This window comes from Rhinolophus ferrumequinum, chromosome 12, assembly GCF_004115265.2.
Source record: "Rhinolophus ferrumequinum isolate MPI-CBG mRhiFer1 chromosome 12, mRhiFer1_v1.p, whole genome shotgun sequence".
NCBI lineage: Eukaryota > Metazoa > Chordata > Mammalia > Chiroptera > Rhinolophidae > Rhinolophus > Rhinolophus ferrumequinum.
Genome location: NC_046295.1, coordinates 35,039,377 through 35,616,092, shown reverse-complemented (window position 1 = coordinate 35,616,092; position 576,716 = coordinate 35,039,377). Strand labels below are relative to the sequence as shown.

Below are 576,716 nucleotides of genomic sequence, written 5' to 3'. Positions count from 1 at the left end.
AGTAAACTCTTTTACATTGCTCTTAGCAGTATTTTTTGGACATATTTCCTTAAGCAAGAGAAACAAAATAAAAAAACATCAACAAATGGGATTACATCAAACTAAAGAGCTTTTGCACCATGAAGGAAATCATCAACAAAACCAAAAGACAACCTAATACCTAATGAATGGGTAGAAGATATTCGCTAATGATACATCTGATAAGGAGTTAATATCCAAAATAAAGAAGGAACTCATACAACTTAACAGCAAAAAAGCAACAATCCAATTTAAAAATGGGCAGAGGACCTGAATAGATATTTCTCCACAGAGGAAGTACAGATGGCCAATAGACATATGAAAAGATGCTCAACATCACTAATCATCAGGAAAATGTAAATTAAAACCACAATGAGATGTCACCTCACACCTGTTAGAAGGGCTATCATCGAATAAATCAACAAACAAGTGTTGGTGAAGATGTGGAGAAAAGGGAACCCTGGTACATTGTTGGTGGGATTGTAAATTAGTGAAGCCATTATAGAAAACATTACGGAGATTCCTCAAAAAATTCAAAATAAAGCTGCCATACAATCCAGCAATTCCACTTCTGGGTATCTATCCAAAGAAACAAAAACACTAATACAAAAAGACACATGTACTCTTATGTTCATTGCAGCACTACTAGTAATTGCCAAGATATGGAAGCAATGTAGATGTCCATCAATAGATGAATGGATAAAGAATATATATATATATATATATATATATATATATATATATATATATATATATATATATCATACGACGGGATATTATTAAGCAATAAAAAATAATGAAATATTTCCATTTGCGACCACATGGATGGACCTAAAGGGCATCATACTAAATGAAATAAGGTAGACAGAGAAGACAAATACCATATGATTTCACTTACATGTGGAGTCTAAAAAAACAAAACAAATTAATAAATAAAACAAAATAGAAGCAGACATATTGATATAGAGAATTAAGTGATGGTTGCCCAAGTGGAGGGGGTGAGGAGCTGAGAATGTAAAAAAAATGGTGGAGTGACCAAAAAAAAAAAAAAAAAAGAATCAGTTCAAAAGTTTAAATACCAAACTGAATTTCTTTTCCTTTTTTTTTCCTGGCTACTATTTACTTTGCTGATATTTGTAGTAACCTTTTAAGCAACTATTAATCAGCTACTAACCAGAATAAAAACATTCAGTGTTCAAGTATTTTTGGTAGTAAAGGATTAAAAAAACACAGGGGTAATTTGAATCCAAAGGTAATTTTAAAACCCACATACATTGAATGCATCAATTCCAATCTTAAAAAAAATAAAAGGAAACAGAAGAAAATTTCTTTATGTAAAGGAGATATTATTATTGGTTATATAGTAAGTGGGGTGACCATATATTTCATGATCCAAATTGCAACACTGTTAAGAGTAAAAGGGGGCATTATTAATTATGCAAGGACAAATTGGCATTAAACCCAGACTCAGTTGGGCAAACAGAAGGTTTGGTCACTCTAATGATAAATGAACACAGGAACTAGCATCTTCAGCCTATGAAATAGGTTTATTCTGGATAAGCCCGACTAGGATATCATGTTACACCCATGCTGTTCTTTTCCTGGGTTGGCATTGATAAGTCAGCCAGGTTTTATAAGTGCTGTGAGAGCTTATGGTGGAATTCTGATAAGACCTTGATGGGGGCCTTCCCGCAGACCTGCTTTTGTCTGTCGCAGCTGCAATCACTTAATAGAGCACCTGAGACCCTACAAAGTTGGGCCAACTTAGTGCCATGAACACGGGGAACCATGTACTTGCTAATTTTCAACAGATGACCAACTGCCATTTGAACTTCCAAATGGATTTTCTCTGAGCCCACTTGATATGCTCTAGTTCAGTGGAGGTAACAGTATGTCAAGGAGACCAGATACCCTGTCAACTGAGTGACAACTGAAAACAATGAGAACATACAGCTTGGAGAAGAGAAACGCATGGGCCCTAAAGGGTAGCATCAGATAGATCAGCTAGCTGACTCACTACTACATGTAAGAGAGAAAAGACTTACTCTGAGTTGACCAGAGTGCAGTACAAAACGGAAACTTCAGGCAATGAGATATGGGCTCAATTTAAGTGAGTTCTCTTTTTTTGTTATTTTTTAAAATTTTTGAGAGAGATGTCTTAATGATAAAAGTAGCCCTTGCTCTTTGTAATATATACATATATATATATGTATATATTACATATACATATATATGTATATATACATATATATGAACAATAATAAAACACATAAGGTAGAAAGTAAAAGCCTTGCTTTTCCTCCTGTCCCCACTTCCCCTTACCCAATCTCATTCTCCAGGAATACTCTAGATATTTATCCTCCCACATCCCTATCAATGCACATGCAAACACTCTATCTGTACATACATATATGTATACTGTAGGTGCGCATATACTTTTACTGTATTTTTGTTTATTCTAAAAAATATAGCCATACAATGGGCATATCTCAGGAGGTAGTAAAGAATGGCCCTCACCTGTAAATTTGTTATTTCTGAATGATGTTACACAGAGATGCCTTGCTGAAAGATCTGAACTAGACGGTCATACAAGATGTTTAATTATTGAGTAAGTATATGAGGTGGTTCCAATTTTAGTTAACCTGTTCTGACACTGTTTTCATTAAAAAAATGTTTACTAGGTTCCTGGGAAAAAGGAAGTAGACATTTGTTATGATACTTGTTCTTAAGAGAAAAGATGTTCACAAGATTTAAGCTGTTCAAAAAATGGAGGGGCTGTCGAGGACTTTTAGCCACTGGCTACATTCGAGCAGAGGTTAATTGACCCCTTGGTTGGGACATTTTAGAGGAAATTCAAGTCACAGATGGAAAGGCAGGGAGGGTTGGACTCAGTGCCTTGCAAGACCCATTTCAGTGCTCTGAGTCCCTGACTTCCTATGCACGTTCACCTGGGCAGTGAAAAAGATCCAGGGGCAGCTCTATAAATAGGAGCATCCAAATGGCCCCCAGCCCCCACTCCCACCCTTAGCAGGAACAGCCGGTGCATACACAGCACGGCTGGTTTCCGACGCCGCCCACGGACACGTGGCAGGTGGGCAGGAATGCCTGCGGGCAGCAGTGCTTATTCCAGCTGCTCTTTGGACCTTAGGAGCTTTCAATTTAGGTACCTTGATTTAAAAGAAAACAAATTCCTCTCTAAACATGGCAGGTTCTAAATTGACAGCAAATACTGCACATTCTTAAAAGCTTGGCAGGGCAGGAAATTACTCCTTCACCTGTTTCCTATTTTGACGTTTCATCAAGATGGAATTTAGTGGCTATGAAAGATAATATTGTTATATTTGATCTTAAGACAGAGACACTGGTTAGATTTTTCAGTGTTCAAAATCCCCTCTACTCGTGTAGGGGTTAGATAGATGTATTTATTTTGCTTTTATCTTGAAGAAATAATAAATAACCCCCAGCCACATTGTGAAAAGAATACATTGACCATCAATATATCTTAAATACATTCACCAATTATTAACGTATTTGCTTTATCTCTCTCTGTACATGCTCATATATACTTGTTAATATTATTGTCAGGAACTGCTATAGGCTGGATGGTTTTGTCCTCCCTCCCCAAAATCGTATGTTGAAATTCTAACCTCCGAAGTGATGGTATTAGGAGGTGGGGCCTTTGGGAGGTGATCAGGTCACAAAGGCAGAGCTTTTACAATTAGGGGTAGCGCCCTTATACAAGAGACCCCACAGAGCTCCCTTGACCCTTCCCCCATGTGCAGATACAAGGAGAAATCTGCAACATGGCACGGTGATCTTGGACTTCCAGCCACTAGAACTGTGAGAAATAAATTTCCGTTCTGTGTAAGTCACCCAGTCTACGGTGTTTTGTTATAGCAGCCCACACAGACTAAGACAGGAAATACCTGAAGTAAGTTGCAGGCGTCATAACCCTTCCCACCTAAACACATGGTCAAGTGTCTCCTAAGAACAAAGGCACAGTATGATGATCAAATTCAGGCCATTTAACATTGCATATTGCTGAGCACGATCATATTCAAATTTTGCCAGTCTTTCCAATATTGTCTTCTATAACATGTCTTCCCTATTCCATATTTACACTAAGTTGTTATGTTTCTTTAGTCTCTTTTACCTCAGAATAGTTCCTCAACCTTTGTCCTTTATGATATTGTCATTCTTGATGAGTATAGGCCAGTGGTTTTCTAGCATGTTCTTTGCTTTGTGTTTGGCATGTCCTTTGGATGAGATTCATATTACGCACATGCTGTGTCTTTCTCAAGTACATGACATGAGGAGGCACTGGCTGTCATTGTGTCCCCTTATTGGTGACACTAACTTTGATCATGTGGTTAAAGTAATATCCATCCAAGTGATTCCTCCACTTTAGGGGAGCCTCTCTTAATAATTAATAATCTACGAGAAAGCATTAGTGATGTCACACACATTTCTTTACCCTGAGTAACTTTTCCCCTTTGTTGTAACAAATAATCTGTGGAGAGATACTTTTAGGTTGTGTCGATTGTTTACAAACAAACTGGTTTTAGCATCTATTGCTAACCTTTGCCTGAATCAATTACAATATCACTATGATATGTGGATGCTTTTTGGAAAGGGGAATATCGTAATATTGAGATTTCCTCCTTGTACCCACTCTCCATTATTCCTCCTAACACCAAAGGGAATACCCCAGGCAAACCATTTGAGCCAACATGACTGAAGGACCTAACAGCACTTTCTCCCCACCATCCACAGTTTGAGCTATGCCTGCAGGATGAGGCAGTTATGCGTCAGCAGAAAGAGCCTTGGATTGAGTCAGAGATGTAGATGAACTGGCATCTCCACGTGGAGGTTCCACAGGTTCCTCTAAATGAATGTCCTAAACTGAACTCCTTTGAGGGGGTCACTCCCTCAAAACTGGCCCTCCTTCAGAGTTCCAATTTCAATGACTACCACCATCATCTACCCAGTCGCCCAAGCCAACTATCTGGGCAGTATTCTCTACTCCTGACTCTTCCTTACTCTCCACTCTAACAACCAAGTCCTATATGATGATATCTCCCAAACTTCTCCAAGAGTTCACTCTCTTCTCTCTCGTCCTATGGCACCTTCTGGTCCAGGCTACCATCACCTCTTACCGGCTCCTCTGCAATAGCCTCCTGACTGTCCCCCTGCCTCCAAGACTTTGAGTACTACAATCCATTCTTCTCACTACAGCCACAGTGACCTTTCTGTGGTATAAATCTGATCATGTCCTCTCCCTCCCATTAAACCCTGGTAACTCCCCATTGCTTAAGGATCATTTGGTTAAAGTGATAAGTCTCAACCCCCTAATAGGATATACAACGCCCCCGCAGAGTTGGCCCACTTCACCAGTGATATTTTTCATCGAGACTCCACCTCTTACTTACTGGCCTCACTTCTGGCCAGACAGATCACGGCAGGCACAAGGTAACATATATAGGAAATGTGTTCTTGTAAAAACATTCGCAACTCCTCAATATGCACACACCAAGCAATCTTCCCTTAGGAAATCATGGAAGCAGGACAGTTCCAGAAGTCTGACTGGAAAAAGCTGCTCCCCAAACTGTGGATTCTCCTCCTGAGTTGAAGAGAAAAGTGTACTCACCATGAGATAGTTCCCTCAAGTTTGCTCATCATGGCAACTGCAGCCATTGAAAACAGATGGGCCACCAGAGGGCGCACAGGTTTGAGGAGGATGCGTTCCACATTTATTGTATTTTGACAGAAAAGATATTGGGAACATATTAGCTATATCTATTTATGTGTTCTGACCACCATATGCATCCCAAATCCCACGGTAACAACATTCTTTTATTTGTATGTGGTTTCCATGGTTTCAGGACAAACTTGCTAACAACGAAAACAAAAACCTTTCCCATCCCTGAATGGAAAAGGAAATAAGAAAGCTTGGGCTATTTTTTTCCTCCAGAAAGTCAACCTACATTTTAAATAGTGTCTCTTTAGGCAGTGACTCTTGATTTATTGAAGATATTTCTGAAATTCTGTATGGCACATTGCTCATGAATATTAGAAATACGGAGGACATTAGAATATCAGGAATATGGAGGATCAGGCAAAATGGTAATCAAATATGATTAATAGCTACCTCTTATTGAGCATTCACTATGTTCCAAATATTATACTAAGATATGTATTATAAGATATGTATTATTAATATGTACTATAAGTAAATATTAATATATTTAATTGTCGTAATGAACTTTGACATTAAGTATTATTGTTCCCATTTTGCAAATGAGAAAACCAAGGCCCAGACCACTTCAGCAACTTGATGAAAATAACAAAGTTAGGATTTGATTGTAGGACTATCAGATGTCAAAGTTTGTGTTTCTACTCAGGATGCTGTGGGTCTTGGCAACCTCTCGTCTTCCTCTTAGAAGCCCACAGTCTCCAATTCAGGACTTTCCCCTTTTTTCCTCCCTTCCTCTCATGAGTACACTTACAGTGCTAGGTGTGAAACCAGCAGCCTTCTACCATACCCTAGATCCAAAGGGCCCCACTGTTTTCTAGAGTTTACTCCCAATCAAAAGTGGACTAACCTGTGTCTGATTCCTTCAGGACCACTGTTTCATGCTAGAGTAACTTTTAGTGCCTGGTCAAATACTTATTGAATATCTCTATGTTAGACCAGTATGATTCCCACACACATGGGGTTCAGTAAATGCTTGAATGGATGAATGAATGAATGAATGAATGAATACTAATACATAGTTAGTGACAATAGAGGAAGTTTCAAGCAGATGACAAACATGAGTTCTAGAATTAGAAATCTATTTGGATTCTGCCTTTATCATTTGGGTGGTACTGAGTTCTATTTACCAAATATTTCTGACTATAGTCATTGCAGGCACCTGGTAGTTCTATCTCCCACTGCGTAATGTTTCCAAATTCTAGAGAGGCATCAGCCTTTGGGACTCAGAAATAAGAAATCAGAATTTTTAGGAATTCTCAGGCATTCTGAAATCATAAATGATTTTGAATTTTTCATGACACTTTATTTACATATATTTAATAAAGGGCAACCATGATAATGAACACTGAATAATTTTCATGTGCTAGGGTTATACTGCCAGAGGTTTTCTGTAAAAAGTGATTATAATAATAAATGAATGTTTTATTTTTATTAATGAATCAACATCTTGTGACAAGATTATATATTTCAAACATGTAAAAAGATTCTCTTCCTTATATAGATGTTTAATAATAGAAAATATTAAAAGCAGGGGAGAGTAACAAAATTCCAAATACAAATTTTATAAAAATGGACTATAACACAACAAATATTTCTATTTTTTTCTATTTCTATTTTCTATATTTTGTTATTAAAATGAAAATTTAGAACACATCAAACATTAATTGCCTAATCAACCTTTTTGTTTTAATGCCTTGATATTTGTTCAATTGTTAGGAGCACATCCAAAAGTATCTTCAAGTTGAGCATTAGAGTGCATATTACTTTATATAAGCTCATTTCCTTTTTTAATGATGAAAATTAAAAATATTTATCTTTCTTGTCTACTTGCCCTGGTTTTGATTTGGCTGTTGAAATAGGTATTGGCTTTGCTAATTCAGATTTTTGTTCAGTTTCTCATTTCCCATCAGAGTATTCCACAATATTCACATCATCTGCTGTTCGCATTTCTTCAGCTAAAGTATTAACAAAAAAAACTGTAGCCTAGAGGAAATACTCAAACACTGTAGACCACCAGTGAACGTTACTGGGTTGTGTTCAAGTAACATTCTGATCTCCTAGCCAAGTTAACAACACTAAATAGAAGCACGTGTTGAAACTGCCAGTTTAAGGATTTCTTTTGTTTACAAAATTCATTTCTTTGAACATCATTCATAAGATTTGAATGAAATACACTATGTATACAAAGTTATTGATATTTATTTTATTTGCAAGAATGGCTCACCCAGCAGACAGGGCCATGAACTCATACTTACAATATGGCAACAGCTCCTAGCAAGACTGACTGATTAGTTTTGGCTTCTGGGTTAGTCCTGACCCAGTTCCTGGAAAAGTCAACCTTAACCTTTGATTCTGCAATATCAGTGTTTCCTGGTTTTGCTTTCAACTTAACGTGAGTGAGTCCTTTGAACCAGTAACATTGCTCTGATGATTCTTATGGTTTAATTCTTCTAGGAGAATCATAATTTTTCCTTTTTCCCCAATTTCTTGACTGAGTCTTATTGAGACTTGGGATATGGAAAAACATAAATTTCTGGAAAAATGTCAAGAAGACAGTCCCTCACAGAAATACTACCACTGCCTTTAAAAGTGAGGTGTAGCATGTGACAGGCTCTGGCCCACAGAACATGTGACTTCCAGGCAGAAACTGTGAGAAGCATAATGAGATTTGCCATATTCCAATCACCTGCTGCACCAATCATAGAAGCGCATGTTGAGTTAGAACCACCAGAATCAGTGTCCCTGAGTGACTGTAATAAGCAGAGCCCACTAACACCTCATGTCAGACATATAATAATATATATGAGAAACTTTTGTTAGATTTTGGAATTGTCACTATAGCATAATGCACAGTGACAGGTACATGTTGTATAAATTACATACTCTCTCTGAGTCTCAATTCTGAGAAAAAATAATTTCTACTTTTTTGTTTTGTTTTGTAAGGACTAAACATAACAAGTGGATATAAAGCTTCAAATACAATGTCTAACACATAGTACACGCTCAATATGTTCTTTGCTTGCAAAGGGATAAAGAAAACATTTTAGAAATAGATACCATAAAAAAATTAGTAGTCAGAGTGACATCAGATTTCCCAAGTGCAACACTGAAAACTAAATGTCAAAGGAGCAAGATGAAGATTTAACACATCCCTGATTTTTCTTCACTTGTCCCACCTATTTTGGAAGTTATTTGTAACTTCCTGATTAAATCAATGAATCAGCCAATAAATTATAATCATGTGAATATTCTTGCCTGCTGAGTCAAGTAATATGTTATGATTTCATTTCCTTTCTTTTTCCCATTTCCTTTCAGATTTCCCAAATGCAACACTGAAAGCTAGATGTCAAAGGAGGAAGGCCTTCACAATTCTGAAGGAAAAAGCCTATACCCAGCTAAACTATCAACTAAGTACAAGGGTAGCAATTTAGCAATTTGTATAACATTTTTTACATCTTATGCACCTTTTCTCAGAAAGTACTCCACCAAATGGAGCGAGTTATTCATCTAAGAAAAATACATGAAGTTAGGAAACAGGGGAATCCATCCCAAGATACAGGGAACCCTGTGAACGGATTCCCAGTTTGATGCTTGGCAGAGCCTAGCGAGCCACTGGCCAACGTGGAGCAGGAGGCAGGGGTTCCAGGAGAGACCTAACCATGAACAATATTAAACTGGTAGGAAACCTGATGTATGTGCAACACAGTGCTGGAGGGAGAGTATGTTCTGCTGGTGAGTTTGAGAAGAATTAACGACAGTACCTGCATAACTAAGGAAATAAAAATATATAAGGCCATTATTAGCTCCTAGGACAAGAATACATACCTAAATCCATAAATCTTTATAAGAAGTCCTGGGTTCAATTTCTGCGTCAACCACTAGCTATTTGTGTGACCCTGGGTTAAGTCCTCTCACCTCTCTGAGTCTCAGTTTCCCCATCTGTATGTGGAAGATTTGAACTCACTAGCTATATGACCTCTGAAATCTCAAATGCACTATTATCAAAATGCAAACTTGTAAAATGCCTTGGAAAAGAGCATTCATTTTTACAAAAGCATTCTTTTTCTTAGATAAAATACTAAAACACGCCGAAACATTTTAGGTTTAAAATAAAAAAGGGTGGGATTGTACAGAGGCTCTGACATACTGGCCAAATTCTGTCATGGAGCATTTTTAATAGCCTGGAAAGCTTTGTAAGAGATCCAATTTCAGTCTATGTGACATGGATAAATAAATATGACCTTGAGTGTCCTCATTGTCACGTGCCCCACTTCCCCCCCTCAGGACAGTTGTAATAGTTATTGAATCAGAATCCTGTGTCCAGATAAGCAACCAAGAATAATCTTCCCACTGGAGAGGCCCCTGAGAGTCCATTGCAGGAGTAGGAGGTCTTGTATGGAACGAAAGGTCTTGTGTGGAAGCACTTTGATGGTTCAGAAATGTTCACTGGAGAGAATTTATTGTTCACCACGTCTCAAACTCCCATGAGCCATTCCTCTAGCTGTGCTAAACCCAAACAAGGAGCAGCAAAGAGCTCAACATTTCCAAAGAAAAGGTAAGTCAAAGTCACAGCTCCTCCCAGACAGAGGATTCACTCTAGTGTCTGCCTCCTGTTGCTTTTTCATCCTTCCTTCTCTGCTCCTTTCCTTCCTGCTACCCACCCAGACCTTCCCAGATGGATGTGTGATTGGGTGACTTAAACTTGCTTTTCCCCTTCAGCCCCTCAGGCATGATTTGTTCTTCTCCAGAGTCAGAGCTCACTCCCCCAGCATCAGGTGGTCAGGCTGTGAGCAGGTGAAGTTAGCTCGGTATCATTTTCAAAGATCCATTCATTTTTCTGGCAAAAGCAAGCCCCTCTGATCTGCCTTAAATCAGAAAAGTAAATCTGACAGCCTTTGACTCCTGGCTTCAGAGCACTTAATTTCCATGGTCAGAGTCCAAGGCGAGGAAGAGGGAGGTGTGAAAATTAATAAAGGGAAACCTCATTTAAAGTGGAGATGGGAGGCCAGAAAGGGGAGAGCCTTCCTGCACCACTACGCCAATCGCCAATCACAGACCCTAACAAGAAGAACTGTCAATTATAGACCTCACCAGGAAGACACACACCTTGTAAGTCCATACTACTTTACTAGTCCAGCAGGAGGAAGGAAGATTTTCTTCCTTGCCCAGCAGCTCAGCCAACAAGAAACCATCACCACCCTGAACACTTGCTTTCCTCTAATGGACTTTTGTTCAAAACAAACCCTCCCAACTTCCTTTTTCTCTATAAAGTAATGATTCTCTCCTTTACTTGTTGGATTTGCCTATGGTTTTCTCAGTAGCTTACTTGTGCTGAATTGCAATTCTTTGCTCTTCCTAAACCCATTTTGCTGGTAAAATAACTGGTTGTTTTAGTTTTCATGTCAGCCGAGGGATTTTCTGGGTAGCTGTTGAAGGGGCATCCACAGGTAACTACTACTTCTCCAGCTTCTTCACTTGATTATGCAGAGCTGAGCTAGCACATTTAATGCCTTAAACAGCCGTATCCCCATTTTACAGATGAAGAAATTGAGGCACAGGGAGTTGAGGTAGCTTGCCCAATTTGCACAACTGGTTGGTGGAGTCAGATATGAACTGAGGTCTGTGTTACTCTAAAGCTAGTGTCCTTTCCACTTTGGCCACCTCTCTCGTTCCCTCAGGACACAGGGCTGGATGCAGAAGGCCAGATTTCGCTGGTTTGAGGGAAGCTCAGAGATTTGGTGACTGAATGTGGCTTGTCATGAAATGTCTTGGCTGTTGAATGTCTTCCCTCAGTTTTGGTCAACTTTGGCCATTTTTGGTCTCCTTCATCTCTTTGAATCCCAGGCATGGGCTGAGAAGTGACTATAGGTGACACTTAGGATATATTAGGATAGAATTCCAGTCTAATTTGGCTACAAAATGGATGTGATTATGTATGAGGTTATTTGGTCTGGGGGCACAGAGTGACCTCACTGCCCTTTAATTGTCTTCTTTTTCATTCCTTCCCTTTCCATTCCTCCATCCCCATCTTCTGCTTGTGGTAGGGCCGAGGGTCTCTGTGTAACCCTGTCCCTTGGTCTGGTCCACAGGACCTTCTTGGCTCCCAGGCTCTGAGGACTGGCTTAGAATCTGGCTTGGACTGCCCAGTCCTCTGCTTTGGGAAGAGAACTGACTGGGCACAGTTTTCCAAGCAGCAGGGGTAGCCCTTCAGGTAGAGTTGTGAAATTTTTAGTGATTCAGGTGGGTGCAAAAGGCCCCGTGTCTTGGAGGCTGCATCAGACAGATTCCAACTTCCCCTGAATGCCTTGGGTTTGATCTTAATATAATCATTCTGATTATTTGCTTTTCAAAAAGTCCTGGTGAGGGCTGTAAGTGCTCTATTTTAAAATAACATTTCTTAAGTATTCTTTCTGGTTCAAATGTATTACATATTCATTACAGAAAATTGAGAACAAAAAGGAACAAGCAGAAATAAGAAAAATAAATACTCTGTAATCCCACCAACTGGAGATTACATTTTAAAATGTATAGCCTTTCATTCCTTTTTCTGGGCCTATCTGTATTTACTTTTACTTCCGAAAAGTGGAATTATATTACATTCACTGTTTGTATTACCTGCCGTTAGCCCAGCTAACAGCCATTTCTCTCCTTTCTGCTTTTGTTCAGATGTAGGACAGCCATGTGCCTGAGGGAAGGCTGGGGCCTTCTCCCGCCTGAGGGGATGAAACTTAATTGGTTTAGGCCATTGATGATCATTCCACTCCTCTTGCCAGTGATTGGCTTGGGAATGAGCATGTGACATTATTTTGGCCAAACAGACATGAGAGAAGTCTCTAGGAAGCTTCTGGAAAAATTGTCTTTGCTCTTAAGAAAAAAGAAATATGGTCATGGGAGGAAAACTGACTCTGGGTGGTGAACACACAATGTGATATATAGATGATGCATTACAGAATTGTACACCTGAAACCTATGTAATTTTACTCACCTTTTTCACCCAATAAATTTAAATTAAAAAAACTGACTTATGAAAAGACACATCCTCTTTTCATGCCTGGATGTCTGAAACCATGGCAGCCATTTTATAAAACTAAGGAAGGAGGGAGCCAGCCTAAGAGGATCAGCCAATAAAAGAAAGATCGTCAGAACCAGGGCTGTTACTCCCTTGTTAAGCTTCTGGACATGTATTAACCAACCTTATAACCATCCGGAAAACGATGACCTTGTTAGATGATAAGATAGCTTTGTTGTTTATGCTATTACAACTTTCTGTTACTTGTAACCAAAAGCATCCTGACAGATTTCTTGTCCTTAGACATTCTTCTGTAATATTTTTGAAATGGGCCTCTACTATTCTTTTTACTGACATACCATAATTCATACAATTACTTCCCTTTTCCTGGACACTGAGTTCACTCCCATGTTTTTGCTATTGTAGCATTGCTACAGTGGCAAATCTTGCATTCATTTTTTTGCTTCCTGAGTTTAAATTCTGGGTTAAATGTTATGAACAATTTTAAAGCTTTTAATACATATTTGAAATTGCCTAGGAGTCATTATTGATATCTTTTGTACTAACCTTTAAAAATTCTTCATGTAAGGCCTAGCTTCTCTTTCTTCACAGTTAGCTATCAACCACTATTACCAGAATCACTATCAAAAAATATTATTCCTACAAGTGTGAACTTTTTTTCTTAAATGTGTTCCAGTTAAGCAAAGTATGTCTTCTAATAAACTTTAATACTTTATGTTCTTTGATCATGTTACACAATATTCAAATTATTAGAATCTTCTGATGCATCTTAGATCCCAGGGCCAAATAAGATCATATGTTTGGGTTGATGGTTCTCAACTCTGGCTATACACTTGGAATCACCTGCGAAACTTAAAAAACAAAAACAAAAAAATCTTTACTGAGGTATAATTGATTTACAATAAATTACACATATAAAAAGAGAACAATTTGATAAATGTATGTATATGTGTACACACACACACACACACACACACACACACAGATCCATAAAACCATCACCAAGATCAAGACAATAAACATATTTTCCACCGCCAAATTGCAGAGCTCACTATCCTTGGTTGCCTGATGTCCACTGACTTGAAAACCATTGTTTTATACATTTTGTCTTTTGGTTGTCTCAGGAGAGGAAAACCTCTCTGTTATTCCTTCTTGGACAGAAGCAGATACTCCCCATCTGGGGAGATTTTATAAAACAATCTCTGGACCCACCCTACAACTGAATGATAATATTTGAGGGAATGGCTTGGACATCATATTTATTTTTTATTAAGATACAATTTCTAAGCAATAAAATTCATCCGTTTTAGTGTAGAGTTTTGTGAATTTTGGCCAATGTATACAGTCATGAAACTATCAACATAATTACGATATACAACAGTTCCACCCCCTCTTGCAAATTCTCCTATGCTCCTTGGTAGTCAATCGCCACCCCTCTTCCAAACCCTAGGTCCTGGCAACCACTGATCCTACCCTTCCCCGTGATATGGGTACATGGACCAGAGTGGATGTTTGAGCAAGGGAGATTGGCAGATGAAATGTCTAGAGTCAAAGACACACATTTGCTCCTTTGAAGAAACAGGAGCAAGTACACTTGGCCAAAGCTGTTGTTTACTCCTTAGTCTCATAGGAAGCTATGTCTTCATTTGTGTCTCTTGGGCAGAGAACATACAAGGCCAAAACGACCATCATCTATGGGTTCAATTTATAGCCTCATGAATATTAACTATATCATAAATATTAGGTGTCTCTTAGTCCTTCCATTTTTTCCTATGTTCAGCATTTGCATGCTGTACATACATACTCTGATAACATGTCTCCTAGGTGACCCCCCTATTTATCCATAATTCCATTTGCTTTTCTTGTCTTCTAAAGCAGCATTGATATACAAATACACATTATGTTGTGACAAACATAAATGCCATCTTTCATGTTTAACTATAGAAAGAAAGGTGGAGAATTGCCCCTCTAGGTGAGGAGAGTGTCACTCGGAGGATTTGAGTCACGGGATTGGATCAATGAAGACAAGAGTAGAGTCATATAGCAACTGTGGGAAATAATAATGATAACTAAAAGTTAATTTGTTTAATTCCCCCAAGAGCCTTATGAAGGGGTTATTCTTATTCCCATTTTTCAGATTAGGAAACATGCGCAGAAAAAGTAAATAATTGGTCAAGGCAGTCAACTAGTTAGAGACAGAACTGAGAACAAAACCTAGTTGTTTTGGCTCCATTTGGCAACTTGCCCGCACCCTCTAAAACCCTCTTTTTGAGCTAGGTGTGTGTGACCAGCTAAGAGGGGCAAAACTGCTTTCCAACCACTTCCTTTGCTTAGGTGGCTCAGTGCCTCAGTTTGGAACATGGAAGTGGCTTCCAGCTGTTGGGTCTCGGCCCAAACTGAGAATGAAGATTTCAACATAACCTGTTTTAGAATTCTGAAACTCTCAGCTGTAGGCCTGCTCAGTAGACTACATAGAGGCTTCCATTCACTTTGGGAGTCAGTCAGCCTTTCTTCAGTCTCTTCCCTCTCCGTGATTATCACTTAGGTCACTAGTTCTCAAAGTGTGTTCCCTGGCCAGAAGTATCAACATCACCTAGGAACTTATTTTTAATTGAGGTAATATTCACAGAACTTAAAATTAACCATTTTAAAACATACAGTTCATTCTCAATTAGTACATTCTCAGTGTTATGTAACTACCCCCTCTATCTAGTTCCAAAACATTTTCCTCACTCCAAAAGGAAAAGCCCGTGCTGGTTAATCAGTCACTCCTCATTTTCCCTCCCCCAGTCCCTGCCAACACTAATCTACTTTCTGTCTCTGTGGATTGACCTATTCTGGACATTTCATATAAATGGAATCCTACAATATGTGGCCTTTTCGTGTCTGGCTTTTTTCACTTAGCATCATGTGTTTGAGGTTCATCCAGGTTGCGGCAGATATTAGTACTTCATTCTTGTCGATGGTTCTAGGAACTTTGTAGAAATACAAATTCTGTGCCTCACTCAGACCCTAATGAATCAGAAACTCTGAGAGTGGGCACAGCAATTTGTATTCTCACAAGCCTCGTGGTTATTCAGCTGCATCCTAGATTTTAAGAACCCCTGATTTAGGAGATATCAGTTTATAGTGTTTAACACAGAAGGAAGTTGTTGGGTTCCTACATTCAGGATTTGGTGATTCTTCCCAAAACTCAGAGTATGGATGTTTTAAAAACCAAATTGTTTTGCCTTTTTCTTGAGCCATAAGAGAGGGCTGTCAGGATCTGTCAAATTCACTTTTTGTCTTGAATAACACAGCAAAAATCTAGAACATATTTTTTTTTCAAAATAATCCTAGGCCATTTTTAATCTTTCAACATCAACCTCAACCTTTTCATTTTTGTTGCCATCCTATCTATAGAATGGCTAATTGCTTCTTGAGCATCTCCAGATGTGCCTTCCATTACCCAACTGGTACATGGTAGGTGCCTGCAATGGGGCTGAAGGAGTCAGCCCCAGTTGACTCCTTCCTTCCCTCTTATACAATACAGATTTGTGCTGTAAACACACATGCCTAAACCCAAGAGCCCACTTAAATGGCTTTCAGTCACAACGAACCTAAAGAAATCCCTATAATTTGACACCCAAATTCTAAACTTCTCTGGTATTTCCCCCTTATGGTGGCTTGCGCAGCCCACCTGGCCCTCTGTTAGCAATTTATAGATTTAGGAAGAAGAACTGTCTTGGATGGCATGGAAACCTGAGGTAGAAAATGCAAGGAACTAGGAGTCAAATGATTTGGGTTCAAGTGCTGACTTGATTCACGCTCTTGTTCATTCAACAAATAGTTATTTATTGAGCACCATATGAACTATCTATCGGGTGAGAAGATAGCAGTGAACAGGATAGACACTGGCTCTCCTCCACCTCCATTTTGGGAGCTTAAAGTCTAGTGGGAGATTGAACCAAGCAAAGAGACCTTTTCAGCTCTGTGAGAGGATACTCTGAAGGGGGAAGTGCCTGTAAAATATGCTATGGAGTATACTTGGAGAGGCACTTCTCCAGGGGTGGCTGTGGTGGGGGTGGTGCCCAAGAAAGCTTTGAGGAGAAAGAGATGGCTAAGTTTCGACATGAAGGAAAGTTGGGTGATGAATGGAAACGGCATTCCAGAGAGAGGAAACGGCATACGCAGAGGTTGGGAGGAGAGAAGGAGCATGTCTCATGCTAGAAGCCAAGAGGGTTGTGAAGTTGCTGTCTTGTAACGTTGGAGGTGGGCCTGGTATGACACAGGACTAGCAAGAGAACAGGCTGTAGAGCTAAGTAAATGCCAGGTAAGCCATGTTGTCTTATTAGGAAGCCCAATGGAAATCCACTGATGGTTTCAAGCCAATTTGTGATTTGATCTGCTATATGTTATAATGGTCACTTGGACAATGTAGGGAGAGTGAGTTGGAGAGATTTATAGAGTATTTTGGGAATCCAGGTAAGGGTCAATTGCATTGGGGCCTCTCATACACTGCTAGTGGGAGTGTAAATTAGACAAACACTTTGGAGAATAATTGGGAATGTCTCGTAAAGTTGAACATGTGTGTACCCTGTGACCCAGGAATTCTGTTCACAAGAAGGTATGTACAAGATGTTCACAACTTCGTTCTTTGAAATAAAAAGAAATGGTAGCAATCTAAATGCTCATCAATAGGAGAGTGGTTATATAAAACATGCTATGCTTATACAGTGGAATTTTATGTAGTAGTTAAGATGAATGAACTGGGCCTAGAGTTACAAAACTGAAAAATCTCAAAGCATACTGTTGAGCAAACAAGTATGGTTTGCAGAGATATAGGTACAACTTGACACCTTGCACCTAAAATTTATAAGATACACCATTATTTTGTGTACCATTAAAACAGAAAAAATGCTGAGAATTAAATTCTGACAAAATGCTTTCTTGTCACTTATTGATACTTTATACTTGATAGAGTACTTTTAAACTACATATTACTCTTGTGCGTGCAAAAAAAGGGAAATATGAGTGAAATAAATCAATTAAGGTGTTCCCCAAACTTTGCCACATTTAGTCTGGCTCTTCTGAATTGTTTCAGTCAAAGTCACTGATGTCTGTGTTTTCCCACATAGTAAATTCTCTATTCAACTAGAGAATTGGTGATATAGCACTTCTGAAAAGAATCCATCAAAGAACTAAAAGTCATTGGTACTGTGCTCTGAAGCTATATTTGCAATTAGGTATAGCTAACCTCCTTTGGATTCCTGCTTCTGGAACACTGCTAAACATTTCTGATTTACAACTTCCCTGACTCTCTCCTGACGACCATTTGGTTCCTGAGGGTAAAAAGAGTGCCTCACTATTTTCTCCACAATTTTCTACCAGTTTGTTCCTGCCACTTTTGATGCTGGAGGATGTGCAGGCAGTCCAGTTATGGCACAATCGCCACCTGGCAGACAGCTGTCACAAGACATCACCAATTATGAGAGTATCCTGATTTCAGAGCTATTAAAATGTGAGAAAAAAAAAGAATGTGCCTTAGAAACAATGCAATATGGTAGATATAATTAATGAATAAAAATATATTCAGAAAACGTGAAAGCTATGCATGGAAATGATAAACACCAAATTCAAGATGGCTGTCCTCCCAGAGAGTGGTTATGTGGAAGTGGAGGGTGATGGGGAACTGATGCACGAGGAGCGGCAAATGAATTGCTAATGTTCTAGTCTTTAAGCCAGATGGTGGTTGCATGGGTGGGTATTGTACTATTCTCCACACTTTATATGACAAATATTTTGTAACTCATAAAAAAGGAAACTGTCACACCAGTGCAATTCTGTTAATAACTGACTGTGTGAGTCTGGGGAACCTGTATAAATTCAGCTTTATATTTTATGTTGCAAAGATGGTAATACCTCTTCCTCCTGCCTCAGAGAAATTTTGGGTTGTTATGAAGTCAAAGTAGCAAATGTTTGTGAATACCTTTGTTCATCTATAATGCACAATAGACAAAGGTTATGGAGATTGTCACCTCACAAGTTTATGAAACCTCTAAGGATGTACGGTAGATGGACAGAACAATGGCCCCCAATGGGTCAGGCCTTCCTGTGTCCACACCCCTTTTACAATATGACTCTGACACTCCTCTCATCAAGTGGTTGAGCCTATTTCTCCACATCTTAGATCTGGGCTGGCCTTGTGACTTGCTTTGGTCAATGGAATATGACGAAAATGATACTAAAAGCTCCAGAGCCTAGATCTTGGGGGTAATATAGCTTTGCCTGCAAGTCTTAGATTCCTGAGACCAGCCCATTCCAGCCTATTAGAAGATGTGAAGTCAAATAGAGAAGCCTAACCAACAGCCAGCACCAGCTGCTAGACATGAGTGAGGTCATCTTGACGTTCCAGCCCCACTGAACCGCCAAATGAATGCTATAGACCAACAGAACTCCCCAGACGACCCACAGAATTATGAGAAATAGTGACTCATCATTGGTTTAAAGCCACCATGTTTTAGGGTGGTTTGCTTTGCAGTAGAGTCTATCTGAAACAGAATGCCTTTGAGAGTTAGTTATACTGACCCATGACTTGCAGTTTGATACGATCTATTTCTCAGACCATAAGACACTAGTATCGCCATATTGTATTCTTTGTCAAGCAGGGAGTAATTATTAAGCATCTACTGTGTGTAGGTTACTGGCTAGGTGCTACGAAGACTACAAAAAGTCACTGTGAGAGATAGCTTAGGCATAGCACTTAATGGCCCTATAATGTCATTACGAAGACAAGAGGTAAACTACTGCAAGTTAAATAAGAATATGTTAAATTGAAAAATACATGCTATCCAGAGAAAAAGAAACATTTATGAAGTTTTACTTTTTAGCAGGAACTACGGCCTAGTTCATTTAATTCTCATAACTCTGTGAGGTAGGTACAATGATTATTCCCATTTTACAGGTAATAAAACTGAGGAAGCTGCAGTTAAGTAAGTTGCCCAGAGTCACACAGCGAGCAAGCAGTTAAGTCAGGCCTGGGACCCAACAGCCTGACTGTAAGTTTGTGTGCTTACCCATACAGTGAGCCCCCGAGAAAATGAACGGTAGCGAGAGTCCGTGTTCTCAGTACGAGGGGTCAGATGCTCTGGTGGTGGGAATGGTCAAGAAGAGCCCGAGGGGAGGCGAGGCCTCAGCCGGCCTTGGAGAACGGACAGGAGTGGGAATGGAATTAAGATAGGGGGTTCCAGGCAGGTACATGGCATGTACACTGTGGGAGAGAAAGGGAAAGCATGTGGAGCGTTTGAGGAACCATGAGCAGCTGAGCCCAGGTGAAAGGGGATCAGCCTCCCTCCAACCCATGAGAGGAGAGCTGCTGGCTGCCCTGACTGGCTGCTTACATCCCAGGGAGATCCCCATTGCTCGGCTGAGGGGAGACCCAGGAAAGGTAGGCTAGGAGGAGCTTGGAAAATGGCAGAAAATGGCAGTGTCCTTGATGGGCTGTGGGATGGAGCCAGAAAACAGGGATGGGCGGGCCCCCCAGGCCACATCAGCTGGAGTGGGGAGGGTGCAGGGACCTAGCAGGAGCTATCTTCCAAGTACCCTGCAGAGCCCCACGTCTGTCAGCCGGGACAGATAGAAGGAGTGCCGGCCTGAGGTCAGCCCCTTTCCTCCAGGGGCCTGTAGAATGGCGCGGCTCCGCTTGGCCCTGCATGTGATGGTGCCCAGACCATCTTTCCTGCTGTCCTACACTAGTAGTCATGGCAGCAGCCGAGAGCCATTTCTGGGAAAATCTTGTCACTGATTCTAGAGGGAAAGGTGTGCTCAGACGTGCTTTGGAAATTCTCACTCCCAAACAATCTCTGAATTATGATGGTACATGTTGGTAAGAGACGAGTTCTTGTTTGTTGTATGTACTTTTAGCCAAAATGTCACTTGTCCTTATCAATTCCCATTGTACCAGTGGGGTGAGAACAGGGTTTGCTGATTGTCTGCAGATGTGGTTACTGTTCATGAGGACTCGGTGTCACCCTGGGAAAAGCAGGGGACCACAAGCACACTGCACACTTCACCACTTCCTGCCTAAAACACCGGAGGGCTCACAGAATGGGGGGGCTTCAGGAAAGGTTCCCTGTGAAGAGGCATTTGAACTGGGCCTTGAAGGATGGGCAAGGATTTGACAGGTGTGACCAGAAGAAAGAGGTAGACCAGGTGGTGGGGTAAACTGAGCAAAGGCCTGGGACCCCGCATGTGCAGGGGATGATGAAGGAAGAGGGTCTTGTCTAAGAAGAGCACTTGGGAAATAGAATAAGGTGGAAAGGGAAGATGATTGGGGTCGGGGGTGGGGAACCAGAGCTTCTCGAGCAGGGACAGTTTGGAGACATGGCATTGCATTCTGAAAGCAAGAGAGAACAGTACATAAAACAGCAATTCTACCTGACCCGTTCTAATTGAGCCCTGCGGATCTAGGGTGAGAACAGATGGGTGAAAAGTGTGTGATTATGAGAACATCCTGTGTGAAATGATCAGAAAGCTCTACCTAAACAAACCCTTAAAAGCAAAAGCTATAAAGTGCATAGTCTAGTAAACTTTAAAAAAATTGTACATTTAATACACAGTTGGGGGTACAAATTTGGCAATACAGAAAAGCAAAAAGGAGGAAAAATAAAAAGAAGTAGCACTTATAATTCTACCATCCAGAGATAATTAATGTACCATTCAGACTTTTTTCAATGTATGTATATAAATACCGTGTTTCCCCGAAAATAAGACCTAGCCGGACCATCAGCTCTAATGTGTCTTTTGGAGCAAAAATTAATATAAGACCAGGTCTTATATTTATTATATTATATTATAAGACCCAGTCTTACATTATAGTAAAATAAGACCGGGTCTTATATAATTTTTGCTCCAAAAGACACATTAGAGCTGCTGGTCTTATTTTCGGGGAAACATGGCACATAGTACATAAATGGGCTCATACTGTTTTAGAACCTATTTAGACAACTTAATATATTGTGACTACCTTTCCATATCAAATATACTCCTTGGCATCATTTTAAAAGGCTGTTTATTATTCTATGTTAGAGAACATCTTGAACCTTCTGTAATCCCCCACTGCTATTTGTATAAAAAGCTAAGTGCATCCACTCAAGCAGTGTGTTCTTAGCCACATGTACAAAAGAGGGTACTTGGAAAATAAATCCCAGAGTAATCATTATTGCCATTATGTTCATAACCAAGAGCTTTTTTCAGTGCACACTCTGATGGTGCATTCTGCAATCTTCCAGAAATCCTTAGGTGGTGCTATTAGGTGGTACATTTCCTTCAGAACAAAGATGACTCATTTCGGGAATGTGTGGGCTACTTTGGTCCAGGCTTGACCCCTCCAACTCCTTCAGAAAGGAATGACAAGACTCAGGTATTTTGCAGTTGTTTGTGATCAACATGCATGCTTGAAACAGAGCAAGTTTTAATGAATTTAATACATTCAGGCAAAGCTTATGAGTAGACTGAGCGACAGACAATGCCTTTTCTACTAGGTAAGCTGTACCTGGGGGTTCCCACAAAGTTACTTGCTGATATCAGACCAGCCCTAATAAAATGGAAATGCTGAGTGGAAGTGTGCCCCTGTGATTTAGAGCACATTTTCCACCCGTGTCGTCCACGCAAGATAAAGTATATCTCTTAGATGAAAGCATCTTTAAAATGATGATACAAACAAATACCAATTTGAACCTCATGGAAGAACGAAGCATAAGGACCTCAGTGCTTCCCTCTAGTGGTTATGTTCTGTTTCGCCGCATCTCTTGGCACTATGTAGTTGGGGCCAGTCGTGGGAAACCCAGCTCCCTCTTGTGGAGGGCAGGAGGAGGCCTCCACATTTCTGAGACGGCAGAGACAATGCACAGTGAAGAAGCCAGTAAACTGGCAAAGATAAACTATACCTGAAGGATTGAGTCACTTCCACCACAGCTTGTGGATTTATTCTCCCTTGGCGATTTTTAAAAAGCAGAATGAATCGGTTCTCATTCCTTTAGGATGATTGAAGAGTATGTCTTTTTGATTAAATATCTTCTGTTATTGTTCTATTTATCCTGTTATGTTGGAACATCCTTTTGGAATTAGCCAGTTGAAGAAGTACAATATTGCCCCATTTATTAGACATGGTCTGTGGATGAAAGGAATGCTTTAGAGAGATGATGGCGAACCCCCTGAACCCCTAAAATATTTGTCAGGTTTTGATAGAAGATGGTGATTAAAGCCTTCGGCTTTGATCAGACATACCAGGTACCAGTGCTACCATGTTTCCCTGAAAATAAGACCTAGTCAGACAATCAGCTCTAATGCGTCTTTTGGAGCAAAAATTAATACAAGACCTGGTCTTATTTTACTATATTTTACTATTTTACTATAATATAAGACTGGGTCTTATCTAACACTATATAAGACCAGACTATATAACACTTATATTAATTTTTGCTCCAAAAGAAGTATTAGAATTTATTGTCCCGCTGGGTCTTATTTTCAGGGAAACACAGTCGTACTGCCACATGCTAAGTGTGTGGCAGACAGGTACCTGATTTAATTTCTCACAACCTGACTTTTGTTTCCTGTAAAATGAGGATAATCATAGTTCCTAACTGGCAGTTATTGTGACAATTAAAGAAGAATCTGTTTAGCACAGTGCCTCGCTCATTGTGCTTAGCAAACGTTAACTATTTAATCAGGAAAGTGAACATTTTTATAAGGTACATTACATTTTTCACTGCCTTCTTAAACAGAGTACAAGGACCAACATTAACCATTTTGGGGGAAACTCAAAATTTTTCCTTTTAAAAATCGGCTCTGTGCTAGTAAGAGCAACAAAGTGTTGAGAAGCAGCTGAGACTGAGTATGATTCTCCTAGTTTTTTCCACTGCAAAGCTGGTCTGTATGTGAACTGCCGGCACTTGCAATGCTGAGTTCTCACTTGCTTCCATTTTTACCTGTTCCCTCACTCTCTTGCTGCCCTTGTATAACACCACTGCTGGCGTACTCTTCTTTCTAATCTGCTGTGCAATCAGAAATGAGGTAATGTAGCTCATTAGAACTCTGCTTTATGCAATAGATTAAATAGGCTCCAAACACCTGAACTGTTCCCCTCTTTGCAAAACACAATCTCCTCTCTGAATACATTTTAGTCCTATGTAACTTATACCTTAGTGAGTAGGAAAGGGTTAAAAGAACAAAAGTGTTAAAAAAGCCCTTCCTTAGGATGGGCAGCTGATTATGTGACCTGGGAGCTTTGGAAGCAGCTGGGTTTTGATTTTGGACTCCTTGGGGGTGCCTGGGTTCTGCTACCTACCTGGACTGGCAACACTGCCTCCTAGTGGTGGGGAGGGCAAGGTGTTGTGTATGGCTGCAGTTTCACAAAAGAGGGTTCTGCAGTGTTGTAAGAGGGTAAGCAAGTATTATTATCAAGGGGAGCATAACTGGAAGAGAATCAGTACCAGTGTCAAGGTGGGAACAAAGGCCACAGTGAGGAAAGACAAGGTGGGGGGTCTATAATCAGGAGAAGAAAATAACAAGCTGAAAAGTGTATGGGGTGTGTACCTGGAGAGGAAGGCAGGTGATTCAGGATGAGGGTGGTGGGTGCTAGCTATAGTAGTCATGTCTCGTGATGCTTTTGTTGCACAGGAAAGATCTGATGACTTCATTAACTTGGACAGAACCAGCGGGGAGGTGGTGGTATCTGACAGAGGAAAATTCCATAGATAGAAAGAAATGTTGTTTCTCAGGGGGCATTATCTTCAAAGAATGCTCCACTATAGTGTTTCCCAAACTGCATCTCACAAAACAGTTTTCCATGAATTGTCGTTAGATGGCGCATAAAAATGGTTTCCTACAGTCTAGGAATTTTTGACAATTACGTGCCATAAGTGCTGAAAGCTTGTTCACCCGTCCAGACTCACACTCTGCCCCTCTCCATAGGCTTCTGGTATGGTTGCCTTGGACTGGTTCTGTCCCTTAACCAAAGCTTATAGCTGCAGTCAGGGGGACTTCTTTCTCTGGAGAGGGTAATGGTCCCGAGTATTACTATTTCTGGGATATTGTGCTATTTCTTGTGATATGCCTACATCCTTCCCATACCTTTATAAAAAAAACCCTTTCACAAAACTGTCCTTAAATTACCCAAATTGAGGATGGCATCTTTTCCTTTCAGGACCCTGCCTGACACGCCATATATTTCATCAGAGAACCATGATGGCTAATGACATATTAAAGCCTGTTTATTTTGTTAATGTCTTCATTTTGTGGTCTCTTCCACTAGCACATAATCATTACAGCATGTGGCACGTAGAAGGTGCTTGTCTTAGATGGGCTTTTCTTAGAAGCAGACCCTAAACCAAACGTGAGCACACGTGATTTATTATGGATGTATTCTGGGAGAAACCGTGAAAAGCGAAGGGAAGAAGGCAAGAAGAAAAGAAGTCAAACAATGGCAAAACTGTCAGGACAAAGACTCCGTCTTCGCCAGATCCTATGGAGCATAAATTGCACCTCTGATTTGTTTCTTCGTGAGACACGGAAGCTGGTATTTTGTATGTCCCTTCCTACATCACAGGCAGTCATTGGGCAGCAGAGGCCAGCAAGGGTGCAGTGGTCATAAACTCCTAGGCACTTCAACTCTCTAAATGAACAAGGTAAGTTTAGCAGTCATGGCCAAAGCTTTGAAGAAGGGAAAAGTGTGAGTACTGAGCAGTGAAGCACTGAAAAGCTGGGGTGCGTGCACACAGCACCGGGGATTTGCAGGGATCTGGGAAGGGTATCAGTGGTTCCCTAGGATCCTCATTAAGTGTGTGGTGAAAAGTGAACCAATGAATGAGTCAAGTCTCCCCAAATCCCTTTGTATAGACACAGAGGCCATCATTGTTGTGATATTACAAAAAATTTCGTATAAATTTATGTACATTACATCCCCATTACCTAGTGTTCTATGGATTAGATTTTGGTTAAGAAACATTGCTCGGCTAGAGAGCTAATTTTTGCTTATCAAGGACGATGGCTTTAGGGCAAAAGCCCTTCTCATGACTGAGACAGCAGGACTGAGTCCATTATCAGAGTCAGACCTTCTAAAGAAGTGGAATAACCAGTGCATGGCAAGAGTGACCTGAGAGAAAATTGTGACCAATGAGGTTAGGGACCTAGCATAAAAATAGATAGGATGGAGTCTAACGTGACCCTGGGCCTGTCACTAAGTACAGGACAAGAGAAATGAGACACTAGAAGTCCATATATAGTATAGGGCAGCCTGAAAAAGTGACGATAGATACAAAACAAGGAGGGAGAAAAAGGGGATCGATGTCAGCACCCCTGTGAGGAGCAGGCACGTCAACAGCAGTAAGAAAAGTCCATGAAATCATTTCTATGGCAGTAAATCTCTTGCATGATGACGACGAGAACAGATGGACATATGAAAATGCCAAAATTCAAAGTAAAATGATGGCTCTGTCTTGGCTGCTTGTGAACAGAGAAATACATCACTACCCACTATCCCAAGGGAAGGAGTAAGATTAAAACCGAGAATGACTTCCATTCACGTTTATTTTAGTTGAAATGTATAAGGTTACTTAGTAGAAATTTTACGTTTGCCTTGTAGTGAGGTGGTTATTAGGTTCAAATAAAGTTACTTTTCTTTCTTGTGTCCCTGTTAAAAAGGACCCCAAAGTGGGTGGTACTGTAGTGGATTATGTGAATTTGAAGGATGATGAATATAAGCTCCTGTGTCATCTAGAAGGTTGAGCAGAAATAGCTATAGAAATCATACCCCAAATAAGATCTTGGTATACAGACTTTGTTGTAAAAATCTGGTGTGCTTTAGAATCTTAGACACAAACAAGGAAACAAAAAACAGTACATTCTGGTTCCCAGTAGTTGAGGGTCCAGAAATAAGTGAATTCAGGAAGAATGAGGTGCCTGATACTCCAGAAGGGAACCCAGGCCATTTCTTTTCCACCATATTTGAATTGGAAGGTATGTCTGCTTCAAGTGCCCTTTTCGCTGTGGACAGGTGCACACTTTTTAAAGGATTAAGACAAGAACTGATCTGACCCTTGTAACACCCGTAAAAGGAAGCAGAAATAGAAGCCCTGACCACAAACTTGGGCTGGCTTTTGCTGTTTGAAAATGTACAGCTAATCCACACTATTATTACTTCTGAGCTTTAACCATGAGTGGTAATGTGCTATCACCAAGGGAATGTCGATATTTTATAGCCCAACCGGTAAATATAAACAATGGAACTGAAAATGAACTTGGTCCATTAACCATTCATTGACACCGATGATGGGCCTTGCTCTGCATCTGGGGAGAGTGGTGTGGGAGCTGGGGCAACAGATAGAAAAATGTGTGATGGAATCTCTGGTCCCAAGGAAATGAAAGCAAACATCTGTGGTAGAAATGATGGGTTAGTAACGAATTAGTACCATTATTTGTGCTGAAAGTTTGTGATGAAAGGGGTTAGTAGTTTTTCAGAAAGCGATTTTCTACATATTCAGAAACAGTGCAGAGGGTAGGAAAGCTATAAGCATGTGAGTCCATCCATACTGTCTGATTTTCTGCATGTAGGCAAAGTCCTTGCCCTTCACCTTGGGGAATATTTTTCATTGCCAACAAGTACTGCTAGTGTAGACTGCAGTACAACAGTTTTAGAGGCCCTGCCAAGACCCAACTCACTGTACCAACCAAGGGTCCAAAGAGAGAATTCCCTTCGGTGGGCTCAGAGCTTTGCTCCTCCCCTGGCATGACCCCCAGCACCATGATCCAATCAGCAGCCTTAAAATCGACCCATCCTATGAGAACTCCTCCTCCTTGGGAGTAACCTGTCAGGTAATTAGTACGGTTAGGGAATGGGAACTCAGGGGAGGCAGGAATCGTAATTTCAGGTATATTATCTGCAGTTTGCTGATTACCCTTTATCATCTTCCTCCCCCACACCAGCAGTATTCTTCTTCATTGTGAAAGGAAAACATCTGGCTGTTTGTACAAAGGCCTCAGCAGACCAGGAGCTACATAACTATATAGCTACAAAATCACGCAAGTAACAGAAATTACAAAAGCCTACTGAGTATTAGGCCTCCTTAGAAGGCATTCAAATTCAGGGGTTTGTGTGTGTTTGCTTGCTTGTTTTTTTTTTTTTTCTGTTTGTTTGTTTTAACATTGTGTTGGCCAAACAAAATATATCTACAGTCCAAATTCTAACTATAGGCCATCAGTGTGTAACCTCTGATAGAGACCCTTCTTTCCTTCGTGGACAACTTTTAAAGTTAACACATAGTGTTGGCATCTTAGAGGAGTGATTCTCAACCTTCGTTGCACATTTAAATCACTTAGGGAGTTTTAAAAATATGCCCATAAATGAGTTCTTCATTTTCCCCCAGACCAATTAATTCAGAATCTCTGAGGGTAGGGACTAGGCATCAATATTTTTCAAAGCTTCCCTAACGAGTCTACTGTGGAGTGGGGTTGGTAAGGGGGTAATCAGAAAACTGCTGATAATATACCTGAAACGATGACTCTTTCCTCCCGAGTTCCCATCCCCTAACCACACCACCTCCAGGCTGCCTTGCTGCGGCTCTCCCAAACCCATAGAGGCAGAGGCGGCACTGAGAAATAAGCCAATAGGAAGTGCCACCTGTACCCTTTGGTTAGGCCCAGTTTGGAGGAGACACTTACAGGGGTGTTGCTGGAGGACAATTCAATTCCTCCACAATGTTGCAAACCTGGCTTATTTCCCCAAGAACTCACTGCTGCCCATTTTAGATTCGGCCTTGAGAAGTCTATCTAGACATTTCTTTCCCTGTAACCTTTCCCTCTGTCTAACTACCTCCGTCTAAATGCTGAGAATTAGACCTTGCCCTCCAGCAAGGCAGGAATTCAGACCCCTCAGGACTCCAGGGAATGTGGTTAAAAATGAAGGTGGTTGAGCAGTGCAACCAAGGAAAATAGAGCCAGAAGGAATGACAAATAAGGAAAAGAGTCAAAGGATGGGACACTTGGCTAAGTAGCAGCTGAGGGCCTAGCCCAACCACAACTTCAACTCAGGCCATAAAAGTCCCACATATTTATGTCCAAACATGGTCACAGTGAATTATGTATTAGTGTTAAACCATTAATGCCACTTTATCAGAATAAAATCTTTCATCAGCTTAAGGCTTAAAGTGAATTACTTCATCTTAAAATAGCTGATCTGGGGTTGGCTCTTTTTTTTTTTTTGATGGATTACACAAGAAGTAACTTAGAAATGAATGTGTAATAGAAAAAGTCATTCTCTCAGTGTCTTGAATTTAATATGAAGACTGAAAGAAATGATAACTCAACTTCCATTTTTTAGATGTGAAGAAACTGGGGTCTGGGCAGGTGAAATGACTTGTCTAAGGTCATACAACCAGCTGTGGCAAGGCTAGAAGTGGTATGAAGTTCCACAATTGATACTCTATCCATCAGCTGCTGTTATTCAAGACGAACTGCTATTCCCATCCCAGGTCATCATTAAAACTCAAGAGTTGAAGGCATTTCAGTTCCTTCTTATTATTTCTGGAAGCTCATTCTCAATTCCTAACCTCTTTATACCTGACTGGAGATCTTGGCCGTCTACTGCAGGTGTCCCTTTATCTCTCTCTCTCTTCAGCTTGGACACCACATTGACACTTAATGAGTGGGTCTTCTCTTCTTTCACCTGTAGGTTCTTTCTGGCCCATATGAAACAGAAGACCAATGGGCTCTAGATATGATCCCAGTTCCCAGGAGAAAATTCTCTGTTCCCACCTCCTTTATCTAGTCTCCACTTGGCTGATTCCCTCAACCCCACTGCCACGATTCCTCCCTCATTTTTCTGTTCCCCTTCCTTTGGGTCAATGCCTCATTTTCTCAGAACCATGTTTTCCCCTCAAACAAGTTTCTCTATCATATATTTTATTAATTATTTATCCATCTTTCTTTCCCAGCCAAATTTATACTTTCTGAGAACCAAAACTATGTTGGTCATTTTGTACTTTACAGCACACATTTGGTTATGTGGTGAACAAATCATGGAATCGATGAATGAAAGAAATAAAGACAACATCGAAAGAAGCAGTTTTACTATCTTTGTTTTTTTCCCCCCTAAGGCTTATTTATGGCTGATGGTTCTTTATCTAAGGGAACCAGACATTTTGTCTAACTGTATATATAAAAACACAATTAGAAAAAGAAATGTTCCAAAACACGATTTTATAAGAGCTTCTTCCTTCTGCTTATGCCCAAAACAAGAACCCAGAAAACCTAAAGTTAACATTGATTTTGAAAATATGTTTATTTGATGCTTCTTGGTGACTTAATACAGATTGCCTCTAGAGTGCTGAGGGTAGAATTCATATAGAATCAACTCTAATGAGAACAATTGTAAAAGAAAGTCCGAAATACCCCAAAGAGCAACTTCACTGGTTTGTTACAGAACCCTAAGGTTAGCATTAGCAGTTATTATTCTTTAAATTCTGAAAACAGTAATAATTCAATAATCAGAATGTCTATGAGTCATTACACCTGGGCATTTTACTCAGGATGTTTTTGGCCTATAGGTATAGAATACTGACCTGGTTGATTCAGTAACATGGGGTTGTTTACTTAATTAACCAACTGGGAAGCCCATCTCCCCATAAAGACCAGGGTTCTAGAGGAAAATAGGAACATAAGTATTATTGGCTGGTATTCTTCCATTAGAAGCATCTCCTCTGACACCATCATTTTTTAGTGACGCCTTTTGTTGGCAGATGAAATTTGCACAACTTTTTGCCAGTTTTAGATCAAAGATTTTCACCTTTACATGACCTGTTTTCATGAAGTAACAATCAGCCTTGTCGTGTACCCCTTAGGGAACAAATGCTTGGAACCACACAGCCCAGTGTGTACGCGTGGCTATTGGGGATCTCCAGCAGGTGATGCCATCCAGACATCACTTGAGGAGTATCTCTCATACAACACCAAACAAACATTTTGCAACTTATTATATAGCTACTTGCATTTTTAAAAGCTAATTCAGAGTGTACATCTTGTCATCTTCCCTAAAAGACTGCTTAAGGCTACGTAGTTTCTACAATGCCCAAAGTGGAATCTTTGCCTTCTTCTAAAACCCAGGAATAGCCTTATGAAAAATCTCTTACTTCCTGATTATGCTACCCAGAAAGTTAATCTGCAGGCAAGTTACTTATTTCTCTGTGTGTAGTTTTGCACCTCTAAACCTCTAAAATGGTTGAGATGCCTGGCCCTATTTTCTAAACTGTCCTTAAGTCATATATGCACGTAGAAACATGTATTTACAGACAAACTCACAAATGGTAACTTGTGTAACTCCTATTCTGTTAATAAATTACAAATATAGAATCAAACTGTTTTGATCTAAAACCCCAGTAGTTTAAACGACAGATTTGGTACTTTTAAACCATGTAACCTTGGGAAATTATTTAACTCCTCTAAAATTTAATTTTCTATCTATAAAATAAAGATAAAACCAAACATCTTGCACAGTTGTTAAAAGATTCCATTAGATGATCCATAGAAATATACTCAGCACAGCTTCTGGTACTTTGTACTTTAAAAACGTTGACTTCCTTTTCAACTCTTATTTACTTAAGCTTTTAAAAAAACTTATATTTGCAGTTCTTGGAACACAATGTGAAAAAAGGTATCACATAAACGTACAAACTACCAAGATTGAATAAAGAAGAAATAGAAAAATCTCAACAGATCAATTACTAGTAAGGAGATTGACTCAGGAATCAAAAATCTCCCGATAGAGCAAAGCGCAGGACCAGATGCCCTTACTGGTGAATTTTACCAAACATTTAAAGAATTTATGCCAATCTTTCTCAAATTCTTCCAAAAAATCAAAGAGGAGGGGACACTCCCAAACTTATTTTTGTGAAGCCAGCATTACTTTGATACCAAACCCGGAAAAGAATTCCCTGATGGATATAAATATAAAAATTCTCAATAAAATACTAGCAAATTGAATACAGTTAGATCTAATCAACAAATTCAGTAAAGTGGATATAAAATTAACATGCAAAAATCAGTACCACTTCTATACACTAACAATAAATTATTTGAAATAAAAATAAATAAAACAATCTCATTTCCAATAGTATCAAAAAACAATAAAATACTTGATAAATTTAACTAGGAGATAAAAGATCTCTACACTAAAAATACAAGACACTGATGAAAGAAGTCAAAGTTGCTACAAATGAATGGAAAGGTATCCCATGTTCATGGACTGGAATAATTAATATCGTTAAAATATCCAAATTATTCAAAGCAATCTATAAAACCAATGCAATCTCTATAAGATTTCAGTGGATTTTTTTTTCCCGGAAGTAGAAAAAACAATTCTTAAATTTACATGGAACCACAAAAGACCCTGAATAGCCAAAGCAATCCTGAGAAATCCAACACTGATATCAAGCTATATTGCAAAGCTATTGTAATCAAAGCAGTATGGTACTGGCATAAAAACAGACATGTAGACCAGTGGAACAGAATTGACAGCCCAGAAATAAGCCCATGCATATATGTTCAGCTATTATTTGACAAGAGAGCCAAGAACACTCTGTGGAGACAGGACAGTCTCTTCAATAAATGGTGCTGGGAAAAATGGATATTTACATGTACAAGAATGAAACTAGACCCCCATCTTATACCACTCACAAAAATTAAGTTGAAATAGTTTAAAGACTTAAATGTAAGTCCATGAACCATAACTCTCCCAGAAGAAAACGCAGGAAAAAAATCTTCTTGACACAAATCTTGGCAATGGTTTGTTGGATACGACACCTAAAGCACAAGCAACAAAATAAAAAATAAACAAGTGGGACTACATCGAGCTAAAAAGCTTCTGCACAGAAAAAAAGTGAAAAGTGAAAAGACAACCTGTGGAATGGGAAAAGTATTTGTAAACTACATATTAAATGAGGGATTAATATCCAAAATATATAAAGAGCTCATACAACTCAATAGAAAAAAAATCAAATAAATAATCCAATTTAAAATTGGGCAAAGGACCTGAATAGACATTTCCAAAGAGGATATGCAAGCTAACAGGTACATGAAAAGGTACTGTGCATCACTAATCATCAGGGAAATTCAAATCAAAACGACAATGAGATATCACCTCATGCCTGTTAGAATAGCTATTATCAAAAAGATAAGAGATAAGTGTTGGTGAGATTATGAAGAAAAGGGAAACCTTGTGCACTGTGGATGGGATTATAAATTAGTGCAACATTATAGAAAACATTATGGAGTTTCCTCAAAAAATTAAAAATAGAATTACCATATGATCCAGAAAATCCACTCCTGGGAACATATTCAAAGGAAATGAAAGCACTATGTCAAAGAGATTTCTGCACCCCAATGTTCACAGCGTGATCTACAACAGCTAAGACACGGAAATGACTTAAGTGTCCATCAATGAATGGATAAAGTTGTGGTGTATGTATACAGAATGAAATATTATTCAATCATAAGAAAGAAGGAAATCTTGCCACTTACAACAACATTGAGGGACACTGAGGTCATTACGCAAGTGAAATAAGTCCAACAGAGAAAGAGAAATACTATATGATTTCACTTATACATGTGGAATCAAGGAAGGAAGGAAGGAAGGAAGGAAGGAAGGAAGGAAGGAAGGAGGGAGGGAGGGAGGGAGGGAGGGAGGGAGGGAGGGAGGGAGGGAGGGAGGGAGGGAGGGAGGGAAGAAGGGAGACAAAACTCATAGAAAAGGAGAGCTGATTTGTGATTACTAGAAGCAGGGGTTGGGGGAGGAAGAATTGGATGAAGGTGAAAATTTTCAGTTATAAGACAAGCAAGCACTAAAGTTGTTAAGAAGGTAAATCCTAAGAGTTCTCATCACAAGGAAAAAACACTTTTTTCTTTTTTTTTTTTTTTTTGTATCAACATGAGATGATGGATGTTAACTAAACTTATTATGGTAATCATTTCACAATATATGTAAGTCAAGTCATTATGCTATATACCTTAAACTGATGTAATATTGTGTTAATGATATCTCAATAAAATCGGGGGGGGAAGTTATAAAAGTTGAATGGTCACGCATATTTTCTGATTTACCTACTCCAACCACCTCATTCTGCACATGAGGAAAATTAGCTTTAGCATGAGCCCAAGATTATAAACTAAGTAGTAGTCAAACCCAAACCCCAATTCAGATTTCTGGATCCCAAGCTCAGCACCCTTGTGATTACATTGCCATAAAATTTATGTTGTTAAATGTTCGCTGATCACATACCAGAAATGTGATATGTGTGGAGCAGGGTTCCACATGATGGATCTTGGGCTTGAAGTTAGAAGAGAAAGGAGTTGCCAAATGTCAAAGTGAATCATAAGGGGAGAGAGCCAAATGGAGCAGGGGTGGTACGGGGAGGAGGTTGGAAGACTCATAAATATAAACGATGGTTAAGATTTTGGGGGGAGGCAGCAACATAGCATCAAAATTACCAGGAGATTATTGAGAAGGGTCAGTTTCCAAAAGATTGACTTGCCTGTAGGAGTGGCGTAAAAAGCCCAAAATTTATTAGGTTGTGTCCTTTGCTCATTTATTCTCCCATCTTGGTTGTCTGAGATGCTGCGAGATGGGGCTCTTTGCAGCTGTAGAATAAACATGCAAAAATACTATCAAAATTCTCTAGTTTGTAAATCCCAGGAAATGAATGTTAAACCCTCTTCCCCCCAACCATACACACATTTTACATACAGGTCAGATGTCATTTTAAAAGGCTCTAAAAAACTGCCCCCAAGTACTTTCCCTATTCCTCCTCTTCCTCCTTCTCCTCTTTTTTAGTGACTTCTGTCTGAAATAAATCGCTCATCATGCAGGCTTTGAAATTCGAACTATTTATTGTAATTTGATTTATCATATTAACACAGAAGAAATTTCCCTAAAAGGACTACTTCATAGAGATATAGCCAGACTTGAACAGTCCCACAAACGTTTTCCAGTATTCCTCCTTTGGAAGTTCATCCCTTGCGCTGTATACACAATCACGATCAGCCTGCCTTATGATGACTGGTAACTGACCCAGGCTACAGAAATAAATAGCTCTTGGTAACCATGTCAACCTATTGCAAGACTCAGGCTCCACTTGGAAACACACACACACACACACACACACAGACATGCTTTGAAGCTGGGAATCTTCACTTTGCAGGTTGTAAATCCCTGAGTCATTTAAGGGGAGAAATATGTAATTGCAAAGACTAATGAAGTTTTAACATGGGTGATGATTTCATCTGTCACCTCAATGTTTGACAACCTTATTAAACTGCTTGCTAGAAAGGGTGGATTCAATTCAAACTCTCATCCCTGGAAGATTATAATAAGCCACTTTGGTGAACATAATAATTTATATAATCATTAAGCTTCTCTATAACTATTATATTTGTATTTCTGTAAGATTTTTGTGTAAGAGTATGAGCAATAAAGCTAGAACAGTTTCAGAGGGATTAAGTACACAGAAATGAATCCATCCCAAGCAATAATTTGGAAAGTCATATTCAAATCTTAATTAAAGCAGTAATCCTAGCATTTACCTTAGCCTATAGAGTCCCTTTATGTTAATTCAGTGGGCTGAAGAAAAATTCAACAATGATTCTTTCATGTCATGGTCAATCCTAGGAAAACTAAGCTACATGAAAACTGAGCTACACTTCCCAACTTCTCTCCTTTTTGAGAAAATAGCAAATGCTTAGAACAGTTTTCCCTAATGTGTTCTTCCATAGGACAGTGATTCTCAAACTTAGGTGAACCTCAGAATCCTCTGGAGGGATGTTAAGACAAATTGATGGGTGTCACCCCCAGAAATTCTGAGAGAGAGAGAGAAGGGAATGAATATGAATGATAAAGCAAATGTAGCAAAATGTTAATTGATGAATTTGGGTAACAAATATTTGGGAGGTCTTTACTCTTAATGCAGATTTTCTGTAAGTTTGTAATTCTTCCAAAATTAAAAAATTATACCATGACACTAAAATTAATATCTGAAGAAAAAAGAAAAAGAAAACCAGTATGTATAGTGTTCTTGGGCATTTGTCTTGGGTTTGAATCATGTTCAGTACTTCACTGCCAACTTCCTTCCTTCTTGACTCATCATTATCAATATATTATCAATACAATAATTATTATCAATACGAAACTCACAGAGTCTGAACACACACATGGATTTCTGAAGCAGATGCTTGTATTAGTGGTTAGAACGTGGGCTTTGAATCCCACAACAGTCCTGGCGTGAACCTGAATCTGCCATTTACCGGCTCTTGAAGCTGGGAGTCATTTCATCCAGGCCACTGCATTGTACTCTAGGAGGCACCATTTACATAGAAAACAAAGTGAATGATGCTCCTTGTGGTTGTGAAGGACTCCGACCCTGATTCAATCTTTCTGAACCTCAGTTTCCATATTTGTAGACTGGGGAGAATAATAACACCAGAGTGGTTATGGAGATTAAATGGTAATCCTTATAAAGAGCTCAACACAGTTGCCTGGTCCATAGTAAATACCCAAGAAATAGTAGCAATACTGAAGACGCTCATGATCACTATTGGAAACCATGGATTCTCCTGATGGAGTAACGGTCTCCATGGTCCCTTCCAGACCAGTGCTGTGATCTGGAGAGTGTTGCATTTAACAAAGACAACATAGAGTTTTCTTTTTTTCTTCTGGGAGACCTTGATGAAAAGTCGTCATTTTAGTTATTTAACTTATGTCAAAGAGAAAAGTTAATAATTTTCCCACTCTGGGACTAAAAATTATTTCCTTTGAAGCAGATCACACGTAGTACCATTTCTTGGAGCTATCAAGACCCAGCACTTCGCTGATAGGCCTCTGCAGGCTTTATTCTTCCCAGGTTATACTGCACTGGGAATTTAGGAAATAAACATTTCCTAAATGTTGCACAAACAGATTATTGTTGCAAAAAGCCATGCCAGGCAGCAAACTCAAATGGCCAGATGAAAATAGAGAACAAGTTAGTAGACAAGTGAATGGAGTTCAGGACGGGGGTTAGGAAAGAACGGTCCAGAACTCTATCTCCGAGTGGCAGATGTGCACGAACGTTATATTTCAAGCTCAAAAGACCACCAAGAGAAGAGTAGACCGGGAACGCAGGCACACCTCTTGTCCCAGCTACACCTCAGAGTAGTCTCTGAGGCCTTAGCAAATCACAACCTTCTTTTCTCATCTATAAAATGAGGGGGTCTGGACTATATCAGGGGTTTCTCAAATCATTTTTGAGCCATGGAACCCTTTAAAATCAATTTTATGAGAAACCTCGGATGAAAATCTAACAAATGTAGAGATGCTCTGCGGAAATTGGGTGAGTGAGTCCAGAGGCCAGTACATTCACCTGTTATCTCTGGCAGTTTCAGAGGGCAATTGGAGGGGACTCGGGTTCCTCACAGCACAGACTGAAAACCACTGGACTGAATGAAATTTCTTCCAAATCAAACACCCTCTTTGATCTCTTTCCTCGGAGAACTGACCATATTTGACACTTAATTACATAAAGTTTTATTCTTCAAAATCCTTCACAGGCTCCTTTATTTTCTGATAGCTCTACGTGGAAACCATTATTTAGCTAGCTTTGTTCATGGGCAAAATTTAAATCTATGTACCCAAGCTTTCAAGGGAAATGTGTCAGAGCCAAGATTTATAAACAGCAATCCTTGCCTCCAGTAAGGAAATAAGAGTTTTAATACTTGTTCCAACTGTTAGTACTGTAATACACGCTGATTTTATTTGATTCATAGTTTTTTTTGTTTAATCCTAACCTTTCAAATAAGTGGGCTTCTACAGCCATTAGCCGTGTAGGTGAACCAGCCATGAAAATTTTCATACAGTTTTATTTGCTGTAGAGAAGTTGCTGGAAAGCCTAAATGGAAAACAGATGGTTTTTAAAAAATATTCTTTCCTGGTGAATTTGGGGTACTTTCCAACGAGAAAGTAGAGATCCCTATTTTCCTTGTTATACCTTTAGTCAGACAGATGACATAAAATGGAAAATAAGAATTCTAGAGAGTTTCCATGGCAATTGCTGGAGAGTCTTGTACCATTTACAATGATGTATAGTGCAGTATCTAGGGCAAAGGGGAAATTGCAGGGATTCTTTCTGCAACACCCACTGATTTTATGCTATTCAAATGGCATTTGTGGAGCCCCCTTTGTTTAAAATCCAGTCTCCTACTTATTAGAGGGCGGGGAGAGGGAAGTCCAACACAACAAATTATTGGCTTTTCCTTCTAGATGCTTTCAGTACCAAGTGAAACACGTATGAATAATATAATGAAACAATGAATATGTCATTAATATAGGGTTTTCTTTACAAGTGCTGTCCACGTAAGCAGTGTCAAGAATATAATTCTTATAAACTGGGGTAATCACCAGCTTCTTTTCTCATACACCATGAAGAGGTATTCTGGCCCTGTGATGAAGCACACGGGTTCAGAGCCAGGCTGCCTGTGGTCAAACCCAAGGACTGCCATTTCTTGGTTGGTTGGCCCTGCAAAAGTGAAGTTTGCTATTTTCAGCTTCCTAATCTATAAAAAGGGCAATAACAATGGTATTTAGCTCATAGAATTGTTAAAAGCTCATAGAATTGTTAAAAGGGTACCATGAATTAATGGATGGAAAGGGCCTGGAACAAGGTACGTGTTCCATACATGTTAGATATTAGCAGGAGGTATGAGTCCTCAGTGCAACTTCATTCACTAGTTTTCAAATGATAAAACTCATGTGACCTACAGTAGAGAAAGAGCAGACTGGTTAAGAAGATGCTGTTATCTGGCTCTATGACCTTTGGCAAGCCATTAATCCCACTGAGCCTCAGTTTCCTCGTCGGTAAAATGGAGAGTGCTGTACCCACTTGTTGTGGTCACCTCACAGAGGTGAAGATATGAACCCCCTGTTCACAATTTGTTTTTTATGTTGAGATTCATGATGTCACATACAGAAGTGTGTAACTGAAAAAGTTTATAACTCACATAATGATCCATTTTGGAAAGAGTAAGGTGTAAGCAGGTCAAAGAATCGTTTAGGAGAACAAGGAAAGGACACTGGCTTTGGAGTTTTATAGTAGTAAGGGAATGGGGCCTGGGGGGGACTCGTCCTGCAGCTGGGGTTTACATAGTTTGAACTTCCCATCAATGCCAAAGGAGGGCACACCTGGGCTTTTTTATAAGCTTGTCAAGATGTGGGCAGAAGGACCAGGGGCTTGGGTGGGGCTTGAAAACTGTGAGCATCTAAGCATAAAAAAATGGGGTCAGATTCTGTATCATACCACCAGAGAGAGTTGCTGTGAGGATTAAATGAGATTACACACATACTGCCTTTAACTCAGTGGCCAGTTAAACAGAAAATACTCGAAAATGTACCTTTTGGAATAAACCTTGTTTCTTAAAAAAAAAAAAAAATCAATTTTTAAAACTCAAAAAATGTAAGCAACACCTGCATTTTTTGAGGGAAAAAAACTGCAGTGTAATAACTACATGTGAAGAAACCAGCAGTCCTCCACCAATGAAAAGGCTGTGTTCTAAGAATTCTGTTTTAAATCAATTGTCACTTGGAACACTTTTTCCCATAGAAACAATGTTATAAATAGATTGAAGTTCCCAGAGGGATGCTCAAATTTTCCCTGAACTTTAATACAGCGAAAATAGTCCTTGCCAGGATAAGGAACCCTGAATCCCAGAACAGCACCTGGACCTCTCAGAACCCTAAGCTCTCCTGACCCAAGGTGACCGTGGGTGAGACTAGTCCCTCAGAATTTTAAAAACCTTGGGGAGACGGGTGTGGTTGGTCGGGACCCACATGCAGTTATTTCTGCACTTCCAACAACAATCTCTAAATCACACCCTAATGAGGCTGTCTTGTTGGGCCCTAGGGCTGCCTCACACCTCCGGGGTAGCATGGGGCTTGCCCTGAAGGGATGGCATGCTTCCATTCTTGGCCCACTCGGGAGCGGCCAATCTAGGGGCAGGGCATGAGCACTGCCGTGGTGGACCTTGGCCTAAGGTGAGGGAAAAGCATGCTCTTATTTTCTGGAGCCAGATCCTGAAGCATGGATTGGTCTGCAGTGCGTGTTTGGGCAGAACTATCTGGTCACATGGAAAAGGCCAGGACCAAGCAATGAGCCAGCTCAGGAATCCACACTAAAATGCCTGTGCACCAAGGCTGGAGAGAGAAGGTAGTCTCTGCATTCTCTCTAGTCTATACCTCCAAGTGTAAGGTATGGCTGGGTTCTTCTGTGCCGTGAGGGATTATGGGGTGAGACTGGGTGGAAGAGATATTAGCATCAATGTAAAGGAAGATGATCTGGGGTGAAGATGGTGACCTTCAGAAGGGAAGAGCAGTCTGGGGGCAAAGGGGGCGCTGAGGGGGCAAAGGACAGCCTGGGCAGGTTTGCAGAAGAAAATAGGATCGGTCCATCACATAGCACCTACTACGTGTCAGAGACCATGTTAAGCACTTTATTCACACAATCAGACCTTTTCATCACCCATGATGCACTATTACTGTCCCATTTTACAAATGAGGAAAATGAGGCATGGAGAAGTTAAATAACTTGCTCAATAGTAGAGTGCTAGTAAGTGGCAGTGCCAGGAATTAAACCTAAGCAACTGGCTACTGAAGCTGGGCCCTTAAGCACTGGGCTTTATTCTGTCTCACACAGGAGCAGGCATCAGGCACAGCCCCAGAAATATGTGGAAAGGTGTACATGGCAAAAGGCAGATCTTCTGCTAGGAAGTCGGATGGGCTGGGACAATTGTGAGTCAAAGTGGCTTTAGTTCTGGCGTGACAGGACACACAGGCTATATGCCTCGCTCACATTCTGAATGCATTTCTTTATTCTTTCCGTACAGATGTATCAGATGTTGTGATGAATGCCAGAGATAAAGAGACAAGTAAGATTTGGTCCCTGCCCTCAAGATGTTTTCACAATCTTGTGAGGGAAACAAACGACCAAAAGAGCCACAAAGGGGTTCTGCACAGCCTGGGACCCATCACTGACTCATCACCCCGTGTCTGTTGACGCCTTTTCTCCCACCAACTCTCCTCCCCTCTGCCTGGTGGACACGGAATATCGCAGGACCCATTCGAAGTCTTCCTTCCTCCGAGAGCCCATCCCTATCTGTCGTAACCCAATGAAAGTCCGAGAGAGTATCCTGTTTCGCTCTTGTAATAAATCGAAACATTGAGATTTACTTGTCCAGGATTTGTCTTCCCACTGGATGGTAACTGCCTGTCTCTCTTATTGACTGCTGTGTCCTCAGCACCTACGACAGTGTAGATGCTTCATAATCATTTGTCAGTCAATTTAAAATAATCACTTGTCAGTTTAACAACGCAAACTCTCGATGTATAGGTATTAGATAAACAATCAGAACCCCTGGAGAAAGCTGAAAACTTTTGAAGAACTTGATATTTAGGAATACTATTATCCTACAGGCACTTTTGGCTGGAATATATATCTACGTCTATACATATTTAATTTTTATGCACATTACAAAAATTTTTACACAATAGCATGTATGTGTTTAACTGATAAGAATTTCTTTCTTTTCTTTTTTTTAAGGTAATTACCATCTGGCTGGAATTTTTAACCAAACTCATGACAATTGGATAATATTTTTATAAACTCATTATTGAGAGAATTTATAGAATAGTTCATGATAGTATTCTTCTGCCAACATGCCATGAGATAAAATCTTTGATGCTCTTTCTTTTCAAACCATTTCCTTTACTTATTCATATAAACACACCACCAAAGGCTCATATTATTCCACTATAATCATGCTGTTCAGTCTTTGGGCAAACGGTGTTAAGTGGTGAGGTGACTCGCCTACGTGTTAGTAACCAAGTTGAAGTATAACCTCCCAGGCTGTAAATTCTGACCTTACTTCCTCCTAAGGCTCGTGTCTGCCGCACCCCACTCCACCTCTCACCAAGGAAACAGACTAAAGAAGGATGATCCTTGGAGAAGTGAGAGTTGGGATACGCATAGAAACGACTTTTTCACGGCTGTGAGGTCTTAGTGAGCTAACAGTAACAATTCCTGGTACATGGTAAGCAATCATGGCTATTATCAAATCATTAAGTCGCTATTATTAACATTTCCTCTGGAGCCAGTTGTTATCTGCTCCATGATTGTAGGGGTTTTTGTTTTGTTTACTGCAAAACCACAAGTACCTCTTAAAATAGTACCTGGCTCACAATAGGAACTTAATACTTGTTGAATATTATTAGCTTGCATAACTTTAAGCCAAACTAATCTACTTCTACACCAGGCAACTTATGGACACCAGGACATCTTTACCTCATTTCCTTCCCTTTATCCCACTTAAATTCAGTTCTGCCCAACTCCTGAACCCTGACTGTCTCCAGTTTTCATCCCTGCTCCTTCCTTTTCGACATTCACATTTATCCTGATTTCCTCGGATTGACCAGGTACTCTGTGAGGAGTGTAAGCCTCTGTCTCTTTTCCCTCCAGGTGTTCTAAGGGAGAAAATCCTGCCCCATCTCTCACCTTTACAACAAACTCTACCACCAGCCTCATTGATTTTTTTCAAATATTTATCATGTATGTAGCAGGCAGTATTCCAGGCCCTGTAGACACAATGGTGAAGAAGAAAGGCAGGCTCCCTTGCCTTTGTGGGATTAGGGTAAAATTACCATGATACCTGTCCTCTTATTTTATTGAGACCCAGAGGTGGGAAGAGACTGAGCGAGTTTCCTCCAGTGAACAAGGTGCAGAGCAATGAAGTGCAAGAACCATCACTACACTAATTAGGCACTTAGCCCTGGCCTCCCTGCCACACCCTCACCAAAGCCAGGGACCCTTCTCCCTCCCTGCCTGCCCTTTCACACCTCTGGGCCAAGCTGGGAGTGGTCTAATATCCTACCACGGACCATGGTAGAATTACCAACTGTTTTAGAGGGAATCCTCTTCTACATCTTGAATTGCTATGTACTAAGTTGCTAAAAGAAGAATCAGAATGTTCTTATTTTTTGCTCTCTGTGATTCAAGCCCTGGGCACCAGAACACATGGTGTCCTTAGAGAATTGAATCATGGTGGCAAAGTTGTCCTCCTTTGACCTAGAAGAGGATTGTGTTTATTTTCTTCAGGATGCAAAGGGAAGAAAAAAGGAGCGAACACTCATTCTGGGTTTACTTATGTCTGGTCAGCAGATGGCAGAATTATTTTTAGACAGATGCAATGTGTAAAATGGAAATTGCCTTTCCTCTACACTGGTGGTTCTATGATGTTATAAGGAGCATCAGAAGCCCTTGCAGGGCTTACTGAAACACAGATTTCTGGGACCCTCCCCCAGAGTTTCTGATCCAGCGGATCTGAGACGAGGCCTGAGAACAAGCTTTCCCTGGGGACGCGGGTCAGGAGACCACCCTGTCCTAAATAATTCTACTGTTTCCAATTATTCCCTCATAGAAACAGGACAGAGCTACCTGTCTTTCACACTTTTCCTTTTGTGTCCTTTTGGACTCCTTGCACCTTACATATCATGGAGCGTGCTCCTCTCCTTTTTATCCTGAGGACTTAATTGCTGGTTTGACGACCAAATATCTCACACCTGAGAGCCCACGTGAGCTTCACTGCAGTCCCCCGTGACCAAACTCCATACCAGCCTTGAACCTCCACAACGACACCGCAGGTTGCTGGAATTCCTGTTGAAACTCCATGATAATACTAAACCATGTTCCATGAGCTCTTTTAAAGGTCCACCTCTACACATAGGTGCCACTTCCTATTTCCAGACACTTGGGTGTTTTAGAAGACACCACCCACGTTTTACCTCATCGTGATTATGCCCCATGTGAGTAGAATACATGCTGAAAAGTCCCTGGACTTTTCTGAAGAGGCTCTGTCCTTCATAAATGATTATTGAAGCATTCTCCACAATTTCACCACTATTCCTGTGAGTGTGTGGAGAGGGGGTGACGACAGGAAAGCATGTTAAAAATAAAACATTTCAAAGGCTGGCAGTTTCTTTCAGCAATAAAAACAATTTGAATATTAGAAAAGGAAAATGGCGTGGTAATAACAATAAAGGACACTAAATTTCCCCCCCCCACGCTGCAATTTTATAGAACAGTCTGAAACTAGGTATAGCTTTTGCCAACACATTTCTACATGCAAAAGTTAGATGTCCCTGGTTATCACTGCTTTACCAGCCTGCTTTTCCTCAGGAGACACACAGGAAGCAAATGAAACTCTTCTCTAATAGTGTCGTATTTGTATAATAATAATACTGCTTAGCACTTATTTAGTGCTTACTGTGGTTCAGGTACTTCTTTCTGCCCTTGACATAGCTTAATATATTTAATCCTCAAGCCACCTAGGGAGGTAGGTACTATTCTTATCCCAGGGAAACGGAGGCACACAGTCCGAAACATTATGCAAGGTCATGCCATCATGTTATTTGCTACATCCAAGAACCACGTCAGCTATTAGGTACTGAATTTTTTTTTATCTTGATGCAGTATTTTTTTTTAACTTAAGTTTATTTCAAAAGGAAACTTCATGTTTCTAACTGTAAATGGAAAATCAGTATCACTTGCCCTAAATAGGGGGTAACTATGAAAATGGATACAGAGAATGAAAAACAATGCGATTAACTTCTAGCTTGATTCTCTTGCCTGCCAAAGCCAGAGATTTGCTTTGTTCAGAGAAAGGCGAGGTGTGGGGAGAAGCAGGTGTTGTAGAGGTGTTAAAAATATATCAAAATCAAACTATAAAGACAAAACAAATACCAAAAAATAAAATTTAAAATACGTATTCATGCCAGAGTGAGGCTTTCTTAACCATCATAACAAACGAAAGACTTTTAAACATAATTTTCTTATGTGTTCTGGATCCCAAACTCAATTTTCTCCCCTCTTTTCCCTGTGTCACCTGACTGCCCTGAGCCTGTTTTCCATCTGAAAATAAATCATTATGATCCATGGTCATTACTTGGGGGCAGAGAAACGACATGCCGCGTATCTTAGTTCTGTGCTTGATATAAAGCACAGATACGGGCTGTCACATGCTCTCGCTTCAGCAGAGCAGGGGCGGGTTAGGGGAGAGGCGGGTGTGACAACTCACATTCAGCCGTGATCAGGTAAAGATGCATGAGAGACTGTTGGTCAGAGGAATCTGCTCATCGGCTGGGGTCCTACATCGGTGGTCAGGAGAGAGAGGCAAATTCAAGTTTGAGTGTCTTAACACTATAGGAAAACAAGGGAGACCACAGACTCCAGTCTCCCTCCGGTCATCGGCAGGACACCGAACCTTTGGGCTGTAGGACCCTGCCCATGGCCTCTCAGCAGTAAGAGACAGCCAAGTGTCTTCAGCCCAGGCCCCTCTCCCCACACTGTGCTCTTCCCACCGGATGCCCTACCAGCTTCCTTCACCTGAACCATCCGACTCCGGGCTCTAAAAGTTGGGAGGCACTGACGACCTATAACCCATATTTTCATGGTTCTTAATTTCCAAAGTGATTACTGGCACCAGCACTATCCACTAATTTGCTGTTTGTAGCCTTTCTTAGACAACTAGAAAAATGTGACTTCTTGCCAAGCTCGATTACATCAAGTCTCCAAAAAACAAATCCACACCAAAGGGAAACATTTCCACTTGGGGCTTTAGTCTGTCTCAAGAGAATTTTGATTCATGCTGTGGAAAATGGCCTGGCCTTTGCAGCCCCCGGTCCAAAGGGGAAAGACAAGGAGGGGGAAAAAAAAACAAAACCAGGAACGTGAGTGACAGGTTAAAAACCCAACCCTGCGTGGTGCAACTGAGTTCCAGATAAATCAGGAATGGGAGATCCCAAACTTCTCTCAGCAAGAGGGCTGAGTATGGGAGCTTGTGGATTGGGTGCGAAGACAGAGAAGGAGAAAGTTAGTCCCAGGAGAAAGAACACCATCAAGTGGTACTGGCTGTGATTCCAGTGTTGAGCATTAAATCGCGTGCTCATACTCTCTCCTGGAATCCTGCTCAGGAAAGGATTTGGATCTTTTTTGGGGGAAACAGTTTTTTCTTAGAGGTTTTTTGTTTGTTTGTTTGTTTTGTTTTTTAAATCGCAAACAAACGCCCACAAGGCCTGGCTGGGAAGGAAAACGTGAGACACTGGCCAGGCTAGAGGACACCTGTCTTTTTAAAAAAGGCATCTGAGGTGCAGCTTCTGGGTTGTTACCATGCAGGACTATGGATGCTGGATTGCCAGATGTGCCAGTTGTTACGTTAATTACCTCCTCTGCTACAGTTTAAGGGATGCGAGGGCCCGCCTGTTAGGTTCTGCCAGTAGGGGGCACTAGAGGCAGCCTGGATGGCAGGAGACCGGCACAAGGGACTTGCCCCCTCCTATTTGCTTGCTGGAACCACCAGCCTGGCCCCAGCAATTACCTTCACCCTGGCAGCAACAGCTGGTCCCAGATTCCAGTTTTCCTTCCCAGTCTTCTTCCCATAGCTTGACTGTGACCCCGATAATGTACCGGCAGCTGCCAGGGGACGCCCCCTCCTCAGAGACCCCAGCTCCACCCACCCCCTCCTATGAGCCTCCGGGTTTTAATAACACCTGTTTATCCTCTTCATTCCTCCAACCCCAGGAGTGGGAACTCCTTCCTGACGTTACCACATATGGGTTATCTCAGTGTACCTCTTTTTCACTTTGGAGCCCCCCGCCCACAAACACTTGTTTGAATGCCCTATATTAAATCTCTCAGTTGAAATACCCAGTGTGGATTTTCTTTACTTGACTGGATTCTGACCGATCCACTAATTCTGATGTTAAGAGAAGCCAAGTGTTCAGATTATTTTGTGGAAAAGAAACACGTGTCTGAAGACCAGATGCCGCCTTGACACAGCAGTGCTCCCTGAGGTGAGAGCCGAGGAGTCCCTCTCTCGTTGCTGGGATATCACCTGTGGGTGTCTCACTGCTGCACCCATCTCTGGGAGTCCCCTCCACTGGCGTGATTCAAAAATAAGCCCCCTCCCAAGGGACAGCCTGTGACCAATGAATGGGTGAGGCAAGGAAACAAAGGCCGGGCCCCTCGCTTCCGTTTGGGACCCCTCTGGAGGGCCATCCAGCTCCAGAGTTCCCTGCAGGATTGGCTAAGACCTCTGGCTTGCAACCCCATTGTGGGTCAGCTTCTGGCCTTGCCCAATTCTGACTCCTTCACTTCCTTCTGGGAGGTTCCTTCCCCGATAACCTCGCTGCAAGCAGTTCTCCATCTCCGACCTGTTTCCAGGGAACCCAATCTAAGCCACCACTGCTTTAGTTTGATGGATAAAACATTGCACTCACACAGGAAGCATCTGAAGAAATAGAAACAAATTTACCAAACAATATTCAACGGAAAAAAAGGAAAGGAATGAGGGTCAAAGAATAAGGGCAAAGTAAAGAGAGGAGGAGAATAATTGGGAGGGTCTATGTGAAATATTAAGTAGAGGGGAAGTAAATGGTACCCTGAAGCAAAATGGTCATGCAGAGCATAATGACTTCCCTGGAGCTTCTCTATGAACCACAGCAGCTGTCTGTCATTCGCCAAAGCCAGAAAGACACAGCAGCCATCTCAGCCTTTTCTGTCTCCCCAGAGCTTGAAAAGACAGAGCAAGAAACACTGCCAGGGGCTTTGTTTGAATGCAACTTGAACTTGTTCCGCCAGCAGAACCCTCCCCATGGCCTAATGGGGGAAGAAGTGCTCATTTTGCCCCTGCGTCGGAATGGCCTGTGCTTCCTCCCTGTTGAGCTGTGCTGGAGATGCTGACCGAGTCCCAGCTCAGGGAGGGGAAGGGGAGATGCCAGAATGCACCCCCTTCTGACTTGTAGCCAGCCCGGCTAGGAGAGACAACCAGCTGTGCAGCCTCTTCACCTGCAGCACGAAGGAGTCTCTGCACGTTTCTTAGTGCAGAAGAGAAGATGGACGGACCCTGAGCCAAGTTTGGCCTTTGTAGTTCTTCAGGATGCAGTACGTGAACTTCCATGGCCTGCCCCACTTTGGGGAATGTGAAATTGCTTTTTCATTAAAGGATAACACGTTCCTTTCCCTGTAACCCCCTTCTGCAGCTTACCCATCTGTCTCATCAGCAGGTTGGTCAGCACAAGTGAGAATCACGTCAAAGGGGAGATGGAGGGAGGCAGGGGTCAACCACGCTGTAATCTTTAACCACGTTACTTAAAGGTAACTGGAGAACACTCATTTTAATTTTCAACTTCAAAGGGAGGCCAAGGGGACTATTGTAGAATCCCTGGGGACATATTGAGGAATAACGTGTTGAAGGGCGTGAAAAATAAAATAAGTCAGGCCGCTCTCTTACCAGAGGCCTGCGGCCTTCCTGGCTCCTGTGTGTCTGTAGGTCTGGCATTGGCAGGGGAGCAGAAGAGACAGAAAAATAACCATTGGCAGTTCAAGTGGGAGAGACAATCACACTCCTTCAGGTATCACTAAGTCACATCTTGGAATGTGTGCTCTGATGACTAGAGAATCAGAAAAATTAGAGTGGGAGTGAACCACTATAGGAACCTGGTGAGTCAGCATCTTAAAATCACATGAGTGGCAAAATCAGACTGCTGGGGAATTTATATGCTTCTGTTAGACAGGTGAAGGTCAACTGGCATTGACAGCCCATATTTAGAATATTAAACAGGTCTAAACCTCCCAGAATATTTCAAATGGCAACATTCCACTTTCAGGAAATCAGGTGTTCTTTTAAAGATGTAACATCACAACCGGCCACCATAATTTAAAGAAACGTCTTAAACACAGCTTCCTTTTATCTACTCAGAAACGAATGATTGAGTCACCGCTATATACCAGTCCCTGGGCTTGGCACTGTGGTAGGTAGGTGAAGAAGCAAAGCAGACGCAGTCCTTGCCTTGATGGAACTTATCGTCTCATGGGGGATACAGACCTTAGAACAAGCAAATAATTATAGCTGTGTTGTGTGTTATGCTAGAAGGATCTAATCTCATTCAGGAGTCAAGGATAGCCTCCCCAAAGAGGTAACAGCCTTCTGAGACTCAACAAATAAGGGAGGGTTGGATACATTGAGATATGAGAGGAAAAGAGAATTCCCGGAAAGAAAATCATCTCCAGAGGCCCAAAGCTGAGACAGTATGGCACGTATAGAAAGCTGAGAGCAGCCCCCAATGGGAAGTGACGAGGGCCAGTCAGGTGAGATGGTCGGGGACAAGTGAGGGAGTGCCTCCAAGCCAGGTTGTTGATTTGCAGCTTTACATTCGATTTAAGTAGGGAAGTGACGTGGTTAATCGAGTGGATTGAGAACTGATAAGAGACAATGTGGAGAGGGAAGTTAGGAAGCAAATGCACTTGTACGGAAGTGAGAGATGACAGTGATTTGGATCAGAATGGTAGCATGTAAAGGAGAGGGATGAAAGGTATTTTCAAAACTACCTTTTTGAAAAATTTATAGGGGTGAAATAAACAAAATTTAGAGAGAGAATGTTGAGTGTGAAGGGCCAAGAATGAACTAGAACCTCCCAAGGTTCTAGTTTGCCTGGGTGGGTAGATGGTAGTGTCTATTCCTGATGCAAGAGACACAGAACAGTGGAGCAGATTTGGAGTGGGCGGTGGGGTGAGGATGGAGGCAGGCCTGAAAGAGGTGATGGAAAGTCTGGCTTTGACTGTGAACTGTTCTGAGCTTTTTGAGTGCACATGTAGAGCAGGCAGTTGAAGATAGAGGTGTGGAACTGACATAGGTATGCAGGTAGAACAGAGGTAGAAAGAGAGCTTTGAGAGTCAAAGAAATAAATGAGATGACATAAACCTGTGGCCTCTATTTTGGTGAGGCTCTACAATAAAAAAGGTATTTACATCACACACACACACACACACACACACACACACACGAAACAAAAAGTACCCCAAACAATTCTTACCTTTGCCATGTGTGATGTTCAGTGACGCTGTTGTTTCTCTCAGTGCCGGTCACAATCTTCTACGGTGACTTAATGACCTGACAATGAGTTGAAATCCACAGTTTGAACAGTCTAACATAGAGCGCACGATGAGAAGAAAGGCGGTCCAAAGCAGAGCCCTGAGAATTTCCACTGTTTAGGGCTCAACTAGAGGTAGCACTTACAAAGAAGCTAGAGACGATCCAATGGAGAGGTGGGCGTAACGGGGGTGGGGAGGGGTGGGCAGCGAGGGCTCTCCTTATACTTGTAAGATGATCACAGCAGCCCCAAGGATCACAGCCACACCAGGTGACCTCCAAAGCCAGCAATTGCTTAGTCTCCACCTTGAGCCCCTTTTATAGAGCGAGGAAACCCTTTCTGAAACCCCCATCAGCCTTCCCTTTGATCACATGGCCCAGCGTTGGTCACATGGCTAGGCCCAAACCAATCACTGGCAAAGGCAATAGAATTACCATGACTGACTGAGGAGCTGGGTACTTTCCCCAAGCACAGGGTAGGGTGAACACCTGATCATTACCTCTCACAAGGAAGGGGCTGGGAAAAGCAGTTACCTAGATTCCTTACTGCTTAAAGTGTGGTTCGGGGACTAGCAGAATCTGCAATACCTGCAAGCTTATTAGAGATGCAGAATTTTAAGCCCCACCCCAGGCCTGCTGAATCAGAATCTCCATGTTCTCAGGATCCTCAGGTGATTCACAGACGATTTGAGAGGCACTGGCCCTGACACCGTTGGCACTCACAGTGTCTGCCATATTGCCTCCCGCTGCCCTTGCTCTTTGTCCACTCCTTCTCTCGCTTGTTCTTCTGTCATAAATCCCAGAGTGCCACACATGCTTTGCAGTGTGTTAATTTACTCTAACAGGTTCTCTTCTCATTTTCTGCATAGGAAGGCAGAGCAGGGTTTTTGCATAAACACTGCAAGCTTCCAGCTGTAACCAACCCAAGTCATTAGTAATATCCTTTACAGATCACCCTGATTCTCTGAGGTGTGAAATCCTAGCCCAGGTCTGACAATGTCACTTGGCTGCTGGAAAGTTCTGTATTCTTTAACAGCCGTAGACAGGATTTGGGGTTTTATGTGCTTTCAAATTAAAACTTTTTTTTTTTTTTGTTAGTATAACCTATTTTACTGAATCTATAGGATTATTGACTCTGCATGAGAACTTCTTCAAGCAGGTTGTGTGAGGGAACTCTCTCCTCAAGGCCCAGAAAATACTAAGTATTGGGACAAGCTCTCATTTAGCAAGTTCCATCCAGAGTTTGAGGCTCAGACTGGAAGAGACACATACAGGGCCTAGGAACAGAACAACTTGTTTAAAGAATTGGAGGATCAAACCTAAGAGGAAATGTGAAAAGAATTAACATCACTTAGGCTGAAGAAAGGAAAAATGAAAAGTCATTAAATGTGTAGAATTGTATGACATTTTACTGAGGCTTCTGAAGCAGGCCTATTCAGTAATTTTTGTTCTTTCTTAAAAAAAAAAAAATCTGTGGGTACACAGATTTTGACAAATTGTCTTTCTCAACTTTCTTCCTACTCATTCATTCATATTTATTGATCAACTGTTATATACCAGCCTCTGACGTCTTACTATTTTACTCTAATGGGCATGGAAACATATTCTTCTACAACATCATAAATATGTCCTTGGAGAGAACATTAATTCATTTGAGACATCGCTGACATAGTTCTGATGAAAGCAGCCTCAATAGAAGGGCACTATTATGTGGCATTTAAACTTCCACGCTCTGTGCCCTAACGACTGCTCCCGTCTCTGATTTCATTACTCGTGTCACCCACCTGCCTATCTTGTTCTATCATCTTTGCCTGGACATGCCAAACGGTTTTATGTGCTTTCCTTAGTTGGAATACCTATGTCCCTAAAATATCCTTAAACGCCTTGATTCTCATTTGAAAGCACTTAATCCTCACGTGTATTCTTCTCAGCTAAGTCTTCTATATTCTCACCATTTAAAATCAATCATTCTCTCCTCTGTGTGTCTCTAACATGAGCTTATACCACCTTTTGGCACTTACTCTCCTTTGTGTTATGCTGCTTGCGTGCATGTCTCACGATAAGCTTTCTGAGGAGAAAGACCATGTCTCATCCTTTGTATTCCCCCCAGCACCTAGCTGCATGCCAGTGGAATAGAGTTACTGGCACTCACCGAATATTTATGTTACTCCTTCTGGGCCTCTAGTAGGTTTGCGATTCTTGGTCTCTCTGGTTCATGGGACACGATGATCACCAACGAGTTTGTCTGTGACACCCTCTGGGCCAAAATTTTAATCACCAATACAAGAACCCATGTCATCTTTTCTCTTGGCTGCTGTAACTGTTAATATTCTGGAGAATAGCTCATCCCTCAGCTGGGATAATGTGAACTTACCGCAAACAGAGCCCTAGCTGACCTATGTGAACATGGGGACTGAACAAGAAAGAAGCTGTTGTTTCAAGTCACTAAGATCTGGAATTGTTTGCTACAAAGCAAAACCTAGCCCATCCCGACTGACACGCTTGTAAATAGTAGATGCTTAGTAAATATGTGAGTATAATCTTTAAAAAATCCATCGGAAGCAGGAATTAATAATTTTATCAATTGTAAATTAATCAAGGAAAATCGCCAGCCTTAAACCCAGCTGTCAAGAGAGGCATTGTGATGTAAGATGAAGAGTGGATATAGAGCCAGTTAGGTATGGGCTTGCAGCCTGGCTCTAATGACCTTGGTCACTGATCTTCTCAGAACTCAGCACCGTCCATTCTCAGTTGGAGCTTATATTTACCTTGCACTAATGTTGTCAGAATTAAAGATAGTGAATGAATGGTACCTGGTGGTACTTAAAAATTATTATTATGATTGCTTTAGATATATTTTTCATGTTGGACCATGTGATACGTGAGCAACGGTATGTATTTCAATTTAAACCAAGGTATTCACTGCTACTCTTTCTACTACTCCTTCACTCACCTTTCAAAAAATAAATAAATTTTCACCCCTGTTGATTTTTTTTAATGTGAGATGATTATATGCGAAGAGATAATAATTTATGTCTAAGTCTCAGTTTCTCATTCAGAGAGAGGAATATTTTTAATGAATTATTCAATTTCCCTCTCTGCTAGACACCGGTGATTCATATTAAATAAATAGATGCATTGAAAACGGGAAAGAGAAAAGAGATTTGTTTTTTAGCTTATGTGAATAGAAGATGGGAATCATCTGCTTTTTATGCTCTCAATTACATTTATAAAATTTGGAAAAATAATTCTGGGTTTGATGATAAAGCTTCTCAGTGAGTATGATCTTGCCCTTTGCTTTCCTATTTTGATTTCCAGCACTTGTTCAAGTGCAGTGAACTATTCATCTCAATATGTTTAAACAAAGGTTTCTAACCATCTGAATGTCACAGTCCCATGAGAGTTTCTAGTTACTGCACACTCAGGACTTGATTACACTCTTGGCTGTGAGGAGACACAACTTAAGTCCCTCAACATAAATGGAGAGTGACTCATCCTTCTGAGGCAGTAAATAGCAACTTGCTATTTACTTCAGCACCATCTTTATGCTTCTTACTATACCTGTAACTTCAAAGCACATCTCTTCTGAAATATTTTATACAGAGTGTGATATGTGTTGCAAGAAATATTGTGGTCCATAGATAGATTCTTGTTTCTAGAACTTTAATAAGAGGGAGGGAAATCTCAACATCCATTATTTCCCAGTTCAACTAAGGATCAAATTCTGTAACAGCAACAAAAATGGAAGAGGGGGACTCAAATCAAGTATATGGCGATGAAAAGAGAACTGACTGGGTGGTGGACGCACAATATGATATATAGATGATGTATTACAGAATTGTACACCTGAAATCTATGTAACTTTGCTAACAGTTGTCACCCCAATTAACTTTAAGTTTTAAAAAAAGACAGGAATGCACTCATTTAGTGTTGTTCATTCCCAAATCAACCTTCCTGCTTCCCCCTTCTACCCGCTCCCCAAGTTTCTGCCTTAGTCCTCACCTGTTCAACTGAAAAACAAAACAAAACAAAACATCAGGTTGAATCAGGAACACTTATAGAGCTACTACACACCAGACATTTCAGTTAGTCTCAGGGTCTACAAAGCTGACATTTTCCTCTCCCCTCAAGGACCTTATTATTTGGTGTTAAAGAAATAATAAAATTAATAATTATACTCCAGTATGATGAACTATGATGAGCTCATTCAAAATATGCAATCATTAAAAATATTTTCAAAGCACATGTTGTTCTAACAAAAAAAGCAAAATACAAAATGACATATACAGTGTGATCCCTATTTTGTAAATAATACCCAGGCATGTCCTCGTACACTAAGAAAAAAGATTGGGGATCAAATTAGCAGGCTGAGCACGCTTGTCTACTTTTTTCAAAGATCAGAAAATTTGAAGATTTCCTGGAAAACAGAACAAAGATAGAATTAGATTGATAGAGCAATAAAAGCAGAAAAAAGGGCCTAAAGAAGGATACTGCAAAGGTAAGAGCTGTTTTGTACACAAACGTTCTAGAGGAACTTCAGTCTCAGTGTTAAGCAGGACAGTAGGATGGGCCAGTCAATAAATTAAAGATTGCATTATGAACCGCTGGGCCAATAATGACCCACCTGTGTTCTTCATATGCTGAAGTTCTGGCAACAGAGGTGTTTGCTCCCATGTCCCAGGCTCAATAACAGCTATAAAAAGGGACCCTGGGTGGTCTCCTATCAGAAGGGCTGACTCTGGACAGAGAAGTGGAGCAGAACTTAATAACTCTATACAAACCATAATAAGAATTGGAGTGGGAAGACAAGAAAAGAAAAGCAGGAGATGTTTCTGATATGAGAGGTTCCCAGACCTTGTCTACTAGGGAGAGGAATCTCCCGCACCAAGGAAATCTACCTGTACATCTGCGAGATTCTACTCTACACACCCTGGAGCTGGCACCCATAATCAGAACCTCCGTCACTGGGATGATTATTGCAGCCATAAATTAGAAAGGCAGCTATGTGAAAGAAATAATCAGACTTTTGGATTATTGACAATGCAGTCACTGTTACTTAAAAATTGGGCCGACTATCCAAACGGGCACAGATGAATATTAAAGCAGTGAACTGGAACCTTGGGCCAGGGGACTCTTCCAGAACACAGTGCAGAGATGAAGAAATTTCCAGAAGCTCCTATGTCAGCCTAAAGGGTTTGTAATGGAGGGAATGAAGGGAATAGATAGAAAGGCATTCAAAATTGGAGAGGACTTTTTTCAGTGCTGAAGAAACATTATGAACTTGTGAATTTTTATGTATTTATTTATTTTGAGTCAGTTTTAGAAACATTTGTGCTCAGATTGTCCCATCTTGGGCTAGTGCAGTGGTTCTCAACCAAGGGCAGTTTTGATCCCCAGGAGACATTTAACAATGTCTGGAGACACTTATGATGGCCATGGCTGGGTATCTAGTGGGTAGAGGTGAGGAATGCTGCTAACCAGGGTACAATGCATAGGAAAGTCCCCACTGCAAAGGATTATTTCACTCAAAATGTCAATAGTTCTGAGAATGAGAAACCTCGGGCTAATGGTGGCCCCTTCGGGTTTAGCTCCTATATCTCTTTACGTAACTCCTGGAGTTTTTGTTAGCTTCCTTGTTTTCTGGTTCAAAATTATGTCTCCTAAATCTTCTGCTTGAGACCCAGAATCAGCCATTTCTACAAAGATGCTTGATTTGGGGATGGGGAATGGTAACAGAGACCATAACCTGAATGCTCATTACAGCTGGCTTGTCATTTCTTCTAAAAGCTTTTTCAATGCTAGATTATATGCAATTTTCAGACAGAGTGAAATAAATCATGAATTCATAAAGCTTTTTTAAGCTAAAATTTAAGATTTTGCAGATATTCCTTCACTTCTTTGATATTTTCATTTTATCGTATGCTGAAAATTTTGGTCCACAACTGACATTAACCTATTTCATTTATCCTACAACATACATGTAAAAAATTGAAAATAATGCTCTATATTCTAGCTAACAATGAGACTACTGAAAACATGTCAGGCTGCATTTGTAAGTAAGAAATAGGAGACCAATAGTAAAGAGAATTTCAGAAGGAGGAACACAGAACCCACTCCATGTTTCTAAGTCACCAGCCATCAGGCCACCTGGTGTAAACTCAGGCAGTCAAGCTCTGCTCTGGCTTGAGGCTTCTGTTCTCTTCCAAAGTGGCCACATAAGTATGATTTCCTTTCCATTTTCCAAGGATCCACAAAGAAATTATATCTCTTCTGGCTTATTTTTGGATTACGTTGGAAGCTGACGCTCTTTCTAGACCAGAATTTGTCTTCTTATTTGAGAGTCACCAGGTTCATTCCAGGGTGAGTGTGAGTCTTGTGTGACGATCTAGGACCACCTTATCTCACAATGCTACATGTTTTCTGAGAAGCTGTTTGTGCTGTCAACTGAAAAAAAATGTCTTTCTTTCGATCTTCTCCTTGAGGGACAGGAAAAGGAGAGATGGGGGGAAAGCTTCAAAAGCAAAGAAAACAAGGAGAGGAGGAGGAAGTGGCCCGTGCTCAGTGAACCCACACGTGTGAAAGGCTAATCCAGAAATCACTCAGTAATCACCACCATGAAATCAGACCCTGGTGACATGGCTTGCTACACGTATGCTCACCTTCCCCACCTCCCACAAAGCCTCACTTCCTGCGCCAAAGTGACCTTCTGAAACCTGGCCACCCTGCCTCAGCTCTTGGCCCCATGCCTCTCCTATGCAACAGCTTCTACACACCATTAGCTTCCTTCCAAAGTCCCCATCTAGTTCTGTTCCACTCTTTTCCTGTTTTCCAGAGAAGGGTATGGGGCCTAGTGACCAGTCCACAAAGACTGGAGAGCAGAGGAATGTTAGAAGTTCCGAGGCACTTCCATCTAGCACGGGAAGTATGAAAGGAGGCTGAGGTTTCAGCAGCTCTGACATGGAAGGCAGAAAGGTGCTTGGAACACGGCTGCTTTCGCTGTTCAGAAGGGTACTTATGGGGCGGTCATGCTCAAAGCCACAGCGTGTTGAGAGTGATTATGTTTTCAGGTAGTTTGGCTGTCAACCAAATAACATGTTACTGTCTACTGCTGAGCTAGGCACTTTTGCCGACAGGTGAATTCTTTAAGAATGATAATAATAAATAAATAAACTGGTTTAGAAACAAAATTTCATTTCCGAGGTGGGTCTCTGATGGAAGGGAGGGGAATGGGGATAGGAGGACTTTAGCTTGGTTTCCAGTGAGTTCCAGAATGTTCCTCTACAGAAGGGGGTCCTCTGGCCAGACGCCTGGAAGAGTATCCATTTGCCTTCACTCCCATGCTGTCTATATGAATGAACTTAGATGACTCATCAATCTCTCTCTCTGGCGCTTTCTCCACCTTTAAATAGAGTCAGTATTCCTGGCCCCTTACTCTCATGCTGAGAGCTGGGTGGATGAGAACAGGAAAGTAGGCCTGGGAGTAAAGGCAGACCCCGAAGCTGGGACAGAGCAAAGCACAGACAAAGGCCCAAAGTTCTCCTGACATTTTAGGGTGATTTTTTTTTTTTTTTTTTTTTTTTGGTGTTTCACTGACTGTTTATTGGATTCTTTTTCTTCTTCCTCAGCCCTAAGGATCTGGCCGGCTCTTCGGCTTGGGTTTTCGCCCCTTCAAGACTGATAAAACCAAGGTATTTTTCTCTCAATGTTTGTGCTACTTCATGATCACTGAAACAAGCACACATTTAACTTTCATTTTCCACTTTTCAAAAATGTTTTCACTACTAGTGATTGTAGGAAAAGAGGGCATACCACAACACAAATAACAGGGTAACCACAAGAAATACATTTTTGTTAAAGCTGCAAGTCAACTGGTTTTAGTTATCCTTGATCATTTTTGAGGGATCAAAGGGGAATAATGCTCAGAGAGCAATGATGCTTGTGGTTCACAACTGAAACTGAGTCACAGTGAAAAAAAAAAAAGAGTTATAAGTATGTAATAATTTATGTATTTAATAATAATAAACAGAAAGATGCCAAAATAACTTCAACGTAAATCCTTCACTAGTATTTCAGTCATCATGAAGAACACACATGGTTCCCAGCTTCATATTTCTATATTGATTTTTCTCCCCCTTTCTCTTCTGCTCTCTTCATCTACTGCAGCTTCTCCTATACTTTTTCCTCAATGCTCCATCTACCCAAGATAAACTCCTCAACAACTCTGAGCCCAGGGATTTTATGTAAACTCACGAAGCCCTTTCATCCTCCTGCCACCTGAATCTTGCTGTCTCCGACCCAATTTCTCACCAAAACAAACGAACAAAAAACCAACGGCAACAACAAAAATACACGGCTCTGGAATTACAACACCCTCCTGAAAGGATTTGGAGGAGAAGAACCTATCCAACACAGTACACGGCACGACTCATCCTTTATTAGAACTGGAGGAGGGAAAACATAAAGACTCAAATACTCATGTGATCACAGGAAGTAGGCCTGACCTGTCATCAGGCCCAGTCCGATTCATTGCCCAGTTTGAGTTTAAACCGAAGAAGCTCAACCCTATGTGTAGGCAGTTCTCCTCAAGAGTGCTATCCTTTCTTACTTTAATACTTAACAGTAATCTCCAGGGCCCTACCATTTACCAGTTATTGGGACCTAACTTCTAGTGCAGACCTTTCAGTTGGGAATCCTGGGACTTTCCCAGCTTTTTGGAATTACAACAGTAATAATAATAACAATAATGGTGAAGATGGTTATAGCTAACTTTGATAGGACATTTTCTATGTTTCTGTGTAAACATTTAACACTGAATGTCAGCTCTGGTTTCCAAGTCCTAAAGGATTGTGTTAGTTATCTAATGCCTAACAAATCGCCACAAAACATAGTGGCTTAAGATAACACACACTAATCCTCTCAGAGTTTCTGTGGGTCAGGAATCTGGGCATGACTTAGCCGAATCCTTGGCTTCAAGGTCTCTCCGTCAAGGTGTTGTTTAGGGTATAGTCACCTCAAGGCTCAAAAAGGCAAGGATTTGATTCCAAGTCACACGGTCATTGGTAGGATTCAGTTTCTCACTGGCTCATGGACTAAGAGCTTCAGTTCTTCACTGACTGTTGGCCAGAAGCTGCCCTCAGTTCCTTGTCATCGGAGCCTTTCCAATATGGCAGCTTCCTTCTTCAAAGGGTGCAAGCTATGAGGGCAATAGAGAGAGTGATAGCAAGATAGAAGTCACAACCTTTTGTTATCTAATGATGGGAATGACATCCATTCCCTTTGCCATATTCTATTGTTAGACTCGAGTCACTATGTCCAGCCAACACTCAATATGTCCAGCGCACACTCAAATGGACATGGATCACTGGGGGTCATCTTAGAAATCTGCCAACCTAAATACCAATGGAGGAAAGGGTTGTTTTAAGATTTCAAGGATAATATCAAGACCAGAAGATGAAAGTAGTTCAGGGTAAGAATTGAAGCTAACAAAGGTAGAAATTAGGCGATAGATTGGGGAACTACCTTATAACATTTTTGATGCAGTCTATATGTCTGTCTGTCTCGCTCTCTCCCCTCGCTTATAACATGAAGGTAAAACTAAGGAGATTGTGTATATGAGGCTAAAAGGTACACATGGATTTACTGCACCAAAGAACTGTTTCTTTCCACTGGAAAAGGAAATGGAAAATAATAGTAATGGAGTAGTGGGATAGGGGAGTAGCAAAGATGAACTGAAGATAATCTCTGGCTAGAAGAGATCCAGAGTTCCTCTGGGCAGTAGGCTTTGGGCAGGGACACGCATCAAATAAAAAAAGAAGGAATCAAGGCATGAACCCGGTCTGGAATAGGATGTCTGCAACTAAAGACAGTCAAGATGGAAGAAATAAATTCCAACAAGAAAGAGAAGGCTGGTTCTAGAAAGGTTCTTTGAGGAAACACTACATAGAGCAATGATGTGGGAGAGAGGACAGGAAACATTTTTTTAGCAGCATCCACCACAACAAATTTCATGTAATATATATTTTATAAGAGGAAAAAGATTGTAGGATTTTCCAGAGCATTTCATATGTTAGCATGCTCTGTGAAACCCTAAGATGTGTGTGAGGGAGGGTGGGGATTGAATAGACAGTGCTTCTCATAAGTATTTGTTTTGCGTGGAGATAGCAACATGTTATACACTTTAGGGAATGCTTTTTTATCAAATGCCTGTGGCCTTTTTGGAGAGCAGAAAGGGGGGAATCTGGTTCAGTTATTTCTAGTGAGCCAAGAATGGTAGCCAGTGGTTGAGTAATAAGCAAAATATTTTCATCGAACACCTATGTGTTAACCAGAAATGACCCTGGGATTTCAACATTTGGGCTCCAACAATGGGAAAGATACAGAACTAGAATCAGCACAGAAGTCACCAGATCTTTACCTCTTAGAACCACTTCCAGAAATACCTCCAAATTCCCAAGGCTCTGTCTATTATAATCCTTCTCTCCAGCACTCACGTTCCCCTTCCTTCTACTGCTCGTCTTTCTTGTCAACAAAGAAGGAATCAGGGAGTTCACCTCCTGGGCTTTTCTCTTGGACATTTTTCAGTATTATAGTGTGAGGGCAATAAAGGGAGGTTCATTGAGAGAGGCAAGACAAACATGGTAAGAGCCTTTCAGAAATGTCTTTTTAGTACAGAGAAAGAAAGAAGAAATCAGGAAAAGACTCTCCTGCCAAACCACAAAGAAGACAGTTTATCAAGGAGTGCTAGTTTCTTTAGCATTGGTGGGGAATTGCCAGAGCAGTGGTGGGGATTGACAGAGCAGTGCCCAAAGGATGAGAGACCTTCCTTCCCTCAAGCAACTGGGCTCAGCTGAGGGTTCTGTCTGGTTCCGAAGAGCAAGACAGTTATAAGAAGCCACACCCTTCTGCAGTACACAATGGTGTTTTCTGGCTAATCCTCCAATAATATTACAGTTACTTTCAATGGTTAATGAATAGCTTCTAAGTGCCTGCTTCATTTAATTGTCCAAAGGCCAGTTGGTCCCAGAGCGTATAAAGCCACGTGCTGGCTAATGAGCATTCTCTCTGAGCAAGGGAAGCAGGGAAGTGGCAGGGTCAGGGCTCTGGGTTCCAACGGAGCAGGGATGCGTAACAACACTGGCCTCGTTCTCTGCGTCCTTGCCCTCCTGACAGGCTTCCTGATAATCTGCCTGGGGGCCTTCTACATTTCCTCTGGCTCCATATTCAACTGTCGAGGGAATCTGATCCTGGCCTATTTGCTTCTGCCTCTGGGGTTTGTGATACTGCTGAGTGGAATTTTCTGGACCACCTACCGCCAGGCCAGTGAAAGCAAAGGGATGTTCAGCCATGTGTTCAGACAACACCTTGCTCGTGGGACCCCAGCCCTGGCCACAGTGGACAGGTATGTGCTGAGAAGCTGGAAGACATGAGGGTGAGACAGGGCTGAGATCTGGAAAAGCTGAATGAGCGACTTACATTTCTCACAGGGCTGTATGTCTAGAACTGGAGCTTTTTCATCAGGGAATTACTCTGGGGTTAGTAATAGGAAAAATGGTGGCTGCCTCTGGGGAAAATCATGAAGAAAAGAGAATTTATCTCAGAGAAACAACCGCTACCCTCCCTCACCCCGATTAAAAAAGCCACCTAAGTCAATGTAAGATGCCCAACTCTTAGTGTCTTTCATTGTATTATGGGAGCTGTCATTTGAGGCTGGTGGGGGTGGCCTGGGAAAGCAAATCCCAGACCAAATTCTGCTACACAATAAATGAGCAAGGAGGCATAAAATCAGCCCTGCAGCGTCTTCATGAACTCAGTGAAGTCCCACCTTAGTGTCCTTTTAGGTTATTTGATCATACTTTGCATGAAAGATTCATTTGAGGCAAGGCAATAATATTCCAGAGGTAAGATTCAGTTAACCTTACCATCTCGTACCCATTAGGATGGCTGTTTTCAAAAAAACAGGAAACAACAAGTGTTAGTTAGGATGTGGAGAAATTGGAACCCTTGTGTATTCTTGGTGGGAATGTAAAATGGTGCAGCCAGTGTGGAAACCGATATGGAGGTTCTTCAAAACATTAAACATAGAAATACTATTTGATCCAGCAATTCCACTTCTGAGTGTACAGACAAAAGAACTGAAAGCAGGAACTTGAACAGATATTTGTACACAATATGCATAGCAGCGTTCTTCAAAAGAGCCAAAAAGTAGCAACCCCTATGTCCATCGGTGGATAAAAATGTGTTATAGACATACAATAGAATATTTGTCAGCCTTAAAACGTAAGGGAATTGTCATGCGTGCAACAACATGGATGAACCTTGAAGACATTGTGCTAAGTGAAATAACCCAGACACAAAAAGGTAAATATATACGATTCCACTTGTATGAGGTACCTAGGGTACTCAAATTTCTAGACAGAAAGTAGAACAGTGGTTCCCAGGGGCTGGGGAAGGGGATTGGGGAGTTATGGTTTAATGGATACAGAGTATCAGTTCGAGGTGATGGGAAAATTCTGAAGCGAAATAGTGGTGATGATTGCACGACACTGTGAATGTACTTAATGCCAGTGAACAGTACACTTAAAATGGCTAAAGTGGTAAAGTTTTTGTTATATGTATTTTACCACATTAAAAAAATTTCAGTTAACTTTATAGTTTGTATCAGACAACCCAAAACCTCCTAATTCTTGCCTGAACACAAGACCATTGAGCGATAAAACATCAGGTATCATCCTTGTGGTACAGACGGCAAGACTCCATAAATTCTTTTGCTCTCTTCATCTAAAATATTTTAGCTACTCCATGTATCTTGAATGTACATAATTTTACTCATGACTTGCCTTTTGACATTATTATACTGATAAGCTACTATAATTGTAATAACCAAAACCCATTTCCAATGTTTATTCTATTACTAGCAAAGTCTCTGGATTTGATAATAAAAACAATTAAGATAACTGAAGTGATTATAGGAACTGTTTCCAGAGTGACGATTGTCTTTTTGTATAAATGTTAGACGAGGGCCTCCAGAGTGTGAATTTCTGAGCAGAGTAACGGGTTACCGTTAGGGTGCAGCTTAAATTTGCTGACACACGCGTAACATTACACTGTGTGGAAATGTGTTCAAGTAAATTATGGACAGCGTGACATCCCCAGGTCACTATCTCTTTCTGCCGCATCTAATAGATGCCTCGCCCACTCAGAGTGGCTTGTAAGTCCGTCAATGGAAAGTTACATTTCTCAGAAGCACTGGCATCCAAAATGGGTACCCAGGCTGAGGTATTAAAGCCAATGGGTCTGCAGTGGCAGAATTCAGGTCACTGGGAATGTGAATTGCTCTGGGGGATGGGGATTGGGAGAGGTGGGTGGGATTTGGGAAGCCAGCGGCAGTCGTCCTGGAGCCTCTCAAATAACTCCAGGAAGCAGCTCATCTTTCCATCTTCGATGTCTTTACACATGTGCCCATGACAGAGCTTTGGCTGTTCTGAGTGGAGGCTGAGATGTCTGCTGTACCGTAGGCATCCTTCAGCCATTTGGCTTTGGGCCTGCTCACATTTGGAATGGAATTGTGGCTACAAATGGCAGTCCCGGTTCGGTTGTGGTTCCACACCACAAACACTCCCTGTAGGCACTGGAAGAATTCACTCTATAAATACACAACTTAATCAAGCTCCCCCTCTCTCTTCCTCACCTCCATGCCACCCCCAATCCCATTCATAATGGAGAAGCCAGAAGCATTTAGCAATTAGCAACACTGGGCAAGTTTACCAATGAGGACATCAGCTCTGGCGTGAATGGCTCCTTTAGCCGTTGCCTGACGGCATGGCCAGAGCTGCAACTAAAATCTCCATAAAGTGGTCAGTTGAAAGAGTTTGGGAAATGAGAATACTTAAGTGTTTTGTTTTTGTTTTTTAAACTAGCTGCTGAGACTTGCAAGAGTTATAGGAAACAGAGAATTATCTGCTACAGTTCAGGAGCCTGCGTGGAGCTGGTTTTCATTCATTATTTTGTTGGCTGTGAGGATCTGAAACAGTGAATGCAATTGAGTACATGATATGTGTGAATGGGGATGAGGATATATAAATAATTGGGTACCGAGAAGTCCCACGGTCAAGGCCCCCATGTCCCTTCCCCCTGTTAAGGATCTCGCACTGGAAGCCCCTGGTTCCTATGAGGAAGAGAAAAGGAATAGCTTAGAATAATACACTGGGAAAAGTATGACTACCGAGGCTCACATCCTACGGCCGATAAAGAGAGTTCTGCTGGAAGAGCTGCACATTTTTAAAAAACTGGAGATGCCAGGAAGAAGTACATCTGTTTCCAAATCAGTGTTTCTTAACAGTTTAACTTCACACATTTGGGAGAGGCAGACATATACCTCTTTGGCATTGACAACTTAAATAACACATGTATGTTGATGGCATTTGTCCCCTAGGCCAGATTTTTACCCTCCTGCTTATGAAGAGAGTCTTGATCCTGAAAAGCAAACCTGTCCTGCAGAAGGAGAGTCCATGGATGTGCCTCCACCTCTGTACACAGAGATGGACCTTGAACTTGAGGATGACAGAGGTGCTCACCGAGAAGCCCCACCATCCTACGACGAGTCCGTAGCAGATGGCGGTGGCAGCAGCGTCATCACAGGATGCTGAGAGACAGAGCTGAGAGTGCTGGAGCAGGGGCAGCTCTCCAGCACACGGCACGCCCTCCGGAGATACAGCTGCTAATAATAAACGCAGACGAGGGACTGTGGGAGGAAAAGCCATGTCAGTGGCCCCGAGCAAGGGCTCCCCAGGGGGATGCTTGAGTCTCTAAGAAATCTTTTCAGCTTTATTATATTTTGTGTTTTCACACAAGAGGAAAAGTCGAAAGGCGGGGTGATGGAAAGAGATGCAACCTGATGCTTCAGAGCTTAGATAAGAAACTTTGTCTTGCTGGGCCTCAGTTTCCTCCTCTATCAAGAGGGGAATTTATGCTGGGATCAAAATCTAACAATTACAGGATGCTTTTTATATGGCAGGCTCTGTGCTATGAACTTTCTATGCTTTCTTGTTAGCCCTTATGATAACCTTCAGAGATGGATGCAATGATTATTCCCATTTTACAGATGCATAAACTGAGACTTTGAGAAGTTAAGAAACGTTTCCAATGACATACAGTTATTTTCCAGGATGGTGAAGGAAGGTCCATAGAGGGGCATGGGAGGACATATTTACTGCCAACTTCTGTCCTAGGTTAATCCTGTCTTACTTCTCTCCTCCTAGGGAGCAGTTTGGACTTCTCTCTCCCTTCAGAAAGTAGACCCTCACAGAAGTGGAGCCCCATGGTTGCTGCAATACTTAAAGCCCTTGGAGAGGCAGCAGAAACTCCTTTCATGGCCTAGCTTTTCTCTTAAAATGCAAATAAGCTGTCGGTGTGTTCTGCCCAGGACCTTGGCGCTCACCTCCTAGCATAGCCCTTTCATACTGATGATGAGAGATGGTCCTTAAAGGTAACAGATGGCCCTAGATGAATGGGCACAAGAGGGCCATAGAACAGCTGTGGGAAAGGATGAGGAGCTTTCAAGGAGGAAGAGGGTTGTCAAAATGGGATGGGGCCCCGTGGCTTCCTGTTCCCTGTTACTGTTGAGTGCATAGACGAAGCATGTCCTGAGAAGTAGACAGGAAGCCACATACAAGGAAATCCTGGTCCCTTCACACGAAGCATGAATTAGGGCATCTGTGATTTGAATCCTTGACACCAAGGGCATAACTGGATATTACAGGTCAGTCGTTGTTGTCCAATGAAGGTGATCATTTACTAGCAATGCAGTTCATCTCTTTCTATCCCTCTATTGAGATTTTATCCTGAAATTTTCCCTGGGGTCTGAGCACATGCACTGACCTGAACAAGCTCTATCACTGGACTTTCATCCAGAGTTTGCATTGTAATCGATGGTTTTTCCAACTACTGGTAGTCGTCCGAAACAAATGTTAATTATGGTTTACATAAGATAAAGGTTTTAATCTCTTTACTGCAATAAATTTTGTACTTAAACTTTTCCTTTTTGGCCACTGTTTTGTATCAGAAAAAAAATCAATAGAGGAACATAAATCAAAGTTTCATTCTCTATGTGGAATTAACACAGCATCCAATGAGTTAATCTTTTTGCAAATCCAAACATTACTGAACAAAAACTATTGATTTAGAAAATAAACCAGGTGCTTTTAGAAAAGAAATATGAATAATAGGCATTTATTGTCTTTAAAAAACCATATATACTCTGAAGCAAGCACCAAGAACATGGGTATTACCCAAAACAAATCCTACCTTTGATTTAATTGCTGAAAGTCCCAGCAATTAAAACCCACTGGGCAAGTCGGACAAAAGTGTGCTCCGTGGTTAATAAGAATTCATTGCCACCTGGAGGAGTCACTGAGGGGAAGCAGACATTGGATCCCCTCTTCCCCCTTACATTAAGGATAAAATTAATAGTGATGGATTGAGAACCATGATTCTGTGAATGGTAGAGAGGGCATTCAGACTGTGAGAAAGTGGACAAGAGGCAAATCTCCAGACAAAGTGTCTGCTCGTTCCCAATTCTCAATGTGAACGGTACGCTCACATGTCAACGGGGAAGGGAAATGCTCAGAGGTGATGGCTCTTCAGTATTTTAATCTTATAACGTCCCTCTGAACAGCAAGTTCAGGAACTCACCCTCACCCCCCCAGAAGATGAGCAGGACAAAGTCCGTTATGGAATAGTTTATGCTGCATCTTTTGCATGTCTGAGATGTAGTGTGTGTATTTTTAATCCCTCCACTCAAAAACTTACAAGTAGTTTTACTGACAATCCTATCCATCTTTCAATATTCTAGTTAAATACATAGTCTTTTGTGAGGTATCTCCACAGCTCACGTATATTGCAGGGCAAATATAGGTGCTATGAGACATGGAAACATAGTAAAGGTATGGGTTTATAATGCATATCTTCACCATATTCTATAATGTTCCATGGCAACTTAGGCTGATTCACATACCAAGTGGGCTGTCAACTGTATGAGCCGTTTCCACTGATAAGGACTCCAGCTGGTTGGAGAGGAGCAGGCATTCTGCTAAGCTCTGACACCTCGGATAATCTCTTGCTGTTTGCAATTGTTGAAGGGCCAAAGACTGGTTTACTGGCGGTTACATCATCTCCCAAGTCATGCGATTTCTCAGACCCTTCTCCACTCAGGAATGGACATCTCCTCAATGCAGATGTCTGGGATATCGGTGTCCACGTGTTTCGAGAGGACCCACTAAAGGATCAAGCAGGACATTGGAGTCATCTGCCTGTTCCCCCAGGTGCTTTGTAAATTCCCCACACCTGCCACGGCTGACGGATATTACTGCCAAAGTAAATGCCATGCCATCCACTGACGCACAGCTGGCCAATGAGAAGTCACCACACCATTATCCCTGTCATTGCCTGTATTATCTGCAGAGAATACTGGCTCAGTGCAGCCAGCTGTCAGCCCAATGTGCGACCATGGGACTGGTCATCTGAGGCTTCCTGTGCAGAAAGCGCTTCATGTCATGTCCAAGCCCTTCAGCCTGCACTGTCATGCAACACTATTTGGATGTAGGCTGCACTTTGGATCAATGAGATTTGATACATGGTCTCATTTTAATAATGGCCGCCTACCCATTTTTCAGGTTAGCTAATAAACTCAAGAATTAGGGATGAGGCAAAACAATTTTTTGTGCTAGGGGACTGGCTGACACCTGGCAGGATATCTAGCATCCTTGGTACCCTCCCACTAAATGCCCCCCGACACATCAACACACACATTTCCAAACATCCCCCGTGGTAGCGGCACTGCCCTGGTTGGGAACCACTGTGTCGTGTGTCGTGTATACTGTTGCTTGTCATCGTTCTGGAGGCACATGGTGTTGTGGGTGAACCCCTCACTAGTAGCCGATCACGAGAATGGGCCTGACAGTTGCCACACACTACGCATGGTCTCTTATATGATTGTCTCCCATGCTCCCCACAAATTTCTTGGGCTTCTCCAGAAAGATAAACTGGTGGCTAGAGCTCCATATTCATAACATAAAGAATATTATGTACAGAAGAGTGACTTCCTGTCTTTCACCTCCCTGAGGATAAGGTAAGAGGATACGTACGTATAGCTGAGCAAGAGAAGCTCAGAGTCTATGTAAAGCAGAAATGATACCCTGGCAATGTGCATCTGAGCAGGTTCCAGAGAGAGGCTGTATCTTAGAGCCACTGTGGGACCTTCCCTTTGGCAACCTAGCTGAGAGAAAGCTCTGTAAAAATAGGTGGCTATGCAGCTGCTTCTTTCCATTGTGGGCTCAAGCATTTGCTCTGCCTGATATTTATAACGCTGTGTCTGCTTCAACCCCACTCATCCAAGCCAACTTCTCACTAGATAGACCCAAAGCAAGCCTCCTCTCCAGCCGTCTTACCTCTCCATTCGTCGTCTTTGTTCTTGCTACGTTCACCCCAGGTGAAATTATATAAATGGTTACGAGTCCCAGGCAACTCTCCTCTGGGAAATCCCTCAAGCGCCTAGTGATCCGCCATCTCTGAGTCCGTCTATATGTTCCCACAGTACGTATGCTGTGGGTTGCTACTGTAACACTCGTGTCCACCTGGTTCTTTGTGTATGTTTGTCATAGCCGCCTTGTCCCAGATTACAAACTCAGAGGAGCAGCAATGTTTTATACATCTCCCTGCTGCACCCAAACAGGACTCTGCATAGAGTTGTCCAACTGGTGTTTGCTGAATAAATAATATACCGGGGGTGCCAAAAAAAGTATACACATGACTTGTATTCATCTCTTGTTATTGGTATATATTGAGTATTACAAGTTTAATATAGTTTGTTCCTTTCTTAAAATGTGTATACATTTTTGGGGGGCACCGTCGGTACATTTGGGCTGCTGGGGCCACATGACTCCGTACTGAAATAAAGAAACAGAATTTTTAAACGAGGATTAGTTTACATTTGAACATTGCAAGTTAGATATGATTAAAAGTTTAGCAACAAGAGAAAAACAAGTAATATTTTCTTACCTAGAGCCAAGCCTAAGAGTGCATCTAACCGTGCTGAAGACACAGAGCTAAGTAGTGACCCGAATGGCCGCCATGGACTTTCCCTTTAAAGATGAGGAGAATCAACGCTATAGGCAAACTGTGTTCCATTGTTGATAATGGAATGATCTATTTCATAGCTAGTTCTTTAGAATCTCAGCTCAAAGCGACCCTCCTATTATTTTGAAATAACGAAAGACTAGATGCCATTTCAGTTTCTGCTGACTCCCAAAGGCAGTTTTGAGCAATTCCTCTCTTCTGTTCCATTTATTTAATGAATTCCCAAGGTCACAATACTGAAAATCAGCCCTGGCTAGTGCTCTGAGGGGAAGACTTCACAGAATAGTGACCACCACTGGAGTTTCTCAAATGGCAAAACAAACAAATAAGCAAAACTCCACATTCTTTGCATAAGGTTGAAATACATAATTTCTTTTTTATTGGATACTAAATGTCCTAGCAAGTTTCTGACAGAAGCATAGATAGAAAATGGAAACAAACACCTTCTTGGGAATGTTTCCCTGCTTGTACTAATCTTGACTACAGCAATAACACATTGCTTAACAGTCAAAGCACACCACGTCATCTGTGCAAATGACACGATAAGTGAGAGTGCCGTTCCCAAGGAAGCAAAACATATGCAAACAGGTCCCATGCACCTAGTGTCCTGGCTGAGTACTGACGGAGGCTGTTAGAGCTGCAATATCCTTTTCTTGAGCAAAGAAAGCCAGCTGTGACCCTCTGCTGTCCAGCAGAGGACACCCCCTCTGCCTTCCATCTCATCAGACCCATAACTGTACCACCAGTAAGGTTTGCTTCCAGCATCCCCTTTATTTCCTACTTTCATAGCATTTCACTGTCTCCTTTTACAGCCATTATAAGTAAGATCTGAACTGTGTCCAAACAAGTGCATTAAAATAGGCCCTTATTAGGAGATAAGATAGCAGGGAGAAAAGTCAGAGAGATAGCAGACATGGTGGTATGGTGTCTTCTCGGGAGGAATGAGGATAAACCCATGGAACAACCTAGATGATGCCATCAAGGGAAGGCCCGAAAAATGTAAGCATTCATTTGCAGAGTCCTGCCAAGAAACTGCTCCCCACCTGCATACTGAGTGGCTGAATCTGAAGGCATACAGCCAGCTTCATAGCTAAAACAATAGTATTTACAAAATAAGACAGAAAAACACCCTTTGATGTGTTTTGTGGAAAGTGTGCCATTGTGATTTGTAGAAAGCTTTAGAAGGTGGCACAGGGACTTTGCAGATGGCAGGGTGGGAAAGCAGGCCACCAGCTGGTTGGCAGGCATGTGGTGAGCTATTAGGAGTTCTACAACTTTCCCTGTGGGAGAGCTGACCTAGGATGAAAAGCTAAATTCTCCTCCATGCTGAGGAGAGCCTTCTCAGGGCCACCTAGGGACAACCATGGCTTAGGGTCAGCTCAATTCTGGCACTGGGCTCTCCTCCATTGTTTCAGGACCTTTCCTCACTTGGCACCAATGATGCCCACAGGTCATAAACAACAGTTTCCTAGCCTATTTATTCTTTCTCAAAAGTGAAGTTTCCTTTGTGTGATAAAATATACATATCAAATGATAGTGCAGCTTTAACAGACAACTGAAGACCCTATTGCATTTGGAGGAACTTACCAAAACCCAAACAAAACAGTTTTTTTTTTCCTTTCCCTAGCTACCCCCCACCCCCACCAGCAAATTATCTTTTTCTTTTTTCCCCCCAAAGTCATAAGAGGCACAAACAGGTAGCAAGAAGGCGTGGGTGAAGTGTCTCCCGCCGAGCATTTTCTTTTAGGCCTGGTGAGTGATCTTTCCTTCCTTCAGGTGATGACAGTGGGGCCCCTCCGGCCGGTTCTCTCATGAATCTGGGATATTTTCAGCGCAATGGCTATGAGAGGGCTCAGCACTGCCTGGAAAGGAGGGAAAAAGTCTGTGAACAACTCGAGTCAACCACGGGAGGGCTATTGTGATGGGTTTCTGACACAAACATCTGGATTCGAATCCCATTTGCGACTTCCAGTGGCATCTTCATGGGCAGGATTCCTGTTCTCTGGACCCTGGTTTCCTCTTCCATCACGGGAGACGGGAGTGGGCAGGGTGAGGGGAGGGGGCGGAGGAGATGATCTCGAAGACTCATCCATCTGCCACAAAGCGTTGATCTAAGATAGGAAACCGCACAACCCAACTTCCAGGCCATTGGAGCACTTCACGAACCAGAGCTTTGTGAATGAGGGAAGTTCAGAAAGCACCAGAGACTCCCTCTGCTATCCTACCTCCCCCACAGGTACAGGGCCCCATACACACACGTGAACTTGAGGAAAAAGTCATTCTCTATCGTGAGACTGTGAGCCTCAAGAATCTACTCTCTTGAGGTGTCAGAGCAGACAGACCGATCTGCTGGATAGTGCTGCAGAAATAACTGCTCATTTCTTCCCATCAAATAATACGGTGGCTCATGTGACCCCTAGAAAGTGGTGGGGTGGCTTAGAGGCCTAAGGAATAGATTCTTGGAAAAGCGAAGGACATGAGGAGGAATAAGAGTCATTTCTTGCCCTTTAGCACTTACTGTTTCATAGGAGTAAGGCACTGTTTTCCAAAGCGTGGAGCACATAACACTCAAGATGGTTTTAGGTGGTACATGGACATGACGTTACAAACAGTGACAAGGTCACTCTATTTTCCATTCTTCTTCAATCCTCCTAATTTCATCAAGGAGAAACTGTGCTGCCAATCTTTAACACTTTAAGCAAGACAGAGCGTGCGTCAGGTAAGACTTACCTGGGTAGAAGATGATGTCATTGTATGGGTTTTTTTTTAAATTCATTTTTATAGGGAGTTTTTTATTTATCAAGAGATACCGTGCTATTCCATGTGGTGCACTGATGTAAACTTTCTATAGGAAATAAATAGACTTAAGTGAAAACAAAGTGAGTCCACTTAAACACAAATCCTAATGTAGCGATATTGATAGAAAAGAAGATTGGGAAATACCAGCATAAAAGGAGAAAAAAGATACCATACTGAGGAAAGTAAAACCCGTAATGTTGGAGGGGAGAAGGGGATTCTGTCGCTTGCAACCGTCAACTATTCCTAGCACGTACGGGTATGAAGGGAGTACATGCTTTCTCATCAGACAAAAGCACCAGCAAACGCCCAGGGTACAAGCAGCCCAGTGTGTCCTGAGTGGAGCGTAGACACAGGCCAGTCCTGAACAAAAACTGAGCAAGCCTTGTTTGGAGGGACCTAAATGCCAGAGTGAAGCGTAAGGACTTAATTCCTTAGGCAAGGGGGGAAAGGTGACTCTGTGAGAGCTATGCTTTGGAAAGCTTGCTCTAGCAACAAATCCAGTAAACGCATTTATGGCTAAATGTATTAAATTATCTTACTCTCTGAAGCTGTGCAGATGGGAAAAGCTCACACAGGATCTTGGACACTAGGAGAGAGATGAAAACCTAGAGCCATTTACTAACTGTAGCCATTTCCTAGAGCTTTCCTCTGCTTCCACATCCATAAACTTGACATACAGAAACAGAGTGGTTCTTTTCCTTTTAATAACCCAACTGGTGCCCAGAAAAATCTCCGACCAGCACATTTTCCCCCCACATAGTCTACATGATGCCCATATAGGGGCATCTGGACTCTTTAGGAGCCAAGCACCCACTTTGTATAGAAATCAGATTATTCACTTTCATTAATCTTCTGCTGTCTCCTCCTCCCTTTTTCCTTCTCCTCCCTTTCCCCCCTTTTTTGGGCTCTATAACTGTTCATCAATACCTATCAAAGAGGTTCAACAAGGACAGAGAAAAGGAGTGAAGTTAAAAGCAATCACTTTAACTGAGGTCCTAGAGAGCAGGTAAAGATACATTTAAAATATCCTATCAATTTAAGAGAATACAGTGAAAATGAATTTGAAACTTCAAGCAATGAAAAATTAAAACATATTTGTCTCATATCATTGCCAGTCCCAAGATGAAGGATTTTCCAGTCCGTATCTTTAAGTGGTGGTACCTATTGGCAAGAGGGTCGGGGAGTAATAAGTGACACTGTACATACTGCAGACGCTCTCTTTCCTGATCTCCCCTGAAGTCTGCAGGTGCACCTATGCTTTCCCTTTCTTCTGTAAAACATCCCGATTGATGTCCACAGCACATTGGATGCCTGCGACCAATACATCCCTCGCTGACATGCTCACCACTTCTGCCGCCAGCAGCTGAGTTACGTGCTTACCAGGAGTCAGTGAAGTTTGTTCCTAAATATGTTCATGCCTGTTGTCCTTGTCATTGAGACTATGCAATCATTAAATTATAGGTAAACCAGTGAAATGCAAGCATAAATAGGAGGAATTCTTTCTATGAAAATTAAGTTGCATGTTTTGGAAAGAATTAGGGAATGGTGATTAGCTAATCTTGTCAAATTAGATGTGAGATACTATAAAATATTGGGGAGGGATTTTTAAACGTAATGAAAATTCTTTCCTCAGATTGTGTCACAAGTCTCTAAGTTCCCACTGACTATAAAGAAATTAAAGATGAACATTATATATGATGAATCATGAGTGGGAATCTTTTGAAGAAAGATAATCACAACGCCAAATGGTATGTTGATATTCAAAGAAAAGGTTTTAGACCAAAATTCAAGATTGACAAGTGAGCATACGTTTAATGTTTCATCCTAAAAATTAATGGTCAACACATGGATGCACTTAATGACCTCGTCTAACTCTCTTTCTGGATTAATAAACCAAGTACTTGTCCCTTGTCCTGATCTTGTCAGAGAAGAAGGCTTCAACGGTAATATGCAAATGGAAGGGAAGGAAACACAGTTTTGGAAACTCCATAGGAAGAAGACCTTGAACATGGAGACTCCCACCCAGAGCAAAGAGCGTCAGGCCAACCTGGCACAAAAGCTGTGGCGCCATCTGCCCTCAAGTGACTGTGAGGGTTTGGGAAGAAAGATACTGGTGATTATCCCCTGGACTGAACACTACTGAGGTCCATTCACCCATTTGTCAGGGACCCAGAAAGTCTTTAGATATTTGTGGGACCCTAAGGAGTTCTGGGAGAGGTCCTTAAAAATGCCCATGATTGAATTTTTGTCAGCCTTATGGAATGAAAGCTGCAGGGCATCATTAATTTAAGGTTCATAAAGTATTTTTTCTTGCCAAAAACATGTATACATGTTTTAAGAAAAGAAAACTATTAAAATTGTGATACTCAATGTATACCAATAACAAAAGATGAATACAAGTCACGTTTGACTTCCGCAATTACAAGAGGTGCTCAGAGTGGTTACCATCAGCATCCAGACACTTCTGATTACCACGAACTACTGCTTGAGCAACATTGACCAAAGTATCCACTTGTATACATTTTTGGCACCTGAAGGGTAGATGTTGAGGAAAAGTTGCCTTCATCGGCTGGTGTTAACTTCTGTCTACTAGCTTTTGTCTGTTCCTGCACATGAGGTGATTTCTGTGCTGTGATCAGGGATTGAGTAAATTTCCCCTTTGGTCTCATTCTCCTGGGCAGGGAAGACATGAGATGAGGTTGCAATTCCTCCTTCTGTCTCATTCCCGGCAGGGGAGATATGAGATGATGTTGCTTTCTACCTGTTTTGCCCGCATCAGCAGATGAATTGGAGAAGTAGCTAAACTTGTATCAGGATGATGTAACAGGCACATCACAAGGCCTTGTTGCTTACTGCCAGACCCTCCCAGAACTGGCTATTCCTTGAGAGGGGAGGCAGGGAAAAAAACAAAACAAAAGAAACTTGGCTCTAGGGTGCATCTAAAGAGATATATAAAGACAGACCTCAGGTGGATTGGATATTGATTGACTGCCATTTCAAGAGATTGCTATTCAAAAGATTTGCTGTTTTAGGACTGCTTTTCAGGATTGGATTGTTTCAGAGTAAGAGATTGGAACTTGCCTCAATGGACAGTAGAGACTTCTTTTGTTGGTGAATTGTCATCATTCTAGCATCTTTGGGAACTTGTATGTAGCTTGCAGCTTGCGGTATCAGAAGACTTCCTAACTTCCAACAACAACAACGGTAGCAGCATTCTGGGAACTAGCAAGCAGCAGTGTGGGAGACCACTGACTTTCTCTCAGCTACAGACCTGGCAAGGTTTTCATTTATGACTTTTCCAGTGCCGTTCCTGGTTTGGTGAGCTTTTGGCATCTACTGTAATAGTTACTATCCTATAAAGCTATTACTGCTTTTGGATACTCCTTACTGATGTTATTTTTGTATTTAGCCAAGTGATTTTTGATCAATAGTAAACATGCTGGGATCTCTTAAACTTATATGTATGTGTACTCCTTTGATATGATATTGTTATCAATGTATATAGTTTAGTCTTAACCACCTTTACTTTCTGTCATTAGCACATTCTGTTAATTGCCATTGTCTTTTGCTATTGCATATCTCTAAATAAATTGATTAGATATTAAATAAATAAATTCATCTCTAGTATATATGTATACAAATATAGTCAGGAATACACACACACACACACACACTTGCTAGAATGAGGGCAGGAACTTTCTCTAAATTAGAGCTTAGAAAAGGACCTGCTACTTAGAAGGTATTCGATAAATATTGGTGGAATAAATGAATGCTGTATCAGTTTGACGAAAAGAAAATGATGAGGCAGACAGATTCTTCTGTGGCCATTGATGAAGGGCACTCTGGGTGAGTGGAAAAGACAGTAGTGTCGGATTCACTGTCATGGTTTTCTTCAGAAATCACAGGTTTGATACATGTGAATCCCAGACACTTCTCTCATATTGTCAACCATGTATCATGGAAAACAGAGAGAGGGTTCTCCCTCCTCGGGCATCAGAAAGGCCCTCAGAATGAGGAGTGGTGAGAAGAGAGGTTAAAAATGAGAAGCCTGTGGCTACAACATTTCTGAGGTGGAACTGGAAGAACAGAGCTTGAGAAGCAGAGAGGAACATGGGATGGTCTAGTGGGATTCTTTCATGTCACAGATGAGGAACCCAGCTCAGAGAGGAGACAGAATTGGTCCAGGACCACACGTCTGGTGGCTTTGCTGGGATAACATAAGCATCCCCCTCTACTGTTCTTTCTATCCCATAGTTCTTATTATGAGACTACGAGTGATAAAGAAAAGCAGCAGACACATGAGCCTAAGGGGCCGGGGGCGGGGAAGGAGAAATGCTAGGGTCATCATCCCACTGTACCAGACAAGTCCCATCAGACGAGGGGTCGGATAGGACTCACCAGCCTGCCCCACTGACCAACAACAGGTGCAAGGTAGGGAGAAGAGCATTCCTGGTTATGTGAATGTATGAGATGTTCCAAGATGATTCTTTGAGAATAAAGGAAATAAGCAAATAGAGACTTTAACCAATTAGGAATATAGCATCTTTTTTTCCCTAATTTCATTACTTGTCAGAACGCTTGACACAGCTTTTCTACACTCAACTGCAGGAAACCGTGAGTGGTCATCCTTCAGCAAACCAAGTCGGCCACGTGTCCATTCGACAGAACTCACACTGCGGCCCCAGTGCCCCTCCTCCACCTCGGTGGGTTCAGGAGATTCTGCTGTCATCGGAAGCTAATGAGCAGGCTGAAGAGGGAACTGCCTCTATTTAAAATTTTGACACTTTCTTTATCATGGACTTTTCCCACGGATTTGGATTTTTGGAAATACTGTATTACAATATTTTATTTGTCTCGATTACTGAGTTTTTTGGCACCTCCTTAAATTTTGCACCCTGCTAACCTCACCCTAATCCCAGCCCTATGTTAGATTTTAACCTGTTCATACCTCCTGGAAGGACAGAGAAGTTTTCTGCTTTCACTTCCTTTCCCATCGTCTCTCTTGCTTTATGTGGTTGTTGTTTTGATCCATGTTCATGTAAATTAGAGCCATATAAACAAACCCCTAACAAACTGAACTTCTTATTCTGACCAGCAATAGACAAGTGAGGTGTAAAGGAGCTGACTGTCACAAGACTCAAAGTAAATAGTTAACTGGTTTTTTGAAGAAAAGTAAAACCCTAACCAGAGACACAATCACTTATTAAGCAAGATTTGTCAGACTGAGGAGGGAGCCAGCTTGGGCTGGTCTCAATGAGGACTGTGCATTAGAAGGTTCAGAGAAGTCTCCTGTGAGAAGGGTGGGGATGACAGTGCTTATCCCAGTTCATGGTTCGGAGCAGGTACAATAATCCAGAGAATACAGATGACCCCTGTATTACAGATTACAGATTAAGTTACCCTTAGGGGTAACTTGCATCAATACTCCTACTTTGGTTAAAGCTGAACTACCAGACTTTCTCTCATGATTTCATTCAAACAATTGTTTTTAGTCCATGTGTTGTTTGCTTAGTCTAAGGCAGTGGTTCTCAAACTTGAGTTTGAGACATACAGTGCTGCTGGTCCGCACCCCTGGAGCCCCTCATTCAGGAGGTCTGGGGTGCGGCCCAAGAATCGGCATTTCTAACAAGTTCCAGGTGACGCTGCTGCTGGTCCAAGGGCCACACGTTGAGAAGCATTGCTCTAAGGCATGCCCCATTACTGTGCCTGTCACATTCTTTGCTCCAGTGAAACATTTGCTTGCCTTGTTTGTATCACATGATCTCACCCCTTGGCCATAGCTGATTGGACAAGGAGTGGGTCCCTGATCTACAGGCAGCCAATCCATAGGCTGGCCAGTGACTGAGATATAGCTTATGGTAGAACTTGAACCAGTTGATCGGATTCTTGCTTTAAACTGGTAGTACTCCAGACAGATGGTGGGGACAACGTGCCAGGGGGAAGGCAACCACAGAGACCTGCACTGTGCCCCAGGACAGCACGCAGCCTTTCCCAACTCCATCCCCTCTGAGCTGCCTTAGATAATCTGGAAAAGGGAGAGAGCTCCAAATGGCCACGACTGAGCTTCTTGCCAATTCAGACAGGGGTGGCCAAGTGAGAGATAGTTTGATCCATACAGTACAGAAATGGGACATTCTTATGTCCCAGGAGTCATGGAGCAATTCATACCTGTTACAATTTTGAATGAAGTCATCTTCTGGCTTTGTTTCAAACACAGCTCCGTGTTGGAGAAAGTTTCTGATTACACTGCCCTTCAAATCCCCAAACGCTCCCACAATGTAACACAGAGAGCCAAGCACAGGGATCTGTAACTGTCAGGGCCACTTTATAAGAGGCCCTGCCCGCGGGGGTAAGTGGGGGTTGAAATCTATCGCCAGCTCTCAACCTGGCTTGGGGCTGCATCTTCCCAGAGGAAGGGGTGCCTTTGTCTTCTCACACAGAGGCCATCCACCGGCTCACCGGCCTGTGCGTTCCCACTGAGGGCACCTTTCTGAAATTGTACAAAGGTGCCCCATAGGCTAGATGCTGCCCTGTTTACAGTAGCCGGAGTTTAGGTAACTAAGATGACTAGCTATTTTTACATACATTTGGAAAGCATACAGAAGCAAAATTATTCCTGAAAACAAAAGCAAATCCAACACATTTTTCTAACAAAAATTAAGCGAGACTGCTAAGCACGGCAAACATTGTGCTCTTTAGTACAATACATAAAACCGTGGCCCTAATTTTAATCCCCTTTTCATGTAATAAATCTACCTGTTTATCTTGATCCGAAATGGACCTAAAATTTATCAAAATACAGAATATGAATACGGACTACAGATAAATCTGAATTCTGAGCTCAATACCGAGGGAACCCATCTATCTTACCAATATCTAAAAAATAAAGAGTTCCACAAAAGCTCTCTGGGGGCGGGGAGGAAGCCATTCCAAGGTATAAACAGATGAAATACTCTCCCAAAAGTTCAATCAAAGCAAGAACTAAACCAGCGTTTTGGGAACTAGTGACAAGCCGAACAGACACCACATTGACCATGCCGGCTTGCCTCCTTCTCTACCCCACACCCTACCTTTGCAAGTGATTTAAGATTTTAGGGGGCAAAAGACAGCACTTAGGTTGCAAATCCAAAAGAACAGGGAAGACTCATGAAACCAAGTTTCCTATAGATCCAAAACGTGAGCTCCACTTGGCTCCACACTTGGAAGTATGGTAGTATGGTGTGGGGAGGGCGGAAGGGGAGACACCCCCATGCTGGCCAGCGTCTGCGGGCACAGTTGAATGGCAAGAGGCAGAGTCTGGGTGCCTTTTCATTGTCCCTTTGCTCAAACACAAGCTGACCTGCAAGAGAAGCATTTACAGCTCAAATTTCAGAGACTGTTGCCCTGATCACTCTCCCTTTTCCTCTTACCTCTCGATACTGTTTCTATCTCCACACCTGCCACCAAAAACATTGTGAAAGGATAGGACATGATTCATTGGTTCAGATCGTCACAATTCACACCTACCTGCCTCAGATGTCCCTATCACGTCTTCACGTTTCTCTTTTGGAAATATCCCCAACAGACTTCAAAAGTTTCCTTCATGTATAATACACTTGCCAGTTTAGAGGGAAACTAGAGTTGCCCACTCTTCTACTGCCAATTACAAAATTGTTAGCAGAAACGTAACTGTAAGGTTGAACACAGAGGTTAAGAAAACAAAATGACCACTGTCTCTTCAAAGGACTCTCCTTGGAACCATCTGCCACCTCTTTTTCCCTCTGTTCCCTAACTACATCTGAAGCCACGGTCTAGGTTATCAGTCCTGTCGTTTTTTTAAAAATTGGGTTCCTATGGTTGAAATAATAATGTGATTCAGCTTGGTTTTCTGCATAGGGATCCCAGGAAGGCTTGTCCTTAGACATGAGTTAAAAGTATCAACAGGAGTCTTCCAATGATTGGCCAGCAGACTGCTGCTTGAGGACGGACCAGGTAAGAATCACCAGGGTATACGCTGTGGGATCCCTTCATGGAGATGCTGTTTCAGTGAATCTAGGGACCAGGCTGGGAAAGTGTAGCTCTAACAAATTCCCAGAGTGATTCTGATGCATACCCCAGTCTGGAAAGCACTCTTAGAAAGTATTGTGCTCCTTACTCTAGAGGTGGCTGTAGAGGAGAGTGGTTATGAGCCTGGACTCCGAAGCGAAACTCCCTGCTCGACCCTGTGAGCTGTGCAAACTTGGGTAAGCTACTTAATCTCCCAAGGCCTTAATTCTCCTTACAGGAAATAGGAAGCTGTTGTGAGGATTAAATGAGCTAATGAACAGGAAACGTTCGGAACAGGGCCAGACACGCAGGGGTGGGGGTGCCTAAGCATCACTGTCATCCAAACCAGTGATGAAACTGAACTAGCACTGGAGCACCTTCTGTGCAACCCACAAGGCTAGAACGGGGCATGCAGATTGGACATCCACGACCACCAGATCCACTCCAGGATCTCTCCTTTTTGTTGGCACAAAACTAATACACATTTTTTAAAATATGAATCGAATGCTTTTAGATGGCATACCAGTTCTAACCAACAACTTCCTATTTTTTCCATGCTCTGCTACCCTATTCACACCGGTGAGTCCTCTGCCTGTCATTTGAATTCTTGAGCCCATGCCTTGTCACAGGAAGCTGGCCACTGTGTGTGAGGTGGTGGGAGGTGGGTGTTTTGGTGGGAGCGTGATGGACACCCGCTGGGCTGCTGCTGAGTGTGGCTTCACATTGACAGGAAGAGACCTATGGATGTAGCACAGAAAACTGACTGCGAGTCAAGCTGTCCTCTTACACCCTCTCTACCGTAGAAGAGCACCTGGGTTTTATGGCCACACAACCTGGGGCCCAATATGGAACATCTACCAGGACTAGGGGGGATCCCTGGAGACCGCTGATTCTTAGACATAGGCAGTCATGGGTTTCTCCTCAAGGCACATGTCAGGATCGTGAAACCAAGCTTAGAACCCTAGTCAGCCTTCCTGTTGCTCCTCCAATGGGTGGTGTCCACTGGAGTTTTGAATTTGGTTTGTGTAATAGAATCTGAAGAATTTACTGGCTCCCATTCCTCCAAACTAGCTGACTTTCCAAAAGATTAGTTCCAAAAGATTCCAAAAGACACTTCCAAAAGATTAGTTGCAAATATTTGGTTGCAAAGCTCTCATAGGGTTGGGCTCAGGAAGACTACTCAAAATAATAAATGGACGCTCCCTTTCTTGCATGGCATTACTCGATCACTGCGGTAGTCATTAGTGTCACATACCGATACCTCTATACCAATGCTCCTCTGACACGAAAGCTGAGCTTCCAGGTCCCCTGTTGTCAGGTGGGCCCTCTGGCTGTAGTAGAAGACACGTGGCCACCTTCAGTCAAAGCTCTTCTCCTCCTTATAGTAACCAGCAACGTTCCAGTGCCTGTTCCATACACCTAGACCTTAGGGTTCGAACAACATGGAAGAGACTCCCCAGTCAAGGTGTGGCGAATATATAATATTAATTAGAAATAAACCTTATTTTCAGTGGTGGTTTTAAGCTGCTGAAATTTTAGGTTGTGGGTTACCATGGCATTATCTAGCCCATCCTGACTGATGAAAACACCATTCACTACTAGGAAGTGGGAACTGTTGTATCAAAAAAACATTTTCTGAATCAGAAAATGTCTTGGAAACTCTATGCTGCTGAACCATACTTTGCTTTTAGGCATGAAGCCATCTTTATCATATTGGATATTCTGAAGCCAATTAAAAAGATAAGAATGATGTAGCAGTTTTAAAACATGGCTGTAAATTCTTTGGCATTCCTCCTATGAAGAGGTAGGATCTAGTCTCTCTTCCCTTGAAACCTGGAGGCTTGTTCAACCCATAAAGTTTGGCAAAAGTGCTGGGATTTCTGAGCCTGCATCACCGAAGGCCTTGAAGCTTCCCCATGCTGCCCTGAGCAACCCTCCATGTAAGAAGTCCGGTTATTCCCAGATCAAGAGGTGAAGAGGCCTCCGGAAGATTCCAGTTCCTGGCTATTGAGCTATTCCCAGTCTTTCTGGTTTTCCAATCGGAGACCCCACACATCATGGAGCAGGGACAAGCCATCCCCCTATGCCATGTCCAAACTCCTGACCTGCAGGGTCCATGAGCTCGCTGACCTCATGGTTGTCGTGTGACACTAAGTTTTGAGGTTGATTTGTTGAGCAACAATAGGTGACCAGAGCAAAAGTACAGGCTAAACAGTGCTTTTGGCCGACACATTGATTGACCACTCATTGGGTTGGGAAAGAAGTTAATTTAAGGTTTAAGTGAAATGGGAGACCATGTACCAGTAGGTTGGTCGAATGCATGCATCAGTGAGGCTTGGGTTTAATTCCGTCTTCCAGCACTTACTAAACAAGGTTCTTAATCTTTCTGTGCCGAATCTTTGAAATTGGGATACTAATAGTAGTTCCTGCTTCACAGGGTTGTTGTAAACACGAAATGAGATACAGCATGGGCCTCAGCTGTATATGTCGGCGTCCCCAGCCCTGCATTTGTGACTCTGCCCCTGGAGGCTGCTAGGAGGCCTCAGCCTGTGAAAAATGCAGCTCACACAGATGAATATCAAATTAATTCCCACTCCTGCCTAAGCAGTCTTGGAAGCCAGAAAATGGTATGTTTCCTGGCTGGATGTAGGTCACAGGCAATAGAATTGGCTCCACAGCAGGACAGAAATGATTTACCGGCTTGGGAAGAGGAAATGCCTCCTCTTGCCCTCACCTCCAGTTGGTGCCTCAGGTTCTGAAGTTCTGGAATCTTCTTTAGCAATTTTTAATAGGTGACACTGAGTACCCGCTATGTGCCAAGTACTATTCCAAAATCACGTATTGAGCTCATCTTTATAATAGTCTGTGCGGTAGGTGGTATTACTCCCATTTTACAGATGAGGAATCTGAGGCGTCACATAACTTGCTCAAAGTCACACACAGCTAGTACGTGGCCGAGCTGGGCTCTGAACCCAGGCAGGGCTGTGATTTTAACTGCAGAGCTGTGCTGTAGCTCACTACCCTGGACTGCCCTTCTACTGAGGAAAACGTTTTCCTTTTCTGAAAATTTAAGAAATATTTGTCCTCATGCCTTTACTGTGAAAGGTTTCTCTTTCCCAGGCTCACTATTTGAAAACTGCCCTTTTTAAGAATGGTGAAATATAGCAATCACAGAGAAGTGCACGAAAGATAAGCATTCAGAGTATGTAGCAAGCTGATGCTTGTACTGCTGGAGCCCTAGCCTATTTGAGTTAGAAATGAACTCATCAAATTGTTCTCCCTAGTTAGCAAGTAACATAGTCAGCACCGAGAGCCAATGTCCAAGATGTTTTTTTAGCAATACTCTGTATGAGATCAAAGGACTTCCTGTTGATACCTGTCTGCAGAAGTTTTACCATGAATAGATGATTTCAAAAGCATTTTATCAAATACTTTTCTGAATCCATGTTGTTATTACTTTCCAACTTATTTGCCCTTGTGATAATACTCTGTATTATTTCATTCCCCAGTATGTAATTAATTTTTATACATGTTCCCTGTGGCATGTACGTCCATTAAGTCAGGCATGTTTACTATGTTGTTCAAATATTCTCTAACTTTACTAATTTTTTAATCTATTTGTTCTAATAATTGCCAACAAGGGTGTTAACATATTCCAGGGGGGTTGCCAATTTCTCTACTTCTTTGTATAGTATTGTCAAATTTTTGTTTTATAAATTTAATATTATTAGGTCTTCTTGAGGGAATTAAAACTTTGATCATTTTGAAGTCCCTCTTTGTCTGTAGCAATACTTTTCACCTTTACTCTCACCTTAGAGTAAGATTGTTGGTTACTATTTGTATGTCTCTTTTCATTTTTTTGAACTTGCAAATTTTCTGTATTAAGATATGTCTCTTATAACGAGCTTATAATTTCTCTTTTTAAAATCAGACTTTGTCTTTTCCCTGGAGCATTTAGTTCATCTATACTTAAAGCAATAACAAATATATTTGTATTTATATCATCTTATAAACTTTTCATTTGATCCACCTGTTTTTCTTCCTTCTCTTGGATTGATTTTTTTAAAGATATTCTGTTTTCCTCTATTAGGTTGGAAGTTATATCGTTTTTCTTCTATTTTGTTGTGATGGTTACATAGAAGTTACAACACGAATCCTTGACCTACCAAAGTCTAATAATGATCCATGCCTTTACTTTCCTCCAACATATGCAGGGATCTTAGCATACCTTAATTAAGACTACTCTCACAGTGCTTGTAGAGACTGTGGTTGTATATTTTAGTTCTCTATAATATTAATATGATAAATATTTTCAGCACCACAAGACATTATTATTAATGTTTTATACAGCCAATGCTTATATAAACCAACCTCTATGTTTAGCTTCTCTTTGCTTTCTACTCCTTGAGGTTCCATGTGGGATAATTTTCCTCCTAACTGAAGAATATACTTGAGAACTCTTTTTGTGTGGGTCTGCTGGTAGCCCATTCATTCAGGCTTTGTTTTAAAATGTCTTTATTTTGCTTTCATTTTAGAATGATTGTTTCTAAACTGTCAGTTATTTTATTTCAGTCTTCTGATATTCATTGTTGCTGTTGAAAAATCAGTTGTCAATCAAACAACTTTGATGTTGATTTTGTTTTGTTTTTTTTGTATTGTTTTCGATTTTCTGCAGTTTTAGTCTGATATGTCTAGATGTGAATTTATTTTTATCTATCCTGCTTGGGCTTCTAGAACCAGTGGATGGATTTCCTTTATTGGTTCTGGGAAATCCTATTGTCTGGGAAAAACTATTATCTTTTCAAGTTTCACTTACACCCCAGTGCCTCTCTCCTCTCCTTTTGAGATGCCAATTAAATTATGTTAGACCTCAACTGTATCGTTCACGTTTCTTACCCTTTATTTTGTATTGATTTGGGTGTACATTGCTTTGTTTCTTCAAGTGCTGTGTAATTTCTTCTTGTTTGCTGGCCATTTTTTTAAAATTACTAATAGAAATAACTAGAGACCTAGGATACTGTTAGCTTCCTTCATCTCCTTCTGTGAGACTCCTGATGGAGCAGGTAGTTCAGAGGCATAGATTTCTACCCCTCTGGATTACAGTCTATACACCACCTTTGGAATGGTTCCCATCAAGTTTACAATCTAGAACAGGGGCTGTTGTGCTCGGATCTCTGTCTTTGGTGAGTTCTTCACTCTAACCATTTTTCCTTCAGTCACATGAATCTGCCACACGGCTCTGCCTCTTAGCTGCCTCCTTTGGTTTGTGCTTTGGGTGGCAGAGGCAGGTGGTAATAGGCCAGGTTCTCTTCCTAGACCTGACGCCTGTCACCTATACACAGGGTTGGGTTTTTCTTTTTGGTATTCATTTTCCTGCCAATACTTAAAAATCAATTTTTATATGAAAATCAAATTTCATATGAAAATCCAGAAAAACTGGCAACCTCAGGTTCCTATTAATAAGGCAATTAACTGGAGAGAGCTGAGTGTCACCAGTACTTCCCACCATGCTCTCTAGTCTTAAACTAGCCCCAGTCTAGGATTTGCTGCCTAGATGGCGAACATCTGAATTTGCTACGACTGAACTAGCAATTATGTAGTAGAAGAGAAATGATCTCAACATTAATGAGTATACATTACACCAGGATAATGGTATATCCAGCAATCTAGAACTTTCTAATTTAAATTTTCTCTTTTTCTGAAGTAGATTCTCTCTATGAGGAGCTTGATGGCTGTGAGGGAGGCCGGTCAGGTTTGCAAGAGGAGCACGGAACACTTTCAGGGAGTGAAGGAACTGAGATCCTTCAAAACCCCCATTTCCTGAGATTCTAATTCTCAGCATGGACTGAGGTGACCACAGCTAAGACACAAATTATAATCCAGGAACTATCACCTCTCAATGCAGCCCTCCCAGGGATACACTGCAGCCTGGCAAAGCAGCGGTGGGAAGGAAGCCACAGAGCAGAGAGGCTGAGACCCTGACCCATTCTGGCCAGGAGAACTCCTGGCTGAGTGAAGCCCTGAGAGGATGGGTTCTTTCCTGTCACCTTGAGGAACTGTCAAGCCTAGGCAGGGGTCTTCAGTGGCCAGGAGGTGGAGTCCCAGCCCCAGGTGCTCACACTGCTTTTCCAGGGGAGAAGTTAACAGTGTCTCCGCACTTCCCCAAACTGCCACCCAACAGCCCAAATGATCTAAATGGTTACAGGTGGCATCCAGGCATTCTCCACCTCCAGGGGTACAAGCCTGTAAGAGAGCAACAGCCCTTTAGAAAGGATTTGAGAACATAAACGGGGTGGGAAGTCTGACAGACAGACCAGACTTCCCGCTACTCTGGAATTGTGGGGCTTAAGAATTGCATCTACGAACAGTCGTAGAGGATGGGCCGGGGTGCTGTCATGGTATGCCAGACTGAGGTGGGCACCCTGACTACTCTTTTTCATAGGTAGGTGCTTGTCCCCACATGTTTTGATATTACACCATATAGCACCCCAGATAAGACCATGGGCTCTGGGGCTACAGTCTAGGTTCAAATACCACCTATACTACTTAGAAACAGTAGGTTATTCCAATTCACAGGGCCAAAGGTTCCTCATTTATAAAACATGGATGGATGAGAACCTATCACCTTGGGTTGTGATGAGAACTAGATATAATACATACGAAACATGTAGCTTTCTGCCCAGCCCATATACATGTAGGCATGTGAGACATGCTAATGAATATTATTACTATTATCATTATTACTATTGAAGCAGGCAGCCTGACTTGCTAGAAGAGTAGGGTGGAAGAGAGTGGACCAATATTCTAGCCCCAACAGGCTGACCTTTGGTAGATAGAAAACAACCCTTCTGGCTTCTGCTTCCTTGCCCGTAAAATGAAGTTTATATTATCTTTTCTGATGGAAGATCAGATTAAAACAAGATTAAGACTATCAGAAGTGTTTTCAGTTTTTTGAATGAAAGACACCTGGAGCCACTCCAGTCAGAAGCACGGACTCTCTGCGTCAGTGAGATGCTCTCAGCCTCAGGAAAGCCGGCTTTCCTTTTTGTTTATGTGCCATGGGGCTCATCTGTCCAGCCAGAGACAATACAATCAGACTGCAGTTGGGTAAGACAATGCCGAAAACAGAAGGAACAGATGTCACTGCACTTGCAACACATTCCTCAAGGGCGTCTCAGTTTCTAAAGTAGCTCACAAAAACTGCCACACTGAGAGCCAGTGGCAGAAGCCAAGTGGGAAGAGGGCTGCCTGCGTCATTTGGTGGAGGCCATGCAGCAGGAGAATCGTTAACACCAGGCACTACACAGATAAAAACGGGCCCTCTACTCAAAGAGAGATGCTTCCCCTCAATATAAAGACTCTTGTGAAATTTATGGCTGGTTACATTTTTATGAGTGCAGGGACTGAGAGTTCCTTCCACTTTTGACAGAAGAACAGGTTCTTTTGTGGACTTTGCCTTTAAGACACAACTGCCATATAACCCTTAAGTATTTTAAGTATATTATTAACCTTCACCTAATAATTGAAGTAGTGCTAGGCTGCCCACCCACAATTTTAGCAAGGCTTCCTACCTTGGGAAAATCAAATTAGAACTTTCTCTACTTCATCCCTGGGTTATTTTGAATCTCTCGGTTTGACGAGTACGGTTGTGTGAAGAAAACAGTCTAATACTGCCGAGTTCATGCCAAGGTAGGGTTTCTATGGAGATGCAAAGTGAAACTGCTCTGCTTGTTTCTCTTTTTGTTAATTGTTCTGAGAAACAGAAACAAGTCTTTAAAGGTCTGGGGACATTTGTGTGGGTTATTTTCCGTGCTTCTTGTAATTTTCCAGAAGGAGGGTGGACAGCAGAGGCCAGTTACCTCTATAAAAAAAAATACCTCCCAACACTTGGGCATTAGAGGGATTTCTCTGGTCTGGAGGGAAAGTCAATCCTGCTAAGCACAGATAGAAATGAGGATCCCAAATATTGTCATAGCAGGAATTCTCAAATTTGAATGTGCACACAGGTCGCCTGGAGATCTTGTTAAAATGCAAGATCTGGTTCAGCTGGCCTGGGGTGGGGACTGAGATTCTGCATTTCTAAGAAACAACCACATGATGCTGAGGTTGCTGGTCCAAGGAAATCCTTTGCGTCTGGAGGGAAAGTCAATCCTGCTAAGCACAGATAGAAATGAGGATCCCAAATATTGTCATAGCAGGAATTCTCAAATTTGAATGTGCACACAGGTCGCCTGGAGATCTTGTTAAAATGCAAGATCTGGTTCAGCTGGCCTGGGGTGGGGACTGAGATTCTGCATTTCTAAGAAACAACCACATGATGCTGAGGTTGCTGGTCCAAGGAAATCCTTTGCATAGCAAGAGTTTAAAATGCTGATAGAAACAGTATCTGCTTCTATCGTATCTGCTTCTAAACTTTTTATTGAATCTTCTCCGTTAAAAAGACAGTGAATTCATAATGACTGCGAATTCTAAGCAATATTAGAATGAAATATACTATGCTAATATGAGTTGGGGGCAGCAGTTTGATTCCCCAGTATAGAAATGCCCACGTGGTCAAGACAGTATTAAATGACAGCTGGGAAATCTCAGTAAATCATCAAAGCATCTTAGCTTCAGCTGAAGAGCACGCTAACCATCCTAACTAATTCCCGAGGCTGTAACTCAAGGCAAACAAAGAACAAAAAGTAACCCTAGACTTGTTGCTTCCTAAGGGCTGTGGGCTTCCTCGGGGAGTGGGTTTGAGGATCACTGGTAAATCATCTGAAACACAGTCGTGTCTTGTGACCAACTCCTGGAAGCCCCGTTCATATCAGAATGCAAGGTCAAAGCCCCCTGGTTTTGTGCGACTGCAGAAGTGGCACACATTTGCTTCCCTTACATTCTAAGTATTCACCAGGGCTCTCTCGCATACTTGTGTTTTTTATTTTTTTTATCTCATTTATCCATGAGTTTTTCCTTAATATTTTCCCCTTGTCTTCTGACATAGTTACAGTACGGCTCATCTGAAAACCACGTGAAAGAAATTTCTTTAAGTAGAAAAAAGAAGGCTCTTACAAAAAATAAAAACTAAAAACCTGAAAAAGGAATTTCGTTTCATGAATATGGACATGTTCTGAGACATTTTCCTTTCATGTTTCATAGTACTCAAAAGCCAGGGAATTCAATCTCAGAAGGCCAATTTTAGCGATTTCCAGAGATATTTGACATTTTTCTAAAACTTCAAAATTCATCTCTATAGGTAAACACACATAAATACAAATGTAACTTTTCCTATTTTTAAAAACAATGTATCATTTAGCCAAACTCATTGTGATGCTTGCTTCACTAAATATAATCAGAAATTGTGCATAATTCTCAAAAACCTGAAAGGCGAGGATCAGCAAACTATAATCTTTGGGCCAGCTCTAGCTCACCACTGGTTTTTGTATAGCCTGTGAAGCAGGAATAATGTTCATGGTCTTAAATGATTGGGAAGAAAAAAAAAATCAGAACAAGAATAGTTTGTGACATGTGAAAGTTATATGAAATTCAAATTTTAGTGCCTATAAATAAATTCACTAATTCATCTATGTACATCTGTGGCTGCTTTTGGGCTACAATGGCATTGAGAAGTTGCAACACAGATCATATGACTAGTGTTCTGGGTTGAACTGTGTCCCATGCCAAGTTCATATGTTGAAGTTCTAACCCCCAGTACCTCAGAATGTGACCTCTGGAGATAAGATCTTTACAGAGATAATCAAGTTGAAATGAGGTCATTAGGGTGGGCCCTAATCCAACATAACTGGTATCCTTATAAGAAGAGGAAATTTGGACACAAGTACACACCGAAGAAAGATGATGTAAAGCGATATAAGGAGAAGATAGCTATCTATAAATCAAAGAGAGAGGCCTGGAACACATCATTGCCTCACAGCCCTTAGAAGGAACTCACCCTGCCAACACCTTGCTCTTGGACTTTCAGGCTCCAGAATTATGAGACAAAAAATTTCTGTTGTTTTTGCCACCCAGTCTATGGTACTTTGTTACATCAGCTCTAGCAAACGAAAGTAAACAAAACCTACTAGCAAAACTTAAGGTATTTACTATTTGGCTCTTTACAGACAAAAAGCTTGCTAACACCTGCTGCATGTGACTAATTGTTTGCATTTAACATTTTGAAGCCAGCAAGCACAGGCCTCATAACCAGCAACAGAGACTCCAGAAATCTTCAAAGAGCCTACCCTTTGTCTTACACCCACTTCAGTCTTCAAATCCTTTCTTGCCAGCAAATGAGCTGGGTACTACCAACCAATTGTACATCCTCTTCAATAAAATAAGATTATTGAACTACCCCACCTCAGAACCTCTTCCTTTAAGCCAGAGGGCAGCAAATTCATGCCACAGGCTCCATGGAGTACGGGTTCTAAAAGATGGGAGGAGTGAGAGAAGAAGAGGAGAATGGAGACACAGAGATTTTCAACTTCATTTTTGAACCTTTCAATACAGTATGGTATATCTAAAACACCATGTTATAAGGGCCCTGGCAGCCTCTTATAAGACCAAGGTTGTGAGAGCTGCCAGTTCTCTTGGGACATCTCCCATAGTTCCAGTGGGTCCTCAGAAAATTTAATGGGAGAAGATAAGACAGGTTAATTCCATTATAAAACAAATTGCTAATTAGTCTGAGACTATTTGATCCTCATGTGATCAAAAAACTGATCTACATTGCTATTAATAAAAATAAATGACAAGAACAATAATATTAATGACAACTAATACTTATTGAGCATTTTCTATGTGCCAGGCATTGTCCAAAACACTTTATATGAACTATCTCATTTAATCATCACAATCCTATGAAATAAAGAGTATTTTTATCCCCATTTGACTGATAAAGTACCGAAGCTTACAGAAATTAAGTAGTTCAAGGTTGCAGAATTGAAAAATGCAGAACTGGGGCTCAACATGAAGGATGTATGACTCCAAAGGCCAATCTTTGAACAGTGGGACAGTTGGTTCCGAAGGTATATGACAGAACGAAATTTGGTGCCCCCAACAATTTTATCCACCTGAAAAAGTGGCCGTGGTTTTGACTTTTCCTCTCCATATTAAGCATGTCTTTTATTCTGATACATTGACATCTTGGAATCTTGCTGACACTGGAAGAGACTGCCCCTTTCAAGATTAGCTGATTTCTGGAGACAGTAAATAGCTCCTCCCCTGGGAGCAGACCTTTTCATAAGCAGACTGTCCAATCTAAAGCCCAAACTCCAACCACCTCCTTTATTGGGCTCCTATACCGAGGCCACTGTCCACCAGCCCTACTCAACCCAGAGCCGGGTATCAGACAACTAGGGACAGACCCTATGTTCCAGAGCTGCTGAAATTATTCCAAAGAGTCAATCTTTAGACTTGTTACCCTGCCTCACCCATTCCTTCCCACAGAAACCACAGTAAAGGCTCTTGCCCACATTTCCCCTTGTCCTGACTCATACATACCTGACCTTGGCGCTTCGCTATGTGGCCTGCATGGCATGGCGTGCTGTGGTGCGGCCCCACCTCCTGGGAACAGTGAGTAACAAGCTATCTTTCCAGCGGCAAGCGGATCTTAATCTATTGACCTCACCATACTTGAATAACAATAAAACCTACATTTTAAAACACTCTCATAGCCGTATGTACCTCTCATCCCCATATCATTAAATTTGGAGTACACAGGCTACAACCTACCAAACAATGCCTCCACCAAGGATTTCTACCACCAAAAGTGTTCACAAATCAAACAAACTCCCGTAAAACAAAAATTTTATAAACTTGTATTGCTTTCCCTCCTGCCCAAGGCCTAAGCATTCTGGTACTGAAATGCCGCTGTGCTGAAGTTTGTCACACCTCCTAGCTTTCCTGGAGTCAAAAACGAATGGGGAACTCTCTCACCTGCATTCTGAATACGGTTTCTTATTCCGAGGTTAGGGCACCAAACTTAAAATCAGCCAAGAGCAGACGTGGAGCTAAAACAGCCCTCCTCCTCTCCCCTGCCCAGATCCCATGTTCCCTTGGGAAAGCAGTGTGACTGGTAGGGGTCTCAGGCCATAAGTCCTCCTCCTGATACTGTCTGAGTACGTGGCTCACCTGGAGCCTTCTTCTGAAGGTCACAGGCAATCTCCAGATTCACCATCAATGTTATTTGCCAAGATACAGTCTTATTTATGAGCAAAGCAAACGATTCACTCTCTTCCAAAGAAGGGCACTGCTTCAAAGAACCCTGAGTCGCCACCAGCTGATGACCTGGTCTACCTTCCGGCTGAAAGGCATTGAAACTTGGTCATGTTGTGCATCTGGGCTGGAACAAAGAGGATGCTGGGAAAGTGAGATTGTGCTGGCCATAGCCTGTCCAACCCATTCATCTGGTGAGAGAAGTTATGGCCCGTGACCCTCTGTACTTGTGTGACGAAGGCCAATTCATTCATGCTCTCTTTTCAGGCTGAGTAAACAAGATCCAGCAGGGCTCTGATTTGTGAACAGAAACAGCGCCAGGTTAACCAGCAACTCGGTAAGCGAGTGCTTTGGGTCCAGCAAAGCAGAGGCACCAAAATAATAGCAGCAGAAGGGGAAAAAAACACACAATTTCCTTAGATTTTCTTACATTTATTTTTAAAGCTAGCTTTGTTTTGATTCTGAATTACATGTGGGGAAGTGGGGAGGGGAAATATAATTTTTTCAGAGTTTCAGGTCTCTAAACCTTAACCCCAAATTGACCCAAAGTCAGGATCAAGGCACGACTTCTAGCTCTTCTTCTTAAGGCCACTGGTTTTTGAGAGACAGGGGCACTGCCAAGATATTCTTACAAGATTTGGAATAAGGTTCTCACCTGTATAGACTGCTAGAGAGGGGAATTAGAAATAAGCTGTGTCTGAGGGACCGGCATGAATGGTTTACGGTGTCAGTCAGCTGTCATTAAGGCACACACTTCCCCTCTAGTCCTAGAATGTCCGTGTGGGTCAACAGGGTGAATCCCTGTCCCCAGTCAGCGTACATTCAGCACCTTGAAGGCAGTTCTGATTCCAGCAGAGGCCAAGGGTAAGCCCCATTGTCATCAAAACCTGAAACAGCCCTTGACTGTGACAGTCACTAGCCCCTGGGAAACACTTGCCAAATTTCCAGCCCAAACGAGTTTGCCACCATCAGATGAACTATCCCAGGTAATGGTTCTCAGTGTGATAGACACTCCATAGTAATAGAGTGTGAGTCCAGATTTCAATCTCGAAGTGAGGAAAAGAAGGACTGTTTGCCCTGTTTTATTTTTCCAGGAGGTAATTCACCTAAATGAGTATAGAAAACCTATATGTATATTTTTGCTTCTTTCTCAAATTTAGTTCAGCTCTAAGTGACTCTGATTTGTGAAAACACAGCTGTACTAAATTCCTGTTTATGCCACTAGAGGGAAATCTAACCCACTGACCAAAACTTGTTTCTTTTTTACAACAATAATAATCACAGAACCAAAACTTTAAGGCTGAAGAATATCCTGAGATGTTATCTTGCTCCATCCTTTCCACCCTTGCCCATATTTAAAGATTTTTTTACTCTAGGTAGACATAGAGACTTCTAGAAAAGCACAAACCAGCCATGTTAACTGGGCAGGAGCCCTCACAATTGAGAAACTGTTCTAATAGTCAATCTGAATCCCTTCCAGTTCAGTTTCAGTTTGTTTATTCAAATTACATATTCATTAGTTTTGTAGAACATCTAGTCATCTTTCTCTGCATCAAATTATTCCTTAAATTCCTGAAGACCTCGAGGCCACCCCTGTCTTCCGTGCAAAATGACCAATTCTTAACTTGATCGTAGTATTTATATCCCAACTCTTTAACCATGTGTTTCTTTTCTAAACTGTCTTTATATTACTTCGCCCTCTCTGATATTTCTAAACTACAGCAATACAGATCAAACTCTGAGGATAAAATAAAACGAAGTATTTCCTCATGTTTCCCTTGTATTTACGGTTTTTACTACATCCCTGTGAAGGTTTTTTAAAAACTAACAATATAATATTTTTGATATATATTTATCTAGTATGATTCCAAAAACATGTATGCATATATATAATGCATAATAATATACAATGCATACATATATCAAATGCATAATACATAATGCATATATATGCATATATGTGTATACATATGCATGTGTATGTATGTGTATATATACACATACGTAATATATACACACACACATATATACATATATATAAATTTTCGTCTTGTCATAAAAATTGAATGTCTAAGTGGATGTCCATTTATGTCACTTTTGAATTCCATTCTATTTCCAACTCTTCCACATCACTTATTTATTTCAATTTCTAATTTTATTCTCCAAGTTTTTAACCACTCACTTGAGAACCCCTATTAACTATAAAACATAACCAGTATGTATTTAGAACATTATTCTTTGAATAATTTTTAAAGAGCTATTCACTGCTAACTCAAATTAAGCGAGAGAAAACTGGTTGTTATCAAAACACATTTATCCACATTTAAAAGTTTGGCATAATAAAAAAAATATATTTGATCTTTATCCCTGGTTCCTGGTATACAGCTCCCCAAGTTCTTTGAATTTCCTGAGTGATAGGTGTGTCCTTGTTATTCATAATAAGACCCTTTCAAGTATACCTGAGTTTATGCTAATGAGGTGACTCTTGGTCGGCCCCCAGATATCTTCAAGATGAGGGCTGTAGCCAGAAGAACCAACCAGGTGATTAAAGGGTTGGAACTTTCTGCCCCCTCCCACCTCCCAGGAAGGGAGAGGCGCTAGAGATAGAGTTTAATCTCTAATGGCCAATGATAAAATAAATCATGCCTACAGAATCAGATCTCCATAAAAACTGCTAAGCAACAGGGTTCAGAGAGCTGAGGTGACCAACACCTCAGGTGCCGGGACAGGAAAGGGAATGGAAGCTCTAAACAGCCTTTCCCCAGACCTTGCCCTCTGCATCTCTTCCATTTGGCTATTCCTGAATTGTATCCTGGATAACAAACCACTAAGAATAACAAAGAGCTTTCCTGGGTACTGGGAGGTTTTTTTTTTAGCAAATTATCAAGCCTTGCGGGGGATCATAGGCACCCCTGAATTTTTAGTTGGCTGGGCAGAAATGTGGGTAACCTGGTCACACCATTGGCGGCTGGTGTCTGAACTGGGGGCAGCCTTGCGGGGCTGCTGAGCCTTTTGCATCTGTGGAGTCTTGCCTAACTCAGGGTAGTTAGTATCAGAATTCAATTGAATTGTTGGGCACCTAATCAGTGTCCAAGAAGCAGAGACTTGGGTGGTGTGAGTAAAAAGCCTCTCAGTGAGAACACTGAACGGAAACCCCATCTGCAGCCTTGGCTTCAAGCACAGGCAAGAAGAAATTCTCTCTCCTCTGGACCTCAAGCGTTAGCATGGATGATACGAGTTTTGTTGTAAGACTGAGTTCAAATCTCCAGTCCAGAAATTACCTGCTCCGTGAGTCTGAATGGCTCCCTCACTCAGTTTCCTCACCTGCAAAGGCAGGATGATTATTCTGGAGGCTATTGGAATGATTAATAAGATAATGGCTATATCTAAAGTCTCTAGAGAGGTATCTGGTGCACTATAGGGACCTTAAAAATGGCAACTGATTTTATTCAAATTCTCAATAATAGGAGGAAGTCTGATGGTAGCACCAAGGTTCATACTGAGCACAGACTATTTCAGTTTTCTGGGTGATAGAATCAGTCTGAGATATTCCAAAGTAATTAACCCTGAATATTTCATTCCTTTGGGAAAGACGTATTGGGCATTTACAATGTGCCCAATGGTATTCTGTGTACTGGGGACACAGTGAAAAAAACCTAACTCCTCGCCTCATGGTGCTTTCATTCTACTGGGCAAAGACAGACAATGAAACTAATAAATCAACAAGTAAATATATACATGAGATGGGGATACACGCTCTGCAGAAAAGTAAAAGAAGGCAAGGGAGGTAAGCAGTCCTTGGGTGTGAGGGCTATTTTATACTGAGAAGTTAGGGGGCGAGCCATGGATCTATTGGAGGAAAACACATTTAGACAGAGGGAACAGCCATCGTAAGGATCCTGAGGCAGAGTGTTCTTGGCATGTTCACAGAACAATTTTCTGGAGTGGAGAGAGAAATAGAACAAGAGGTAGGAACCAGAGGTCGGCGGTAGAAAGGAGGTCATTTCCAGATTTCCGCTAGGACATTTGAGACCATGCTAAGTGTTCTGGCTCTTCTGTGAGTGAGATGAAGAGCCACTGGATGATTTTAACAGAGCAATGAGGTAATCTCATATGTCTTTTCAAAAGCATTCAGGTCGCTGTGCTGAGAATAGGTATGGACAGGGAGTGGGCAAGATTGGAAGGAAGGAGACCAGTTAGCAGACGACAGGTTCTCTCTGCAGTAATCTAGAGGAGAGAACAGTGGTGAGACGGCGTCAGACTCTGATTGTTTTGAAGGACATGTCATGTTGATAGAATTTGTTGTTGGATGTGAGGTATGAGAGAAAAAAAAAAAAGATGAATCCTAGGTTTTTGGTCAAGCCATCTGGAAGGATGGAACCACCATTGACTGAGATGAAGAAGTGAAAGAAGCAGAGTTTTGAGGGGTGGGTGGGTGAGGAGAATAGTGGGAGGCTGGCAGGAGTTCAACGTTGCTTATGTCAAGGAGATGCCTAGAAAACATTCAAGTAGAGTCCACTGGGCAGCTGGAGGTGTGAGTCTGGAGGACAGCAGCCCATACCTATAAGGGCGCTATAAACAGGTGTTGCCCTTTCCGCAATTTTAAAGAATTCAAGGTCCTGCTACTAGGGTTTCACAGTTCATCTAACTCTTGGCTATTCATAGTATGGCTCCTGGACCAGCAGCATGATATCAGCGGAGAACGTTGAGAAATGCAGACTCTCTGGCCTTCCTCAGACATGAGTCAGAATCTTCAGTTTAACAGGATCCCCAGGGGATTAATATACACATTAAAGTTTACAGGCACTTGTCTAAGTAAAATCACCTGGGAAGCTCTAACACTACAGGCCCCTCTCCAGAGCCATAAAAGTAGAATCTCTGGGAATGGGGCCGGCCCCCACCTGCATATTTTTGTCAAGGCCTCCAAGTCGTCCTGATGTGCCGTCTGGGTTAGAACCATGGATCTAACTCTTCACTGCGAGCACGTTCCCTCTGTAAGAGTAGGTTTATAATGCTAGTGCTCCTGGAAACCCATCTCTAAAGACATGTGCAGATCTACAATAGCATAAAAGTGTGACCAGAGTAACTGTATGTCCTGGTTTATTGGGGATGGTCTCAATATAATTATTAGTGCTACCTTTCACTTTCAAAGGCATACTGGTTTAGATGATAAATTATATGTTCTTCCAACGTAACAAAAAATGGCTCTGTACTTTATATTTCTGGATGATAAAGTCACAATAAGAACAGGTAGAGCAAAATGACAGATGGCCCTTGGTTTGACAGACAAATCCAATATAGAGGGATTCCTATATTGCACGGACAAATCCAATATAGAGGGACTCCTGGTGCTTAGGTCTTATAGATTTTATCTGAAATACATAAATTCCCTCTATTGGAAGGAAGGTTGGGGAAAATCAGGCTCCTTCCAGGGGTTGGGGTGGGTTAGGTGTGGTTATATTCTGCAGATTACATACCAAAGCCAGGAGCTGATTGTCAGTCTGTGATTTTCCCAGGCCTTAACAAAACTTCTCCCTCCTTTTCCTTTAGGATCTTTTATTGTTCATTAGCTACTCCACCCACAAGCTTAAAGGGACAAGGAAAGAAGGTGAATAAAATGTTATTTTAGCAGCCCTGCTAATACACTTGGTAGGAAAGAAAATGGAAACATTTGGACTGTTTCTGGTTACCTGGGAATTTAAATCCTTCTGGCTCATCCTGTTTTCCAAATTGTTACCAGCTGGTTTGAGGGCTGGCTGAAGGCCTACTGATTGCCAATAAAATTAAAGTAATCTTGTATTTTTAAAACTACAGAATCTTCCAGAAATAGGACTTGGAAGCTTTCCTTCCTGATTTACCAAGGACACAGAGAGGGCAAAGCAAGCACCTTCTCATGTTATCAGGGTCCTCCCCATCTCCTTCCTCTTTTCACCACCAATTCCTAAATGCATATGGAATTTCAAAAAAAAATATTTTTGAATGTAGATAAGAAACTATTTCACATTAACTTAAAACAAATATCATAACCACTTTTATACAAATGAACCCAAATGGAAAATCTGTAAGTGGGAATAGAGACTTAGTGCTATGGATTGTATCAACTTTTCACAGGTGCATCAGTAGGATGGTTATGAAAGCTTCCACCAGGCAACCACAGTATAAATGTTTAAAACAACTTCCATTCACATGTGTTTAAAATGTCTGGAAAAGAAACTACCAGGTGCAAAGTAAAATAGCCAGATGCTCATAAAACCAGTTGAAGGGAACTCTGTAGTCCTCTTGCTAGATAACTACAATGTGTATGGGTATTGAGTTAGGGTAGGTAAAGCCTTAAAAAATACCTGTAGAATTAGAATGAGATTATCAATGGAATGTCTGCAGATTAAAGAGGTACTTTAATGGAGTGTGGGGGTGGGGGAAGAGGGGCGGATATTTGTTCTCTGGTTTCTGGGCTGCCAATCAGAATAGAGCAAAAAAACACAAACAGAACCTGACACATAGATACAGAGAACAAACTGATGGATGCCAGATTGGGGGGCGGGAGGGGGGTTTGAGGGGCAGGGTGAAAAAGGGGAAGGGATTAAGATGTACAGGTTGGTTGTTACAAAATAGTTACAGGGATGTAAACTGCAATATAAGAGAATGTAGTCAATAATATTGTAATACTATGTATGGTGTTAGGTGGATACTAGACTAATGAGGGGCGGGGATCACTTCCTAGATAAATGTCTAGCCACTACGCTGCACACCTGAAACTAATATAAAATAACATCGAATGTCAACTATAATTTTAAAAAGAGAACAAGCCAAAAAGGCAGAAGAGGCTTTCTCTGTGGCTGAGAAACGACACAAGCTGATGTTTCCCAGCCAGGTCCTGGATCAGTAACAGCACTCGCACCTCGAGAAGAATGCCTTGTCTTGGATCTGTGTTATCAGTGAACCGAAGGCTTTTCCTTCCAGAGCTCCTCTAATGTGGAAGCAGGTGGTCCTGGAAAGCAGTGCTGCAAGGCGGCCCCAAACGGTCCAACTGAAACGCCTGGGTATAGCTCATCAGTAACTGAGACAGGCGGGCCTGCTGAGAGAATCTTCTCCCTTTCCTTAGGCGTTCAGATGTAAGATTTTAAAATCTTACTCTAAATTTTATCTTAAATGTACTATGCAATAGGCTTAAGTTGGTGAGTCAGTGATGTACAGAATTTTGATAAGGAGTTCTATTTTAATATAAAACTTTTAGCTAGGTTATGTGCTAAATACTGTGAGGCCCACCTAGCCAGGCCTAGGAAAACCCTTGCTTAGGATTAGAAAAGGAGGAAATATCAGCAGTCAGAAGAACAGTATCGGCGAAAGGAGTCCCCAACCATTCAAAATGGCAAACTCTTTAAACCAATAGGATGGAAAAAACGCAGTAATGACGACGTTAGCCATGGATTTAAGTATATAGACTGCAGGAGATGGGGAAATTCTCCCTTCTACCTTTCACAGGTTGTTATGGCTGGACTTCTAAGAAAATTGAAAAACACCAGATTAACAGGAGAAAAACCAATTTAATCCATGCACACAGGAGATCATAAATGATGTTCAGAGAAATAATGAACCAGACCAACTTTTTGTATATTTTTAGATAAAGAAACAATATATTCATGAAGATTTGACAGGACAAAGAAACTTAGGTTTGGATGCATATTTGTATGGAATCTAAACTAAAAGAGGGCCTGAGTAACAGTAAAAAAAAAAAATAATAAGGTTTGTTTATACAGGCTTTTGACCTCTGGATTCCTTAATTCTTGCAAATAAGGATTTCTCTCTCCACCCCCCTGGAGCAAGGAGGGCACCTTTCACAGGGTAGATTTATTTCCTGTATTCAAGGAGACAAAGGGTCAAGGTGCCCTTTTGGCACTGGCTGCTGGTCAGGCAAGTAACTGTAATTCAAAGTAATTGATATATCATTGTGGAATCTTTGGAGCAGGTTTCCCTGGGCCCTGACAATGCTTAATACACAATCCTCCAGCAGCAGGCCTATGGAGGTTTTCAGCTTCAAAGAAAGACTTAAAAATTAAAAACGTGGTACCACTTGGCTTTTGTGGACCATCTCAGGAGTGACGTAGGACAGCAAATTCGCCACCTCAAAAATGTGTCTCTTTGGCATCAGGATTATTTTAGGTTGATTATTTTTAAGAAACTGTAGACATAGGAAAAGCTCTAAAAACTGTAGGAGTTACCCTTTGGCAAGACATATTTACATGTATAAGGGCAATCTCCGTTAGTAAGGGTATCTCCCCCACTTTACCAGGAAGTGGGGATGACCTTAAGTCCAGAAACTCTTATCAGTGGAGAAAACAATGACTTAAATTTGTATAACAACCTAATCCTTTTTTACAAGGCTTTTCCTGGTAATGTCCTTTAACTGACCCACCACGCCCAATATCTTCTTTTGTCTTTAGCTGGCAAGATTATATAAGGTGCTGGCTTCCTCCATTTCAGAGAGTTACTCAGTTTTCTTAGGTCTCTCCCACGTATATAGGAGATACACATGTTATTAAACTTTAACTTTTTTTCTTCTGCTAATCTGTCTCATGTCAATTTCATTATCAGACCAGCCAGAAGAACTTAGATGGGTAAAGGAAAATATGTGTATAGGATTGTTTTATTGTTTTCACACATGTCTAATGGTCTGCACATTATATATAGATACTCCTGCAGTCAGTGAGGAAGGTAAAAAGAAATAAGCAAGAATCACAACCACGGATCATGTGCAAATAGGGAAAAGAATGTTGAGGAAAAAAATAGCTTCGAGTCAGAGTGAGTCAGAGTTGGTGAGGCCAGGAATATCATTCTTTACCCTGTACGCAGCTCTGGACTCTCGGGTTCTTGCTTTAATTTTGCTTGCCAACATGAGGTGCAGAAGAGAGTTCAATACACAAAGATTGGGTAAGCCTCCAATTCTTGCATGATTTGGTACTATCTTGGGTGAAACGTATGCACTAACAAATTGTGTTCGCAGAGTGAGGCCCATCTCTGCACAGATAACCTGCGATGCCGAGAGGGAAGGGCCGAGGACTTGATGCTGGCCTCTTGCTCTGCCCCTCCATGCTCTTGGGGACCCCAAAAATGGCTCTTGGCCTCTCAGGCCTCTACGTCCCCACCTCGGATTATTTTACTCCAGGCTGACCTCCTAGTTACAGGGCCAGGTGTAAGAATCTGTGGCACCATTTTCCCCAAGTTCTTTAAGACTCTCCAAAGAAAAATACCATGAAAAAATAAACAAAACACTAAACTACCGACAAAGAAAGAAAACCCTCCCTGGTATCTTTTTCCATTCAGGGAACAGCTATGGCAAATTAGAACTGGAAATTCTGAGCAATTTTAAAATAAGAAGCAGTGAGTTTTTCTTTGCCTCTACTTCTCCACAAAAGAAGAACTGCAGATGGAACCAATGTTTTCATGTCAAGGAATCATCTCACCAAAGACCCTGCTTCAAAATCCAGGTTGAAGTAAAGACCAAGGGGGCAGGAGCAGCCAGCAGTGTAGCTAAAGTACCCAACATTACAGTACGTTCTTTCTGGTATTAATTAATGTTGCCTGGAGCTTTAACAAATATGGGAGTGGGGAAGCTATACTTGTGCTATTTATTATTTTTCTAAGTGAGTTCTCAATTAGTTCTATTGTTGACAACATGAGGGGGCTTTGCCAAACACTGGCTGGCCTCACTTTGCTGATGTCTTCCCTTAACTTTTAAATGCAGGCCAGCCATAGCTCCTCTTGTACGCCCGGGGCTCTGCAGCAATCTCAGAGAGGAGGCCCAGAGTCGCATCTCTCTTGGTACTCGAGGTCATGGTCCAACCCAGAGTTTTCCAAATACCCGAAGACTCATAATTTACATGACATAGTCCAGGCTCTGAATAGTTTGCCCAGTTTGTCTGTAACTCAAAATTTCCTTAGCTATATAAGGTGCCTCTTCTTGATGTCACCCCAATTAACAAACTGCAGAGCAGTCAAGAGAAGGCAGGTCATTTGAAGAAATGCTAGTCTAGCCTCCTCCTAGATGCTAGAGAGCACTTGTTCTGTTTCAAACACTGAAATGAATGACTTACATTTGCTTGGAGTCACTCTAAGTTTGTCCTTCAGCTGGAAGGATCAATATGGAATTTACTTTCTAGAAAGTCAAATCATCCACATTGACAGGACACAGCAGCAAGGAGACACACAGTGCTGGGAGCACAGCTCTGCTCTGGTACCTGTGGCTCCTGGTCATGACCGCTGGGATCCCTCTCGTAGCTCTCTGCGTACAGTCTGATGGTGGCCCGCATGCCACTGGAGGAACTGAGACGGAAGATGAGCCGTGACGCATCTGAGAAAACGATCCTCAGACCCTGGGACCAAGAACATTCAGAATGGATCAGTGAACAAATGAATACACAGGTAAAAATAATGAAGACCTATTCTGGAAATCAGCATATTTCTATGATCCAAAGATATTCAGGGTCATGAAAACTTATAATTGGCTCTGGACAGTCATCCAAGCGGGACAGTGAGATGAACTGAGGCTACTTAAGGTTATCCATTTGTCTCTTCATTCTATTTCTGTTGCCTTGTGGTTAATGCTGGGGGAGGGTTAGGAGCAAAACTATGAACAGATGCTCAAGTTTCTTTGGTCTTGTGATGTAGGAATCAGAAAGAGGTGAAGCAAAGATATTTAATATCCCTGAGGCCAAAGTTAGTCTCTTATAAGCCTGGATGCAATGGAGGCATTTATCTATTACAGTAAGACAAATTACCCGTGTTAAGATTTCCCCCACATGATGTTGGGCTTTGCTTTAAGCTTATCTTCTCTTTGTTTCTTTCCTCATTCCCATATTCCTCTGGTAGCAAGGCAACCCTACGATGAAGTGCTCAGGGCTGGAGCCTCAGCTGGGTTCTGAGGGCTCCTGCATACATCGTCCTCTACTTGTCTCTCTCCTTCCTTGTTGCTCATAAGAACTGGCCAGCAGGGTGGGGTGGGGACAGAGCTGTGGCTGTACCTCAGTGCTGCCCAGTATTAATTTGTTTGGGGCTCATAATGGCCCCATTCTCTATGCATTTCTTATTCGTGGCAAGGATATTTAAAAACAAATAAGACTATTAGGTCATATTGTGACTTCCGTTGGAAAAAAATTTTTCTTAAGACAACTGATAAATTCATTGTTATAAGTAAACACGTTGGCAGGGTCCAGAGGGAAGAAAATAATGTCTGGTCACTTGTTAGTTCTAAAAGTCTCAGGAGACTTTGATATCTGACATTTTCCCAAGGAAATTTATCCTTGCAACTTCTCCGTTCTCAAATCTTATTTGTTAAGAATAAGCCATTCTTAAAAAACATATTATACCTGCCATATAAATCTGACTGCCAATCTCTTATGCCGACCTTCCTCTGGTTATATCTGCTAAGGCGGTGGGGGAGGTGTACTATGATTCCATCTGAGTGGTTTTCTAATTTTTAAGTTTTGTAGGCATATTTTGTTCCAATCCTAAATCAAAAAGCCTTAGTCTTGTTGGAGTGGTTCCAGGTCTGCCACAATTTATGTAACAAAAAGGAGCCATCTCCCTTCCTGGCAACCCACCACTTATGATACTAGTTTTGCAAACAGGAAGCTATTATCCAGGATTCATATATTGGGCAAACATTTAGAGTTACCCTTAGGCATCAGGTACTGGACAAAGCCCTGGGTATATAAAGACACAGAACCTGTTCTCCACAAGTCTGGAGTAATCAATTACAATGAACAGAAACCATTTTCTTAACCGCCATATGCTGCTGGAGAAGTGAATAGTTAGGGACTTACAAATGGAGCAAAAGAAACAATGCCCTACCATCCAAAAAGAATGACATACCAAATTATGTTCAAACTGACAATGGAGCCCCAAAGGTTCCACAATTGTATTCACAGCCATGTTTTTACAAACTCTTTTGAAGCTGTCATTTCGGTTGAAGCCTATTTTCCCATTGTCACTACATATGACATACTTGAGTTCACAGTTCATTGCTCAGGACCATGGATTATCCATAAATTGGTTAAATATCTAAGGCTGAAGCCCTACGTCACCTGTTGTTGCAGATTCCAAATCACTTGAGGCCACCTCCTCCTGTGACGACCTCCCAGACTTACCCCTTTAAGGTAGCTTCCATTACACAATTGACACCCCAGATTAGTTTATGGCCAGTGGGAGGTATTTAAAACTCCAGGTAATAACAAACCATCAACATGTGTTATCAGCTCTTGACTAAGCCTTTTTACAGTGAAATCATATTATTTTTTCCAAAGGGTAGCCGTGTCTTTGGCTATACTCACAGAAGACGGTTAGAATTTATATCTAGTAGCCTGGAATAGATTTTGCATTTGAAAAGATGACAAAGGAATAAGTAGCACACATCAGCCTACTGGAAATAATCCAACATCTCTCTTTCCTAAGGGACCAGCCAGGCGATCTTACCAGAGAATCCATGTTACTTGGTGAGACCTCCACGTGGGAACATCACAATTCTCTGTCTGCACATGAAACAAAAACTTTAGACCCAGCCCAGTACTGTGCTGCAAGAACCCTTGTTGAGTGTCACTTTCATGTGTGAATAGGTGTATTGGATTGCTTTGGGGTCTGCACTTTCCTCCGACGAAGGTAATGAATTTGCACCCTGAACATGAGCATGTTCTCTCCAGCATGTATCATTACCTACTATCAGTTAAATTATGAGGCTAAAACCACCATTGACCAAGACTTGCCAAGTTTCTAAATGTGCTGTAATTCTAACAAAAGAATAGCAACAGTATACTTTGCCTTTTTTTTTTTTTTTAATGTTAAACCAGGGGCTGGCAATATAGTTTGTTGGCCAAATTTGACTTGGCACCTGTTTTTATAAATCAAGTTTTATTGGAATACAGCCAAGCCCATTCACTTATGGATGGTCTGTGGCTTCTTTTATGTTACAACTGCAGAGCTGAGTAGTTATGACAGAGACTGTCTGGCCCACAAGGGCTAAAATAGTTTATTATCTGGCCCTTTAAGAAAATGCTTGCTAACCCCTGGTATAAACCGTTACTTTATCTACAGGATGGAATACTTATCCTTCAACCCTACTCCATAAAATAGAAAAAATAACCATCTACCTTATCAAAAGCCCAGCAGAAAGAAATTACGAAGACTGTTTTGAGGTTGTCCAATCCATTCATTCCCCCAGATAGTCCAGCTTCTAGCCATAGAGTCAACTGGACATTTATTTGGCACAAATCAACTTACTTCTGACCACCCACTCATGACAGAAGTGGATTTATTGAATTGCATTTTAATTTTACATCCTCACTTTTATTGCAGGGTCTGCAATGCACTCTGTTATAAAATCCAGTTTTGCAGTCACTATAGGAATATTGTTGGAGACTATGAAACTCCACAAGAGACATTTCATCAAGAGCCAAGTGTTAGGAAAGGCTTTCCTTCCCTGAGAAACTGGTAATTTTTTGTCTTTCTGACAATAAGAACTTTATAACTAACCATAGTTCCCTTTTCAATATGGCTGCCAGGACACTTAATGCCAAAATTGAGGTTTAGCCCAAGTGGATCCTTATGACTTACATAACTATAAATTTTTCTTCTTCTGTTCTTGACTCTGTACTTATTTATATTTTCCATAGTCTTGATTTCTGTTTCTTATTTATAGTCTAACAACTTCATTATGTTTTTTTGCTGCCACAAATCCTCTTGAAAAAACAAGGCCCAGTGCAAATGAATAAAATAAGTTCCCATCACAGCCTTAACCCTAAAGGGTTGGAATTGCTGAATAACGTCTTTGGGTTCTTCATTAGCTGATAAGCTCTGGGAGGGCAAAGCCTTAGGTTCCTTGTTCACCATTTATCCATATAGTTTAGGACAATACCTGGCACACAGTAGGCTTTCCTTAAACACTTGTTGAATGAATGTCATTGCATTTCAACAACTGGCGTGAGCAGCATTTAAGGATTCACAGGTCAAATGAAAACAAACTCATATTCTCCACTGGTGAACTTGGGCTAATGTATTCACCTTGAAGGGCCGTTGTGAGAGACAAATAGAAATTATCTGGTATGTCACCATTATGGCATCTACTCTACTGTATCTACTCATCCTGCATTTTTAGGCCAAGGGTCAGTTTTGCTAAAAACAGTTGAGTTGAACGGTGGTGGGTTCCTGTCACCAGTTGTGTGATGTTAGACAAATCATCAGCCCATTAACTGCCAACCTTCCTCCACACTGGAATCATGTGGGGGTATTTAAAACTATTGATACCTGGCTCTTACCCCAGACATTACGATTTACTTGTATGGGGTGTGACTTGGGCATTGGGACTGTAAAAGCTCTCCAGTGATTCTAATGTGTAGCCAAATGTGGACAGCACTTCAGTGGCCTCTTTTGTCTGGGTCACCTGTGAGGTGTGATCAAACAATACAGTGAATGTTTACATTAAAAAAAATTATTACAGTAAAAGACACATTGCCATGAATCCCCCTCCAAACACATTCCCTCACTTCAAACACATTTATCCCATCGTCTTACCACTTTCTGAAGCAGTTCTGGAAGACCTCTTTTGTGAGTGTCTTTAGTTGCACTGTCATGGCTGCCTCCATGTCCTGAATCATTTTGACTTTGGAGAAGAGCCAGAAGTTGCACGGTGCCAGATCTGGTGAATAAGGTGGATGAGGACACACTGGAATGTTTTTATTTGACAGAAATTGCTGTATACCAGAAGCGTTGTGTGACATGGAGTGTTGTCATGATGGAGGAGAATTTACAGCACACTTTAAAACACACCTTCTCTCAATTGTAGCTCACACCTGACTGACTGCTCCGAACAAGTTGAAACTTGTCACACACTGTTACTAAGGTTCGACATACCATGTCCCGTATTGAAGATACATGCCTTTCCGTTGGATGGCACTCAGCGGCAACATTCACTGTATTTTTTTTTTATCACAACGGACAAGCTCTGTGTCACACAATGCTCCTGGTATGGCAATTTCTGTCAAATAAAAACATTACGGTGTGTCCTCATCCACCTTATTCACTGGATATGGCATGTGTCATTTTTGGCTCTTCCCCAAAGTCAACATGACCATGAAAGGTCAACGTTTTGAATCAATTTCAGGCCATGGAGGCAGCCACGGCAGTGCAACTAAAGACATTCACAAAATAGGGCTTCCAGAACTGCTTTAGACAGTGGTAAGAATGATGGGATAAGTGTGTTTGAAGTGAGGGGGAGTGCTTTGAGGGGAATTAATGGCAATGTGTCTTTTACTGTAATAAATATTTTTATTTAAACATTTACTGTATTGTTTGATCATACCTCGTACAACATATATCAAGTGACTAGACTATACTCCAAGTCAGTCTTAAGGAAGATCACTTTAAAACCTAAGATTTCATGCATATACTACCATTGCACTGGGATTTTAAGAGGTCCATAACACAGGGGGATAATAAAACATCATCATGCTGCTGAGTTCTGAAAGCCTCCTCCCAGGGCCTTGTCAGCAGGAGAACCATTACAAGTATCTCATCTTAAGCCATCTGACACTAATTGTTTTTAACACAATCTCCAAAGGAATTCCTGAAGCAACAGTTAAGGAATCCGTGATACCTCTGATGCCACAGCAGGTATAGGAACTGGAATATCCAGGTTGATAGAACAGCCACAAGCTCAAGAATGTGTAAAAGATACCCTTATCCATTAGAAGATAATGCTATTTATGGGGTGGGGGTATCCAAAGGGCACTTCAGTCCAGGCTAGCATTTTTCTTCCTTTCAAGCGCCCGTACTTTTATGCCTCAGTGATGAGGATTTTACCTACCTTATGTTTGTCCCAATGAAGAAGGACTGTTAGACTATGTGTCCCCGTGCAGGTATCTCCACACAAAAATCCTCCAATCTGCTCCCAGTTATCTCCATAGCATTTATTCCCCACCCCCTCCTCACATTTGCCCCTTCTTTGTTTTGCTGCTCCTGGAGAGTCAGTTTGGAAATGATACAAGACGAAAAACTGGAAAACCCAGGCTTAAATTCTGGCTTGGCCACTGATTAGATGGTGGCCTTGAGTAAGTCCCTTAAGCTCTCTAAGCCTTAGTTTCCTAAAAAGTGGATGAAAAATAACATAGCCTGGCTTATCGGGTTGTTGTGAGCATCAAATCAGAAAACGCATGTGAAAAGTGCTTTGAAAATTGTTAAGTCACCATATAAATATTACTATTAAGTTAAAGCTTTTCATGAGAATGGTGCTATGCTCAAAGTTGTTCATCCTTCCAGATTTTCCAGAAGTTGCTAAATAAAACCTAAATGGGGATGGTCTGTGATGCTATGCTACATACTTACTTTTAAATTAGGCAGAAATAAGATCAATTGTAAGTACGTTGCATGCCCTCTGAAGTCACTGCTGACTTCACGGGTCTGTTACCATTTATTTTCTCCACGTCTCCCACTGAACTGGCTTTGTTGGCAATAAAATACTTTTTGCAGGTTAGTCAATGTAGACCCTTAAAGTCCTGAAAGAAGGACCTTATAGTGACCCAGTCCACTTCCTCCTTTTACTGAAAAGAATGGGCGAGTTAAAACCTCGCTCCAAGTAACACATCTAGTAAATGGAGGAGTCGGGACTTCAGTCTAGGTCCTCTGACTCCAGCCTTATAATTTTAGGTTTGGCCATATGAAACAGCTGATATCACACATTGCTCCTCATGGGAAATATGTGAACACTATCTCAGAGGTTTTGTATGGTCCCTCAAACTGGCAGAGAGTCTTATGTAGAGTAGGTATCTGATAAATGTTTGATAAATAAATGTTGATTCTTTTTTAAAGCCCTTGTGTAAATCAACGCAGGGAAATGTGCAAGTTGCTAAATACATGCAGAGCTGCCAGATGTCAGTTTGGGACATGTTGCAGCCAGGTGGGGAAGGAGGGCCTGTGTATTACCAACAGTTATTTGGCAGCATCTGACCTAGTCAAATACTGACTTAGGATGAATTACAGAGGAAAATAGCACACGGGCCTGAAATCTGGTAAAACGTCGCATTATACAGTCAGTTGGCCACACCAGGCATGTAAACCCGGAGACAGGACAGGTTTGGAAGAGAAAGATTCTATGAGCCTAAGGCAGATGTTATCTCCCACAGGAAATCCCAACGACTTATCTGGAAAGCTTCAAGGTGAAAATATTGCAGTGTAACATCTGTACCATATTTTGTAAACGAAAATATGCAGTTTACATAGCAGAAGATTTGGACTGGACAGCCATATCTCCATGAAAAAAATTATCTAGAATTACCCATATTTCTTTGTTTAAGTCACAGTTAACTGCGAGCATGAGTTCAAAAGTGGTTGAAAAGGGCAGCAGCTAGTCCATACCATGCCCTTATATAAATTACAAACAGGTGGACAAATTACAGAAAAGCATCCTTCCTCTTGGCTGGCCGAGACTTCAGCCTACCCTCCGCCTCGGGCCAGTGTCTTTGTGCAGTTTACTGACTACACAGCCATACCCAGCAGGCTTGGGGAGCTTTTCTCATCCAACCTTTTTTATAATCAACCAGCACTCTTGGAGGCCAACTATTGCAAATAATTATCTATGGGAAATCAAGGTCAAATGGCTTCTTAAGTGCCCTTTTAACATACCCATATTAGGTGATGATAGGGCTACTTAGAGAGTGAAAACTTAATGGTATTTCTCATTCAGATTCCAGCTAGCAAATTTGGAACAACGGCACTAGGTCACTCAGGGTCCATTTCCGCATGCTTTGGCCAAAATGGACTGCTGATCCCTGTTCACTCAACACCAGCCCAAGTTATGGAATATTCTGGATTCAGACACACTTTACCCAGACAACAGTGGTAGCTTCCTCCTTTAGTTCCAGAAATCCTTTGCAGCTTTTTCCTTTTATATTTCTGTTTCCTGGTGACAGTCACCCACCTAACTACACACAAACATTAGTATTTCAGTAGGAAGTAACGGTGATGCCATTCCAGAATGCTTAGATTCTTATCACACATCTTAGCAGATCACACATCTACCACCATTTTAGAAGATAGTCCTAAAACAATCAACGTCAGGAGAAGGTAACTTATTATAACAAAACTCCAATGAATCAGACGCAGGAGCGTAAGAACTTACAAACTCATCAAACACAGTGTCTCCCTCTCTCTATTTTCAAATCAGCCAACCAGTCATTATAAAGCACTGAATATGTGTTTGGTTCTTGGAAGACAAATAGATAATATCACAGGAAAAATAGCTATTAGGAAAAAAAATTAACCCATGGTTTTCAAGGCCCAATTATCCTTATTTACCACAACTACTGTGTTGTACACTGAGTGCTGAAGTTGAGAATCATAATCACGGGTAACATCCTGTTGAACATGTTGTTGACTGTAAGAAATCCCAGTTCTTTATCTGGAAAGCTGAACCATGGTATGACTATGTTTGATTGAAGAAAAGCACGTAGTCTGGTAAGATGGTTTTACCTGAGCCAGCTTCCACTTATTCTTCAGGGCACAGCTTAAATAACACCCCCCACAGAACTTTCCAGAGCCCTAGGCTAGGTTAGTTCCCCATGATACGCACTTTCAAATAAGTTCTTTCTCTGTAAAACCATTCAATAAAGTCTATAGCAATTACAAGTTCAATGTCAGTTTGTCTTCCTTGCTAGACTGTCCTGCGTGCTGTTGTATCCTTAATGCCCAGCAAGCTGACTGGCATATTGCAGTGTTTGGTAAATACTCATTGAATGGATGAAGACATGAATCAATCAAACTTCAACTACCTTCCCCATATTGTGTTAAGGTAGGAAAGGAACGTATTATTTATTGTGGAGATTTTTTTCAACATCACAACTTGCAACAGAAAAGGGATTTTTTTAACCCAGATTTGATCACCTGTAACGATAACACCTCACTCCCAACACATTTATTACTCAACACAGGAGGGCTCTTTGTAGGTACTAAGTTTCAGACTTAACTAAATTCTATGGGTGGGATAATCAGTATGACTGGAATGCTATTTACGTTCCACTTCTACATGCTCAAACCACACACCAAGAAGTGGCACATTATAGGACAATGATAAATTGTTAAACTCTCAGTTGGTTCCTTGATTAGAGTGTGATAAAAGTTGGAGGTTGAAGTTGAAGGTTCACCAGTTCACTCTGATAGAGCCCCCCACCTGGGCCCCACACTCTCCAGCTGATACCGTTCAGTTGCCTTCATCTCACGCCTCCAGAGACAAGGCCTCGATAAACTTCTATCTGTTGACCTGGGGATGGCAACACCCTGGTATATGTTAAAGCCCCACATGCCAGACGGAAAGGTGATTTCAAGACTGCCAATTCACTTTATTATTTCTAAATACTGAAATTAAAAATGGCAGACACCTTCGTGCATAATAAAACAACAACTCTAAAAGCCAATTGACTTCAGAATCAGTCTTCAAAGTGTGCTTTTTCTCTGAACTAGTTCCAAATGGTTCTTTTTTTCCAGGTGGCGACCACATCAAAATCTGTCCACACACCCTGCATAATTCAAAGAGGTATTAATAAGCTGAGAGTTAGCCTGACATAATCAAATTGGATTTGGTTTTCCCCATAAGCTAACTGGTATGCATTTATTTACATCAGGTTTTTAAATATCAGCTGAACTGTTACTTGCAAACGACTTCGGCACTGGTAGAATTTTATGATTTTTGATCTTGTTAAATAGAAATTCAGGAGTTGGACAAGTCATAAAGAGAGACTTGGTTGCATACATTTTGTTCCTGAAAGGTCAAGTTTTCTCATTTCAGAGACAATTTTCAAAATATAGGTCACAGTTCTGTTGGATGCCACCACCGCGGCAATATGCCATCCATCAGTGCTGGCACCATCACCATATTGTCCTTCACCAGACCAGGACTGGAGTAGTCCTTCTGTCAGAACTGGGCGAGTCTCATCAGCATGGAGCCAGGAGTGGTGATTCCAGGAGAGCTAGGCTACAAGGAGGAGGTGGGAGGACAGTGGTAAGAGATAATCTGGTTGTTGGTAAAGTTCCTTGGGATATTGATGGTGGGGGCAGGAGAGAGTGCCTGGCACCACGGGAAGTCTCGATGTTTGCACAAAGAATTCATCCTTGAGGAAAGAGCAGCCACCCTTCAGGAGTGGACGCCCTCACGGAGTCACCTAACTTTCCTTCATCTTTCTATCGCTTTAAAAGGCAAACACTGGAAACCTCTTAAATCAGTCAGCAATTTGGTCAAACAGCTCCCCTACCCTCATAGTAGCTATTGGCGTATGTTTCTTACTCATGTGTGAAGAAACCATCATTATTCGTTCACGTGACTAGATGTTACCTGAAAATAAACAGTGACATATCCTCATGGAAATGATAGGAGGAGGAACGCCAGTTGTTGAATCATTCCTCATGAAATTGGTATTTCTAAATCAGAGTCTCTCACAGGGACTTGCTTAACGGAGCGTACACATCAACTTTCCTCTTGGCACCCAGGGCCACAGAAATTCAGACATTTGGAGGCAGCCATCGAAAATTCCGTGAGACCCGACAGGCTATAGCAAGGCTAGGGATCCCTGGGAATTCACGTCAGGGGTTGAGCACTTCAGGGGTTTCCTTCTTGCTCCTTGAATGACCCCCCACAGGGTCTCACAGGCAGGATAGATTTTGCTGAACGTTTCCACAGCCGTGGGGTGGAAGGGGGGCTGCTTATCACCAGAACAGGATTTTAATTTCATTTTGGATGGAGAAGCATTTCTTCTTTATCTCTAGAGATATACGTGAAACAGCTTTTTTTTTTTCCCACAGCCTGTTTCCTGACTCTAGCCTCAAATCAAGGACAAAGAGGAGATTGAGCTGCCTTAAAAAACCTTTTCCTTTCTGAAGCAAACGGGGCGGGGGGGGGGGTGGTAGAGGTGGGAGGGGGACTTAGGGAAGGCTAATAAATGTGACTTTGAATCAATTCATAAATAACTCATAAATTGAAGAGGCCTTCCCTTATCTTCACATGACCCCCTGCAAAGTTGTATGGTATTTCCCCCCTGCTTTTCTTATCATATATGTTTCCTTAAATGCCAAAATCTTTCTTTCCCAAGGATGCTCTTTTTAACATAACTCATTTTAGTTAACCATTTATTAGTGTTTATTATGTGCCAGGATTTTATATGTATCATCTCACAATTTTCCCAATGGTTGCATGAGGTAACCACAATTACTATTCCTATTTTCATGGACAAGGCGAGAAAGGCACAGAGAGGTTGAATAACTGGCCTAAGACCACCCAGCAAAGAGGTGGTAGAGCCAAAATTCAAACTCAAGACTTTTTGACTTCAAGCCTGTATACTTAAACACTACTCATACCATTTCTGCAAATTGATATTCAGTCATTTGAGGACTCTGGTAAGAGGAAAAGGAACTAATATCTCTTGAGCATTGAATGGGTACCAGCCATTGTGCCTGGGGACTTTTTCCTGAAACCGTCTCCATAATCCTGTATGTTAGTTATTATTACTGCCACCTGCCCCTTACCCCCAAGTTGAGGTTCAGAAAAGTTAAGTAACATGCCCAAAGTCACAAATCTAGGTAGTAACAAAGCTAGGCTTTAAACCTGTGTCCGTCTGATTCTAACGCAACAAAATTACTGGAGAGACCATAGCCTTCTGCCTCCCACAGCAAACGGAGATGCTGCATTCTGTTTCCCTTCAGTTTTGCTAGGTGAGGCACACTTCTGTTTCTCCTTACGAAGATTAAATCCCCTTCTATCTTAATTTTAAATAATCCATAATATAGGAAGTTGTTTTAGAATTAGAGTATTCTCTAAGCAAAAAGACAAATAATAACAAGGAATGGCGGAAATGTGCAGAAATCGGAACCTCATATGTTGCTGGTGGGAATGTAAAATGGTGCAATTGCTTTGAACACCACATGGAAGTTTCTTTGCAGATTAAACAGAGTTCCCATTTGACTCAGTAATTCCACTTGTAGGTATATACTCAGTGGAACTGAAAAAACTATGTCTGCACAAAAACTTTACAGGACTATTTACACAGCATTATTCATAATAACCTCGAAGTAGAAAAATCTAAATTCTATTAACTGATGAGTGAATAAACAAAATGTGGTATATCTACACAGTGATATTATTTGAAATGATATAATAGGAATGAAGGAATGAAGTATTAATATATAGTGCAATATCTATATACCCTGAAAACATTATGCTTAGTGAAAAGCAGCCGGTCACAAAGGACCATGTACTGTATGATTCCATTTATGTGAAATGTCCAGAACAGGAAAATCCATAAACACAGAAAGTAGACCAATAGTTGCATGGGCTTGGAATAGAGCTGACAGCTAACGAGTATAATGTTTCTTTTTGGTCTGATAAAAATGTTCTAAAATTGATTAGTGATGACTGAACAACTCTAAATATACTACAAACCATTGATTTGTACACTTTAAATGGATGAATTATACGGTATGTGAATTATATCTCAATAAAGCTGTAATATATTTATATTAAAAAATTTCACCATGAAGAAAACTAATATGCATTTGGTAGTCTCTCAAGAAATAGCTATTGAATGAATGTACCAAAGTACTTTATGACTATTGAAAAAATAATATTAGTTCATTTAAATTCAAATATGTCTTTTAGGAGTAGATAGTATTTGCTGCAACAATGTTGCATGAAGTGTGCCCTAGACTCAACTGTTCACAGAAGTGCGTGGATAACTACTGACATCCCAAGAGTGCTGAGATGTGGGCCTCAGTGCGGGAAGTTCAGCAACAGCCCCACGATGCCGGAATTCCCCCTCTACGGCAATAGGGCCAACTGTGGTAAAAGAATCAATTGTTACTTGTTGACAATGGGGATGCCACTGAGTATTGATGGTCTCTCGTAACACTCACTGAGCCAAACCCAGACCTGTGGAGAAGCTCCAGTGTGACTCAGGGCCACCGGTTATTGAAGATGTCACTTAGGTCCTGGAATCTGGGAAGATAAACAACCACCTTCCTTCTACACTACGGAAACTCCCAAGTGCAGGTTCTGGTAGCGCTTTTCTATTTATGGCCACGTTTGAGCTCAGGTGAAAGAGTGTGGAGAGAAGAAAATATCCATAAATTCCAGAGTAAAAGTGGAAAGCAGTATTCAGGATTGAAGGCGAGGGGACATGGAATAAATAAATGTCCACACTTGAGATCTAACTGAGGAATTAACCTGATGTGAATGATTAAAGAAAAGCCAAGAGAAAAAGTATCCAAATGCTGAGTGCACTGAAGAAGAAAATGGTAGAGAATTAGTGGATTTAACAGCAAAACAAATGAGCTCAACAGACACGCTTTACGTGAGTAGATATAGTCCAGAACCTAGCACTGACAGACAATCCCTTCAAAGAAGGGTTTCCAGCCTTCCTCAAGGGGGAACAGAAACCTCCCAAGGATACTTTAGAAAGCATGTATTTTACTCTTGGATTTTACAGTAACAACAACAAAATGAGCCCTGGCTTTGGGAAAAGTTTGTTCTGAGGTCCCTGTATGAAATGGAAGTGAGAATGTGGTACAAAACTGGAAAAGCCTTATCCAAGGCACAGAGGCTCAGAGATGCCATGGGCTGAGCTCCTGACTTCATATCTCCAGGGAGTTACTGGTGTTATTTGGGAGAGAATTCAATCCAGTCTACAAGGAAGCATTCCGAAGTGAAACAAAACAACTACAAAAATGTAGTGTACGCTCTCTGTGTAAAGGGTAGGTAAGGGCTTTTGTGTGTTTCATTTCATTCCATTTCTAAAACAAATCAGATATTTTACAGATGAGCAAGGAACTGTGGCTCAAGAAATCAAGCAACTTTCCCAAAGTCACAGACTCGTAAGTGGCAGAAATAGGATTCTATTCTGGGTCTTTAAGCTTTCTAACCACTATGTTCTCCACTACCCTAGACCTTTCCAGTAAGACTGTAATCAAATTGTCTGGCTATAGGAGGCCTTCTAGAATGAAAGACTGACATTTTGATAGAGACGAAAAATCACCATAAAACTAAGCAGACCAGAAAGAGAATACTAAGAGAGTAACAAGATAGCACTGGGCTTTGGAAGATTTGCAAGTCCAGGAACCATAGGACAAGGAGTATGTATGAAATACTGACCAAAATAAAAATAGCATTACTATTTTAATAAAATACTATTATATCTAGTCCCCCAAAACTTATAGCTTCTGATTTATTTTGCTGTCTGTACTTGATGAAAAATGTATAAGAAAATAAGAACTTAGGGATTTTAGAATGGAACTCCTCTTAACATTACGCTTGGTGTTTTATTTACACTGCAAATATTAAAATATATTCTGAGATTGGTCACTATTTGGCACAGCCAATAAACAAACAAAACCAAGAAGAAAAATATTATAATAGCTTTCAACTTCCCTTACACAATTCACAAAGATGAGACCATAATAGAAATTGTGGTTGATTTTACAAGTTATCTATGGTGATAATAATTCTGAACCATAAATAATTCTCAACCATAAATCTTCCTTCGGGGTTTTGTGGGGCAAATCTTCCCACAGTTTTTTCCATACCAGGAGTAACAAACCCATCTGGCTAAACTTATCATTTTTCATTCTTCATTCTTCATTGATAAGGTAGTAAAAGGTGAAACATCCCGGTACCTGTGGAGCCCAAGGAAAGGGATCTTTTGCTCTTGGAAACTGATCTGAATCTGTAACCAGTAACGACCACCACACAGAGAGCCTGCAGGCTGCAAACTTTGCAGAAAGAAATGTTGGGTCTATATCTGTTTGAGATACTGGCCCATTAGTTACCAAGTGGAAAGAATACTGGACAGGAACTCAGGGTCCTGTGTTCTAATCTACCTTCTGCCACTCACTAGGTAGGTAACCGTCACCAGGGGCTTTCCTCTCTCCTGGCTACAGTGTTCTCATCTATCAAAGGAAGAGCTCAGAGTGTACTCGCATCATCTCTAAAGACTTTCCAGCTCTAGGACACTTTGGTACCCGGCTCTACCTGATAACCTGCTTTGGTGATTTCCTAGCACATACCTGTTTCTTGGTCACAGTGCCGTCCACAGGGTCCACGTATTCGAAGCTGTCTGTCTTCACCACACTGTAGACATGGCTTCCCACGGCAAACTGCTGGCCGATGAAGGACTTGTCTGTGACCAAGGCCTCCAGGTCTCTCATGATGTAATATGTCGTCTTAGGCTCTAGGCCCTCATAGTCAAACCTGGTAGGGGTGGGGAGGACACAGGATGAACACAAACCTAATTAGAGAGCCAGCAATTTGGGTGGACCTCTCAAGGTCATCTGAATCATTGGTTTTGTTTTCATGGAAGAAATGCACAGAAAAGTACCCCCCAACTGGTCTTCCTCTTCCACCTAGCTCTTATAATCCATTCCTCATGTAGCAGCCAGAGTGAGCTTGTAAAAATCAAGTCATGTCCCTCCTTTTCTTTAAATGACTCCAAAAGCGCCCATCATACTGCGAATGACTCAAAACCCTCATCCTGTAAGGTGGGATCTGACCTACCCACCTCCTGACTTGACTTTGCCCCACTTACACCTTTGCTCACTATACTCCAGCCACACTGGCCTCTCTCCTGTCCCTACAGACGCCCGACCCTCCCCTGCCTCTAGAACTTTGCTCTTGCTGTCTGTTCCCTTTGCCTGATATATTCTTTCCCCAGTTACTCAAATAGCTGGTATAGTTTCTTAGTTCGGTTGTCAAGCTTAATTTCACCTCCAGAAAGTGATGTTCTCTGACTGATAATCCATCTAAGATACCTTCTCTCTATTTCTCCTCGTCTCTCATTACCCTTTATAGTTCTCTTTGGTAGTTACTCCAACCTGTAGTTACCTTGTTTCTGTATTTGTTTACTAATTTCTTGTCTGTCTTTGCCCACCAGAACTGTAAGCTCCAGGAGGCCAGAGTCCTTACCTGTTTTGTTCTCTGCTGCTTCTGGTAAGTAGCAAATATTTTGTAGGTAGTGGAATGAAAGATGGGAGGAAGGGAAGGAAGGGAGGAGAGAGGAATTGAGGGGGCTGAAGAGAGGAGGAAAGGAGTACAACATACCATAAAACTCTCTTGGAAACTTGGAAGTTTCACAATTGTTCCATTTTTTAAAAAAGTCCTCCTATCCAAGATCATCAAGTTTAACAATGGAGCTAAGAGGTGATTAGGGAAAAAATGACTAAAAATAACACCTATCTTATTTATTGTTGTGGGGTTTAAATGTGATAAGGCATACCACGTAGTTGGCACAGTGCCAGACACCAGTGCTTAAAATTCTTACGAGGAAAGTCCTCTGGGTTCTCAGATACTTCTTCAGGCTCAGTATTAGTTAAACCAAAATTATTTTATTATCTTCTCTCTACTAAGAAAACAGGCTAGAAATCGCGTTATTTCAACCTGATATGTTGGAGGCTGAGGGACATGTTTACCTTTCATTCTACCTTTCCTTCCTCCCTTTTTCTTTTCTTTTTTTTTTTTTTATTACTATCATGATTTATTACTATCATGCCCTTTTTTTTATTACTATTATTATTACAAAACAACATGGTGATCAGATACTTACATACCTCACAGTGATAACCCCAATAAGTCTCGTGCCCATCTGACACTGTACACAGTTACTACAATATTATTGACTATATTCCCTATGCTGTACTTTACATTCCCCATGACTATATTTTTCAATTATAGTTGACATTCAATATTATTTTAATAGTTTCAGGTGTACAGCATAGCGGTTAGACATTTACATAATTTATAAAGTGATCCCCGATGAGTCTAGTACCCATCTGACACCACACACAGTCATTACCCTGTTATTGACTGTATTCCCCGTACTGTACTTTACATCCGTGGGACTATTTTGTGACTACCAATTTGTACTTCTTAATCCCCTCACCTTTCTCACCCAGCCCCCCAGCCCTCCTCCCAGCTAGTAACCATCAATTTCTTCTCTGTATCTATGAGTCTGTTTCTGTTTTTTGTTTGTTTTATTCTTCAGATTCCACATGTAACTGAGATCATATGGTATTTGTCTTTCTCTGTCTGACTTATTTCACTTAGCATAACACCCTCTAGGTCCATCTATGTTGTTGCAAATGGTAAGATTTCATTCTTTTTTATGGCAGGGTAATATTCCACTGTATATATGTACCACAATTTCTTTATCTGATCGTCTATTAATGGGCATTTTGGTTGCTTCCATATCTTGGCTATTGTAAATCATGCTGCAGTGAACATAGAGGTGCATATATCTTTTCAAATTAGTGTTTTGGATAAATACCCAGTAGTGGAATTGCTGGGTCATCAGGTAGTTCTATTTTTAATTTTTTGAGGAACCTCCATACTGTTTTCCATAGTGGCTGCACCAATTTGCAATCCCACCAACAGTGCACAGGGTTCCCTTTTCTGACATCCTCGCCAACACTTGTTGTTTACTGATTTATTGATGGGGCCATTCTGACAGGGATGAGGTGATATCTCACTGAGGTTTTTATTTGCATTTCTCTAATGCTTAGTGACATTGTGCATCTTTTTATATGTCTATTGGCCATCTGTATGTCCTCTTCGGAGAAATGTCTATTCAGGTCCTCTGCCCAATTGTTAATTGGATTGTTTGGGCTTTTTGGTGTTGAATTGTATGAGATTTTTATAAATTTTGAATATTAACCCCTTATCAGATGCATCATTGGCAATATCTTCTACCATTCATTAGGATGTCTTTTGGTTTTGTTGATGGTTTCCTTTGCTATACAAAGACTTTTTAGTTTGTTGTAGTCCCATTTGTTTATTTTTTCCTTTGTTTCCCTTGCCTCAGGAGATATATCAGTAAAAATATTACTAAGGGTAATGTCTGAGAGTTTACTTCCTATATTTTCTTCTAGGAGTTCTATAGTTTCAGGTCTGACATTTAAGTCTTTAATCCATTTTGAGTTTATTCTTGTATATGGCAAAAAAAAGTGGTCCATTTTCAGTTTTTTGCATGTATCTGTCCAGTTTTCCCAGCACCATTTATTGAATAGCCTGCCTTTATCACAATGTACAAGTATATTCTCGCCTCCTTTGTCACAGATTAAATGGCCATATAGGCTTGGATTTATTTCTGGGCTCTCTATTCTGTTCCACTGATCTGTGTTTGTTTTTAATGTCAATACCATGCTGCTTTGGTTACTATAGCCTTGTAGTATAATTCGGTATCAAGTATGTGATACCTCCAGCTTTGCTCTCCTTTCTCAGGATTGCTGTGGCTATTCAGTGTCTTTTAAAGTTCGATATAAATTTTAGGATTTGTTCTAGTTCTGTGAAAACTTCCATTGGTATTTTGATAGGGATTGCACTGAATCTGAATATTGCTTTGGGTAGTATGGACATTTTAACTATATGAATTCTTCCTCTGAATGAGCATGGTATATTGTTCCATTTACTTGTATCTTCTTTAATATCTCTCTTCAATGTCTTATAATTTTCTGAGCACAGGTCTGTCTCTTCCTTGGTTAAATTTATTCCTAGGTATTTTTTTATGCAATTGTAAATGGAATTGTTTTCTTAATTTTTCTTTCTGATAGTTCATTATTGGTGTATAACAATGCAACTGATTTCTGAATATTAATTTTGTGTCCTGCTACTTTACTAAATTCATTTATCAAATCTAATAGTTTTTTGATGGAATCTTTGGGGTTCTGTCTATAGTATCATGTCATCTGCAAATAACAGTTTTACTTCTTCCTTTCTGTTTTGAATGTCTTTATTTCTCTTTCTTCCCTGATTGTTGTGGCTAGGACTTCCAGTACTATGTTGAATAAAAGGGATAAAAGTGGATATCCTTGTCTTGTTCCTGATTTAAGGGGAATGGTTTTAGCTTTTCCCCATTGAGTGTGATGTTTTCTGTGGGTTTGTCATACATGGTCTTTATTATGTTGCGCTATGTTTCCTCTATTCCGACTTTGCTGAGAGTTTTTCATAAGCAGATGCTGGATTTTGTCAAATGCTTTTTCTGCATCTATTGATATGATCATATGATTTTTATCTTTAATTTTTTTTATGTGGTGCATCACACTAATTTATTTGCATATATTGAACTAACCTTGCATCCCTGGAATAAATCGCACTTGATCACAGTGTATGATCATTATAATGTATTGCTGAATTTGGTTTGCTAATCTTTTGGTGAGGATTTTTGCATCTATGTTCATCAGGGATATTTGCCTATAGTTTTCTTTTTTTGTAATATCTTTGTCTGGTTTTGGAATCAGTGTAATGTTAGCCTCATAGAATGAGCTAGGGAGGCTTCCCTCATCTTTAATTTTTTGGAGTAATTTGAGAAGAATAGGTGTTAATTCTTCTTTGATGTTTGGTAAAATTCACCTGTGAAGCCATCTGGTCCAGCACTTTTGTTTGTTGGGAGCTTGTTGATTACTGATTTGATTTCTTAAGTAGTAATCAGTCAGTTCAGATCTTCTGTTTCTTTTTGATTCAGTCTTAGTAGATTGTATGCTTCTAAGAATTTATCAGTTTCTTCCAGATTGTCCAATTTGTTGGGCATATAACTACTTGTAGTATTTTCTTAAAACTTTTTGTATCTCTGTGGCATCTGTTGTCACTTCTCTTCTTTAATTTCTGGTTTTATTTTTGGGGGTCCTCTCTCTTTTTTTCTTGATGAGTCTGGTTAAGGATTTATCAATTTTGTTTATCTTTCCAAAGAACCACCTCTTGGTTTCATTGATCTTTTGTGGTTTTTTTAAGCCTCTATTTTGTTTATCTTCACTCTGATCTTTATTATTTCCTTCTTTCTACTCACTTTGGGCTTTGTTTGCTGTTCTTTTTCCAGTTTCTTTAGGTGCAAAGTCAGACTGTTGATTTGAAATTTTTCTTGTTTCTTTAGATAGGCCTGCGTTGTTATGAATTTCCCTCTTAGGACTGCTTTTGCTGTGTCCCATAGATTTGGGGTCATTGTGTTTTCATTTTCATTTGTCTCAAGGTATCTTTTGATTTCTTCCTTGATCTCATTGTTGACCCATTCATTATTTAGTAGATGTTATTTAGCCTCCATGTGCTAGTGTGTTTTTCAGTTTTTTTCTTGTAATTGATCTCTAGTTTCACATGACTGTGGTCAGAGAAGATACTTGATATAATTTTGATCTTCTTAATTTATTAAATTTGTGGTCTAACAAGTGGTCTATCTTGGAAAATGTTCCATGTGCACTTGAAAAGGAAGTATATTCAGCTGGTTCTGAGTGAAATGCTCTAAAAACATCAAATCCATTTAGTCTAGTATGTCACTTAAGGCTGCTGTCTTTGTATTGATTTTCTGTCTAGAAGATCTGTCCATTGGTATCAGTGGCATGTTAAAGTGTGCCCTACCTACTATGATGGCATCACTGTTGATCTCTGCCTTTGTGTCAGTCAGTATTTGCTTCATATATTTATGTGCCCCTCTGTTGGGTGCATAAATGTTTACTATGTTGGATATGTAATGTTGGACTGACCCCTTTATTATTATGCAATGTACTTCTTCGTCTCTTAGTGTAGTCTTTATTTTAAAATCTATTTTGCTCCATATAAGTATTGGTACATCAGCTATTTTCTCATTTCCATTTGCGTGAAATATCTTTTTCTGTCTCTTTACTTTCAGTTTGTGTGTGTGTCTTTTGATCTGAGGTGGGTCTCTTGTAGACAGCATACACATGGGTCTTGTTTCCTTATCCATTCAATGACCCTATGTCTTTTGATTGGAGCATTTAATCCATTTACATTTAGAGTGATTACTGATAGGTACATAGACACTGCCCTTTTATTATTCATTTTTTAATTTTCTTTTGTTTGTTTTCCCCCTTCTCTTCTTCTTAAGGAAATCCCTTTAACATTTCTTGTAATACTGGCTTGGTGGTAATGAATTCCTTTAGCTTTTTCTTGTCTGGGAAGCTCTTTATTTCTTCTTCCATTTTAAATGATAGCCTTCCTGGGTAGAGTAGTCTTGGTTGTAGGCCCTTGCTTTTCATCACTTTGAATATTTTCTACCACTCCCTTCTGACCTGCAAAGTTTCTGTTCAGAAATCAGCTGACAGTCTTATGGGAGCTCCTTTGTAAGTAACTAGTTGTCTTTCTTTTGGTGCTTTTAGGATTCTCTCTTTGTCTTTAACCTTTGCCATTTTAATTATGGTATGTCTTTGTGTGGGCCTGTTTACGTTCATCTTGTTTGGGACTCTCTGCACTTCTTGGCCTTGTATGTTCATTTCCTTTTCCAAGTTAGGGAAGTTTTCAGTCATTATTTCTTCAAATAGATTCTTGATCCCTTGCTCCCTCTCTTTTCTGTCTGTTACTCCTGTGATGCGAATGCTGTTAAACTTGATGTTATCCCAGAGGTCCCTTAAACTATCTTTGGTTTTCTTTTTATCCTTTTTTTCTTTTTGTTGTTCCAATTGGGTTTTTTTTTTTTTTGCTACCTTGTCTTCTAAATGGCTGATTAGAACTTCTGCTTCATCTAATCTGCTGTTGATTCCTTCTAGTGTATTCTTCACTTCTGACTGGTTCTTTGTAAAAGTTTCTATGTCTTCCTTTATGTTTACTATCTCTTTGTTGAAGTTCTCACTAAGTTCTTTATGCATTCTTACAACAATTTTTTTGAGCTCTGTCTCTGGCAGGTTGGTTGTTTCCATTTTCATTTAGTTCTTTTTCTGGAATTTTCTCCTGTTCTTTTATTTGGGTCATGTTTCTTTGTTTCCTCATTCTGGCTGCCTCTCTGTGTTTGCTTCTATGTATTAGGTAGATCTCCTATGTCTCTCAGTCTTTGCTGGGTGGCTTTATGTAATATGTGTCTTGTGTGGTCCAATGGCACAATCTCCCTGATTACCTGTGTATGTGCTCCAGAAGTGTCCCTTGTGTGTGTTGCATGTATTTTCCTTTGGCAGTTGAGCACTGATTGCTTTTGGCGCCTCAGTAGGTAGGATTGACTCTCAGCTTCACTGGCTGTGATGATTGGCTATGCCTACAGTGTATGAGCTGCTGTGTGAGGACCGGCCCCTTAGAGGGGGAATTCCCCCATGGCTCTAGTGCCTTTGATACTACCCTTTGGGTGTGCCACTTGTGGGGTTAATCAGGTAGTATTCTGGTGTGGTCTGAGGCTGGCCTCTGAGTGTGTTGTTTTGGGTGCTTCCTGGGAGGTGCTCCCATGCAGGCCAATTTCAGCCTTGCCTGTGACTTGCCCAGGGCTAACTAGTAGAAGCTACAAAGCTACATGCAGTTGGATGCTGCCTGTGCTGGACTGGGAAGCATGTAGGGGTGGCATTGGTGTGAACAGAGGCTGGCTGCCACCAGTATCGTGTCTGAAGCAGCTTAGCAAAATGCCCAGATCCCCCTAGGCCTGTTGCCACCTGCCGGCTGCCAGTAAGGCTCAGCCACTGAAAGAGCCTTCTTAGGTGCATGGGCTTGACTGGTTGATCTGGTGGTGACAGTGCCCCCTACGATGCCACCCGAGTTGGGCAAGGCAGGTTCCTAGGGAGTCACCTTGGTGGGGACAGTGGTTTTCACAAAGTTAATGCAGGTTCAGTTCTTGCACAGTGCTGACCTTCTAGCCACTCCACAAAACACTCAGAAAACACCACAGCCAGCCACCGCTCACCTTGTGCCCGCAGTTTCCCAAGAGTCCCTCCCCCCATCCCAGGAAAGGCTGCAGCACAGAGCTGGGGCTGACTGCCTGCCACCGAAAGTTTCACAGGCCACCACAAGGCGCCCACTGCTGTAGAAGCCTCTTGCAGCTTGCAGGGTGGAATGGCCACCCAAGAACTAAGAGTGCCTTGGGCAATGCCACACTAGGTAGGCAGGGCGCGGTCCCAGAGAGTCACCAAGGTGGGGCATGTGCACATTTTACCAGAAAAAAATGCGTTCTCAGATTTGGCCCTCTCCTCCTCCATTTTTCTTTATCTTTATGATCTTTTTGGATAGAAATCTGAAACATAATTCAATGTCCAACAAGAATTCTAATCTCTATTGCATTATATTCTCTAATATGGTATTTGTTATGAAAAATGCAATTATCATGTAAGCTCCTGGCCACAAAAACTGAACTATATTATAAATACACTTTTCATAACACTTCAAAACACTGGCAGAAAGCTAGATAATCATTCCACAAATTATGAGAAAGACATCCCTGATTCAAAGCGATCTCACTAAGCCAGAAGTTGGCAATCATAATATATTTTATCAGGTTGAACTTTTAAAAACAGCTTTATGCAATAGAAAGATTTGCTGTTCCAATTAGACCCGTGGTATGCCAAAAAAGCTCACAAGAAGCAGGATTTTTTGGCACTTGTTAGAAATACTAGTGAATAAAACAAGTTCCCACCTGCCTTGAGAGTCCTTGTTTTATGATACAGTGAATAATTTGAGATAGTTTGTAGGCTCTCGTATCTTTAGCTTTCATGACTAAACAGTAACTAAGAATATTATGTTGTCTATATTTCCCCGGAGAATTGCAGTCTTTTATTTTAATGAGTAAAACCACAGGCTTCCTTATTCTCTGATATTTATCTAAATAAATGACCTCTTAAAACAAGAAACAATCACCTTATAAGGGAAATCTAAAGCTTTATTTCTCTTCCTCAAGCTCAAGCTCTTGAAACACAACCAAAGATCCAAAATAGTTGGCTATTCATAAGCAAAGCAAATGAAATGCAATCTCTGTTTTTAACACAAAGAGAGCCTCTAAGACTACCCAAGGATTCCCTTGCCTGCCCCATCCCATATTCTTTCTTAACATCCTTTCCTACCACAGTTCTCCTTAAACCACAGCTTGGTCCTAGGGACACATATCTAGGTACACACATCTAGCAGGCACCATGCAGCCAGAAGTCCCTGCCTGCTCACTTATTTGAAGAACAGAAAAGTGATAGAGACCCCCAACCCTAAGCTCTTAACCACTGACTTTCCCCCTTTCTCCTTTCCAGGGTAATATTTCCCTTTTCTGTACCTCCTTTCATGGGGACAAAACTTTAGCAAAATCTGGGGCTCATAAATCATGTGGCCCCTTCAGAAGGTGCCAGCCTCAAGCATTTTGGACATTGTTTGAACCATTAGTGGGGAGGTAAGACAAAGACAAAAGCACCCCCATCTGTTGTAGCCTCTGTCTCTGTCCCCCTTCCTTGATAATTATGAACCAACAAGGAAAAGCCTCTGGTTTGACTGCACAACTCGTGGGTAGCAAAGAACCTTTCAAGGTTCTGCAATTCAGATTCCCTCTTGAAATGACTGCCCACCTTATAGGCACTGGTGGGGAGATTACAAAAAGATGTCACTTGCAGAGGGGAAATCTGTGCCTTCCAGTTTGGTAGTCCTTGACATCACCCCCCAATCACCTATCAGGGGTTATCTGGCTCCAGCATCTGTGTTCTAGCCCACCTGTTTTAGAAACCTTCCCTAAGAGTAGTTTCCCATGATCAATAGAGAGACCTTTACCCTTCTCACCTGCAATAGTAGTGGCGGCCAAATTTAGCCCAGTGATCTCGGACAATTTCCTCCACACTCTGCTTCCGGGCAGCGATAATGGAGAGCCAGACCAAGACAGCCCAAAGGCCATCTTTCTCCCGGAGGTGATCGGAGCCTAGAGGAGAAAGAAATATTCTGCTGAGGATTTGTTCCTGGGGGAAAAGTAAAAGCTAAATGAACTATGACGACCAGTTAGCAATTGAGTGTTATAGTGAAATGGTTGGATATATTTATTCATTGTGTTAAATATATGTCCCATAATATACTTACATTTCCAAAAACAAGTAACCAAAATTCAGATAGTACAAAATAATATCAAAAAATAAAATAAAATCCTCTAAACTCTTGAAGTGACTAAAGAGTCAAATTGATATCACATTTACCCAATGGTATCATTCATTCAGTAGATATTTGGTGATCCTTATAATATACCAAACATTGGTCTAGGTACTAGGGATACATCAGTGAAAAAGATAGCTCTTTTCTCATAAAGCTTAAATTCAAGTAGGTGGAAAACATCAACAACTGAAGAGTAGACAAATGAAAGAACAAGATGCATCAAGTAAGCACAAGGGCTATATAAAAAAATTAACTGGGTGATGATGTCACAGAGTGACAGCAGCAAAGACTGCTTTACCTAGAGTAGTGTGTTTTACCTAGAGTAGGGTTGAATGGTGGCTCCCCAAAAGATATGTCTACCCCTAACCTGTGACTGTGAAACAGTCTTGCAAATATAATGAAGTTAAGGATCTTGAGATGAGATCATCCTGGACTACCAGGTGGGCCCTAAATCCAATGGCAAGTGTTCTTAGAAGAAGAGGGGACACAGAGAGGAGAAATACAAAGGAGCAGGTTATGTGAAGACAGAGGTAGAGATTGAAATTAAGCTGCCACAAGCCACGGAATGCATGGAGCCACCAGAAATTGAAAGAGGCAGGGAAGGATTCTCCCCTAGAGCCTTCAGAGGGAACATGGCCCCGATAACACCTTGATTTTGGACTTCTGGCCTCCAGAACTATGAGAGAATAAGTTTCTATTGTTTTAAGCCACCCAGTTTGTGGTAATTTGTTATGGCAGCCTTAGAAAACTAATACAGGTAGTCAGGGACAGCCCCATTGAGGTGAAGACATCTGAGTTTACATCTGAGAAGAAGGAGTCAGCCATGCCAAGATCTTGGGGCAAAACATTTCAAGTGGAGAGAGAGCAACCACAAAGTCCTTGAGGCAGGAATAACCTTGGAAGTTTAATCCTATAGCTATTTATATAGAAAGAGACGCAGTTCATATTGTGGCATTCACAAGAATGAAGAATAAAGTCTAAACAGGTAGCTTCCTGTACAAAAAAGAACCCAGAAGAATGTTTTATAGGCGCATTTAAGCATCCGTCTGTTGGCCAACTGTAAGATTACTCTGACGTGAATAAAGCCCTGGGTCCAAAGGAACATGTTGTAGTGTAAGAAACGTGGTATAGTGGCGAAGGTGCCGGGAATGCTTTGGAACTAAGATTTTAAACCAAATGCTGCTTCTTCCCAGGTGTGAGAAGTTACAGCTAAAATGTTAATATTTCTGAGCCCCAACTTCTGATCTGTAAAATGGGGATACCATCACCAGTCTTGTGGGTTTGTCGTATCAATTTAATCAAGTTCAGAGGGCAGGCTCTCAAGTCAAATTTTTCATGTTCCAATTCTGGCTCAGCCACCTACCTTTGTGTGACTTGCTGTCCTCGCCTACAACACAGGGACAATAATGGGTCCTCCTCCACGGGGTGACTGTCAGGATGGAGAGACCAAACATGCCTCGATATTTAAAGCAGTGACTGGGATGTCACGACTGGCTGCTGTTGCTGATGCCCTTGCTGTTGGTGATCACATAAAACACCAACACGATACTGATTCCTCAGTGCGTACACCGAGGCAAACTGTTCTCAGTTAGTCATATAATTCAATCCTCTGTCTCTTGCAATAGCAATGGCTTACAAAGGGGACTCGGACCAGGGGATGGACCATTTCTTCTTGCAATAGAGCAATGAGAGTGGACAACAGTGCTCTTGGGTGTCAGGGCTCTGAAACATTGGTAGAAAATCAAAAAGGGAAACCTCACAGTCACAGAGCTGCTTAAACCTTGAAAATGCTGAAACAATACCTTAATTAAGTTAAACATCTTTAATAACTTCTCAGCGAAGCTAGGAACTATTGACCCTTCTTGTTACATTTATAGTGTTAAACGTTTTCCTCAAAAACCAAACAAAACACAACCATACAACCTTGAAAGGACAGCAGAAATATATGAAAGGAAAAGGGATCAGTCTTTAGTTTTTCCTACACACCGGTCCGTGGTCTGCTGACGACACTTTAGATGTCTGGTTGCAGCTGCCTTTAGGTTAAGAAGACCTTAGATTTTAATCATCACACCATGGAGTGACTCTAGTCTCATTCTAGTGAACTCTTCACACTACTACAAAAATGGAAGGAGTTTGGAAGATGCTGGGTTAGCTCCATAGCCAAGTGCAAAAGAAAAAAATAAATCTAGGAAACCTTGCCCAGTGGAATAATTTTAAAACCTTTTGTCCTTTTATAGCTTAAAAAAAAAATTTTAAAAAAATCACTTTTCTTTACTGGCTAGAGAAAAATACCCTGTTGTTCTAAAACATGGGCTTTGCATACCTTGCCCCTCCAGCTGGATTACATTACATGGAGATAGAGCCATTAGATACTATTAACTCTGTGAAATAAGAGGTCATAATTTAGCAGTAGAGAGACATAAAGTTCTTTTAGCAAGATTAAAACACACACACACACACACACACACACCCCTCAGCCATTCGTAGCCAACTGCATAGCAGACTGTGAGTTGGCTTGGATATACATGCCTACAAGTTATACATCTGTCAAGATTCATAAGGGGCCAAGGATGAAGTAAAATTGTGTTCTTTACAGATCCCTGAGTGGGGACAGAGACATTGACGATGCTGCCCGTATACAGATATTCCCACTGGATGCTCACAGTGTGCTTTGGGGGCAGCTACACCTAACTATTAACAACTATTCTCTGTGAAGTGGGAGAATCACAGCTGGTTTTCTTCTTCTTTTGCGGTATTTGCACAATAAACATGTATTATTTTAATAAGAAGAAAAAAATACATTTTTAAGGTATCAACGGTGTGTAGAAATTCACATTTGAAAACATTCAATTCCATTTACCCAGAGCTAGTCGGGATATTAAAGGGATCAATACCACTTACGAACAGGTGATGAACTTCGAACCTATTGATCATCCCATTTCTCAGACTGAGTAATAGTTTTTAAGAGCATGGAGATTGGATGTGACCCCCACCCTTGGGGTCTCAGGATTGGGATCAGGGATGTCCTTCAGGACCTGACAGAAAGTGAGGATGGAGAAGGAAGGAGGTCCACAGCTGAGCTGTCAACATTGGACTTGGGGGAAGCCTGGCTTGGGAGACGGGGTTTGCCTGCCTCATAGAGAGACCCCACTAGGAAGGACAAAGCTTCAGACGCATATCCGAAGCCCCTGTGGCCATTTCTACTGTTGCTGACCACATGTGGAGAGGGGCTCACCCAGCCTGCATTTCACCCCCTTTTTTTCCCAGGCAAAATCCCAACATTCTGTGAACAGTTAAAGAGTTGTTTGGGAAAAAAAGCAAATGAGATATTTCTTTACTTCCTCACTTCACATCTGCTCTGTCTTTAAAACATGAGATCCCAGAAACAAAAAAATTCTTATACTGGAACATTTATACACATTATTGCGAGTACGATTTTTTTAAGACTATTTTTTTAGAGCTGCGTTAGCTCCGTAGCAAAACTGAACAAAAAGTACCAGCAGTTAGCCTATATCCCCTGTCCCCACATAAATTCTACCCTCCCCCATATTCAACATCCCCCACCAGAGTGGGTCATTTGTTACAGCTGAGGAACCTACATTGATTGCTACATCATTATCACTCAAAGTCCATAGTTTATGTTAGGGTTCACTCTTGGTAGTGCACATTCTGTGGGTTTCGACACATGTATAATGGCATAATTATAGTATCATACAGAAGAGTTTTACTGCCTTAAGAATCCTGTGTCTGGCCTATTCATCCTCCCTCCCTCCTAGCCCCTGGCAACCACTAATCTTCTCACCATTCTTCATGGTTTTGCCTTTTCCAGATTATCATATAGTTGAACTCATACAGCAAGGAGCCTTTTCAGTTTCACATCTTTCACTTAGTCATATGCATTTAAAGTTCGTCCATGAATTTTCATGGCTTCATAGCTCATTTCATTTTAGCAATGAATAATACCAGCACAACTTTTGAAGCTTGCTTCCTCTGGGTTCCTGGCTGGTGGTGCAGCCAGAGTTTGCCACCTGGTTGATGACACTGCAAGGAACTTTTACCCATATTCCCAAAGCCTGGAAGTACCATTCGCTTTGCCTTCCTCCATCCAGGCCAGCCCAGCCTGAAGCAGCTGTCCCCTACCCAGATGCTAGAAAGAAGGCACTCAGCTCGTCCCTGCCATGATTCCAGCAAAATTTGGTACAAAAAAGAGGGACTATTGTTCTCTCATCAGAAACATCCCTATTCTCCCTCTACCCAAATTAGACTTTGAATTTTCTCAAGCTTTAAAATCATATCACTTTGACCGAGGCAGTACACTAGTCAGTATAGTGACCTCACAAAAGAAAAGGGGAAAATAAAGAGAGTACTCAAACTTCTCAAAGGAATTTTCTTCCAATGAAAATCTCAGCATGGGCAAATCAACTCAATACAACATCACATATGTTACTACTAACAGATCAAGTCTTCTCAGCAGACAGTTCAGGAAAGTCTGAATCTGTCAATTAGGAAAATATAAATCATTTTGGACCTGTTGCTGACTCCAAGATGAAACATAGGTTAGTGATTCTCAGCTCAGGCTGCACCTTAGAATCACCTAAAGAACTTATAAACAGATACCGATGCTCAGAAGTTTTGGTAATAGGACCCAAGCATCAGCAATTTTTCTTTTTTTAAGCTCCTTGGGTGATTCTCACGGACAACCAGGGTTGAGAGCCACTGCTTAAGGTGAAGGGTATTCAGAATAGTCCTATGTGGGGGGCAGATCACTTAGACGTAGTAAGTTAGGGCTCTCTCTCTTTTGGTTTAAATTTGGTGTTGAAGAAATCAGCCACGGGTCTCTAGTTCAGTGGATGCCACTGGCCTTGCTCAGGTGGTGGCTCTCGCTGAAGTCAGGTTCAGTATTACCATTTCTCCCTGCACTGTTGTCTGGAAAACTTGTGAGGGTTTTGTCAACTTTGGGGCAAGCAACTCACCTTGATCTACCTGGAAGTTTCACAGTTTCAGCATGAAATGTCCCATATCCTGGAAAACCTCAGTCCCAGGCAAACCAGGACAGTAGGGCATCTAATAAGAAAGGCCACTCACTCAAAGAGGTTCCTGATGGTTTTTAGGATATGTGCACATTTGGCACATAACCTTAGCACACAGATTTCCTGGAGCCAGAATGACAGGGGATGTGTGTGTGTGTGTGTGTGCGTGTGTGTGTGCGCGCGCGTGTGTGTGTGTGTGTGTGTGTATTTGCTCTTGAAGCAGAACTGCAAAGCGAGATAAATTCCATCCTTGGAAGAATAACAGTAAAGCACCAGTCACTAAACTCATTTTAAACACCTATTACCTAATTTTCATAATTTGATAGCTCCTTTTTACAGATAAGAGATTGAGGTGAGGTCATTTGTAAGAGGTCACGCAGTGATTAAGTAGTAAAAAGAAGATTCAACCTGGGCAGTTTGGCTCGGACACCGTGGACTTCTCTACTGCTAGAATCGCCCGATAATGACAGTGGGTCTTGGGAATTGCAATAAAGCAGATAAAATGCCTCACGTGGATAAGGCTGAGGCAGCCCTTCTGAGGATTTGGGTAATGAATTTGCGCTTCTTCCTTCTCACATGAGACATGCAGGAAAAGTTGCCAAATTTCCCTTTACTTCTCCTCTCGTATCAATTTACCCTTTTAATTTGCAAATGAAGTTTTCGTTCATTTTCCGTGAAAATCTTCCCATCCTCTTTTTACCCACTCAAGACAAGGATTTGTCTTTTAAAAATAGTAGAGTTATGAGGGGAAATTGGGAGACATGCCTTGCAGATGAATCCAAGATTAGAGAACATGCTACAGAATTGTGACAGGTTTTTTTTTTCTTTTTTTTCCATGTCTCAAACTGCATAATTCAGCTTTTTAAGTCTAGCCAACCAGCAAGACTCATGGAAAAATTGTCACTCGTCCATGCTTAAAAGTAAACACTTTTTCAAAAATGCGCTACAATTTTCACCTTTTGGAGAACAAAACTCTGGTGCATATAAGCAGGTCACAGCCCGCTGTCAGCTCAGAAAGGTTTGTTTGCTGCTCAGCAAGGCAGTAACTGACAGATGTGGCTCATCCTGTGCTGTGGGCAACATGGCTACCAATAATACTATGTAACAATAAATTTGCTGACAACCATCATGATGATGATGACGACAACGACGATGATTGACACTAATATGCTGTGGCTTTTGGCTAATAGCCTGACCATAGCAACACCCTGTAAACTCCCTGAGGGAAGGGCCTCTCTCTGAAATTACTCGTCACTCTGTCCTGGCCCTGGTTCACAAGAGGTGCGCAGTAAATGTTCCCTGAATGAATAAATAAATTACTGAGCGAAATTCTAGTATAAAATTTGATAAAATTCATCAGAGTCATTCCTCACGAAAAGTAGCTAGCGAGCAGCAACCTGGGACATTACATTGGAAAACACTTTACAGATCATCCCCCTGAACAGATTCATCTTATAAATGAGGAAATTGAGGCCCAGAGAAGAAAAGCGATCTGTGCAAGGTAGTTGAGCCACAAAAATGGGGAGTCAAGATTGGGGCCAAGTCTGTCAATTCCTGGTGCTGTGCTGTTCACATACCATTTCCCCAAGTCCCTTGGCATTCATTCTCCACCTAAGATAATAACCAGACGGGAGAAAATGACCTCTTGGCATTTTCTTAAATAGGGCAGCTGAGTACTGTGGCACCAGTGAGAGTCGGTTTGAATCCTGACTCTCGCACTGTGACGTTGGCCTGTGGCTTGACGTTCCTTACTAAGCCTCAGTTACCTTATCTGTAAAATGGGGGTCAGTATGGTCCCTGCTTCAGTGCATTGAAATAATGCACAGGAGGCCCTAAGCATTGTATCTGCATGCCCGTGGGCAGTCAAGCTGTCCACCCCCGAGGAGGGGAGCACAGCCAGCCAGCTGACACACTTCTCTCACACGAGCACTGGAGCACAAGAAGGTAAGGGACAGTGGGACTTTCTAACTCATATGTCCCATCCCATTCCTTTGTCACCTCTACTGATGCGAGCAACACAACTCTTTAAGAATTCTTCCTTGACAGGACATAAGCTGTATCAGAAATCTCTCCAGTGGCCTGCATTACACGCCTGCACTACACGGTTGGGGATCTGTCACTCTGGAGTCATTATACTTTATTCTCAGTGAGGCCACCTAGCAACTATCAGAGAGCAGGTAGAGACGCCTCGAAGCGCAATTTTAGGGATGAATCTTAAATACCAAGGGATGGCACCCTTATTGAAAGTCTCTTAGCAGGCACTGTGAAAAGAAACGCTTAATCTGTTTGGGATCCTTCAGTCTGTGGCTAAGGGCCGTGATTTCCCAGGAATCCCAGTCCTAGAATGCACTGCTAAGCGTGGACACCGCCTCAGAGGCCCAATTCCTTTGTTTCTGCTCCACACTTAGGTATCACACTACACTCCCTCTTGCTACTTCTCATCAGCTTAGAGGATGAATTGAAGGATCAATGGAACTGGAACCACGGAGACCACAGGAAAAGGATCCTATGGGATGAAGACATTCTTCCCGCTCCAGGAGGGAACTCTGTTTCCCAGCACCAGGTTTGATAGTTTGTAAAGGGTCCAGAAGGGAGTTTCAGCTTTCGGACTTTACAAGGCGGCATTTGGAGATGTCAATCACAGCACCTCTGTGCTCTGGCCCAGCCTAGATTGAATTGCACATGTGCACACAGCCTGTTGCAACTAGCCCAGCAGTGACACTGCTCTCCTAGCACTGCCGATGCTGTCATCACAGCCCCCTCACACCACATCTGCTACCCAGCCAAGTTTACACAAACTGGCCACAAATAAATGTGGAGGAACCTCAATAATCTGAAACTCACAGATCTATAGGCCTGTTTCTCTAGAGACGTGGACAGATGTGGAAAGAGCCGAATGTAGAGTTAATGAACACTTAGATTGAGAACTAAGGTTTTCCTTTTTTTCACCTTTTTAAAAGTATACATCTTTAAATAAAACAATTGTACAAATAAGAGGGAGTTAAATCTATTCAATATTTGTTCAACAGCACGACTGTGAACCCAATCTTGAGCTAGGCTGTACATAGTTCATGTGTGAAATATAAATGAAGGAAGAGGCATGGCCCTGAAAGTGTTATAAACTGTGTACCTATTAGGGGATGTAAAATGTCCATTCATAAAATAACCCAAGAGTAAGTCAGTAACACAAACCATAAGACAATAGAGCAAAGAATGTCTAGGACAAAGGCCGTCAGAATTTAGCACATACAAAAGATCCCTACCCCACTGTTGAATGTGGCTATTTACAGGTAATTGTTAGCAATCCCACACAAGAAATAAACAAGTGAATAAAATAAATTACAAATACTTGACAGTGTTTGAAATTTATAATCTGTTCATTCATGCAGGTTTGGGGAAGGAGTCTTTCTAGAAATGCTTTGTTAGAGATTAATTTGTGTTGATAATTATATGACAATTAAAACTATCTAAGCTTTATTTAAAAATTTTATATAGTTCTGATTTTACTATATTTCATAATATCACTCTTCACCCCTTCCAACTGGTGTATACTTGTGTGGTATTGTCTTTATGAATCCTCCCAAATCTTGGGATAACCTAATGCCCGGATCTCCAGAAATATATTCACTCAAGAATGATAAAAATATAACTACTAATAATGCAAAGAAGAAATACCAAAATAAGAAGTCTTTGTTTCTTCCTTCCTTTTGTCCATCTTTCTATCCTTCCATCCATCCTACAAACACTTACTCAAGGCCTACCATATATCAGAGAAATAGAGCTGAATGAGATAGCCATGGCCCCTGTTCTCAGGGCATTTACAATTTCTGCATGGCAAGCAGAGGGGTCCGGCAAATCTCAAGAGACTAGAAAGATACTCGAGATTTCCTGTGACATGGGATACACGTATTCTGGGCCTCTTCTTTTTGTGCTAGAAACTGATGTAAAAATAGCTAACTTCAAGAGCACCAGGCTGTACTCCGGAGTTCACAGTGGAAAAGCTGGTGTGACAATGATGGACAAGTCATGTTGGTACTAGGAGACCTGGATTCAATTCCAAATGTCCAGAAAGAGATGGATGTATACAAAAGGCTTTAGCAATGCCCTGGCATATACTAAGTGCTCATTTAAAAAGATAACTACTTTTATTGCGAAAAACTCAACAGAGAGCACATTCTTAGAAAAAATAAAAATTGTTATATTGCCTGATTCTATTTAACAAATTTGTATGGCTATTGACATTAGCTTTCTAAAAATACATAATAAAAGTAATAGTAATACTCAAGATGGTGGTCAAGCTTGGAGCTCTTCCAGGTATTCACAAACAGAGCAATCCTTTGGTGTTACCTATAACAGGACAAGCTCTGAGCTGTGACAATTTATACACTCCCCAAATGGTATGACTTCTTAGAAAACTGGTAACAATGATGGGAACTAGTAGCACATCACCAACAAATGTCAAAAAAACTTCAAAGTTTTTGGTTTAGATCTTAGTTTTAGTATTTCAGTATATCCCCTTTTTGTGTACAGGAATAGGTCTAGATTTCTTCAAACTTAGAACTTTAGAAAAGTAGCCACAATGCCATTGAGGTGAACAGTTTCCTTCCACTAAAATCTGAGGATTTATAAAGTGTTCTCTTCCCTCTCTGTAAAGCAGTTTTCCAGGGCCCTTCCTAGGAAGTGGGTGCATACCTGGCCCCAGCACAAAAGATTATTTAGCTTCTCAAATGACCTTGGTTCATTTCCTATCGTCTAGGGCCTGGGCTTTTCCATAGGAGGGAAGCCTGAACTTTGATCCTGTCACCAGCTTGTTACCTTGGAATGCCCTGGGTGCTCAAGAGGCCAGCAAGGGGACTTTCCACCCAGGATCTATCCTGCTCATCTCAGACAAAAAGCCTGGCATTCTTGAGCCTGAGGCAGATCTGTAATTTCAAGCTTTCCTGGCACTAAACTATGCATTCCTAGTTGGTACACAGCTCCATGCCTCAGGGATACTGAACAAGGCCTCCACTTGAAAAGGCTTGGTTAAATTTGAGAAGCGTCTCCCCAGTCTCAGGTCTAAAACCTTTCCATCTCTCCACTTTCTCCTCCATTAATTAGGTAAATTACTTGATTCGGAAAACCACATCCCAAGGTGAAAAGGAAGCTCCTGTGACCAGTTGACTCTTACAGGTTGGAAGTGAAGGTCAGAGAGGCCACATGGTTTGTCCATAAGTGGAAGGCAAGGGCCTTGGATGTAATCTTAGCCTCACATTCCTGAGCCTCTAGACTTCCTGGACCACACCTGGTGTGGTATCTCAGGCAGGAGACCTGTCTTTTAGTTCCACAGTAATCTAATTCAAGTGGAGGCCTTTTCCAGGCTCTGGAGCCCTGGGTGAATCACATAACTACTTCTTGGGTTCAGGAGCTTCATCTGTCAAATCAGGCTAGCGTCACCTGAAACTGAAGAATGATGGAGGACGCAATACCTTTAAGGCACTATATACTGAAACATCTTTTGTGCTCCTTGAAAGGAAAATGATAGACAAATATAACAGTGAGAGATTTTTCGAATTCCCTTCTAGTCTAGCTTACATGTTTCAGTCAGCATAACTGTATGAAAGCAAAGCTTACTGAAAAGTATCTGCAAGGGGACTCCCTCCCATACAGACCATGGTTTCCTATTTCCAGTTGAGTCAAGTCCCACTGTCTAACCCAGGCAGGCAAAGGGCTTCAAAAATTGGCCCCTCCTCACTCATCTTTCCAGTCCTGTGGCATGATACTCCCTTCTCTACCCTACCCTATGCATCAGAGGTGAGTAAACTTCGGCCCTTGGGCCAAATTTGGACTGAGGCCTATTTATGTAAGTAAATTTTCGTTGGAACACAGCATTCTCTTTTGTTTATGTATTGTTTATGGCTGCTTTTGTGCTACAGTGGTAGAACTGAGTAATTGTGAAAGAGACAGTATGTAGCCTCTTAGTCTGCAAAGCACAAAATATTTACTATTTGGCACTTTACAGAAAAAGTTTGCCAACCACTGCTATAGATCAGTCTTTTTCAGACATTTCTGGCCATGACCCCAAACACATACATTTTGCCATGAGAACTATGTTATTCTGAGAACTATGTAGATGTAAATTTGCACATAGATACCCATGTACAAATTTACATGTACATAGTTCTCAAAATAACATTTACCTTTACTAAACACAATGCATTCTGATCGTTTTTTAGTCTATTACATTTTTTTAAGAGCTGTTCATGACACTACACTAATCACTACACTAATCCCACATGAGTCTTGATTTATATTTGGAAAACACTGCTCTAGACAAACTGAACAACTGGCTACTCACAACACATGTCCCCTGCTTCTCCCACCACTGTGCCTTTCTTGACATTTCTCCCTCCATCTGACAAGGCCTGTCCTTTCCTCTCTATGTGCACAAATGATTTCCATTCTTTAAGAACTAGCCCAACTTCCACCTCTTTCATGAAGTCTGCTTTGAACTTCCAGTCCCAAAGCATTTTCTCCTTTTCTCATCTCCCATCGTATTTTGTCTATTTCTCTATTGTGGAACTTTAAAGTTTCTGCTTTGTGGAAGAGTCACCTGTGCACCTTTCTAATTATGTACCCTAAAGGTCTTGAGTTTCTTAAAAGTATGGTCTTAAGCATTTTGCATTCTATACACCATATAATACAGTGCCTTGTATAAGTACTTAATACATGTTTATTAAATTGAACTAAGCAAATATTTATTACTAAGGGTATAAATGTAATACCTGGATTTATCCTTTGATTTTAAAGACTATAATTATGTGGTAGATTAGAAGCACTCAATAAATGCTTAGAAAGACAGAGAGAAAGAGAGAACCTGGACTTACCAGTTCCATTCCAGTTGTTAAATTTGTGTTATTTGAATAACCAGAAGGTAGAATTATTATATACAACGTAGAACCAATGAGTGTTTGAGTCAGTCACTGGTTTAGACCCCAAGAACACAAAAGGAGAAGGAAACTGTTCCATTTGTTAGGGCCTTCGCAGAGAAAAGCTATAACAGTTTTAACTGTCCTAGGTAAAGCTGCCATCTATACATTCTGAATTCACACAGTAGTACTTGAGAGTGCTTGGCGTGGTTGCTCTTTTTCCAAGGAAACAAAGATGCATGCCATCCTTCTTTCACTATTGACGGTAATGCTACTAGAATCTAACTGACTTTGGTAAAAGGAGAAAATTCCCCAGGAGGAATGTGCTTCAGAAACCCCAACATAACCTGAAATTCTGTCATTATGACCAGCTAGAGTGGTTTTACTGCAATCTATTTAAGCATAACCAAACAGTACTTATTCCAAATAGAAATTCAAGAATCGTTTGATATCAGTAAATTGATCATAATATTTCATTACGTTCACAGAATAAAGGAGAAAAATACATACTAACATATCACTAGATTCTGAAAGGGCACTTGATAAATCTAACAGCCATTTCTAATGAGGTGCTAAGTAAAGGGAGAATAGGGGGAAAAATCTACAAAAAAGGATAGATTTTTACCAATATTTAAAAGCAATCATCAAAATAGATGGTAAAATATTAAATCCATTTCCATTAAAATAATGAACTATTACAATTATTATTTAATATTACTTTGAAGACTAATACCATAAGAATATGAAATAAATGATATACATGTTAGAAAAGCAAACAAAAAACATCTTTTAGTCACAGATTATGTGATTCTACACCTAAAAAAACATCCTAAGAGAATGTAGAGTTTTTAGAAAAGAAAATGCTGTAATTAATAATAGAATGTGCTGAGGTGGATGTGAACCAGATAAAAGGCGTATTAATAAATAACTTCTCTTCATATAAGCACTAAACGAATTAGAAAAGGAAATGAGGACATCAACATTAAAATCCAAGCTGTTACAAGCTCTACAGCACATATGACACTGGACTCTTTAATGAGTAAGTTAGAAAGAGAAAATGTGGAGGAGAAAAACGCAGATTGAAAGAGACTTAAGAGATATAAACCAGTTATAATGTAAGACCGTTTGGATTCTAATTGGAAAAGATAAACAATTAATTTGTGGGGGGGGGAAGAATAGGAGAAATTAAGAAATTACTTTTGCAGTTCCACTTCTGCATTTCTCTGTAAGATATGGAAATCTGCAAGAGACTTTTACTCCAATCCCAGTAATAATAAAAGACCAAGAAACCTAAAAAAAAATCATAACTTTTCTTGAACTCATTAGCGATCTGAAATCACAAGGCAATAAAGTAAATTACGTAGTGACAAGCCCCTCCAAGGAGAGAAAGGACACAAAACTGTCGCACTTTTAGCAGAGAACAGGAGAAAGAGGATGTTTCTATATACATTAATGACAAGAAGTTAATAATAATAGTCTTAGAAAGTCTTAAAGGCCAAGTATAGCATATAATGTCCTTTAAAATTGCTTGGAGTCTCAAATACAAGGGACATACTTCCAAGTTGTCTCCCACAGGCCTCTGCAGGGCGCTCACAAGAAACAAACAGGGCAACTTAGTGGTGCTGGTGGGGCAGGAGATGACCAACCGGCTGCTGAGAGGCAAGCATGAAGGCCTTCCAGTTCCCCAAACCTTTCTTTCAAGGACACAAAAGCCTTAAGCTCCTGGATGTACGAGCAGCAAACCGCCCCCTCTCAAGGGCCCAGGCAAAGGTCCACTACTACCGGAATAGGGGTTGGAGTAAAAACCTCTGCCCCTGGAGAAAGGGGCGGAAACCTTCTTGGGCCCAGAACTCCACACCAATACTAAGCAGAGGTCTGTTGCCACTGGAGAAAGGTCAAGTACCTGGTGTTAGAAGTCTATTTTGTATTACAGACATGCTGTAACTGCTGGAAGCTGTGAATGAAACAGAAACACGGAAAAATCTCCTCCAGCACTTCGTTCAGCACGTAGTAAAAAATAGCCCACTTCTAGAAGAATTTGAAGCCTGTAGTACACTAAACATTGTAGTAGAAACAACAAAACCCAAACCCAGCTCAACTCCTGACTAAATTAACTTAACCTTGCATACTAATGGCTGGATAGAAGAGGTGTGCCCATTTCTGTGTATAAATATTATTTACTTGAGTCTCTACTATTCTTATATACATACTGTCCAGCATTCAGTGAAATATGAGATACACAAAAAAGCAAGAAAGAACAAATCTCTGTTTTAATCAAGAGATAAAGCAATCAAGAGAATCAGAATAAAAAATGAACCAAATATTAGAATTATCAGACGGAGTTTAAAATAACTGTTCAGTGAGCTAATGAAAAAGATAAACAACATGTAGTATAAAACATGAACACATATAAACAATAGGTATAAAAATAATTTCTTCGGAGAGGTGAAATTATGTTTAAAATGTCAAAGAGAAATGCTAGCAATAAAAAACACAGTATCAGAGATGAAGAATTTCTTCAGCATGCTCATCAGTAGATTGGATACAACTAAGGAAAGAATCAGTGACTTAAAGATATGCCAATAGTGATTATCTAAACTGAAACACAAAAGGAAAAAAAAGTAAACAAAACCAAACAGTGGATGTAAGAGCTCTGAGACAACATACGAGTATGGTCACAATTCATCTTTCATATGTGTAATTCGAGTCCCAGAGGAGAAGAGAGCGAGAATGGGAAAGGAGAAACATCTGAAAAGGTATAGCGGAGAATTTTCTAAAATTAATTAAAGACAACAACAGATCCAAGAATCCCAGAGATCCCCAAGCAGGGTTTTAAAAAAGCACACACACCCAGACATATTATAATTAAACTGTTGAAAACAAAAGAGAGAAAGGAAATATTGAACACAGTCAGAGGCTGGGGCTGGGGAGAATTTCAATGGAGAGAAACAGAGATAAGAATTAGAGGCCACGTCTTGGAAACTATGCAAGCTAGAAAACAATGAAGTGACAACTTTAAAATTCTGAAAGAAGTTATTTTTTTAACATTTGAGGTGTGAAGATGGTACATATTCTTTTTCTCAGTAGCTGTTTAAAATTCACCATAAGGATTGCTTCACAATAATCATGGAGGAGGACTCCCCTTGTAGATGAGGGTAGAGATCAAGCAAGACTGACCATGAGTTTATGATGGTTGAAACTAAGTGATGAACATAGGAGAATTCAGTGTACTATCCTCTCTACTCTTATAAATTATCTTAAATTTCCATAACAGCAAATTTTTTAAAGAAATAAAAATTTTTTATAAAAGAAATGGTCAGAAGAGATAAGTGTATCATAGCACATATCCTACTAGGTTTCTTTCTTTCTTATTTATTTATTTACCTCTAATTAACGCTTCCTCCAGTCTCCAAACTGGGGTCACAAACTGCAGCCCCCCCTTTCCAGTAACATCAACCCCCCTGGCCCCAGAGCCTACCAGTGCCAAAGCTCTCTTCTCCACACAGAGAGCACCGTCCCGAGTCCATCAGGTTTGAGAAGAATCGCCATCCAGCTGGAGTCTCGTATACAGGGACCTTCATTGATTTGGCCACTCTGAAAAATGAAATCCGAGGCAATGGTGAATTCTTATGTCTCCTTTCCTTTATTTTCTCAGCACAAAAGGAAGTCTTTAGGCTATATTAATTCCACAACTAGATTTCAGGACATCCTGAACAAAGCTGACAGTTTTCAGGAAGTCAAGCCATAAGGTAGAGAATGATAAATAGTCTACTCCAATGGTTCTCAACTTTGTTTTCGCCACAATATAAAAAACATTAATGCAGAGAATATTCTCACATTTATGTTTCCATTCTAGAAATGTTTCTTTATCTATGTGGTAAAATCCCACATGGGGATCTCAAAATCTAAATCAAGGTGGTATTTAGGTACAGACACTTTGGAATATTGTTTCACAGTATCTATTAAAGATGAATATACACATATCATATGAACCAGCAGTTGAACTCCAAGAAATTACTAATGGCATGTAATGGACACTGTGGTGCACTGCTCAACTTCAACCCCAACACACACACACACACACACACACACACACACACTTTAGGATTTTTAGGGCTAGAACACTCATTTTTCCACCTGCTAGGAATGCTGATGGATGACAGCTCACAAATGTGGCCTCCACTCTCTGTGGAAGAGAAATATCTCATGGAAAAACACTCTCCCTTCCCTAGGTCAATCCACATCCAGTGACCGGTGAATGAAGGACATAAAAATGTCTAGCCTCCTTGCTTCTAATTGGCCATCGTAAGTGGCCATTTCAGCTCCAGAGCTCCCCATAGGTTGTCTAAGGCTTCTCTCTGTGTCCAATCCCTCTTTCTCACTCCCCCACTGGTGTTGATCTTGAAGGCAACTCTGATCTTTTTTGGTGGGACGGGGAAAGGACATTTTTCAATTATTTATTTTTTTCAGTTACAGTTGACATTCAGTATTATTTTATAGTCGTTTCAGGTGTAGGCAGCTTTGATCTTGAAGGCAGAAAGAAATAAACTTCCTATAAGCAAATCTCTCTCAGAGCTGCTTCTGGGGAAACCCGGTGTGTGACATTACTCAACCGAATGTATACATAAGATTTTACAAAAATTATCATAGAATCTCAATTCACAATAACTGAAACAATCCAAATGTCCATCAAAGTGGAATGGACAAATGATTTTCAATTTATAACACGATACCATAAATGCCACTGAATGAACTATTGCTACATGCAACAACTTGAATGAATCTCACACACATAATATTGAGTAAAAGAAACCAATACAAAGGACTATATACTGGGTTGTTTTATCTAGATAAAATTCAAAAACAGCTCAAACTAATCAATGCTACCAAAATTCAGGCTCAGAGGATCAAAGAGATCAAGTGTTTTATTCAGATCCCACAGAGGTAAAAGGCAAAGCTAGAGTTTGGACCCACGTCTGCTTAGTTTCTGCTCATGCTCCATTCCCCTACATCACGCTGTCTCCCCAAATACTTTAGTGCTCAAAAGGGGTATACAGATCTCCAAGCACAGTGGGGAATGAGCTGGTACCACAGACGTTGGCCTGAAGAGTTTTATCTTTCCCACATGCAAGCAACCAAAAGAGAGAGAGAAAAAAAACCACCAAATGCCTGCTACCAGCAAGGTTTAGCTCGCTGAAGGCTGTAAGTACGGAAGGTGGCCCTGGAAAGGAACCAGTGAGGGTGTTTTGGTGAAGAAGAGGAAGAAAGATGCACATAGGACAAAGGATACAGTGTAACAATGATTTATTTAAGTGTGGTTTGTGGCCACAGTTAAAGGGGAAAAAATCTAGAAGTACGTAAACACTTCCCTTTCCATAAAATCCAAATATAATCAATGTGCTCAGGATCTTGAAAAATTATGGGCCAAGTCTCTTCCAAGTTTGCATTGGAAAAAAAAAAGAAGCACCTTTTAAGATGTTCGGGTGTTACATCAAAGGTTCTGTCTTCTCTTTATTTCAACAGTCTAAGAAAGATATACAATCATGCTTACATCCTGGTAGGAACAATGAAACAAATCCATCCCAAATTATAGAGCAAAGGCAAATATTCAGAGTCATTAATTTCATGGTCAGAAGCTCGAGGAAAGAGAAATAATTCACACAGAAGCTTTCCAGAGGCAGCACATAGTAAAGCCTGGGTCAAAATTAATTTAGCAAATCTGAATGCATATGATCACCAAACGGAACATGCAACATGGGGCAGAGGTGAGGTTAGAGGGTGTGGAGATGTATATTCTCTGGCCAAAACATTCTTGTAGACTCAAAGCCAAGTTGGCAGATCTGAAGGGAGGGGAAAGGATTTCCCCAGCTCCCACCCTTCCCACTTAATCACTCTCACGAGGTCATTAAGCCGAAGGCTGAGGCTGGATTTTAAAGGACCGGATACTTTTACAGCTATGAGCCACAGTTGGAGCTATGCAAGCTAAGATAAGAATGTGGATAATTAAATTTTAGGATCTTGAGCACAAGTTGATTGTGTCCTAGAGTCAGAAAGGAATTCCTCTCCCTCCTCTCTGTCCTGAACTTGGGATCCATCCCAAACAGCATTCAGCAGATACCATTCTCTGGACTGGTTTTTGGCAGGAGGCCCCCTAGGGAGACTGGAGACTGTGAAACTCTCTGGGACAAAAGCTTAAAATAAAGCTGCTCACGCTGAGGGTCTGCACCCTTCTCCTTGACTGCTGCCACCATGTTTTGAAGATAAACACAAAAACTCACTGTCTAGGAAAGACCAGAGCTCAAGGAAAAGAAAGAAAATGAATCTGGCCCACAATTTTCCTACAAGTGGGAGGGAGCCCTAGTAGCCAAAAAAAAACACGGTCGATATAAGTTCCTCAGTGTGGATTTTAAAACTTCTAAAAATGTGGCTTCAGGTTAGAAATAGTTTCAACCTATCTGTCTAAGCTTCTTCTGTGATACTCCATCCATGCTCCTAAAAAACTGGACCATCTCTTTTTTTTTTTTTTATCACAGCTGATATTCAATAATTTATATTAGTTTCAGGTGTACAGCATAGTGGTTAGACATTTATATAATTTACAAAGTGATCCCTCAATAAGTCTAGTACCCATTTAACACTATTATAATATTATTGGCTATATTCTCTATACTGTACTTTACATCCCCATGACTATTTTGTAACTGCCGATTTGTACTTCTTAATCCCTTCACCTTTTTCACCCATTCCCCCAACCCTTCTCTCACCTGGCAACTATCAGTTTGTTCACTGTATCTATGACTCTGTTTCTAAAACTGGACCATTACTTATTTTTCAAATACGCCCTTGCATTTTTTTTTCTGTTTACTTGTGAGTCCTTCTTTGTGCTTTTTATTTTACCTGCATTAATCCTTTCCAATCTCTGTCAAAATACTTCGCGTTGCTTCACGGCCTATCTTTCATGCCCTGCCATCATGAAACCTGTGGCAAAGGCTGCTAGGTGGTCAACAAACCCATCTCTTCTCCTAGACACACATCTGGACTACATTTCCCGGCCTCCCTCACAGTCAGTGGTGGCCGCATGGTAGAGTTCTAGCCAATGGAAATTGAGTAGAATGACATACACCCTTTTCAGATCTGACTATTAAAACTTTCTATCCTCCAGGTTCTATCTCTTTTTCCCAGTTGAATGTGGACAAGCCCAGTAATCCTAGAAGCTACACGTTGAAGGTGGCGGACCCACGACATGGAAGGATCTGGATCTCTGAATCACCATTTGGAGCAGAATGAACCACCAATCAGGAACTCCAGTTTTTAACTTTTGATGACTGAGAAACAACCTTTGCTGTGTTTCATTCGTCATAGGTTTTGGAATTAGTTTTGTAGTAGAAGCTCCATTATCTTAACGAATACTATGCTTCTCACAGCCACAATCAGTCTGAAGTAACACTTCCTGCAGCCGTGCTTCCTCTTGGTATGGGCCTTTATGTTCACTTTGTCATTGTATGTGTTGCTACCTCCTTAACACTTTCCCTCAACACAGAGACACTACCTCCACTGACAATGAGTTGGAAGTTCTTTGAGGTAGGGACTGCATTTTATATACCTTCATAGCTCTTCAATGTCTAGGGTAATATAGCACCTTGTCAGACTTGCCCTCGATAAATTCTGTACAATTTCAGCTGACTACTATCTATTATTTAAGGTGTGTTTTGAATAGCAGAAGGGAAAGTATCTATTTTATGGTCTTTTCTCCCTATAGCTTCCTAAAAATGTACCTAAGGTATCTCTGCATGTTTTATTTAAATTAGTCATTTTAAGCAAAGAGAATTTCTCCAGGTATTAATTAGTAGGCCTATCAAGATGAGACAAAGGCATTTCTTGGAATAAGTATCTTACAGAATCAAGACAGTGACTAAATGAGAATCAAAGATTTGAGGAATAAAGGTTTCTTTAGCTTGCGAAAGAATAGCCAGATAAACAATGGCTGATTATGTCGAGAGCATGAGGCATACCCAGCTGCTCTTGAAATCCTGCTTCAGGAAAGCTGTAACACATTCAAAGGGGACAAGATCCAGGTGCCTCTTCCTTTTGATTTATTGTCAAATGTCCACTATTTTGAGATCCAGGCCGAATTCATGGTGTTCTATTTTCTACACGCTGAACTCTCAGTCCTTTTTAAAAAAGCCCCCAACTGCACAGACTAGAAGATATTTGCATCACATATATGCAACAAAAGATTTAACATGCGGTTTACATTTTAAAAACTCCTATAAATCAATTTAAAAAAAGGTAGCTAACCTTTTAAAAGAGGACGAAAGTCTTGAACAGGCACTTAACAAAAGAGAATATTAAAGTGACCAATTGGCATAGATGCTCAACATCATTAGAGACTGGCGAACTGCAAAGTGAAAACCTCAGTGAGATGTCACTACACACCCACAAGACTCGCTGAAAAGAGTGATATTGCCAAGTGCAGGTGAAGATTTGGAACTCTCATGTATTGCTAAGGGAATGCTACTCAGTACCAACTATGTTATTACGTGATATATTCACACAGAAGAATAGCCTAGAACAGAGACAATGAACAAACTACCATTATATAGAAAAATATGAATGATTATCACGCACACACCAGTGAGTGAAAAAAGTCAGACACAGAGGACTATATATTGTATGATTCCATTTATACATAGTTCAAAAATAGACAAAACTAATCATAAACATTAGTCTATGCAATTATTTTTTAGCTCTGACACCAAAAGCACAGGCAACAAGAGCAAAATTAAATAAGTGGGACTACATAAACTAAAAGTTACTGCACAGCAAAAGAAACAACCAACAAAATGAAAAGGTAACCTATGAAACCTATTTGCAAACCCTATATCCAATAAGAGGTTAATATCCAAAATATATAAGGAACTCTTACAACTCAGTAACAAGAAAATAAATAATCCAATTAAAACATAGGCAAAGGATCTGAATACACATTTTTCCAAAGAAAACAGAAAAAGGACAACAGATATATGAAAAATTGTTCCACGGTACTAATCATCAGGGAAAAGCAAATCAAAAGCACAACGAGAAATCACCTCACACCTGTTAGAATGGCTATTATCAAAAGGACAAGAGATAAGAGCTGGTGAGGATATGGAGAAAAAGGAACCCTTGTGCACTGTTGGTGAGAATGTAAATTGGTACAATCACTGTGGAAAGCAGAATGGAGGTTTCTAAAAAAATTAGAAAAAGAACTGTCAAATGATCCAGCAATCCCACTTCTGGGTATACAGCCAAAGGAAATGATAACAGGATCTCAAAACATCCGCACTCCCATGTTCATTAAATCATTATTCACAATAGCCAAGATATGGAAACAACCTACGTGTCTATTGACACATAAATAGATAATGAAGATGTGGTATTATGTATATACAATGGAATATTATTTAGCCATAAAAAATAAATCCTGCCACTCGTGACAACATGGACGAAACTGGAGGGCATTCTGCTAAGTGAAATAAACCAGATAAAGACAAAATACTGTATGGTATCACTTATATGTGGAGTCTTAAAAAAATAAGAAAGTCGAACTCATAGAAAGTAAGTTGGTGGTTGCTGGTGGCTGGGGGTCAGGGCAATGGGGAGATGTTGGTCAAAGGATACAAACTTCCAGTGATAAGATGAATAACTTCTGAGGATCTAATGTATTGCATGGTGACTACCGCTAATAATATGTATTATATACTTGAAATTTTCTGGGAGTAGCATTCTCACACAAAAAAATCATGACTGTGTGAGGTGATGAATGTGGAAATTAACTTGATTGTGGTAATTAATCATTTCATAATGTATAGAAATATCCAATCACGTTGTACACTTTATTTTACAATTTTGTCAATTACACATCAATAAAAGTGAGGGGAAAAGCTAATCATTGGAGACAGAGGTCAGGATAGTGGTTCTCTCTGGGATGGAGGGAGGAAGTAGTGATTGGAACGGGGAGCAAGACAGCTTCAGGAGGGCTGTTCTGTTTCTTGACCTAGACGGTCACTACATGGATGTGTTCACTTTATGAAGAGTCCTCGAGCAATGCATGAGGGGTGTCTTTTCTTTATATATATTATACTTCAATTAAACATTTATATAAAAGAAAAAGCACTCTGTAATATTTATGACTAAGTACATGTTTGAATTAGTCGTGTTTATATAATCTGAAGAAATAAACTACTGAAAATGAAGGTTTAGTAGCATTTGGATATGCTGGTTAATGTCTAGCAGACATTTAACAACACTACCCTTAAATTCATCCTTTAGTATTTTCATATCCATGAGTTCACCCCCAGGCCTCTTCTTTGATGTCTGACACTGCTGGCTGGCGCTGCTCTGAGGGAAAAAGGCATGTGTGAGTTTGCATTTGAAAAGCATTTCTAAAGCAGCCTACTCACAAACATGAAGTAGGCCCAGTTCAGCCAGGCCTTCTTTTCTAATAGCAAGTCTACTCTTAAACTCATCTTCTGCATGGAACAACTCACACGTTCAGGCAAAATAAATATAAAACATGAGGCTGCCATAATAAGATAACCACAAAAGTTTTTCAACGTTATATATAAATTTGAGCAGACAGCTGCTGTGCCTGGGGCCCATTGTATCTCAGACTGGTCTAAACCTCAAAATTCACATACTAATAACATCTTCCTTGCCTGCCTTATCAGGGAGGTTTGTAAGGATTAAATGAGATGGTATAGAATGAAAAAACCAACTGCAAAACACCTACAGAGTTTACAATATTATCACTGTTCTTGGTAATGGATTTTTCATTTAACATAAAGGGACAAGAACATATAATTTAAAGAATATTTACAATAAAAGCAAAAAATAAGTGCATGTCGCATGCTCTCCCTAAACTTTGAGATTTTGACTAGTTGTAAAACAACTAGGTGGACCCCAAAGCAAGAGGCTTTATCCAGAAGCTTCTGTACTTTTATCTAAGTAGGTGTTATGGGGGAAATTTAGGATCCTTCCCAGTTATAGATTTTAAACTTTGTTAGGAAACATAAGACAGACATATTTCTGAGGATCTTGACTTCACATAAAATAAAATTTTGGCTGTGGGAAATTGACTAAATATCCAAGAGAAACATATGTAAAACTGACACAATCACAGGTTCCCTCTCTTAAACTAGTAAATAATCTGGGAACCCTATGTCTGGGAATTAACAAGTGCTTGTGTTTATAATATTGACGTTTGAGCACTTTGATGTAAACCGTTTCTGGTTCTAATTATTTTCCAAGAAGAAAAATTGTTGGGGGCTAGGACTGGAGAATGTTAATCCCCATGTCTTCCAGCTAAACTGAGAGATAAAGAGACTGTCAGTTGTCCTTCAGATTCCCATGAGATCCCTCCCAGAATAGCAAAAAGTAAATCATCTTCTTGCCTTTTGTTTTGCTTTGAATTTTGGTTTGTAGAAACTTTATTGAAGCTTAAGGGAAAAAAAGCTTATCTAATACTCTTGGAAGATTTAGAATCAATTCATTTACTCCTATAGACAAAAAGTAGTAAGGATTGATGTAAGAGCTCTAAACTCACTAAACAATGCTTCTTTTCTTAAAACCTTTTCTTTGTCTTCTTTTCTGGATTCAATTAGCATCTTTTTCTGGTATTATCAAAATCTTATTGATAATAAGATGGTATTATCAAAATCTTATTGATCCTCTGTCATAAACCAGGAAAGAAGAGACATCTGGGCATTAGACATTAAATAAATATACAACAACTGTAAATGGGTACCCATTCTAAAGGAAGAAAAGCCCAGAGAAAACTAGAATTTGTATCATGCTGCATCACCATTCTATGGGTAATACCTTGAGCAGAGATAAATATTGAAATATCCTGGCATTATCAGTTTTCCCAAAGCAAACATCTGTTCCTTGCTCTGGTGTTTCATATTGGATTCAGTTTCAACAGTGCCAAAGGAACCTCAGTGTTCATCCCCAGTGCACCATGAGTCTAATTATGTCTCTAAACTGACTAATTTAAACCTTTTCAGTCTAAAATTTGACAGTCTAAAATTTGACACCTTTTTTCCCAAGGGTGAACTAAAGTAAGACTTTGAGAGAAAGAGAGAGAGAGAGAGAAAAGAATGAGCAGAATAGTCTACATGTTGTATCTAAAAATAAGAAATATATTTATAAATTTAATCACATTAAAATTTGTAAAAATTTCAATTTGTCAAAGACACCAAAAAAAGGAGGTAAGCCATAGGTTGAGATATATTTGCAATGCATAAAACTGCAGGATTAGTAGCCAACCAAAATAAAGAAGTCCTGTAAAACAAAATGAAAAACTCAAATGACCCAAGCAATTCACAGAGGAGGAAGAGTAATCGGCTAATATAAAAATATATAGTAATCAGGGAATATATAGCATCACACTCATCACAGAAAAAAGAAAAAAAAAGTCTAATAATGCCAAGTGTTGGTGGGAGATCAGAAACCCAAACATTGATGGCAGCACTGTAAATGAGTACACTCACTTTACAGGGTAATTTGAGAATTCCTAGTAGAGTTGGTCATGCCCTGTGACCCAGAAAGCCCCCTTTGCAGTATCTGCCCTAGAGAAACTGGTACACATGTCCATGTGGACACGTGGTTCAAAGATGTCTATTAGAGCACTAGAAAGAAAAAGAGTAAAATAGGCAGCACCCTGTTTTTCAGTAGGGAAACAGACAAGCTGTGGTTTATTTATACAGTGGCAAATAAGCAACCGTGGTTCAGGGCTCCAAAGTACAGAATGCAAAAGAGCCACAAATAAGAAATTAAGCACGTCCTTCTGTCTTGCAATATTATCTTAGATTCCCACTACTCCAATTATTGGTTTCTCCCTTGTTAGTCCAGCTTGAAAATCTAGTGGGATATCATTCTTATTCTCTAATAAAAAGTTTCAGAATTTGCAACTCTGAAGAATAGGATTTAAGGACTAAATGAGAAAACGCAACACCATCAGGTTCAGAGACCTGTTGATGCCACCAGAACCACAGCAGAACTTCGGAGATCTACCCTGTCCCATAGCTACGCCTCTGAAGATCGAAGTCATGTACAGGAGCTGTAGCCAGCTACAAGCAATTAGCCTGGCAATTCCCAAGTTTCCTAGTCAGTGCTTCCTGCTTGCATGGATAGAACTCAAAACCTTTTTTTAAATGAAGAGATCGTGCTTGTATTCTGCGTACTCTCAGCATTCCCCTCTTCCTTTCTTCTGCTAAACTGTCCACCAATGTCACCGAGACGAATTTACTAGTTCCGCATATAGCTCTTAACTGAGACTATCATTTTCAGCTCCCTTAGGGAGTTCCTGGTTCTTTCACAACAGGAAGACGAAGAACGTATAGGGCCAAAGCACTTGAGATTCCAGGTAGAAGTGCCTGAGCAGAGACACAGAGACCTTCAGATTGTCTGGGGTTCCCTCTAGGCATGCAAGTGGCAGCTGCCTGTGCTGGTTGGAAGTCATTCTGCCCGATGTTTCATCCCTTCAGGAAACTCCGAGCTGTGGCCCAGGTTGACCCAGGGCCAACAGTGGGTGACCGAGGCTGTCGTTTCCTGGGAAGCCAGATCAAGGCATCAGGCAGCTAAATGAGCTCTCTAAATGGGTTCTGAGAAAAGAAGTGTTCCTCAAGGGACACAGAGGCAGCCACCCCACTTGAAAGGTGCCAAATTCAAGACTGCACTTACCTTCCAGGATTTCTATCCATTACGCAGGAAGAGGTTTAATTTTCCCAGTAGATATAAGGGAAGGTCATGCCACATTAATTCTGCTCTAACATTATCTTTAAAAAACACTTCAGCTTAATGAGACATATTATAGTTAAAAGGAAAGAAACTATTGAAAAAGTTGGTGTCCTTTTGTGGGAAATGTGTTTTAGGCAGAAGGTAAAGCTCAGTGCACAGAAAGGGCAGGTAGAGGTGCAGGGGGATGAAGCCCAAGTACCTGCCCATGGATGGGAGGATGGGCTCTGACTTCCGGAGTCCCCAGCCAGCTCCACCTCTTCCTGGCTGTGTGACCTTGGGCAAGTTACTTAAAGTCACTAAGTCCAGCTCTCTCACCTGCAAAATGGAATAACAATGATTCTCTTTATTCAGGGAGCACTCAATGGGATGACACTGGAGAAGCTTCCAACACCCAGAGCCGTGCACAGAACATCAGCAACAGCTGTTAGCACTGCTAGGGTCCGCTGCTGCCTCCCGCCACGCCCCACTCCCCAGCCTCCTGCCGTAGCAAACTACTATTCGGATAAAGCCTCCTTAAAGCACCAAGCAGCATCGGATTCTTGCACATATAGTTAGTTCACTTAGGTGGGGATAGTGGGGATACTCTTTGCATTAGTCCCAACAGGAATAGATGATGACACAGTCAAACTGAGTAATCTGAGGAGAGTTTAACACAGGAACTATTTACACAGGTGTGGGCCATGGAGGGGGAAAGCACAATGGTCGGTACAGTACAGCCGGGGGCATAGCATCTGGGCTAGCACTACCCCACCCCCAGATTCATTCCTGGAATCCAAAAACAGAGCTGCGTGGACAGGGCTGCCTGGCAGGAGCCATGACCTTCAAAAGAGGCATGATGTCAGCTCATGGAAACCCTAAACGGAGAGAAACAAATTCCCGAGCACATTCACCTCCCTCTCTCTGATATCTGCAGTGCTCCCAGATTTTCAAACCCAACTGAAATCTAACGGAAGCGGAGCCAGTCGATACAGTCTGTAGAGGTCAGCCTGCAGGACAGAGAGCAGGAAGAGGATGGAAAGAGGGTTTGGGAGCAAAGAGAAGACACTCAGCACACTTTCCATCTGGCAGACGCAAGCCGCTTCCCGACTTGCCAGGTTAATCTGCCCAGTCCCTTCTTTGTGCCACCACTGCAAATCCCACTAGTCACACACTCAGCTCCAGGGTATTGCATTACATGTGGGGACATCTGACTCTCTAACCTGTGAGCCTCTGGACGACAAGGGCTCTGCCCGACACAGAGCACGCGCTTAAAGATATTGGTTAATTTCATGCAAGCATTACAGGGTCCCTCAGAATACAGACTCCTTTCACATGGATATACAACATAATTTTGACTCCAGAACTAGGTCCTTCAAATATGAGTGAGACCAAGTACCGACCATTGAAAGTTCCAAATAAGATTAAGTTATGGTGGACAGATTTCCAAATCAAACTATACAGAGGATTGGCTGAGAAGACTGATAACCTTACTTCTATCCAAGTGTATGTTAGCTTACCAAGTCCAGTGCTATGTGTTTATTGTGAAAAAGTAGCAGGTTATGTTAAAACTGATCTCTCTTTATGTTGGTAGGATTTCTCAGAACTCAATGCTCGTTTCACTGTAAAACTTCAAGGAGAGGGTAGAGAAACATTGCTCACGTTTACAAGGAGCACCTTACGGGGCTTACGTTTCACTAGCACATGTTGGAAACACTGGTTCAGATGAATCGAGAAATGTAGTCTCTGTATGACTATGGCAGGGGTGTGCGTCAGAGGAATTCACTCCTGTGGACATCTTTGAAGACCAAGGGAGAAGGAATGGGTCCAATACTCTTCAGTCACATCAGGATTCTCAGTAAGATGCTTTTCCCACAGAGGCCTGAGAGATGAGAAGTTGGAAGGGCATCCCAGGTAAACAGAGATATCCCTCCTCCAAGTCCTGGATTGCACGAAGCTCTGAGCTCAGCAGAGGACGGCAGCCCAGCCTCAGGTCCACTCCCGGCCTGGCCTAGTGGGGACACCCAGGGGCATGGCCAGTGCATGTGGTTGACAGCAGGGCTCTTTGGTATCGAGTAAGTCAGGCTTTCTTCCTCTGAGGAGTCTAGTCCTGGGGTTCAGTCCTCAGGGAGCCAGTGGGGGAAGAGAAAGGAAGTAGAAAAAGCAGCTGTTTGCATTCAGTGTGACCCGTGCAGCACCAGCTCTAGCTGAGACAGACTGTCAGCGGGCCTCGTCATCTCTGGGGGATGGGGACCAAAATAGGTTGGTGAGAACATACAGTTCCCGTAATTAACTGGAGAAGCAGAAACCCTCCAGGGAAGCAAGTCCACTCAACCGCCCTGTTCCCCTTCTTAGATACTGCAAAGCACGAGAATGTTACCTGTGTGGATTCATTCCACACGGAGGCTGCCATTAGGCCTAAGTGGGGGCTCAGGAGAAATTGCACCACGTCGTGTCAGGAGAGGACACGACGGCCGCTGGCCTCTGATAATCACTGCAGGGGCACAGCCTTGCGTCAGAGGAACAATTCTCTGGAGGTCCCGATCCCACACCCTCAGTGAAGGGGTGACCGGAGCCGTAGGAGCGCCACTCTCTCTGTCAGCCCAGGGCTGCAACCCATGCACTGCCTTTGTGCTCATGGCATGCCCTCTTCAGGACCCAGTACAGCTGGAATGTGCTGTGCCACACTACTTTTCTTTGCAAAGAACACTTTCATGTCATCTGCTGAACCAGCATCCTAATAAATATTCAAATGCAGGTGTCGTCCAGGCGAACACGGCCTCCTTGGAATGTGTCCCTGTACACAACGCACGTCCTGTGCAGCGGCAGGCACGGACTCTCCACCAGCCTCGCCTCACCCGAATCCAGGCAGAGTGGAAGCTGCCACTGTCAGGTCCCTTGAGCACATTCCTGGTGTAGCAGGGGGTGTACCACACCCTCTCCAATGGTCAGATGACTGAGTGGGACCCAAAAGCTTTCACAGTCTTTGAACTGTTGAAGACACAGCGCTGAAGAGCACATTTGATTTTTCTCCAACCAAATGCCCTGCCCTCTAGCATTCAGTGGTAACTCTGCGAGTGTGCATGTATGTGAGACCCTCACCCTATATCATACCAAACATATTAATATACATCCAAACCTCCCATAAAAATCTACTTTTTGCTCCAGAAGAATCTCCAAAGGGTTTTTATAATTTTGCTTTTGAAATGATGAGATTACAAATCACTCAGTTAATGAACAATTAGCAATGATGTCTTATCGATCGTGTACTCAGAAATCCTTTCAAAACGAGAAAAACATATTCCATACATTATTTTCCAGTGTTATAATGACATCTTGGATACTAAATTTAGTAATAGAGTTACAATAGGTTGCATTTTATACACATTAAACTAGGCAGCTAATCACATTGATGTTAGTTTTCTTCATTTTAGAGCAAATAATTGTTTTCAGGTCTCTAATTTTAAGTTCTTGAATATCAAAGGCCTTTGGCAAGCGGCTGAGAGTGCCAATGAGGGATAAAATGACCCTGGTGTGTGTGAGTGTGTGTGTATTTGGGGGGGGCGGGGTTGGGGGTCAGGGAGGGTGGTGTAACTCGTCTCAGAACCTTAGGTAGTATCTTGCACAAGAAAGTTTCAGGGAGAAGGTTTCATCTTCTCTTCCACTCTATCCCCACAACATTCTGCACATACTATACTTATTTTCAGAAGAGCCTACGACTTTAGTTCTGAACATTCCATCCCAGAATTCTCTCAGCTAGCTCATATTTTGTCTGCCAAGAGCCAACGCAGTTAATTATGCCCATCTGGAATACCAGGCACGGATGTGAGTACATGCAATCCCAGCTCACTAACCTGGCACTAGGCTATTGACTAATTTTCTCCGAAAATCTCAAATCAGTGTTCCAAGTTTCACAAAAAGAAATGATCATTCATTTGTAACAGATTTTCTAGCTGGATGAAATATGACAGTTGGGTTTCCCCCCTCTCATGAAATCAAACGTGCATATTCAATCCAAATAAAAGGAGCAGAATGACTTCATATAAAATAACTTTTAGAAACTCACAGTAAGATGACATCTGTGGAGTCCCCAGAGAGGGTCCTTCAAGGTCTAACCTAGCACACAAGCTTGGACAAATTTCCCTCTTCTTTTGTCGAGCTGGTGGTGCTTAATTATTCAGCTTCTCAGAAGAGGCTAATGTTTCCCACACTTTCTTGATATCATCCATTATCTGGGGTACTTATTAAACATGCAAATTCCTAGCGCCTCCAATAGAATATTAGTAGGTCTTGATTAGTGCCAACAGTGTTACAACACTACTTGTAACAAGTGGTGTTTCTTATTTCTGGGACATTCTTATTTCAAGGAGGTTTATAAAAAAACACTGAGTTAAGACACACCATCTGTAAATGACAGTGATCAGTTAACCTAGGCAACGGTGCGATATATGTATGTCTATTTACACACATATAGTATGCATGTATACAGATTCAAAATATGAATTACAGAATTTTGATGCACGTATTGTACAATGTTTAAAAAGTCCCCAAAGGATATCTGATGGGGAGTCCAGACTCACACTGACGTGGAACATCAGGGTTAGCAAACATGTGAGTCTACTGTGTCAGAATAAGGACGATGGCATTCCAAGCCTGGCAGGCTGAGGTCCAGCTTTGCCTCACCATGGCATTTCTCACAGATATGAGCAGAGCGAATGCCCGCCCCCCCCCCACCCCGCCACCATACGTGTCAGGATCACACTGGCTTTGAAATCAGATAAGCTTAGGTTCACAGTACAGCCCTTACATTTCTAATTCTATGATGCTCACAGGGCAGCCACTTACCGTCCCATAGACTTGATTTCTGCATGTATGGAACTGGGATATTAATATCTGTGACTGAGAGGAGTTGGTTTTTCTTACTTGCTAACTCCTGTAATGCTTTAGGGAGGCTGCACAGCAGAGTGACACAAACGTGGGCTTGTTGGGTGGGCAAAGCTGGGATCGAATCCAGAATCCACCTTTCACTAACGTTGTGACCTTGGGTAAGTAGCTGCATTTCTCTGAGCCTCGGTGTCCTCATGGCTAGTAGAAATAGGTGGTGGTCGTGACACACGGTAAACGTACCAGAAAGGCAGCCACAATTTAACAGGTGGAAATCCTTGCCCTGGTTGGGGAAAATGGGTTGTTGAAGGGCTTCAAAGAAAAGTGGCTCACCCACTGGTGCTAGACTGCAAGGAAATGGGGGATTTTCATCTGAGAGGTGGTTGTGTGGGATCAGGACTTGCCGTCACCCCACGCCTCACCAGCTACGTGGACTAGGACAGGCTGTTTCCTGGCAAGGTGCTACATGTGAGCTGAGGGGGCTATGATCTTGGGGGCCCCGGCTGAGGGCACCCATAGCTGAGCTTGGTGTCAAGGGAGGGTCTGTCTTCCCTTGAAGAAATACTCCCTCGTTGTACCTCCCAGGGACTCCAATAACTTGCAGTTCCCAGACAAGCCATGTTCTGTCCTTCAGGACTTGGTGACACTGCTTCCCTCCCTTCAGCTAGCTGACTCCCAATTCTCCTGTAAGTCTCAGCGTGTGGGGAGCACCTCCAGAGCCCCAGGGGGAGCTAAGGGCCCTCCTGAGCTTCCCTGAGGGCCACATGATCACCCCCCCCTCAGGTGCCCCCTGTGGCTCCCCCGCTGCACTGCGCCAGTAGCCCTCTCATGGCACTGTCCTTGCCCACCTCCTCCAGCAGCTCCCCAGGACAAGGGCTGTGTCTGTCTCTGAACATCCACTCCAAGCATAAGGCCAGGTACTGCACAAGCCCTTGAGGGATGTGTATTATAGATGGAACAATGACCTCTGGGCTACATTCTAATGGGGGTAGGACAGATTATCAGAAACTCAGAGGTGGGCGGATGCAAATGTGCAGAGCCCCACCTGCTTTGAGAGAAAGTGTGAGTCGAGACAGGTGCTCCAGATGGGAGTGGTACATGCCTGTGAACAGAAAAACAATCTGAGAACCCTGAGCTAACCAAGAAGAGAAGAGAGGTCCCAACCAGCACAGGTTTGTTAATGAAATTAGCATGGGGTGCTAGATGGAAGCCTCTGGGTGGGACCAGGGCTCTGCAATAAGGGTGCAGGGGTCTGGAGGGCGGGCACACGCAGGCTTCCCTAAGTGTCTCCCCCAACACTCCCTCGGCCTGGATTATTCGGCTACCTGGTTGCCTCCGGGGCAGTGTGGCTGCGGCTGGACTTGCCCCAAACAGAGGGGCTGGCATTCAAAGGACACACACTGTTATGTTTCTCTCCTTTTGACCCATCCTGCAAATGTAGGTCAAGAGGGTGGAATTCAAAGGAAGAGAGTGTAGGATTAGCTGCAACAGAGGAGAGAATCTATGTACCTACAAGTAGAAGCTCCTCCTCCCCTTAAGAGCCCTGTTTCCTTTCCCTCTTCCCCAACCTAGCTGTCTCTTCCCCTTTCATTGTAACCCAGAGGTGGTGTCAGTGCTGTCTTTCCTCTCCTGCTCTTTGGCGTGACAGCTTTAGGAGTGGCCTGTGTGCTCTTGGGGGCGGGAGTTGGGATGCAGGCAGATGGAGCTAACATTTAGTGAGCATCTCCAAGTTCCAGGCTCTGTGCTGGGTGCTTGCACACACCATGCACCAAGTCCCCCTGGCATGGAGTGTGCAAGCCCTCACGTGACCTAGGTGTCCTTACAGCCCTCCTCCTGCTCTGGTGCTTGTGGTCCATGCAGAGAAAGTGCCCCAGCCCAGAGTGGGGAGGTATGTGCTGAGGGAACCGAGTTGGACGGGGGTGTCCACTGGGTAGATGGAGCCACACGGGCCCTGAGAGAGCAGCAGGGTCCCCATCTCACTTACCAGCGGCACTGGGGGGGACCTCAGAAGCATGGTGTATTTCCATGAAATCTCTATAGGTTAACAATAAACCCTTTCTTTGCCCCTGATTCATTTCTGCCCCTGGCAACCAAGGTGTCGGGATTTCACAATCATTGTCACTAGACTACAGACTTCAAAACCCAGGTACCAAGAGATTCAGTGGTGTGTTCAAGGCTGTAAACTGGTAAGTGGCTGGGCGGGGATTCAGGCCCTGACCTGCCTGATTCCAGAACCCATTCTCTACACCGAATTGTACCAAGACACGTTTTAGGGCCTCTACGAGTATTTCTGAATGTGTTTTGCTTACACAGAAAATCTGTAAAAAGTGTGCTGGATCCGAGTAGCGGGAATTGCAGGAAATGCTTGCTACAAAGAGCAGCACTACAGCAGTCTTCTGGCAGCAACAGCAATAATAACAACAGCTAATATTTAAGAAGCATTTGCTATGTGCGAAGTACTGTGCTAAACTCTTTAAATTAATTTTATCACGTTTATCTTCCCCACTTTTACATGAGGACTTTGGGCCTCAGAGAGGTTATGTAACTTGTCCCGGCTCTCAGAGCTCCGAAGAGAAAGCTCTGTGGTTCAAAGCCAGCTCTCTCTGAACTTGAAACCTCACACTGCACAAAGTCAAATGCTTCATAGTCCAGACAAGACTAATCAAAAATCATAAAAAGGCCATGTCACCTCGCTGCAGCCATCACAATTATTCATAATAGCGGTGGGGGGTTCCAAGTGAATGTCACGATGTGTAAGTTGTGACATTCTCGCTACAAGTCAGGGGCCAAGTTGTGAGATGGGCTTTTAATGAAAACTAAGATGCCGACAGCGCTAGGCAGCCAGCATGGCCCTCTGAGGTTTTCCTCCCTGGAGCTTGGCACCAGCAACTCCCTGTGATTTATGCTTCCAAATGACACGGAGCTTGCAGGCACCAACTCTGCAGTAGCGCAGAAAATGGATGGACTGCCGGGGGATGTTTTCCCTGCACGCACCACCATGTTCCCTTAAAAGGCCTCGAGTTTATATACAGTTCTGACATGAAGGCTGAACCAAATAACTGCAGGCCTTCTCTTCCCCTTTTATGGTCAAGTATTACAATTTCACCCTCCTAATTTATGAAGAACACGAGTGGGGGAATGCTGATCAGGAGATATGGGGAGGTTTCACCAGAGAGAAGATAGAAAGCTCATCTCTTTGGCAAAGGACTTACAAGCCCAAGTGAACAGAATGCATGCTTGCTGAGCATTTTTTGTTTTTGTGTTTTAACTCTGAAGAATAAATACGTTTTTCCCTCTCTATCAACATTTCTTAAAGCCAAAGACTATGCAGAGCTCTGCCCCCCACCCCCAGGTATCAGAGAAAGAGAAAAATAAAGCAAGAATGAAATCTTATAGAAATTATCCTTCATACATTTACCCTCTCCCACTCCAGCCTGTTTCCCCATGAAGCACACACACTCACACACACACACATGAACGTGTGCACATGTGCACACACACACACAGCATATACACAACCAATCAACCATCTGAAAAGAAAGGACAATTTATTTTGAAACATAACACAGAAACAGGACAGAGGACCATTCGGCTCCAAAGAGTTGTGCTCTATACAGGGTTTTAACCACGCGATTGGAAGCTATACACCAAGTTTTCCCATCCAATCTCTGTCCTAGGGTTGAAAGCAATAAAGACAAGAGGGTGTATCAAGTGAGAGTGTATGGGAAAGTGCTTTGTACATAATACATCATATGACATTCACAGGTAACTCAAAGACTGTGGTAAAGTTCTCCTAGCATTGCTACTTTTAAATTATTTTTTATTTATTATACAAGTAGGTTTCTTGGATATAACCGGTGTAAGTTATGTCACTGTTCAAACTATGTTCACCCTTGTTATCATTTTCTTTCATTCAGTCAGGACTCTGAATCTATTTGGAGTACATGCTGGTTCCAGTGACCAAACTCTTCCACCCTGTCTCAAAGAGCCAAGGAACCACTTGAAGTTTGGATGACACATCGTACAAGCTCGTAGACAAAGATTCAGGCATTTTATACACATAAAACATATTCCTTTACCACTAACAAATGACACATATGCAAGGAGAACCTTGCTGTGAAACTGAATAGTTTAAAAAGCATTTAGAGATTCCCTAGATAGAGGCTACCGTACAAATAACAGCATTGAAGCAAACAACGCGCCACGCGTCCGTCAATGTCATTCTCAAAATGAGATGTGTTTAATGTGAAAGTGTGGCCTGGAGGTTCAACTTCTTAAATCCCGAAATCAGACCGTACTGATCCCAAACATGTCTTCACCTGAAACAATTCTATTTAAGATCCTCAAATAATTCTCACAATAAGGAAAGTTCTCAAGGCACTCATGCAGACTCTCCACCCCGCAGCTTTTTGCATGGCTACATATGAGGCAGCGAGAGTGAGCAGGTGCGAGGGGAGAGCCAGAGGCCCTGGGCTGCCTGCCGTGTGCTAATACACAGGCGGTGGAGTACCTGGCTACCCTGGTGCCCACTTCTTCCCATCACCTTCACACTATCTAAGGGGCTTAGAAGGGAGCTTTTAGGGGCATGCCAGTTGCGCACTTTAAACATTTTAAAATATCTTCAGCTCCAACCGAGGAGGTTCCTTTCCAGGGACTGAGAACTGAACAGCAGGTGTGTAAATCTGCAGGCTCGACCAGCTGCGTCAGAATTACCTGGCCAGTTTGTTTAAAATGCAGATTCTTGGACCTCACTCAGCATGATTAAATCCAAATCGCTGGAGATAGGGCCTTGGAATCTGCATTGTAACAAGGACCTCTCCTCCCACCCAACCCTCATAATATTCTTATGCACTCTACCATTGAAGCACCATTAATATAAGCACTCAAAAAATTCTATTGAATTGAACAGTCTTAACCAAGCTAAGGAATATAATCATGACCCAAAGTATTCTTATCTTAAGATTTGTAGCAAAAAAGAATCTTATGGTACAGCTAATCCAACCCCTTCATCCTTAATATAAGGAAAGCAGGTCTGGGCAGAGTAACTGACTTGCCAGCGTATGGCAGAGTCCTTTGAATGTTCTGGGCCACCTCCAGGTCCTAGACTATTGCTGTTTTGCCATAACACCCAACACCTTCCCCACCTCTCGCTGCATTGCATCCACATCCATCTACATGCTCTCCAGGGTCATCTTGTTTAAAATGTAGAATAACCCGCCATGGTGATCAGAAAACTGTTGTTTCTGCCTGTACAATGTCCAACCCCTTATCAAGGAAATAGGACTTTGGCTTACTTTTGTAGAACTACTCTCTTCCCCACTTCATGTCACTCAAAGTGATCCCCTCTTCTCTGCCCAAAGGGCAAGCATGTTACTCAACCTAGACTGAGTGTACACTGAATTTTGACGGAAGTGAAAATGGGGAAAGGGTATGAAGTATCTTCCTTGATCTGGAAGGCAGTTCTCTGAAGAGATTGCCCAAAAATAATTCTTGCCACCAAGGTTCCTGTTATTTCTGAGACCAGCCTTTCCTTTGATTCTGAGAGTTACCCCTTATCTTTCCATTGCATTCCTTTGAAGTGCCCCAAAACTGTATGCCAGGAACCCTCCCTGACCTCTGCTTTCTTAACCCCAAACCATAAATGCGCAAGCATTTGATTCAATCCTATGGGAAAGAAAGTTGGGGTTAAGCATCTCCTTTTTGGAAAGAGAGAAGTGAGATTTTGCAGTTGGATGGGTAGGGGGTGCAGGACTGGAAACCCCAGCTTCATCAATACTCACCACTCCACTCAATCCAAAAGGCCCAGTCTTTTGCCTTTGATCCCCAAACACCCCATCCTCAAACTAAAAGGCTTATGATCCTATCTGTGCAGCTGAATATAGAAATAGTCACGAACCCACAACTGCAAAGTGATCCAAATGACTCTTCTAAGTAGAGCACACAATCTCAAGATCCAGTGCCAAGAAGTTATTGGGCTTACCACATCTGCACAAGTAGACAGACTCTCGTCCTTGTCAGTCTGGGTTTTATCTCTAATGTCTTCTCCCCAGGGCAGCACTCTGGTCCCTGACATGTAGTACATCTGCGTGCAATTTCCGCATAATAGGAGCAAGGCTCAGTTATTGTAAAGCCACAAGTGCCATTAAGAGGTCTTTCTGCCAAAACCCACATGGCTCTTTCGTTACAAAGCTATACAAATATTTGTGTTTGCTGTTTGACTTGGCAGCGAGGCAAAACTTTAGACTCTTTACTGCTCTTTCTTTGAAATGGCTGTCTGTCTCCTACTGCAGGTTATTTCCTGTTTACTGTGATTCTCCAAAATAAGTTCTAACTTTTCGAAAGGGAGTTCCAAAACTCTGTGTAAGATGCTCACCATCAGGTAGTTGCTCCAGAGGTGTTGTACACTCCAGATAGCAGCATAGCATTCAGAGGGCAACTTGAATAGTGAATTTATACTTTAAGATGATTGCTGTGTTCTGTTCTATGAATTTTGACATATATGCATATGTACAGATTCATGCAACTAGCACCACAATCAGGAGACAAAATATTTCCATCATCCTCAACAAACACCCTCATACAGTCACACCTGTCCCCTACTTCTAGCCCATGGTAAGCACTGCTCTGGTTTCATCTCTATAGTTTTGTTTTTTTTGAGTACCATAAAAATGGAATCACACAATAGACAACATTTTAAGTCAGACTCCTTTCACTCAGCATAATCACTTGAGAGTCATCCAACTTACTGTGTGTATCAGTAGTTCCATCTTACCCTCTTTCCCCGAAAATATGACGTAGCCGGACAGTCAGCTGTAATGCGTGTCTTGGAGCAAAAATATAAGACATGGTCTTATATTATATAAGACCCAGTATTATATTATATATTATATTATATTATATTATATTATATTATATTATATTATATTATATTATATTATGTTATATTATATAAGATGGGGTCTTATAGTAAAATAAGACTGGGTTTTATATTAATTTTTGCTCCAAAAGACGCATTAGAGCTGATTGTCCGGCTAGGTCTTATTTTGGGGGAAACACGGTATTGCCAAATAGTATTCCATTGTATGGCTATACACAGTTTGTTTATTATCCATTTACCTGTTTAAAGACTTTGGGGTTGTCTCCAGTTTGGGAGATATTATGAATAAAGCTGCTATAAATATTTGTGTCTAGGTTTTTTGTGAACATAAGGTTTTGATTCTCTAGGGTAAATATGTAGGAGAAGGATTACAGAGTCATGTGGTAATCATCTGTTTTTTTATAAGCAATCAACAAACTATTTTCCAGAGCAGCTGTATGTCCCATTTTGCATTCCCAGTAACAGTATATGAGAGCTCCACTATATGAGATGTCCATCATCGTCGGCACTTGGTATTAGCAGTATTTTTTATTTCAGCCATTCTAATTGTTGCGTAGTTGAATCTCGTTGTGGTTTTAATTTACATCTACTAAAGGCTAATGATGTTGAATATCTTTTCATGTGCTTATTTGGCATCCATACATCCTCTTTGAATCAAATATTTTGCCCATTTTTAATTGGATTGATAGTTCCAACTCTTTCAATATGTTGCAAAGATTATACTTTCTCCTACGAATTGCTTTAGCACCTTGGTCAAAAGGCAATTGGCCATATTTATTTAAGTCTATTTCTGGACTCTATTCTGTTTCTTGATCTATATGTCTATCCCTTTGCCAATAGCACAGTGCTTTCTGCTAATCAAAAAATGTGATTCCTCCAGCTTTATTCTTCTTTTTCAAAATTGTTTTGCCTATTCTAATTCCTTTGCCTTTCAATATGAATTTTAAAATTGATCTGTCTATATCTACCAAAGCCCTATGGGAATGTTTATTGGAATTACACTAAATCTATAGATCAATTTTAAGATAAATGACATCTTTACTCTGTTGAGTCTTCCAATTCATGGACATGATATGTCTTTCCATTTACATTTTTTTGGGGTTTTTTAAACCAATGTTTTGTAATTTTCAGTATATAAATCCGATTTGTTTTTTATTAAATTTATAGGTAAATATTGTATCTAATTTTTACAAGAAAATGTAAATAGTATTGGGTGTTTTTTATTATTATTTCAGTTTCTAGCTGAACATTGATAGTACATAGAAACACAATTGACTTTTGAGTGTTGACTTTGTATCCACTTATCTTCCTTTATTAGTTCTAGGACTTTTTTGTGGATTCCTTGGGATTTTCTATATAGACAATCATGTCATCTGTGACTAGGAACCACTTTATTTCTTCCTTTCCACTCTCTATGTCTTCGAATTCCTTTTCATGCCTTCTCACATTAGCTAGCATTTCTAATGCCATGTTAAATAATAGTGGTGAGAATGGACAACCTTGTCTTTTTCCTGATCTTAAGGGCAAAGCATTCAGTTTTTCACCATCAAGTATAATTTGAGCTCTAGGCTTTTTCGTAGATGGCTTTTATTAGATTGAAGTTCTCTTTAGTACTTGTTTAAGTGGCTGTTGACTTTCTATCAAATGATTTTCTGTCTCAGTTGATATGATCATGTGTGGTTTTTCTTCTTTAAACTATTAATAAAGTGTATTACATCAATTGCTTTTTTTGAATATTAAACCAGCCTCATATTCTTAGAATAAACCTCAGATTTTTCTTTTTATATGTTGTTGGATTTATTATGATAATATTTTGTTTAAAAAGTTTACATCAGCATTTACAAAGGATATTGGTCTGTATTTTCCTTTTTTTTTACACAACCTTTGTCTAGTTTTAGTGTCAGAGTAATACTGGCCACTTAAGTGATTTGGGAAGTGTTTAGTCCTCTTCTATTTTCTGGAAGAGTCTGTGTATAATTGTTTTAAAATATTTGGAATGCTTCAACAACGCAGCTATTTGCACTTGGAAATTTATTTTTTGAAAGGTTTTAAACTGGATTCAATTTTTAAATAGCTATAGAAATGTTCGAATTATTTATTTTATCTTGGGTGAGTACTGATAATTTGTGTTTTATGAGGAATTGGCCATTTCATCTTCTAAGTTGTTGAATTTATTCACGAAGAGTTGTTCGCAGTGCTCCCTTATTATTTATAATTTGTATCTTCTCTTTTTCTCTTTGTCAGTCTTCCTAGATTATCAATTTTATTTATCATTTCAAAGAACCAAGTTTTTGGTTTATTGATTTTTTTAAAACTGTTTTTACCATTTTCAATATCATTGATTTCTGCTCTTATCTTTATTATTTTCTTCCTTCCTTCTTGCTGTGTATTTATTGTTTCTTTTTTTCTAGTTTCTTAAGGTAGGAGCATAGATTATTGATTAGAAAACTGTCTTCTTTTTAATATAAACATTTGATGCTATAATTCCCCCCGACAGTGCTTTATCTGCATCCCACAAATTTTTATGTGTTGTATTTTCTTTTTCATTTAGTACAAATATTTTCTAATTCTTCTTGAAACTTTCTCTTTGACCCACAGATATTTAATTTCCAAGTGTTTAGAGATTTTCTTCTTATCTTTCTGTTCTCATTTTTTAGTCTAATTCCTTTATGCTCAGGGAACATACTTTGCATGGTTTCAATTTTTTTACATTTTGTTATTTTTGTTTGTTTTAATGACCTAGGATATGGTCTAGCTTGGTGAATGTTCCATACATTTGAAAAGAATACATATTCTGCTGATGGTTAGATGTTCTATAAACATCAGTTAGAGCCTGTTGACGAATAGTGTTGGCCCATACCCTTCCAGATTTTCTGTCTTATCTATCTGTTTCTGCCTGTTCTATCAGTTTCTGGGGCAATATTGTTGATGTCTCCAACTATAATTCTGTATTTCTCTATTTCTCCTTCCTGTTCTGTCCATATTTGCTTCAAGTACTTGAGGTTCTATTATTAGGAACATATACGTTTATAATTGTTATGTCTTTTTAGTAAACTGACCCAACATAATTTCAATTTTCAAAGACTCTGAAGTACAGTTGAGTTCTCAAAATCTATGTATGCTGCTTAGAATCAAAGCTTCAGCTCAGGGATGGGCCCAGCAGTTCATACATAACTTTGAGGGTCATTATCTCTGACTTCACCCTCTCTCATCTCTCTGATATTTTCCAGCTTCCCTGGGACTCTTTTTGGTATTCTGACCAGAATATTGGGGCTTTATTTTCTCTGTTCTGCCACATACTTCCCATGTCTGTCCTTGCTTTTGGGGGGAAAGTCAAGCTGTGGGAAGACAGAGAAGGAAAAAAACAACAACATGGTTTTCCTTACTCTCTTAGAACCACTTCCCCAAGTGAGAAGAATGTTTCTCTCTCTCCAAGTTTTGGGCTCCCCCTGGCCACCTTACTATTACTGCCACTGCTACCTCAGGATTGCTTGGGTGCTAAGGCACAAGAGAATGGAGAAAAGAAAGGAAAAAAAGAAAAATGAAGAATTTCCTCACACATTCTCTCTCTGTTAGGCCAATTAAACCAAAAATAGAAGACTTCTCCTGGAGTTCTTTCTGGGCTGATATCTATTTCCAGGTTTCAGGCTGCACTGAGCACCAGCTGGAGGACACCAAACACTGAAAAAGGTAAACGCATCACCACGTCGGTAGTACTTTAAGTTCTGGTCTTCTTTTCCAATCTGTCTGCTACTATTTACTTTTTCAGATTCCTCAAATAGCTGCTCCATGCATCTGGTCCAGATTTTCTAGCTGCATTTAGTGGAAGACAGGGTGGATAGAGTGTGCTTACCCCATCTTACTCAAAATCGGAACCAAGAGGGAAGCTTCTTAAACATTCAGACCCCTGGCTCCACACCAGACCTACTAAAGTCCTACTAAAGGGGAGTTGGAAAGTGGGAGACAAAGTATAGATTTTTAGAAAGCACCACGGGAGATGTTGAAGCATATCTGCAGTTGAGAGCCATTTCTTAGAATATGGTCAAGCAGCTGCAGATTACCGACCGCTGCTCAAATTGTACTCCAGATCACTCTGATAAGAGCTAACATTTAAAAACTCTGGGTCCTTAATCAGAGATTGCAAACTCAAATGCCTCCACATGCCACATTAGTAACGTGGAGGTTAAGCAGCCAGTTGGACCGATGACATCAGGGAATGATGGTGACATTGGTGAACTAGAGAGTCCATGTCTGTTGGGGACAGTCTCCACTAAGCTCCAGACAACTATTCCTGTGGGGAAATGCAGGCCCAGTAGTGTCAGAACTGCAGTTTTTCAATTAAGCAATGACAATCTGGATTTTTACATAAAATCTCCCAATTGTAAATGTTAGCAAAGTAACTGAAGAATAAAACTTTAGGCTATCAGTTTGCTATTTTTGGTCTAGAGAAACTGGTATTAATTTGGTTGTACATATATAGTATATGATTCTGTGTGTGTGTGTGTGTGTGTGTGTGTGTGTCCCTTTAAAAAAATTAATCTCTGCCCTTGAGATATCTGGAGATGCCCTACATGTAGCAAAACTATTCACTATTTGAAAATGTTGTGGTGTAGCAATATGTGTAAAATATAACACCATCTGGAATATTCACCAGCTTATAGACTATTGCCCATGAACTAGGTTCCCTGAGGTATTACTATGAACTCCCTTCTATTTAAGGCATATTATTTCATGGAACTTGCCAAGCTTCTTTTTCCCCACTAATAATATCCTTTATCAAAGTCTCTTTTTTCAACAAGAATCCAGAGGAAATGAAACAAGGGGAAAAATTAGTGAGAGAAAACTCACAAAAATTGTAATTAATTTATGTTGCAAGGATCTTAATTTGCAATTTCCTAAAGGGTATGTGACATGTCTCATTTGATTTTAATTTCAAAGTGATGTGACCTGATGGACATAATCAAGTGACACGTATGCTACAAACATTTTCATATACAAACCAGTTCTTAATTACTGCCAATAATAAAAATCATGAGTTAGTTATATATAAACATGACACCATATTTTAATTTTAGTGAAGAAATTAATACAGACGAATTTATATTTAGTTCCAAGCTGGTTCACTTAACTGGCAATAGCATGTTGCTATCAAAACACAAAAATGTTAAACATCTGAATGTGTCAGGAAATATATCTAAGTGCACAACCTGGAATAAAAAGCCTTGGAGTCAGATAAACCTAGATCTGCATTTCAGTCCCTTAAATTACTAGAATTTGACCTTGAGCCTTGGTTTCTTTATCTGTAAAATGTAGTTAATAATGAAAGTTTTTAATTCAGCTTTTCTGGTTGCAAGGAACAAAGTCTCAACTCGTTCCCTCAAACTATAGGGTAGGATTTTGTGGGACGAAGTCGATTGTAAGAATACACTTGCAAATGGGAACACAGATATTTTGACCATGAAGCCAGGTCTTAAAAGAAATCCAGGAAACACTGAACAACCAGTCTTTAGGAACATAGTTGTTCAGAATCCAAGGAGGGTATATGGCTTATTATATGGTTTGTTACCACACAGACACAGCTACTCCTTCTCACTGACTTCCTCATCTTCAATTCTATATGTATTTTTTACTTTATCTTCTAGGTTCTATTTTCTCATTACTCTGGCTTACCTATTTATAATTTCCACTCTCTCGTGGTCATGACTGCTCCAGATTCCTTCCATCTACAAGATTCTGCTCCTGTGTAAGGAGAATTCTACTTGGTTCTTACACATTCAAATTACTAAGTTCAAGATTTATTAAAAAGAATCTGATAGTGTTAGTAATTCCCTGTTTGTGAAGAGCTTTTTCTCCATTTCAAAGGATGCTGACCATTCTGTGATTAGGCCATATTTGAGCTGGAAGCCTGTTCTTGACCTAATCTGTGATGACTCAAACTCATTTAACAAATCCATACCACCCTTTGACAATTAAGTATTAATAATTTATTTGGGATGCACACTCACCCTGGTTAGGATCCAACATCACAGGGGGATCAAAATTCTAACACCAGGTTTCATACCTATATCTAGCACACAAATTATTTACAAATAATTTTTTTCATAGTAGACCTAAAAGTATCATACCATGGCAAATTCTAAACCATACCGGTATTGGTTTGAATATATTTTAAATCTGCACTTTGATATTTGCTGTGTTAAACCAGTATTGTTTCTTGAGGGACTCGTAGGAACTGGTGAATATTCTGCTATGTTACAGACGATGGTTTCAGACATCTGCAGCCTTGCTCAGTTGAGTATGTAAGGAGTAAAATCCCCATCACTCTACCTTTCTGCTTCTTTTGGCTCTGAGCCCTCAATAAGCAGAAGGTTGAAAGAAACCAAACCAACATCCTTCCCAACCTCTTCATTTTATTTATGTTTTTGATTTTTACAAGATTCAGTGATCAAAATGTGGCTCTTAAATGAAAGATTGCTATCACATGAGTGCTATATCTTACTTGGAACTTGATGAAAAGCAAATCTGTTCATTGACCAACAGGAAAAAATGTGACCTGTCCAAGTACTGGAGAACATTTAAGAGCACACGTAAACACACAGCCATCAAACTGATTTGAACTGGACAAAGTAAACAAAATCTAGTCTAAATGGGAGTTTGTTCAGTAGTGTTTCTCAGCTTTCAAAAAGGCCTGAAAGAGAAATTCATAGCTTGAATGTCTCAAAAGAATCTTGCAGGGAGTTAATGGATTTGTTTGTTAATCAAAGCTAAATCAGAAGGAACTTAAATTAGCTTTGCCCTGACCAGTCTTTTAAAAAGCAAATCTTCATATAGGTTTGGAACAGTCCTAAATACTTTTCTGAATTTGGGCAATATCAACTTGTTACGTAAAGATTTGTTGGTCATTGGAACTCAGAGATCCTTGTCTATTCCACTCTCCTCATTCCACAGAGAGGAAGCCAATACAGAGAAGCAACTTACCCAAGATGTACAACTAGGAAGCAGGAAGATTGATATTAGAACCCACACCTTTGGGGCAAAAGTTTTTTCCTTGGGGAAGGGTGTTAATTCTGCAGCAGCAATTACAATTTTGAAAGCACCTCTTTTTGACCTAGAAATTACATTTTTAGGAAGCAATAGTATAGAAATACTAGTACAAGTGAGCAAAAATAATATATAGTAGGATGCTCATTGCACCATTGTAGAGTGAAAAACTGGAAGCAACCTACATGTCCAACAATAGGGGAATTATCGAGTACAAGAATCCATCATTGCGCAATAGAATAAAACAGCTGTCAAAAAGAATACAATATACTTTAATGTTCTGACTTGGATATTTATGACAAACTATAAAGTGAAAAAAGCAATTTCCAGATCAAAAAGCAAGTGTGACCTCATTTTTTTGTTTGTTAAAAACAAATTAAAACTGTGTGTGTGTGTGTGTGTGTGTGTGTGTGTGTGTGTAATGTGAGAAAGTGGGATTTTTTTCAAACAAAAAGAAACATGACAAAAAAGACCTGCACAAGAATAATAAAATAACCCATGTGACAGTATGTCAATAACCGGAGGCATACTGTATGCAAGAAAGGCTCTTGGGCTGCAAACAGCTCACATGTGAGCAGTGAGAGCTCCCAGGGATGGACTGGAGAGGGGAGGCTTTGGCACTATACAGATCTCCAGCAGCCATCACCCTCACCCCATTCTTTGATGTGGAAGATGATGTTCTCTCCATCTTACATAAAGTGCTATTCAAACCCAAGTTTCATTCTCCCCAATACTCCCCTTTCAACCAGCTGCCTCCTTTAGCTATTCCTAGAAGGAAATTCTGAAAAACTAAAGCAGAGTCCTGGAAAATCCAACCTCCTCATGGATTAGAACTAATAGACTCAGGCTCTTAATAGCGCATTTTCCTCTATATCTGTTATAACTCTAGAAAAATATTGTAAATGTTATTATCTGAAGTTTCTCCAAGCACACATTGCATTGCCATGGGCTTGAGAACTGTGCACAGGTTGCGTCTTTTGGAAAGCTTAACCTAAGTTAAGTAAAGCAAGAGCTTTAATAGCTACATTAAATCCTTGTGTTCTTTTTATAAAATGCTTTTGAGACAAAGACAAAATTTATTGAGTATTCCTAGCCACACGCTAAGGCATCTGCTTCCCAACAAAGATAATGTTGCCTGTTTAGTGTCTCTTCTTTGCTCACCCTCTAAAGAAATGTTTTATCTCGTCAACTTAATTGTTGGGTTCCTGTGATACAGAATTGGAAGAGGGGGAAGAAAGAGGTTGGAAGAGAAAGACAGAATCCAAGAGGAGAAAAAAGAGTGGAGAGCATTAGGACGTAGTAGAAAAAAAGAAAGTGGAGAAGAAGGGCTCCATCAGTGAGGATTCAGGAGTGCAGGAGAATGAGAATCTTAGACAAGATGGTTAGGATCCGTACTTGTATTCCCTTAAATGTATTCTGAGAACTGCAAGCACACTTTAGAACCACTTTTCATTTGCTTTTGGTTATTTCTTTGAATGTCACACTACCCTGAGACTTGGTCACCTAGGCCAGAAGGATGACAAATATCTCAAGATTAAATTTTCAAACTGTAGAGCAGACAAAAGGAAACTGTTTCCCAAAAGCATTAATTTTTGGGAGCGATTTCAATACTGTATGCTTATTTTTCAGGGTGTTTCTACATTTCAAATAATATATCCAAGATAACAACAGAAGTTTTTCAGTTGGACTTGCCTTGCAAATAAAGCCCAAAGATGTCAAGAGAATAAATCAAATAATAATCAACCTCAGATACCCAGGTACTGTTCCTCCCCCCAGCAACACAAACACTGTCATATTCTAGATCACTGGTATTCTTCCCTATGTAACAGGATTGTGAGGTTCAAGTCCACACCTGGCTATTATTCAAAGGATGAATGTGGAAGATGGGGGTCAAAAGAAACTGTCTTAAATTGCAACAACATAGATTATCTCTAAAAAATATTTCAGAACAGTGACAGCTGTTCAACTCTGTGGTGAAGGCCTGAGAAAAAGTATGACCTGTTCTTCTCCAGATGTGAGGGCAAATAGAATGAATGTTCTTTATCCAACAGTGTAACTGGTAAGAAGCAATCAAATTTGTACATGTGGGTAATTTTTCACCACATAGTCTACTATTTCATTCCAAAATATACTTATTTCATTTAACTTCCAAAAAAATGTTGACAGAAACCATTGTCAGGCACTGAGTTTTATCTTTTGTGGGATATAAGAGCAACAAACACTTCTTGAAGGGAGAATTTGTATTAACTCTCCGATATAAGTTTGTGTTTTATGAACTTTGTGTTAGTGGTAAGTACAGTTAAGTGTCACTCGTCTGCTTTAGTATCTGGATTGATTTTTTTTTTGTTGGTTGATTGGTTATTGGTTGCTTGGCTGATTAGTCGATTATTTTTAACCTGTGATTGTATTTACTGGTCTAGAAATGAAGAAAAAAGTAAACTTTCTACAGTAGACAGGCATTTATTTAATTAGAGCTTTGTCCCATACCAGAGGCAGAGAATTAATATTGTCTTGAGATTATTAAGATAATAATGGTAACTAATATGTACTGAAAGCTTTACTATGTGCTAGGAACTGTTCTAAATGCTTTAGAGTATTACATTATACAATACTCATAGCAAGACTGGTATAATCCTTATGATACAATTACTAGAGCAGACACTAAAGTATTACATCCATATACCTTGGACCACTGGAAGAAATCTAAACCAGGACAACTTTCATCTTCGTTTTGCAGATGGGAAAAGCATAGGACAGAAAGGTTAGAAGATTTGTCCAAGGTCACCTAACTAGTAAGTAAGAGTTGTCATTTGAACCCAGAACTGCACCATTGATACCACACCTCCCCAGTTATGTGGCAAGGATTTCATGCAGGAAATCTGAGTTATGGAACGCATTCTCCAAAAAACAGATACTCCTAGAAATTCCTTAAGTTTCATCAGATGTATGTGCATATAAGATTGCAGAATGTGAAAGATAGAGGTGGCAATTTCCAGGGGAAACTGCGTTTCCTGCAGCTGCTTTGAATTAACATTAAGAGTCAACATTAAGAAATGAGAAGCACAGAGCAGAGTTTCCTCTAACAGGCACTCCTGGAAATCTTGATTCCATGCAGAATCACAAACTCAAGATATATATTTCCATACTCCTGACAGGTTATTAGCTTGCAGCTGAAACACAAGATGTGATCTTGGCTCAGCAGAAACAGGAATTAGCATGCTTGCCTGAAAGCCAGTCAACAGAGACAAAGAAAAAAATACAAATAGATACTTTTGAAATAGGAGCTAAAATGAAAAAGTTTGTAAGAATTTGCTCATCAGTATAAATTTAGGCTAATGAAACCATCTTTGGCTGGCCAAAAGTAAGTTAAAAACCTGCCAGACCTCTAACTATATGTGCAAATATGAAATTAAAACCAATATCCCATGGAATACAACTGTGCTAGATCCATCTCTCGTTTGACATTTAAAACTTGCAGATGGTTAATACTCTGTCTGAAAAACTTCTTAGTCCCAGAGATGATCAGTGGTTAAGTGGCAATCTTGGGCAGATAATTATCTTTCTGGTCAAATTAGAACAATTAACAGATATTACAAAATTGAGTTGCATCTGTTTGTAAATTCAAGTGCATTCACTTTTACTAAACTGTATAGACGGTTGTACCGCAAGGCATAGAAAAAAGTGTATAAATTTTCAGCCAAATTTAGGAGCTCATTAACAGAGCATTGTAAAAGGAAAGCCACAATGTTCTAACTCATAAAGAGAATTCCAAGTCATTGATTAATAGTGCAATGTCCAAAGTAAAATAATCTAGGTTCTGAAAAACTTGTCCAAGTTCTCTCAGGGTTTCCGCAGAAAACAACAGGAATTAGAAGTCTGGAGCAGAGCTGTCCTCTTTGCCTATCTCTGCCCTCAGAGTTCAAGCTAAGCCAACACTACAACAGGTTTCATAGTAACACCCAAGATTGGCTTTCAACCAGCCTTCAATAAATTACATAGACTCCCAAGGAACTGGTTGCAAATCAACCCAGGAACTAAGGCCAAAAAAAACTTTTCAGAGCTATTTGCTCAACTTCTCCCCTTATCAACGTTTTCCAGCAATTAGAAAATGGGCTACAAAGAATGTTTGGACATGGATTTATTCATACACAAGTCTAAACCTCAGAACTCTCATCTTCCTGAATTGGCCAGAGGCCACCAGCATCCATGCCCACAGCAGGTGGCCTTATGATTCTCTGATAGGATCAAACAGGGATTTTCTGCTCCGGAGGGGATTTGGAAACCCTCCCTACCCCTGCTGTGTCATGGAACTCTGTTTTCATATCCTGGCTCTTACAACAGTCAGTCTGGACTTCTTTGACACAAGATATGGTTATCAAACAACACAGCAGAGGCTTCTTCTGTCATCTCAACCTCGGTAACAAGATCTTGGTTACAGAATTACAGATAGTAGAGAGTAGATGATTAAAATATTTGACCAGAGCAAGGGCCTTCCCTGAAATCACATTACATGGGTCAGGCCAGCTCCACCCTTTAACCTCATCTCAAGGAATTCACAGATTGAAGACCAAAGTCTCCTACTCCCTCTGGGGACTCTGCTCTTAGTGAGATGAGGCCACCTGTGCTGCATTTGCCTCTCTATCTCCGGTTTCCAGCACCAGTGCCTGACATTTTTAATAACTCTTTGATGAATGAATGTTTTGGCAAGTCAGGTGACTGTAAGGAGCCTATCCGGTATTAGCCATCTGCTCAGTTTATTTCCATGAAACAATCACTCATTGAGATCTTACGACAGGCCAGGCCACACCAGGATGCAAAGATGATTCAGGCACAGTCCTACCCTGGAGTACCCTGCAATCTAGGGGGAGGCCTCATGGTTAAATGGTTTTCATAGAGCCCGAAGATGGAAATATGGCCTCCAAATGTAGATTCTGAATCTTGCTGGCTGCTTTCAAGAGGGCATTTAAGTATTCTGTGACATTCTAGGAAAGTTACCAAAGAGAGGGGTTTTTGGATGAAGGAAAAAGCTCAAAAGACAGGACAGATTAAAAAAATGCTCATTCACTTTGACTCCATAATCTCTCTTCTGGAACTAGTCCCAGAGAAATTGGTCAAAAAAAAAAAGAAGAAGCCTAAATGTACAAAAATGTTTTCACTGTATTATTATAATAAGGAACAACTGTAAACCATTTAAATGTCCATCAATGGGGGAAAGCTAGTAAATTACAGCATAACCATAATGTTAGATGGTAAAAAGTAAAACACAAATTTGTGTAAGGTACTGTGATTGGAACCATATATAGATATGAACAAAGATCTGAAAGGTGGTAAAAATATTTGTATATATTTTGTGTAAGGAAACTGAAGGTTAAGTTTCTTTTATATATCCTCTTACTGGATACTCAGAACAACCCTGGGAAATAAGTATAATAGTACTACAAGAGGAATGCAGATTCAAAAGGATAAGGAACTTGTCCAAGCTCTGAACAGAACACTCAAACACAAGAAAGACATCTAATCTCAAATTCTTTCTTTGTATTATACTACTCTGCTTCTGGAAAGTCAAAACAATTACTGGGCTAGTGTAGGTGAAACTTTTAATAGTTTTTAATCACAGACATACTTCTTTAAATAATTTTTAATACTTTTAGTAGTAAATTTAATTGAAAAAATATAGCTAAAGTAGCATAGAGGGGTTTCACACACCAAATAAAAACAACAATTAACTTTGCTGAGAATCAGAAGGTGTTCTTTTTAATCTAAAACTGAACATCAGGAAAATGTGAACCCTCGTCTGTTTTCAATTCAAATTCATTTTTATCCCAGTTGTAGAAAGCCACTTTGGACATCCCTGGTCACCTTTTAGGTCTAGGGTTTACTGACAGTGAAAGTTAAAACTGTGTTTTAATTTGTCAATCAATAAAATTGATAAGTTCTATCATACTGCTTGACCAATAATTGTTTCAAGATGGTTTCCCTCCCACATGCCAAGAAGCATATCATTGAATCCAAATGTCTAGCACTGAGTTGTTCTGGATTAAAGATATTTCTGGAATTTAGGTATCTTAATTCCAGAAAAGGACAATGCTTGGGATAGGATTTGATCCAACTCCAGCATCCTCTGAGAGTACAATCTTGATTTTTTCACTCCACTATATATAATAAGGAATACTTTATCAAATATATATTTGCAAAATTCTAAATCCACTTCCTCCAAGATACATGAACAACTGAAAGCCTCCACAATTTCCTGTTACCAGCAATAGCACCTTAGAATCTTCATTACTCTAGCCCTCACCTCTTTTTCCCCTTCTCATGATGGAATGGATTATTATGACATCACCGACCAGATGGGACATTTTCACATTGAGCCTTGCCTGCCATCTTTTGAAAACAATTCAGCTATTTGGATGTTTCTACCATGTTATCAAGGTAGTGGCCTCTCTTGCTTTCCTCTTGCTCTCTTTTTATCTCACTGCTATGGAAGTTTTGATAACTCTGGCTTGTTTCTCAACTTGTCCTTTTGACTGCCAAAGAGCAGAAAACAAGGATGAGGTGACCTAGACTTAGGAAGAACATACAGAAAAATCCTCAAAAAAGATCTCCCTTTATAATTCTTGGATTTATTTGGAATAAGAAATTTCATTTTTTGAATGAGCAGCAAATGAATAGCTAGAGATATTGAGTTCGCCTCGTTAGAAATGTATCTAATTACATAAATACATTAATTTCAGATAAAGAGGGAAGAAGGTCAATTTTGGACATCAGGAGACAAGTCTGAGTGGGGAGGACTACTTGAAATCATAGTGTCAGATTTTGGAGGAGACCTTTGAACTCAAATAGTTTAACCTCCCTCCTGATATAAAATGACTCCTGTAAAATCTGTGACAATGGACCTACTTAGCTTCTGCAGGTTTCAGAGCTCCCTTTTCAATGATAGCCACTTAATTCCTCTGCAGAGCGGCATTAATAGTTATAGTTTCTCTTATATTGAGTCAAATTTTGTTTCTTCCTAAAACTTCTACCAGCAACTGCCTTCTGCTTAAATAGACAATGAAGCCGTTGCTTTTCCACTTGACGGCTTAGGTTAAGCCATTTCCCTCAGTGGTTCCCAAGGAACTCTAGTGCTCGAAGAGATGTGAATAGATGCACCTGGGGAGGGGGTCCTTTGCTCAAATAAGTTTGAGAAAGGACTATTGCATTCCGTAGTCCTCTACTGGAGAATCACCGCAACCTGGTAAGGGTTGTGAAAACTTTTTAGAAACTGTTCTACTTTATATCATCCTTTCTCAAGCTTATATTATCTATGGAACCCCTTGCCTTATATTAGAATACCCATTAACATTTCTCATGAGAGATGTTTGTTCTGAGAAACACTTTTCTGGAAATGCAAAGCTGAGTGTTTTCTATGCTATAAACATAGTCTCGGGTTTTGTCAACAGCTCCACACAGAAAAGATTTTCAGACATTTCACCATCCTCGTTCATCGTGAGGTCAAGGGTGCCCCTGTGGGAAAGGAGGAGTGAGAAAAGGAGTTCTGAAATGAAGTTGGAAGAGAAATGGCCACAAACTGCATCCACTTATTTTGTCAAGGGACATGGCGACAGTGACGTCTGGCTGGGTTTGAAAGTAAAATTCATCCTCCTCAAGTTCAGCCCAGTCTTCCCCATCTAGGTTAATTCTGTCTCTTTAATGGCGGCCTGATTCCCTATCTATTCCATGCTCCTCCCATGGCAAGGAGAGAAGAAAGAGAAGGGAGAGTTGTATGTGTGCACTTGTGGGGACAGAGCCAGGAGTGCAGTTTCCAGGCTCTTGGCCTCACGTGGAAAGGTGCTGGCTCAGGTAGTAAATGGCCATCAACTGTGATTCGATGGCCATCAGCTGTGGCTAGTTGGCTGTCAGCTGTAACCAGTGAGCCATTGGCCACTAATATAACTGCCGTGGCTAAGCTAGCAGAAAATGGGAGTTAGCAAGAAGATGGTGGCTGAGCTAGCAAGAGCGGATTGCAGTTAGCACAGCGGATTGCAGTTAGCAAGTGAGGTGGGTTGGCAGAGAGAAGTGGACGGCAGGTTGTGGATAGTGTGGCTCCTGCTTTCTGTGTCTCCAATCCAGCAGCCAGCGAGAATATAGTGGTATGACTCCCCTATCTATAGCTCCGTGGGTGTTCCTTTTTGGCCTAGCCATATCCTGCGTTCTTATGTGGAGAGCAGGAGCTGAGACCCTGCAGGCCGCTTTGCAGGACAAATGGCGCAGCAAGCAGGGTCTCCTACTTGACAGCACTCCACACTTTTTCCACTCAAAATGTGGTGTAGCATTTGAGGGCTGTCTGTTACTATTCATGGAATGCTAAGGGGTCAAGGAGCTCACCCTTCAAAGAGGATATATATATATATATATATACACAGAGGGGGCCAAAAACTGTATACACATTTTAAGGAAGGAAAACTGTAGTAAAATTGTAATACTCAATATATACCAGTAACAAAAGATGAATACAAGTCATGTTTGATTTCTGCAATTTCAGGAAGTGCTCAAAGTGGTGACCATCAGAGTCCAGACACTTCTGATTACGGCGAACTACTGCTTGTGCAACGTTGACCAAAGTGTCCACTTGTATACATTTTTTGGCACCCCTCGTTTTTGTTTTGTTTTTGTTTTTTGCACCATATATACATGGGGGGGAGGGAGGGAGGGAAGGAGGGAGAGAGAGAGAGAGAGAGAGAGAGAGAGAGAGAGAGAGAGAGAGAGAGAGAGAGAGAGAGAGAGATGGCCTGCCTAAAACTGTTATCATTCCCCATATCATCCCTGAAAAAAATCATGACTGTCGGACACTTACCCTTTTCGATTTAGATTATTGTGCGTTCATTCATATTTTTGCCTTCGCAGAACACTTTTATCCTATTACTTATTTTCCTATTAGTGTGCTAATTTTCTTTCCTTTAATTATTTCATCTCTCTGTTTCCCTTTTGTACTCTCCTAAATGGTAACGGGGAGCACCAGAGCATGGAGGAAACCTTGCCGATCAGCTGTGCTGGCTACAGGCAGGAGGTGGGGGGAACTTCAGCCTCACCCCATAAACTCCTTCAATCCCTCCCAATAATTTAAGTAAATACAAACAAAAGCTAAGTCCTTGCTGTTCAAATGAAGTTTTAAGACAATTCCTCTAGACCCCTTCTGAAAAGATTATGGGGCCTCAAATCCCCATACAGACATTTTAGAGTCAACTAATGTTATTAAATATCTTGTCAAGACATCAAATCTTTATTTTGTTGTTCTTGATAAGATTTCCTCCTTGCTCTGTCAAAAGTTAGGAGAATTGAAGTAAGTTCTCACTACTACTATAGAGTTTCTAAAATAAAAAATTATTGCACATTAAAGAACCATTTCTTTATATATTTTGATGCTGTTGATACATATTAATGATTATAAAAAATCAGTACAAATTATCCTCATTGCTTTATTTCACATTTTCTTACCTTGATTTTTGCTCTTTTTTTGCTCATAATTTTTAATATATCTTTACTAACTTTTTAATTTTAACCATTAAACTCCATTCTGAGAGGCTTTATCTTTTCCATATTTTAATTCATTTACATATGTAATCTAAACATGGACACAAATCAGGGACTTCCTTCTGTCATCTTGCTCTGTACTTTCTATACTTTATACTTCCTCACAAATTATTTCTACAACTATAAGGACTCAATTTTATTGCTTTTATTTTCTTTAGTGATTTGGCAGGAGTATATCCCATTCTTAATTGTATTTGTAGTTTATTCACTCAGCATGTATTTGTTGATTACTTAAATATACAGGAACTAGACAATCTGCTTTACACGTCAAAAAAAGTTGTAATCAGAGTGCAATGTTTTAAAATAAGATTTGGAGTTAAATTTACTTACACATTGATACTTTTAAAGGTTGGGGTTTTAATCATTTCATCAACAGCATTCTATTTCTCATTTCCATTCTTAATATGGATAATGTAAACTAAGTTATAATTCATCACTTGACTCTTATATTTGTTCTAAACCTCAACACAGATGTTTTTAAGCCTTTCCACAGACGTAACTGAAAGGTTAAGATCTAAGGGACAAAAAGGCAAATGTAGAACTGTCTACCTTTCTTAAGATCCAAAGAATTTTTAACATGCTATGTTAGCTGCCTTTTGGAATTGGAAAGCCCATCAACCACCTAGCACAACACAGTCATTTAAAATCATCCCTGATCCTCCCATGATTAAGAAATTGGGAAAGTCCATCCTAGCCTTAATTTTATAAAGACAAACAATGACTCAAGTAAGGTAACACAGAAGTGAAACTCAGAATTAATCACATGTAAATGCAGTCTTAATGAACTCAAGATTTAGATTACAGTCTCAGTATTGTTTCTGTAAAAGCAAGTTTGAGTTTCTATTTCATTCATATTTATTGCATGATGTTAATGATCTTACCCCATTTACCCAAGCAGGGAGCTGGCAAACTCAGGCACTATAAAATGTGCTTAGTTACTCCAAATTTTGAAAAAGGGTTTCAGGGAGAAAAACTTTTGTTAACTAAACTTTTTTAAAAATCTACTTCAGAATATTAGATCCCAAACTGCTAACCTGCTTATTTTAATTAAGTCTTCAAGCAAATTCAAATTACACTCAAAACATAGTTACCCTGTTTTAAAATTGTGTAACCGCGTTAATTATATAAATGTCTAACCACTATGACATTCATCTGAAACTAATATAAAATAATACTGAATGTCAACTGTAATTGAAAAATTAAAATAATAAAATAGGGTGACTAAATTTACAGACCTATAAGTTTGTTAAACATTCATTTAAAATTTTATATCATCTTTCTTCTCTACAAATTGCTGGTACCCATGCCTTAATCTAATACCTGTCTATGAAATACACATCTTGTATCTGACCCGGTCCGGTTAGGAAAGCAAAATCAACTCTAAGCATTTCAAACAGAAGGAATTTAATATGGAGAATCAATTACCCAGGAGATGGAGGAGTAAGCAGCCAAACAGAAGAAAGTGAGACCACCCAGAGATTAGCAACCTCAGGAACCGGCCTCAACCTCCAGGGCTGCAGGGACAACAAGGGGAACCCAGATGGGACAGCCATCTGAGAGGAACTAGCTCCACTGCTGGGATGGGAGAGGAAGCTGGCAGGAGGAAGCGCCTCGGGAATGTAGTTCCCCGAGATATAGGGTAGAGCAGGGGAAGGGCAGGGAATGGATCTGAAGGCAAAAGTGAAAATGGCCAGAACACATCTACTCCCGTACTTGTCACACTATGTACCCCAGCCTGCACACAGGCACCCACATGTGCACGCATCACGTCACATCATTCATTCATCTATCTTTCTTTAGCCTTGCCTTCCAGAGAAGAAATCATCCATAGGCAAAGCATGAATCTCAAGTTAGTATTACTTCGTTCAAAGCTCCTATGGTCATCATCATACCTTATACTTCTATAGCACTTCACTAGTTCAAAGCACATTCAAAACCATCCATGCATTTTTTATGGAGGTATAATTGACACACATTTTTATTTTAGTTTTCACAACCAACAAGAGGCAATTTACGAATTACTATCCTCATTTTACAAACAAAACAAATCAGAGATTAAGTATCTAGTGTATCACAGAGTCAGGTCCGAAGTCCTGGATTCTTCAGGCACCAAGGCCAGACTCTTAAATGTTCTGCCTACTGATGAATGTCTGAAGGTCACGGTGTGCAGAGTAAGTCTCTAGGCCCCAAGTCACCACATCTGGACTAATAAACAAGGCTATACTAAATTAATCACAGGCGATAGTCAACCTCTCTTCATCAACTTGATGTTTCAAGTTACTCATTTTAAGAAAAATTCATCACAGTAATAATTTGTATAGTACATGACAGCTTACAAAGTGCCTCCCTGTATCCCCACTTATTCTAAATAATATTCTTGAAATACATCATGATAACTACCTCTTATCTGACTTGCATGCATTGTGAACGAATAAGCTCAAGGTTAGTGGGGCCATTTTTTTTACTTTGGCCATTTTTTAACTCCTCGTAGATAATATGAATCTCGTGGCCTACTGCATGAATTCAAAGGGATCCGTTTCCTTCATTTGTACTCAAGATGACAATTAGAGTTTTCTTTAGATGTGACTTATTTCTGACTATTTCCTTGACCCACAAAGTCACAAACAACAAGGCAGCACTGACTCTGTATTTGGAACACACCAACCCTCAGAGGTTTGCCACTGGAAGTATCACAACTCCAGGCGCTTCAGAGCCCCAGATTCAGGAATGCACAGCAGGAATGGTTGATCCCATTAAGTAGCTGAGATTCCTCTTGGTGTACATTTGCATAAAGTGCTTGATGGCAACTTGATTCAGTCTGTGAGTAGTGACAGCTCCAAACACTGGGGTCAAGGCACTTTCCATGCATTTGGCCTCTATCCTTAAGGGGCACCACAGATCAGAGGCAGCGATACCACTCAGTATGGAGCGTCGCAGCCTGACTGGAATCTGAATATAACAATCTTCCAGAAGCACCAGCACTCGGCGGAACAGGGAGGATTTCTCAACAATGTTAGGCCCTGTCAGAATTCTCATGGGAGGGGAAAGGGCCATCTCAAAAGACAGAAAGCTTGCCCTATTTGTGACACTGAAAACGCTCTCATTTCCACCATGAAAATATTCCGTTTTGGCTCTGAGAATACACAGAGGGTAAGGTTTCATATGGCAACTGGGATGTCCAGCCTGGGAGCATGTAAATGCTAAGCAAAAAGAGCAACAGATACTGTTTTCCCCAAAATGCTTCTAAGCAAAGCTCAGTGTAGCAGAGAGGAGGTGATTTGCAGAAGATCTGTGGGAGACTCCACTCCAGCCCCACGGGTCCTACTTCCTCTCCCAGCACCCCTCAATATGGCTTCTTCCACCTCAGCTTCAAAATGCCCAGCTTGGAACTGTCAGAAGTTTCCATAACACAGAAAGTGAAATGAAAGTAATCCAAGAAGCCAGCAGCAGAGGAAAGACATGGTCCAACTGAGGCAGAGCTAAGAGACTTTTCCCGGCTTCTTCAAAGTTCTGGCACATGCCATCAAACCGCAGAAACAACACAGAAGACAAATCTTTCATGACAGCCAAGAAAAGGAGTAAGGCCTCAAGGAAACAGGCTGAGGCCCAATCTCCCCAGGAGTATGTCCGCCCACAACCAACTCTTCCCAACCAGGGTGTCCCTCTCCTTCCAATGGCCTGGCAGGTGGTGCAAATGGAGGAAATGCTAATTTAGGTCTGGGAGCTAATCATTAAATCTATTTTTGTTTTGCTGTTTTACCCATAAGATGTCCATTGATGGATACTCCATATACTTCCTGAAAATTGCCAGCAGCCAAGGAGCTTTAAAACGGAAAAGAAAAAAAAAAAAGAAAAAACAAGAAACCCGAACCTGAAGATGTATTACCTTCTGTTTATCTCTCTCAGACACAATAGAGTACCTATATGTCCCACTAAATTAAAAATAATAATAATCTATGGAATTGAGAGCAATTGTGCTATATTAAATCAAATTGATTTCATTAAGATTTCTTTAATCTGATTTTTCTGTCAAAATTCCAAAGCAGTTTATTTTTACATATACATTGGGGAACAGGGCATCTGGTAAAGTAGTAAGTAAAAGTTATAACCATTGTAAACCAGGCCACCTGATCCTTACCACATTCTCTTTTTTCAATCGATGCTAAAGCTCACATAAGCCTGGTTCCTCACACAGTATCATTTTTCCTCTGAACTTTGTCTCTCAACACCTCCCTCCTTCCTCCCTCTGACACTGACGTCCAAACCAACAGGCTATGGGCTGACAGGCAGGAGTCAGGCAGGCACCCTGGCAGGAGGGGTCCTGAAGGGAACCTGACAAAGGTGCTGGTCGTGCCCCCACCCCCACTGCAGCCAGCTGATAAAACCACTCCCCTGGGCTCAGACGGGATTAAGTGAGGTGCCACCAAAGGCACAGCATCTCACAGAGGAGGCTGTTAAGAGTAGCACATCCTCTTGACAAAGAGCAGAGGCAAGGTGAGAAAAACAGAAGCAGCCCGCAGTGGCAACTGCTGGGCCGAGTTTTCTTCTTTCCCAAACACAAAGCATCCTTTTTCCTATCACCCTTTCAGTTTAGGACAAGCTATCAGTGACAGGGTCTGATTTCCAAAGCGCTTTTCTCTCACACCCTCCACACTACAGGATGTTAACTAAAAGGTCCCTGAGCTAAAAATAATACCACTTCTTTGTAAAGCTGAGCACAGACGCAGGGTCAGATTCAGAGCCCAGGATGCCTTTGTCTAAGCCAAAGCAGAGTGGGAGGTGGCAAAAACCCCACGGGGCAAATTCTCCGGGGACTCCTTCCTCTGAGTTCACAGAGGTAAACAAGAAACGATTCCAGCTGATTTGCCCAGTGAAATGGGGCACTTGATTTTGGCAGGCAGACGTGACCTCTGTAGTTCCAGTGCACTTGTGGTACCTTTGGTCAGGGCCAGCAAACAAAACATGGGCTCCCGCAAACAAATGAGAACAAAAAGCCTGTGATCCAGGGATGTGATAGGGAGAAAGGCCCTCCGTGACCCCAAGAAGAAAGGCTCTGGCTCTTGTCGGGACAAAAACAGAGCAAAAAGGAGAGATCAAAGGCAGGAGAATTAAGCTCCCTGCTCCCTTGTGGTATCAGAGAGGGTTTTGGCAACTGTGTGTCTCAAGAGAAGTATAAGCCAGGCGGGGAACAGTTCCTGCCAGAGGTTTCCATAACACAGAAAGTGAAGTGAAAGTAACCCAAGAAGCCAGCAGCAGAAGAAAGACATGGTCCAACTGAGGCAGAGCTAAGAGGCTTTTCCAGGCTTCTTCCAAGTTCTGGCACGTGCCATCAAACCCCAGAAACAATACAGAAGACAAGTCTTTCATGACAGCCAGGAAAAGGAGTAAGGCCTCAAGGAAACAGGTTGAAGTCAATAGGCTTTGAAGACAGGTGTTGTCCCAGAATTTAGCAGCGTTTCTATACTCTATAGCCTCTTCCTGCCTGGATAGGTATATAATGTACCCTTTCTAGCATCAATGTCACTTCTTAACACAACTTTGTGTTCAAGAATGCCAATCCCATATTTTGGGTATTGTCGTGAATGATAGCAATGAATGGATGTACAACTCAGTGTCCCATGAAATGGATCATTCAATGTACTTGGTAAAATTTTTCCACGAATGGAGATACGGCACAAGCATTTCACTCTTCCCCAGGGCCCAAGACAGCACATTCCTTTGTTCTCTGACTCTCACGGATCCTTCCCAAAGTTCCCCCCGGGTTCAGTCAGGGTCTAGGCATGTGTAAAAAGCTTCATGGGGACTTAGCACATGTGCTTCTCTGCAGGATTAGCCTGAAAGCTAAAAGTATTAGCCACTGTCAACGAAGGGACCTCCAAATACAGTTCTATTGCTATGTCTCACCATTATTTTATTTTACTTTATTTTATTGCCAAGGAAACCCTATTGCATGGGACCTTTTGCTAAACATAATTTAAAAGCTGTATCTACTTCATCCAGCTTTGCTGCAGACAGTATAAAGACACTCAGCAGGCCTGTATCCCCTAAGAGGGTGGTTATTTTATCGGGGTGGAAAACTGAGCAAAAGAAGTTGTGTACTCATTGGACCTGAGCTTGCCCGGCCTTCACACCTCCCACTGGTATTTGATCCTGGCTTTCCAGCCAACCTGTTGAACACCATGAGGAAAGAAAATCTGTCAACATTCAGAGCTGAGAAGGAAGTAGCATTTTTGAGATAAAATTCCCTTTGCAGCAGATGTATGCTTAGCTTTATCAAGTGTCTTTCCTCAACAGAGTTGCACAGCAGTATATTTCATAAAATAACAAAATCACACATAATCATGAAAACTAAAAACACTCCCTTTGAGATTTCCTGCTTAAAGGGACCTGAGATAACCCCCTAGAGCTGGGTACATTTCTGAGTTATCCCACTGCAACTGTGTAAAATTTCTCTGCATGCCTTAATTTTCTCACCTACTTTTCCTATGCCACGTACAAATAATTGAATTGAATCTGAATATTTAGGGGAAATTGTTGGGGCTTTAAAATATATGGACACCAAATGAGGAGAAAAAGAATCAATACACCTGATGTCTTAGTTTGGGTTGCCTGGGAGCAGACCTGAATTTTTTAAACAAGGATTCAAGTTGGGAGTGGAGGGGAATGGAAAGAACACAGGTAGGGGAGAAGGTAAGCAAGAGGGGGAAGGGAAGAAAGTTAATAAATGTCGGGTCCTCAAGCCAGTTATGGCAGCAGATGATTGAAACCTACTCCTGCCCAGACACCCTGGGAGCCTGTGAAATACATGCTGCAGGATTGCACTGAGGGGTACGGGAGCTAGGGTATTTACACACCAACTCTCATGAGGCACTCATGTAGGAATCCCAAAAGAGCAATCCATAACTCCTTGTGTGGACTCCATTGCACTCAAAGCATTACACCTAATACTGAATTTTCTCTTTTATATGTGGATGGCAGGAAGTCATTGGCTAACCAATAATCAGACAGGCCGAGCATTTGTGAAAGGAATTCTCAGATCCTACATCTCCCCATAAGTATGCACAATAAGGTCTCAATGTTTCTCTCTCCCCACCATCAAATTCATATGCTGAAATCCCAATGACCAGTGTGGTGGTATTAGGACGAGGGACAGGGGTCTTTAGGAGGTGCTTGGGTCATGAGGGTGGAGCGCTCATAAATGGAATCAGTGTTCTTCTTATAAAAGTGACCCCAGGGAGCTTCCTAGCCCCTTTCACCATGTGGGGACACCATGAGAAGTCTGCAACCTGGAAGAGGGCCCTTACCTGACCAGGCTGGTACACAGACCTCAGACTTCCAGCCTCCAGGATTGTGAGAAATCAATTTCTGTTGTTTATAAGCCACCCTATCTGTGATATGTTATAGCAGCCAGAACACACTAAGTCATTTCAAAATTTCAAAAATACGGACTTCTTCTGGAATAATTTCCAAGTCCTGGAAAACACAATTTCTATTCTGAAAGAGGATGGAATTCATTCAATTAACAAAAATGTATCTGTATATTTATATATGCTTTGTCTGAAATACTATTTAAAGCATGATAAGTTAGGTAGATATCTGAAATAAACCACATTCCCTGCCTTAACAAATTTATAATCAAGAGTTGAGGCAGAAATATAGAAGAATACTACGAAACAAGTTAAACTAGAATTACTAAAAGTATAAACAGCATGCTCCATAGTACCAAGGAGGGATCAATAAATTCCAACTGGGTGAAAATGAAAGAAGTACTATGGCGAAATGAATCCGAGTTGTGTGTAAGCCAAGTCTGTCCCTGCCCCTACGAGCAACCTCTCTGCCCATGGTCCAGGCCGTATCTTCAGCTGTCCACGTTCCTGTATCTCAAGGAATTTCTCCAGGTTCCAGGCTAGCTCTGAATACCCTAAACTGCAGTCAGGTGTCCCCAGTTCCCATCCTGAAGCTCTCACCGGAATTCCCTTGCAGGTCTTTGCCCTGTAGGATGCCCACCTGCCAGTCTTTAGCTTCGGGGTCTCCCTGAACACTGCTCAGAACATGCACTTCAGTTCCTCTGCCTCAGGGCACATCCCACATTGCTCAGAGCTCAGCTGGGTTCTCGAGGTCTTCAGACTTCAGTCTGGCCCAGGTTTTCCATCTGCATGTGAGGAGAAACTGGACACTAGACAGCACTAGGTCTTGAATGACCAGTGAATAAGGGGACAGGAAGCCAGACAGACTTTGCTGGGAATGTGGGAAGGACCAGAGAATTGGCTTCCCCATTACACGAAGGATCAGGTCTCAGCAGATACCATTGTGGCCTTCCCTTGGCTACTCTTCTAGCATCATTCCTTCCCATTGTTTTATTAGGTGTGTGCCTCCATGAGTCCTGCAACAAATGCTCCAGAAAAATCATGCTTGTCAGTCTCCTCATGAGCCTTAATAAATTATGCCTCACGCCCTTTATTGATTGCTGTCTACTGCCTGCCATGTCCTTCTCATTCTCTTTCCCGTCGAGCAGACAAACTCCTATTCTCCAAACCTTCTATTCAATACACTCTCCCAATACCCCCTCCTCTTTTAAGTCTTCTCTGCCCAGCACCCGTCCAATCTTAAGCAAAGTTGATTTCTCACTCGTTCATGTCACCGATATACCTTGTAACCATTATTTATGTTTACTCATCGGTACCTCCTTCAGGGCTTTGAGGTTATCTTTGGCAGAGAGTGTGTCTTATCATTTCCTTGCAGACCTGCCCTCCCAACTGTGCACAGAACCTGGCCCAGAGCAGCGCAGACACCAGCCTGACCAGGGTAGAGGATGTTAGTGAAGAGAAAAGAAATGAATTTGTCCGCATGGGATGAGGCCAACATCTGGAATACATATGCATTCAAGCCATTAGGTAGGAAGAAAGGAGAAAGTAATCAGTTAGAGATCTTTCTGTTGTCTTTCATTTGGACCTACTGCCAAAGTCAACAAAAAAGAACTTGGAAGCGCCTTGATTTATCTCAAGTGGTGGTGTGAGGGGATGCCCATGGTACAATTCATGGCCATTCCAACGTCATTTGATTAATCAGTCTACCCTATACCAGAATGGGTGAAAAGAGGCCTTGATTTTATCTGGATGTGACTGTGTTTTTCTGTTAAGAACATCAGCTCCTGTGACCCATCATTAGTTGTTCACAATTCCTAGCATATCCTGGGCACTAGAAGTTAAAACCTGACTGTGGAGGTAATGGGAACTCAGTACTGTGAAGCCACACTTCGCATTTTATCAGCAGTGTAATAAGTTTTCACTGATCAGTATCGTAAATGCCCTGATACAATAAGATTCCTTTCAATTCCTTGAATTCTCCAGAGGCCAATTTTAAGTATCAGATACCAGTTTTACTCTTTCAAATAATGAAAAATGAGGCAGTTTTTCCCTGCACACCAATTCCATAATGCTAAGGAAACAGCACCTTGAATTAATTCTAGGCAGTGATTCTGAAGATGGGGCGAGGAGGCAGACGTACGTGAAGGGCGAGCTGGTGATCTCTAAAATTGTGTGAGTATATGTGAGTTTGAGTGTTTGCACACTTGTTTCCCAGATATTCTGATACCCTTGGGGAGAATCCTCCTCCACAGGGAGCGATTCTTACTCATGAGAGAGGATGCGGTGATAGAATTAAAATTGAGAAGGGTTCACTCATAATTAAAACCCAGACGAAACTGTGCTGAGAGAGAGAAAATATAAATGAAAAGAGAGAGAAATGAAGAGAAAGTCACACAGGTTTAGAAGGAAAGTTTCCTTTAAAAGAAATAGCCCCAGGACACTCTCAAAATAATGCTGCTTATGATGTCCGTATTTTGACAAGTGGGATCACGTAGTACTGCCTGTCCAAACAGCCCCGAACTCAGACCAAGCCCTGGCTTGAGAAATGGAACCCACACAGTAATGACAGGTTTCCCACCACATCGATTGTTTTGATACTAGAGCAGATAAAAACAGATGTTTCCTGTCAAACTGTGAATCGTTCCCCAAAGAGCACGTCAGCGTCCTCAATCTCTTCAGGCCACACACAAGACCAAGGGCCTCCATGCAACTGATTTCTTCTTCACCGAATTGCTCCAGTTGTTAGGTCAGTTAGCCCTAAATAACTTAATACTGTACCCTTCTCATAAATGGAACATGACACATAGTTTTATAAAAGGAAGGCACTATTCAGTAAATGGCCTCTGAAGCCAATTAGAGGAAATACAGTCTCTGACATGGGGCTGCTATGACGAGTTGACACTCTTGGCTTAAAAATACCTAATACCTCTGGGGCTGGGAGGGTGGCATCCAGAGCAGGAGCCCTGAGAAGATCTAAAAATTCCTGTGGAAATGGGTCCCATCAACAAAGGGTGATCTCATCAATTAAGGAAGACCCAGCCTGCTGTGGGAAAAAAATTGGCAACTCTTCAACAATGTACTCTTTCCTATTTTAGGAATTAGAGAACACTGAGCAGGCAGAATGTAGGAAATATTAGCGTATGATATTATCTGAATCAGATTATAAATGTCTGTTAATTCCAGGACTCTCACTTCTATGCGGGAGGAAACAATATGGTAGACTGTTATTAAGCCATAATAACAGCTAATACTCATCGAATGCTTATTCTGTGCTGATCACTTTACGTGGATTATTCCATTCAAGTTGCATGACAACCTAATAAGGTTACATGCTCTAATTTTCATTTGACAGAAAAGAAAATAGGCACAGAGAGGTTAGGTAACTTCCCTACATTTATACAGCTAAGTAATGGTAGAGATCACACTTGAACTCTGGCCATTATACTTTTCAAGTTCATATCCTTTATAACCCTGTAGCTCTTTTTTACTCACAGTGAATGGTTTTCTCCAGAATGTTTTCTCTTTTCTTGACCTGACTCATCCCTGCTTACTGCACTGAGCAGCTACAGAGGTCAAAAGCACTACACTCAGATTAAAGGTAAAACATGAAGTGTGGCCCCTGTTCCCAACCAGCTCGTTCAAGGGCTTCCCATGAGACACATTCATAACCTAAGAGAAAAAAGTTCCATTATAGCCACAGGTCCTGATTCTGATCCAGGCCGACGAAAGTGGCGTTTCCCCTCTGCGTGTGTTCTCATGGCCTGTTTATGGCATTCTTCACACTGTATGGTAAGTGTTGCTCAGGAGAGCTGTCTCTCTCTCTCACTAAATCATAAATTATTTTGAGGGCAAGCATGAATTGTATTCGCTTATAACACTATCTAATCCAGCGAAGGCATTTAATAAATGTTTATCGATGAGTAAGTGAACAAACTATAATAACCAAGTGACGTCAAGGGCAATGGCATTTTCAGGGAAACATGCATCATTCTAGCATGTCTTTTAATAGTGGGCAAATAATTTAAGTGAACAAGCAGGTGCTGACAGTTGCCCACCCAAAACCACTCTTGCTGACTTCCTCATGAACAGAACCATGACTTTTTAACTTATCCTCAGCAAAGGTGAACATACTATAGAACAGGACAAATAGCGGACTGGATGATAGCTTTGGGGAAAGTTTTCTTGACTTTAAAAAGACACGTAAATAAATGGCAGTCCTTTTTCTTCCATAAGACCATGTGATATGTGGGGGAAATGGCTAGAATTGCTGGAACCGTGCCATGAGGAAAGCTCACCAAGGACAAAAACCACACCCTGAGGACGACAGAATCTGGCTCCTTGATGACAAAGCTGAGGCCATGAAATAGCTCCCCACCTCAGCCACCCTGGAGCTAGCTCTTTCTAGATGTTTTATGTGTGAGAGACACCTTTCCTTTACTGTTTCAGTCACTTGGAGTTCAGTTTTCTGTTACTTGCCACTAAACACCACCTTGCTTGCCTCCCCAAAACTATGCGTCCCAATCTCTGTTGCCGTATCATAACTCCACAGCTAAGGACTGGTGCTGCCTTCCTGGGTTTCTCCCCCTCTGAGCATCATATTGTTTATAATATGGGGGAAATAATGCTTTTCTCATTAGGTTGCGAGTTGCTATGTCTTCTGTCTTATAAATAATCCTCTTCTTCCTCCTCATCATCATTAATATCATATCATCATAGTTTATGCCATCATCCTAAATTCTTTAGTCTAAAGAAACAAACAGACAAAGAAGATTTCAGTATGTCAAAGATGAAAAAAACAATGTTCTGTATCTTCATAGACTACAATGTTCTACACAAAGGTTTAGGACATCATTTAAACCTATGGCAGAGACCGCTAGTTGTCCCTCTGTAACCTGTCTCTCCCTTTCTTTCTTGATAGGAAAACCCCCGATTTTGAGCTGTGCACACAGCCATTCAGAATGAAGACTCCATTTCCCAGCTCCCTTTGTAGCCAGGTGTGGCCATAATCAGTGGGTTCTGGCCAATAGGATATAAGCAAAAGTGTCAACTCTGCTTCTGTGAACCCCTTTGAAAGATAGATAGTATATTTCTTTTCTTCACCCTTCTTATGTACCCTTTGCTCCAGTAGCTGCCTAACAGGCAGACATGGTGTTGGAGCACCTGCTATCTTGAAACATGAAGGCAAAGTCTACACCCAAGGGAGGCAGAGCAATGAGGGAGAAGGAATGTGGGTCCCTGGGAGCTCTGTGGAGAAGAGCCGCTATACCAGCCCTGACTCCTTCCCTTTCAGCAGGCGCGAGCCAGGCTTTGAGAAGGGATGGTACTCAGCAGTAAAGTTGGATATTCCAACAGTCACACACTCAGGTCACATGAGATCTCCCTCTAATCAGCCCCACCGGGCTCAGCGCCACTCCCACCCAGGGCCACAACCCAACCTCTGGTCTATGACCTACTGCGGAAGTTGGCCTTCAGATGGAAGTTTCTTCTACAAATCCAAATGGCCTCGTGCAAATTAGCTCTCATTCTTAAATTGCTCATGCTCCTGGCACCCACCTGCTTTGTTAACATTCATGTAAATAAACCCCATTTGGGAAGGAATGGCCACTCTTCCACCTCCCTAGTGTGCGCTAGAGGAATTGGCTAATGGATCGACAGATGAAGGAACTAAAGAGGAACTTATGAATTTTTTAAAAGTCATTATCAGAGCAGGAAATAACCACTACAGCAATAAATTGGGACTGAGACGCTAATGTTAAGAAAGGAAGTAGTTAGTGTTACATTAGTAACAAAAACAGCCACTTTCAGGAATCTCCCCTCTCATCCCCACATACTGGTAAATCATAGAGTATGTTTTTCTTATTTTACCTTTTTAGCTTTGGGCTAAACTACAGTGAAATGGGCAAGAGCTTACATTATGCAAATAAATCATATTACATGTGTTAACGGGATATGTATATAATACAAAGTTAAAATCCTGTCATCAGAATTAGTGGTAGGGGAAAACCTTGAGCTCCATATGGAGGTTTCATGGTGTTAGCCAGCATACAGACAGACACAGGTGTGCTCAAAAAAAGAAAAAAAAGGAAGAAGGAAAGAAACCCTCTGTTTTCCCACAAAGACACTTTTTCTAAAGAGATAGGGCTTCCAGGGCGCAATATGTTTTCTAGGGAAGCATTTTAGATAGAGTTAGTTAATAAAGAGCTTCTAATGTGTAATAACTTTAAAGGATACTAATAAAAAGGCAACGGGTCTAATCCGGAGTCCCTAATTGAAAGGTTTGATATACACATTAAAGAGCTAAAGAAAATGAACGATCACTATTTACAAGATAATCTGAAAAACGACCAAAACCAGATATTTGAGGGTCACAGAGTAGTCATCGAAAAACTTTGTTATACTGCGAAATGTGGGGGACCCACAGCAAGGAACACCATCCAATCACTGTTATGTACATAGGGAATACAGGATCTAAGCGTAGTCACTGCTTAAGGTTTAGTCGCAGTTCCTTAGGGTGGAAAAACTGGAGACTACTCCTTAGAATCCACCGCCTGTCCTTTGGTTTGTTAGCTATAAAACTCTGTCATCCTGACAATAGCAACCCTTCACTGAGTTCTTATTGTGGGCTGGCACTGTTCTAAGCATTGCCTACACATTACCTCGTTTAATCCCCAACGACACGGGTGCTGTCATTATCCTCCTCTAGCAGCGGGACCCCAGTTAGGGAACCAGCCCAAGGTCACAAGGCCAAAGCGCAGGAGTCAAAATTCACACCTAGGTAGTCTCGAGGCAGAGGCCAATGGAAGTCCCATTTCGTGCATGAGCTAATCTGAGGACACTGGTCGGCAAACATGTTTGCACTCCTTAACCTGTGTTCTCTCGAACACACACACACTCTCTCGCTCCCACTCCTATTGACAGTAAGGAAATCGAAACAATCATCGAAAACCTCCCCAAGAGCAAAAGTCCAGGACCAGATGGCTTCACTAGTGAACTCCCCTCCTAAATACAGGTAGGAGAATCTGTACAAGGCATCTGTAGGACAAAAAGTCATCATGATTTGATAACTTGACATACAGATTGAAGTCATGGGCCTCTAGAGGCTAGCAGAATACCTTATAGATAGAAAATAAACTTGGTTGACAGTGAAGTTTGATAGAGGAAGAAGGGATGTGGAAAAGAAGATGAACTTCAGCAGTGATGTCCAGAACCTAGCAATGTGCCTAGCACACAGTAGGTGCTAAAAAATGTTTTTTTGGAAAATGATAAAGTAGAAGGTCCATAAAGAGAAAGAGAGGGAATGCAGGAAGAAAAAACAGGGAAGGAAGCAAGGAAGGAAAGAGGGAAGCAGGCAAACAAGGAGGAAGAAAGGAAGGAGTAGAGAGGTGAGGACGGGAAAGTAGGAGATGAATCCATGAGCATATGCAAGGATCACAGGCAAGCACCACCATTCAAATCCTAACACCCCTGTCAGTTGTTGGTCTTCTCAGCAGCAGTGGATTTGCAGGGAGGTGAGGAGGTAACGAGAAGAGCATCTTGAGTTCTTCAATGGCCCGAAGTCTCCCTCCAGAATGGCACCCCAGTGCCCTCCCCTAGCTCACATCCCTGTGCCACCTGTTGAGCCCCGAGTTGTTGCAGTGACTCCCGAAAGGAGTAAAGACAGACCTTGTTTGTAGAACAATTGCATCCATACTCAGTTATCTGGTTTGAGAAGGAATGACCCTCCTCCCTGCTCTACCCAAAAAGGAAAAGGGGCTTAAGATTTTCAATCTATCCCATCCCTTACAGCCTCCGTGAGTCTATGGGTCAGAGATGGTACAAACCGTGACCAAATTCAAGACTTAAGGAGATGTTTTCAGTGGCTTCTTTCTAAAAAATCTTTGTCTCTCATGCTCATAGACAATGTAATGCAAGAGTGTGAGGCCAGGAAATCCCACAGATATTTGCTTCCCCCAAAAGGAGAACCTGGAGAGCCAAAGGCAGGGAGCCTGAGGATTCGAGTAACATCTTCTAAGGCAGAACAGAGCGGGAATTTCCAGGTCAAATAGTAGGATCACTTGAGCTGCTGAAGCAAGGTTTACCTGAGGCCAACTCTACTTCAGTTATCTGGGCCAACACATTCCCTTTATTATTGAGGCCCATTTCAGCTGGTTTTCTCTCAATCCGGCGCAAAGATCCTGACTGATCTCTCTGTAAGTCTTTAGATAGAGATATTGCATTCTTAAATACAGGCACCAACTCACCAAAGAGTTTCCCTCCATGCTAGAAGATAAACCACTGATGCAATCGGGGACTCTAAAAGAACTTGGAATTTCAAACGACAAATTTAAACCTCAGGTAGAAACCTGATCGGAGATGATGAGACAAATGGGTCCCCAGGTCTGATCCCCAGGTCTGTGCAAGGCATGTAGACAGGGGCGGACAAGATTTATTTTCATTTTTTTTCCCCAAGCATGGACATCTTGTACCCAACTGCTAACACATTATTTACTAAAGGAGCTCAAGATACTTAATCAGTATCTTTTACGTTTCTGGTCATCAGTGTAGTCTGTCTGAGATTAAAAACTCTTAGAGAGAAGGAATCATATCTGCTTAACCCACTTTACATAGACTGTAACAGAGAAAAGCTGCTGAAACCTGATAAATGTTTTTTGTTTTGTGCAGTCAATGCTGGTGATCTTACTACCTCAAGCAGATTCTGAGGCAAGGGTATAAGATTCAAACCTTAGCTTGAACTCCAGTCAACATTTTCCTGGAAGTTTTGAGTTAAAGCCAGGAAACTGCTTCTTCCAGAGTTTTACTGAACAGTAGAGATGTTCAAGATCAGAATAACACGACACCTTGGGGTTGAAATTAATTATGCTTGTCTTAATGTCATACACCACCCTTTGGGCAATACAGGTTCACACACACACACACACACACACACACACACACACACACACACACAAATGATTCACTCAAGGTACAATTAGAATGTTTTCCTGCTCTTAACAATAAGGAACAGTAAAGAAAATATGAGACTTGAAAACAGACAATTCAGCATCAGTTTTGACTGCTTCTTCCTTGCTGTGTGATCTTGGATAAGTTACTTCACCTCTCAACATCATATTTTTCCTATAAATAATATGTCAATAATAGTGCCGGACTCAAATACTTCTGAGGGTTTGTGTGAAAATCTAACAAAATACTGTAATAGATTTCACTGTGAATAAAAATGCATTTACCCTCTTACTGTTTGCAGAGAAGGCAAAACTTTGGGGCAGCTTTTTGACTCACCCTTACATACTGTTCTTCCTTCAGCCTGATGGGTAAAGTGAAATCAATGATATTTAGTGATCACTTAAGCACTGTTCCAACTTAACACCACCCTGTAGGGTTGGGGTTTAAAATGCATTTTAAAACTTTTTTTGCTAGAGTTATAAAATTCATTTTAAAATACAAAGCACACATGAAAAGTATATGCTCTTTTACTCCAGAAGGATCTTCAGGCCTAGGGTGATTTATCATTATCCTCCTTCATTTAAAAGCACTGTCAAGTGCCAAGCTTTTCTGGCGGCTTGATAATGCATATGTTTCAGAGTTACACTGGGCTATCCTATCTTCCTTGTATTTTTTATGCCACCAATAAATTTGACTAATGACCTGGAAATCTTAGACCCTCTGACTCTAAACATAAATGAAGTCTTTTCTAAAGAAGACAAGATTGCAGGTAGTATGTTGATATTCTAACTCACCACAGAGAGGGACACAGTGAACAGCAATTCCAAAGACCACTCAACTTACCTGCACCTGGACAATGTTTACTGACAGTCTAGTAAATACAAGCCTGCATGCTGGGAGCTAGAGTCATTCATAGAGGGTGTTGATACCTGACCCCAATTGTAAAGGAAAGCCCAAAAGGGGTACTTTGTTTTTAAACAAATAGGTTTTGATTATTTTTATCAGTTTTATCCAGGTATAATTTCCATAAAATAAAATTTGTCAATTTTAAATATATAGTCCATGAATCCTGACATCCATATATGTACTCACACACATATGTATACATACGAGCATATGTCAACACTACATATATAACTAAATATATAGTTGTATAACTATGTTGTGTAACTAGCACCATAATCAAGATAGAGAACATTTTTATCAGCCCAAAAAATTACCTCATGCCTCTTTGCAGCAATGAATGAGATTGATTTTTAAATTGTATAAATATTTTAAGTCACAAGTTTAAAAAAAAAAAAAAGGAAGAAGGTTATTTAACCAAATGGACCCTCCAGAAAACAAAGCTGAGATTATAAATAAAGAGATTAATCCCCAATTGCCCAGGGTGGTCTTAGGGTCTTCTTTCAGTACTAGCTGATTCTACCGATGGTCAAAGTGATTTGACAAAAGCCAAGGAGGGCTGGGTCGGTGGAAGGGCTGAGAATAGGATACTGAACAGCTTTAACAATAACTATCCTTTTCTAGAAACAGAACCAAAGAGTGGTAAAGAGTCCTTGCAAATGGAGCAGGCAAGAGAGAACTGACTTCTAAAAATGGTTAGTCTTTTAGTTCACATGGGAGGGTGATGATGACTACATATTTTGGAACTCAGGTCACTTAATGCTTATTCAAAATTGTTTTTCTAACTAACTCAGCAGAGACCCAAGATGGCTTAGAACAACTGAACAAAAGATGATTTATCCAATATCTCCAAAGCTCATGCAGCTTCTCGTCTTAAATGTTAACAATTTATTCTTCTCACTTTAGCCAATTAATTCATAAATACCTTCTATTAAATGTAGGTATGAAATCACTTATCAGACATCAACTCTTAGAAACACCAAATAACAGACTTGAATCATTGTCAGCATCCTTTCTAGTAGGTAAACACAAATGTCATAGAGGAAGGTAATACTAGGTATCCTCTAAATGTTCTAGTAAGAAATCTATTCTTCATCCTACTCACCAACACATGAAATAAAAAATCCTTAGCGTAAGTTCAGGCTGTGGTGAGTTTTTAATTATTGACTATAAATTAACTGCTATGTGGTTGCTTCCTTTAATCTAACGTTGATGAAGTTGTAATCGATACACATATCTCCTCACTTTAAATCTGACTCACTATAAAACTTAACTAAATGTAAATGGAAACCATAAATCAGGCACAGTTTTATTATACCCATAGATGATTGTGCAATTATACATCATTCATTTTCTTCTTATCATTCAGGTACACTTTCATGTACAACCAGGTGATAACGTTGACAAATTTATTTTGTACAAAAGTCAAATGAAGTGTGTTGGTAGTTCATAATAGTTAACTTTTGAAATTATGTGATTAGATCTGTGGAGCTCTAGTTGCTTTTCCTCTCAAATAAAAGGTATCAAAAAAAGGGAAGAAATCTAATTCATTTAATAAATGTTTATTGAGAATCAATTCTGTGCCAGGCACTGGGTAAAACCTTTGCTTTCAGGGGCCTCACAGGACCTTAGAAAACAGATAAGTACATGTTTTCAATGCCTGTGACAACTATGATAAAGTGATCTATGAAGAGCAAGTTCCATGAGCTGCTTTGGGGTGGACGGAACACAATACCAATGGAGGACTTACAAGAAGGTGATACTTGACTCAAGCCTTAAAAGATAAGGAAGAACAAAATGGGATGGGGTGGGGCAAAGTGGACACATTTCAGGGAAAGAGAGCAACACGTGCAAAGACGCAGCAGTGTTTAAAGTCACCAAATTTGGAGAAGTGTCAGCAGCACAACACACGTAGAGGGCAGGGAAGAAAGGTAGGCAGGAGTGAGATAATCATAACCAGGAGATTACGCATGTTTTAGAATCCAGAGATGGGGACTCATTCTTCAGGCAGTAGAGGCCCTCAACAGATGTTTAGCAAGGAAGGAAGATGCGTGCCTTTCTGCTTTAGAACAACTGACCTTGGGAGTGGTCCAGAATATGAACTGAAGGGGAGGTCTGAGGGCAGGGAGACCAGATCAACTATTGTAATAGTTCAAGCAAAAAATTATGAGAACCTGAACTAAAAAAGTAAAAGTAGGGATAAAGAAAAAAAATGACTCAGGAAACATGTAAGCAAGTTTTCTAATAGGACTCGATGACTATGGTACATTGGGAATGAGGGAGAAGCAGAAGTCTTGGATGATTCCAAGGCTTATGATTTAGGTATATGCGAGATGTGGTAAGACAATACGGTGAATGCTTAAATTACAAAATAATGCATTACAGTAAAAGATACATTGCCATTAATTTCCCTCAAAATACCCCCTTCCCCTTGCTTTGAATACACTTATGCCATCATTCTTGCCACTTCCTGAACCAGTTCTGGAAGTCCTCTTTTGTGAGTGTCTTTAGTCGCGCTGTCATGGCTGCCTCGATGTCATGAATTGATTAAAAATATTTTTCTTTCATGGTCATTTTGACTTTGGGGAAGAGCCAGAAGTCACACAGTGCTAGATCCAGTGAATAAGGTCAATGAGGACACATTGTTTTTATTTGATAGAAATTGCCATACACCAGAAGCGATGTGTGACATGGAGCCTTTCCTTTCCGTTGTGATCACAAAATACAGTGAATGCTGCTGCTGAGTGCCATCCAACTGAAAGGCAGGGACCTTCAATACAGGAAGCGGTGCATCAAACCTTAGTAACAGTGTGTGACAAGTTTCAACTAGTTCGGTGCATTCAGTCAGGTGTGAACTATGGTTGAGAGACGGTGTGTTTTAAAGTGTGCCATAAATCATCCTCTATCATGACAATGCTCTGTGTCACACATCAATTCTGGTACAGCAATTTCTGTCAAATAAAAACAATTATGGTGTGTCTTCATCCACCTTATTCACTGGATCTGGCACCGTGCAACTTCTGGCTCTTCCCCAAAGTCAAAATGATTCAGGACATTGAGGCAGCCACAACAGTGCACCTAAAAACACTCACGAAAGAGAACTTCCAGAGCTGCTTCAGAAAGGGGCAAAATAGGAAAATGGACAAAACACAAGAACAAGCAATTAATAGAAAAGGAAACCCCCAAATTTAACAAGTATATGAAGAGATCTCAAATTCATTAGTAACATGAGAAATGAAAAATTAAAATAGCAGTGGAAAACTGGACTAAAGGGTTAAAGGAGGCAAATAAAGAATAACCAGCCTAACCAGCACAATAGCCAATCTTTTTGGTAACCTTCACTGCCTTATCTCCCAGTCTCATCCTCGCCCTCACTTGTTTTGGATATCAGGCATGGAGAATTAAGTTAATCTTAGTCATAATTGAACAATCTTCTCATAATTTGTCCAGTGGAAGTTCCATTTCAGTCAATGCCCATCTCTGCTCTACTCTCTTCTCTAGGAGACTGAGTTCCACAGGTTGCCCTCCGGCTTCCAGCTGCTTTGGCCAATAGGAAGCATTAGCAGAAGATTGAAGGATGGGGAAACAGAGAAGGTAGGGTATTTACACCTCCCTGACAAGTTCCGTTCCTCTCTGACAGCCCATCTTTCACAACTTCAGAGCTCATCAAGCTACCTTTCCCCTAGTTACCCTGATACTTCCCCATGAACCTTCTGTCCTAGGAGAATTAACAGCTTCTGTTATTGGGAGTCCTGTGGTACCTCTCCATCTATTCTTGATTTGGGGGAGTGTCTTTAACTTTACCCATACTTCTGTGGACCAGGTTATTAAGCTATTATTAAATTATCTTTAGGAAGAGTGCCATCTCTTTTCTGCTTTGACTGTGACTAAATCGGCTATGGATAGTTTCAGAGCAGTAACTCATATAATGTAAGGCTTTCTTTTCTTTTTTTCTTTTCTTTTAATATAAATACACTTGAACATTTTTATCTGCTGTGGCAAAATAATTCCCATCATTCTGTAGCAAAAGCAATGTATGGAGAGACTAAGTAATTAGATATTAGCTTGTATCAAGCTCTCTTCCATTACTGTAGTCTCTCGTTTTTGATCTTAGAGACAAAACAGCACAGATCTAAAGGATGTAGTAAGGATCAAGGTCATCACAGATCAGTAGATGCTTGCATACTTGCAGGATTAACACTGTCTGGATTCCAAAGACCAGCTGAATATGTTCAAGATAAAGCTACAGTATATATTTCAGACTGCAGAATGGCAACAAATAGCTGTAGACTACATTTTGAAAAATAAGTATTTTCACATCCCTTATGGGCCATTTCTGATCCCAGAATAATAGCCAAGCCCAGCTGCATCTTTCTGATCTTTGATTCCTACCCATAGCCTCCTGAGAGAGTCCTTTCCTAGCTACCCTGTCTAAGCAGGATGTTTCATACCCACCAATTATTACTGCACCAAGTTCATTTCCCATGAGCATTTGTTACAATTTATATATATATATATATTATATATATAATATATATATATAATATATATATGTATAAATATGTGTGTGTGTGTGTATATATATATATATATATATATATATATATATATATATATATTCTTTTATTCTTTTTAACTTGTTGTTGTCTGTCTTCTCCATTAGACTGTAAGCTCCATCAGGGCAAGGGACCATATCTAGGATATAGAAGGCCCTTCACAAATAATTCTTGAGTGAGAAAATGGTGGACAGGAATGGCACACAGAGCAAAAAGGAGGGTAGAACAGCATTAATTCACTTCACCACCATATTTACGGGTGATGGACTTTATGTGACCTCCACTGTAGTCAAAACCTACAGTTTAGATCTGGCTCCCTTGCAGTGTATCCAAAGGTGGTAGCTCGTTTGAAGTTGTAAATATCGCTAATGAGGAGGGTTCAAGTCCGCATGCGTATGCCTTGTTTCACACAGCATTCAGTGTAGTCCAAAGCACAGATGGGCTCTTCATAAATATTACTGAAGGGTAACAGAGGATTATTTAATACCTCCACAAATACCTGTGGGGTTGAGACAGACCTTGGGTCACAAATATACTTTGAATGTGCTTTACCTCTCAAATCATTTGAACCAAAATGATTACAGCAACACAGACTCATCTGTAATCACAAATCAGGCACATTCAGCATGACAAAGCCCCAAAAGAATGCCACTTTCAAGGCTGAAACTGCATTATTCCAGGAAAAATGGAATCCTTGTTGTAGTGACATTGTAAGGGTAGAAATGAAAGACACTGAAAGTCTTCCCTCAGGGAACAACAATTATCTGTGAACAATAAAAGCTTGTCTGAATAATTCATCAGTTTCAAGGGTGCAGGCCCCCCTTATTCTGGAATCCCAGGAGTTCAGGCAAGTGCACCATTTAATGTTTCTCAACTACTCAGCTGTCATTCTCCTAGGGCCTGGCATTTATGGGCACATTCTTATGATTTTATTAATGTTTAAATAATAACCTACATGGGAAACCACCGTTAACGTAAGATTTTGAAGCTGCACTTATTTTACCTAAGATGAAGGAAGATTATAAAGTGTCCATCATGAGAATCCACCTGGGAGCTACATACCAGATCAAATACCCAAAACAAATCACCACGTCAAAGCCCCACAGTATTCTGAATCCCAACCAGCAAGCATGAATAATCCTTTTAAATGGTCACTTACATATCAGAACAGGTCCTTTGTGAAATCTCTAGGCAAAGCCTCTGGTTTCTGACTGAAACAAAGATTTATTGGGAAGGGGGGATAAAGTGAAATCAAGAACCACTGGGAAATTTCCACGAGAAAAGAGGACAAATGGTTTTTGTTGTCAGAATGAAACCAGCCTCTGCTGGCCAGGGTTTGGAAAGTTGCTGGCTACCCAACAGAAAAATTGGGCAATATTCTCAACTGGTTTCTCAGGGACCATCCTAATCAAATTGTAGTTGCTGGGCACATGCAATAGCAACCTAAATCAGAAGACCTAGTTTCAAATCCTGGGCCATTTTCTTATTAGCTGTATAAACTTGTGCCAGTCACGTAACCTGTTTGGTATTTGATTCAACATCTTAAATATGTTGAGAGTAAATGTCTACCCAATAACGCACTATTATTGCAAAGATCAAGTGAGATCAAATATACAAAAGTTCTTTCTAACTTAGAGGTTCTGTATAAATAGAAGGTGTTATTATAAAATCACTCCTACAATATTAAATAACCTATATATAGCATTCAGGATCCTACATTACTCTTAGTTCTCAATTTCTAAAGATGGTCTCCTTTTTACCTACTCTCTACATTTTACTGAATTTTTTTTTTTTTTAAGGAAAGATATAAGCAAAGACAAATGGGGGGAAAGAAACATGGAAGCACACACCCTACTCTTTGGTGCTGCTAGGCAAAAAATCTTAACTGAGGTGATTCATCATCATGAACTTGATTTCAGTATCACCTGAGGGAAAGAAGTTGGGGGATATCCAAAATGTACGTGATTCTTCTCGTCTTTGGTAGAAGAATACAAGATCAATTTACAAAAATTAGTTGTATTTCTAATTACCAGCAGCAAATAACTGTAAAATTAAATCTATAAAACTATTCCATCTACAATAGCACCAAAATATATAAAAATACTCAGTAGCAAATTTAACAAAAATTGGGTAAGACCTTTACAATAAACTGTAAAACATATGTATGAGATATTAAACTACAAAGAATGCATGAGAAATTAAAGAAAACTAAATGAACTGAGAGATATACCATATTCCTGAACTGTAAATATCAATATTATTAAAAATGCAATTCTTCCCAATTGCTCTATGGATTCAACACAATCCCAATACGCTTCGGTAAAAATTGACAAGTTGATTCTAAAATGTATATAGAAATGCAAACGACCTAGAGTACATTTTTTTTTTTAATTTGGCTAACAGGAAATCAGGAGTCACCTGATTTCAGTATTTCCTTTAAAGCTTCAATAATCAAGACAATGTAATATTGGCATAAGGAAAGACAAATAGATCAATGGAACGGAAAAGAGAATCCTCAAATAGACCCACATATATATGGTCAATTGATTTTTAACAAAGGCACCAAGGACAAAGAAAATTCCTTTCAATAAATAGTGTTAGAACAACTGGTTATGGGGCTAAACGAACCTTGATTCCTGCCTTAGACCACAAACTTTAATTAAAAATGATCATAGATTTAAATGTAAAAATTAAAACCATAATTCTAGAAGAAAAAAGTAGGGAAATCCTCTTTCAGACTGTGGGGTAAGCAAAGATTTCTTGTAGAAGACAAAAAAGCTGTATACTAACCATATAAGAAAAAATAATAAATTGGACTGCATAAAAATTTAAAACGTATGCACATCAAGAGACACCATGAATTATATGAAAAGGCAAGCACCAGGCAGGAAGAAAATACTTGTAATAGATATACCTCACAAAAGACTTATTATCTATAAAATATAAAGAACTTCTGTAAATGAATAACAAAAAGCCAACTTAGTTTTTTAAATTTAGCAAATAGATAACAAAGAAGTTACACAAATGGACGATAAGTATATAAAGATGAGCTCAACATCACTATTGATTCGGACGATACAAATCTATAATGAAACATATTTTGAAATGAAACAAAATGAAACATATTTTGCACTCACTACAATGGCTAAAATAAAAACGACTGACAACACCAAATGATGATGGTGATAGGAAACAACTAGAACTCTCATACACTGCAAGTAAGAGTGTAAAACGGAAGACAGTTTGGCAGTTTCTTGTAAAATTAAACATACATCAACCCTGTAATCACCATTCTACTCCTAGATATTTACCCAGGAGAAATGAAGATATGTACACAAAAACACTTGTATAAAAATGTTCCTAGGAGCATGATTCACAATAGCTAATAACTGGAAACAACCCAAATGTCCATCAACATGAGATTGGGAAAATATATTGTGATATATTCATGCATTGGTATACTACACAGCAACAAAAGGGAATGAACTACTGACACATACAATGTATATAGATGAATCAAAAAAATATATATTAAATTAAAAAAGCAGTAACAAATGAGTACACAGGATATTATTCTATTTATGTGAAATTCAAGAACAGGCAAAACCTAAATATGGCAATAGAGACTAGACCATGGTTCCCTATAGGGGATTGGAAGGAGGCACAGGGGAGCTTTTGGGATGATGGCAACGTTCTATATCTTAATCAGGGTGGTTGTTACACAGATGGATCCATTTTCCAAAATTCATTAAATTGTACCCTTAAGATTACTCACTTCACTATATGTAAATGTTACCTCATGAATGAATGAATGATACCAGGATGAAATAACCACACAAATCCAGAAGGTGGGACTCTGCAGGACAACTGCTCAGGTCTCCTCCGAAAGCATGGTCAGTAAGTACAAGAGAAAAGGACTGCACTAGGTCATAGGAGACTTAAGGGACATAACCTGATGCAATGTATGGTCTTAGAGGGGATGACGCTTTGGGCCAAGAGTCAATTAAAGACATGTTGGGAACACTTGGGAAAATTTGAATATAATCTTGGATTAGATGACATAAAAATGCTCTCATACAAAGCTAGAGATTGTGGATGGAAAAGAAAAAACAAGTTAAAAGCAGTCTGTATGTCACACCTCCTTCTGGTATTAAAAAAGGAAATTATGTATTATACATACTATATATAATACATATTATACATAGCATATATAATATGTATATTACACGATTTATAATTATATATGTATATTACATGTGTATAGAAAGAGATCCATAGGGAATATACATTTATCTATTAACATAGGTAACTCAGGGAGAGCGGTATGATGTTTACGTTTACTTATTTTTTTGTGTTTTCTAACTTTCCACCATGCACAAGTACTGCTTCTGTAACATATGTTACTTGGAAATATTCGATTCTGTAATTCACTGTTTTATAAGACATGGTAAAAGAGGGCAGGAATGGGTAGGGCAAGGGGAAAGAAACCTAACACTGATATACCAAGTGAATATCCTGTTGGGCACTTTCCATGCATATCTCATTTCATTCTCACAAAAATTCATACAGGATCATCCCTATTTTTGCAGAGCTAATGAGGATTCAAGCTAGCATTTTTATATAATATAATCTGATCTCAAAACCCACGTTCTTTCCACCTCACTTTCAGTTCTATTACTAAACATTTATGAAGTATGTACTAGGTATGTACCAGGCACTCTGTTAAGTGTTTTACATGAATCATCTCACTCCTACCTCATAATAATCCATGGAAGGATGATACTATTATTATCCTCATTTTAAAGATAAGCAAACTGAGGCACAGAGATCAGAGAAGTCTTCAAGTTCCCACAGCTGAGAAGTGGCAGAACCAACAATCAAGTTCAGGCCACCTGATTCTTCGTGCTCCTACCCAGCACATTACCACGTCTCTAGTTTCCCATGCTTTGAACAAGTTCCCAGTGGAGTAGGAGAGACTGAGTGACAGTTGCCTGCAAAGGGAACGCGGACGTCAGGGCCTACCATGAAGTTCTTCACGGTGACATCCTTGCTTACCTGTCCAGGGCCGTGCTGGTGGGCATACTCCTCCCAAACCCTCGGACCCCCATCTGGCGGAAATACGGAATGCAAGAGAGGTTGGCGGCAATGATGGCCAGGGAGTCGGAGGGGCTCACAAAGAAGCCATTTTGGCCTAGGATCATATAACGGTCCTGCGGGAAAGAACGTGAGAAAGTGATCAGACAGGAAGGCGTATCTGCTCCTAGCAGCCCGTTCCCATAATCATCACAAGCCACTTTCCTGCCATCCCATATTTAAACAACCTAAAATAACTTGAATGAGGCCCAACAGGGCCTGGGAAACCTTCTTTTAAATCCCTGAATATGGTCGGTCCCTGGATCTCGATGCAACTAAGACTGTGTCCCACCGACTGACACGTGGATGACTACCTCAGGCTTCAGCAGCCTCCATAGTCTTAATTCACAGTGTCCCCCAAACATAATGGAGAACAGGGGTCACTGCTAAAACAGCTGGCTCCTTCACATATGCTTTCAACAAAACCAGCCATAAATAAAGATTTATTGCATGAATATTTTTAAAAAAGAAATAAACTGTTTATAACATAATGTTTACCAGGAACAAAGAACAGTAACAGCTATTAAGTTGCAATACTTATCCATAAAACAGAAGAGCAGAGGCAGTGCCAGTTAGGGGTCATGTGCCCCATACATGTCAGCCCCAGATGTGTTCATGGATTCTCTGGTTTCCAGTGCTTGGTTCATTATATGGTAAAAGGATCAGCAGGCAAAAAACATTCCTCCTTACCCCGTCAGCATCAAATGCAGCTCCAAATCCATACTCTCCTCCTTTCATAGCTTCCAGAAGGGTCGTTGCATATGTCAGGTTTGGGTCAGGATGCTGCCCTCCAAAATCTTCCAGGGGAACACAGTTTATTGCAGAATTGGCTGGAGCCCCCAGCTCATCACACAGGACCTTTCTCACATAGGGTCCCATAACTAAAACAAGATACACAGCAACATGAAATCTTTGTAGAACCCCACCCCCCAAGGGTGTTTTGTTCCAGTTAAATCAAGAAAGGCTATTTAATAGAACAGAAAAGAAAGATAAATTCTGCAAGCTTTTTCAAGACACAATACAGAATAATATTTATTTTAACTACTATTCATTGAGCACCTACTAGGTACCTGTTACTGTGTTAGGCATACAAAACATGTATTCAATAATCCAGTTACATGAAAATTTCCCCCAAACTTCTAAATTGCCAGAAAGAAATCAACTACTTAACGATGATTTATTGCCTGTTGCTTTTTTATGTATTAAAAGCTTTAGCGAAATATATGCAAAAGCACTACAAGACTCTAGCAATGTTCTTTGTCTGTAATGGTTGTAACTTTGCCAAGTGTATAATTAAACACTGTAAACCACTGAAGCATATAAAACTAAGCATATTTTGCAAAATAAATGCTAAGGAATAGTGTTCTCCAGTTCAACACGCATTTATAGAGTGCCTAACATGGAACTCCTATGTTAGGAATGGAGGGAATCATATTCAAGGAACCCAAAGCACACAGTTCCTACATTTCTGGGCTCTTAATCTAGCAGTGGAATGAGTCAAGTCTACAGATGAGTGCAATGGTAAGACTCGTGCTACTCAATATGTATTTATGAAATAGTTAGATCCAATGGCTTAAGAGAAGGAATGACCACAGGCAAGGCTTCAAAAACAAGGTAGCATCTCTGGGAGGACTTGAAGGAAAAACATTAATTTGACAGGGGTGGGGAGTGGGGATGCCATCCAAATGGAAAGAACATTATGAGCAAGGGAACAGAGCCTGAGATAGAATATACAGCACGTTTGGGGACCAGCATGTAATCCTGTTGGCTGAAATATATATAAAGGATTACTTGATATTTATTTTCCACTAATATAACACAAACCTCAACTAGTGAGCATCCCTTCCTTTTGCCTGGTCAGCACTCACTTCCCCTTCATCTAGTAGCAGCATTTGGGGTTTCCTTGGGAGAACCAACCCCCTTCCCATCTCAGTTCCATGTGATCTGGGTATGACTAAATCCCACTTCTCCCAAGGCTCGGGAGGTGACCTAGGTCTACCCAATCAGTGTCCTACATTCCTCAGCCAGAGTCATTGGTTCAGAGATGAACATACAGTACAAGCTAGACAATGAGGCTCAAATCCAGAAATATTGCTCAAACTATTTGGAAAGAGAAGCTTTCTTCCCACTAAGCTAGATAATGCTAAGGAAAGAACCTGAAAGATCTTTTTCTAGGGAATATAACCAGCCCAAAAATAAAGAACAAAACAGCCCAGACAGAAAACTTTAGAGTGAAGTTCATGTTGGATGGAGGTAGTGCCCTCACTCTTAAACATGGCAGACAGCCAAGGATCACCAACGTTTTGAGGAATACATTTAACATGAGACTAAAACAAACAGAGTAAAGAGCAACCTGGAGAAAACAGAAACTTTTAAAGTATGTATCAGTAATATCCTAATAGAGGTCAACAAGATATGGTGGAATGGCTAAAATTGAAAAGATTGACAATACCAAATATTGGTGAGGGCACAGAGAAACTGGAGCCCTCATACATTCCTGGTAGTGCAAATGGTACAGCCACTTTGGAAAACAGTTTGGCAGTTTCTTATAAAGTTAAACATACTTATCATACTACCCAGCAATCCCACTTGTAGGTGTTTATCCAAGAGAAATGAAATAATATATTCCCATAAATATTTGTTCACAAATGTCTATAGCAGCTTTGTTTGTAGTGGCCAAAACCTTCAAATAGCCCTCATTATATCAACTGGCAAAGGGATAAATGAACATCTATGCAATGGACTACTACTCAGTAATAATAAGGAATAAGTACTGATAAATACAACACCATGAATGTATCTCTAAAACATTATGCTGAGTGAAAGAAGACTGAAGAAAAAGGCTACATATTATATGTTTGCATTTATATGGCTTTCTGGAAAAGGTAAAACTATGGGGACAGAGAGCTAATGAGAGATTGCCAGGAGCCAAGTATAGAAGGACAGGTTTAACTACATAGGGCTTCACAAGGGAACTTTTTCAAGTGATGGAAATAGTCTATCTCTTGATCATCATAGTAGTTACATAACTACATATGTTTGTCAAACCTCATCAAACTGTTTACCTACAAGGTATGAATTTCACTGTTATACCTCAGTAAACAAATTACACCTCAGTAAACCTGACTTATTAAAAAACGATATGGCATTCATGAAACATGAACTGGAAGCTATTTTTAAAAAGAGACTATTTAGAAAAATAATGGGAGAAATTACAAATATGACAGTGGAACTGAAAAACTTAATGGAAGGAATTAGAGAAAAAGTTGAGGGAATCTCCCAGAAAGTAGCACAAAACAAAGAGAAGAAAAATGGGTGGTGGGGGAGAATAGGATAATTAAAGCATCAGGCTAGTAGGGCCAATATCTAAACAAATGCCATTCTGGAAAAGAAGGAAAGAGAAAATAATGGAGGAAATCATCCAAGAAGTAATTCAAGAAAATTTCCCAGAATTAAAGGGCACAAGTTTCCAGATAAAAGAATCCTCCAAGTGTCTGGCATAACAAAGGGAAATAATCCCATACTAAGACTCATCATTGTGAAAGGTAGAAACACTGAAGACAAGTCAAAGGCCCTAAAAGCCTCCAGAGAAGAAAAAATAAATACTTCATACAATGAATTAAAAATCAGAAAAGCATCAGATTTCTCCAGTTCAATATGAATGGCTGTAAGAGAATGAAACAATGCCCTCAAAACTTCTGAAGAAAAACAATATCCAACCAAGATTTTTATATCCACTATATCCAGACAAATATCAATTAAGAGTCAGCATAGAAAAAAGACGTTTTCAGGTATGCAATGACTCAAAATATTTACTTCCCATGAGCTTTCTCACACAGAATTCCTGGAGAATGTGTCCCTCGAAAACTTAGTAGTAAAGCAAGAAAACGGATGACAAAGGATCCAGAAGTAGGAGAGTTAACATAAGAGAAAGGTAAAGGGAATTATTAGAATGATGATAAGGAAAGAGTCCAGGACAACAGCAGCTCAGATAGCAACCAGCGCAGTCTGAAGTAGATCAGACGTCTCCAGGACAATGAAGTGAGAGAAGATTTAGATACTGGGAAAGTATGGGGGTGAATAGCAATAAGTACACTTAACAAAAATGAAGCAATGAGAAAACAAGACAATTACTAATTCATAGGAAAATTTTTTAAAAGTTTTGCTGTAAAGAAATATAATTACAGTATTTTGCATGGCTCAGCAGTGTTATGATAATGTAGACACTGGATACTGATCTTTCCAAATTAGTGATATAGATATGACTAATATAGTCAAAGATATTAGTCATATCTTTCCATAATTAATTTAGGGAAATGTGCTTGGATTTAGTGAGTGGAGGGGGTAAAGAGCTACAACCGCATTTTCCACAGCATGAAATCGGTAATGCCCAATATTAAAAAATCAACAAGAGGCAGTGTATTCACAATATTTAGTAATAGAGAGATAAGTACTTTAAAAACAACTAAGTTTTTAAATAGTTGCCTCTAGAAAGCAGAAAATTGGGGAAAGAAGTTGGGGATAGATTTTTTTCATAACGAACTTTAAACTATTTGGCTATTTATACTATGTGCATATACTGCGAACAAAAAAAAAAAAGTTTTTTACATGACTACAGTTGTACTCTATCCACGCCACACTCTAACAACTCAAGTTTATTTGTTCAAGCTTTGTTTTAATTTGCATCAAAAGAGAGAAATTAGAGCTCTCAAGTTTTCCAGAGTATTCCAAGTATCTGAACATACATGTGTTGTGTGAATATCTATGAATCCAACCTTCCTCATAATCCCAGAAACCCAACATGTGTCGAGGTCTCCTTACCATTTCTTGCTCACCAAAGCAGATCAGGAACTTACCTCCATGCATTGCGTCAACTCGGATCTTCAGTTGACCAGGCCCAGTCAGCAAACTCTTTATGGTGTTAAAGTCAAAGATGGTCCGAAGGAGATTGAGATAGATATCCACTGGGTCAACTATCTCCACTAAGGATAGGAAAGCAAAGGGGAACATCAGTGACCATACCCATGAAGAGTACTTGGAAGTGTAGCAAAGAATCACTACCCTAACACATGGAATTCTGATCACAATCCCATCATAACCCCACACATTATTGGGAAGCAAAGTGTCCATTTATAGACAAAATCATAAATTAAGGCACAATCAAGATGCTACAAACTTTTCAGATTATCAATGGGTGTAAATAGTATCAAGTCATAAATTCTTCTTTGCAAGTGAAAAATCAACCAAAATAATACAGTTGTTGAGATAAAACTGTGCCGGTATCCCTATTCACTCCTTCTTTCTGCCACCTCCCTGCCAAAAAATGCACCCACCTCAATGCTAAGAGGCATCTTGGCACAGCCAGTTGCCTCTTCTATGGGGATTGGCCAAAGAATGACTCAGCTGGCATGAAACAAATCAAGGAGTGACCTCAGCAGTGACTCCTATTTTCCTAACGCCATTATGCCAACCAGATCCAGGTTTTGAGTTAGCAATGAAGGATATATTCCTGAGTTTGTGTGAAGTCTCTTGGGTGCCCAATTTAGTAACAATTTCAGGGTGATGCCAGATATTTCAAAATCCTCATTAAATACAAATGTTCTCTAGTGTCTAGTATCAACCAACGACCAGGAATTCAAAACAACTCTTTCTTTTCCATTTGTCTGACAAATATATAAAACCTAGAATAGATTATGTTTTTCAAACTTGGCATTCAGTACATAATAACACTCAGAAAATACTTTTCCTAGAAAAGTTTCTACTTGACTTTTAGACACTAAAACTTGTCCATGAGCCTGGCTTTTTTAATTCGTAGTTAAATTGTGAAACTTATGTGTATTGTTTTTCAAATGTTTCAAATACATAGTACTTTTGAATTCTGAAATACTTAAACCTGTACTGAAGATATTACCTATCCACTTTTAATAATTTTCAGTAAATCCAGGTGTAATATTTAATGGATGAGATTTTAATATGTAATATGAAACTATCTCTTCACCTGGTCAAATATACATCTAAAAGTATTTTTCCTTGCACTTAAATCAATGTAGTATATGTGTCCATTCAAATATAATGCAATTACTTTTTAAGGAACACAGATAGTTTTTAATCATCTTTTGACGTGAAGAGGATATTAATCTATAAAATTAATTAAAAATTAACCTATATGAACTATCCACCTAAAAATGGTTAAAATGTAAACTTTATGTTATGTATATTTAACCACAGGAAAAAAATTAATCTATAAAATACATGGTTATATCTTGAATACATTAAAAGTTTTATTCATTCTACAGTATAAGATAATATTGTTGGCAATTTCATTCTGGTTGTTAAATTCTTGAACCACTTGCCTAAATAGACTTGGTATTTATAGCAGATAACACATAATACCAAACAGAAATGTGAAAAGCAAGGAAGCAAATAGAATTCATTGAAATTTGAAAGTTCACATCACATACTCGTAGTTCACACTCTTGACTCTTTAAGGTGAAATGCCGAGGACTGATTTATCTCCAGTGCACTCAAGCCCTGCTCATCATTTAAAACCTCAAGAACACAGCACGAAAATTATCCCAAACAACTGTCTGCAAATTCTTTTGGAGAGCCAGGGATTCTCCCTGCCCACCTCCTGGTATCCGTACCATTTTAAAAAATTCATCAAACTAGCAAAGTGGCTGCAGCAATGGGTCTGGATCTGAGCTCACCAAAGATCTGGGTCTCTTGAACGACTAAATAAAATTGTGAAGATAGCAAAAATAAATAAATATAACTTCTTCCTGATGGTAATGCCTGATTTTTCTCAGTCACCTTATTGTCCTGTCCTTCCAAATACATGTAAGCAAGCATATTTAATCATTTTGCTTAATATAACATATCCCTTGCTTTGAGCTGTCAAATCATTGTGTTTGTGTGTGTGTGTGTGTGTGTGTGCATGCACACACGCGTGCTTTCAACTAGATTAATAGAAGCAAGCTTACATTGCTTCCTGTAAGTATCACATACCTTTGAATTAATTTCTGCTGGCTAGCTAAATAAGCAATTGACTCAAAATCTTCCAAGAAAAATAGTTTGACCAATACTGTGACCCCTGGCCAGTCCATTTCAAGCTCTTCTCTGTCCCTACAGTACCATGTGGCCATGAGCCAGGTATTTCATGCTTTTAGCTTAGTTAAATTACTTGGATACCGTCTTAACACAAACTGTATTTAAGCTTATAGGGGCACCAAAGGAGTGAAAAAAAAGATGTTCATTTTATTGCTCCTTGTATGTCTTCTAGGAAAAAAACAATAGGATAAAATAGAGGGGAAAATAGAGGGGAAATGATATGCACACACATGGCATTCATGTTGTTACATGATGCAATATTAATCTATAAACTGAAAGATTATCATCTGAGTACTTCAGAAGTTTGATTTCCTCTGCAATATAGGATACTATTTTTGGCAATTTCATCCTGGTTCTCTCATTCTTGAACCATTTGCCTAAATCCATTTGGTACTTACTGAATTCCTTGGTAAAACTTCCTAACACATCATTTGGTATAGAGCAGACAATCAGTAATTGTGCACTGAAGCAAGATGAACTGCATGGTTTTGGCTTGGAAAAGAAATGCCCACTTTCCATAGGAAATTTTAACAACCCCACCACTGTGCTGCGTCTCCTCTTAATTATCTAAAGTATCCTGGCATCTTCACCTTCATTGCCTAGAAACGCAACGACAGGTTCCTGCAATTCTCAGCCTATTCTTGGAACACTGTAAGAGAGTCGGCCACGCAATCTTCCTTATGTCAAAAATGATAAAGGGTTTGAAAAGTGGTTTTTAAAAGTTGCCAGTTCTGACTATCTTAGCAGCTCTCGTTTCCCTCTGTACTACATTCAGATTGCGTTTATTTATCCAGTGTCACCCCCAAGATTGGTAATTCTATTGCTTTCGTGTGTGCACCCCCTGCAGATAGCAGTCACCCCCACCCACAGAGTTAATCGGAGTTCTTCAAAATACAACGTCTCGATTACCTCTAAATGGTTTGAATTTGTTCTCCAGGTCAAATTCTTGTCTTCCTAGTCGAGATAGGTCAATTCGAAGATCAGGACATATGGCATATTCCTCAATTGTTTTGCTGATCTGATAGATTTTGTCTGAGACAACATCTGGCGCAGGACCTAAAATTTGAAAATAATGTACCACCAAAAGTAATTTTTTCGTAAAAGTTCCATCAGAGAAATGTTACCTCCTCCTCTACCAAACAGAAGAAAGAATTTGTATGTTCTCTAACCAATGGACAACAGTTCACAGTTCAATTATCCTTGATATTTCTTATGCTGTATATATCTACTATAGAGGAAATTTGGTCAGCCTCACCTGTTCTATGAAGGCTAATAACCTACATGTTTGTTTGTTTGAATCCATTTCTAAGCAATGATACGTCTTCCCTAAAAATAGTTTCACACCTGCCAGGGAGGCCCGGTTATGTAATCAGCTTTATTCAGGATATGAGACACAAACAGGATATGCATTTGACAGAAGTGAGGGATTCCAGATTTAAACTGCAGCTTACCAAGTGCACCTAGAGGAAGCAAATATGATTTCTACTCCCAGGTCGGTGGCCTTAGTGCGTGCGTTTACCAGGGTAAATTATTTTCCCCAAACTCACTCTCTCTAGTGACTCCCAAGTTTTTAAAATGAGGTTTAACTAAAACTGTATGATGTATTTGCTCACAAGGTAAGGTTGACAATTAACTTGTAACAGACTTTAAATGAATTGAATATAAAATCAATAGTTGTCCTCCTTTAACTTGTCTTGTCTTTTTAACTTTTACATATTACTTTTAATTTTTTTAAATCAAATTCATTGGGGCAACATTGAATAATAAAATTATATATAACATCGTAATGCGAGCCACTTTAAATTTGTTGTGACAAGTTTGGGAATCAAATAAATCAGTAGATAGAAAAATCTAAAACATAAAAGATAGTAAGATAGATCGATAGATAGCTAGCTAGCTTTGGGTATTAATTTCACTCACCAACTACATTTTAACTTTCTACTGAACACAAATTATTTCTTGATTTCCTTTATACCCCAATCCCTAGAGCTGCATTGTCTAATGCAATAGCTACTAGTCACACGTGGCTATTGAGCACGTGAAATGTGACTTGTCAAATTGAGATGTGCTGTAATTATACAACACACACCAAATTTTGAAGAGTTAGTAGAAAAATATAACAGATTGCATTAATAATTTTATAGTAAAATGTTGCAATAAAGACAATTTTTAAAAATAACAATAATTTGGATATATTAAGTTAAATAAGTTAGTCATTTTACCTGTTTCTTTTTACTTTTTTTATGTGGCTACCAGAAAATTTTAAATTACATATGTTACTCACAATTTATTTCTATTGGACAGTATTGCTTCAGAGCATAACACTGTTACTGCCTCCCAATAAATACTCATTGAACATATAAAAAGGAATAGTGCCCAAACACATTAAATTGCATACATTATATATGTGCAAGTTTTTGTGTATCAATTACGCCTCAGTAAAGCTGGGGAGAGGCGGGGGAAAGGAATAGCAATAGCACCATTCCAGTAGGTGGAAAAGAGCCTAGTAGATTGTACTGACATTTTCTTGTCCTGTAGGAAAAGTGAGGACCACGAAGAAATAAACATAGCCCTTCTCAACTTCACTCACCATTTTTGACCCTTTTGCAAAACATAAAACTTTCTCTTCTTTCTAGGTCCTTACTAATAGAAAAGGGATTCTCTTCCAGATTTTTAAAGGGCTTATTCAGCAATTTAGTAAATATTGAAGATTCAGTAAAACTCAATTTGGGTTTGGTTGCATATTTATGTTTATAATTTTTGACACTGCATTCCTTTTCAGGCTAATGTAATGTGTATGTTTAATTCTTGATCACTCAAAAAAATCAAATATTGTAAGTTACAAGGCAGGATTTCAAGCAAAAAAAAGTAAATAGTCTTATTTAGTTTTTGCATTTTTAGCAAAACTAATGCTTACCAGATTGGAGAATGCATAAATACGTCTCCCTGTCCCCCAGCGCCACACTATGCACTAGGGCTGTCTCCATCAGTTTTCTAAAGTCTCTAAGTTTTATGACAAAGCATACTGATTTTCAAAAGTAAAACAAGTTCTAACACACTAGATAATTTTCTAGGATGCTTCTCAACTACCCCCGTGGATAACCTCAGAGCTCATCAACTGCCTCTGCATTCCTTGACATCTTCCAAGTTCCCTGGCATCTTCCACTCCAATGGCTTTCTTCTTCATTTTAGGCAATGCCTGGTACAGTCATACCATATTACAGTCTCTTGAAATCCTTCTTTCAAAAATATCAAATATCAGTGTCCTTAGCCCATCTACCCTACTCTGTACTTCTGAATTTGCTCCTCACTGCTGTACTAAAGCCTGTCGATACTTGGTTACTCCTAGGCCATCAGTCCATTCTAGTGTCACTGGTCTCATCCCAGGCAGGACCCTATGCTCCATCATTTGAGCTATGCCTTTGTTAGCATAATAACAACAAGCCAACATTTATTGAAACTTACATATACCACATCTCACACTTTATATGGAATTTGGCACTCATAAAACAATGCATGAAGTAAGCATTATTATTACTCTCTTTTTCCAAATGGGGAAACTGAAATTGGAAGAGGTGACCTTCACTAAGGACACATCACTGCTCATTGGCAGAGGCTGAATTGGAACTCTAGTAGTGTGATGTCAGTTCAGACAATTTTAACAACTACCAGCCCTCCCAATGCTCTGCTATGCCCACCCAGCCATTCCCCAAACCCGGGATTTCACCATCATCTGCTCCCACTGCTGCCATTCCCAGACTCCCATGCACTGCTGAAGGCAGTCATGAAATTATACAAACTGCCTTCCCCTAATAATGAGGGTTTAACTGCACTCTGGTCCTCACAACTTCTCAGGAATTCTCAACAAATTTCCCAGAATACCTTTTACAAAATATCTCAATTTATCCCAAGTCCCTTTTCCATTCTTGCCTCTTTATCTTAGCAGGCGACCTTTCTTCTTACTTTCTTTTGAACAGGTATAGGCAACAATTCCCAAAACTTCCATTCTGCACCCCTCACAGTTGCTTATTTCCCTCTTTGCCTTCTTACTCAGAAGTTCTGCCCCCTTCTTAGAATCTAGGTTCTGAATGAGCTCCACAGCTTACTAATTCTGTGACACTGGTCATTTTTTTTTAACCATTTTATTCCTTGGTGACTTCATCAGGTTGTTGTGAGGATTAAATGAGATAATATATGTAAAGTTCTGAGTATGGAGCCTGGCACATTGTAAGTATCCAAAAAAAAAAAAATTAGCATTTTATTATTGATTCCATTTGTGCTCTAGCATCTTCCCCTTTTTAAAAACATGCTCAGAATGGTCCTGTTCTCTAAGTGTATTTTAAAAGCAACATAGCTCCAGATGTGTCCCATTTTCCTGGATGTGCCTACTAATTCTATACGCTTAGCCTTTTAACTCATTTCATAAGATGTATCTGTGTGACACACAATAGAACAGAGAGGAATGCCTGCAACTTCAGATGAAGGATGTCATAGTAAAACTTATTATACTTAGAACAGGAAGAAACCAGCTGAATGTCTCTATGCCATCAGGAATGTTAGTTTTATTAATGATGCTAAGACATGCAAACATGAGGAATTAAATGCAAAAGGAAGAAATTTCAACATGTTAAAGGCTAAAAGGTAAATTCACCCCCCTCCCCCTATTCAAGGTATGGTGGAATGGGTTTCATAATCTGTAATTTAGTCTATAAAATGGGTATTTAAATAATACCTTCTTCTGTTACGGCTCACAGGATATCATGGAAATGACTAAGATGCTCTCGCAAGGTATAAAGTCAGATATTAATTTCAAATGCTTACTTGAAATCCATTGTTTAGTTTGGTAACTTATGTATTGCATTTCTCTACAAGTTGCTATTTTCTGAGCCCATTCAATTTCCTGTGTTATTGGAGTATAGAATATCTGCACGTTGCATAGTTTTTCCTGAAACATTCAGGAGCTGCTATAAGACTAGCTATAGTCTTATAGTCCTACGTGTGCTTTTTAGTGAAGCAGAGCTTCTCTAAACATGCCTTCAAAGACAAGGTACCTCATGAGATGTCTTTTTTTAATACCTGGCATAAATGAAGTTCCTTGTTTGGATAATGTCCAAAATGGCTGCAGGAGGGGAAGATAATGCACCTTCCCTTCAGGATATGCTATTTTGCCTGGGAATAATTCATAATGGTAACTGGTGTTGGTTAAAATTCAGTTCCCACCCATGTACACACTCAGACTCAGTGTTCTAGATTAGAAGAGATTTAAGAGACTTGACAACCAAATGCAATGCATGGTTCTGAGATAAATCCTGTTTTGAACAAAATAGCTGTGACATTTTGGGGACAATTGGGAAGTTTTGAATATAGATTAATTTTTTGATGATATTTAGAGAATTAGTGGTATTTTGGTTAGGTGTGATAATGTAGTTATTTATATAAGGGTATGTCTTTCTTTTTAAGAAATGCATTCAGAAATATTTAGTGTGAAATGCCTTCATGCTATAATTTACCTTAAAATTCTTCAAGGGAAAAAAAGATTGGCAATATGGGGGAGGGTTCTAATGGACACATGGTGTCCATTTATTATTCTCCATACCTTTGTATATGTTCAAAAAAATTTTAATTCACCCCATGCACATATCTCACCCCACTGGGACCCCCAAACTATAAATTTCTGTAAATAAAAGAAAAAAATTAAGTAAGTCTAAGCATTTCCATGAAAGAAAGTCAACACTATAGGACAGAGAGAGTCCAGGACTTAAGCGAAAAAGTCATTTGTCTGACCCTGAGCCGCCATGTGACCTTGAGCAAATAACAGCCTCTCAGGACTTTGATTTGTTCATTGATAAAATGACAATATGGTCTAAATGACTTTGAGGGTATGTCCCAACCTTAAAATCCAGAGTTCTTCCATGTCAGATAAGCCTCAATAGTCAGCTCTTTTACTGTGCTGAGGAGTGCAGGGGACCAAGAGACAAATGGTTTCAAGATCCCATTACGTAACTTCCTTGTCCTGTCACCTTGGGTACCATGATGGTTAATTTGATGTGTCAATTTGACTGGGCCACAGAGAGACCAGCTGTTTGATTAAACATTATTTGGGGTGTTTCTGGAAGAGCCTACCATGTGAATCAGTAGACAAGTAAAGCAGATTGCCCTCCACAAGGTGGGTGGGACTCATCCAAAAGCCACTGAAGGGTTGGACAGTGCAAAAAGTCTGAGTAAAGGAGAATTCCCTCTCTCTGCCTGACTGCCTTTCAATTGACACTTCGGTCCTCTCCTGCCTTCAGCCCCGGACTCACACTGGAATTTACACCATCAGCTCTGCTGCTTCTCAGGCCTTTGGACTCAGGTTGGAACTATTCCATCGGCCCTGCTGAGTCTCCAGCTTGCTGACCGCAGATCTCGGGGCTTCTCAGCCTCCGTAATCATGTGAGCCAATACCTTACAACAACTCCCTTTATATCCTATTGGTTCTGTTTCTCTGGAGAACCTCATACAGGCATCTCACTAGATTTTTCTGAGCCATTTCCTCTCCACCTTCCTTGTCAATCATCGGGGCAAGTGGGGCAGGGGGAGCAACGTGGTAAGATTTTTTTTAAAAAGAGGAAAGAAATCATGACAATAAGGCATATTCTGAACCACATACCTCCATTGGCAACGTTAAACTTCACTCCAAACTCTCCCCCTGGCCCTCCAGGACAATGGCTGGCTGTGAGGATGATTCCACCAGCTGCCTTGATCTTTCTGATAATGCAGGAAACAGCAGGTGTTGACAAGATGCCATTCTGTCCAATAATCAGTCGTCCAATCTAGACCAGACGGGGAAAAAATCGATCCAGTTACATGGGATTGAAGTACATTTCAAAGGAAAAGTGCCGCACACTCTGTCAACACATAGTAAATCACTCGGCAGAAAGAACTGAGTGGGCTTTAGGTTAGAGGAGGTGGAGGGCAGGGGGAGTTTGGGCATTGTCTCCTCTGCCCAATGTCTCCAAGACCATTTGGGACACCCACATCTAGCAGTCAATTATTAACCTACAAATTGGAACTGCCTCATTGGTTGTCAGTAGTTTGAAACATCTGCTTTGGATGACCAAAGGGTTAGCTTGAACCACACAAGAAGTTCTTAGTCTGTTACTGGCTCAGAAACTGCACATAAACGTGCTAGAAATTACAAGAAAAAAGAAATGGAGTAATTCTATGCTTCACCCCTTCCTCTGCCTCAGCATGAGCGCACACAGGAGGGGATCTGACTTACTACAGCCTCGTTGTCAGGGGGCATATTTTAAATGCACTCGGAATGACCACTCTCCTGAAGGCAGGAATTCTATTTCTGCCACTAAGTGACAGCATGTGCTACGCACATTGGAGAAACTACTCATTCATACTAGGCAGAGATCTGGAAGCCATCCACTGGTGTGGCCAGGCTCTTTCTATAGCTGTAAAACTGAGTTTTGAAAACAGAACTACTTGGTATGCTTTGTTTTAAAACAGGGCCCAATGTCATCCAATCTAGTGGTTCTCAAATGTTGCTATAAATTTTTAAAAACTTTTTTGGTGTGGTACTGGTTAGGAAAATTATACAGGTTTCCAGTATACACCTCTATAATACATCTATATATTGCATTGTGTGTTCACCACCCAGAGTCAGTTCTCTTTCCATCACCATATACTTGACTCCCTTTACCCTCTCCTACCAACAGCCCCCATCCTCTGGTAACCACTAAACTGTTGTCTGTGTCTACGAGTTTTTGTTTATTTGTTTGTCTTGTTCCTTTGTTGCTTTCAGTTTTATATCCCTCATATGAGTCACTAATGAAGCCTAGAAAATTCCCAATAATCAGACTGCATCCAAGGCTAATTATATTGGAATCTCTGGGCGGGGGATCCAGGCATTTGTACTTTTTAAGGCTCCACAGGTGATTCCAATGTTCAGCCAAGTTTGATGATAAACCCCCTTGCCACTCAAAGGACCAGCCTGGGAGCTTGGGAAAAACCATCACCTGAGAGCTGGGGGAAAATGCAGACTCTCAAGGCTCACCCAAGACCTACTGAATAAGGATCAGTATCTTAACAAGATCCCTCCCCTCCTTTCAGATAATACATTTGTTCATTAAAGTTTGAGAAATCCTGATGTAGCCCACAAACCAAGGCAAGCTCTAGCATCCAGCTCAATAGCAAAGTGACACTGGCACCAACGACAGCATTGCTAGAGGTAGGTCACTGACCAAATGTGACAATGAGGGAAGATATAGAAAAAATACAAAAGATCTCCAAAAAGAAATCAGTCTTGGGATAATTTAGTATGGAAAGATCCACACACCACAATATCCCCAGAGTACATAGTTTTGAATGGATAAGGCAGATTATAAACAAATAAGTCTTATTATTATTATTATTATTATTATTATTGTTATATTGGATACATATTAGGAAGGAAATCAGCAGGGTTCTGTCATGCGGGGTCTCTGGTCCCGCTCCCCACATAAGAACACAGAGCATGGTGAAGCAAAAAAGGAACACCCATGGAGCCACAGATAGGGGAGTCATACCACTATAGTCTCATTGGCGGCTGGGTTGGAGATACAGGGAGCAGGAGACACAGGATCCGCAACCCGCCGTCTGCTTCTCTGCCAACCAACCTCACTCGCTAGCTGCAACCCGCCTCTCTGCACCACAATCCACACTCCGCGCTTGCTAGCTTAGTCATGGAAGTTATATCAGAGGCTAATGGCTAACCAATAACAGCTGATGGCCAACTAGTCACAGCTGATGACCATCTTTTATCCGAGCCAGCACATTTCCACGTGAGGCCGAGAGCCTGGAAACTGCTCTCCTGGCTCTGTCCCCACAGTTCTATGATGGAGAATAATGGTGTGTCAATTTTAATAATAACAATAATAGGAATGATAGCTAAGTGAGCTTGGATTTTATTCTAAGTACAATGGGAATCCATCGAAGGGTTCTGAGCAGTGGAAATGACCTGATATCATTTACATTTTAAAAGATCACAGACTGAGCAGTCCAAATGATCTTATTGAAAAGCAAATCATATTATGTCAGTAAAACATTCCAATGACATTTTTTGTCCCACACCAACCCAAGATAAAACCAAAGTCTTCCTCCTAGATGACAAGACCCTATGTGATCTGAATGACCCCCACCACGTGCCATTCTCCACTTCCTGCCCTCCCTCTGCTTCAGCCACACTAGCTGGTTTGCTGTTCCTCAAACACATCAAGCATAATCAAGGCTTTTGTATTTGATTTTTTCCTCTGCTTAGAGCACTCTTACCCAGGTATTCATATGCCTGCCCCCTTCTGTCACTTTGGGTTTTTGTTCCAATATCAACTAATCACAGATAGCACCTTTGACAGCCCTATATAATACAGTACCCATAAGTCCCTAATTTCCCTATTGTCCTCTCTTTCCTTTACCCTGCTTTAATCTTCTGTATTATATATGTTTCCACATAATATAATATTTTTCCATATTATTTATTTCCCCACCAAATATAAGCTTTAAAGAGTTTGGTTTTTTAACTGCTATGTTCCAAGAATCTAAAACAAACCTAGCATGTAGTAAGTAAACAATAAATATATGTTGCATTAAGTAATTGGAAAAAAGTGAATGAATGATTGCTATATGAAAAATGCATTAGAGAGTGACACAAGCAGAAGGAAGATCAGATGGAAGGCTATTACAGCAGAGCTGAGTGTGGATAGTGACTTGGATTAGGCGAGAGGCAGTAGAAATGAAGAGAAGTGATTATATTTGAGATATATTTTTGGAAGGAGAATCAACAGAACATGTAGGTGGAATGAAATATGGAAGAGAGGAGCCACAGCCGCCAGATTTCAAGATGGCTCCCAGTGATCTGTGTTTTCCGGCCTCAAACTTCTGTGCAGTGCCTTCCCACAATGCATAAGGTAGATATAGGTGATTAGCAGAATAAGGCAGAAGTGATAGTGTATGATTTCTGAGGTGAGACCATAAATGACATTGCCACTTCTGCCTTGCTCTCTTGTTCACTCTGGGAAGACACCAGTTACCATATCATGAAGACACTCGAGGAGCCCTATGTAGGCACCTTTATGGAAAGGAACTGAGGCCTCCCACCAACAGCCAGCACCAACTTGCTAGCCATATAGGTAAGCCAGCTTGCAATGCATCCTCCAGCCTCAGTCAAGGCTTCATATGACAAAGCCCACACCAATATATGACTGTGACGTCATGGAGTCCTCAAGGCAGAACCCATCTCCTGTCCCACAGAAACTGTAAGAGACAATAAATATTTGCTATTGTTTTAGGCCACCAAATTTTGTGGTAATTTTTTGCACAGCTTTCTATCTTTAAAACTTGGTGAATGCTGGTGCCATTTATCAAGACAGGAAAGACTCAGGGCATAATTACACTCATATTATTAGCCAGAGCCATGATAAATTATGTTCCACCTAATTTTGAATAATGTTCAAAACACATTTGAGAAAAATGATCCTCATCAATACTATAAAATCATTAAGAAGCTAAATGGCATTAGCCTTTTAAGTTAAAGACTGCTCTTGTTAAAGTTTATCTGGTCACTCAACCCATCTCATTGAGTATTACCATGAAACAGGCAATGTAGAAGACCCTGCAGATAGATACAATTGTTACTGATCCTGAGGAATAAGTATGTAAATTCAGGAATCTGAAAAATTATTGTAAATTTTGCTCATAATTTTCTCTCTCTCCCATTTTTTAAGAATTATTCTTAAATAAATAATCTTTAAATGGGGGAAGATGTATGTATGTATAGTATTTCCTATAGTGGTAGTCATTAGAAAGGAAAATTTTTAAACAATCTTTACAAATGTCCAAAATGAAGAACCTGTTAAATAAAGTATGATGTATCAACTTAAAGAATAGTCTTCAGCCATTTAAAAGGTAATTATGAAGCTCGTGCAGCTGTGACAGATTTGGTTCGTAGTCCACAAAAAGTTGTAATCCCCTTCCACGGTACAGAGCTGTTGCTGAGGAGTAGCCACCCAGCCAGGGGCAACATTTTTTGGTATCTACATACGACCACACGACTAGTTTTCACAATGAGTGATAAACTAGCGTGAGAATGAGAACAGAAGCAATGTGTGTTGCTTCTGGGATAAGGATGTGAAGAAGCAGACATGCCTTCTCAACTCTGCTTATTTCCCCTTCCACAAACTCAATACAGGTGACCGTGTGGCTCTGGGAAATGCCAGAGCCACAAGATGGAAGGAACCTGGAGCCACAAGATGGAATTCCCTGGCTCACTGAATAGACAAGAGTCTTTGCCCACCAGAAACAGCCACAGTGGATTATTATGTGAATGAGAAATAACTCCCTTATTTTTAAGACAATAAAAATTGCCTACATTTCAGGTTTATTTGTGGTAACAACTTATTAGGTTGGTGCAAAAGTAATTGCGGTTTAAAAGTTTAAAAATAATTGCAAAAACCGCATTTATTTTTGCACCAACCTAATACATTTTCTTAAGAGTTAGAGAAGGAACAGACAATGTTTTAATGCTAAATCAAAAATACAGAATAGGGAAGGAGATCCAAGATGGAGGAGTAGATAAACACTGTGCCTGCTTGCCTACTTGCTTCTGTGAACACATTAAACTTACAGCTAAATTATAAAGCAATCAACATGGAAAACCATTTGAAGTCTAGATGAACATAAGTTTTACAATTAAGGACATAAAGAAGATGCCATGTTGAAACTGGTAGGAGGGATAGAGACGCAAAACGGGCTTGTCCCAAACCTCCGTGTGGCAGATGAAAATTGGGAGGGATAGCCTGGACGAGGAAGATCCCCCTGGAGAAGAACCCCAGCCCAGAGTACTGGTGCTGGGAAGAGGAGCCCTCACAATATCAGGCTGTGAAAAACAGTGGGAATTCTAACCTTCCGGATGGGACCAAAGGCTGCCGGAAACCCAGACGTCCTTTTAAAGGGCCCACACACAGACTCATTTGCTCACAGGCACCCACCTTGGGCTCTGACAGAGGTATGGTGACTCAGGAGGCATCAGAGGCATACGAGGAGCAGACTGAGGTGTGTGGCTTTGAGGGAAGGTCTGGAGGACAGTCCCATTTTCCCTGTGGGAGGTCCTTCTCCTGTGCAGCTGGCAGACAGCCGCCATCTTTAATATGTTGAGCCCTCCCCCTATGCTTACGACCAAATGTGAATCTGATTGGTCTGGTGAGCTCTGCGGCTCCACCCTGCTGACTCGCTGGGACCCCACCCGTCTAACTCCCCCAATGCCTGAAGCACTTTCTCCACCAGTGGCCAGCCCCACCCACACTGCACTCTTTCTTGAAAAACTATCAGAGTCCATGGCCCCAGGAGGGTGACAACTGGCCTTGGTGTGCTCTGAGACTTTTGCTGAGTAGCTCCAGGCTCAGCACTGGAACCAAACCAGAGTTCACATTAACCTTCTGACCACAATACTTCCTACTCTAGTGACTCCCTGAAATCCTGCCTCATCGAACTTGCATGCCACACGAGGCTTTGTCAGTGGCTGAACTTTAAGGGGGCTGGGAGGTGGCAGCTGGACTCGGGGTGTCCTGGCTTTTTGTGGAGCTATCCCAGGCCTGGTACTGGTGGCAGACATCCTCAGTTCACATGCCTCCAGTTTTAGTGTAGGCAGCAAAAAATCAGGTAGTCCCCGGCTGGTCACAGGCAATGGGTGACCTGGACCTGCACCAGAGCCCCTCTCAAGAGGCTCCAGAACCAACATATGTAGGACTTGGCTTCAGACCACGGCAGAGCACAGCCCAGTTAGCCCCATAGGTGGCACACCCAAAGGGCAGTCTCAAGCACCAGAGTCCACTGGGGCGAATCCCACTCAGTGGAGTAAGCTCCCCACACAGCAGTCTGTAAGCTGTGGATGTGGCCAAACTCCACAGCCAATCAGCCTGAGGGTTAATCCCAAAACTGACATGCCAATAGCAATCAAGGCTCAACTATAACAGAAGGGCACAAAGGGTCCCAAACATGATGAACCCAAACAAGCCCACACAGAGACACATTATAATTAAAATGGCAAAGGTTAAAGACAAAGAGAGAATCCTAAAAGCAGCAAGAGAAAGGCAACTTGTAATTTATAAGGGAGTTCCCATAAGATTGTCAGCTGATTTCTCAACAGAAACTTTGCAGGCAAGAAGGGACTGGCACAAAATATTCAATGTGATGAAAGGCAAGGACCTACAACCAAGATTACTCTACCCAGCAAGGTTATCATTTAAAATTGAAGGACAGATAAAGTGCTTCCCAAACAAGAAAAGGCTAAAGGAGTTCATCACCACCAAACCAGTATTACAAGGAATGTTAGAGGGACTTCTTTAAGATGGAAAAAAAAAATAGATCAAAATTATGAATAATAAAATGGCAATAGCTACATATCTATCAACAATTAGTTTCAATGGAAATGGATTAAATGCTCCAATCAAAAGACATAGGAGGGCTGAATGCATAAGAAAACAAAAATGTTACATATGCTGCCTACAAGAGAATTACTTCATATTGAAAGAGACACACAGATGTAGAGATGGAAAAAGATATTTCATGAGAATGGAAACAAACAAACAAACAAAAAGCTAGGGTAGCAATACTTATACCAGACAAAATCGACTTTAAAACGAAGGCTATAACAAGAGACAAAGAAGGACCCAGTAATCCCACTTCTGCATATTCATCCAAAGAAACCGGTTTGGGTTTCAAAACACTACTTCAAGGGAACATGTGCATCCATAGGTTCATTGCAGCACTGTTTACAATGGCCAAGATGTGGAGGCAGCCTGGGTGTCTGTCGATAGAAGAATGGATAAAGAGGAGGTGGTACATATATACAACAGAATATTGCTTGGCCACGGAAGGGAATAGGTTCTTGCATCTGCAGCAGAATGGATGGACCTGGAGGGTACTGTGCTGAGTGGTGTATGTCAGACAGAGATAGACAGATGCAATGTGATTTCACTTGTATGTGGAATCTAAAGAACAGAATAAACAAAAAAAAAAACAGAAACAAATTCCCAGATACAGAAAACATTTTGATGGTTTCCAGATGGGAGGGGGTTTGGGAGTGTGGGTGAAAAAAGGGAAAGGGATTAAGAAGTACAAATTGGTTGTTACAAAGCAGTCATGGGGATGTAGGGTATAGCATAAGGAATATAGTCAATAATATTGTAATTAACTACATATGGTGTCAGATGGGTACTACAGTTTGTTGGGGTGATAGATGGGAGAGGGTGGGGAGGTAGGATTAAAAAGGTGAAGGGATTAAGAAGTACAAATTCATAGTTACAAAATAGTCACAGGGATGTAAAGTAAAGCATAGGGAATATGTCAATGATAAGGCAATAACTATGTACGAGGTCTGACACTTAAGTTCGCAAACTCATCCTAGAAAGAGTGTTCCACATGAAAGCTCACCAAAAGGTAACCTCAGCAGAGGAGGATTTCGATAGTCCAGAGGATAGAATTATCTGCTCTGTGAATACCAGTCAGCTTCTTTTCGCAGCCACTCCTGTCGTTGCCCCATGCACTCAGGAACAAAGTGGCCATAGTGGCGGAGAGGAAGGTGATGCATGGGCTCAGCAACATGGACTTCCACTCACCAAGGCCGACCTGCTTTACCCACCTCTGAGCGTCCAATCTGCCAGCTGCAGAGACCAACACTGAGTCCCTAATATGGCACTATTCCCAGGGTAATCAGCCTGGTAGCAGGTTGATTACATTTTGACCACTTCCATCACGGAAGCGATAGCATATTGTTCTTACTGAAATAGACACAAAAGAGAAGAAACACACAGGGAAGGACATAGTGTGAAGACAGAGGCAGAGATTGGATGCCCTCACAAGCTAAGGAACACCAAGGAATATGTCAGCCACCAGAAGCACCAGGAGCCTTGGAATGATTCTTCCCCAGAGCCTCTGGAGGGAGTCTGGCCCTGCTGACAACTTATGGCCTCCAGAACTGTGAGAGAATACATTTCTGTTATTTTAAGCTACCAAATTGATTGCAATTTGTTACAGCAGCCTTAGGAAACTAAAACAAAATCTATAAAGTAACACAAAACCTATATTAGTTTCCGGTGGCTGTTGTAGCAAATTGTCATAAACTTGGTGGCTAAAACCAACAGAAATGTATTTTCTCACAGTTCCAGAAGTGAGGCGTCTGAAATCCCACACAGGGCTGCACTTCCTCTGAGGACTCCAGGGAAGAATCTGGTCCCTGCCTTTGTTAGGCTATGGTGGCTGTCCTGGGCTTATGGCCGCCATCACTCCAATCTCTGCCTCTGTCTTCACATCACCTTCTTCTCTGTGTGTCTGTTTTCTCTCTTCTGTTAACTCTCCCTCTCCTCATGAGCACAAGACAAATGCCATCAGAAAAGGTATGGCTTTCAAGACCTAGTAATTGACTAAAGAAATATAACCTTTGGAAGCCCTGTTATACAAAGAAAGTAAGAAGATCTAGATATGAGTATGAGTTTTGGCTCCACCTCTGACCTCAGGTAAATCACTTCACTTCTCTGAGGCTTGTTGTCTTCTTCAAAGCCAAGAGGGTACAAGGTTGTGACAATTCATTTAAGATGAGATTACATAAAGGGAAACTCTCTGTGAAATTAAACACGACAAAAATTATGTTATTGCCTTTCCCAAATCCAATCACCCTCCCCCAACATTTAAAATTCGTTTTTAGACAGCAGATTATCCCTCAAACTGCCACTTCACTTTCTGAATAAGTCTTAGAAATACTACCCTCCGCCCAAGGAGCCGACTGCAATCTTGCAGGAAAAGATGGTCTACTGACATAATTGGCTTTGGTTTTGCTTACAGTCCTGGAGCAGGCAACATCTGGCTTTTATTCCTGAGTGAAGCCCAAACCACAGCCTGGGGAGGTCCAAACCATGGCATTCTGCTGCTCTCTCACTGACCCTCCCAAAAGGGGCACTGAAAGAATCACCACTCCCCCAACACACGGTCTGTCTTTGCCTGGAGAAAGGGGAATCCCACCCAGCCCTGCAGAAAGCACACTAACTTGAGTGGGCTTTACTGCCCCTGAGGAACATGTCCCTGAGCTCCCACTAGGAGAGAGGGGCAAGGTGGACCCTGGTCCACTGTGACACACACATATAGAAGCCACACAGATGCAGATCCCAGGATCCACAGGGGGCCACGTGAACACTGTTGCTCAGATGACTACAGACACATACTCGTACGAAGTGCACACTTTCCCAGACACACAGATACATAGACAGACACAGCATGAATTGATCCCTACTCATTCACGACTTCTAAATGCTTGGGGAAGGGAGGACATAGCAGGGAGAAGTGTGCAGTCACCATCATTCCGAGGATGCCGTTACATATCATCTCTGGGGCTATCCTTCTAACTTGCGGCCAATGCCTTCCATCAACCCTTAACCCTCACCTAGATTGTGCCATTGTTTGTTCCGCCCATGAGAGGGCATAGCAGGTGCCGAGGGAGTCAATATGACCCTCCACATGCCACAGACCAGTGTTCTGAGAAAGACAGCATTGTATTACATAAAGCTTTCTCCCAGCACTTCCATTTCATGACACCAGGTTCCATACATAACTCATTTTTTTAAATGATTTTATTTCTGATGGCTCCCTCTTTTCAGAACGCTAACAACTACTTTTCTAAATTAGATTAAGTATAAGTTCAGTGTCTAATTAGCTCAAATTAAAGTCCTAGAGAGCAGCGATGTACAATTTAAACCTGCAGGCTAGAATCTCAGAGTAGATGAAGGATTTTGATTCCAAATGAGTTTTCCCCAGTAATATAACACTAACGAAAGCAGGATTGTTTTCCTGTGTGAACTCCCTTAAATAAGACTTCCCCTTTAGGATTTCCTTTTAACTTTAAATAAGTCATTTTTTAAAAAGAGTCCCACAGCGAGAAGAGAAAACGTTAAGCATGACATTCCTCAAAATCTTCTGTTTACTGTGTCATATGCCTGTAATTCCCAAAGTGAATCCGAGAGAGTGAAGAGAGCAATAAACAGAAACTTCCTTCATGGTATGCAGACAGAGTGCTGTGCAGGACCACACAGCCACACCCCTGTCCATCTACAAAGTGCATGTAAGCCATGTACACAAAGATGCCTGTTTCCTGTCTTCTCAGTTAAACAAAATACAGAACACACAAGGGAAGCCCAAAGCCAAGCTGCCATGGATGGCAGGCTTCAGTCTTTCCGTCCCAGCTGTCAGAGAGGAGTGCCAGGCCTCAAGCACTGCTGCACATGAGTAAGCAAGAGATGGCTGAGTGGAATTTCAAGATATAACAAACGCAAGATGTAGATGTGGTTATCCAAACACCAAGGGATTTCTCCAGTTGCTCATGGATAATTGTGCAGTTATATGCTTTGTTACACGGAGGCCAGCTGGGAGCAACCGAGTTCATCCTCAGCTTCCTGTCCATCAGGAAGGCTTTATACACACACTCCGGGGCTGGAAGCAAGAGATGACAGTCCATTAGAACCCAACCAAGAGGGATTTCACATTTGATTCCTATCATCTCAAAAGTTCAGAAAAGTCACTGGCATCTAGAAGTTTGGCCCAGGTTTGGCCCAAGCTGATTAGTCCGCAATCAGCCCACCAGGTCTCAAGGTCTCACTGAAAGGATCCAGCAATCTCGCTTCCCCCAGTGCAAAATGAGGGGAGTGGAATTGGAACTTAGGTAATTCAGTGTGCTTGGAAAATGCTGAAATCTTTACCTGAAGGTATAAGGCGTGGCTCATTCAAACAAGAAAGGGCCCTTTGCTGCCATTTTATGAAGTGATCAACCCAACTGGGTACCAGAATAAAAACCACTGGATCTATCTGGGTCTAGAAGGCAGAGTTGAGTGCCCTGTTCTTTCATCTAAAGTTTTTATATGTAAAACGAAAAAATGTTTGAAGACTAAACCCACATTGTGGAATAAATGAAACGGAATATAGTTTGCCGATAATTAAATAGAAAAATTAATTGTAATATGCCTGTATGACTATTATGTCTTCTTTCTTCTTTAATCACCAAATCTGCTCACGAAGAAATGGCTGAAGTCCATGGTAAGGAGTGACAGACCATGTCTGTACTATCTTGACGTGGATTTTCTTCTGTCATTGCCCCCATTTATGCCTCTGAATTGCATGGTCCCCTGGCATGTACTATGCTGGCCTGCTAACTTGCCCCTGGTGTTTAGCTCACTGCAGAAAGCTCTCTTTACAACACAGATCCCTGCCTAGAATAGTAGGATTTATGCTGCTTATATTTCTTAGTATTGGTCCATCCAACTCCAGCACAAGTTCTATTTATTATCACAGAAATGTAGGTCATTTGGGAGCATTTAGTTACCTCCCTCAATTTTATGCAGTTTGCAAATATTTCTTACATCTGGGACTCTGTTCTATCTTCCTCTTGAATATATCCAGGGCAAGAGATATCTTTTTGGAGGGTGAGGGGTATGTGTCCTATGCACATGTGCACACACATATGCTACTTGATAAACTACCTAAATGCTTAAGAACAATTTACAGTTGGCACCTTTATAGGTAGATAAAATATTATATATACGGCAGGTATATATATATGTGTGTGTGTGTGTGTGTGTGTATAATTTTTATTCCCAATATTTATATATATATATTTATATAATATATATAATATATTTATATATATATTCCCAAAACAAAAAGCTCAGTATCTTTAACACCTCTGTAGATAGACCATATGTATTCCAAAACAACAAAAAAAAATCAGTCTCTCTTTATAGGTATGTTTTTCTGAGACTAGTTGTCATGTCAATTAAAATACATTTATATGGCTCTTTAAATAAATTCCATCAGGCCACTTTCTGTCTGGTTGGGAAACAATAACTGCCCGTTTGCTAAATGCCTCCACCCCCTATAGTATGTTCCAGGGAACTAAAGACCTCTGGCAATCATAGATTTACAACTCAGCAAGATTAAACAATTTACTGTTATTTATGACAGCAAAGCTGGATCGTCTGTATTGTATTCCACATTAGCATCTGTCACTTTACATTTGGGAGATCCTGTCCAAAAAAAGATTATGCCTCCTAACCAAACATTCGGCAGGGCTGTAGAAACAGGCACCCTGACAAACAGCCTGACAAAGTACTTTAAAGAATCACTCGCTCCTGCAGCTGTGCATTTGCAGACTACTCAGCAGATTAGCATGGAGTCTCTTAGCCGCTGCTTGGTCTGTTCCTCTCAGTAATCTCTCACATGGCCCAGTCCATTAGACTTGAAAATCCTCATAAAATGAGCAGATTAAGATGTGGTCTCAGGAGGGGGCAATGGGGTGTAGGGGGGGAGGGGTTGTTCTGCTCTTAATACAGCCTGAGCCTCAGAAGGGTTTCAGGTGCAAAAGCATGGCATTGACACAGCTAATGCATAACAGGAAATAATGCACAGACCATGCAAAAAAAACCTCCTTTATGTTGAGTTAAAGTTTATGCCAGAACAGCTGCTGCCACAAATATCATAGTAGGCTGCATATGCATGAGTGTTTGTGTGTGCATGAGTAAGTGAGTGTGTGTGTATGTGTGTGTGCACGTGTGCACGCTAGGAAGGGAAGGGCGTCATGACTTCAGCAGTCATCACCAAGCCTTAGCCAGCAGCACGGAGGAATGCCAGAAGTCAAGAGGAAGCCTTACCAAAGCAACTGTGATCACCACATCAACTGGCACCTTCTGATCAGTAAATCTAGTGAGACTAATAAGAACATGTGCACATGTCTTTCTTTTGTTTCTATCAGAAGGAAATAATTTAGTAGTAATTGTGTTATATAAATAAATAAAATAATTGATAATAATCCCTTACCCCATCCAGTCCTCCCGATAACATGGAAAGATGGCAGGGGCAAGTATTATTACTTCCCCTATTTTTATAAATGTGGGAATAAACCCAAAAAGGCTATATGACTCCCCATGATCACACAAGTTGCAAATGATATTACGGTGATTCAAATGTAAATCTTCTTTTTTTTCCTTCATTATTTTTTACTGATGTGTTTAGTTATAAAAGCAATGTGTATACATGTATGATTATTTAATAATGAAAAGCATATGAAGTAGAATGGAAAGGATTCTACTTCCTCCACCATGTACACAGACAGACCCCAGATATATTCACTGTTAACTGTTTGGAGTGTGTTCTTCCAACCCTATTTTCTATGCCTATATTAGATTCACAAAAGTACTACACATGATCCTCTACTAATTGCTTTATTTCACTTAACAAACTATCATTCACATCTTTCTCATGTCATGTAGAGATCCACCTCCTTTGTTTATGGATTTTAATATAGCCATAGTGTGGTCGTGTCATAAATTATGTGCCTATTCTCTACTGCTGAACATATAGATTGCTTCCAATTTTTCTTTAGCAAAATGCTGCAGTGAGTATTCTTGTACACAGATATTTGTACTAGAAAATCTACAGGATAGATTTCTGGTCAAGATGGAGAAGTAGGTAAATGCTGTACTTGCCTCCTCTCATCACCACATCAAAATTACAACTAAACTACAGAACAACCATCATTGAGAATCTCCTGCAGTCTAACTGAACTAAAGCCCTACAACTAGGATATATAGAAGAAGCCACCTTGAGATTGGTAGGAGGGCAGAGATGGAGAACAGGCTGGTCCCATACCCAGGTGTGATCATCAAAAATTGGGAGGGATATCTTGGCTGCAGAGGTCCCCTCCAGAGGAGTGAGGAGTCCCAGCCCCACACCAGGCACCCCAGCCCAGGGTTCCAGTGCCGGGTAGAGAATTCCCCATAACATCTGGCTGTAAAAACTAGCAAAGATTGTGACTAGGTGGACGGGGCTGCTGGAGTCCCGGGTGCTCCTTAAAGGGCCCACACTTGGACTTACTCGCTGACGGCCTTACTCACTCTGAGCTCCAGTGCTGGGGCAACAGCTCAAAAAGGTGCCAGGGACACACAGGAAGGAACTGAATTGTCTGGCTTCACGGTGAAGGCTAAAGAGGCAACTTTCTCCCAGACAGAAGTGCTGGCAGAGGCCGCTGTTTCTTTGTTGAGCCCTCCCCACGTTCCGGCATGCAGATGCAGGCAGCTGCTATATCTTAATCTTCATTCACTTGGCTAACAACCTTCCCTGGCCCTGCCCTGGTGAGTCCCTGACACAACACCCCACCCAACTTTCAGGCACACTCAAGCTGCTTCCAGCAGCTTTTCCATACAAACGGCTTGCCTTGGCTCATGCTGCAGAATTTCCTAAAATCTTCCAAATACGTAAGCAGCATTTTGCTTTGGCATGTCCTGTACCTCTGGCTGAGCAGCCCCAAGCCAGCACTAGTGACAGCCGGCCTTGGTTTGTGGCTAGGCCTCTCAAGGCACCTCCAAGCCCAGTGTGGGAGACAACCATCTATGGACAGCTTTGGGGTTCATGCCAGGTGGCCCTGGGCAGAGCACAGGCTGCAGCTGAACTTGGCCTGCAGTGAGACCCCTCCCAGGAGGCCCTGGGAACCGGCACACCCAATGGCCTGCTTCAGAATGAGCCAGAGCATCACCCACCCACCTCTAAGGATGACACAGCCAAAGGCAGACTGGACAGGCACCAGAGCCCCTGCTAAACGCAAATCCTGCTCTGGAAAAGTCAGTCCCTGCACTACGGTTCCTCCACTGTAGTCACAGCAGTCCTCATAAGCCAATCAGCCCAAGTGTCAATCCCTTCCACTGATGTGCCAACAGCAACCAAGGCTCAACTACAATAGGAGGGCACACATAACACACACAGTAACACACCTGGAGCACCCAGCCCAGGTGAGACTATTCCACTAGGTCCCACAGAACACCTACTACATAAGGCCATTTTACTAAGACTGGGAGGCATAGCAACCCTACATAATACATAGAAACAAACACAGGGAGGCAGCAAAAATGGGGAGATGAAGAATGAACAGGTCCCAAATGAAAGAACAAAACAAAGCTCTAAAAAAAAAAAAAAAAAAAAAGTGAGAGACAAGCAATCCTCCATATACAGAGTTCAAAACACTGGTTTAAGGATGCTATTGGTTTCAAGGAGAACTTCAAAAAAGACATAGGAAAACATAAAACTGGCATAGAAAATATAAAAAAAGAACCAAACAAAAATGAAGAATACAGTAACTGAAATGAAGAATACGTTAGAGGGAGAATGAAGGAATACATATGAGAATACATAGAGGGAATCAACCGTAGATTAGATAAGGCAGAAGATCGAATCAGTGATTAAGAAGATAAGGTAGCAGAAACACCCAATAAGAAACATGCAAGAAGAGAACAGAATCCAAAAAATGTGAAGACAGTTTAATGGGCCTCTGGGACACATCAAACATAAAAGCATTCATATCATAGGGGCACCAGAAAGAGAAGAGAGAGAGAGCAAGGATTGAAAAACCTATTCAAAAAATGATGATGGAAAACTTCCCTAATCTGACAAGGAGATAGACATACAAACCCAGGAAGTGCAGAGTCCCAAACAAGATGAACCTAAAGAGGCCCAAACCAAGACATGTCATAATTAAAATGCCAAAAGTTAAAGACAAAGAAAGACTCTTAAAAGCAGCAAGAGAGAAAAGCAGTTAACTACCTATAAGGGAAGCTTCCATAAGACTATCAGCTGGTTTCTCAACAGAAACTTTGCAGACCAGAAGGGATTGGAATGAAATATTCAAAGTGATGAAAAGCAAGGACCTACAACCAAGATTACTTTACCCAGCAAGATATCAGTTAGAATCAAAGGACAGATAAAGAGCTTCCCAGACAAAAAAAGCTAAAGGACTTCATCATCACCAAACCAGTATCACAGGGGATGTTAAAGGGACTTCTTTAAGGAGAGGGGAAAGGGAGATTAACAAAATATGAATAATAAAATGGCAATAACTGCATACCTATCAACAATTACTTTAAATGTAAGTGGATTAAATGCTACAATCAAAAGATAGGGTGGATAAATGGATAAAAAACAAGACCCTTACATACTCTGCCTGTAAGAGCCTCACTTCAGATTGAAAAACACATACAGGCTGAAAATAAAAGGACAGAAAAAGATATTTCATGAAAATGGAAATGAAAAAGAAAAAAAAAAAAGCTGGGGTAGTAATACTTACACCAGACATAGACTTTAAAGCAAAGGCTATAACAAGAGACAAAGAAGGACCCAGTAATCCCACTTCTGGGTATTTATGCAAAGAAATCCAAAACACTATGTGAAAGGGCATGTGCATCCATGTGTTCATTGCAGCATTATTTACAATAGCCAGGAAATGAAGGCAATTGGGTGTCCCTGAATGGATGAATGGCTAAAGAAGAGGTGGTACATTTACACAATGGAATATTACTCACCCATAAAAAAGAATGAAATCTTGCCATCTGCAACAACATGGATGAGCCTAGAGAGTATTGTGCTGAGTGGAGTATGTAAGACAGAGAAAGAAAGATGTAATGTGATTTCACTTATATATGGAATCTAAAGAACAAAATACACAAGCAAACAAAACAGAAATAAACTCATAGATAGAGAACATTTTGATGGTTGCCAGATGGGAGAAGGTTGGTGGGGGATGAAAAAGTTGAAGGGATTAAGAAGTACAAATTGGTTGTTGCAAAGTAGTCATGGGATGTAGGGTATAGCATAGGAAACATGGTCAATAATACTGTAATAATTACGTATGGTGTCAGATGGGTACAAGATTTATCAGGGTGATAGATGGGAGGGGGTTGAGGGGCAGGGTGAAAAAGGTAAAGGGACTAAGAAGTACAAATTAGTAGCTACAAAATAGTCATGGGGATATAAAGTAAAGCATAGGGAATATAGTCAATAATATGGTGATAACTATGTATACCGTGATTCCCCAAAAATAAGACCTAGCCAGATCATCAGCTCTAATGCGTCTTTTGGAATGAAAATTAATATAAGACCCGGTCTTATTTTAATATAATATAAGACCAGGTCTTCTATAATATAATATAATATAATACCGGGTCTTATATTGATTTTTGCTCCAAAAGATACATCAGAGCTGATGGTCCAGCTAGGTCTTATTTTCGGGGAAACACGGTAGTGACAGGTGGGTACTAAACTAGTCAGGGGAATCACTTCTTAAATTATATAAATGTCTAATTACTATGCTGTATACCTGAAATTAATAATAAAATAATATTGAATATCAACTGTAATTGATAAATTTAAAAAGGAGGGGATGTGAAGGGGAATAAGAAGTTCAAATTTCCAGATACAAAACAAACAAGTCATAGGGATGTAATGTACAGCACAGGGAATATAGTCAATAATACTGTGATAGCGTGGTACGGTGTCAGCTGGTTGCTAGACCTACCATGGTGATCACTTCTTTAGGTATATAAATGTTGAATAACTATGTTGTATGCTTGAAACTAACATACTGTGTTTCCCCGAAAATATGACCTAGCTGGACCATTCAGCTATAATGTGTCTTTTGGAGCAAAAATTAATATAAGACCCGGTATTATATTATATTATATTATATTATATTATATTATATTATATTATATTACATTATATTACATTACTGCATTATATAAGATCTGAGTCTTATATTAATTTTGTTGGCCAAAAGATGCAATTTAGCTGAATGTTGCTTCAGCTTGGGGTCCCAGCTAGGTCTCATTTTCGGGGAAACAGTAAATACTTATATGTTAGCTATATATTTACAAAAATCTTTCTTACAAGTTAAAAAAAGTCTACAGTAGAATTAGAATCTTATATTGAAGGGGATTCCTGGATTATTTGAACAAGAACTCTAATTCAATTAGATATACACTGCCAAAATTACCTGAAGCAAAAATTTGTATCAATTTAAACTTCACAACAGTGGTATGAAACACAATTTTCCAACACCTACAATCGAACTGTGTGCATTTTCTATTTTTTCAAATTGATGGAAGTCTTTTATTATAGTTTCTTTGGTATTAATTGATGTTGAATCACCTTTTCATGTGTTTGTTTGTTAACAATATTTCTTTGAATTGTTCGAATTTTCTTATTGATTCGGAAAAAGCCTTTCATATAATATAGATAGTAACTAGTTTGTTGTAAAACGCTGCTAAGATTTTGTGGGACCTTTTGTCAAACAGAATGATTTCAAATTCTTTTCTCTTTCCATTAGAAATTTCTAAATGCAAACTTAGATACCCTAGCTATAAAATAGAACTCGTATAGAGGAAAACAATGTAAAGGCAATAACTTAATATTATATTTGTACAAAGCAACTATTAGTAGAGACTTGGAAAGGAAAAGAAAACTTTCTGTGATTTTATGCCAAGAAAAAGAATTTCTTTAGGGATTGAATGTTCCTGAAAATTTTCTCTTCATACAAATACAGACTTTAGTCCAAAATTTGATGTCACTAAAAATGTAAGAGGTGAAAGCTATTTAAGGGTGCAGAAAATGTGGATTTTTAACAAGTCTTGTGTATATTCTAAATATCCTCTTATTCATGACTAATGAGAGTCAAGTCAGATGAAAGAACCTAAAACTTTCCCTTTGGCTACGCAAGTATAAACAGTAAAGGCATATTGGCCAAATCTTGAGTGTTTGCAATTAACTGTGAAGGCTGTAGGCTAACAAAGAACATTGTATCCCTTGCTTTCCACCTTCAATTTAAAAATCCCTAGGAAATTTAGACCTTGTTTTCTCCTGCCTATTATTCCCAAATAATCCTGTTCAAATCTATTACAGTGCTTGTTCATATTACTATTATCTAAAACACGAGTGGCCAAGGCCCAAAAGAGGAGGGTTTAAGTTGGTGAAGCTAATACCTACGCTGAGATTCCCCAAAAATCGGTTTCCAACTTCTATTCCTCAAGTCTGTACAGAAACTAGCAAATTTCCAGAGTCCACAAAGGGCTCAAAGAGAACAGATGTTTCATAGTACATTCTTAGGGCAAGTTTTCACACATAATGTTGCTGATGTGTGTCTGTCTTTTCAATAAACATCATTATGCTTTGTCAGAAAGTTTAATTAAAGCAGCTTAGTTGTAAAAATGCCATCTGGGTCTCTGGACACATTAAACAAAGCTTAAAATAAACCCACCCCCAGCAACTGGAAGGGCCCAGCTTTCTCAAAAACCTCTCCTCTCCTTTTACTTGTCGCCACAAAAAATGTGATGTAAAACTTAGACTAAAAGATTCAAAGAAATGAACCCTGGCCCAAACGGAGATAGATGGAACCAAAGGCTCTCTAAAATTTGCCTACTGCTCATTATAATAGATTCCCCAATTCCCCAAATCAGGGCTGGGGGATAGGGAAAGGGACCCAAAGAGAGTTAGGGAATGATCTTTCGGGTTTTCTAATGTAATTACAAGCATTCCCTAATGTCTGGGTCATAGCACTCATCTATTCACCTTGTTTTGTAAGTGAAATCGGTAGCAAATAGGAAGTAATCGCCACCAGTTCTTCTTCCCTTCAGGTGAAGAAGACCTGTAGCCAGACAACCCCACGATATTCCCAGAGCCCATCCCACAAGAAGCCTTCTGTGTTGAACCCAGGTTTTTCTCTCTCGTGCTTCCCCTGTTGTTCCCTCCCTACTTCCCCACCCACCACCACCTCTCACTCTGATTCCCTTCAAACCTGTGTTCCTTGTATTTGGGGCTACAACAAACTATCCTTAGATAGACTAGTAAATGTCAAGGCAAGTGTATTCTCATTCTTTGGAGCAACCACCTTTTCACGGCCTGTTGGAATCAAATACACCTGTAACATTTTTAAGTGGAGGGCACACACCCCAGTCCCCTTGCTGACCCAGCTTCCTCATGTCATTGCACTTCAACTTTGGCTTCCAAAACGTTTCACAAGGCATTGAGAAGCTCTTGAATTCTGCAATTCAACCAATAATTGCTGTTGTTGATCATCACAATGGCCAACACGGTATGTAGCTAGTCAACAAATGGATTTCTTTTGGCTAAAATGTGCAACAGTGACATAAGTTACTTTGTAAAGAAGCCCATTGCATGTTTTATTCAATACGTTGCATTCAAATGATTATTGTCTGAGATGTATTCCGTTGATCATAATAATACTCCCTTATATTTCTTAGAGCTGTGGATGTTCCAGAACGCATTCATATGAAGTGCTTCATCTACTTCCCAGGATAATTCAGTGAGGCTATCATTTCCAATTTAGAGATGAGGAAACAAGTGGTTTCTGGGTATTTCAAAAGGTTAAAGCATTTGCCCGACAACTTATAAGGCAGAGCTAGGAAAAGAAGGTGAGCCTTCCAGCTGTTGATACAGTGCTTTGTCTACCTCACTTATTGTCTCCTAGGCTAAAGACTGGGTTGGGTTTGCCAAATATGTATTTGTAGTATTTGGTGACCTCCCTTTATTTAACCCATAGTTGCTTTTGATTGTAACAGTCTGGTCCAGTTACACACACACACACACACACACACACACACACACACACACACTTTAAATGCTAAGTTATAGAGCTATGCTGTTCAGTATGGTAGTTGCTAACTACTTGCACCTATTATTCATTAAAATGAAATAAAATGTAAAATTCAGTTCTTCGTTAGCAGTAGCTGCATTTCAAGTGTTCAATAGTCAGATGTGCCTAGTAGCCAGACAATGCAGATTACAGACTATTTCCATCATCACAGGAAGTTCTATTGGACAGTATTGATACACAATGTCATCTCCAGAGAGAAAACACTGTAGAAGTCAGAAACATCTTGAAGCAAACACAGTGCTGTCATCGTTCAATATTAAGGGTAGTTTAAGACTAAAAAAGATTAGAACAAAGAAGAGAGAGAGCTCCTAGCCATAGATGGATCCACCCAAAGACCAGCAAAAGCATTCTTTTGTAGCCATTATGTTGTATCTAGCTCTTGAACTCTTTAAGAGATTAGAATAAATTGATATATAGAGGATCTAAATCCCTGAAGAGGGTCTGAAGCAGATGGAAAGAGAAATAGGATAAAAAGTCAATTAGTTACAAACTAAGCTTAATCATAATTCATTTAAATGACACAATTTTACTCTTTGTACTTAGTAGTTATTTGTCTTTCACTGTATATAGCATGACATAGTTTGCATTTTTAAAGGAGACTCTTCTGGGGATTTTTTAGGTAAATTCACATAGCCACATAAAATCTACAAAAATGGGTAAAAAGTGTCTTTTCATTATTCACTAATCCATTCAAATTGATTATATAAATATCCAAGAGTCCACAGTGATATTCAAAAAAAGCTACAGCAAAACAAAATTCAGGCATCACCAACGAAGTGGGCAGTTTCACTAAATCCTTACTATGAAATTGGTAATTAAGAAAGAGAGAGAAATAAACATATATCCTGCTTTCCAGAGGAAACCCTATTACAAAATAACCAAATAGCCCAGTTGTGAGGAAAATGCCCAGCTTATAGAAAAATGCCAGCTAAAAAACAAGGAGATGGAATTAGAGAATTGGAAAATCATCGTTTTGAAACCCTTAATGAAATATTCTGCTCAAGCCAAGATCATGAATGGATGCTAAAATAACTGGGTAAAGGTTGACATGGAAATGAATATTCACATGGTACAAAATTTACCCAACAGGCTACTTGCTGGTCCTAAGAGAGAAGATAATGGAAGACACAGGTAATCACCATCATAGCCCTGTAATCGTCTCAACATCACGAATGGTGGGACAACCAGAGACGTGCTTCCTAATGTGATACAACATGAATGTATACCATCGCCTATAAAATATTCTTGTAAAAAAAAGTGTTGACCCTGAATCTAATTCAGTATTTACAACTGATTTTTAGTTCATCAAAAACAAACAAAAAATGAATAGAGTAAAATGTTAAATGACACCAAGAAATAATCAGAAAATTCTAGAAAAGGTGGGGTGGGGCTACGTTCTACAGGACAACTGACTGGCCTAGTGTCTTCAACAAATATATTTCATTAACAAAATAAAATAAAAATAAAGAGGGAGGTACTTTCTAGGTTAAAAGAGACTTAAGACAAATAACCAAATGCAATGCGTGTTCGTTGATTAGAAGAAACCAGTTTGAACAAACCAGCTATAAAAAAACATTTCAGAGTAATTGTCAAAGAAAAATATTCTTAATTTTTAGAGATCCACACTGAAGAATTTAGAGGTAACATGTCACTTTCTTTAATATACTTTAAAATACTTAGGTCTCAAATAAGATGAAACAGGTATGGAGAAATGTTAACAATGTAGGGTAGTATGGGCAAATAAAATGTCATTAATTTATTCTTTCCGCTTTTCCAACGTTTGAAAATTTCATAATTTTAAAACAAAAAATTTATAAATCCCAAGACTGTATAGGTATATGTCTGGGAATCTATTCAAACTTTAATGAGATATTAAACATTGGTAGTGTCGTTTATCATTTTATAAATTCCAAACTTCTGTTCTCCTCCAGCAATTACATATCAAAGAGCAACTTTTTTGTTGGTGGTGGTGGTGGTTTTTTGTTTTGTTTTGTTTTTTTAACAGAAAATTGCTTTGTAAATTACTTGTTCAAACCAAAAAAAAAAAAAGAAGATTTTCAGGTAGAGAGAACGCAGCCCACCCAGTCAAATTACATCCAAATCAGTTTCTAAGAAAAAAAAACACATCTATTTTTCTACTATTTTCTCTAGCCTGTTTATGAATATTCAATAGGAAATTTAAAAAGGCAAAAGCATTTGGAATTAAAGTTCATCATTCCTGAATATAACTCAACAGTCCAAGTTAGGACACAGTGCATTTCCCACCAATTTACAATTACTCACCACCAATTTTGCTTACAGTGTTATCCAAACCAACCATTCTCCCAAAGACAGCCTTCTGATTATTCACTTTGCTTTTAGCAAAGCCCCCAAGATGACAAAATGAGGAAAAAAGATTGGTTAAAATGGGCTGTTTGAAATTTTGATAAGTGCCCACCATTTTTTTGCACCCATGCACGCCTATCTTAAAAGTGTAGTTTCAGATTATTTTAGAGATGGTGCTTCTATGTGGATTTTAATTTGTCATTCTTCTGTTCTGCCCTTCATAACAACTGTTAGGTTAATTGACTCTATTTTTAAGCATATATTAACATATGCTAACCATCTCCTAAATAAACTCTCCTCAAAGTTTAATAAAATGTGTTTATCAAGGAGACCCATTGAAGTAAGAGGTTGAAGAGTCCTTACGGTAAAGTATGCCAAGAAATAATAAAACATAATATAATTTTCCCACTCAAAATCAACCAAACTTCAAAAGTAGCTTCAAAAATAAACCTGACCCACAATAAATATTGGACAAGCTATGTTTTTCTCACTCCCTGGAAAACATTGGCCCATGAAGGCATTTGAAAGCTCTTATAGGCTCTCCGAAGGCTCATTATTCTCCATCATTCCATGGAAAGAGCTTTCTCAGACAAGAGAAAAGACCATTTGTCAGCCTCTCTCCAAATCCCTGATTCAAGCCAACTTTCACCAACCCCAGTGAGAGATCGAGACAAACACAAGTCTTGTAATCGTCCCAGCGTCATCATCTGCTGGCACTGGAAATCACATTTCCTCCACCCAACTTCTTATCCCACCCACTATCCCTCGGCCTGTTTTTCTCCCAATTGCTTTTCGATATTTAAAAAAAAAACATCCTGAGAAGTGGGAATTATAGTAGAAAAAGAAAAAAAGGAAGGAAGGGAGAAGGAAGTAAGGAATGAAAGGAAGGAAGGAAGGAAGGAAGGAAGGAGAAAGAACGAAAGAAATAAAGAAAGAAAGAAAAAAGAAAGAAAATAAAAGAAAGATACGAAAGAAATAAAAGAAAGACATAAAGAAAGAAAGAAATAAAGAAAAAAAGAAAGAAACATACAGAAAGAAACGAATAAAGGATAACAGTTTGTGAATAAGTCGAGGGAATCGCAAATGTCAGATAATTATTTTTAACTTTGCACTTTTTAAAATGCTCACTCTCATTTATATATCGGTAGAGATTTCACTTAAAGAAAAGGTCTATGTGTGGGGGTCTAACTGCATTAACAAGGTTGAAATTACTCTTTTAGACAGTGTTTCCCACATAGAATTCAGAGGCCTCTGAAGTTAGGTATCCCTCACTTAGAAGTCCTTGAGATGCTGCCAGATTTGGGAAGGAGGAAATCAAGGTATGAGGATATGCCAAAGGTGCTTCTAGTTGTAGGACAGGAAGAAAGAAGAAAAACAGAGGGGGGCGGGCAGAACCCAAGGTCTGAGAATTCCACTTGCAAAAGAAGGCTGCAGAGGTCGTGGGAGAATGGAGAGGAAATGAGGATGAAAACTGAAAGGGAGAAGAGGCATGAAATGTTGTCAAATGCCAAAGGGCATCTTGGAGAGAAGCCGGGAATTGCTTGAAGAAAGGCCTTGCAAATCTCATTTCAGACCATTGAGCGATGTCTCTGGGGAACTGGGAGCCCAGGCTGTACAGCATCAAATTGATCCCCACCCCACCCCATCTGAATGCAACTAATCATGAAATAATTCTACTGGGTTCACGAACCAACGATATTAAAAGCCTTCAAGGTTTGCTCTTGCCAAATATGTCAGTGATCCACGTGTGTGTGTGTGTGTGTGTGTGTATTCTGAGACAACACTATTGTTAAATTTGGCAGAGCCGAAATTTAGGGTGGAAGATGATTGCAACTATTGGGTTGCAACAATGTTCGGGGTGCATCAGGGAGGTTGTGGAGAGCCGCGGTGGTGGGACATGGGAGGAGAGGACAGGGGAGAGCAGCAGAGCCTGGGTGGGGCCCCGGGTCTATGGGGGGCCAGCAGGTAGGAGGGGGCCAGAGAGAGAAGGCGGAATGGTAGCGGCACAGCGGGAAGCGCTGGACTACCAGGTTACTCACCCCGTTGGCCGCGGCCATCTGCACCACGATCTCGGTGGCCGTCCTGCTGAAGTACCTGCCGTCGCTGCCCACCACCATGGTGCAGCCCTGGCGATCGCGCAGGTCGATGGATGACAGCACGCTCTGGATGAAGTTGGGCAGGTAGTTGCGCTGGCCCTCGAAGAGACCCGTGGGCCGCCGCAGCCCCCCGCCGCCGGTTGGCCGCTGGTCCTCGTAGGGCGCGGTGGGCACCGTCAGCACCGGGATGGGACTCCCCTCCATGGCGCCTCCTGGCCGGTCCTGCCGCGGCTCCTGGGAGTCGGAGGGAATCTGCAGCCCGTGGGGGGCCCCCACCAGCCTGACGGCAGGCCCGGACTCCGCCTCGCGCCCCGGCCCCCTCCCCAGCAGGCCTGCGCCCTGCGCCCTCCCGCGGCACCGACCAGTCGATCTTCCTTCTCAGCGCGGCCCCTCACTGCCCCAGCAAAGTCTGGCCTCTACCTTCCAAGAAAAGTTTTCTCCCGACCCACCTCCTCTACAGCCGGATCGCCCCTGGCGCCCGCAATTTCTTTCCCCAGCTGGACTCACTTTCGGGGTGTCGTCCCAAAAGCCCGTTCCCAGGGCTAGCTAACCCAGACCCCTGGCGACTCCTCCTTGTGTGCCTGGCCCAAGCTGTCCCCAGCGATAGTTTGTCTCCGGGGACCACCCTCCGCTAGAAAATGGCCTGGGGGGAGGGGGTGTGAGAGCTGGAGCAGGATTTGGGATCCTCTCCCGAAACCCCGGACCCTCTCCCCTTTCACCCGCAGCCTAGTCTCCTGGTCTCCTTGGGAGTGAGCAGTTTACACGCACAAGTTTCTCTTTTGAACAAGGACAAGGGAGGGAGTTGGGAGGGGGCTGAACCTTTTGCCATCAGCGAACAGCCCCAGCCAAAAATAACCCTGGAAAGGCGAGCTGAGAATTGTTATCTTCTGCCAGCGCTGAAATTGGAGGCTGGGTGCCGCGTGTGTCTGTGTGTATACACACACCCCACCACTACCATTTGTTGCAGGGAATCACATACAGTCAGGCCCTTCAGTCCAGCAGGACCCACCCAGCCATACACACTTTTCCACAGGCACTCGCAAAACAGCCCACTTTTCGGTGTGGAAACGTATTTTCTTGTGGGGCTTGTGACAGCAGCGACACAGACACACATTTCCTTATTCTTCTTGCCCTTCTCACCCTCCCTAGCCCAGCTCATGCTGAGAAACAGGCTTGTCCCATACTGTATTTGCCTATGCTGCTGAGCTTTGACAGGAATTAATCACTTTCAATAGGAGGAGGGTAAAAGCCCTTTGGAACAATCCTACCAGGAGTGAATAAACAAACTCAAATTAAACAAGGACAGAGTACCAGGAACTGTGTGGGGTCCTTTCCACACACCCTCTCAGTTCTGCAGGGGCTAGCGATATTCTGCCTTGTCTCCATAAAGCCCACCTAAAATCCAAAACCAAGAAATACCCCACAGAAAATAGGAGTGAAGCGAGAACAGACTAAAAGGATAAAACCCAAAGAGGGAAGAAACAATTTCTATTTTTGCTTCTATCTCCTTTACCCCTCAAAGCAGTGTTGCACCCAGTGAGGCTACGATCCTGAAATCTCCTGCTTTTTCTCCTCCCCCAAATATTGTCCGTTTTCTGTGGCTTGACTTGTTGCAGGGTTATAAAGTGTTTTATCATAGTAAGAGGACTGTGAATAATAGCCTCACACTTACATGCTGTTTTGCAGTTGATAAAAGGTTTTTCATCTGTTTTCTCTTTAGATGCTCAAAACAACTAGAAAAAGTAGGATTAGCATTCATATTCCCATTTTACAGATAAGAAAAAGGAGGCTTTCTATGAGGTCAAGGAAGTGGCCAAGATGGCACGTGCAATCAGGCCAAATTCTTGTATGGCCCCTCCCCTTTTATTGATTGAAGTGTGATGGGGAAATCACTGAAAACATCAAATGAAACCTGTCGGGACTTTTTAACTATTCTTTTTAAACAACAAAGGTTGTTTTGTGTTTTTCCCCCTACTCTCTTTTTGGGCCCCCAAAAGCCGATTCCCCCTGTAAAGTTCCCCATTTTGTAGTTGAGAGAGCCTTGGCTTAGTACCAAATAGAACCTCAACACTTCTAAGAATGTGTGCATATTTCTATGGTGTGGGGTTTTTTAAATCACTTTCTAGTCACATTTCACTTTGCAAAGAAGGACAGTATCATTCCTAAAGGAAGAGAGGGTGGGAAGTCCTTTACCCCAGTAAGAACAGAGTCCCCAAGCCTCAGAGATGCCCCAAAAGACCTCCAGGACTCCATCTCCCCACTTCCAGCACCTGCTACTCTCTTGACATCACTACCATCCTCTTCTACCACAGCCCAGATCCTTCCACAGGACTGAAGACAAGCTGTGCACATCTCAGACAAGATTTTACAGTTTTACCAGCAAACAGGAAAGCCGTTTCCCTTGGTTCTATCCTCCAAATTCCCCAACACTCTGAATGGTGCAGCACCAGGCAATGGGCCAACTACATCACCAGAATCTCACAGGGAAAGGGAAACAGTTCCTCCGATGTAAGGAGGTACTGTTCCCCAGAGGGACGAGAAATGGTGACCCAATCACAACGGTCCACCACATACTTCACACTTTTACTGACCAAGTCTTTGAAAATTATTTCTTTCTCTGAATTCACATAGCACGATTTAAATGTATCACTCATAAGGAATGTTCCATATGCTTACACCTTTCTATATATGTGTGTTTCTCCTCCAGCTGTATGTGACCTTGGATTCATTCCTTAACCTCTCCTCGCTTTCGTGTCTTCACTGTGAAATGGGCATTATTATAATCCCTACCTCATAAAGTGTCGGGAGAATTAAAGTACTTGTTCCAGTGCCTGACAAATAGAAAGGCATTTGATAAATGTTAGATGTTCATATGACTGCCATCAATATTGTAGGAATCATTATTATTAAGGTATAACAAGAACTGCAGTTTATAGACCGCCACTGTATGTAAAGGGGTCTTGAGGCATAGGTGATATTCTCTAAAGGGTGGATGAATTAATCTGTGCTTTTTGACAATGGAAACTCAAGATATATAATTTGTCCTTGAAACATACAAAAAAGGGCTTATGAACTAAAGAAATCTCTTCAAAGCTGCCCCCAAATTTGATCAAGTTAATTTCAATAAATGTGTCACAGTGATGGAAAAAGGAACCCAGGAGGGCCCCACAGATAAGAAGTGCCTCACCCATAGTTACTCACTGGTAAAAAGAGAAGGTCAGATTAGATCAGTGTTTCTCAAAGGGTTCCCCCAGAACACAGAGTGCCTCCCAAATGCTACACACGCAAAGCAAGAGTTTCCAGCTCAAGTAACTTTTTAAAATCCTGTGCATGCTACCCCATTCTTGGAGCTTCACAACGCACATTTTCACGTTAAAACTCTGAGTGGTCCTGTAGAAAAGACATCAGTTTAACTTCTATAAAAACTGGTGCTTTCCAACTTAAATTCACAGGACCAGACCGACCAGTTTACGGACGAAAAGAGACTCAGACTAGCTTTGTGACTACAGGTGACACCCCCCCTTTCCCCTTTGTATGTTCTCAGTGGGCTAGGTCAGGGAGAAGTACATTTTCCTGATTTGAAGGGCTGGTCACCCCTTTGTGCTGAGTTCAGAGCTTCTCTGCAGCGTGAGTCACGATGAAGGGCAGCTCTGTTTGTCTAGTGATACCTTCCAGCCCTCTCTGAGGGAAAGGCATCTCACTGAGAATTCTTGGCAGGAAACAGGAGCAACGGATACATCCCTCCTTCCCCTTGGGACTTTCTGGCTCTCAAAAAGGTGTCAGCCAGTGTCTTCATGCAGAGAATACACCCGCTGGCTCAACTAGACTAGCATTTTCCAAAAAGAGAATTTGGGGAAAATAAGTGTTGAAACACTTCATACTTTATCCCTCCTCTTATAGAGTCACAAAGCATATTAGCATATTCAAGATTCTGAAGTTCCTCAGGAAAGAAACCTACTTAACTTTAACCTGCATTTCCAAAGTTTATTTGACCATAGGGCCTTTTACCAAAATACCTATTAACAAATCAAGGACATTAATATTCCACGAAACACTTTAGATCTCTGGGGTCCCTTCCAGCTACTTCATTCTATGACTCCCTTTTTTAATTATGAGGCATTAAAAGATTAATTTCTATCAGGCTTCCATTAAGAAACTTATCAGAATTTGCAAAGGGGAGCAGATAAAATCACCCAATTAAAAAAAAAATCCTTGAGTGATTTTGAGGCTTAAAATAAATTACATGCATTTATATATAATTTTCATTTATATATTCTGTTCTTCCACACTCCCCACCAACCCTGATGCCCCGGCTGGCAGGGAAGGCTGGCACACATATTTGGTCCATGGTAGTTATGTATTCCTATTGAGCTGGAGTTTACTTCAGTGCACACAGGGAGAGCTAAAAACATGCTGTTGACTCATTGGCCCTAAGAGCAGAAGAAATGCCAAAAGTACAGGACAAGAGTCAGAAAAGCAGCAGGTGGAAAATGTTATGGGGCAGTCCTCTACAGGAAGCACTAGTTGCCTTTTTCATCTGCCCAAACACCTTCTGGTGGTGGGGAAAGTCAACTATATATTTCTCCCAAAATACCATCTTCCATCAAGCCTTCTGCTCCCCAGCAAATGAAATAATACAAAGTAATTCCAACAGAATTTGCTGCTTCTCTACTTCCTTCTGTATAAGGCCACTAAGTGAATGTTAAAAGATTGCCACATGTGTGCTTGTCACCTGTGTGTCTTGTAAATGTTTGTGCACTTGTCCCTGTGTTCCTACATCTCAGGCTTCAAATATTTGTTTCCCACCTTCATCAGTGACTACCTGTGTGGCCTTAGATAAGTTGCTTATCCTCTCTAAACCTTAGTTTCTGCGCCTGTAAAATGGACATAATGCCACCTAGGTCCTAGGGTTGATGATGATACTCAAAGAGCTAATATGTGAAAATTGCTTAGCAATTGCAGTGCCTGGAACATAATAAGGGCTTAATAAGGGCTTGCTGCAATTATTATATATTAGCAGTAGTAGTATCACCACAAATAATTATTATTGCTATTATAATTACTAAAATAGTATTACCATAATAAACGTTAATATAATTACTATTACTATAATAGTAATGATTCGTACTCTTTGTATCAGATAGCATTGTCTTTGACAGCAGTAACAGACTGTGTCTGATGAACATTTTCAGCACAATATCTAGCATGACATCATATGAAAATTAGTGAACTAGTGTTAAGGATGAAAAAATTATTTTTGTTAACTCTGAAATACTTTATAAGTAACAATGCAAAACAATTCAAGGAAATATTAAAAATGGAAAGAAAAATGGCCAAACAATGATGGTACCCATGGTGTATCCTTTGAGGTTGATAGCCATATTTTAATCATGAAACCCAACCATTGACACCACTTTTGGGTTAAAATGGTATGTGTGGAAAACCCTAGGTTAAAATGCAGCCTAACACATGGAAATTCCAACTCTTCTGGAGTTTGTTTTTGGAGGCGCCACAGCACCCAAGGCCAGCGCAAGAAGTTGATGGGCAAACTAATGCAGGTGTGTTTTCCTGACTTCTGCATGCACTGGCTCCATCTTTGAAAAACATTTAATGTTAATTGATTAAATTGTGTTTTTGGAAGGAAAAATGTTTCATTTTAATTCAGCGTTACCTGAAAATAAGAACAGATAGGCCAAAAATGAAGATTCATTTTCCAGGTGTCCCCTAAAGTATCTAGAACCATAAATGATATACAGTAGCAGATGATTAAAAACTTTAAAAAGTCTTATCAAAGTTCTTTATGTGATAAAAGGCAAAAAAGTTTCCATTTCTAAAGGAATCTCTACACTTTAATAGTTGAATTTTGTTAGAGGAACACAGTTTAGATCTTCATTAAAAAGGAAATGTATTTTCCATGTTTTATTTAAATTATATTCCATTAGTCATTTGCAATCATGGAATTTTTCTTTGGTGGCTTTTATGTTTGGGTTTTAGGAGGGGGATCCCCAATATATTGCTAATCTCTAAATAAATATTTTAACATTCCTATGCAAAGTCATTTCTTAAAAGCTGTTGTATATCCATCTATGTCATGGAGCTAAACAACAAGTATGCTGTACAAGCCAGCACTCCTGCCTTATGAGTGGATTTTTTTCAGCCATGAAGTCTGGGTAAATTTTCATGACTGGTAGTAAAATACTGCATTATCAGGACCAGTCAGTTTTGGGGTTGTGAGCACGTGCCATCCTAAAGTCCCTCTACCCCAGGCCAGGCCTGGTTCAGGTTGTACTCACCCATCTATCAAGAACCACTGTCCCCAACAATTCCATGTGCTCTGCCTGACTAATTTTTTCCATGAGATTCTTTGTTCATTCCCTCAGAACATAGCCACAGAGGGCACACTAATGTGAAAATTAACTCAAGCAAATAGAGAAACAATGCACACAACGACTGCATTTTAACCTAGGGTTTTCCACACATACCATTTTAACCCAGAAGTGGTGTCAATGGTTGGGTTTCATGATTAAAATATGGCTATCAACCTCAAAGGATACACCATGGGTACCATCATTGTTTTGCCATTTTTCTTCCCATTTTTAATATTTCCTTGAATGCCAGGAAGTGGTCACTTTTCATTTCTCACGGAACTGATTTTTCTAATTTTCAGTAGGAGCTGAAATCCACCAGGAGGGTTTTCTCCACCAGCAGTTCTCTTTGTGGATCTGAGATTTCCCAACAAGTACGACTTACTCAGGGGCATCGTTAGTGAGAGTAGCTCAGAGCTCAACGATAACATTTTTTCATTAACCTTACCCGATATCCAACAGAGGATGCTATTACCTTTCACTGCGTCCGAACTTCTGACCCATATTAATCATCGGAATTCGACAAGGTAATGGGATTCCCGAAAATTCTCAGGAATCCCCAAATTTCTGTTATTCTGCAATTTTTATAACACTTTACTTACATGTTTCTGAAAAATAATAAGAGAGCATAATAATAAAGAAAGAATCATTTTTCTGTAATAAGATTATGTGAAAAGTTTCCATGGTCTTCTGTTTAAAAAAAGAAAAGATATAATAAGTGGATAGTGTCATGCAGGGTCTTAGCTCCTGCTCCCCACATAAGAACGCAGGATACGGTGAGGCCAAAAGGGAACAACAATGGAGCCACAGATAGCGGAGTCATACCACTATATTCTCAATGGTAGCTGGTCGAGACACAAAAGCAACCATCTGCCAGTACCCCAAAAAGGGGTCCTCCTGCACCCCAGTCTTGCTGGTGGCCGGGCGAGACACAGGAAGCACAGTCCACATGATCCGCAATCCGCCATCTGCTTCTCTGCCAACCAACCAACCAATCCCACTTGCTAGCCACAATCCGCGCTTGCTAGCTTAGCCACGGCAGTTATATCAGTGGCCAATGGCTCACTGGTTACAGATGATGGCCAACTAGTCACAGCTGATGGCCATCTACCACCCGAGCCAGCACCTTTCCACCTGAGGCCGAGAGCCTGGAAACTGCTCTCTGGGACTCTGTCCCCACAGATGGTTTGTTATTATTATGAATCAACATATTGTGACAAGATTATAAAATCCAGTTACGTGTAAAAATGGTCTCTACCTGACACAGAAACAGGACAATAGAAAAAATTTTTAAAAGAAATGAACATTAACATAAAATAAATGCTAAATAAAAATTGGAAAATAGTACCAATAAATATTTAAAGATTATCATTCTTTAAATGAAACATTTAACCCCACAAAACATTAATTGTTCTCTCCAACAGAATTCAAAAATGTAATACCTGGGTCTCCTGGCAAGCTTAAGAGCACCACACAGAAGCAAGTGTCAGAACAGCCAGTTTTAAGACACATTTTGCTTCCAAAACCTGGTATTTATTACAGCACCATTCACAGGACTTGTAAAAAGTAGTCTATGCCTACCAACTTATTAACATTTACTCACAAAAATGACTTGCTGTCAGCAGCGGACAGAGCCATGAATACACCCTTAGAGCAACAGATGCAAGAAAGACTGACTGATGCTTCTCTTCTACTGCTACTGTCCCGTTCCCAGAAATGTCGACCTTGACCTTCAACCCCATGTATCAATGTTTGCTACTCTTGGTTTCAAGTTGAAGTCAGTGGATTTCTTCCAACCAGCAAGATCTCTATATAGACTATCAGCTTTTACTCTCACAGAATTATAATACTTCTTCCAATTTTCCTGATTTCTCAACTGATTGTTCTCAGAATTCGGGAGTCCATGTAAATTTCCCAAGAAACGCCAAGAAGAAATTCCCAAATGGAAACACTTTCCTTTTGTTGCTTTTCAGAAGAAACCATAAACATGGAGCTTTCCTTCCCATCTCCAAATTTTCTCTGCTCACTTATGGTTGTCACCTCTTTAGATGCCCAACTCACAATTTCCCCTTCTCTGGGAATAGCATCGATCCTGTGGGATTGTTCTTACTACATAATCTTGTATTCCCGGCCACATACAAAAAGTTGACTCAGCAAAGAATGCCTGGCCTGCCTGATTGGATTCTTTCACTGTCTCTGGAATTTGACTACTGGAATTCACACATACAGAGACTAGGGCCATTGTGGTTTGGCCATGTTGATGATGGGTGCATGAGGAGTTAAATCTATAGCTACCTGTTGCTCATATCCCAGGAACTGCTCTGAAGCTCCTCTTTCCCAGTCATGAAATACTTAAGATGCCCCAATATTCTTCATTAAATCCCTCCATGGTTTAAGCTAGACAGAATTAGATTCTGTTGCTTTCAAGCAAAAGAATCTTCATTAATACATCATTATTCCCTGGCCCTATCTCCTTTAATTGTTCAAGAAAAGAAGGAAAAATGTCTTGCTGGTTTAAAAAAGTAGGGATATATGACAGCATTTATGTAACATTTAGAAACACACAAAGAAATACTCTGTACAGTTATTGATACATATATGTAGTGTGGACATAAATTGTGAAGTGTGCACATCTATGTCAAGATCATGGTTCCCTAGGGTGGGGGCGGGTGGGGACATGGGCCAGGAAGAGGCACAAGGAAGGGACTTCAACAGTTATGGTGATGTTTGATTTCTAAGTGATCACACCACTTAGTTTGCCCAGAGCGGTTGAGTTTACATTTGTTGTCACAGAATAATTATCAACAGTAGCTCCTTCTCTCTCAAAAGTATTCTTCCAGTTTGGATAAGTTCTATGACTACCTTTTAAGAACATTCTAAGAAATTATAAAAAAATACTTCTTTATATTTTCCTTATATTTGAAATATTTTATAATTAAAATGTTTTTAAAGTTATTACATATACAGAATACAGCTGGTAAAGCCCCTTACTTTGATCTTCCAACCATGAACCCTCTAGAGCACCTTCTTCACACAACACTTGTGAGGATTATGTGAGATCAGCTCTATGAAGCGCTTACCAGTGACGTGCACTGAAACGACAGCCACCACTAAGGTGACATTTCTTTTTTTTTCCTTTTTCTTTTTTTTATTAGTTTCAGGTGTACAAAACAATGTAATAGTTAGACATTTATCACTTATATCCCTCACAAAGTGACAACCCCGATCCCCCAATTTACTACCCCTCTGACATCACACACAGCCGTTACATTTCCACTGTCTCTATTCCTAATGATGTACTCTGCTTCTTGTAAGTATATATATACATATATATACACACACATACTTGTAGTTGACATTCATTATTGTTCAGCTTCAGGCGTACAGTGCAGTGATCAGGCATCTACGTCATCCCTGAGATGGTCTCCCTAATAAGACAAGTGTCCACCGGATACCCTACAAAATCTTTACAACATTATTGATTATATTTCCCAAACTGACTTTTGTATCTCCGTGGCAATCTTGTGGTCACCAATTGTGCTTTCTAATCCCCTCATAAGGTGACATTTCTTTATATTAACAAATTCCTGGTAAGTGCTTTAGGGATATTTTAATTTTAATTTTTTATGTATGTTATACATTTATAGGATTCAAAATTTAAAAAATACAAAAGAATATACAGTGAAAAGTATTCTACCTCTGGCCCTGTTTATCTCCCTAGATGCAACTAAATGTTTGTAAAAACAAGAAAATTGTGTGTGTGTGTGTGTGTGTTTCCTCATTTGAAGGTCACAAAGACTCTGAAAAGCTATCATTATTTCTTCCATTTTACATGATGAAATTGAGGCTTGGAGAGATGAAGTTACTCGTCCATGGTCACATAGCTAGTAAGTAGCAAAATTCAGGTTCAAATCTCTCATTACATGTATTGTCCAAATTAAAGAGGAAGAAGAATTAACTTACTAAATTGAAGGCATATTTTAGTCATCAAAGAAGCAGGCACTCACATGCCAGGCTTATTTGGAAAGTTCACTGCTCAAAAATATCTCCCCTTTTCATATGTAATTCCACCATTTCAGATTTTTACTTAGGAGCTTAGAGTGATCTGCTCTTATCCTAGAGCTCCCTAATTAAAACAGAAATAGAAATTCTGGAAGGCTAAATATATGCCAACACTGGGAAACTTGTTGGCTCTCCTTCCCAAGGCACTGAAGGAGGGGATCAGACAGGGTGGTCAGGGGGCATCCTTAAGGAGTGGGAACAAGAAACTGAAAGGTAAGATAGGACGTGACAAAGAAAACCTACCTCCTGGGTTTCCCTTGAACCTGTCCTAACTTTGTTCCATTAGGTTCAGCCAATGATCTGCCATCAGATCTATGATGGACTTTTTCTCAAACAATCTAAGTTGTTTTCAAAATGATGATGAATATTGATTTGGTCTCTTCATCCAACATTCCAATCTGGCTTTTATTTCAACCAAGGACACACATTGCCAGGCAGAGTATGGGTAGTCAATTCTCCCCCGAGGAATTCTGAAGGTTCTGAGTTAACCAAGATTACCAACCTAAATCCCTGCCAGTTTTGTATCCCTACTCCTGAGCAGCACTCCCTCTCCCCCCACATCTCAAGTTCTTGATACAGCAAAGCCTTTAATACAGCAACATCCAGCTTTCCCACAGCAAAGTCCCAGGTATCCAGAGGCAAAAAAAAAAAAAAAAAAAAAAAAAATGTGAACTCAGGAACAATAAGCCAAATTGTGTTTCTGTCTGAAAAGGATGTTTAGAGCTTCATTCAGGTTACAATAGACCCAATCAACAGAACCCACAGGAAACTTATTCCCAACAAATGAAAGTTACAAGATGGAGAGAAAGGAGAGGTCAGGTCTTACCTTGGAAAGCATGGATGATTGGCCCAATATGGTATAAAATGTTTTGGTCCTGAGCCAAATATTTGCCTGATAATTTGGATAGTGTTTGCACAACAAGAAAAATCAGTCATCAGTTAGGAAAATGTGTCGTATGAGTCTTAGGATTCAGCTATCTATAATTGCAAGGGAAGGCAACGTTTTCATCCAAAGTGAGTGCATTTGCTTGTCTTGGCTTGTTATTCTAAAATCAGTGGCCTCTAAATAAAGTGTTGAAGTCCATGACATAACCACTGTTTCTCCATCTTTCCCATTCCTCCCATAGGGTTTCAGTTGCACAAAGTCCACCATTAACAATCTTTTCTGCTGAAATCTGGTTCACCAAGGGAGAGCATCCAGAAACAGGAGACACAGATTGGGGAGACTCTTCCTACTAGAACTGCTGCTTTAGTTTAACTTGAAAAAAGCCCACACCCAGTTCCTAATGAAAAACATCTGAAACACCAGGTCTTCCCACAAGCAAGTGATGCTGATGCTTCCTTCTTGCTCCATTCTACATGCAACCCACAGATTGCTAGGGGAAAAATGGAGCCTGCCAAAAGAGCAACATTCCACTAGACCCTGATTTAGCAAGACATTTCCATATCATACCCCCAACCAGCTGGAAATCTTCCACTGCTTTTGTGCAAAGATCTTACTCATCTCACTGAACTTCCTGATTTAAAAGTCTAATTCATTTCACCAAAAGTGTGACAGAAGGACACTAAGTATACTACCCTCTCCTGCCAGATTTCCCCAGACCAATGCTCTTGCATTTGCAATCTGTAAAAATTGGCGCCAGTATTCTATGCAGGGGGTACCAGTCCAGTGTCATCCTTCTACTAGTGCCACAGAAACTTGGCTGATGGCACTGGAGGAAAAACAAGTTTATCAATTACGTCAGTCACTAAGTTCGCTCCTCCAATAAAAATAACAATAACAAGCCTAATGTCTCTTATCCTTATGAAATAAAAACTGCAAAATACAAAGGAGTCACAGTTTAAAAATGTGACACTTTCTCTAAGCAGTAAACCTTAGAGATGCAGTGTTTATATTGCACAACCCTCCCAGAGCTGCGTTTGGGACTAGGGAGAAGGCAAATAGGCCTGCCAGGGGACAGTGACTTAGGGAAGGAGCCCATGACAGAAAAGGAAATAAATCCATTTGCTGATTATAAAAATAATACACATATATATGTAGCTATACATACATGCATCCAACATTTTTTAAGTATGGCTTCCACACATGTAATTAGCCCGTAATGGCCTCTCCTCAGTAATCAGCAAGGCAATCTTTTCTCCTTTGCTTGCACCATTCTGGGATCTCTTGGTTTTTTTTACTTCTTTTATATGTGAATGATCAACTCACTTTCTGTAATTTGTGGTCCCTTCCCCCCATTTCCCCTGTACTCCCTATTTACATTTTGCGACAGCTGCTGGGCATCCTCAAACTCCCCGGTTTCTCGCTGAGGTGTGAACAAACAGATATTGTCCAGCAGGCATCAATACATCATCCACGCTGCTTTATTTAATTTTCTTATCGCATCTAAGAGAACTCGCAGGATTGCAAACTACTTCCACATATCTCAGTAATTTGCAAGACAGTATCATATGAAGAAAGTTTATTCTACTAGTCAAAAGGAACCATCCTTTTGATATCAAATCATCCTCTGAAAGCACGTATGGTACTGTTTGGAAGTGCACATGAGGAAAAATGGTCCAACAGCACCACTTACAGGAAGAGCTGTTAAAAGCAATGGAGCCAGTGTATCAGCAAAGAAAAGCAAGCTGGGGACGACGACCTGTCTCATCAGAAGGATTGACCTCCCCCAGTCTCTGCAGAAAGACTGAGCGGGTGACAGGAAACCAGGGCAATCAATTTGTCATCACTTGAAGGGAACGCACAGATTCCAGCAAGTCCTCTGGAGGAAATGTTAACATCAGGCTCTGCTAAATGATAAGGACGGACTCCCCGCTGAGACAACTGATTTTCATCAAGGCTCCTGGTGCCTGAAAAGACAGACCAGGAAATCCTGCATTGCATCTGGTGTATATAAATAAAGTGTTTCTTCCTTTGTAATCAAGGCTCTCCCCAAAACTCAAACAAATCCAGACTTCAGGGACTGCCTCTTCCAACATCTACCTAACTTGTTTTCGGCGTCTCCAGGTCAAAGACACTTTCTCTCTAGAGGTTATACACAAATTCATTCCGTCTGTTTCTTTTCCACATGGAGCAAGAAAGCCATCAGATCCTCAATGTCTCTTTGGCTCCCTCTTGGTGAAAGTAAGACAAATCTTAGACCTCTGTCTCCAGATGGCAGGTTACAGGTGCTTGGCTAGGAAAACTTGCCTCAAAAGGTCCTCTCCAAGTGTGCCTCTGTGTTCACGCAAGCCAGCAATTAGGGATTTCATGCAAGAAATTATGCATTTCAATTCCATAAACTTCACCATTAAGAATAGAAAATTTTTGTTTGTCCATTCATACGTGTGTGTTGGTGAAAAAGTGGGAGTTTAAGTTACCCTTTTTATTGGCTACGTTGTTTAAATTCATCAGACATTGGCTCCACTTTCACTTTGCCTGGGTAGTCCCAAGGCTGAACACATTTTCAAGTCTTAACCTCCTCAAATCAAAGAGCAGAATCAGGATTATTAATAAGTTCAAAAAAGTCTTGTTTTATCTCATTTTATTTTTAATGTACCTATTCTTCCATAAACCCTGATTTGGCAAAGGTATTATTAGAAAATGCAACTCTTACAAGTCAGTGTCTAACTACACTTTGAAGAAGCCCTCTCCACGTCCCCATGAACTCTGCATGACACCCCTCTCAACTTGAGAATCACAGATACCAAAATGTTATGCCTAAGGAGGTCCTAGCAACTGCCCAATCTTGTAATTTGATGGGTGAGGGCAATGAGGCCCCGCGAAGGTTAAATCATTTGTTTCCAATATCTTAAATAAATAAAAGGGAAAAGGACCCTGACAATTCCCACTCATATGCAAGGACAGAGGTCCAGGGTCACAAGGTATCATTGAATTGTGCCTTCTCATTGAGGAATCTCAGAAAACTCTTATTTTGAATCACAGGCAGTGAGTTCTTTTTCAGGCTTCTTGAGTTCTGTCCTTATGGGCTGTCACAAGATATCCTGATATCAGACGCCACAAAGGCCATTTAGCTAGTTCAAGAAATAAGCCTAGGCAGAGGAGCCCAGCTCCTTTCCCCGTGTGTGGTAAGCATGGTCTCTGTCCTTAGAAGTGGTCAGAACTGAGACTTGTGATTCCCCCTGATGTTGATTAGTGCATGGAAGACAGCTTTCCTAGCTGTGAGTGAGCACGATTTTCTTTTTTCATATTTTATAGTGAAATATTAAAAGTACAGACTTACTTATTTCGTGACGTCTTATCCTCCTATAATTTTCTGATGGGCGTAAATGATTTGTTTCTGTCTCTCAGCCCAGTGACCAAGAGTATCCAGTGCAGAGCAAGCACTCAATAAATATTTTTTAAATAATGATTCCAGCAACCCAGTACATGAGTGTTACAGAATGCCTATCCCATAAACCATCAAATACATAGTCTCACTCAGCCAATCAAAATCAAGAGCTCCCTCTTTTTTATTCAGCTCTCATAGCCCTTTTTGCATCTGCCTTCTCAGCATTTCCCAAACTTGAATCATTCCCATCCTATCTTCATAATTTTTCCGTCAACTACTTCTATAAGTATTTATTTAAATGGCCTCACTCTTAAAAGGAATTTATCACTATTATATATTGAAGACCAGCCAACACTTACTCCAAGTACTCCTAACAATAAATTCACAACTATTAAAATTTTAAAATGTTTACCCACATACTGTCTAAATTCATGGGGTATGTGTACACGCTGTGGGAAACAACTCTGCATTACTCATTCAGTTTGTTCAACAACGCTATGAGGTATATAAGGCAGGACAAACCTTGGGCCCAAAGAATTGAGGTGGCAGCCCAGGCAAGAGAAAGTGGCAGCCAGATAAAGGCAACGGGGACCTGGAAGCCAGGTCTATTGATCCCTCAGCAAATGCTCTTTCCTCTGCTCTTCAGATCCTTGTTTCTCCAAGTATGGTTGGCAATCCAGAAGCATCAGTGCCCTGGAGAAGCATACATGCCCTGGAGGCTTGTAAACAATGCAGCCGCTCGGGCCCCACTCCAAACCTACTCACTCAGAATCTGCATTTAACAAGATCCCAGGTACACATTAGTTCGAGAAGTCCTGGTTTCGATCAATGGGTCTCTAACATGGCAGCACATGAGAATCATTTGGGAGGACATAAGAAATACTGATGCCTAGTCTCTACCTGCTAGAGATTCCAATGAAAGCCTCTGGGGTTTAGCCTGGGCCTGGGTATTTTTTTAAAAAACTCCTCAGTTTATAAAAAGATGGCAGGTTACAAGAGAGGAAAGTCTGTACAGCCAAGTTTCGGAAACAGGGATCTAGATCAGTTAACTGCCACAGAAGCACCTGAAGGGCCTGTCAAACCACGGATGGTCTGGCCTCACCCCCAGAGTTTCTGGTTCAGAAGGTCCTGGTGGAGCCCAAGAATGTGCATTTCTAACAGGTTCCACCTTTTATGATGCTGCTTCCAGACTATATTTTGAGAACCCCTGTTAGCTAAGTGAACCATACAAGATCAATGCTCAAACTCATTCCAAGGACTTTTCTAGCCCAATATACAAGCTGTAGTTGAAGCAAGCATCTTAAGGGTGAAAAAAGTTTAATGATAAAATATTAAGGTATATAAAGGCAGGTGTTTTGGGGGCTTGTCTTTCTCATATAGAATCTAAGAGTCACGGTGCCTGGAGCGGTTTTCGAATCCCTCTCTCCTCAGGAAATGCTTACGTACCTTTGAGATCCCTCCTGTTTGCGGATCGAGGCTGCTGGGGTGTGTTTTGTTGGTTTTATTTTTTTTCCTGGCAAGATGGTGTCTCTGCCTCTCCTTCCCAACTCCATGGTATCCTTTTATCTTTTGTTTTGCAAGTTCTGATCATCCAATTTTCAGGTCCCTTCCAGAGGGAATTATCCCATATATAGTTGTAGATTTGTTAAGTCCATGGGAGGAGGTGAATTCAAGTTCTTCCTACCCTACCATTTTAAATCCAATTAAAAAAAAAAGATAAATAAGGTACTTCATCTGTGCTCTCATATAGTAATATTTCTCTCAATGTAAAAATGTTATTAGACAGTTCCCAGATTGCTTGTTTTTCGTCCTCATAAAATAACTTTTCCACCAGAACGAGATCTAAACATAAGTTGTAAAAATATTCTGAGATACAGCCCTGGAAAAGTCCTGAGGGAGTCAGGCTCAGGGTTCCAGCCCAGGTGGGTAGGTTATAGCCAACAGTGTGTGAAGGGCGCCCCCTGGCGTTCTGGTGCAGGTGGTGCCCAGGTTCTGACATTTGGCTGAAACCACAGTTCCTCTGTTTTCCCTTTAGGAAGCTACCCCAAACTGGTCTGAGGCCCATGTTACTATTAGGACAGCATGTTTGCCTGAAACTTCTTTGCCTTTGCATCAGATTGATTATATGGCAACAAAGAAAAGACCAACGACTAAAAGACTTCTCTCTTTTTAAAAATCATACTCATCTCATAGCATGTCATCATGAATCTGTGCAAAGCCGGTCTCTTGCTTTATTTTATTTTTTTCCCTCTTATCTCTGGTCCCCACATTCATCCCTTCTATCCCTTAGGCAACCTCTCTAATAGGTTATATATATGTCCTATTTCTATAGAAATGGGCATGGTTGTTTTGTGTGCATCTGTGGTTTTAAATTACACAATGGCATATTATAAATCCTTTACTTACACTCAACATCACGTTGCACTCAACATCATGTTTTTAAGACATACCCATGTTGCTTCTTGTCCACCTACGATGCACCCACCACATTCTGCTTATTGAGAAGTCATCTTTACACATCTGTTTCTCATACTGAAATCAGCATGCTTTTGAAAAGTCAGAGTATTTCAGACTAAGCAAAGCTGTTTGCTGGAGTTAATCTGCCAACAGATGCATTTATCCCTTTTTTATGACTGTAACTAATTCCTTTCCATTCAATGTGGCTGCACTTACTAGCTAGCATCACAGGTGTCTCCTTTAGAAACAAGAAAAAAGAAAGAAAAAAGATTTTTGTCCCTTGCAAAGAAAGATTTTTTCCTAGCAGTCCCTCATCTTTGTTTTTATGATTTTTTTCTTGCTTTTTTTCATGAAGCTCACACCAAAAAGCAGAGAGATGGACTCCTCCAAAAGAAAAGTCTCTCTATCATCTACAATTTATCCTTGCTTAAACAAGATCATTCCAACCTAGGCAAAAGTTTTGTTTTGTTTTGTTTTGTTTTGTTTTGTTTTGTTTAATAAGAAAAGTTACCTCAATCTTAGATTACAGGTTTCAGATCAAAATGAAAAAAATAGTCAAATTGCTTATCAGAGTATGTCCTGTTCCTACTCTTTCTTACCCCTTTTACAGATGTAAGTAATAAACCCAAAACCAAATTCTCTCCCTAGGGGTGAACTCCCATCAATACCCATGAGGAGGGAATTAGCTCATAAAATAACACTTAACTAAAATGTACAATTTCCACATGTACATGAGCAATAAAAAGAATGTTTCTTTGGGCCTGTTTCCTGCCCAATCTTTCAAAATATGTGAAACCATATTTCTTAATCAACTGCACCCAATAAAGAGATAAATATAAGTTACCAAGATTTAAAATGTATGTAATACTTTCCTAAGTCTCAAGATTCTAGGATGAACCCTTCACAAATTTGTGGTAATAAAATATTTTAAATAATTACTGAATTTTACATGCTTATAATGTGCCAGGCTCTATACTAAGCATTATTTCTGTGGTTTTCCATTTAATCCTCATAAGCCTAAGACACACATTTTTTTTTTATCCATGTTTCAAAGATGAAAGACCTAGGATTCTGGTCAAGACGATGGAGTAGGTTGACAATGTGCTTACCTCCTCTTACAACCACATCAAAATTACAACTAAACTACAGAACAACAACCATTGAGAATCACCTGAAGTCTAACTGAACTAAAGCCCTACAACTAAGGATATACCAAAGAAGCCACATTGAGACTGGTAGAAGGGGCAAAGATGCAGAATGGGCTGGTCCCACGTGTAACCATTAAAAATAGGGAGAGATATCTCAGCTGCAAAGGTCCCCTCCAGAGGAGCAAGCAGTTCCAGCCCCACACTAGGCTTCCCAGCCCAGGGTTCCAGGGCTGGGGAGAGAAGTCCCCATAACTTCTGGCTGTGAAAACCAGTGCAGATTGTCGCTGAGTGAAACAAGGGCAGTTGCAGACCCAGGTGATCCTCCTAAAGGATCCACACATGGACTTACTCACTGATGGACTCACTTGCTCTGAGCTCCAGGGCTGGGTCAGCAGCTCGAAGGGAGGAACTAAGTTGTCTGGCTCCAGGGCAAGGGCTAAAGTGGCAGCTTTTTCTGGATGGAGGAGCTGGCAAAAGCCATTGTTTCTTTGTTAAGCCTTCCCCAATCCTGGCATGCATATGCAGGAGGCCACCATATTTGAGTCTCCATCAACCTGGCTAACACCGTTTGTTCACCCCGCCCTGGTGATTCTCTGAGACCTTGCCCCATCCAACTTTCAAAAACACCCAAGCTGCTTACAGTGGCTTTTCCACACAAACGGCTTCCCTTGGCTCATGCTGCAGATTTTTGTAAAATCTCTCAAAGGTTCACAAAACCCTAACAAGCAGCATCTGGCTATGGCATGTCCCATACCTGTGGCCAAGCAACCCTAAGCCCAACATTAGTGAGAGCCAGCTGTGGTTTGCAGCTTGGCCTGTGTCATTCAGGGACTCAGCTCCCACTCCCTGCACAAGAACACAGGATATGGTGAGGCCAAACAGGAACACCAACGGAGCCATGGATAGAGGGTTCATATTACTATACTCTCGCTGGCAGCTGGGTTTGAGATACAGAAAGCAGGAGCCACAATCTGTCATCCGCTTCTCTGTCAACCAACCAACCAACCAACTGATCCCCTAGTGTAGCCACAGCAGTTATATTAGTGGCTAATGTCTAACTGGTAACAGCTGATGGCCACCCAGCCACAGTGGATGGCCATTTGATTATAGCTGATGGCCATCTAATAAGCAAGCCAGCACCTTTCCATGTGAGGCCAAGAGCTTGGAAACTGCTCTCTGGGACTCTGTCCCCACAGCCTCTCAAGGTACCTCCAAGCACAGCATGGCAGGCATCTGTGCATTGCTTTGTGGCTCAAACCAAGGGTCCCCTCGCAGGGCACAAGCTGCAGCTAAATTTGGCCTGTGGCCAGGCCCCTCCCAAGAGGCTCCAAGGCTTGCACACCCAGTGGCCAGCTTGAGACCAAGCCAGAGCATCATCCGGCTACCTCCAAGGATGACACACCTAAAGAGCAGACTGGGTAGGCACCAGAGCCCTGCTAAAGTGAGTCCTGTTCTGTAGGGTCAGCCCCTGCACCACAATTCCTCCACTGTAGTCACAGCCAGTCCTCACAACCAATCAGCCCAATGGTTGTTAGGTGGAGGGGGTGTGAGGGTAGGTAAAAAAGAAGGGATTAAGAAGTACAAATTGGTTGTTACACAGTGATCATGGGAATGTAGGGTACAGCATATGGAATGTAGTCAATAATATTATAATAACTATGTATGGTGTCAGATGGGTGCTAGATGCATTGGAATGATAGATGGGAGGGGTTGGGGGGCAGGGTGATAAAGGTGAAGGGATTAAGAAATAAAATGGGTAGTTACAAAACAGTCATGGGGATGTAAAGTAAAGCATAGGGAATACAGTCAGTAATATGGTAATAGCTATGTATAGCGCCAGGTGGGTACTAGACTAGTCAGGGGGATCACTTCTTAAATTATATAAATGTCTAACCACTATGCTGTACACTTGAAATTAATATAAAATAATATTAAATGTCAACTATAATTGTTACATTAAAAAAGGGGGAAGTGGCTGGTTAGCTCAGATGGTTAAAGTGTGGTGCTAATAACACCGAGGTTGCTGGTTTGATCCCCCCATGGGCCACTGTGAGCAACTAGATTGAAACAACTACTTGACTTGGAGCTGATGGTTCCTGGAAAAACACACTTAAAATAAATAACAGTTTAAAAAAGTATTGGCGGGGGGTGAAGGGGAATACGAAGTTCAAATTTCCAAGTATAAAACAAATAAGTCTTGGGGATATAACACATAGCATGGGGAACATAGTCAATAATATTGTAATCGAGTGGTAGTGTCAGATGATTGCTGGACTTACTGTGGTGATCATTTCTTTAGGTATACAAATGTTGAATAACTATAATGTACATCTGAAACTAATATAATATTGTATGTCAGCTATATTTTAATAAAAATCTTTTTTAAAAGATGAGACCTAAGACTCAGAGATGAAATAAAAGGAAAACTTTGATCCCATTATGCAAGATTAGCTCATTCCCTGCGCCAAAAAATATGCTCTTATTTCCCTTCTCCTAAAGAAACACTCTTTGTTTCTCCCTCAAGAGCCCATTCTCCTGACTTCAGCCAAAATCTGGAATTCCCTGTCTGTGCCGACCCTCCTCCATGTCCTTTCCCTTCTCCCCTCAACTCCTTGCCGTCTGGGTGCCTCTCTTTGCAGTGACACAAACAGCCATTTCCTTGTTCCATAACCAACTCTAACTTGAAATAGCCTTGAAACCTTGGCTACTCTTACTCCTCCTTTCAATCCTCTGCTGCCTTGATTTCTCTAGTACTAGATGCTCTCAATCTCTTCTGTCCCTTCATGTCTTCCTGCCAATTCCTCTTCTTTGCTACCCTGATACATCCAGGCAAAGCACAGCCCCTACCAAAGACTCTTTCCTCAGTTCTAACTGGTGTCCCATGAGCCCCCCCCCACCCCCATGCCTCCAGACTGGAGCCTAGGGATCCTCCCACCCATGGATCCTTAGCTCCTGCCTCTAGTGGTTATCCCAAGTACCTGCCCATTCTGCAAACTCTGCCTACTACACATTTCCCAATGTCACCCATTTATTAACTTGTGAACCTGGGCCTCAGTTTCCTCCTGTATAAAATAAGGAGCATGAACTCTATCTCTAGCACCCCTTTCAAGGTCTGCCATTCTTGCTTAGTTCCTCTCCACCAACAGAACTCAAAACTCTTCAACAGGGCCATTGCCCTTGACAGCGCCCTCATAGCACTTGTGATGGTCTGCATGGTGGCAGGGCAAGGTGAGTGTACATGCAGGCAGGGCCATGTACCTGGGAAACTAATCTGAAAGCAGATTAGCCTCCAGACCTGGAGCCAGACAGCTTGGGCTTTTATTATACAGATAGTATTCTCTCCTTATGCATGGGGACATGGTCCAAGACCCCCAGTGCATGCCTGAAACCTCAGGTAGTACTAAACTGTACATATACAATGTGTTTTCCTATACATACATATCTATAATAAAGTTTAATTTATAAATTAGGCACAATAAAAGATTAACACCAATAACACATCATACAACAATTAAAATAATAAAAGTTCTGTGAATATGCTCCCTCTCCTCAAAACGTTGTGCTGTCCTCATTCTCCTTGTGATGATGTGAGATGGTATGGCTACGCAATGAGATGAAGTGAGTTGAACGGCATACACGTTGTTACAGCATCGGGCTACTACTGACCTTCTGACTATATGTAACAAGCACTTTCACGGCTTCTCTTTGTGAACACAAGCACTGGGATATTGCCACAGTCTACCCAATAACCAAGATGGCAACTGCTATGTGACTGATGTGTGGGCAGGGAGGATATGCAGCGTGGAGCCTCTGGACAAGAGGAGGATTCACATCCTAGGCAGAGCAGAGTTGGACATCACAAGATTTCATCACACTCCTCAAAATGGTGCACAATTTAAAACTTAAGAATTGTTTGCTTCTGGAATTTTCCATTTAATATTTTCGGATAGCAATTGATCAAAAGTACCTGAACCCTCCTAAAGGGAAACTACAGAGAAGAGAGAACTACTGTACTTTTCATTTTTTGTATACTATGACATTGTGACATTTCCAAAAGCCTTTCTAGCTGAAGGGAGACTGCACCCCTAGGGTCAGCCAATTCTTAAATATAGCAAAAGACCCAGCCCAACCATGCCTTTGATGTGCAAACTAACCAATCCAGAGGCATCTTTTCTCTAGCTGGCCCTTGCATTCCAGGAAACAATATTCCTCTGCCTTAATCACCCCAGAGCCATGTACCAGGCAACTAGAGATCACCTTATAGCCCAAAGCTTAATGGAACCAGGATGAGTTCCATGAAAAATGTGCTCCAATCCTGGCTGCACATAAAAAATACAGATAATTAATTTAGAATTGCTTGAAATGGGACCCAGCATCAGAGTATTTTTAAGAGCTCCTCAGTGACTCCAGTGTGCAGCCAGAATGAGAAAAACACCAGGCTTTTTAAAAAATGACCTATTAGATAGAGTATGATTTATTAATGTAAATATTTGAAACTGCTTCCAAATCACGGGTCTCAGCCTCGTTGCTGCTAAATCACTTTCTGAAAAGTGGCTCATAACCTGGAAGCAAGCAAGATGTCCTTCAGTAGGTGAATAGATAAACTGTGGTACACTCTGATATTGGAATATTACTCAGGACTAAAACCAAATGAGCTATGAAGCCATGAAAAGACATGGAGGAACCTTAGAAAGCCTATTACTAAGTCAATCTGAAAAGGCTACATACCGTGTTTCCCTGAAAATAAGACTTAGCCGGACATTCAGCTCTAATGCGTCTTTTGGAGCAAAAATTAATATAAGACCCAGTTTTGTTTTATTATAAGACCGGGTATAATATAATATAATATAATACCAGTTCTTACATTAATTTTTGCTCCAAAAGACGCTTTAGAGCTGATTTTCCGGCTAGGTCTTATTTTGGGGGAAACACGGTGCTGTATGATTCTAACCACATAGCATTCTGGAAAAGGCAAAACCATGGAGACAGAAAAAAGATGAGTGGCTACCAGAGGCTGCAGGGAAAGACAATAAACAAGCAGAGCACAGAGGATTTTCAGGGCAGTGAAACCATGATACCATAATGATGGATACATGTAATTATACATTCATCGAAACACATAGAATGTATACCACCAAGACTGAACCCTAATGTAAACTATAGATTTTTGGGTGATGATGTGTCAGTGTAGGTTCGTCAACTGTAACAAATGCACTCTCTGGTGGGGGATTGAGAATGGGGAGGCTGAGCATGAATGGAGGCGGAGAGGGGAACCTGTGGGAAATCTCTGCACCTCCTGCTCAATTTTACTGTGACCATAAAAGTCTATTTTTTGTAGTATTTATCATTTCACTTTTTTTTTATTAGTTTCAGGTGTACAGAACAATTAATAGCTAGACATTTCACCCCTCACAAAATGATAACCCTCCTTCCCCAATCTATTGCCCCTCTGACATGGTATATATCTATTACAATTCCATTGACTCTATTTCCTATACTATATTCCACATCCCGTGACTATATATAAAATTATGGTTGACATACAGTATCATTCAGCTTCAGCTTCAGGTGTACAGTGCAGTGGTCAGGCATCTACACCGTCCATGAAGTGGTCTCCCTAATAAGACACGAGCCCATCTGACATCCTACAAAATCTTTACAACATTATTGATTGTATTCCCCAAACTGTCTTTTGTATCCCCATGGCAATATCGGGGCTATCAATCTGTGCTTTCTAATCCCTTCCCCTTCTCCCTAATCCCCAACCCTCTGCCGTCTAGCGATCGCCAGTTTTTCCTCTATATCTCTGAGACTGTTTCTGATTACTTTGCTCATTTATTCAGCTATTTAGATTCCACATATAAGTGAGATCGTATGGTGGTATCTGTCTTTCTCCAACTGACTCATTTCACTTAGCATAATGTTCTCTAGCACATATTCACTTAGCATATGTCCATCCACGTCGTTGCAAATGGTAAGATTTCATTCTTCTTTATAACTGAGTAATATTCCATTGTACAAATGTACCACAGTTTCTTAATCCAGTCATCTACAGATGGGCATTTTGGTTGTTTCCATGTCCTGGCTATTGTGAACAGCACTGCAATAAACATTGCATAAATTTTTTCAAATTGGCATTTTGGATTTCTCTGTATAGATATCTAGGAGTGGAATTGCTGGGTCATAAGGTAGTTCCATTTCCAGTTTTTTGAGATACCTCCATACTGATTTCTATAGTGGCTGTACCAATCTGCAATCCCACCAACAGTGCATGAAGGATCCCTTTTCTCCACATCCTCGTCAGCACTTGTTTGTTGATTTATTGATGATAGCCATTCTGACCAGAGTGAGATGGTATCTCATTGTGATTTATATTTGCATTTCTCTAATGGTTAGTGAGGTTGAGCATTTTTCCATATGTCTGTTGGCCACCTGTATATCCTCTTCAGAGAAATGTCTCTTCATGTCCTCTGCTCATTTTTTAATTGGATTTTTTTTTTATGTTGAGTTGAATGAGTGTTTCTAAATTTTGGATGTTAACCCCTTATCAGGTGTATTATTGACAAACATTTTCTCCCATTCAGTAGGCTGCCTTTTTGTTTTATTGATGGTTTCCTTTGCTGTGAAAAACTTTTTAGTTTGATGTAATCCCATATGTTTATTTTTTCTTTTACTTCCCTGCCTGAGGAGATATAGCAATAAAAATATTTCTCAGGGTAATGTTTGTAAATTTGCTCCCTATATTTTCTTCTAGGAGTTTTATGGTTTCATGTCTTACATGTAAGTCTTTAATACATTTTGAATTTGTTCTCATATTTGGCATAAGGAGGTGGTCCAATTTCATTTTTTTTGCATGTGTCAGTCCAGTTTTCCCAGCATCATTTATTAAATAGACTGTCTTTACCCCAATGTAAATTCTTGCTTCCATTGTCATAGATTTAATGACCATATAAGAATGGATTTCTGGGCTCACTATTCTGTTCCATTGATCTATCTTTCTGTTTTTATGCCAATACTATGCTGTTTGGATTACTATAGCCTTGTAGTATGATTTGATGTCAGGTAGTGCGATACCTCCCACTTTGTTCTTATTTCTCAGGATTGCCGTGGCTATTCAGCATATTTTATGGTTCCATATACATTTTAGGATTATACGTTCTATTTCTGAGAAAAAATGTCATTGGTAGTTTGATTGGAATTGTGTTGAATCTATATATTGCCTTAGGTAATATTGACATTTTAACTATAATAATTCTTCCTATCCATGAACATGGTATGTGTTTCCATTTATTTGTATCTTCTTTGATTTCTCTCTTCAGTGCTTTATAATTTTCTGAGTACAGGTCTTTTACTTCTTTGGTTAAATTTATTCCTAAGTACTTTATTGTTTTTTGAAGCAATTGTAAATGGGATTGTTTTCTTGATTTCTCCTTTTGATAGTTTATTACTGGTGTATACAAATGCAACTGATTTCTGAATATTAATTTTGTATCCTGCTATATAAAAGTCTATTTTTTAAAAAAGCAATCAACAGTCTAATACCAAAGTTTTAGGCCAAAGTCATGAAGATGAAGTATCAGGATACACTGAGCATAGTTGCCTCAGATTACTTGAGTATGCTGAGGCCAAAGGAAGGAGACAACTCCAAGCTAAAAAAAGAGATGGGTCTGTGGTTGAAGAAGCAGGTAAGCTAAGGCTCCAAAAATGAGATAGAAGAAAGGCAACAGAAAATCTGGAAGGAGCAGAGGCCAGTTTGGCAGGAAGACATGAAGTTGCAGAGTAAGGTAGTCATCGAATGACTCTGAGGACAGCACATACAGCCACAGCTTCCCTTGCTGAGCACTCCTTCTGGGAGGCTTGCTCTGAATACCAGCATATCAAGCAGGTGGTAACCCATGAAGTTTCTTTTTAATTGCTATGTGTGGTGATTGTCTTTCTAACAAGCACAGAGTAAAAATGTACTTCCTTACTCTCTTTGAAGTAAGTGTGATTTAATCTGTCAATAAAATGTGAATGAAGGTGATGTGGGCACTTCCCATGGAAGCTTTAATAGTTATTGCACACCTCAGCATGGCTGGCTCACTGACTAAGGGTGCCTCATGTTAGAGCAAAAATTAAACTTTTTTGTGTTAAGTCACAGAGATTTGGAGGTTATCACTGCAGCATTAACTAATGTCTACTGATTAATATGCTATAGCTTGAGATTACGAATGAATGAAACTCTTCTAGGGTTTCTCAACCTTAGTATGATTGAATAACGCTGTGTTGTGGGGTTATTCTGTGCATTGTAGGATCTTGAGCAGTATCCCTGGTCTCTACCTACTAGATGCTGGTAGCACCCTTTCCCCAGTTGTGACAATCAAAAATGCCTCCAGACAGCATGATTCCACATATGTGAGGCACCTAGAGTAGTCAAATTCACTGACAGAAAGTAGAATGGTGGTTGCCAAGGGCTAGAAGGAGAAGGAATGGGGAGTTATTTTTAATGGGTACAGAGTTTCAGTTTTACAACATGAAAACAGTTCTGTAAATGGATGCTGGTGACAAGCACAACAGTGTAAATGTATTTAATGCCACTGAACAGCACACTTAACAATGGTCAAAATGGTAAATTTCATGTTTTGTGTGTTTTGTCACCATTTTTTCAAATGGAGGGAAAAAAGTGTCTCCAGACATTGCCAAATGTCCACCGGGGGGCAAATTGCTCCTGGTTGAAAACCACCCTTCAAGCTATAGAGACAACTCATTGAAATGTACATACAAAAACATAGGGCTAGGGCTCTGTCCTGTTTTACATCATTAAAGGTTAGAATTTCAACTCTCCTAAGATGTTTTTTATCTATTCTGAATTTAAACAGTTTGATCCAGAAGAAGCTCCTCCCCATGGACCCAAAGCTGATGTGATAGAAATAACGCTTGTGAAAAATTTTTAACTGTATAAAGCTTTTCCCTCCATTTGATAAATAGAGTACACTAGGGATTTCATTTGGAACAATTATTCTGAAAACCTCATGGTTCCTCACAGACCCTAAGGTTAAGGGGCAAAGCCACGTGGAAGGAAAAGGGAGATGAGAGGGGCTACCCAACAGGTTTGTGATGCTGTCATTTGACAAGTGTTCATGGTTTTCCCTTCTTGAGTCCATCTTGAGACGTATTTCTCAAGCCGAAGGAATAAATTAAGGCCAACACAGGGGTCTAAGTGGTAATGGGCTCTGTTCTCCATGAACTGAATTCCACGCTGACATTGAAGCAACAGAGGGCTTCTTACATCCACCTCTACCGCCACCACCCTGCCTGAGTTATCTCAGAGAATCCTGTTTCTATCTCAGCTCTGGAGCTACTTTCTTACCCCTCAGTCCTTTTCCACAATGACTCCTCCAGATTGCCAGTCTAGGACCATTACATAAAGGACAACCATAGTGCTGGGGGCACACTTAATCTCCAAGCCAGAGGCTGGTGCCCTTGATTGCAGGACTTCTCCCTCTGGCCCTCATGGCCATTCTCCACGTTGACACTGAAACTGTTCCCCCGCAGCTCCGTAACAGGCATGAACAGATTACCCTCCTCTTCTCGGTTCCCATGGCCAGGATCCTTCACCAATCCTCTACCCACAAAGTAGGGCTAGTTTCACAAGCTGTCACTTCAGCTGCTCACTTCCACATCTGCTCTTGATTCGCTCACTGAACACCTCTAACACGTGCGGAGCTGAGTTGTGACGCTTCATCCCACTCAGTTTGTTGCCACATCCACCCTCAAACACGTCTGCATCTGCACACACCTGTTCCCCACCCCCACCCCCAGTTCAGCCCACTGTTGATCTATCCACCTGTGCTCCTGCCCTAGCCCCTTAGGAGCTTGCACTATCAATTACTTGCTCTCAATTGGAATCTTTAACCTTCTCATCCCTAGGGCTCCTTCATTTATTCAACAGAGTAACATGTTTAAGCCTCTCCTATCCTGGAAAAAAGAATCCTCCCTTTATCCTTGTTTCCTTCTCCAGCTTTGTAAAGAAAGTCTATAATCTCCGTTGCTACTTATTTACCCCTGTACTGGGTTGATCAGTGTCCCCCCAAAAATTCATGTCCTTTCCAGGAAGCTCAGAATGTGATCTTATTTGGAAATAGAATGTTGCAGATATAATTAGTTAAGAGAAGGATCCAAAATGACTGGTGTCTTCATAAGAAGAGAAAAAACACAGATAAAAACACAGGGAAAACACAAAGTGACAACGGAGGCACAGATTGGGGTGATGTGTCTATAAGCCAGGGAATGCCGAGGATTGCTGATAGCACCAGAAGCTAAGAGAAAGGCATGGAACAGACCTTTTCCTAGAGCCTTCAGAGACAGCATGGCCCTCCGACATCTTGATTTTGGACATCCAGCCTCCAGAACAAGGAGACAATAAATTTCTGTTGTTTTAAGCCACCCAGCTTGATGTGCTTTGTTATGGAAGCCCTACGAAATCAATACACCACACAAGTCGCAATTTTCCTTTTGGCTCCAAGATTCTTCCATGTGTGACCTGCTAGAGCCAAATTTAGTCTTTATGTGACTTTTCTGGGCTCATGCTACTCAAGTACTCCTGTTGTTGCTCTTCTCCTTCTGTATCTGTAACATCACTGGCCCTTGGTTCTCCTCCAACATCCTTCTCCGCCCCCTTCACTGCCTCCTACTCCTCCTAGCTACCTATTGAATAGTTCTTGGGTTAGTCCCCACCTCTCCTCTCACTCTATGCCCCGCTGAGATCTCATCCAAACACCAGTTTTCCTACTACCTGCATGTTGACGACTCGCTAAGGCCCCAGCCCAAACTTCTCCCCCAAGTTCTAGTTTTGAATTTCCTGCTGCCTCCTAGACATGTCCACCTGGTGCTGGTACAAGCACCTTAAATACTACATGGCTAAGATGGGGGTCATCTAGAACCCCCCTTCTCAAACGAACCTGCTTCTCCTATAACCTGCGTGTCCACACAGGGGCACAAGTCAGCCACTTGGCATCACCCTGGACTCCTCCTGCACCCTTCACTGTGGTCACCAAGGCAAAAGGACTCTCCCCATTAGGGTTTGGGGAATCCACCCCTCCTTTCCACCCCTGCTGCTGCTGTAGCTTTAGCTCTTAGAATCTCAGCACCTCTTGTGACCAATAGGAATCCTTCCCAAATTCCACTTAAATGTTGCGTTGAGGAGAGTTTTCTATACCTTAAGCTAAGTCACATCCCTGTTTCAAATGCTTCAGAGCTTCCTGGTTGCCTGCAGGACAATGTCTTTAGCACAACTTGGCTTTAAACAATAAGGCTTCTTAGCATCTTGCTCTCAGGAGTTTAGAATGAAGGGACACTGGATTCAATGCCAGGATCCACCACATACTTGCTGTGTGGCCTTAGACAAGATACTAACCTCTCTGTGCCTCATATTAGATTCCTCATCTGTACAATGGGGATAATAATAACACCTACCTCCTTGGGTTATTGTAAAGATTAAATGAGATCCTATGTGTACAGTGCCAAGAACTGCATCTAGCATGTGGTGAGCACTAAACATTAACTGCTACTTCTGTAAGTACTTACCCCCTTCCCTCCCAGCGCCCCAAGTACATCACTCTCCAGCCAATCAGAATCACTCTAATCACACTCTGTGTTCCCCTGGCTCGTGGCCTCAACACACTCTTTGGAATATCTTTTCCCTCCTACCGCTCGTCCCAAGTACCCAATGAGCATACTTCAAGATTCATCGCCTCCGTGAAGCTGCCCTAACCACCCCTCCCCTGGAGTTCCACATGCTCTTCATTGGGGCTTCATCAGTAACTCGTGCTCTCCTCTAGTAGAGCACAGATCACACTGGCTTATAACAAACTGTCTTTCTGTCAATTCCTTCAGGCAAGGTCTTTGCCTCATTGATCTTGTCAACGCCAGCACCTGGCACAAAGCAAGCTCAATAAAGGCTGTAGAATTAAGTCAGGAGTTGTATAAGGACATAGAGGTGAGGTGGGGTACACATATGTCCCACGTTGCCTGAGACAGTCTGGTTTATGCCATGGTCCCGATATAATTGTTAACAGCACACCCTTTCACTCTCAAAAGTGTCTCCATATTCATAATACATGATAAAATCACTCTAGGAAGTAGACTGTGATTCTATCAGACTCAATGCTCCCTTTGTTTAACAACTATTTTGGAATGCCCTATGTACTATCCTTAAATAAAATTCATATAATAGAATTTTAATAGAATAGGATAGGATTTCCAAATTCTAGATAGTAGGTACAGGATATTTAAAATGAAAGTAGTTTAAAATAAAATTAGATGTATTCTGATGTATAAATGCTTGGGCAAATGACTTATACTTCTGGCCAAAATGGAGCAACAGAGACCAAAAGTACCCTCCCACCTGAAACAACTAAAAGACCAGTCTTTATATTAAATATATGAAACAATGGTCTCCAAAACACTGGAACTAAGCAACAAAGAGCAGTGCTTCCTCCGGAAATGGGAAACAAAGGAGGTGAGCCCCCCAATTGTCTCAGCTTACTGCCTTGTGAGGGTTTCCAAGCCACAGCACAGGGAGGGGAATGCAGACAGAGCCCAGTGGTCTCCCTGAGTTGAGAAGACAGAGCTATAGGAGTTCTAGGAGCCTGTGAAGGCCAAGGTGGAGAGAACAGAATAGAGCAGAGAACTGAGAGGAGAGCCCCGCACAACGCTGCAGAGTACTCATCCCCCTCAGTACTGGCAGAACATTGATCTGAGCATGTGTGTGAGAAAGTCACCTGAGACCAGAGAAAGAACGACGCCCACGGAGTAAAGGGAGCAGCACCAGGTGATCACTTGGAGCCAGGGAAAGCGCCTGTTACCATCAGCCGGATTGGAACACCTCAATGCATGAGGCATTGAATGGATTTTGTCAGATGGATTTTGTCTGGTAGTGAGGCAAAACAGCTCTAGACCAAATACTGTTCTTACCCAATAAAGCAAGGTCTACAAGGATCAAACCCTTTCCAAGTAGCCTACGCTGTGACAGAGCACAACTCAAGAATATTTATAGGAATACAAAACTATCAAATATCCAACAAAGTAAAATTCACAATGTCTGCCATCCAATCAAAAATTATCAGGGATGTGAAAAGGCAAGAAAATGTGACAAATAATTAGAATAAAAATCCATCAAAACCAATCCAGAAATGACACAAATGATACAATTAGTATACACGCTATCCGAACAGTTATGTAACTATATTCCATGTGTTCCAGGTGCTATAGAAAAGATTGGGCATTTTAACTAGAGATGAAAAATATACTGGAGGGGATTAATAGCAGATTAGATATTGCACAACAAAGATAAGTAAATTTAAAAACAGCAATAGAAATGATAAAAATGAAACAGAGAAAAATACAGAAAAAGAGCATCAGTGAGTTGTGGAGCAACTTGAAAAGCATGACATATGTGTATTTGGAGGGGAAAAGGGGCAGAAAAATTACTTAAGGAAATAAAGTTTGAAATTTTTCCAAATGCTCAGGTAAGACTAACCTAGAAGACAGTGAACTAATTAGACACTTACATTTTAAACATGTAAATCACCATGAAAGAGACATCTACAACTGCCAACCATTGCAGATGGTATTATACTGGTGATTGAAACTGAATACTGTAGCATATGGTTTCCCTTCTTGAATGGGATTGCTGGTATGTTTCCAGATGCTCATCAACCCTCAGCCTCACCCAGTAAAAATCAGTAATACCTCCCAATCATCGTGCCCAAAAACCAAAAGGCAGTCCCTAGAGGGCGGTGCCACTACTTTGAGAACCATTTAGAATAGACCAAGCGAACTGTGGCCTGCCCCTGGGCTGCATTTGTGTGGCCTGTGAGCTAAGAATGGGTTTACATTTTTAAAAGGTTGTGAAGAGGAAGAGGAGAGGAAAGAGGAGGGAGAAGAGGGAGAGGAGAAAAGAAAGAGGAAGAGGAGGAGGAGAAGAACAAAACATAAAAATCAAGAACAAAACAAGAAATAGGATCAGAAGGAGAAGGAGAAACGTACAAGTGACAGTTTATATGTGGCCCACAATGCCTAAAATAAGATTTTGCTGACCCCTGGTGTAGACTCCAGAGAAAAAGGGATACCACATGGTCCAATCCCACAAGGAGTTTATAACCTAATGGGGAATGTATCTGTTAGGATTCAGTTAGAGAAGCAGAACCACTATGAGTGATACGCAATAAGGGATATATTATAGGGATTAGACCATGCAAATGTGAGAACTGATGAAGAAGTCTAAATCAGGTTGATGCCTTTGTGTCTGGTGGTGGCTGGAAGTCACTGCAGGTTGATAGGACCATCAGTCAGAAAGAAAAGGTACACATGAAGTGGGCAAAAGCAAGGACAAACTGGAACCCCCCAGAACCTACTGGAACCCATGAAAACAAACTAGAAGCTATGTCTGTCTCTCACCATCTCCAGTCTCATTGATGAAAATGACCTGAAGAAACTGGCGCTCTCTGCCACAGAACTGCACACGTGCTCCGTCTTTCCTACCTGCTCTCACACACCATGGGTTTACCCTGCACTGCACCTGATTCCTTATCTGTGTCCTTGGCTGGACTCCAAGCCCCGGCCGAGAGGGCTGCATCTGTCTTGTTTGTCATTGGATCCCTTGCTCCTAGCACAGCACTTAACACAGTAATTACTCACTATTTTCTGGATGAATGAGTACAGAATACATCTACATATCAAGTGAAAATTAAGCTGGGCAGAAATGAAGCAGGTGATTCATTCGAGAGAAGGACGCTCCTGTTATTCTACATGTGCTGATTCTTTTTTTTTTTAATTGAAGTTTATTGGAATGACCATTGTTAATAAAGTTACATAGATTTCAGGTGTACAATTCTGTAATACACCATCTACATCTCACATTATATGTTCACCACCCAGAGTCAGTTCTCCTTCCATCACCATATATTTGACTCCGTTTACCATCTTCTAGAACCCCCTACCCCCTTTACCCTCTGGAAACCACTAAACTATTGTCTATGTCTATGAGTTTTTGTCTCTTCATTTGTTTTGTTCTTTTGTTGTTTTCAGTTTTATATACCACATATCAGTGAAATCATATGGTTCTCTACTTTTTCTGTCTGACTTATTTCGCTTAGCGTTATAATCTCAAGATCCATCCATGTTGTAGCGAATGGTACTATTTCATCCTTTCTTATGGCCGAATAGTACTCCATTGTATATATATATACCACATCTTCTTTATCCATTCATCTATCAAAGGACACTTTGGTTGTTTCCATGTCTTGGCCACTGTAAACAAAGCTGCAATGAACATTGGAGCACATATGTCTTTATGGATAAATGTTTTCAGATTTTTTTGGTATATACCCAGGAGAAGGGTTGCTGGTTCATATGGTAATTCCATTCTTAATTTTTTGAGGAACCTCCACACTGCCTTCCATAACGGCTGCACCAGTCTGCCTTCTCACCAACAGTGTATGAGGGGTCCTTTTTCTCCACAGCCTCTCCAACACTTGTTACTCTGTCTTGTTGATGATAGCCATTCTGACTGGTGTGAAGTGATATCTCATGGTGGTTTTTATTTGCATTTCTCTGATGATTAGTGACGTTGAGCATTTTTTCATGTCTACTAGCCATTTGTATGTCCTCTTTGGAGAAATGTCCCTTCAGGTCCTCTGCCCATTTTATCATTCAATTTTTTGTTTTTTTGTTGTTGAGTTGTATGAGTTCCTTATATATTTTGGATATCAGCCCCTTATCACAGCGTTGTTTGCAAAAATCTTCTCCCATTTTGTTTGTTGCCTCTTTATTTTGATCCATTTCTAATTAATTTTGGTACATGGTGACAGATAGGAGTCTAGTTTCATTCTTTTGCGCGTGGCTTTCCAATTCTCCCAGCACCATTTATTGAAGAGGCTGTCTTTTCTCCATTGTATGTTTTTGGCTTCTTTGCCAAAAATTATCTGTCCATATTTATGTGGATTTATTTCTGGGTTCTCAATTCTATTCCATTGGTCTTGTGTCTGTTTTTCTGCCAATACCATACTGTTTTGATTATTGTTGCTTTGTAGTGCAAGCTGCAGTAAGGGAGTGTGATACCTCCAGCATTGTTCTTTTTTCTTAGGATTGCTTTGGCTATTTGGGGTCTTTTGTGGTTCCATACAAATCTGATTTTTTGTTTTATTTCTTTAAAAAATGCCATTGTGATTTTGATGGGGATTGCATTAAATCTGTATATTGCTTTGAGTAATATGGCCATTTTAACTATGTTGATTATTCCAATCTATGAACATGGAATGTCTTTCCATTTCTTTGTGTCTTCTTCAATTTCTTTTTAAAATGTCTTATAGTTTTCAGTATATAGGTCTTTCATACCTTTGGTTAGGTTTATTCCTAGGTATTTTATTATTTTTGTTACAATTGCAAAATAAATTGTTCTTTTTATTTCTTTTTCTGGGGTTTCTTTGTTAGTATATAGGAATGCAATGGACTTTTGCATGTTGATTTTATAGACGGCAACTTGACTGTATTCATTTATTGTTTCTAACACATGTGCTAATTCTGATGTTAGAGGGGTTGTAGTTACTTCATGTTATCTGTTGGGCTTCAGTGGTAAACAAGAGCAGTTCTCTATGTAAACAGGGAAAGCACACCCAAAGGGTATGTACTTCACTATGCCAGTCCTTGGGACATATGCCTGCACTTGCCCCTCACACCAGAAGGCTGCACTAAAATAGCAGAAGACCAGCATTGGGAACCTTCTGACAAGAAAGATACTGCATGCCCAGTCTACCACCTGTGTGTGGCAGGATATAAAGGATACCCACCATGTGAATACTGACCAGGATACAAGAAAGTGGATGTCAGGCAAGATTCCACTTTGAGACACACCATTGTTATTATCATCACTAAATAATAGCTGATATTTATAGAGCATTTAGCCCAGGCCATGCACTGTGCTAAGCACGTCACATGCATTATTTCAGGTAATCCCCACAATGAAATGTAAAATTATGACCACTGTATAGATGGGGAAATTAAAGCTTTGAGAGGTTAAGTTGCTTGTGAAAGATTGCAGACTAGTATGAGGCAGAACTGTAATGCAAACCAAAACACATTTCATCCAGAAACCCAACTCCTCACTGCTATCTATCCTTGGAAACTGGGCTAGTCTCTGAGAAAACATGACTCTTGGTTTTATTTTAATGAACAAGAGCTGTTTCCTTACAGTAGGTATTTAAATAGTTTTAGTAAACACTGGAAATCTATTCCAGGATTAAAGTTTCAAAGCTATTGCATGTCAAATATTATAGATATATTTGTATATATTATATACAGATACACTATATTACATCATATTGATTAAGTGCTGAATGCAATGAATCAGGAAATTCAAGCCAAAAAAACAAAAACAAAAACAAAAAACTAATAGCATTATATAAGACATCATCTGCTTATCAAACAGGCATTAAATGGTTAAGGAATGTGACCTATTAAGGTATTACATTATACAAATCCAGCCTTACCAACAATTTCTATTCTAGGTGAATAATACTTTTTAAACAATTTTGGTAATTTGAATAAGTTTAGATCCATCTAACCTTAAATCAAAGCTCAATATGAGTACCACACTTTTACACACTTATCAGTATTACAGATACAATAGATTCAAATCAATTTCCCAGGTATTTTTGACAATGTGCTGGGAATTGTTTAAGATATAAAGATAAATAAGACTTGGCCTCTACCTTCACAGGAACTCCAGAGAGTGGAGGACCCAGAAACCTCGGCAAATAACTGCAGAATGAGACAAATAAAAGCCCAATGTACGAGTACAATAAAAAAAATAGAAATGAAAATTTTACGTAGTGAGCCTACTTATTAATATTAAAATAATAAGGAGCCTCCAAAAGTTGGCTACTTTAAGTTTTTACTATATTTCTTACATTCAAATGAAATTTTTTCTGCCCAGTCTAATTTCTTTCATGTCCTGAGTCCCTTTTTATTTGGGGTTATCCTAAAATGATTTGTCTTCTCGTGAGCACAGAATTTATGCTATTACCCTACCCCTGACCCTCACTGAATATCACTACATTTTAGCGTTTTCATTTTAAAAGACAAAACAATATAAAATCTAAAATTTTGAAACATAAAATGTTTTTGAAACTTCAGCCAAAAAAACCTTTTTTTATTTTTAAGGTAGAAAGAGTTTCATTCTTGCCAACATAAGACTAGATTCAAATCTTTAAATGAAATATTTTATTGGTAATTCTATATTTCTTTAAATACACGGAAAACAGCAATCTAGTCTTAAAAGTTGTAAGAAAATTATGTTTACATTCAGGAAAATTTCACATAAGAGTTCCAGACTCACTTTTGCTCTAATAAAAATTTATTTTCTCAACAATTGATGCTTCAAGGTATCTTGATTATTCTCTGCCCCTCTACAAACAATATTATCGTTTGCTAATATTCAAAAGTCTAAATAAATAACCTTAACCTTGGGAATATCTTACCATAAAAATATTGCCTGTATCCAGTATTAGCCATATTAACCAAACATAATGTGTGAACCTTATTTGCATTCTAATTCAAAACAACCAACTAAATAAAAACAGTTTTGAATTATTTAGGTGTGATAGTGGTATTGTGGTTATATTAATGGAATTCTTATCTTTTAGAGAAATTTCCAAAAATATTTGTGGATGAACAGATAAAATATCTGAGATTTAATTCAAAATAATCCAGTGGGGAGAGGACTGCCAGAGGGTAAAGACGAAAAAAGGTTGATCTAGCCTAGAGGTACACAGAGGTTAATTATACTAATTTCTCTACCTTTGTATCTGTTTGGAAGTTTCCATTGTATTAAAAAAAAGAAATTCAAACTTAAGGGGGAAAAACCACTGCTTGAAATATGCCACAATCTCTTATACAACAGATACATCCTATTATAACACAATAATAGTCACCTTAATTTTAAGAACTATTCATCATAAATATGGCTTTACATTTAGATATAGCTATAGATAGAAAAATTATAGTATTTGAAAAAAAAGGAAATCTCTTATATTTAATTTAATTGCATTGTTCTCTTTGCCTGGATTTGGGAATAGAAACTACTTCACAAGATGGATAAATCATAACTACCCCAAAATATTCTTTATTACTGATTTCAATAAATATATTCCTGCACTCTAAGAACAAATAAGAAAATGAAGGTTATATCCAATTATTTCTTTTATAAGCATTCATTTTAACATATACACCTTGATTATGTTAAGGTACAGTAGTTGAGCAACAGGGAACTGGTGTTGAACTGAATTTCAGACTGGATTCTCAAATCTCTTTTTCTTGTATCTAATTTTCTAGGGGTTTTGGGGGGGGAGATGGTAGCAAATTTTGATAGTATTAGCTATCACCTCTTTAAGTTCTGTGAACCTAGTGGTATATCTGGAATCAATGAATGCTTAAAACATATGAAAATAATTTCAGTGCTGATATGAAAAAACAGCCATTAAGACTAAATTATTTTTGTAGCAATTACAGAAAGATGACATTAGAGTGAGATTACAATTTGGACCGGAATCAGATGTTAATGTGTATATACATTTCTGAACATTCTTCCTAAATACTGGGAAGAATTAAGCTATGAGTCCCCCACACTTCCAATTAAATGTGGTGAGGGACGGGTGCAAAATCTTAGAAGACGAAATTTGCTTTATCTGGCTCTCATCCTTGTTAGTTCTTATCGCCGTTTTTATTCTATTCTTTTTCTCATAGTTTCTGCTCTTTCTCTGTATTTTCTACCGTCTGTTATCTCATTCGTCAAACGAAAGGAGCAGGGCGACCGATTTAGGCAGACGGGAGAAGAGAAAGGTTCCTGAACCATTAGCTACACTCCTGTGAATAAGCAAGTACCAAACGTTTTGGACACTGCAAGTATGTAGGATCCGAGAGGGCACGTAGAACATTATTGCACCTGCGTAGGGCACCCACCTGCACCTAGGCTCTATCCAGTTCGTCCGATCCCCAAACACCCTCTCTCCTTTGTAGCGGCCCTCACCTCCACTCCCATCCCACCTTCTGACCTGAGGGTGAACTGAGGACTGGTCCTTCCCTGGCTCAGCCTCCTCCACCGCTCCCTTGCTTACCCCAGGCCGATGCCGCCCAATAACCTGGGCACATTACCACTCTTGCATGTCGTCAGGATTCAGTGTCCTGCGCTTGGCGCAGAGACAAGATTCCCATTAGGGAGACCACCTCAGGGATGATGTAGATGACTGCTCACTGCACTGGACACCTGAAGCTGAAGCTGAACAATAATGAATGTCAACTACAAGTTTATATATATATATATATATATGTATATTATATATATATACATTTATATATAATATATAAATTATATATATTTTATATAATTTATAATATATATAAATTATATTATATATTATATATTTATATATTTATATATAATATATATAAATATATAATATATAAATATATAAATATATATATATAAACTTACAAGAAGCGGAGTACAGCATTAGGAATAGAGACAGTGGAGATGTAATGACTGTGTGTGATGTCAGTGGGATAGTGGATGGGGGAGAGGGGTTGTCACAGTGTGAGGGATATAAATGATAAACATCTAAGTATTACTTTGTTTTGTGCACCTGAAACTAATGAAAAAAAAGATTCCCAAGAGGAATTTCGGGACAGGGCGAGGCAGGGCGCTGCCCACCACCGCCGCTGAGGGAGGGCGGCAGGGAGGAAGCCGCGCTCCTGCTGGCTGGCAGACCCGGGTTTGCTGTACCGCCACTGTCCACGTCCAGGGGTGCTTGGGTTCTTAGGGACCACGAGGGGAAAGAACGAATATCCTGCTGGAGAGGCAAAACGCAACTCTCCAGACTCTCTTTTAACCGTCTTGTGTTAAGTGGAGTCCTCCAGTTTGTCGTGGGTGGGGGCATGGCAGGGTCTTGTCCCCGCAGGGATCCCACCGCGCCAAGAAACACTTTCTAGGGAAATGTGTGTGGGGGGGTGGGGAGATGGAGGACGGAGAGAGCGAGCGTCCTTCCACCTCCACATCTTGGGAAGCAAATGCGCTTCCTGGTGTAGTGCCAGGGCCCCCAACCCCCTTCAGGCCTCAGCCACTGTGACCTGAAGGACGCGCAGGCCAGGCAGGAGAAGGTTGCGGGCGCCCATGGGGTTATAGATTCAAAAACCAGTCAGGGCCCGGTGTGTCTGTCTATAGGTCCTCAGGCGAGTTTCTTAATTCCTCTAAATCGCAAATTTCTTACCTGTAATAATGGGGACTTGTCATGCAGGGTCTCTGATCCCGCTCCCCGCACAAGAACGCAGGATATGGTGAGGCCAAAAAGGAACACCCATGGAGCCATAGATAGTGGAGTCATACCACTATATTCTTGCTGGCAGCTGGGTTGGAGACACAGGAAGCCGCATTCACACCATGTGCAATCCACCAGCCACTTCTCCGCCAACCAACCAGCCCCCTAGCATAGCCAGGGCAGTTATATTAGTGGCTAATTAGCTAAATGGTTGCAGCTGATGGCCAGTTAGTCACAGCTGATGGCCACCTACCACCCAAGCCAGCACCTTTCCAGGTGAGGTAGAGAGCCTGGAAACTGCTCTCTGGGACTCTTGTCTGCACAGGATTCTATAGTGTCATCGACATTGGGTACAGGGAGAGTTAAAGGGGGAGTCCAGTGCCTGGCACAGAGAGCAGGAATTAATTAACCGTTAGCTGCTATTATTATTACTGTTATTATTAGCTGGCAGGATTGGAGAGAAAGTCTCTTCCGTTTGCCCGCCTGCCTTCGCCCCAGCCTCTCTGAGCCTCCCAAGCACTCGCACTCCGCTGCAGCCCTTTGGCTCCGCTCCCCGGGCAGCTCTAGATGCATCTAGTCAGCCCGGCCTCAAGAAGACGAGCCCGGTGGTCCAAGACGACTTGACCCTGATCGCGTTGCTCAACTGGGAAGCGACGTACCCTGCACGCACTCTGGGGTTTAAAATGGACCCCGCGTTATTGCTCAAGGCTGCGGCCGGAGGCCAGCACCGGGGTGAATAGAAGCCCGAGACTCGAAAGGCGCCCGGACGCCCCCACGCGGAACCACCCGGTCGTGGCCTGGGATCCAGAGCATCGGCCTCGCGCTTTGCGAGATCGGGAAGGCGGCCAGGCTGGTCACCGCACCGACCGCGACGCGCCCTCTACACATTCCGGCGCCACCTCAACACCACGGACGCGCCAGCCGGGCCAGCAGTGAGGGAAGTGCTGGTAGTTATCGGTGGGTTCGCGCGGGCCCCACTTAAGGCCGGACCGCTCCACGCGGTCGCAGCGCTGCGGGCCACTTGGACCCGAAGCGCCACTTTCGGTTGGAAAACAACATTTCATTTACTCTTCCACTGAATCGATGTTTTTCTTGAAAATTCATCGTTCGATTTAGTTTCATTAGGTAAAAATTGGGAGCTTGAGGGCCGGCTTGAGCCGGGTTCTGACCCGCAGTCACCCCTGTTGGTGGCTGTGCTGAGCTGGCCTGGGGCAAAGGGAGGGAAGAAAACTCCGAGTCTCCTGCGGAGCGCAGGGCGCGCCTGGAGAGACCCGAGGGTCCGCTGTGGGATCGTGGCCGGCTGTACCTCGCGCTCCGACACGTGTGGACCGGATAAATGAACGAATGTAGGCCTGGAGACGTTTTCCGCACGAAGGGCTAAGAGGGGTTGGAATGTGAACCGGAGAGTTCTTGACACGAAATTAGGCTACCTTTATTCTCGGCTTGTTTCCAAACTCTTCGGTGGACACCGACCTGCAGAATTTGCTTAAGGATCTTAAAGCTGAGGTGCTGAGAGTCAGACAGACTGAGTTCACGAACGGGCAAAGCCCAAGAAGGGAGAGCCGGATGAAGGGGAAGTAAGGGGTTTTGAGGGTCGTCTGCATCCCAAGAATAGGGCCTGTGTAGGGGACGGGTGGTGAATACCACACGGGCTGTGGCTGCAAGTGCGTAGCGGAGGGGAAAATCGGAAGCTCTGCGTCCTGGAGGCTACCAAGGGTTAGGCTTGGGAACTTTCCAGAACAGTCCCGGAACCGCACTACCGCAAAGCGGGAGGAAGGGGGGATTGCAGGCAGGCCATGCCCAGAGAGTTCTGAATTATGGGGTAGAGATAAACTGGCGTAAAAATGGACGAATTAAATGGCTCTAAAAACGTGTCTCTCTGTCATCCCTCCGTCTTGTAATAAGGAATTCATAGCTGGAGCTGGGGAGTAGCTGACGAGGAACGACCTTCTCACACCCGTAGTCACTTGGTACAAAGCTGCTCGGAAAGCAATTCTTTTAAAACATATGCCTGCTCAGGGCATGGAGAGCGGCAGAGTCTCTACAAATTTGCTTTTCCTGGTAGGAGTATTTGGTGATGGGCTTCTTGCTCTTGTTTCCCTCCCACCCAGTCACCTGAAACCTTTCGGGCTGTAAAATCCTTTTAGAAATTAATTCTTTTTGAAACAAAAAAGTTTCTTTCTGTTCTCAAGGGAGAATAGCAACCCCTAGAAGACATCTTCTGCCTGGAGAGAGAATTTTTAGAATTGCAAATGTCCAGGACATGAATGCTTTCTTGGACATATCCCTTTTCTTCAGACCCGGGTTTTGAAAGTTCTAATGTTTTTTTTAATAGCCCCTTCCCTCCACCAATAAACATTGGCGACTACATTCCAAATTGATCTCAAATAGTCTTCCAAAGTTATTCAGGAGAAAAATCAACGTCTTTAGTAAGAAGATAAATGGAGAATATGTTTATTTTCCCTCCAATTCTTTCATTCTACAGGTTTCCTACATACTAACTTCCATATTTCAAAAGACAGGACTTTTTCAACTTGAAATATACGAAAGTTTTAAAAGTCTTTTTGAAAGTGGGTTGTTTGGTACCTGTAATAAATATTGTTTAATTGGGAGGAAAGAACTAAGTGTTAAAAGTTCTATTTAGAAAGCGAATAAATGAGACGTAATATAAAATAAACGATGTCGTGTAGTGATTTAGCACTTTATTTAGTCTATATAGTTAGATTTAATTTTAACACCTCTCCATGGAAGTTGGCACATCAGACACACAGATCAGAAATAAATGCTCTGAAATTAAAATTCTTATGTTACACATCGCTTTCAGGAAGACATAAAGGGCATGAGCATTTTGCACTGGATTTGGGAATAATACTTGCAGTTCCTTGGGAGTGAAGAAGGGGAACCATGTGCGTTGGACACTGTATCTTCTTTTTTTCTTTTACTACCAAAATGCCCCACTCACGTTCATAGTTCCTGTGGAAATGAACAAATCGGGCAAGCCCTGGAAGCCACACTGGAGACTGGAAAAGAAAAGGTGAGACGTGACGTCATCGGAAGTTTATTTTCAGATTGTCTTAAGGGAACAGAATGTAACTTTTCCTTTGTAAATATTGCGCGGCGAACCGAAATTGGTTGTTGCTCTGCTGCGGGATGGCGATGCACACGACCACCGTAGTCCAGTGTGCGCAAGGTCGGGGCGGGGAGTGCGGGATCCCGCTCGCTCAGCTCTCCAGCTTGGCTCCAGGTCCGCCCTGCGGAGCTGGTGCCAGGGCAGGGTGTGGGTGCTCCTCAAAAGGCCGGCGAGGTCCCCTCTCCGCCCGACTTCAGCCTAGAGTCCTCTGCTCCCGGTTGACACCCCTGCAGCGCCGCGGCGGCCGACAGGTGCCTGCTTAGCAACGAGCCTTTGTTGGCACAGTCTTGCTGCTGCTGCTGCTGCTGCTGCTGCTGCTGCTGTTGCTGTTGCTGTTGCAACATCGTCCGGGCAGCGTTTGCGGCGGACACGTGGAGCAAGGGGGCAGCGGCCTGGGAGCTCAACAGGCCAGACGGGCGCTGCAGGAGGTGGCAGTAGCCCCACGGGATCGTGGGCTGACTCTGCGCGTCCCCTGTACTCCCTCCTCGGACCCCTTGCATGATACTCTCGATGCTGAAGGAAATGCATCCGCCTCCCGGCCGCGACGCGGGCACCTTGCCCTCCTCCCACGGCTGGGAGCCCTTTGAAGACTGAAACGCCGGAAGGGCGCCGGCGGTCCCCAGATCCGCGCCCTGCGCTTTACTCGGCGCCTCACCGTAGGCCGGGGCGGACAGGAGCAGGTAGCGAAGGGGGTGAGGGTGCAGCAGCGCGAACTGGCGACTCCCGGGGACGGCGGTGGGGTAGGCCCCCGGGACAGGCTGCGACGGGGCTGGCGGCCCGAGCAGCAGGCCTGGGTAGGGGCCGTGCAGGGCGGCTGGTGCCGCGGGCAGGGCGCAGGGGTGGTGCAGGTGGGCTCCTGGGGGCGCGTGGGGGCGCTTGAAGCGTTTCCTGCGCCGGAGGAAGCTGCCGTTGTCGAACATGTCCTGGGAGGCAGGGTCCAGGCTCCAGTAGTTGCCCTTGCCCGGGTGGCCAGGCTCGCGGGGGATCTTGACGAAGCAGTCGTTGAGCGAGAGGTTGTGGCGGATGCTGTTCTGCCAGGCGGGGAACTTGCGGCGGTAGTAGGGGAAGCGGCCGCTGATGAAGGCGCAGATGCCGCTGAGAGTGAGGCGCTTGTGCGGACTCTGCAGGATGGCCATGGTGATGAGTGCGATGTAGGAGTAGGGGGGCTTCGCCGGCGGTGGGGCGTCCCCGGAGGCCTCCGCAGACCCCGTCGGGGCCCTGAACTTGGTGCCAAACTCAGGGGAGTCGCTCGGGCGGTCGCCGCTCACGGTGAGCTCGCCCGGAAGCGCGCTCGCGCCCCGCCGCGCCCCCTGCTGCTCCGGCTGCTCCAGGAACTGCTGGCTCCCCCCGGCCTCCTCGTCTTCCTCTTCCTGCTCGTAGTCTTCATCTTCCTCCTCTCCCAGGATATCGATCTCACCGTCTTCCCCGTCGGAGCCCCGGAGGCTGCGCGGCGGTGTGGAGCGAAGGAGTTCAGCTCTGGGCAAGTTCATGGAAGAGCAGGTCCTGCAGCGGCAGGGGAGGTGGAGGCCGTTCACCTGGCTCGCGGTGGGCTGGGCTGGCAGCCTGGGTTCAGGGTGGTCCCAAAAGTGGGAACCCTCGTGGTGACCCTTTTAGGTGTTCTTCTTGACTTCTGGTTTCTCTTGCTTTACAACACCGTCCAGCAAAGGTGAGCTTTGCCCTTTATTAAGCCTCATCGAGTCCCCGTGTGGTGGACTCCCCTCAATCCTTTATATCCCTTCTTGTCCTACCTCACAGCGCTCCTACTTCCTCTCAGTCCAATGATGAGGGTCCGCTGTGCATTACCGACACGGTAAGAGCCTTCAGCCGCCTCCTCCTTACACCCACCCGCCGCCAAAGATGCTCCACTCCTCAGGTTAGCCACCCAGTCGCGCTCGGATTTGCATAGGCTGTGTTCACAAGCTTTTAAAACCGCGCAAATAAAAAGGGGGTAGGAAAATGATACCCCCAAATCTATGGCCGCCTCGATATTCAGGCCTCTCCTGGAGGATAGAAATGGGGGGAGGGGGCACTGACATGTACACGGTGTTTGTAAAAGAATGTGTAACAGTTGAAGTATGTTTTCGTGTTTCAAAGCTGGTTAATCCCACATTGTCATTGGTGGATTCTGTCCTGATCCAGAATGATAAACTCAAATATTTTTAATGTTCTAACTATATCCCCAAGCTCAGGGGGGTGTGAAGGACTGTTGTGTTGTCCCTACTATCCCCCCACCCCAGCTCTCCAAAAGTGCCCCCTGACTCACTCGTTTTCTGAAAAGGCTGAAAGGTCCTGACATTAAGTTGTGGATGTTCAGGGTAGAGGGAAAGCAGGAGGGCTAGAGAGGAGTCTCCTTAAGCAGTGGTTCTCCAACTTCTTTGAACATTTAACCAAAGTATGAAATACATTTTATAACACAATCTTGCATATGCAGAGTTACATAACTACAATGGTTTTGTAAAGCAATGTACTTACACTAGAGTGATCACTGATAGTTTTTTTTTAAATGGCCACGACCAACTAAATTGATTTTGCCATATACTAACCAGTACAGACCTAGTTTGAAAAATTGTTTTCACAAAATTGCCTCACAACTTCAAGGGATACACCCAATCTATAAGGGCTATCTCTCTATATATCTGTCTCCCCCCACCCATCCCCTTTCCTTTTAGGAAAAACAATATTTAGCACTTTTATTATAATAAATAAAACTCAAAACTTAAGTGAGGCAAGGAGAGGCTGTAGTTTCAGTGTCTTTAAGTCACTGGGTTGTCAGTCATCACTCACATGGGAGAGGAGTGATATGACAGAGAAGCTCTGCTTAACTCACTCATTTGACATCCTTGGAGATAACAAGATTTTTAGATTGGCTTCATCTAAACCGTCTCAGACTAAAAGTAGCAGTATGGTGGAATATAACAATGTGTGTTATAGAAATAGGAATTTTATGGTAAAACACTAAGTCATAATATATGTTCATAATTTTAAACCCACCTACTTATGAGAAGAATTTGAGGTGTCATCTAAGAGAAATACAGCATAAAAGAATAGTGCATTAGGCCATTGTCACACAATAAATCTTCCATTAGTGTTTATAAAATGATAATGAATTTTCAGTGACATCAGAAGCCAACTAAAAGGTCAAAATATAATTAAAGAGTTTAATGCCTTTACAATAAAAAGTAGCTTAAGATAGCTAATGCCTTCAGGATGCAATTTTGAAAAATGCTTTCTTGCAACTCTTTTCAAAGTCTTATCCTCTACTCCTGAGGTGTTTACCCTGAGGCTTCCCAGTTATTTTGTAGCTTGAAGTAGCACAAATAACAGGAGGTTTTGAGCCTAATAGATTTGTGTTTGAACCCCAAATTTACCAATTACCACTTGTGTGATCCACTAACTTAAGCTCAGGAGGGCGGAACAGGGGTCTTATTCAAACTTGGAGTCCCAGATGCCTCCCCGCAACTCCCTGCAGGTAAGGCCTAGTTCCTCCATCAGCATAGGAATCCGATTGCCTGGGAAAGGGGGTATTATTAGTTTTCCTAGAGTCAACTTCTATGGGGATTTGGGTTATTTAAAAATGAAAGGAAAAAAGTAGGGACACACTCAGACACACACACACACACACACACACACACGGATGGTGGTATGTCAAAGGACACAGAGGAGACAACTGAAAGAGCTCCCAGTGGCCAAAGCTGGGACAATGTGAGCGACAAAATAAAGTAATATTGGATTATAACCTGATGTATAAAATAGATATCCATGTGTCCATACTGATAAAAATAAATTAGTAAATTAATAAATAGGGGTGGGGGGAAGAGGCAAATCTCCCTCGCAGAAGAATTCCAAATACGTTATGCAGATACTCCACCCTTGAAGAGGTAGAGTATAACTCCCCACTCGTTTATTGTATGCAGCACATAGCGACTTCCTTCCAGGAAGTACAGTATGGGGGGGGGTAATTTAACTGTAAATGGGGAAACCTGACAAACACAACTTCAGCCAGATGATCAGGTGATCAATGTCAACATCAACAGATATAAATCATGTTGATGGTATACCCCTTGATATGATGTGATGAAAATGGCTCTCTGTGATCTTTCTCCCCCAGAATCCCAATCTAATCATGAGAAGAACAGACAAATTCTAATAGAGAAGCATCCTATATTCCTGACCAGTACTCCTCAAAACTATCAAAGTCACCAAAACAAGCATAGCCTAAGAAATTGTCCCTGCCAACAGAAGTCTAAGGAGACATGATTACTAAAGGTAACGTGGAAACCTGGATGAGATCCTGGAAAAGAAAAAGGACATTTGGGAAAAACTAAGGCTATCTGAATACACTATGGCCTATAGTTAATAATGTATCAATATTGGTTCACTAATTGTAACAAATATACCATAGTATTACATGTTAACTATGTGTGTGTGTGTGTCTGTCTGTGTGTGGTGGTGGTGGTGGTGGTGGAGGGGGAGACATGGAAACTTACACTGTCACCTCAATTTTTCTGTAAATCTAAAACTGTTCTGAAAAATACATTAATTAAAAAATAAATATATGGAGAATAGGAACTAATAGCCAAAAAATAGAAACTCTAGTGTCCGTCAACTGATGAGTGGGTAATAAAATGTGGTATATAATTATTTAGCAATAAAAAGGAACAAAGTGCTGATACATGCAAAAACATGGTGAACCTTGAAAATATGATGGTAAGTGAAAGGAGTACAAATAGGCAAATCTATAGAGACAGAAAGTAGTTAAGTGGTTGCTGGGGGCTGGGGTGGGGGAAATGGGGAATAACTGCTAATGGATACAGGGTTTCTTTTAGAAGTGATAAAAATGTCCTGGAATTAGATAATGGTAGGGCTTGCAACTACCTGTGGATATACTCACGCCATGAATTGTGCACTGAAAAGGGGTAAATTTTATATAATATATGAATTATATCTAAATAAAAGTTGGTATACAAAATATATCAATGTAAAAACAAATCGCTGTATCAATGAAAACTAAGTTGAATGCTTTGGAAAGCCTCCATAATGTAATGTCTCGCTCTTAAAAAAAATTTTAAAAGAATTCTTAACTGTCCCATCCCATCAAAAGAATCAAATGCCTTAAGAATCAAAAGCCTTACTTTGTAGCTCCTACAACATTTAAGATGGGGCCTAGTGCGTAGTGGGCACTCAGTAATATTTGCTGATTACTTCTTTTCTAACACTGAATAGGTTTTTTTCCCCAAACGGGCTCACAAGACGCCATCCTACTTTGAAAAACAAACCTTTTTAAGCTACAGGAACGATGAATGTATGATGTCTGATTTCTCTCCATTTCACTCTGAAAATTACAGGCAGTTTGGTCAATAGTTAAAAGGTAAAGTTGATTCCAATATTAAAACTATAGAGAAAAATTTAGTGTCTCTTTCTCATCAAAGTAGGGCGAGCTGCAATGTATGGCATTTCTAGAATTGGGCGAGTCATTTCAAAGCAATCTAAAACTAATTTTCAGACCTACTCTAATAATCCAAAGGAAACAATTCAATTTGTATAGCAAGAAACCAAGCCCATAAACGTTTAAAGCCTTGTAGCTTTATTTTGTCGATAATTCCCTTCAGACTTGAGGACCTAGGAATTATAGACCCTTTCAATCATCTGGCCTTCCTTCATACATACCCTGGGCCGACCCTTCCTACAGCTATCTTAGACTCAGTACCAATGTTCTTGCCCCTTTCACTACAAACCTGGAAAAGCCTAGGAAAGAAGGTGTGCAGAAGCTTAAGTTTTTTAATCAGGTCTTGCTGGAAAATGGGAATTCACCTTTACTGAGACTTTGTATCCAGGGTACTTTAAATTTAATCCCTGGAACAATACAGAGATCTGCATCATTATCTCCATTTTATGAATAAGGAGGCAAAGACTGATTTTGTAATTTATCCTATATGACTCAGTAAGCTAAAGTTTTAGATGAACTATGCGTAAACTTTATCATCATCATCATCAATATCCTGCAAATCTTCTACAGCAAGCAGAATAATGACCCACATTATTTATTTTAGTGATTCGCACTACAAACGCAAAGTCTTCTCTTGAGGATATCGATGGCAAGTTCCAGAGTCTTCTGAACGTGCAGGTTAAACTATGGCTGTGATCATTGAAAAATACTTCATTTCGGGGAAAACAAGAATGAACAGGACCAGGCACCTTTAAAAGAATAAACATAAAAATACAATATAAAATCTAAATTAAAAGTGAGATGTCATTCCATCCAGATTGGCAAAGGTTAAAATGTGTTAGCTAGGTTCAGAGAAGGGGGTATTTTCACACACCACTGTATTAGGGCAAAAAGGTACAGCCACTTGGAAGAGCAATTTATCAGTCAGTCTCTATTAACAATTGTAAGTGTGCATATCCTGGAAGCTAGTGATGCCATCATTCTGTTCCTCGTCTAGAGAAACATTCTCAAAAGAACAAAGAGGCAGGCCCAGTGATGTTCACTGCAGCACTGTTTGCAACGTCAAAAACGGAGAACAGCTAGTTCATCTGCTGCCATCAAGTCACAACCACAACACTTCTCCAGCTTAACACCCTTCATTCACTTCCCAGGGCATTCAGAACAATCCAAACGTGTCACTCCATCCTATAAAGAACAACGAGTCTGGCCCTGGCCCATGACTCCAATTCCTCCTCCTGCCCTGGCTTTCTAACCTTCTGCCACCCTTGACTTCCCCCTGGTCTTCCCAACATGCTATGCTGGTTCCCACCTCAAGGGCCTCTGTGAACTTGCTCCCTCTATTGAGAACCTTCGCCCCTACTTTGCAAAAACAACTTTTAATTCTATTCTCTACTTCAAAGGCCCTCTCTTCAGAGAGCCTTTCCATGACCACTCAATATAAAGTCAATCTTTGTTTTTATCAGCCTTCTTGGGGCTACCTCATACTTTCTTTTAGGTCCCTCCACCATAATTTAAGCAATATGAGAACCTGGCCTGTATCTGTCATGTGCAGTTTCAGCCCCAGCACCAATATCTGGGCCTTGAAGAAGCTCTCAATAAATGTCTTTTAAAATGAATGTATCCTGTGCTATATGAATATCTATGCAGCAGTTAAAGAGTAAGACATTTACATGCACTGTCATGGAAAGACCTAAGACGAACAGCTGAGTAAAACAAACTGCGTTACAGTGTTTTATTTAAAACACATACATTATAAAAATAAAACCTTTCCTTGATATTTTTGGCAAGTTTGTAAGTTTCCTGAAGTAGCTTAAATTAAAGCTCTAATCATTGGAAAATACCGTGTTTCCCCGAAAATAAGACCAGGTTTCATAATAAGGTTTGCTCCAAAAGACGCATTAGGGCTTATATTCAGGGGATGTCATCCTGAAAAAGTCATGCTAGGGCTTATTTTCCGGTTAGGTCTTATTTTCAGGGAAGCACAGCAATTCACTTTGGGAAACAATGTTAACGATTATATGTGTGTAAGTGAAAATAAACGTGTCAAAGGATAGACATTAAACTGACAACACTGCTTACTCCTAACAAGTAACAGTGACTGCAGGAGAAAGATCAGAGGAGACTGACTTCATCTGTAATGTTTGCATTTTTACAACACAAATGCATTCATGCAATACCGATGTGGTGAAAAACATTTAAAGATTAATACACTTTAAAGGAAAACAAATATTTGAGTTTTATAAATACAGACTTTTAAAAGTACAGATTAATATTACTTCGAACATTTCTCCCACAACAGGACAATTATAAGCCCCTTCTCCAGGTCTAGAAGAGATGAATCCAGACAAATTATTTGCCAAAGACCACTATGAAATATTATCATGACCACATTAATTATAAAACAAATTTAAATTGTTAGGAAGAAGAAACACTTATCTCGGCTCTGCTGTGTGCCAGGAAATGAGTTGGGTGCATTACAAACCTATTTAATCCTCACAACAACCTTGAATGTTTGATATTATCACTGTCTACTTTATAAATAAGGAAACTTAGAGAAAGCACTTTGCCCAAGATTACAAAGCCAAGAAACAGCAGAGCTGGAATTAAAGCCCAGATCTGACTAAAAAATCAGCTGATTTTTCTATTGGACAATTTGCCACCACAAAAGAAGTATATTCTCTCATGAATAAGAGCATGGATTCAGGAGGCAAATGGATGAATATAGAGAAGTTATATAGAAGAAATACAGAATGCAGGGAAAGGGACATAGATAATCTAATCAATTAACCTGTCCCCAACCACTGGAACCATTCAAGATACACAGATGTAATTTTTTCATTTAAAATTCTTCAAAAAATTAAAAAAGCTATTTTGATAGCCTCTGATATTTAACAACTATTAATTTGGGAAACCTCTTTTTTCAATTCCATCTAATACTATTCTCTGACAATTTGAATAGTTATGCTGCCCTGGGCTTTAGTAAGAACAAGAGAAAAGCAAGCCATTGTATACGTACACACCAACCATTTATGTAAAGGCTGTTGAATTATCAAAAGTTATCTGCAATTATATCTGGAGGTTTGCACCTCATCACTTTTTAGCTTATACTGAAAATTAAAGAAGTTCAAAAAAACCAAACTGAATTTAATACCAGTAGTAAAATCTACTTAAAATTAAAAGCTCTACAATAAGAATCTTCTAAATATATTACAAGGTGAATAGCTGAAGTTTCATTACACTATCAGTTAAGGCTTAGAATTTACTAAAAATAATAAATGCTTTCAATTAATTTCTTTGACTCAGATTTCTTCCACTTACAAGTCTCTAGCCACAATAAACCTTTTATTTCATTTAATAAAAATGGTGACATTATTTGTTTTAAAAAATTTTGTTAATAAAATTATATATATGCAATAAAGGAAATATGTTCTAAAGGAAATGTCAATGTTGAAGTTTTATCATCATTATAAATAACTTCGGCCTATGTAAACTCCAAAGTCAAATCTGAAAGATATTTTTGTGAAACACCTGTCCATAAAAAAAATAAAAAACACTTCAGAGGATATTATATTTTATTGTATAAATGTCAAATGTTTTACAGTACTGATTTACTATATCTTATGTAGTCTATAAAATAAATGTAATTTTAAAGTACACTGGAATTCATAACAGAAGTAATGCAAAGAACAGATGCTTGAAACAGATCCAGTAGGAAAGATATTACCAGTATTATCATCCAATCCTTTTGATAAGAAATGCTTCTAATATTACGGACAAACTTGATCTTCTTTGAAATGTGTTGTCCACCGCTTTTCTGTTTCTGTCACAGTGGCTATAAATAGTTGTTTAAGGATATCCTTATCTAAATGCCTCCCTGCAAACAGAACAAAATATGGTGTGATTATACTCTGCTTATTAAAATGACACAGTTTACCTCTCAATTCCAGATCATTAAGTGCTTGATCTTCAGAAATTGACAAAAACAATACTAATTGATTCCTTCCTTAACTTTCTAGTTAAGTTCCTGAGAACCCAAACTGATACTTGGATTAATCACTTTTCGAAAGTTGTTTGAAGAGTAAAAGGTCTAACAGGTTCTTACGAATGTTATCATATGATTACGACAAACACATTAACCACAAGCTTATTCAGGTTTACAAAAGGGGTTCTGATTCATTAATACTGCTTCTCCTTTCAAATATATTTTTCGCTTTGCTTTAGAAATGTAACTGTAACATACCAATAAGAACCAATCGATTTGTTCTTTCAGTGTCATCTTTCCAGTTCAGTGGAGTCTCCTCCAGATCATATAGCTCATGGACACCTTGGACAATCACTTGCCGTGGTTTGTCTTTGATTGACACCAGCCCCTGCTCAGGGGAGAAGGAACAGTCAGCCTCAGTTTGAATTTAAAAGCAGAAATGAAGCACTGCTGTTACTAATTTTTCCTGTTTCTTTTTAAAATAAAAACTCATAAAGGAGATGCTGTTAAAATTACTTATTTCTAGTTATTTGAGCGTTAAAGAAATAGTTTATTAAAGCCTCCAATTTTTAAAAAAGGTTTCTATGCACAGATTTTTTTTCTAATGACAAAATTAATACATACATTAATTGTTCTTTCAGTGTTATCACAGCAAAAAAACAAAAAAAAATGATAAAACATTATATATTAGATTCTGATTATTTTTAAGGATTTCATATACTTGTTTTACAGTTTCAGTGGGAAATTTGAGAAATTAAAGGATTTTGGTGATTTATTTGTTTTTTAATGAGTTGCAACAAATGGAGTAGATGATGAAATAAAAACTATTACATTTATCTGAATAAAAAGGTGATTTTACATTGATATGAAGAAATGAGGACCAAATTATCTAATAAGCTGGCTCCTATGGAGATGAAATATTTGTAACATCTATTTGTTATAAAATTAATACATATCGAAAACTAATAAGAGACAAATCACTGATAGTCATTTCCACCATACTACTTTTGTGTGGTTTTCATGTATTTATGTATTTTGGGTGTATGTTTTTCCAGTTTTTCTTTTCCTGTGCCCAGTTTTGTTTTCTGGTCCCCCCGCCGCCCCGCTCCCGTTTTATTGAGACATAATTGACATTATATAACATATTAATTTAAGGTGTACAACATAGTGATTTGTTTTCTGTTTTTTAAATTTGAATTTTAATATGTAATAACAAACTTCTTGGAAAGAAATTACCTCAGCATCAATTTTGTGTTACTTGTATACAAATTTTGAAGCATTAGCTGTTACTAGAGTTTTTAAACATGCTGATTATATTTTGGACTACTATGTAACAGGAAAAAGAAGGAAGTCTATGAATAAAGACTGTGTTGTTCCAGATCCCCCAGTGTTGTTGTGATGAGAGGAAGGCCAAAGAAAGAACCAAAGAGGACAACTGTGGAAAAACTGTCACATACCTAAGGACAAAATCCTAACCGGGATGGTGTGGGATGAGCCCCTGAACCCTGTGTAGAGGTCTTGGTGGCAGCATTAGTATAATGCCCAAAGGGCTGCTTTTCTAGGTACCACCCCCTATTCAGCACTAAGGGATACAAGCAGTCACAGAATGAAATATGGCCTGCCAACTCCGATGATGGAATGTAGACAGTGCAATAGTCAAAGCAGCAGCGGGACCGTGTGGGAAGGATTTGGGATTCATTTGTGTTGCTCTGCAGTGCCATTCCCAGGTAGAGCCAGCACTGGGAATGAAGAAATCTCAACCTAAATAGTTTCTCCACAGTCTCAACTTCTTGTCATTCCAGTGACCCCAGGAAGTCAGTCACTAACTGGAGAATCTAGTTACTAACAGTGATAAAAACACTCAGTAATAATAAAAGTTGATGCACTTCTGGAAACATAAGAGTAGACATTCAAATGACTGCTGATGGCTTAACCACACAACCTAGAACAACTGCCCCCTGGAAAAAAACACCTTTTGTGACATAAGCACCAAAATGTCAAGTTTTATGAATGGGTTTCCAAACACAGATCAAGGATTCTTGTAGTCTTTTGTAACTCTGTTTATATTAATAATATGACACGTTTAGTGTCTGCTAGATGCATCAAGAAGCATAAACTTCAGTGCAGCAGAATTTCTAATATCATTTTTCTGTTAATAAAGCTCTCTTGGAAAAATACATACAGAAAACATTCAGTTTGACCAAGCTGTGTGCCAAAAGGAGGAGAGTTTCAATGAGTCAAGCTCATGAGCCAGATAATTGCTCAAAACACCTGGGAGTAGAAAGCAGGAAGTAACATTTCAAAGCACACAGGTTATTTTAGCTGTAACACTAAATGAAGCTGTGCAAATAACTCAAGGTTTATGCAGCGATTTCCAAAGCTGCTTTTCAGCAATGGAAATCAGGAAAAATGAAAATAGGCAAAGGTTATTTGTACTAAAACCAATGCTTCTGCTGAAAACCAAATATAGTTTTCTATACTAGCCAAGAAAGGGACTTTGCCCAAAAGTATAAAACTGTAAACTGTATACCGCACCTTCAGTCGTATGACCTCCATGCAGTTATCCTCCTTGTTTCTCACGTTCTTTTCCCACAGAAGATTCTGAATTAAGTGACATATTTTAATAAGACCAATCATTGTTAATAGCATCAACTATGTAATAATACAGTTGATAAATCATTAATCAGTTAAATATTGCATTCACCTGAATAAATACGTTTAGACTTTCTTCCTTTGCATTTCCTGGTACTTCAAATGTAACTGTAACAATACTCTGTAAATCAAAAGAGATAATAATGATTTTTTTATAGTAATGGCAATATATTTTTAAAAATCACAAGTTTTAAGATGAAAAGAAACATTCATAGAAATTTATGTTGCCTAACAATACATACTAGGTATATCTTTTTCCCTTTTATTTGCTGATATTTGGTTATCAGCAACTCCATTTTCTATATTCTGCACAACTGATCGACAATTTAGTGTTTACCTAGAGAAACTCTCACGAAAGGGTACTCATTTAATTCTTTCATTTCAGGATTCTCAGCACTAAAAGGGAAGGTGACCAACCACGTACTGAGCCAGGAACTTTTGCCTAGGTCATTTCATTTTATCTTTCATTTACTTGTGACAACTTTATTCTGTGGAATAAAGAAAATTATTTCCATTTTATAAATTGGAAATGAGGCTTAGAAAAAATAAACTACCCAGAGCCAGGAGTAAAACTCAAAAACAAAAGTTTAATTCTGTTCTTTGGAAAAAATAAAGGAAAGTTGGGTTTATCTCTGGCCAAGTATGTGCCAACTAGAAAAGAGTTCCTAGAGATGAGAATGAATAGCATAATGTTATCTTTGGTTTTAGGAGCTGACATCATCATTTATAGCACGTTAACTTTGAGATTTATTTTGCCTCCTGATCTTGATAAATCTCTCATTGTCTGCTCTAAGGTACCAAAAGCTTAAGATTTCCTCTAGCTGGACACATAATTAAAACGCAAACCTCCACTTGCTACTGTAACCCAAAATTTCAAACTTAATGAAAATCCGTAACCCAATAAACACACAAACCTCATCTTTGATAATAAGAATAAGATGCTCAAGCCAAGCTTTAAAACAGGCAAAAGAAACAAACTAAAGCACAGCTTTCCATCATTTCTTAGAACCATGTATCTTAGCAAATTTACTCACCAGCAGAAAATCATACAGGCTTATAGTAGAAAATATGAAAAGATGGAAACTGTTTTTTATCCACACATAGAGAATAGCTAGAGGTAAGTATTAAAGACCAATGTAAGACAAAATATATTGGCATTTAGTCTCCACTGTCACTAGTAATAGGAAAAGCAGAACGCACGTTCTTGCTCGATATGAGACCTGCAAGCCAACTAAAATTGGATTTTAAAAATGTCATTTTTAAACGTTCTTATTTTGTTGCAATAGCCATGTGATGGAAACAATGTAACATTAATGGATGAATGGATAAAGAAAATGTAGTACAAATGTACTACAAATGTAGTACAAAAATGCAGTGTATATAAATGTGGAATAATGGAATATCATTCCATTCATCCTTTAAAAAAAAGGAAATCCTGTCACACGCTACAACATGGATGAATCTTGAGGACATTATGCTAAGTGAAATAGGCCAGTCACAGAAGGACAAATACTGTACGATTCCAGTTTTATGAGGAGTCTACACAGTCAGACTTATAAAAGCAAAAAGTAGAATGGAGGTGGCCAAAGGCTGCGGAGAGGGGAAAATGGAGAGTTGTTACTCAGTGAGCATAGTTTCCGTTATGCGAGATGACGAAGTTCTGGCTAGAGATCTGCTGCACAACAATGTGCAGCAGTTAACAATACTGTACTACACAATCATTTCTTATGACGGTAGGTCTCATGTTAGGTCTTTTTTACCACCATTTTTTTAAAAGTGTTTTTTTTTTTAACTTTATTAGTTTCAGGTGCACAAAACAATGTAATAGTTACACATTTATCATTTATATCCCTCGCACAGTGACAACCCCCTTGCCCCCATTATTTTTAACTCTTAAACAATGCTTTTAAACTGTTTGTTTTTATAAGTTTACAGTAATAATGGTATGCATTTAAACAAAATGAGTCTTCTTTCCTTCTTAAAGCAATCACTGCAAATAACACCTAAAAATCTATACTGAAATGTATCATAAATCATATCAAAATACATTGCAAAAGGTTGCCAAGTGAAACATAATTTGTCAGTTTCAAAACATAGTAGTAATTTAACCTTCAAAAATGCAAAAAATTTTTTATTCAGTTGGATAACTTGGCTTTTAGTATTGAGAATGTCTCAATATAGAACTCAATATTGCTTTATTATATTGCTTTATTCTTACCTTAAAGAGTTTTATGTCAAGTAATGATTTTTACTATTTGCAGGTTAGAGACATCACAATATTTCTGAAGAGTTCAATTAACTCCAGCGTGAGATGAAAAATGTTTTAAAAATTAAGACAATGCATCATGGGGCTCAAGGAGAGAAGTACACATTTTAAAACTAGATGTTTTTCTGTACCAATAAACTCTTCTTCCATTAGACAAACCCTAAAGAAGATGAAATCCATAAATTCCCAGGTCAAAAGATGAGGGTCACAGCTCATAATTCATAATTGGCTCTACGAATTAAGTATGCATAGATTGCCACTTGGGTTTTCTCATCTACCTTCCAACCTTCCAATTCCAGGTCCTCCTTTTAGGGAGTGAAGAAGAAATCCATGAACTATAGAGAACTGCACTAAACATCATTCAAGGATAAAACTTTAGTAACATATACAATACGTCCTAGGTATTACCCATTTTATACTTTTTCCCCAGTTTATTTTTGTTTTGAATCTAAAATTAACTCTCCTTTTCCCAGACACAGAAAGGATCAGGAAACTGAGGCAATAATTTACTCGTAGAAAACTAAAGCAAAATAAGGTAGTGCCTTTTAGGAGTTTGTTCAGCTTATTTCCCTCGGTTGTCTACTGTTTTGCAAACGATATCTAGTATGCAGTAACTTCTATGTGTTCTTCACCTAGAAAACTAAGCCCACTAACATGCTGAGACCCGAAATCTGCATCTCCACTCTCCCGGCCTCCACTCCGCTTTGCCTGTGTAATCTCTTCTGTGATATCCTGCCACCAGGTACAAAGCTGAGTATTTGGCATTTTCATCCAAATCAGCTTACCTCCCAGATTTCTCTATTTCTAGATTCCTCTAGTTACTCTAGGCTTGTTTCTCATCACTTCTCTCCTTACTGCTCTATCACCAGTGAGTTAGGTTATTCAGGCGAGTCTACCCACGAAACAGCATTCGATTTATCCCACTTCCATTCTCACTATAACCAGCAGAGTCCAGGCCCTCTTCACAGGGCGTCTGAACTTCTGCAGCCCCTTCCTGCTTGGTCTCCTGACACCACACTCCAACCCAGCTCCCCTGACACTATCTGACAGCACAGCCTCCGTTCTCTTTGCCTAGCAAATCAAAGCCAATACCAGGATCCCAAAAGCCAGCATTCATCAAGACCTCTGCACTGGAGCCTGCTCTTCTAGAGCATTCTCACTTTCCGACTTTCAAACATCTGATTGCTCTTTCCCTTACTTCTTCCAGTCAACGACAACAACAAAAAATCCACCACTTTAAGGTTACTTTTTCGTATAAAGTCAGAACAGCAGTTACCTCTTTGGGAGAAGGAGGGTTACTGACCGGGAAAAGGCACAAGGGATCTCTTAAGTTTGGGAAATCTTCTATATCTTGATCTGAGTGGGAATTGCAGGGTATGTGTTCATGTATACATAAGGATAGATATATCCTACCTACACAAATATGTGATGATACACTGACTTGTACACTAAAAACCTGCATAGTTTGTTTACTATATATAAAAGTACTGTCTTTAGCGAAGCTTCAGATCTACCAAACCAAATGAGACTGTTCATGCCTCTCAATCGCATAGTCCTTTGTCTGCAATAACATTATATTTTGTTCTATGTTCATATATCTGAAGCAGGAAAGTGCATCAGAATCTCCTGTAGAGATTTAAAAAAAAAAACAAAACAGACATGCCCCAGTTACTGGTAAAATGACACACTGGGATTTAATACACTCCAACAAGGGTAATGGATACACACAGGTTCATTATGCTATTCTAGTTTTACGTATGTTTGAAATTTTCTGTCTAAAGAAAAAAAGTTTAAACAATACTGCAGCAAAAGAAATGTTGGGAAGATAGAAGAAATAAAATCAGCAAAATGTTGATGGCCATCGCAACTGGGTCATGTATACAAAGGCTTCATTTTACTATTCTTTCTATTTTTGTCTATCTCTGAAATGTTCCAAAATAAAATGTTAAAAACATACATACACATTCATATCCAAGGTCCATTCCTGGAGATCTGAGGGGAGGCAACAACTGAATATCCAATTTTTCAAAAAAGCTCTACAACTGACTGATGTACACCCCCATCTGAGAATCACAGCTTTTCATTCTTTTAACAAATATTCACTGAGCACCCAACTCATACTTAGCAATGAGGAATTTATATTTAAGGAATTTATAGACTACTGCAAGGGAAAAGCATTTCAACCCAAACTCTAAGGCATTACAAATGCCACGACAGGGGTACGTTCGAGATACTACGGCTGTAGATACTGGCCATTATGAAGATTCTTGACAGTGAATACTACATCTTCCTCATCTTTTAATCCTTATGACTCTTACTATGATGTACTTCACCCAGAAAGTCATTAACAATATACTTCAATTCACTTTATAACACTGACATTGTAAACAGTGGGTTTTCCCCAAAATTCTACCACCAGGGACTTGTATTTCTCTCATTCATTCATTTTAAAGATAAGTGAAGGTGAATATTCTATTAAGTTTCTCAGAGAAAAGTGCCACAAACATGATAGTACAGCTCCCCATAACTATGGGCCAAAATGAAGACAAATGAACAACTATCTGCTGTTATCTTGGCCCTAATACAATAATAATGACTCAAAAAATGAGTGACAATTTCGAGACAGAGAAGGGAAGACTAGGTACACTGCTCACCCACACGCCCCCTTCCTTTCACTGTGTTTAAATGAAACAAAGAAGTTACCGTAAAGCTCAATTATCTATGACTTGCTTAAAAGAAAGATGGGTACAGTGAAAATGTGTTTGTTCCTAGCATCTTCAATATTTACCTCAGAAATTAAAGAGTTTTAGAGCATGAAAAACACCCTAAGAAGTGTACATTTATGGTGTTATCTGAAGATGAAACTCAAAGTCAATTTTTATTTAAATAAGCCATGGATGCTTATACCAAACTTCTCCTTAATCAGCTCAATAGGTGGCATTCAGAACCCCCAGGCTAATTAAGCAGTGATTCCCTTCAGAAGAACTGATTAAATATGCTGAGTGACCTAGAGAATGGAGAAGCTAGAAAGCATGATTTTCTAATATTCTAAACAACTCTGGTGTTTAATGAATTCCTATTATGCATTAAGAAGTCAGATTAGATAACCTCAAAAGTATTCAAAATCTGAAAACTATCAACACAGTTCAAAAATACTTTTTTAGAAAAAGTTCTAATAAAACAGTCCTAAGTGGAACCAATTTAGTTCAAGAAATACTTTAAAACTATTTTTTAAGATTTATTTTACCTGATCAAGGTGAGGTTGTGCTATTGGCAAATGTTGAAGTTTTTTCTGCAAACTAAGAATAACTGATTATAAATTCAGAGATCAACACATTTCTGATTTAATGTTACACATTTCTTAGAGATACAAAGTAAGGGAAATTCCACAATTGAATCTATTACATAATTTACATGTTGTTCACATATTCTAAGACAGAAAAGTTGGCAGGTTGTTTAAAAAATTTTCTTAAAAATGTATACACATTCACATGCATACATATAAACACAACACAGAGAAAAACTAATCTTTAGGAACACTTTTTTGTGTGGTTGAATAAGTCAATAGATTTCTTTTTCATTCCAATAGCTCTAATACAGGCCTAGAAAAAATATACATAAGCATTTTACTATCACTCAAAATTTCATCAACTCTTCCTATGCTTCCTAATATGAATATGCTAGTACCTAAAGAATGTCAGCAGAATAAATTTTCCTTTATCAATGTTTTCCCTTGAATACAACTACTTATTAAAAAATAAACAGTATCCATAAATATAAGCCTTCTATATAGTCAGTTACCCATAGTTGAGGGAAAACAAAAAGTCAGAATCTTAAAAATGCATTGTTCTGATACAAAATAAGCAAGAAGATCAATATGGCGTAACAAATTAGAACCTTAACAACTGTAGCATACATTTAGACACTGATGGGGGTAGGTTGGGAGGAGGAAAGGACTTAAAACTTTGCAGATGTTTTGCTTTAAGAACAGTGAGGAATAAATTAGTAACAGCAAGTTTAGGAACGAGAAAAGGCTTGTAGGAACTTTGGGAGGGAATGAGTCTCACTTGGGGGCTGGGGGTGGGGGGTGGGTGTTTCTTAGTAGGCAAAGTGTCAAATTAAAGCTTCCCATCTGGTTGTCAGGAAAGGATTCTCCTGTTTAACAATTAAGCACAATGAAAAGTTATGCAAAGGGCTTATCCATAACAGGGGCATCACATTAAATAGCTACTTTTTAAAGTGTCACTAATGAATGCATTATAACTGTCATTAAACAAGTGTGGAAGGATATCACCTTAGAAAATGTTTGAAAAATCATATGCTCTTTCCCTATGTTCAATATTTAATGTTGCTGGACAATGACTGCCTACAACTTCCATAGGGGAGGAAAACCTTTTCTTCTACCCTCTTCAGGACTCTGGCTGGATCTGAAAATTAGACTGACAAAGACAGAGTAACAGGAGGAAAACACACTATTATTTAATATAAGTTTTATGTGATACAGGAGGCTTCATGAGGAAATGAAGACCCAAATACATGGTTAAACTGAGTCGCTTTCTGCTAGGTTTGATGAAGAGTGGAAACTCATGGAAAGATACGACAGGAAAGCGTATGAGCCAAGTGTAGTACATTGCGGGAAACTCAGTGAGGCCTCTTTCTTCAGATTCCTATGTGTATCCCTTTATCTCCAGAGATAAGGATGCTGCTTTCCTCTGGGTAGAGGGAGGAAACCTCTCACATGATGGTTTTATTGACTCCTCTACTTCATAGAAAATGAAAGAAAACATTTGCAAATCATCTATCTGTAAAGGGTTAATACTTATACAAAGAACTACAACTCAGCCACAACAACAAAACACAAATAACCTGATTAAAAATGGGAAAAGGACTTAAATAGACATTTCTCCAATGATATACAAATGGCCAACAAGCACACGAGAAGATACTCAATATCTCTAATCATTAGAGAAATGCAAATCAAAACCATAATAAGCTGACAAATCAAAACCACAATGAGTTAAGACAGCTATGCCAAAACAACAGAAAATAACAAGTATTGGAGAGATGTGGAGAAATTAAAACCCTTGTGCACTGTTGGTGGGAATGTAAAATGGTGCAGCTGCTATGGAAAACTATGGTGGTTCCTCAGAAAGCTAAAAATAGAAATACCATAGGATACAGCAATGTCACTTCTGGGTATATATCCAAAAGAATTAAAAGCAGGATCTCAAAGAGATATTAATATTAGCACACCCATGTTCATAGCAGCATTATTCACGATAGCAGCATTATTCACGATAGTTAAGAGGTAGAAGCAACCTAAATGTCCATCAAGGAATGAACAGATAAATGAAATGTGATATAGACATACAGTGGAATATTATTTAGCCTTTAAAAAGGAAGGAAATCCTGTCATATACTATAACATGGATGAACCTTGAGGACAAAGTGACATAAGCCAGTCATCACAAGAGAAATACCACTTGATTCCACTTATATGAGGATGAAAGTAGTCAAATTCATAGAAACATAATAGAATGGTGGTTGCCAGAGGCAGTGGAGAGGGGGAAATGGAGAGTTGTCATTTAATAAGCATAGAGTTTCAGTTTAGCAAGGTAAAAAAGCTCTGTAGATCCACTGCACAACAATGTGAATATATTTAGCAGTACTAAACTGTACACTTACAAATGGTTAAGATTAAAGAAAAAAGATACTGATGTCCAGGGGAGAAATTTACATTTTTCTCTTCTTTATCAAAAAGATTCCCTTTGGGGAAAGAGGCAGGAAACTGATCCATTAGTGAGGGGAAAGGAGGTATCTGGGGGAACACCCCAAGTGAAAATTTTCTATGCATTTCATGCATTTTGTATTACACAGATTTGGTGTAGAAATATTAACAATTAGTCTCTAAAGTTAACACGATTAACAGTACAATTTCTATAGGAAAATGCATTATGATTTCCAAACATCCAATTAACAAAATCTTCAAGAACATAATCACTAGGAATAGTCTTGTATGTCCAAGCAATGCCAGGAAGCTTAAATCAAGTGTGCAGCTGTGTAAATCATTCCTGTAACTCCTATAACTTTGGAATAAAAGGTACATTACAATAAAAGTTACTAAAACACAGGAACATACCTTATTCCAGAGAGATTATCAAAGGCATGAAGATCTAATACATTAGAGAGATCAACTCTAAAAGACAGAAAACCAGTGTAACAGTGTGAAATTCTGTGAAATACATTCAATTAATCAAGAAAAGAATTTCTAAGACTCTTTTGCCAAAAAATGTAGACATAAGGGTTTATCATATGTCATAGTCTTTTGGGAACACAAAAATGACAGGCAAGGAATAAAAAGCTTGTAAAATTTTAAAATAAAATTTATGCATAAAATAAAAACAGTGGTAAATAGTGTAAGAGCAAGGATACTAGGTTTTTGCTTCAATAAGCTATAGGTTTTGTTTTGTTTTTTAATTTCAATTGTCTTCTCAAAATCAAATTTATGAGCTTTTCAAATACATTTTTACAGAAAAAAAAATCAGTTAAAGAGCTAAAGCTTTTCAAAGCAGCAGTTTATTACTCCAAAGATGAAATGAGGGAAGTAGAACAAATAGAAATAACATAAGAGTAGAGGTAAACTACCTTTGGAATTTTTGTATTTCTTTTACTCCACCTCCCCAGCTTCCATGACATAACAGGTAATATTATAAGAATGTGAGGAGTCAAACAACCAATGTATTATAAATATTCACCCTAGGACCCTTATCTATATCCAAAGAATGTGGTTTGATCTCATTTCCTCCAAACTGAAACTTCCTAGTTAGTACTCTATCTGAATAAACATTATTTCTGTTGGAATTATTTAATACTAATTAATTAAGCCTTATTAGGAAAGCAAGGATTGAAATCAAAAGAGAATATTATATCACAATTAGCATTAGGTGTGGCTTAAATACATAAATTTATAAAGACTCGTGATTCAGTTCCAATTTTTATGCGAGCCTATAAAACAGTAGAAGGCAGTGATTTCTCTATAATCATAGCTATAATGAAGGACTATTTAAAGAAAATGACAGCAGTATAATTAAATTTCCAAACATTTATTAAATTTTCTCACAAGAAAATACTAAAATACTAAAAGTCAGTGTTGAAACACAAGCGTCTAAATAAACTAGTTTCACTGTGAGTGTCCTAAGTATACATGTCATAGATTTAGAGATAATTCTGCTTTATACCCAGATTCTTTTATTTCCAAAACAGACAGGATCAACAATAGATTTGTACAGGTGAAATTCTATAGAGAATAATAAAATATCAAAGTCTCTCACTGTATTCTCACCAGATTCTCAATGGAGAGTAAAAGTGGAAAGTCTTAAGCTTACGGATAAAAGTTATCACGGACTTTCTCCAAATCTATTATTGCCAAGAAAAATTACTTCACTCATCCAAGGCATATGTTAGTATTCTCAATGGAGAGTAAAAGAGGAAAGTCTTAAGCTTACAGATAAAAGTTATCACAGACTTTCTCCAAATCTATTATTGCCAAGAAAAATTACTTCACTCATCCAAGGCATATGACTAGAAAACTAATTTCCATGGCATCAAATGTATTTCATTTCCTCTATACATCAGATTTTCCCCAAAATATTTACACAGAAAAAAAAATAATAAAAAGACTATTACTATCATGTAAAAACTGAATGAGAATGAAGCAAACATAAATGGGGAAGAAAAAAACCTTCCAAAACTCATCCAAAACTCATCTTTTCTCCCAATTTCTTGAACTATCGATACCAGGAGTACCTAATCTTTTCCAAATGAAGAATTTTCAATTTTCCTTATGTCTAAAGAGTGCTTTAAGTATCTATCCTAAGACCAGGGACAGGAGAATGATAAGGAAGCGGGCTCTTATCTGGCGGTCCAAGGTGGAAAGGGGCTCAGGAGCTACTCCAGGGATACCGTCTACAGTCATCTTTTCAAACTTCAGTGAGTCTCACAAACAATCCCAGATCTACAAATTGTTGACACCATCTAATTGCTAAGTCCTGAACTCAATTTCCAAATGTTTTCCTCAGTGGCACCTCAAACTCAATGTTTACAAAACAGAACTAATCACCTTTACCAAACCCACTGCTAACCATCCTACCCCAAAATTGCTCCTCCCTTCCTGTATTTCCTAACTTGGGAGAACTACACCATATATGATTCATTTCCCAAGAGTCATACTGTATATAAAATCCTTCACTAACTCTTTGCTGCCTACAGGAAAAAATCCAAACTATGTATCATGGCATTCAAGAGCCTTTATCATAAGTTCTCCACCTCTTCAGTCATACCTTCTTCTCTCTGCAACATAATACCACATGTTTTAGCCATTCTAAAATATCCACAGGTCCCTGGAAAACAAAATCTTCCGTATGCCTAGAAAGCCACTGCTACTCTTGTCCATCTGGAAAACTCCTATTCATTCTTCAAGACTAAGGCTGAGGACAACCCTCTCAGTCAAAATTTTCTGACTTCGTTAATGAGAGTTGAATAGTTGTTCTTCTATTTTCCTGTTCTTACAGAACCCTGTGTACTTAATATCCCTGTTATGTTAATAACATTTCATATATTGTTTTTTTGCTTGTTTGCTTCTGTCTTCCCCAAATGCATGGATCTCCTTAAAGGAAAAATTTTGCCTTATCCTTTGCTTAAATCCTCAACATGCCATGAAATGCTTACAACGAATGAAATGCTTGATTAGTTTGTTGAATTAACTTATTATTGACCAGCTGGATTTTGGTTTTCCTCTGTTCAGTCCATTTAAATCTCTAAGATTTTTTAAAAATCTGAAAAAGGTAAGAATGGCATTTCTTCTAATCTCCCACTTTTTCTTCTGCTATCTATGTGGTCTATTAGAACTTCTTTGTGCCTCGAAATTAACTCATGACTGACCAGTAAGACAATGCTATGTACCATTCTCATTCTTTAACTTACATATTCAAGGTAAGCCTTGCCTTTTCTACACATGCTTATAGTAGTTTTACAATTGTGTTTGTCAACCACAAAATGTTTAAGGGGTTAAAATTAAACAACAAAAAAAAAACACAATAAAACTAAACTTCCATAGGAGTGATTTCAACTACTTTGTTAAGAACAAAACGTCTAGTTTCTAAACCATGAAGCTCAAGTTGCTATGCCTCAAGAAATTCTGCTAAATGTTTTATATGAGATTCCTAACCTAATACTAAGAATTCTATCATCAACATCTGATCTTCACTGAAAAGGGTCCTAATCCAACTTCACTCCTCAAAGCAAAGAAGTACTATTTCAGAAAGTCTTTAGATTCTTAGATGCACTGGTAAATACCAGACACTAAAGAAACTGAAGAAAAAATGAGATTTTATTCACTTGTTCATTCATCCATTTGAATAGAATTTAATCACTGCATGTTTACTGTTGTATAGTGTGATAGAGCAAATGTTAGAAATGCCATATAAACATCAAAATCATTACATAATAAATTATTCAAGATGAAATCTTTACGCAGGACATAAAGGTCAAAAATGAAAACCAACAAAAAAGACAAAAGTAAGCAAATAAATCCAGGGGCCTTTAAAAAATTGATTTAAGATGCGAGTAAATGTAAACCAAATAAATGCTATTACAAAAGAACCACAGATATTTGTGGATGTGATTTTTTAAAGTTGACTTAAGCATTATATGGTGGTCCATAATTTTGCAAGGAGAAAATTTAAGAAAAAAAAACAAAAAGGTAAAATGCAATAGGAGGAAGTCATACTGAGCATTGGCTCATGGTATGAGTTAGCCTATCAGAGTTTCTACACTGGAATTTGAAATGCAGGGCGCACATTGGGAGTATGCTTGCAGAGGACTTACTCTACGGGCATCCTTCTGCTCCTCTGCCAGCAGAGGAGGGGCTTCTGAGAATGCATACCAAATTAATTCCCCAGCTGTTGACAGGCGTGTAAGCAGCTGCTGTTGTTACCGCCTAACACTTATCATACTCTATCAGCACCTCTAATCTCTGCCATAGCAGAGAAGCGACTTAGCTAAGGCCTCTGCTGCATTTCCAAGGAAAGAATCTCTGAGTTAAGGACTGAGTGGCACTAGACCACGAGCTGTGAGTCTCAGAGCTGCCAGCTGCATGTTGCTAGGTGTATCAGCTGCTGAGCCATTCTTGCTAAAAAGAGAACTTAACAGAATACCCCTGTACAAAAATTTCCTGAAATCATGACAGCATTCAATGGAAAACAGAGTTCTATCTACAGAAATCCATTTCACAGAGGTTTTCAGAACACATCTACTTTATAAAGTAATGCACATCTGTATAAACACAATGAGAAAAGAAGCTATAGGAAATGAAAATCAAAATTTTAAAAAAAGAAGGTATCAGGAACTTAAAGGTAAAGGTTCCATGTATTTTTTACATGACAGATTATTTTTGCAACTATGAAACACTAAGAAGGTTTAAAAATATTAAAAAACCATTTAAATACCTCAAATTAAGATAACATTCCTAATAACATACTTTTTCAGATTTCTATACCAGTTACTTTCTTGAGTGGCTGAAAGTCCTACATTTTCTTTTTCATTAAGCAAAAGCAGTTACACAGTATTATCATGGCTCTATAGTCTTAGTTATTCGAAGGATAGCACATATATCAAATAAATATGCCAAACTAATTTATAAAGAGCATTCAAAACACTTTTGGGGTCCCATTTTGAAACCACACACACAAATCTTTCTTACATTAGAATCAAGCATACTATTTAACAATTACTTAATACTTACTATTAACTAAATAAAATTATTTATTGTTAATATCAGTAATAGCTTTTTAAAAGTACCTTGATTTTTGTGTTTCTAAAATTTTTCCCAGTCCATTTATTGATCTGAAATAAATTTTAAAATGAGGGAAAAGAAAATACAAAAGTAAATGTCAACTTTTTTAAAAAGAACTCAAGGAACATTATTTCTAAAGTAGAAAGTAAGCATATACACATATATCTGGAGCTGGAAAAAAGTAAAAAATAGAAAAACAAAACTTACATACTTTATAGTTTAATTGTCCTTTTCCTTTTAATCATAAATCAGGTATATTTCCACTTAGGCATTAAAACATGACATGCAAAAAGTCTACTGCAGAACTGACAGCCAGGGGCTATTTTGTGATTTATAAAAAGACACTTCACTTTAGAAAATATGATTCACAAACTGCCAGTAGTCCTAATGTTGTTAAAATGAGTAGATAAATAAGACATTTTATTGATACCCATTATTTCCCAAGCACACATTGTAGAAATGGCAAAACACACCTAGACATACAAACCTAGTAATGAGGGGCTTTGACCCAGCCTGTCCTCAATATTCACAGTAACACTGAGCCACACATCCAGGTTCTTTTATAGAAGAACCTCTTCAGTTCCCTAACTAGGGTCTCTGCCCACTCTGCTGGTCTTCCCTTTGTACTGCACCAAAAAGACTTGTTGAATCCTTTTCAACATTCTGTACACCTGATCTATTTATCATTATATCATCAATTCCATTGCCTTTATAGTTACGTGCCGATATTTACTGTTTGTTCTCACGGGTATGGCATCCTGCATGCGATGATTCTGAGGCAAGTCTATTTCCCCAAATTCTTAATCTTCTCTTTTTAATATACTCTGACCTGATGGCTATTTCCTCCCAAATATGTTTATCTTCTTCCAACTCCCCAAATCTAATTCTGAGCAGTTTCAAGTCTGACGTACAACAGAGGATAAAGAGCCAAAAGGGTCTATAATTTATCAGTGTGCTTTGTCCCAAATTCTTTCCTACAGCACAGGCCGGCAACAAGCTGGCCAACAGTCAACCTTGCTGTGCTGGAGATCCAGCTTAGATAGTCAGTATGGAAATAGAAAAGCCCAGTAGTAATAATCCTGCACCCTTTTGCCAAAAATGTTTGCTACATAGATTGTCTTCTTTTTCTAGTAATCACAGTGGTGCATAGGATTTTGAAAAGAGAAACAAAATTTAGGAGACCAGTGTCAAAAGGGGTAAAAAAAGTCATCTTTATTCACTGTTTTCATCTTTCTAGACTTTTCAAAAATGTCAATCATCTATTTCTTTCATTTTTTTTTTAATTCACTGTAACTTGAAATTACTATGTAAACTAAGAAAAAATCTCCAATCTAGTAATGATAACAGCTAACAACTAGCTATGCATCAGGTACTGTGCAGTTTACAAGCCTGTCTCACGTAAAACTCAAACCAAACTCATGAAGTACGTATTATTCCTGTTTCACAAATGAGACTTAAAACGAATACAGTGAGAAACAGACTGAGGATTAGAACCCAAGCAGATTCCAAAGTCCACGACCTTAAACATTATGTAGCACCACTGCCCTCCACATGGAGACATCATTAGTTTTTTGTAGTAAAGTCTGAGGGAATATTACTATTAAAATAAAACCAAATATGCAGAACAATATGAATTTCTTTCTTCTGCAATCATTATCATTACAGCCAATCTCTTAATGAGCCTTACCTTTACCGATTCAATTTATAACATTTACTGAATGAACTGGCACTCACAGATTCAAAACCTGATGTTAGCAGATTGCACCCTTTAAAAATGACTAATAATAAAAGCTATTCAATGTCTTTTTGTAGATAGCATTTATTCATTTAGGTCTTACAAAATAATTCAAAATCGCTGAATTGTAACCTCATTTAAAAAATCCAAGTGACCACTGGACCATTTAACACATATGAGTATCATATATATTATCCTATGTTGATTAGCCTTGGCCATGGACCCTGAAGACATTAAAGCAAGCTGGAAAACAGGCATGGTTCGTTGACAGTTAAGGAAGACAAAGTCAATGAGGGTTTAGGTAAAAGTGAGACCACGTGAGTCAGGGAAGACTCAGAGAGATGGAGAAAAAGGAGGTGGGGTGGGCTCCAGAGAATAGATAAAATTGCTAAAAAAGAAAAAAAGAGAAGGAATTCAAGAACTGGCAAGAGTGAGTGTGAGAATGCATTATGAGTAATAAAAGGATTTGGCAAGACACATCCATGAAAAGGCAGCAAATAATCATCCTGGGTAAAGTTAGAGGACTTCATTAAGGAAAATGTCAAAGAGAAGACAGAAAAAGAAGAATGGATTCAGAAGACCCTGAACATCAGTCTATGAACTTTGAACTATATTCGGTAAGCAATGGAGAATAAATACATAATTACTACTTACATTGCAATCTATTAGACAACAACATACATATGTGATTCTCTAATGGTACTTGAAGCAGGTCAACACTGAACCTTAAGTTTCCACATGGCAATAGTCATGGTAAAAATATTCTGTATAGTACACTTTGAATTTGTAAGTACTTAACATACTGATAATTTTGTACCTAATAGTTGTTCTTAATTTGTTTAAATCCTCTTCTGAAACCAAGTCTGTTTTATTGATGATGATGATATCTGCCAAAGCAACTTGCCTAAATTAGCAAACAAAGAACAGATGTCAAAAGAGAAATGTTAAGAAATTAAAAATAAACAGAAACACCTCCTATACAGATCAAGCAGTACTCTATATGGTAATTCAATTTACTCCTAACCTGATTATCATTCTTCAAATAGTGAGGATAAACTGTATTCATCACTATTTAAATAATCTGATTCATTAAAAAATATTTACTGAGTGCTTTCACTTGCTACTGTAGAACTATGAAGACAAGCCTCAAAAAGTTTACAATCTAAGATGATTTACAATCAGGATGATTATAAACTCATGATTTTCTTTGAAAAGAAATGCACAAAATTCAGATATCCAATATGTAAAGACAAAAATAGTCTACTTACTAAAATATTCCATGTAATAGTTACCATAATTTTCAAAAAAATACAGACAAGTTTATTTAACATTAACATTACACTAAACGTTTTTTTTAAAAAACTACACTTCAGTTGATTTATCAGGATCTTTACGAAACATCTTCATCACTGAGAATATATATTTTCTCTGTAAAACAGATACACATAAATTCAAATTAAAGAATCCCGTTAACAGAACGCTGAATAACAAAATAGCTTGCTATGAATAAAAGTTCTATTTTCTAACAACAGTTGTAGTAAAGCTAAGGATTCTTTAACTTTTCCTCAATTCTTCAGGAAATTACTGAAGTTAATTACTAGGCTATTTGTTCCTAATCCTAGTCTTATGCTACCTGAAGGTATAGCTGATTATTTCAAATAACATAATCAAATTATCAAAAATAAATTAATTCATTAAAAAAGTAGGTTTCAATAGCATATCAGAATCCCAGTTTTAAGTAAACTTCACATGAATAAAAACTCAATGTGCACATCTAAAAATATAAACAGTTGCAATCTTTAAATTGGACGCCTTTTATGTTTAACTTTATTTTGGCTTTTATAACATTTTACTATTTAAATGACTTATTTACATTTTCTATAAAAAGTTACAAAAAACATTTAAGTTCAATCTAATTTGAATCATAACTACAGACCAAATGCAGTATTTAGGCAGGATTACAAAACAACAGAGTACCATACTCCAAAGTGAGAAGGAATCAATCGCATTTGCAGTCTTTATTATTTGTCTGCATCAGATGCAGCAAATCTCAGGGGACCTCCCTCTTAAACCCAGAAGTATATTTAGTGACTGTCCTCTATCCCAAAACTTTTTCCCCATTAGCATGAACATGCTTAGGGTACGCAAACTAATTTAAATATTTAAAGTCTAAAGACAAAGCAATCAGGAGCATGAAGTTATTTAAACAAACAAACAAAAAAACATTCTCAATGCCAAATTAAAACTATATCCTTATTTGTTCCTCTGTTGTTCTGAATAGCAGTGAACATTTGAATCAAATGAATTACTGTTAAAGAAGTGAGCCAACTCTTTTTTTTTACAATCATCTTCAATCCCAAAGACATTATATGAGAACAAGAAAATATTTTAACATGTTAACATTTCCCACGCTCCTCACAAAGAACTGCTGTGCCCAGTACTCACTTGATGATAATAAAAGTTATAAATAAAATTTTAGTTATCAGATCATTATAAATAGCAATAATTCAACTACAGGAAAAAAGATAATATATTTTCTTTGATTATGTTTTTATATTTCTGTTTTCTTCTGATTTTCATATTCATAATTTTCTCTTCCCAATTAGCCAGTAATCAATATATACTTTAAATATGAGTACCTAGAAGCTTCATTGATAAGGCCATCAGGCTTTTCTTCTGCTAAATGCTGAACAAAAACAAAGTTTGAAAAAAGTTACTCTGGTATAACACAAAATCTAATGTTAACACAAAGGATTTTACTTTAGAGACTCTTGCTTCCAATAAAGACTTCAACAAGTTTTATTACTGAATACACAAATTCACAATGAATTTTTCTATCTGAAATTATTTTCTTCCCCAACTGTAATTTTTTTTTTTTCCTACAGTGAACCTGTAGGGTATTAGGGGCTGGAGGTGGGGGGTGAGAGGGCTTTAATTCTATACCCCTGACCTTTTTTCTTAAAAGGAAAACCCTCCATTTTAAATAAAGTCACAAAAACATAGAACATTATAGTTCAGATTTTAGGCGTTTTCCTTTTTACAGAACAGTTCTTGTTCTAAACATTCATTTTTCACTTATTAAAAAACTGATAACCCTTGAAATTGTACTTTTAAAAAATCTAATATACTTCCCACCATTCCTTCCCCCACGCCCCACTCTCCACCCAGAATGGTACATGATATGAACTCAGTACTGGGCCCTTCATATTCCCTAAAGCAAATATGCTGAGAGAAGGACACAGCCCTAATTCTAGCCTAAAAGCAGTTTGTCATTTAGAAGCCCACGCTTGGGAGATCTGGCCTCTCCACGCAACAGTTTATTTCATTGACCTCTCCAGAGTCAAACTAGCTCCAAAAAAATACTTTGACATTGACTTTCCAACTTCACAAATCAATAAGTCCTTTTACATATATTATCTCATTTGGCCTTTATAACACGATGGGAAATGGCTACACTACTCATTTTATAAAAGAAGAAACTAAATCTAACACCTTAACCATCACAGGATACCTTATTATATGGCTATTTTTCAAAAATTGAAAATGTGCTCAGTAGAAGTTAAATGAACATAATTTAAACATTTTTGTGAAAACTTTTTGTCTTATAAAATCAGTCTTGTATACAGTGCTACACAGATATTAACAATCACATAAGAGTATGTACATAAAGATTACCTAAAAATTACATTCAAAATTATTTCACCAAACCAGTTTCACAGTTCATGGGGAGGTAGATCATCAAGGTATTTGGATAATTTGAAACCTAAGAACAAGCTAGCAATAATTTTATTTAATAGAATTGTCTAAGTCTATAGGGACAAACTTCTTTCCTCTAAAAGTTTGCCAAATTCTCTTTTAGGGGAAACAAGACTAAACTAAAACTTTAGATACAATCCTGTAAATTCAACTGTAGACCCACTCTGAAATTATGGAACTCACAGAATTTGAAAAATATTGTATCAAAAATCATTCCTTGCCAAAAGACTAAGTTTACTATTTTTGCTAATTATTCTTGAGTTGAGGTTGTAACAAATCTTATAACTATGTCCTCTAGAGAATAATGCTATTATTGCCCTAGGAATAGTCCTCACACCCAGGCTCAAGAAATATTTGTTAAACGAATTCTAATTAACACTACCTAGTTGTTGACATAGATACATGGATGTTGTTACTTGAAAAATTCTATGTAACATGCAGCAACAAATCCCTTTCTATTCAGCAGGACGAATTTGGGGCTACTATTTGACTGTGAGTTGGTAGGGTATAAAAAAAATATGGCAAGAAAATTAGAGATCTGTTTTGAATTTCTATACTTAAATGAAACTAATAGTTCCACAAAGTAACTCATGTTTTTAATGCATTTACTTCAGAAGATTAGAAATCTTCAACCAAAGTTAAGTGGGATGGATGACATTTTAACTACCTCTAAGCAATCAAGAAGTATCACATATAAAAAGATGTTAAAACTCCCCAAAATAAAAACCTGCCAACATGTACAACTCTATTAAGAATATGATATGTAATAATCATATAATTATAGAAAAGATAAATGCCCTGTTCTACGCACATATGAAGGCTATACAAACGTAAGGAAATAATAAATAATAAATGCACATTCACATTTATTTTCTCTGGATATCAGCCCAACATTTGCCTATGCAATTTCCTACCTCCCCAAGTCAAGCTTTGCAAAAAGACTAACCAATGTCGCTATTCAAAAGGACATTCTCTAATAATGCATTACACACCATTAAATCAGATGGCTTCCATTTATAAGGTTAAAAAATGAAAAATTTGACATTGCATTCTACCTGTACAGTCAAAGAAGAAAAATCTCTGCAAAATTTAAATATATAAATATCCTTTGGGGATGGATGTATATGTATATATATATACATCCATCCCCAAAGGATTCCTTATTCCTTATCTTTGCTTAGAGACTATGGCTTTTGCTTATATATCAAAACAGACACAAATAATTTTGGTTCTAATTTATTCAACATAGCCAAAAGCTTAAGATTCAACCATCTACCATTGTAGTATACCATAAGAAAGGAACCCTTTAAATAACACCATTGTAGACACAACTTCAATAAGGGCTACAGGGTACCCTTTTCCGCAGAAATAGAAACAAGCTGGGAAGAAGAGGGAGGGAGGCAAGGGAGGGTAGGGAGGGAAGGGAGGGTAGGGAGGGAAAGGAGGGCAGGGAGGGAGGGAGGGAGGGAGGGAGGGAGGGAGGGAGGGAGTGAGGGAGGAAGGAAGGAAGGAAGGAAGGAAGGAAGGAAACAAAAAAAACTGTTGTTGATCAAAGTGGAAATAAATCTGGTGTCAAAGATATCATATGACTTTAAAGAAAAAAAACAGCAGCAGTTATTTCTTTCCAATGAGTTGGTTATAAATCAAACACCATTTTGGCTTTTTAAAAAGGATTATTGCATAATGTCAGTCTATTTATTTTTCTGGTATTTTCCATGCTAAACTGTTTTCTGACTGAATTGTTTCAAAAGCTTGTGCAATATAAGAGAATAACCAAAAAAAAAAAAAAAACCTCTCACTTGACCTTTTCGCTGTAACTTCATTCATTGATTCTATTGCATTAAATGCTGTCACATTTGTAGAATTGAAAAGAACAATGTCAGTAGCCTGGGTGTCAAGTCCTGAGAACAGAGAGCTGTCATTTGAAGTTGTCCAATTCTTTGCCCATGATTAAAAAATGAATATTTCAGATCAATGGGTGACAATCCCATTAGAGTGATAGCCCATGATATCAATTACCACTTCAGTTTCAATTTGGCTGGCTGGCCACAGGGTACCATTTCTCAGCTTTTCTTGTGATGGGCTGGCTCTGTGAAGCATGACACCCTTAAATTGATGCCCATTATCCAAGTGTCATTACTTGTACTGCCTCAGAATTTTCTGAATCACAAGCAGCTACTGAGGTCAAGCTTTGCAACCAGAGGAATTGGACAAGTTGGCAAATTCTTTATATAAAGGAAAAGTTATTTATCTGGCATCTGACTTAGAAAATCTAAAGTTTCCATTATCTTGACAGTATGTCAGTTTTGTGTAGGTATATTGATTTAATAATTTAAGAGGTTTTATCAAGGTGGCAGGGGGTTAAATGTTTACTGTGTTTGCATTATTCAGAATGTTGCTTTGTTTTTTTTTTTGGCCTCTATCACACTGATAATAGATTCTATTTAACTCCTCTCCATACATATAAAATATACATATAAAATTATTCCTATGATAAATACACAGAGTTTGACTTTGGGCATGGCACTTTCAGCCTATCAAAAAAAACCAAAAAACAAAAAAAACAAAAAACAAATAAAATATCCTCACTGCTATCTATACCATAGGTATCCCAAATTTGGTAACAAATTTATATATGAGACGAATTCAAATATGCCTGTAATAGACAGGCATATTTGAAGAATTTGAAATTTTTTCTTCAATATTTGACGAATGAAGAATTTGTTGTTTTTTTTTGTTTTGTTTTGTTTTTGCTTCCTACATAAACATTTTGCTAGAAATGTTATGGTTTCAGAACAGTTGGAATTTTTGGAGCAAAACTGTAATATTTGGGATCGTTCTTTGATTCTTAAGACTACTAATTTAGGTATTTGGACTTGAAAATCTAAAAAGGAATTGTCTCCTGAACTTCTCAAACTAGAGTACTCTATCCCTCGGAAAACTGAAGAGCCAGAGAAAGGGTATTGGTGACCATTTGACAAGCCTGCCATATATTCCTAGAGCACTTTTGTTTATTACAGATTTGGAAGAAAAACAAACTTTTTCAAATTAATAAATTTAGCTATATTATGGGAGTAGAATACATAACAGACATGCATTTTTAAGCATTAAATGTAAACTACTGAAAAATAATTACTTTGGGCACTGTCCACATCCCCAGATTAGAACTGGGAAATGGAAGATAATTTCATTCTCTTCTGCATTTAGTAATATTTCACTTGGAAAGTTGAGAAACACTATTTATGCAACATGCTTTTAAAAATCTTACTAAGTGCATTTTATAAACTGAAGCCCATTTAAATGCATTTGCGGATCTCGGTAATTACAAAAACATTTAGAGCTAGATGCCTTTTAATGGAGAGTTTCCCCTCACTAAACCTATGTATAAATCCGGATTTCTTCAAAATAAGGTAAAACAATTTTTTTTTTAAAGCTCAATTATTTGCATTTGTGTCTGATAACAGTTTAACAAGAAAAATAAGCTCTCATGTGCTTTATCAAGCTCAATTTCCTCTAATAAACAGAAAAACTTATCCACAATGGGGTTGAATCCTAGTGAGGAGTATACATACCCAAACTTTGTCCTGAAATATTCTTATTACAAAATATTATACTTCCAACTTTTCTCGCATCAAGCCAGAGTAATACAAAATAAATAATTTTTAAAAACACAATTTAAAAATACAAATTTCATCTGAACATGTTATTTTTTAAGTTTTTGTTAAGACAAATTTCAAACAGACACAAATGTAGAGAAAATAATATAATCAATCCCCATATACCCAGCTCTTAACAAATAATTAGCAACTCACAGCAATCTTTCAACTTACTTTTAATCCATATTTTGAATCCACAACAGTTATGATACCTACAAAGGAATAAATCTTTTAATCAACTTTATACTTGAGAATGAAAATTACAACTAATCTATTTCAGTTCACAAATGTTAATAAAATGTTGTTTCTTTCTCTGCCAAGATGCAATTTACTTCGATTCCATTAAAAAGCAGATGCATTTTCAAATATGTACTGAGTACCTAGCACTATTTTAAGAAACGGAAGAGGATATAAAATAAAATTTTTAAATTAAATAAACAAATAAGAAAATAAGATTTCTCTAACCTTTAAAATGCTTACAATCCAAAAGATTATGAGATAAATTTAAATTTCATAATATAAAGTGGAATGGGATAAATTATACAAGACAGGTTATTTATAATTTATTTTCCCATAATCAAAATTGAGACTTTCATTAACATTTAAATTATTGCTTAACAAATCTGTCTTAGGATACTTATTCCTAATATCTCTCACCAATCTAACACAGAAACGTTTTATACAACACGTCCCTAAATTTCCAAATGATCAATTAGTTTGACAATCTCTGAATTTATATGCTAAATAATTTTTTCAAAGGATTAACAGCAGAACAAGTTTGATAATGTCTAAGAATGCAACCAGCCACATGCCACATATACATATTAGGGCCAAATGTTGGGACCAGTCCTCAATGATTCCTAAATTATTTTACCCCTTAACATATGAAAGACTTGGTTTTAAAAAATGTGCAGGGCTCAGGGAATGGAGGAGGGAATGGAGTGGGGGAAAGACTGATGACACACCACAGTACATAAATCAAACAAAAGAATAGGAAATCTACATATCAGGTTGGTGCAAAAGTAATTTCAGTTTTTGCAATTATTCTTAACCTTTTAAACTGCAATTACTTTTGCACCAATCTAATAGTATTTTAAAATGAAAACGTTAGCGGAAGCACTAAATTCAGAATTGGATTAAGATTTGACATCTAGTTTTACCATTGTCTGCGGCTTCACAATCTGTATGAACAAAGACTTACTTCACCATCAAACTAAATAAGTTTAAAAAGAGTCAAACAATTTTTAATTCAAGGAATTAAAATTATAATATGAACAAAAATGATCTTAACCATAATAACATTTTACTTGAAAACAAAATTCTGTATTTAACTTACCATCAAGATAAATATCAACCCCTAATTCAGCATCAACCCAAAACATAGAAGCTACAGCACCTGAAAACATATATAATATTCATCAAATAAAAATATTTCTTCAAACTGAGAAACACAATTCTATCCATGTTTTAACTTGCCCCAGCAGAATTAACAGGCAAACACATATACAAATTAAATATGGGTTTCCAACCTTCTTATGAGAATTAGAGTGACAGAATTTTTTACTATTTATACCCATTTCTTCCCTCCCCTTTATCTTAAAAAAAAAAAAAGACCAGCTTGTATCAAATACAAAGCTAACAACAAGCTTCTTTTATAAGAATGCCATAATAATTTACCAACAGATATTATCAAATAATTTGGGCAGTATGGTTATGTGTATATAAGACTCATTTTTATTTTCTCTTCTGAATAATCATAGATTCACAAATACTGAATTATCACTCTAAAAGAAAGCAAGAGAACACCAAAATCACTTGTCTAAAATCAAAAAAAAAATTTACTTGTAAGTTTTATAGAAAAAAAAGAACAAAACTTAAAATTATACACTCTATGGCATTACTAATAAATCCTTATATTATTTATAAAATCTGGGTCTGAGAAAAAATAATTTCTAAATAAGAAATTAAAACTTGATTTTGACAGAAACTGGTTAAAGTATCAAACCACACACCCTGATTAGTATGCCACAACACAAAAAAAAGAAAACTGACAGCAAAGAAAGTATTTGATTTTTCAAAGCATCACAAGTCCAGTTAGTGACAGGGCTGTCTAAAAGAATGAGTATTGGGGAAAAACAAGGATAACTGAACTCATTCCAATGTCTGAAACTGTCCACCTACCCTGACGAGATGTGGACCCCCAAGCATCACTCTGTGTCAACAACGAAATACCTGTCAGCTGTTTACAATGATTACTCATGCAAGATATAGCAAGGGCCACAAGATCTAATGGTTTCCTGATACCTATTGATTTTTTTCCCAAAAACTTAATAGTTTTCCAATTTGACTGAAATAGGATTTGTGAATAACAGGGGCTGAATCAATGCCTGTCCTTTCCACGGAAATTACTTTACCATGACAATTATTTAGCTTAGAACTGGAGAGTGTCAGTCTCCTAAACGGAAAACAACAGAATTGCCAATAAGAATTTTGTTCACTTACTTGGCTAACAGCATGATTTTAATTAATGAGGGAGAAAAAGTAAATCAACTGTGAGTATCATTACTCCAAATAATAAATCATTAAAAAGTATTAATTTTTTTCACTCAAAATTTCTAACATTGTACATAAATCATTTTCTTTAATTCACTGATTTCTATTCAGATAGCTCATAAGTACTCTACAGTTAACATATGCCTAGTATTAAGTTGAACTGTAAGAGTGTGTTAGAGCTTTGATTCTAAATCTGATATGTATCTTTGGTATAATACTTACAAGGAGGAACTATTTAAAATTTGGATGCAGGTGTTTAGCAGGAGGAGCAGAGATGAGAAAACGAAGTTAATCAGTGATTCTCAACCAAGGGTGACTTTTCTCCCCAGGGGAATATTTGGCAATATCTGGAGAGATTTTTTTGGTTATCTCAAGTAGAGGAATGCTAAAGGCATGTAGTGTGAAGAAGCCAGGGATGCTGTTAAACATCCTACAATGCACAGGACATCTTCCTATAACAGAATTATCCAACCCGAAATGTCATTTATGCCAAGGTTAAGAAATCCTGAATTAGATTACAGAATCTCCCTTTTCAAAACCATATTCATAAAACAAACAAAATAAAATTTAAAAAGCCAAATTTTATTTTCATGTTTAATGTTTTTGGTGCCCCGCCCCCCTTTTTTTGTTACAGGTGTACAAAGCAATATAATAGACATTTATACCCCTCACAAAGTGATAACCCCCCCCAATCTACTACCCCTCTAACATCATATATAGCTGTTACAACACCATTGACTATCCTCCCTATGCTATACGTCACATCCCATGACTGTATATATATATCTATATATCTATCTATATATATAGTTATACACACACACACGCACGCACGTGCATATATAATTATAGTTGACATTCAATATTATTCTACTTCAGCTTCAGATGTATAACATATTGGTCAGGCATCTATACAGTCTATGAAGTGATCCCCCTGATAAGTCCAGTGCCCATCTGGCACCCAATACAATCTTTACAACATTACTGATTATATTCTCCATACTGCATTTCATATCCCTGTGACTACATTATGACTACTAATTTGCACTTTCTAATCCCTTCGTCTTCTCCCCTATCCCCAATCCCCTCCCATCCAGCAACCATCTGTTTGTTCTCTGTATCTCTGAGTCTCTTTCTGTTTAGTTTGCTCATTTATTCTGTTCTTTAGATTCCACATATAAGTGAGATCATAGGGTATTTGTCTTTCTCAGTCTGACTTATTTCACTTGGCATAATATTCTCTAGGTCCATCCATGATGTTGCAAATGGTAAGAGATCATTCTTTTTTATGGCAGAGTAATACTCCATTGTATAAATGTACCACAGTTTCTTTATTCAATCATCAATCAATGGGCATTTTGGTTGTTTCCATATCTTGGCTATTGTGAATAGCGTAAAAAGCCAACCAAATATACACCAGCAGCAACCAAATATACAGTCTCCTGCCATAACTTGTGAAGACAGTCTAAATAAGAAACACAAGTTCTATGTGACTTATTATAATAGCTCCTAATTCTATCCACATCCCCAGTAAGAGGTTTACAAAATCCTAACACTTATCAAAAATAGCTTTCAAAACAGCAAGCAGAACTGAGGGAGGAATAAGAAATACAGAAAAAAAATCAACAAGAAAACTTCAAGGATAAAAGTTTCTAACCATCTCTATATTTGCAGGGGAGGAAGTCACTTTCTAAAGCTCAGAACAAAATGAAGTGAGTGTGGTCTAAAGCTCAAGATGTCCTCTCACAAGGTATGGGATGTATATACATGAGTAGTTGGAGCAAACCCAAGAGGTGGGAGAACTTGATATTATTTTAAGAGAGTCACATTGCCCAATGGGCCTAAGAGTCACATTGCCCAATGGGCGCTCTCAGTCATCTATTTCCCTTTGCTTCCTATCCCCTGCTCCCAGCAATACTCAGTTTTCAAACTGGGGCTCAGAAGAAAAACAAGGTTAGGTAAGACAGGTAGGGTATTAAAAAGAATTTGGCAATAGCACATCTAGGTTGATAGAAGTTCTCTGAGTCTCCTACATCAAGCACAAACATGCTAAAAAACTATGCACATGTATTACAGCTTAGAAGAAACAAAAAAGAAGGTAAAAGGCAGGAAGGGAAAAAAACTGAAGAAATGAATAGGGCACAAAAATAGCAAAGAAACCAGTTTTAAAAAAAAAAGTTAAAGAAATTTTCTTTAACTTTTTAAAGAAATTTAAAGAAATTAAATTTAAAGAAATTTAAATTTAAAGAAATTTAAAGAAAGCCAAGTTAAAGAAATTTTCAAGGGCTTCTTCATAATAAACAACTTAAAAACAACACAATCTTACTTAAAACTAATCTCTAAAGCAAGATTGAGAAGAATAACATGAAAAGGTAATTTGTAGTGATAAAGAAATAAATTTAGGGCCAATATATCATTACTTAACCAATTAGTTCATTTAAAACATCAAGGAACAGAACAGATGTTGGCGGAAACAGAATTGCTGACAAAAAGGAAGGTTTGAAATAATTACAGTAAATGATGCAGAAGCAAAGGAAGATAACAATTAGAAGATAATAGATACGGAGAACAAAAGAAAATGCAATAGATGGAAAATTGGTGTCATAAAGTAGAGGACCCAATAATTTGACAGAAAAATTCTTCATGGTAATAAATAAGAGAAATGTCCCTAAATGAAGAACTAAACCTGCAGATTAAAGGGTATATTGTAATCCAGGAAAACATGATTATGAATGATACCTAGATGTATCTTGGTTATATTACTTAACTTCAAAAATAAAGAAAAAACCATTCAGCATTTTAGATGAAAAAGCAAGTCGCTTTCAAAGAGGTGGAGGGAAAAATCAGACTTTTCTACAGTAACATTTATTGCCCCAATATAATAAAAAATGACCAAAAAATTCAAATGAAAGTGTTCCCTAAGGATATTACCTCCAGCCAAGTTGTTTTTCAAGAATGAAAAAAACAGGCAGACATTCTCAAACACTAAAGGTATCAACTGAAAAAATACTGCACTCACAAATCCTTCTTGTTGAAATAAAAAGAGAAAATACTGTACAAGTATATCCAGTCAATCAAAAAATACCAAGAGATCATGGAGCAATATTTGCAAAGTTCTGAGGGAAAGAAATTGTGATACAGAAACATACCTAGCCAAGTAATCTTTGAAGTATAAAAACAAGACAGGTATTCTCAAGCAATGAAGTATGCAAGAACTCAAGGGATACGGCAATTATAGCAAAGATTACCTGACCATACCATTCAGTCAATCAAGGGACTGATCAACTAAAGAATGGAGAAACCACAGTATTGGTAATGAGGCCTAAAACCATTTAAATACAGAACTAAACAAAGCAGGACAGAATGTAAATGTTAGAAACCTTGACAACATAGTACAGAATACAATGAACCAAAACCAGGAAGTGGGAGAAAGTGGGAGTGTTAATCCCCTTATCTTTGATGCCAGGGAGTCAACAAATAACACTTTCAAAATTCAAACGTGTAGTTTAAAAAGCAACCTGTCCAATTTATTTATGTTCTTTATTCTTTATTATCTTTTTTTAATAAACTCATCTCTTACAGTGAAGCATTTATCTGATATTCAGCAATTCCTTCACTTCTTTCAAATACTCTTCTTTTAAATTCAAGTAAAACTATATGAATAATTATTCAGAATAGCACAAAAAATGTGATTCTTATTTTTATAAAATCGTTTCTGTATATTTATATAGCTTTCAGAAGTGCAAAGAACAGGGCTTCCCAGACTTACACATGTCTAAGAATCACCTGGAGGGCGTAATAAAATGGGTTGCTGGGCCCCATCCTTAGAGATTCTGGTTCAGTACATTTGGGATGGGGCCCAAGAACCTTCATTTTTCACAAGCTCCAAGCTGAGGCCAAGGCTGCCATTCAACAAACCACAAGGAGTAGCACCAGCACAGAGAAATCCCTGGAATGAAATGCACCTACTTATCTTTGATGGCACTGAAATATAGGGTGTTGTTTTCAAACTTTCTTCTTCATATTTTCTTAGGTATTGTTTACATTTCTGTATAATAAATGTTTCATTTTTACCCAAACAATAAGTCATTATTCTAAAGAAAGTTAGAAGCAAGAAACATGAACCTGTTTATACCTACAATTTGTTCAAAAGCTTTTTCTGAGATCTTTAAGTTTTTTTTCCTCAGAAAAACAGAACTGTTTTATTAAACTCACCTATTCTCAAAAAGTTACAAGAGTTTTTCTCTATAAAGTGGTTACAACAAAAGAAACTGATAATTGCTATTTCAAAAAGAGGCATATATTTTCCCACCTTACCAAATTTAAATTAATTTAACACCAATGCAATAATTCAAGTCCTATCATCAGTCAGAGCTATCGGAAATGTATGAAAAAAATCCATGCCTACTGTAAGGACCAAAATAGTCCAAATCAACACTAATTTGAAAACATGAGGACAATGTTGTTTGTTATGTACCGTGTTTCCCCGAAAATAAGCCCTAGCTGGACAATCAGCTCTAATGCGTCTTTTGGAGCAAAAATTAATATAAGACCTGGCATTATATTTAATTACATTATATTACATTATATTAAATAAGTTATTTAATATAAGTTATTTATTATATTAAATAAGTTATTCCCAAACATTACTTTAAAATGGTTTTATGGCCTAATGCCAAAGACCCAGCTCCAAGAAGAAATAATGGTATATTTAATTACATTATATTATATTAAATATAATTCCAGGTCTTATATTAATTTTTGCTCCAAAAGATGCATTAGAGCTGATTGTCCTGGCTAGGGCTTATTTTCAGGGAAACACGGTTATACTTCTAAGTACCATAACCACTGATGATATCTGAACCTTCAGTATACTACAATATTTCTTTTAAACCATTATGACCCTTTTAATAAGTTATTCCCTAACATTACTTTAACATGGTTTTATGGCCTAATGCCAAAGACCCAGATTAAATAAGAAATAATGGTATGGGTCAGACTTACAAAACAAACACTAAGTGTTCTGCAAATAAGGAATAAATACGTTACCTAAAAGTTATTTGGGTAAGAAGGAAACAGAAATCCGTTGTTAAAAACAGGTCGACTTTGTGTAGTTTTCAAGAGGGAGGTTTAGATGTAATTACACTCAGAGGCAAAAATTTCAAGGATAATCATTATTACTTCTACACCAGGAAAAAGGCCCAGTAGGCTTGATTTAACTCTGTACCTTATCACAACATTTATAAAAAAATAAAAATTATTTTAAGTTCAGTAGCAGAAAAAAAAAAGCTAACAATTAATTAAAAAGGAATAAATTTGCTGGGATTAGATTCCAAAAGCCCTTAAATATCTCTAAATAACTCCCTAAGAAAACTGGATTAGAAAGTAATCAGAAATGAGGTCTCTGGAGAGTATAACCAATCAAAAATATACTTACAAGTAGAATGTCTCAATTTTTCCTAAATTTCCATATTTTAACAACTTTTGTTTCTACCAAAAACCTTAAATCAATCAAAACTTCAAATTCTATTATGTATCAAGTTAAAAGTACCAAGTACTTTTAATATCTTACATCTGCCAAAGAAACACGAGAACCCAGTATTTTTTCTCTTTTAAACCAAAAAAATATTTTTTTCTAGAGTAAAGCTTTAATACTCATTTTAGATATTCCCCTAGTACATTTATTGAAAAATGTTTAAGAACTATATTCTGGTTATTAATATTGTCATTTCTTACCAGGATCTGCTAACCCAGTGGTCTCTAACAGTATGTAATCAAATTTCCCCTTCTTCTGCATCAAATTCTCAATAGCTCTAAGGCCATTGTCCCTGGAGAATACCAAAACACAATATATAGTTGATTGCCTGAATACTTAAAATGATCATTACAAGCATTTAAAAATATATTCAGCAACCTGAGACAAAAATATCTTTAGGCATGTAAAAATTTAACTCACTCTCAAGCTTCTAACAAAATTTCTGTCCAATATTTACCAATAAGGGAAAAAACACATGCATATGTATTGATAGGTAAAAAGAAATGAGATTCATGATGAGTTAATATTTTATTAAAATTAAAAGCAGAGGAAATTTTAATATACCTGACTAAAGCAAGTCAGAATCTGTTATTTTCCTAGCTTTATGAAAGAAAAAAAAATCAACATCCAAAATAATGATAAAATTTATGAATTACAGTAGATTAGTAACAGCTAACAAGATACTACCATTAAACATTTTTAATTCTATTCTGCATTAGATTCAATTTCCCCTTTTTTCTTGTAATATCAAAAGTGCAAGAAAATAATTAATGGATTGCAGTTTGATTGTTCAAGAAAATGTTATGATTTTAGTCTTGTTAATATACTTGACTCAAAGTCAAAAACTAAGATAGTAAATGATGTAGAATAAATTTAATTCACTAGAATACACAAAATCCACAGTATAACAGGTCTTAACTTTCCTAATTCACTCAACCAATATTTGAATGACTACTACTCATATGTGTCAGATCCTTTTCTAAGGTCTGTGGTATATTAATGAATAAAACAGACATTGTCCTTGGAAACTATAACTGGTGGGACATAATGTGAGTATTTTCTCTTTTTTAATGGTCATTTATTTTTGTTCTTAAACGGTGAATTCTTAGAACTAAGACCAATGACTTATTAAACTCAGAACTGTTCTTTATACATGAAATGAGACTTTCATGCACCACAGAGATTATTAAATAAACCCTGACATCAAAAACAATAAAAAACTCAATGAAAGGGCCAAAGCATTAGAGCACATAGAAAAACAAATACGATAGCAAGAAATACTTTAAGAAAATACATCCTAATAAGTCTTATTTTCTACTTGAAAATACAATACTGTGTAAATTCAGGTAAATTACACACATAAAAAAATCAAAGCTGAAAATATAATCAGACATTTATAGTAAACTGAAGTACACAGTAAAAACATTCCTCACTTTACTGAACAGCAGAGGCAACCGTTTCTAAGTTCCAGCCATTCTTCATAGAGCTCTCCACCTTGGCTCACAGCTAAGGATTTTTCCACTGCACTTCCTGGAATAAGTAACAAGAAGCACGCTTTAGATTATGTTCACTAGGCAACCAAAAAAAAATACGAGGATACTCAATAATGAAGTGGATTTCAAAGTAGAAAATACATTTTATGACTTTTATTCTTTCATTCTATTCATGCAGCCTCAATATTTTAAACTATACTACTCTACATTATTTTAACTTTTATTTCTTCAAGAGGATTTAAGCCCCTAAAAAGGAAAACTCAAAATTAATGAATCAGTTACTTCCTCTTTAGGCCTCTTCTTTGCACACTCCCATTTCCGAATAAAGTAGCATTTTCAAAGGCACTCTCTCTTGTCCATGGCCAACTTTCCAGATAGAATAGTGTGTTTTATATATAAAGTTTTTATATGCCCTTCAACCTCTTAAGGGCTTTATCTATATTTGTCTTTTCATTCTTCCTCTAAACTACCTTTGTTTCTATTAGACAGCTACTCAGTACTCCCAGTATGAATTTAAAAACAGTTCATTTGAGGAAGTTTGCTTGGCCAATGTGATCATTTAAAAATTATATTTTAGTCAAATACACGTAAGTTTCCTAGCAAAGCTTACTTGAGAAAAAATAAAGTATATTTTAGATTCTGATGTACTTGTTATTATATAAGAATGATTTCAAATGTCTTATTTTTCCTCCAATAAAGAAATACACCAAAGCCAGGGAAGATTTCCCAATGTCCAGCAAAGCAAATGGCCAAAAACAGGGAGTAATTTTTCATTTATATATTGTTTGTTTATATTTCAGTTAGGTGATGATAAAGAGCTTTGAAAGGGGTTGCTACAGAATTCAAGGTGTAGAGAACATTAACAAAATATGAAGGAAAGTATTTCAAATGCTGTAAAGGACAAAATTGTGAAAAAATGATCCAAAAAGAATGAAGAAAAATAGTAAGAAATAATAAATGTAATCAGTGTCCAAAAGAAGATCAGTTAATAAGCAACTAGACTATAAGAAAAACTTAGGATTTTTATTTTGTCCAGCAAGACTTTTCTCTTTAGTTAACTGAAACCAGAAATTACGTTTAATAGGCCTCCCATCCTGTTCATAAAACCTAGTTTTACTAATTTACAACTAAAGATATAGTATACCTTAAGAAATATCCCAACAAGTTACATTTTTCAGTTAAAAGTAGCTTTTATTAAAATACACATGAGAGAAACTTATAAAAGTAATCAAAGAACTGTGTCTAATACTGCTGTATAGATTTTTTAAAACTATAATTCAATATTAAAGACAAAAAATTGGAATGTTAAATTGCATGTGTTTTCACAGACAACTGAAGTTTCTTGAGGATGAAGAGCCTATGTTCAACTTATTTTTAAACTCTTCAGTTTTAACTGCTTTGCAGACAATAAACATTCAATAAGGTAAATTTATAACTCACGCATTTTTAAATTTTTCAAAGGTTGCAATTAAACAATATAGTCAGTAAAAAAGCACCTTTCTAGTTCCTGAAAGAACTTTCTTTCATATCATGTATCACAGATTTTTACTTCTGGAGATGTTTCATGTAAAAATCTAATTAAATTCCATTGTTATGAATTCCAAAGTTATACAAAATAAAATTTTATAGAAATTATCTAATTTCAGTATGCATAATCTGTACAAAGTAAATCTTGACAGAAATTAACCTAATTTTCCAAAACTATCCACAATAACGTATTCACATAAGGCAGGGGGGTCAAAACTGCGGCCCACGGGCCAACTGCGGTCTGCAATCCATTAATTGGCCCACAGCAAATTCCAAAAATATATTTAGTTTACTTAAATTAACCAGGTGAGGCAATCCATACTTCACCTCAAGTGAGTGGCCCGGATACTTCACCTCAAGTGAGTGGCCCGGCTGTTTGTGTATTTTACCGAATATGGCCCTTGGTAAAAAACGATGAAAAAAGTTTGGACAACCCTGACATAAGGCATTGCATTTTCACTTTCAAATATGGACTATCAATTCACAAGTAGAATAAACTGTCCTACAAATTCTTGCAGCATAGCATTTATTGAACTTTACTTACCTTCCCCGAATTCATTTAAAATAACTGCTATTCGTTTACTATGTTGCTCTGTCAAAATATAGTTCAGAAGTGTGGTCTTCCCAGCACCTATAAAATATATTTGTTTTAAATAACAAAATTGAAAGATTAATTAACGCAAAAAAGATATAAAGAGTCCCAATGTTTTTAAAAATGTACATGCTATTTTTCAAATATTATTTAACTAAAACTATTCCAGAGGTAGATTAACGTCCCCTTTGAAATGTATTAAAAATGTTTTGTTGACATAACATTTTATATTTACAAATACTTCTACAAGTTGGATTGCACAGCTTTCTTCAACCTTGTGAAAAAAATAACATGCCTTCTACATAACTGTAATACAGTTAATATAAGGGCATCTTAATTCTTTATTAAATAAGAAATTATTGAAGTAATTATCCAAGGAACTAAGTACTCATGTAGTTTATAAAATGTAAAATATTTAAATCCCTTTGCATGATGATAATATTTCTTAGCCAAGAATATACTATTTAATTCCCTAAAATTTACATATAAAGACCTTTTATTTTAACATTCGTCATTAACCAGACATGACTTAAAACTGACTATATAGCTATTTTTCGTATGCTTAAAGCAATCTATAAAACTGATTTTATATATGTATCACACACACAGAAAATGGAGAATGGATATAGGAAATAAGACAGAATATTATTTAAAAAGATAAACTCATAAAGCTACACTAACTTTATCCAGTAGGGGGCATGTTAAACCTAATATGTTCAGCTGAAATAGAAGAAAAACATTTGTCTTGTGAGCCACAGACACCCAAGTTCAGAGATAAAAAAACAACCCTAAGTGCACAGCAGTATAGTTCAATTGTATAAATATATCATTTATCTATTTTTATGTTGGTGGACATTTGGGTTGTTTCTGCTATTACAAATAGTGCTAAGAACTTTTACATGTAGGTTATACACATCTTCTGAAGTAAATTTACAAGATTTCTAGGGTTTAACTAGGAGGGACTTACTGAGAATTAGGCTATTAATATCTTCAACAATTTTGGGGTTATTTGCCTTTAAAAGCTGTTGAAGGGATGGAAGGCTTGTGTTTAGTGTTTTAGGAAGCTCAACATCACTAAAGTGTGACATATCGAAGGGGAGGGACAGATCTTAAGGTGGCAGGGCAATGAAGAAATTCTTAAAATTAGTCCAAGTGTAAGACAGAGGCCCTGAACACGGGTGCTGCACCAGGTAGTGGCAGTGAAAATGGAAAGGAATGAGATGGAAGAGACCTAATAAAATTACTAGAGCTTAATAATTAACCATATTATGAAGCAATTTCATTCATTCAAAAGTCCACCATGGACCAGATCTTATACTGGGCCCTTGTGAAAAGTGTACAAGACAGAGACAATCCGTCTCTACCTTCATGAAGCTTAGAAACATTAAGGGAGTAGGATGTGGAGTGGAATTCAGATCAATAGAGAGCAATCACGTCACAGGATGATACACTTATTAGATGTGTAAGATGCTATGGAGCACCTAAGAGGGACACCTAGCCAGAGGCGTAAGAGCAAGAAGAAAAATATACCAGGAGCAAAAATACCTGGCATCTTGTAGAAGTAAAAGTAGTTCAATGTGGATGGGTCACAGTTTCACAGGCTAGAGGTTGTCAAGAGCCAGATCACATAGGACCTTGTAATGCATATTAAGGAATTTGAACTTTAACCCAAATGGGACCCACTGAAGGGTGTGACACAATCAGATTGACACTTATAAAGATCATTATGGAAGAGAACATATTAAACGGAAGGTTGACTAGGAAGCTTTTAGAGTATTCCAAGTGGCTGGGATCATAGGAGCAGGAGGATGAGGGAATGGTAACATGAAAGTTTGGACATGTTGAATTTGAGATGTCTGTGGGACATCAAAATATAAACTATCTGGGTGTGAAGTTCAAAGGATGGAGCGGGGCAACGGTTAAAAAGGAGAAGCCTGGGCAGTTAGGTCAGTTGGTTAGAACGTGGTGCTCTTAACAAGGTTGCCGATTTGATTCTCATGGGCCCCTGCGAGCTGCGCCCTCCACAACTATATTGAAACAACTACTTGACTTGGAGCTGATGGATCCTGGAAAAACACACTTAAACAAAAGTTAAAAAAAAAAAAGCCAAAGAAGCAGGTGGAAATATTAGGAAAATGTGATGGAAGCCAGAACAATGTCCCAAGAAAGAAAATGGTCAAGAATAAGCAGTGAAACTATCCCCCAGACTCAGCAACAAGGTTGCTGGCACGAGTCCTCACTCCTAAGCTTCGGACCATTCTCTCCAATGCTCTACTAACCTACCAAGTGAGCAAAAGGGGACAGCACAGGGGCAAGTCTGAACTACACTGTTCCCGGCAAGGAATCTGCTCAACTTCTCAGGAGAGCAGCCTCTGAGTCACAGTGGAAAAAGACCGAAAATAAGATCCTTTATTAGTCCTGAAGAAAAAAGAGAATAAACCTCCAGTCTACAAAGCAAACACTGGGAAACACCAGAGATTGAATTATTTTTATGTAAAAGGCCCTCAGGAGCACCAAGGTGCGTATGTCTCTAGGAGCATCTAGGAATGATACTACTTTCTGGAAATCATTTCAATTTTCTTACATTTCTTAACTCTTCCCACACTTGTTAATATGGTCAAATATTTATTCTAGCCCTTTTATTTAACTGTAAGGTTTTACAATACTTCTCAAACTTTTCCAATCAAGTACTTCTAGTGTAAGCGCATACACTGTCCTTCAGGAAATTGCAGCATGTTTACAAACCTATGAATTCGAGTGTCTCTGGGCATCCCGAGCGGCCTCAGTTTGAGAAACACCAGTCTTGGAGGGCAGAGATTTTATTCTTACTTTCTCCTACAGTGCTTTACAAACAGACCTCAGAAAAATGTCTGAGATTGGCTGGAAGAGACTAGCTTCTGGAAAAAGGGAATCCACTGAGGAATGGCTGGCATTTTCCGGGCAGGACACTCTTTAATGGTAACTGACTTACGAGGTCGGTATTTCGGCCCCATTCTGCAGATGAGAAAACCAACTCCAACAGGTGGCCGGTATTATTTCCATTTTCAAGTGAGGTAGATAAGCTTCAGAAAGCTAAGATAACTTGTTAAAGGTCACACGGATAATTAAGGGCTTGGATCTGGGCTTCAGACAGCAACACCGGAACTAGTTTCAAAATGCAAGGTTAACTGTCAACCTCACTTGATAAATGTGAATCTAACGCGGAAGAGTCTGGGCATCATTAACCCCCGGGATGAGAAGCATCCCATACTGGGAGCAAGTGACCCAGACCCTAACTCAGAGACATTTGCTATCGACCAGAAAGCCCCATACCTAAAAAGAAGAGGCACAGTCAGCCCCCAAAATCCCAGGATACCAGCGTTCACAGCATTTTCTGACCGGGATGGTTAGTTACCTAAATACCCGGTGATAATTGTGACTGGGATCTTAGCGCCAGGGCCAGACTTTTCCTCCTCCTCTCTTTGCTTCGTCTCAATGGGAACCAATTCAGGACAATCCTCCTCCGCCTGCTCCTCTTCCTCGTCCACAGCGCCAACAGCCTGTAACATCCCGGCCAACAGCACCACACACCTCTCCTTCAGTTCTCCAGAGCTGGGACCAGGACGCCAAGCAGCGGTTGCGCACGCCAAGCACGTCACGTCAGGCGCGGCCTTGACGTCCTCACGCCGCGACGCGTGGCTCCTCCCGATTTCGCCCCGATTACCTGGGCTCTGGCTGAGGACCGCCTCGCCCTTTAGCCACGCCCCCACAGGAGCTGGGCACGCCCCCAGGGCGTGTTCTCTGAACCGGGGCGGGGCGGGGCGGGGCGGGGCGGTGTTGTTAGTTTGGACCAACCTCCCTCTGACTGTCACTGTGTGCTCCCGCAGCCTTTCTAGCTAAGAGCAGATGGTAGGGCTGAGGTCAAGCTGGTTAGAACCTGGAGTCAGTAGCCTGCCTTAAACAGCTCCCACAGGGCATAGACTTTATCAACTTGACACGTTTTAGTATCATTAAAAAATCTTTTTAATTCATAGGGGAAAGAATGGGAGGCTAAAATAATACAATGTTAATTATAATTTTTCTACCTGAAGGAATAACCAGTGAAACCTTTCTCTTTTATAATTACATATTTTATATGTATATCCAAATTTTTACAATGTACATACATTATTTTCATTTATTGTTCTTTGTCATTATTTGTTTGGACCTTAGGTAACCTGAGTTCAACACTTTGCCTCTCCCCAAAGATTGTAACCACTATCATGAATTGATTATGGGCGATTCCTTATTCCCTCTTTTCTTTTTAGTTTTATCACATACTATCTATATGTACCTAGACAATATGCAGTTCAATTTTGCTTGTCTTTGAACTTCATAAAAAGAGTATCACACAAAATTTAAATTTCTGGGGTTAACTATATTTTTTCAACTCCACCGTTGTATTATATTCGGCAGTATTATGTGACTATAGAGAAATTTATGTATCCAATTCCAGTCTATGGTTTCCAGGTTTTGCTCTTATAAACAGCACTGAATGAACCTTCAGCATTACATTACTGCCTGAACAGAAACTGTTACAGCCCTGTCCACCTTCTCTTAACGTATTTCTTAGGCACATTCTTGCAGAGTCCCTTACTTGGCTCTGGCTGACTGTCCTGTTAAAGTCACTTATCTCTCATAAAGAGGAACCTGTGACCTATGAGGCTGGCTCAGTCAAGGTGATCAACAAGTATTGCTGTAACAATATGGACCCTCAGTCAAAGGCAAAAAGTTTTACCCAAAAGTCAGAAGTCAAATGCACCCCAAATGTCCATCACCTGATGAATGAATAAACAAAATTCGGTATATCCATATAATGGAAAATTATCTCACAATAAACATAAATAAAGTGCTGACACCTGCTACAAGATATATTAACCTTGAAATAATCACGCTGAGTGAAAGAAGGCATTCAGATACCACATATTGCATGTTTCCATATATTTGAAATGTCCAGAATAGGCAAATCTATATAAACAGAAAATATATTTGTTGTTAACAGGGACTGGGGGACTGAGGGCAGGCAGCACATGAGTACATTTTGGGGTGATGAATATGTTCTAAAATTGATTGTGGTGATGGTAACACAACTCTGAATATACTAAAAACCACTACTGAATTGTATGCCTTAAAGTAGGTATATGGAATATGAATTTTATCCCAATAAAGCTGCTATAAAAAAAGTTAAAAGCTCATCTGTGCATCAAAATGTGGTAGTGCCTGTGTGACTTTGCAGAGAAGCACCTGCCTCCAGTAGTTTTAAGTCCTGGCTTTCTGAGCAGAGTTGAATTAGAAGCTATTTGTGGTGATTTCCCAATTGAGCCATGCATAAGTACGAGTATAAATATTACAGCTCAATAAAATCTTTCCTTTAGCCCATTTCCATAATACTCTTCATCAAGATATCTATTGATGAATTTTGTGGAGTTGTGCCATTTTCTTTTCTGACTCTAGTAATTGGACAGAATTTAGTAAGCATGTGTCTGAAGTGGTGAGGGTTTTGATTTATTCATATATATAGCCTGCAATCTCAGCCCTCCTTACATATCTGGGTATGACTATTTTTACTTCTATCTTAACACAGGACCTACAAATTTTATCCATTCTACTTGTTGTTGTTTAATCCAAAATGTCTTTTAAAATAAGTTTTAAAATTCCTGAAGTATAATAGTGTAGAACCTATTAGAGTTTCTAACATAACTTTAAAATTTCCTCAGTTTTGCAATTTTACTTAGTCTCAGTCACTTTATGGTAAAACATCGACAACAACAATATTAGTGTGTGGATCCCTCACTATCATATAGGCATTGTGTTAAGCACATGAAATGCATTATCTAATTAAATCTGCAAGATAAATATTTGTATGCCCATTTTATAGAAACAGAAACTGAGGCTTAGAAAAGTTAAATATCTTGCTTGAGGTCATACATTTAGTAAATGACAGCACTGGAGATTAATCCAGTTCTTCCTGACACTAAATGTCATGCTTTTCTAAACCAGGGATGTGCAAACTTTTTCTGAAAAGGGCCAGGTAGTAAATATTTTAGGTTTCCCAGGTCAATAGACAAATTTGAGAATATCATATAAGTACTTACATAATAAGAGAGAAAACGTATTTCCACAAACTTTGAAATTTGAATGTCATATAATTTTCATATGTCACAAAATATTATTCTTTTAGTTTTTTTCAACCTGTTAAAAATGTAAAATTATTTTATTTTGTTTTTTATTAGTTTCAGGTTTACAAAACAATGTAATAGACATTTATACGTCTCACAAAATGATAATCCTCTGCCCCAATCTACTACCCTTCTGACGTCATATATAGCTGTTACAGTTTCACTGACTCTATTCCTTATGCTGTACTCCATATCCTGTGACTATATATATATATATATATATATATATATACACATATATATGTATGTATGTTAAATTATAGTTGACATTCATTATTATTCAGCTTCAGCTTCAGGTGTACACTGCAGTGGTCAGGCACCTACACCGTCCATGAAATGGTCTCCCCAATAAGACAAGTGTCCATCAAATACCCAACAAAATCTTTACAACATTATTCATCATATTCTCCAAACTGTCTTCTGTATCCCCGTGGCAATCTTGTGGTTACGGATTGTGCTTTCTAATCCCCTCATCTTCTCCCTCATCCCCACCCCCCTCCCATCTGGCAACCCTCAGTTTTTTCTCTATATATCTGAAACTGTTTCTGATTAGTTTGTACATTTATTCTATTCTTTAGATTCCACATATAAGTGAGATCATATGATATTTGTCTTTCTCCATCTGACTTATTTCTGTAAAAAATTTTTAAAAATGTGAAAATCATTCTTAATTTGTAGGCTGTACAGAAAGAGGCAGCAAACCATAGTGTGCCAACTAGTGATCTAAGCTAATATGCACTGCCTTGTTAAGCTGAATTAGATGAAATTTTGCAAAAATAGGTCAGCCTTGCTGTTTTAAACTCAGTTTGTAAATCATTCATCATTGCAACAACCCCCAGCCCTTAAAGTGTTAGGTACCAGAGTTATTACAGTGCTAAAAATTCAGAAGAAGGTATGAAGCTCTAAAACTTAATTTCTCCAACAGCACTGATACTTGGACTTGGAGAGACCCAAATGAGGCAGCATTTGAGTTTTTGCACTGTGGTAGGAGCCCTCCTGCGTTGGAGCAGAGTAGAGCCAAAAAGCTCTCAAGCTGTCTGGATTCCTGCAGCTCTGCTTCCGGGCAATAGCCCTGCATATGTCCTTTGGCACAATTCCCTGCCCCTCCCCTTTGCCTCATTTTCTTCCTTTGAATAGTTTTGATAGTTGCCAGGAGAAAAAGTGAGGACTGTAGCTTTATCCAAATCAGAGGAGAGCTAAAAATAATGCCAACTTAGTTTTATTTTGTTTGGTATTTGTTTTCTTTCTCAATTTTGCAACTTTCTGCAAAGCAAAGAACCCACTAGTGGCCGGGAATAGCTTCTGGTTTAGAGGAAAGGAAACTTGAGGATTTCGAAATTAACCTAGTTCGTCTTACATAGCTTTGGTTGATAGATAGATAGATAAATAAGTAAGTAAGTAAATAAATAAATAAATAAATAAAATGTTTCTTAAACACTTAATACTTATTGATTTATGTGCTGTTTTCATTACTAGCACATGAACTTAGTGGGAACACCTCTGTAAGGTCAGAGGCCAATGGCTTTCATTCTTGCAACTACTTTAATTAAGATAGAATATCAATACTCAAGTAACATAGAGTCCTCTGTTAAAATATAAAACCATTGTAAGGACATGAAATAATATTTTTTTCCTCAGAATAGTGAAGGAGAATGGCAGGTGAAATATGTACATTTCAGTGCTTTCAGAGAGTGTTACTTTCATTTCAAAGGTTGTCAGTAATATTATTTGAATTCATTACCTTAAGCTATTAAACCATGTTATTACTAAGACTTAGCTCATAGTCCAGTCACTTATAAATCAGTTTCCCACAAAATAAAAACAGTAATAAAAAAAGAAAGCACTATTCAAAGCCTGAGGGCTGGCCAACTAGAGTGGTGCACTATTCTGTAAGATATCCTCTCAGGCAAGGAGTGGGCATTGAACAGAGCTAAAAAAAAAAAACGTTGTGCAATGATTTATGTTGTAATAGTTTAGGAGACAGTCTAAATAATATCCTCTTCTATCGTCAGTAGAAATTTAAAAGTGACATTTGTGGCTTTATTTAAGTTTCACTTTCTAATTTTTATAGTTTTAGAGAAGTGTATGCCAAAATCCACGAGCAGCTGCTCATGATTTCTTAAATGTAAATAAAGACACAGAAACAAAAATGAAATATCTCCATTCTTTCTTCCTCTTACTATTCCTCCAAATCCTTTCAAAGAGTGTTTAGTTGCATGTAACTGAAATACTGTGCTTTCAGCAAAGCCAGGTCTTCCTGGTTTCAAGGCTAGGGTCTTCTGAGTCCCATAGCTCTGTCTCTCAATTAGGCACCAGAATTTCACTCTTGGAGAAAGATTTAAGAACTTTCTTTAGACTGGGTTATTTTTTTTCTCTTATTATTTCAACGTTTCCTTTCTGCCCTGAGTCTCAGTGTAGGCTGCTCCAAATACAGGGCAGCAGATGGATTCAACCCATCCAGTTACTTCCGGACCTCCGTCTCAATTACAGAATCTTTCTTTAGTGAACTTCCTTAACTTCAACATCTTTCAGCATACTTACTCTTTCTACAAACTACCTTTACTTTTTTTTTTAGCAGTCCTTCCAAACTTATGTGTATCATAACATGAAATTTTCTGAATTAGATACTGTGTTACTCATCCTCCCCTTCTTTCACCATAGCGGAACCCCTGATTTTCAAGCTACAGGTAGGGACATGACCTCCAGTATAAAGACTGCGCTAGACTTCCCAATCTTCCTTGCAGCTAGGTATGGCCATGTAAAGATGTTCTGGCTATTGGAATGTGTGCAGGGTGCCATGTGGCAGTTTCCTGGAACTTAGCTTCCTTCATTCCTTCCTTCATCTTGCTGCCTGGCATGTAGGAGTGATGGCTGGAGCACTTCTTGTTTACTGAGAATGGGAGCCACGTGCTACAGGTGGGGGACGGAGCAAGGACCTGGAAGCAGCTTGCCCCTGAGGACTGCAATGGAGAGGAAAAGGACTTTTTGTGTTGTTTAAATTTCTGTTTATGTCACTGAAATGAAACCTAATCAATAGAGACGTTTATTTGTTTAATCATCTTTAAAATAAAGTAAATAACACCTGAATGTATTCTAATTAGAAAAAAAAATCAAACAATAGTAAAAGTATTTAGGGTAAAAAGTGAAAATCTCTCTTAGTACCCTTAGTCTCATTCCCATTCCTTAATGTTATGTAACCATGGTGAACAATTTAAGACATTAATCCAGAATTTTTTTGTCCAATACTATCTTGGCCACTGTCATGGTAATCTGACATTTTTCTATGCATTTGTATACATTTGTAGATTTTGTTTTTAACATAAGTAGGAACAAACAAATAGACTTTGTTCTGGAACTTGCTTTCTTCAATTAACAACATGTGATGATTTTTCCTTCTCACTAGAGTTAGAACTACATCATTCATTCATCACATGATATTCCTTAATAGAGATATATTATAACTATGTCCTCATCTTTTTGCAAAGGACACATAGATTGATTAGGCACTTCTCCAAAACATGCTCAAAAGGTAAATTCAACAGATTCTCAAGAAATATAAGAAAGTATTCTGACAAGCTAAAGCTTGAGCATTTGATCACAAAATTTATTCCTATTCCAGCTTGATATTTTAGAATTGTTAGCTTCTTATTAAATTACTGTAGTTCAGTTGTGAAATATTAAGTTTTAAATTTAGTTAATTGTAGCATTTATTTCTTGTCAACAGTTCTGAGTTACTTATAATTAATGTGATTCCATGCATATACTGTATTTATTTTACAAAAAAAACTTGTGTTTTGGATTGTGTATTTACTATGCATACATTTACATATAGACTTTTATAATTTAGTTGTAGTTAGTGCGTTTTTTGGCAGCAGTGTACAATACACAGATTAAAATTCATTTCTGAGTTTCTGCTTGGAGAAAAATGAGTTTACATATTGTGTCTTGATTATAGTGTTGCTTTGTGCTTACATTATAGCTTAGCTCTTTAAAGCCCTGTGTAACACTACTAGAAACTATTAGTAGATAGAATATTAATCTATATACTTTTACATCATGATGAATTCCTTTTACTTCATATATTTAAGTTTATGAAATGCTGTAAACCACACAAGCTAGTTATGATGATGGCAACAGATAGCTTTAGCATATTTCATTATGTACTAATAAATACAAAATATGTATAGAAATGGTATTTATATAAATATGTATAATTATATGAGGATAATAAAGTTGTTAGTGTTGTTTGCCTTTGAGGGAGAGGGAATAGGTGATATGGGTGGCACATAAAAAGGAGTGGGAAAAAGAAGCCCCTCCCCCACCCAATGGGAAAAAAAAGGCCTTTAAAAATAACACATATAAAATACAAAAATTAAAAATGTGTTTATAATATAATTATGTTTAGATAAAATTGTATATATTTGAATATATGTGTATGCATACATATGTATTCAGAAAATTATAATAGAAAGAGAAAGTAATACATATGAGTACTGATTTGTAGAATAACAATAATAAATGTGAGGTAAAAAAAGGAATTTGCTTGTAATGTATGTAGTATGATTCCACTTCATTAAAAATTAAAACAAAATCATTATATATGTACAAGTAAGTATGAGTATGTATATATGTATATGTATGTGGATGGTGACATATGTATGTGGAAGCCATATGTTTGGAAAGACAGACATTCTCGTAATACCATAGGCTACCTCAGGGAGGTAGTATAGGTGATAGAGGCAACTGGGGAAGAGAAGAAACGGTTGCCTTTTATTTATTTTTTTAAAAATCTTTGTATTATATCATTGGTCACAAAAGTATCTACAATTTTTTAAACATGAGAATTAAACATTTTTAAGTAAATAAGATATTTATGTATCAGCAACCTTTTTATGGAAGGCAAATTTTAAAATGTCTATCAAAATATTACACATTTGACCTAGAAATTCTACTGCTAGGAATTTATCCTATACGTATATAGGATATATACGTATATAAACGTACATATATTCGTGTATCCATAAGTATATAGGATAAATTCCTAGCAGTAGAATATATATACATTTATGACAGTCATAGTAGTATTTTTTAAAGGTAAAATATTGAGAATATCCTACCTATCCACCCATAGAGATATAGTTAAATAAATTTGGCTCATACATACATAGAAATACTATGGTAAAGTAAGGCTTTGCATCGTATTTATATATGAAACTGCTAGAAACACCTTTATTTTGAACAGCCTCCAAGAAAAAGTTGGACAGAAAGGATCTGAGTGAAGCCTTCTGATTAACCAGAGAAACTACAGTATAAAATGGTGAATTTTGATCACAAGTGTGGTAAATTCATATACGGCTTAAACACATTTAGTTTTCTATAATATATAACCTATAGATTAAATAAATAATTATGATTTCCTTTAAGAAACATGTTTATAAGCTTTCTGGTCATTATATGCTTTATAGTAAAAGATTACATTCCAGGAGCTTAAGTAAAAACTTTGATGTTAACAATTGACTCTCCTGGAGAGTTACTTGCTCTTTTTCAGTAAACATTGAAGAGAAAAACTATTTAACAGAAACAGAGCATTCATAGCCCTTTGCTCTATCTGTCCAGTGCTCTTCGTTCATTGTGCTTCTGTAGTCACCAGAATATATGATTCACTTTATTATCTTTACTGAGCAGAATAATAAACGGAGCAGTACTTTGAATTCGAAAAGCTCTTGGGTCAATAAGAGTCTATCTTTCCAAGGTTTGCACCAAATATCATTGTGACCCATGATTTCTCTTTTAATATTAAGCAAAGCAGAATCAAAAATTTTAGGTTTAAAATGTATTATTACACTAATACAAGAGTCACTAAAAAGTTATGTTGTTAGGTAGAAAAAGAAAAATGCAGAATAGTATGTATAGTGCGGTTCCACTGGGAGGGGAGGGAATAAATAAAATAATATTTATTTTTGTATATTTAAAGATGTGTCTTTAATGTATTTTCTTACTGCTTTTTGAACAATGCGTAGAATTTTGGTCATCACTTCACCATTAATTTCTTATCAATCCATTGCCACCTTCCCAGCTGAAAGGTTGAACTTTTAACTTTTTAACTTTTCATTTTGAAACTAGTTCAAAATAACTTACAAAAGTTACAAAAATAGTATAGAAATTTCCACATACCCTTCATCCTGTTTCCCCTAATTTTAATATCTCACACAATCACAATACAATTATCAAAAGCAGGAAATTAACGTTGACACAATACTATTAACTAATCTACAGACCTCATTCAAGTTTTGCTATTTGTCCCACTAACATTCATTTTCTGGAGCAGGATCCAATACAGGATTTCTCATGGCACTTAATTGTCGCACCTCCTTAGCCTACTTTAATCAGGGGCATTTCTCAGTTTTGTCTTTCATAACCTTGACACTTTTGAAGAGTACTGATGAGTTATATTGTAGAATGTCCCTCAGTTTTGCTTTGTCTCGTGCTTCCTCAGGATTAAATTCAGGTTATACATCTTTTGGCAGGAATATCACACATTGATGTTATTACCCTTCTCCGTGCATCACTTCAGAGGGCACATGATATCCATACATCCCTTTACTGGTGATGTCAATTTTGGTCACTTGGTTAAAATGGTGTCTGCCAGGTATCTCCACCATAATGTGACTATTTTCCCCATTGTAGTTAATAAGTAGTTAGTGGGCAGATTCTTTGAGACTATGTAAATATCTTATTTTTCATCACACTTCAGCTCACTAATTTTATCACCCATTATTCTTTTTTAAAACTACAGCTTTATTAACAAATAATTTTCCTAGCATAAAATTCACCAATTTTAAGTGTACAATTCAGTGGTTTTAATATATTTATACAGTTACGAAATGATCACCACAATCTAGTTATAGAGCACTTCCAACATCCCAGAAAGGTCTTTTTGTCTTTGTTTACAATCAATCTCTCTACCTCGGCCTCAGGCAACCACTGATCTGTTCTGTGTCTTTGTTTACACACTATATTAATACTGAATTTTTTCTCATTATTTATTTGCTTGATGTTTTTGCCTTTGTTTATCTATACATGAACAGACACAGAGAGTTTAGCAATGAGAAGACTTAAATCTAACACATTGTTTGGTATTTGACACAGGACACTGACCAGCCTGGAAGTCAAGAGACATGGCAAGTCATTCACTGACATCAGACTACGAGTGAAAACAGACTTTGGGTATTCTACATATTAGCAGGACCTGAATGATCCAATTGCTTTAGATCTTTAATGAATTCATAAAAGTCATCCCAAATAAATTCTCTCCCTGGATATGTAAAGTCAAAAGCATAATTTTTGATATCTTACAAGCACCAAGAAATTCTGATTTTATCAAGTCACCCTGTGTTGGAAAAACATAAGGTCCAGAGGTTTCGTTTCTTTACTTTGTTTTGCTTTGCATTGCTTTGGCTTGTCAGTTTTAGAGGTCTTCACTCCTAAGTCTACTGATTAATATTTTCATCCAGAGCCAATTTTACTAACCCAGTGCAATATACTTTCAGGAACATTATATCTTTCCTATACCCTTCAAAAGAGCATGAAAAAGCTTCATCCTTTTAGATCTGCCAACTGCCAGCATATAGGCCAAAGGTAGCCCACAGTTGTGGTTTTTGTGTAAAGCATTGTCTCAAAAATCAGAACATTTTCATTTGTAAAAATTTATATATCTGCTTCTCTTGAAAAAAAATCCTTAAATCTAGTGATACTGGGCCCATGTTTCCATAGCTAGAGCTAAGCAGTGGCAGTCCACTTGAAGAATATTGTATGTTTGTTCAATTTGCCAAGTTCCTAAATACTCCCTATTCAGTTACACGGAGACTGCTTCACTCATTTAAGCTCCTTGCCTATCCCATTGGGCATTTCAGTTTGCTTATCTTAGGTTCAAACCTGAGCAACAACTGTTGGTATTTTTTTAATTGAGCCATAACAAACAGAATAAAGCCCTCTAATCTTAAGTGTACATATTTTTTTCTACATGTGTACAAAACCACAGATCTGTACACAGAAAAATTTAACTCTTTTTCATCCCTCACCCAATACATGTCACTATTTCCGCCTCTCCGCACTTCCAATGTGTTTATCTTGGTTACATTAATATTTAATATTAGTGATATTCACAGTTGAGCTTCATGGTGTCCTATAAGTATTTTTTCCCTACTCAACTTTTCATTTTTCCTTAAGTTAATGCTTTCCTTGTTTTTGTTCTTTTAATTTTGTTTACTTATTATCATTTACTTATCACCAATTCATTTCAAACTCTTAATCACTTGTTTAAATATCCTTTTCATATGTTAAAAAGGATCAGCTATTCCTTTAATTTCACATTCTTAAAGAAATCTATCCTGGGGTCTTATGACACCTTGATCTTGGACTTCCAGCCTCTAGAACTGTGAGGTAATAAATTTCTATTATTATCCTCACCCAGTCTGTGATATTTTCTTATAATAGTCCTAGTAAATGAATACATCAGTATTTTTGAAATTGCACAACAATATGCCTTGGAGTGGGTCTAATTTTGTCCATTATCTGGGCACTCAGTAACTCTTACAATCTGTAAACTCATGTCTCCTCCTTGAATTTTCTGGAATTATTTTATTGATAATTTCCTTTCTTCTGTTTGTCTCTATGGAACTCCACTTATGCAGCTCTTGAACTTATTCTGGGTCCTCTAATTTTCTTTTCTCTTATTTTCCACCTCTTTGTACTTTTGCTCTTCCTAGGAGATTTGCCCAACTTTGTCATCCAAACTTTCTTTGATTTTTTTTTTATTCCACTAGCATATATATTTTTCAAATTTCCCCAAGCCCCTTTTACTCCCTGAATGTTCCTTTAAAAAAATAACAAAATATTCTTGTTTCATGGGTGCAATATCACCTCTTATCCCTCTCTGGATATTTTTTGTCTTTTAAAAAATATCTTTAAAGATTTTTATTAAAAATACAGCTAATGTACAATATTATATGAGTTTCTGGGGTATACCATAGTTACGCAACATTTATATACCTAAAACAGTGATCACCATAATGAGTGTAGCAACCATCTGATACTGTACTATGCTATCACAATATTATTGACTGTATTCCCTCAGCTGTACATTACATCCCATGACTGATTTGTTTTATACCTGGAAATTTGGATCTCTTATTCCCCTTCAACTTTTCTCCCCTTTAAAAATTTTTCAATTACAGTTGACATTCAATATTATTTTATATTATTATTTTATATTAATTTCAGGTGTAGCACATAGTGGTTAGACATTTATTTAATTTAAGAAGTGATTCCCTCTGGCACTGTACATACTTATTACCATATCATTGACTATATTCCCTATGCTTTATTTTAGACCCCCATGACTATTTCTACTTCTTAATGCCTTCATCTTTTCCACCCTGCCCCAAACCCCCTTCCATCTATCACCCCAACAAACCTAGTACCTATCTGATACCATACATAGTTATTACAATGTTATTGACAATATTACTTATGCTACACCCTCCATGCCCATAACTAGTTTGTAACAACAAACTTGTGCTTCTTAATCTCTTCCCTTTTTTTCATCCACACTCCCAACCCCCTCCCATCTGGCAACCTTCAAAATGTTCTCTGTATCTGCCACCTGCTGAGTCCCTTAAGGTTCAGCCACTAATAAAGCCTTGTGCAGTATGAAAGTTGGGTGAGGCAGGATGTCAGGGAGTCACTAGAGTGGGAAGAGTTGTGGTCACCAGTTTAATGTAAATTCTGGTTTGGTGCCAGTGCTGAGCCTGGAACTACTCAGCAAAAGTCTCAGAGCACACTGAGACCAGTCGCTGCCCACCAGGGAACTGCCAGACTCTGATAGTTTTCCAGGAAAGAGTGCAATGTGGCGGGGGGGGGGGGGGGGGGCTGGCTGCTAGTGCCTCTAGCATTGGGGTAGTTGAGTGGAGTGGGGTCCCAGTGAGTCAGCAGGGTAGAGCAGCAGAGCTCACCAGGCCAATCAGATTCACATTTGGCCGTGGTGGGGGCGGGGCTCAATACAGGAAAGATGGCGCCCACCAGCCGGCTGAAAGGAAGGAGGACCTCACACAGGGAAAATGCCAGCTGTCCTCCAGTCCTCTCCTCAAAGCTACAAATCTCAGTCTGTCCTTCCCCCATGTCTCCCATGACTCCTGAGTCACCATCCCTCTGCCAGGACCCTAGGTGAGTGTTTGTTAGTGAATGAGTCTGTGTGTGGGCCATTTAAGAGGACGTCTGGGTTTCCCACAGCCTTCCATCCCACCAAGATGGTTGAAATCCCCATTATTTTTCACAGTCAGATGTTGTGGGGGTTCCTCTTCCTGGCACCAGTTCTCTGGGCTAGGGAGCCTGGTGTGGGAGGCTGGGGTTTCTTGCTTCTCTGGGGGGAACCTTTATGGCCGAGATATCCCTCCTGATTCTCAGCTGTCACACGGAGGTTTGGGGCCTGTTCCATGTCTCTGTCCCTCCTACAAGTCTTGACATGGCTTCTTCTTTATATTTTTAGTCACAGGGCTCCTGTTTGGCTAGACTTCAGATGATTCTTCAGGTTGATTGTTCTATACTTTAGTTGTAATTTTAATGTGTTCATGGAAAGACGCAGGAAGGAAGGACAGTGCTTATCTACTCCTCCATCTTGGATCTCTACTTCCCTCTGTGGATATTAATGGTTAGTTTTCTGATCCCACCATAGTCTTGGTTTCTTCCAAGTTGTTTTGTTTGTTTGTTTGGGTTTTCACCTTTCATGTTGGCCCTTTTCTTTAGATGTCTGGTCATCTTTGGTTGTCACTCAGATTTAGAAGTGAGGTAATAAACAAAGCTTCTTGGAAGTTCTGAGCCTGGTTGACTGCTGGCTCCAGTTACAGGTCATTTGACTGGGCCATTTAGTTGGGGCACTCTGACGTCAGTGTCTGTATGTCTTTCCTCCGGATGGTCAGATACCCTGGAGGAGAACATTCCAATCTGTAGTGCAATGAAAGTAATAAAGGAGGTAAAAGACTGGGGATTTTATTAGGTGATAAATGTCTCTATAAATATTCACTGAAATCACCCCCTGCTGTTTAAAGTATTGATTTCCATCCCCAAATGTGCCCAGTGTTATCCCAAAAGTGATTCTATTTTACCTTATCCAGCCTCTGCCAAGCTGGGAGGGGGAGAGTTATCTGCCTGTACAAAGTTGGATAGAGCAGCTAGGAATTTAGTCACTTCTTAAACAGACTTACAAACCAGTCCTCCTGTTTTTAACCCCACTTTTATCCCCATTTCCAGAGGTACTTGACATTCTCAAACTTTTTGGGAGGTCTGTGATACAATCAGGGATCCCTTCTCTCAGGTTTATTAAATAAGGTACTTCTTGTCTGCATGGCTTCTAAATTTCAAAATGTTCTTGTTTTCCTTCCTAATCTAATTTTCATTGTGGGTTTCTGCCTTAAAAAACAACTCCTTTATTGTCATTTTACTAGGTTTCAGGAGAAAGCCAAAGTAAAGGCATATAGTCAATTGATCACTCCTACTCGGAAGTCAATTTTGCATTTTTACAAAGGAACTAAAAGGTGGCTCAGGAGTGTTTGAAGACAAACAGGCTTGCTTCATAATTTTGCTACTGGCCATTCCCCCACTCAGTGTATCTGGTCAACAATTATGTCCATGGAACAGAAATTTCAACTCCGACTCTGCTTTTATCTGAAGAACCACAAGTTCATTCACTTTTATGGTTCACTGGTCAATTGAAAAGGAAACTCTAAGTGCTAGTAGCTTTAATTATTGCCAAAGGGATCTTATAAGACTTTCTATTTTCCTGGCCTTAGGCTTTGGATACTAATCCTCCCCCATCTTCGATTTTCTTCTGAAATAACAAAGCCTCTAATTTTTAAGTGCTCAGTATGTGCTAGACATTGGACTAGGCCCCATACATACATTATCCCATTCAGTCTTCCCTACTACTCTATAATGTCCACATGATTATCCTTATTTTACAAAATGGGAAACTGATGCTTTGAAAAGTTAAAGGATTTTTTTCAACTTCACATATCTATTAAATGGACTTGAATCCAAGTCGGCCTGACTCTTAACCCTTTTCCATTCTACTGTGAGGTCTTTCCCCACCCACCCCAAAATCAATACATGGCTTTTATTGCATCTTTACAATATCACAAATAAGTCTGAGGAATCATCTGACATCTTACTGTTTCTGTAGCTGGACAACTTAGATTTTATTCATCAGTCTGATGAACTGTTCTTTTGTTTTCAGAAACATAAATGCCATCCAAAATTTTTCTGATATCCTTGTTTTTAACTGTTGTGGCTTATTGAATCAAAGTAACTGAATTTTATACAATTTCAATGTCGTTTCCTTCAAGAATCTCATCTTTCTGGGCTTGAGATAATGATCCCATTCAAACCTCGCAGATACATTTTTCAACCCAAGAAATTTTGGATTTAAACAAGAGATCTATTCTCCTGAATAATCTCTTTGACGGGGAGGTGAGCACACAGAGACCTCATCTTGTAACAGAAGCCCAGTGCAACCCCCTTGATCGTGTTCTGTCTATGACTACAGAGTGAGTGAACAATAACAGTTCCTTTCTTTTTCCCCACAATTTGTCAACTAGAGCTTCTTCTTTTTTTTCCAAGGATACTGAGTTCTACATTGATGAGATTGAAGTCCCTCCACAGGTTGCCTCTGGGGCCTTTCACAATAACTGTGTGTCCCTTCAGAGTGATGTCCACAATTCCTGGAATGTCCACAGTCTGATTTCTGAGAATGGTCTTCATCCTCTCAGTAGATGTGGCAAAGAGAGCTCCACTATGTTGTCTTCTTTTTGGGCTTCTTGAGTATTCATTTTCATGTCGCCAGCTCATTTAATTATGTTCCCTTCTCCTTTTCCAACCTAATCCCTGTACTATAGGCCCTATGTCAGTGAATGGCATCCAGTTGCTTCAGCCTTTGCAAATGTTTAGTCCACTCTCCCTTTCTACCCTGTATCTGGCTACCTTCTTACCCACCTTAGGCATCATTTCCTTGGGGAAAAGATTCCACGACCTCCCAAAGATTGATTTGGTGCCTTTCATGTGCTTCTATAGCACATACAGAATCCTACAGCACATGCAGAAGCAGTGATTAGCCTGTCTAGAAGTTATCTGTCTCTCAACTACACTAAACTATAGGCTCCTGAGGACAGTGGCAGTATTCACCTTATTCATGTGACATGTCTATCGCCTAGTGTAATGCCTGGTACATAGCAGGTACTCAATAAATATTTTGTTGAATGAATAGATGAATGAAGTTATACATATACCTCTGTCTGAATGAAAAGATTTTTTTCATTTAAAATAATGTTCTAATAATATTTTAATGTTTGTCAAGCAGGATTTCATAAAACACAAGTCTTTAGTGATTTTCATTTATTATTCAGAGCATAGATAATACTTTAACTCCAAGATTTTAAACTGTAATGGGGCTATCAATCCATAAAGTAAACTCTGACAAGTTTTCAAAATACTTATTGAATTTCATTGTAAAATTTTAAAATGTGACTTTTTATTTAAATATAAGTTAAAAGGTCATCTGAGTCTCAGATAAAAATCTATTATTCTTTGAAGCCTTTCATTTTAATTGAAATGATTCTATTACATAATTATAAAGTACAATGCAAGATATATTCAGAAAAGCATTTTTGATATCCAACTGTGACTGTGAATGGATCTGTTGCAATTTTTCTTGGGGCCTATGTGCTAAAACTTCTTATCATAATTCCTGAGGAAATAGAAACTCATACAACTATTACCATAATTTACGCAAAATGTTTCTTAGAAAATGTGGGTTTTCTTTTCCATTTACGATTTTAAGTCAGCCAAATGAAAAGAGCAGATTGATGGACTAGAATATAAAGAATGGGGAGGAATAATAAACTTTCCCTGAAAGAGCCTCACCTTGTACACAGTTTTAAATCATGAGGAATTCAACTACTTGGTTCTGACACCCAATGCAAGTGATTAGGGTGACTTAAGAATTCTCTTGTGAATTCTGGTTGAAATCAGAGACGGTCTGGCGAGGCTACAGTCAACCTTTGAACTACCCTTAATGGAAGAGATTCACTGATCAAATATTAACTGTCCAGGTATATTCACACCATGCATACAGTACTGAGAATGAATGGTCTCCAACTTAAGGCAATAGAATGCATGAATCTCACAAACATTCCACTTGTATAGACTTCAAAAGCAAGTAAAACTGATCTATGGTGTGAATAGTCAGGATTATTAGTTACCTTGGGAAGAACTCATTGGGAAAGAATATGATTGGGGCTTCTGGAAGCTGGTAATGTTCTCTTTCTTGATCTGGGTGTTTGTTCATGGGTATTACTTTGTAAAGGTCATCAAGCTATACATTTATTATGTACTCATCTCTATGTATATTATACATTGAAATAAATTTGCTAATAAAATAAAGCATCAACTATACCATTTTCCAATAATCTACTCCTGTCTCCAAGAGCTCCTACTCTAGAGAAGAGAATGCCCTGAACTATGGTCTCTGTAAATGTGGCTAAATGGCAGGATATCTAAAATTAGAGTAAGTATGTTGAAATATAAGTTTCACTGGAATAACCAAATATAACAAATCTGATGTTCCAAAACCAGATCACCATATGCAAAATCTACCAAGAACACTCTGAGAACCGCTTCTATAATCTCGGACCCCACAGAAATTTTGAAGAGATTTTCTTGGACAGGATTTTGCCAAGAAGAGTTCCCATTTTTGCCTATGATTGTGGAGAGAAGGGTAAATGAGGGAGGCTTTTAATACAGGTTTCTAAGAACCTTTCAGAGAGTTTGAAATAACAAGTTTCTTGCAGGTGGGAGACGCAAGGATGCTGCCTGACTCCTGACCAAGGATGATAAAACAGCCTGAGGCACCAGACAGACATTGTGTTGGGTTGGCCAGAATTGTCAGGCCAAGGAATTTCTGAGTATTTTCAGTGGATCAGATGTGGGCTACATGGGAGAGATCCAGCCAAGTGTCATTTAGAGTCCTGTCCAGCAGGATCACCTAGAGAGCGGAGGACCCTAGCAGCAGGAAACTGGAGGGGGGTTGCAAATGAGTCACAAGTGAGCAACAGGAATAGTGATATATGAACCCAGTGAAATGACCTATAGAAAAGAAGTCTCCAGGAAAATAATCTTCCAAAGGACCCAGGAAAAGAGTTAGCAGTGATTATTTGCCAGGCACGGGAAGTGGGAAGCTAGCTTACAACAATATCAGTTCTATGAGAGTGTCCTTATACGTTGTGTAATGCAGGGTCTCTGGTCCCGCTCCCTGCATAACAACACAGAATATGGTGAGGCCAAAAAGGAACACTAACGGAGCCATGGATAGGGGAGTCAGACCACTATACTCTCTCCGGCAGCTGGTTTGGAGACACAGGAAGCAGGATCCACACGATCAGCAATCTGCTGTCTGCTTCTCTGCCAACCAACCAACCCCCATGCCAGTGTAGCCACGGCAGTTATATTATTGGCTAATGGCTAACTGGTAACAGCTGATGGCCACCCAACCACAGTGGATGGTTATCTGATTACAACTGATGGCCATCTAATAACCAAGCCAGCACCTTTCCACATGAGGCTGAGAGCCTGGAAACTGCTCTCTGGGACTTTGTCCCTACACCTTGCCATTCCTCCAACCCCAAAGAGGTCAGAAACTGGCTAGCAAGCTGAAGAAAAGAGAAGTGGCACAAAGTGGAGACGAAAACAAACCATGCATCCTTCCCCTTCTTTGCTGCTGCGTGCTGTCAGCCTGAAGCACACCCCAACTGGGGGAAGATTTGCAATTAAATATACGGTGGAGTTTTGATTAATATCTTGGGCTAGACATTCTGGTCTTGAATTGGAAACTAACTATGTTTATAACTAAGGACTTTTACCTAAGAGAAAACTTATGGTACATGCCCATGTTTCCATATGGGATTGGCAAGGATTATCCCCCCTGAATGCCTGCAAAATTTCTAAAGATTCTATAAACCTGTTTGGTTTCTGTCCTCCAAATGGTTCAAAGTATTTAGGGAGATTAGCTATCTAAAGAGAGATACCACACACCAGTAGCAAATTATTTAAAGGATGAATACAAATCAATAAGAAAAACTTTAAGGCTTTAATAGACAAGTGGGACAAGATACAAACTGCCATGAAAGGAAGTGACATATCATGGAAAAATATTCAATTCATCTAACTAATAAACTTTAAAAATTTAACTTATTTTTAGCCTGGTGAACTTGTAAAAAGGAAAAAAAATGCTCAGTGTTAATGAGGATGGAATTAAAGAGTCTCTTCTACATTGTTTATAAATTGGCATGAACTAACAAAACCCAAAATTATGTTTGGAATTTCTATTTTTTTACATTTAACTTTTTATTTTGAAAAATTTTCAAATTTACAGAGAAGGAATTTCTGCACACTCTTCATCTAAATTGACCAATTGTTTCACTAGTTCATTATTATCTTATTTCACAATCTTATTTTACAGGTTGTCATTTACAATCTTATTTAATGTTGTTAATATTATTATCATTATCATCTTTATCATCATTGATGAGCATCTGAGAGTAAGTTGCAGATATTATACCATTCCATCCTTTTACCTAAATAGTTCAGCGTGTGTTTCCCAAGAATGAGGATCAACAGTGTAAGTATAAAATTAAGAAGTGTAACTTTAGGGGCAGCCTGATGGCTCAGTTGTTAGAGGTCTCAGCAAGGTTGCCGGTTCAATTCCCACATGGGATGGTGGGCTGTGCCCCCTGCAACTAAATATTGAAAATATTAACGGGACTTGGAGCTGAGCTGCACCCTCCACAACTAGACTGAAGGACAACGACTTGGGGCTGATGGGCCCTGGAGAAACATGCTGTTCCCCAAATATTCCCCAATAAAATTTATGAAAAAAAAAAAGAAGTGTAACTTTAATACAATATTGTTATCAAATACACAGTCAATATGCAGATTTTTGCCAATTGGCTCAGCAATATTCTTTATAATATTTTTTCCTGACCCAAGATCAACTGCAGCATCCCTCAGTGTCTTTAATTGCTCTGTCTCTTTAGTCTTTTTTAATCTGTACCAGTTTTTCAGCCTTTCTTTGTCTTTCATGAAACCGACATTTAAAAAAAAAAAATTGGTAGTTGGTTAGTAGAAGATCCCTCAATTTAAATTTGTCTACTATTTCCTCATGATTAAATTCAAGCATTTTGGGGGCAGGAGTTTATAACTTTTGACCTAATAAATTCCACTTCTGGGAATCCATTATGAGGAAATAATAGTAAACACGTTAAAAACAATTGATATAGCTTTAAAGCAACACAATGTCGAATAATAATAAAATCACAGCCCACATGTTCTGACAGCGTACCTAATATCCAGCAGTATGCTCTGTCCTTTATATGCATTATCTTACTCAATGTTCTCAATACAATGGGTATAGCAGCCTCTGTTCACTGCTTGCCCAACAACTATTCTCCTCTTTGTCCTCTTCTGTTTTGGCAGTTCAAGAGAATGAATCAGTAGTTCTACGCCAACTATGATTACCCACTCCTGTCTCCAGATAATCTTTCCCAGCCTTCGGTGCAGCTGAGGAGAAGCATCAAATCCATTTTCTGGCCAGTAAGTTCTGAAGGCAGGTTTCCTGGAGGACTGCTGGGAAAGGCAGAGACTCATGTGGAGAAAGCTTTGGCTTCCTATTGGCTGCTCAGAGTCATGGGAGCCATCTTGTAGTTATGAGGACATAAGAGTGACAACCAAAGGCCTCCTGCTAAGGGCGGTAGAGTGGAGGGACTGAAAGAACCTGGATGCTTAATGGCATTGTTGAGTTGCTGAGCTAGGCCTAGCCTTCCTCTGGTTTACCTGGGTAATAAACTTAGAGAGCAAGCCACTTTTATTTGGACTTTCAGTAACTTGCTGTGATAGATAGTTCAGAAAATGGTAATAATAGGAATCATTACATGTCGCTTACATTATTTAATCTTTATAACCATCCTGGAAAGAGGACCACTATTAACCACCTTTATATGTGAAGAATGTCAACCACAGCCTGGATCAGAAGCCGACCACTGCGTCTCCCCAAGCATGGATCAGAGCCCAACTTTTCCCACTTCGGGGACAGCATAAACTAGAGGGAGGAGAAAGTACAACATTTAGAGGATGCCTGGAACTTGCCCAGACATAGGAACAAACCAAGGCATGGGGAACTGATTCTTTCTTTAGGGAGAAGAAAGTAGACTGATGGGGAAGTGGGTCAATAGCGAGGCCTGAGGGAACTCAGAGAGAGAGAGAGCTGGGAGTCAGGAATGAGGCAATGACCACGTGGGGCAGTCCAACGAGGGCAGAAGTAACCGGACCAGAGGACCAGCACCTGACTCTTTCCTCCATAAATCCTCCCTCTCTCTATGCCATTTGACTTTGGGAAAATTGTCTACATCCTCCTGTAAAGAACTCTTTACTTCTTCATTAGTGTCCAGCATGTGTGCTCAGGTTGAGGAAGATCAGGATGGCAGGGCCAGATATAGGGGGCATAATCCTTTCCACCCTGTGCCCGTACTCTACTGGACAGTCCTTATCGTGGACTGCCAGGTGGCAAGAGGTAGCTCCCAAGACAGTAATCTAGAGACAAAAGCAGCAATCACCATTTGGTGGTATTCGTAGCCTGTTGGATAAAGTCCGAATTCCTTGACAGGACCCTCACACTCAGTCAGGCCCTGCCCACCTTCAAAGCTTCATTTCTTGCCATTTCACTCTGTGCCCCTGAGCTCCCATCCCACTTTTTAATTCCTGGGATGGTCAGTGGTGTCTCCTGGCTCCCTTACTTTCACAGAAGCAATTTCTACCTAGAACATCCTGAACACACTCTTCTCTGCCTGACAAATGCTTACTTGTTGTTTAAGACCCAGTTCCCATGTCACTGCATTCGTAGTCATTCTTCCTCAGCGTCAATCTCTCTGCCAACGCCCTCTCCACAAGAATAAATCATTTCCTCTCTGTGCTTCCTCACTCTCACAGAAGTTTGTGAGGCAAAATATTCCTGTATGGCCACATGGAACCCGAGCTTCTTCTTTCCTTTGAAATGTGTGCCTCATTCCTAAACCATGAGCTCTGGGAAGCTAGGGAACACGTATTGTTGTTTTTAATTTTTAAAAATTTATTTTTCAATTACTCTTGATATAGAATATTATGTGAGGAAACAAGCATTGTTAATTGTTTGCCACTGTTATCATTTACTATGGAAGCCTGACATATAGTAAACACTCGGTAAATATTTAGGGAATGAATAGAAGGCACATAAACGATAATGAGAGAATTCATTCATTTATTCATAAATTAATCCAAGCTCCTTCTAGTTAAAAAAAGCTATGGTATGAATAGTTCTATTGAATATGAAATAATATTGTACATTAGAATATGATCTAAATCCTAAATTTACAATACTAATACAGGTAAAGTATACATATACATATAAATATATATATATATATATATATATATATATATATATATATATATATATCACCATAATAATTTTAAGAGAAAATTTCTTAATCTTTATTCTTTTCATATTTACACAGTTCTTGTAACAATATGAGGAGTGAAGTGGAGAAAATTAGGAAATTCCAAATTCTAATTTATGAGCTATGGCTGGCTTTAAATACCAGCCCACAAAACTTTCTGTATCTGTCCTCAGTTATAACACAACAATTAAGATATTTATTTGCTAGCGCTCGTTTCATTCCTCAACTCAAGAGATAAATACAAAATAGAGCCAGAAGATATTCATAGAACAGCACAACTGAAATACTCAAGAGAGTAAAATAGATTCTTACTTCCTTTTGAAATACATGTGAAACTTGGTCATTCTCATTCAAGTTCATTTTATATGGAGTGTCTGCTCTGTGTTCAATACTTGATCAATTAGTTATTCATTCATTTATTCAACAAGTACTTATTGAACACTGACTATGTGATGGGCATTTTTCAAAGCAATAGTGATAGAGCAATGAATAAAACAAAAATCCCTGCACTCACAGAACTTATATTCTAGAAATAAAATATATAGTACTCATATGTCAAATAGTGATAATTGCCTTGGAGAAAAACGAAGTTGAAAAAAGAGTTAGGAAGTGTCTGGACTAGAGAAGGGACATTAAAATGTTAAATTGATGGTCATAGAAGGTGACATTTGAACAAAATCTGCTGGAGGTTTTGAATGGTTTGGGGCATAAGTAAGGAGATGTACAAATGGTCACGCTTTTCTCTGTAAGTCCTATGGACCTTGCATTCCACTAGACTGTGTTTATTGGTGACCACCTACACTTTTTAACTAATTAAAGGGTGTTGCCAGACTGAAAGAGATACTCTTTCAGGTAGAGGTTGGACTCAACAACTTGACTCAGACTTTGAAGAATGTCAAGTGAGGATGGCAGAAAGAATGACATAAGCAGAGAAGGCTCCAGGCAGAGAAAAACACTGCCTTCTCTAGGGGCAAGTTGGAGATATTCCCTACTTCAATGGAGAAGAAAGGGATAGAGCTAGTTACATGAAGTGAAGAAGCCCCTATAAGCCTGTTAGAGAAGGTCACACTTGGTCGTAGAGGCTATGGGAAGCCACCAAAGTCAATGAAGCAGGGAAAAAACATGATAAAACCTGTTTTAGAAAAATTAATATAGTGATAGAGTCAGATTCAACTGGAATAAGGAGAAGCTACAGGCAAGGAGGCCATTTTAAATCTTATTTCTGTCATCCAGATATGAATTTATACAGGCTAGGCCAGAACGAAAGCAATGACAACAGTGATATTTATAAAGGAGTGATGTTAGTGAAGACTAAATGGCAGGCCTTGCTAGATGATTAGATCTGAAGGGTAAAGAAAAGGAAGAAGTTAGAGCTGACACATTCATCAGGTTCAGGGAGGCAAGTGGATGATGTCATGCTAAGACCAAGGACTCTGATCCAAACAGGGAGTGTGACTCGCTCAGGATCACACAGGAGGGAAAAGTTGAAGCCAGAACGGAGATTTTCTGCTTTCCCCCCACTAGATGACTCCAAAATTTTAAACCAGGCAAACGAGGAAATAGTGCCACCAACAGAAATGGGTGAGCATGGAGGGATAGTTAGTTTTATATTTGCGGAGTCTGAACATATTCGAGTGGAAATATCTGGGAGATAGGCAAAACTTCAGGATTGGAAACAACTCCATCCCTTACTAGTTTGTAAATTTGGACAAGTCACTTAACCTCTCTTGCCTCAGTTTTCTCACTTGGAAAGTGGAGATAACGTTATTACCTAATGCCCAGCAAATACTTATTTACCAAACATTTGCTTTTTCATGTCCACGTGAATTGTCTTCCTGCCCTTTGATGTTCCAAATCACAGTGGTTGTTATTAATTAATGTTTGTTCCAAAAGCTTGGAACAGGCGCTGGTAAAAGGTGTTATTTAATTGCTTGTTAAATAAAATAGGCAAGATGTAATGTAAAGGAAGAGATTGGCTTTTTGGTCAGTTAAGAAGAAGATGTGGGTAAAACTAGAGAAAAATTTGGGATATTTGATATAACATCTGTCGTAGAAGTCAAGGGAGGTATTTTATGAAGGTGAAAACCAAAATTGAATTATACAAAGATGCAGAGAAAGAGGAAAGCCAAGAAAGGTCGTAAGGCATGGAAAGAACGAGGTCTTCCAGAGCATGCTTTGCACATAGAGGCCAGGAGAAGAGAAGCCCAACTATAGGGAACTAAGAGGTAGTGAAAATGCAGAAGCAAGGCACTTAGCTATTTTTGAAACTTGTCAGCGATCTGTGAATGTATCCAAGAGCAGATAAAATTTTAAAATAGGCATTTGATAAGTCATGGGGATGTAATATACAGCATAGGGAATATAGTCAATAATATTGTGATAGCATAGTATGGTGTCAGATGGTTGCTGCACTTACCATGGTGATCGCTTCTTTAGATGTATAAATGTTGAGTAACTATGGTGTACCCCTGCAACTAATATAATATTGTATGTTAGCTGTATTTTTAATACACATCTTTAAAAAATAAAACAAATAATAAAATAGGCATTTGACTGAATTAATGGATGACACATTCATGTTGAATCATTAAAAGGCTGTTAAGGAAATTTGGAGTCCTTTCTAATCATCAGAGAATTGAAAGCATAAAGGATAATAATCCTGGCCTAACTTTCATAGTTGGTACCCAATACTAAGTAGAATGCAGCATGAGCTGACATAGGATGGGAGATTGTGTGATTCCCTCCAGCCCACTGAAAGGAACAGTTTTCCTTGATTTCAAATTCTGAAAATTTGAGACACTCTCATTACCTTTTATATGTTTGTATGGAAATCAACATATTTTCACTGTGTTTAAAAATCTGTATCACAAACATTCAAAACCTCAGAGAAGCCCATCTGAAAGGCTGACTGACTACACAATGGACTGAAGACTCTGGTTTAAAATATTTTCTATGAATCATCTATTTTTTCCCAATTTGAAGAAGTACTTACAGAATTGTTCTCTTAGTATTTTTCTCTCTAAATGCTTACTCATGAAGGAGAGCAGAGTTTGCCACCCCAAAATATGCCTTTTGGGATATTGAATATTTTAAGCTGGTTATTTTTAAGAAAGGGAAAACTCAGGAAAAACGTTGATCTTCCTCCAATTGCCTAAAAGAATTTAGAAGGAAGACCTTCTCCAGGAAGGAAGATGTCATCACAGATAACCATAGTTTAATATGAACTAGTGTGTGACATACAGTGAGGAACCTAGCAAGGCCCATTTGCTCAAAGTCCTCTCTGCGTCCCATTGTTAAAGGTGGCCCAGCAAACACATATTTATCAAACATTTGCTTTATCATGTCCATGTGAATTGTGTTCCTGCTCTTTGATGTTCCAAATCACAACTCCCTTCTCCTTAGCTCAAGGTGGCATATAAACCTCAACTGCCCAGTCTGTCCCTCCAGCCCCATATTCTTATGGAACCCCCATATATACATATGTTGGGGACAGAGCCAGGAGTGCAGTTTCCAGGCTCTCGGCCTCACGTGGAAAGGTGCTGGCTCAGGTAGTATGTCCATGTAGTATGTCAACTGTGATTGGATGGCCATCAGTTGTGTCTAGTTGGCCGTCAGCTGTAACCAGTGAGCCACTGGGCACTAATATAACTGCCGTGGCTACATTAACAGAAAATGGGGGCTAGCAAGAAGATGGTGGCTGAGCCTGCAAGCGCAGATTGCAGAGAGGCGTGGATTATAGTGGTATGACTCCCCTGTCTATGGCTCCGTGAGTGTTCCTTTTTGGCCTCACCATGTCCTGCGTTCTTATGTGGTAAGTGGGACCAGAGACCCCACATGACACCCTGCATGACACATATATAATTAATTTGGTTATTTTTCTCCAGTTAATCTGTCTTACATTAATTTGATTATTAGTCTAGCCAGAAGAACTTAGAAGAGGAGAAGGAAAATTATTTTCTTTCCCGACACTTATAAATCTCAGTTCAGTAAATATATTATACTTAGGAGAATTTTGAAAGTCAGAAACTCCACATTTCAAAGAGCTTTCCTTTCTTTGGTTCTTGTTCCGTAGCCTATGTAACGTTAGACTAAACTTTGTCTTATATGCTTAAAGGCATTGATATTTGGGCGGAAAAGTTACCTAACCAGCTCTGTAGTATTACTAAACTACCTGAGGCAGCCAAAAGCAGTGAAAAGAGGGCCATCAGGAAGAGACTGAATTCAGTTGCTCAGGCATTTTAGTAGTAGGTTGTAAATTGAAAACCAGCATTGTCCAATGGGAATATAATTGACCCCTACATGTGAACTATATACCATGTAATTTTACATTTTCTTTAATGCAAGCCACGTTTTCAAGAGGGCAAAACAAACAGGTGAAATTAATTTTAATACTAGATTTTATTTACCTAATATATCAAAGTATCAATTTAACATGTAATCAACATTAAAATCGTTAACAAGATATTTTGCATTAATCTTTCTGTACTGTCTTCAAAACCCGGTGTGTATTTTACACATTCAGCACATCTCAATTCAGACTAACCATTACTTATTTCCAATGGTCAAGAGCCACAGGTGGCTAATGGCTACCACATTGGACAGCAGCACAGCTTTGAACCAAATATATCTTGCTTTAGTATTTTATTTAAGGGCAAGATGACAAATAGAGGCATTAGAGTGCTCTAGTGTAACAAACAGCGCAAACCAGTGACTTGAAATAAACAGACTTTTCCACTCCAGTGAGCATTGGGACTTTCTGATTTTTTTGAGTTTGGTTGGGTTTCTTACTAGTAGACTCAGTCTGAAACAAATAAACAGGGCTGCAGCATATTCTTGAATCACAGGAAGGCTGCGTGCAGTATTTCCCTGAAGAAAAGCATTTATGCCCAGGTTGTAAAAAAAAAAAAAAAATTGTTTTTGTAACACATAATGTCCATTCCTTGGATGGATTCATCATATTTATTTGAGGCACCCCAGTAAGCATGATGGATATTCGGTTTGCAAAAGTTGATTTGTATTCCAAAGTTTCCACTGATTCATTTTGTTGGTTGGTTGGTTGGTTGGTTGGTTGGTTTTCCATCTGCTTTCTTCCAGGCATGGTGTGACTCTTTAATAAGGCCTAGCGTTAAGAATTCCGGCGTTGGTTTCCTGACCTCACCAACTGTGTGGGGCGGGCGGAAGGCGCGGGTTCCCCCCTCTTGCCCACATGCTTTGGCAACTTCGCGGCTTTGGGCAGATGGAGTTTCCGGCCTCGCTCAGTGGTCGTCTTGTCAACCGCCCCCGCTCCCTCCTGCCTGAGGTCAGGGCCCCGGGAAGAGCGCGCCTTCGGCCGCAGCATCCGGAGGGCAGTCCGCCGTGTGTCCACACCCTCTTCGCCCGTCGCTCCCGGCGTGCCAGGCCGGGCGCCGGTGGCTCGGCTCGCAGCCGCGGCTCGGAGGTTGGGCCCTCCCCTAGGGTGATTTCAGCGCTGAAGGTGGAAATGCGGAAGTTTCCAGCCGCGACTGACAGATGAGGCTCGCGTCTCGCTCGGCATGCGCTGCAGCGGCTCTGCGGTGCCCCGGGCCCCAGCCGTCTGCACCCCGCGACCCTAAAGGCCGACCGGCCACTGGCGCGCCATGGCCACGCTGCCGAGCGCAGACCGCCGCGCGTTCGTGCTCAAGATCAACAGGTGAGACACGTCCCGGGGCGCGGCGAACTGGCGGCCGCACCGCCCCAGCCGGCCGAGCGGGCGCCGGGGCCGCTCCGGGGGCAGCCGCCGGCCGAGTCCCTGGGCGTCCGCGGCCGGGCGCTCCGGACACCCGGGGAGCGCCGGTCCCTAAGCCGCAGCGATGGGGCACCTGAGCGTGCAGTGGCCCGCGCGCCGAGCTCAGCCCGCTCCTCTCCAAGACTCCCAGCCATCCTACTCGTTATTAGCTGCCAGGGTGCTTTCTCAGAGCCACCTCTCGGGCCGCCTCCCCCACCCCGCCGCGCCCGCCGCCCTCGGTATTCTGACAGGTGGCCGGGCCCAGGAGTGTGAAGGGAGCGGGGTTAGCTGCGCCGGGCACGCCACGGAGTGTCTTATAATTTGCGCCTTACTTTGAGGCTGCTCTGAGAAGGGGCAAGAAAAGAAGTGGGTGAAATGAGTTTTGCTCTGAAGCAGCTGCTTCAAGACGTCAGTTGTCCTGAGTAGGGTTCTTTCTCATCTCATTTTATTTTTCCAGAAAAAGTTTGGCTCCTGCTGACATGGCTATTTTTATTCCCTGGTCCAAACGAGCCATGAAGTGGAAAAAGTGATTTTTTAAAATTCTCCATTTAAATAAACAAAAGGAATGGCCTGTGACTGACATTTTTACATGTATAGCGCCCCAGCAAAGAACTAAGGACATGGATCCAATTCACCATCCAATTCATTATCAAAATTGTACTAATTAAATGGAAGCGCATTTACTGCTCAAAGTTTTCACCGGAGGTGCTTTAACTGCAGTTTTTCTTTCACTGAAAACTGCTGACAAGTATTTGGAGACGTATTTGTTTTCCCCTGAGAAATCTAGACTGTCTGGTTAAAAGATAATACGAAACTCGTGAAGGGTCAACTTGTTACTCTACTGCTCTCACTGCCCCTTGACTTGTTAGACTTTTAGCTGAGCCTATGAAAGTCTGATTTCACAAGAGTTCTTTTCTGTGCTGCTAGTGTGTGAAGAGGTTTGAAAGAAGGCATTAGAAGCCCAGAATATGGAGGCAGTAAGGACTTCCAGAGAGCATATTGAGCTTTATAGGCGATTTTATTCCTATGTGTTGTGTAGCTGTGAGCAAACCCTTTCTCTTACCTGTTTCTTCATCTTGAAAATGAGTTTAATTATTAATGTGTGCTGTATATTAATGTTGGAGACCAAAAAGGCATAAGGTACATTAGAGATCTCCCTATTGGGATTTTTTTTCGTTAGTTTTCATGGTTGTTGCACACCAGGATAGGCAATTCATTTGAGGGTTGTGGGGTCAAACTGAAATTATTGATGGATGTACCTCTTGCTATACCTGCTGCTCCTCCATCTTTGTGAATTTGAGGTCAGTAAGTGTGACTTGGACAGAAAGAGACTGTGGGTTGGATGGAGTTAATCTGAGGAGAGCAGCAGGACCTGAAGTTATCCTCTAGAGCAGGGGTGTCCAAACTGCGGCCCACGGGCCAACTGCGGCCCGCGAATCATTGTTAATTGGCCCACAGCAAATTCCAAAAATATATTTAGTTTACTTAAATAAACCAGGTGAGGCAATACGTACTTCACCTCGAATGAGTGCCCGGCTGTTTGTGTATTTTACCGAATATGGTCCTTGGTGAAAACCGTTGAAAAAAGTTTGGACACCCGTGCTCTAGGTAGTCTTGAAAGCAGCAGTGGGGTTGGTGTGGCCTGGTGGTGAAGAATAAAGGCCCTGGCTAGAATCAGATCTGCTTGGAGATTGGCTCACTGCTTCCCACTAACTACATGACTCTGGTCACAGTATTGAAGCTCCCTAACCTCTCTTAGCTTTGGTTTCTTCGTATCTCAAATAGGGATCATCATAGTACCTACCTCTTATGGCTGTTGGGAAGAGGAAGTGAAATAATATGTACAAAGTGTTTATAATCCTTGGCTCAGAATGAATGTTCCTTGTCCTTATCAACATTACTATCAGCTCCATCATTGTCATTGTCATCTCTATTATTACCTCTTTGAACTCCTAAGGAGGAACAGTAGGAAGGAAAGCTGAAGTTGGAGGACTTCATATACAAACACCAGCTTGGGTTGGGCATGATGATGCCAGTGGCTGGTTGGAGCTGCCATGGGGTGGGTGTTCTCCGTCATATACCTTCTATTCCTGTGCTGAGAATATCAAACATACCCAGTGGAACAGAATGTGTGATGCAACCTGACTAGAAAGAGCCCCGCTCGAGTTAAAAAATAAAAGGTTCCGGAACACTCAGGAGAGAATAAAGATTGGATATGCCTATTTGGAGGTTTCTTTTTTGAAACATTTTGTGTAGGGGGTGGAAGAGTTATGCTAAGGAGGTTGGCATAAATTATTGCTTCAAAGAGTGGATTAATAAGGATATACCTAGTGTTAATATAATATTAAAATTTACCATTTATCAATCACTTACTATGTCGCAGACACTTTTTGTACTTAATGGATTATATCATTAAATCCTTACAAAAATCCTATGAGACTCACATGAAGTCTCATATAGAAGAGGAAAATGAAGCTTGGAGATGTACTTATACGAGGCCATGCAATTTGTTCAAGGCCACACAAACAGAAGTGGCAACGAGGATTACAAAATACTCCAAAGACTGTGGTCTTATTTGAGCATGAGCTATTTTGAACCATTTATCTTAAGAATTTCTTTTAAAAGCAAGCAGAGAATAAATTTTTAAAAAATCATTTTAGCAGCAGCATTGGTAAATTGTTCTGTATTCTGATTAGTGTTTAATAAGTATACAATGTAATAAGTATAACAATGTAATTTTTGCAGTTTTGAAGTTGGAAAAGAAAATATTTTCCCTTCCATGCCCTACCTACTATTTTAAAAAAATAGATCAACTTACAAAAGTAAGACAGTGTTGAAATATGGCCATTAGTACATTCCTCCTGGGTTCATATGCTGTCACCTTTGTACTCAGCATGATACAAACGTTCCTTTAAAAAAAAAGTTTGTGGGTAAAATTAATGTGCTTCCTATTAAAGAAACATTCAAATCTGATATATTAAAAATTTTATTTGTAATGAGCCTAGGTAGTTCTGTCCATACCAACCTCAAGAAAGAGTGAGCAGACTATCTCACAGTAGGGAAAGAATGTCCCCACCATTCCTAAATTCTGTGGCTTCCTGCAGGCAGCATTGCCCAGGACACAGGGGCAGCGCCAAAGTGAAGGAGGAACCTAGGAATGTCCACCAGTGTCCATTCCTCCATGATTGCCCTGGCTCTCTCATGCTCTTATGAAGCCTAAAGTTCCATGTGTTGGAAATCATCACATAGGACTTTGTCTTGTTTTGAGCACCACCTGTAATTGGATGACTTGTTATGTTTAACCATTTCTCTAGACCAGGGGTGTCCAAACTTTTTTAACGTTTTTCACCAAGGGCCATATTTGGTAAAATACACAAACAGCTGGGCCACTCATTCGAGGTGAAGTACGTATTGCCTCACCTGGTTTATTTAAGTAAACTAAATGTATTTTTGGAATTTGCTGCGGGCCAATTAACAATGGATCATAGGCCACAGTTGGCCCGCGGGCCGCAGTTTGGACACCCCTGTTCTAGACCTTGCAGCTCGGGGAGATATAAGAGAAAACACTCCATCTCTGAATTTTTCTGAGGTGGAAGAGCAAAATTTAGTTTTTTATAAGTGTCTCCCTTTCAGCTTAACTGTCGCTGACTTCCTGTGCACAAAGGAAAGATTAGATCTTATTTAGGCAGTTCATGATAATGTTTGCATTTGGGATTTCAGGCACTACTGCATTAAATATTATAATACAGTCGTTGTATGAGCACTAATTCTTATCAACTACCTTTTTTCCCCCTTACTGACATTTAGTGCTTTCATAGATTATAAAAAAATAGTATCACTAAAATTCTGAGAATTCATTAAATAAAATCTTATTTTAGTTCAAACAGAATAGCTGTAGAACTTGATCAAAGATAGAAGTAAAATAAGGACATTGAGTAAAGAGAACGAAATTGCTGAATGCAAAAAAACCATTAAAGAGCCTGTGGACATTCAGGATTGAAAGGAATAAATAAGAATAGCTTATATAATGGTTACTGTATGGCAGGTACTAGTCTAAGTCTTTACATATTATATGAGTATAACTCATTTACCCCTATGAAGTAGGGGTGAATAATTATTATTTCTATTTTACAGAAGGAGAAAACAGCACAGAGAAATAATGAAAATTGTCCAAAGTCACAAGTAGCTAATTAAGAGCAGAACTGGGATTTAAATGCAGGCAGTCTTGCTCTGGTATCCTCTTTCTTAACCACTATACCAGTATAACTGCCATCTCAGTTTCATTTAAAAATAATAATACAGTAAGTAACATTTTTTTAATACTTACTATGTGCCAAGTATTGTGTTAAGAACTTTATGTATCTTCATGTCATCATTATAGAAAAAGAACATAATAGTAAATATAATAACCATCATTACTGAGTGATTTCTGGAAGATAAAAACAAGGAGGTAAAAAGACAGGTTGCATTCAAGAGCAAGCCCAATACTTTTGGACATGAGGACCAGAACAAATTGAAGGCATAGACATCTTCCTGAGCCGTATCTGCTAACTTTGTCTGCAAAGATGATGCAAGCATAGAAATATATATATTCGTATGTGTAAATGTATGTCTGCACTGTAATAGTGCTGATTTTTAGTAGTGGTGGCAGAGTGGGGCCTGGTGCTTTTAGGAATTATTTCATTTGTCTGTTGTGTTCTAGACCAATGACCAACAGTAGAGGCTTCCAGCAGTCGAACTTTTGGTCTTTCATATTCAGAATCATTTTCTTTCAGATTCTAGGGAAAGCTCTGCTTGAACTTCAGGCACCTTGTGCAGTTGAAATAACCTTCTGCCAGGGTGAAATTTTCTTCAGCTGGAGTTCTTTGAGCTCTGACAATTCCCATGTCTGTGTGAAGCTGCTGTTTACTTCTACATGGAAAAGAAAATATTATTATATCATGTGGTTACCTAGGGAGAGAGGTGGAGCTCAGGGGACTAGGTCTTCTGTCTCAACTCCCCACACAGAGCTATGGATGAAATGGGATGATGTTAAAAACACCTGACTTTTCCATCCTCTTTAACAGGGACCTTGAGAAAGCAGGTATGTGACAATACTCAGACTTCTTGCTGGAGAAGGCTAAGAAACAGGAACGCTTAAGTCTTTTCGGTGGTGAACAACCAGGTTACCCAATGATTTTCAGGCTAAACTGGAACTAGAGTAAGAAACGCAGAACTGTAAAATAATGGACCCTTTCTACTTCCTCCCATCTCTTGACTTTCTGGCACATGGATGAGTTAATATGTTTATAAATCCAAGGCTGGTTAGTTTGACAATTTATCCGTTCATTCATTCATTCACTCCAGCTATTGAGAGTTACTGTGTTCTAAGTACTGTTCTACGCTCTGGAAATACAAAGACAAGCAAGTCACCGCCTTGCCTGCAAGGAACAAGAGATTAACCCAAAATCATGGACTGGAAAAGGAAGGAGTTTTCCCTTGACTCCTAGCCCTCCGTACTGGGTATTGTGCCTTCAAAGTGGTCATCTTGGGGGTCCTGCCACTTATTCCAAACATAATAGCATTATCTAAATAGCATTAGCTAAAACATTTTTGGAAATTCTGTTAGAATTGCTCTCATCTACTGGAGTAGAATTATTTTTAAAAATAAGTTCAATGGTGTGAAATCTTTTTCCTTTGAGGGAGACTTTGCTTTCTTTCTTGGAAAGTGTCTAAAATATGGAAAATACAGCTAATGAGGTAGCAAGCAGCTTGGACCAGATAATGATGTGGTCAAAAGTGACTAAATGTTAACATTGGTTAATTCTGGTCAGTGGGCAGAGTTAACAAATGTGAACATTTGGTCACATTTGCTTTAGGTATTTTTAAGTTAAAAAAGAGAATATTACAGAGGTTAAAAAAAGTTCAACTGAGTTCATTTGAAGATTTAATTGGCTCTATTAAGCAATTCATTAATTGGGCAGCACCCCATCTAGCAAGGAGAAGTGTGCTCTGAAGGGTTGTACAAAATGGAAGGTTTTGATGGCAGAAAAAGGGTGGGACTAAGAAGTTAAAAGGAGTGGATTATTTCAGGTAAGGACTCCTTTCCTTAGGGGAAGACACTGGGTCTTACCAGGAAATTTCAGACTGATTGGTTTAAAATTCCACTCCTGAAAGAGGCTGAAACTGCATTTAGGTTACTCTTGAAGTTTTGGTTTGGTGATGTAGGTTAGCAAAAGTGCCTACATTTTGGCTGTTTGGGGGTTTTTTTAATACAGAAAAATGTGAAGTCGCCCTTTGTTCTGCTCACCACTCCTGTTCTCTCATTTCCTCTTTCAGAGACCAGCACTAACCCTAAGTTGCACTTTTATTGTGTGTGCGTCTGTGTACATATCTATAAACAACATATTGTATGGTTTCAGGAATGAGCCAAAGCCATTAATATTCAAGCAAGCCCGTTAAATTAAGTAATATCAGTTTGAGTTAAAGATAAGTTGGGACTATAAAATAATGGAGCTGTGTTTTAAACGCCTCTTCAAGTAGCTCTGAAAGCAATTGCAAAGAGGAGTTCCAAAAGTGATTCCAGGAAAGCAGCTCTATCAGAATAAATTATATGGCACTTCTTGTGTGAAATGATAAAGAACAACAGTTGTTTAGATGTGTGCATTCTGGTAATGTTTTCAGTGACTCCTGACATCATGGTCATATTACTCATTTACTAGAATGGCCAGGAAATTTTATAAACAAATTTTTTTTTCTCCATCAGATAAATGTACCCATGATTTTCATTTGACCTGAGATAAGCAGTTGAGTTGATAATGTGTTTATTTTCAAATAATATGTTTTTAATTTTATTTAAAATAAATAACAGAATAAGGATTTTGTCTCATTGCCGGGACATTTGGTTAGGGAAAGTATGTGGATTAGCAAAAGAGGGTGTGGTATTTGCTCAAAAGTCTGTATGTGGTTATTTGGTCCTTGGGATGACTGGTCAGGCTTGACTTTTCTCTGTTCAGGGAGAGGTAGTCCTCCACTGCGCCATACCTCAAATTAGACAAACTGGGAAGAATGCCAATGGGGAGAAATGCTTTCCCCCCAATCTCTGCTTCCCCTTGCTACTACTGCACAGGACAATACTCAGCACGCACCAAACCCTCTCGTTGGTAGGACTGGTGGAGTTTCCTGTACTCAGCTCTCTGCAGTGGACTGAAAGCGCTCGATGGAGATGTTGGGCTCTCATCAGGAGATTACCGCTCTGGGCTTCGGAGTTCACTAGGGAGGCAAACTAGAGTTGCCTAAAGGGTGCTAGTCAGCTGGCAGTAATTTACACTGGAATGACAGTCCACTTTCCCTTAGGCTAGTAGAAAAACTCAGGTTCAAAGTCCACTTAAAATGTACTCTATCCAACTATTTAACATAAATGTTGTTTCAAGGCAATGGTGGCCAGCTGTTCTCTGTGTGAACAAGATTGTTGTCTCCCTGTTCACACTCTGGCTGGTTTGTTTCATGCATTTGCATTTTACTCTTTCCTTCCAAATCATGACCTGTTCTCATAGAATCCCTTTAGAAGGAGTAGCCAATTTACCAATTGTATCTTGTTCCCTCTCCAGTGACTTTATTCAGTTCCACAATAATTGTTTTGATTGCTTATGCCTTTCTCTGGGCATCATGAGAAACAAACAAAACCCAAAACAAGCCATTGTGTGCTCTCAGAATTCATCTGGAGTGAGCAGGTTAACATCAGTGCAAAAGACAGAGGACACAGGAGGTGGTGTTTGTGCAGATGGGTAAGGGTTAAGGGCAGGAATGTTGACAGAGCTCAGAGGGCAAGTAGTTGCAGCAGCCCGGGCAGGTGAGATGAGACTTCAGCCAGACTCGGAAGAACAGGGAGGCGAAGGACAGATGAATCAGATATAATGGGAAGAATAGCAATATGCAGAATAGATTGGAGGGATTTGCATACAAGCGAGAAGGCGAGAGCTGCAGTCATTTGGATGTGGGGTGATGAGGTCTGAGATGAGGCTGGGGTAACAAGAATGGAAAGAAAGGGGATTGTGTCTATAGACTTCAAAGGGAATCAGCTGGCCTTGAGAAGCTGTTACATATGTGTTCATTTGTTCATTTCATGACTATTGATTGTAGCGTACTATGTGCCTGATGGAGTTCTAAGTGCTGAGCATAGAGCCATGAGTAGGACCGACTAAGTTCTTGTTCTAAAAAAAGGAATTTTCCAATGGGAAAACAATAAAAAAGTAAACCAGGAAATAAACAAGGAAATATCAGATAAAATAAGTGCTATGCAGAGAATGTGGAAGGGCCATATTTGGGGTATGGGGGGTAGAGAATGTTTAAGGAAGGCATTCCTGAGGAGATAACTCTGAGCCAAGACCAGGCAGGGGAATTAGTAAGTGCCACGCTGGTGCAGGAGTAAGTCTGGGGTATTGGAAAAAAAAAGAAAGAGCCAGTGTGTCTGAAGTAGAGTGAATGAGGGAGAGAGCAGTAGAGATGAAGAGAAAAATAGGCAGAAACCAAATCACAGAAAGGCCTTATAAGCCATGGAAAAAGTTTAAATGTTATTCTAAGTGCAAGGGAAAGGTTTTAGAGCAGAGACATGATGTAATTGACTTTTGTGTTTAAAAGGTCACTCTGGTTACCATATGGAGAAGCAAAAAGTAGACGAAGGAGAGAAGTTGGGAGGTAGTGCAGCGTCCTTGGGGACGCTGGACCACAGAGCTGAGAATAGTGAGGAAAAGAAGCAGTTAGCTCTGGGATATATTTTGGAGATTAGGCTGATGGATTAGACGTGCGGTTGGGGACAATGGGAAAAAAAGAGAAATCAAGATGTCTCCAACAATGGAGTTACAGGTAGATATTAATACTTATAACAAAGATTGAAAAGACCGGAGGGGGAGAAGCCTTTGTGGGTAAATCAACAGTTGAATCGGGGATTATATTAAATCTAAGATGCATATTAGAAATTCAAATAGAATTACCTACTATGTGGTTTTCTTTAGGAATGTGAGACTCAGGAGAGAGGTCAGAGCTAGGTATTTAAATTTGCAAGTATTACCATATAGATGATATTTTTAAATAAGGGAGGAAAAGAAAATATTGAAATTATCTTGATAAGTTTTTAAACAGCCACAAGCTATATGTGTTATGATACCATTTTAATTGAAAAATGAATATGTGTATATCTCCCTATGGAAGGGATAGAGCAATACTTATGATAGAAAGTGGACCAGAAGGGCATATGCCAAAATGTTATAAGTGTCCTGGTAATGGTATTATTGATGATTTGTGTTTACTTGTCTGTGAGGTACATGTACGTATGTATATTTTCCAAGTTTTCTTCCAAGACTGCTTTTATAATTGGGAAAATATATTTATAAAAGAAATAGCACCAAGATTGCCATTCTGGGAAGACTGGATAAAAATGGTGCCAATGAGAAATGATGAAAATTAGGAATTAAAGTTAGTTTTGGAATGATGATATATTTCTCTTGTAGAGTTCTTGTTTAAGAGAATAGAGTAGACTGCGCATTTACATATATTTGCACTCCCTCCCTGTGAGTGGATTTTCCTTTCTCCTTGTTGACATGATGTGGTCACTTTGAAGTGAATCTTTAAGAGCCAGTCTGCCCTTTATCATGTCATCCTTTCCCTATTCTGTACAACCACCAATGTTCCAGACGGAGGCTGATCTGTCAGCCTGCATTTAGAGTAAAGACAATTGGAGCAGAGCCACAGTTTCTCTCTGGAGGTTTTTGGTTTTTTTTGTTTTTATAAACCGCTAAGGTTTTTGGATGATTTGTTAACCGGGCCTACCCTAACTAATACAGATGAGCATAAAATATGCAACATTTCTATTGGGCAGCCTGAGATATAGGCTGGGGGCTTGAATGATAAGTCAGGATGGAAAATATTAATTAGAGAGTCATCAGTGAGGTGGGGGTAGGAATGAAAAATGGACACATTTTCTAGGTGGGAAAGTATAGTGGGAAAAGAAAAGGAATGGGTGTGGATGAAGTGTCACTGCCAGTTAGTACAAGAAGGAAGAGCTACAAAAAGAGGAAGAAGAATTTGGCCAAGATATGGCTGACTGAGGTAGTATGAGAAAAGGGCAGTTAAAAAGGTCAGTGCCAAATTATGAGGACAAAGAAAGAGCAATTGGATTTGCCTTGACAGTCAATGTCTGAAACCTCTGAAAAAGCAGTTTTAGTGGAATTATGGGGAAGGAAGTCAGATTTCCCAGGGTTATACAGGGAGTCAGTGCAGAGGAAATGGAGGAAGCTGGTAGAGACCACTCCTTTAAAAAGTTTGGATGAGGCAGAAGAGAAGTGGAACAACGGTAATTAGAAAGTTCTGACAAGGCTTTGACTTTTACACAGATATAACACACGGTGCTGAACAGAGTGTGCTCTGATCTTAGAGAAAAAGCATGTGTATTATTCCCCTTAAACAAGTCTTCCATGTGGGTAAAAGTATTAGAATACCTGATACTGTCTAATATATAACAAGGGTTGCTTTGCACTAGCATTAAAATTCCTAACAATAAGTAAAATATTCTATTTAGGTATTTTCTTACTGGGAGATTTTTGAAGCTGTCACTGGAAGTATTACGTGTTATCTTTAAGAACGTAATGATCATTTCTATTTTATCATCTTGACATTTATCATTAAATTTGAAGTACAAAAAATTATATGAAAGAGTACGGATAGCAGTCATAGTTTGCTGTTTAACCAAGGGCCTATGGTGAGTTGATTTGTGTTCCTCCAAAAGATTCTTAAGCTTTGGTACCTATGAATGTCATTTTATTTTGGAAATAAGATGTAATCAAGTTAAAATGATATCATACTGGATTAGGATGGGCCCTAAATCCAATCACTGATGTCCATATAACAAGAGACACAGAGACACGTAGGGAAGAGGCCACATGAAGACAAGACATTGGAATTATACCACCACAAGCCAAGGAACACTGAGGTCTGCCGGCAACCACCCAAAACTAGGAGAAACAAGGAAGGCGTTTTCTCTAGAGCCTTCAGAGGGAGCATGGCCCTACTGACACCTTGATTTTGGACTTCTAACCTCTAGAACAGTAAGGGAATAAATTTCTGTTGTTTTAGGTTGCCAGATTTATTGTAATTTGTTATGGCAGCCCTAGGAAATAATACACTACCCCCAAATTTAGTGACTTAAAACAACAGCAATTTGTTATTTCGCATGATTCTGTGGGTTGGCGATTTGAGTTGGGCTCAGCAGGGCAGTTCTGCTGGTCTTGCTGTGGTCATTCATGTGACTGCAATTACTCGGTGGATCGACTGAAGCTGGAGCATCTAAGATGGCCTCACTCACATATCCAGGGCCTTGGTTCCTGCCGTCCCTCTCCACATGGTCTCGTACCCTTCAATGGTCTGGCTCGGTGTTCCTTTCATGGTGGAGGGGACATTCTAAGCGGATGAAGGTGGAAGCTGCAGGGCTCCTTGAGGCTTAGTCTATAACTCATATTCATACAATGTTACTACTGCCACATCCAGTGGTCAAAGCAAGTCACAAGGCAACCCAGCTTCAAGGGGTAGGGAGATAAGACTCATCTCTTCTTGGGAGGAGCTGCAAATGTTATTGTGCCCAATAAAGAGAGTAATCATATCCCATTTCAAACTTCACATTTAAGCAGGAAGACTTGTCATTCCCTGCTCAGATCACAATACCCATTTTACTGGGAAAGAAACTGAGAGCAGATGAAAGTGACTACTTCAAAGTTAGCAATGAGTCATGCTTTGTGAGAGACGTTTTTGGCCTATGGAAGGCAGCTATATGTCTGGAAGAGCTAAACACAGCCCTGCCTGAAGGCAGGGGAGTGAACTTAATAACTTCCTGGGCTTCTCTTATATCCCTTAATTACATCGATGGAGCCCAGACTGCACAGCTGTCTGGTCCAGAGATGAAGCAGCAGTTTGAGGATATCAGGGAGAGAAGGTGCTTGAAAATTGCTATGTGTCACTCAAAGGATCAGGAGTTGAGGCTAAATTAAATGACTAGGTAAAGAGTCAGAGAGCACTTTATCCTCAAGAGTTAGCAAATGGGCTTAGGAACTCAGTAACTGCTGTGGTCCAGTGTAAGTTCAGGGCTGGGAAGAATTAGAGTGAGTAGAAGAGAAGAATATAATAGGGAGGCAAAGGGACCAACCTTCCGGGAAGATATGTGCCATGGGCTGTTTTGGAAGGGTTATCCTTGTATCAGTTAGGATTGCTTTCAGCTGTTGCAAGGAAGACACCATCCCACTAAACTGGTTTAAACAAAGTAGGAGTTTAATTATTTTCTTACATAACAAGAATTCCAGTGGTGGGTCATCCAGGCTGGGTATAATAACCCAAGATCTCACTGGAGACCCTGGTTCCTTGTGTCTTTGTGTTCCACCATCCTTAGTGTGTGGCTCTCATCCACAAGATGGCTCCTGACACTTTATGCACGGGAAGAATATTTCAGAGAGGAAGGAGAGGGGAGACAAAAGAGGCATGCCGTCTAACTTTGCTCCCTTTTAAGGAACTTTTCCAGAAACTCGCACAAAGGTATTTGCTATATGTCTCATTGGTAAGATCTGTGCTACCTCTACCTACAAGGGAGGTGGGCAAATGTAGTTTTATTAGCTAGCACATTGCCACCCTCAACAAAACTAGGGGTGAATTAGAAGGAAGGAGATAATGGCTATTGATAGGCAACTAGTAGTCTCTGCCGTCGTCGCCAACAATTGCTGTGGGTATGAATTAGTGACAGAACTCCCACTGTGGCATCATGGCACCTCCACTATATTAATATCTCAAGCAGATTCAAACTCATCTCATTCCAGGACCCTGGCCTAATGAGGAGGGATATCCCGGCTTATAGGTCCAGTTATTAATCAAGGTAAATTAAATGTTGTAACAAGTCACCCCAAAATCTCAGTGGATGAACCCAACAAAAACTTGTTTCAAATTCATGTCACCGTTTGATGCAGGTCAGGGGGCTCTCCTCCAAGCCGTGACTCAGGGACCCAGGCTGCTTCCACCTATGGCTCAGCTGTCTTGTGACTTTCAGGTTATTGGCATCATTCAGCCAGTGGCCAGGAAGAAAAGAGTGATGGATTATGCATTCCGTTCTTAAATACCTTAACTCAAAAGGGGCACACATCACTTCTACTCACATTCCTGGAGATGCTAAAGTTTGAGGCTTGCTCTTCACTGTGAGAGGGGAGCATGAATCTCTGGGAGTCAGCGAGCCATCTGTGCCACAGAGGAGCCATCAACAAAATTTCAGTAAACATGTATGGGCCTGGTATGCTGTGCTGTTGGCAGGTAGATAAAAACCATGTGGTCTAAGTCACAGGGATATGGGTGTGGAGCCCACAAGGGAAGCAAAAACCAAATCCTGAGGCTGAAGCACCTGAGATGGTAGGAGGGGACAGTAAGAACACAAGGCACAATTATTCTGTAAGGCAGGGTGGCTGATAGTGGAAAGATAATAGTTAAAATCTAGTCACAACCAAGGACACCAGAAGTGCCAGGTGCAACGGAACACTTTCTAGAAAACCCGCAGATTGATAAGGAGCCAAGTTGCTCAGCCATTTATTTCTGAGAACAGTCAGTTTTAAAATATTTAAGAGAAACCACAAGATTAAGATATTTTTAAACAGCTTTTGAGTGATTAATCTACAAGTAAGATTTCATTTGACAGAAAACCAGATATTTCTGATGTAAGAGAAAGAAGCCTTCTAAAACGTTCACTCCCACTTGAGGAGCAATGGTGTCGTACAAGTAGTCCCACCTCCCCTCTATGACAGGAAAATTTTGACGAGAAGTTAATCACTTGACTTTTTGTGACTGGTTTACTTTGGGTCTGTTGAAACTCCTTGCTTATTTGCCTTTTGGTCGTTTTAATAATCTGTGAAATCAATCTTCCTTATTCATGTCAATAGTTGTAGTGATAATGGCAACTCACAAAGGCTTCACTGCAAAGAGAAAACAGTGTAGACATTCAAGTCAGAATTTTGGGAGACAAACAAGTCAAATTCCTGTCCCACCTCCACTAATCCTCAATGGGAGCATCTCACACAAGTTATTTTACTCCCCTGCATCTTAGTTTTCTCATCTGTAGAACAGAAATATTAATAATCCAATGTCACAAGGTCAAATGAAGTAATATCTCTGAAAATGCTACCTGAATCAAAGAGCACCATGCACATATTAATGAAACATCCATAAAACGGGAATAAGTGCCAAGTTTCTGTGATTAGTCAATGAGGTAATGTGTCATACACCCATCACAGGGTTTCGCGCTTGTTTGATGCTCAGGAAAGAAAACAAAACAAGGAAATAAGGACAAAGTAAATCCACTGTAAATGAGAGATGGATAATAGTTAAAAACAGCCACCTCAACAACATAAAGTAAGGTTTTAACTCATTTGTGAAGCTGTCGCCCTACAACCCATACATACATCGCGCGCGCGCGCGCACACACACACACACTGCACACAACTAATCGTAAACTTGTAGGAAAGAAGAAGTAAAAGCAAAAGGGAAATTTGGACCTAAATTTCCCTATGACGTCAAATTTTCTGAATACTAAAAGATGATAGACACACACTGTTACCTTTTCCAAAAGGTAACTTTTATGGAAAGTTCTGGCAGTTATGAAAGACTACAGAGGAAACTTGGTACAGCTACTTAGGTAATACATGTCATGTGATCACAGGAATGTTTATATGAGAGATGGGAAAGAAATGAAATGTTGAAAAAGTAAAACCATTGAGGAGAAGAAGCGATTCATCCTGAAAAATAGCAACTAGAATTATAGATTAGAGACCTACAGACATATTTCCTATTCTTTCCTAAAATGAATAATAGCTTCTTATTACAAAAGCTATACGTGTGAATTATAGACAAATCGTAAGTGTACATAGGCAAAAATTTAAAAAATAAAAATTATTTCTGGTTCTTTGATCTAAAGTTAATCACTTTTAACAGGCTTTATCTATCTATCTATCTATCTATCTATCTATCTATCTATCTATCTGTCATCTATCTTTTGAGATACACACCTAGGCATGTTTTCTACAAAAAGGGAAGCATGCTTATATACTGTTTTTGAACCTGCTTTTTTTATTTGAAGATATATCATGAACAACTTATCATGTCACTAAATATTCTTGCATTACATTTCTAAATTAATGCATAATAGTCCATTTTGAGGATAGATGATAATTTATTTAACTAATCCTCTGTTAAGCTACATTTATTGCTAATTATTCATCACTAGAAACAGCACTTTACTGAATAAATTTATGCATTCATCTTTTCTTACATCTTTAATGATTCCTCAGGATAAATACTAGAAATTGAATCACAGACTCAAAGGTCTCCACTGACAATTACAGCTGCCCATTTGTCTTTCTGAATGGTTTTGTGTGACATCTGTTTTTAAAATGAAGTTTAAAAATATTTGAAAAAATATCCGTGAACTTTGCCTTAATTCTTGGGGACAGTTATTGAAAGACAGTTTGTATTCAAATAAGTATAAACTGGTAAGATCAATCTTGTATAGTATAGATGGCTTTAAGAAAAAATCAACCTCAAAAGACTGAACTGAAACTATTATGATGAAGTCAGTGATCCTAAAGGTAAATTTAATTTGGACAAATACTGTTATTACGTTTTCTTGGGTCCACAGTTTTTAAAATAAATGCTTTTCTGGATAGTGTTGGCCCTATTTTAGGCTATCCTCATACAAATTACTTAAATTTCCAGCTATAGTCAAGAATCTATAAACTAGCCCTCTTAAGACAGTTAAATGTACATTTTCTTGAAGAGAGTAAAGTTATGTAGAAGTGTAAGGTTTTCTTTTACCTTTTCTCAAACACAGCTATTTTGGGTTGCTACAGACGCCCTGAAAAACCTTAGAAGAATCATACATTTCATCTCTCTGGGTCTCAGGTAGAGTTATATTAGATGTTTTCTAAAATCCCTTTTGGAGCTAACATCACTTTGTCTTTTTATAAATGCTTTGCCTACTAGATCCACTCAAAAGAATGGCTGCCAGGCTCCAGACTGCCTTTGAGAGGAAATTGGGGACCCAAGTCTGTCAAAAAGATGATAGTAACTTGACTATGACTTTTTTTCCATATTCTGTTTTACTAAGAAGAAGTGGAAAGATCAGCTGTGTAATTTGTCTTCATTGACAGGGAAAGACTAATACAAACTAGGAGAAACTGAGAAATCAGTATATTTCTTGTCAATGTTAGAAGGAAAGAGATAGATACGATGTGATCACCAATAATTATTTAAAAAAATTAATTCTTGCATTCATGGAGCACTTCCTGTATCCTTTAAATAAATGCATTACCGTGTAGAAGTCTCACAACAGCCTGAAAGATTAAGGGATTCTTATCATCCTAAGGATGTGGATTTGGAAACTGAGGCTGAGTGAGGTTATGAAGTTACCAAGGGTATTAGTGGTAAAGAAGTGGTGGAAACCCAGGTCTAGCTAAGACTAATTCAAGTGCTTAACCGCCTGTTATTGCCAACCATTGCTGCCAGCAAGCCAGCTCTCTTGCTGAAGTAAATTTTCACCATGGCCTTGCCATGGAATTTGTTGAGATTGTTTTTTCCATATGCCAGAATATATTTCGTTTTGTTTCAGGCAGGTCAGAGGATTAACTTTCAAGGCAGATGGACCGTGTCCACTCTAAACACAACCAGAGGTAGCCTTATAGCATCTGAAAATCCTGTGGTGGTATCTCTTCATCACAGCTGCAATATGATTTTATGTTGTTGGTTTTTTCTATCTTTCCATGAGAGTGGGCCAAAACTGACTTGATTTTTCTCTGAAATTAGCTATGAACAAAGATGCATTTTCATACTAAAGATTCTAACTTTTTCCCTCCTACCACATTATCAAAACTAGAAACAACCCACTAAAAACACTGCCCAGGCTTCAGGGGCATAAGCAACTGAGGGTATAATGCATGAATCTTGATTTTCAGATGGAGTAGAGAATGTTTGGGATGTTGGGAAGTGATCTCTCTATGCTTCAGTGTAACAAATACATTTCCAGTCACATTTGGTCCCTTCACACCAGTGCACGTTTATTCACACTTCTGAGTGCTGCTGATGTTATGAACCACACTACAAACCCACAGATGGAAAGTTATTCTGTATATCTCATTGGCCAAATATAGATGGCTCTGACACCTTATGTATTTCCCACACCACCCTCTGGAAGAGAATGTCAATGAAAGGGACCCCTTGGCCCACAACTCGTGTCATCCATCGTCAGAAACAATCTATGGTACCTACTACTCCGAAACCTTATTAACTTGGTCTTCAGTAATAACTTTCAAGATTGTTTTTTTACCACAATCCATGGAAGGAAATATTCTTTATTTTATATTACAATTTAGTATTCTCTTTCTTTCTCTCTCTCTCTCTCTCTCTCTCTCTCTCTCTCTCTCTCTCTCTCTCTCTCTCTCACACACACACACACACACACACACAGAGAAGCGAAAGTTTCAAGAAATCGTATTCAACTTGTGCTATTTCTAATACACCTTGACGTTTTCTGTTTCTTTTTTTTTTTTCTGTTCTATTGCATTTTTAAAAATGCTGGTCATCATTCATTAAATTGATCTCAGATCAAACGTTCATAAGTCAGACTCCGCTTTTATACACATAGAGAATTCTCTACTCCTCAGTTCTCTTGCTTTGTCTATATTTCCATGTCTCCTTGGCCTGTGCCTTTTAGACAATGGAGATTAACATTGCCAAGTTCTCAGCCTCCAACACTGAACTTTCTATCATCATATGGCCTGAATCATTACCATATTTATTTGGTCAATTTTACCTTTCTTCCTTTCAAAGAAACCCCATTCACCTATATCAAGTGTTCTCTTTTCTTTTCTTCCCCTGTCTTTCCCCTCTAACCCCCTCCCCTCCCCTCCTCTCCCGATCCCTTCCTTTGCCTTCCCTTTTCTCTGATTCAACTATGAGGGCCTGAAGAAAATTGCGGTATAAGTGATGTTGCCCTTATTTCTCTGTTTTCCTATTCTCTTCCCTCCATGGCTCTACCCACTTGCAGCATATTCTGGGATTCTCATCCAGACATGGTCTCCAAGGCTTCTATCTGTACCTGTCTGTCTCCTTCTCTCCCCACCACCTTCAAAACAAGCTCACAGCTGATCCATCCTTCAACATGAATTGGTATGTGGCTGACAAGCACTTAGTGGGTTATTACTTGTAGAGTTAGCTGCATTGTTACTGAGACCATGTGGCTACCAAATGCAGAGTTGCTGCCTGAGGAAGCAGAACTGCCTCTGGAAAATGGGGACTTCTCAGAAATATAATAATCTTCTGGATGGGCATTTGTGGTCTGATATTGTTCCTTCATTCTAGGGCACAGAGTAAGGTGAGGGCAAAACTGAATGCAGACTTATGGAAGGAGACTTATACTATAGCAGGGAGGTCACACTCTCCAAATTGAACTCAGTACATCTTCTCATTTCTCTCTTTGAACCTGCTTGTCTTTGTAACTATTGTTGCTGCTATATACCCTTCCCTTACCTGGGGCCTCACAGAACAGGGTGAAGGTAGAAGCAAAGGACTGCTGGGAAGTTGCCCAGGATCTTGGGCCAATGGCAAGCTTTCAAGTCCAGAGATAGCCTTATGGCCTGACTTTTAGGGACAGAACTGCCTCCACCAGTGTATTCACATAATCCTAAATTTGCATGCTGGCTTTTCATCTCTGACAGTAGATTCTATAAAGTAGTACAAAGAAAAGTCACCATCCAAGGCTTAGCCTGCCTCTGACCACAGCCTATTCCTCCATGAAGGTAAATGAAAAGAGAAAAGTCAGTGATGTTTTATATACTGTTAGCAGCAATCTTACAGCCTCAATAAATTTCCCTTCAAAAATGTAATACGTGATATCAAACCTCTGTTCTCTGTTCTTGGTTGGTTAAAGTATATCATGTCTGCCATTTTGGGCCTTTCAAAGGCTATACTATTACTTTTAACTATAGCATCAGGATAATTCATAACATCTTCAAAACTCTATACAGTTGCCATTGACCCCAAGGACCTCTCCCTTATTTCATAACACAGGCTTTGTAAGGAGGAGCTACGTCTTGTGACCATCTGAAATTCTTGACTGTATCCCACACATTAAGAATCTTTTTTAAACTTGTCGTTATGTCCTGGCACAAGCATTTACCATATCTTTAGGAGCATGTGGGGTTCAAGATGTGAGGGCAAGAGAGGTCTGAGTTGTTTATTATTAAACTGACAGGAAACAGTAAGACTCATGTGCTACTGCTTTCAATTGGGCAAAAGAGCATAAATTAATTGCTTTATAGAAATTCCTTTCTGCATTCTTTAGGGAGAATTTTTCCATGAGAGCGAAACAATAAAAATGGGTAGTTTTCGGCTCAACAGCTTTGACATTGTCCCTTGAAGGAATGAAACCATTAAAGTAACTGATTTCCTGTGAGAAAAGTCCGTTTATAATAACCTACTCTACAGAAAATATTCACAGTAGTCTCCTCACAACGAGATGCTCTAACTCCACATGATACTGGGTTTTTCATTGCCGGGAGTCTTCCTTTTTTTTTCCTTCAATGCTTCCCCATTGCTCCAGATGAGCAAATCTTTTAGGAACAAGTGGCTGATCCTTCGACCCTCAATCCCAAATGCATCCAAGTACTATCATTTGGGAATGAACAACACTTAAGGAGTATAAAAGGGAGGGAAACCGATTCAAGCAAATGAGGACATTTGACTAGTAGAGTTGATAAAGTGTGTTTAATCCCTGGGAGGGACTTCATGAAGGATGGAGAAGGTCAACAGTCTCTGATGCAACACAAAGGTCAAGTTGGAACAGGACTGAAAAGAGGCCACAGGCTGTCCTGTGAAAGGCCCATCAGTGGCTGTATCAAGGGCAGCTTCTGCTGAGGGGCGGGGTGGAAGCCTGAGAACACTGGATTAGGGAGTGCGAGGGAGTGAAGGAAGTGGAGGCTGGCTGGTCCGGGGAAGGGGAGAGATACGGAGTTAGAGGATGAAGGTTTTCTTTTCTGATGGAACTGAGTCAGCCGGTTTCTAGGAAGAAGCGAGGCGTCGGGGGATGGAGGGTGCTGGTGAAAATAGTAGATGAAACATTTCATGTAGAAAGGGCTTGAATAAAAACGTGAATGAAATTTCTGTTCCAGGCACTTCCTCTGCTTTCCCCATCCCGTGTCCCGGGAAAATATTTGGTGCCTTAACAGATTTTGGACTTCAGAGGGCTTCCTTTTTATTGTGCTTGAGATTTGTTTTTCTGTACAGTACGAAGAGACAAAACTATGCACAAAAAGGAGACTCATCGTTGATGAAACATCAAGCTTCAGTGATTGCTCTTAAATCTCTTTCCCATTGCTAATATGGGTATTTGAATTACATTCGGAACATATTCCAAGACTACTCACCCAAGGAAGGATTAATGATACTCGAGCTAGGTTCAAAGTCTCAGCGACAAGCCAAAACCTGTTCTTCTCAGTTGTCAGGGTAAAGTTTAATATCCCTTCTTCAGAAAGCTTTCACATGTTAAGCTTTCCATTGCTAAGCAGCTGGAAAAGGAAAAGGCCCAAAGGTTAACTCCTATAGGAATTTTCTTATGCAAGTTACTTAACCTTTCTTGGTCTCAGTTTCCTAATTTGTAAAGTGTAGATAATAACCTACCTCATAGGGTGGTTGTAAGGATTGAATGGGCTAATTAAAACAGTCCCTGTCAGAGGATGAGCACTCATTAAGTGTGACTTAGCATTATTAATTGTAGTAATAGAGTTACACATAGTAGTAAACTTTTCTAGGTTATAACAATTATAGATACTCCCAGGTTAACTCAGTTAATGGTGAATTATTTTAAGGATCCACCACAACGTAAGAAGAATAGGAAGCTGCTTCGCCGCCATTGGGTCTGCAGATTCAAGGGCCATTCTTTTTTCCCCCCTTGCCAACATTTACAAACTGCAGATTTCACACGAAAATCCAGATTTCCAGTAACACTAGGCTTGTATGGTTCCACGGCAGTGATGGCCTGAGCTGAGTACTCGTCACATCTCCAGATGGGTCTGTGATCTTGGGTTGGCTTAGGTTAGTGGCAGTCACTGCTCTTAGGCGTGGACCCAGGCCCTCCACGGAAGGCTGTGCAGTTGCTTACTGCACAAGTCATCGACTTAGGAGGAACTGAATTTCTACAGTCTGCCAAGGGCAGTTCTTGTAGCCTGACGCGTTTGGGACTCCAGGTCTCCCTCTTTCCTTCTTCTCTCTACCTGCTCCTCCTCCCTCCTGTGCTAGCCCTGTTGACATCTTTCCATCTCATGGCTGCTCCGAACTCTTGGCTTCTAATGTGTCCTCTTACTGCCTCCTCTCTGTGTGTCTCCACGCTTCTGCTCACTCTACCACGTTTAGCAGGGTCAACTGATTTGCCCAAGATCATATAATTAGTAAGTGATGAAGCAGGATTTGAACCAAGGTTATCACTTGTTGGAAAATGATTACTATGTATGTTAGCAGGAGGATATGAAAGATAATTTGTTAAATTTGCTTATGAAAAAAATATGTAGACTTTCTTGCATAAATTAGGATAGAATTTTTAGCTAACTTTTGTTGGCAGCCGACATGCATTTAAACTAACTTGTTATTTTCTATTCCAAGGAAAACTGGGGAAGGGGCAAAGTTGGTCCTAGGGTGTCCCAAGGCACAGAGAGCTTTATTTTGTCCTTGGACAAGGGTTTGATTCAGAATGCATTTTTCTAAATTAGCTTTGAAAACCTGATTTTACCTTCTTTACTCTTCATCCCTCCTGGGAAAGGACTGGACCCCCATTCCCACCACTGCTTTGGGGACTCATTGTCTTCCTTAGCCCCCTAGGTCCCTATGGGATGGTCTGGACTTCATTTCTTCAGTGTTCCTGTATCAGATTAGTGGAAATACATTAAGCTGATGCAGCAATCTGACACCATAGGAGGTTTAGTTTATATATTATTCTTTCAAGTGACTAATCATTCAACCCAATGAAACAGTTCCTATAAGCTTTAGAGTGGTGGGAATTCCAAGCATAGCAAGTCACAGTTGGTCAGGGATTTTTGCCCCCTTTAAATCGTAACACATAGATTTCTGCTCATCATGCCTACTTAAAACAACTTTCTTTAGAACAAAGACCATCGTCTATTTTCTTGGGCATTCAGAGAACAAAGTTCCCATCCAGCTTTGCTACTTGCAAGGCTTGTTAGGTTTAGGCCGTCCTTTAGCCTCACTGAGTGTTGACTTGTCCCTTAATCTCCCTGAGCAACTGTTGACATGTCTTGCCTACTTCTTAGTGGTTCTGGATGAGGCAGGTGAGCCTTTGTAAGACTCTGAAAATTATGCTAAAATAACATACTAACAAAGCTGGGGACATGTTCAGCTGCCGTCTTGTGGGGAACACCTTGCTCTTGACCAAAAAGAATGTCGCAGGAATTGCTGCATGGATGTTGGCTTTGTGCCCAACATCTACTCCACTGTGTGCGATGGTGTCATTTCAGAAACTGGTTATAGGCTTTTTGTTTCTAACATCTCATTCATGTTGATTACCATTAATTCACCTCAGTGTGTTTAGTGCACAATCACCTGGTACACAGGCATTTGAACACCCTCAGGGATTATAACTACACACTCAAGCATTGAGGTAAGAGGGTGCGACCAAGATTTTGAATTGTGTTCAAATGCAAGAGCCTCTTTAGAACACAAAGTATTCTAGAACTGAAGGAAGTTAAAGCTAAGTGTTACTCCCTATTACCTTGTTGAAGGTAAAAAGTAAAGCTATTTTTAACAAAGTGCTTTTCCTTGTATACTTAATATTTGGGAACTGCATATTTGGGAGAGCAGTTCAAATAAGAACCATGATATTAACAGTAAGATACATTCTTAATGTAATAGCTAGATCCAGGACAGAATTTGCAAACCCATGGGAGGCATATGTGTGGCTGAAGAAAAATTTGGTCAGCAAGATCTCACTGAGAGATGCAATTCCATTCCACAGTTTGTTACTGATTGAGATTTCTGAGTAAGACCATCTTTTACACCCTCATGGTCTCTGTAGAAAATATGAGGCCAGAAAATGAATAATTCCCAACTCTTACTATTTGGTTCCTGGCCAGTATGTTGGCTTAGCTGAGTTCATGTCTTCTGAAGCGGACCCTGTAATTATTCAGCATTTACAGTGCAGTGCATCCTAATTATGTGAGCAATATTATCTTTCTTCTTTTTCCTGTAAAAAAATCCTCTTCCTTCTTTCTTCCTTTCTCTTTTCTCTTTCTTAACTTTCGTAATCAAAAGTGCCTTGAACTTGTTTACATAGTAGTAAGGAGGAGAATATTTACTTAGGTTATCCTGGGAATCTTGACTGTACGTTGACTTGACTAAGTCAACGTTTCTATGGCTAAGTCATTCCCCTGCCGGGGGAGTGGGAAATTACAGATAGAACAACATATGTAGACACACATTCTCCTCCTACTTCCATCTGAGTGAGCACCAAGTACGTACTATTACCTGAGATTTCCAGGTTGGTTCCATAGTGAGCTAGGTTTCTCAGTCAGGTTTTTCATTGGCTTTGAGTTCATAAGGCAGTCATGGCCTGTTCTCAAAGAGTGCTCAGGTGGACTGTACCTGAATCCACGGTGTTATTAAAAATGCAGATAGTGGCCATTCTCAGACTCATGAATCAGAATCTCTGGAGGTGTGGCTCAGACATCTCCATCGTTGACTAATTAAAGTTTGAGGCTCATTGCTGGAAGGAAAGGATTCCAGGACAGAGATGGCAAAGGAAGTGTTCAAAGTTTGGTAAAATTAGCCTCGTTGTTATGGTATTAACTAGAACATCAGGAGGTTTCATATTAAAGTTTTCTAAAAAAGCAAAAGAAACATAGCCTTGATACCCAAAAGGCAAGATTGTCATATATGTGCCCATTTTTAAGTACTTTGCATAATTTTCTAGGAATCTAGAGTGTCTTTAGGTCATCCTTATAATTATTTTGAGACTCTTTTAACTATTTTGGATTTAAAATGGTTAATAGGAAGAAACCATCAATTAATGGAGAAAGAAAGAAATTTATTTACATATACTCTTCATATTTGCCATATATATGTCTCAAAAAAAGTTCATGTAGCTTGATCATTCGTGTCCTCTAGTCTGTTATCATTTCTCAATATTAAGAATAATTTATACCCATTACATTAGTATAAACTTTGCAATAACTATAGTATTTTTCTAATGGTCTATTATTCTAATATTGCACATGGGAAAAATTGCATATTTTTTCCCCCAAAATTAGATGAGCTGGTGTTTTTAGCTAGTATTCTTGATTTAAAACACCTCAGGCCTCTGTAAGTCAGACCTTACAATTTCAGGAAAGCGAATACCCTAATCACTGTCCTCTTGAATAACTGTTTAGTATACAGAGTGTACTCTCATTTATTAGGAAGTGATTTAAGGGATTTTTACTTCTGCATGGATCATACGAACATGACAAATACTTTAGTAAGGGATGAGTAAAGGAACTTATTATAACTAGATAGAAATTTAATTAAGGATATAGCATCAGGCAAATAGTTGGTAGAACACAAAAATGAGGCTCTTTCTAGTTGAGCCCAGCAGGAAAGAATATTTGCAGAAATGATAAAGGACATGGTGGCTTCCTAGATAATGTTGGCAGAAGACTAGGCCACGCGTCTGGCAAAGGATGAGTGTTAAAGTTACGTGATGTAAATAACTGGTCTGTGCAAGAAAAAAAAAAAAAAAGTCTTGGGAGGAAGACATGGCTCCTTAGGTCAGAACAGGTACTGCTTCAGAACTTAAACCAGTCACCCAGTTCTTCCCTGCTTCAGTTTCCTTTTCTGTACAATGGAAATACAACTTATATCATGGAACAGCTGTTAGGAAAATGTTTTTGGCTTTAAAGAATGTGCATGACACTTGGAACTTATAAAATACAAAATTTAGAAGACTCAGAGAGATTTCCTTTGCTCTGGGAGTGGCTACATTTGGTTAGTTGAGGTGGTGTCTGGTTACCTTTCCTTTTTGAACAATTTTCCCTCATTTTGGCCATCTCCTCCCCTCCTATGAAGGCACCAAAAGATTCTCTTGCCTCAGATACTAACTCTCGTGAAACACAGCGGTATCATAAGGTGGAAGATCATTGGATAGGGCAATGTTGAACAGAGAATAATGATGGCAGAAGCTCAGGCATCAATGCGCATTCAAATATAAACTTCTTAAAGGCACACTGTGGAACCTTGAACCGGGGGGTGCTCAATAAATATTTGTTAGAAAAAATAAATCAATGCCAGACATCTGGGTATGTGTCTCCTCTTTCCTTTCTATTCTTCTTAACTGAAAGATTCTCTTCATTCTACAACTTTCCTAACCTTGCTGTTTGTCCAAAACAATCCCCCTTTTAGTCTCCACTCCCCTCACTTCAGAGCTTTTTCCTAAAGTAAACAAATAGCTAACCATTAATAACTTAATGACTTAGCAACAATGCAGTTTCTCTGGTTTAAGAAGCATTGTTTTCATCCTCCAATCTAAAATAAATTTTGAGAACAGCTGGAGATGGTCTGGGACTGGGGAAGAAGGGAATGGGGGCAGTGGTTATTTGGGGGTACATTAACTATTTGTATCAAGTGGAATATTTTAGCTAACTCTGGCTAAGTATAAGCATCATTGCTTATAAGCATCATTGAAAAGTTCTATTAGAATCTTGATCTTGAAATTAACTAGCTAGGTAGGGTCAGTTAGGCTGAGGAAGGGTGATCAGATGGCGACATCCGAAGTCTGTGAGAGAAGATGAGTGGAAGGCAAGGGAAGGCTGGCAGGTACAGCTGGAATTTGTCTGCTCGCAATAGACAAGGGGCTCTCAGACTTCTGTGTGCGTCAGAGTGCCTCAGAATCTCCTGGAGGGTTTGTTAAAGCACAGATGCTGGACCCCACCCCAGAGTTTAGGATTCAGTAGGTCTGGGGTGAGGCCCCAAAGTTTGCCTTTCCAACAGATTCCCAGGGGGTATGGATATTGTTGCTCTGATGACCACACTTTGAGAACCGTTGCAATATAGGGTGCTCACGAAGATACAACCAACCTTACGGTCCTCAACTTTGTTCCATCGTCCGCCACAGGCTGAGGCTTTTGTTCAAGAGCAGAGAACACTTTCTCAGTGTTCACCTCAGTAAGTTCCACAATTTAACAAAGAAAACTCAAAACAGGAGGGAATTTAAATCTCCCCATTTTACCCAGTGGTACAAGGCATTTTTAATTCACAGTCGCAGTCACCTTGGGTAGCAGAGGCTGGAAGGCTCTCAGGGTCTTATTGGAGCCACCTCACTAAGGCACAGATGTGTTGTTAATTCACCGTCCTGGCCAACACGTCTGAAAACAAATAGCACTGGAGGGAAGATGGCCCTGGATGAAAATACAGCTTGTGACCCCTAAATGGCCAAGGATCTGGCCATGCCAGGGACAAATAACTTAGATAAATCACAAATCAGAGTGGAGAAATGAGGTGCTTTGAATCAGTAGCATCCAAAAATGTTTGTTGAGTGTAATTGAACCCAGGTAGATCAGGAAGTGGGTGCAAGATCTCACAACGTGCTGAGAACAGTTTTATTCAGAAACTCTAGGAGACTTAGAAACAATATACTGATGGTGAAAGCAGCCCTCAAGAGATTCTTAAGATGTTCAGGCTCATTCCTGTGTCTCAACAGAATTTACCTTGTTCAGGAAGCTGACAACATGGTAGGTAAAAATATGTGTGTGTGTATGTGTGTACATGATTTCTGTCATAAAAATATGGCAACATAGCACAATTTGGGAAAAGAAAAGAGAACAGAGAAAACCCCTATTATCCTGCCTTTCTAGCATAACTGCGAATAGTATTTCCTTCTAGTGGTTTTCCTTCTATGTATTTTTAAATGGTGTACGTAGATTTATATACATTTTTTAAGCATATATAATCATAGTGACTAAGAGCACAGTGTTTGAAGTCAGATAACCTTGACTTCAAGTCCTGACTCCAGACATTTCCAGCCCTGTGTTCTGCATTTGTCAAATGAGGACGATAAACTTGGTTCATCGTGTTGCTGTGTGGATCCAGTGAAGTGGTACACATCCAATATCAGCACAGGGCCAAGAGCAGTGTAAGCACTCAAGGAAGAGTGGCATGGTTTTCTGTTTTCCCTAAAAAGCTGTGTCAACCTTCCACAATCCTAATAATTGGGAAGTTTTTCTCAACATCTAGAGGCAATACCTATTTTTGTTCCATAAGTTTGGTAAAATTTCATTCCACAAATTCTTCTGTGGTGAACCTGTGGTGACTCTGCTTTCAAGAAGATCTTTGGCCCACTTGTCGAGAGCTCTATTACCTGGGTTTTCCTCAGAGATGAGGCTCATTGAGAGGAGTCAACGCCAAACTATATAGATGATTGTTTTGATAGGTTGGTTCAGTTGCTGTTTAGCTGGCCTGTGTGGCTTTGCTCCAAGACTGCAGATTCTTTTTCTTTTAAAATTTTTCAATTACAGTTGACATTCAACATTATATTACTTTCAGGTGTACAGCATAGCGGTTAGACATTTTTAGAACTTCTGAAGTGAATCCCCTGATAAGGCTAGTACCCACCCAGCACCATACATAGTTATTGTAATATTATTGACTATACTCCCTATGCTGGACTTTACATTACTGTGATTGTTTTGTAACTACCAATTTGTACTTCTCAATCCCTTCCCCTTTTTCACCCTGCCCTCCATTCCCCCTCCAACCTTGTTCTCTGTATCTGTGAGCCAAAACCACAGGTTCTGGCCACACATCGTGGACACCACATTCAGCCAGCTAGATGATGGGTTACTAGGGAGATGAGTGAGAAACCATAGGTGGAGAGGTGGAGATCTCTCACCCCTACTGGAAAAAAAACTCCAGCTCATGGCTGGCCAAATTTACATATGCAACCTGAAGCTCTCATTTCTGCTCCAGTTCTGTTTACCCTACTGCCAACTTGATCTCCACTTGGAGTCCTCGTAGGGACCAGAAACTCCATATTTCTAAACCAAATCTTCAGTCTGAGGGTAGATGGCCATACTGTCCTGAGTTTTACAGTTGCCCTGTAAATGAAGGGATTGACTTTTATTAGATAGCAGTTTCCTGCCCACAAAAGGAAGGAATTAGCTCCTCAATGAAGACCTTGGTTTTCCTTATCAGATAAACAGCTTCTTGACTGTACAGGATAGTTACAGATAACAACAGACAGCATAACCAGTTAGTCCATTAGCTCCTTAAATTTGATAAAACCATTTTGTACATTCTGTTATATTGCTGGTTAGAGTATTAATTAGTAAAATACTATGAAGGACAAATGCACAAAACCTTTGACCTAGCAATTCCACTTCTAGGACTTTATTCCACAGATATATTTATAAATGTATGAATTAATGTGTGCAATTTACTGAATTTTATTTGTGCTTACAAAAAATTGTAGACAACATAGTAATGTTAATTGGTGCAGCTACTGTGGAAAACAGTATGGCAGTTCCTCAAAAAATTAGAAATAGAACTACCATATGATCTAGCAATTCCATTTCTGGGTATTTATCTAAAGAAACACTAATTTGATAAAATACACTCATATGCACCCTGATGTTCATTGCACTATTTACAGTAGCCAAGACATGGAAACAACCTAAATGTCCATCGATGAATGAATGGATAAAGAAAATATGGAGTGTGTGTTTATGTGTGTATTCTGTGTGTGTGTGTGTGTGTGTGTGTGTGTGTGTGTATACACACACATATACTACAGAACTATTGATACACACTATATATATTCCAAGCTTATAGCTACAGAGCACAGATAGGTAGTTGCCAGAGGTGGGGTTTGGAGTGTGTGTGGGGTGGGGTAAATGTGTAAAGGGGGTCAAAAAGTACAAATTTCCAATCATAACATAAATAAGTCATGGGGATGTAATGTTCAGCATAGTGACTATAGTTAATAATACTGTACTGCATATTTGAAAATGCTGAGAATAGATCTTGAAAGTTCTCATCACAAGAAAAAAATTATAACTGCATGGTACTGGATGTTAACTAGTCTTATTGTGGTGATCATTTCACAATATATACAAATATAAAATAATTCTTGTACACCTGAGACTAATATAATGTTATATGTCAATTATATCTCAAAAAAATGGAAACAACAAAAATGTGTAAAAAAGAGTAGTTAAGTGATTATTCATCTATATAGTAGAATACATATGCAACCATAAAAAAGAATGAGTACATTCTTATGTACTTATCTGTTAGGTGAAAAAAACAAAATACAGATCTCCAGTGAATGGCTAAACAGATTGTGGTGTATCTATACAATGGAATACACCTTCATTTTAAAAAAAGGAATGAACTATTGATACACACTACAACATAAATTAATTTCAAATATCATGTTCCCATTTGTGTAAAAAATGGAGAAAGAATATATACATGTATTTGCGTGTGTAATAAATGTGCACAGGACACAAGAAATTATCATGTGATTGTCTATGGGGAGGGAACCTGCATTATTGGCAGACAAAAGAAGGAGAGAAAGATGACATTTTTACAGTGGTTTTTTTTCATACTTTTAATGTTTTACACTACAAATTGTTACATACTCAAAATAAAAATAGAATAGTTTATAACTATAACTATGTCTAGATATTATATGTAATTTTTCTCTTGTTTTGGTTTTTAACTAGTTTTTAAAAATCCATTCATTCAGCCTATGTGCATCAGTATAAAGATGATGCTTAATATTATACATTTCAAAAATTAAGCAAATTTTAGAAAGCTGGTATGTTTTTGTTGATTTTTAATTTAATTCCACTGTAGTGTCAGATTACCCACTCTATACTATTTCTGACCTTTGCAATTTGTTGAGACTTGCTTTATGGTACAGTATATACTCAATTTTGTTAAATGGTTCAATGTCCACAAAAAGAATGTGTACTCTGTCATTAGGTGTATTTTTTTTTCTGTATAAGTCAATTAGGTCATTTGCTCGTGTTCAAATCCTATATATCTCTAATTTTTTATATCTACATGTTCTATTACTTACTGAAAGAGGTATGTAAAAATCTTTCACTATAATTGTGGATTTGATATTTCTCCTCTTCTGCAGTTCTTTAAGCCTTTATTACTTGGTACATAGATATTTAGAATTCCTGTATCTTTCTGATGGATTGACTTTTGACATTTAGGAAACGTCATCTTTATCTTAAGTCATGCTTCTTGCCTGAACATCTTTTTTTGGCCTGGTATTACTATCGTTACACCAGCTTTCTTTTGGCTATTTTTGCTTAAGTTTTTTTCACCACTTTGTAAACAGTTTATCTAGGCATTTACCCAAGAAAAATGAAAGAATATGTCCATATAAAGACTTGTACAGGAATGCTCATAGCAGCTTTATTTGTAATAGTCAAAAACGGAAACAACTCAAATGTCCACCAAAGGGGAATAGATAAACAAATTGTAGTATGTGCATGCAATGGAATACTCCTGCGTAACAAAAGGGAATCAATTATTGATATACACTACAACCCAGGTAAATCTCAAAATCATTATGCTGAGTGAAAGAAGCCAGACCAAAAAAAAAAAAAAAAAAGAAAGAAAAAGAAAAGAGAGAAATAAACTGCATGATTCCATTTATATAAAATTCTAAAAAATGCAAACTGATCTATAATCACAGAAAGCAAATTAGTGGTTACCTGGAGTCAGAGGTAACAGATTAAGGAGGGGCATGAGAAAATTAGTGAGTGCTGTGACGGTTTCATGGGTGTATACGTGTGTCAAACTTAGAAATACACTTTAAATATATGCAGTATATTGCATGTCAGTTATACCTTAATAAAAAAATAAAGTATGTCTCTTGTAAGTAGCATAGGTTTTTATGTAATTTGATGATTTTTGTCTTTTAATTGAAGAATTTACCTGATTATATTTAATATAATCACTGATATATTTGAGTTTAAATGTATAATCCTACTGTTTTTTTCTCTTTTTCAATCTGTCTCTTGTTTCAATAGAGATTACAATAAGTACTTGACATATTAGAATTCTAATATTAATTTGTAATTTACCATCTCCCAAATAATGCAAGAATTTTGGAACATACTCCATTTACCTCTCTCACCTTTTGTGTTATTGTTGACATATATTTTAATTTATGTATGTTTTAAACTTCACTTTATTATCATTATTATAATTATTTTGTATAGTCACTATCATTGAGATTTACTTATGTATTTATCCTTTTGGTGTACTTCATTGCTTTCAGAACTTCTGTGCTTCCATCTGGGATCATTTCCTTCTGCCTGAAAAGCTCTTTACTGCTTCCTTTAGTATGGCTCTGCTGGTAACAAATTTTCTCACATTTGGTTTATCTGATGAAGTGTTTATACTTTATGCATGAAGGATATTTTCACTGGGTAGAAAATTGTAGATTGGTAGTTTTCTGTCAGCACTTTAAGGATGTGATTGCTTTGGTTTTAGGATTTCAATTCTGTTGAGAAGTCTATTATTATTATTATTACACTTTGAAGTAATATGTCTTTGAACAATGTCTTTGAATAATGTATCTTTTCGCCAGATTTTTTCAAGAACACTTAAAATTTATCTTCGATTTTCAGCAGTTTTACTGTGATGTGTCTAGGTTTGATTTTCTCCGTGTTAATTCTGATGGGGATTTGTAGAGCTTTATGAATCTGCATCTTTTTGTCAACAGTATTTCTTTAAATATTACTTGGGCTTCTGTTTTGTCTCTCTTCTCTTTTGGGTCTTCAGTTTACAAATGTTAGATCTGTTTCTTTATGTCTCAACACACTTTTCTGGAGAAACCCTTTTTCCTTTAAACAGTAACAAACAAAATGCACTTGACACTTATAGGTCTTCTTGTGGGTGATTATGTAGCCTTATCAGTAGGTGGTAATTATATCAGGAGAGAAACTAACTTATATAATTATATGTAAGTGCAGGGGAGAGGAGATACCTCAGAGAGACACTGAAGACATTGAGTAATCCTTCTTCTCTAGGCTTGCAATAGGAACCCTATCATGCAGGATGTCATGCGGGGTCTCAGCTCCCGTTCCCCACATAAGAACGCGGGACATGGTGAGGCCAAAAAGGAACACCCATGGAGCCATAGATAGGGGAGTCATACCACTATATTTTCGCTGGTGGCTGGGTTGGAGACACAGGAAGCAGGAGCCACACTATCTGCACCTGCCATCCACTTCTCTTTGCCAACCAACCTCACTTGCTAGCTGCAATCCACCTTGCTAACTGCAATCTGCGCTTGCTAGCTCAGCCATCCTCTTTTTGCTAGCCCCCTTGTGCTGCTAGCGTAGCCACGGCAGTTATATTAGTGGCCAATGGCTCACTGGTTACAGCTGACAGCCAACTAGCCGCAGCTGATGGCCATTTACTACCCGAGTGAGCACCTTTCCACGTGAGGGCGAGAGCCTGGAAACTGCACTCCTGGCTCTGTCCCCACAAACCCTCAAACACTTATTTCATCTAATAACCATTCTTCTGTATTCAGAGGAATTTTCCAAGCGAAAGGGATTTGGGATTGCCCTGTGAAGAAGAAATTTAAGTTCCACAGCTTGTTAATAAGGGGCAGACTTCTCTTTGTAGTCATGTTTCCACCTGTTGAATCATCTTTACAGAAGTACATTTATGGCTTGTCTGTTTATGAGAAGAGATAGAAAATATGAGAAACCCGAAATATTTATTATGAAGCCTCAGGCTGGTGAACTTCTGAAGAATTCATTCCAGACTTCATTGCTCAAAACATGTATGCATGTATATATATATGTAAGGGTGGATATATGTATTATATACATTATATTATTATATATAATACACATATACAATTTGCTACAGAAATTCATTTTATAGCCTTTTAAATTTAAAGGTTTAGTTTACTAAAAGTTTCTGAGGATACATCTTAGAAAGAGCCGTAGATCCTATTTATGTGGTGAACTCCAGGTACTCCTCACTCTTGAGTAGTTCCTGTGTTTTCAGACTTTATACATGCTCTGTGCTGTAATCCAACCGTGTATTATTTACATCATTCAGAGCTAGTGTTTCTCCATACAACAGATTTTATAATGTTTATTATTTTTTTTCATATTACACTGCCCTAACCTTATAATTCAGGAAGTTTGGGGGTTAACATTCTTTCACCGCTCACTTGGTATAAATCATTTCTAGTCCTGAATGATGCTATTTTGTAAGGTTCAATTATACCATATGTACATACGCCAGTCACAAATGTCCATAATTATTATTTATTACTAGCTGTGTACTTTATACTTATGTTTGTTGAGTATTTTACAGTCAGTTGTTAGTTACTAAGTACATTATATGTTTGCTTTTCTTTATCCCACCCCTTTCATTATTGTTTAAAATGTGTCACATTCAGGAACACCCTAAAAAACCTCTTTAAGTACTTATAGACAAGATTTTTTTCTTGAATCGGTTTTAAAATCCTTTGAACCATTTTGGCTGCTGGCCATACCAGCATAGTGGAAGAATTTTCTTTTAGGGATGAAAGCCAGAGCAAAGCCTTCCGGGGCTGTTTGGTTTCCTAGCACAGCTGCTGGTGTAGATCATGGTGCTGATTGTTCCACTTGGAGATTCTTGAGCATCTTTGCCAGGAAGGGCTGGAAAGGTGCCCAAGAGATCACATAGCCCAGTCCCTTCCTTTTACATGTGGTGAAACTAAGACCCAGCCTGGTTAACTAATGTACTTGAACTCAAACAGCTGGCAAATGGCAGAGCTCAGGACTAATTCACTGAGTTTTCACCTTCTTTTCCTTTGCTCTTCAAGCTATGTCTATTGTAAAGAAACAGGGCAGCCTGATGTTAAAATACTTGAAGTAGGAGTATGGAAACCTAATGTGTAGATGTTATGGAATGTTTTAAAAAATGCTTGAAATGCCTTGTCTTCTTTCCCATCAGGCCTGCTCCTACTCATTTTTTCCCCCCAAACATGGTTCAAAAATCCCCTCATCCTAGAAGACTCTAAGCATTCCTGGGCTAAATTAGTAACTCCCTCCTCTTTGCTGATAAGGCACTGTGCACATTCTTGTATTATAATACTTATCATCTAGTATTATAATTATTTATTCAATCATCCGTCTGTCTTCCTCCTTCCCACCCACTCGACTGAGCTTCCAGGAGTAGCAATCGTATCTTCTTGGACTTCAATCCCTAGCACTTGGCAGAGAGCCTGGCACTTGGTGTGCCCTCGATGTTTTATGAATGAATGAATGAACCAACCATTCTCATAGTCTTGCCCTATTAGTGAATGTTATACTTTATTGGACATGAAAGTCACCTGGAGTTGCTGGTTAAAAATGCAGTTTCCAGGCCAAAGCACAGAGAGGCTGATTCAGGACTGGGGTAGGGTTGAGGAATCTGCATTTTTATCGCGCAGCTGATGATTTGCTGCGAATGGTCCACAGGCCACACTTGGCAAGCTCTGCTCTATCATTAGTTCCACTGGTACGTAGTCACAACTGTATGAATCCCAACTCTCTGTCCATCTGAATAAACACATAGAGTTTTGCTATCCACCGCCTTCCACCATTCTGACTCCTGAGTAAGGGTATCAACATTTTAAACAAGCCCTAAGTCTCCCTCACAGGTACATTTGTAGAAATAAAGATAACATTTGTACAGAATTTTGAGTTATTAGAAGAAGGGTATCTTAGGAAATAAGGGCATCATCATCAATGAAATATTATCATGGCATAAATCTAGCATCATGGAAGTTAATGACAGACATGTTGAATTTGGTCTGAGACTCAAAGGCAGAGGAAATAAAACCCGCACACAAGGCCTGCAAGGACACCGAGCTTGTCTGCGATCTTTCCTTGCTGTGTTCTCTTCTTTGTGTAGGCAGGCTCCCTCCTTCACTGGGGTGCTAGGAGCTCTTTTGAGAATGAAGCTCCATATCAGTAAACTTAATAGCTGATGTTTACATAACTTCTAAAAATCTCGAAGAGTGCACCTGTGACTTTATATGGATGCATCTTTTTTAAAAAAATGATGAACTTAAACTTTCCAGGAGGAAGAGCTGAATGGGGTAGTTACTAAACTACCTTTATATAACAACCAAAAGGATTTCTCATCCTTGTGGTATATTTACACATATATTGTTAGGCAATTGTATTCAGTTCCTCATATTACTTTTTACTTATAACTTATTCTGTATGCATGTTTCCATGGGTCAACCTATTTCGTATTTTTATTTTAAATGGTAAAATCATATTTCATTTATTTTATGCTATTATTTTCTTAGTGTTCTGCCAAGTATTGGGTGCTTTGGTTATTTTCGAATATTTGCTATTATATACAGAGTTCTTATGCTCATTTCTGCTGCAATTATATTTTTGTTTGTATCACTTCCATGGGGTATATTCTCTGAAGTGAGATAATTAGATGAAAGAGTAATGACAGTTTTATACTTCTCGTTGCCTATTGCAGGATTGCTTTTCAGAGACACTGAACCAATATACAATCCACAGGGGTGTGGAACCATTCTGTTTTCCCCACAGCATGACCAACATGTAATTTTATCATTCCAGCCGATTTTTGCTAGTTTAATATGTGTGTAGGGCCTCTCCAGAGATACTTTATTTTGAAGTTCTTGAAGCGATACGAAGCAATTCTTTTCTACGTGGGATGATTCACTATTTTCATTTTAAGGACAAACAATTCGTCTCCACATTGGACAGTTTTGAAGGGACAGGTTTCATCGCTTTCCGTAGAATTGATCCTGTAGGGATAGGAAGGAAATAGGATCCTATGAGGTAGTGAGTCAGGGAAGCAGATCATTTGTGTAAGTCTGAATTAGGAAACTTACTTAAGGAAGGAAACTTACGTGGAGGGCTGCAACAGAAACACCAGAAGATGGGTTTGAGAAGGAGTGAAGAGCAGGAACATTCTGATTTCATGATGAAAAAAGTATCGGGGCTCTGGTGTAGGATGACAGACTTTGCTTCAAAATGAAAGCAAGAACCTATCCCTCCCTCCTGCCATTCTTTGATTCTCTCACAATGCCACTTCCTTTCTTGAACATTGTCAGATACCCCCTTTTCAGGTAGACCCCTCTGGTCTATGACAGGAAGGGCTTTTGAATGACCATGAAACTGAAATGTGCTATTTGAGAGGTCTTGGGGGGAGGACCTAGAGGCAGAAGTCACAGGAGCGGTCAGTCTTGTCTGTGAAAAGTCAACTCGGGCATAAAAAGGAACTTTTGCTTGGTTATCTCCACTCCCTGTGGCGATATTCATATTTGTAAGTAAGCAAATGTTGACATGCTGGTTTGGGTTCCTGTGGTGCCAAACACAAGATACAGTATGGTTTATGCAGGATGGGCCTTTTGTTTCGGACAGTGGTCTAATCTGTTGATTTTTCAGAAACTGACGACTGTCCAACTTGTAATGAAAGTCAGCCTAGTGAGCACTTGGGATCAAAATCTGAAAGGTTTCTTCCATTCCTGGCTATCATTCTAAATTTGGTAATTCTTACCTTCACTCTTTTCCCTATAGAATACTCACACACACACACACACACACACACACACAGAGACACGTTTATATCTATGTCTATATCTGTCTGTCTATCTATCATCTTATTTAGAAATAATACACATACCACACAATTCACCTATTTAACGTGCATTTCAATGGATTTTAATATAATCACAGAGTTGTGTATCTATCACCACAGTCAATTTCAGAACATTTTCATCACCCCCAAAAGAAACCCAATTCCCATTAGCAGCCACTTCCCATTTACCTCCAGTCCTCCCAGCCACTAATCCTAAGCAACAACTAACCTACTTTCTGTCCCTGTAGATTTCCTTATTCTTGATTTTTCGTATAAGGAATCGTACAATATGTGGCCTTTTGGTTTAGTGTCTTTCGCTTAGCATAATGTTTTCAAGATCCATCCATGTTATGGTATATATTGGTATTTCCTGTTTTATTGCTGAATAATATTCCATTGTATAATAATATACTACATTTTGTTCGGACATTTGAGTTGTTCCCACCTTTTGGCTACTATGAATAATATAACTGTGAACATTCATGTATAAGCTTTGGTGTGGAATTATGTTTTCATATTTCTTGGATATATACCTAGGAGTGCTGGGATATATGGGAACTCTCACTTTTTGAGGAACTGCCTGAATATTTTCCAAAACAGCTGCACCATTTTACATTCCCACCAACAATGTATGAATGCTTCAATTTCTTCATATCTTCAACCCTTGTTATTACCCCTCTTTTTTTGTTTTGTTTTTGTTATAGCCATCCTAGTGAAATGGCATCTCCTTGTGGTTTTGATTTGCATTTCCCTGTTGGATAATAGAACACTTACTCCTTATCTTAGTATTTTCTTATAATTTTTTTAAACAATAGAGTGCTTCAGGAAATTGAAGAGTACAATTAATATGGGGTACTATAACTTCCGGTGGCGTTTCACACATCATTGCGTCATAATATAGGGGACCACCACTGGCATGAATGTGCTCCAGACATTTGCTTCCATTTTTGTATCCTGTCATCATTTAGAATCCTGGGAAGGAGAGATTATTGTCCTTGTTGGCTTATGTGCCCATCTCTTTGTTTGTAGTTAGGGCTAGACGAGTGGGCATATCCTGAAAGGAAATTGGAGTACTCTTGAGGTGGGGGAATGGCTGTCACAGGTGGAACTAGGACAGTTTCCTGCCTTTCTGGATGTATCACATTGCCAAGGTTGGGAGCCAACCAGACCCTGTCAGAAACCTCATCATGCCGGAAAATTAGTACTTCTGCCCTAGCACACATTATAATGGAGAAAATATAATAGGATTTATTAATAATATTTAAATATTATATTTTAAAATTATAGTTTAAAAAATTTATGTATTCCTCTGCTGGATGCACACAGCATGGTTTAAATATATCATCTCAGTTGATCCTCAATAATCTGTTAGTTACTAGTTATATTCTACAGTGGCCTCATTGTAATTTCAATACACATTTGTGAACTAGCCTCTAACCACCAACTGATTTCATGAGAAAATGTGTTCTGAGTACGAAACAAATGACGAACAAATGAGTGCTCAAATTTCAACTTGCTCATACGCCGAGGTTTTCCTGGTCAGCAGTCTCGTGCCAGCAGCTGTGAGTGGACAATGGAGAGCAACTTTCATGTGCTCCATCCCCACTACCAGTGATGTTGGCTGAGTGCTCTGCAGTGTCAATATGGGTACCTCAAAACATCTCTCTACTAGGAGCAGTTTGGGGAAAATGCAGTCCTTGGAATTGCAGGTAGTATCTAAGGTGCCTCAAGGAGGTAGAAGTGTTCACATGACAGTTCTATAGCGTTTTCTGTCATCACAGGCAGCCAACCAGAAGAGTTCAACTGCTTGAAAGGAGAATGACTGGATCAAAATGGCAGCTCAGGGTGTAAAGGACTCTCGTCAGAGACAGATGTTCTCCTGGAGACAATGCCACTGAATGGCCTGGGAAGAAGGAGCCGAGTGCCCTGGATCTTTTCCTTGGGCTTCAAGCTCTTGCTCCTTTCAGTATTGGGCAGGAGCCATAATTGCAGGCATCCTGGTCTCTGTGAACTTCTTAAGTGTACATATTATCACACAAAGCTGCAGTGTCTACCCACAGGCCACTGATGACATTTTAATCAGTTCTGCCAATTGCCCAGCCAAGGCCTACGTTTTATAACATGGCACCAAAGATTGTACCTATAATTGTGATGATTTTTGAAAACTACCACTTCATTTAGATTTTTCTATTTTAACCCAAGGTATTCTTCAGCGGAAATAAGGAAACAGTTTACTCTCCCACCAAACCTTGGCCAATACCATCGACAAAGCATGAGTATTTCTGGCTTCACCTCTCTTCAACTAGTAAGTATGAGTTACAGGTTTGCTTAGAGAATGGTCACGTGCAGAAGCATCTATTGTATGCTTTTGCCTCCTGATTTTCCTTAGATCTTCCCACTGCTACCTTACATTTCCAACCACCAGTTCCTAGCTCTGAGCCTACTTTTTTCACATCAGACTACTTCCCTCTCTCCCTCCCTCATCGGGGGCTTAGACTAAAATGGACCTCCAGGCATTGTGGTTCTCACGTCTCTGGGACTTCCTGGCTACTTGATTTCACCCAAATCATAATTCATATTTTGGGTAGGGGGAAGATTAACCTGGAACATTACTACCATTTGTAACACGCTTTTATTGGAAAAATGTATTCCAAAACCTGAAAAACCAAGTTCCAAACCTTAATTTTTTAAAAATCGTTTGTTTGCTTTTTTTTGGAAAGTGCAATTTACATACAATAAAATTCACTCATTTTAGATGTACAGTTTGATGAATTTGGCCAATTTCGACTTATTTAACCTCTACTCAATCAAGATGTAGAACTGTTTCTTTGCCTTCAAACATCCCATCGTGCCCCTTTGCAGTCCGTCTCCTCTCCCAACCAGCCCTAGGCAATCACTGAATCGTTTCTGTCATCAGAATGTTGGCTTATCTGTAACTTCCTATCAATGGAATCAGATAGCTCAACCTCCCCGACCCCCATTTTAAAAACACACTCCTCTTTTTAAGTTGAAGGTTGACTACATTTTTAACACCAGTTGTTGAGCGTGTATATACATATATGTTGTATACTAATTGAGAACTAAATGCCACACGTGTGCTAAATAGGATCAATCTGACTTAAGTTAGATGGTTTGTAAAACCAGAAGTGAGTACTCACTTCCTTTGTGAGAGAGCTACAGCCTCCACTGCACTCACTTCCTCAGGCACAGCGCAGGGTACTTTTTCGCTTGTTCTGGTGGTTATCTTGCAGAGGTTAGGTTAGTTTTTGTTTCTCACTTATTACTTCAAAACCACTTCTGCTCTTAGAAATTTTGTAACCTTCCACTTGGTTTCCTGTAGCCGCCATTTTGTCTCCTGTAACAATTTACACGCCGTGTAACTGTGTATCTTTTAAAGGTATGTTTACTGGAGTGATTGGAGATAATTTCAGTAGGATAATTTGTGTGCTTTGTCATTGATGAAATAGCAGTACTAAAAAATGTACAGCACCTTGTACTGAAAGAGGTAAGTTGTGATGACATTTCTTCAGAAAATCTATGACTTTGGCGGCTTGCTAGATTGCTGTTTTTATTTGTGCTTTTCTTGTCTGTTTCAGAATTGCAGATTATAATAAAAGCACATCAAGTGCATAATGTTCATGCTTTCAGATATGTTAGATAATCTTTAAACCAAGATAAATTAGAAATGCTTTTTGGTTTAATTTGGTACTAATATGCATTTCATTGAAAACCCCAAAAAATTATGTTTAAATTTCTGACTCAAATTGTATTCCGAAATATGCAGTTAAAATGTGACTGGATATACTTTTATATCTTAAACAAGGAGGGGAGGTGGGGTTTGGTGCTTTTCTTCTTTGTAAATTAAGACTGCAGCTTTCTGCGGTAGCCGTCTTGAGAAATAGTGTGGACATCAGTATTAAGAGGCTTTCAGGAAGTTTAGCTAACAGACTTTAACCCCTTCTCTCCATGCCAGCTTTGACTTCAATGCTGCAGCCTTAAATTTCTTCAGGAGAAATCTTTTTTTTTTCAATTTGAAGTCACAATGAAAAAACAATTGCTTAATATCTGCAGGTGTTCTTTGGGCAGTTATGCTGCCTCATCAGTAGGTTTTGATGAAAGTGAATTTTGACGAATTCATTAGCTGGGTAGTAGAGTTAACATGTGGCTTAATGACCCATTTTTCTAACAGAAGATATCAAAGAAGTAGCAAAAATGGTGAACTATGCAAGAATCATGTGTTTCTACCTGTCCTAATTTATTCCTCATTCTATTTGCAAATGAATAGCTTTTAAAATATATTACTCTTGGTTATTTCATTTAGTTTTCTGAATATCGTTTCCCAGATCTCTACTGCAGCTTCAGCCCTGTCTGTTGCCCCCTGTCCCTTCTCGGTAACTGACTGAAGAGCAGGAGACATGAGGGAGCCAAGAGGAGGCCTGAATTCGATTCCCTTTTTTTGTGTGAAGCATGGCCTGCTTAGGAAATCACCCTAATGTGTACCTGGTTGTCATATTGTAATGTCAGTATGAAGTGGCTGTTCTTTCCCTTGAGTCATCTTCCTGAAGGAAGGTTCCTCCAACAGAAATCAACTTACATGGTGATTTCCCATAAAAAAATTCTTTCAATTCATGGAAAGAGAGTGGGACATTTAGCACAGTTCATTTCTGGCAAGGCAGAGGAGTAGTTTTTCATCTAAAGACTCTCAGCCTGACGCCGCTGTAGAAAACTTTTCTTAAAAATGAGAAACTGTAGAGTACTCATTGAATTATTTTGGACAATTAAAAAATTGTGAATTTTGACTGTTGTTTCTCTTACCTTTCTTTATATAACCACCATTTAAACAACTCCATATGGTGATGCAAGTGGTTATTTAATTTTAAAAAGTATTTAATTGGCACCAAGTTATTTAAAACCCAGTCAATTATAAGTTTGCTGTCTTGCAAGAGGCAAGAATGTGGAGTCAGACGGATCTGGGTGAAGTATAACTGTCACTTGTTAGCTATATAATTTGGGCCAAGTTCCTTAACCTCCATGATGGCTTCAGTTTCCTCATGTGCAATATTGGCATAAAAATGCTACCCCCTCAGGGTTAATATAGAATGACATAATGGATGCTGTGTAAATAGTGGCTCATATTGCTGTCTGTGTATTTGGCGTTCTGGAAACACTGTGCGAGATTCAGAGAAGATGAACGGGAGATGGTTTCGCTTCTGAAGGGCCTTGTGATCTATTTAGGAGGACAGATAATATAGAGAATCCATACTGGCTTTGAGTGTGATAGGTGTTTAGAAGCGAGAAAGATCCATGATATAATAGGAGGTAAAGGCTTCAAGGGGAAGGCTGAGGAGACTTAGAGGAAAGTTCTCACCCGGCTGCCCATTAGAATCCCTGGGACCTTTAGCAACATACCTGGGGCCAGGCCCCCCATAGAACAATTAAAGCAAAATCCCATGGGATATACCTACGCATCAGTGTTTTAAAGTTCCCTGGGTCTTCCACATGTGGTCCAGTTAGGGATCATTTAAAGGATTTCCATAGGTAGAAGTGTTCCAAATAGGAGGAAGACCATAAAGAAATGTGAAGTTTCTTTTGTTGTCCTGGTTGCTCTGAGTTTCAGAAAGTGTGGTAAGCAAGGGCCACTTGCTGACCCTGTAGATATCGCCTCATATACATATGTCACAAATCTGTCACAAATCTGATAAATCACATGAGAGGAAGGGTGTGTTTGACTTTTTTTCTCTTTCATTGGATTTTCTTTTTAACTCTAATTGTAAATGTTAGCTGTCATGATTGTATATACAAGCATTTTCAAAGTAGATAAAATCTTTTTCAATTTTGCATTTTTGAACATGAAGAGGAATCACCATTTGGGGTTGTTTTTTTTAGACATGACGATAGAATTGTCCTGACTACTTTGTGACCAGTGCCAGAGAGAGTGGCCTTGAGTGCAGCATCACCCATTGGCCTTGGCATTCTCCGCTGCCACAGCCACGTGAGCAGGTTGGCCAGACACCCTGTGATGTCAAACAACTCTGTTTGATGTCTTCATTGAGATGAAACTGGAAAATACTAAACTGTTTTCTGATTATTCAAAGTAGAAAGGGAGTGAAATACGTATACAAGAGAAGAAAGGGTTGGATCTATGTCCTAAGGTAGAAAGGAGGATTTGGGACACTGTGCATGGGGTTCATGATCTTAACCTACATTTTTATAGAGGGAAAAATCCTATTTAAAAAAAAAATGAGAATAGAAAAGTTTTGAAGTCAAATGGAATGAATCAGCTGGACCATAACAGCTCGGGCTGAAGAAAAGGATATAAAAAGCCACATCCTGGATATGTACCAAAACACCGTGTTACATGACATGTTTGTATATAACGTGCTAAAGAAAAGCCTCATACCTTAGAAAGTAGTCATTTGTCTTAGGTATTTAAGCTTCTGTACACGAAAGCAACCTTTTTCTTCTACTGCTAAGTGTGATGTAAATGGTAGATCATTGGATAAATATGGTCTTCTCTTGTGTGTCTGATGCCGTTGTTGGTTGGTGCTTCATCTTTCAAAGAGTTGGGCTATTGATATCACTGAAGGGGTCATGATGGAAAATGAAGATCTCAGGATAGTTTTCATGCAAATTCACAATGGACGATAAAAGGAAAGCGATGCCCTGTATGCAGAGTGGGAGATTCATTACCATCATTGTGTAAAGCAGGGAAATCACATCCGTCTTGGTAAAAGTAGATTGACACCCATGATGGCACGTCAGCATTGTCCACTCAATGGCATCAGATTGCTGTTGGTGGAAGCAGGGAAGTATTGATTAATCTAAGCCATGTAGTATTTTGAAATCACTGAAGCCAGAAGAAACTCACTGTCTTCAGCTCTGTTTAGTTAAATATAGTAGAGAGGTGAGAGGATTTTCTTAAGCATGCATGCATTCATTCATTCATTCATTCAAGAAATATGTATTGGGTCTCACTCTGTTCCTGGAGCTGCTCTAGGAGCTGGGGATATAGTACTGAATATAACAAAAGTCTAGCCTCATGGAACTTATATTATCAATGGGTATTAAGTGCTGTAAAGAATGAAACAGAATAAGGGAATAGAAAGTAACACAGAAGAGGGGCTATTTGGGTAATCTGTGAAGGCCTCTGTCTGGAAAGGAGATACCTGAGAAGAATTCTGAATGAACTTGACAGATACCTGAAGGAAGAAGAGTATTCTAGTTGAAAGGAATAGCAAGTACAAAGTTCTTCAAGGCAAGAATATGTGGAATGCTCCAGAAACAGCAAGGAAGCAGACAGAGTGTGAGCTGAGCAGGGTGGGCAGGAAATGAAACCGTAGAGAAAGCAGGGCTGGGTCATAGGCCTCAGAGACCATGCGAGAACCTTGATTCGTCCTTTGATTAAGATGGCATGTCACTGGCACATTGAGCACCAGCCAGGCATGATCTGAATTTTTATAAAGGTTGCATATAGGTTCTTCTTGTAAGGATCACTCTGGTTACTGTGTGGAGAATAGGGTGGGGAGGGCAGGTAGCAAGTTGTCACAGTAACTCAAGAAAGTAATAGTAGTGGTTTGGTAAAGGGTGGTGGCAGTCGAGAAGGGGAGAAGTGGTGGGATTCTGGATATATGTCAGGAGTAAACTGGATAGGATTTTCTGATGGATGATATGTAGGGTGTAAGAAAAAGAGAGAACTCAACCTTGACTCCAAAGCTTTTCAACGGGACAGCTGGGGGAATGGAATTGCCACTTGGAAGATGTGGGAAGAGCAGATTGACAGGAAAATTAAGAGTTAGTTTTGAATTTGTTATGTTTGAGAGGCCTATTAGATCACCACGTGGTGATGTTGAAGTATAATTAGAAAAGTCAACATTGCCACAAAGGTTTGAAGTTGTAGATAGAAATTTATAATTTAAAAAAAAGAATATAAAGCCATAGGAATGGATAAGGTTACTTGGGCATGAATGCAGATTGAGAAGCGAAGATGTTTTAGGACTGAACCCTGGGGCACCGCATCATAGGAGTAGGAAAAAGTGTCCCCAAAGGTAGAGTGATCAGCCTTCTCACTTTGCCCAGGCCTGAGGGGTTTCCTGGTACATGGACTGTCAGAGACTGGGACACACTAGGTTGCCCTCCATCTGTAGAAAGTGTTCCAAGAAGGAGGGAGAAATTACACTGGGTCCAGTGCTGTAGGACTGAACAGTGACCACTGAATTTGGCAACACGCAAGTCTTGGATGGCTTTGACAAGAGTCATCTCTCGTGAACAGGTCAATTTGAGAACCAACCCCCAAGAGGTAAACATTCATAAGGGTACAAGGCCAGTGCACCTGGAGACATCATACCCCTGTCCATTGCCCACACAGAGTGGCATGAAGCCACCCCAGTGCTGTAACAAAAACCCAGGTACTTTGTGATTACCTGTGTGATTTGGGTCAAGTCATTTAACCTCTCCATTTTTGTCCAGATTTGTTCTTTTAATCTGCTATCAGTGTGCTGTCTGCATACCACACTGTGCTAGGAGTTACACAGACTAATTTTAAACAGATACGGTTCTGATGCTGTAGGAATTTTTAATTTCAGAACAAACTGAATCCCACCTCATGTCAGAACTAGCCTTTGATGTGCATTAGGGGACAAGAAAAAGCTCAAACTCCCTTAATTAAGAAACAAATATTTGGCTGTGAATAATTTAAGATTTGAGGGTATTTATAATCATCATCTCTTTGTGTATTTCTACCCTTCTATTGACTAGGCCTCTGACAAAAAAAAGTAGCTAGAAAGAAAGACTGCACAAGTCTTCCCTAGAGAAGTGTTGAAAATTGCTTCAGGGCAGGGACTGTGTCCCCTCAGCCTAGTGCAGGACTGCGGGGGGACCCCAGTGAGCATGTGTTGAATGAGTGAATGTAGGTGGGTTAGTCTAGGTTCAGCCAGAGCAGCGGAACCAGTAGGAGATGCATATACACGTATATTAAGGAATTGATTATGGAGACCTGGCTTACCCACTGATGGTGGCTGGCGAAGCAAGCCTGAAGTCCCCAGGACTGTCAGGAAGGCAAGATGACAGGCAAGCTGGTGATGAGCCAAGGGCATGAGCTCAACTTCGAGAGGACCCCTACCCTCTTTGAAAAGGCTTCCAACTGATGAAGTTGATTTCTCTCTTTTGATTAACTGAAAGGCAACTGCTTGGGGACTTTAATCACATTGGGGTATTCCTTCACAGCAGCACCTTTATCAGTGTTTGATTGTAACAGAAGAAGGTGTGTGTATGCTACAAAATAGCCGCAGCCTCGCTTCTATCCTCCAACTCTGGCAAGAAAAAACCCTTGTAGACTACCCCATCTGGAAACACACCGGGAAACGATCACAAAGTCATCACAATAGATAAAGCTTGATTTAGGATAATCTGTAGTCTTAAGTTTTTTTTCATTTTTCAAAGGGTGTTTTGTTTTTATTTTGATTATTTTGGGGCTTTTTCTTATTTTAAAAAATGATAGACACTTATAATTCATGATATAAGATGGCATTCTTGAAATTACTTTGGATCACATCATTTAAACTAGTCTTGGGTCTCCACTGACTAGGAGGCCACATATAGCTCAACAGGAGAGAACACAAAATAGTTAATTTTCATGTTTGGCTTTTAAGCCCCCAAGAGCCCAAGTCCTGCCTTCGGGACTGACCTAGAACATCCCTTGCCCCCCAACAAAATGCAATACTACCGTAGTGCTCTTCAGTATTTATTTTCTCTCTTTGCTTATTACTAAATAGGCATAGTATATGTGTTTGTGTGTATGTGCTGACTGCCTCACAGTTAATCCTAACTCTTGAGATTAAGACTTCAGATAGTTTGTGGAGAACAGCAATCTCTTTTGGTTCCCGGTTATTATATGAATTTGCGAGAGGAACAACTTGCGTTATGGTCTAGTTAACAGTAATTGGACTCTCCACCCACTTGCCAACGGCAGGACTAGTTTATATCACATTTAGAATGAAGAGCTTCCTCTCTTGTTAGTTTCAGTATGGAAAGGGTGGGGGACACTGAGTATTAAATGCCAGCTTGTGTGGAGTGCTAGAACCACACTCAATAAGTCTATCATTATGGTTTGTATTTATAGTCTGTTCAGTCCCTGAAATATATGCAGACCTCAAGAGTTTAGGACTTTATGATAAATTGTGTCTATTGCCTTTGGCACATTCGCACACAATTAGTGCTCAGTGATGACACTCTGTTTTTTACCACAGCTCCCTCTTCAAAGATTGCATTATATGTGAGAATGTGACAGAGCTGACCATCTTATGGTTGACTGAAGATCCATGGAAAGACGTCTGCGAGTAGCTTCCATCTACTCCTCTGTGTCCCTAATGCCCAACTCAGTGACTTGCATTCAGTCGATGCTCACATGTGGCTTTGAATTTCAGGGACATGACAAGTATAAAACCTTGACTGGACCTGAATTATTTTCTCTTTGATGATTTCACACAAATGTCTTTTCTCTATAGAAGCTTCTACTTACTAGTTGTTAGTGCTCTAGTCACATTGCTTCAAACTGTGCTTCAGTATCATTTTTGAGTATATATTTCTAGTGCCGCTACTTGAGAATTGATATTCTCCTTAATAAATTTAATTTATTATTATTTTAATTAAGTAATGTATTTACTGCTATCACTTTGAGCAGCCAATCTCATGAGAAGCTCAGAGTGGAACTTGTGGATAGTGGTAAATGTATTGTTCTGATTCACTTCCAAATACACTTACAATTGCCTTGTGCTTTAGTGATTTCTGGAAATACAGATTCCCTGCAAAGCCCACAAGAGAAAACAAACTTATAGTGGTTAAGAACATAAATCTGCTTAGATTTGAATTCCAGATGAGCTACTGCCCAGCTGTGTAACCATGGGCAAATCATTAAATCTCTAGCCTTCAATGTCCTCATCTATAAAATGGGGAGCATCAGAGTGCGTACTTATGGTGTTCTAGTGAGGATTAGGTGGGATAATGTATATAATGACCTAGCCTGATTGCTTGGCACATAGTATGTGCTCAACAATTATTAGCTCAATGGGTATAAACTTTACAGTAATAAGGTTGGTTATGCAAAAAAAAAAAAAAAAGCAGTTTTCTTCATTTCAAATTGAAGTCATTTCAGTCCCTGACTCTGAATTCTCTGTGCTGGATTGTGGTAAGGAGTAGGAAAGTCCACTTTCTCTTTTGGGGTTGGTCGTATGTAGATATGCAGCAGATCTGTTGGTTCTGTGTATAGATGATGACTGTTGTTCCCTCTGCCAGGTTCCACAGTGTCTTTTTGCATAGTCTCTCCCCACCTGGCTCTTGCATAGGCTGATCTCTGTCACCCTGAGTCCCTGCTGCTCCCTGTTGCTTCATTTTAAGAGGCAGCCTATAAGGACTATGGGCCACTCCTTAGATGACCTCCAAGTTCCCCAATTAGAACCTAGGGAAACTTCCTCATGCTCTGTCACACCACATGGGAGCCATGGGGAGCTAAGGGCGTGTCTTTGCTCTCTCCTACTGAAGTACTTCCTGTTGCCTTCTCTTCTGCCCCTTTTGACCCTGCTGACATTATGTAAGTCCACCACCTTCGAGAGTCTCAGATAAAATGGAGGGCAAATGTTTGCTCAATTCTTAGCTTTGTCCTCATTCCCCAAATATGTCACTCATGTCGTGACAGCCCCAGGGATAGCAGGGATGGGGAAGAGACAGAACAAAACACATTTACATTCTCTCATCTTATTTCCTTTCACCTCTTCAACAGCACTTTGTTCGTCCTCTCCGACTTGGAACTTAGACATCTAGTCTGGTGTACAGTTTCAGGACGATGAAAAACCGGTTTTATTAGCACTTCCTTTGGATCTGTCCTTGTTTCATATTGAGGTAGTACAAATCAAGACTCTGGCATGTTTGTTTAGTTGGCCCACTGGTGGGGCAGAGGTAGAGTACAGTAACTCCTTGGGCTGATCATGCTAAATAGTCTCCCATAAATGAACACCATAGAGCTGCTCCTATTCTACTACTACTACTATTAATTATTATTATTATTATTATTTAAATCCACGCATTTAAGTGATTCTTTTACTTATGTAAAGCAGTTGTTCCTAAGTCTTTGGACTTCACAGACAAGAAAAAATATTTGTTGAATTGCCAACTTTTTATTTTATCAACTAAAGAAAATCCTAATGATAGGATTATCCAATCTTATTTCTTTTAACCTCTCCACCGTGGAAAGACATAACTGAAGAGCAAAAAAAACAATCCTTTTAAAATGAGTGCAGTAGTCTGAAACGTCAGCTGATCGCCCTTCGTTTGCTCATTTAGCTTCAATGAGTGAAAATATCTTCCTGACCAGCACCAGGTAGCCCAGCAGTGTCTGGAAATCACTGCCTTGGAGTGTTTCAGTCACCAAGTCTGGTTCACTGGAGGCTATGATTACAAATGAAGTGCTCTCAAGAACCAACATATAGGATAACTTAGGCCAAAGGAAACACCATGTCTAAATACTCAAAGGAGTGCTGAGTTTGCCTGAATTTCTGGAAAATTGCCTCTATTCGCTACTTCAATGTATTTGGGTAAACATGGCCTCAGAGAGCTTTTGTAGGAGAAATTATAACAATTCAGCAAAGCCTTGTGATCTCATTTTGGATCTCCTCAGGATTCCTCATCAAGATGCAATTAAGCAGAGAAAAATTCTGCCTTGGGGTGTGATTTTAATTACTCATCATGTTCTGACTTGACTTTCCGTGCGGCGTTTCTTTTCCGTATCACTGCTTCTGTGTTTGACAGCCCCTCTAAAGACAGCTCCCCTTGATTGTACGTGGAGAGTGAAACACTTACTGAGTGGAAAGGGAGGGCAAGGCAGACATCTCCTCTCGCCTTAGTGCTTTTCCCTGAAAACCGTGTGGAAACCCCCTTTTTCTTTTCCCCACCCTTTCAGCCTCATTTTTATGACCCAGTGGAGCCGGTGGACTTTGAAGGACTTCTGATGACACACCTGAACAGCCTGGATGTGGAGCTGGCCCAGGAGCTGGGAGAGTTCACTGAAGACGATTTGGACGTGGTGTTCACACCAAAGGAATGTCGGACTTTGCAGCCCTCTTTGCCAGAGGAAGGGTAAATCGTTTTCTTAAAATGCAGATGGGACTGTGAATGGCATGCCTTTTCTTGGTGAGGGGGGAAATGCCCTAATTCTGAACTTCTTTTGAAAATGAAATTACTCAGCTCTATTAAGATGTGCAGAATGACTACTATGGGACTTTGACCTGAATTGTAGACAGTTTCTGAATTTGTTTGACTAGAGGCTTTGAAAAGCCATGGGGGGACTAAGCTAGTTAAAGGGATGCAGTGGGACCAAATGGAATGCTCGAGAAGAGGTGAAGAAAGAGTGCAGGCTCTGGAGTCAAGACTGTCTCCAGATGTCAGCTCAGTGACCTTGGGGGAGTCATGTGACCTCACGAAGTCTCCTTTTCTCCATTTGTAAAAATGTCAAGATTTTTTCATACAAATCATTTTAACATGCCTCCATTCAGACGCCTTTTAATTGCTTTTACAACTGGATTAAGTTATAAACATAAGTTGAACCCACATTTGTTGAATTCTACTATGTGCTGGGTACGGAGATAAAAAGATGAATAAGGCAAAGTCCCTTCCTTTGAAGAAAGTTTTGTGAGTGGAAAAACAATGGAGACAGCTCGGTAGCATGAATATGTGAATAGCTGTTTAAGGTTTGAGATTCTACAGTGGGTCAGTCTATGTGTTTATAGGTGCGGGCATTAGCTCTTGGTATCAAACAATGGAATTATACCTAAAGGAAACTCTTGTGACTTCTGTAGAGTAAAAAGCAACATCTCTCTGGAGATTTAAGATGAACTTCTGTTTGCATTCATTTTCAAAACAAAGTTAAGATTCACATCCTCTTGGACGTTTTCAACCTTCTCATCTTTCCCAAAACATCCCAGAAAGGAGATCACGAAACATGGCTCCTGCCTTCATTACTCTGGGATATTCTAGTTCTATTTTGGACTTCATTTCATTACAAGGAGATTGGATGACAGTAATGTGGTATTATTGACCCTTTACTCTGTTGTTTCAACTGTTCTCATGACCACATGCTCAGCTCTGATGTTTTGAAAATACTTACTTCCCACAAAATACAAACTTTGTGATCACTGGGAAACATTGTTCCCTGTTGTCAGTCCATTTATTCAGGTCTGACTTTAATATAGGTAACATCTATTATTTTTACCTTGGGAGAATCACTTCACTTTATGTCTTTGTGTAAAAATGTATGGTTCATTGTCTTCAAGTGAATTAGAATCTTGGAAAAACCTGTTTAAAATACTTGCAATAAATGTAGTGGTAGCAGGATTTTTATTTTTTGAAATTTGATGGAAGACGGAATTTTTTTTCTTTGCATTATTTTTGAGTATAATATTGCTTTGTCACTAGAATTTACAGCTAACACTGATGACTTGAAAAAAACCTGCACTACCATGTTTCCCGGAAAATAAGACCTAGCCAGTCCATCAGTTCTAATGCGTCTTTTGGAGCAAAAATTAATCTAAGACCGGGTCTTATATAAGACCGGGTATAATATAATATAAGACCCGGTCTTAGATTAATTTTTGCTCCAAAAGACGCATTATAGCTGATGGTCCGGCTAGGTCTTATCTTCCAGGAAACATGGTATTTCAATTGTTGCCCCAAAGTCTTCTGTGTAATTAAAGCCCAGGAAGCTACCATGGTCATCATCAGAGTAAACGGCCGAGTCCTTTTGCATCCCCTGTGTGTAGCCCAGAACTTGATGTTGAGCTGTGAGCAGTGGTGGTTATAAGCCTGCACTCCGCCAGTGAACGGCCTGGGTCCCAGTGCCTGCTCTACTACCATGTTTTCCCGAAAATAAGACCGGGTCTTATATTAAGTTTGCTCCAAAAGATGCATTAGGGCTTATGTTCAGGGGATGTCATCCTGAAAAATCATGTTAGGGCTTATTTTCCGGTTAGGTCTTATATCCGGGGCAACATGGTACTTGCTGGGCGACTTTAAGTCAGATCCTTATCATCTCTTCTTCTGCAAAATGAGAATCGTGGTAGCACCTGCCCTGGGGGGGCTGACTGAGAATTAACTGAATTAATACATTTAAAGTGATCATATCAGTTCCTAGTGCATAATAAATAGCACTTAATTGTGAACTATCATGTGTAGGTCTTATTATGTGCTAGACACTCTTCTAAACACATCACATGCTAACTTACTTAATCTTTATCATAGCTCTCTAAAGGAGGCACTCTGCTATTAATAGCCCCACTTTAAGGTGAAGAAACTGAGGCACAGAAGCATTCAGTGCCTGGCCTAAGGTCACAGAGTTTCTAAAGGATGGTGCTGGGACTTGGGAAGTCAGGGCCCAGGAAACACGTGCCTAACCTTCGTGATAGTCCATCTAATACTAACCACAAGCTCCCTTGGTCACTACTGTTCTTGTCCCCTTTATACAAACAAGAAAATTAAAACTTGTAGTATTTAGACCTGTTTACCCATAATACCAAAACATTGGGGACAAACAGTAATAAGCTCTGTTACTGTGGGAAATTAGTCTTGCCTGATTTCAAGACTCTGAAGCACCAGACTCTCTCGTGACATAGGTATGGCAATTAATAATTACCAAACAAAGCCAGTGCCTGTCAACTCCTCACAGCGTAAGACAGCTGTTCTTCATGGCTTTCAAAAAGGAAAACATGCATGTCCCAACAGGGTTCCACGTGAGCATAAAATACGCCCAAATTACCCCTGTGAAAAATTGGTACTTATTTTTCTTGTTTTGTATGTGATTACAGCTAGTACTACCTGTCTGGTGTCAGAATACCTTTAGGGCTAGGTATGGTTTCACAGGAGTCTCTATAATAAAGAAAACCCACAATGTGTAAAATGCCAACATATTTGTCTCATCAAAGTAAAAATGTTGTTGCCTCAGGAATGCTTCAGACACTTGAAATGAATGGGTAAGAATGCCCCTAGCGTCTCATTTGACCTGGATTTGAAATCACACTTCTTGGCTGTGGTAAAGGATGGTGTTGTTGTTTCTGCTCAGTAATGACATGTTTTTATTTCATTTTCCATCTCATTAGGGTTGAACTGGACCCTCATGTCAGGGATTGTGTTCAGACCTATATTCGGGAATGGCTAATTGTGAACCAGAAGTAAGTTCTTTTTTATTCTCTTTTTATATATATTTGTTTTATATTATTAGCTTTGTAATTAATATATTTTTAGCTTCACTGAAAAATTGAGTGGGAGGTACTGAGAGTTCCCATGTATCCCTCAGCCCCCACCCCACAATAGTTTTCCCTGTTTTTAACATCTTTGGATTTTAAAAACTTTGTATTTTTTGGCACGTGTCCCAGAATGAAGGTGCATATTGATTTGGGGGTTATAAGTATATTTTAGTGGGTAGGTGAATTTGCAAATGCAAAATCTGTGACTAATGAGGATCGACTGTACTTGTATGACTTCCCTGCTCAAACACCGTCTAAGGCTCCCTACTGCCTGATATATCGAATATAAACTCCACTGCTTTCCTTTCAAGGGCTTTAGTAATCTGGCCTCACTCTATCTATTAAAACGTATTTCCCTTAACTGCTGGAGTCATTTCCTTTCTCTGGGCCTCCTCCCCTGCCTCACTATTCCAACTCTACCCTTTTGTTCTTGCTCTTTCGCCTCTGGGCTTACCCCACCTCGCTCACCTATCACTAAAATCCTACCTATGCATTAAAGATCAGGCCAAATTTCTTTTTCCTTTGTGCAGACTTCTCTGACTGATTTATCCTTTCCTTGGATGGATCGTAAGTGTGGTACATGCCTTACCATTGATGAGCCAATATTGATATGTTAATTTTAACTAAAGTCCATAGTTTACATTAGGGCTCATTTTTGTGTGTTATATATTCTAAAGTGTTGACAAATACACAGTGACATGTATCTACCATTATAGTGTCATACAGGAGTATACTGTCACTGCCCTAAAAATCCCCTGTACTCCACAGTCATCCCTCCCTAGCAACCACTTATCTTTTTATTATCCCCATAGTTTTGCCTTGTTCCTCCGTGTCCTTTTGTAGCTTGATAGCTCATTTCTTTTTTACTGACTAATATTGCACTGCATGGATTTACCACAGTTGATCTATTCACCTAATGAATATTTATACTTTTTTTACATAAACACAAAAAGTTCAGACAATTAAGTTTGTGAACTTTCCACCATGCACTTACACAGTGGAAAGTAATTGTCCAACCTTTCGTATGTATGTATGAAATACATATATACATGTACATACACCTAAACAACCATGGAGACATTTGGTCCATGCTAAAAGCTCCTTGATATTTACTCATCAGAATATAGAAATAAGAATAGTGCCTACCTCAGAAGTTTTGTTGTGTGCAAGAAATAAAATAACATACATAAAGCACTTAGAAGATTTCTTGGCTTGTGGCAATAATTCAATAAATATTAGTTACATTTATGATATTTATAAAATACTATTACAGAATATGGCTCAACTGTCTTTGCCCTATTGACAAATAATTTAAATTAGACCAATTAGTAAGATCTTATATGCAAAGGAAAACAACAAGGGACAACTCAGTTTTGTCGAAGATTGATTTAACGATCCAGGGTAGATGTCACATCAGAGGTACTATATATATTCATAGAATAAAGGTAATACTTGGAAAATCATAAAATGTATACTTTAGGGTTTATCTAGTTCCAATTCAACCTATTTAAAATATTCCTTTCAAATGAAATAAGATTTTCTGAAGACTTCAGAAAAAGCACTTTCTATTAGCATGTGAAAAGCATGAACCAAAAACTCTATCCCATATATTTTGATACACCATGGGGGGAAAAACTACCTTCTTCTGGAGGACCATACTTAATGAAGCCATTTTGCCCTGTATGAACATGTCTTTGTCATCCGTAACCGTGCAGTCAAACACTGATTTAGTTAGCTCTTTTATTCCTCAATTATCTCCTTGCTGATGTTACCTTTCTCTATAATATCTAGGGATAGTCTTTTATGTCCTTGCTATCTGTAATATGGCTTTGAATCCCACTTAGGGGGCAGGGGAGCAGAGTAATGGCCACTTCTGTTCCCTCCCACTCTCACAATTCTATAGAGCATTTGCCACTCAAGTTCTATAATTGAGACCTTTAAATCAGACAAATAAAGGATAGAGGAAAATTTCAGATTTTCTTTTTAACTCAATAAGGAAAGATCAAACTACATAGAAATACAAAATATATGATCTCTTTTTGGGGGGGATATATTTTTTCTACTAGAAATTGTTGTATTTCTTAGACTGGAAGTTGCCTTGAATGAATTCCACTGTATCTTTCATGTATATAGCACAAAGTTTCGTGTCCTTGCTCTAAACATAATAGTGCTTTTACTCTCCATGACTTTTAAAAATGACCTTTGAGCTAATGAGTAGAATGGTGCCATCGTTACTTGTTTATCCCATCTTATTTCCATATATTTTGATAATTTTGTATGGATTGATGTTTGCTGGCATCATTAGGGCGATAGTAAATATTTTAAGCATTATTTTTTCTAAACAAGCTAAAGAGTGATTAACTAAAGAATGTGTTTGATGTCTTGGTTGAGAGTCAAACTCTTAAGTAATTAAACTTGTTTACATACTATTTATTCTTAGTGTATTATCTGCAACGACAGTGAAACATTTCATGAGTGTTATGAGCAGCATCATAAAAGCCCTGGGTGATTAAGATAATTCAGAAGGAAGGTTATGTTCAAGGAGAGCTGAGATATCAAGGAATGGGGTATCATCTGTTTTATTACTCCATATTTTACTCCCAGTGAACTGGTAAACAATTAAAATTCAAACACATCAGTGCATATAATTCAGTTACTCCCAAAACACCATAAAAATGTCTCCCTGATCAATAATTGCTTATTATGACATGCAATTGTTGTGCTGGCTGTCAAGGTGCTTAGCCAGTTGCTTTCTCAAAGTGTGGAAAGCAAGCCAGGCTCATCAATGTACTACACAGTGACAAAGAGCAATCCAGCTGTGGATCTCCCTGAGCCGCTCTTAACCTGTCATGCACAGACTCCTCATCCCCACAAATCCACACCCACTAAAGCTCAATTCAAAGACCAGGACTTTCACAAAGCCTTCCCTGCCCGGCCAGAAGTCATTACTCCTTTGTCTGAGTTTTCAAAGCAGGTTGTTTATACTTCTCTTAGAAGCTTTTGTCATAGTCTATATTACATTCTAGTTACTTGTCTACACTTTTATTTCCCCTGCCAAACTATGTGACCTTTCTCACTGGACTATGGTTTCCCTGAGGACAGAGACTCCTTCAGAGCTAGGATTCTTGTGTTTTCCTCTCTGCATCCTCTTTGGTGCTTTATTCTCAGGAGATACTTCATAAACATTTGTTGAATGGAAGAATGAATGAAATAGTAACAAGCAAATATCCATATCATATTGCTCTAAGACAAGTGTGCTCAGATCAGTCAGACCCAACACCGTCTTTCTGTGTAACAAATATTTTATGATACCACATTTATAACTCACAAACTTTCTCATTTTCGGAAGCCAATACAATGGCCCAATTGTTATATAATGGAGAAAAAAAAATTTAATATATATAACAGTATGTATGTCAATATGCAAATATTGGGACACAACTACACCAGAGAACATGGTAACACAGCTGTTTGCATCTGCAGGAAGAATTATTGTGAATGTGACACCTACAAAAGCAGGCAACAAGTGTGTGGGTGATCCAAATACCATAAGCAGCATTGCTGTTAGTAATATGGTTTTCCAAAATGGGGGGAAACTCTTGGAAGAGCTCGAATCAGCACCAAGTTCAATTTCCCTACGTTGACGTGGTAGTTGTTTTCCTGAAAATTCAGTACAAAAATACTTTGCATTTATTTGCAAGATGGTATAGGGGCTTAGCTTAGATATGTACAGACTGGTTTTTCACCTCCATAAGTGTCTAACAGGACATTTGATAGTTGTGTTGGATGTTGCATTTGGATTGATCCTTCATTATGTATGATGCTCCAGGCATTGCAGGATGTGAAATGTAGTAGCACACCCCAGTCATTGAGACAATCCAAAACTGAAATATTAATTACCCTCATTGAGTACCATTGCTACTAAGACGTCAGAAAATTGGAATCTCCAAATCCAATCCCCAAATCTGTAATTTTAGCAGTAGATCTGGTAAAAGAACACCCTGGAAGGGATGGAATGGAACAAGTTTACTCAGGACAATTGCCTCACTCTGGTATTTATTTGTTTTTGGGGGAGAATTTTATAAGAGGATTCCAAAAGTGAACACTTTTCAGAGTTCTACTTTTGTTTTTGATAAGTAAATTTCCCCTATAAACGTAATATAGTTCAGCAGATAAGGATGTTAGGAGACTTTAAAATCAACATACCCATAAAATAAGGGTATCTAGATCTATAATACATGCATTGGTATTGCATCTGATGGTATTTTCAGTGATGCTAAAAATAATAGCTCTCATTTATCAAGTTGGTGTGTGATGATGTGTGATTGTTTTAGTCAAGATTCCCTAGAAGCTGAGACTGAGACAGGGGTTCAGGTGCATGTGCTTTTGAGAGTGTGCTCTTTAGGAAGAGCCTGTAAGGGAGTGAGGGAAGCAACATAGGGAAGCAGAAGGAGTCAACTAAGGATGAAGGCACAGATAAATTACCTGCCTGGTCCCCAGGATGCTCTAGAGGGATCACCCTGCAAAGATGCTCCACTGTCCCACTTTGAGGCAAGGGGTAGGACTATTGTATCCTATACCAGTCAGGCATTAGTCACCACCAACCAAGCCAAAGTGCGGGGTTACGAGCCTAGAAGCTAGAGTGAATCACTCAAATGTCTCTGGGCGTAACAGCTCCTACACTCACAGCAGCTGCAGAATTGGATGCATGGGTTAGTAAACAGGACCCACTACCAGTCTTTATTACAATGCCAGACAACTAACACACATTATTTTCCTTTTATTTTGAAACAATCTCAAACTTAAGAAAACTCGTAAGTATAATACAAAGACCTTTCCCCCTCCTTCCCCCAAACCATTTGAAAGTAATTTGCTCACCTAATTTTCCATTTCCCCTCAGTACGTTAGTGTGTATTTCCTATAAACAAGGACATTTTCCATTATCATCACTATAAAACCATCACATTCAGGAAATGAATATTGATACATTATTATAATCTAATCCTCAGACCCTATCCATCTTTTACCAAATGCCCAAGAATGCCCTTTAGAGCAAGTGTCTAGTTCAAAGTCATGTGTTGCATTTAGATGTTACATGTCTTTAGTCCTGTTTACTCTGGAATAGTTTCTCAGTGTTTCCTTGACTTTTATGACCTTGAGGTTACAGGCCAGTTATTTTTTAGAAAGTCCCTCCATTTGTGTTTGATTACTGTAAATGTCTGCTTCTTCACCAAGCTTTCAGTTTGTTTGTATCAATATGGAGTCCTAATTTCCTGTTGTATTCAATATGTTGTAATCCATTTCTATCATTTATTTCGAAGCACAAATGGCCCTCAGTTGGACCAGTGTGAATCCCTTCTAGGCTGATCTTACACTTTCCTCCCCACTGGAATCAGTCATTTCTACAAGAAGTTCTTATCCCTTTTAGTGGCAAATGGTACTTAGAAGCCACGATGTAGGTGTTGGCTGTGCTCATTGCCAGTAAGGTGCTGCTCTTCCCATGTCTTCTCAGTGAGTAGGGCTGCGGGTGTGTTCATGTGCGTACTGAAAGCTATGAGTTCATGTCAGTATGTGCTGTCCCAATCCAACGTCACAGTATTCATTCTAGTTTTCTTCCTCTCCATGGTTTTAACTTCCTTCTCAGATAGTGAGCAATCTGATTCCTAGTGTTCTTAATATGTTTACTTACTCAAATTATCTGCTATATGTAACTATTGCTAGTACCCCACCCCACCCCCCACCCCCACCCGGTTGCCCTCCTCCTCATATTCTGGCTCTGACACCCTGCACCAGGCTAGCCCTTGTCAGTCTGCACTGACACTTAGTGCCAGGCCATCCTTCTATAGGGTCACCCTTGGCCCCTTGCCTGGGCTCTGACACCTCGTGGCAGACTTCTCCTCCAGGTGCATGCCCTCGTCATTCTACTCAGGCTGTTATCACAGGCCAGGTTCCCTCCGGCTTGGCCGCCCTCCTCCCACCACAGGGGTTCTGATTCTCAGTGCCAGGCAGGGAGCCCTTTTAAATGTATGCCCTCCTTACCCTGTTTGGCTTTCAGCTTCCCATTCTGGACCTTTTCAGCCACCCCCCACCCTGAGACATGGAAGAGTACTTTATTTGGTGGTTTTTAGTACCACATTGTACAGGGAGGGATGGGAAATAAAAGGAAAAGTTATGGGAAAGGGAAGAGGAAAAAGAAGATGAGGCACATACGTTATTTTTCAATCTTCATAATAAGATTTCAAAAGAATGATTTCCCCCATTTTACACTTGTGCAAACTGTGGCTCAGAGAAACAATGTCACGTGCCCCACGTCTCATAGTCAGTATGTAAGAAGCCACCATCTGAACCCAGGTCTAGACTCTAGAGCCCAGAGTCGGTCTATTCTTCCACATGGCCTCCAAAGAGGATGCTCTCAAAATATGTGTGGTCTTTGGATTGTCCCCAAATGTGTAACACAGTGTTTGAAGGAGAGGAATGCAGTTCTCTTGAGAAGCAATAGGTTGTGCTCATTTCATGAGGATCGTCTTTCTACCACTTGGCCTACTTTCCCATTTCTCTTCTCTGCAAATAGGCTTAGCAGGAGCATGGCTTTGTTTGGCTCAGTTGCCCAGTTGGGGTAATAAGGCTGGGACTCCGGTAGCCACTTGGCACTCAGCCAGCAGTCTCACTACCGACCCAGTGGCGGTTTCTGCCTTCTGTGGTTGGCACTTCTGAAATGAGTCATCTTTACATGCTTGACAACCCTTGTTCTTGCCTCTCCAGCCAGCTTTACCCTGCTGCCACAAGGGAGCTTTGCAACTTTCTGAGATTTTAAAATGTGGAAATAGATGGTAAATGTAGAGTAAGAAAGGGAGGGGGGTAGTTTGCTCTGGTTTCAAACATACAGCCACAGAAGTCGTAGTCTTAATGCTTTATATACCCAAATCCCGAGGGCTGGCATATGCATGGAGTTAGCGTGTATATATTGTGGAAATGAACTTTTAACACTGCTCTGTCACTCAATTTTTTAAATGCCCATTTGTCAGTGTATTTGGGGTCCATGTAAAGAACTCCAAAAACATTCTAACAAAACTGAGGACAAAAAAACAAAGAAGAAGAAAGAAAGCATCTATTTGCATAAAATGGCAAAAAAAAACAATTGCCAAATAAATTTCATTTCTCCCAGATTTAACACCTTTTGAGAAGAAAATTTCATTTCAATTTTTTCAGATATGATGTATGAACCTTTTATCATAAAATCTTAAAGCTGGGGGAACTATCCTAGAATTCATCTCATGCCCAGACCTCACCTGATGAACAAACAGAGGCCAGAGAGGAGTAACTTGAGGGTGATGGAGGCAGGTTCACATCTGGAACTGTGTGTGTGTCTGTGTCAGTGTGATTGTGTGTGTTGTACACTTGTAAGTAAACACTCTTGGAAATGGGTGCATTTTATGAGACAAGAGATAAAGCTAAAATAAATATAATTCTGGTTACCGAGGCTTAAGCTAAGGTCTTAAGCTAGGCTGCTTCCTGATTTTTATTTCTGTGGCCCAAGCAGGTTTCCTTGTGAAGAAGCATGTGACTTTGAAATCAATTTTGATATCAATTCACTTTGCAGTGTGCAAGTCCCAAGAAAGGCAAAAGGCAGATGCTACAGTGTGAAATTTGAATTTGAATTCTGTTTGCTTTCCATCTTAGAACAAATTTGTTAATTCCTTTGGGAATTTTTTCCCCTTAAAATTGGATTTTTCAGGTAAAATAATCACTGATTTAGCATGTTGTCAATTGGGGTAGTGTAATCTTAGGATGCAACTTAGTACTTGCCTGTATTTGCCACTACTTGGAGTTGGGTGGGTTTCTCCTTGGACATCGGGTCACATGACACTGTTTCTTTGAATCCTTAGGGAGAGTCCAAAGAAGTTAGAAAAGCCTACCCATCCAGCACACACATACATGTTGCTGCCTAAATTTATATTGGTGAGACTAACTTTTCAGAAGTTAGCAGGTTTATGAAATCTCTCTCAAAGATCTGTTAGGAAATCTTCGGTTAGGAAATTTTCTAATAAATATTATAATATAAAGTTTGGTTCCATATGTATCTACTCTTTTAATCACTACTATCTGCACACTTAGAGCAACTTCTGAGGAAATGTTTGAAAGGTTCTCCAAAATACTTTTTGTTAATTGATGTTTATAAATAATAGGATTTATATTTCAATTTTTTTTTTTTATTTTGTTGGTGTTCAGGAATCTCAAACCAGAAATCATGCTGGATATGTCTCTTGCAGTGCTTCCTAAATGTTTAGTCTTATTTCCTTATCGAGAGTACACCTTTTTCATTTCCTGATTGTCAGTTCCCCACTTTGGCCTGTTGTTTATGCAGCCCCATCAAGACAGGTTGGGTCAGGGCAACGCATGTGGCCAGGAGACATCACAGATGGCCACTGACAGTAAGCCTTGACTTGAGCCAATCACCAAGCCCATCATGTCTCTCTTCTAAGCTATTTCCTATCTCCTTTTACTCAAAGCAAATTGCTCATATCGAGAGCACAATAAAATCCAAGGAGAGAGTCTTCTCCATTCTGCAGACAACACAGGGACCTCTCGTGTTCTCTTTAATTAATTCAATCAAACTAAAATTTATGGAGTACTTGCGGTATGTGTGCCACTATGCGTAACCCAACATTTCACCCCTCCCAAAGAGTTATAAACTCTGTATTTGGATCATTGCTAGTGGCTCTCGTACATCCATCTCCTGCTTTATCTATTTGCCATTTGATCTACCTAATAAATTCTAACTCATTTTATGTTCCTCTACCAACTTGCTCAATAGTTTTTCTAATAGTGTGGGAAATCAAACAAAATGGGTGTGTGTTTGTGCTATTGACTTTTCCAGGAAGTCAAACGTGGGGAGTCAAACATGGGGAACACACAGTTATTCTATAATTATTATTTGACAACTTATACCTGTTGCATTTCTCGTTATGAAATTATGGTCTTAATTCTTTCTCCAGTGTCAGTCCTAGACATTATATTTTAAACCCTTTCCATAGCTACGTATTTTTTAAACACAATTTTAATGGTATGTATGGAGTAGAGATTGAGAATGTTAGCAAAGTTTGTCAGCATATAAGTTATTTATTTCTATATTTTCTGAACCATGTCCTGCCTTTTTACTCATTATTAAGAACATCAGTGTGGAGATTAAATGTTTTCCTCTATTTTTATCTTCAAACGATCTTTATTTGCAGGCTGCTTCTGCACACTGCTAGATTTATTCCAGCCTCTTACACTAGAGTCATAGTTTAGCTTCAACTTGGAGCCAAATGCCCCACAGCTGAAATGACCGCACCTCTGAAGTGGAATTTTCCCAGGCCATTCCTGCCTTTAATAATGAGCCAGCCAGGAGGCAAGTTTGTATCTCATTACAAGAGAGCCTTGTCTTGGGCCTGGTGCATAATTAGATGTGAGGAATTACAATTGGTCCTCTCTTAGCAAGATCTTTCAGTACCAAGCCTATGCTTAAGCCATTACTTTTCTTTTTAATCTAATGGTTCTCTCTCTCTCTCTCTCATAAAAGACACCAAGGAAGTTCAGAGACTTGCGGCTTTAAAAAGACTGGATCCCGAAAAGATTTTCACAAGACACTTCAGAAGCAGACGTTTGAGTCAGAAACCTTGGAGTGCAGTGAACCCAGAGCTCAGGTATTTTCTATCAACAAACATGGTTACCAGGTTACTGGCTGTTCTGTCCAGGGCATGCTGTCGGGTTTTTTCTTTCTTTCTTTTTTTTTTTTTTTTACCAAATTAAAAGGCTGGACTCATAGAATATTAGAGTAGGAGGAAGAACTCTACCATCTGAGTCGTGATATTTTTTTCAAACTTGTTTGTAGCTGCACAAAACAGTGTTCAAATGAAAACCCAGAAATTCAGTAATTAAAATAGATAAAAGTGAAGGGGCTGTAATTGCAGGGGTTGGGGCATTGGGCTCATCCCTATAACATTCCTGTAGAGACTGAGAGGTGCCCCTAAGGCAAGCTACAGAGTGATTGAAAGCTCCACAATGAGGCAGACTGCCTAGGTTCTCTGTGATTCTAGCACATACTAACCCTGTAACCTCAGACAGAATAACTGAACTCTCTGGGCTTCAGTTTCCTCCCCTGGAAAACAAGAATGATAATAGTAACTAACTCATGAATTGTTTGAGTAGTGAATTCATATGTGTAAAGCACTTAATGACAATGTCTCTTCTCACACTTAGTGCCTAATAATGTTGGCTATTGTTATTTTTGTTGCTGGTCTTATTATTATTACAGAGCAGTTACAGTTTAAAAGTCGGTTCTATACACCTGAGTTTATAGCAGCATTATTCACAATAGCCAAAAGGTGGAAACAACCACATATCCATGGACAGATGGATGGATAAACAAATGTGGCCTACACATACAATGAAATATTATTCAGTCTTAAAAAAGGACGGAAATTCTGACACATGCTCCAATGTGGATGAACCTTGAAGCCATTATGCTAAGTGAAATAAGTCAGTCACAAAAGAACTAATACTGCATAATTCCACTCAAATGAGGTACCTAGTGTTATGCAGGGTCTCTGCTTCCGCTTCCCGCACAAGAACGCAGGATATGGTGAGGCCAAAAAGGCACACCAATGGAGCCATGGAAAGGGGCTTCACACCACCATACTCTCGCTGGCGGCTGGGCTGAAATCACAAAAAGCAAACATCCTCCAGCACCTCAACAAGGGGTCCCTCCGCACCCCAGTCTCGCCGGCGGCCTGGCGAGACATAGGAAGCAGGATCAACATGATCCGCAATATAATCCACCGGCCAACCACAGCCACCAGCAGCAACCCGCGCTTGCTAGCTCAGCCACAGCAGTTACATCAGTGGCTAATGGCTCACTGGTTACAGCTGACGGCCAACTAGCCACAGCTGATGGCCATCTACTACCCGAGCCAGCACCTTTCCACGTGAGGCTGAGAGCCTGAAAACTGCTCTCTGGGACTCTGTCCCTACACTAGAGTAGTCAAGTCCATAAAGAAAGAAAGAATCGTGATTGCCAGGGACTGGGAGAGAAGGGAATGGGGAATTATTGTTTAATGGGGGTAGTGCTTCAGTTTCGCAAAATGAAAAAGAGCTCTGGTGATTGGTTGCTCAACAGCCTGAGTGTACTTTAACACTCCTGAGCTGTACACTACAAGATGGTTAGGATGGTCAGTTTTATGTTATGTATATTTTACCACAATTAAAAAAATCTAAAGCCAGTGCTCTAGTCCAACCTGCCCACTTTATAATTGAGAAAAATAAAACACAGTGGAAATCATTTGTCAAAGTTTACATAGGACTTTTTCTAAACCGTTATAGAGTTTTTTAGCTTTTGGGTGTTCTCATACCACAAGCATCTCACCATGCTGAATATAACTAGAGGGACTTTCAATGATATCTGTTTTTCAAACAACACAGTCTCTGCAGCCAGGCCAATTACGTAATCTGAGCTCTACAGAGGAATCAGCCATCAAGTCCAATGCTGAATACGATGGGCTTCCTGGGGCCTAGAATATCTGCATGCTGTACTCTAGGGGAGTAGTAAGAGATTTTTCATTAGTAATTTTGACTATGTTTAGTTTCTACCATAAATGATGACCAAGTAAATTATTCCTGGTGTCTGTCGGACAGAAGCCACACTCGATATTTCCACAGAAGAAATTTAACATAGGGAGTTGATTAAACACGTTTCAGAGGACTGAGAGAACCAAAAGGGAAAATCGAAGTCATCCAGAATCATGACCACCAGAAACTGCACACCCCCCTGGGGCTGAGGTCTAGGGCAGTGGTTCTCACACTCCAGCTTCCTCAGAATCCCCTGAAGGGCTTGTTCAAATACAGCTTGCTGGGCCCCACCACAGAGTTTTTGATCCACTATGTGTGAAGCGGGACCTGAGAACGTGCGTTTCTCGTTAGCATTTCCCAGGAGAGGCTCATGCTGCTGGTTCCAGGACCACATTTGAGAACCTTGGGTCTAGTGGGAAGAGCTGGGAGTTCTCTGTCCCTAGAAGCTCAGAAGAGGGGCCTCAGAGCTAGAGGGTAGTTTTATCTCAGGCTCTCAGAGGAAAGACCTCATAGAGGCAGGAAGTCTGGATTCAGACCTCTTAGAAGGAGGAATTGCCCAGCTGCTTCTGGTGCCTCCAAGGTGGTGGTTCTGGAAGTGCCAAAAGAAGCTCAAGGCCAGAACAACTGCCACTACCAAGGTGATGGGAACTGCAAGCAACGAGGAAGAGGCCAGTCTCTTCTCCCAGCGCCAGCCATCCAATCTCCCTGTAGTGCCTCCTATTGGCATAACTTAAAGGGAGCAGCAGGCAAAGCAGAAATGTGACTTGCCGAGCACAGACCTAGCATCAGAGAACAGAGTATAGAAGGATGAACTGGAGCTGAGAGACGATAGGTGAATGGCCAGCAGGCCCACAAAGCACATGCATTCCTCCAGCATACGAACAGAGCACTCAGCTACGTCATTGGCTGGCTTTCAGAGCCAAGTTACAAAAAGTGTACATTTTTAAGTACTAGACTAACATTCATCATGGAGACACAGTCAAACCCTGAAATGACCAGTAACATCTTCTCTTTCATTCTCCTTCGTACCTTATTGAGTGGCATGATGAGGCTAAATGTCTGAATTTATATAAGTTAAATACGTACACCATGTGACTCCGTGGTACACATATATTTCATAAAAATTAGATCATATTATACATAATATTGTAAAACTTCCATTTTCATATTAACAATATATCATTTTTTTTCTTCTAATGAATACATGTTCTTTTTTTCTTATGTAATAGGTATATAACATTCCATTGTTTGAAAGTTCCAAAATCTCTTAATGTTTCCTCCTTTGGGGTCATTTAGGTTTTTCTATTATTTTGTTATTACAATGCTTCTGAGATGCTCTTCACATATTTGCTCACTTGTCCAGTTATAGTCTTAGGATAAATTCTGGAGATATATGTCCACACAAATACACACACACACACACACACACACACACACACACACTCAGTGCCAAATAATGTATACACATTTTAAGAAAGGAAAAACTTTATTAAAATTGTAATAATATATACCAATAACAAAAGATGAATACAAGTCATGTGTATACATTTTTTTTGGCACCCCTGGTATATACCTTTAACAATTTTTTTTTTCATTAGTTTCAGGTGTCCAAAGCACCATACTACTGTGTTTCCCCCGAAAATAACACCTAGCCAGACCACCAGCTTTAATGCATCTTTTGGAGCAAAAATTAATATAAGACCCAGTATCATATCATATCATATCATATCACATCACATCATATCACATCATATTATATAAGACTGGGTCTTATATTAAAATAAGACCAGGTCTTATATTAATTTTTGCTCCAAAAGACTCATTAAAGCTGATGGTCTGGCTAGGTCTTATTTTCAGGGAAACACGGTAGTTAGACATCCACACCCCTCACAAAGCGATAACCTCCCTCCCACAAGCCACTACCTCACTGACATATAACTGTTACACTACCATTGACTATCTTCCTTATACTATACTCCGCCTCCCGTGACTATATATATATATGTATATATACACTTGTAGTTGCCATACAATATTATACTACTACAGCTTCAGGTGTACAGCGCATTGGTCAGGCATCTGCACAGTCTATGAAGTGATCCCCCTGGTAAGTCCAGTGCCCATCTGGCACCTTACGTAATCTTTACAACGTCGTTGACTGTATTCCCCACTCTGTATTTCATACCCACGACTGTATTGTGTCTAGTAATTTGCACTTTCTAATCCCTTCACCTTCTCCGCCATCCTCTCCCCACCTCCCATCTAGGAACCAACAGTTCGTTTTCTATGTCTCTGAGCCTATTTCTGTTTTGTTTACTCATTTATTCTGTTGTTTAGATCCACATATAAGTGAGATCATATGGTATTTGTCTTTCTCAGTCTGACTTATTTCACTTAGCATAATGTTCTCAAGGTCCTGGTATATCTTGACATCCTTTTAAAGAAATCAGAAATCCAATTCATTTCCCCAAGCCTCTTATAAATTCTAAGACAAACAGAAATATTAATAAAGTATTAATATTATTGCTAGCACATTCAGTTTAGGTAAAATTTATGATCTAGCAGAGTAGCATTTTTATGAGGTAGGTAGATGTCACAAAAAGTATATCAGAAGAGAAATTCTATAGTAGTATGTCCAATTAGTAGAACTTTAGGGTAGCATTTTACCATTAATTTTATAGATATTTATAATAAATCCATCTATATTTTTATGACATATTGTTGATTATGGTTACATATTATTTTCCAAGTCTTTGCAGTCTCCAATTTCCAAAACATTTATACTAGAATAAAGCATTCACTTTGTAGCTGATTTAAGACACTTTTTTTTTTCAAACACACTGCAGCTAAAAGTGGCTACTGCTTGAATAGCAAATGCTTTTCCTTTTTAATTATTTTTTTTTCTGGTGCTTATTCCTGTAACTGTTACTGAAGTCCTGTAGGAAAATGTTTCTAGGTCCACATCTCTGTCTCCGGAAACAAAAGACTCAGCTTTGGAGTTTATATAAAGTTTAACTTGGAAGGTTCCTCATAGATCATCTTATTTTCTAGTTTCAAACACCAAGTTCTGGAGTTGCGTTAGGACAAGGACCCTCAATTCCCCACTCCATACTCCTTTTAGTTACACCTTATTCCAGTTCTGTTCTGTTTGAGCGTGAGACGTGAGCATAACTCATAAGAGACGTGGCTCCCAATCTCCAGAAAAGAACACACCAAAAACTACTAGGAACATGATGCTGTTTTCAAACCTTTCTTCAAGGACAGGTTTATCTTCGTCCAACGAGTAACCTGCTTTCAGGTGGAAAGGAGACATTTAATTTTAGGATGCCCAGGCCGGGAAGCTGAGATGTGATTCTTGCCAAAGCCCCAGTTTGCTCAGAAACTCCTAAAGATCCGATTTTATAATCACACGTTGCAGCCATCTCAGATTGTTTAGTTCTCATTTGAGACCCATGATCTCTCTCATAAAGACGTGTCTTTCCTCACAGGCAGGCCCCCGCCATGTAAACGTGCTGTGTGACGTGTCTGGGAAAGGCCCTCTCACTGCCTGTGACTTCGACCTCCGCAGCCTGCAGCCGGACCAGCGGCTGGAAAACCTCCTGCAACATGTGAGCGCCGAGGACTTCGAGAAGCAGAATGAGGAGGCCCGGAGGACCAACCGGCAGGCCGAGCTCTTCGCTCTGTACCCATCCGTGGACGAGGTGGGTGTGACCATCTCCATGCTGGAGAAGTTCAGTGAAAACAGAGAGAATCTCCAGGGAAATATTATTGTTCCTTATTACTGTATGGCAACGTCAGGGTGCTTAATCGTATGATTTCCGGGGCTCTGTTTTTCAGGATGGCAAGCCTGTGTAATAGCACAGCCAATTACTGATCAATTATACAAATGAGATGCCAATAATAACTAGGATTTTCATGGCACTTTAAAAAACACTTTCACTGATATTATCTCATATAGTCTTCAAACTATTTCAAGGGTTTACATAACAGCAATTCCACTCCATCAGTCAAACCAGACAGTTATTTAGAAGTATGTTTTGCAGTTAATCCATCAAGACGTGTATTACTTAAACCATGATGTTCTTTAGTGCTGTGCTAAGGTGTTTTTGTTTGTTTGTTTTTTAATGGTCTCTATGAACAACCTGAGAGACCTGCTTTGAAAACATTCCAGTCTGAAATATCACAGCTGTGCTCCCAATGCATAGAAAGTCAGGATTTTGATTGTCCACTTCTTTATATTAGGTTGGTGCAAAAGTAATTGTTTTTGCAGTTATTTTTAACTTTTTAAACCACAATTACTGTTGCACCAACCTAATATATCAGAACTGACCGAGAACGATTTGATAATTTAGGCTTTGCCTGTGGTCACACCCCAGGGCACGTCGGATGAGATGAAGGATGACCGTTATTCAAGACTGTTCAACTCCTTGTACTTTATACGGGGCTCTCAGTCTTCTCTTCTATATGTCAGAATACATGCCCTTCTGGGTCTCACCAGTACAGATTACCGCAATATCTCTGCTGTCCAAATTTTATTAAAAGTTCAGTTGCGAGAAGTAAGATTTGGGGAAATTTTGCCTAAAAGATACGCCATCCATCTGTGCTTCTAAATACTTCAAATTTGATCTTTGGCTCAAGCCAGACCATCAGGGAGCCTGATTCTCACACCTTGTGAAGCCCCCACCCCGCAGAAATGCGTTTTCTCACCTGCCCTTCGATGGGCTCACCACTGGTCAACAAAAGGACAATAAGGGAAACAGCAGTCATGAGATGTGTGTTCACTGTTCATATGTTTTTGAGGACATGGACCTCCTCATCATCCAGCACTTGTCTCAATGAGGATCCAAAGGGAAGTTGTCCCTCAAGCCTTCAGACAAAGCAGAATTGTGCTTCCACTGAGAAAATGTGTGTACTTGGAGGTAGTGCACATCTTGTAATCGACTCTCCTAAATTCTTTAGAGTCCAATTTCTGTTTACCTCTACTAAATCTGGTGGCTAATTTATTGGTGTCTTGAATTTACTCCAGCTCTCTTTTTTGCTTATCCATATTTTCCAACCACCTTGGGTTTTTCATTTACTTATTTGCGGTCTTATCACTGGCCTCAAATTCTTTTCTAAATGAGGCAGATTAAAAATAAATATGAATAATTTGGACAGTGTTATCTCCACTCTTCAGATTGTAAAGTAAGAATCAGAGAGGTTAAATAACTTGCTCAAGACTCAACAGGTAAATTAAATTATAGGAGAGAGATCCTAACCTTCTATAGGTGACTGCCTGGTATATTGACACATATAATTGAAGTCCAAAAATGATATCAGCAATCACCTCTTATCTCATATCTTTAAAGTTACTGAGAATCTGTAACTTTAAAACTTTCTTACCAGATTTGTCAAGCCTGACTGACTTGACCTTCACTTGCATTCCTCTTCCTCCCAATTCCATGATGGAAGTGCTAATATGTAATAAGAAAACCCAAAGTGGGCACAAGAGAGAAAACAATTAAAGGGTGAGGAGAATACTTGCAGTGAGACATCAACTCATCAAAGCTCCCTCTAGGGATTAAATGGAGGATATCCAGTCTGAATTGATTGAAAGAATGAATCATAGATTGTTTTGAAGGAACTTTATTTTGTAGTCTTTGAACAATGCAGAAACTTAATGGAGGTGAAAGTTATAATCTAGCGGAGGTCCTAATGGGACCTGCTTTACGGTGTGGAGAGGAACGCTTTGTAATTAGTGTACCAGTTATTGGTACACTGGTATGTCTAAAATGCTCGAGGGCCCGATACTAGCCATTTAATGTGTTAAAGTGGGACACACAGAAATTACATTTCTGCTTGTAATTTGTACTTTCTCCAATGAAAATCCTGTGGAAGACAGGTAAATTTCTGACCTACCATGAAATGATTACAAATGCTGATTTCTTTGACAACACATTAATGAAATTATATTATCATTACTTTATTTACTGGTGAGGAAAGTTAGAAATTGGTGAATTATTACATCTAAATCATGACTGGGAAAGGCAGAAGCATAACTCAACCACCAAGTTAGATGAGGTGAGTTCTTTTCCTGATTCACTGAGTCTATGAAAGGTATTGTCCTATGTGTTGATCCCTAAGAAAGATGCCACTATACCCCACCTCATTGAAGAGTTTGCATTTTGGTTGCCAGTGACAGAACCCAACTAAAACCAGTTAAGGAAAACAAAGGATCCACTGGGCCAACTCTCTCTCAAATTATTGAAGAATGTCATCTTTCTCGATTTATCTTTCTCTCTCACTATCTCTCATCTCTCTCTTTCTCTCTCTCTCTCTCTCTCTCTCTCTCTCTCTCTCTCTCTCTCTCTCTCTCACACACACACACACACACACACACACACACATCTCCCAGGAAAATGAAAACAGGTATCCAATAAAACTTTACATTTCTTCTTCTACTTCTTTGGGAATTCGTTCCTATTTCAGATAACTGTAAAGGCTCAAGAAATTCACATAAGTGAGAAGAAACTTAGGAAATATATCAATATGTAGACCTTGTTTGGATCCTGGCTTACCAAACTAGCTGTAAAAAATACTAAGACAGTTGGGGAAATTTGGAACTGACTCCATATTTCAGTGACAATAAGAAATTTTTGTTAATTTTTTAGGAGTAATAATGGTATTACAGTTATGTGTTTTAAAAGTCCTTATCTTTTAGAGACTTGTACTGCAATATTTACAGATGAAATTATATGATGTCTGTGGCCTTCTAAGTAATCCAGTATTGAGTGGGAGGAGATAGTAAGTGGGAATATATTGATAGATGAAACCAAATTGCCCGTGAGTTGGAATTGTTGAAGCCAGGTGATGGGTAAAAGTGGTTGATTGTGTTATTCTCTCTACTTGTATATATTTACAGTTTCCCAATGCAAAGCTTTTAAAGGAAGATTCCAAAGGTTGAATCCAGACCAAACATACTCATAGAAATCTATCAGTGTCTTTACATTGAGGTTGTTTTCCAATAAGGGAGACCCTCCCTTTCAGACGTGTCTGTTCTGATCATCCTAAAAGTTCCAGCTTGCTCTGAGGGAGTTCAGTTCAGTGCAGGCATCAGAACAGTGCCTTCTCTGAAACAAAGTCAGCAACTCCACTCAGCAAGGTGGCCAACTGATAGGCCCAGGATTGGGCCTTGAAGGAGAGTAGAAGTGAGTTCACTGCTTTGTCTATTCTACGATACTGGGTACAGATTTGCCAAGAAGGTGACTTTATGGCCACTTGTAAAAATGCTATGGTTGCTCTGGGATATTTGGTGGGAAGCTCCCATCCTTTATAGCCCAGGAAATACAACTAGTCATGACTCTATGTCTTAGACCCTTGTGAGCTGCAGACCACTGACCAGTGTTTGGGTAGCCTACTGCAAGAGCAGGAATTAATGTCTTCAGGGACTTACACTGTTTATTTTTGCATACATGAATATAATTAAGATACTGTGATAGTTTAGATTTGGATACCAGAAGTTACAATAGGGATTTGATATTTCTCTTTAAGTCTTAAGTTCGTTCCAATGTGGTAAAATAGACAGGTATGTCTCTTAATTTGTCATTACTAAGCTTTTCTGTATTTAGAACTTTAGCAAGTTTGAGCTGGATGTGTCTTTATAGAACCTATAAATTCAACCCCAAAGCTTTATCATCTGTTTAAAAGTACAATGAACTGAGAAAGATACTCTGTATTATAGTATTGATGTTTTAAAGCCTGAAGTGAACTATTCTGTCTCAGACCTCAAGTCTGAAACACACATATTCACTAACTAGTAAAGTTCGTGGCGGGAGACATACTCTGGATGTGTACTTAGAGCAGCCCCAAAACAAAACAAAACAAAAAAAAAAACAAGCCAACAATAGGTATAAGATTTTGCAATGCCATCTGGTGGATATTACTAAGTCATATCCACCTTCACATTTCCTTCCTTCCTCCATCTCTTTGTCTTAAATGCTTGGCTTTCTAAAAGGAGAAAATATTTGCTGTACATGCTGACTTTGAAGCTTGGAGGTTGGATAACAAACTCTCTTGTAAATGTCAAAGTGTTATTCTGCTCTTAGAAATAAAGAAAATGCAAGTTGCATTAAACAGTGGGTGGCAGCCTTCCTTTCCCTGGGTTAACTCCCGCTGGAACTCCTGATGGAAATTCACTAATGATTTCTGTACCGTGTGATAACAGGAGGATGCTGTGGAAATACGTCCGGTACCAGAATGTCCTAAAGAACATCTGGGCAACAGAATATTGGTCAAGCTGCTGACCCTGAAGTAAGTATCAGCAAACATACTAACCACTGCACTGAGGTTTATCTTGCCTTTTAGATGGAAACTGTGCCTTTATCATCAGAGCTTGAGTCGGGGAGGATCCCCTAACACATTTAAACGTGGACAGCTGTGAGGTAGTGGAAAGAGCAGAGTTTGGAATCAGCTAGACCTGAATTCTATTCCTACCAAACCTTTGACAGTCTTTCTTCTGTAATAGGGAAGGCAAATAGTAAGGTTAGGCATGAAAGGTAATTAATTGAAATGGCCTACGTTAAGAAAAGGAACAGGGAGGGCCGGCCCGGTGGCTCAGGCGGTTGGAGCCCCATGCTCCTAACTCCGAAGGCTGCCGGTTCGATTCCCACATGGGCCAGTGGGCTCTCAACCACAAGGTTGCTGGTTCAACTCCTGGAGTCCTCAAGGGATGGTGGGCTGTGCCCCCTGCAACTAGCAATGGCAACTGGAGCTGCGCCCTCCACAACTAAGATTGAAAGGACAACAACTTGACTTGGAAAAAGTCCTGGAAGTACACATAGTTCCCCAATAAAGTCCTGTTCCCCTTCCCCAATAAAATCTTTCAAAAGAAAAAAAAAAGATATGCTTTCCTTTAAAAAAAAAAAAAAAAGAAAGAAAAGGAACAGTGAAAGCCAGTGGTGTGCTAGGGTCAGCTCGGACTAACTCATGAAAGCTGATTGTGAACTTTTCTTCCCAGCTCTTTATTCAGTGACTGTCACATTGGTAATTTGAAATTGGCTATGGTGGAAGTATTTCTAACACAGAAACTAGAAAATGTTACAAGTTAGAACCTTTTTTATTTTTCAGAGACTTGTTTGTTAAACATTTACCAGCTTGTCACTGTTGAAACAAAATGCAACTAAAACCCAGTCCCAGTACCTTGTAGCAATAGAGAGTATTGCCCTCAGGGGGTACTGAAGCAAACTGTCTTAAGGGGGCACCCGCTAGTAGGACCTACTCTTGCCATCTAAGGGAACAGGCCCATTTTTGTCAGTTGTCTGATTTTTTTTCCAAGAGAGATTGAAATGCAGACTTTTCTGCATGATTCTTTTTCTTAAAATTTCCTCATTTTCTTTTAAAATGTCACACAATTCAAACAAAACTTATCTGCAATCTGGATTCGTCTTGTGGGCCAATTATTTGCCATGCTTACTTTAAAGCAATTATCTCCAAATTTTTTAATTATTTACTTCTATTGTAAAAAAAAAAGTCGCATGTCCTCTATGTATGTGTATTAAATTTGTACTTGCATATTAAAATATTACATACGTTATAAAACATACCTAAATAAGAAAATGTAAAGGCTGAACTAAACAATTGAGAATAGATTATTTTCTTCGTACATTCCAATGGAATGTCTTTCGTACCCCCTGGAGTGCTTGTGTACCTCTCTTTCCTCTTTGCAGGCTGCTACTTGAGAGAATCCATTCTTTGGCTTCTTCAAATCACAGACCTTTTTGAAAATATTAAGTTGTGAATGCTCCACCTAGGCAGAAGTACATAAGCCTAATATTTTTTCATACCCTACGAGGAGGGTCATCCATCTCTTGAAGTCAGTTCATGGACTCCGTAAGCAGCACCTGATTTGCAATTAGGGCATCTGGATACTGGATTCAAGGGCTTTGTTTCAACCTTAGGGAACTTCTCTGGGCTTTCGAAGTTGTGAGACCAGATGGTCTCAAGTTCCTACGTGTCATAAACTTCAAATGGGAATGCATAGCCTCTCCAGTCCTACTCCTCAGAGCATAAGCCAGCATGACTGCTCCCCCAGTTGTGGGGGCTCTCTGGATGTTGGAACCCCCTCCCCCCGGCCAATTCTACTAGCAGTAGGACGGGGGAGCAGTTAGGACCTTTTTCCTTACACACACAGATAAGCAGCCAATAAGCTGTTCATTTCTGCGTTAGGGAGGAGGTACAGAAAGACAAACTCTAGCCCTGGAAAGCCTGCTGGAGTGGGAGCCTCCGAGTCCTTCAGCAGGAGGACTGAGTGGAAGTGGCTGTGCCGTCCCCCTCTGCCTCACTCAGGAAGTCCACCCTATTCTATTGTCAGGGGCGCTCACCCACCCCCACAGGATGCACATCAGGCCACTTTTTGATGCAGGAATTATGCCGTTTAGGATCGGGGGAATTCTCTCTCCTGATTGTTATCACCAAGCCGTCTAGACCTTGTCAACAAATAAATGGCAGCTGTTCTCACAGGTGGGAAAACATGGCCGCTGAGATAGATGTGTATTATTTAAAAAGACAAATTGAGTCACTTGGATTTCTCTTGATGAAAATTGTCAAGTGTAGTTTCTAGTGATTTTCCCCCCAACTACCAAAGCAGAAATTAAGTACCATTGAGGTGTTTGCTCAGTGCACTTGACCTGCTCGAGTGTCTTGAATAGTATCCATACCAACACTGACCTGCAAGAGAGATGGACTGAAGAGTTTGTCTTACTTAGGTACAAGTACTTTCAATAACCTGGATAAAAGAAAGACAGCTAATTTTTATAAGGAAACCTAGAATGTTAGAATATGAATAGTAAGATTTTAATGATAATGTTACAGAAACATGTTTCCCCATTGATAAGCAGAATTGTATTTATACTACGACAGAGTTTATCACCTAGGGAACTTTTTAAAATGTTGTTGAGATCTGTCACTGCTTCTGTTTTGCTTTTGAGAACTATCTAAAGCCTTGAGCATACAGAATTAGGCTGGTGACAATTCCATAAATGTGTATAGCAGCAAAAAAAGAGAGGAGGATGACAGAATATTTTTCTATTTCGCATTTTAAGGGGAAAATCTTTTACTTTAAAATGTAATTCAATCTGTGCAAAGTAACCTCAGCTCAAAGGAGTCGTCTTAGTAGTGAACTGTTAGTGAATTAAATTTACCCAGGGAGCTTGTTTCAATGAAAGTTTGGGGAGACCTCCTCCTACCATTTTCCTTAAGAGACTCTGGTTCAGTAGATTTCAGGTGGGACCAAGAAACCTGCATTTTGACAAACTCCTACTTTTTTGCTTCAAAATGCTAGTTTCTGGGAACTATACTTGGAGAAACACTGGTAGAGAGAACTCAGGTTCTGTGATCTGAAAGGCCTGGGCTCAGAACCCCGAGTTCCCATTCCAAACCTTGTGGCCTTCGGCAAATTACGTCAGCTCTCTGAACCCAAAAAAAGCGGGGATCATATCTACATTCCACTATAGTTGTGAAGCCTAAAGGAACTGAAGTGTAAAGCGCTTGCCACAGCCCAATGGCAAGTGTTGGACAAATGTTAATTCTCTTTTTCTTTCTCTGAACCACAGAGAACTTACCACTCAGTACATCGTGCTTTCAGTAAAGCACAGGAATATACAGACCTTGGTGTATCAGGGAGTACACAATTAAATACACATCAACCATGCCAGGTAATACCTGGTGAGCCTAGGCACAGATATTCTTCTAAAGAGGTTATCCTTTAAGGCACAGCTTTCCAATGATAAGGCCATCCTCTCACACGGCCTTGAAACACAATGTGGCCTAATTTGCGTGACTTCTGCAGTGATGGTGATCCAAGACCCGATTACTAGCGCTGTCAGCGGGCCGTGTCCAAGGTCATGGGTTGTTACCCTAAGAAACTTGGAAGGTGCACATCTGTGTTCCGTGTGTGTCTTATAACATGTGTCATGATTATGTTTTGGGGATCATTTTCTTCAAACCCACCGTTTTTCAAGGGGAATGGGCAATTCGTGCCAATATAAGGGCTCGTCTTCCTTGCTGTCAGTGGGTCCACACACCTCAGTGTTTATTGGTACTGCTCAGTCCCCTCCCCCTACCTCAACTCTGCAATTCCCCTGGCAATGCAGTTAGGAAGGGTCACCCAATCTTCCTCAGATGGTCCGACTATAAATCTAAGGAAAAGCAACTGAACTTTTTTTCTTTTTACTATCTGAAAAGCCCCAGCCCTTCGAATTGAATAATAGGGATTCCTATCCTAGCAGTAAAATATAAACTGTAAGGCCTTTATCTAAGACAGAAACTCAAGCCTCTGAAAACAGAGCAGCTACGATGGCAAGAAATGCCCTGATGGATCAGACCAAGGGTCCACTCCACCTACTTTCTCTGTGGTGCCACTAGCAATCACCTTGGGGGAGAATGTCTTCCCACCATGATCTTAAATCATTAGGAATCTTCCACAAACTTTCCATTTTCTCCACTAATATCCCAGGGTGCGTCTCATATGCATGGAGTTATGAAAATGTTTCTGGAAATTACTTATATCTTTAACCAGTTTATATATTCAGGCACGTTCAGAAAACTCAAAGTTATCTAAGTTAAAACTACACAGATTTTTCTCTTTTTCTCTGACAGGTTTGAGATTGAAATTGAGCCCCTGTTTGCCAGCATTGCCCTCTATGATGTTAAAGAAAGAAAAAAGGTAAGAAGGCAAAAAAAAAATAAAATAACCCGTCCCCGAGGGCACACATATTATTGATGAGTCTTTGGGTTCATGTTTTTAAACCTCACTGCCATTCAGCAAAAACACATCCGATTTGAAAGCAAATGACCTTTGATACACCCAGTTCTATTGCCTTTGCAGTTTTTGAAGCAATGACATGGGAACGTGAGTCATTTGTGTCCTTTGAAGAATCTTATGGGAAAGCCGGCTGCAGGGTGGCCAGAGGATTGCACAAGGCCAGGTTGGGATAAAAGAGAACGATAGAGCAGCTTATGGGCTACATGCAAAACAAAGTGATTTAAATATGTTTTTAACGAGCTCGAATATTCATGTAGTATTTCCTCATTTGGGGAGTCTTTTTGCATTGTGAGAAAGGCTTACCATGAATGAAGGGCATCTTGTGCAGTGAAAGTCTAAATTTGCCACAGGGTGAAGACCTCACCAACGGTAATGTGCTTTTCATTGAAAAGAATTCAAGGACCTAAAACTTCTTCATGAATGTTTTACTGTTTAGTCATTTTGTAACTCCTAGAGGAAGACAAAAGTAGCAAAACCAGAGTAAGACAGTTCTGCCCCTCTTTACCCACAACCATTCTGTATTTAAGGGAATGTGTATGTGTCTCTTGAATAAATACTAATAATCCCTGAGATTTCTATTATTAGGGTAGGTTAACTGCGAAAACAAACAGACCCCCAAATGCCATGGTTTTAAGGCAGTGGTGCTTAAACTTGACTGTGCATCAGAAACACACAGTCAAGGAGGGCTTATTAAATAAAACAGATGTCAGGCCCTCCCTCAGAGTTTCTGATTCAGGAGGTCTGGGTAGGGCCTGAGAATGTGCATTTCTAAAAAGTTCCCGAGGGTATGCTGAAGCTGTTGGTCAGGGGACCACATTTTGAGAACCACTGGCTTAAAGAAGTTTCTGGCTTTGTTTTTTAACAATCCAGGGTAGAAGGTACTCGGTCAGCAGTGGTCTGCTCCACTCAGTCCTTCAGGAACTCAACCTGGCAGTGGCTCCTCCATCTTCAATATTTGCTCTCCCAAAGTCACTTTTGTCACTGTCATTGCAGCTCCCGAAAAAGGGAAAAGATGGGTGAGAGGGGCCTGGATATTTGATACATCACTTATGTTCACAATTCACTGGAAACAATTTAGTCATGTGCTCACTCCTAACTGCAAGGGAGGATGGTAAATGCAGTCTTTGCCGGGGCAGCCAACTCTCAGCTATAACTCTGTTAGTGATGAAGGGAGACCCAACTAAACAGTGGCTCCTGAGTAACACCACGCTAACGAGCCAAGGAGCACTCATCATGCCACGCTCTTGCTCCAAATCTTTAATGCATCTTCACTATCTGCCACATTAAAAACAAACTCTTTAGCCCCATCCCTGGCTTTCTTCAGTAGCGCTCTCATCTGCTCTCTTTCCCTCCGTAACCTATGCAGAGTCAAACTGGACTAATCTCTGTGAACTAAACTCGCTCCTCGTTTTCCAGCCTCTGAAATATTTCTGTACTGGACTCTGTCCCTGGTCCACGCCACCCTCCAGCTCTGCCTAGCAGAATCTTCTCCCAAGGCCCATCCATCTCACATGCTTTCTCCAAAAAGAACATTCCTCATCACCCCCACTGGGTGTGATCTCTCACCGTCTGTAAATTCCACAGCCCTTTTTGTATGAATATGGGCACCTACATTTTGCTCTTCCTGGAGTTAGTGGCATATTTGCCTTTTGCCTCATTTTTTATTGTAAACTAATTGAGGACAGAGGCAATGTCTGGCTCTTCTTCGGTGCAGTACCTAGCACACCATTGGTATTCAGGAAATACTGGTGAGTTAATAAACATTTAAAAGTTTCAAGGAACGTCTCTGAAATGACTCCAGAATATCTAGAGATAGTGACAAAATAGGTATTGGGTTTTCCATCAGCCACTAACCATAAACTGTAGCTATGATTACATTTATTCCTTTGGAGAAATCTCTTTGTGGTTTTTTTTGCTCTTTCTAAAACGTGTTTTGGCCATGAGAACAACAAGTGTAACTTAGTTTTCATTTTGCTACTCATTTACAGATCTCGGAAAGTTTTCACTGTGACCTGAACTCTGACCAATTCAAAGGATTTCTGCGTGCCCATACTCCCTCTGTTGCCTTATCGAGTCAGGCAAGATCTGCGGTATTCTCCGTCACCTATCCATCCTCAGACATTTACCTAGTCGTCAAGGTAGTGAAACACAGTCTGATTTGCACATTCTGATGTTCCCATTTTTGCATTATTCCCAGTGCACATATTGGGTGAAAGGTGTCAGAACGTATCTCTCTGTCTTCTGTGAGATTCACTTTGTGTCTTTCTCAACTTACTTTTTTCCTTTACAAGCAAATTCTCTGTTGAATACTAGAATCACTGTGGGTTTTGGAGTCATACAGTCGCAATTTTGAATCCTGGCTTTGCGACTTGATTGTTATATGGCGTTAGCCAATGTACCTACCCTTTCTGAGATGTAGTTTTCTCATCTGTAAAGTGGGGATAATAAAACCACCCTCAATGGGTAGTTGTGATTATAAAATACAGCTTGGCACATTACGGGCACCCTTCCTCCTAACCAATGAAAGCACCCTCCACTCTCCAGCTCTGTGAGGCTGCTGAGGAGAAAAATCTCAACTAGTTTTCTAACGGTGTTCACGGTTTTGTAGAGACCCATACTTAAATGTCTACAAGTGTAGGCTCTGACAATCTGAGGTGTCAGCTCTGTTTTCCAAGTTTCACTCTTCCTTTTTATGACTATCTCACAGACTAAGTATGTCTAGGTAAGAGTCAAAACTGGGGGACAGTCGTAAGTAGAAGGACCTATCCTAGGCTTTACTCTGCTGATGTAAGAAAACCAGAGACTTTCTCTATACACTAAAATGACGGGTTAGGAATTAACAACAAACATTGAACATTTCACCTACCTTAAATGAAATTAGCTTAAAGCCCACTGCGGAAGCCCAGTAGTTAAATTCAAAATTCCTGCTCAGCCTAGAAAACAAAAGAAGTCAACACTAGTTGTATAGAGACAAATTTTTCTTCACACTACACTTCTCCATGGATGACTTTATTTTGGTTAATCCCTAGTAGAAGTCTGCTAAATAGTAGCAGTTATCTATAGGTCACCATGACTTACTAAATCTATTCCAAATATTTCAAATGTATAAATGCATTCATTTGGTAATAACAAACATTCTTGTAATTGTCTTGGATATAGTTAAGAAATTTAAATCTACTCATACAGTCCCTGGTTTGCTTCTGATATGTTTTTCTTTTCTGTAATGCCATATTGTAGCTTTTTCCCCTCTAAACATATAGTAAATGGTATTATAATATTTAGCACATCTATCCAGGTAGTTCCCATTCAATAAAGAGAGGCTTCTTTCTTAGTTTTATTCTCAGGCTGAACACCAGAATCTTAACTGTATTTTAGGTAGAGTTACCTAGTTGAGTATTGCGTATAATATTTCTTTAAGGGGTTATTTCAGGCTTAAAAGTTTTGTTTCTCAGTTGAAGGATGGAGAGTAAGGATGAGAGTAAATCTGACGTAAAACTTTAAAAATAGACATGCCAGGCATTGAACCAGCTCCTCCTAAAGAGAGCAGAGGTTCGCCATTTTACCATAAAATTTTCCAGGTAATTCTGATAATGCTCCTTTCCCTTACCTGCCATGGTTATGAGGGTTCATTCATTTCTCTTACACATAAATCACAAAGGACCATACAGCGGGCTCTCATAGCAGCCTGCAGCTCCTCATGAAGTAGCTGGAGTTTCCTTTGTCTAACTCAGTGAAGGGACTCCATAGTATGTGCTGATCTGGTCCCACCTGCATTCTCCTGCTTCCAACTTCTGGAGACCCCTCTCCTGTGGGTTCCATACTATGCAGTACTAGTGCATGAAGCTGTGGAACTCCCATTCCTTGCTTCAGGGTCCTATTAAAAGGTTCTTTATCTCTCTTCAAAGTTTATTTTAAAGACCACATTTTTATCCTTTGACTTCATGGAAAAAATTAGCTTCCTTGCAATTTGCCCTATAAGCTCCTGACTATGTCCTTCAGAAGAGTAGGGTCCAGGTTTATTGTGTTCACCATCTGTCTGCCCAGCAGCCACCATAGAAGGTACCCCCAACAGATGTTTTCTGAATGACTGAATCAGTGAATGATTGCTGACTAACAGGAATACCTGTCAGTCCCTGGCTCGAGGGTTGGGTGTCTGTGTTCTTAACCGGGGGCGTTTTTCAGGGGGATCAGCCTCGTCTTCACCCTCTAGCAATGGAAAGGGGTTTAAGCTTCCTTTGTGAAAGGAGGGATTTTCTGCTTGCAATCTCCCTGAGACAGATGTCCATTGAGCAGACCCCTGCCGCTTCCTTTCAAACTCCATTAAACACCCTCCATCGCTAGGGTAATTTCTAGTTTAAATAATTTGTGCCTAACTGATAATGCCAATTAAAAATGTGTGCCTATTGGAATATGTTGACCCAAATTTCTTCTTCAATAATTCTCGCAACTAATGACACAGACTAATATGGGACTAAATCCACTTGTTTTTTTCCTCAACATCTAAGTTAATTTAAATGTTCTTGGAGCACAGGGTTAGGAAATTCAGATTTCTCCTTTTCTGTCTCTTAAACGTGGTGCCCAAATTTATAGTCAGCCAGATCCCTTACCTGAAGCAAAATCGAAGGAGATGTTTGACAACTGTAGCCTTTATTCCTATTACCAGCCAGTCACCAAGTGAAAGCTGCACCATGCCACTGCTTTTGGCTTTTTTCCAAGTCTGTGAAATCCAGAGAAGCAGCCCTAATAGGAAATACAAGGGAGAGAATTACAGATACTTTATTCTGTTCATTTATTCATTTTGTGGAGGGTTTGAGTCCCCAAACCTGACTTTTACAGAGGTCATATCTCTTTTTTACATTGTAAGCAATAATAAAGAAAATGAGCTTTTTACTTCCTACATATGTCTCATGGGTTTTGTTTTATAAAATAACTTTTATTGCATTTTTTATTGTAGGCATAATGCATGTTTGTTGTTTAAAAATAGACAATACTCATAAGCAATAGGAAGAATAAACATACCACATAATCCCATCATGCAAAGATAATTGCTATTAACATGTACTGTTCATCTATTATCATCCTTTTAATATGCCTTTATGATTTTTTTATAAAACTGTATAATACTCTTCTAAGAATTTTTTAAATCAAAAAACGTATATTATGCACATCTTCCTATGACATCAAGTATTGTCACAAAACATCATTTTGATGTTTGCATAGATTCTGTTATATGGGTGTAATTCATGTACATTGTTTTAATATTATTTTTGTTGATAGATTGAAAAAGTCCTTCAGCAGGGAGAGATTGGAGACTGTGCAGAACCCTATATGGTTATCAAAGAAAGTGATGGTGGAAAGGTATGATATTTTGCATATTGCTAAATAGTGACATCTTAGAATAAGCAGATATTTTCCATGAGTGTTCCACAACATAGTTAATGGAGGTTAGTTCATAAGATGTCCCCATAGGAGACACTAATAAGTTGTATTTAAAGCAAATAAGGAAGAGAAACTGGTCATTGATTATAACTTTTTAGCGAAGTAAATGTTTAAACTCAACAAATGATGATATTCTCACCAATGTTTGATTATCAGACTTGGCTAGGACAAGACCATGTGCTGTTGCCTTGGTTCTAAGGCTGTGATCCAGCTGGTTGGGAGGGCCACAGAGACCCCACGAAACTAAACAGAGCTCTTCTGGTTTTTCTCAACAGCATGGGCCACCATCCTTTCTGGTAGGGATATTTGGAAATTGGCTGAGACTACTGTATGTCATAAATTGATTAGTACAACATTGGGACTGAGCTTATGAAAAGGGGCATCTTTTCTCAGCACCTGATACAATTTTTAAAGCATGGCCCTTTTGGAATAAGACTTGCCTAATCAGCATCATACTACAGACTTATACATTTCAAATATGATTGAAACCAAGACATTTTTTTAAATCTATCTTTTGCTCTGAACTTACAAAGAACACCCTGGAAGTGTTGTCAACCTAATGAGGAAGTTGTTAGGATCTTTTATAGATTTTTCTGGACTTTTCCAAGGGAACTTTGAAAAACAGGCTCTCTTGAGAGCAGGGTAGATGATATCCAAAACTTTTTATCCCAAGATTCTCTCACGTGAATTCAAGTCATGTAACCAGCCCCTAACAGAGGCACTTGTTGATTAGCTGGTATAATAAACCTTGGACTTTTTTTTTGAGCTTAAGGTATATTTAACAGTTGAATGTAGCCTTTCTCTAAATTCCTCCTTTCCTAATCTGATGAGAAGTCCCTCATCAGTTAGACTTCTGTCCCAAGTTGTGTCAGTTTTCTGCCGAGTCATCACTCTTTTTAATCAGTAGGGTAGGGATTGGGGAGGTGCCTGTCATATCCATGGCAGGGCAGTTGACTTGGTACTGGTGCCATATTTGTTTCTGCTTGTCTCTTTCCATTTTCCTCTAGAGTAAAGAAAAGATTGAAAAACTAAAACTTCAAGCTGAATCCTTCTGCCAACGTTTGGGGAAATACCGGATGCCCTTTGCCTGGGCTCCCATAAGCTTAGCAAGCTTCTTCAGTGTCTCCACCCTGGACAGGGAGGTAACCGATGTGGATTCCATGGTTGGTAAGCTTTCCAGCTGCAGTGGGAAGGGGTGGGCTCCCCAGTGTACCAACTCTGAGGTCAACTGTTTATTAGTGGGAGATTGGGGATACAGTAAGGTGTGGGGAATGAGAAGGAGGAAGGAGATAAATAGGATGAAACACTATTATGGCAAATGCATGATTGGACAGTGATCCCCCAAAATTAGCATGAATGTTTGTGGAATTTAAGTATTCTCTTCTAGTAAGATTTTTGGTTGGAATTTTCAGGGCAGTTTGACACTTTAAAAAGTTAATTTTCAGTAGTCATCTCCTCTTAAAAGTAAGATTCTTGAAAATAACAAGAAAATATAACAACCATTTATATAGTGTGTTAAACAAAGACACCATGGTTGGCTTCTAAACATAAGAAGAGCCACCGTCATGGGGGTTTCAAACAGCAAAACTCAGGTTTCTCAGCAGTATTTCCAGTCCCTTAAAGTTTATTTTGCCAAGTGCAATGAAAAGGTGGATGCCAAAAGAATATTTAGTTACAATTTATTTAGCATATTTCTCTTTTTCATCACCCCACCCTTGATTTGAATCATTATTTTTTTTAAAACAGGTTTGGTATGAAACTGTTCAAGAGGGTTATGGAGTTTTCAAGTAGACCCACCCCACCTGTGGCAGAGTTCCTATTTTCCTAAATGTCTTTGTATCCAGCAAATATTTAAGTCTACAGTTACATTTCTCGTGACATTTCTTGTGCATGCCTTAGCCCTGCCACTTATGAAATGTTGCCTTTAGCAAGGAGTGGAGGAAAGGGTATTTTGTTATTGTTGCTGCTATTCTGGGGTTTTTGCTGGCCAGAACCCTTGTGTTATTTTCTGATTTATCAATAACAAATCTCATTTTAGTGCATCCTGACCTTCATACCACAGTGTTGTTGTTGTTTTTTAAAATACCAATCTCCATGTAGACTCAGGTAGCCTATTTAAAAGAGTTATGCAGAGAGTTTAGAGGACACCATAAATTAGATGATACCATAAATTCAGACATAGGGCTTGCTGGGGCTTCAGTAATGTCCAGGTCTAGGATAAATGAACCTGATGACTACAGAGACTGTTCTTAAGAAGCAACCAGAAGATGCAGGGTATTAATATTGAGGCCGTATGGCAAGAATTAAGGGTAAGAGAATATTCAGAAACCGGTTGGCAATATTAAGAGTTCTAAGCAATTTATTCACAGTAGAGCCCCTGAGTTTTACAGTATGAAAGAAACAAGATCCTCACTGAAATCTTAAAACGGGGTAAAACAAACAAACAAACAAAAAACAAACAACTAAGCGGAGTATCAGGGTTTGGGTGTTACTCAGGGTTCTAATCCCCATTACACAGGTCAGCCAGTTCTGCTGCATGGTCCACACAGCAGGAGCAGAAGATAGCTGGGCTACAGAATGTACTCAGGCTGACCCTCGTATGTTTGGGTCACAGTCCCAAGTGCCTTCAAGGGCATTTGAGTACAGGCCTCTCCCAATGGAATGCAAATGTAAAATAAAACAAAAGCAAACACTGTTGATTAAATAAAGCTTATCTGCAGACCCTGTTCTGGCTGCAGTTCTGGACTCCTGCTGGGTGGCGTCTGGTCTACCCTCCATGTGGGAGAGGACTGTCATTGCTCTGGCCTTTCCGCTCTGGTCAGAGGAGGTTAGAGGCTCCAATAGGGGGTCTAAGAAAGGTAGGGGTCAGTGGAGGGAAATTTTCATTCAAAACAAGAATGGCCATGTTCACTGTTCTTGTTCAGTGACTTTAAACATATCTGATGTATGGTAAAGTTAATAACCTGTTAATAACAGAAAGACATACTTTAGAATGACCGTTGTTTTCCTTAAAGGGAGAAGCTCTGTGGGTGAGCGGAGAACTTTGTCCCAATCGAGAAGGCTTTCTGAAAGAGCCCTGTCCTTGGAGGAAAATGGGGTTGGATCCAACTTCAAGACCACCACTATGACCATAAACAGCTTTTTCAAGCAGGTATCTCTCCATGTTACAGCGTGTCTAGATTTGTCCCCACAATGATGGGTGCTGGAGCCTGAAGGGGGAGTATATGTAGTGATTAAGAGAACAGTTAGTTAACCTCACCAAGCCTCAGTTTCATTATCTACAAAACAGGGATGATGGTACTTGCGTCATTTGCCTTTTAGGAGGATTAAATGACATGAGGCATGTAAAGCTCTTCTCAGAGTGCCTGGGATATAGCAAGTGCTCAGTGAGTGTGAGCTCTTTCAATTGGGAGAAGAATTCACTCCAATTAATCAAAACTATCCTATTTGAACTCTCCCGGTCAATTCATTTAGTAAGCTATGAAAACAGTCGGAAACATTGTTTCCTCCTTGGTTCCAGGGTTTCCTGACCTGGCTGTTGTCCTTACCGCTCTTCCATGTGCAGGCTTTGCAGGGCTGCCTACTTGCTCATGGCATGTGACCACTGCGAATGATGCTCTTTGTTAGCTCCACACCGAGGCTTTAAAAAACAAAGAATTTCCTAGAGTAATTAAATTCATAGAAAAGAAAGTAGAATGATGATTGCCAACGGCTGGAGGAAGGGGGGAATAGGGCGTTGTTTAAAGGGTCCAGAGTTTCAGTGTTGCCAGATGAAAGAGCTCTGGAGATTGGTTGCCCAACAATGTAAATGTACTTAACACTCCTGAGCTGTACACTCACAAATGGTTAAGATGGCAAACTTTATGCTACGTGCATTTTACTACCAAAGAAAACACAAACTAGAATTAGACTAGTTTGACTCTGTTTAGACCATTTTCCATAGTTGGAACAGTCTTCAAGGGGTTGCATTAACAAATCAAAATGCAGAAGGGATGCTGAGGGTTCTGTGCATATGCCACATAATAGGAATAGCATGGGACTGAAAAGGTTTCTATTCCAAACACACCCCTTCCAATTGTATTACCTTGGGGGACAAAGTACTTAACTAAGTCTGAGTTTCCTTATCTGTACTTGAGAATACACTTACCTACCTACCTTACCAGGCTATTAGAGCTCTTGCCCATGAGTCCGTTGGCAGAGTCCTGTCCCATGTAGGCACATAGAGGGTAGTTTTTATGCTTAGCCTCCTTAGTCAAGACAAATGTGAAGAAAATGAGGATAGGAAAAAGATGGAAAGATGCTTTTTCCATCTTCAAATGTTTGAAGAAGGAAGTAAACTTATTGTGTATTATTCCAGGAAGTAAAACAAGCATCAGTGGCCTTAAGTTATAGGGGAAGAAGCGTTTGGCCTAGATTATCAATGATCAAACAGGCTTCCTTAGAATGCAGTGGAAGCCCCATCCCCAGAAGGATTGATGAGAGGCTGAGTGGCAGTAAGTCCAGGAGTGGTAAAAAAGGAATATTTGACAAGAAGTTGAACTAAATGACTTCAGCATTGCCTATCATCCTAATTTCTATGAAAGGCATATGAAAATAAAATATAAAGATAGAAGTCTTTCCAGAAATCATTGGTCCCTACCCCAGGAGGTGCTTCTCCACTAACCCTGACTTCTCTCTTGGCAGGAGGGAGATCGCCTCAGTGATGAAGACTTATTCAAGTTTTTAGCTGACTACAAACGATCTTCATCCTTACAGAGAAGAGTCAAGTCAATTCCAGGTACAGATGGCTTGTCATTATCCTCTTAAGCTGTGCCAAGGTCATTTATGATTAGACACATTATTTATCAAATGCTAAAATTCACAAAATCATGTTTACCAAGTGAAATGTGGGATTGCATTAGGAGTTGAGTCTGAACTGGACTGCTTTTTCTGGAAAATTATTAATATTTTCTATTCTATTGAAGGACTGATTCTGTAAATAAACATGCTTTAGATCTGGTTTCTCAGATAATCAGGTAATTGTTTGAACAGAGCCTCTTTTATCATATAAAATATTATACGGAAATCTTAGGATGAAAACAAAACTGAAAGTGAGATACTTTGGTAGAAGGTGAGGGCACCTTGCTTATCCTCTGCTTAACAGCCACTGAGGCACTTCTGCAGGACCCTGGGATACCGGGGAACCCAGTTCGAAAACCACAAATAGTTACTGAACTACTGTTGTCATACTGTGGTAGTTCTGGAAGGGGCTTTAAAGATCCACTAATCCATTTCTACTCATTGTACAATTTCTTGCTTTTTCATTTCTAGACACTAAATCTCAAAAGTTGTCATGACATGCTTTTACTCCAGCTATAAGCAATTAGCTGGGAATTTCAAAACTCTCACATTCCCACTTCTTCTTATTTTCATAAAAGAAATATGCTACAACAATCTTTCTTGATTCCCTGGGACCATGAGAATGCCTTTACTAAAATAGTCGTATTTTCTCTCTTTAGGCTTGCTCAGACTGGAGATTTCTCTAGCTCCAGAGGTAATCAATTGTTGTCTGACTCCTGAACTGCTGCCAGTGAGACCCTTTCCTGAAAACCGGACACGTCCACACAAAGAGGTTTTGGAATTTCCAATCCGAGAAGTCTATGTCCCTCATACTGTGTACAGGTAAGAAGCAAAGGCTCCTGGAAAACCATTGAACCCATATTTAGAGTTTTGTTTGGATAATGCTTTCATCATCCTTCAACTTCTTACCTTCCTACTTCTTAAGTTTTAGAGAAAATGAAATATATTTACATAACTATAGATGATCGCTAGATCACTTTCTAAAAATGGTTCATCTAATTTTCTTTAACAAGAAAGTGTTACTTGAGTTATAATTGGATTGTAGTGGACATTTTCCTTCCAAAAATGAAAAAATCCTCCTTGTCATTACCTTGGTTTTTCTGTGTGCTGAAGGATGTATTAGGAAAAGAGCAATATGACCAAAATGTTCTCCGTGTGTAAAGACCGGTTTTTAGCTCAAGACCAACTCTGTCCAAATAAATTTACAGCAATGATAGAAACGTTTTATAGGTGTGCTGCCCAACACATGTGGCTATTCAGCATTTGAAATGTGGGTCGGGCACTAGAAGAAGTGAAATTTTAATTTTATTTAACTTTAATTAATTTGCATTTACATTCAAGTAGCTGTAAGTGCCTGGTGGCTGCCATATTGGACGGCACGGAGTTAGAGAGCAAAGGCCTAAAGGTTACGCCTTTGTTTCTTAGAGACCCTTCACCTGGGGGCTGGGAGGGAACTTGTCAACATACAGCTATCAAAGGCATTGCTGCTCTTGTGGTTTGGCTTTTATTTTGAGAAGGTTTTTTTGTTTTTTTTAATGCAGAGAAGAATGCTATCACAAGCACCTTTTTTCCACCATCTGGAAATGCTGCTCTGTGTGTGTGTGTGTGTAAAATCACACTGATTAAGTTGAAGTCTCCTTTTTCTCCACAGACTTCTATCTTGCTTCCCAAACATCACTGATGAACATAAGTGTGTCCTTTCTTTCATTTTCTTTGGTTTCATACATGTATGTATATGTATACAGAGGATCCCACAAAAATGTATACACATTTTAAGAGAGGAAAAAACTGTATTAAAATTGTAATACAATGCATGACACTAGCATTCCGTTTGATTAACACCATCTTTTGAGTGAACGTCATGCTACACATTGCTACCGGAATTCAATTCAACTTCGAAAAGGAATACATAGGTAACATCTCTTAAAATGTGTACTTTATTTTGGCACCCCCAGTATATGTATTTGTGAACATCAAATGGTATTATTTTATGTTCATTTTAAATGTACATAAATGGCTATGCACTCTATTATACTGTACTTTTTGTCTAACAGTATGACTTTTTCTTTTTTGTGTATTACTGTGGACTCATGAATCTTATCAATTCAATGTATTATATTCAGTTCCTGGCATTATCCTTTTTACAGATTTTCACAAATTTAACCAATGGAATTCCTTAATAGCTTATATTTTAGAAATATTAATATTGATTTATATAGCGCTTTGTCATTCTTTTTAAATGTTGTATAGTATTCCTTTGTGTGAAGAGGCCATATTTTTATCCATTTTCTATTTTTCTATTGATAGATATTATGTTTTTTTTCCGGTTTGGGGATCTTACAAATACTGTGCAGTGAGAATTTTTGTCTTTGTCTCTCTGTGCACATGTATGAAAGTTTTCTGAAGAAATATGCCCCAAAGTGAAATCACTGGATAACAAGTAATATACATGTTAAGTTTTATTCATACTGCCACGTTTTCCCCAAATTGTACCAGTTTGCAATCATGCCAGCAGTGTAAGAAAGTTTTGATTCCCCCAGATCCTCACCCACACTTTCTGTTATGATTGATGTGTATGTGGGATTGAAATGCAAAGAATTTCAGAAGCCGCCTAATCCAAGCACACCCACCCCCACATTTCCAGATACACAAAATTGAGGCCCAGACAGAATGAGTGAGTGGTTCACTGAGGTCAAAAATGACAGTGAGAAATATAATAACCACCCACACAATTACAAATGGACCTCTTCCTTTCAGTGTTGAAGTACAAACATCTTTCCCCCATTTAATCCTTTCGGAAGCAGCTCTTCATTTTCTATCCTCATTCCTTAAATACAAACTCAGCCTACATCCCCCTCCTAGATAAATAAGCATTCCTAGGATGCAGTAGCTTCAGCTCTCCATTCCCTAGAGGGAGATGAAGCCATGAAAATGCTTGCTTATGAATGTTGTGTTTGTATCTTTTTAGAAACAAAAGATTCCTATCTTATAAATGGGAAAAAAAAATGCTCGTGGCATTGGAATAAACCTACACCAAATGAATCAATAGTTATTCAACTTCCCCTCAGCATTTAAGCACGCATGGGAGGCATTTACAACTCTCGCTACAAACATTACCCTTAATTACATCACAGTGGGACTCCGAATGCCTTAGTGCACCAAATGACTCAGAAATGTAGACATGCTAAGGCGAACAAGTCTAGAAGGATTACTATGGACCCAACTTGGCTTCATGAGAAACGGACCCACAAATGCAAAGTGAATATTCCTTAGTTGTTGTATACATTGTAGAAATGCCAAGCCCACCCCCATTAAAATTAGGTCTCTACTCTTGGGAATGATGGAAGAAAACACTTCCCTCCAGTTTGGTCATAACACCTTCTCTTGGCTCCCAGCCCACCATATTTTATACCTTGTTTAAGGATCAAGAGTTATAGTGAACTTGGCACAGAATCTTACTATGTGAAAAATTTTACGGAGTTTAGAGAGCATCTTGTCTAAATCTCCCGTGCTGTTGTTAAATCTTCAGGATTTCTTCTCCAGTCCTCATGTGCTTTATAGTGGTTTTGATTAGGTTGGTCTTGACAGTAACCCAGTCTAGACAAATTCTTCCTCTTCCTACACCTCCACTCCCGTTTCACAGAATGGAAATGGAAGACTCAAGTCAGGTCTGAACCCCAGGTCAAATTGGTGGGTTGACTAATTGCCTTTGGTGACCTAGTCTTCTCATTTCTGTCAACTTTCCCTTCTTTTTATTCTGTGCTATCTCCCTGTACCCCCAAAAACTTATAACCTCATGGCTTTTCTTTTCTTTTTTAAATTAAAAGTTTATTGGGGTGACACCTCGTGGCTTTTCTATCCCCTCCCCCCAACCAAAGTCTCTTCAAGCAAAGGTCTTTTAATTTATCTACCTCATAGTATCAGTAACAGGTATGGCCTAAAGTCCTGTCTCTCCCAAGAGTATTATTTCACTGGGGACACAGTTCCTATTTTGTTTAGAAAAGTTTTCCTTTGACTTAGTTGAATTCTGGACATCATTCTAAGGGGTTGGCATGGGGTAACTTTCCCTGTTGACATTTCTACTTCCATGACTCTAATCCTGGTCATAAGCTGTATCCCTTTAAGGAAATCAAACAAATGAAGATTAAGATTTACAAAGCAGATGAATTCAGGGACAGTTCTTTGATAGAAGATCCATCTAATGAAACATGGTTTGACTTACAAAAATGTGATCTACCCAGAACTTACGGAGAACACACCTATTGGGCCAAGGAAGGGATGCCTATAGTGACAAAGCCAGGATTTGAATTTTAAATTTGTGTACCTTTAACATAAACTGTAGAGTTCCCTTGGGTGGAGGAAACTAGTCCCTGGATCTATGGCAGATGTCGTCTGGCCTTGAGTGTGAGTGTGGCCAGAGTCACACGTTACAGGATTCTAATATGGATGCGGTTTCTAACACCGTATGAGTAGAACTCAGGTTACTTGTCTCTCTCTTAAAGGAGCAGCTGCCATGGAACCTCAAATAAAACGGGCTTGGGATCGGCTGAAATTGCCTTCCTGCCCTCGGTCTCCGCCTCCTTCCACCTCATCAGGTGCCTCCTCTGACTGCCCTGCCTCTTCTGGTGCCCTTGGTCAGGGTCACAATCATGCATCACAACGGGCACCATTCACAGTGTCCTCTCTGTGGATGCTCTCCCTGGTGACCGTGCCTTATTCAAATTGCTTTAAGGGGCAATCTAGGAGAACTGTGCTGGACCCCAGAAATATCCCCTCGAGCCAAAGAGAGTTAGTCACTAATAAAACAACACCCTCTCTGAGGGAGGAGATGAACTTTTAGAACCCTACGTGCTAGTCCCAGGAATGGCCAGTGTTTCCCAAACCAGGGGCTTTGGCCTTCTGCCGTGCCATGTGCAACTTGTACGGGCTAGAGGCATGAAACCGGACCAGTGTTCCCTGAAACAGACCCCGGCATGAGCTTTTGCGAAATCTCAAGCACAAGGACAGTAATTCTGAAAGCAGAGCAGAACAGCTGGAAAAATTAGGTTGATACACAGGATTACCCAAACCTGAGTTTGGTATTCCTTTCTCCACACCCAGGTTAAGAAAACACTCGTTGTGAACCTGGGGGCATGTTTGGACCAACTCCTGGCTTATTTTTCATGTGGCCTAGCAGCTGGTAATGGAGACGCCAGCTGCCTTTTGGTGGGGGCAGAATGAAAACAGCACGGGCTTGGGCCAAGGCCTAGCAAGACCTTGAGGGGCATTTTATCTTGCGGCTGCCACGGGGGCATGTGCAGAGATCACAGGCGCTGAGGTTGTAATGAGCTTGTTAAGCTCCTTGCCATCCCCTTCACTGGTGATTACATTAGGGAAAGCCACATAAAGTGCGTTTCCATCTCTCACCCCAACCCCTGAGAGCCTCGGAGGTCTTTCTATCCAATTATCAGACTTGCTGTGGAGGATTGTGCTTGCCGAGAACAAGCCTATCGCTTAGAACAGGACTTCTTTGATGCATAATTAGCTGTTTTCAGGCCTCCTCCTATTCAGCCCAGTGTTCTCAGACCAGACGTCTTCATTCTGAAAAGTTCGCCTGCTATCTGGTCTAACGGAAGTAGGTGCCTCCCATTCAGAGTTTTGAGAACTACTGCCAGACTTGCATCCTACAGGGGCAAAACGAATGGCATAGAATGAATGAATGCCTGTAAATTATAATTGAGTGAATAGGATTTCTAAGGAAAGGAATGAACCAGAAATAATTCTGGATACGGTGGTTAGGTGGGAGTTTGGGCAGACGGAATGGAAGCTGTCCTTGAGAGGGAGTTTATTTTGTCCAGGGAAATGGACTCCCAATCTGAGTCCAGTTGGTTGTATGTCCACACTGGTTCTTCTCACTCCTATGGGTGAGGGAGTGGGGTGGAGTGAGGGTGTTTGTGCCTCGGAGTCCATTGTGGAACTTTATAAAAACACAATATAAAAACACAAGTGCCCAGCTGAAGGACTTAGCCAGCTAGAGACTCCCATTCAGAAGGTCTGGGTTGGGACACTGGGGGTCTGACGTCCTCATTTAAGAATGCAAGCTTCCCCCTCCCTTTCATGGAGATCCTCTCCATAAGTTCCTGTACTCTGTGGAGCCATGGAAAGGTCCACAGTGACTTCAGCCACTGGAAACTCAAGGGACAGGGCCATGCAACTTCATCCACCCCCCCACCCCCTTGGGAAGCAGTCCCAGCATGTGCGGGGAGATCAGGTGAGATACGTTTAGCAAAGAGCAAATACTTGTCTATCAAGAATCCATAGCACAGCAGGAAACCTCACCACATGAGGACAATTTTCGATAGCATATTGTGCCTAGGTGCTGTCAGTGCTCCAGCATCACTGTTAATTAATGATTGGTCGTTTCTGATTGACTGGCCCTGCTGTACATCATCATCAGAACAAGGCCTTACATAAATGACTATCAAACTAATGACTCCCCCTTCTTATTTTGTTGTTGTTGTTCTTTGAACTTGGTGTAGTTTGGATTAGATAGCCTATTCTAATGGTTCAAAATTATTAAAGTACAAAAATGCAGAGTGAAAATTCTGTCTTTCTTTCCTGACCTCCAGCCATTCAATTCTCCTCCTTGGAGATATCCTTTTAAAACAAATATTATATATACAAATATTTGATTTTAGTCATTTATTTATTCCACAAATATTACTCAGTGCCAGGCCCTTTTCTAAACACTGGCGAGATGCTAGTGAACAGGTGAAAATCAAGTAAATTCCACAGTTCAATCCTATTTTTGACAATTGGAAACAGCCATTTTTTTTAAATCAGTTTCTTGTGTGTCCTTCCAGAAATAACTTAGGTACGTACAAGCCAATTTAACTCTGCATTTTTCCTTTTATAATGCATAATTGTCACACTGCTCTGCCCCTTGATTTCTCATTGAACACTGAGTTATGGGGACTACTTTTATATGAATACATAGAAATGCGTCATGCTTTTTTTTCACAATTGCACTGAATCTCATTATATGGATGTATCATGATTTATCTAACCCTATAGTGATGAGCATCGAAGGTGTTGCCAATTGTCAAAAATAGGATTGAACTGTGGAATTTAAGTAGATGAAGGCCAGTCCTTGGTTTTAGTAGATTTATAATAGCAAGCGGTTGTTTATGGAACACACGGCTTATAACAAATAAGCTTATAAACAAATACTTCATTTAAGAACAGCAGTGCAGCCCAGGTAAAATCTAATCATTTGAATTAGCCAAGTAATGGAGCCACAGGCAAAGTGAATTCCTGGTCCTTGAATTATCCAGATAACTAAGTCCCTGCACTTGACTTTGCTGAGGCAAGTTTGTCTCTATAGTAAATCAGGGGCACAGTCGTCACTTTCCTGATGTCCTGCTCCAAAATTCAGTTGTACTTTTTTTTCTTGAGGAATGGAAAAATTCAGAAGCCAGTTACCCAAAGATTACACACCTATTTAGCAACAGTTGCAGGTTTCGGAAAGCTGTCCTTTCAGTACAACACTCAGCCACTTGAGGGCACAGTTAGCTCACTTTCTATATTCAGACACAATTAGCTCTCTCCCATTACCAAGCAGATGGAGTGGTGATTTTATTCAAGGAAAACACATTGTAGTTTTTGCCCTTGAAGCGTGGAACCAAGAGACAAAAAAAGAAAACTGAAAGATGTTCCAGTGTCCCAAGAGATCGCTGTTGTCATTTTTTGCAAAGGATTTTCTTTTAATCTATCATCTTCCGCCTTCTCTCATTAATAAGTCATGACCATCGAAATCTGGCACTTCTTTGAAAGATGTAGTACATATGAGGATTGAAATATCTATCTTGGGAGGTAGAGAGAGAGTGAAATCTCATTTTGGGGGAGTGTTGTTCACCATACCTATTTACACATTGACCAATCCTGACTCATAGACAAAACTAAAGAAATGTGGGTGAGGCAGTAATGAAGTAGTGTTGAGGAGATTCTGTGTTCCTGGATGTCACTTATTCCACAAGTCACAACCCCACATTATACTTATTCGTTTTGAGTCCACCATGCTTTATTGTTACTGCCTGTAAACAGCTGTCCTAACAAAAAGTCCTGCTCTGTCCGTTTAATGCGGGTAAATGTCACTTTTTTCCATAGATCCTTTACGCGGAATTCAGCATGAAGGTTCATGAAACACCCTGTTTTTTCTTAGGTTGGGAGTGTAAGGTTAGTGGGGGCAGAAGCAACAGAGAAATGGTGATGTAAGTAAGGCAAATCTAGGCTTGCATTTGATTATGATGATGAATAGTTTGCTAGATTAGAAGGAGCCTCCTAAAATTCAAAAAGCCTTCTTTCTTTGATTTCAATGCTTTTGTTAGTTATTTAATTATTATTTTAATATTTGTTCTTTGAAGTGGCTTGTCTTCTGACAAGAGGGGAATTGTTTCTTCGTATTTCTTTTGCCATTTGGAGGTAAAAATCTTTTCTGCTTTGTACCTTTTTCATCCTTAGTTCTGACTTTCCTGTGTATTTTAGAGATGCCCCAAAGATCAGCATTCACCTACTCCTCCCATGCAGTGTTTGGCCATCTCTAAAGCAGAGGTGTTTTAACAGTTCTCCGCTAGTGGATGTCCTGTGGTTTCAAAGCCTCAGACAGGCTGCCCTTGGCGCCTCTCAGCAGAAGGAGAATGCCCTGGGGAGAAATATTAGATGCTATGTGACCATCTTCCCAGGGGAAAAATGGGTTTGGGAGGGAGCAGTGCAGGCCAACCCCCCAGCACAAAGTGAAATAGAAGTGTGAGTGGGGAAGGACTGAATTTTGACAGTGTAATAAGGTAATTTTTTAAAAATCGTGACTGATCAGTTAGATATCCTATATCGTTTATAATTTTTTAAAAAAGAATTTCATTTATCCACTGGCCTAAACACCAGAAAGGTTATAAAACTTCCAAACCTTGCTGTTCCACCTCATCTGTTTTATGTTCTTTGCTTGACAACATTCACAATTTAAACTGAGATCCATGCAGTGGTGGGGAAATATAAATATTATGGTTTAATAAGGATAAAAATAGAGGAACTAGACTTAATAGCTCGTTTTAATGATTTTTTAAGAGATTTGCATGCCTAGGCTAAAAATTATATATTTAGCAATAAGAACATCATTTATTTTTTTCCTAGAGTGACAGTTTATAAAAGTAAGCCTGTGGTTCCTATTGTATCTCCTTCCTTGCCAGAGGTGACACATGTGGTGCTTACTCTCCTATTAAAGTGCAAAGACTAGTGCAGGAGCTCTTCTGAGATTACCCGGATGGGTTCACAGATAGCAAGCAGACCAGTTTCTTTGTCTTATTAATAGATTTACATTTCTGTTATGTCAAGGCACCAATTACTGTGTAAGACCTAACCGGAAAATAAGCCCTAGCATGATTTTTCCGATGACATCCCCTGAACATAAGCCCTAATGCGTCTTTTGGAGCAAAAATTAGTGTAAGACCCGGTCTTATTTTTGGGGAAACACGGTAATATCCTCAAGATGACATGCACGAACATACCAGATACTCTGTCTCACTTTTGAGAAAAAACAGAGAGAGAGAGAGACAAACTCAGAAACCTGAGAATTCTGACTCATTCTCCAGTTGAGGATTGGGTGAATTTGCCTCCCAGAGCACGGACATGGGAACTGTTCTTCAATTAATTTTATTCTGTTCCTTTCCCCAACGCATACGGATCTCCTGAGCTTACTTGCGCTTCCCTTCACTCCCATTTTTCAAGGGGAGAACTTGGCCTCCCCTCATCCCACCTGTGCAGAAAACTCCCTGTGCTCCTCAGGCTTCGCTCTCCCGAAACTCAGAGTCCTACTCTCTCTTGCTCTTCTTGCGGCATTGCCTTTACATCTCCTGGTTGCAAATCCTTTTACTTCACGGTAGTGAGCTGAATGCCGCCAGTCTACACACCACCCAGGACATTAGCTGCTACTGTAATTCTTTCATAACATCAATGAGATCTTCTTAGTGGGGAGAGGAAGAGGGGTGGGAGATGATTCGTTTACCTTGGGCAGGTTTTCTCTCACTCACATAACCACCCAACCCATGGGTGAAGGACTTGCTTGATGGCTGCTGAGGCTTTTGTAGAGAACAAACATCAAATTAGTGGTCTGTCCTTACTGTGTGAAGCAACAAAATGATAATAACATGCTCCCCAAAGCACCTCCCTACAATATTTTGACACCAGTGCAATTTTGTTTAGACTGAACATAAAGAGCAGCCTTAATGGGGAGAAATGGAGGAAGTGTTTTTTACCGAAGGGGACCACTCAGCAGCTCTGTTGCCAAGGAAAAGACACAGAATCAGAGCCAGGAGGTTGAGCCTCAGTTTCTTCATTTGTAAAATGGGATAACCCTGTGATACTGGGGGAGATTGACATGAAAGTGCTTTGTGAAATGTAAAATGCTCTATAGTGCACATGTTAATCGTTGTTTTTGATGTTACGTATATACTGTGGATCCCCAACCTGACTATAAACTCCTTGAGGGTAGCAGAAATTCATAGTATGTCTCCCTTTCAAACCTGAAACTGTTTTTCGCATGATGGAGCTCACAGAATACATGCTCTTGGGTGTTGGCATGTGGAAGCGGATGAGGCTGGTTGATTATTAACCCAGTTTGCTGGTGTTTTGCTCTGGTAGGGGTTTGGAGGCACCAAAGTGCCAGCCACATTCCTGATTTCACTAGCATCCTGCTATGCTGACTATCTCATCTGCAAGGTCCTAGGAGGGCCAGGTGGCTGCCCCAATTTGCCTTATATTGTCTACCTCTCACTGAGATGAAACTCTAAGTAGGTGCCCAGGGAAGGCATTACCCTCACGCGAAGACTTTGATGTGATCTCATCACTGAGGATGGGATTGGAGCTGGAGATACCAGTGTTTCTATCGTCTTGTTTCAAGAGTGTTAGCCCAGGTCTGGTGCAGGTCAGGAGGGCAGACAGTGATGACCACCCTCCACCCAATCATGGCTGGAAAAGAGGCCCTGCTATTCTCTAAGGCCCCTGTAGGGGGTGCCGTTCTCACCGATCACCAAAACTCAAGTGCCAAAAGCTGTCTTGAGAACTGGCCATTCCTAAATCATGTAAATCTTTTGGGTAATCACATTATCGTCTTCCTTCACTGTTTTCGTTCCCTGCTCCTGGAACTCACGCTCCATTTGACAAGTTATATGCTATGGAGATGGAGCAGACTCTAACTGTTATATATAGAATCCCTTTGGTAGTCAGAGCCACATTCACTGAGTGGGATTGAGAAAAAGGAATAAGAGGGAAACTTGGAAGAGTAGAAAGTTTTCTTCTTTATGTCTTGGTTGTTTACTCATAGGGACAGGATGGTGGCAAAGCTTTCTAGTTAAAAATATTATGACAACCGTTCTGTGTTCAGCTATCTAACAAGAGCCAATGTTGTGCAAACCCTACCCTTTTGCACTGTACCCAGTGTATCTAACACCCATGTAGAACTTTCCCTTAAGACAGCAGGACCCCTGTGAGAATCATGATTTGTCCATAAATGTAGCATTTCCCCAAAAAATTATTCTATAGGCATGCCAGTACCTCCCCGCGGTTCATGGGCGGGTTTGGTGGATGCTGGGTGTTTGACTGTCTGGAGAAGGATGTGGAGAAAGACAGCAGCAGCAGCAGTAGAAGTAATATTGGACATTGCTAAATGTAAACCCCAAGGCAGGCCTGGAGCAGAGGTGAGAGGTGACTCCAGACACATAGCTCTGAAGTGGCCGCCTCCAAAGTTGGATGAAACTGTCTGCAACAGGCCTTCAAGCCTCCCTGTTCCTTCGAGGTGATTGACTTTTACGGAAACGGTGGCACATAGTGTGAGCACAGAATCGTCCTCCTGAGCCTGATCCCACCATGTCACCCTTGGGCGGAGGGAAGCACAGGAGCCTAGGGAGGAATACGCTTGCCTTATGCCATCTCTAATGTCTTGTCTCAGAGTTGCATTGAAACTAAACCAAACTCTAGTATGAAAACCCAGGCCAGCAGCCAACAAAGTGCTGACTCTGTGTTTCTAGGTCAGGGAGAAGTGAAGTTTATAACAACGATTGTTACTCAGCGCTCCCAGTTGTCTGGGGTTGGGCAGAGCCCCTTGTAGACTTGTCACACTGGTGTGAGTGTGGGCAGTGAGAACGCTTTCCCTCTCCTTCCTCACCTTCTGTCATGGAGCAGGATACCTTTCCTTTGAAAATCTTGCACATCTAGCAATACTGGTCACCTCTGAATAACATTGATGCAGTCACCTAATCAATGTAATGAGCCACTACCATATGCCAGGCACAGTGCTTGAAAGAGACAAAGAGAAATGACTGCTTCCCTTTGGAGGCAAACTCCAGTCTCCTAAGAGAAACCAGAACCACTCAGAACCACAGTGATCCACAGAAAGACATACATGCAACCTTGTCCTGCAGCAACCTTGGGAGCGTTGCAAGTTCTCCCACCTCCAAAACCCAGACAAGACTTCTCTCTCACCAGGTACCCAAAGGAGGTATATGTTTCGAGAGAGAGTTGGGGCATCTGGACAATTTATTTCTTAGTAGACTTGCTGTTTCCTGCAAGTCCAATTCTTTCTTCTCCCACCCAAACCAAGGCACCTGACAATATTAAAGCATCAGGAATAATCAAATAAGCATTTTAAGGAATAGTATTGATTTTCTTCAATGACGGTTTTTTATTTTTGTTTTGTTTTTGGTTTTTTGTGTGTGTTTTTTTGGATGGGTAGTGGACTAGTAAAGGCTCTGCTCCAAACCAAAAGAAAAAAAGTCAGCAACAGCAAAAATTGGAAAATTTCTGGTATGTGTATGTGTTTTTGTCAGCTGGCAGATTTGTTTTAGGAAACTATTTGCAAAGCCGGGAAAAAATGTGCTCCCTCTGTCCCTTAAAAGTACATGCAGGTTAGTTCATGTTAGTCATACACGTGACAGTTCTGGCTGGTGGTCTCTTAAAAAATGCAGGCCAGTCCAGATTTAGCATTGAAATGGTATCTTTAAACTTGAATTTTAGGTCTCTTACTAGGCCAAATATTGATATATTTGTTTTGTGTTCACCTGGGGGAGGCTTTCATTAAAAATGTGTTGTTTTAGGGGAAATAGCACAAAGGATGTTTGTGCTAGGTACTTTTTAGCATTCTTTTATTACTTTTATCTGACCTTTCACAGTCTCTTTAAGAGATAGTAATTCAGTTAATAGACTCAAAAGTAGAAATTCCCTCCAAATTATTTGCTTATATTTAAAAATTTTTTCAGTTCTTATACTTGTTTGGAGATTGCATTGACTCCAAAGAGGCTATTTCGATATTAAGATTATTTTTTTTCTATAGGTAGTCATTACATTGTATTTCTTGGTCCAAGAGCATATCCCTGAGATCCAGTGAAGAGGAAGAAGTTTACAAGTTAAAGCCATTGTTTCGAGAAATTGCATGTTCAAATATCACGGAATACCTAACAAATGCCTTTTTAAGTGCATGTACTTGTATTAGTTATCCATGGCTATGTAACAAAAGACTTGGCAGCTGAAAACAACAAACAGTTATTATCTCACAGTTTATGTTGGGTTATCCAGGTGCAGCTTGAAGGCCACGGCCAAGGTGTCAGCCAAGGCTGTGATCACCCCAGGTCCCTAGGGGAACGTTTGCTCCCAACTCACTCATGTGGCTGCTGACAGGATTCAGGGCCTATTGGACTGTTGGCTTAAGGGCCTTACTAGCTGTTGGCCAGAGACCTCCTTGAACCCCTGGCTGTACTGGTCTCTCCATAGGGCCGCTCACAATGGGGAAATTGGCTTCTTCAGAATAAGCGAGGGGCGGGGGGAGGGGGAAGATAGAAACCAGAGATTTTTTTTTTCACCTAATCCCAAAAGTGACACTCTGTCACTTTTACTGTATTCTGTTGGTTAGAAACAAGTCACGAGGTCGAGCCCTCACTAAGGGGAGGGGATGACACGGGGCAAGAATACCATCCGGCAATTGGTCATTGGGAGCCTATTAGAAGCTGCTACCACAGTTTTTAACTGAGCTCCAAAAAGGTGGGGTGCTCCAGCTGTATGAATTTGAAAGAGTATGGGGAGGTCGGAGGCTGAGAGAGGGAGGGCGGATTCCTTCTGTGGAGGCTGAGAACCAGGCTCATTGCAGAGAGTTCAACAGCTGGTATATTTCTAGGACATCTGGAGTCCTTCACTCCCTAATCGAAAAGTAACTGCTTCTTGACCGATCCTCGATGGTGAGAAGTGAGCCTCCACCGACACCTCATTAACTCACACGCCAAAGAAACAAGCCTACACTGTAGGGGGCAATTGCTTTGTTCTCCACTAGGTCAAAGCAGATTTCCCAGGTTTTCTTAGATTCAAGGTAGTAAGGAAAACCCCTAAGGAGTGGGGTCATTTATCCCCTTGCTCAGCACCTTACCTGCCCCACTCCCACCTGACACCCGACCACATACTCCCCAGCATCTGTAAATACCGGGGGTGCCAAAAAACGTATACACCTGACTTGTATTCATCTTTTGTTATCAGTTTATAGTTGTACTGAGTATTACAATTTTAATAGTTTTTCCTTTCTTAAAATTCGTATACATTTTTTTGGCACCCTCTGTATATATGCCTATAAAAAGTCTATACAGAGTCCTCTGAGTGAAATGGAAACTGTAGGAAGGGTGAGTTTTGCAGAATCTCTGACATGTATATTGCTAAAATAGTTTAAAATAGTTGTCTCTAGACTACATAATAAATGACCCAATACTCTCTCTCTACAGTCTTGTTATGTTAGTTTTAGTCCATGTAGAATAAAATACGTTCTTATTAAATATACTCTAGTCATTGAAAAACCCCACTGAAAATAGTGTTCTAATAAACCAACTGGTTCTAATAAACCAAGCTAAATTTGTGTAACAACTTCTGTGCCCTCCCTATGTGGGAATCACAAGGAATATCCAAACAGTTTAGACCTTAAAACCACATCATGGGTTCCATGGGAATAGCTGGGAGTTGGAAGAGAAGCACTTTTCCAGTGAGCCTTTTGACTGATTTGTCAGTTTCAGGTTTTCTAAAGTTTTAGAAAAAATCGTAGGATGAAACATTTGGATTTGGATATCTTCCCATCTCCCCTTGCTTTTTACTCTCCTTGATACCCTAAGTTTCCAAATCTTCCCCAGAGCAGTGCCTCATGGATAATGATTACCCTGTCCTACTTTTTTCCCCTTTCTCCACTCACACTTACAGTCCATACATCCAGCATCTTTGTAAGAAGGAAAGGAACTGAGTAAGCTAATTCATACTAAGGTGGGAGTGAATGATACCATATTTCCCTGAAAATAAGACCGGGTCTTATATTAATTTTTGTGCCAAAGGGGATGTCACTTTCAGGGAATGTCATCCTGAAAAATCATGCTAGGGCTTATTTTCCGGTTAGGTCTTATTTTCGTGGAAACACTGTATATAAACCACTTAATATGTTCAATCTGCTAAGCAGTGTTTCAAAAGAATGTTTGGTAAAATGGATATCATAATTGGTAAAATTTCAGTTCAACAAAGTATGGTTAAAAAACGTTTCAAGCAAGGTTGAAGATTTATTTTTTTCTCAAAGTAGTCAGTTTTCCCCAGCAGGTTTCCAATGTTTATTTGTGATTCTTTTCCATGGGAATCTGATCCAGGTAAGACTAAGATCACAAACATCCCAACTTTGGGAATCTGATCCAGGTAAGACTAAGATCACAAACATCCCAACTTTCCCTTTGAGTCTCTTGCCATTGAAAACTAGTTGGACTTTTCTTAAACAAGTTGGTTTTAAGGAGAGCTCAGGTGCTTTTTACCTGTTTCTGAAAGGGAACATTCTCTTTGCCCCAGCTTGTGGTCCTGCTTTATTTAACAGGAGGAATGCTGGTTTTCCAAGCCCTCACTTAAGAGGAACTTTTGTCTATCCAATAAAAAGAAGGGATGAGGATTGATGTAATAGAAAAGATAATTTGCAAATATAGGAGAGGTGAGCATTTAGTTCATGTTTAAAGACAAATTATTAGTTGTAATAATAGTTCTGTATAAAGACACCATATCTGAAGTTCAAATTGTAGTTCATCAATTGAGAAATCATGGATTATTTTTCCCTTCAAAATCTCTAAAAATGGTGTACTAACAAGTATTAGAGTTTGCTGGGGTTTTTTGTTTTGTGTTCCTCTCATTTGATTTCGGTTTCAGAGTGCATTTTTTTTTTTTTAACATAACAAGACTGTAAAGAGAGAGTATTGGGTCATTTATTATAGTGTTTCTAAACGATTTGTTAAGATTTTGTCTCTGGCTTCTTAACTGCATTTGCTTTTTGTGGGGGTAAGGGTAGAGGTGCCCAACGTTCAGAATATAGTACCAGCATTTTCAGAAAACATTGCAGCCTAGCCCACGGAGCACAGACATTACTAAGGGGGAAGCTGCTGCTTGCGGCAACACCCCAGTATGGCCCTTCTAACACCCCTTCTAACCTTGTGCCGTTTCCCAGGGCAGGCAGCCTGTGTCCACTCTGACTGGTGCCATAGAACAGGATTCATGCTCCATTTTTCTTGCTCTGATTTCTGAAGATGGAACATTCTCTTCACCCTACATATCAGGGATTTTCTTTCCATTTCCATTTTTCACTGATTCCTTTGTGAGTTTGTGTTTTGAATCTAACCTGAAATATTAGCAACAGGAATAAACATGAATCATGGCATGAGACTATAGCAAGACAATAACAAGATAGGATATGGCAAATGTTTTTTTTCCACACTTATTTGTAAATCTTCCCATTCTAAAAAGCCTCTGAGACCACTTACAGAGATTGTAAAAGAAGATATAAAATTTCAGGGTGAAAAGACAGTAAGGAGAAGGAACTAGATCAAAATCTGGGTAAGGTTAATGCACAGAATATATCGTATATCATAAGGTCCTGATGGTTCTTTAAAAAGTCAGTTGCAAATTTGACTTGGAGCTTCCTAGCAGCCAAGCAAAAAAAAAAAAAAAGGAATCACAATGAACTATAAGATTCATATGTCTGCCAAATTAAAAGCAGACCAATTCTCTTGGATCAGTGCCTTTCAAACTTGAATATGCATTTGAATCACCTCGGGTGTTATTAAAATACAGGTTCTGATTCAGCAGGTCAGTGAAGCATCCTAACTGGCTCCCAGGTGATGCTGATGCTATTCCTCTCTGGACCATTCTTTGAGCAGCAAAGTAAGCGTGCATTTGCAAAGCATGTCCACTTAAAATATATGGCCATATTAGGTTTGCAGGTTTCCCAGGTAACTCGAGAACGCACCTGAGATTTCTAACTGTATTTGATCCTGATGTATTTAAAACATCAAAGCCTTTAACACTGAGGGACAGTACTCTTTCTCATCTTTTAAGTTAACTATGTTGTTTCACAACCATTTTTTAGAAGTTATAGTTTGTCAATTGAACAAAGATTTAGAAAAGAGACTAAGGAGTTTTAGTCAAAATGTTAATCCTGATTTTATTAGGCTGTGGTGGTTCATTTACGGTTTATATTTTTCCTTGTAGTCATTCTAACTTTCCCAAACTTCCTAGAATAAGACGTTTTACAGAGAAAAAAAAATTGTCTAACTAAAAAAAAAAAAATTATAGTTTGGGGAAACATCCATTAGTCGTTGTAAATAATATAAGACCATATTATAATATAGTTCTGGTGAGTCTGATTGTTGACCAAAGAAACTGTTTACTGTTGTTCTTAGCAATGGTTATGGGCACTGGGTCTAGTATTAGTTTCAGAACACCCAGGTTTGAATTGCACTGTGCCATTTGCCAGCTGTGTTACCTTGTGCAAGGTAGGCAACCTCTCTGTGCCTCAGTTTTATCATCTGCCTAATGAGGCTAATAGTACTACCTGTCATTGGAACTACTAGCTACTATTAGAATAGTGCCTTCCCACAGTCAGAATTAAATAGTGTTAGCTATTTTTACTATTACACTTAAAATAAATTTTCCTGGCATTGAGATATGAATGCTAAATAAAATGACCTCCTCAGCTGCTCACATTGCATAAATACCTTAAAATAATATCTCTAGATTTGTAATTTTCTTTGAAATCCTTGAGTAAAAGATGCCAGATAGCTGTAAGATATTGGTGATAGTAATAGCATTGAATTTCATTCTGTTGGAATCAAAATCTGCTGCTAACAAATTACTGAAGGGAGTAAGAGCCACCAACCTTTTTCCATAGTTTTTGAATGAGGGCATCTGTTTATGCAATTGGTTTTGCTGCACTAGCACGTCAGCAAATGGTTTATCAATTCTTTGGCTCTATCTTTGCAAAAGGGGCTAGAAAGGGACAGTTTTAAAACATAAGGAAAGGAAAAATAATTACTTTGAAATTGCCGAGATAAGTTGGGGACCTTTTTCTATATAAAGCTGTTTCAGTAATTGGATCAGGAGAGCCAGGTACTACTTTTCTAGCCCGTGTACTTCAAATCAATGTATATTGCTGGTGGTCGGCTATTAAACCATCGCTTGTGTCTCAAGCTATAAGAAAACTAATAAAATAGAAAAACCAATGTTTTTGGTATGTTATTCTCCCCCTCCCCAATATCTATATTCAGGATCCTTTTAAGACATTCCTAAGCTCAAAGCATCTGACCACATGTCATTTAAAACATGTCATTTAAAACATTAAGATGTACCCACTTCTTCATTTGTTACGTATACTTGATATATAATTTTATAACAGTCTGCAAAGTAGGGGGAGAAGATTTTCACCTGTAGGCTCACCTCAGTAGAGTTGCTGTTGACTAATGGACAAAATGTTGCATTGGGGAAGCATTTAATTTAGAATTCATTAATTTTTGTTTTGAGATTTTACTTTTCATATGGGGGAGGGGGTGTCTCAGGCTTTTTTGTGGAATCCTAAAATGTTCAGGTCTTAGGCTCTGTGCTTGTTGTCCTGAGAGAAAAATGGCCCTGCTCACAGCCCAGTCCCAGCTCAGTATGCAATCATCCAGCACTTGCAAACTTATAAGGAAATGGATTTCAGTAACTAGCTGTAACTATAGAGCAGTGGTCCCTCAGAAAGAGCATTTTGTCATTTTCTGAGAGGCTGTGAGAGAGAGAAAGATGAGAGAGGGTGTATCAGAGAGACGCAGAAAAAAAAGAGACTGAGAGAGACAGAGAGAGAGGCAGACAGACACTCACACACACACATGCAGATTAGAGACAGACAGACATAGAGAGACAGAGAGATTGAAAGATGGAGAGAGAAACCCAGACAGATTGATGGATTCCCTAAGTAACATATAGTAAGATCTCAGTCTTGCAGAGTGTTTAGAGTTGTATTTTAAAGTCCACTCAGTTGTTTTACACAATTCTGATAAGATAATCTTCATTTGTGTCATATTGTGCAGTTTACAAAGCATTTGTCAGATATCACAGCTTTGGAACTTAACTCCAATCTTTTTACTTGGATAGGTGAGAAAACTGACATGTCCACCTTACATTTGTGGGGCATTTTTCAGTTTTTAAATGACATTTACACCCATTATCTGATCTGGCAAAGACCACTGATCCCCGGTCTCCACGCTAGCCCATCTTCCCTGTTATAAAAGCAGCTTAAATTATGGGCATTCCTGATATTCAACAGACAGTGGAGATACCCCAGGCCACAAAATGGGCAATTTTTTCTTTTGTTTTAAAGTGTATATTTGATATTATTACTTTGTTACAGCTTCTGTACTGAAATAGAAAGAAAACCAAAATTGACACCAATTCCACTTCAAAATCAAATCCACTTTTTTCACTTCCCCATATCATCTTCTAGCCCTAACCCTTCATGCGTATCCATTTTTTAAATATTTACAGCCCTGCCATAGATAAAATTTTACATTCTGAATTTTCACTCAACAGTATGCAATGAGTATAAGCCATTTAACTCACCTCAGCCTCGCTTTCAAAGAGTTACATAGAAGCACCAAGGATGGTTGCACTTTGAACAACCACAATTAATCCTTTGGCTCTCTTTGGGGTTTCCAAGGCCCTGTAAGTAAAATATTCTCCGAGTATAGAAAGCTAGATGTTTGGCTTTATGACATGACTGAATATTCCTCCACCCACTTCTTGAGAGTGAGTGTCATAAATAGATATGTTCTAATTCAAAACCTGGTTTAGGTTGCCATTAACAGCAATGGAAGATACATAAGCATTTGCATCCCATAGAGCTAATATGCACCACCACGCTTCTTAACCGGGCTTTTTCATAGGAGCAATGACTGCCAACTTCATGAATCTTACCCTTGTGACCAGTTTTCCTATAGAATGGTATTTCTATTTAAAAGAATAAGAATAGTATTAAAAATAGCATTTTATTTCCAATGAAACAATAGTCCATTCCAATTATCAGTAATGATCTACTCACCATATGCCGTCCATCACCTTGTTAGAGAATGCTCACCTGCCTTGAAGAACACAGTATATCCATCATCTTTTGCTCCAGCAGTTTTAGTTTCTCGTTGAATGTCTCTCTGTACTTTATCCCTGCAACCAGCTGATGGAGGCCTTTGTTCCTCTGGATGAGCTGCTCAGCTGTCTTCCCAATGTCGTCTTTCTTTCTCTCCTGCGGGCTGACTTGTGTTAGAAGCTCAACTAAAGAGGTATTCAAAGTGTCCAGTTGTTTAAACAGGTGGCCAGTGTGCTTTCGGCTATAGCTCACTTGCTTGCCTCTTGAGCTTCACTGCGAGCTGGAAAAGAACACTGTTGTCATCTTGGGAATAAGGGACAGAGACATGTCTTTCAATTCATTTCCTTGCACTGGTTAAAGAATAGGCTAAACTGAGGGGAAGCCAAACTAACGTTGTTTGCATTGTGGCCTTGAAAGATTTCAAGGTCCCTTGGGTTAACCTGTTTTCAGCAAAAGGAATAGAAGAAAGCCCCGAGACAGTAAAGAGCAGGAGAGTTTAGTCAACAATTTGATTTCGAATGGCCAAATTCCACAAGTTTACCTCTATCTTCCTGGAGCAGCTCAATCCCAGCAATTTATAAATAAGTGGAGAGACGGTTGCTGAATCAGTGGAAAGAATTTGGAGTTTCCAAAATTGTTTGTAATCAAGAGAATATCTGAAGTAGTTCGGGGAAGAACATTGTTGATGAATAGCAAATGTCTACGTTGTGATACATATGACTGAAGAAAACTATGTTTGTCTACATTTGGAGAGAAATGAGGTTATATTCAATGCCTTGCACATATACTGGACCTGCAGTTACTAAAGAAGCTTTCCGAATAATTTTGCCATAACAAGTGATTCCTATTTGGGTTATGGGCTAGCCTCTCAAAAATCATTAAATATAATTCTTAGGATTTTCTGTAGCTAATATGAGGCACTTAATTAACCACATATAAAACGTATGAGCCTGTTTATTAGTTTCTTAATAAATTAATTTCATCATCTGATTTAGGCTCTATGGAATACTTACCATGCAGGCAGACCTTCCCTCCCAAGAGAAAACATTATTATTTTTTATATTCTTTTCTTTAAAAGCCTGAAGATTTAACCAAACATACCAGTTAGCATAGTTGCCAGTACGAAATATGATGATCCTTGAGAGATACATCTTCTTCAAAATATGTTTAGACAAAGTCATTTAACCTCTCTGGGAGTCAGTTTCCTGGCCTGCAGAAAGGGATGTTGGACTAAATTCTCTTGTTCCTTCCAGATCTGTACTCTGTGGAAAGTACATTCAGCATGGGCAGGACACTGAGGGCCCGTGGTGATGATGTTTGAACATAGGGGTCAGCAACCCCTTTGGAAGCAATGTGCAAAATTTGCCCAGTGTTGGGGGACATGTGGAACAAGTAGGTGGTGCCCCTGCATTGGGATATAGGAGAGAAGTATGGTAACAACTAACTTGCTTAACCAGTCTGGCAGGGCTACCACTGTTGTGATTTACACAGACCCTTTCATCTAGCTACTTCAAAGCATTTTAACAAACTGGCTCATTTTTCTTCAGCATACAGAAAGGTTGATTGGTGTCGTTTCAATTAATGCAAAGATGAAGAAACTGAACTATATCGTAATTAAAAGGGATTCTTCCCAAAGTATAATGCATTGCAAAAGGGCAAGATACATATAAAGTGTTTATTACAGCTTTATAATTAAAAAAAAAAAAGGAAATAATCTAAATGCTTGATTTTGGAGATTAGTGTAAATAATGGCACATTCGTAATATGGAATATGCAGCCATTAAAATCATGTTTATTAATAATATTTAGTCACACTGGGGAAATGGCCATAATTGAACATTAAATAACAAAAAAACGAAGATAGTTTTGTATATGAAAATATTTGGTAAAAGTGTTTAATGTCTAAAGGGAAAAAAGACTAGAAGGAAGCATGCTAGTCTTAACAGTGAGTTTCCTCAGTGCCGTGGGGTGTCAGGTGGTTGCTGGTTTATACTTTCTACTTTTCTGTACATTTCAAATATTCAAATTAAGGAACCAAGTTAAGTATCCAGTAATGGATACATATTATTTTCATAATCATATATTACTTTCATAATCATATGTATCTATGATAATCATATAATTATAAAAGAGAGGGAGAATGTGTGTGAGTGGAGTGAACCAATTAAATAGGATGGTAGGAAAGACTTCTTTGAGGATTTGACGTGTGAGCTGAAACCCAAGAGATGAGAGGGAATCAGTTGTATAAAAAAACTGGGAGAAGCTCTTCTGCACAGAGGGAACAGCAGGTACAAAAACCTCCAGGTGAGAATAAGTTGGGAATGTTCTAGGCCTTGAAAAAGGCCAGTGTGGGAAAGTGAGGAGTGGTAAAATCAGAGAAATTGCCATATAAGGCCCATGATATGAAGTCTGGGAAACCATTGGAGGGCCTGACATAATCTACTTTACACTTTTGGAAGAGCCTCTGACCAATATATACGGAGTAGATTGTAAGGGGCAAGTGTAGACGTCAAGTGATGAATTGGGAAAGCATTGCAGTGGTCCAGGTGAGAAATGGGGTGGCTCGGGCTAGATGCCTCCCAGCTTGCACACCCCAGAATTCTGTGCTAATTCTTTCATTGTGTCACAGCCTGTCATCGACTTTTCTGGGGAGGCCATCTACCCTTCACTGATATTTGAAGCTCGTTGAGTATTCTGCCCATTGTCGAAATTTAATTCACTTCCTTTTGCTGAAATCATTGCCTTGCATTTATCTTCTTTTCCACCTGGATGTAGGAAGTGGTCAGTGCAGTTGACCATTTACAGCCAGTTATGACCCTGTTAAAAGAAAACAGCTAAAAAGAACTGGAAACAAAGACCAGCAATGAGGGGAAATATGTGTGCCAGTTGCTATTATGCCAGGGTAAGGATACTACAGTGTAAAAGGCAGGGTGGCATAGAGAGTTCATAGGCTACAGCAACTCAGATCTGTTCCCAGCACTGTTTCACCCCCCTTCTGACTCCAGCGAGTCACCTGCGGTTTCTATAGAGAAACTGCAGTTGAGTAAGAAGTAGGAACACTATTTATTGATCTCCATGACCTTTGAACTTGTATATGCAAAGTAACGGCTCCTGTGTGTTCTTGGTAGTTGCAAGCATGGTTTTTTTCTCCTTGAATACCTGAGAGCATTCATTATTGTGCAAGATATTTCACTAGAGAATCCTTGTGCTCTGACTTTTCCTTACTTGATGTGGAATGTTCTTCTGTAGCTGGAAAGCTCATTTCAATATTTTCCCAAGTGATTTCTCAGAATGTCATACTTGTGAAATATACCATGAAGGAATAAATCCATGAAATGAGTTCTGAGGTCAAAACATTTGTGGGGTGAAGCAGAGTCTTTCCCCCTTAGCACATTAAACTGTCTGTCCTGCTTTACCTCAGACTTTCCCAACAGTGTCTGGTCTGTTAGTGTCCACTCTCTTCCCCACACACTTGTTAACATTTTGCAGAGCATGGAGGTTCTATGGACGGACTGAGCAGTCCTGCTTTGTGACGTGGCTCACAGTGACCACCAAGCTAATGGAATCACCCTTAGCTTGATACCTAGTGTAAGACTAAAGGTTTTACGATACTCAGTGAAATAAGAATCAGTGAGATAAGTTGCATGAAATATATTACAGAATAAAATTTCCAACTCACTCTGAAAGTGAATCTGGAATATGATAAAAAAAAAAAAATCTCATTTGTAGACCCCACCCTGATCTGCTTAACTCTGAGGATTGCTCCCATTTCAAAATAGTCAGAAATCTTCTCACTTCCTCTTGGCAGACTAGAACAGGGATTCTGAGCATGAACCCAGTAGTTCATGAGGATACTCTCACTGACTCTCCCTCGACATTAGCTTTGTCACAGGACTCCCTCTGAATTGGTACATCTGGTACTGAGTGATTTACTTGGGCAGTCTGTAGGGTCTACTGAGCCATTTGCTGGGTCTTGTCCAAAGTTGTGGCTATTAGTGTTGTCACTGCTGATATTGTCATAACAAGGAAGAGCTGTGGGGTAAATCTGTGGGTATATGCACACACGGTCCAAAAAGACCATTTTCCTCCACACACACACACACACACACACACACACACGGCAGGATCAGTGTGGTCATCACAACAAAAGGGCAGAAATAGTGTTAGCCTAGTCCTTCCCTTTTGGCTTTCTAGTACCCCAGGCCTCATAGATTAAACAGATTTAAATTCTCCATCTTCTGCCTCATACGTGAATGTTAACTTCACCCTCTTCCAATGGAACATACTTTACATTTGAATATGGACCCAGTAAGTGGTATTGATCATATCTGTTAAAGACGGGAAATCTGCCAGGTGTAGTTGTACAGATCTGTAAGATCAGTGGTTCTCAAACTGGGTGATTTCTCCCCCTCCCCAGGGACATTTGGCAATGTCTGGAGACAGTTTTCTTTTTGTTTTGTTTTTTGTTTTTTAATTTGAGGTGTACAAAACATTGTAATAGTTAGACATTCATCATTTATATCCCTGACACAGTGATAACCTCCCTCCCCCATCACTACCCCTCTGACATCGCACACAGCCGTTACATTTCCACTGTCTCTATTCCTAACACTTCTTGTAACTATATATGTATATAAAATTGTAGTTGACATTCAGTATTGTTCAGCTTCATCTTCAGGTGTACAGTGCAGTGATCAGGCATCTACATCATCCCTGAGGTGGTCTCCCAAATGGGACAAGTGTCCATCGGATACCCTACCAAATCTTTACAACATTACTGATTACATTCCCCAAATTGACTTTCATATCCCCATGGAGACAGTTTTAATTGTCAGAACTGAGTATGGAGGAGATCCTACTAACATCTAGTGGGTAGAGGCCAGGAGTGTCTCTGAACAACCTATAATGCACAGGGCAGCCCCCACAGCAGAGAATTGTCCAGCCGAAACTGTCAGTAGGGGTGAGGCTGAGAAACCCTGGTGTTGATTAATATGCAAATTCTTGTAAAGAATTATGAGAGCCTACATTCACTAAGGGAAAATCTGGTCTCCTGGACCTCCCTCGGGGTACTGCTCTCCTGATGTCTGTTCATACAAAGGTTGTTTTGTCATCTTGGAAGCATTTGGGGCAGGAATGTGTCTGTTTGGGGAGAATATGTTAGAAAAATAGACCAAGAGTGAGGAAGACATTTTCCCTAAGAATGTGACACTAACTAATTGAGCCAACCTCTGGTGTACTGTTGACAGTCAACTGTTAATAAGACCCAGAAAAGTAAGACAAGCCTGTCACTGAGAGATGTCATGAATAACACAGTATGAAAAAGCCATCTTAATCATTTTAGTGGGAGTCTTATCTGAGGGAATGTAGCTTAGCGGTTAAGAGCACAGCTCTGACACGAGATTGCCTGACTTCAATTCCCGACTGCTGTTTGCTAACTGTGTAATTTGGGGAAAGTTACTTAACACCTCGGTATCTCATTTTTCCCCCCTTCATTTGTGACCTGGGGATGATGCCATAATAGTAACACCTAAAGAAATTTTAAAATATCCAGTATTTGGAACCTTGGCCGACTCAGGATAAGTACTATATAAATGTTAGTACCATTATCTCTTTAAGTCAGGAATATGACTCATTTGAAATACACACATTCATTCTTTTATTCATCAAAGATTTATTTAGCACATGCTATGTCCCAGGCACTATTCTAACTTCTGGAGATACATTACTGAATTAAAAACATCAGATAAAAATCTCTACCCTCATAGAGCTTACCTTTAGTGGAATATACTACTAATAATGCAAATAGAAAGAAAAAATATGCCAAATTATCCTTAGCCTAGAACCTGCCCTATAGTTGTTGGATATACATTATTTATGTTGTTGTCGTTGTGTATTGTTATATAGCTGATTTGAACTGTCAGATTAGATAGGAAAAGGAAGCTAAACCAACACAGAAAAAGGCAGTGCCATTTAGAAACTGAAACTACCACATAAAGATTAGAAAGGAAAAAAGTGAAAGAGAAGTGAATGAAGCCATCATCTATGGTCATGAATTTTGTTTAAAATAAACTGAACCTTTTTTGCTTTTTTATCTATGTATCAGACATATGATTACCTCTAGGCAGATTTATACATTCGAAGACATTAAGACTCTCACAACGGCAGCAGACACATCTTTATAGGTAACAACACAATGAACAATATTGGTTATTGTCAGATAACTACAGCTGAGGAGGAAGAATCAACAACATCTCACTCCAAAAATAATTCACTTCTGAAGGAAAACCTCCTTCAGAAAAATCACCTTATGCGTGCAGCCTTCAGCATTCACTGAAGAACTTGGTTCCAGGAAGCTCTAGGCCTTATTCATTGGTTCTTCATCTTCTTTTCCAGAAACCTTCTCTACGTCTACCCACAGAGGCTGAACTTCGCTAACAAGCTGGCATCTGCCCGGAATATTACAATCAAGATCCAGTTTATGTGTGGAGAGGATGCTAGCAGTGCTATGCCGGTAAAGAGGGGAACAAACATTTGCCTAAAACCAGGGTGGGCTGAGCGCCCCTGTCCATTCACACGGATCAAATCCAAGGCTCATCCACGTGCAGAGTATGTCTCCCGGGGACAGCACTGGTCAGCATGTGCAGGGGCCTTGGTGGCTAGTTCAGAATTGGTCCCAGCCTCCTAATAAGGAAACAGGGTCAGTCTAAAGCGAAAGTCTTTCCTAACTTACTCCACGAGGAGCTGGGACATTTGGAAATGCAGATTGTCCTAGAGGACTGAGGGATATCACAACGTCTTTCCACACCAGTGTAGAGAGATGGGTGCAGTGTGCCAGCCATATTTGCTGTACTTCCAGATGTGCACCGCAGTCCACCTCTACAGGTAAAATACTGCCTAGTGCTAATAAACACATACCATCTCGGCACCTTTTGGGAATGGATCTACACCCTGAGGCAAAATAGAAATCCAATAACAAGTATACAATGCAGTGTTCTCTCAGGAACCCAAAGTGCCAGAATTTATATTTTCTTTTTTTAACCATCTGCCACTAAACGAGATGAATGGTTAGCTATCACTGTTTTCTATAAGTCATAGAATTCAGTTACTGTATCTTTCTGCTGAAATAATTTTTCCAGTGCTTCCACTTTTTTTTTTAAAACCACCCTCCTGCTGCCTCACCTACCTTCCCAGTGCAAGGTGTTCTCTTGCAGTGATGGTGGGAAAGAAGCCCTAGCGGAGTCTTCCCCTGGTTCTCTGTGCTCTGGCCTCTGGCAAGTCCACCAGAGCTGCCAAGCACACCTGAATGTAGTCTAGTTGTCCAGCCGGGACAACTAGGTGTCCAGCCGGGGACGAGTCGGGGCCAAAGTCCTGCTCGTCCTCCCCTCACCAGGCCCTGGGACCCAGTATGGGGATTACTGCATCTAGTAGAAAGGGCCCTTTTCCCTTTTGCCCAAAGGTGAGTCAAATCATGTACCTTTAGGGCTACATGAGGCCTGAGGAGGCTTCTTCTAAATAGCACAAACAGGTGGATAGGCAAGCGTGAGTCCTGAGCACCTGTGACCAGACCAATGCCTTTGCAGGGAAAAGAGCCAGGGCCAGGGATTTGTCGCTGCAGACAATGTGCTGTGACTTTGCCCGTCATATAGACCTTTAGGCGGGGAGACAGAATGGAGAGACCATTGGTTTTCCAGTCTCACAACCTTATGGCCCTTGGTCACGAATAGAGCCCGTTGGAATCTCAGTTTACCCTGCACAGCCAGTATATTGTGCAATTGAGTCAGTTTTAGAACTCAGCACTCTTAAGTTACAAAATACAGCCTTATGAGACCAGAACATGCTATTGGGCTGATGGTAGTTGATTTGCTATACCCCAATATCACTGTTAATTTGGTCCTTTCTATGTTGGTGACCAGGTCATCTTTGGAAAATCCAACGGACCTGAATTTCTGCAGGAAGTATACACAGCCATTACATACCATAATAAGTAAGTATATTTCAGAGTTCTAAACATATGCCAGTATTGTCTCATTATCTCCAGGTTTTCCTGAATCATCTAGGTGATTCCTCCCAACAGGTTTCATAATTCAAGGGCTAAGAGACGGAGGAAACTCAGGCTTGTTCTATGGTTCTTCTATGTTAGAGAGGCACAATTTTTGTCATTATCTAAGACTGGGAGAAGAACATACCATGTTTCCCCGAAAATAAGACCTAGCTGGATCATCAGCTCTAATGCATCTTTTGGAGCAAAAATTATTATAAGACCCAGTATTATTTTACTATAATATAAGACTGGGTCTTTAATATAATGTAATATAATGTAATATAATATAATATAATATAATATAATATAATATAATATAATATAATATAATATAATATAATATAATATAATAATATAATATAATACCGGGTATAGTAATATAATATAATACAATACAATATCGGGTCTTATATTAAGTTTTGCTCCAAAAGATGCATTAGAACTGATTGTGCAGCTAGGTCTTATTTTCAGGGAAACACGATATCTTCAGGAATCTAATATTGTTTTCACTTTTCTGCAGCCCTCTATTCTAGTATAATACAGAGAGATTTTATGGTGTTCAATAAACAAATACATTTCCTAACTTGGCTTTGAGAAGCTGGAGGGGGCCAGAAACAAAATCCAGCTCTCCTTTTGCTGTCTCTGTCTTCTACACACCATTCCACACTTGCACCATTACCGACTATAAGAACATTTAATTTGACCAAAGCGGAAATGGAACGCTCGTTATCATGTGGATAAATTGAGTTGCAACATAGTGTCTAAACTATTATTCACATTTCACAGGTAGGGGAAGGGAATCTGTACAGGGTCACACAGACTTGGGCTGGATCCTGGCCTGAAAACCTTCACCCATTTAAGTTTGCCTCTGAACTTATGTTCCTGGGTTGGGATGAGAAATAAATGAGTAATGTACATGAAGCCCTTGGTGAAGTGTCTGGGACTTCGTAATTCAGTCAAATCAGGTTTCTTTTCCTTCCTGCATCATTCATTTGTTTCTCCAAAATCCTTTGATGTGCTTCTCTCTGTTTTTTGGTTAGAGATAGAAAAGGAGGTCACAGCAGGACTCTGACCCTCATTCCTTTTCCAAATTAAGTTGTTGGATTTTTCCATTGTGTGCAGCAGTCCCACCCCCCAACAAAGCCTTTAGTTTGTGAGCACTCTTATGTATGTGAAGTGTATCTCATGACACAAGCTTGCTCTCAAGGACTTCCAGCTTAGGAGCAGAATGATGTAAAATAAAAAGCAAAACGTGAAGCAGGCAAATTCTGAGGAGAAAGGTCCGTCGCGTTACAATTTATAGTCAGAGAAGTCATTATTCTTGCTAAAAGTTATTGGTGTATAATGTGCTTTTGAAACAGGTCTCCTGACTTCTATGAAGAAGTGAAAATTAAGCTCCCTGCTAAGCTCACAGTAAATCACCACCTCCTGTTCACCTTCTATCATATCAGCTGTCAGCAGAAGCAAGGGGCCTCGGTAGAAAGTCTCCTGGGATATTCAGTGAGTCGTTTTCAACTTGCCAATTCACACTGTTGTTCTTGGTGCATCCAAGGTCCCTGCAGAGATAAACAACTAAATTCTAGTCACTTACTTTTTTCCTGTCAGAAGTAGCAGAATGTGCCAAACCAGATTATAGCAAAGAACAGACAGGACTTGACTTAGCAAATTACAGATTTCAGGAATGGAAGGCTAGTGGGTGATAGATATTGAAAGAACACTCATTTATTTTTTTTTTTAAAAAGCATTGCAATATCCATTATTTTCAGATTTTATATATGTGCTTCACATATAAAACTAGCTTTTTTTCCTCCAAAGAGAAAAAAAGTTATTTCTTTTAAAAATATAAAAGTTAAAATAAACATTGATGTTCAGACACACACAAACATTGGCTTTCAAGAAAAATGCTACTCCCTTGGCTCTGAAAGCAGTAAATCATTGATATTACCATCTCAGGAGCTCTCAGAGAATTTAACATGCAAAGAACTTGACATAAATTACTGCCAAAAAGAGTCCTGGTCAATATCTAATCATCGGTTAGTTGCATGTGATCATTGTGAGCTAGATAAATTGCCGGAATTATATGCTGTAGTAAATACCACTTTATTCTTTACGTCATCTGTTTCAGTGGCTGCCAGTTCTCTTAAATGAACGTCTTCAAACTGGATCCTACTGTCTGCCAGTTGCCTTGGAAAAGCTGCCACCCAACTACTCCATGCATTCTGCAGAGGTAACCAGCAAGCTGGCCATCAGCTATTTCTTGTCCAGCCATGGTCTTGGACCCCATTTCCAGATCCAGGTCTCTGTTCCTTAAACATGACCAAGGATGGTCGGCATGGTTTTGGGAACAGTCATCTGTCAGCGCATGGTGCTTTCTGAGAGCACATGGTTTTGATAGGATGGGAAAAATAGCTGGCCGTGAAACCTCATTCATTTAGATGTCACCAATTCAAAATGTTTAGTAAATGCAACCTGCACCTGAGGCAGCATTACCTTGCATTATCTACAACGAAGGGATTCATAGAATAATATACTGTGAAAGGGGTGGCAAATGGAGACCACTTGTGATAACAGCTGCTGTTGGCACGGTCCTTATATAAGGTTCCGAGGCCAGATTCCACCAGTTTCTCTTCTGGGTCAGTTGTCATAGTCCGCAAGTGGATGGTTGGGCTTGCATTCCTCTAACTATCCCAGTGCCAACAGTCTTCCCTCCTCTTGTTTCCTGCATTGCCTGTTGTTTGTTTTTTAATTTTTTTTTCAATTACAGTTGACGTACAATATTAGTTTCAGGTATACAACATGGTGATTAGACATTTATATAACTTGCTAAGCAATCACCCTGATAAATCCTGTACCTGTCTAACACTATACATAGTTATTACAATATTATTGACTATATTCCCTATGTTTTACTTTACATTCCTATGACTATTTTGCAGCTACCCATTTTTGCTTCTTAATCCCTTACCCTTTTTCAACCATCCCTTCAACACCTCCCCACCCCCAATCTGGCAACCCTCAAAATGTTTTCTGTATCCATGAGTTTATTTGTTCATTTATTTTGTTCTTTAGAGTCCGCATATAAGTGAAATCATATGGCATTTGTCTTCCTCTGTCTGAATTATCTCACTCAGCATAATACCCTCTAGGTCCATCCATGTTATTGCAAATGGCAAGATTTCATTCACTTTTATGGCTGAGTATATTCCATTTATCCCTTCATCCATTGATGGACACCCAGGCTGCCCCCATATTTTGGCTATTGTAACTAATGCTGCAGTGAACATGCGGATGCACATGTCTGTTCGAAGTAGTGTTTTGGGTTTGTTTAGATAAATACCCAGAAATGGGATTATTGAGTCTTCCTTTGTTTCTTGTTATAACCTTTGTTTTAAAGTCTAGTTTGTTTGGTATAAGTATTGCTATGCCAGCTTTTTAATTTTTTTTCATTTTCATGAAATATCTTTTAACATCACTTTACTTTCAGGTGTGTCTTTCTATCTGAAGTGAGTCTGTTGTAGGCAGCCTCTGTAAGAGTCTTGTTCTCTTATCCATTTAGCCATACTATGTCTTTTGATTGGAGCATTTAATCCATTTTGATTTAATGTAATTGTTGATAGGTATGTCGTTATTGCCATTTTATTATTCATATTTTTTGTCTTTTTTTCAAAGAAGTCCCTTCAACATTTCTTGTAATACTGGTTTGATGATGATGAGCTCCTATAGCTTTTTCTTGCCTGGGAAGCTCTTTATCTGTCCTTCAATTCTAAATGATAGATTTGCTAGGTAGAGTAATCTTGGTTGTAGGTCCTCACTGTTCATCACTTTGAATATTTCATAGCAATCTCTTCTGGCCTGCAAAGTCTTTGTTGAGAAATCACCTGACAGTCTTATGAGAACTCCCTTGTAGGTAACTAACTGCTTTTCTCTTGCTGCTTTTAAGGTTCTCTCTTTGTCTTTAACCTTTGGCATTTTGATTATGATGCATTTTGGGGCTCATCTTGTTTGGGGTTCTCTGCCCTTCCTGAACTTGTATGTCTATTTCCTTTGCCAGGTTAAGGAAGTTTTCTGTCATTATTTCTTGAAATAGGTTTCCAATTCCTTGCTCTGTCTTTTCTCCTTCTGGTACCCCTGTGATGTGAATGTTGGTATGCTTGATGTTGTCCTAAAGGCCCCTTAAAAATTTCCTCATTTTTGGGGGTATTTTTCCTTTTTGCTGTTCTGATTGAGTGTTTTCTGCTACCTTATCTTCCAAATTACACTGCTTCATCTACTTAACTGTTGATTCCTCTAATATATTCTGCATTTCAGTTATTAATATTCTTCATTTCTGACTGGTTCCTTTTTATGTTTTTCTGCCTCCGTTTTTATGTTTCCTATCTTTTTGTTGAAGTCCTCCCTGAGATCACTGAGCATCCTTATAACCAGTGTTTTGAACTCTGCATCTGGAAGATTGCCTGTCTCCATTTTGTTTAGTTCTTTTTCTGGAGCTTTGTTCTGTTCTTTCATTGGGGACATGTTTCTTTGTCTCCCCATGTTGGCTGCATCCCTGTGTTTGTGTCTATGAATTGGTATTGGTGGAGTGGCCTTATGTAGTAGATGTCCTGTGGGGCCCAGAAGCACAGTCTTCCTGATCACCTGAGCTGGGTGCTGCAGATGTGTCCCTTGTGTGGGTTGTGTGTGCCCCCCTGTTGTAGTTTAGCCTTGGTTGCTGTTTGCACATCAGTGGGAGAGAGTGACTCTTGGGCTGGTCTGCAAAACATTACAGAAGAGCCCATGGACCACACCAGCACCAGCTCCCATCTTCTCAGTCTGGTTGGTATAGGTTTACACGAATGAGTATTATTTTGAAGCAAGTCCCAGATATCATATCATTTCATTTATAAATATTTACTATGTATCTAAAAAGATAAGTGCTCTTTTTCTAAACCATCACAATACCATTGTTATGCCTTAAAATTAGTAATTCCTTAATATCTTCAAATATCCAATCAGTGTTCAAATTTCCAATTATCTCATTACATCATATTTTTATTTTCAGTTGCTTGTTTGAATGAGGATCCAAATAAGGTCCATACATTGCTATTGGTTGGCATGTCTTTTAAGACTCTTTTACTCTACAGAGTTCCCTTCATATCTTTTATTTTCCTTGCAATTTTCAAATTGAATAATTCCTGGGAATTTTAATTTAGTTCCAAGCTTTACAGTCAACTCTCTTACCTGCTCTGACTACCCATTCCCCATCCCCAGCCTAGTCTGTTTTTCTCGTTTCCTTTTTTCTCTGGAGAGAGAAGCTTTCTTTGCCCTGGGCCACAGGACTGTGCCTGGATTTAGACCAAAACTGTTCTCCACAGAACCACCTGATGTTAACCAGAATGCATTCACAGATATTCCCTGATTATTCTTTGTGATTTGGACATGCAGCCCCTTCTGGTGCCCTCAAAACCACCTTTGCACCGTCAAGCTGCATTCTAATCTCTTAGAGCCTTCAGCTTAGCTTCTTAATGCTGTAGACAAACCTGGGTTTTAGAGACAAAGAAATTTTGATCCAAAATCCAGATCCTGCCACTCCCTAGCTGTATCATATAGGTAAATTGCTTACTCTCTCTGCTTCTTAAAGATAAAATCTAGCCCATACCTGCCCATAAGGTTGCTGTGGGTGGGCGTTACAAGAGATAATATCAAGCAGCAAACTCTGTGCTTAAGTAAATATTAGTTTCTTTTTCCTACTTACCCTAAGCTATCTTGATTGATATACCCTCAGTTGCTCCTAATATCCTTTAGACTTGTACTATCCAAGAGAGTGCTGTGCTACCAGCCACATGTGGCTGTTAAAATGTGGCTACTCCAAACGGAAATGTGCTGTCACTATAAAATACAAACTGGGTTTCAAAGGCTTGGTAGAGAAAAAAGAATGTAAAATATATCATTCATAATTTTTATATTGATTACATATTGAAATAGTAATCTTTAGGCGATATTGGGTTACATGAAACATAGGATTAAAATTATTATCCTATGTTCCTTTTTAATTTTTGAAATGGGGCTACTAGAAAATTTTACATGACGTATGTGGCTGGCATTGTATTCTTAGTGGGCAGTGCTACTTTAGCTCATAGACGGCAGACTCTGCTGTCCTCAGGAGCTGGGCTCGTTAATGAGTGCCAGGTCCTGGTGGAATTTGTTCATGCTGGAGATTGTTCATCTCAGGTCGCAGCTGCTCCTTCGCTCCACAGATCAGTGCCATGCTGGGATGCAAGCCCAATGTCTTCATATCTTCCAGTTCTCAAAAGAATTAGAAAAACAGGCTTTCCTGTGAAATTTTCTGACTTTTAAATGTTGGCAACTAATTCAAAACGTTTCCAGCACTGGGCCAAACAGAACTAATCGATGGGCTGCATCCAGCTTTGGACCCCAGTTTGTGACTCTGTCTTAGAGAGTTCCAAAGGCTTGCCACCCCATGCCTCCTACCCCTGCAAATACAGCATACTTCCTTCCATCAAAATGCAAGAGACACAAAATCCACATTCACATGGCTGTGCCAGGCGATGCCCTCCTCACCCAATGCTGTCAGATGTCTCTAGAGGAAGACAATTCCAAGGGAATTTAAGGCAAGAAATGGTCTCTAAGGACTTCAGAGCTATTGATAACATAAATGGTATAAAAGAGTCATTTTAAATAATTAAAGCAGGATGGCTACTTGGAAACATTTTGTTAAAAGAGAAAGTAATTGCAGGCGCTCAAAAGCATTAAATTTTTATGTTGTGTAAAGATACACTTTGTCCTGACATTCCTGATGAATGAGGACATCACTGTCATATGACTTTATTTCAATTCCTGGAATCAAGAATTATTAATGCTGGTTAAAAGCTTAAAGACAGATCGCTCAGTTCAAATCCCTCCTTTCAACATGAGAAAACGAAGGCCCAGAAAGTTTAACTGACTTGTTAAAGTAAAAATAACTAGTTCAGTACAGAATTGGACTTGAACCCAGGGCTCCTAACTACAAGGCCAGTTATATTAGTTTTCAAGGGAGTTTACTATTTGTATAACCCTGACATTTACAGTCAGGTTGCTTCGCTCTGCTTGTTAGTAATCAGAAAAAAGGATTGAATTGCTAATTTTTTTTTTTCTTTAACACAGAAAGTCCCTGTACAGAATCCTCCCATTAAGTGGGCTGAAGGACATAAAGGAGTATTTAATATTGAAGTACAAGCTGTTTCTTCTGTTCACACCCAGGTAAGAACCATCAAGGTGCACTTCACATCAGAGCCAGAGGACTGGTAATGAGGACGGGGCTCAGTAGAGAGCCCCCTAAGGACAGTCCAGTGAAAAGATCAATGAAAATCTTTGTGCGTGGCTAAAACAAAATAACCTTTGGTTCTTATAAGCCTGTTCAGGTTTTATTTGTTGTTCAAATGTAAAGAACTCATAAAAAGGTTGAACACCTAAATGAAGGAACCCAGGACCTGCACTGTTGGCTGAGAAATTGTGAGGAACCTTCATTTGAAGCCTCTATCTCATTTCCCTCTGTAATTTTCCGTTCTATCTCATTTCCCATCGTATCTTATTTCCCTCTGTAATTCTGCCATTTCACCAGCCTTTCTTTTTTTCACTTCCACATTCCCTCCTTTTCCTGCCACTGTTTGAGTTTTGCATCTGCGTAGACCCCTTCTTGGCCTGTATTTGCTTACCTGGTGTGCTTGCCTCGGCTCACAGAATACGTCAGAGTCCAAATTATTTTCTTCAGTGAAAAATTATTGGGATGTTCACTTTTGTGCATCCCACTCTACAAAGCAGTCAGTAACCTTGTTGTAAAACATCCGTGTCTTAGAACTTCTGGTCTGAAACACTGGATAAGAGGTTCTGCCTGTAAGGAGCTATTTGATTGTGGTTATGAAGTCACTGGTGAACGTTGATGGGCTAAGACCCATGAGGCCTGCTGTCTGCCTTCCCAGGACAACCACCTGGAGAAGTTCTTCACCCTCTGCCACTCCCTGGAGAGCCAGGTGACCTTCCCCATCCGCGTGCTGGATCAGAAGATCACCGAGACGGCGCTGGAGCACGAGCTGAAGCTCAGCATCATCTGCCTCAACTCCTCCCGCCTGGAGCCCCTCGTGCTCTTCCTGCATCTGGTGCTGGACAAGCTCTTCCAGCTGTCCGTGCAGCCCATGGTCATTGCCGGCCAGACAGGTAGGAGCCCGTGGGGCTGGGAGAAGGCAGGCCGTACTTGGTGTTAGGAAACACGGTTCTCCAGAAATCCTGGGAGCAGGGGCAGTGTGATCTTCCCTTCTGGTCATGATGTGAGTCCAAGGGAGGCCAAGTCCAGTGCTATTTTTTTTTTTGAGACTTCCTGGATGTTATATATATATATAAAAAAAGTGATAGAATACTTAAAATTATCACTTTTAAAATAAATGTAGTGAATGATTAGAGGCAACCTTTCAAATTCCATTCCTGGTCGTGGATGGGTTTCTTTTACTTCTAAGATATTTTGTTTTCTTGACCAACAAGGAAATATAATGTTTTAAAGAAGAGGACAACTCATGTTAAACAGAAGGAAAGAAACTCTCTCAATTGAAATGCAATGTAATCAGTTTTTTACATTGAGATATACGGCACATACCGTAAAATTCACAAAAGTGTATGATTCAGTGGTTTTTAATATATTGACAAGGGTGTGCAACTATCACTACTAACCTGATTCCTCAACATTCTCATCAGCCCCAAATGAAACTCCATATTTCTTAGCAGTTACTCCCCATTCACCCCTCCCCTCAGCCTCTGGCAACCAGTCATCTGCTTTTCTATCTTAGAGTATATTTTTAGTGCTCTCCTTTTAGCAAATCAATACCAAATACAATGTGTGACGCTTCCTTTGGAAATAATGTCGTGTAAGACGGGGGTCCCTTGGTTCTCCTGACTCCGGCAGAGGCAGACAGGCTTCTGTAGGGCATTTTGTCTGACACTGTTTCGAGCTGGGCTTGTATTATTCTGTGCTAGCAAGTTCAGCAGATATCTCTTGGGTACCATTTGTGCTCCCAGGACTGCTAACCATTGTACGCTTCACAGTAATAATCGAGAGCATATTTGACCTCAGAGGACTGGCAATATAGTGGTGAGCCACAGCCGAGGACAAGAGTCCTCAAAAGGACATAGCTAAATTGGGTTGGGGGGCATGAAAACATTCATCTGGGAGGATGAAGGAGGCCCCTAGGAAGAAGACAGTGTTTGAGATGGCCTTGAAGGAGGGGTAGAGGGAAAGCAGCCAAAATGTGGACAGTTAAGTGAGCATGGCAAAAGTGAGAAACAGAAAAGCAGGGGAGTGCCAGGAAAGGCGGAAATAGCACAATTGGGCTAGGGAAGATGAGTAACCTGGTGAGTGGCGAGGGGGCTGCTTGCTGAACTCCTTGGCTTTCGGAGCCAGAGAAGAGTGTGTCTTCTTCATCCCTTGATTTGCATTGTGTCCTAGGATGCATCTTTTGTGGTTTCCGCAGAGAAGACACCCTATATTGTAGGCTAACATTTCACATGTGTAGCTGTCACCTCTCTAGCTAGATTCCAGCAGAGTGGTGACCTCCACTCTGCCTAGATTTCTTTCTTTGCCTCCCACATATGTGTCACACTGCTCTGTATGTCTCAGCTATTTAATACAGACTTGTGTACTAGACAAAGTGTTCATTCACACATTTCGAGCCTCTCCTCCTTAGCAAGTTGCCACCTTGTCGTGGAGACGACAGGGTGTTGGGACAAGCAGAATGAGTAGAGGCATCTGGAGTACAAGCATTTATTCAGACCTGTCTGTGTCAGGCACTGTGGAAGGCACAGTGGGGAGACCAGAAAGTACTTTGCCCCAGCCAGGCTTCCAGCCTGCTCAGAGACACAGGATTTACCACCAGAAACAGCCAGAAAACCTTGTGATTTGGTGTCGCTTAAGCCCTGAACTGAGTGGGGTCAGAGGCTATGTGGAGGGGATGGGATTGTGTCAACCATCGAAGTGTTGGTGTGAATTGATGGGTGGGAGCAAGGACGGCTTTCTAGGTGAGGACAACAGCATGAGCAAAATCATAGAAACAGCAGACATGTGATGGGGACGATACGATCAGAGCCTCACGTTAAAGGAAGTTGAATTTGAGCAGAAAAGGGTCCACGGTTGGATAAATAGGGTAGAGCCAAACTGTGGAGTGCTGAAGCTCCAGAGAAAGAGAGTCTATGTGATAACTCAATCCTTTGTGAAGGTCCACTGTAGAGACAGACATAATACACATACATTTTTAGATCAATCTGTACACCAGTACAGAGTCTGTGTTCTGCAACAGTGCATCTCAAACCATAGTGTGCATGAGAATCACCTGGGCATCTTAAAATGCAGATTCTGACTCAGGGGCCCTGGGGAGGGGCCTGAGATTGTGCATTTCTAACAGGCACCCAGGTGATGGTAACGATGCCAATGTAGACCTCACTAAGTACCATGTTTTCCCCAAAATAAGAGCCAGCCGGACAATCAGCTCTAATGCGTCTTTCGGAGCAAAAAATAATATAAGACCTGGTCTCATTTTACTATAATATAAGACCAGGTCTATGATATGATATGATATGATATGATATGATATGATATGATATGATATGACATGATATAATATAATGTATAATATACTGGGTCTTATATTAATTTTTGCTACAAAAGACGCATTAGAACTGATTGTCCGACTAGGTCATATTTTCGGGGAAACACGGTAGCACCCATTTACAACATGGTTAAGAGAGGAGAGGATGTCTGAATAGCCTCACGTCTTTGTCATGAAAAACCACAGTTCTGGCAAGAGGAGGAAGATGAGGGAGGACATGTGAAGTCATTGGCAGTCAGCAGAGCCGGCACGCTGGAGCTGCCTAAAACCCTCGTCCTGCCCCAGGTCGTTATCTTGACCAGCCTAGTTCCTTTGGTCAGCGGTCAGGACACCTTGTCACTGCCCCCGAGAACATTCCACCTCGGGTTATTAAGGACCGACTGTGAAGCTGCCCGTTTTTATCTTGGTTCCTCAGCCAACTTCTCACAGTTTGCCTTCGAGTCCGTGGTGGCCATCGCCAACAGTCTGCACAACAGCAAGGACCTGGGCAAGGACCAGCACGGGAGGAACTGCCTGCTGGCCTCCTATGTGCACTACGTCTTCCGGCTGCCCGAGCTGCAGAGAGAGCTGCCCAAGTCAGGTAGCGTGGCCTCCAGGGCGGAAGGCTGCTGGGCAGGACATCCGCAACCCACCTCACGGCCGCGGAATTGCGGTTAAAATACAAAGCCCGCAAGTTACATTTTATTTTTCAGAATGACGCAAAACTAACGGGAATGTTAAAATGAAAAGTTTATGTCTAGATGTTTCTCTCTTGCTTTCTTCCTGCCTCCCTCCTCCTTTTTATCCTCTAAGCACTTGTTTGTCCTGCCTGTTTGATAATCCCTCACTGGTCTTTACCCCGTTGGGATTTTCTGATTCCATTAGGATCTCTTTTCTAAACAATTGTCATTAAAATATAGCTAACATACGGTATTATATTAGTTTCAGGTGTACACCATAGTTATTCAACATTTATATATCTAAAGAAGCAGTCATCATAAGTCCAGCAACCATCAGACACCGTGCCACGCTCACAATATTATTGACTGTACATTACATTACTGTACTGTACAGCATCCCCAGGCTGTACATTACATCCCCATGACTTATTTGTTTTATACCTGGAAATTTGAACCTCTTACTCCCCTTCACCTTTTCCCTCCCCTTTTAAATTTTTTAATTACAGTTGACATTTAATATTATTTTATATTAATTTCAGGTATACAGCATAGTGGTTAGACATTTATATAATTTGCAAAGCGATCCCCCTGACTAGTCTAGTACCCACCTGGCACTATACATAGTTATTACCACATTAGTGACTATATTCCCTATACTTTATGTCACCATGACTATTTTGTAACTACCAATTTGGGCTTCTTAATAGGATCTCTTTTTCAAAATATGGAGAAATGGCAACAGATGCCTAGGATTCTAGGATAATAACAATGAGAAAAATAATATATATATTCAATAGTAGTGATAAGCAGTGGTTCCTAAATTTTTCATTACAAAAAAATAAATCCCTTCTCTCATTTCCCTCAAACTAAACTTTTGAAATAATAATAATCCATTTCTCCACTCTTCATTATTTACATAGGTAATAATCAAACAGAACTTCTGGTCAGCATGATAATAAAAGGTAGCACCAACAAGTTCACAAAGTTTCAGGCCCTAACGAAGAAACTTGGCATTTTTATTAGTCCATGCAGCATCAATTCAAGTAAACCTGCAACTTTTATTGAGTTTTTAAAAATACTGGTAATATACCATAGACTCACATAATCCCTTTTGAAGACATATAAATACTTAAAGGTGAAAAACATTAATATATAGTATGTACTTATCCTCATAAGGTTCACATGATTCCTTGGATTCTTAAATCTCAGAAAATCTTACTATATCACTTTTAAAGTTGTCATTATTTACATATTAGTAAAATGTATCCACATTTCCAGCTTGTCTTGAGAAATCAGAAGCTCTGCCAACCCTGGAGGCTACTTCCCCATGGCAATAAGAGGCTGGAGCTGAGTAGCAGCCCCTGCCTTTGGAGGAGGCATGTGTTTCCAGTTTGCCGCAGTCCTCACCACTCCCTACTGCCTTACACCCTATCTACTTCTCTCCAAAACATTGCCTCCCTGGGCTCCCCTAGGCATTTGATAAGAAAACCCTAATTCCAAGGCCTATGCCAAGACCTAATCTAGTACGTTTGCATTCCACAATCTATCCTATGCCTCTTCGGTTCCTTCTCAAGCCCAGTAAGTGACTCTGACCTCCTTTCTGTTGACATGTCTGTACCTGGTGGCATGCAGGTGGCCCCGCTGCCCTCCCTGACCCTCGCTACCACACTTATGGACGCACATCTGCTGCCGCTGTGAGTTCGAAGCTGCTGCAGGCCCGGGTGATGAGCAGCAGTAACCCAGACCTCGTGGGGACACACTGTGCAGCAGACGAGGAAGTTAAGAACATTATGTCTTCAAAGGTAAGGATAATGTCAAACCCTGGAAAGTGACATGGGCTTTTTTATTTTTAACTAACACTTAGAGAAACAACACAACATCAAACACTACTGCTGCTCACTGTGTTGGTCAAATGCTTTAGTGCTTAGCTTTAGGGCTATGAATGTTCTTTTCTTTAGAAGTAATTAAGGCCATTCTGAAAGATGCAGAGACAAGACTGGCATTTTGAGGGTCTGCGCAGAGTGAATTAGCTGTGGTAGGATGTTTATAGGGCATAGATGGTTTAGCCACCGGGAGGCACTAAATATCATGAATTTTATTTCCAAGGAAAAAAAATCATCTTTAACTTTGTTTAATGCCTAGAAAGGCGGTTTTTATTTTATTTTATTTTTTCATGTCTGTCTTTTGCATTCATTAACATCCATAGATTGATTATCCCATATAATAATCCCAAAGAGCAAAGCCAAATTTTATAAAGAAATAAAAACTAAGATCCTGAAAGGGTTGGTGACTTGCCCTGTATTTTTTTTCTGCCATGGATTCTTTGTTTTTTCTAGATAAACTTTTTTATTTTATAACAGTTTTAGAGCTACAGAATTATTGTGACTATAGTACAGAAAGTTTTTGTATACCACGTACCCAGTTTCCCTGTTAGTGATATTTTCCATTATAATAGTACATTTGTCACAGTTAATGAACCAATATTGAAATATTATTATTATTATTATTATTAACTTTTCATATTTATCCATATTTTCTCAGTTTTCCCCTAATGTCCTTTTTCTGTTCCAGAATACCATATTATATTTTGTAGTCATGTCTCCTTAGGCTCCTCTTGGTTGTGACAGTTTCTTAGACTTCCCTTGTTTTTGATGACCTTGACAATTTTGAGGAGTACTGGTCAGGTATTTTGTAGAATGTCATTTGAAATTTTAGAGATCGTGATGTAATTCACATACCATAAAATTCACCGCTTTTAAAGTATATAATTCAATGTTTTGTTTTGTTTTTTCACAAAGCTACCATGAATTCTTAGTCTGAAATTTCTTTCTAGTTATCTGTGGACTCAAAGTAGCTAAGCTTTTAGAGTAATATCATTTCCCCTGATGAAGATAAATCAGACTCTCTGGGTTTTGACAGTTTCCCATACAAAATCCACCCACTTGAGACAGTCTGTTGTAAGAAAGGGAATCTGGACACCAGGGGTGGGTCGGCTCTGACACCAGCCGGCCATGTGGTAATGGGCAAGCCAGTTCTTGCCCTGGGCCTTGTTCTCATCTCTGCTGAGGTTCTGAACCCTGGCTGAACTTAACATTATCATCTATGCATCTTTGAAAAGCACTGGATCCACGCCCGCCCCCCCCCCCACCCCAGAGATGCTGAAGATGTATAGTTTGCACCATAAGAAATTGTTCATATTCTGCCCTTTTTGACTCACAAAATAAACCCAGGAGATGGCTCATACCAGCTCCTAAGAGCTGATTGTTCAATTAGCAGAATTTTTGAATCAGTTGTTAAACACAGACATTAAAAAATAAATTATATGAACTAGCAATTAAGTTATAGTACAAACAAAGGTAACCTAAATGCAATGGGGTATCCTGAATTGTATCTTGGAACAGAAACAGGACATTAGTGGAAAAGCTGCTGAAATCTGCCTAAAGTCTGTAGTTTAGTTGACAGTAATGTGCCAGTGTTCCTTTCTGAGTCTCGACAAACGTATCATAGTTGTGTAAAATATTAACATTAAGGGAAGCTGGGCAAAGGGTGTACTGGAACTTTCTGTACCACCTTTGCACTTCTCCGTACATCTAAAATTATTCCACTTTAAAAAAGTGGTACTCAAACTTATCCCTTCCTAATTATTCTATGACATTTTACTATTATCTATGTTCTTGAGGTTATTTTTGCCTATTGTATCTGTCTGGTGGCAATACTATATAACGGTTTGCTACTGCATATCTCTTCTCGACATTATGTTCAGTGATGTCACGTTACCTTAAAATCAGCCATGATGGAAACAGTTATAGCACAGAAATTGGCCGGTGCTACAGGGGAGCCCCTCCCCAGTGAACTGGTTGTTGAACACTTGCCAACACACCATGGTTCAACCTCATATTTAAGATCCCTTTAAGCAGTATACTTTGCTGATTAATCGTCCAAGGGACAAGTTGTCTGCAGTTATCATCGACAGCCTTGATCGTAATGGTTTCATTAATTAAAGTAAAAATATTACATTTCTATGTAGACTGGGTTAAGAATTTTCTAACGGTTTTGTAGTGAGGGGAGAATATTTAGGCCGAAGTGGTTTTTGACAATTTCTTAAATACCGAGTCTCGGAGGCTAGATACAGTACCATACTACCCCACAGAGGGGCTCTGTTCCCACACGCTTTTTCTCATCTCTCCCAATAAAGTCACAGACTGAATGCTGAAGGGACTCTTAAGCGTCCCCTGGTACTTAACCTGGGTTTCAATGAGAGGTTACAACACACCAAACGGTTGAGTGGTTATCTCAGGAGCAAGTAGCATTAGGCGTAATTTGACCTTCTTTGTCTTGTTTTATATTTATTTATAACAATTGTTTTACCTTTGTAACCAGAAAAAAAAGTAGGAAGCCTATTAAAAATGAATTCTGAGGTTGTGGTTTCCAGGCTGCCGTCTCATCTTTCCAGTTAACCACTGTCAGTGGACTGTTGAGTCATGGTTTGTGTGTTTCAGATTGCTGATCGCAACCGGATGTCTTACTATTGCTCTGGCAATAATGATGCTCCGTGTGCGACCGGAGCCCCAAGGCCAGCCAGCAAAAAGGTACTGAGCAGGACAGCATGAGGATAATCGGCCTGCGTCTGGTTCCCGCCACACACACACACACACGCACGCACGCACGCACGCACGCACACACACACGCACACGCATGCACTTTGCGGGCCCTGTGTCTCATCCCCCATTTTTTTGACCTTGTAATTACCTATTAACTCAGTGGTTCTCCAAATTACCATGTAGCAGAAATACCTGGGTGGCTTGTTAAAACTGAGTGGTGGACCCGACCCCCAGAGGTTCTGATTCAGCAGATCTGAAGTGGGGCCCAAGAGTTTGAATATCCAACAAGCCCCCAGCTGATGCTGGTCCAGGGACCACACTTGGAGAATCATTGCATTAGTTTCTTTTTTGGTAGAAGGTGAGCTGGAGACAAATAATTAGGTATCATTTATTACAATACTGCCTATATCAAAGGAACATGAAAAGCATCCTCGTAATTCTAATCAGCCTTACTTATGAGTTCAGAGACTTTACTAAGGGTCAGACTGCTCATTAGAACTCCTTATATTAACACAATTGTCCAATCATACTCATGGCCTGTGTGGTCTACGGGGTGGGGGTCGGGGGGGACCTGTCTGTTCCAAGTTTTCTCCTCTGCCAGGAACCCAAGAGTCTCAACTTTATAGCAGCTACTTACGTTAAGGTCTTGAGTGTCTTTCAAGATTCCTATTAAAATGGAAGGTATTTGCAACAGCTGATTCCATAGGGAAATGTATATTAAACAGGCAAGGAAGGAATGAACCCCAGCATAGCTGACTTTGGACTGGGTGAGGGAAAGATCAAGCTTGGGGAGGCCCTTCCAGGGCTGCAGACTGCGGAAACTCAGGCTCTGAAAATCTGGGGAGAGGAACCAGGCGTTAACTGTGAAAGAAGGGAAAGAAGGTACAGCTAGGTGCTGAAAATAATTCTCACTTACTCTACAACTTAGCTGTGAGCTTTGCAGTGACTGATTACAGGTACCATTTTCCTTTTTAAAACCATGATTTGCCTACAGCCTGAAACTACCTTCAGACAGAGCCTGACTTCTTCCGGGCACGGTCCTATTTGGCTTTGCAATTGCTTTGTTCTAACTTGGTTTCTGGTCATTTCAAAGACCAGAAGAGAATCATTTCATTTCAGAGGGATGCTTAGCCAGTGTGTTTTCCTACACGCAGAGCTGGTTGGCTATTTTCTGTAACCTCTGGAGCAATGTGTTCTTGTAATAATGTTGCCCAGTAAGCAGCATAAATTACTTTAAGAAGCAGTTTATCCTTCTCTAATCTCTTCTAGCCATAAGACTCTGGCAGTCAAACTGACCTATTTTCCGGAGGTTATCTTTGAAGCTGGTAGAGTGTGTCTTTCCTACAGGGAGAAGACCTGTGTGTAGCCAGGTTACATCCTGTGCACTCTTAGAACACCTGCTAAGTTAACACTCAGCTTCTTGCCTCTCCCAGCTGGCAGAGCTTCATTTAAGACTCCCAACAGCAAATAAATATGTTAACGTGTATTAAGATTATAAAGGTTTCACGCACCTGGCAGAATGATAAGCTTCAGCATACTCCATTCATCACCAGTGCCCAGTGGAGATGTCAAGAGTTAGAATCCCCAGACATCTGCACATAGATTTCCCATTTGTCTCCTTTTAGCTTAGCTGAGCAACTCTAAAATTTTAATGTACATAAGAATTAGTAAATTGGGTTGTATGCATACTGTACATAGTGGATAACTTAAGGGTCGGGCAGGGCAGTCTTCGCTATCATCAATTTTTGTTTTAGGTGTTGAATTTAGAAATTATCTGCCACATCAGCCAGTACCCTAGGACGTGGTATTAGGGTGTTCAAATAGTTTTAGCTTTCTCACCAACAGATTTTAAGGATGAGAAAACTGAGGGCAAAGAGAGGAATGGCTTGCACATGGTCACAGGATCTGAGAGGAAATGCACAGACAGTCCCGCTTCTGACTGCTGCCCCAGGATGCAGACTCACGCCCATGCTGAGCCCGTTCCTTCAAACCCAGCCCTCCTGTGCGATATCACCGCCAACGTCCTCCTACCTACCTGAAATGTCCTCCAGTCTCCGGTTATTTCGGCACTGGCTTTGCCATCCACCTGTGGTCTAGCTCATCTAGGACACATGCGTCAGTAACTAATAAGTGATTACAAGTGGCCAAAAAAGAAAAGAGGTGTTGGTATATAAAGCATTTGTCCTCACAGACAGTCATTACAGGAACATAATGTTTTTTGTGTCTGTTGTCTAGCATTTTCACGAGGAGCTTGCCCTGCAGATGGTGGTCAGCACTGGCATGGTGAGAGAGACTGTCTTCAAGTATGCCTGGTTCTTCTTCGAGCTTCTGGTGAGATTCTTGCATATTTACCTCTCGGCTCAATAGGACATGAAAAGCCCACTGCAGAAAGGCAGTGAAATGGCCCATGTTAGGAACTGACATTTTATCCACTGAGTTGCTCCCTCTGAAAAGCTGGGATCATTCCTTAAAATCTAATTCTCCTTCACTCCTCCACCCAACTTCCACCAAATTGTGTTGATTCTGCCTTGAAAATCTACCTCCAACCTGTCACTTTTCACCATCTTCACCACCCGCCACGTGGTCCAAATACCATCATCTCTCAGGTGCCTCTCGAAATAACTTCCTCCTTCCCCTGCCTGCATTCATATTTGCCCTCGCCTATCCATTCTGCAGAGGGCTCCCAATATTAAACAGATAATGTCACTGTCCTCTTTAAAACCCTTCAGTGATTTTTAGGCTGCTGGAGATAAAGCACACATGTTTGTCATGGCCTCCAAAGCCCTGGTGGGATTCTGTTTACCTCCATCTCTACCCTTGTCTCGTGCCATATCCCTCCGCCTCATTCAGCTACATTGTTCCCCTTTGGGTTCTTTGAAGAGGCCAAGACCTTTTCAGCCTCAGAGGCTTTTTCAGATTCGCTCTCCCCTCCCGACCTTTCATCCCCACCCCAGGCACATACTTTTCGGGGGTCTTCTCTTTAGGTTTCAACATAAATGTCACCACCTCCAAGAGGCCTTGTCCAACCACCTTATACTGTACCATGTCTTCCACTCTTTTTAAACACCCTTCTAGCACTTTATTTCCTTTCTCACACTCACCGCAATTTGTAATTGCTTTTCTGTCCTTCCTATTAGAGTTCTAGGATTTAGGTATATCTTCTTCATTATCCTGTCTCTAGCCCTAGTACATGGTTTGGTATCATAAAAGCATCAACTAATGTTTGTTGGAGAAAAAAAAGAAACTTGTGGATTGGTTTACCTCACAACTATCAATTCTCTAGCATAAAAGCAAAAGTACAGCCATTTTCATTAAATTTAAAATAGAATAATAGCAATACCTACATTTTGTTTAAGTATTACAAGAAATGAAAAGATTTTTACCATAAAGCCAATAAGAATAACTGTTTTGTCCATGTTGCTAACTGGAGATGCACTGTGATACAATGTTAAGTGAAAAAAGGTATAAAAGCACAGACAACAACTACACAAAAATGTACATCCAATCAGGAGAATTAGTATCAGGAGTGGGTTGAGACAGAGTTAGCTTTCTATTTACTGGGTTCTTTCCCCTGTGACAGTAAGTGAATTTTTTTTTTTTTTAAGAGAGAGATGGTAGGATTTTCACCTGAAAGCTAGTTTATGTATGCACATTCAAGCCTAAGAAAAAGAGAATAAGACTGAACAATAGGACATAGAGAAGAAGGGGGTCAAAGGAAACAGAAATAAAACACACACCGGGGAAAATGTGGGAAGTGATATGCAATGTCGTTCAGAAGAAGTCAGGCCCAGGCCACAGAAACATCGAGGATTCAAATCCCTTAGATTTTCACCAAGTTCCAACCCCTCGCTTAAGAAAGGTTTTGCTAGAGGGGAGTCTTTTCAAGGTACAAATCTTTTCAAATCTCAAATCTCTGCAACAGAATCACCTGATGGTGCTTGGCAAAAATCAAGCAGGTTCTTGAGCCCCTCCCTAGAACTACTAGATGCAGTGAGGAGGGAGGAAGCCAGCCATGCCCTTAACCTGTGTTCCCAGGTGACTTCTAAGCACACTGAAGATCCACTAGTCCACGCCACCTCTGTTCTGTGAGGCCTAAGCAGACCTAAGGGTCTTTATACCTAGCCAGCACCAGCATTTTGCATTCTAAAAGCCAAGTGATGAAGTGGGTAGCTGCAGCTTACAAGTCTTGGAGCAACAGCGTTAGCAGTGACCCGTGAGTTCTATGCTCTGGCAGCCAATGGACTGGCCATAAAACTTTCTTGAGGCATGGGAAATATCAAAACCAACACTCCATGCCCTGTACTTCCTGCTTCTATTTATCCATCCCACCCACCATCAAGTTTCTCCATGAAGATTCACTCGGGTCATAAACCACCTATAGATAATGCATACAGATAATCTTAAACCGAGGCCACCTGTCGTATTACAAATTTTTAAGAAGGCAAGAAGCAAAAACTGTGAGATACTGTAGAATTTCATAGGACAAAGTCACAAAGGAAAGCAGTATCTCTATCATTTACTCTCACACATGCACACATATGTACACACACACTACATCTAATCATTCTTAGATGTTATTTAATAGTTACGTATTATAAGCACAGCAGTTGTTAGACTGGAGAACCAAACGCCTAGGATGGTGATTCTCAAACTCTGCCATGTGAGGGTTCTGGGAGCAGTTCTAGGGGCTCTTTAATATATCCTTGAAACATCAGTGAAGCCAGTGAGAGAACTACCCTGAGAAGTTAGCCCCATTGCACACATGGGACACCAAGGCTAAGTAGGGGTTAGCCCCGCCCTCTCAGCCAGTGGGGGCCAGGGCCTCAATTCTGCCACACTTGAGTCCAAGTTCTATTCCTCTGCCATTTTTGCCTCTCCTTGGAAGCTCAAAGTTATAAAACATTTCCTTAGCCTGACAGATTGACCACATGCAGAATTATTGTTCTAGTCCTGATCACAATGAACTCAGCATTGCTAGGCCTAATGGCTCCACATGGCTTCCGAGAGCTCTCTTTTGAAGGCATGTTTGCATTCACTGAAGGTGTAATGATGACTCTGTCCTTCCTATAATTCCACTAATAGTTGGCATCCCTGAAAATGGAAAAATAATAACATCTAAAATGAACTGTACATCTTACTATGTTCATGCCAGCCACCATTTTAAGCATGATCTTGTTTACTCCACAAACAGCCTGAAGGCAGGAGTTTTCTGTCATTCCCCAATTTATAGATGGGTTGGAGGAAGGGTGGATGGAGGAATCTCCAGGTCCACCCAAAGCTTCATCAGTACTGCTTTGCTCCCCCTCCCTGCAGGGAGCTAAGAACCATGGAAAAGGTGAAAGTTTCTTTTGATCTTGCACATGTATTTACTAGGACTTGGTGTGCCCAGAAGAGAAAGCAAAAGCTAACGCAGATAGTCTCCTTCCCGCTAGGAGTCTCTTGTGGTAATCAGATGTGCTGGTTGGAAAGAAAGCTCTTGCTGATCTGAGCACATGGAGGGGGTTGATCAACATGCAGGTCACCCAAGACACTGGCTACCCAGGGCTCTGCATGTGAGAACCTAAGTCTGTCAGGGTCCCGGCCGAACAGTGTTGGCCTTACTCAAAGGGGTTGCCTGAAAAGCATTTATCAGAGGGACTCTGCCCAAGGTGTACTCAAGGTTACAGGAGCAGATATGGGTTGGTGAGGCACCCAGGGAGCAGCAAGTGCAGGAAGCCTTTATCTGTCCTCGCTCTGAAAAAGCAAGGGTAGGGAGCAGAGTAACTGGGGCCTAAAGAAAGCTGAGGCCGAGGAGAGGGTCCCCATGACAGGAGCTGGAGTCTTAGAGAAACGTGGTCACTGCCAGGACCAGACTGTGACAAAAATGAGGGCAGGAGTGGGTAAGTACCAGGACCTCGCCCTTCTCCTACCCACTGATCCCCTGCTGATGTCTCCATGGCCAGCTCCAACCAGAAACCCAAGGACAAGGAGGCCTGAGAGATACAGTCCATGGAGATCAGCTTCCAAGGTTCAGAGATAGATGGAAAAGGGCAAGAAATGGACCTACCTAAGGGCTGAAGTGGAGGCAAATGGAAACTATCAGCCTCAGCCAGAACTGTGCAAGGAAATTGATCTCAGGCTCAGTCAGGGCACCCTGTCCTCCATGCATTGTGTGTGCATTTGCTCTACAGATGCCCAGAAAGTTGTTTCAAAACCAAAACAGTTTCTTCCTTTCTTTCTTTTTCTTCCCCACTAAGAAGCTTGAAAAGAAAGACAGCCTCCTCGGCCTTCGCCAACACCCTGGGCAGTTTAATACGTTTCAGTTGTGTTAATGCCAAAGCAGTAATGAACCACCACTTTAGCATTACAGGTGTTGAACACAATTTTTGGGTGAATTTCATACTTGCTAATGAATACATCCCTGTGCTTCTAGAAATGGCTGAGCCAGACTGTGGGGATCCAGAGGTAAATGGATGACCTAATTACTCACGACATGAAGTTCTGTACCAAGGGGTTCTTTAGAGGTGCCCCTGCTTTGGGTGGGTCACAAAGGCCAATATGGGGGAAAATACTTTCCTGCCTTCCCCACCGTACAAATAATGAGCCAAGCATCCTCTAATATTTTTACTTGATGCCCCTCTCTGGAGATCCAAAGGACATTGGATCAGTAGCTGGCAAGTTGCTGACAGTCTGGAAAGAGGCCATTAGTTGCAAGTACAGTATTGTGAGAATTATTTATGTGGTTGTAGGATGGCCAAACCTAGCAGGCAGGAGCTGAATACAACAGTGAGTTCTAAAAGCCTGGTGTGGGGGTAGGTTAGCCAGCAGAGAATCAGGATTAGGGTAGCCCCAAACAAAGAGGCTTTGTCTTCCTAGGTCCTTTGTTAGCATGAGAGACATTTTTGTCAGACAAAAATGGGGTCCAGTTCCCACCCCTCACTCAGGTCCTCTCACCAAGTGTATGAGACTCTATGGGCTACAGACACATCTGCATGTCCTGAACCAAGAAGGGTGCTCTACAGTGAAGAGAAACTATGGTTCTTACACCGGCCTTTATGTTCTTCTGGATTTTATGTTCTTAGCTCTTCCCCAAGCTGACCATAGCTTACAGCTTTGTCTTAAAACACGAAACACATACAGCCTATCTGTCTGGTTTTCTTTTCTTAATCTATCTCTTCTCTCTCCCTCTCTCTCTCTCTCTCTCTCTCTTTCTCTCTCTCTCTGTTTGTGTCAGTGCTGATGAAAATGTCCAGTCATTCATTCTTAGAAATAGAAATCTGTTGTTAGTGCAGAAAACTTCTTCCATATAACTCTTGGAAGAGTTATACATTTTTTCCCATACAACTCTTTTCCCATACAACTGTCTTTGTCCCCTCTTCTTCAAGCTCTGACCTAGGGGGTCACTTTCAGGCAAATGTGGGCAGTTTAACTTCCAGGGCCATTTCTTTTAGCAGCGAGTCTCTGAGTAGCCTGGACACGTCACTGAAAATGACTTTGGAGGGTAGGCACCCAACCATAGGAATTCCCAGTCTTTCCCATGAGACCTAATGGTTCCAAGCAGCTTCCAACCAGGACAAGACGTAACCTCAGAATGTATCAAAGGGAGTAGTTTGGACCCATGCATTTCCTGGCCTGAGGAAGAAATCCAAGAAATAAGCATGATCTTGACTGAAAATTGTGCCTACGCATTGAGCTGGTGGTATACCAGTCATAACACAACAACAATTGACACACAGCTTTTTATTTTAATACATGTATCATAAATATATTAAATGCACAAATATATTTAAATATATATATTAATATAAATATAAATGTAAAACAAGTTAGTCTTATAGAATTCAAAGCAGAATTTCTCCCAGAGGCAATGTTCCAAATAGTGGTTAAGTTTCCAGCTCGCATACTATAGAATTGTTTCTGGAAAAACTGTGCTCCCGTTTCAACTTGAAAACAAGATAGGAGGATCATTTATCCTCACTTCTCCTGACTGTAGTTTCAGGGACAGAAATGACTTCAGTTCACATCCAAAACAGTGTCATAAACTGTTCTTTTTCTGAGATGTGTTGTGTGCTCTGATAGACTGAGGGCTAAGTGAGTCTGGGAGCCCAGCCTGGGTCTGCCTTCCCGGACGTAGGCAGTTGAGAGACGGGGGAGTCTTATGACACAGTGGCTAAAGAATTAAGCTCCCTGGCTTTGTCAGCAGCAAGAAAGAAGCCCCTGACTTGGGGTCAAGAAGAGGACACCCTTCCCACCTCCTGCCACCATGGTAACCACTTGTGTGTCAGGAGCATTTTTTTAGTCCTGAGCCTGCTTGGGCAACCATCAGCACAGATAAAGTATTAGAAAGTCTATTGTTAATAAGCTTTTCTTCTAGTCTTTTCCCCTTTTCTACTGTGTACAAGCAGGTCACCAATTTCCATGTTGACATTTCCCCCATCCCCTCTGTAGGTGAAAAGTATGGCCCAGTATGTACACACCGTGGACAAACGGGACAATTTTCGGAGGACTCGTTTTTCCGACCGTTTCAAAGATGACATAACTACTATTGTTAATGTGGTCACCTCAGAGATTGCAGCCCTTTTAGTAAAACCAACAAAGGTAACTGTGTTATTTTACTTTCTAAATTTTTCACCTTGAGCATATATGGTTTTCAAAATCAGAGAAAAATAAGCATCATCTTAAAACAGCAATTTAAACATAACCAACTGTACATGACAACTAAATCCTGTGTCTTATACTGGAGGGGATTTTGGGGTAGGGCGGGGGGATTACGATAAAGAAATTGCGATATGGAATTACAGTAGTTTAAATTATCATTGTATCCATGTGGAGACGAGAGAGAGTATTCTTGTTCTTAGGAAATATACCCTGCAGTATTGTGGGGTCCATGGGCACGATATTTGTACCCTACTCTCGAATGGTTCAGGGGAAAAAAATGTATATATGGGGAGAATGATAAAGTTAACATAGCAAAATGTCAAGTATTGGTGAATCTGGCTAAGGGCATACAATTCTTTGTTATTATTCTTGTACCTTTTCTATAAGTTTTAAATTACTTCAAAATAGAAAGTGAAAATATATATAAAGTGAAACAGAACAAAATTTTTAAAGGTAACTATAAAATTTGAGGCAGCAGGATCACTATTAATATCTTTATCATTATGAAGGATTTGTATAGTACCGAGTGCTCATGGGAAGATTTCCATTTGGTTAGTTCTTGTGGCAAACTTTGTGAGACCAACAATTATATGTTCATTTTGGCAGGCGTGAAAAATGAGGTACAGTGAAGTAAACAAATTTTCCAAAATCACATAGCTGGCCATAAAACCAAGAATTTTCAGACAGTTACTTAAACTGCGCAGGAGTGGCTGGCTGCTGCAGAGGACACTGAGCGCTCGAGGATTTGCCATTCAGTGATCCTGTGGAAACTTCTTTATCAGGTCTCCACCCATGCCAGTGGCTGCTCAGCTTGGCCTGGATTTGAAAATTGCACATCATAACGAGGAAAATATTTTCAAGTCATATTTTTAATAGTGTCAGAGAAAATTGATTTATCATTCAGAGAATAAAAGACATGACCACGAAAAAGTGAATCCCTGATAGCTCTGAAGTGCTGTAAAATCCCTCATAAATATGAGCACTGTGAAATAATAAAAACAAAACCTTGACCTCAATTCATACAAGAGTTCACTCTACTATGTATGACTATGACCTCGCTTAGGCTGGAGATGCTGTCTAATTGAAGGAAAAAAAATCCTTACGTCAAAAATGGATTATTTTATTCTGATTTGACTTTCTGCAACAATCCTTACAAGAATCTGTCTCATTGAATATAATGAATACATTTCAAGTTAGTTATGCCAAAATAGTTATCAGGATCAAATAAATTATGGTAGAGCCATATGGAGAAATATGAGAAACTAGAATGTAAGAAAATGATCATAAGGCAATGTTGACTGAAAAAAATCCAGGACCCATCATTGTATATAGTGAATGAGGTCAGTTAGATACATATAAATATAAATATGCGTGTAGTAAAAAAGACTGGAAGGAGAGGTACCTAAGTGTTAACAGTAGATAAAGAATTTCTTGATTCAACTGAACACTCGTGGCATCAGTTAGGCTCTAAATTATATTTGCTACAATTTTGCAGAGTTACCTGCTTTGCCCAGTATTTCCCAGAGAAACACTGTCTGTAAAAATAGGACCTGCCTCTCCCAACTTCCCCACCAGGGACCTGGGAGTTTATGACCAGGGTTTGCCACAAAATGATTTGGGTGTTTGTATGTTTGTTTTTAAGGAAAATGAACAAGCTGAAAAAATCAACATCAGCCTGGCTTTCTTCTTATATGACCTTCTCTCACTCATGGATCGTGGCTTTGTGTTTAACCTCATCAAACATTATTGCAACCAGGTGAGTGTTGCCACAGACACAGCCATGTTGTTCCTGGTTCCTTGTCACCTGATGTGATGCTCGTTACCATGGTATGCTCTCTTACTCATTGCCTAGTTAGACAACTTGACTTGTACATTCTGGGTTTTATGTCCCTAGATACATTGGTTTGCATGGATTCCTAGAACATTTCTTAATATCAACCCAGCACAGAAAGGCCAGCCAATTACTCTACAGGAATTGAAATTTGTTAGTGATATGATCTGCTTTCTTCAGTTTAACATTTAACAGAAATTACATGACCGTAGCATTCAGTCTTTGATCAAGTATAGAATTCAAAGTATGAGATCTCTTTTCACATATTAGGGTAATTAGTGAAATTGCAGTTGTGAAATTCTGACTTTAAAGAATCCTGATAAAATAAAAAAGAGACTGAATTTCACTTCACTGTGCACAAAACAAAAATTTCATAATCCAAGAGTATCTTATCAGTGCCATCTCCCCCAAGTTTTAAATGGAATTCTACGTGCATTCACTGTCCCCTTCAAATTGTCCCAACAATAGTAATCTAAGTAGCAGTTATTAGTGTTCCCACTCCTTTCCTTCCAAAGTCTTATTTTAGCCACCACTAGCACTATCATGGCCTCTGTCACCACTACGTGCCACCATTGTCATCACCTCCGACTCCCACTATCTCTGTCACCCACCACTTCCACCAACATCGCCACCTACCACCTTCACCATCACTGTCACCACCACTGGTTTCTTCCTGTGGACCACGCATACTCTGAAGCACTTCATGGAGATCATGTCATTTAATCTTTGTAAGGTGTTACCGACATTTTGCAGAGGACAAAGCTAAGGTGTAGAGTAGTAATATAACTTGTCCAGGGATGAAAGAACTAAGTCTGTCTAACTCCAAGGTAGAATGGATTAATCACCCTGTTCGGCCAGGCCTGGCATTCTGTGTTAATCCCTTAGTGACTTGAAATAAGTCTTTCAACTTCTACGGTCTCATTTCCTCATTTGTAAAATAAAAGGATCTCCCCTCCCCCAACTTTTCTAAAAGAAGTCCTAATAAGGACGACACTTATCAAAAGAGAATCCAAAGGAAACATCCACAAGTCCCGGAGCACCGACTCCCTGTACACCCTGACCTGGTCCTGCGTGGATCTGCTGTTCCACAGTCCACTAGGTTGCAGTGGTGGGGGAATGTGCTATTCCGTTCCTCTTTGCCATCCCTCTTAGGTCACTGAGTGAACTGCAAATAGAAGTCAATCTGGTTCTCAAAACTTGAAGTTAGGTATATGGAAAGAAAATACTAGAACACCACTCTAGGTCCACTTTAGCCTCTGTTAAAGAACAAACGATTCATGACACCTATTAAACAGTGAGGCAGACTTTATTCAGGACTGTCGCGATAGGTATAGAGACTACTGCAATGGGGTTTTACCGTAGGGGACAGAGATTCGGCTCAACACGGAATACAGCAAGGAAAAGTGGGCATGTGAGCCAGTGAGCAGGATGGGGGTGGTCAGTGGATGAAAAATGACTAAGAGGAGACATCAGGGGTAAGGGAAGATTCTAGCTAAGCCGACCTAATGGGGTTCTTGCTGAAATGAAGGCGGGCTGGGTGGATCAGACACCACCTGGGGGGTGGTGAGGGTTCAAGACTCATTTGGTCAGATATTAAGGCTGCTCAGATAGCAAGGGTGTGGGGCTTTGGCTAAACAGATTTAGCGGGATTTTTGCTCAAATTAGACTATTGAGGACATGCGCAAGGGCGGACCTATTTGAAAACGAGCTCAGAGTTCCCTGAGTCGTTTGGTCAAGGAGAGAATCTTGTCACTGCTCACAGGTAAGCAGTGTTTATTATTAAAAGGAAAGTAAGGAATCAAAAGTAGACATCCACCTGCCTTACAAACACACGTGTTTATTTTCTCTTTTCCTCTCTCTTTCTCTGTTTAATCATTTCCTTTTCCTTTAATTTACCCTCCTTTTTCTCACCCTTTCCAATCTCAGCTGCCAGAGAACCTTAGACTAAGAATCTGGAAAACTGTGTTCTAATTCAAGTGATGCCATTAAACTGCTGCGCTTAAACTCTTCATGGGCTGCGGAAAGACAAGGCTGGATTAGATTTATCCAGCTTTCAGTGTTTTGATTCTATGCTCTTTGTCTGCCAGTGACATCCGTGGATATTGCTGAGCACAATGAGTAGCACACAGGCCTAAGAAAATCACCAACACCAGTCCATGGTGATTTAATCATTGATTTCAGCTGTCTAGGTACCGTAGGCACCTCATACCTAGGGTTTCCACGCGAAATTCCCACCCGTTCTCAGGAATTCTTTTCGCTTTCCCATCCCCGAATCCCGAGATATAAACTGTTTCTGTTCTCCACGATGAATCGTTTCCACAAAGTGACGGCCGATACTACCAACCACCTGGGTTCAAGGAGCCAATTTTCCCGATTTCCCGACCGACTTTTCTCGGGATTCAGGAAGGGGAAGGTGAAAAAAATTCCTGAGAACGGGCGGGAATTCCCGTCTGGAAACCCTAATCATACCTGAGGCAGGTTCAATTCTTCCAAAGTCCTCCGATTTTATCATTTTGCATAACCTGATTCAAGCATTCTGTCATGCTTTCTGTCATTTGTAGACTTTGTGACCATGAGTATAAACTTAGTCTTTCATTACTAGTCTCTAAGAATAGACCAATCTAGTTGTTCGGTGGCTCTGTGGCTTTCAGTGTGCCACTAAGTACCAATCCCTTGGGGAGACCCCCTGAGGCTACCAGTGTGGGTCCTGACCTCTAGGGAGGATGATTCAGGAAATGCATGTTATTCTGTTCTAAACTTCACTGAAATTAGTTTTGAAATTTCTGTCTTTAGTGAAGTCTAAAGGGACTTATGACAGCTACTCAGTGTGGCCTTTCAAATGCAGATATCTTGTGTTTTCATGTTCTGATTGCTGACTTGCTCCAACAACACTTTGTGAATGACCATTAAGCGATGGACACTAGAGTGAATTCTAATCAGTTCAATTTGCTGGTGGCCCCTTTGGTCCAAAATCAGCCAGCAAGGCACCTTGATAAGAGTCATTGTTCTTACACGGAAGTCATATGTTTTATTTTTTATATAATATGTAATAGTATTCATTTGTTTCAAATAAACGTGTAAGTACAGATTGAGTCTATAGGCAAAATGCCACAACGCAATGGCTTTTCCTAAAATGGCTGAAAATATGTACTCATTTAAATTATATAGTTTACAAAACTGCTCTTAAAGTGCACGAAGAGGAGGCATGTCCATTTGTAAGGATGAGATGCAGGTTTCCTGTGCTGGAGTGGGACAGTGTTTATGACGATATACTGAGAGGTGCAAGGTCCAGCAAGACCCTCCATTTCCTGTTTTGCTTTAAGAGAAGCTACTTCTGAGTCACAGCCGAGAGTCTGGATCCTTCCGTTGTCAACTTACCCAAGGGAAGCAAGAGCTCTCTTCCAGCCTGTCACCTCTGTCAGCTTTTCATTGCTTATTTCGTGGTTTGTTTGTTTAAGGGAAGATTTTTCCTGAAAACTCTTTCAGCTTTCTCTTTCTTTCTCTACTTCCTCTTCTGCCACTTTGAGGCAGACTCCCTGGCTTTTTTGCAGGGACTAAATACTTTCCTAAGTAATTTGATGCTCTCATCTAGGGAACTGGTTTTTTTGAGAACTTCCCATTGGGGCCTTTAATTAGAAACTACAAAGAACACTTGTAGCATTAAAGTCATCTAGTCATATTCCATTAGTTATGTGTGGACCCTTGTGGGGCCAAGTCCTTTCATTTAGTTTCTCAGACACAGTGGGGATTTTGTAAAATTAATTATATTGTGTTACACTGAAGACATACCTCCAGATTATTTCCAATACAAGCTTGCCATGGTATTATAAATTTGACAAGGGTAGGGGCAAGAATCCCCATTTTGGACAGCTGTTAGGCTACAATGATGAAAAGGAACAGTAATGGATGAAAACTTCCTGGGCCTCCCTGTAATGCAGAGTTTGCCATCTGTTGTGCTGTCTCATTCATTTTTATTAAATTGATTGCCTTAATCTGGGGAGATAAGATGTTTTTGTGTCTGTCAACCTCAACTCCATTTACCTTATAATAAACACGTCTTTCCGCTTCTCATTTTTCTTCCCAGCTGTCAGCCAAGCTGAACAACCTTCCAACGCTCATTTCCATGAGGCTGGAGTTCTTGAGAATCCTCTGCAGCCACGAACACTATCTCAATCTGAACCTCTTCTTTATGAATGCGGATACTGCACCACCGTCTCCCTGTCCCTCCATCTCCTCCCAGGTAATCAGCTGACTGAAAGAATTGGTCAAGCTATTTCACTTAATTAACGTAGTTTAGTCATTTATTCCTATAAATGTTGGTGTAATTAGAAGAAAACTCAAGCAATTCAGACAGATCAACTGTCCAGATACACACAGGTATGCTACCCAAAGTTGTACTATCTAACTAATCATGTACACGCTATGTGATTGGTTTTCTCCTAGGCTCTAAGGTCCCTGCTGAGCCCAAGTAGAGCAAGGAATTCACATACATGATGAAAATCGAGACAGGGGTAGAAAAATCACATGTCTCCCTTTGTCTGACGTTCATCACCTTTCTCCTTTAGCTTGATAGTCTCCTTTGTTCACGTCCCTTTTCCTAAACCCCAGCATCATAAAATTTATGCAATTGCAGGTTCCCTTCTATTGATTCCAAAATGACTGAATAGTGGTTTTTAACCTGGATATTCTATCTTTGAACTATCTTAGGACTTTTTGCTAATACTGTTACTGAGTGGAATTCAGTACGAGTTCACCTTGAATCATATTCCAGATAATTTTGCTCTTGAAGCACTAAAATGATCTCATCATAAACTAATCAAATAATCTGTTTTATAGAGTATATTTCTAACAAGTCTTGTTCTTTTTTTTTTATTGTGCCCTTAATTAATTTATTTTTTTCCTTTTCATTAGTTTCAGGTGTACAAAACAACATAATGATTAGATATTTACACCCCTCACGAAGTGATAACCCCAACAAGTCTGCTACACATCTGACACCGTACATAGCAATTCCAATATCATCGACTATATTCTCTATGCTGTACTTTACATCCTATGACTATGTGTGTGTATATGTGTATGGTGTGTATTTTAATTATAATTGACATTCAGTATTATTTTATATTAGTTTCAGGTGTACAGCGCAGCAGTTAGGTATTTATATAATTTATGAAGTGATCCTCCTGATAAGTCTAGACACCATCTGACACCATACATAGTTTTTACATTATTGACTATATTCTCCATACTGTATTTCACAATCCCCATGACTGTTTTTGTGACTACCAATTTGTACTTCCTCAACCCTTCATCTTTCCCATCCATCCACCCAACCCTCCTCTTAACAAGTCTCGCGCTTGATGAGCCAGGAAAAGTAACACTTGTACTAATGTTTAGAGACAGAGCTTTGACTGATAGGACCAATCATTGTGTAGAATAGTATTTCCCAAGTTAGGTTCAGTGGGCTCCAGATTCTACAGGATGTTAGAAGGTGTTATGCAAATACAGGATTCCAAAATCAGATCAGTTTTGGAAACCCTATATTAGCAGGTTTCTTTGCAGAAGGCCATCCAAAAGTCTCTAACTTGTTCATGTAAATTGTAAATGCCCCAGGGGTGGTGGAGGAGGAAATGGGAGGAGGTGTGTGATAAGCAGTGGTTTCCAAAATGATTTGACTCCAAAAGCTTTTTGTTTATCCTCCATAGATTTCTCAAGGGACTAGTCTCCTCTAGAAAAACTTTAAGGAAATGTTATTTTATAGTCATATTCCATTTATAGGGAACAAATCAACAGCTCAGAGCAGCAGGCAAATTTATCAATATTAAGTTCTATTTCTGTTGCCTAGTCCTTGATTCTGGCACAAAGGTGAAGGTTTGCCATATTAATTAAAAAAAAAAATCTTGGCCATTCATGCCACATGACATGAGCCGGATATTAACTACATGACCATCTGAGTGTGAACTGGGAATGATCTGACTTACAAGCAACAATTCCAAATGTGCTAAATTTGCCCTAGGGCCTCTCCCACATTTCCCTTCTGACTACCCAGTTAGCAAACCCAGGGGCCAGGCCCAGCCTTACCAAAACTAAAGGATTTCCAGAGACATTGTAGATTCTCTTGGTGAAATATAAAGTGTGCTGCCAGGATAAGAGCACAGGAATTGCCTAGGACTGGGAAATCTGACACTTCCCCTGCCTGACACCCCGTCTAGTCTCCAGGCCAGCAAAACTCAAACAATGTGCGTAATCCATATTTAGAAGTGCAGCTCAGTAAACAGGGGCCTCCAATAAAGGGGGCAGTTTGTTATAGAGGAATCGCCTGCTCACAGCTACAGCATTGGATCCAGTTCCCATTTCTCTATCCAGTTGTTGTTATCCTAGGATTTTAATCTTCAACTTTTGATTGTGGATAGGGAAGGGAGTGTTACTCACTGTGTGACAGACCCTGAGTGCTTTGTTTTCGTTTTCCCAACGGGCCGTCCTCCATCTGCAGGAATGGGAAAAAGCAAAGTGACCACTCTATGTCTCGGTTTCCTCATCTGTCACATGGGAAGGGAGTAGTGGTACCTGCCTCAGTGGGTTGTGCTTGCAAAGCCTGGCCATAGCACGTGCTCAATAAATACCAGCCCTCGTGCTTTTGATTCCAGTTCTTGTTACTCATAGAACTGCTCCATGCATTTCTGTAGAACTCGAGCTCCTGCTCCAGCTTCCAGGACCAGAAGATCGCCAGCATGTTCGATCTGACTCCCGAGTACCGCCAGCAGCACTTCCTCACTGGGCTTCTCTTTACTGAACTGGCTGCGGCCCTGGATGCTGAAGGCGAAGGGTATGTTTCTGGCATTTAAAAAGGAATGCAAAGCAAAACAAACAAAACTACAATGATGCTACCTACTAAAGGGTATAGTCCAACATCCCGTGCTTGACGCAAAAAGACCATTCACCAGAGAATATTCACCAGAGTAGAAGGCTCTGTAACTTTGAGAAAAGGTGCTGATAGGAATTTGGAAAGACGTGGGGGAGGGAGAGAAACCACAAAATGGCTTTTTTCAGCCACATTGCCACCCCATTGTCTAGGAGCTTTCTGGTCACTCCTTATTGTTTAAGCACATTGTTAGTCAATCCCTCTTCACCATAATCTCTAATGTTCCCTGTTGTGCCAACAGGATCAGCAAAGTGCAACGGAAAGCTGTCAGTGCCATTCACAGCCTGCTAAGTTCTCACGACCTGGACCCACGTTGCGTCAAACCGGAGGTGAAGGTCAAAATTGCTGCCCTCTACCTGCCTTTGGTTGGCATCATTTTGGATGCTTTGCCACAGCTCTATGACTTTACAGGTAACAATGCCTTCTGTGTCCTTCTTTGGATTGATGGGGGCCCCTGCCAAATGCCCCCACTAGAATGAGGTGTCTGTCATTAGCACAAGTACTGGTATGTTCTACAAGCAATTCGCTACGCTAGTGCTCTCCAGACCTTTTAAACACAGGCCCCAATTTTTTTTTTTTTTTTGAAGGCACATAGCCTTGTATCTGTTTTTTATTTAGAAACTAATTTGTTCATTCATTTTTCATTCGGGTGCGAACTTTAAAAACCAGACAACAACAAAGGATGAGATAATAAGAGAATCACTTCTTTTGGAGATCACTGCTCTGACACCTTGAATTAAAGGTGTTTCTTTTCTTTCACGAATGTTTTAAGCAAAGAAGCAGACTCAAAAGAATCTGAACAATTATTCCATGCAAAAAGATATCATGGTGTCTGTCTTTCAGTATTAGGAAAATTCTGCCATGGCAGAGGAATTTTGCCTTTGGCGCTGGCTGATGCCAAGGTTGAAAAATCAGTATCTCTCACTTAGCGAGAGAAGAAGGATAAATTGTCTCAAAAGGATGTGTGCACCTTCTGACTTTCTTTGCTTATTACAGTGTGGATTAGGGAATGTAAATGAACAAAACTACCCTCGACCTGAGCAAAACAATCCCATCTTCCTACCCTCCCCCCAAACACACACACACACACACACACACACACACACACACACACACAAAGATTCTGATCACTTCAGAGTGGTTCTTGCTTTTCCCTCAACTCAAGGGAAGTTCTTAGAACTTACCGTGCAGCTCTCTTGACTGACGAAGGTTCCTGGGGTTTGAGGAATGTTTGTGTGAGCCCAGCATCCGTGCAGGCAATCATCCTTGGAATCCTGGAGCCATTCAAGTTTGCCTGTTTCCTCTAAATGCAAGGTGCCATGTGTGACTAAATTATTTCTAAAATCAGTACGGTGTTAATTAAAATGAAATTTACAATGAGCAATAAAATGGGCATTGAAATGACAGAAGCGGACTTGGCACACAGGACTTAGTGGGCTGCAAAATGACATGCATTGAGCTTCCTCTAGTAATGCCTCATAGGAGGGCAAATTGAGAACAATGTGGTCTTCAAAATTTGAAGATGTATTTTAGGGCAGGACAGGTAACTTTCAGACCATTTCTAGAATTTTGCGTGAAAGTTTCATTAGAAGATCCATGACTTTCTGTTCCCAAAGCAGGGAGCCACCTTAGCACACATTCTCCAAAGATTCCTTGTTGATTAGAACTTTGCAGATCAATTCCTTGGGATCAGAACGTTTCAGCACTTCGTCTTTGAACCTATTAAATCTTGGTGGTTTCTTTACACGTGCATTGAACTTTATGGTCATGATGTAACTGAAAAGTGGGAAAACAGCAAAAAGTGTTCTATTATTAAGGTCATATAGTGCATCTATTGTACATGGAATCTTTACATTGATAAACTAACAAGAATATCGTCTTTAAAAAAAAGATACACTTGTGGGGATCGAACCAGCAACCTTGTTGTTAAGAGCACCGTGCTCTAACCAGCTGAGCTAACTGGCCGCCCCGAGAGGGGTATATTTCTTACAATTGATAAACTACATTGACATATCACTATCACCTAAAGTTCATTGTTTACATTAGGGTTCACTCTTGGTGTTGGACATTCTAAGGGTTTGGATAAATGAATAATATGTATCCATCACTGTCGTATCGTACAGAATGGTTTCTCTGCCCTGAAATTCCTCTGTGCCCTGCTTATTCTTCCTCCCGTATCCCTAACTAACTCCTGACAACCATTGAACTTTTTACTGTCTCCTTAGTTTTGCCTTTTCCAGAATGTCATATAGTTAGAATCATACAGTATGTAGCCTTTTCAGACTAGCTTCTTTCCCTTAGTCGTATGCATTTCAGTTTCCTCCATGTCTTTTCTTGACTTGCTTCCTCATTTCTTTTTAGCACTGAGTAACAATCTGTTGTCCAGTTGTACCCCAGTTTATTTATCCATTCACCTACTGAAGGACATCCCGGCTGCTTCCAAGTTTGGGCAATTATGAATAAAGGTGCTATAAACACCGATGTGCAGGTTTTCTATGGGGACATAAGGTTTCGATTCTTTTGGGTAAATACCAAGGAGCATGATTGCTGGATCTTATGATAAGACTGCTGATGTTTTAATTGCAGCTACAGATGCCCGAGGTGGAAAAAATCGCACCAGTGGTTCGGATGAAGAACAAGAAGGGAACAGTGCAATTAACCAGAATGTGGCGCTGGCCATAGCTGGGAACCACTTTAATCTGAAGACCAGCGGAACGATGCTGTCTTCCTTGGTATGCCGCACACTTCTCTGGTTTATTCTTTATTCTGTGGCTTTTCCCATGGGCTCATTCTCATATTCACCTACCAGAACCCCCCGTGGAGCAGGCAGGGAGATTTCTGCCTTACTGCTCAATGCTGGAAGGAGTCATCGTGAGGCTGGCAGCTGTGGAGGGAAGTGGTGCAGATGAGGCTGCACACAGTCAGACAGGGTTCTGGCCGCAGCAAGAGAATCACAGGTCAAATTCAGGCAGTCTCAGTGGTGCTGAGCTCAAGCCTCAGAACACCAGGAAAGCAACGAACTCGGGAAATCTGAGATTTTTGCAGAAGATTCGAGCAAGGCTCCCTCAGGTGGAAGGGTTGAGCTGTGTTTATTCCATGTGTTTATTATTCATACTGTGTATGCCTCCAAAAAAGGAAGATTGAAGAGGGCTGGTTGCTTGATAGACATTTCTTAAGTGTCAGCTTTGGGAGGTTCCCAGAGACCCTAAGTAGAGTCGTTTGGTTCTGTCCTTACGCACAAACTCTGTGTTTAAAGAGGAGCTCTTCCTGGAATACACCCTCTGGTTCACTTGCGGTATGATCTATCTCTGTTCCTTGATGAGCTCTGACTGTCCCTTTTTCAAGACAGGGCTGCATGCCCCAGCTTCATTTGACTTAGCACTTCAGTGTAGACTGTATCTGCAGAGAACACACCTCGGTCCTGGAAAGGCAGCGTCGACATCCGACATCCAACTCTTCTTTGCAGGATGACTTTCTCCTCTTCCCTCCAGTGCTTGGGCATTCCCCCCCCCAGTACACCCCGCATGAGAGGTGCAGGGCAGGGAAGTGAAAAAGAGAAGAGACATTTGAGAGCTGACATCACTCATTCTGCAGTTTGATAAATACGGGGTTTTATGACCTCCTCCACCTTTCTAATATCCATCTTTCCAGTGTTAGCTGCTTGAGGTGGTGTACGCCTTTCACATTGCTATTTGATCTCAGGGCAAATGCCCAAAGCTCACCTGTTAGAAGATATTCCCCATGAAGTTATATCTAAAGATTTCATATCTTCGTGTCACCGTACTCAGAAAAATCTGACATTAAAGTAACTTCATGAGCCCTATCATTCCCCTCTGAAACCAGCATTTCCCTCACATGCTGACAAATACCTCATTGCAATTTCACCACTGCATTCCATTGGATATTAGCTACGCCACATGAACCAAGGGCGCAGCCGCATATTATTCTTTGTGTTGATTTGATGAGCAACAGAGAGTGTGCTCAGCACTCTAAAATGAACACTTGTGGCCAAAGTATTAAAGCAAAGAGCCTGAACCCCCACACCCACACCCGCAGGAAAACATAAAGCATGGTTAAAGTCCCATTACACAGGACTCCACTAAATTATGGATTTGATTAATTCGCTGAGCAGTTCATGACCCTTACATTATATTTTGTACTGTGACAAAGAAGCTAAATCTTGAATAGTTAGGGTATGTCTGGAACCCAGCCAAGCCAGTTCACCGCTACAAGACTCTGCTCTAAGTTGTCTTGTGTCCAGATTGAAGGAGAAATACTTGAAGATCTTAGCAGAATGGGAGCCCCTTGTTATCATTGAGACTGGGGGAGGGGTGGTCAAGGTCCCAGGCATACCACCAGACCACAGTGCTCCAGAGACAGAGGGTTCCCACAGTTATGTGGCTGAAAGCCGGGCTCAAATAACTACTGCCCCGAGCAAACCCCTTTGCTGAGCAGCCCAGCCCTGGGAAAGGCAGAGTTCCTGGAACAAGAACCCCAGAAGTACAGTTACTGTGTTCTGAGAGATTGGCATCCCTTAAACTTTCACTGTGTGTGCTGTTCAACTTCTTCCCCTGCATTCGTCTCCCAATCTGCCTGCTTCCAGCCCTACAAGCAGTACAACGTGCTGAATGCTGACACAACCCGAAACCTCATGATTTGCTTCCTCTGGATCATGAAAAATGCAGATCAGAGCCTCATTAGGAAGTGGATTGCTGACCTGCCATCAATGCAACTCAACAGGATTTTAGACCTCCTTTTCATCTGTGTCTCCTGTTTTGAGTATAAGGTAAGTGTGGAGCGGCTCAGTTTTACACCAGCTCTCAGCTCCCAAGTGCCATCCTATCTTGTTGCTGCCCTTCTTTGTTTGGGCAATGGAGACATCAATAATTTTTCTTATTTCTGTGTTAAAATCCATGGCCTATTTACATATCCATAACCTACCTAGCTATGATAATCCCCCAGGGAAAGGATCCCTGCCTTCTGCAGAAAGCGCCATATTCCCGTTAACAGCATTTCAGCAATAAGATCCCCAGAAAACATTTCTAGGTAGCACATGTCCAAACTGGCCAATGTCACCATGGGTGCTCTGTTTTGAGGATTCTCCCCATGGGCAGAGATCTCACCAAACAAAGCGTCTTTCTGTCTCTGCCCTGTCCAGGGAAAGCCGAGCTCCGACAAAGTCAGTACCCAGGTCCTGCAGAAGTCGAGGGATGTCAAGGCCAGGCTGGAGGAGGCTTTGCTCCGCGGGGAAGGGGCCAGAGGGGAGATGATGCGGCGCCGGGTTCCAGGTACGTCGGGTCCGCCCTGCTCTGCTTTCTGTGTGAGTTCTGCACCTTTTGTGGGCAGCAGTGCCCTCCCAACATGAGTAGACACCATCACTTTCTTAAGACGTTACAGTAATAGAGACCAGCAGGTTCTGGGATTCTGTGCATGATGTGTAATGTTAGCCCTGTGCCTCTAAGGGAAAGCTGCTTTCCTGAGACCACAGGGACCCTGGAAATGTCCCCAGATGGCATCTTCTATTTCAAACTTGCAGGCGATAAAAGGTCACATCCAAGATTGTAAGTCCTAGGATGAGATGAATGGTGTCTCTCTCGAGGCCAGAACCTCTCCTGGGGTTTTGACTAGTCTGTGCAGAGCCAGGTCAAGACCATGGCTAGTTCTGGTTCCTAGATCATCTCCCCAAATCACTCAGGGCACTATTAGGATGGAACCAAGCCACTCAATGGTCTCAGAGTGTTCCAGCTCTCCAGGGAGCCTACCACACCAGGAACGATCTCAAAAATGCTAAGCTCATCATTGTAGAATAGAGTGAAGTGTTCACCCACCCTCGGTCTTATTTACTGTGTCAAAGTAAATCAGAGTGACAGCTCATTCTGTGCCATGGCACAAATGACCAAGAATTGAAGGGAGCTCAGTTTTTTCAGAGATGGCTGAGCACCTTCATTTGAACCCACATTATCCTTTTCAATAACTCGGAGAGAACCTCCAGGGTTTCCCCGGAACTCTGTGTTCATGAGAAACAGTCTCAGCAGCACTCCAGAAAGGCAAGGGTTCTTCTAAAGCTCTAGCGTATCAATCAAAGAGCAGGCCAGCCTGCCATGGACACGGGCTTTGTCTCCTACCAGCATCCAGCATGGACTCTAATTAGCCAGAGCAGTAGGGCTGAGGCCTCTTAGTTGAGCTTGTTGTGGAACTTGTGGTTATCTTGGAGGGTTTCATGCTAATCAAATTCCTATCATGCATTTCTTAACTCCTAGGGAATGACCGATTTTCATGCCTAAGTGAAAATTTGAGATGGAAGAAAGAGCAGACACATTGGCGGCAAGCTAATGAGAAACTAGATAAGTGAGTCACTCAACAACTTTGTGCTACTTTTACCTAAAGTTCTAAACTATTTTTCCCAGGCTACTTGTATTACTGAAACAACTACATCCTTCCAAGGGTAAGAAAATGAATCATCATTATCTGTGTAAATTCAGTGCATCCAGGGACTCGGTATAATCAAAGGTATAAGGAGTTATGATTTCCAGTTCTTAAACATTTATTACATTGATAAGCATTTAAAAGAAAACTAATATTTAGCAGTCTCAGGTGGCTTAACCAAAACTGCTGATTGGGACAGGACAGATTACCCAAAATGATTTCAATTTATATTTCTACTCCAGAAGTATGTACAAAGATGTATAATCAGGAATATTTATATCAGCATTACATAAAAAATTAAAATCATTGGTAACATTCTAAATGCACAAGAATAGGGAAATATGTAAGAAAATATTAGGTTGGCGTTAAAATGTTTTGAAATCATTTTAATGACATGGGAAATGCTTATGATATCATGTTAAGTGAATAAAAGCAGGAGAGACACTTGGTTTTAAAGTAGAATCTTAAATTTCTAACTACATATAGTAAATATATTTTTAAAAACCTGGAAGGAAATTTATCAAAATATTAACAGTGGTTTACTTTGGGTGTTGAAGTAATCGGTGTTTCCTTCTTTACACTTTGTTGTATTTCCCACAATGGATGTATTATGATGTGTATTATCAGAAACATTATATAGAAATGAAAGAAGAAAAATCCTGCTTGGATTGCAATATATGATATATATGAGTGTGCAATAATCTGGATATATGGGGGCATAAAACTAAACCTGTTGAACATATACCACATGTCTGCCATTCCTCTTAGCAGCAGGTAGACTAATGAACCTCAGTGTTCACTGAGCAAACATTGCACAGCAGCTAAAGAAACCCCCCACCACACACTGGGTAAGGCCTAGGAAGGGTATCCCCATGGTGTATGAAGCACCCCTCGTAAGGGAGTAGAGGGTGGGGCAAACTTGCGTAGCCATGTTGTTTTGTAAATAAGTATAAGTTACTATCTTCGTTTTATTTTTTTATTTATTCTTTATTCGTTTCATGTGTACAAAACACTGAAATAGTTAGACAGCATCCCTGAGGTGGTCTCCCTAATAAGACAAGTATCCAAGTTACTATCTTTGTTGCTGCCACAAGAATGCATCATTCTGGTCCATTTATAGGAATATTGGGAACCAAATTTATTTTAAAACATTAAAGAGACAAAGACATTTTAATTATAGATGTTACTTCGATAGCCTAGTTATTGGGCTTCTTAATGATAGCCAGTTTTGTTTGGTATTTTATTCTTGCTTTAAGTTTCCTGAACTTATTTATAATATATTTGTTTCTGAGAGTGCATAAGTTCTAGTTCAGGCAATAAACAGAAAAGAAATTTTTTAATGTGCATGCAGTAGGTGCTACAGAAATGCATAAGGCATCTACTGGTTAGGGCATCTACTCTATGAGATTAAGAGTAGAGTCTAACAAGGCATGTTTTGCATGAGCTGTGTAAATTGATGTTTTGGGGAACCTTTCCCTTTTGCTTGCAGAAACAGCACCACGTTGAGCCTTACTTTCCATGCAGGGCCTTCCAATTATCTCTAAATGAGTTCTCAGCCCTGAGCTACCTGGAGGGTGGCTCATTGTCAGAGCTAAGGATTCTTATTTTTGTTGTTGTTGTTGTTGTTTTTTAATTGCTTAATTTAGCTAAGTGGAAAACTTTTTGTAATTACAATAGTGGGGTCTTTCGCCTTTTTCTTTCAGGTCATTTTTCAGTTATTTTGGCTCTCTTTCTTATAAAGCAGTAATTTTCAACCTTGGCTATACATTAGAACCACCCAGGGAGCTTTTAAAGCTTCCAGTGCCAGATGTACCCAAGGCCAATTAATTTGGAGTCTCCAGTGGTGGGACCCAGAAATCAGTATTTGGTAAAACTCCCCGGGCGATTCTGTCATGCAGTCAAATCTGAGAACCTATTTTAAAGGAATAGTTAATAGGCTTTTTAAAAACCAGGTTAATGGTGGTGATGGTTGCAAAACGATGTGAACATACTTAGTACCACTGAACTATACACTTAAAGGTGGTTAAGATGGTATATTTTATGTAATGTGTATTTTACCACTATAAAAAAAAATTGGGGGAAAAAAACAAATCAGGACATTCTAGAACTGCACTGTGCAATATAGTAGCCACAGTAGTAATGTAAGAGAAAAATGCACACCAGATGTTGAAGACTTGGTACAAACAAGAGAATGTAAACTATCTCATCAGTAATTTTTATAGTAATTATACATTGGCAATATTTTTTGATATATTGAGTTAGATAAAATATATTACAATTCATTTCACCTGTTTCTTTTTGCTTTTTTTAGTATGGCTACTATAGAATAGAAAAATGACATATGTGGCCCCCATTATGTTTCTGTTGGATAGCATTGCTCTAAATCTAAACCTACCAGTAAATTAATACAAAGTAGCTTTTATATTTCACTTATTTTACATAAATATTATCACGTGGAGAATGATAAAAAATTGTAGAGCAGCTTGGGACCAAAAAGCCTGTCGTAAGCGTGAAAACAAAGGGAACTATGTATTCTGAGCCCTCGATGGCATCGTGAGCAAGGCACTGCCCCCATTATTGGGTGAAGGGGACTCAAGATGAGCTGGTGATCCGGGTCCAAGACTTTTGAGCTCCCATCATGAATCCTCAACCCCTGTGCTAACATTCTGGCCGCTGGGACATCTTGGGAAAGTCAATTCTTTACACTCGCCTTTCCTAGCAACCAAATTTGGATGATACAAAATACCTTTGCCAGTTTCACTTGGATTTTATGAGAATGGATGAACTAGTGCATACAACTCTCTGATTCCTAAAAATGAAACCTAACAGCGGAGCGGCAACCAGGCAGTTTCCCATCCCCTAGTGAGTAGTAGCCAGTAACGTCCAGTAGGATGTTAGATGGCCTGTCCCACAGGAAGGCAACCATGCTTCCCATTAGAAAAGGACAAAGGCCCGTACTTGGCTGTGCAACCCCAAGGCGGCCTTTGAGAAGTCAAGAAACTGACTCTTCCCTGACGGGGTTCTGAAGCATCACAGTTTCATAATCCAGTAGCATCGCTGTTTGCCAAATTCACATCACACCCAGTTTCACTCCCTCCAGCTTGTGCAGAGGCTTCCCTTGGCTCAGATCTGGAGATGGTTCTCATGCATGAAATACAGGCATGGTCCTGAGGCTTTACAGCAATCTGACTGGCAAGCCTAATTGCCGGTAACAACCAATAATTGCTTTTCTACCTATTCTGTTATTTCTGTAATTGTCATCATTATTCATAATAGGGGGGATGAGGATGGCCTGGAGACTTTACCTAGAAAATTTTTTTAACCAGACACTAATCATAGAAAGCACCTAGTACTCCTTAGTTACCTGTAGCCAGCTGCTTTGTATTCACTCCAAGATTGACTGTTCAGACGACTTCTTTATGCCTTGTTGCATAGATTGCTATCATTGGGATGTGGCCAGGTTTGATATGCACTTTAATTTGACGTTTGTTTTTTTTTAATTTCTTAGAACAAAGGCAGAGTTAGATCAAGAAGCCTTGATCAGTGGCAATCTAGCTACAGAAGCAAATTTAATCATCCTTGACATGCAGGAAAACATTATCCAGGTGAGGACAACCAACACCTGATCTATTCAACATGAATATGTTTACTGGAATTTAATAAAGAATTCTTTATAGAAACTTGTAAAAGAATTAAACATGATCCCAAATGCCTTTTTTAAAAAAACGAAGTTGGGCAGTTTATTATTTACACTAGTGTCCAACGTACAAATTCCAGAGATAATGAACATTCTTCAGGCTTTTTGGACTTGCTGTTTGCTTGGAATGAGTTCATAAACTGACTCTCGTAGCTAAATTTGCCTGAGTGTATCAAGTCGATAATGTGGATGGTGGGTGTATAGTTCAGCATCTAAAATAAGGATGGTAGCTATTTGGGGGTTGTTTTTTTTGTTTTGTTTTGTTTTGATGGGTCAACTCCAGTTGAATTATGATTGATGCCTGGTATAGGAGCTAAGATTATGAGTGAATTAGGTTCAAAAGAAAAACTAGTATGTGTCCGTTTTTGGACACAAATTAATGAAGTTAAAGTTATTTGTGCCATGAATTTCCCATTCCTGCTGTAGAACATTGTAGTGTCTCTGTGAACTTGACAGTAACACAATTTGTCACACAATGGTATCTTCTAAGTGAATGTTTCCAAAAATTCCCAAGACTTCGAGGTGTTAGTAGGTTTTTAGTTAACCTGAAAAAATGAGTCCTTCCATGTTTCCAACGAGAAATCATTTAGACTAGATCCAGTATTGCTTTTTAGGGCTAGAAGAAGAAATATTGATGGAATACAGTGACACCTTAGGTATCCAACTTTTAAGTTGTCTGAAATCAAGGTAATTATTGTAGAAAAATAAAGACAAAAAGTATGTGGTATTTTTGATAACTTAGATACTTGGCATCACATTGCTTATATCTTTATACAAAACTACTTTGAGGACTACATACCTAACACCAGTCCTCAAAATGTATTTGCAATTTTCAAAGAAAGCTGAAACTTAACTTTTCATTATCTTTGGTGGTGTTAATCTTGCTGTAGCTGATAAACAAGCTTCATTTAGAAACATCACTACCATCCAGCAGCCCCTATTGTCTTGGGAAGCCCATGGTTGTGTTTTGCAGCTCACAAGGCGAGTTTGCCTTGTATATACAAAGACAGAACATTCCAAAAGCTATTTCCCAGCATGGGGGGAGGTGTACCTTAGAACTGAGTTTAGCAGCCCAGAATTAGGCATATATCCCAAATCAATTGGGCATTTTGAAATAAAGTCCAGCTTGGAAATAAGTCTTCAGCTCACATGGTGATTAATGGATATGTGTGATGCTTTACCAAACCCTTAAGATCATAGAGATGGAACTTCAGCATCTCTGTGTCTACAGCATCTCAGCATCTTAAAAGTGTCTACTTGCATCTTCACCCCTCAATTTACTGGCCCAGTGCAGGATTCAGTGATGCTCTTCTGTTCCCCCAGGCAAGCTCAGCTTTGGACTGTAAAGACAGCCTGCTGGGAGGTGTTCTAAGGGTCCTGGTGAATTCTCTGAGCTGTGACCAGAGCACCACCTACCTGACTCACTGCTTTGCAACACTGCGAGCTCTCATTGCCAAGGTAAACATGGAATGCATGTTTTCTTACTCTTAATTAAGATTCTCATCTAGCTTCACGTTTCTCCCTTCAGCTGCACCAAAACCCACAGAGTACTGTGTTAAGGGACCCTGCAGTATAGGCCGAAGTCTCCCCAGGAAGAAAGCAGATGCACTCATTCTGCGGAAACTCACCACGGAGAGGAGAAACAGGGCTCTCACCCTTGAAATGTGGGCTGAACTATAGAAATTTGAGGTGGCTACTCACTAGAGACATGAGAACACAAAGCAACTGAGCGACTTGGCCTTTCACCCTTTTTTTTTTTAATACCGCATCTTAGATTAAAGTCCCTATACATGAGCCCATTTGTGAGCCTTACCAAATGTCACGTTATAAAATGACAGGACGATTATAAATCAGTTGCTTGTAGCCTGAAGAATATAGGTATTCCTTAGGTAAAATGGTCTAATGAGGTTTACTTTCTCCCCCTTTATTGAAAAATCTCAGTTGGTGCCTTCTACGTGGGCTCTTTTGCAATTAGAAAGGGGAATTCTGCCCCTATCAGGATTATGTTTGCTTTCTTGGTCACCAATAATTTCCAGGGAACCCAGGAAGCTCAGGATAATTCCTTCAGCGTTGTGACTTTGCCAGTGAATGCAGCCTGGCTAACAATGCGGTTAATTATGCAGCCCTGGTCTTAGTGGTGCAGTTTGTAATTAAATCTTAAGTCACTCCATTGCTTCAATTCACCTTCTGACTCAAGTAACTCATTATCTTTATGGAGCAGTGCGTGAACTCTTCTGGGCGTTGTGCTTGTCCAAGCAGACATTCGCATATTCCAACAAGCATCCAGTCCAGAAAGTAGATGGAAGTGCCAAGTGATGCCTAACGGCCCTTTGTGTCTGTCCTAGTTCGGCGACTTGCTGTTTGAGGAGGAGGTGGAGCAGTGTGCAGACCTGTGTCAGCGTGTCCTACACCACTGCAGCAGCAGCATGGATGTGACCCGGAGCCAAGCCTGTGCCACCCTCTACCTCCTCATGAGATTCAGTTTTGGAGCCATCAGTGTAAGAGCTCAGCCCAGCGGGGTGACCCGGGATCAGTAAAGTCAGTGCAAAGCATTGGTTAAGGAAAAGTTTACAGGATTGCCATATACTTCCGTCCTGTGTGAAAGAAACAATTGAATATGTACATAGATAACCAGCTTTTGTTGGGATTGGCATCCAAACGTGAATATCAAGACTGATGAATACAATGGTTTCCACGTGTGTCAATCAATCAAATAAGTAAATAAATAAATAAAAATTAAAAGTTGTCATCTGTGGGAAAAAATACAACAGGCTGTTTAAGAATTCAAAAGAGAGTGTCCTGTTTCTAACTTCTGATTGACTGTGGAAGAGAATTTGAAATGATCGGTGTCATCTGCACCTGAGTTTTAATAGACGCTTAGCAGCGTTCAGTTTTGTTGAATAGTCAGCTTTTGCTTTTGTTTGTCGAGATTTTGGTATGTTCTTTTGGAATTTACATTTGTGGTCTTGTTAAGAGCATATGTAAGTGATATTAAAAGATAAATTTGGCTCACGGAAGCAAGGCAGGGTCCTCCTGATATATTAAGCATAGCTATTTAAAAGCATTTTGGACATTCCTCAGGGGAACTTAGATAGCCATATTTTTCCATGAGCATGGAAGGGAAGGAGAAACAGACAGTCACTGCTGACGCAGAGTCCAAAATCTCAGAAATCCTGGCCGTGGAGATCCTGTTCCTGTTTGCAGTTTATCTAAAGTCCTAAGAAGAAGAACGTTGGCATAGAAGGAGACAGCCTTTGACTCCACTTTGTAGTAACCTTCCAGCCTGGCAGCGTGGAAGCCTCCCAGGCCTCAATGAAAATTTAAAGGGAGCTGACAGATTTATGTCAGAGCAGTATCCATTTAAACCATTTAAACACCAATATGAATCTTGTGCAAAGTATGGTCCACATTTCATTAGGAGAGAAGGAGATGACTGAAGACTGGCTAAAGGAGCATCGAACAGTTATTGGTATCTGGCTCCGTTGCCTTCAATTATCTACCAGCTGAGTGCCTCTGATTTGTTCCATTTCTTTTTTTTCTTTTCCCGGATGCAGAACTTTGCAAGAGTAAAGATGCAAGTAACCATGTCTCTGGCATCTTTGGTGGGCAAAGCATCAGACTTTAATGAGGAGCACCTGAGAAGATCCTTGAGGACAATTTTGGCCTATGCAGAAGAGGACAAAGCCATGCAGAGCACACCTTTCCCCATCCAGGTAGCCTGAAGAGCAGGCTTTATATCATGAATGGCTTGGGAACCAACCAATTATAAACTTGTGTGTGTGTATATATATATATGTATATAAATATATATATATATATACACACACACATATGCTTATATATATATATATACATACATACATACGATATAATTATAAAATATATAGTTATATATTTATATATGAAGTATATAAATAGTATATAATGATATATAATGTGTTATTTTACATTTTATATATATATATACCGAAAAATGTATACAAGTGGACACTTTGGTCAATGTTGCTCACGCAGTAGTTCACCATAATCAGAAGTGTCTGGACGCTGATGGTAACCACTTTGAGAACCTCTTGTAATTGCAGAAGTCAAATGTGACATGTATTGATCTTTCGTTACTGGCATATATTGAGTATTACAATTTTAGTACAGTTTTCCTTTCTTAAAAGGGTATATATTTTTTTGGCTCCCTCTGTAATATATATAGTATATATATACTACCTCCTACTTGGTATAAAAAGCCCTGATATTCCAGATTACAGTTAAGGGCTTTTCCAGTTGCAAATAACTGGAAGTGGTTTAAATGAATTTAAACAAAAAGGTAGTCAAGAGGGAAAATAGTATAAGGATTCAGGGATAATTCATGTCTCCCAAGGGCCGCCTTCCTTCTGGGCCTCAGAAGTACCTGGACCTGGGAAGATGAAGGCCGCAGAGGATCCAGTCTAGATTCCCCTCTACCCGCAATCTCTACTCTCTTAAAGAAGCCTATTCATTCCTGCCCGTTGCGTTTTCAGTGCAATCCTAACTCATTACCATGGACTATAAAGCCAAGATTATTTGGGGGTGCGCCCTTTTTTGCAGGTGGAGGAACTTCTCTACAATCTGAATAGCATCTTATATGACACGGTCAAAATGAGGGAATTTCAGGAAGATCCTGAGATGCTTATGGATCTCATGTACAGGTAAACTTTTCTGACAAAATCAAAAGGATGTCACTTGAGCATCTAGAGTTTGTCATTGTGGAGTTCTTAGTAATGTAATTACTAGAAGCCATGTGGGCACACTGTTTTGGATGACATCCAAAACTGTATATAGAAATTGGTAGAAATTAATCATTTAGAGTGAGTTCATTCATGTACACGTTATCAGAAAGCTCTCTCTAATTTAAAAGAAGGTACCTATTTTATAACACTATCTTCTACTTACCGTAGAATGAAAGAAAATAACTATCGACTTTTACATGAATTATTTTCTATATGATTTTTTACAATTATAGTCAGACATACACGTACAGTTTTATTTAAAAATCATATTTTACTCTAGTTTAAAACTTTGCCGTACCGTCCTTGTTCAGGAGAAACTAGTTGCACAGGAAAAATTATTCCGATATGAAATAAGGGTAGTGCTTTTGTGTTCTTTTACTTGGAAAAGAAAGAAAAGAGAGAAAATTGCTAGAGATCCATTAAAATAGATATCATTTTATCAAGTCTTTATTTTCCCATAAAGTTTTAATTAAATGCTGTTTCTTGGGATCCAGAACACCTTGGACATGGAATGAAAGCAGCTGGCCTGATAAACATTGGTCCTTTCTCTCATATTCTGAACATGTAGGCAAAACTCTTGGGAAAACAAAATTCTTAGCAGAAAACGTAGCCATACACAGTAGAAAATCCGTGTGATTAACCAGTTGTCCTTGACACTTCCTCACTCTGTCCTCAGAATTGCCAAGAGTTATCAGACATCTCCTGATCTGCGGCTGACCTGGCTCCAGAACATGGCGGAGAAACACACCAAGAAGAAGTGCTACACAGAGGCCGCCATGTGCCTGGTGCACGCGGCTGCCTTAGTGGCTGAATATCTGAGCATGCTGGAGGATCACAGCTACCTGCCTGTGGGCAGCGTCAGCTTTCAGGTGAGGAGCAAGTTCAGCTTTTCCTTTAGAGCAGTGGTTCTTAAGTGGGGGCAGTTTGGCCCCCCCAGTCCAAAGTGCATATGACAACGTATGGAGACGTTTTTGGATGTTACAACTGGGTGTGTTGGGGGAGGATTTACTGGCATCTAATAGGTATAAGTCAGGGATACTGCTAAACTTTCATTCTGCAATGCATAGCGTAGCTCCCACCACAAGCAATTCTCTGGCCCCAAATGTCAATAGTGCCAACATTGAAAAACCTGCTTGAATGTATCATATTTGCCTCTTCTATTTGCATCACCTTGGTTTGGGTTTTTTTTTTTTAATTATTGTTCGTAATAAATGTAGAGTCAATAGGAACTTTAGACATTCCCCAAGCACTTTCCCATCCGTGATTTCATTTGCCCTCCCCATCAGCCAGTGAAGCAGACAGATACGGAAGATGTTATTACCCCCAATTCATGATAAAGAAACTGAGAGAGCAATTTCTCAAAGACTCGTAGTTGACACAGTATACTGACAACCGTGAGAGTATTTTCCAAACACTGGAGAAATGATACCCCTCCTGGCCCATTCCGTGGATTACTCTCCACAGCTCTGTAGTATCCCACTCTCTAATCCAAAAATCAAGAAAGAACCAAAGGGAAAGGGGCAAAGGGGCTGAATCAATACTTTCTTAGGATAAGCTGAATATTAGCCATAGTTAGCAAAGGGAAATTGTCTGCCAGCCCCGAATATTGGTTCAGGCTCGGTAGGAAGCTCAGTGGCCACTTAGACTGTTATTGCTAAATAGTTAGTGTAATCTTTAGAGAAAACAAAAGTGTTATGAGTACTTTTTTAAAAGACACATAATCTGTAAAAATGACCAACCCTGAAACCATGAACAATATAGTACAGTAATCGAGCCTTTTTCAAGCCAGACTCACAAAGTCATTTACAAATGTCTGTATTATTCTTGTTTGAATTTACATGGCCGATTTTATAAAAGCCTTTTTCTTATTATTGTTCTTCAACACAATGTTGTGATGCTGTGTGAACCAGAAGGAGAGGACAATTCAAACTGACTTTCACAGGCTTAGAAAATAAGTCACTGAAACTATTGCTGGTGGAGCCAAGAGCTTCTGATTTCCTACAACATTGTTCACCTGCCAAGCGGGATCGCCTCATATTGTTAACTCCTCTTTTCTTATGGTCTCCAATAACAAACATATCTATTCTATCTTTTAGTCACAGCAAATATATTTTATTTTCAACTCAGAAATATTTGTAATCTAAGCCAAAAATTAAATTCCCATCCAAAAAGCATAAAAAGATCACATTGGTTTTGAATCACATAAAAGTAAAGAAAGTTAAAAAAGATCATTTTAGGTGTATCTGCTTCTTTCATCAGATTTATTTTGGCCATTTGGTATTATCAAAGATGAATATTATAAGTGCTAGTCTTTCAATTCCCAGAAAATCTTTAGGTTTATCACTTAATGTTGAATTGTATCATCCTTTTTTCTTGTTGCGTGAACCAAACTATTTGTTGTTATTCTTTTATTCCTTTTTCCCAGCTATTATATTTCATTTGAGATTATCACTTAAATAATTAATGACATTTTGTTATTGTCTTCCATGTTTAGTAAGCCTTACAATTCTAATTTCACCTAGAATTCAATTGATTTGCTTATAATGAGTCATGCCAACATGAGCTAGAACAATTATTCTAAACCAACAGAAAGCCTCCAAATTGTCCCTACGTGGGGGTGCATATAGCCCTGTTTTTTCATATGTCTTTATCCATTTATTCACTCTTCTAGATGATATTTATTAAGTGCCTATCCTGTCCTCATGAATTTTACATTCTACAACATCATATAACTATTTCACTCCTTATCCAATTATAATCTGGATAAATGCTGTAATAAAGAGGCACAAGATGTTGTGAGTGTATATAATGTGACCCAGAAAGGAAAGCTCAGAAGGATAAGGAAGGCAAAAGGGAAGACAGAAGGAACTGTGAGTGGGCGGTCTTCGTGATCCACAGAACATGGTGAGTTAGGTGTCCTCAGCTACAAAAGAGAAGCCAAATTATGTTGATACTTAAGAGCCAATTCTCTTTTCTCTCAAATGAGACATACCACATCCGTTTGGAAATGTATGCTTGCAAGCGACAGAACACCTAACTCAGAGCGACCGAAGGTAACAATGGAATTTATCCGCTTACATGAGGGAGGTGAGCCTGGAGTAGCACCTGGCACACTGGACCTCAGGGCCCAAACAATGTCATCAGACCTCAGTGTCATCACTTTCTGTCTCTGCTTTCTGTTATGTTGGCTTCATTCTTCACAGATTTCCCACACTTGTTGAGAAATATTTAGGTTTACACCATCCCAGGTTCAAGTCCTGGAGAATAGAAAGATGCCTCTTTTCTAGCAGTTGCTGAGAAAGTCTCAGAGCATCCTATTGGTTTTGATGAGGTAATGTTCTCATGTCTGAACCGATCATAACAGCCAGAGAAATGAAATGTGAAATGGAATTGGCAGGGCCAGAGTTGAGATCCACACCTGGAGTTATGATTGGTTCCCCAGGAGGCTTTACTTTATAGAAAGATAAAGGAATTCTGGCAGCATCAACAACAGATGTCCAGTGTTGATTTCTTAAATATTCTGTGCTTTAGTTTTCAACCTTTTTCTGCTCCAATAAAATTGAATTTTGGGAAAAGAATTATGAACTGGAGCTAAATAAATCCATGCAAGGAAAATAACTTTAAGACCACTGAATTCCAAGGAGCTGAGATCATTGAAATTCTGTGCCCCAGAGTACAATATTTATTCCACAAATGTAGATATAGATACATTCTCAGATACTGGTGTTTCTTTTACCTCCTAATTCTGAAGCCAGGAAAGTCTGCCCAGAATCTTTTTTCTCTGACTACAGCTAATAAAGCTACATAACTTCAAATCTCTTCCTCTACATATAGAAAAATTGCATACAATTCTAACAGTATTTGTTTTGGAGGGTTATTAGATTCTTTCAGCTGAATCTCTAGGACCTTTTTTATCTCCAGTTCAGAAACATCATTATAGCAAGACCAGGTTTGGAAGAAAGACTGGCCACAAAAGATTCTGTATTCCTAAAACTACATTACAATATTAGATGTGAAGATATAGGACTGTGACAACTCTCTTCTCCTTGGTTACTAAGGTTGACTCACTTGGTCTTGCTAGCCAAGCAATGAGGCCAACAGATTTTACTTCCAAAACCAACTCTGGTCCATTGATAGTGATTGACTGGAGTACTATGCTGAGAAGACTTTTTAGACTATATCCAAGCTTCAAGGGAAAGAGTCCTACAATAGATTAATTATGCCTTCCATGAGTGCAAGAATAGGAAGGAATGGCATGTGTGCTACCTGTTTGTAATTGCTAGGCTAGAAAGATTTCCCATTCCCATATACATTTCTTTCACAGCTGTGAGACAGGTTGAAGAAAATGACTCTTGATCTGTCAAGAGTTATGAGAGTTACTACCAGAGCTGGAGCTGGGGTGAGGCAAGTGAGGCACATAAAGCACAGAATTTAAGGAAGCACTGACTCTCAGGGTCAAGTTCACAGTCAACAGCTACACATCCCTGAGAGTAAGTGCTTCCCTAAATTTTGTGCCCTGGGTTCACCCTAGCCCTGGCCTTGGTCACTGCATTCTCTACTAGAGACTTTAAATTCTATAGTTTATATAAGGGAAAAGTATGTAGAAAGGAAGAAAATGTTTGGGAAAGAAAAGAAGAACTGCTACATCACCATAAAACTTTCCATAAAGAAGACATTCTCATTTACTGTTGTCCTATAATATGATAGCTATTCACCTACAAGTCAAGTCAGTAATAGCAACGTTCTTCAGGGGAAAAAAAAAAAAAGCAAAAGTGAGAGGTTCACTCAGCTGGTGAAACAAGAAGTCTAGTCAACTGTTATTTGGCCTTTGCCTTTTAAAAACCATGGACCAACGGACCCCAGCTGGGTGTCCCTTAGGGTTATTTCACTAAAGTAATTCAACTGTTGTTACATTGAGGCAAGTATCCTTGATATATCTCCTCATAGTTAAAAAGAAAACAATACATATGAGTTTTGAAGACCAGATGTTCAGTGTGTCCTTTCAGAATGAATGGCAGCCAGAGACCCTCTACCTGGTGGAATGACAGGCCTGTATAATCACAGGCTAGCTGGGGATCTTTGAGCGTGGCTTCCTCATGACTACATTTGGGGCTCCTGTGGTGCCTTGTGTGAGGCCGGTCCCCTGCTCTCTGGGCTTATATTGTGATCTCTTTCAGAATATTTCCTCCAACGTGCTGGAGGAGTCTGCGGTCTCCGATGACACTCTGTCACCTGACGAAGATGGTGTGTGCTCTGGCAGGTACTTCACCGAGAGCGGCCTGGTGGGCCTTCTGGAGCAGGCCGCCGAGCTGTTCAGCACGGTGAGTGCGCACAGCGGTCCCAGGGCCTGGCCTCCGTGTTCAGGCTGAACTCCCAGTGCTGTGCATACCATTCCCACTTCCTGGGACACGTACAGGGGTATGCAGGGCAGGGGATGGCCAGGAGGACTTTGATGGATGCAAATTGCATCAGCTCTCCAGGGAGATGAGAAAGCCTTTCAGCACTGCAAGTCTGGTTTTTCACTACGTGCTCATAGGCTGGGCAGCAGTTTCACAGTATTATTCCTTTTAATAGGGGTGGAAACTAAGCCACAGAGAGGTGAAATGGCTTGCCCAGGGTTACGCAATAAATGATGAGGCATGTTCTCACTCCCTCATCTTCCCTCTCCTAGAGGAAAATATTGAGGTGGAGCCACTGAGGCGAGAGCGGAGGGGAGCGGTGGGGGGGGGGGGAGAGAAGAGGAAAGGAGAGGAGAGGAGAGGAGAGGAGAAGGAAGAAATAAGCAGTGTCTTCCTTCCTGACAACTGACTCATCCTCAGGGTTGTCACAGAGCGGGATCTGCTCAGAGAAATGTGGGAGCAGAAACCACCGAGACTCCCCCCATTAACCTAATCTGGGTCTAAACTCTCCTAATTAGAGAAAATATATGTAGATTAAGTCATTGAGGTTCAGGGTAGGGGAGAAAGTCTCTTGTCCATTTTCATTTTATTAATCTCTCGCCTCCCTCAAAATTTAGGCCAATAAATATTTAATATTTCACTGTATTAGGCTGGTCCAATTTTGTTTTCATCCTTGTATTTTTCTTTCTTTTTTACTTTTCAATTGCAAGTTTCCACCCTACAACCTCTATGCATTTTAGTTATTCACTAGCTTCCTTTTTTCCTGCTTTCCTTTTCAGGATTCAGGAAAAGTCCAATAAATTCCTCTTTTCCCCAAAATTCAAGAAAATGAAGCATCAGAATCCTAACACCTTTCAGGAATACATTGAACATCTGGCAACAGGGGACCCCTGATGACATTTAAAAATGCTAAAGCTGCCTTCTAGAATTGCTCTTATTCTCTGCTGCCAATTTCCTGTCCTATTTTTTTCTCTGTGAACATCATCATACAGGACCATTTAGCATGTGTCTAGTTCAATTTGAGTGCTGCAATCGCCCAAAGACGTTCAGACGGCCCTCCTGCTCTCTAAAATATTGTGGTGCCAATAATAAACCCATTCTCCAGTGCATAATGAACTCTGCTTTCTCTTTTGAAGTTTCCAAAGGTTAAATTCTCTCTGATTTTCTTCTCTTTCCAAGGGAGGATTGTATGAGACGGTTAATGAGGTCTACAAGCTGGTCATCCCCATCCTGGAAGCACATCGAGACTTCCGGAAGCTGACTTCCACTCACGACAAGCTGCAGAAGGCTTTTGACAGCATCATTAGCAAGGTAGCTGGGGACCCTGGCCAACAGGTCCTGTTACCTGGCAGCAGATGACGCTGTCCCAGAGATGCTTAGCCTCCCTTCTTCTGCAGGGAGTGATTTACTTGAGCGTATCATCACTGTACCTCTCACCTACCAAATGGAAAGGGCTGGGCATAGATGAGAGGGCCAGAATTCAGAGTGTGAAAGAAGGTAGCTTCAATTACTTTCCAACCAGGAAATGGGAGAATCTTTTAAACTCACTTAAAAGAAGTCCTACAAATCTTTCATGGGATCTCTTTTGTTATTATTTCAAAGTTTATTCCATAAACATTGAATTTTTTAAGGGAGTGATTGCTGTTTATGTTCGCTATAGGAATAAAATGCTTTACAAACAGCAGTAAAAGACTCCTATCCTTTGCAACACAATGGATCCTCGTGAATTATATAACTAAGGAGAGGTTTTCTTATATTGCTCATCAGGGTCATAAGAGAATGTTTGGAACCTACTTCCGAGTTGGTTTTTATGGATCCAAGTTTGGGGATTTGGATGAGCAAGAATTTGTTTACAAAGAGCCTGCAATTACCAAGCTTCCTGAGATCTCTCACAGACTAGAGGTAAGAAAAGTGACTCTGTGTGCCTGACATTGTATACTTGACAAAAACAAGTTACAAAAAATCCAAAGGATCATGGATTCATCATTTATGTATATATATATAAATTTTTCCATATTGCATGTATAATATGAATGTATTAGGTGAGATCTCGAGGTAAAGCAGGGTTTGGATCGTTTTCTTCTAAGATTCTATGTATTCTTGTCAGAGTTTGTAGATTTATGTGGTGAATATCATTTTTAAGACTATCCAAAATTCAATCAATGTCATATGCTTTCTTGTAACCCTTTTCAAATTTTAGTAATAGTTCTTCAGCTTGAAGGTTATTACCGTGACTTTGAAGTAATCTGACCAGATTACTGAGTTACACCTAGAAAATGCTGTGGCCATCCTTTCGGTGTCACTGGATAACACATCCCACTTCTGGCGCAGAGATTCTCACAGTAGCCACACCTGGACTGTGGCACAGCGAGCTCTTCCTGCCGATCCAAGGAGCAGCCCGCTTTGGATAATTAGAGTCAGTGTCCCAACCCCTGGGCTGGCAGTCCCAAGTCCAACCTGCTATTTAATTTGATCCATAATGTAGCAGAAAAGAGTAGCGTGTTCCCCGACAAAAGGCTTGAGACAAAGGGAAACAGCATAGAGAAAGGTGAGGAAAAAGAAAATAGACTTTGAAAGGGCCAAACGCTGAGAGCTCAAGAGGAAAGTCAAGCAGAGCCCCCAAAACAAAACCCTCTCAGGGTGAATAACTGGGGTCCCCTGAGCTGCTGACACCAATTAAGCAGAGCTTCACTCCTTATACTTTCTTGCTATTGCTTTGAGTTTACGCCCTTTTACGGCTGTAAAACCTAAAACATTTTTGTTGCCAAGTTTCTTTTTATACTATCTATCCATGCCAAATAAGACAAGGGATTTTAATCCTTACTTGACTCAGAGAAGCCATGGCCCAGAATGGCTGGGTGACTCACCCAGTCATTGAGCTCATGAGAAGGAGAGCTAGCAATCCCCAGGACACTTGGCTTTTTCATGTGTTTTCCCAACTTAGGACTAGAAGGACATGTTTTGTTTTCTTGTGCACGGTGCTTTGTCGCATTATAGAAAATCTGGTGACTTCCAAATTCCTAGGGTACAAAAGGCAAGAAGTGAATAGTGTCATACCCCTGGTGTTGCTTCAGGAAATATGATGACTCTGGTTGGAATAGAAATGAATCATTCATCCTGTAGGGGTGCACGTATCAGTTTGCAATGCTGGACTTCCTGATATTTTTATTTTTGTCTCAGGAGGTGTCGAACTTGCCTTATTAGATCAGAGGGACTTTCAGTAATCAACAAGCAAACTCTCCCTTACACTTATTCCAAACTTTTTCCACTTCTGAAAGACAAAAGGTTGCATTACATTGAAATAACCTTTATAATCTGTCGGTTTCTCTTGCCTAGGGATTTTATAGTCAATGTTTTGGTGCAGAATTTGTGGAAGTGATCAAAGACTCTGCGCCTGTGGACAAAACCAAGCTGGATCCTAACAAGGTAGGAGGAAATTTGCAAAATATAACCATCAGGCTTTGATTCCCTTTGTTCTAGCCCAAGAACATAAAGTGACCTCTTGTGTTGGGCTCTCCAAATCATTTCAGTGCAGCCAAACTTTTCTGTCTAGGGTTCAACTACTATTCGTTAGATTTTAAAGAAACCATACTCAAAGGCAGAAGTCATAAGAGCTACCATTTATTACCAACTGTGTGCCTGGCACTGCATTAGGACCTTTGTGTGCACCACTTCATTTCATCCTCCAGCAGCCCTTTGAAATAGGTGGTATTATTTCTATTTTACAGATGAGAAAACTGAGGTATGGAAAGGTTAAGCAACTTTCCATGATCATGTAAGTGCTGAAGCCAGTACTGGAACTCAGGGTCCGTTATCCTCAAAACCATGCTCTCATCACTGCTCCTTACTGCATTTCTATAAAACTTGAAACTCTAAATTTAAGATGTGTTAGAAAGATGCAACCTTTTCATTGGCAGCATTGAGTGGCACCTTCTTTAGCTGCAGGTATTCCCTCCAGGCAACTGCAGGGTCACTGTGTTGTTGGGGGAGTGGTGCAAAGGGCTTAGACTTCAGTTTCCTCACTTCTCACATGGGGGCGTGTCCTGCTTCACCCCCGAATGGGTGGATTGCAGCCCAGTTCTGACACTCACCACAAGTTACAGACTCAGCTCTCCACAAGAGTGCCTTCATTTCAGACACCAGACTCACATCGGGTCCCCAGACTACCCACATTTCTGGCCACATGGCCACAAATTTGGGGGTTCCCACTTCCCTCAGGTTAGATAATTCACTAGAATGACACAGAACTCAGAAAAGTGCTATACTCATGATGACAGTTGTATGATAAAGGGTACACAGGGCAAGTCTGGGAAGGAACCCAGAGCTTCTCTGCCCTCTCCCTATGGAATCCAGGCATGTCCCCCTTCCGGCAGGTATGTTCACCAACCAGGAAGCTCCACTGAGCGAGCCTTGGTGTCCAGAATTGAACCAATCCAGGTAGGCGTGGATTAAATCATCAACCACATTATTAAATTCAGTCTCCAGTCCCCATCCCCTCCCTGGAGGTCAGGCCGGCCCCAACTCCCAACCCAAGTCATATGATTGGTCTTTTGAATAATCAGCCCCCTTCTTGAAGCTACCTAGGGACTCACCACGCAAGAGTCACCTCATTAAAAAAAAAAAAAAAGACACTCAGGAAATTCTAAGGGTTTTTGAAGCTCTGTGCCAGGAAATGCAAACAAAGGCTAGATATATTCTTTATTACACTACAGAGTGGTGCCTGCCTGCTCAGCCCACCTCATAGACAGATAAGTTCATGAGCGCTTTCTAAACCGCTGGAAATAATGCAAGTTCAAGGTATTATTAAGGGTTAGGGGACAGAGGGGCAGTGGCCATCTGGTCTGTAAAATGAAGAGTCCAAACTCTTCTCTCAGTTCTGTCCTCCAGGATATTAAGAAGATGATGCAAGTAGGGAGGAATTGGCCAAATGTGATAGTTTGTTTTTCCACATATTTCAGAAGACTCACTCACTTACGATACATTCCCTCATCTAGGCTTGAAGCATTAACTAGTCAGACCGGGGCTAAGCTTCCGACAGACATGTTTGAAGTCTTTGGAAGTTCAGGCTGTCTGTGTGCCCGCCGCACATGCTATGTAGAGTCACCAGTGACATCCCAGACACAAGGTGCTCGTTTTTCCTTTTTCCCCAAAGTAGGTTCTGAGAGTTTTAAAGAAGAATCTAAACCCAGAATTATAACCAGATTTTATCCCACTAAATAATAATTTACAGTCGAGATCAGTGACTTCACCCATCCATTTTAGTGGGTGGGTGTTGCAGAGTCTATGGTCATCGTTATACTTTTTTTTTTTTAGGAGAAATTTTTTTTAATAAGTGCCCTTCTTCACTGTGTGTGTGTGTGTGTGTGTGTGTGTACTTTTTAATGAGGTACGTGCAGTAAAATTCACTCTTTTTCTGTTCTATGAGTTTTGACAAACTCATGTAACCACCAACCCAATCAAGATACAAAAGAATGCCATTACCCACAGTATTTCCGCATGCCCTTTTGTAGCCATTCCCTCCCTCTACTTTCAGCCCAACAGTCCCTGATCTATATTCTGTCTCTGCAGTTTTGCCTTTTCCAGAACGTCATATAAATGGATTCCTACAGTAAATAAATGGGATCACACAGCTTTTTTAGTCTGGCTTCTTTCACTGAACACAATGCACTTGAGAGTTGTCCATGTTGTAGTAGTTTGTTCTTTTTTATTGCTGAGTAGTATTCCGTTGTGTGGATGTACCGCCATTTGTTTATCCGTTCCCTACTTAAGAGATATTTGGATTGTTTCAATTTTTTGTATATTATGAATAATGCTGCTGTCGACATTTGCATACAGGTTTTTGTGTGAACGTAAGTTTTCATTTCTCTTAGGCACACACACCAGAGAGGAATCGTTGGGTTGGATAGTCAGTATAATTTAACTATATAAGAAACTGCTAACCTGTTTGGTAAAGTGACTACACCATTTTGCATTCCCACCATCAGTGTATGAAAGTTCCGGCCACTTTCCATCCTTGTCAGCACTTGGTGTTGTCGATTTTCTTCAGTTTAGCCATTCTACCAAATGTGCAGTGGTCATGGTTGTTCCGAAAAGGGAAGTTTGTCTCTTCTGAATAGCAGTTTGTGTACTTTCATAGCAACGTTCAGTTGGATCAGTTAGGCAGGGTGGCTTGTGGGCCTGACTTCACCCAGACACACGGCCCTCTCCCCCTCTGAGTCCTGTGGGGGTGGAGAGGAAGTATGGCTGATGGCTGAAGTCTCACCAGATACGCTCAGCTTCTGTGAACTCAGAGAGGTGGTGCTGCTATGCTGGTGCCAGCATGCCTTTCCCCTGTGTCCTGGGGGGTTGTTTACAGAATAACTCATCTCCACCTTCCCCTACCTTTTCCCCCTCAGGCCTACATACAAATCACTTTTGTGGAGCCTTACTTTGATGAGTATGAGATGAAAGACAGGGTAACCTACTTTGAGAAGAATTTCAATCTGCGAAGGTTCATGTACACCACCCCCTTCACCCTGGAGGGGCGGCCGCGGGGGGAGCTGCACGAGCAGTACCGGCGGAACACGGTCCTGACCACCATGCACGCCTTCCCCTACATCAAGACTCGGATCAGCGTCATCCAGAAGGAGGAGGTAATGGCACCCGCAGGGAACGGGCTCCTCCCAGGATGACACACAAACCTCCTTCCTGCTCCTTCTTAGCAGAGCAGAGTGAAATCGAGAAAGGAACACACTTGAAATATTATTGTGGTGGTTATCCTCTGATTCTCACGGTGCCAGGGAATCCCATTTAGGCAGCTACATGTTTTATAGTATTACTTTAAGTAGTTTGTATATTTAAAGGTTTGTCTTGAATATAAATATGCTTGCATCACTACAACACTTAGCATTTTAATGGAAAATTGCTATGCAATGTATCTATTTAAATTTAAAACACTTTATATTAAATCTTTATCTATTTAAAAGGCAGAGCTGTGTTACTAATTGTGAGAGACAGGAAGAACAAGCGAGCAGCTGCACTGAGCTAGTGGTGAAGGTGGAGGAAGGGCACCCTACAATGTAGAGGACACCACCCGACTTCCAGCCCCAGCTTCCTCCTGTGACACTGCACAGGCCACTTACTTTCATTCAGTTTCCTCATCTGCACATTGACAGGAGGACCCCTTTCTCTTCTTTGCTTCTATATACAGAAGCTTCTAATCCATGGGACTGATCAAGAAAGTATCTCTAGCCACAGAATCGCTCAACAATTAGACATGCTTTAAACATCTTGTTTTACTTTAAAACGCATCCATGTACGTGTATTTGTCCTTCATTTTGTATCGGGCTGAGACTTCTCTGTGATTCGGGGTGGGCTGGTCACAGTCCAGCATGGTCTTCCTTCTACAAACCCCACCCATGAGGAACTGTCTATAATTTTCAGTTTTGATTTCTGTAAAGCTGAGTGAGAGCTTGAAGATCCTTGCTAAACAATATAAGAGTAGAGTCCTTCTGGGTTTTTATGATTTCTTTTTTTTGCCCCTAGCCTTTTATAGTTGTCTTGTACACACCTAATATGACCGGGATCTTTATAAAAACTCACTTCCATAACATCTTGCCCAAGCATTCAGCTTGGTTTTCATAGAAACAACTCTTTCTTTCCACACCCATAGTTCGTCAGTTTGTGTATTATTAGATTAGGTCATTCAAATAACAGGTATAACAAGCATAATCAAGTTGGTGAACAAACACAGATGAATTGTAGTGAATATACACCTCATTGGGCAGGAGAAGAAGTGACTGAGCTCCCTGGAGAGTAGCCCGTGAGCTCAAGTGTTCAGCAAGCACATCAGAGAAGAGGTTTCCCAGAGGGCAAAGCAAACCTGAACTAGTGACTCAGTTATGAAGAGGTTAGTGTAGAAGGCATCTGCTGTATTTCTTATTGTTTTGAGCTTTTGAACACTAGGACACGTAGGCATAGCGCAAAAATAAACTCATGGTCCCAATAAGAATCCTTACAGTATTTCTCGGCCATCTGTGGTTCCCTGACAACCTCCGTATATTGATTTCCTAGGGCTGTTGTAACCAAGTGCCAGAGACTGGATAGCTTAAGCAACAGACACTTTTTCCCAGTTCTGGAAGCCACTGGTCAAAATTCAAGGTATTTGCAGCACTGGTTCCTTCTGAGAGCTGTGAAGGAAGGACGTGTTCCAGGCCTCTCTCCTAGGCTTGTAGATGCCACCTTCCCTATGTCTTTTCACATCCTCTTCCCTGTACGCATGTCTCTGTGTCCAAATTTCCCCTTGTTAATAAGACATAAATCATACTGGGTTAGGGCCCATCTTAATGACTTCCTTTTAACTTGGTTACCTCTGTAAAGACCCTATCTCAAGGTCACATTCTGAAGTACTGGGGCTTAGGACTTTAGTATATGAATTCAGGGGCACATGACTCCACTCGGGAAGGACCATATCCCAAAACTGCAGAATTTAGCAACTAGCAGATTGACCCTTAAGAGAATTCTGTGTACTAGGAATTCACCTTCAGGGTAAGTTGGAGAAGGCACTCATGATGTCAAAATCTTGTGTTATGGTGAGGAAGAAAATCTTGAATGCTGTGCTTCTAATCGCTTTCCCAATAAGCCAGGTAACTTGTTCAATAACAGGAAGGGAAACCTAGCAGTGTAGAAAGAACATGGATTTTGAATGTAGACATTGTTGTGATCAAATTCTGGCCTCCCTATTTATGACCTGTGTCATTTTGTGGCACTTTCCTAACTTTACAAATCTCTCTTTGATTATACAATGGAGAGAATAAGGAGGTTGTTTAAAGGAATAAATGATAAATGTATGTAAAGTTCCTGGAATATGATAAGTACTTAAGAAATGTTAAGCACTTCCTTCCTCTTAACTGGTCCAGATTACCTTCAATTACTCTGAAACCCTCCTTAGCGGCTTCTTCAAAACCAGTCTCCCTCTTTGTCCTAGCTCCTCATTTGTCTTGGCTTATAAGATCAGACACTGACTTCCCTACATTTTTGTCTTATGTTCAGTTTGTTTTGACACCAATCGAAGTTGCCATTGAAGATATGAAGAAAAAGACCCTGCAGTTAGCAGTTGCAGTTCACCAGGAGCCCCCTGACGCCAAGATGCTTCAGATGGTGCTGCAGGGCTCCGTGGGAGCTACTGTAAATCAGGTAAGCAAAAGCGGGTTTGCAGCTCCTCTGGTTCTTGTTATTTTCATTTCTATTATATGTCTGCATCCTCCTTCCTTGAGGTTGATGAGGAGTCTGATCAACATAAAAATGATTTTCCTAAATTTAGACTGAACACTTGTGAGGTTTAGAAGACTTAGAGGGGCCTCTTCTGCTCATGGAACAATCCCAGGTAGAAAAGAAATCCTGGAGAGGAGTGGGCCATCTAAGGAGCACCATTTTCTCAGAGAAGTCTTCCCTCGGGACCAGATCTGGCAATACGTATGATCCATACTTAGGGTCCTGTTGAAGAGTGCTTAGTCATGCCCAGTTTAGGCAAAGTTGTTGCAGGGCTTAAGACTGATCTAAGAATGCCTGCAGGAGAAGGGGGAAGGGAATAGAACATGCAACCCCTGGGTCAGTTACCAGATGAATTCAGCATGCCAGAAGCCTTGCTAACCAGGTTTGACCTGGGACTAGGCTTCTTTGGCACTTTAGACCAGACTAGGTCTTCTCAAACCCATTAGAATCCTGCCTCCCAAGCTCAACATGCAACTAATCCAGTCTCAGATGGAGGAAAATACTAGCTTAGTACTCTCTGTCCTGTGGACCTCCTTAATTTCAGATCTAGATCCACTCTTGTCCACACCTCCACACAAAAACTCAATGAGTATAGTGACTCTTTCATCATTCAGCACAATTGAGCTCCCCTGCAAAAAATGTGTGTCCATGTAATATCAAGGAAGCAAAAATAGCAGAGAGGAGAAATGATTGTTATATTTCCAAGATCAGAAAATATTAGGAAGCTTTTGCTTTTTTAAGTGCCAATCCTTTGATGAAAATGGAAGACTGTATAAGCCCACAACCATGGAATATATATATATATATATATATATATATATATATATATATATATATATATATATATACACCCTGCATTTCTCTGACAAGCCAGCAGTTACACAAAATCATTCTTGACACTGTCGAGGGCAACTGGACAAGTGAATATCAGTGGAAGGATCAAGACAATCCTCATTTTTAGAAAAGCAACTCAAAGCACATATCTTTTGATGTAGTAGTATTACCTTTGTATATACCTATAATTAGTAGCATTTGATTAAGAAAATACATTTGTACTTCTTCTGAGTATTCTCTGAAAAATCCAGACTCTTCCTTGGGAATCACAGTTTCCTGAGAAGTTCAAGACCCTCCTTGAGTTTTTCGTTTTGGTCAAACCAACTACAAAATTAAAATGTTCAACCTAAGAAGTCACTCCAAGACTTTCTCCCAAGTAATTTAGTTTTCTTTCCAACTTCAGTATTGTTTTTCACTTTTTACTTCAGGGACCCCTGGAAGTAGCCCAAGTGTTTTTGGCCGAAATTCCAGCTGACCCAAAACTCTATCGACATCACAACAAGTTGAGATTGTGCTTTAAGGAATTCATAATGCGGTAAGAAGGAAAATGGCTGGGAATTCGGTAGAGCAGAGGTTCTCAAAGTGTGGTTCCCCAGACCAGCAGCTTCGGCGTCATCTGAGAACTTGCTGGAAAGGCAAATTCTCAGGCACTGACCGAACCTACTGAATCAGAATCTCCAGCAGTCGGTGTTTTCACAAGCCCCCCAGGAAGTCTGACACGCATGCTCAAGTTTTAGAACCACTGCAGTAGAACAACACTACTTGTGCTACTATTAAGTAACTGACACTTCAACCGTAAATGCTTTCATGTTTATCATATCACGTGTGCCTCACAATCACGTTATAAAACAAGTAATATCACCATCCTCATTTTACAAGAGGAAATGAAGGTTTAGAGATGGGAGATCATTTTACCTAAGGTCATATAGCCAGTTAGTAGCAGAGTTGAGTTCAACTCCGGGTTCTCTGAATCCAAATAGCCCACATTTCCATCAAGGTGCTGATATTGCATGATGTATTAGTCTGAGAGGTTCCTGCCATTGGCGGTCTTTGCAATTTCCCATGTGATACAATAACATTTTTTTAGAAACTTAATAATAGATACTGCCTCAAATTGAGAGACAAAGGCAAGACTCGAAAACTGGGCTTTTTCAGATCATCTCTAATAGTTCCCAGTGTCAGACAAGCTTCATCTCTGCTCCCAAATTCTGCACTGGAGCTTGCTTCCAGAGCCGCCTGTTCAGCCTGGATAAGACGTGCCTCTTTGGGCAAGGTCTTGCAATCTATTGCAATACAGGCAGGTATATTGGGTCTCCTGTGGCCCTAAAAAGAATGATTATGAAGGATGTGAGGGCATTTCACCTATAAGAAAGAAAAACATCAGAAAAATGTGTACCAGTATTTCTTTCATCCAGAACCTTAGAGCAGCATATAAAGTATGAGACTATCCTCACTTGGGAGATGGGGATAAAGGAGGTTCAAAGTTGAAGTTTGCTACATTCAGTGAAAATTCCTCCGAATGCTAACGTTGGGTGAGAGTGGAGATATCTCTTCGTTCACAGGCTTTGGTGAGACGTATACAAATTTGCTACCTGTGGAGGAGACTCACTTTGTCCCGCAGTGAAGCACAGCTGCTTGGTAGTAGGGGAAGGTGTGTGTGGCTCTGTGTGGCTGTGTGCTCGTGCACACACATACACACACACACTGAGATTATATTTGCTACTGTTTTGGTATTTGAATTGTTTCCTGTATATGACAACAATCTAGCATTACACAAAAGCTAGATTTACTTTAATCAGTTGTGCATTTTCATAGAACAAAAGGCTAGAAGAATATTGGGAGAAGTTTTATTTACTGTTGCTTTACATTTTATTATTTTTTTGTATTTACTATTTGCTTTCCATATATCTTTATATAAAATTCATTATGGTTGAAGGCCTCTGAGCTTGGCAGTAGCCTGGGCCTCTCTGGACCTCTGAAATGTTTAATGAACGCACAGTATGACCCAGGTCTGACATTAGTGGTGGAAATGCAGGAGCTGGATATTCTGCTCCTGATGACAGGATGACAGGTCACATAGCTGCAGGGCTAAATGACACAATGCAGCATGTGCTAAGAACTGTGAAGGGTGCACTAAATATAGGACTACAGAGTGCAAAAAAGAACAGTCCATTACAGGCTGGAGTGGCTGGGAAAGGCTTTGTGGAAAACACCACTTAAACCTTGTCTTGAAAATACAGGTGGAAGAAATGGGGTAGTGGGAAGAAGTATCCTTTTACTGGTAAAGGGATTGGCACGACCACAAGACCGAGAGGCAGGAATGTCTGTGATACCCCTGGGCTTTTCTGAGTCAGCGAGAGCTGCATGGTTTCACGAGCGTGCTAGGACAAGAAGGAAAGACCCGACAGACAGTCGCGTTGGTAAATGGGGCTCTGAAGAGAATTGAAATGTGAAAGGAAGCTTGTGAAGAGGAGACATGATTTTTGTTCCTTAGTTAAAACGTACTTAGAAAATCCCCACTGAACACATATTCCTAATTAGCTCCAGGCCCCAGGACAAGTGACTACAAAGAGAACCAGGGCTGAGTTACATGAGTTTCAGGCTCAAGATACACAAGAGGAAGTCGATTTTCCTAGGGATGTTCCTTTCATAAAGTCATGCATTAGGTTTCTGATGGCGATGTTATCTTTCTCCCCAGATGGCCTGCAAAAATGCTGACTGGCCCAAAGCAAATTCGCCATTTAAAATGTTGTTCTCCAGCCTTTCTAATGGTGATTCCCATGGGAAACCAGACTGTAGTCCCACCTTCCCCACTGCTGGGTAGGCTGATGCATTATTCTAGGAATACCACAAGAATATCTGTGAGTGCTGCTCAGACTTGACTGTGCAAAGAGATGGCCGGGGAATCGTTTCAAAATGCAGATTCTGATCCAGAAGGTCTGGGGCAGGGCCTGAGACTCTGCATTTCTCCCAAGCTCCCAGGTGGTGCTGATACTGCTGGATGGAAGTGGAGTCTGTAAAGCTGTAAAGGCGCCCTGACTGGCCCCCTCTCGCATTTCCTTTATCCTTCCCTCCGTCCCCAGTGGTTTACCCCTCAGGCCATGCCTTATATCTCTCATCCCTTTTTCCTTCCCCTTCCTCCCTTCAAAACAGTAAACACGTCCCTACCATTTCACTTTTGAACCAACCATGGATGTCAGTTTACTCATCTGTTCAGCAAACACGTGTTGAGCCCATGCTTTGTGCCAGGCACTGTGCTACACGTGTGTAAAGGTCAAGTCCCCTACAAATGGGAAGGCTCCAGACAAAACAATACTGCTGCTCACCATCTCACGTCGATGTGCAAACAGTGGTTGACTTTCCTTCCATTTTCTTTCTCATAGGTCAGAAGTAGTAGGAGAGATTGTAGTTAAGCTTGCATCGCTGTATAAATTCAGTAAAATTCATCAAACTGTGAATTTAAAATGAGGGAATGTTATGGTCTATAGATTATACCTTCAATACAAGTGGTAGGTGAGGAAGCCTTCCTTTCCCCCCATTGCTTAATTGCTTCTCAAGTCCAATCAGCAAGCGACAGCTTTTTAATGACTAGAGTAACTCTTTTGTCGAGTTGTTTGTACCCTTGTTCCCCCACCCCAACTCTGCTTTCAGACAGCAGAGGTGACATGGGTGTGGAAAATGTTTGAGGTTTGAACAGCTCTCAGATTTTCCCTGGAGTGTGCTCCAGCTTCTCAGCAGACTTGGGCTGTAGGTCGATAAGCCCAGATTTCCAAGGCGAACACAAGTGAGCCTTCCGATGCTGATTGCTAATAGCGGAAATGCATGCTAGCCAGCTAGGTCCCACCACTGGGCAGTGGCCTCTCTGACTCAGCTGTAGCAGAACCGGATACAGCCATAAAGAACCTGGCAGGCTGACAGCTGCAGCTGCTGTACCTCCAGCCAGCCCTGCAGCAATTCAGAAGGTTGCCAAGTTGGAACCTCAATCCCCTCCTGCCTTTTCCTGCAGTAAGAAAAAAAAACACCGCAGGCTTCCAGAAGCCAAAATGGACAGATAACAACATTCTGTTTCCCTCCTGTGCTCCCCCAAAGTACCCAGACTCTTTTGGACACCATCATCTATGTCAATCCGTGTGGTAAAGTTTCCTTTTCTTGCATGTCTATCGTAGTCAGCTCAGGTTGGTATAACAAAGTACCAAAGACTGAGGGGCTTGGAGAACAGACATTTACTTCTCACAGTCGGGGAAGTCTCAGATTAAGGTGCCAGCAGATTCCGTACCTGGCGAGGACCCTCTTGCTGGCTCGTAAACAACCCCCTTCTTCTGACTGTGTCCTCACGTGGTAGAGAGACGTGAGAAGAAAGCTCTCTGGCGTTTCTTGTTTAAAGGCCATTAATCCCACCATGTGGGTCTCACCGTCATGGCTTAATTTAAACCTCAATTCCTCCTAAAGGTTTCACCTCCAAATATCATCACGTGGGGGTTAGGACTTCAACACAAACATTTAGTCCATAACATTATCTAAGCTTGCTCATTCCTGTAAAGACTAGTGAATATTCTTTTTTTTATTATTTAAATAAGAAATGGCAGTATGCAATGCCCCCGTTAGAGGTTGGTTTCAGATATACCCAGATAGGGTTCCACTGCACATATGGCCGTAGAGTCAGAAAACAGAGTAGTGAGTGGTGGTGTTTATAAACTAGAATTAGGTCTGTGAAGAGGAAGGAGAAGGGACGGGCCCAAGGGGCCAAAGCAAAACCAATGTGTATAGTACAGGTAAAAACCAAAGTAACAGGTGAAAAGAGATCTGAGTATTTGGTGGGGAAACAAAACTTTAAGTATGATGAGGTGTTGTTCAGAAACCTGTCAGTCATGAGGACGTATGAATGACTGTTACACAGAGCCCCCTGTATTAGTGGGCCTGGGATGCTAAACAGAAGACAAGGAGCTAAGTAGAGCAAAACACACACACACACACACACACACACACACACACACAGCTCGTCCCCCTCTCCCATCCCATCAGCAATGATTCTGAAGAGAAAAAACCCAGTCTGGTTACGGTGTGATCCTGTCTTCCTCTTTGAGCCCGCCCCACCCGCACCTCTCTTGATCAAGCTTGTCAGTGCTCTCGCTTCAGGGATGGAGCTGAAGCGTGGTGGGCGCTGATGCTGAATGAGAGAACAGTATATGGTCACCGAAACTGCAGGGCTCTGCAATTCTTCAGCATGGAAGCCCAGGGCCTGAAGGAGGTTAGGGCCTGAAGGAGGTTAGAGCCAGTGTAATGTGAAGCGAGCACTAAAGACTAGCCGATAGTCTGATCCGGGGATCCACCTAGGTTCTAGTGTGTTCAGGAGATGCTCAGAATATGCTTCCACGTGTCATATGTGATATTGGACACCTTCTCTAGAACACAGCCCCAGTCTAGACCCCTTCCCACAGCTGCACTAAGGAGGAGGAGAAAGGGCCACCGTGGCTTCCCTGAGGGAGATGCTGACACAGGCCCAAGCAGGGGAGGGAGAGGTGGTTCAGAGGGGACAGCAGGAAGATGTAGCCATAGCTGCTGTTTGTCTGGCCTGGGGTGCATTCCCTGGCCCACGGTGCTGTGCACTTTTAGCCTCATGTGCCTCCCCGTCTGCAGTGATGGGGGCACACAGGAAGAGTGCCTTCTGTGGGGCTGTAACCCCTACTGTGCTCTAGGAAAGGCAGCCAACGTCGATTTACCAGTCCGCTAGGTCCTCACACACCAGACACCATTTTATCCCCATAAAACCATTTTATAGATGAAGAAAATGAGTTTGAAAGAGGTTATGATTAGCCCAAGGTCACACAGCAAGTAAGTGGCAGAACCAGGATTTAAACTCATCTTCCATTGGGATAGGCTGCCCTTGGGATCTGGGGTCTGGGAGAGAGGACATGAAGGGCCAGCGTTGAAAAAAGCCCCTGGGATGCGCTCGGCAGAGGCTATGCTCCTGGAACTCACATCCACTGCAGCTCTTCCTACAAAGAAGCCAGGTATTCCTTTGGTGCCCTGCCCCCAAATTGCCCATCCTTACCTTAAAGGGCCTGGAGCGTGTAGTGTACTCCCCCAGTCGTGGGCGGAGGGTGGGAGCCGAGGTCTCAGTGTCTCTCTCTCTCTGCTATGAGATCCTCCTCGCAGTCCAGCAGCTATGCCTTTCCATGGGGCCTTGAGAGGAGACTTGCTCAAGTGTTATCAGGAAGAAGATGAGAAAGGCAGGATTGGGACCTGCACATTGGAACCCCAGAGAGAATAGTTTCAATTTGAGACCAAGGCCATATGCCTGGGTTCTGGCTGGAAAGGCCAGTGTCTTTCATAGGCAGCATTTGTGGTACCAGGGTTCGGAGTATGGGTTCTTGAGCCAGGTTGCCTGGGTTCGAATACCCACTCTGCCTTAAGTAGCTGGGTGACCTTATTAGGCAAGTTACCTAACCTCAGTTTCTCCAACTGTGGTAGTCACTACCTCCTAAAGTTAGTGTCAGGATAAAAGACATTCATACGTAGCGCTTAGAATAGGGCTTGGCACATACTAAGTGATTGGTAAGTGTGACGTCACTCAGTGGGGCCACTAGAGACCTCATCAATTTGGGGAGGAAACAGAGACTTGATGCAATTTACATACCGAGATGATCTTCCCATGGCTTGTCTGCCTCTGTACAGCTTATACCATGAGACACGGTGGTGCTGATGGGCAGGGCACTTCAGCTCTTTGCATCTTAATTTCATCAACTAGGAAAAACGAGGGACTGGAATATAACATTTCTAATAGTCCATCATGTTCATAGTGGATGAGCAGTTTCTGTACTCAGACTGGGCCTATCAGGAAGAATAATGTGTTCTAGGTTTTAGCTACATATGTGCCAGAACTATTCTAAGACTTTTATACATTGAACTCATTGAATCTTTATAATAATCAGTAAGATAGGCTATTATCCCCATCACGTCACAGATGAAGAATCTAAGGCCTGGAAAGCGTGAGTACTTGTCTGATGTCCCAAAGCCAGGGAGTAGCAAAGCAAGATGCAGAGTCGAGCACTCTGGCTGTCCGTGCTCTTAACTACTATGGTGTGCTCTTCCCTCTAGGAAATACCTCCAGTTGCCAGTAACCAAGAATGGCTTAAATAAAACAGAAACGTATTATTCTCTCATATACAATAAGATCAGGGATAGTCATCCCAGAGATGTGTGGTGACTTCAGAAATTATCAGTGACCCCCGGGCTCTTTCCATCCTTTTGCTCTGCCATACGGGTCATAGTGTACCCATCCTTGCATCCTGTCACAGTATGGCTACTAGGGCTCTAGCCATGGTCACCACGTCCTAGGAAAGTGTCAGAAGTAGAAATGAGGAAAGAGCAAAAGGCTTTGCCCCTGTAATGACCTTTCCTATTGACTTCATCTTATTTCTCTCATCAGCCGCCCCTATCTGTTAAGGGAGGCTAGGGAATGTAATTTTCCAGGCGGGCATACCTAAGGAAGAAAGGGAATGGATATTGAGGAAGCAATCAGCATTTTCTTTTTCCCATACCGAGGGGCTGATGTGTGGGTTGTGCAAAAGGAGCGTCACAGAAGAGGGAGGTCAGTAGATACAGAGGGTAAGGGCTACGTGACCACCCTCTCTGTGGGAAAGACTCCTAACTCCTTACATAGAGGCCCACAAAGTAACTGGCAGCAAAGGCCAGGAACCATGTTCTAGAAGCACGGCTTCCTGCCTTAATCTAGCCCTGCCTCAGGCTGGTTTCTGTTGGACTCTGATTTTTCTGACTGAAAAATCCCAGGCACATTCACTGTAAGAAAATGCTTGTGTTCAGTGAACTTATCAACAAAAAAAGCAAAGGAGATGGCCGTCCGGGATGGTGGTGTCACTGAGAGCGCACATCAGATGGCCGAGGACCTCATGAAAATGTTACAGATAAGACCATTTTTTTTAAAATGATTTTCAGTGTAGTTATATGGTCCTATGTATATTTACCAAGAGATAGGGCTATTCTCTAGGAGGGAAATTTAGTCCGTGTCTCTCTTTAGTTTATGGATTTAAATTAGCATAGTGGAAGGTATTATTCTAATTTTAATAAGAAAATCTAGAGAATATAATCCAAATGAAACAAAGGAAGAAAATGTAGTATATGACACAATTTTATAAATTGTAAAATTTGTTAAAATATGAAGTAATGTTACTACAAAAATATGGATATTTTTCACTCCACCTATTAATATATTTGTCTTTGTAAAACACTATGTTTATTCATTGCTGTGTAACAAACTACCCCAACACTTATTAGCTTAAAACAACAGCAATAACATTTACTTAGGATGCATGTGGTTTCGGGGCTCAGCGAGGCAGTTTTTGCTCAGAGTCTCTCAGTGACAGTGGCTGGGGCTTGAATCGCCTGATGGCTTCCTCACTTGTGTAGTGTCTGAGCTGAGAATACTCAAACTGCAGGGGGTTCAGGACGCCAAAGGTAGAGACAGCCAGGCAGAAGCCATAGTGCCCTTTATTACCCAGGCACACAGCATCACTTATACCACATTGTGTTCACTGAGGCAGTCACAAAGGACCATCCATCTCTTGATGGGGACGTGGCAAAGTCGTGGGGATGGGTGAAAGGACATGTCAGGTGGGCAATTATTGCTATGACCCTTTTTGGAAAACAGAATCTGCTGCAGTCTGAATGCATGAATCGGCCTTATCATCACAGCTCCTTGTTTAATTATCCCAACCACTCTAGGAGATGGTATGAGATTATTATCCCCATTTTACAGATGAGAAAACTGAAGATTTCAGTAGTTAAGTCATTGTGCTAATGAGTAGCGACTGGGTTTCAACCCCAGCTCTGTCCGCATGTAAAGCATTTAACCCAGTCTGGGGCACATAGTGTGCCATCAGTATATGCTAGCTAGCTATTGTTCCTTCTGATAACACAGACTACAGAGAATTTAGTTAATTCTCCCCAAGTTTTCAGAATAGACACCACCAGGGTAGCAGTTAGCACCTGCAGGCCTCTTGTAGTTTGCCTGTGTTACAAACCTGGGCCTTGACGTCATCCTGAAACTGACTTTATTTTACACATGTGGTAGTTCATAACTGTTAATTCAGAAGCAATAAAAAATAATAAGGGGTGATGTAGTAGATTTCTGGGTTCAAAGTCTATATACGTCTCCTTCCTCATATTCTTCCTTTGATATGCAAACCTAGGTATCGTACAATTTGCTTCAATGAATGTCAAACTTAAAAGATAGGTGAGTTAAAGGAGTTCTTTTGGCTTCTGGCTGAGTTAAATCAAGTCCTTCTTCTACAGCAGGCTAATTCTGTGGTGCAGCTGTGGGAAGAGGTTGGTTTTGGCCGTGGCCAGGTAGCTTTCCCCTGCCCTGTCGCCACGCGCCACCCTCTTCACTTCTGTTCGTAAAACAGTTTAAACCACGTTGATCACTGGAATCCTATTCATCTGCAGGAGAATAGAAATATTACTAATTATTGCATGTCAGCTAAGTTTCAGCCATTATGTTGTCCCTTCAAGGCTTGTTGATTTGTCAGTTCCCTTGAGTAGAACGGTATAAAGGGCAAGACTTTATCATGTTTAAATAACATAAGTTTCTTCCTGGGTATGTACCATACTGTGTGGGAAGCCACAAAAACACTAGGTTTAACTGCCCACAAGTTAGATAAACACAAGTTTTTAAAGATTTTAACTCTCTGCAGTTTCACCCCAGTGGGACTACATAGAGATCTGTTTTTGTTGATTAGAGGATTTTCTGTTTTCAATTCTGTAAAATTATCAGCTGTTATCTCTGAATATTGCCTCTTGCTCATTTTACATTCTTTTAAACATTCTTTTAGATGTAGGTTGGACATCTCCATTATAGCTCCAGATTTCTTAACCATTTTTTTCATATTTTTACTTTTTCTTTTATCTCGTTGGTGATTTCCCTAGACCTGTCATAGTTCATGAGTTCTCCAGTTGTGTTTAGTTTACTGTTTAACCTATCTATTGAGATTTTTCTCTTTATTTTAGTGACTACATTTTTATTTCTAGAAGCTCTGTTTGGTTCTTTTCTGGAGTTTTCCAGATCTCGTTTTTCAATCTCTCCCATTTGTTGTCATGGATTTCATACCTTTATTATATCTCTTATTAACTTTGGGGTTTTACGTCATTCTATTATCTCTAATTCTTATCTGGCTAATTCTTCTACATGTTGAATCTGTTGGTTTTCCCTCATGGTGGTTGGTTTCCTCATATGATGTATAATTTTTCATTGTGAGCTCATCTTGATCAGGGGGCGCTCTGTCGTTGGGTGGCCCATGGGCCCTGGTTGAGAAACTATCCCTCCAGAGCAGCTTTCCATTTATTTCCATCTGAGCCCTAGGGATTTCAATAATCTTGGTCTGGTTTTTAAGTTAATTGGAGCACCCATAATAAAGGAATGTACCTTTGTAACTCATACCTACATGTGGTATAAGCCTAGAATTTCAGTTTCTTTAGGTGACTTTCTTTCCTATTTATGGTTCCAAGCTGATAACAAACTTCCATTCCACCTTTCTGGACAGTTTGCAGCCTTTTTCTACACCTCTTTTCAGAGATGGCAGAGCTTCTCAAGGCTCTGAACTATATGCAGGTGACATATCTGGAACCCCGCTTAGCCCTGGCCAAGGCTACATCACGTCCCTTGTGTGGGCATTGAACCTACCCTCCCCCCTCCAGCTCCCAGGACTTATATGGACTTGAGATCCTAACACGCAGTCCTCGTGACAGCTGCCATGTCACCAGCTCCTGCTATCACTCTGATTTTGATTTCCTCCTCCTTTAGGATATCTGGGGTTTCCCATTCTCTTTCAACAACTTTTTGTTGTACTTTCCCAGCATTTCCACGTGTATATAGCGGGGGAGGGGATAAGGGACTGAAAGGCTCCTAATCTATCTGCCATGTTGCCATAACTCACAGTGAGTTTTGCTTAAGCATAAGCGTTTCCATTCTGCAATGACCTGAGTTTGAATCCTGGATCCACCACTTGCTCACAGTGTTATCTTGGGCAAGCAACCTACCATTTCTGAGCTTCAAGGACCAAACAGAGATAAACACAGACTTTCTCAGTTTGTTGGGAAAGTTAACCAGATGATGGATGTGAAACTCCTTGAGTAGTTCCTGGCAGAGAGTGAGCCAGAGCTTCCATATCGCCTGGGCAACTTTTCAAAAATACAGATTTCTGGGTGCTGCCCCTTAGAGATTTGGATTCGTTGAATCTGATGTGGGGCCCAGAAATCTGCAAGTTGAAAAGCTACACAGGTGATCCTGACAGGCCATCAAAGTTTGCCAACACTCCTAAGGTGACTCAAGAAATGTGAATAGTATCATCATCCCATACTTCGAAGCACCTCAAACTCCTTTGAAATAAAACCTCATTTTCTCCCTACCCTGGGATTTGCCTGTCAGATGCGGTGAGGCTGTAGAGAAAAACAAGCGTCTCATCACAGCAGACCAAAGGGAATATCAGCAGGAGCTCAAAAAGAACTACAACAAGCTGAAAGAGAACCTCAGGCCCATGATCGAGCGGAAAATTCCAGAACTCTACAAGCCGATATTCAGAGTTGAGAGTCAAAAGAGGTAAGATCCACGCAGAGGAGGCCTCTTCCTGGGGGATAAAGGACAGGGCCCGGGGCCCAGCAATCAGGGTGCTCTCGGCTGCACAGACCTCCGTGGGCGGGGAGTGGGTCTGCGTCAGAGAAACTGCCAGAGCTTAATCTGTTCTCCTTCCATCCTGATCCTCCCTGTACCTTCTCCTGACCTCCCTGAGACTCCTTCCTGTTGGCCCCCCGCCAGCCGTCTTCCCAGTGCCAACTTACTGCCTGTGTTTTTTCTGGCGCAGTGTGAAAGGATCTGAGCACCTTCTCCTATTTACTTATTTACTGAGTTCTCCATGACGGATGTCCTTTTTAGTGGGTGGTGTTCCCCCTTCCCTCGCTTTAAAAGGCTACTTGATCTTTCTTACCTCCATTTTTTTTGTTTGTTTGTTTGTTTGTTTTTGTTTTTGTTTTTCTCTCTCTCCCCGATTTCAGAGACTCCTTCCACAGATCTAGTTTCAGGAAATGTGAAACCCAGTTGTCACAGGGCAGCTAAGAAAAGCTGTCTTCACCCATGGAGACCTGAGGCCCTGCGACCCTGGAGAAGGACTCGCTGGTACTTCAAACGTAGGATATTTGCCATGTGGAATAGAGGATGTGCTCCCTGACCAGACAGCACTCCACCCAAGTGACCACGGGAATCACTCCCAAATGGGGTCTGACCAACCAGGTTTTGGCCACACTGGCGGGTGGGGGCGTGGAGGAAGGTTAAGGAGGGGTACCTGTGTATTTATTAAAGCATGGTTTTTCCCAGTATTGTACAAAACAAGGCATCAACAGTGTCTCCTGCTGTGTGGTCAGTCATCGTCGTCCATATTTGGATGTACAGGAGAAAGTCATCCTGCCCAAGGAGACATGGAAAAGTTCTCCACCAACCTATTCAAAGTAAACTTCACTCATCCTCTCTTTGTGGGGAAAGGAGGGCGAGCTTGCAAGAATGCAAAACGTGATCAATAAATCTGCGAGGAGTGGAGGCCTTACCTGACATCTAAAAATCATGATGGTTGCACATTTAAGGATGGATTAATCATTCGTGAGCTCGTTACCCTTTGGGCAGTGGTGGACTCGTTGTTGTATAGTTATTTTTGGTGAAGTGTTACTGCTAAGTTAATTTAACGTGCTTCTAGAGGAGCACACTCGAAGCCCTGATTTAGGATGTATATGGTACTCTGAGCAGTCCGCCCAAAGTCATGGATGCTGCATTCACTTAAATTGAAACAATTCTCCTATAAGGCCTTGTGTTTTTCTCTGATGTGTGTGCCCACTCACTCTTTTTCTCCTCCTCTCTGGGACCAGGTTTATTTTTATAAAAAGGATAATACCTACACTTTCATTTCAGAACCTGTGCTTTCAGAATACTGTGTAATGTACATCACTTACAGAGTGCAGTCAGCTTTGGAGTCTTTTGATAATGTACGTTAGGAAAAAGAACAACAAAATTATTGTTTGAGAATTAAATTATATATTTTTAATATAACTGATTACCTTGACTGATACTAAAAATGTAATAAGAATTGTAAACAAAATGTTTCCTGTTGCAACTTGTGTTTTTTATGTTGACAACTCTTCGTGTTTTGTAAAGCACTTCAGAGAAGAAGACACATGCAGAATCACAGCCTTGGTCAAACAGTGCTATCCAGGGTTGCACCTCTTCTGCGACATTTAATCTTGGTGGTCCTGAGAGAGAATTTAGTTTGGATATTCCAGAACTTTTTGTTTATATATCAGGTATGCATCAAAAAAAAAAAAAAGTCCGAAAAGGACTTTTTTTTTAATTCCTAACGCTTAAGTTTCAGTGGCAAACGTTTTTTAAGCATTTGGGGCAGAATGCTTTTTAAAGTATATTATATACTTAATTGCCTTCTTAAGTGAGTATACATGACATCCTTTAATTCCATGTGTTGTTTAGCATCTTCTGTGTGGGACATAATGGGTGAGACCAAGGTTAAATGACACTGTCGCTGCCCTCCAAAGTCTGTCGGTTTAGTGAGGAAGACACTCTGTATGTGTCCTCATATTGATGCACGAATTTCTCTCTGCGTCCCCAAATGGTGTAGGGGACTTTTGAGTGAGTGCGTGCCTGGATCGTATCTCGTGAGACCGAAGAATGGACACACGGACCCAGGAGAGGCAAAGAGTTTTCAAAAGAGGAGAGTGTATTGAAAGCAAAGGGCCAGAGCTCCCGAGCGGGGTTGGGGGGGAGGGGTCCTGAATGGGGGTGCCCAGTGACTGGGGCAAAAGTTCTTTTATACCTTCCCTGGCCTGCTTGGGGAAGGGGGCTGGAGACTTCTAATGGAATTCATCTATCGGGTTTGTCCTGTTTGCCCATCCTGAAGTGATTCACGAAATAAGCCATTCCTATCTATCATATCTGCTCCTTTGTCCGGCCAACAGGGATTTATGAGATAATTTTTAACCTCAAAGAGCGTTCTCATATCTTTATCCTGGAGTGAAGGAGACATTCCAGAGCCTGGAGTTTCAGGATATGGCTGCCTTTTGCTTATTTCACCAGGGACCTTCCTGTCTTCCTAACAACATGCTAACTAACCTGTCTCAATATAGCCATAATACACAGCAGTCTAAAACAGGCCCCATGGAATGTAACATTTCCTGAGTGACTCAAGCATGGCCATCATTATCAACAGCTATTATATTCTGCCCTCAAACAATAAGATTTAGGTGCTAAGTTATGTAGGGCTAACTATTAACACGAAGAGCTCTAGTAATCCTAGTGACCTAGGATATTCCCGACGAAATGTCCCCTGCTTTTAAATACCTGTTGTCACAAGGTATCTTTTTTTAGTCTCTCTTGTACTACAGTGGGTGCCACTTGCTTCACAAGTACAGAAACTGTGCTCACTGCTGCATTCCTATCCCCTAGCCCAGTGTTCAACACCCTGAAGACACTCAGGAAATATTTGTCAAACGACTGAATGAATGAATGAGGGCGAGTAGACCTGCTTCTAGAACAGCATGGTCCAATAGAAACATAATACAAGCCACATTAAAAATAGTCATAAAAAGAAGCAGGTGAAATGAATGTTAATTATATGTTCTATTTAACCTGATAGATATTATCATTTCAACATTCAATCAATATAAAAATTATTGAGGCATTTTTATGTTCCTTTTTTCATACTATGTCTTGGAAATCTGTATGTTGTACGTATCTTACGCTTACAGATTTTACACTTTACACTTAGCAATTAAGACCAGGTACATTTCAAGCGCTTAATAGCCATGCATGGCTAGTGGCTGCTCTATTGGGCGGTGCAGTTCTAGAAGCTTCCAACTTTTATAACTTGATATCTCTGATCTATGGTCTCAGAATAGAGATCATTAAAGTTGTGGGAATAGTGTCCAGAGGAAGAATAACAGAATTCTAATTCAGAGCCTTGGGTTTACCTGGAAGTAAAGCTTGTGGAGTTGGGGAGTGTGGACTGGTCAACATTGGTTTTAGCTGCTCATACTCTTTCTGAGCTAACCCCACTCTTTTCTCAATTCCAGATAATTCAGTTGTTCTTTAAGTAACAGATATAAGTAAAGTGGAGGCATTGCTGTGCTTTTTTAAATAATGGCATAATCAAAGAACTCAGATATAGGTCCTCTGATTAGGTAGTCTAAATAAGAGAGAAACATTTTAAACATTCCTAAGAGTAAAGAAAATTAGGCCTTTGTTTCCTGAATATAAAAGAAACCTAATTATGCCATGATAACCATCTTGATTTAACTTTGGAAAACTCTTCTGTGAAAGATTATTATATAAATCTTCTGATTGATTTCATGCCTCTTCTCCTTCAGCAAGGTCAAGGATGCAAGTGTCACCATCCCTTAATCTCAGGAAAATGACACATGAATACACTGCATAGACCTGATTGGGTTTGTACTGCCACACATTGTCTTAAACGCTATAATTCTGTTTAGTAAGGAGTCCTTTCCGTGACAATAGATTTGTTTTGAAACAAAAACTGTTTAGGGCTGGCATTGGTCATTGTGGTTCCAAGTATGTTTTCAAAGACAGGGAGCCTTTGTTTCTGCCTGGAATGTATTTTTAAATACTTGTTCTCTCAAATATTGCAAAGCAGCAATTGACTCGGTATCATTTTGCTAAAAAAACTAAAGGTTCTAATATATGCCAAAATGCAGGGTATATCCACAGTATCTAGTGTGTTCTTTTGGACTTAAGGCGATACTTCCCAATCTTTTTCACATCATGGGTGTACATGTTATTTATTGAGACATAACAACCCCCAAACTAATTAGCTTAAAACAACAATAAACACTAAATAGCCCCCCAGTTCCTGTGGATTAGGACTTCAGAGGGGGCTTCGCTGAGAGCTTGCTGTCAAAATGTTGGCCAGACCTGCCATCCCCTGAAGGTTTGACTATAACTGGAGGATCCTCTTCCAAAATGGCTCATTTGTAATGTTGGGAAGCTGGTGCTAGTCGTTGCTGGGAGGCCTCACTTTTTCTCCATGTGGGTCTCTCCCCAGACTGTGTAAGTCTCCTCAGGACAGGACTGCTGACTCGCCCTAGGGTGAGCGATTGACAAGAAGCAAGTCAAAAGTGGCAGCGTCTTCTGTGGCTTAGCCTCAGAAGTCATACTCCCTCCGATCTGCTGTATTCTCGTTTTCAGAAGCAAGTCACCCACTTCAGTCCACCTTCAGTGGGAGGAGAATGAGAGCCTCCATTTTGAACAGAGGGCTGTTAAACATGTTTTCACCTTTTAAAATGAGCACAATGGGTGCACTGAAATTTTGTATTTATTGTCTCACTGGGATAAATGGATAAAGCTACTTGCTGGTAGAAATGAGCAGCCCTGGAGCTCTGGCTGTCCTGAGTCGCTCCCAGAGGGCTGGCGCGATCAAGCACATGAAATACCTCTAAGCCAGGCGCCCAGCTCCCCCTCTCAGTGTACCATGGTGCACCATTTGGCAAGCCCTAGCCTAAGGATAGTTCTCAGTTGGCAATCTCTTCTAAGGGACAGAAAACCAAACTTAAATCGTTATTGAAAGGAGTGGGTGATTGAATTCAGTGGCACACTTCATAGAATAATACAGACGTCATAATGGTTCAGCCCCAGCTTGATTCGGGACTGGCACCACAGCTCCGGGGTCCATTTTTCCTCTTGGTTGGCTCCATCTTCAGGCTGTCAGCAGTGGTCGCCAGAAATTCCAGGCTCATCCATTATAGTGAATACAGTTCTCAACCTCACAACCTCATCCCACCAAGCTCCACAAAGAGGAGAGGTTCTGTATTCCAGAATTCCCGGTGGGAATTCCTTGGATTCACTCTAATTCGAGTGGCTCGTGCTAACCACGTTTCTTACCTTGCACTAGAAGTGCGATCAGTATCAAGTCAAACCACAGGGCTAGGGATAGGGAGACTGGTAGTTCCTCACCGAAAGAGGAAGAAAAGGGAAAGGATGCAAAACAAATCCCACGAGCTCTCGGCAGGACATTTTGCTTTAAAGAAAAGGCATTCAGAAGAAGGAACTTGTGTGGAGATAAGGATTATAGTTTATTTCGTATCATGTTCACAACCTCTGACCTGGCAGGACCATCCCCAGGAGGGAAGATGAAGGACATCTGCAGTATCTGAAGGAGAACGTAGGGCTTATATCCTGAAGAAGGGTGGGGACTGGGGTAGATGGGGGTAGGATGTATTGCTGTGCCAGTAATTTATCCTCTGGAGTGTCTTGCCAAAATGGTGTAAGTGATCAGAAATCAGAACTGTAGGGCTGAGGGTAGAGGCACTGCGAAAAGAATGAGGGCAACAGGGAAATGGAATAAAATTAGATCTGAGTAGAAAAAGTCAAACATCAAAATTGTGTTTTCGCTCAGATCTCCAGTGCCTGGCCCATAGTGGGCGCTCAATGCATGTTTGTAAAGGACCAAAATAATGAATGAAGATGGCAAATCAATGATGATTTCAGCCAGACTGTAACTTTTCTGTAGCTCTGGGCTAAAAGCAGCTCCTAAAGGACAGCTGATTACATCCATTGGCCCCAGAGGAATGGCTTTCCGTTTCCTCTTGACTTTACCTATTATCGATGTGTGAGCAAACATTAAGAGGATTTTTTTTCTCTTTTCTGTTGCTTTCACTTGGATTATCCTAAACCTTATTCTTTGTAATTTTAAACCTAACTTCACAGAGCCTGATTCAAAAGCCAGATCTCTGAAGGTCACTAAGGTTTTGGGCCTTGGAATTACTGGAGGAAATACAGCACAGCTTCGGCTGAACACTCTTTGGAGAGCTGTCTGTGTTTCCAACCCAGGAGGCCTTGCTGCTGCAGCACACCCTGGAGAGCATCCTGGAATGATGCCACCCACTTCCCACGTGATGATGACCTTGGTGGCATAGTTTCACAGCTACATGGCTTTCACCTTTTTCCCCACACATTGGAAGATACAAATCGCTAGTAGCAAGATAAGGGAGGGAGTTTCAAGGTGATACAGCTCTAAAGGATACAGGTGAGAAATTAGCTTTCCTGTTCCTTATCTGTTCCTTTATGTGATGAGAGAACATGACATGGATGAACAAATTATTCTGTCATCCAACAAGATAGTCAGGGTTATTAGTGAGATTTTAAAAAAACAGACCATGACTGCCAAAAGTCCTGGTTCTTATTCTCCCACCTTCTAGACTTGCAACTCTGGCCAAACCGCTGTACCTCTCTGAGGTTTAGGTTTTTTCACTGTGCAATGGGGATAAGAATTGCTCAGTCTTCTTCCAACATGCGGAGGAAATCCAGTGAGATAATGAATGTGTGGGTGTTTGGGAAACTCGAAAGTGCTGCTCTGAATGTAAGGTCATACTACTTACAACTGACAGCTCCAGCGAGTTTCGCCAAGCCCCTGCACAGTTGCTTCCGCTGCTGGCAACGTTAATCAAAAGCAGGCCAAAGGTGCAGGCAGGACAGAGGCCTAACTTACCAGAAAATAAATGCCTGGCCTGTTCAAACTGCAGTGCCAGTGTATGCTGTCTGGCAAAGGCCAACAGCCAGGGCCTTCGGGGTAGAAGGAAGAAAGGCTATCAGTGGAACGGGAGGGTACACAGGGGCGCCTGGAAACCCAACCCGACCTGGCTTCCCTTCTCACTTGCAGTACGCTTCCAGTGCATTCCTCTGGGAGGTAAATACACGGGTTCCAACAGCCCACCTGTGTCCAGAGCCTGTACGTGTTCCCTGCGGGTATCAAAGCACACTGACTTCCGCTTGAAACAAAGCCATTCAAGGCAAGTTTCCCTGATAGTCATAAGGAAGAAATAGAGGATTTAGCAGCCATGTCCAATTTGCAACAACGAAGCTGACGTTGTTTGTTTAGAAGAGAGGGCTTGTCTGCAGCCTCCCCAGCTCCACACTCAGCAGCTCCAACTTTGCAGCCGGAACACAAATGTCTCTGGGTGCCTATTAAGCAAAAAGTTTCTAAAGAGCATTGCATGGAGCCCAACAATTGATTAAGAAACTCAGTGGCCCTAATCCACTGAGAAACGAAGAAAGGGCACTCCAGCAGGTGCAGCAATTTAACTGGAGCTTAGCGAAATCAAGCAGTACACACACACCAACCGTGGGGGTTGATACGCATGAGCATGGGGTGTTTACAGCATTTGATTCAGACGCAGCCTATGCCACAGTGAGTGGCTGGATATGGGGAAAGCGAGGGGCTGCGCAGAATCAACCGAGGATTTCGGGGAGGCTCAGGGCCTTTTTCCTCAGCAGTTGTGAAGCTTCAGGAAAAGGAGTCGAAGTGGAAATGAGGTAAGGTAATATGGCAAATGGGCATAGTCCTAAAATCTCCTTCCTAGTCCCCTCCAACTGGAGGAAGGAACCCAGGAGGGTGTAGCTAAATGTGTACTTGAAATGGAAAGGTGAGAGGAAGTCCTGGGGAGAGGTGTCTAAGTCTCCCGAGAGGAACCTCCACCTGTGCCGCGGCTTACACCCGCCTGAACTCTGATTCTCATGGCAAACTCACACAGTTGAGTGGGCAAGTGGGCCCACCTTTCCTGCAGAGATGAGGAAATCAGACCCAGTCTGTGCCCTAAGAGGTACCACCACGCCAGCGGGAGCACAGGTGCACATAGCTGGGAAGTGTGAAAGGGGCCCCACCCTCCATTGCACCTGAGCTCCAACTTGGAACCTAGCCGCAGGCTAATCCTGCACTCTCCACTGCTTCTTGAAACTTTCTCCCCTGTCCCACCCACTCCTCATTGGCCTTTCTCTCTCGTCTTTTCTGTGTATGGAACTGTCCCCTCCATTTGATTGGAAGTCCCTTGAGGCCAAGAACGAGCCCTGTTTTTATCAGTGAAAAGATCCACGATCAGGAAGTTCTTATCCAAGTAGATGCTAGCCGTCCTCCTTGGTAGTTAAGACAGAGCTGTTAGTAATTCATGTAGTGCTTTTTGTCATGTAAACGAGACACTGGAAAGTTTAAATTCTCCTTCAGCTAAATAACGCCAAGGTTATCGTTTTGCAAGGAGCTAGTCAAAGTCATGTTAATAGAGGAAATATCATTTCTTCAGATAACACTAGATAGTGTTGCCACTGGAAAATATTAAAGCTCACTTGGTTGAAGTTGCTTGTGTCTTAGGTAATGAATGAAAACAATCTAGCACAGCCCCCACTGGGCGGAACCTGCACTGCGATCTGATCACCCACCAAGTCTCCTCCACCTTCTGGACGGAACCTCATCTTTCAGAGCTGACAACGCTGGGCACAGGAAACCCACAGCACTAGCGGACACTGTGAATGTTGAAATTTGCAAGAAAGCACCAAGAAGGAATCCAGGAGGGGCACTATGTTCTGTAGTGGGGCAGAGAAATGGGGTTTCCCAAGAGGTAAGGACACTGGGCTGAAGGTGTGAAAGAAGGAACTGCCAGGGGTAGGATGGGAGAGACCGTGTGAGGGCACCCGGAGGAGAGGGGTCAAGAGAGGGGGTATCCGTGTAGGAATCCCGCCTTCTCAGAGCCCAACTCCGCCAGCTTCCCTGGAGGAGGAGAGAGTCAAGTATGACGAAGTTACAATTTCAGGTCCTTCCCTCAGCTGTTCTATGAGGTTAATTGACATTCCTTGGTAACAGAATGCTTTCTCCTAAACCTCCATTGTAGGTAGGCGTTGCCACCTGAGGCTAAGGGAGCCAGCCGACAAGAACCAGGACTGACTCCAGGGGCACGAGAAACAATAAAAAGAAATCTAATCCCCATGCATTCCTCCCCCTTTGCTTCAGTCAAAGGTAGCAAGAAATGCCCTTATGTGACTGAAAAGAAGCTTTAAACGTGGTCTTTCATATAATTATTGGAACTTCATAAATAGCGGATAAATAAAGACCAGCATTTCTGTCAGGTTATAGGGCCCACCTTATCCACAGCCCCTTGTCACGGGCCTGCCCTGCCCACGGCCTCTGGAAGAGGGAGTTGTCTCTTCTGAGTGACCAGGTTCCTGCTGCTCCCCCAGACCATAGCTGACTAGCCAAGGAGACCAACGTGATCCCTGAGAGGCAAGGCACAGCCTCAGACCGGGGTTTCTAATGGCCATTCCTACTCTCCTGAGGCGTGGTTGACCTGATTTCTGTGAGGATCTACCATAGATCCCTCTCTGTATGAGGTACATGGTAGCATGGCTAGATTTCTGCTGCTTAGCACCAAATGAGCGCGGTCAGGACCTGATTGCTCACGGGAAAGCTGGACGTAGGAAATGGAGGGGAGGTAGATGTCCACAAAGACTTTCTGTCCCTCCCTTGAATCCGGGCGGCCTTGTGAATGGCGTGGCCCATAGAGTGCGGTGAAGTGATACTGCGTGAGTCCTGCTCTAGGTCTTCAGAAGCTTGCCAACTCCTGTTTTCATCCTCTTGGAGATGGGAGCCATTGTGGAAAGAGATCTGGCTACAAGGACTGGCTACATAACTTGCAGGACCCAGAGTAAAGGAAATTGCAGGGTCCCTTGTTTAAAAATCATTAAGGACTTCAAGGCAGTGGCCACAGAGTGTTAAACCAAGCAGGGGCTCTTCTAAGTGTGGGGCCCTGTGTGATTGCACGTTGCACACCTATGATGAAACTAGCCCCTTTGGCCACCCCAGGTGGAGTGACCTCATGGAAAGACAGAGATCCCGACCAGGTTCTAGCTGTTCCAGCCACCCCAGCCACGGTACTTGACATGGCAGTGAAGCCATCCTGGTTTTCCGACCTCAGCTGAGCCTCCTAAGAGGAGGCATGAGTGCATAAATGACTCCAGGTGAGAGCAGCAGAAAAGCCACTTAGCTGAGGCCAAGCCAGGTTGCAGAACCGTAGCAAATACCTGGTTGTTATTCAAGTAAAGCTCACTGAAGCTCTCATGGCAAGTGGGCAAAGGCCGTAGGGCCACGTATGGTTTGTTAGGCAGCGATAGATAACTGAAACAGGAGGAAAGAATTCAGTGACTGGCCGCCCCTGTGCTCCAGGCCCTGCGCTGGTGCTCCGTGTGTGCTGGCTCACCTGAGTCTCACAACAACCTGAGCGGTTTACAGGAGAGGCTCCTATGGTTCCTGGGCGAGGGATTAGCCCCGCTGCTCCACTACATGGCACAGGCAGAATTTGAACCTGAGCCTGTCTGATTCCAAGACACGTGTAATATTGCTACAATGAAACAGAGATTCAGGGGAGGGGCCTGGACCCCAGAGACTGTGGGATGGGGATCTCATGCAGTCTTTCCCTAGTTTCCTCACAAATGCCATAGTTGAAATGTCAGACAGGGAAAGGGTCAGCCTGTGAAAGACCCCGAATGGGGCACCATCTCAACCCAGCTCTGTCATCCTCTCCCATCATTCCTGTGATCCTGGTGACCTTGAAGTGCCCTACAATGAGGCTTACTCTGGTTTTCTGATAGAGGTTGATACTAAGCAACTTTGATGTGGTTAGCGAGGGGTAGTCAACACTTCCTTATATGTGTATTATCTCCCAACAAACCTCAGGCATCTGTGGTCATCTGGGAATGTGTCCAGGTAATGATCTTGCCTCCAGAAGGAGCAAGAGTGTATTTCAACATTGGACTCAGCCAGAGTTAATTAAGCAGCTGAAACAGCTATCCCTATGTGATGGCATCTCACAAAAAAAAAGACTTTCAATTTTTATTAGAATTTTCTACGGTGTCATCCAGGGGTGAGTGAGTGTGCAGGAAGGTGCCTGTCTGTCTGCCTGTGGGTCATGAACTCATCACACTAGGTCAGCCATGTGATCAAGGTGAAATGCTAAGTCAGCCCGAAGCGAAATAATGACATTCCAGAGCAGAGAGGAGATTCTGGGCAAGAAAGCAGCGTGGACTAGTGTTTATGAGCACAGCTCTGGAATCAGAGATACTGAGGTTCGATTCCTAGTCCTGCCTCTTACTCATCCGTGATTGCAGTGCATTGAATGTTTGTGTCCCTCCAGCCCCCAATTCGTGTGTTGACTCCTAACCCACAATATGATGGTACTAGCAGGTGGAGCCCTTGAGAGTGATTAGGACATGAGTGTGGAGCTCTCATGAATGGCATCAGTGTCCTTGTAAAAGGGACCCCACAGAGCTCTCTCACTCTCTTTCCGCCATGGGAGGACACAGCAAGAAGGGGGCCATTTGTAACCTGGAAGAGAGCCCTCACCGGACACTGAATCTGCAGGTGCCTTGATCTCAGACTGCCAGCCTCCACACCGTGAGAAATAAATTTCTGCTGTTTACAAGCTACCCAGTCTATGGTGCTTTGCTATAGCAGCCCGGACAGACGAAGACAGAGATGTTGGGCAAATTGCTGAATTTTGTAAGCCTCGGTCTCTCACTTACATATAAAATGAGATGTGTGAGGACTAAATAAGATAACACATGTGACACATTCAACAAGGTGTCAGGCCTAGGACAAGGGCTTCATAAACGTCAGCGATTGTTTTACTTGATGAGCAAAAGAAGGTAAACATTCTTTGATTTCCCCCTACCTCTTCCCGTGTCCTTTCTCTAAAAGTATGTGTATAATTTCTCTGTCTTCTCTCCACTCTCTGTCAGCTGCTGTTTTGTTGATCCCTCTTGCTATCCATCTCCCTTTTTCTCTATTCCCATGTTTCTTCACCTTCATCCCATGAACTGTGGTTAAGCATGGGAGAGATTAGAGGAGAAAAAAGGCAGACAGACACTGGTATCAGGGAGACAGTGCAGATATGTGGAGCAGTCTAGATTTTCCCGTCTCTTGAGGATACAATTTGCCCAGGAGTCCAAACATTAGGAGAAACCTCAGAAATCGTCTGATGATGTCCAAACCCCCCGTTTTATGGGTAAAGAAACTAATCCATAGAGAAGACCTTACATGTCCTCTCCACAATATTGGCCAAGCCTGGGCAAGAACCCAGGTCTCTCGGATTCCCATCCAAAAGAAAAGAAGGCCAACCCCATTTCCATCTCAAACAGGATGCCCTGTCTTCACAAAGCACCTCACCTATTTTCTTGCTCAGCTATGGAAATATCAAATTGTACCAAGATTTTGGCCATGACAAATTCTCCTCTGTGCATGCTAAGACGCTCATCTTCCTGGACACCAATAGAGATAATATTATAAATAGTAGCCATTGCCTTTTTTCTGAGAGCTTGCCATTTGCTAAGGAGTGTGTTAAGCACAAACTTATTTAATGGATTTGTGTTTGTGTGTGTGTGTTGAAATTTTTAATTTGCAGAATTGGAATCAATGTCTGACTTCTAAGCCAAAGTGAGCAAAAGCAAAAAGTACAAATGTGTTTTCTAAAGTTTTCTTTTCCCCAAATTAGCTTTTTTTGTGTGTGGCAAAAAAAAAAAAAAAAAAAAAAAAAATAGCTTTTCTGTGGCAAGGGATTGGCTGGCCAACTCATCAGTTACCAGGTGAGGGATGTGGCTGAGACATAGAAAGGTCTAAGGGTCTACAGGGCCATCAAAGCCAAAGTGGGGCCTGGGAGCAAGTCACAAGGAAAGACCCTGAAGCCCTGAGCCAGAAAAAGCCACAGTCTCCCCAAGCAAAGACACCAACAGCTCAGTCAGCCAGGTACCCAAAGACATTGCTAAAAACATCAGCACCAGCTGTCTTAGTCAGCTCCAGCTTCCATAACAAAATACCACAGACTGGGTGGCTTACACAACAGACATTAATGTTTTCACAGTTCTGGAGGCTGAGAAGTACAAAATCAAGGTACCAGATGATTCAGTTCCTGGTAAGAGCTCTCTTCCTGGCTTCTAGATGGCCAACATCTTGCTGTGTACACATGGCCTTTCCTCAGCCACGCAGAGAGGAGAGTAAGACCTCTTCTTATAAGGCCACTAACCCCATGATTAGCGGGATTTGCCCCACCCTTGTGACCTCATCGAACCCTAATTACCTTCCCAAAGACCCATCTCCAAATATGCTCACATTGGCGGTTAGAGCTTCAACATATGAATTGAGGGGACAAAAAACATTCAGACCAAAACACCAACCCGGATCATAGATGTACAGATCTAAAGTTCGCTCTCTCCTGTCACCACAAGGTCACACACGTCCTACTGCAATACACTGAGGCATCATCTTGGAAAGAAGAGCAGGAAACAATACAAGATTAGCCAGTTACCTTAAAAGAAAAACAAAAACAAAATAACTCTTTAAACCAAAATTCTTTTCTAACCACAGAGGCTAAGATACAATTAATAATGGTCGATGCAGTGGAAGTTGATGAGGATTTCGTCAGTTGTCAAAATAAATAAGCCACATTTACTTTGCACACTGAATGCAGTTTGGTAAACTTTTTACCCCATGATATGAAGGGGGAAAAAATTCACCTGTAACCTTACCATGCTAAACATCCATTACATCTTTAAGGTATTTCTTTTGTACCTGTTTTGCATATGCATGATTATTTTAAATAGCTGAAACACATCATTCACATATTTTATATGGTGCTTTCGGCAAAATTGATCAAAATCACTTTTTTATGCTGCTATATGGTCTTCCTAATGATCAGTGTTAATGGCTGCATAAGCTGTTGGTTGAAACTCTCGCAGTTGCAAGTAACGTAAAGCCAATTCCAGCTAGCTTAGGAAATAGGGAATTTAATGGGAAAATACTGGGGTTGTGCACTGAACTGCAAGAACTAGGCAGCCCTGGGGTCCTAAGTTGTGTGAGCCAGGGCTTTGCTGTCACCAGATCTCTTCACTGCTCATTCTCCTTCTAGGCTTCTCCACATGGGGGCCATGCCACCTGCAAATGTGGGGTTCAATCATACAACTCTCCACCAGAAAGGGACTACAAAGTCTTTTCAACAGAAAAATCTAGGGGAAGGTCTTGGACCTGGATTGTCTCATGTGTCCGGTCTGGACCAATCACTGTAATGGAAAAGAAGGGCTACAGTGGCCCTTTCTGGGTTGATCTTCCACTCTTTTAAAGGGGGCAAGGGAGCAGGTGGAATCTGTTAATAGAAGAAGGATAATATCTACAACACTTAACTGATTTAAACAGCTGATTGTTTAACATTTAGATTGCATCTAATTATTTTGCTGTTGACATGCTATTTAAATGTATTTGCATGTAGACTTCCTCTTCTTTGGGATTTTTTTGTTTACAAGAGAAAGGTATTCATGTGTATGAATTACCTCTGTGCCAGGAGGTTACTTAGCCACATTAGGTACAATTCCATTGGCCACAATTCCAAATGGGAAAGGAGAGGTTATGGGGGTTAAATGACTCACTTAAGTTGACGCAGTGACCTTGACTTGAAAAGGTGCAGCCTGATTAAGGTCAGTGGATCACTGCAAATACTTTCAAAAAGTATATAAGAAAAGCTATATAGGATAAAAAACATACTAGATTTTTGTGGGGACTACAGATGGAGAAGAAGAGAAAAATCCAAATAGTCTTCCATTTCCCCACGATAGCAGCTCATTTCTTTTCAGACTAACGGTCTGGGGTCTTTCTGACCTTTGGCTCTCCCACAAGGAAGATCATGACACGTTGTTTTCCAAAGCCAATACTGTATCCTCCTGTCTCTACTTGCAAGAAAATAACTGGGCTCCCAGTAAGTATAATTGGTGTTAACAGTGATTTATTACATACCCAATTCTCCAGATGGCCTTTCACATAGAGATTATTTTTCCTGAAAACAGAAAAATATGGAATTTTTTCCCCACTCATCAGGTTAAAACAGGTCTATAATCCATTCCATCAAAACTAGAACCAAAAGCTTTGACAGAGTTCCCTTAAGACAGAGAGAAACAGAAAAAACACATTCCATCTAGTAAATAATTGCTGGGATTGCATTCCTGTGCGTTCAGGCACAAGCTAAATTCTGTGCAGCATAAAGCCGTGAAAATATCTAGGCCTAATGGGGCAATATGAGATAAGAGATACTTAGATCTATCATATCCTCAAATTGCAGTCTTCTGGGGTGCTGATACATCCTAGACTCTCAATTTACCCCCAACTAGATAAGCTAGACAGACATAAGATTATTCCAAGATGACTGAGAAAGTTCAAACTTAAGTACAAAAGGTTGGATGGACACATGCAGTCAATATGCTACAAAAGTAAAGGGGAATATTTGTGAAGATCATGACCATAGCTGCAGAAAAAAGTCAAATGTGGTTCTAAGTTCCCTGTCTTCCTCTTAAAGAGCCAGTTGGGAAATGGACCTAAAAGGCTATATCAATCTTGTGATGGAATGCTTGGGAGTGGGAAAAGTATTCAACAGTAAACAGTGAGCTACCAAAAGGATTTAAAGTAATACATTTGTAGCAGGTTAATTTCGGCTGGTGGCTCTAAATTATGTTGTCCATTCAGGAAGAACTCTTGTAGTCAAAGTTTTCCACCAATGGAACAAAATTCCTATCAACTAACACAGAAAGTCAGGAGGCATTGGCTAGAAATAAATAGTAAGATTTATTAAAAGGTCTTAGGGTTTGCACACCATAAACACAGCTAAGCAATACCCAGGGTGTTCTGAGAAAGAAAGAAAAGCTAAGAGCTCTTATAGGAAACAGTCCATTCTTGAGAAGACTCTGTCCTGCGTTCTTAGCCTCCGGATTGGTCTGAGATGATGGTCTTCCAGATGTCCGGTGGTTTGGATAATGGATGCCAGGCAGTCTGGACACGTGAACTCTTTCCTAAGTGTCCTTCAGAGAGTAATCAGAGTGTTAGCTATAGAATATATGAATGTACATATCTATATCTAATCTACATCTATTTATATTTCTCCAGGCATAACTGGAGAGTTAAAAAGTTGAAGTTCCCGGGCTAGTTAAAGCAAGAATACAATCGTTTCTTCATGCCTCAGCCAACTTGATATTAGTAATTTGGCAGCTTCAACTTAGTGACTCTGCTTTATTTCCTCAGTCTTTCTTCATTCCTCATAGGCTCCCTGCCTCTGGAAGCATGTGCAGGAGAGCCATGGATTAGAGTTGCTGTGGGGAAGATCACTGGGTCACTGAACTTGAGGACCTGGACTCACCTGAGGGCTCACAGACTCAAATGCCTTTAGGGGTCAGGCAGATAAATTGTGGGAAATGATAGGCATTAGGAAGTAGAGTAAGCAGCGTGGGACTGGGCAGGCGCACCCCACCTAAAGGTATCCAAACTTCATATTATTTTTTAAAAAGGACTGACCTGGCCAAATAAAACATCTCTGCAGGATTTGGCTTGTGGACCAAGAAGGCACTTTGCCACTGCTGGACTAAAAGATCCTTAAGCCTTTTTTTGGGTTCTGGGTCCTGTGATGGATGTGGAAATAATGCACTTTTATCTATTAAGAGCCAAACACGTGTGCTAACCTTTGTGGTGTGAGGAGACAACATTGCCTGGAAACATAAAATGGGATCTCTATCCTCTAGGAACTCAAAAATAACTTTAAACATGATATGCTCGTTCAAAGGTAACTAACAATGCCAGGCAAAATTACATCAAGGCTTGTAGTCACTCAGAGGAAACTTTCATCTAGATTGGTCTACAAAGAGCTGCAGAATAGTCAAGGATTGATTTGGGCTTGAAAGGATGAACAACATTGAGATCAACAGAGAGTAGAGTTGTCAGGTGGTGAGAACTGATGTGGGGACAGAGTCCCAGAGAGCAGTTTCCAGGCTCTCGGCCTCACGTGGAAAGGTGCTGGCTTGGGTAGTAGATGGCCATCAGCTGTGGCTAGTTGGCCATCAACTGTTACCCGTTAGCCATTAGCCACTGATATAACTGCCGTCGCTAAGCTAGCAAGTGCGGAGTGCAGTTAGCAAGTAAGGTTGTTTGGCAGGCGGAAAAGCGGATGGTGGATTGTGGATTGTGTGGGTCCTACTTTGTGTGTCTTGCCCGGCCGCCAGGGAGACTATAGTGGTCTGACTCCCCTGTCTATGGCTCCGTGGGTGTTCCTTTTTGGCCTCACCGTATCCTGTGTTCTTATGTGGGGAGTGGGAGCTGAGACCCCGCATGACACCCTGCATGACAACATTTCAAAAAAGGGGGCGGCAAAAAGTTTGGAGGGAAAGGGATGATCCTTGGATCCTTGAGAAAGACCTCCCAACTTCTTCCCTAGACCTTAAAACTGGCTTCCTGTCACCCATTCGTTTCTGAGCCTGGGTCCCTCTCTTCCTCAGCCTCCAACCTCCTCCTTACCGGAAACTGAAAGCTTTTGCTAGGGCCCCATTTCCTTAGCTCGGTCCCCCCACCTGCAGTCAGAGCCCTTAGAACTCCACTTCCATTGCTGGCTCCACACCCAACCCCACTGCCTGTTTGCAGACTCATCACCAGGCCGCCCGTCGGCCGCCTCTGAGACAGTTACCCCGATGCTAGTTACCCCGATGTTAAACCACCACGGCAAATGAACTCAATTTTCAAGTGAAGAGGGTAATCCTCAAAACTGGATGGTCAGCAATGAGGAGACAGAAACACTTTTCAGAATTTGGGTTTGCCTTTGCAACGACTTGGTGTTTGTAGCATGCGCTTAGTGGTGTCGTAACTGCGATCAGTAGCTAAGAGTGACTCACTGCTCGCAGGAAGCCGGAATCTGGGCTGAGCTCAGTGCATGCGTGCCC

General features: G+C 40.3%; 5 protein-coding genes across 13 annotated transcripts; 2 read left to right on the top strand and 3 right to left on the bottom strand.

Moving 5' to 3' along the window:
• Positions 1–60,338: 60,338 nt before the first annotated feature.
• On the top strand, positions 60,339–64,481 carry TMEM252 (transmembrane protein 252). The gene is given in 3 exon segments (XM_033122015.1): positions 60,339–61,221; positions 64,255–64,435; positions 64,437–64,481. Coding segments are annotated over 3 exon segments (576 nt in total). The 5' UTR covers positions 60,339–60,871.
• A 6,115-nt stretch (positions 64,482–70,596) lies between these two features.
• Positions 70,597–247,676, bottom strand: PGM5 (phosphoglucomutase 5). The gene is made up of 11 exons (XM_033123925.1): positions 246,832–247,676; positions 221,567–221,729; positions 215,827–215,973; positions 212,667–212,792; positions 208,501–208,691; positions 207,733–207,887; positions 142,260–142,375; positions 126,484–126,619; positions 117,054–117,237; positions 102,209–102,343; positions 70,597–70,816 (listed from the first exon to the last, which is right to left on the bottom strand). The coding sequence occupies exons 1-11, from the start codon at positions 247,090–247,092 to the stop codon at positions 70,727–70,729; spliced, it is 1,704 nt and encodes a 567-aa protein (XP_032979816.1). The 5' UTR covers positions 247,093–247,676; the 3' UTR covers positions 70,597–70,726.
• Positions 247,677–289,291: 41,615 nt separating this feature from the next.
• LOC117032195 (forkhead box protein D4-like 1) lies at positions 289,292–291,508 on the bottom strand. Its single transcript, XM_033123515.1, has one exon. It carries the CDS (start codon positions 291,159–291,161, stop codon positions 289,830–289,832), a length of 1,332 nt encoding a protein of 443 aa, XP_032979406.1. The 5' UTR covers positions 291,162–291,508; the 3' UTR covers positions 289,292–289,829.
• A 7,314-nt stretch (positions 291,509–298,822) lies between these two features.
• On the bottom strand, positions 298,823–339,445 carry LOC117032196 (COBW domain-containing protein 2). 3 transcript variants are annotated; one of them, XM_033123516.1, is made up of 15 exons: positions 339,112–339,445; positions 335,670–335,756; positions 333,539–333,635; positions 332,306–332,397; positions 325,353–325,412; positions 324,191–324,228; positions 319,244–319,290; positions 317,422–317,508; positions 314,875–314,919; positions 310,157–310,213; positions 307,265–307,316; positions 301,804–301,872; positions 301,635–301,700; positions 299,358–299,487; positions 298,823–298,991 (listed from the first exon to the last, which is right to left on the bottom strand). In XM_033123516.1, exons 1-15 carry the CDS (start codon positions 339,263–339,265, stop codon positions 298,885–298,887), a joined length of 1,188 nt encoding a protein of 395 aa, XP_032979407.1. In that variant the 5' UTR covers positions 339,266–339,445; the 3' UTR covers positions 298,823–298,884. The 3 variants fall into 3 exon arrangements, with proteins under 3 accessions (XP_032979407.1, XP_032979408.1, XP_032979409.1); XM_033123517.1 differs by having other exon boundaries at positions 339,030–339,159; XM_033123518.1 differs by lacking the exon at positions 339,112–339,445 and adding an exon at positions 338,463–339,005.
• A 27,487-nt stretch (positions 339,446–366,932) lies between these two features.
• DOCK8 (dedicator of cytokinesis 8) lies at positions 366,933–560,245 on the top strand. 7 transcript variants are annotated; one of them, XM_033122588.1, is made up of 48 exons: positions 366,935–367,174; positions 406,175–406,277; positions 416,922–417,097; positions 420,109–420,180; positions 429,818–429,941; positions 435,351–435,563; positions 440,066–440,151; positions 444,496–444,562; positions 446,650–446,799; positions 449,939–450,019; positions 451,108–451,267; positions 453,115–453,251; positions 454,784–454,877; positions 455,599–455,761; positions 481,794–481,911; positions 483,314–483,384; positions 484,803–484,941; positions 485,567–485,668; positions 490,582–490,677; positions 491,397–491,631; positions 494,482–494,646; positions 496,358–496,527; positions 499,225–499,314; positions 501,562–501,657; positions 507,754–507,903; positions 509,606–509,719; positions 513,879–514,034; positions 516,481–516,620; positions 516,958–517,127; positions 519,303–519,448; positions 521,320–521,502; positions 521,875–522,004; positions 522,977–523,064; positions 526,651–526,747; positions 528,163–528,297; positions 529,185–529,337; positions 530,394–530,552; positions 531,418–531,518; positions 532,276–532,468; positions 536,777–536,920; positions 538,178–538,309; positions 538,766–538,900; positions 540,335–540,424; positions 543,394–543,630; positions 546,029–546,172; positions 547,513–547,619; positions 558,528–558,698; positions 559,151–560,245. In XM_033122588.1, the coding sequence occupies exons 1-48, from the start codon at positions 367,122–367,124 to the stop codon at positions 559,209–559,211; spliced, it is 6,297 nt and encodes a 2,098-aa protein (XP_032978479.1). In that variant the 5' UTR covers positions 366,935–367,121; the 3' UTR covers positions 559,212–560,245. The 7 variants fall into 7 exon arrangements, with proteins under 7 accessions (XP_032978480.1, XP_032978479.1, XP_032978484.1 ...); XM_033122590.1 differs by lacking the exon at positions 366,935–367,174 and adding an exon at positions 371,399–371,550; XM_033122589.1 differs by lacking the exon at positions 499,225–499,314 and having other exon boundaries at positions 366,933–367,174.
• Positions 560,246–576,716: the final 16,471 nt, after the last annotated feature.

Excerpts from the sequence above, each read along its gene's own strand:
- PGM5 (XM_033123925.1), bottom strand. The coding sequence starts at position 247,092 with ATGGAGGGGAGTCCCATCCCGGTGCTGACGGTGCCCACCGCGCCCTAC. Across the intron at positions 221,730-246,831 it reads AGATGGCCGCGGCCAACGGG|ATTGGACGACTGATTATTGG; the intron begins GTGAGTAACCTG and ends CGTCTGGTCTAG. Across the intron at positions 207,888-208,500 it reads CTGCATTTGATGCTGACGGG|GACCGTTATATGATCCTAGG; the intron begins GTAAGGAGGAAT and ends TCTTTCCCGCAG.
- LOC117032195 (XM_033123515.1), bottom strand. The coding sequence starts at position 291,161 with ATGAACTTGCCCAGAGCTGAACTCCTTCGCTCCACACCGCCGCGCAGC.
- LOC117032196 (XM_033123516.1), bottom strand. The coding sequence starts at position 339,265 with ATGTTACAGGCTGTTGGCGCTGTGGACGAGGAAGAGGAGCAGGCGGAG. Across the intron at positions 325,413-332,305 it reads CACTGGGTTAGCAGATCCTG|GTGCTGTAGCTTCTATGTTT; the intron begins GTAAGAAATGAC and ends ATATGTTTTCAG. Across the intron at positions 301,873-307,264 it reads CACAACCTCACCTTGATCAG|AGTATTGTTACAGTTACATT; the intron begins GTAAAATAAATC and ends TTTGATTTACAG.
- DOCK8 (XM_033122588.1), top strand. The coding sequence starts at position 367,122 with ATGGCCACGCTGCCGAGCGCAGACCGCCGCGCGTTCGTGCTCAAGATC. Across the intron at positions 485,669-490,581 it reads ACTCCATGCATTCTGCAGAG|AAAGTCCCTGTACAGAATCC; the intron begins GTAACCAGCAAG and ends TCTTTAACACAG. Across the intron at positions 490,678-491,396 it reads TTTCTTCTGTTCACACCCAG|GACAACCACCTGGAGAAGTT; the intron begins GTAAGAACCATC and ends CTGCCTTCCCAG.